The sequence below is a fragment of the Harpia harpyja genome, chromosome 9 (assembly GCF_026419915.1).
Source record: "Harpia harpyja isolate bHarHar1 chromosome 9, bHarHar1 primary haplotype, whole genome shotgun sequence".
Classification (NCBI taxonomy): domain Eukaryota; kingdom Metazoa; phylum Chordata; class Aves; order Accipitriformes; family Accipitridae; genus Harpia; species Harpia harpyja.
In genome coordinates this window covers 36,139,407-36,703,269 of record NC_068948.1, presented here as the reverse complement: position 1 = coordinate 36,703,269, position 563,863 = coordinate 36,139,407, and the positions used below count along the sequence as shown (strand labels likewise).

Sequence of the window (563,863 nt, the reverse complement as noted above, 5' to 3'; positions counted from 1 at the left end):
TTCACTGCAGAACTTAATTATCTTTAGATGGGAGTTGTTAAAAGTACTGAATCAGGCTGGCCTAACTACAGCAATTCCTTATAAAGTGAAAATAAGCATCAACAATAAGCACCCTCATTTTTATACGTAGGTTGTCAGACAGTTAATTAGTACTTAATGAAAGATAGGTTCCAATTTGGTTTTCACAGTCTTTCAGACTTGCTTTTTTTTTTAGCAATTCAAACCCAGTTAAAACTGTGACTCCACAGGTAGGCTTAATGAATTTTCACAGTCAGAGGGAATGTGGAAATGGCAAGGCACCAACTGCAACAGGTGCATCACGTCCTTAGTCCTGGCTGGTTTCTCAGGAACACTGAGAAAAACAAGATTTTGAAAATGGTAACTGTTTGCATTTTATTTTTTCTGTGTTACCAAAAAATCTACCAATGCTGGACTTCAACATGTCAAAATATCACATGTGAAATAATTTTTTCACAGCTACTTGGCTTGCACTTTGCTTTGATGTTTGTTTTACCCATGATGCAATTGTTTTTGCCTACTGTCTCCTGTTGCTACAATAAGCCATTTCCCATACATGTCATCTCCAAAGGGGAAAAGACTGCATGGAAACAGAACAAAGAAAACAGAACAAAAGAAAATCAGGGATTTTTCCAAAGGCCCATTTGATGTACAAGTATAAACAGGAAAAAGATGCCTGAGGAGGTAGGAGCAGGAACTATACTACCAGACAGCTGCTAACTTGTGTAGTTAGTAGCACTTTGGGATTCTGAATGGTAAATAAGTGATTCCAACATGCACAGTGAAGAAAATGCTCACTTCAGTACCTTTAGTGTAATGTTTAAATGTATTGCAAACTCCAAGCAATGTAAGTTGAACTCTTACCTTCACGTCTTTCTTGTAACACCAAGTCCAGGTGTCAATAGCTCTTTTGGTTCTAGGCCCAGAAAAGGCAAATACCTCCAGATATCAGAATAAAAAAGTATTGTCTGCTGTGATGAAGCAAGAAAAAATAAGGAACATTTCACAACAGAACTCAGCAATTCATACATGAGGCTAGATTTTAAAAAGTCCAACATGTTGCTCCTGAATATTATTAAATATTTGTTAAAAAAATTTCAAATGGGAATTGCTCAAAAATAAACTTTAAAATTCAAGTTCCTGTGGTAGGTATTAAGTATTCACGAATCTGGACCACAGTGGTTTTACATTCTTAATTAGTTTTTTTCTAAAGTGAGAGAAGCAAGGTTTTAAAGACTCACTATCAAAAATAATATCTCGTGAGTTAACAGTCTTGATTCTTCCCAATGCAAGTTTTTAATGTCACATTTAGTTTCCTGTAAGTATGCTTGGGATAGAGGAACTGATCTGCTTACACAGTGGAGCCTGGTTTACTTACTACCTTGGGTAGAGTATGGGGGGCAGGGAAACTAGTATTTACATACCAAAACAGAAAGCAAAAGGTATGTTATGGAAAAAAATTGCTACTAAGGAGATAATACCCAACTCACTGCATAACAGATATAATGCAAGCATTTTCTCTCAGGCAGAGGGAAAATATATTTTTCAACTTTATATTTCCTCTGCTGTTCTCTAGTCTGTTTTTTATCCCGAATTTCTGTTTTTCCTTCAGATCCTTACTTCTTTTGTTTGAGGCCTTATTTGTAACTTGTCTCAAAACATCACTCACTCTGTTCTCAGAATCTGTGTAAGACTGTGCTGTTCCCCTTGACAACAATATGTTTTGTTTCAACAGAAGCAAACTGGTTTTCTGTTTCGTGTGTTCCCTGTTTACCAGGGTATCTAATCACTGCAGTTATCACTGCTCATTCCAAGCCCTGTTTTGTCAGACTGTGCCCTGAGCCCCCTTTTCCTGAAGAGAAAATGGCCTCTTATTTACAAACAGTAATTTCCCTGCCAAAATTTCCTGTGCTGTATCAACTTAACTCTATTTTCTGTTAATTTCTGCACGTTACAATTTCACATCAGTCCTAGCTGACATTTAATTTGTATCCAAATCCTGAGCGAAGTGAGCAAGAAGTGATTTGACGGAAGTTCTCAATAAACAGCCATATTAAATAGAGAGGCCACATTAAACAGACGGGAACAAGGCCTCCAGAAGTTAATACTATAATTAGATTTGTAAAGCGTATTGTATAAATAAGTATGAAATTTTGTAAGATATGGTCCTATCCTTTGTTATCTATACTTCTTAACTAATAAGAGGAGAAGGAGAATTAGTGTATGGAGTATGTTAGAATAGAACTGAAACAGTATTTTGATTCAGGTGTTATATAGTAAAATATTGTATTATTCCAAAAAGCAATGGGATGTATTTCAGGAGAGAGACTAGCAAGAATTCTCAAGTTTAGATAGATTGATTTCAGCTCATTTAGCAAGCCGGTTTGATCTAATTGTCTTTCTATTGCTCTGAACATTCCTGAATTATGCAGAGAATTTGGGTTATGTGATTTAGTGTTGGATTAAAAAATGTCACAGCTTAACTTTCTTTAAAATAGTGTAGAACTTTGTTCACAGTCAACGAAGTTCATTATTTTTTTGTTCAAAGCCCAGCTGCAAGCCTGGAGCATTTCTCATAAATATCAGGAAGTACCCGAAGCCACAGTCAGGATTAAAGAGTTGATCTGAACCTTAGATCTCAGCTTTAAAGCTGTAATGTACAGTGAATTTGGTTTCATGGTAAAGGAAATGGTAATTGCTGAAGTATGTTTTCTTAAGTTGCAAAATCATTTTTGAAATGTTTTCATTGAAACCTCTGTGAGCGCTGTGCATGAGAATGAGTGGACTTGCAGCACAGCATTTATGCATGACCACAGCACTGAATTTGTGTATTGGTGTCACTAATACAGAGACAGAGGCCAGTGTGGCTACTCCTTTGTGCACAATATCAGATCCACAGTCATGATCTAAAGGACTGTCTAAGCAAGTGAATTAACAATTTCAGTACACTATTCCAAGAATTTTTTCTGAAAGATGGCTCAAGTTCTTGGTTATGTGGCAAATACACTCTCATGAGAACCAAGAACAAAAATCCACATGATATCCTTAGTTACAAAAGTGCAGAGTAAATTCCTCAGTATAGTAGTAAGGTATTAGAAAAAAGCACTTTGCTCCTGGCTCTCTACAAACACAGAGTCTGATCTGCAGGGCTGAAAGGAGTGGAAGAGCACAACTAAGTATCAAACACGTTTCTACACGTCTTCTACACCTGGGTAGCTGCATCAACCAAACCGCACACCCTGTATTCTGTTTCCATAGCAGTTTATTTAATCCGAACATTTTATTGCATGAAGGCAACTGTCTTTATTGTATTTACAAGGAAAATAAAATACGAACATTTGGTGCTTCCTGACCTTTTTCAAAGGATGTTGCATTTAAACATGTACTTCTTTCCACAAGTGGCAGTATTTACTCGTTTTCTACTGCTTCATTCATGTAAGCGATCCAGATAAAATATAATTCTTAAGACTGACTGCTGCACTCTTGAAAACTTGGCCTTCTTGGGTACTTCATATAGCAGGTATAAAAGTACTTTATGCACAGGCTGCAGATAATAAATAATATTTGGGTGGATTTTAATGTTCCCTTGAAGAACATGGGTACCAAGTGTTGTTGTGACTCACGTCTATTTGAAAGGACAGCGGATTGGGTAGCCATGTGCCAAAGGACAGACTGTCCTGATGTAACCCCCCCCCAGCTTCAGATAACTCCTTCAGGAGGCTGGTTCCTCAGGGGCACTTGTGAATTCAGTGTTGCAATGATATTAAAACATGGATGAACATTTAAGCCTCTGTTGACCCACCCTCAATTCTGTGGTATTCCATACAGCTGGATGCTTTAAGATCCTGGCCAGCAGTTGTAGACCTTCTTCAAGGATTCATAGTTTTCAGAAATTTTGCTAGATTATGTTGAAGACATTAATAAGAGTTTCTTATCTTTTCCTCCTATATTTGATTGTCAAGACCTGAAGTCACTTTTGTCATCTTGTGTTGCACCCTCTCTACGACAACATGAATATTTCAGTGGTGTCTTATCACTTAACTTCACTCCAGATGGAGTCTAGTAAGTACCTTGGAAATTAAATGCATTGCTCCATATTTAAGGCTGTCATTTTAAATTATTGAACAGCAAAATAATGAAGGCTTAGTCTCAATTTTAAACCTTTTCCTTAAATCTTATTTTAGCATCTCTTGTTTAGAATTAATCAATCATGATGATCTGATATATAATACAGTAAGTTAAAATTAATAGGGCTCAATCTCTACTGCTACATATTTAAAGGAAGCATATTTGTCACTGTGGAAAGATATTTCTCCTACATGTAAAATGAATTAAAAATGAGCACCACATAATAAAGTGATGCAAAGACTGCATGAGACAGAAAAATGAGTGCATTGTTTCATTATGAAATGTTTCAGCCTAGACCTTCCTCTCAGGGCACACAAGTGAGGCAATATGCTAAACCAGAACTATTAAGGAACTGGGAGCACAAGGTACGGTAAACACGTTAACAGAGGCTGCACGCCAGAATGGCTTTTTTTTAGGTGCTTCCAAAGTATGGATGTAACTTCAGATACCAAAGATGCATTTCAGTTCAGGATCTGAATACGTTTCTTACTGCTTACTATATCGCTAGTTTGGTTTTTGTATTAGTTCACTCTTTCATTTGTGTGCTTGAATTACTGACACAGATGTCAATTAACAGGGGAACTAGCAGGAGTTATTATCTGGACTCTGATGGGAATCAACTCTCACAACTGAACTAATTTTGCTGTAGATAGTATGAGCAACTGATTTTAAATTTCCCTACCTTAACAGTTGGGTCATTTTGGTAACCAATAGCAGGCAGGGCTTCATCTACTGGGACAGTGGCAGGTTTCTGCAGAGCTCCTAATTTATTCTAAGCACTCCAGAAATAAACACATGGATTTTAATTACCTAAATTGCTTACATGACAAACTTTCCGTTGAGGTACATGGAGGAACAGGCTCTGTGTGCTTATAGTGTACAATACAGAACTTGAATACCAAACTGATACTGGAATCCCCTGCTTAGATGCTGCCTATTCGTGAAGGTGCCTAATTTCATATGCACTGAACTTTTTGATTATAGATTTCCTCAGGCACTCCAAGTTACTCTTTTGTACTTTCCCAGCACAAAACTGTCTTGACAAAACTGATCGGGTTCTTTGCACCGAAGAGGCAGCTTAGGAGAAAGCAAGTCTCTCCAAGTCAGATGCATGCAGTTTGTGGATTACATCCATGAAAGAACGGGCAAGATGTGGAAAGGCCCGTAAGAGACGTAGTAACCAGGAATGAGCAGCAGCCACGAGTAAGAAGCAGTCACAGTCAGAACATTCACCTACTGACAAGCTAATTTCTGTGTGCTCTGAAATTCAGCCTAAGCAAAAGATATGTGGGCTACATGAATTATTCCCGTAGGGGCAGCTTAATCTCAGCCATTCTTCATCTTAGACATCTTTCGAGCATGCAGTGGCTTATTTGCATGAATTACCTGTGAACTGAATGCACAGTGAGTCCAGTCAAGAAATGAAAAAGCAAGAGAGAAGAGGGGCCATAAGCATCAGCTCTGCCTTTGAAAAATCTACATGACTTGTATGATCAAAAAGGGTGGACACCACTATTTGAAGACAAGAGCTGGAGGCCATTCACTTGAGAGAGGGTTCAAGTGGAGTCTAAGTGGATGACAGTACACTCTTGAAGCCCTGAATAAGGCCAGGAAACAATTTTTGAGAGTGGTGGAAAACAGGACTGTAGCCTCCTCCATGGCATGTGCTAGCGCATGCATTTCAGGCGATGTGGTGGGGGATCTACTGTTACTCTGCAGAGCTTTCCTTACTGAATCAAGCCTGCATACATCTATAAACATGAAGAAGGGGACAGAGGGATTCAAGTCCAGCATGCAGATGTTAGGCTGGCTATTTGGGACTCCTCCTGAGTCTTATTTACTGTGCAGGGGAACTGTGGCCGAGAGCCAGACATCTTTATTACATGGAGACCCTAGTTGCTAAACTCAGGTGCAAAGGTTATAACAGTTAGTTTCTACTGTAGCTATAAACTGCTTGAAGTGGGTCTTTTCAGTGACAGAATTATACAGCACCCAAATCTGCAGGACCATCTCTGAGATGGTCTGGGAACCTCTGTAACCAGCTCTGAAGGGTGTTGGGAATGTACAAATCCCTGCCCGCCAGCACGCGGGGAGAACACAGACAGTGTTTTGCTATGTGTTATGTACACACAGACAGGCAATAGTCAGCTCCCAAAAATGTAGGTCAGAAATGCCCACTACATTCAGACTTCTGTCAAGGGAAACAAAACCCCATCCAGAACACAGAAAGATGTTTTGAAAACAGGTTCTCTTTCACATTGCTTTTTCTGTTTTTCTCATTCTCAAACATACGGTTAACTCCTGCCTGACGCTGTGCTATGGAAAGGAGACTGGCAGACACTATAAAAACAGAGTGAATTCTTCCAGCCTCCCAGTAAGATAAAAAGCACCGGCTTCCAGCCCTTAGAAGTCACTAAGTACATTTTTAAAGAAGTTAGTTTTTTAGAAGGACACAAATTTTTCCTAAACTTCAATGGTTTAATGGTTCCCACAAACCCAGGCTTATGGTCTTGTAATGACAAATAGAACATCTGGTTGTACAGAGCAAGAAATACAAATCAGTCCTAATACCAAAATATAAAAATCTCTGAGCCATTTGTAGTTTTTCTGTACTGCTAGTGGCAAACAGAGAATGAAGGATAGAGCAGTGATGCTGGAAGATTGATCAGCATTAATTTGAAATGAACTACAAACCTAATTCTTAAGATTTATCCTTTATGATTAATGAAGAAAAATTCATGCTGAATTCTACTTGATAGCATTTTACGTATCCCTAGCCCAATCAATGAATCTCATGAGTGCATTTGCCCCTATTTCAGCCAGACACCTGTGACGCTAGTCTTAACTACTGTCCTTGTGACAGCTCTCTAATCAAAATCAGTTTTTTGCACTACTTTTTTAGCTTGTGGTTTCCTTATTTCTCTCTGACTCACTTCTCTGATAGATGCTACAAATAAAAGTTGTTTTAAGCAAAATCTGTACAGGAAGGATGCTTTTCCTGAAACAAAGATGATCAATCTTGCCTTGGACCCATCAGCAACAGCCTTCAAGGAAAAATAAAACAACAATCTTGTTTATTACGTAGTCTTCATCAACTGCTGTTGTTGTGTTCAGGACTTCCATACTGCAAATTTGCTCTACTCAGTTAGACTGTGTTGTTATTTCATCATTGTCACTGCTAACCTTTTAATTTCCACAGATTTTCATCTCTAAGTATCTTAATTAAGCAGAAATAATGAGCTAGTGAATTTACTTGATAGCACCTCCTGAACTAAATACAAGATGGGTGATGCTAAAACTGCTTACTCTTTGCATTTTAGATAGGAATCATGAGCTAAATTTCATTGCTACTGTTCAGGGAAGTAAAAAAGAAAAAAAAAGTATACACAGATTCACTTTGATTTTTCCTTTCCCCTTGGCTTCCTTTTTACCCTTCTTTCCACTGGAAGGATTGTATGGACCATTGCTTTTGGAACAGATAACTACCTAGATGCTACCTAGATAATTAAAACTGTAGTTATTTTTTTCCTTAAAGTTTTCTAGCAGATTCATTATGATGGCTATATTGATATTGCCTGACAATCTGTTTTATTATAGCCAAAACAAATGCTAATCCTTTATTTAATTAAGAAGATATATAGATTAGGGCAGATGCCATGTCTTTTTGTAACAAAGGACCTGCCCAGTGTTTTTGGAAGCAGACAAAAAATAAGACATGTCACATTTCAGCCAAATAAAAAAATGCAAGTAGGGCATTAGTCCAACGCTTTTGTATTGTGCATTTCAAAGTTTGCACCCAGTGGGTGGGGCAAAAATAAATCAGGGCCTCCCATGGTGAAAATGTATTTGGGATTCAAGCATCTAGAATCTGACCCTATCTTCTGCTCCCTGGGATTGTCAGCTGCTTCAGGGGTCATCTGATATATACCTCCTTTTCTCACTTCTGAGAATTTTTAGCTTGGAGTGTGTTTGAAAACACTTCAGAAAAAGGGTGGAAAACACAGAGTGCCTTCTTTGAAATACACTCCTTTGTTAAATTCCTTTCCCAAGGGTAAAGAGACTCTCAAACACCTGAGGGCAACAAATGACTCTATTGAACGCTCTCACAAATGACCTAATAAACTCCCAAAGGGTTACAATAGCTTATTTGTCATCATTTCTTGTCATCTGTTTATAGCACAAATGTAAATTGAAGCAAAACAATAAATACCTGAATTATTTTCTTTATTTTGAAGATGCTTTAAAGGCTAAATGGTGCTTTGCAATTTTAAAGCCCAAATAATTAATTTTGCAATAATTCTCACAGATTTTATGTTATGTTAAACAAAGTTTGTATCTACCTACATGCAAAACATCTGTCACCATTTCCCTCACTTCCCTTGGAATATTTGCAGACAATGACTTTATAAAATTGTTTTGGTTAACCTTTAAAATGTCAAATGCCTGATGGACCATGTTGCAAATGATCCTGCTGAATGGATTTCCACATGGACTTCTGTGAGAAAGCATGGTGATCAATATGGTAGTAAAGATCCTGATCTCAGTAACAGTAATTTGAAGATGTAATAACTCTGTTGCATTTAAAATCTGTTCTGTACTGAATTCTGATCCATGTTGCTACCCATTGCATTGCTCTCACATGTATCAAATATAGATGTACTATCACATATACTTAATATTATAATATATTAATCGCATCAAGGCGATGATGTACTTATGTACATGGCTTCATTGACTTGAATTGAGTTGGGCAGATACATGTTAAATGAGTCTAGTACAAATGTCTTTACCACTATCACTAATGCTTTGTAAGCAATACTTCTGAAGTATCACCATGCCTCTAGACACAACTGAGTAAAATGACTGAGGGCTCATTAGGTTTTCTTTTGGTGTCTCTTTTGTTGCAATTTATTTGCCCAAATCAATTCAAGTCAGTGGAGCTGTGCCAATTTACACTATCCTGCTGAAGTGGCCCTAAGAAATCTAGACACATAGTATATTCTCTGAGTTGTCTCTAGAGTATTTTATGTGGACTGCATCATTTGTAATGCAGCACGGTATGTAAAATATGTCTTTCCATCTCTTGCAACATCTTTTGCAATATCCTTTGACTTATCAGCTTCTTTGTCATCCCCACTTCCTTATATATTTCTTTTGATGTCTCTGATGAAAACACCCATCTCCTGGCTGCAGGAGTCAAGAATCTTGGTTACTAGCTTCACTGGTCCATATACATATGCATATATGTATATATATCTATGTATCTATTTAAATTTTTTTAGTTATTACATGGATTCCTCCTGGGAAAAAGAAGAAAGAGGCAGAATTCACATGAGGCAATTCTGAACGACACTCAGATACTGCTGTGGCCATGGCTGCAGCAGACACAAAATTCAGAAGAGTAACGAAGCATTAACAGCTGTCAAAAGAAACATTCCTGTGCCCCAAACAAGTTTTAGAGAGATTTAGGCACCTAAATCCTCAACTTCAGTCTGCATGATTTCTTTAGCATACGTCTAACCCTGGATAGGCCTAAAATCATTCTTTGACCACTTAGTTTCCAGATCCTCACGGTTCTGTCTTCTGGATATAGGTGGTTGAGCAGCTGGGTACAACTCCTGTCTGAGCCCTCCTGGAATGCAGTACCTAGAGGGAGTACCAAAGTGCTAATTCCCAGAGGAGCATGCCAGACACGTATCCATAGCCCTGAGCTTGGCACAATGTGCAGTGTTTGTGGCCATTTGTATTTTAAAATAACACATCTGACTTTTACATGCAGTGGTTTCCTGGTGAGACACTCAACCAGGAGGTATAGGTTCAAAACCGAAAAATAAGGTAATGAAGAGAGAAAATGTATCATTAGTTTATATTCACTAGAAAGGGGGAACTGTGGGTGCCCACGTGGGTGTAAAGAAGTTCTTGTTTTCAGAAGTCTGCATAGTGCTGTGCTGCATCTCTTACTCCTACTAACCTCCTTGTAAGCAGATTAAAGATGTCCCGAAGGAGAAATATAGTTCACTAAAAGTACCAAAGAAGATAAATCTTTTTTTCAGCTTTCAGGGATGACAGCAGGAAACAAAAGAGAAAAATCAGCTCATGGTAGCTGTTAATTTTAAGAAGAATTAATGATTGGGAGCATTGCACCAAATCACCCTGTGTCTTAGTAAGTGTGAATCATCTTACCCGGTCTCTACTATCTGAAAGTTAGGAGTTTGATCCGAACTAGTTATCTGCACTCTGTCAGTGGGGATAGTATATGCCATATCTAGAAGATATTCTTTTCCATCATAAGTATTGATAGGATGGTCCCATTCTGCAGGTGGTTTCTTTCCATCAGCAATAGATTCTTTTAAACTAATCATCATGCCTGTTTTAGATGGCTAAAGTTAAAAGAAAGTAATGCTGCCTTTTTGTAGACATTATAATTTTGTGTGTAGTCACTATGTTCAAGGAAGGATGAATGCCTTTAGGCAGCTGGAGACAAAGGAGCAAAGGAAAATATATATGCTCACTAATGTCTGGAAAAACTCTTCATGTTGCAGTTGTGTTCCTGTATCCATAATGGCTTATGGGACTGAAAGACCCCATCTTTTGTGAGATCAGATGACACAAAAGTGGGCCAGATTTCAGGCACACAAAATTGTCTGCTATTTATTTTTGTTTTGCACAAGGAGAACTCCTTTTCATTGGTACTGAAGCATTATCTTAATAGGTATGATTAATAATAACAATCAAGTATTACAAACATACACAGGTAGCTGATGTCAAATAACAATTTGTAAAAGCCTGTTCAGAGCTGGATTAGACTTGGTATTCAAAAAGCTAACAGCAAGGATGATAAATGTTACTGAAATATTGTTAATACAGACACATTCTAACATACGTCCTCTACATCTTTTCTAACTTAATATGAGAAACAAAACATCAATGAGACCTAGGGAAAAAGAAAAAAAAGAGATGCTATAATATGGCCACAGTATAATGATAAAATCGAGCGCCTCTCCAAGTCTCAATTTACGTATTTAAATGATCTTTGCCTTAAACAATGGTTGTAACCAGACAGACATATGGTAAATACGTCCCAATCCATTATGTGCTATTCAGACCAAGAAAGCTGGTCGGGGAGGGGGAGGTTTGGTATTAAAAGTGATCTGGTGTTATGTACACTCAAGTAACCCCTTCATGGGGAAGAAGGGGAAAAAAAAAAAAAAACTTCGTGAAAAGGGAAAAAAAATCTTAAAAAGCAAAGCTGAACACTTTGCTGCTGTGCAGTGAAAGTGAGAAACGGTCCCCCCTGCCGGGGAAGTTGATGAATAATCCGCAGATCTCAAGCTGAGCCTTGGGCTCAGAGCGGCTGGTATCCCATACTAACACTAATCAACCAGTATGAAACATCCATTTTAAACGCAAATGAGGGGGGCCTTTTCAAAGGAGACCCAAAGAGGGGAGGGAGGGGGAGTTCAAAGCTCAAAATGGTTCTTTCTTTCTTTCTCTCTCTCTCTCTCTCTCCTTTTTTTCTAAAGAAGACAGAAATATGGTTGGTTATTATCTAAGTTATTGCTACAAAGAATTTTGAAATTAAAAGATAAGCTTTCAGAGGAAGCTCAGTAATTTTCATAAAGAAGGACTTAAAACAGATGTGCCCTCTTTAATCGGGGTGTGCTTGAAAAAATATAAATGCATTTTTAACATAGCAGGGGGAAAAATCATATGGTTACACATTTGTCTCCTGGGCAAAAATAATTAAAAAAAAAGTCTCACTGCATTAAGTATCTCACAAATAGCCACCACTAGAACTTTCTTATCTAGCAAAAAGTCGGGTGAACGATTAGCCAGTGTTTAGAAAGCAGAAAATATCTTATGTCGTTTGCTCTATTTTTTTCTTTTTTTTTCACTCTGGCTTTTTCCTATTCAAATAACCACTAAAGTGAATTAACATCTTCATCAGGGTCAGTCTGTGACTGCTAGTAAAACCCTAATATTTACTGATCTATTATTGGTTGTCTTTCTTCTCAGTAAACTTTTTCTTATAATTTCTGTGTCCAGTAGCATGCTGTGGCAAAAAATTGTCTGTCCAAAACTCTGGTCTCTTACCTTTCTTCTGGCAATATGGGACTGCCCTTATACATTCTGCCCAGAAAAAAAGATGCCACTTACTTATACCAGAGAAGTTTTCCTTGAATAAAGCCTAGGGACTGATATATTAAGGATTCAATGTTTTCTAAATGTTCTTCCTGAACATTACTAGCTTTGAATGAGCTATTTTTGCCTTGTTTTCCTAAGTCCATGCTGAAGGAGGATGCCTTTGCGGTAGGAAGTTATTGCTAGAATATGGAATAGCAAGGAGCTAATTTGATTTTCTGGAATAAAGTAACACAACAATCCTCATAACAATCCTCTCCCCAAGAAAACCACATGTCCTGACTGGTTGCTCAACTACAGCTTATAACAAGTCTGACAGCTGCCACGGGAAAGTTTTTCTACAGAACATTACTGGCATGTTTTGTTAAGTACACAAAGAGCTAATAATCCTGCAGCACTAAACTTGTGTACCTTTTGGCTGGAGCAGCAAGAAGTTGTAACTTCTTCCTTTTCAAGAATGCCTCTTGAAGAGGGCTATTTCTGAGAACCCACCCGTACCACATTTCACCCAAGGCTTTCACAGCGTGGAGGAAATCTCCCACTGGCATCAGAGGGAACAGCAGCTCCTACATCTGTGCTTTCTTCTTGTTGCTATCCAAATTGGCTCAGGCTACGAGAGATGTCTAGAATGATCATCACTGTGTGCCACCCCATGACTGCTTGCATGGGGGAACACAGACCTGTGCCCTTGCAATACACCTTGCAAAGAGTCACCTTGAGCCGGTCAGCTCCTGGTGCAGCCCACGCAACGGCACCACTCTGTCAATAAGTCCGCATTCCCACGAGGTCCCTTCACCCAGGAAATAACTTTGGCACGGCAAGCTTTTCTAGCGGGGACTGAACCGGCGTTGCTACCTGGAGCCTTCAAAGAAGAGGTATGTCAGGATGGGAAGGTTCTCCCTTATTAACAGACCCAACCGAAGTTTTTTGCCTTTCGAAGTATCACAGGAGTCTATAGAGAGAGTCTGAAAAAGGATCATAGGATGGTAAAACACCTTTCAAACAGCAGCAAGACAGGCAAGGCATAAATGGCTGTTGTATTTTTCCTTAGGCAAATACAAATCGGAGCCCTCTGTCTGCACATGGACATGCTCCCAACAACCTTTGCAGTTGCCTTTTTGTTTTGTCTTGCTCTTTAGCAAGTTGCTAAATTATGTTAGTGGTTTACTGCTCCAAACATCTACTGTGGTGGCTGGGGACCACGGGGGTACTCTATCCGTGGGGCTTCTTTCTCCTTGTCTTGTGCTCTACAGGAGCTGTGTGAGAGGGAAGGGAGGTGGGGCCAGCGCAGCAGTGTTACACCACCGAGTGATTCCAGAGAAGGGAGAGTTGCCAGCTGGGCAGTGAAGCTGTTTGGTTCTCCTGAAGCAATGCAAGGCACACTTGTAGCTGGCTGGAAGGTCTGATCTTCCTCATTTTGTATGAATATAAATTTTTGATGTTGGATACGTGCATTTAACAGTGCAGTCACACAGGTTCAGATATTATTTTGCTGTGCACAGCTATAGTCCGGAACCTGATACTGCAAATCTGATGGCTGTAAATATGCCACGAATTTTGAAGGGAGTTGTCTAGCTATAAGGAATGTGGTCCTTCCATTACCAGTTATGTCAGCTGACAGCTGTACTCACAACTAAGCCGCAGAATAATAAAACAGCACCTAATTATTAGAGGGAGTCAGGCACAGCAGGAGACCTGCTTTGACATTTGCCCATTTATGACTTAAATATTATGGCCACCCAGCAGTAGGAGAAAAGCAATACAACCTTTTGACATAAAAAGCACCTATTATCTAGTTTTCCTTTTGTATAAGCAAAATAATGTTCTCGATACACACTACAGCTCTTTTAATGAAAAAGTCAGCGGAAGAAGGAAAAGAAATTTGCTGAAGAAAAATGAGATGCCAAATGCAAATGCTTCTGAACTCAGCATACAGAAATCATAGGCTTGAGGTATGGCACTAGCCTCAAGAACTATGTTCACTTTTCTGTAAACATGAATATTTTGGTTTGGAATTCTTACTTTAATTTAATAGTGGCATAGTTTTAGCATAACAGAAATATAATGTTCCTTCTGCGCCTGTATTCAAGAGCCAGCTCTCAAGGCTGAATGATGCCTTCTAAGCTCTGTACTAACAGTTCACAAGTTTACACAAAACCAGCTGCTTCCCATAAATTGTTTGTGGATCGTAAAGTCAGTCTTCTTTATGTCCCACATTAGACCTCATTCATGACCAGTAGCCTAAGAATGGACCAAAATAAAAAAATCCTGAACATAAATAGCAAGCAGTTGACCATGATCACCCTTTGGGTAAGCCAGGCAAAGAGGGGGGACAAAAACTGGAGTGCCCATAAAATGGACTGTTGTCACCTCTCAAACCACAGGTTCTCTACCCTGGTCTGTAGTAAACTAAGTTCCATCATTCTTTAATAATAAAATTTGAAAATACTTTGAAATGCTGCTGATGAATGCAAACTCACTGTTTTTCAGTTTTGTTTTTGATTCAGGAGTCTTCCAAGTGGTTCTTCAACCTTTGTACAATATTTCACTTAAGACCTTGCCTAGCTGATGAAATTTTGCTGCTGTATCAGTACTATTACAATGGTATATACTCAATATAGATACGGTATGTCAATCAAGCATGATTTACAACTAAACACAGGAACTTAAAAGAGTTGGTGTTACTGATGTACCTCTATATTAAGGATTATAATGATGTAATGTGCTTATTTTAGTTATGCAAATTTATTTTATAGACAGGAATTTACTACAGCTTTGCACTTGTAACCCATTGCAATATTTACTTTTTACAATTCTGGAAAAAGGGCCAAGTCTTGTTTGCCGTACTCCCATGAGATGTCTCACTGAGTGAGAAAGTAGAACAGCATTTGGGCCAAAATCCAACATAATTCAAAACAGTCTGCTGTTCTGTGTACCTCTCAAATGTCTTTGGAATTCTTTTAATTCAAGATTCTTTTGGCTTCTTCAGCTTCAGCACAAGTTAATCCTATAATAGACAACACTCATTAAAATTAAGAAAATGTTAGTTACATAGCAGCTGTAATTAAAACCAGTCCTTGATGTTATAAAAGCTGTACACTATTTTCAAGATATAATTGATACCCATGATGATTTATTCAATCTATGCACACATTTTGCTAAATCTTTTAAACACTTTACATTTTCTTTTTAGGGAACAGATCATTAAAATGGAGTGATTTCTGCAGTTTAGATTATACACATTTTATGGTCAACTTAATTTCAAGTTCTATTATGTAGCATATTAAATGTCTCTTGATTCTGTTTATGCATTGGTTTGAGTTGATATAATCTGTATAGTTCTTAAGTGCCATTGATCGCCTCTACAGAACGATAGCCTATTACTCGGATGTCCTACATTCGTAAAATAAATCAGTGCATTTAAGCTATATTTGGGTTCTAGTTAGTACAGTATTTGTAGCATTAACGTTTTTGATCTGTCATATCAGTTGTAAAAGAAAACAAGTATGAAGTCTCCTTCATGATTTGCTTCTAAAATGTAATTGAATTCTACAGCCAAGTGCATTAATCATGGTTGGTTATTTAATAGAAGTTTTTAAATTTGTGAAGTACTTTTTGAAGTTAATGTTACCACCCTGTATTTCTTAAGAATGATTATTTACAGCCAGTTTGGGTGGGGCTACCAAAGCAGTGGGGTTTTATCCTCAAGCTAGAGAGAAGTGGGTCATCTGGTCTCTTGATTTCTGTAGCACTTGTCTGACATGCAGTCCCTGGAGAATCCAAGTCAGATCAGAACTCACAATTCTTGCTGAAATGAATATATTAGTTAAAGTTCACTTTCATACAGTATTTTGCAATATCTTTGCATGCAGGCACGTCCTTTGGTATTTTTCCCATACACAAATGCTGCTGCTGTAAAATCTTCAAGTTTAGATAAAGAAAAAGTACTTTCTTATTTTTTATATTTCAGCATTCAAGGAGGACCTCCTGCTCCTGAATCCAGACTCATCTTTTCCCCGTTGCTCACTCCACTTCATGCTGAAGGCATCACTATTTCTGTGGTCTTAACTCCTTCCCCAGAGGAAAAAACCCCTCCTGGGTTAAGGTTTAGCTGCAGAGAGGAAGTATAAACTGAAGGAACTGAGGAGAGGAATAGTAGCTTCATTTTGGTTGGAAAAAATGCTGAGACATACCTATCTCTCACATCAAGAGGAGATTAAACAGAAAAGGCAACACAAAATAGGGATGAAATAATTTTCTCACAGAGTGCTCTCTCAGCGTAACAGAATTTAAATTAAATTATTTCTGTAGGATTCTGTGGAACAGTGGCAGAGCTGTGCAGCTATGGCAGAAAAAAGCAGCAGTGGGTTCAGAGCAAATTTTGGTGGGTACATGGCCTGTACGGAGACAGCCTCTTCTTGATTTGAAGAATCTGGTGGGTTCACGTTCAGATTTCACAAACTCTTTCATGAGAAGATAACCCTCGTATTCAGAGAAAAAACTTATGGAAGCTCGGTGAGAAGATACTTTCAGTGTTTTTCCTCTGATTTTTTCCTCCCCACAAATTTCTGGTGATCTAAGCAGCGATCCAGTCCTGAGGCAACCAGGGAGAGCTGGTCAGAGAGTCAGAGAGCTGACTTTCCATGTAACCTACAAGCATCCTCATTCTGGTCTCATCTGTGCTTTGTCTATGTTAGCACAACTAGTGGCTCTTGTTTGCCTTGCACTGGAGCCAAAGGAAATATTCACTCTTATCTAAGACAGTGGTATGGAGCAAAAGGAAAAATAAGCATTTGAATAACCAGAATAATGGCCAAATATATGCAGAATGGTCAGTGTGGTGGAGATCTGTAAAACTGGGGAAGGGAAGGATAGGTCTGCAAAATCATCAGCTTCAGCTCTCTCTTTCTAATAATGGAACTATTTATTAGAAAATGCATCTTAATCTCTTGCATCAGTATTAATTTTATGCAAAGAAACAAAACTTGCTCAACAAGCTTATAAACATGGGTAGGAATGATGATCTTTTCCAAAAATATGCCTGTATTGTCAGTTTTCCAAGACCTGAGTCCCCTAGTGCCAAAAATGTGTATTGCTGTGTGCCTATGGCCGTAATTCTTTATGTATGAGAAGGTAATAGATTGTGCTTCTAATAGGAAAAAATGAAACAGTATTAAATGATTCTCCAGCTTAATTAAAAGCACAATTATTAAAGGGACAACTAGATTGAGAATCCAGATTGTCTGAGAAGAAAAGTTCATAGATGTTTTGCATGTCCTATCCTCCGTTCAGACATCAGTTCCTCACTGAGCAGCAATGGTACTACACTGGAACCTGTGCCAGGTTACAGCAATAATTGCAAGCCCCCCAGGATCCAAGCTCAGAAATTTTTGTATGTTCTCAGGAGACATAGATGAGTGATCATCAAAGGCAGAGGAACGCAGCATGACTGTCATAAGCCTGAAGTTACAACTTAGACATGCAATAGAAAATATCATTGGTACCTCTCCAGTGCATAGCCTGTAGTAATTAAAAACTTGATCCCTGCTGTTTTATCATCTCATTAGCAATGGGGGCACAAGACTTTTATCCTTGTTTGTCAGGAATCAAACATACCAGAGGAACTCTGATTATAAATTGATGAAAGTAAAGTTAAACTTTTAAATAAGAGCAGTTTCAGTTCACAGTGTTTTTAAAGCTGATTAAAGAGATCTCGTTTCAGTAAAAAATAATACCTAAGTCCAGCACAGATAGAGGTCATCACTGGGAATAGGACATGAAATAGCATTTGAAAAAGTACACGTACTTTTAAAACGTACTGGTTGAGACGTAAATACAAGCCATTTCTGATAGTTTTAATACAACAGGTTTCAGACTTTTAATGAATTGTAACTCTTGAAACATTTCAAAAATCTCAAGTTTCTGATGGTTTTTCATTGCATAAGGTTATCAGACAGAGAGGTATTGTTACCATGTCAGTGAATACAGTGTGGTATTTTGTTTCTATTAATGATAAATTCTGTTAGTAACAGTAGTAGTGGCTTCCCCTCAAATATCTTCCCAACAACCAGTTCAGCATTTGTTTCAACAATGCAGGATTATGGTATAATTGAAAGCCTCTTGAAATCAATGCAAAAGATCCCATTTACTTTTGTGGGGTTTGGATCAGTCTTTAAGAAGAATTCTTCGAGTAGTTCCAGGATGGTTCCAGTTTTCCAGAAATAATGTCACTTTATTGCATTTTAATAAATCTCTGACCTGAGCAGTGGTACCAGCATTGAACTGGGCAGAGGCAAATTTGGTGGGAGAGGACTGACGGTAACATTCTTTTCTTTTGTTTGATACCATCTGAAATCACATTTTCTCCCCCTTTTTTTCTCCCATGAATCTCTGTTTCTCCTTCCCTTTCTTCTTCTTCTTCTTAAGATCTGTGACTTTCCTGTCGGAGGTCTAACAGGCTAACGTACCTGAGCCACTGTGATGATTTTATTAACAATTTTTTTATCCCAATGAAAAAGCTGGACCTGTGTCTTTTCATAGTGAGTAGGAAGCCACCCTTGATGTTTTGGGTCATTATAAGAAAGGATACCATTCATTATTTCAGAGCAATGGTGAATCAAAAGTAAAGAATCTGAATAATTTTTTTCTTTCAACCCAGCAAAAGACAAGTCCTTTAAGCCAAGAAGACTAATCAAGAACTCAAGGACTTTTTTCAAGTGAAGAAGGCAAGCAATGAGAAACAAAGCAAAAATGATGATACAGTAACTCATTATTTTACTGTGATTACTTTATGAGAAATAAAGTTATCAGATTCAGCAGAATTCATTATGTTTGAGCAAATGATCCATCAAAGACAGAGCAGAATTACACATTGAACTAGCTTCTTCACAGAAAATTGCATCTTTAAAATATTGTTTTTACAGCAGATAAGTGAGATGGTTGCTTAAACAATCTCTCATCAGTGTAAAAACTCAGAATTATTCCAGATGAAAAATAAAGAAGTAGATAGGCTATTTTCTGAAAAGTTACAATGAAAGGTTTATTTTTCAAGATGGAAAAAATATACTTTAAATTTTGACCATTTAATTAAATTGAAATGGATCAAACAGAAAAGTGACAGAAGGGAAATCTATTTCATAACTGAGCATAACTGGCTTATTGAACTCATTGTCACTGTACAAACTGTGGAGGCAAGAACTTAATGGGACTCTATGAAGAAATAGATACTTCACAAAAAGTTTTGTGAAATTATGATAGCTATTTTTTAAAACTGCAGTTTTTGAAGGGATATAAAACTTTATACTTCAGGGCATAACTCAGTCTCAAACTGTTGTGGATTGGGGAGAAATCTTTCCCCACAGGCAGGTTACCCCTGGGTTACTAACTGAAGCATTCCTTTCCCCTTCCTATGCAGCATCTGTTACTAGCTTTTCTTAAAGACAGGATACTGAGCTAACTATACCACTAGTCTGATCAAGTATGGAATTTTGACTATGCGTCTAAATGAAAACAGAACTCAGCAAAGTAAAAAGATTTCGAGCAGTGGGATATTCTTTCTCTACAGGGATGTTTAGTCAGAATTGTGTAGCTCCGAGATGGACAAAGCAATAAGAGGAAACATATTACCAAAAAAAAAGATATTTACACTGATTCCTGAAAACATAGTTAAGAACATATGTTACAAGCTTGAAGACAATAAGCCTAAATAGTTGCATAGATAATAATATAGGCCTGAGGTTTCTATTACAAAAGCAAAAGCCAAAATAATCTTTCTAAAATCTTAACTATCTGGATACAGATATTTTTCTGTGGCACATGGCAAATCTGAAATCTGCATGATTTCTTCTTAGCACAATTTAACATTATTCCTAGTGAAATACAAACTACAGTGTTGTTACACTATACGATCTCCCAAACAGAAAATATTTTGTTTTCTATCTACACACATCTAAAAACTCCTCAATTTTTTATCATCTAAGGTATGAATTATTTTTCATAATACTGCTAGTAATCTGCTGCACAGAATTCTAATATTAAATCTTGGTACTCTTGATTTTCAGATTAAAGAGAAATAGTAGAGAGAAAAGAGCAAATGAGAGTCTTCCACCAAGTTACTTCGAATCCTCAAACTGAAAATGCAGATGCCTCAGACTAAGTTAACCCACATGGACCAGCATGACTTTTCCAGAATCTCCTTTTTTCAGCCTCAAACCCTTTAAATTAACAACAGTTGAGGAATGCATCCTGGTATGTATGCTTCAACTAAGGAAAGAAAATGGTCTGACAAGATTGCCATCCAATTCTACATTTAACCTTTCATAATGTTCAATATTAGCATGAATGATTTATTACACTGGATTTGGTCTCGGGTCTATGTGAGGGGACCATTGTTAGAAGAAGGAATAGGAAGCCTGTTTATCACGTATGTCATGTTTTTTCAGGGTGGCTAGTAATCTTCATATTAGGCTGAGTGGTTTGCTTCATTAACTTTCAATTTGTTTTGCTAGATTGATAAGAATAGGATGTGTACATGTGTTAAGGGTTTCTTAAAATATTAAAAGATAAACTATTTCTACTTCTTCAATCCCTTTCTTTAACCCATTAATCTATTAAACATTATCCAAAGACAGCGATGAAAAAAGGTCTTATTTTCTATGCATATGTTCTGTGTTCAGGGCCATGTGCTTCTGTAAGGAAATTTGAACACAGGATGGTCAAATGAAAGGAGAGCACAAAAAAGATACATCAGCTAAATAGTTCAGATCCAAAGAAGGATAAAAGAATGAATTCTCAAATCTTTAGTCTTTTTCTCCCCATCAGTTTCACTGGAAATTGCACAACACACGGGTTATTATTTAGTCATACTAGTCCTCCCACTTCTAAATGAACCCTGTTTCCTCCCATACTCCGTTCACATGTATGTAGCTTAAAAGCTAGCACTCCAGGAGAGTAGGGAAATGGACCTTCTGCAGAAGTCAGGGAGCAACAGGATCTGAGAGAAAAAAAACCTTGAAGAACTATAGCAAGTGGCTAGCTTCCATGAAGCTTTCAGAAATACAAAATCACTGGCAAATTTACAAGAGACTGGAGTACAAGGTAGCAGCAATTGGATCAACATCCTTTTCAATACCTGACAAGTCAGAGGTGGAACCACTCTCAGCACAGACAGTAAAAAGCAGTGCTATTGCAAGGTGAAACTATACTCATTGGCATCATACTCTTTTAATTATTTTTTTTTTAATCAGTCCTGTGGAATTTCCTGTCCCTTTGTCCAAATTTCCCATCCAAGGAGAGTTAGGAATTTTGCAAGTAGCAGCTACTACCATCACCCTTTGACTTCAGCCTGGATAATGTTCTCTGTGCCAGCACTGATCTCCACTGTGTGCTTTTCTTATCTTGAAACTGAGGTTAGTGCATGTGGGAAAACATGCAAAGAGTTTCCATTAAATTAGTAAAACTAATGTTTACTCAGGCAACATTCAGTGTGAAGGCAGAAGTGGTCCATTAGAGTGATTTTCTGAATTGGTGTAAATTGCAACAGTTCAATGGAAATAAATGACAGCAGTTTGCATCTGGCCTTCTGTATTTAGCCATTAATGGCTGTACTGGTGTAGTTTTAAAAAATTTTAAACAATAATATTTCTATTACAAGCCAAAATGCACTATGACCACCATTTTAATATGATTTTTTTAGGATATATAGCTATAGGCATATGGTTTTTTTTTCCAAGTGACATAAATGATTGATCACCTCAGCAAATCAATTCATTTTTAGTGATAATAAAAACAAGTTATAATTATATACTGTTAGTACAAAAACATTCATCCAGCTAATTCAAGTTTGAGTGGATATACCATATATCTGCATTCAACCCCAAGTCATTCAGAAGTGGACCTACTTAAATCAAGCTATCAACACAGTATGTCTTCCTACTAGAAAGGAATTCTAGTTCAATGATGCTCCATCACTGGACAGAATACATATTATATCCAATTTTACAAGCAACAAATTATGAATTATTTAAAGAAAAAACTTGTACAGAACTTGTACACTTTAGATATTCCAGTAATGCAGGCCCTGTATATCATTACTGCTTGCACAGAATAATAGGATTGCATATACATTAGGTTTTCACTACGGTTGCATGCATATGAGTTACTTGTCCACTGCTCCGTTTTTTTAGTGCAACCTAATTCCTCCCCATGGGCTCATTTTCCAAAAGGATCATCCAGTGAAAAGGAATATCATAATGGCATTGGAGTGAATATACCTTGCAGAAATGTAGTAATTGCAACACTGCAACTGGGATTTGCAATAAAGAAATCAAAAGATTCCCTCCAAGACTTACTAGAAGAACTTTCCAATTCCCTCATCTACCTAGATGCAACTGGGTAAATAACACAAAAAGCAAGTTCCACTTCCAAACCAAACACAATATAACAATAATATCGAGTTCCTCACTCTGCCACAAGTACATCTGAATTGTTTGTGGTGTGTCAGGTAAATCGGAGTAATCTGAAACTACATATCCAATCTTCTTGTTTGTGTTTGTAGAACTAGCAGGGTACTTACTAGGCCCTTGTCATGAATGTAGTGTAAAAACCTGGTGGCTAACTCTCAGAGATGTTAAGCACCCACAGCTGCAGCTGACTGCATTCAAAATTGCAATGATCTACAGCCTTAGAATTCGGTTTCTCACTCAGTAGATTAGGCAAAAAATTCAAAGTGCAGAAGAAAGTTTGTCCTTAACCACATCATCATTTGGTCTGAACAAAATTAAGGAACAAAGATCTCAAGGGTCTTAAAAAATAAAATATAGAGAAAATGATTACTGGAAGGACGCACCTAACTGTATTGCATAAGTACAATCTCATTACTGCTGAATATACTGCAGTCTGCTTATAGTGATTGCATCTTCTGAACTGTAGCTGAGTAAAGGAATAGGAAAATGTTACTTCTATTCTGAATGGTGGATTCTTCCCAGGTAGTATTCTGTATTGCTATTTTGATTGTATAAGGTTCAAAGAGCAACTGCTCATGGATGTTACAGACCACTGCTTATATTCTCCATCTGCTCCAAGACCCTCTTCTTTCAAATTGTGCATTTGGTTAAAATAAGTAAATAAAAGCTCACAGCAGTGTTTCTAAAGTATACTTAACTTGAAATTAATTCTTTCTAGTTTAGTCATACTATAGTCTAAGGAAAAATCGATAGTTAAATACTAAAGAAAGATGAAGCAAATACTGCTTGCTCTGAGATTCAGAATGTTATGAGTTTCTTACCAGACTACCACACACACCATGCAAGATCCTATATAAGACAGCCTGGCATTGGCGATACCAGGCATACTTACAGTCCAGTTACTATGGGTACAGCAACAGAAGACCACAGAAGCCAAGAATATTACAAAGACCCTTGTCAGGATGTCTAATACTCACAAAGAGCTATAGCCAAGAATAGCATATGCTTGCTCCTAACTATGCACAGCCCTCTGAACAGATAGGCAGCTGCACTGATGGCATGTACTCCTGCCCAAGGGCATAAACTATGAGGACAAAAGAATTCAGAGTCTTGAAGACCGTGGAGATACCTGTTAGAGTCTGAGAACCAACACGTTTCCAGGGTTTTCAGGCTTCTAAGCAGTTTTGTTTCCACCAAAACTGCAGAAGGAGGCAGGAAAAGGAAGTACAGATCAAACCATGCAAAATCTCAGTTTATTCTTGATACGCACTCACATCGTGATGAGCACTGCATTTGGCTTTTCCCTTGGGGCATCAACAACAAAGCCTTATTGGCCCATCTTAAACTGGGGATTTCAAAGCTGCCTACAGCATTTGCAGGCCTGCTGAGCTCTCCCTAAAACCCATGTATGGTTTTTCAAGAGGATTGCTCCCTGAATTGGTTTTTTCCTTTCACTACCCGACAAGTGGTCCAGATTAAGGCTTGAGTGCTTCCTGCAACTATGGAATGCCTGCAAAAATAAACCACATCTTAAACAGGGTGAGTACTAGGTCAAGTGTATCTGCAGTAACAACTGTCTGAGCTGAGCAGAGTTTAGAACAAAATCTGAAGTATAGATCTCTTTCTATAAACAAACTATAAACATTGCCACAGAGAAACTAAAGAAGTCTCTTAAAATCATATACGTACCAGCAACATATAAATCAGGCCTACTATATAGCACGTAAAACAAACCACTATTATTAGCTTTTCTTTTTCTTGGGGGTACTGCTATTATTTAAAATATGTCTCTGTCTTCTGAGATGAGGAAAAACACTTCATTCCCAGGCACAGAAGGAGAACTTCAGAGATAAATATGTTTCTGACTCACCCAAATCAAAGCTGACCCTGTGGTTGAAGTTGGTGATAAAAAAAAAAAAAAGAAAGAGAGAAAGTAAAAGAAAACTGTTCCCCTTTACTATAAGCGGAAAAGAAACTTCAGCAAAGATAGCGTAAAAAAGGAAAGAGAAAGATTGCTCACTCCTGACCGGCTCTTTTAGGATCTTATCATTAATATAACATTTAACAGACAGCCGTCTCAAGCATGAACCAGCCATTCCCACTCTTGAAAAGCCTTTTTGCTTAGCCAAGCTTAAAAAACCTTCTTTTCAAGATAAACATTACACAAAGTGAAGCATAAATTCAGTAAAAGTCACAAAGGTGCAGCATGCAGCCAGACTATATATGATGTTAAAATACAATCTTTCCTTATGCTTACGTCCGTGACTCACGCCCAAAGCCTGATCCAAAGTCCATTGAAGTCAACCGAGTGCACCAGCTGTCTGTCTGCAAGAGGGAAGTTTGCTGACAAAAAAATCAGAATAACGTCCCTGCTGATGGGATTGCATAGATCCCATGGCGAGGAAGAACACCCAGGTGATGTTCTCGTTCCCTCCTCAGGTTCTGGAAGAGACACTTCTGTATAATTTATTCCGTGTCCTGTCCAACTGGGAACACCACCAGCAAATTTGAGAGATGGAGAAAATTAATTTTTCAGGGAAGGAATCCCTTTCGTTATGTAGGAGCCATTCTACCCAAAATAGATGCAATTCATACAGCTGCTCAAATGAAATAATTGCATTTTGGATTGTTTGCATTAGTCTCTATTATTTATTACATGCACAGAGAAACAAGTTACACGAAAATTATTCAGGTCAAACTCAAGCACTTAAAAATAGGAAAATGCCAGGAGTTGAGATGCTCATGGAGCAGTATTAGCCTCCTGCTGTTTATACATTATGGCAGAGTTCTTAATTACATAATTACATTATTTTTCCGGAGAACCCATGCCTCATTCAGCACATGGAGACAGATCAGTGCTGTTCAATGCTTCCCTTTATCTCCAGCGTTCAGTGTGTACCTCCCTACCTTATGTACAGCACACTAACTGGCTTTGAGACAGAACTATTAATTTCCTAATGGACCTTTCTGTAGCACTTATCACTGAAGTATCAGTATTTTAAAAACGTAACTTCGGCTTTCAGGCTCTGTGAAGACAAATAACACCATTATTGCCACTTTGTTTGCCAGAATTTTTTAACACAAAACCACAACAAATTTATCCTTCATCTTACTCCCAGAAATGACTGAGGCAGGCAGCTGAGATCACACATCTCAGGACAAACAGATACAGTTTGGTAGAACTATGAACAACTGAAAGGTGTCTCATAATAGGAAGCATTGGGCAACCTGCCTCACAAACAGCGCAACTGGCTCCGTTTGCTATTTTGTGCAGGAAATGTATGCTTCCTCCTGAAAAAACTCGAAAAGGATAATGGTCATGCCCTTTTCCCCTGCCCAAAGAATTTATGGGCTAACTCAGACAAATAAAATACATAGTTTATTAGAATTCAGGGAGACATTATTCATCATAGCAACAGTATAATAGACTTTCCCTGAAAAGGGTTTTAAAGGAGGAATTTAAGATATCTGTCATATTTGGCATATGCAAGAATGTATATACGCCTTATGCAAACACTGTTGGATTAAATGTAAGTTTTTTTGATGAATGTTGAATCTGGCCCAGAGGGAATAGTTAGAAGAGGTAATGGATACGAGCATGACAGGGAGATGTTGGGTGAAATACACTTTGGGGAAAGTAGCCAAATGTATTTGCAGTTGTTATGCGTTAATAGCCTGGTGTAAGAAAAATAGCTTCACAGGGACAAATGGGATATATCTGCTTTACTCAGTAATGTGGATTCAAAAGGGCAGATCCAGGAGTGCTGCCTTAGGGGAATGAATGACAACAGGTCAAATAAAATAGATACTTCCAATTATCCTATGTTTATATAGTTTGTATTTTAAAAATATCTACTCCCTCTATTTGCAGAATATTTCCATAAACTGCACTGAAATTCTCAGCTGGTACTTTTTCATTCCATTTTATACCCAAAACAGTCTCAGCAGGTAAGCAGAAGTCTGGAGTCCAGTGCCCATACGTTAGAAGTTAGCGTCATAGCCATTACTAGCAAGACCTGACACTGAAAGTGCTTTGCCTTTACGGGAGTAGAACACTTTCAGCTACTATAGGACTGGCCATTTGCAAATTTTAACTCCAAGCTTTGGCCTTCCATTTGGTCTGTGTAGGAGGCACACGTAGGGTTTTTTTGTCTTCCCAGTTGTGCACAGCCAGTAACCCTGGTTGCCACACTGGACGGTAGAGCCAAGCTTCTACAGTTCCCTGCGCCCCTCACCAGAAGGGTAATCTTGTCTGCTTTCGGCTCACCAACCTGACATCGCTGCTTACACACGCAGTGTCTGGCACAGCAGCTGTTTTATGTGGATGTAGGAAGGTTTCCTGGGCCTTCCAATTACTCTGCCCAAGACAAGTTGCACTGAAACCCGGGGAATTAAGGTGCTCAAACCCCCAGGAGGCCTCACTTTGCATGGTCACGCCTGTATTTCCTCACTAACCACTTCAGAAAAAAGGCTGAAGGCTGACCGTGCAATCGAGACTGAGCTATTTCTCTATCTATCTGAAGAAGAGAGCAAAATATATTGAATGTTTTCTCCCTTTGCCACACACGCACACCAAGCAACGTGGATTTACATGAGCCTGCGCCGCACAACTCAGCCAAGCACATTAAGCTATCAGCACATCATCAAACCATCACAAACACTTCCTGCCTTCCTTTTCCCTGCTTCGTGTTATTTACCCTTTGCCAGGCAGCGGCAACCACAATCTGCAGCTTAACAGCTTGCACTACACTGAAAAGAAACCCCTGCACAAAGAAATGTAACCACAAAATTATGTCACTCGGTAGCAATTAGCTTTGTTTTCAATATACACAAACTTGGGGGCTGGGGAGGAATTAAAACGTAACAGCAATTGTGCGGGGAAGCAGGTGAGTGACTTTGTGGCTTATGGGGGATCTATTACTTCTCTTGGGATGGATAAAGTCCATATTTCACCAAAGCAATTGCAAGTCCAAACACTCTGGCATACAGGGAAAACTAGTGATTTGTATCTGATCTGAAACCACAGAACAAACAAGAGCAACGTTACAGACTTTTGCCCTCATGCAGTGACTGACACGATTTTTTGAGCAGCTATTACATGTCTGAAAATTGACATATTACTGGTAGCAGCACAAAAGGCACCCTTTTTCAATAGCTGTTACTCAGCAATCAGTGTCCAACCCTTAATGTTTTCTTTTGTTGAAAAAAAAAATCAGAAAAACTAAAGTAAACCACAATCTGGTTCTGTGCCAACAATATTAACCAGCTTCTTTTAGAGCCTTTGAAGTTAGCAGGGGGCATCCAATCTTGTGGTGCAAGTAAAGAATGATACTTTAAGCGATTCCTTTTCATCCCTTTAACTTAATGAAAGATTAATAGCCTTGTTATTTTTGTTTCTGCTTTATTTTTTATATTCGGGGTGGGGGGAGAATTTTTGGCACTTGTTGAAACTGAAATGCTGCCTATAATGATTTTATGGATCAGTGAAGCACTGAGTTGTTTGGGTGTTGGGTTTTTTTTTTCCCTGTCTGTGAATCCTGTTTAACAATGCAAGGCACAAACAAAGTTACGTACCGTAAGTCCAAAAAAATAGCCATGCGTATACTTTTGGCAAGTAGGTGGAAGAAAGTGGAAGGAAGCTTTTAGAGTGCACAGACCTAAAAGAAAAAGTAGTGAGGGGGGGCTTAGCAAATCTTTTCAGTCAAAGAGCTGAGGATTAGTTATAAAAATGTAATCCACTTCCTAGCTGAAGAAAGCAGCTTTATGTCGCTGCTGGCTGTGAAGATACAATGTGGGTTTTATAACCACCATTTATTTATATATTTTCAACCAAAGCCAACAAGACAGCATTCCTGGCTTGTCATTGTCATTCAGGGCGTAGGAGCTAGGTAGCTTTTATTTTGACTTTCTGTTTTCATTGCATGTCCCTTTTGGGGGGTGGAGAGGGACTGTAGGTCTCACAAATTTCTCCTAAAAATATTATTGCAGCCATTTATTCCCTCTGCTTCTGTATCCATATTTTCTGTGCTACATTGTGTAGTTAATGTGTTACCATGTGTGCAACCCCATATAAAAAAACATAGTGAACCTCCGGAGAAGCGTGGTGTAATATTGTGCGACCCGCAAGAGTTTCATTTTGCCAGCTGAGGATCTGGCCAGACACCTCCTCTAAGCTTGCACAGCAACTGGATATGGCAGCGAGTTGCTATTTTTAGTATTATACCTCAGACATTTGATTTTGAGCATGGGTAGGATGGATGCGGTGTGGCCCATGACAATTGAGCAAGACACCTGATCGTGCTCTAAATAAACCCATTATAATCACTACTTACAATGCGTTTGTTAACTTTGGATCTTGTATTCAAAAGCTCTTTACACATAATAAACCTAGGGTAGAGTGTGCACATTCACTCCAGCTTAAGCAAATTAGAAGAAGAATATGTATTTTTACTTTCATTTTATGAAAGCAAAGTCATTAGTGTTTCACTTCCACCACCAAGGGAGAGGCAGCTTTACTCTGAGTAGACCTTTACTATAATATATTTATATATTTTATAAAATATAAATTACAACAACATTGTAGTATATTTACATATTATATATTATATAATTATAGTACAATCTATTTTTATATATAGTATTTTATATAGGTATGTAGAATATATTAAATTATTATATTCAATAAATTACTCTCGCAGAATCATATAAAGGTTTGTGATGGAGCCAGGACCTTATTCCAGATTTCCCATCTCCTAAGCCAGGGTTTTATCCATTTATCCAGCATAAAGTTTCATTCAGAATTTCACATTAGCATTACAGTTAATGAGATCTCTGCAGCCTCTTATAGCAAATATTTACAACATTGCTAAATTTTGTTACAATTCTTTGGTGGTCTGTTTTTCCTCAAATTTCCCGTTTAACCTGGTACTAAATTTTGCATCTGATGTCCCCTATAATTCTTCAGGGAACTGCAAAAGAGAGTGAATCAAATACATTAATACAATTACTGCAAGCAGTGAGTGAACTCCTTTCATCATAAATTGTCCCTCAGTGTCTGACAGAGAAAAAGGATGGGATCCAGCATTTTGCAGGGGAAGAAGTACTAAGCATTGTGATGTATGTTAGCAAAGAGATTGCAGAAATGCAGTTGTGGATATCATGTGCGCAACTTAGCTAAGCTTGCAATCCAAGTTCTTTATATGAGCTAGCCCTAAGGTTGGCAGTTCCACTGAGCCAGCCTACCTCCCTGACATGTAACTGTCCTGACAGGCAGAGTATTACATGCTTTAAAAGTTGTCTTCATCAGAATTCAGAGGAAAGATGGTCCCAATGTACAAAATAAAACACATCACTGCTCTTGATAACTTGTCTGTTTCAAACAAGAAATCACAGTAGTGTAATACTGTAAAAATTAAACAGAATTTTTCTGCTATTATACCAAACAGCCTACTTAATAAATGGGTAATGAAAAAGAATAATTTATTACAGCTTGTGAATTTTGACAGTTCTAAAAAGATGTTCTTAGAGTTTCCCCAAAGGGAGAAGAAGGATGTTTCTTCCTTAACACATTGGCGTTAGATGTAATTTCTCTGTCTGTAGAATTTTGCTCCTGCCTGGTAGAAGGGATTAGATTTTTTTTTCTTACATCATAACCTATTTTAAGCAATTATAATCTATGAGTAATAAATCATTTTCATTCACCTCTCATGGGGAGAGAAAAGATGTGAGAGAGCGTTCTGGAGTTTTAATTTATATCAATGTTTGCATTACTATTAAATGAATTAAATGGGTTCTACAAATGTTCTCTCATAGATCTGCAATAAATTACGGAGCATCTCAACCTAAGACATTTAATTGTCTCTTTTACCAGCTTTTTGTTTTGTTTTGTTTATTTTTTAAACTGGATAGCACAAACACTTATAAAACACACTGAAAAACTCAGAAGACTCTTGGGTATTGCAATATAGGACATAACTTCAATCATTATAAACATTGCATACCCATTCGAATTGCAGGAATTTGCAGAGACCCAGGTTCTGCCTTGGAAGCAGTATAACCTCGGCAAGTACTGACACCAGTATAAGCAGTTCCAAGGGAGACCACTTCTAAAACAAAACACTGACCCTGGCAAAATCAATTGGGATTTTTCATCCGTGGTTTATTCCTAGCTTATCTTCCGATGGCATGGCGTAATTGTTACAAAGGTATATCTTTTAAATGGCAAGAGACAGTAACTAAACTAATCTGACTAAACACGTGAAGGTAGAACTGGGGTAAAACATACATTAAGGGGAATAAATACTTGAATTTACATTTCACACTTTCTTGTTGGGCTTTTGAAGGAACCTAGAACACAGGTAGAGGGGTTCCATAAGAGCTCCAGAATTTTACTTAGAGCACATTGAAGACGATGGGACTAACCTTATCAGACAAATCATCAATGCTGTCTTCTGCTTCTGACTAAGGTCAACAGCAGATGTTTCCTAGGAAATTACAAGAAATCACATGCCGAACAAAACTGGTATTATTGCTGGTAGAAGATTACCAACATCATGCATGTATCATGAAGCAAGCCCTTTTAAAGTTTTTTATTTCAACCTATTTAACAGAACGTTAGAGATTTTTGTTCACTTCCCCTTACTCTCTCAAGGTTTTTAGTGTCATTTATGTATCTATTCCAAGGGATAATTGTTCTTGCAGTATAGTGAAGTGTTTTACTTCCCTTCATTTACTCTCTTTCCAATATAGTAGAAATTCTATTTTGCTCTCACCAAACCATGTAGTACAAAGCTAATGTTTTAACATTATCATTAGGCCAAATAAATCAATTAATCTATTTTAAGGAATGAAAACCTAGCACTTAAGTCTACATACTCAAAAAAAAAAAAGATTTGTCATATTTATGTCCATTTTTACCCTTTGAAATGATTCGTCTTTGAAGAAGGAACAATTTGACAGAGAATTAAACTGATAACCTCAGAAATATTTCCTTAGTTCCATTTGCGGTCTCTGTCCAAAACATCCTATTTCTTCAACTTTTCAGAACTTCTTTGCAACAAACTGTAGTCACTATTTAACATGATTACTTTTGAACAGCTGAATAATTTCTCTTCAAGTCTTTTTTAGCATGTGACTTTATTGAAGGTTTTACTTTGCTTGATTATTGGATTTTCTTTATCTGCCACTGCAACACAAATCTTTATACTGAACAGGTTTTGTACAGGAAAATAAAATAATTTGATTTCAGAACAACCATTTTAAATGGTCGGTCTGAAGCAGAAGAGCTACTTAATCATTACAGAATTTACATGTACACTAACATGAAGCAAAACCCATTGTAAAGCTCATCACACTTAATTACACCAAAACTCACAGTTTTCAGTTTCAGTTCTAAGTTTATAAAATATCAACGTGAATTAGCAAAGTAAAAAAAATAAAACTGAGAACAAATGACTGAATTTCCTGCTTTGCAACAGGACAAATTAGCCCAGGTGGAGCCTGGTGCTGCTGAAGCTAGTCAACTTCCAGTACCTGAGAAAATTTTTCAAAATTCCTTAGATCTGTCTACCATACATTTCAGTGTGGAATGTTTTCTGAGTGACTTGAATGAAAGGCTCCATGGAAAGCCCTTAGGAAGACCCAGATGTTCAAGGACGCCTTCCTATTAAGGAACTCCTGCAATTGAGACTTAATTGAACATTGGTTCCAGTTTTTGTCACATTGCACTAGTTTGGGATTTGCACATTGCTATCTATAGGATGAGCACTTTAAAAAAAAAACCACTTTTTTCATAGACCAGCAGCAGGCCTATTTTAATCACAACGAAGCATGGGTAGAAGAGAACTATTTGTCATTCATTATTGCAGTTTATTATGCCCCTGATATGCAAAGGCAAAGCCTTTATGAAGAAAGGTTCTGAATAAATACTGCTGTTGAGGTTAAGTAGACAACTGCCCTTCAAAACTGCATGTTTCAGAAATTCTCATTCTGTTTTTGATAACTCCTATATAGTCGTTCCCCCCAAATAATCTAAACAAAATTCCTCTGATCCTAGGTAATATTAGTCAACAGAGCCTAAGCAGCTGATGTACTTTATGGTATTATGCGAATCTGTGCAGAACATGGTATTTAGATTGTAGAGCTGTTGACAAAAGACTGATACTGATCAGGCAACCATGGCCCACATGTCAGGCTTTTGTAGTTCCACTCCATCAGAATAAGCATCTTGGGAAAGCTCATAGAGGGAAGTCGATTGCTCCCTTCGCACAGATAAATAATTCTTATTTCCTGAATTTGAAAATCAAGCAAGTGTATCTTGTTTTGGGATGCATTCACAAACACTACTGCAAGTACTGTAACAACATTTTCTCTATGCTGGCCAGAATTTAGGGTTCCTTTCAATTTTCAACAGTTGATTCTATAAAACCTAAATGTAAAAATACTATCATAATAGTAAGCAAGACTTATACCAAATTTTTCAAGCTTACAATGATTTTCAGACATTGAGTTGGCACAGTCCTGATGTAAATGATTTACCAGATTTACAGATTTACCTGCTGAAAGCCTGGGCACAGCTTTAATCAATGACACAGCCTCATGAAAACTGAGCCTTGGGGAATGCAAGGAGGAGCCATCTCTGCTAGCTCTCCTGCCCCTTCAGGCCAAAACTCCTCACTATTTTTTGGTCTCTTCCTAGCAGAGATCACATTTAACACTGCAATTTCTTTCTGCAGTGTTTTTTGTCATTAGTGCCCTGTGTAAAGATATGGTTAGTTTAGACAAGTAAACCCCATTAATGAAATTTGCCTGGTGTGCCCTTTCAACATTAATATCCACATTTTATAGGTGGACAAACACAGGCAGAGAGGTTAAGTGATTTCCATAAAGCCTGAGCCAATGTCTGTCTGGAATTACAAAATTTGCTAGTACCTGTAGTTATCTCATTCTGTGAATGAAATACCCGCCAGTGCTGATGTGTGACGTCTTTATGTACTCACTAACGTTAGGACAAATTTTACCCAACACATGCAATGCATTTAAAAACATGCTTAATTTTATTTGAAAATTAAGCATTTGTTTTGCACTTTGCTGAATCAGGCCTCAAATGAATAAAGACAGATTACATTCTCGACCTCTCTTCCATTCATTCTTAATGTACAAGTGCAGTGCATTATTGTTCCAGTTCCAGCGTAAAGGATATACTCATTTGGATCTACAGCAAACATCTATAAATGGAAAAGCCAGAGAACTGGTGGGTTGTGGGGTTTTTTGTTTGTTAGTTTAACCAAATGTGACGCTGCCTTGTAGATATACATTCCCAAAGCTGGCAACGGCATTTGGTTCCATTTCAGTGTCACATTAGTCTGGATATACCTCTTCAGTGGGTTATTTTTTACTGTCAAATTGAGGGGGAGGGAAGGAGACCTAAGGATTTTGAAGCAAGCAAGCAAGAATATAAGTTATGAGAAAAAAAAAGTGATACCAAGGACATAAGGACATAAATATGTAGCATATGATTGAATTAGGAGCAGCTGATCCACATCCAGGCAGATTCATGGAGCCATCATGAATGTTCTTAATAATGCAATTCCATCTAGACTGTGTTATTAGTTCAGTAGAGATTTTACCCCCAGAGCATCTGCAGACTTTGATTTGGATCCAGGGAATTGCTTAACAGATGGAAAATTTTAAAAGCTGAATGGGAATTTTGTGTTATGTAATTTTCTCATCTTGATGAATGGGAGAGTTAGACATGTGACTTCAGTTAGCACTGATGGAAGTCACCCTTGCATTAGTATGTATAGAAAGGAGAATGCACCCTCAAGATCTTGATATGTGCTAGCTTGAGCGTATTATCTATGTGTATGTTACAAAGAACAGTAATGAGTTCAGTAATGGTATGAAGTTTCATGAAATTGTCTGAGATTTTTAAGCATGCATTTAATCTAAGCATCAACAGAGTTAAACAGAAACTGTTTACTGCAGTCAGTACAGGTAGCAACATTTAACAAGGCTGCCTTAACTGCCTCTTTTGTTAACTGTTGATTGAGCTGAAGTCTTCATTGCTGAGTATCTGATTATGGCCAATACATGAGATGAAATGTTTTAGTCTTTTATAAGCATGGACTTAAGGAAAAAAGAATGTTTTGCTCAAAAAAAAAGTTGGGTTTATATTTTTTCTGAGAAGCTCATATTACTTCGGGTTTATGATAAAAATATGAAGGAGGGACATATGTTTTTGAAAGGACATCCTTTTTCATTAAGAATACAAATTTGACAGTTCAGTGGAAATTTTGCTGAGTGCTAACTGTCCAAAAAGCCTGTATGTGCACAGATTTAATCTGGAAATTAAGATCTCCACAGAACTTATGGATACCTACATCATATTGTCAAACAAACCGAGAAGAATTTTGGGGGACTAATGTCTCCTAGTTAGTAGGATGACTGTGGTGGCAGGCACTAGGAATCAACATGGAGACAATACTTCCTATAACCTCAGTGCTTCTTCAGAGGCCTGCCTGAATTCCATGTAACAGGACAGGGGAAAGAAGATGAAAATTGCTAAGGTAATAAGAAATTATGACCTTAATTCTGACACTTTCTCACTTCTGAAGGTTTAACTTTTCAACCAGAACATTCTTTTAATTTGCTAGCTTCTTATTATGGGTAGCTCTGGTTGGGAAGCTGTATTGCCCAGTAAGGATGCTCACATATTGCTTGTTCAGAAGTGGACACATCCCTGTCAACCTTAACTTCTTTTGAGATTTTGGCCTAAAGTTGATCAATTTACTGTGAGATGAACCATTTTTGTAAGATGTTGGCAGTGAAAGAGTTTATCTGGAGAAAAAAGCCCTTCTGTATTCAATCTAACTTACAAACAAAAGCATGCATGGTTTTTTGGATAGCTCCATCTTTATTGCACGCAGGCTGTAGGTCTAAGTTTTAAGTCTCACAATATCTCCTGCTCTAACCCACTGTTTGTCACTGTGTCTTTGCCAGAGATAACTGACCTCTCCACTGAGCTGACAAAATAGTTCCCTTCTCAGCTTCAGGCCAATTAGCCAAGAGAATTTAGGCAGTTTAAATAGGGGGCTGAGGTTATCCACCTGGAACAGATATCGCCTGTGGCCCCACAAAACATTGCCAGCGTAATGGTAGGATTCAGCTTGTGCTACCTAAGATTTTGAACTAGTACAGTTGCATTGAGGAACTACTTATGAGGACTACGTATGACTAGAGGACCACTTATGACTTGTAGTTCGTACATGTGACATGAGGATCCATGAAGAGCACAACGGCAGATCTTCATTTGCTTGTTTCTGGCATTGATAGGAAAAACCCTGTGCATTCTATATCCTGTCCTGATGTATAAATTTCTGACATGGGTCATCAATTAGCACTAATTTTGTATTCAAAGGAAGAGTAAGGATGTTCCTGTTTTTCTAGAGGGGGTGAAAAATCATGTTTCTCTGATCTTAGCTTTAATATCTCTGCATCCTCATTCTCTATTTCAAAACCAAAGCTGATGCCATGAGGCACTGCAGGAATTTGGAAAATATGCTTTGCTTTTGAAACAGAAGCCTCAAATCCACTTTAAACCCCATATAAAAGTTAGTCCAAGAAAGTCAATGAATGGATCATGATCAAAGTCTCTTTATTGAATTTTCTAACAGCTTCCAACAAAATATGTTTTAAAAGGAACTGACTGCATCAAGTGCTTTCCAGAAAGCTGAAATGATAACTCTCAGTTCATGATAGCTGAGAAAAGTAAGAAATGAAACCTCAGTGCCTACATAGCATATGGGTTGTTTTATATGAGTTGCCAAACAGTTCTGAATTCCAAAATATTCTGTGGGAAATTTATCATTTCAACTTTCAACAAAGAAATGGAAACATTGTGTTTCTTAGGGACTAGTGCCAACCAAAAATACTCAGAATGTATGGTACAGTATTCTGGGAGTACCTTTGACTTACCTCTGCTGTGCTATCACTAAGCAACACTTTGCTTATGAAGAAAGGTACTGGTCCTTAAATTTATTGAATCTAATTGCTCATTTTGAACATTTTACATGTGATCCCTCATTGCTTCTTTCCTTCTGCACAGCAGGACACATTTGAATACAAAATGCTTAGAATGATCAGGATGGAAGTATCTAAAAACTAGTTTGCTCCACAGTGATTGCTCAATGTACAAAGCAAAGGAGAATCAACTGTGATGCTACAAGTAGCCAAATGCATAGCTAGTTACTGAGCAAACATTTTAGTCTAAAATTTTCCTAAAAAGCCTTAGGATAAAATACTTCGGCAGTATGTGGCTTTTGTGATCCATTCGACAGGGTCCTGTAGCTTTTACAGGACAGCTGGAAAAAAACACAAAGCAAATAAAAAGCCCAAATAAAAATTTTCACCTGTTGAATTTTGCATATTCAGGCCCAGTGATAGAATATTAGTGTCACACATATTTTTTCAGGACTTGTTAGCTGCAAAGAAAAAAGAATTTATTCCTGAAAGTTTCCGTGCAGAGAACTATCAGTTTAAATTGGAATTAGGTTCATTAAAGGCTTGTGGAGTCATATACATTTAGTTTAATAATTGCAGTTTCACGAAGTTTATTTATTTAGTAGGAGACTTGCACATGGCTGGTTGTACTGAAGTTTCATTTTTTGTTGCCTTTGTACTGACATGGGAAGAGTCAAATTTTTGTCTTTTGCAGACAACTTTGATCCTGTGAGTAACAAGGCAAAACACTGTAGTCTACTAAAGAGGTTGTGCTTATCAGGAAGCCTCAGGAAACAATTCCAGAAACTGCTGTCATGACAGGGCACACAAGCATTGCTAAAGTCATTACAACCTAAACCACCTGAGAAGATACAGCCAAAGGTTAAAGCAATGGTGTGGAATACATAGACATCACTGTAAAATGATAGATATTTATATTTACCTGTACAGAAACTGAAAATAGTAAGATAAAATAGAGTGAGATGGTTGAGATTGTTTGTTATAAGACCCCTTCTAAGGTATTGGGTTGAAAAATTCAAGGGCCAGCTATGGTTTTCTAGTACCTGGAATCTGGCTGTGGGTCACTGTTGAGAGCGCTAGGCAGTGGGACATGGAAGCATTGGGATACAAATTTAGCAGAAGCCACTTGGCTAGTTAACACCAGAGGATCTGCTAACCGTCCTGGTCCTGCCCAAACAAAACCCCTACATACTGTGGGAGGAGATAAGGTCCCCGTAGTGCACATGGGGAAGTGGCTGGGGAAGGCAGTGTGGATTTCTCCTCCCATGGGAAAAGGCAAATCTATTCGTGGGATTGTCTTTGCTCAGGGACCTGGGTGTACTTGGTGGGTAATGCGGAAGGATTGGGAGACCCAGTGTGTGCCTCAAAGACATTTAACCTTGAGGGAAAAATAATCTGTGATGTGAGTTGTATGTTGTAGGAAGTAATGTAGCAGGAATGACCTGAACTGCAGAGGAGTGAACTTCGCAAGGAACCAGACAAGTGCATCAGTGACCCAAACCAAGCCAGTGTTGGTGCCCAATGATCGAACATACTGCTTCTCCTGTCCTGACCACTCATCTTGCCAAGTCATAACCTGTGTGTGAACATCTGGAGGAGTGGAAGAAGCCCATGGAATATCTATCTCTTAAAGGACAGGGGATAGTAATTAATAAGAATGTATAAATCTGTATGTTGGGTATAAAAGTGGTTTAAGTATGTAGTTTCAGTTGTAAGTGTTGGTAAGAAGGGATTTCAGTAATGAGAATTAAATACAATGACATGGTTAGAAGATATCTGTATTAAATTATGTGGGACCTGAGCATGACGCAAATGGTATGGAATAAGGGGTGGAGATTGTATTGGGTCTGGCTGAGATGGAGTTAATTCTCCCCATAGCAGCCCTCATAGCACTGTGCTCTGCATCAGTAGCTAGAAAGGTGTTGATAACACACCAGTGTTTTGGCTACTGCTGAGCAGCGCTGGCACAGCATCAAGGCTGTCTCCCCAACATTTTTTCCACCCCCCCAATGGCAGGCTGGGGCAGGGCAAGATCTCGCGAGGGGACATAACCAGGACAGCTGACCTAAACTAACCAAACAGATATTCCACACCATATGACATCAGCTCAGATATAAAAGCTAAGTAAAGGGAGACGGAGGGGGGGCATTTTTGTCTTCCGGAGCAACCACTACGCGTACTGAAGCCCTGCTTCCCAGGAAGTGGCTAGACATCGCCTGCTGATGGGAAGTAGAGAATAATATCATTTGTTTTTCTTTGCTTTCGCGCGCAACCTTGGCTTTCGCTTTATTAAACTGTCCTTATCTTGACCCACGAGCCTTTTGTTATATTTTCTCCCCCCTGTCCAGCTGAGAAGGGGGAGTGATAGAGCGGCTTTGGTGGGCACCTGGCATCCAGCCAGGGTCAACCCACTACAGTCACTCTGTAAAATGTGTAATGCTCCACAGCTCCCACTGTGACATAAATCTGTGAGTTGACTGACAAATGAGTTTTCAAGGATTTTTTGTATCGTGACTATGAACACAAATACTGATACCTTTCTTCATATAGAGTACTACCTCCAATAATGTTTTTGTAGCATTCAACAGGATGCTTCATAATGTTAACCAATAACAGCAAGGGTGCCAGAATCCAGCCTTTAATCTTTTGCTGAGTCATTGCTGAGGTGAATAATTTACTACGAGGACAGAAAGTTGAGCAGTGATAGAAGGAATTTGCTGAACTATGATTTCTGGTTCCTTTCTGCAAGTCTCTGCCAATAAAAATTCTAAATGCTGAGTTAGACAAAGTTAGGTTCAATTTGTTGTTTCAAGCCTGTTGTGCTTACAGCATTGCCCTGCATTTAAATTCCAGTCTAGGAACTCTACTGCACAACAAGTCTCATAATAAGCATTCACAAAAAAAATCACCTTCAGAAGGTATGGCCCAATGTATGTGAAAGTTTCCCTGTGTTTAAATCATGTCTGTAGCTTCACAGGGGATTGAAAATACTCATCTCTTAACTGGCACTTAACATTTCTTGGTGTTTAACAGTAATGCCTCAGTTTCTCTGAATGTTGCCTATCTGTTCCTCAAAGATACCAGAAAACAGGTAATTCTATTTGTGAAGTGCAATATTGTGCTAAAATGGAAGATATTATGGAAATGTGAAACATTTTTAGCACTAGATTCAGGGAGAAGCTATTTGTCTGTTAGGCTCAGACGAACCTCTGTTGTTTTGTCTTGAGCAGTCTGGCCCCCCTTGTACAACATAACACCTAGAGTGAGGGTTTGAGAATTGGAGGGGCAGCTGGATACCAGTGAGGAAGAGAGAAGGATGTTGGGGGAGAAAGGCTGGTCAAGGGAAAATGTTTATGGAAAATTCATGAGAGATAGTATTGGTGCACTGGCGGGAGAACATGTCAGGTAACAGAGAAAACACAGAGAAGGGGGGGGAGAGAAATCCTGTGGGTCAGGAACAGCCTTCCAGTATAAATTCCAACCAGTATGGATATTCTTGACCACACTTCAAACAAGTTTTAATTTCAGATTGTTTCAGCAATTGAGTTTATCTCCCATTTAATTTTCTATTGTCCCTAGATTTATGTCCTGCCCTGTGTACAACCATCTGTTCCTTGGTTTTTGGAACTCTAACAAAATTTGATATAAAAAATAATGTTTACCTTTAAATCATTTTCCATGTAGCCCTCTTTTCTTCTGTGTATTTTGTGTTAACTTCAATAGTTGAGCACCCTGCGTTTTTAGCTACCACCTCATAGCCCTGACCTATAGCTTTCCCCATATTGTATATAACCACAGAGAGGACTCTGATGTTAAATACAAAAGAGAAATAGGAGTGTTGTAAGGTCATATGCTTCTTGCATAAGGGATTTCAAAGGAAGCAATTGTTTAAAGGACTGCAAGATGACAGAAAATAATCTGTGTAATCCAACAATCAAAACCTGTATTCATTAGCACAGGGAACTTTGTTGGGTGCCTCAGAAAATGGAAAGGTGAGTAGTCAAACTGAGAGCAGCTCTTTAATTTCCCACATTTCAAGGTGCAAAGAATAGGCTCTGTGTGTTTGGACTATTGTAGTTTTGACTTTCATATTTCTAAACCTCAGGATTTAGATCTGAATCTTGAAAGTGATTCAGACTTTCGCCAGTTCTCCTGTCCTCAGCTGAAATACAATGTGGAGTTTTTTTGAAATAATTGTGCAGCTATGACCATTCCTTCAATAAGGCATTTTCTACATGAGCAGAATTCTTTGAAGTGCGGAGCCATGAAGATGGTGAGGGCCAAAGGTGAAAGCTGTGCAATAGAAGTGTACATTCCAGTCAGAAAACGGGTTGGAGGGGTGAAGGAATTAGTCTATTGATATTCAGTGCTTTGACCTGCTAACAATAACTGTGGCGCAGGGGTTACAACAGCGGCACATCCCTACATTGTGTATCAGTGGAGAGAGAGAGACCTTATCTGCTTTAGTTCACTTCGGAGGAAAAATAAGCAGCGCTTTTGCCATGTGGTCACCAGTCGCTGCTACTGGGGAGAACGGGGAAAAAATTGTTCATAATTCCTCCAACATTGCATTGGGTCTAATAATAAGTCAGCTACTTATTTGCAATATGACGGGCATTTTTCAAAATGTGATGCTGGGAAAGAGAATATAAATTAATAGGGTATTCTGTGCTGGATTTTAAAGGGCATATAGACGAAGGAAAGCAACTCCCTGCTGCTTTTTTCCCCTTTAAGATAAAAAAAAAAAATCCTCTTTTTCACTTTGAAAGTATTTTTTCTAAAAAATAATCAAAGCAGCACCAACAATTTTTTGACACCAGAGAATACTTTTCCCTTGGTATACAGCACATTTATAACACAGCTCAGCTAGCCCTGTGGGTAAAATTTTGTGCTGGGGATCTGCAATTTTACTGACACAAACCCAACAAGATTTAGCCCATACAGTGGAAATGGCACTAGCCAGTTGACATTTAGCTAGCAAGGCAAGCTGGGCTCTGCCTCTAGTTCTGCCTCCAATCTCTACCTCTAGCAATCACTTCCCAAATCTCTGGTTTTGCTTTGTCTCCTGCCATTTGTCACTACATTGGCAAGCATGGCATATCAGCTAGACACTAGCATCGTGCATATAATAATATAGTAGAGTATTATGTAACATGAAGCACAAATGAGATTCTGTTTGTTCTTAGGACTGCAAAATCTAGACATGTAGGTAACTTGATTACATCACCCAGTTCATTTTTTTGGCCAATGTAGGACTGTTTTCAGGCTCTGGTCTGGCTTCTTTTTTACAAATTCAGACTGGAAACTCTTTTTCCCCCCATATAAAATAAATCTTGAGCTTAGTATTCTACCCTACCTACTAAACCCTCCTCCACAGCTGCCAGCCCACAGAAGTCACAGGCCTAAGATCAATGAGCTGTCCGGACTGCTCACTCCTCAGAGGCAGAAGTGCTCAGTTGCTACTGGCCAGGGCTCCCAGGTATGGCAGTTAAATACCCTGCCATTTTATTAAAGGGCAGGCAGGCAGCAGCCACAGCACTGTAAGAAATAGCCTGGTGAATGCAAATTATACTCATTCCCAAGGATTTTGAAAAGAAGATGAAAAAGGGCAACAAGGTGCCAACACTTTGGAAAAACGTTTTAGCTCTGTGGTAGTGCTCCCAAGGCACACTGGGGAGATGAAGTCCTGTTATTTCTTAAGAATAAATAGTATCCTTTGTCACTAGAAGCTGGTCAGAGACGAAGCAGTGACTCAGAGACCTGATTGGTACTTTATCTATTGAGTCAATCTGCACTTTATTAACTTGCTTCTCAACATATGTCTGAAAACCCCAGGCCAGAAAACTGTGTAGTGTCTTTTGTTTAACATATTCAAGAAGCAGCTTCATAATGGAGACCCAAAGGACAGAGAGATCACCTTAATTTTATATGTGCTTATTCAAAGGCTGCTTCAGTCAGAAGGAAAGGTATTTGAGTAAGAAAGAATAGCATTCAGCATGCTTGTAATTGCAGGTGAAGTGCCATCTGGGCAGTAACCAGCCCAATCTCTAACACAAAGCCAACTGCAATGCCGACTGCAAAGCTACTGTAAAAACCTACTCCCAAGCAAATAAGAACCGATAACAGGTTTTCATTCGAAATGGAGATTTTAATCCTGCCAGTGTTGGTTTGAATCATACATTAAAATAAAGCAAGCCTTACAAGCCCCTCATTAATAAGTGAGTGAACTGATACGCTGAGCTAGCAAACTGTGAGCTGTTTGAATGGCTGGTGTGGAGCATTCAGCCCAGCCTGTACAAGCAGTTTTCTTCAGAAGATCATAAACCCAATCATTTCAATAATCATTTTGATATATTGCTGCAACCACATCTCTCTTTGCAGGGCCACTGACAGAATGGAAGTTAGCTACAGGCACTGGTGGCTCTTCAGCATGCAGCGCTGTGGGAGCGCTCACAAAAAATCACAGGCTTTGCCCAATGTGGCATTTTGTTACTTTACCCTGAGGTGAACTTCAGAGAGGTAATTTAGGAGGAGAAACACTCCTGAACTGTTTGAGTAGGGCTTTGATATGCCAAAGGCTATCTCCAGTTAGTTAGGTAGACCCTGCTTTACAAAAGACTAGAGTTGATTCAATTCTTGTTAGCATTTTAAATTTCAAGCCTAATTACAGATTTTGAATAGTTCTGAATTTTTTTTTTTTTAAATAAAAACAAAGTTGACATAGTGGTCAATATATTAGCCCCGGACTTGTAAAAGCTATATTCAAATTCCTACTCTTCCCAGACCTCTTGTGTGACCCTGGGTAAGTCATTTCACACTACCCTGCCTCAGTTTCCCATTTATGTAATGGAGATAAAATTATTTGTCTAACTCCTAGGGAGATAGTGAACACGATGATCTGACAAATCTCAGTCTATTTGAATTATTGTCTTCTGCATTACTGTAGTGCTGAGGGTGTGTCATCAGGATTCCACAAAGGGAGATTTTACACAAAACATAAGAAAATGAGGGACTTCATCTCAGAGAGCTGCCTTTGAAATAAGACATGGATACAGATAGATGGGAGAGTCCAGCAAAATAATGAAACATTATTAATCATTATGACAGGCTGTAAACTTCAAATACCAGCAGCCAAATAGTTAAAAACGAAAGTTTTCAGTGGTGTAATGTAAGGGTGTACCCTGAATATTTAAGAGATGCTTCTCTCAAGAATGAAGGCCAGTGTGGGAGATAACACAAAGGTGTTTGAAATTGAACAATTAGGTTGATTAGTTAAAGCTTAGATATTTTCCTACATATGCAGAATAAACAACTAGCACACCAGTGGGAGACAGTGAACAGAACACATCAGTTAAATGTGGCTTCTAATACAGTCACGTTTTCAGCTCTGCTATTATCCTTTCATGAAAGTTATTAACAGAGATTTGTTATGAAACTACTGTTGTGAGCACTGTCCAGCCCAGCATGCTCGGCTAGTGGTCAGCTGATGGTGTGAATGAAGTGTGAGAGGAGAAGCCACATCTTTTTCTCAGCTGCCCCTGTTTTACTTTCCCCTCCCAACCCCATACTGAATTTCTAGTGGTTTTCTTTAATTTCACATGTTGAAAAGACTGAGTGATCCTTTTCCTCAGATGGTCTTTCTAGAACCCCCAACAGAGTGTGAATAATTATTCCCACTCTGTTGGGGCTTTGATAAGACTCTTATGGCTGCCTTTTGCTCAGCCTCTCAGCCTTTGTTCCTGCTAAAGTTATTTTCTTTCTTAAGAAATGAAAAAAAAAAGGTAAAAACTGTAACACGATCAAGCGCAATTGCAATTTTAATAATAGTAATAACAATAAAAATGTTGACTTGAAAACTATAAATGCTTGGTCGAATCCCTCTGGTAAGTGTGTAATCATCACGTATTCACTTCTATTTTGAAAGAGAGCACAATTTAGAAAAAGAATAAAAGGAATTGACTGGAAAGGAGTTTGAGAGATGTCTGAATATGAACTCTGACTTGTGTCTGGAAGTAGTGACCTGGCCATCTAGTTTAGACTGAATACAACCTGTAATATTTAATGGATGTCACAGGTTTGGAAGTTTTTGCAGCCTTGTTGCGATTATTGAGAAACAAACGTATTTAGAAACATATGTGAATAAACTGGGAGGCCCTATGATATAGGAATCAAAGCACATAGCTGCCTTCTGTTCCCCATAGGAAAAAGGCATAGAAGGTGTTACTGTTGACTAAACAAAAAGCTTTTTCTGAACGTATGTATGCTCTGATGCTCACGGGACTCGGGAAAGACGTTAATCCTAAATTCAAACATCCCTTCAAACACTGATTAGCTATCTTAATACAAAGGACCACACATTACAAAGGAGACCATTTTAACCTTTCTACCTCAGTTCATGTTCTACCAAACAAACAGGCCAAACTCTGTTCACTGGTGCTGTAACTGCAATCTGAGGTAATTCAATAAGGCTTATCCAGGTGTAACTCTAGGCACATTGCAGCCTAATGCACACACACACAATGACAGAAGGATAAAAGGAGGAATAGAAAATAGGTTATTCCAGACTTTTCAAAAGCAACCTGTAGTTGATATTTGGGTCTATTATTAAAATTAAATATACCTGAAGCCTATAGGTTTCCACAGCCATCTTATTTTAGGCATTGCAGTGCTGGGTAACGGCATGAGATCAAAGTAATGGTACATACAGATATATTGGCGTTTTGAGATTGGAAGATAAATAATTCATACATTGAAAACAGAGTTGGGTTGGGGATATTATAGATTAATTCCATCTCATACTTTTTTGCTTCCCCCTCCCCCCCCTTTTTTTTTGCTAGTGGGAGACCTACTGCCCTTGTCCCTTTCTTCTGATTTCTGAATCTGCCACAGGCACTGTTAGAATTACAGCAGTGATAAGAAAAAATCAGGCGTGGGATTTGAATTAATGCTTTTAGACAAATCTCCATTCCATCTCTAATTCTAATGCTAATTACATTTGCAGATCAAAGCCCGTTCGTTAAAGTTTTGCTTTTGAATACATGTAAAGATTTTACTTTTTTGTTTGATTTTTTTTCCATTTTTAGAGAAATGCTTCTTCCAGTAGAGAAGAGATGTTCCTAAAATATCCCTTTGGAACAGCACAGCTTTGGTTCTCTGTTTTCCTTTCTTTGAATCTTTTGTATGCATTGGGTACAGCATTGTTCTGTTACTGTATAGGCAATCCATCTCTCTGACTTATTTGGTTTCTGTTTAGAAAAAGCCAGTGATAACTTAATAAGTGAGTGCAAATAATTGCAAATATGTTTAACTGCATGCTCAGCATTGCCAACTGCAGGTATTCAAAATTTGTATTAGCTTCAATGAGATTATGAGATTACAGTGAAGAGATTTAAAATATATATATTGACAACTGAGTTATTTTTATTTTCCCTCTGACACTCAGGTTTGTGTGATTTACACTTGCCATCTGCTTCTATAACTAGGAGGACGACAAGTTATTTCTTCTCTTCCTTTTTTTTCCCCTGCGTGAAGCCAAACCTTTCTAACATGGACTCCTTATATTTGGGTTTTCGAAAACAGAAACATAAATATCATGCAACCCATGATAAAACCATAAAAGCTGGCAACACAGGCACAAGTCTCATTGCACTCAAATTTGAGCTTGGCGTGTCCCTACATGTTTGTAGGACCAGAGCCTATTTTGCAAGTGTCAGATAATGAAAGTCAGGGAAAGTCAGAAATTTTTAACACCACAACATAAGTCAGAGATTTTTAACACCAGAGCCTCAGGGGTTGTAGCAAAAGAGTATGAGCTCATTTCGGGAGGAAATAAAAAGAAGGAAAAAGAGAATGGTGGAATCGAAGTGTGAAAAGAGGGGATTAGGTGGTGAAAGGGGCTGGGTTGCATGCAGGAGGAAGCAGAAAAGGTTCAGAGGGTGAAAAAGCCAATTAGTGGAGTATAAATCTAAAAAAGCCAATTTCTGAAATAAAGAGGTGTTAACTTAAGGCAGCTAGAGAGAGGATTAGTCAAGGAAGTGACAGGCTGCAGTTAGTAAAGAGTGGGATTCTCAAAGCTGATCAGGACTGAAAACAACTACACTGTACTACATATATTTATAAGGTAGTTAAACTGTATAATGAAAGCTGGTCCCTTTTCTAGGCACAATGCAGGCTCCTTCCATCACATCCCCCCCAAGAGGTGTGCTGTAGATAGCCGAATTCTGGTTCATGTCTTCTATCTGCAGGCAGCAGCAAAGGGCCTGCTGACTCAGGTGAATTGCTTCTGGAATCTCCTTAGATGTCAGGCACAGTGTGACTCTTCCTATCTTTGCAGCAACAGGAAAACAGTCAACAAGAATCATTACCTCAGCTACGACGGAGCTGTTCAGTGGCTTCCATTCCGTCAGATCTGACAGTCACAGAGTACAAAAGGTCCCTGCTCAGCATGGAGCAGCCTTTCTGTACCTTTCCCCAAACACCTAGGAGCATTTCAGACTGGATTCTGGTATAGTAGCTAAAATCCTCCTGCATACATGATAGTAATAGCATTATAAATGCCTATTGCCCCTCCAAAAACCTTTGAGTTCCCATCACCAGGAATCCTTTCTTTGGATTTTTTCCTCCAACGTGTGTATTAAGTTAAAGCATCTTGGTTTTCTCCCATGGCAGAGTCTGTTACTATGCCCCTGCCACTGCTGCAAAAACCTGCAGCTCATCTACTGGGGCAGGCCTGATGTTGTTATTCATACATACCTGTGTAAGGAAAAAGACGAGTAACAGACATTGCTTCTTGTCCATTTGATATGGACATATTTTTTTGCAATGGGAAACTGAAGAGTCTGGAGGGTAAAAATCAAACCAGAATCAAATTCTGTTCACATGCATCCACATGTATTTGCAACCAAGTCAGTAATTTCCAATTGTAGTCAACACATGCAGAGACTTTTGGATATAAATTGGCAACCCTGAAAAACCTCTCCCAAAAGACTCTGTATTTGGCAGGAAGCATGCAATTACCTGGGTGTTAAGAGATCATGTAAAGCGCTGCCAGAAAAAGCTGCTTGCAATATACGACTACTAGTTCTATTGATATACAATCCCCAGGAATTATAGTATTTATTTTTGAATAGCATTTGCTGCTCTCTCATTTATTCCCTAGAAGTTTATGTACATAGAGATAGAGATCAAATTTGCAACTCTAGGGATTTCCCTTTGACACAAGATTACTAGAAAATATCTAACTAGAAGAAATCCTCTTCCCTTCTGTCTTCTACAATGCTGCAGGATGGAAGAAGATATGTTAGCTAGATTCAATCTGCCATCCTAAAGCTTATGGTTAGGAGGCGTCTGCATACGGTGGGAAGATACAGTTCCATATGGAAAAAAGAGTAAAAAATAAAAACGTGAACTATAACAGGCCAAGCTTTCAGCTGGGTAAATCAGCATTTCTCCTTCAACTCACTGGAACTGTGCCGATTTATATCATCTAAGAATCTAGACGGTTATCTGGGCTTGCCAGCTCACTGTAGGGATAAACATAGCTTTAACCAATTAAATGTTCATTAGGAGCAAGATGGAAAGCATAGCAGAAGCCAAAACTCAGAACCAGTCAGCACTTATGCTCTTGTTCTTTTATCAAATGAAACATTAACATTTTGTGGAACATCTTTTTCTGCATGGTAAGCGTAAAGCCTACTGTAAATACTGGTTTAGATCTACCGGGGAGTTATTTTATCTATGAGTTTGGGTTGTTTTTTTTTTCTTTTTGCTTACTGGCCTGTTAGCCTTCTTAGCATAGCACAGTTATCTCAGTACAAAAGTACCTTACACTTATCACTAAACTTACAGGAGTCATAGATATGATATGGATACCTTAATCTGTAAAACTACTTCATAATAGTTTCAAACTACCATACTGTGATACAAAATCACATGTATACAAGACCCAACCTGCAACCTACCTCTAACATTAATCTGACAGTGAACACCTGGAAATCAGAAAAGGACAGGAGCAGTTAGCCCAAATGTAATTTCCACGTTATGCCTAGGAGACTGAAATTTACCCTAGTATAAAGGAAATAGCAAAAAGACTCATACACCATGGATGTCTCATTTAAATCACAGTCAGATTCAGTACCATCTGGCCCTCCACAGTCACCCTTGATTCATGCCCTGCAACTTAATGGTGGATTCTAGCCACAAGGAATATAAACCAATCTATGCATGAAGTGTCAGCAATCCCTGATATTTACCTTTTTGTTGGTTTTATCACTTGAGGTAGTCTCCCCTTGTGTTGGAGTACGGCCATGATGACTCACACACAATCGCATTTGCAAACTTGGACATGCACATGTTACAAGCTGTTCTTTAAATGAGTGTAAGAAGGCATCTCATAATCCTGAAGCAAAACTCTTTCAAAAGGTCCATAGCTGGAATTTGTTGGCTGTTTTTTTTCAAAGGTTTTAGAAAAGGTGATAGAAAGTAATAAGAGCTGATAATGCAAAATAAATAGAAAAAGAAAAGAATGAGGCAAATATCTTAAAAACAAACCCTTTTTTAAGGCCGGTGCTCTCTTTTACCCATATAATGTCTGGTTTAGCTGTTGGTTAGCTTTCCGTAATGCTGTGGCTCTAAAGCATTTTTACTATGACCAGTGAGCCTTCTCTCCTGTGAGGATGGATATGGCAGGCTGCTCATAAGTCTGTGACACTTAATTGTAGTCATCACCCTTAGGCCATGGCTCTCACATTTACAATGTCTGTCCTAATAAATTTCTCACTTTTCTAGTTCAAAGTTCTACTCACAGTTTTTCAAATATTTGGGGGCTGGAGGAGGACAGGGAGATTGATTTTGTGAGCATCAGGCTTCTAAAGGCTTGAAGAAACTCAGCCAATAAGGAAGGTATTACAGCATTTTCTGAAGATGGGTGAACTGAGAAGAATCTCTGGCTGAGGAATGAAGAAGGGAACCTAAGAGGACTTAGCAAGTCTTTAAGTCGTTAATTTCTGTGGTTTCTCAACTAATAATGAAATCTCATTATCAGCACATTTTGATCCAGTTATGCAGTCTCTCTGAAATGATGACACAGTATTGTGGACCATTGCTATAGCAATGGCTATCCCAATCTTGAGCAATAGTACACAGAAGATGTAAACGTAGTACAGCAGGAACCAGCAGTACTGCCTCCAACACTACACATTGGGGTGTGTCTGCAGGTGTGTTCTCTTCTATTGCAACAGGATCAAACAGCGAAGTAGCATCACTGTTGAACAAAAAGGGGCTTTTATAGAGCCCTCACTGCACCATTAATAGCACTTGTTACAATGTGAGGCCTACTTTTCCTTGCATATCTTATTTTTTCCTATGATCTTTGTCATTCAACACATAGGATGAATTATTTTTACAATACATGGTTGAGATGAGAGAATATTGTCCTTTTTAACAGATGGAGAATTGCGCAGAGATATTAAGTCTGGAAGTATTCATTAATTTAAGCTTTGAAACATGGAAGGCCTGATTTTTTTCAGAGTAGTTTTTATTATAAAGTGTAAATTGCTCTGCACTTCTGCAAATCAGACTTAAGAGTCTCCGGTTAGATGTGGACTGGGGATGACATAAATTAATTACCTTTTCTGAAAAATATGGTTTAAATGTTTGCACTAAGATTACGTTCTGCAGCTGAATTCAGTTCCCCAGGACAGCTTCCTTAACTAAGAAACCATCTTCCCTCTTTCTGCAAGGTTGTGATTAAACACACTTTAAATTCTTCATGAATTCTTCTTCAATTCTTGGTCCCATTGACTCCAAGTGCCAGTCTCCTTATCCTGATAATTCCAGTCTTATCAAGATCTTTATGCAATTAAAATTCTCCGGGATCTTCACGTCTCCCTCTCACCTTGACACTTCTGCTTTCTCCTGACTCTCTGTACCTACCTCCTCCTGTAGTTTTTGGTATTCTCTTTGTCCAGTCAGTCTCAGGGATGGAGCAGGTGAAAGGATAGTTCAATCGAATGCAGACTTGGTGAGAGATTCAGGTACTCATACCGCTCATAAATCTTTAGAGGCTTTGGATGATATACTCTAGCAAGTTGAGGCTGCATGTGTGTGAACTGCAATAGCTCCACTGCTTTTACCTTCAAAAACTTAATGTGAGTTTTCAAAGGAAAAGCAAAAAGCCCATACACAATGCAAAGAACATCCCTCTGCCAAATTTCAAGTCCTCACTCCAAAGTATAAAGTCTCTAGAGTGTTTCAAAGTAAGTCTTATCAGATTTCTTAGCACAGGATCATATTATGGCTAATGTTGGTCATCTTTAATAATAGGTTGCCATCCAGTTCTGCCTATGATGCAAGCCTTTGAATCCATAGCCTAAGTTATATTCCTGGAGGCATATCTGCAGCTTTTATCTACATCTGTGGCTGCCACATGTGTGCATCTAAAGACAATATTTTTTTTCTTTCAAACTGAAGTCAGGATTCCAGTTTGCTTTCACTTAACTTTGTAATATGGCTTTATCATCCCCAAATGATATTTCCCCACATTATCAGTGAGGTCTGATTAGTTCATGGCAGCTGCAATATAACTGTGACAGAGAAAATCTTTGTCTTTTGAAGTGTCTACCCTTTCTGCTTTGCTCATTTTCTGCTTGCAATAATTTCCTCCACCATTCAAGCACCATGGAAGTTGTAATTGACAAATGGGAAAACTAATCTGGTTATTAGCTGAAGCATAGGCTTTTCAGCAGCTTCCCAGGGTGAGCTGTACAAAGAGCTTTCTTACTAGGGAAAATACTGACCTGGGCGTTGTCAAGTCTCTTGCAGAGACAGGTCAGGTGAGTCTCTGATCACATATTAAACAAAAATAATTATTTTAATCCAAAGTAGTTTAAAGGAGAGAGAAAAAAAGACTTCTACCGAAGATTTAATAGCAGAATTCATATTAAGGGATTTAAATGTGGACTTAAGTTCACTAAGATGGAAAATTATTACATGAAATATGCATGAAAATTGAAGTTGCTCATGAACAAGACAGTTTACTGTTAACTTTTCCAATCTAGGCAGCTAAGGAACAGTTTAAATGCCTGGGATTTCAGGAAAGGAGCCAGTTTGTAAAGAGTAGAAAACCAGGCCAAGTTCTGTTCTCAGAGTGACATTCACAGCTGTAAAATGTCTATGTATCTGCTAAAATAAAGCTAGGTTGGCATATGCAGGCTTGGCTTGGACTCTACGTAATGACTGACTTCTCTTTCAGTGGGGCTTGGAAGCCAAACCTGCTGCAGAATAAATGCCAGTATATTTTGCTGTAGATTTTCTTTATCTGTATTTTCATGCATCCTTTCAACCCGCTAGTGGTCCAAATATCCTGTAAAATCCAGAATAAAGTGTAAGTACATGAGTTTACAAAGTCATTACAAATTGACTGATTTCTGCAGTACAAACAATATCTACTAATCTCTAATATCTTATAACCTTGGTTTCCTCATTGACCGTTCTAATTCATAAAGTTCAGTGCTGCAAATATAAGTATCACTCAACAGCCAAGTGCCTTGTTCTGTCTTTTGTAACCAGCAATGACATTTTGAATCTGGACCTGACATACCAGGTTTCATCTCAATCCCCGTATTACTACAGGAGAAGTAAGAGAATTATTTCCAAGGAGAAAAAGGAATTGTTTAAAGTTGATGAATGTGTACATAATGAGAGACAGCTGAGCTTGCACTGACCCAAAGAAAGGATGTTTCCAGCAAACTGACAAGCCTGCATAGCTCCCATTAGTAGTGCAAGTTATGCACATGTAGAGTGAGGAAAATGGACTCTAATTAATGTGTTTATAGAGGAAAATGCTGCTTCCAGTATACTGTTCCCCAGCTGAGCTGAGAGTGACTTCCCAAGATAAGACCCTGCTGTTACTCAGCTTCTAAATAAGGTAAGAGAAGATTGGGCGATGGGAGGTTCAGATGGCAAAGTGAATTTGCCTTGGTGAATTTGAAGTGCTTACACTGCAGTCTGCAGTTCAGCCGTTTACCTGGTTTCTGGGTGCTTTTTTATTTACTGTCAATTTAACAAACCTTGTCCTCTGTTGATAAGGACTCTTAGTGCTCAGCTTAGTCCACCAATTTCCCCTCTGCCTCCCCAAGCTTTTATAATGTCACATTTATTTTGGTGACTACAATATATTTGTTTGTAAGCCCTCACACTGGGCAGCAGTGCATGTTAATTCATTAAGCCTGACAGAATGTAAAATTACAACACAATAAGAATGTTGTCCCTGTACTGATGTATAATTAAAGCATGGTCATCCAGGGAAACTTGACTTCTCTTCTTCAGGGAAACCTTTTGTAATTCAGAGCAGTTAAATCCACTAGTTATTATTAAGTAGGTTAATTCTCTCTCCAGGATCTTCTCTTAGATAAGTATCTTATGAAGGATCTCTGATGTGGGCAAATAGTATGATCTGCATCTATTCCACCTCGGGCTCTGATTTCACAAGCTTAACAAAACTGGATTGACTCCATTCTGGATTAACAGACTTCTAGCAAAAACAACTTGTGCTACAGGAAATGTGGTGACATAACAAGTTCAACTTGGTCCTGATCACATATGGTCATCAGAGGATTCGCTGGCACTTTCAGTAGGAACAGAGGTGCTGCACCCTCTCTTCTGAGTGAATCTTTTTGGATTCTCTTCATCAAAACGGATGAAGTTACGCTATGCGGGCTGAAAGCTTCCTTGTAGCTTCAGTTAGATAAACTGTTCTTTCTCATTTCCTGTCCCGGGTTGCTATGGCTGGCTGAACTTAAGTAGCTGTCATGCCTTATCTAAAGTATAGATTAAGAAGTATATGAAATGATCTAGAACAGATAAACAAGAGAAGTATGAGAACAAATTTAAATTTGGCTCCTTCTCTGTTTCTAAAAGCAAATCACGTCATTCATAAAGAAATCAAAATAAGTATGAATAGGATAGGCCCATTATTTCAGAATGATGGTATGAGTTGGTGGTAAAGGTGTAGGCTGTTGTTAGCTGAAAGTACATTTTGTTACACGTCACTTCCACTGCAGGGTTGTTGAAGGCATGGGGCCAGCCGTCAGAGGGGTAAAGTCCCGCTGAGCGTGTAGAGGTGATTTCAGCAGTAGCAGCATAGAGTTTGCAGCCACCTCACCTGCTAGCTCTCTTACGCAAGAGCAAGGCACTGTGCTCTCTTATGAAATTCACTTTGTGTGCACGGGCCTGGTTTTGGCTGGAATAAAGTTAATTTTCTTCTTAGTAGCTGGTATAGTGCTGTGGTTTGGATTTAGTATGAGAAGAATGTTGATAACAAACTGATGTTTTACTTGTTGCTAAGCAGCGTTTATACCAAGTCAAGGACTTTACAGCTTTTCATACTGCCCTGCCAGCGGAGGCTGGGAGTGCACAAGAAACTGGGAGGAGACACAGTAAGGACAGCTGATCCAAACGAGCCAAAGGGGTATTCCATACCATAGTATGTCATGCCCAGGATACAAACTGGGGGGAGTTGGCCAGGGGCGCACCGCGGCTCAGGGACTGGCTGGGCATCGATCAGCGGGTAGTGAGCAATTGCATTGTGCATCACTTGTTTTGTATATTCTATTATTATTATCAGTAGTAGTAGTATTTTCCCTTCCTTTTCTGTCCTATTAAACTGTCTCTATCTCAACCCATAAGTTGGTTTGTTTTTTTTCCTGATTGTCTCCCCCATCCCACTGAGTGGGAGTGAGCAAGAGGCTGCCTGGTGCTTAGTTGCTGGCTGGGGTTAAACCACGACAGCACATGAAGCCACAAAGGATACATACTGCTTAAATTCCAACATCCATGATGTATGTTAGGGCTTGTCCTGGCATGCTGCAAAAGAGGTAAAAGTCTGCAGGAGTACTTTGCTGTCATGCGTTAGAAATTGAAAGAGTGATTAGAAATGGTTAATTATCTTTTTTTTCAGCAACACAAACTCAGTTGTAATCTTACGGCAACAGAATCCTGTTGCATAAGGAATCTGCTGCTCCCAGCCTCTACTCGTCACCATTCTGGCCTATATTCTTGGAGGCCTGTGTTTGATGACCATAATTATTTGCCTGCACAAGCCCATACAAAGCTGTGGAAGCAGACAGAAGTGGCTGCTTGAAGCAGAGATGCAGTGCCACATATCCTCTCTTGTGATATGCCTGGAGACTGGGGGACAAATGATCCAAGGGAAAAATAGCCCCCCCCCTTCCATTTTTTCTATAGCTTAGTGTTCCCTTTCTTTTAATTGTATAGTAATCTGGCTAAAGAGTTTACCTGGTATGAATACAGTGACTCTGATTTACACTGGTGGGGCACCAGGTTATAACAGTGCAGTTTCAGGGAGTAAAGAATGAGGAGAAAATAGAAGTAGTTCATGGGGTATCACATATTTTAGAAAAACAGAAACTTCCAAGAGTGTCAGAACTGTTCCCCTTTCTTTGCTCTGACTCTTCAAATGTTTTTCTCTTGCACCAAAATAGACTATTTGTTTATTACAGCAGGAACTAATATTTTCCCTGTAGCCAGTTAAAAGAAATACATCCTCTTTGTGGCTTTGAAAATCCCTACAGGATTATGAATGAATACTTCAAGAGTGTATTATAAATTCAGACATGTCTATTGGGCTTTCAAGTATCACAGCGGGAGCTTCTTACTGAGGCAACCTGAGGGTAAAGGCTTTCCCACCTTTCCAAAGTGACTCCTCCCACAAAATTTTCTTAGGCTGAAGTTAAAAAAAAAAACCACCACCCTACCTAGTTGAGCTTCTTAGAGTTACTTCATTCTAAGCAGAACCGAATATAGATATAATTTAGTACAATCACATACCCAGACATTGCTCTGGAGCCTGCTCAGTTTTCCTGCCACATGCAATATCTTGCACGCTCTTTAATGGTAGGTTGTTGTTTGAAACCAATGTGCTTTTTATTTTAAAGTCTAGGCAGGTTAGTTAAAAAACTTGTTTTCCAGCACGTGCTGTCCTAGATGCACTATGAGCACCTGTCATTATCTCCTCCAAATTCCTCTGTTGTTCCTACTTGCCAACTGGCAGCGTCACAGCATTGTGACAGCGATTACAAAGTAGGATTAGACATAGCCCATTTCTCCCATCCCCTGCTGCGAATGCTGAACCAGCAACTTTGCCATGTTTTGATCAGATGCACTCAGCACTGACATATAAATCAGGGACAGTACTAAAGGGAGAGGGGAAGAATCAGCAACAAAGAGGCAAAATCAAGGGCAACTTGGAAGGAAAAAATGGGACTAAAGAGAGTTTAAAAAGCACATAGCTTTGAATCTATATGTACTTACTTCTAAAGGGGATGAGGGGTGTTGCTACTTTCAAAAGAATTCACACTTTTTCAGGTTTTTGAATGTACATCGCCCCAGTAGAAAACCTCCAGTGGGCTGAGCCTCAGAATGAACTTCAAGAAGAAAATGAGTTTTAGCTGGAAATTGAAGGGCAGTTGTTAAGAAGTCTTGTCAGACAGTCTTTGAAATTTAAGAACCACCTGCAGCAACTGGTGTAGGTGGTACTTGTAACACTATGCATGATGCTGACTTAATGGCTCAGCAGATGTGCATGGGTGTAACTTCTTCATACAGATTACCAGAAAGGCTTAAAGACATAAATACATTATCTTTATGGATGTCAGCTAAAAATACAAGACAGTATCAAGAAAAAAGTCAAAGAGGATGGTGATCTTCCAAGGATTTTACTTGATCTGTCAGGTATCAGAAAAGAAAAGCTGGTGTCAAAGTGCTCCAATGTTGTAGCAATGGAGGAAGATTTGGGATTGGCAACTTCTTACAACATACAGGACACAGAGTATGAAGATGAGGAAACGTATTGTATTTGATCATGTCTAGTGCCTAAGTGCATATTCCCAACACTTCGCTAGCGTTTTTGTGGAAGTAGCTGCCATTAAAGAAATTAGCTTTCAAAAGAAACATTTGGAGTAAGAGGCATGAGAAAACTTCCAAAACAAGACATACTTGTTCTTGCACTATGTTGCTATGCCATTTGCCATACTGCAACTGTAGCTTAAGTATCTATAGAAATGCTGACTGTCTAAACCCTCACTTTGCAACGCAGAATCCCATGGGTGCAGAAGAAAAACATGCATATGACAGCTAATACACACACACACACTTCCAAATTCTTGCACATATACTCAACTTTAAACATGTACGAAATTTCTCTCAAGTCTCTTGAAAGTCCATTTAAATCTTAAATATATAATATATGCAGGTGCTTTTGCAGGACAGTGGTCTAAGACACAGCCACTCCTCAAATACTTTACAGTACAATCTGTGACTGAACTTTGGAAAGGTGTCAGAGAGGAACCATGCATATTATCTGATATGGGTCTATGTGATTTAAAACCAGCACAGCGAAATGACAACAAAACCCTCTGATTTCATCCAAGCTTAACTAGTAGGCAAAAGCCTTCTCTTAGTTATTCCATTTCATAGTGAACTTCTTGGTCTGAATGCAAGATTTCTACATTTCCACTGGTGAAACCAAAGAGCAGCTTTGTCCTATGCTCTCTGTCTGGCTTATTAAACCTGCTAATTTGCACTTATAAATATAAATACAGAGATCGTACCCCAGGTCAAGCATTTTCTAAAATTCTCTGGTGTAGACTCACCCGGCACAATATATCCCTTAGTTTTAGTTGGCAAATATAACAGAAACAAGAATGAAAGCAGTAAGATCTTACGCACTTGAAAAAACAAGATTGTTATCTCCATTTTTCAATTGCTATTACTGAGAAAAGTAGCCAGCAATATGTAGGTCATCATCAGTAGCTGCTTTGGTAGTCTGAGAACAGTTTAAAGGAAGGAAGAGGTTTCTCTTTGCGGTTGAATAAGTTACTCTATATCCATGAAGTAGCTGTGTCTCACCCCCAAAGGGAGAAGCATTATCAGCAAATGAATGAATAGGGCATTCTGTGTTATGCCAGTAGCACTGTCTTTGAAAACAAGGGAGACAAGAAAAGTAGATTCAGTGTGGCTTTTATTTTCCAGTCTACCATTGTAATGGAGCTCCTCCATTAACTCATTCTCGTCAGGTTGAATTGAAAGTGACAGTTAATAACTTACACCAGCATCTGCTTGCACTCACGTGCAATATTGCTCTGCAGTGTCCTGACAGTGTGTGGAAAGACCTGGTTCAGGGGAAAAGCTAGTATCTAATACTATTAGAGTATTAGATACAGCTCGAGGAAAAATATGGATGTTCTCTTGGGCCAACAAGCTCTCCTTTAGGTCACCTGGAAACCCCTGTTCCTACAGATGTACCAGTAAAATCTGGTGAATATAAATATTCTGCTTCAGCTAAGTTATCAGAAGTTCAGTTCCCTACTGATACCACCCCACTCAGTTAAGCTGCACTGAGTTTTCCCAGCAGACAGGAGCTGGATCTGAGCTAGGAAAATAATGAATATTTTTATTTTACAGCCATATGCAATGACTGATCCAGATGATAGCCTCTTCTGCAACGTGGGAATTCAGCAACTGAGATCACTGACAGGGAAAACCCCACCTCAGCCCAGGTGCTGGTACTATCACTACAGTGTGACAGTGCCAGACAGCGATCCACCAGGTGGAGACCCACATTACACTCTCATACCACTCTGTGAAGGACTGCGTCCTGGGCAGGCACGTCATCTGGCAGTGAGCGTTTCAATCTTGTCCCAATTATTTTTCTAATCCCTTAGACAATTTACGTCATTACCACTGTATATTATACTATCTCCTTGAATGTGTTCTAACTGAGAAAAAATTACATTAGCTGATATATTGCTCTACCTGACCTAGCTGTGCAAGCAAAACTTTTGCATCACCCTAAAATTTGCACTTGGGCTTTTCTATGAGACCTTTTAGCGCTCGAGTCAAAGTAACAGATCTGTACTTTGTCTCAGAGCATGCTTGGATTAAGTCATTACCTACCATTGCACAATGAGATCTATCACGCCCCTCAGTCAAATTGTTTAAGGGGTTCCTTAACATTTGCTCTTATCATTACACTTTCAGTAATTTTCAAACATCAGAGGACTGTTGGTGCCAAATTTTGTTTTGTCCTTCCATCAGTGTGTAGGACAGCAGGTTTTGGTACACTCACTTTATTCCCTCTGTCAGGTAGGACAAATTCTGCCTTTAATTATACCCTACTCTAAATGAACGTTTATGTCTGGAGTGCTGACATCTCGCAGTATTGCTACAGTGATTGTCTCGCAAACCATTTGGCTGGTTTTTTTCACATTGTCATGTTGCCGTTTTTTGTGATGTGATTTATAGTATTTCCCTTTCATCTTCACCTGTGCCCTTTCTTGAATGGAGTACATGGGGAAAAAACCCTCAGAAGTGGGACATATTTCCCAGCGATAATCTTTACTGTTTCACTTTCTTTCCTTCCTTTTCCATCCCTCCCCTTATTTCACTAGATTCTTTTGCAGTGGCCTAGATTTAACATCCTTTTACAGCTGATTCTTGTAGCTGCAAAGCCCTGCTAATATCATATTGTACTAGTCAGAAAAAGTTATTTAGGGCAGGGACAGTCTTTTTGGTCTATGTTAGCACACAGATGTCTTGAGCCAAAACTGAAACTCAGAGGTACTGCTACAATATGAATGGTAGCAGGAAAGCTAAATATATCTGTATATCGATATCTATTTCTCTGTAACTGCATAGAGAAAGGGGAAGGTAAATGTATCTAAAATTTGAGTGAAAGCTATTCTGTTTACTCACTTTATTTCTGATCCATAATGACCCTACTCCCCTTTATTTTTTCAGAGGTCACCTACTTCCTTACTTGCCCTTCTACAACCCCTGTCCTCAACCTTCTTATTTCCTTAAAATTCTTGCTCCTGAATTACTGGTCTATTGTTCATAGCTACTCACCGTAGCAGAAGGTAACAATGGTAACGATCCATTGAAACAACTCTTAAAATTGTTAGCTAAAAATTCTAGTGTACCAAAGTAGCCTAAAGGGGACAATCCACAAACATGGCAGTATAAGGCCATACATGAGTCTGTATTACTATTCCACTGGCCACAACTCCAGCAAAAGAGATTCCTGGTTTCCCTTCCAACAGCCACTCATTTCTGCATGTTCGTCACAGATTACCATCTGTTCCATTTTGCTGATTCAGTGTTTGGATGGTTGTGCTCTATATCAGACCTTGTATCAGTTTTGAAAGCAAAACTAACAAAAACCAAACCTTGCTTCTACTTTTTCCTCAGTTACTATTTTTAAACCAGAAAATGTCACAGTTCTGCTTTGAGACACAACCTAAATAAAGCACTGGTTCAGAAGAAAAGAAGAAAGGGGCCAAGAATAAGCAGGAATGAGACTTTCTTCAATCTGTTCTAACAGGACACAGAACCACAGGCTAACAGTATGTGGAGGCGACAAAAAAGAAAGCCTTGTTTGAAGAACTTGCAAGTAACTCAAGAGCTGCTGTTCCCTTCCCCTCAATCGAGCGACTGTATCATCAAAGGGCTTTTTGCATCCATCGCATCCAACAAACTAGCTTGAAAGTCTCAGGAATTTAGATAGCATCCTCTTCTTGGATTTTGAATGGGGCCTGCTGGATGTGATACTAAGCTTTGTTCCCTGGAAAGCTAAAGATCCTTTTCTCTGTTTAAGTGCGTGTGTGTGAGACAGAGTGGCTGTGTCAGAATGGATGATCTCAGCTTCTTGAGTGGCTTTAATTGTATAGGCTAATCATCCCATACAGGCTGATTTCATTTATTCTGTCTGTGACACAGTAAGCCTCTATGTAGCACAGATAATACAAGAATAAATAAACCCAAATATTAATAATTCCTGGCATCGTAACTATTAAGCATTGCAGGGGACCTATGTGAAAATGCTGACAGGCAACTTAGGGAGGGTTGGAAAGAGATGTAAGTCTTCATTGGTATCACTTCTCTGTGCTAAATTATTTTGGATAAAGGAACATTTAATCCTTAGAACTCATATATCTCAAAAGCATCTGATTCATATTTGAAATGGGATGGACCAGACAGGCACTCAGTACTTTCAGAATATCTTGCAAGGAGAGAATAGTCCTGTCCCAGTTTTAAAGTATGATCAGAAAACCTAAGATTAATCCCCTTGGGGACTCAGACTTCCTGTATCAGAGTGGGCAAGTCATTAATTATTTTCCAAGTACTTTACAGTGTTACAAGCAGGAAACCTTTTGAACCTCTGCTTTCAGAACAGTCCATTTGCTTATTCTTCCAGCCAGGCTGCATGTGTGAAATACATGTTTGTGCATGACAGCAAGGACTTTTTGGCAGGTATATCACACATACCGTAATAAATAACTTGCTGACTATTATTAGGATGGTTTAGGAAACAGATTAATCAAAACAGTTTAAAGTGATGTTTGCCAATAAGGATCAGAAGCCTGTTAAACAATCCATACAAACACAGCCATTTTGAGCCTCTGCCATTTACTGTCTGGCTCCATCTCTGGACTCCCCTCCTCTCCAAACACTCACAGAAACTTAACCTCCCTCCTCTCAGGCATAACCCAGATGTGCAGCTTCTCTTCCTGGGCAGCAGGAGGAGGTAGGGCTCAAATACATTTGTCTTCAGTGGTATCCCACTGTACTTACGGTTTGCTTACTTGCACTTGTCTCTCTAGATGTATAGCCGAGCAGAGACTGTTCTACCTTGGTGCAGACAGTGGAGGTTAATAATACAACTTCTTCCACAAACACAAACATATTTTACCTGTAAACAGCTGGAACTACTCCATCTCCAGCAGAATTGCATGAAAAGAGAGCTGTCTCAAAAGCAAAGCTTGAGAGTTCATAGGTTATATTATGATAACTTTAGGATTTTCTAACTTCTTCTGATTTTAACTCAGAGGTTGAATTAATATACTGTCTTTGAATTAATAACCTCATTTTAACCAAAGGAAAAAATGAAATTGAATTGCATGTGCTTAATCATGTTAGTACTTAAATTGTTTTAATTGGACTTTGAAGTTCACGTATAACTTAGGTGAAAGGGATAAAAGATGGCCATGTCTCCATTTTTGCGGGTTTGCTTCTTCTAATTCTTTAATTTAGACTATGGTGAGGCTAACACAGAAGCAGGTGTGTTTACATTGTAACAGCTGCTCTTTGGTAACAAAGCTGACTTTAGAGTTAATAAGAGCTTGGAATTTGTTGAATATTGAAAAGTACAGATAAATTCTCAAATTACTTTCAAGATCTACAATATCTGTCCCTTTTTTGTTTGTTATCCTTCTTGATTTTTCTCTTCTGATGTTAATGTTCTCATAGGAAAAAAAAAGGCAAAAGCAAAAAAGTAAAACTTACAGTTTTCTGTCTCGTGTTTTCCCCCTTTTTCCAGAATGAATAAAAAGCAAGCCCTATGCCTGTCTCCATATTGCTTCCCTCCGTCATCAGGGACAATGCCTTTAGGTGAAAACAACTTCAACCCTTGCAATACCTCCAGTGATCCTCCCACTACCGTACCAAGCCATGCCTTAAATCCTTTTCCATAATACACCCTATTTTCTCTCATTCCCTTTATGATTCCCCACAATGGCTTTCTCCCACCTTCCCCAGTTACCTTTGTTTGCCCTCCTGGATGAGCAAGAAATAGGAAAAGCTTTGACAGGCACGAATTTACATTTGTACTGGTTAACCAACCGGTATGTGTGTACTGCTAGGCCATGAGATATGCCTGCACTACCAGGCTGCCTAAAGAGAGTGTATGAGAGCAGAGCCTTCCCTGCCTTCTACTCTCTGGCTGCTGAACTTCTGACAGATGTGGGAATTTAAGTTCTTCAGATCTCCACCCTTCTTTTAAGTTTAGTGGAAGTTAGCTGGTAGGGTGAACAGAAATATAAGGAGGGAACAGATAAACACCATGAATATATGTAAACCTTACTCCCTTAGTATAACAAGTTAAGAATGGGTCTGAAACCCTGTCTACAGTTTTGTCTACCCTTTAACACTTACAATTAGGATGGCCAACTTCTTACCATAGAATAGCTTTCCTGTTTTTTCTGTGTATTTATATGGTCCTCATTTCCATAATAATAGCACCTCACATCCTTTAATGAAAGGGATTCTCCCTGTCTCCCTCCAATGAAGATGAACAGCACTGTCATCGCAATTTTAAATGTTGAATAGGGCCAGAGAGAGACTAAGTAAGTCCTTAGCATAGAAAGTAAGGTCTAAGCAAAGGGGCATATGCATTGCAACACACAGCACTATAGCACTTCATTGTGTGTAGAACCTTAAAAACCTGTCTTGTGCTGCGGTTCCCCGCAGCAACCACCACCTCAAAAAGAACATCACTTTCTGCTGTGCCAAATTCATGCTGAAGAGCAAATGCAGAGCAAAACTAGAAAGGTAATCGGATCAGGTCCTGGTTTTGGTTTCTTGCTCCTCTTCTTGCTCTCCTTTCTTTCCTGTTCCATTTCTATATTTTTCTGTTCTTTTCTGTATATTTCCCCTTCTCTTATTAAACCAGCCATTAAAAAGAGGCATTTCCTATCTATAGCACTTGAGAAAGCTTGTTTCAATAGAGCTTGACTCAGAGCCTTCCAGCTCACATCTGTGGCTCCACAAAGGCAGGAAAAACTTCCTATTAGTTGTTTTCTTGAATTGTTTTATGCTCATAGTAAATTAGTGACTCTCCCTTGACTATGGAGCTCTTTATTCAGAATGCCTAGCCTTCCACCTTAAGATGCTGTATTGACCATGTTCTGTAAAAAGTTTATACCTTGAAAAACAAAAAAGGCACCCAGTTTTGATTAAGTAGGTGAAGGCTTTCCTTGCATGGTGTCTCCACAAGCTTCTGATGCACCTGACTGTTATTACAGATATAGATAAGTAAGCAAAATATCTTTCTTCTGTTAAAGCGGTTTAGCTGTGTAATCAAAAGTAATTCAGTACCTGTTTAGCCTTGGTACTGGCTAACAATAGGCAGATTCCATGCCCTAGTGGAAGAAAGATCAAAGGCTCTTTTGGCATTAATGAATGCTAAGCAAAAACCCCAAATATTTAATCAAGAGGGAACAAAACCTTAAGACTCATGCAGCTGTGAGCATTTTTACAAATCTTCATAGTTTATACTTGAATCATATCTAAGGGTTTGTTACCATACAGATGAACAGGATTAAAGTCAGGTGACAAAGAGTGGAATTTTCAAAGCATTTTTAAAACTGCCATAGACTTGAATGGGGCCCAGGTTGGGGCAATAGGGGAAGAGCTATTACAGGCTGTCACTTCTGAAAAAGCATTTAATGTGATGGAGTGTGATTATGACTCACAAACACAACAAATGCTTTAGAGGGAGGCAAAAAGAAAAGGATGCACCTGACTGGTTTTGTAAGGCTGGTTACAAATGATACAATAATTCTTTCCCAACCAAAGTGGCAATCAGCTGATATTCTGAAGCAGAAGATTTGATTACCCAGCTTACAAAACACAATGCTGGTTGTCACACAATTACCCTAAATAATTATAATAATGTATTATTTTCATTGCAGTTATGCTAGGGAGCCTTGGTGATGGATCAGAATCCACTTTGCAATGTCCCAACACATACAAAAGAACTGGGGGTTCTTTCCCCAGAGAGTTTATGGAAGATGATGGGCAGGAAAAACATATGCAACCTGGCCACTAATATTGGTCAGCACAGCAAGAAGCAATCATATTACACCAGATGTTTAACCAATGCTATTTTTGTATAGATATCACAGCAGAGTAGACATTTTAAAAGGTATTACAGGGATTACAATGCAATTACTTAGGAGATGTTTAAGAGATGCTCCACCCATACATAAAGGTAATACAAAAAAAGCAAAGGGGCGTAACTGAAAAGTAATAATTAAGTGATAAAGGTGACATCAAAAGGAGTAGTTGTGGATATGACACCTAGCTAGTGTGTGAAAGATGTTAGGTAACGAAATCCATAAAGAGCCTTGTAAGTATTTGAAGTGGTGGAGAAGGGGCATCTTGTAAAGGCAAGCCACAAGCAGATCGTGCCACAACACAATCCAACCAGGAAATCAGGAAGATAATCTCTGCAGTAAAGCGTTGATGATAAAATCCAGATAAGATGGAATTCATTGGTATGGGCAGAAAGAGGTTATACCTGCTAAGATACAATATGAGTAATCCACATTTCACCCATGTATGTAGGGAAGAAAAGGAGGAGTTTAGATGTGTTTTGCAAGCAGAAAATTAAGCCTTTCTATACAGCTTGTATGTGATGATCTACGGAGAAAAAACAAGACAAAAATAGAGTCAGGTTGTACACCCAAATGTTGGTGAGGATGACAAAAAGAAAGGAAGCATCAAAGTTTGTAGGCAAACTGTTCTCAGAAAGCAGTGTTGAGATTTTAACTTGGATAGGAGGGGAGTTTCCTTTGTAAGAGCTAAAAAGAAAAACAAAACCAAAAATTAGCATTCTGGTTTAAAAAAAAACACCCCCCCCCAAAAAACCCCAAACCAACAAAATGAAATCAATATTCCAGTTTAAAAAAAAAAAAAAAGAGGAAATATTAAATCAGTTAGGTCATAATTTCTGTTTTGGCCACCTTGCCTTAGTAATACCAGAGTTGTCATCTTTCTGTCCATCACAGGACAATTGTTTACAATTGGGCAAAATCATTAATTGCAAAAAAACCTTTCAAGTGTTGATGAGATCAGTGTAATACAGGGCTATTACTAAAAGTATAATCTTGTATATGATACTTTAATTACAGTGATGATGCACAAAATGGAGAGAATCCTGCTTACCTCTTACAGTCCAAGTTGAATGTGGAAAACTGGCAGTTAAAAAAGCATTATTTAAGTGTGCAACTGGTGCATTTACTGTGCAAATGAGCCAGGAAAAAAGCAGAAGATTCTATGCAATTTGTAAGTGTCTACTTTCAAAGTAAACCACATGAAAAATTAATTTAAATATTTTGGAGTGAAATGTTCAGGTGATGAAAATTGGGGAATCTCCTACAAAATCAATGAAGTTTGCATCAGTTGAATATGCTTTGGTTACCTCTTTACCTTTTTTTTTTAATATGGTTAAAAAACAATATTATTTTTGTGGACTACATAATGCTACATTAATTGAGAAATCACCTGGCAGATGAAATTTTAATGTGGATAAAACCAACAAAAAATTAACTGCTAGAAAAATACTTCACAAATACTTATGTGAAGTACTCAGCTTCTTAGAACAGAACATAGATGATGTTGAGTATATTTATTGTTCATTATTAAGAATGATGAAGAGAAGAGACATTGCTCTTTTAACCCATCAAAGCCCAAAAGGTATCTATATAGTACAGAAAGTGAATAGAAAAAAATAAGTTATATTCCCTAGAATGAGGTCAATGTTCATTCTTGGAGATCCAGAAAGTGCACTTTGCAGCACATAATTCTGTATAGGAAATTATCTGTAAAACCTCAGAAGCAGAAAAAATCTCACAGAAGACAGAACATGTGCTGAGGTTTCACCAGTACTTTGGGTATCTGTGGGATTGTACACAGAGTTCAAAATTTTCAAAGAAAAGAAATGTATACATTCTTCTTGCATCTACAAATGCTTGCATTTGAATTTGTAATTGGGGCAATTACCAACTAAATTACCTGCCTGCATATGTAACTAGGTAATCTGTGTACTTCAATTTGCATTTTTGTGGTACCGACAGACAGCCTTCATAATTGTGTCCTGTACTTTCACTGAGATCTAGTAATTAAATCAAAGGACAGAGGGCCTAGAGGTTTCTAGATCCTTACATAGGCTGAGTCACCTGTTGATTCTGTTGTGTCACACAGTAAGCTCAGTAGGCAGTTAAATGGAATTAGTCATTCTCACTTGGGAACTAGCCATCTGCAGAAACAGATATTGGCATGTTTACAGATATTAGAAAGGATGGAATTCTGAAGATTTCTACTGTAGAGCAAAACTTAGTACTGACTCAGAATCTTCCTCTCCCCTATTAAATTCTAGATCATCTGTGTTTAAAAACAACACATTATGTCTGCAAAATACTTCTTTTTAATCCAAAGATAAGCAGATCAATTGTTCAGTTTCATAGCAGTAAAAATATCAGTATTCGTGTCCAACAGTTTTTTCTTTCTCATAGGAGCTTTTTCTAGAAAAGACCATCTGAATCATCAAATCCAGGATCCCTCTGTCAGAGACAACCATGCAATAGATGCTCATCCAGAATGGTCCACAAAATCCCTACTCCCTACCTTTCACAGACACTTCTCACCATCACATAGTGAAGTTAGACCTGAAGCAAAAGACTGAGGGACACAGTAATAATTACTGTGAAAGAGTAATAGAAATACTTAGAAATACTTAGAGGATAGAAAAGATGACGTGTATTACCAGTGATTTATGCCTCTTCTAAGCACTGTAATTTTTAGGTGACTCTAGCAAGTGTGTGTTGCACACTACAGGAGAAAAAAACCCAATCTTAAAAACTCAATGATCTCTGCCAGTCTGACCTGAGAGAAAATTCCTTCTTTCCTGACCCCAAATCAGGCAATCAGCCTAACTCTGGGCGTGTGAGCAAGACTCATCAGCCAGGCATTTGTAAGAGTTAAATACCACTTGCCAAATCCACCTTCAAGCTGTGGCCAACATCCAGTGCTTCAGAAGATAGAAAAGGGGGTTTAGAAGCACGATGCAAAAAGAAATTTTGAGCTTTCCATAGAGCTTAGTTGTGATGAACTAGAGAGGAAAAAAAAAAAGTAAAAAATAGAGTTCACATTGTACACCCTGAGGATGACAATATTTCCACTCCATTCTGTTTTCAAAAAAGAAAGAAAGGACCAGAGCTTTTAAGCAAACCATTGTCAGAAAGATGTGATGAGATTTTAGTTTGGATAGGAGGGGAATTTCTTTTGTAAGAGCTACTCCCCGCACACCCTCCCCAAATTAGCAAAACAACTAAATTTAATACTCATGGGTTTAAAATAGTCAGAATAGCCCAAATTGAAAAGTAATAATAACCACATAATGTGTTTTTCAGTGAGTTTTGATTACTCCTGAGGAAAAGAAGTAGTCAAATTATACATCAAAATGGAAAACATCCTTTCTGTCTCTTACAGTTAGCTAGTGAGAATCCATACACCATGGTGTTTGTAAAAAATAAACATAAAACAAAGCAGAGTTCAAGCAGCTTTTCAAATCCATTGGGGATTAGCTGTAAATCAAATACTCATGACTTAAAACACCAGGTGAAATACCTACCTCAAGATTCCCTCCTAAGCTGTGATCTCTTCCATACACTTACTGAGCTAATTTCATTTTACCTCTTTAGCTGCAGAGCTGCACAATGGAAAACAATACCTGCTTTTTAACAGCATCTAACTAGAAAAAGAAGTTAAGAGGAAAGGCACATACATAGTTTATGAGAGTACTTTCAAAGGCCATTCTCAGCTATCATAGAATGCATCTACGTACCTTGTTGAAGCTGATGGGATTACTTCTCAATGATACTGCTATCAGAAGGAACAGAATCTGTCCCATCAACCTGAAAATGTATGATCATTCTGTATGGTCCATTATTGATTAAAGCTTTGCCAAGAGCTGATTGGCCTTGATTTACTCAAGCTGATGCATTTCACCTCAAAACCTGGGTATTCAAAGTAGAAATCTGCACTCACTTCTTTTAAATGATACAGCCCACCTAAAACTAGAATTGCTCTCTTAAAACCTGTAACTCACCAGAGCAACCCTTTAGCAGTTGAGTTCCCAGTTTAGCTAGGAATCCAGCCTTGTGTTTTCTGTGGCACTCTCCTTTTTTTGATCTGTTCATTTGTTAGTAAGGCACAATGTACTGGAGAAAGAAAAGGCAGACGAGTGGAGTATTACTGAACAAATGCTGATTCCACAGGAATCGATTTCAGTGGCTTTAAGTCACATATTCTTCTGAGCACAGTGTGGATATTCATGTCATAAACCAGTCACATCTATCCTTCCCTCTGTAACAGGATCAGCATGAACGTCAACTCAGCATAGGAGATAGACCAGCTGAGGCCCACGTTTACTCACTAATAATATGCCTGTTTCTTTGGGGTTTGCTCATCTTGTATCACGTACTTGTAGCCTGGCTTTTATCCTACCTGCATATACATTATGGTCAGTTGTTAATAGATAAGAATATTGATTATGGCTGATACTGATTTAATCGGTGTTTAGTAACTTCACGAATTTGGTCATTATGTATACAGCAGTGCAACGATGAACAGACCAGTTATTATTCTGGAGGAAAGGCAACAGAAAGTGGGAGGCTGTTTCAGCCGGCATGGAAAGATAGCACAAAAGTCATGAGTGGGTGAAGGAAACCAAATCTTGGGTGGAGCAAAAAGAAAGGGGTAGGGTGTGAATTGAGATGATGGTGAAGCTGCAGGCAAGGGTGACACATTCTGTACAGTTATTACAGTGCTTTTAATTATCTCTCATGCCTAACATTCCATTAGAACCATGCTGCCATGGGTGGAGACTGATGGGTGGAAAGGGGCATCATTCCCCTCCTACCCTTATGCAATCCAAACCACAGTGATAACTGGTAAATCCCTAGAGAAAAGGCCCTTTTACTTACTCATTCCTCCTAAATATGAGTTGAGCTTTCTCTAGGTGTTCTACATTTCCTGTGTCCAGGAATGTTATTCATCTGCTGAAGCCAAAGTATAATAGACATACCGGTTTTTGCAGTTATTAAGATCACTGAGGCCAGTCTTTCTTGTCCGTACTATGCTCACCGAGGGTGTGTGGCCTAATTAATAGGTGGAGCAGTTTAAAAGAAAAATAGAAACATAGGCCATTTTTTCCTTTTCCTCACTGACAAAATTCCTAACTGACAGGAAAAGAAGCTTTTCCAGTAATTGCATCAGCCCTGTTTCTGACTGGCACAGGTACTCCCACGGCGTAGCGACCAATCCCAGACTGTGCCAGGATCACGGACAAAGAGAACTTAGTTTAACAAAAAACTCAAAAAACCTACAGCATTTTTACAGGCACTGCAATAAAATAGACTGTGGTCACATCATTTTCAACATGTTTTAAAGATTCATATTTGGGAAGCAAGAGCTAAAATAGAATTTGTAAAGTTGTCTTATTCTTTTCTTTATGAGAATGATTCACTGTGCTGATGGGATCAGCTGCCTCAAATCTCTTGTAGCTATCTGACTTTTAGGAGCTTGACAGAGCATGGACTCTACCAGCAGCAGATCTCAGCTACTATATTCACTGCCTGTGAAATGGCTGTGAAAACAAGATGTCCTCTCCTTGCAATGAAGACTATTTGTTCACCATCTCTGTTTTTCACCACTTTTTCTGTGAAAATTTCAGAGAATGCTTGATACATGCCTGCACTGACAACCATGATAGGTCCAGTCTGCTCCAATATTTTGGAAATAATCCTACACCTTTTCTTTCACACCCTTTCTCAGAAATGTTCTACAAGCTTTTTCCGAAGGGAGGGCAGGATACTTTGTCTTTTTACAGCTCTGAACTCGGTTCTAGAGGCACCATCATACCTATATACACAAAATGAACTAATGAAAACTGTAAGTCTTAAATTCCTGAGGGAGATTTCTTAGATAATCTGTGGAAAATGCTAGATTTTGGCAGATGAATCAAACTTCTCCAGCAAAAAGGAGCGACTATAATGAAGAATCTCTTGACTATAGAGTAACTATACACTAGCAGAATAAATCATTAATAATCAAAGGTTATATTGTAACATCTAAAGCTGAGGTGCAATAACTACTCCATGAAGCGCTAAACTGGGGATGCTAGTGTAGTATGTTGCAATCATATTGTCACAGGAAGAACTGCTATCTTTATTGCCCATGATACAAAGTTTTGATTGCTCCCAGAACCTCATCACAGATATTATTTTATGAACATTTATAAAATACAAAAATGAAATTTTAGACACCCAATAACGTGTTGCATTTTATAAAATATGAGAATTCAGTAAGTCACCAGGTATTCACATATCCTTAATATAGCAAACTCCACGCTCTTCCAACCTTCTACTATTCAAACTCCCCTTCAAAAGCCATATCCCTTCTCTTGCTCTGCCTTAGCTTTGCTCCTACATTTTAGACTGGTAATTCAAGGTTTTGTTCTCACTGAATTTATGAAGATGAAAGAGCCAAGCAGAGAGGCAAGATATCAGTCTTGCCCTTATACAAAGAAGCTGGTTCCTTATTACCCACAGGAATTCAGGAGGATATGGGAGCCCCGCCAAGATACCAGCTTGCCCCATGAGAGACAACAGGTCTAGTGGCTTCATGAATTTTCTGGAACTGGGAGCACACTGGCCAGATACCATCAGTCAGCTCTAACTTGTTCCTGAAAGACAGTGACACTCTGCCCCTGCTGTGTTCCCAAAGCACCTCTTCCACAGCACCTGTGGGAACCACTGCTTCATGCAGATGTAAGATATTGTTGATGCTGTATCTAAAAACTGTGGCTTCCAGCTCAGCTGACTGGGGGAAATTTACCCCCCCATCCCTGTGTGAGTCAGCTGCTCCACAGTGCCTGCAGCAATTCAGCTGTGCCTCCCTTCTAACATGTTCATGCCTCGCTAGCTGGGAACAACTTGTCTACACTCTGTTGCATTTCAGCTCACTATCTGCAATGGGATGTTATAGCTTTGGTGTTCATATTTAGATCAACAAACGTTATAGTTTGAGGTGATCGGATATTACACTAACTGAAGCCATACAAAGATCTAATATAGCAGACTCAAATTAATGAAATTCTGAGCATTTATTTTAGTTACTGCTTCATGGTTCTGGGCCCTGCTTGTTATTTTCTGCACTATAGAGTGCCACAATATATTTCAAGGGATTACTTTACTGTCACTTTTACTGTACTAGCATTTATTTTTCATCAGACACATTAATCATGTGTCACTCATCCCACGGGAAACACAGAAAACAAATAGAACCCAACCATTCCTTTCCTAACATGAACTGCTCTCATTAACTTGGGAATTTGCTTTGCTGATTGCTTTTGTTGTTTTCAGAAATTACTTCTGCAAATAAGCAGAATGAAAAGGAGATAATTCGGGGATGCCTTCTTTGTAAAAAAAAGGAAAAGAAAAAAAATCACTACATAGTTTATTGAAGTGCTGCTTGTACATTTAAAGTACAAATCCAAAAGATTAAACCTGCCTTGAAATATGATTTATTGATTTGAAATATCAACATACTCAATATTATTATGGTGAGAGTTTTATGTATTGTCAGATTATGACAATAGAAAAGGATATTTTGTCATATAAATTTACTAAACTACTCACGGACTACAACTATTTGAGTATTGTATGTTTTTCAACAGATATAATGAAAAAAACAAGTCATGAATCACTCATTGTAGTGACCCGGGGTTATTACCGGAACTGTATTATGAATTGTAACCTTCTACATCAGTCACAAGCTGATTCTGTACTTGTTAAAATCAGTTGCAAAGCTTGCACTGAATCGGTGCTTTAAAAAGAGTACTTTAGGAAAAATATATAATGGTAGAGACCCCGCAGTTTTGGTTTCGTTTTGGTTTGTTTCTTTGGTTTTTTGTTTGTTTGTTTGTTTGTTTGTTTGTTTTAAATGTCCTAGCATGAGGAAGGCACAGATTTCATTTACTGACATTTTGCCTTTTGGTGTGTGTATGAAACAAGAGGTTGAGCTCCAGACTAGACAGATCCCTCTCCCATCAGTGACAGAAACAATTGTGCATTTCAAAGGAACCTCCCTGCAAGTCCAAGGAACTTTTTGTTATGTAAATGAACTAACTTGTTTGGTTTTGTTGATGTTTTTAAATGCCAAGTTGTAGATATGTCTGTTGTGTTAAACACATCAAACAAGGAACCAGAACATTAGTCTCCTGCATTCTGAGTTCTGCTGTAGACATGGATAGTTTGCTTAAGGTTGCATTTCAAACAGCAGCTCTTTGATGCTTTAAATACCCAGCTGAACAGTGATCATTAACACAAGAAGGTGGGAACATGCAGTCAAATGGAGATTACTTGCAGGAGAGGGACATTAACAGGGGTTGCCAAACTAAAACAGCTACCTCAAAACTACTTCAAACTAGTACAAAAGCAGACACAAAACCAATTACTGCCAGCGTTGATATTTAAAACCTCCACTGCTACTGTGAGTGATAAAGGGGGAAAAAAAGTTCTGGTTCTCTTCAGTCTGGAAACAGGAATTCTTCGACGGACACGGACTGTGGATTAGGTACTATAGGATTCACGATAGGATCGGAAATCACAGGACCAGAGCTGTGCTCCTGACTGGTGTTAAGTGAGTCTGGACATGTCTACATTGCACAAGGGAGATCTTCAATCTGCACAGGTTGCAGTGCAGAGATAAAAGCTGCAAACCCATGTCACAACATTTCAGCAAGTTTCACAAAAAGGGCATTATGACGTTTTCAGCCCTTTTGAGCCTTATGATTCTCAAATTAAAAGGAAAACCATTAGTTTGCTTTCTGGGCTCCAGAGACACATGGAGATTTGAGTGCAGAATTTGAACAATGGAAACAGAAGCTTGAGTTCTCAAAATAACTTTTGAATTACATCTTTCAGAATTTTGTTCTTTCTAGGAAACACATAATATTTATAGATAAATTGAATCTGCTTTTTTATCAGAGAGTATACGATCCACTGAGAACTCACTGTGGCTGTGATTCTGCTTTGGTGTTATTTGAGTCGTGCCTGAAACCCCGTGGATGACGGCAGTCTGAGGAGGGGAAGACAAACTCACAATTGTTCCATTTCATCATATTTCCAATATGTGCATACACAGAAGAGGGCGGCTTCTGATATCAAGGGCTGAAATAAACAAACACTTGGACCCAGTCCAGTCATTCTTAGGCTGATCTCCACTTTATTCTTCAAATGTGGCAATCCCCGATCTCATTGGTGTTTCCTGTACTACTAAATAAAAGCATAATCTGGTTCATTAAGTACCTTGTTCAGAGGTCACTAACCATCAACAGTCCCTATGAAGCCAAATTTGGATGTTACAAAAAGGAGTAAAGTACATACCTTTCTCTGCCTTTAAAATTTTGGTTTTATCGTATCCTGCAAATGAAGAGCTTTGAGTAATTTTCAAAACTGATCAAAGAACTGCATAATACACCCCTTCACAGTCCAAACTACGTGGGCTTTAAGGGTGGAAATTTCAAAGTAACATGCAGAAGAACCTGTTGCCCCAGATAAGTTAATTAACAAAATCAGTGATGGCTGGAGTTCTGAATTTGATTATTCTTCAAACTCTCTCTTGTCACTGCATCGTAATTTATTTCAGAAACCATACATTGGCAACTTCAGTTTATCAAAAGATGTAACACTGTGATACTCTTCCCTTCTAATTGTGTATAATACTGTGCATAAAATTAGATACTCAGATTCCACTGTAAAGATTGCTACACTTGCACACAATAACCAGGGAATCATAGAATCAAAATCTGTGAATGTCATTTCTGTATCTGTAAGGAGAGTAGTGGGTCAGAGCAGTACAATGGAAACCAAAGCTCCTGGGAACCAGTTTATATTAATGCACAAAAAATAAGCAGTTGAGTTTGTGTATCTCTAGCTTTAGGACTTACACAGTGACACCTCCCTTGAGGCAGTTTGTGCCTGCCTTCCTCCTTTCCCATGGTTCTGTTCTCCATATCTTTAGCCTACTTACTACCTATGCTCAACTTTCTTCTTTCTTTTTTGGAGGAACTCACAATTTGCAAAGTTTCAACTCACTCCATATAGATATGCTCAGTCAGTGTTTACTTTATTGTGAAACTTGCTATCAAAGACAACCCTACAGCATTCAAGATTCAGAAGTCTCTTTTACACAGTTCTCCTTGTTAGGTATACGAAGGAGGTTCTCGAAGAGGTATTACAGTGTGTGAAAAGAAACATAAAATTTGGTCCACTCTTTATGTTTCTATCTCAGTAGCAAGACTGAAACAAAGCAAAAAATACTACCCAGGATTGCAGCTACTTCTTTGTAAGACACTTCCCAAATGCTGTGTAGCAGTATAGTTTGCCCTATCTATGGATGGTGTTATAAGTAGCAGTCAGTACACTTGGACATGTGTTTCAGCAAAGATTTCAAGCACTTCAGTACTGCTCCAGACTAGCTAAACTGAAAGTCAGCTGAAACACAGGCTCGCCCTTGCTAATTAAATTTTCTGGATGATTCTTTGGTTATGATTGGCCCAGAACTAACAAAATATATCTACTGGTCTGTCCCATGCCACCTGCAATTCAGAGCTGAGCTGTACAAAGACGTAAAATAGCACAGAGGAAAGAGCAAGCTAAGTTTTAGGTAGCCCCCCAAAAACACTGGCTTGAGCTGACTTTAAGTCGTAGGAAAAAGTTTTTGTCTGTCCCTTCTTAACCATGACAGTGTTTGCAACAGCCACTCTTGTGCAAAGTAACTTTACCGCTACCATAAAGAAGGCATAAAGCTTAAATTGTCAGAAAGATACAGTCGAATGGTAGTATTGCATTACGCTTATGGTCCTCATGTTATGCTTCAATTCAATTGCCAAAATTTCTAAGAGGGAAATTACTAAAAACACCTAAAAAGATTTTCAAGCTTAAAACCATCTAAAGTGAGACTTGATCTTCCGAACCCCACAGTTCAGTTTTACTCTACTTGGTCCAGTGCTCTGTCACCATGCCTACACTGGGAATTGCATCAACTTTATTAAATAGTTTTTTTAATCTGGTTTCAAATTGATCAAGTTAGCATAAAAATCATATGTAGACATGTAGCTTGGTTTTTATTCTCTACTAATTGTCAATGAATAACTTATGAAAATGTTACCAACATGTCTTATGTCAAACAAGAAAGGCTTACTGAAGAAACCAAAAGGCTGCATTGAAATTGTTGCAAAAGGATGAGAAGTCTAGGGAAACTGTCATATCTCATTACTAAAATCAGTATCCTAAAGAACAAAAAAGGTTCTTTCATGTAATTTCAAAAATGAAAAAAGATGACAGGATTAAAAAAAACCCCAACACCTACAGTAATTAAAAAGCCTAAAACCTGTATAGAAAACTGCCCCTTCTTTAAAAATCAATTTACAAGACAAAATGCTGACAATATGAAATTAAAATATTTTGACCAGATTCACTAAAATCTTAAAAAGAAGAAAAATGGTATAATTGAAAGAATATCAAAGGTCCAGATTTCAGTACCATGACTTCTAATGTTATGAAATTATCATAGTGATCATAGTCCGGTTTTAAAATTTGTTTAAAGTTTAAGAACCACTAAGGTCAAAATCAGTTTTATCATTGCTATTTGTAATGTAGTTGTAAGTGTAGCATTGCTATAGCTGTGAGGAATTAAGGATATGAGAAAGATAGGCTGAAGGCAGATAGGATGGTTCTAGTAGACCAGCTGGGTATAACTGGGAAAAACTTGCAAGCTTTGAGGCATACAAACCTCTCCCCAGGCTAAAAGCTTTTGAGTGCAAGGTGGGTTTTTTTTTTCCCCTGTTTTATCAATTGATCAAATGTTCTTTCTCCCTCTCCTGTTTATTATTTCACACAGACAGATATTAGTCTCAGATAAAGGAAATATAAAATAACACAAATACAAGACAACCAAACAATGCTTGTCCTCAACAAAAGAATATTTTCAAGTTTAAGGCACCTGCTCAGAACTGGCAGTCTCTTCTTGACAGTCTCCTGCGTTCATCAGCACCTTTGGTAGCTCAGAACTTTGAACCTCTGTTTCTTACCGCAGTCCTTATCCAAAAAGAAAGATAAAACACAAGTTTTGAAATATCTGTTCGTTTATGTCGAACAAAAAAGCTCAAAGCAGTCGTAGCTAGTGGCCAGTACCACAGAAAGCTGTGTGTGGGCAGATTAGAGACTAAAAGGATGGGATCACTTGAGAGGAGGGTAAGAGAAGCAAGTCACATGCAGATGATGAAAGACTGATCAGCAGTGGAAGAGAGGGGAAGGGGAACAGAAGTGCTGATCAGTGAAGAAAGGAGGAAACAAGGAGCACATTGTGGGCTCAACTCAAAATGTTGCTGCTCATCGTTAGCTCCCATGGATACTATAGGTCTAAGCCCCTTGGAAAAGGTAGACTCATGAGCAAAGATGTAAATTGACTGAAGAATTTTTGATTGGGTATACTGCTGGTAGGAAATGCAGATTTATTAATATTGAGCATTCTGCAATAAATATAAGTGCAGTGTTCTCAAAAAGCCTAAATAAACTTTAAAAAGAAAAAAAAATTTCCACTCCATTCCGACATTATCAACATCCAATGTTTCTGAATTTCATTTTAAATGACGCTTGGTTTTGCACCATACCTATATTTTGTCCATTCTAACATAGTAGCACATTTTGAAAATATACTTGAAATAATTTCACTCACTGATTTTTTTTCCATATTATGAATTTATATCGTATCAGAACTTAAAAAAAAAAATGCTCTGATGTGGGAAAAAAAAAAAGCCAAATAATGACTTTTCCTGTAGCACATGCTTTCCCTGAGATAGGAAGTTTGATTCAAAGCATACACTGAAATTAGTTGGACACCCATTGATTTCAGTGGAGCAGATCTATAAGGAGATCTTGAAGAATAGAAGGAAGAAACTAGTGACAACAAATTGAAGGAATTCCTTTTTAAACAATGCCTTACAAATATACACAATGACCACTCAGTCCTGCCTTTGATGTACAACTCCCCAAAGCTTTAACTTTGCTACTACAGGAAAAGCAGAATTGGGGTCCCAAACCAGGCAGGCACCAACCACATCTATTCTCAGACACACTAGAATTAACTAATGAGATACCACTGACAGCAGTGTGTATTTGCATCTAGATTGGCAAGTCCCTACAAAAGGCCTGCATATACAACATTAAATAATAAGTGGAGACTCATTTCTGTGATTTGTCATATGGTCCTTGGTGAAATCAAAGACTTGTTTTGTGCTGTTTTCTAGAAATATCCATTACGTTTCACAAGAAAGACAAAGCTATTTGGAACAGTATTTATTAAGCTAAAATCTGATCTACCAAACCAGGACCCGTTTGTTTCACAAACCTGATCACATGTCTCTTCTGGATAAACATGTAAGGATACAGAAAGCTCAAGCTGAGCAGATTCATGGGCAATAGACACTATTGTTTGGACAAAAAAAAAAAGAAACCAGGTTAATGTTAGCACCCAGGCTGATTTTAACTTGTAGCTCACTGAAAAGAAAGCTTTTGTAATGGGAATGTTGATACAATCTTAACTGTAACAGCACAAACACTGCTACTGAAATACAGTTTTGAGTAAGCTCTATCAAGGATTGTTTTGTAAATGAATAATGACTTTGCTTAAAGCCAATCAACATCAAGTGTGTTAAAAAAGATGAAATAGTGCTGGAAGGCAGTGGGAGGTAGAGGAGCCTCAAAGTGCAAACAGGTGCTGATCTCCCTTCAGGGGGGATTGAGTGGCACAGACCTTACAGGCCTGTCACTTCTGATCAAAGCAAGCTCCAAGACCACATAATCACCATCACCCACCTTTTAAAGGATGCCCTGATTTATCATCTGTCAGTGTTAATAACTTGGCTACTCTGTCTAAAATACTTAAGAACATTACACAAGGATAACATTTCAAATTTTTTTAAAGAAATGTGTAAATGTTTTAAACTAAAATGCACTGAAGTTCCTCCTTTGAGGCCATCTGTTGTTGGAGACCACCTGTCATCAAAAGACCACCTGAGCACATAATATCCCATCATTACAGAACTATCCCCTTGAAGCCATGGATTTTAAGTGTTAGAATAAGAAGGGTGTATGTTACAGACATTGTTGTTACTGGGCTTTTCATATAGTTTGAAGCCATGGCATGACAGCCATATGTGAATAATGGCTTCATAATAACATACATATGAAATGCTGCTTTGGGAAACATCTGATAAGAGATCTGAACATTCCTTGACCGAGATCCTCATATCCTTTCAACCATGGTGCTTGCACTGTACTGTTCAAAGTGTCCGAATACACCATACCTAAAACTAAACTGTGAAACTACTGAGCTTAATTTTATTTCTATTTATAAGAAGTATTGGCATTTCACTGAGAAACAAGACTCGTATTATTGCAAATAGAATTTTGGGGTTTTTTTTCTGAATCCCATTTTTCCCTGCTGATTGCATACTCTTACCTCATTAATCTCTCTTCAGTAAACAAAGGTACTCTACCAAGCTACCCTTGCCAAAAAAAGGAACTTTCTGCCTTTCTTCAACCTCGCCCTAACATATGAATCTCTACCTGAATGCGGAGACATAATCTGCACCATTAAAACCTACAGAGTTTGAGACAATTTGTACCCTCGTGGGTAATCTACAGCTCTGACAGGAGAGAACAGAGCAGTCTTGCAGAAGCCTGTGGCAAATATCGGATTCTTGATTTACAGTGTATGTATACACTAACAGAATGAATTTTTTTGAGATATTTTTGTCTGATAAATTCCACTGGACTGTGATAAAATATCCTTTCTAGAAGGACATTCTGGACTTGTATTCATTCCTCAACAAGTTTGCTATGGAGTGACTGAATTGTTAATACATCCACATATAGACACTTTTCTTAGAAGTCTGCTGATAAGCAAATACCCAATAGGCCTTGACAGTACTTAGAAAAAAATCCTCTAAAATTCAAAAATAAAAATACGAACATTTTATTTTACTGAAATATAAAATTACTGTGAAAAGTAAAGAAGTTTAATATAGAATGGTTTTGTGATATATTCTTAAAGACTTTTTTGGTTTATTATTATTTTTGTTGTCATTATCATTTAACTAATATGCAACCTTCTAAGACAAGAATAAAATTCTCTGCTAAATTATTAATAATGCTATATTAAATCACAGAAATGTATATAACCTTCCCTTAACAGGTGTAAGCTTCCAATTCCTTAAGTAACAACTTCAATATTAAGCTGTTAAGACTGTTAGGAGTTATGGGACAGTAAGAAGTACAACTTCTGAATTAATTCACTCTTAAGATGTCCTTAAAGACAATCATCATACTCTGCTGCATTTACAGTGCATGAGTCCTGATAAAATGAAATCAGCATCATTACATACTTGAAGAACCTAGTTTGCTTACCAGTAAAAAAAATTAAACTCATAATTCCTGTATAACTGCAAAGCTGAAACAGAATCTAAATACTTATTTTACAGTTTAGCAGGAATCTATTTGTAACATGATGCATGTAGCCAAGCATTCATATCTGGCATTTACATAGAAGAACTTGCAGTTCTGCTCTGGTGACGGTGAAGGGCCTAAGCTGACAACTGATTAAACTCAGAACGGCAGCAGGAATTCAGCCACTGCTGAACATTTTTCTTCATTTCCTTTTCTCTTCCAGAATCCTAGTAGCAGACTGTAAAAATACACGATCAGTAATGAAAGCAAATAATTTTCTACGGTCTACAAAACCAGTGAGATGTTTATTTCAGTGGCTAATGTATTTTAGAGTAAAGCCTGAAACCATTCTCTAAACAAATCTGTCACTAGTAAAACCAGCACTAACCTTTACGTCAGAGATGAAATTTGTGTGAAGCAGATACGTTACTGGCAAGGTGACACACATAATAACAAAACACGTATTTGAAGGATTCCTGTAGCAATTTGCAATACACAGGTTATTTTAAAACTTTGTATTTCTTAGGATCTAATGTAATTGATCTTAACTAGAACGTATACAGATGCAAAGGCATTAATTCAGTAGTTTCAGAAGTGGATTTATCTGGTGCAATGTCCTACTTTGGCTCCAGCAGGGTGTGCTCTGACAGGATTAACTTCCAGGGCATCTAAAAGCCGCGTATCAAACAGTGGCACATAGGCACAAAGGAGGAAAAATATATTTCCTCTTCCCCCAAAAGAAAAGGTTTATATTGAAAGCTGCTTTGTATATGTGCATTTTAGACATACAGGTGATTAATAATATCTGCAACATAATTTTTGTCATTCAAGTTCCTAGTTGTTGCTAGAAATTTAAAAAGACTACAAGAAGACAAAAATTTATCTGTCACACTGCACAGATGAATTGAAAAACCAGACCACTAAAAAAGATCCTTTTGTAATAAAGTTCCTAGCCACAAGATGAGTGTCACAGGGATCCTCACTCTACCAACATCCATAAAGACCTCTCTTCTTCCTGTTAGGAGATACCTGATAATGGGTTTTCTAGAACAGCCTGTGTGAGAAAGTGAGGTTATATTACTATCTCACCAGATGATCACAGAGCCTGTTAGTTAACTGCATGGAAAACTCCAGGTTAATACAAAATCATGCTCCACTAAAAACTTTTCTTTTTTTAATATATTCATGATTTTAGCTTTATCAGATGCCTTTCCTAAAGTAGTATTCAAGTTTTGTATTTATATTTTCCCACTTCTTTCTCCCGTTCCTCCCGAAGTCTTCTCCCAAATAATAGTGATACCTTCAGCAGTGTTAGAAGGGGGAAAAAAAAATCCCTGAAGAGTAGAGACTGGATTGTATTCAAACTGTGCTGAAGTGAGCCGGCTATCTTTAACATGCTGAACATATCCTATGCAAATTTTAAAGGGGTGTTAACCAAGGATCATTGTTGTAATCTCAGTGCTTTGTAAACATGGTACTACTCTACATCACTGCAGCTTTTTTACTTCACTAAAGCTTCTTCCCATTCAGTTTTCTCAGTTGCAGAGGCTCACAGAGAGAGGCAACTTCAAAATCCATTCAATTCCAACTTGCAATTTCTTTTGAGTAAATTATTCTATCTGCTTATACTTGCAGGCAAGTATAACAACAACTATTATATTCAAAGTGTGCTTTTATCAAATAATTGAGAAAACAAGTTTATTAACCACAAAGCACATCAGAGAAAGTTTAGAACACACAAAATTATCAAACTAAAGAACATATTTTATTTTTAATAAAATAGTGGAGCATGAAAAATAATTGTATATTACAAATATATACAGCACAAAACTGTGCACCCCCAGCACAGTAAAGAGCATCACTTTATACAAAGCTTCCCTTTGCAGAATCTAGTGCTTCTTGATCTATTCATAGTGAGAATTTGTTTAACAATAGAAAGAGTCAATAAGCCCTTTGGGTCTCTTTGAATTGATCCCCCCCCTTTTTTTTTGCACAAATCAGTCCAAACGTGTATAACATTGGCTTGATTTCCATTAAAAAGCCACAAAATGTAACACTAAAGGGTTTCTGAGGACTAGACCTCTTAGTTCTTTTGTTAAGAGATTTCTTTTGTTGTCTTTATGTACAGCAAAATACTTGTTTCTCTTTTCATGTCATGGTAAGAAAAAAAATGTATTGCACATTATTCTTATTCACAAAGTTTGTGTCTGGTGCAGGAAGTTTCTCTTTTAGTGAAAGAATATTGGTGAGCATTATAGATTGAACCTATTTTTAGGCACTCCAAACCCACTAGGCTGAGATGAGTTGTAAAGGATTTCTCTCTCTCTGTCTCTTTTTTATAAAAAGTTAGCACGGAAGTTGCTTTCACAGATAGCATACTTACTGAGGACAGGCCTCTTTGGGACCTTAGTTTCCCTAAAGAGACAATGCTCACTTGGGCCCTTTTAAAATCAAATCATTGCTCCATAAAACTTGACCATACCTTGTTACGCAGAAACCTGTAGGAAATCCAGCTCAGCTACATGAAAAAGTTAAATAGGGTGTTGGGTTTTGGTGTTTTTTTGAAAAATAAATCTGAGGCCTGGATGAAGTACTTAACTACAAATTAGTAACAGAAAAGACTGTTTTAATTCACAATATTTCTTTCACTGAAAACCTTTCCATAAGTACATTTACCTTCAGTTTTTCACCAGGTCCTGAATTCAGCGTGATACATTTTTTGCCTTGAGATATTAAACCATTCTGACAAAAAAAATATTTTTAAATTTTTGACTGCTACTGTTGACATTTGTAAGTCTGTAAGGTGAGATACAGTCTTTTCTAAAACCTGGTCACACACAAGTGGGTGGCTGTAATGTCGATTCGTATTTTGCAAGGTGAGTTTTCTGTGGATGTTGAGGTTTTTTGTAGATTCCGCTACTTGTAATAACACTTGCAGGTTTTCTCCTGCTTCTCTTCTTCAATCTTCGACTACAAACATTTTGCCAGGACTGAAGAGTCTTGGAAGTCCAGATCCACATCCCACTAGTAATGCCCACAACTAATAACATAAAAATTTTGACCATAAAAATTTCTACTGCTGGAATAGAGTTATTCATCATGCAGTCTAAATTTTTAGTCTGATTGTTCATCTTGCATTTCTGTTGAGTTGCCACAATTTTCCAATAATCCATATTAAGTCTTTCATAAAAATAGCAAGCTATCACACAAGTTGCAGGCACTGTATACAAGACTGAGAAGACGCCAATCCTGACCATAAGTTTCTCCAACTTGTCAGTATTTTCTCCACCTGTTTTCATCACCCTCCTGATATGAAAAAGGGCCACAAAACCAGAAAGAATAAAAGAAGTGCCAATGATTAGATAACAAGCCAAAGGAATGAGTACAAACCCCGTCAAGGCATTCACATCCATGCTTCCAACATAGCACAACCCTGTCAGCTCATCTCCAGCCACCCTTCTCATAACTAGGATCATTATGGTCTTCACAGCCGGAATGGCCCACGCTGCCAAATGGAAGTAGCTACTGTTTGCTTCAATTGCTTCATGCCCCCATTTTTTCCCAGCTGCTAGAAACCACGTTAAAGTCAAGATTACCCACCACAAGGAACTTGCCATACCAAAGTAATACAGAACCAGGAACACAATGGTGCAGCCAGTGCTCTCCAGTCCTTCCTGGATGACATAGAGTTGGCCACTGTCCCTATCGCAGGCAATACTTTCAGCACCCGAAAAGAGGCGAATAATGTACCCCACTGAGTAGACACAGTAGCACATGGAGAGGAAGATAATGGGCCGCTCGGGGTACTTGAAACGCTGAGGATCTATCAGAAAAGTGAGTACGGTAAAAGCACTGGAGAAGAAGCACAGAATGGACCAGATGGCAATCCAAATGACAGCAAATTGTTTGTCATCCTTGCTCCAGTACACGTCAACCCCTGGAGTGCAGAGCGGTGCACAGGAAGCGCTCTTTTCCACGTGGTGGAACTTGCCAGGATTTTCACAGGAGGTTCTGCTGAGGCTGTCCTTATGCTGCTGCAGATCGTGGCCACTGCTGGGCCGCTGTGGTCGAAACATGGGTGGCAGCATGCTGGATCCTCTGGGTGGCTCATCTGACCCGTTGTTGGGGGCTTCCATGCACAGGTAATTGGGGTCATTCTTGTTGGGCAGTTTGCTGCAGTCCAGAGAGTCTGGCCACTTAAAATTGAACTGCTCCATAATAGGAGAGCATTTCAGCCTCGCCTGCTCGCACATGACCCTGCAGGCTGGGATCGGCGTGGAAACCTGCTCCGTGCACATTGGGGCGTAGAGGGAGCAGAGGAAAAATTTCAGATGGCTGTGGCAACCATACTCCACCAAGGGGGCAAACTCGTGCAGCTGAATGGCAGCTTCCCTTTGGTTTTCGTGTCCCATCAGGTTAGGCATCCTCGTCATGTTGTACCCTATATCCTTGCACATGGGGATTTCTATGGGCTGGCACCTCCCGTCGCCGGGGCGGTCAATGTCTATGGAGCTTATCCCCGCGCAGAAGCCGGTCAGGCAGCAGAGCAGCGGCAGCAGCCTCCGGACCAAGTTCCTCGTCGCTGGCCCCATTGCGGCGGCCATCCAGCCACGCGTGCGGCCGGAGCGCGGCTCCCTCCCGCGGGCGCCCGGCGCCGGGGGCGTGCGGGGAGGGGAGCGGGTGGCGGGGAGGGGGGGACGGGAGTCACTTCAGCGGCCGCACGGCTCCTGCCTGGGACCGCATCGCCCCCGACCTTCGCGAGGGAGCTGGGCGGCGGGGGACGGCGGCGCGCCGGTCAGCATAGCCCGGGCCGCGGCCGCGGGCAGCGCCCGCCCCGCTCAGCGCCCGGCGCCGCTCCGCATCGGCCCCGCCGGCAGCGCGGGGGGCCGGGCGACTTGGCGAGCGACCGGGCAAAGAGAAAGCACCCCCAACGCACAGATGCGCCAAACTTACTGCGGGGAGCCCGGCAACTTTCTTTTCCCCGGGCTTCCACTTTTGCGCTGCGTCTTTCCAGCGCCCTTCCTCCTCCTCCTCCTCTGCCTCCTCCCCGCTGCTGCTTCCCCGAAGCGCAGGCAGAGCGACGCCGGACTAGTTTGGGTCTGGGCAGATCCGACGCCGGACTAGTTTGGGTCTGGGCAGATCCGAGCGATCACTGCTTCAACTTGCACGTGTCCCGGGCGGCTTTTTGGTGCAGCGGGTTTCTCCGGGGATTTTCCTCTCCTTACAACGGGTCCCAGCTCCGTACTTTCTCGCCGAGAGGTGGGGATTGGTTTATCCGAGTGCAGAATAAAGGAGGAGGAGGAGGAAATATCTAAGCCATTGAAGAGGGGGGCCTGAAAAATCCCCCCCCCCCGCGCCCCGTCTCGCCGCCCTCTGGTCTGGGTTTGCAATAGGTCGGCTCTTCGGCGCTTTGCAGTGCAGGGCTGGCTCGTGTGTGTGCGTTGTCTGTGTGCCTGCTCCGCTCCGCTCCGCTCCTCCCGCATTAGCAAGAACTCCTGGGGCTGGAGCAGCTGGGGTTTTCAGGGGGCGGGTGAGTCCAAGGATAAAATAAATAAAATAAAAATGAAAAAAAATTAAAACCTGGGCAGGATCCGCCTCGCATACGACATCCACTTTGCATGAGAAAGGTGAAGCTGACACGGTGATTACTTTCCAATCACTCGGAACGCCTCGAAACCTCCTTAAGGACCCCTACAGGTTCTCCTTGATCAGCACAGATTAGAAAAAGCCCCATTTGTTTCTCTCTCCTTCTGTCTTTCCTTCCTTTCGCCTTTCCCTCCCGTTGCCCTCCCTTGAAAGTTTAACAAGATCTTTTCTCTAGAAGGCGTCAGCCTAACCTCCCTCACTCAGGTAGGAAGCCAGGGAGAGCGAGTGCTTCAGACTTCGCGTCTCCTAATAAGAGGGTTGAAGGTGGTGCCTCCTTGACTGCCTTTATTGGAGGGGGGGGGCAATGCTTTAGCAGGGAGGATGTGGGGAGGAGGATGCGTTTTATGGCGAGGGCTATAAACTCTTCGCTGCCAGGGTCATAAAATATGGTTGCTTTCAGCCTGGATTCTCAGCTGTTTTCAAATGTCGTGCTTTGGCTCGAATTCCTAAATGAACAGGACAGGCAGGATTGCTGAAAAAGTACCTGATTATGGTTTTAATCACAGTATGGCATCACTCGAAAAGTAGCTTGCTTCTTCCCCCCCCCCTTCCTTTCCTTAAATAAGAAACCCCAAGAGGACTAGAGACGTACCCTTGGGAAAGTTACTTCATCCACTGTAGGAAAAGATACTTGCAGATTTTGGAGTCGGAGATCATTCTAAAGTGAGTTGTGTTTACTTTTGAAGTTAAGCTTTGAGATTTATTTTGCTTATTGGTCTATCAGAGCTAGAAGGAGGAAGTTAAATCCCAAGCCAAACTGTAATTCACAATTTTACAGACTGAAAAGGAGCACTGTGATCAGAAGTCAAAAGATTAGCTCTACTCCCCCCCCCCCCCCCCCCCCCCCCCCCGCTTTGAGCTTAGTTTTAGCGAACATATTAATGAAGAAGGAAAATCTCTCTTTCTCTTCATTCATGCTCGCCCACACAAACCGGGCTCCTCTCCATTAGTGCCTGTTTCTTATCGAAACGAACACGGATTCTCCTGGAAACTACCAAATCCCGCAGGGTCAGAGTTAATACCCCACCAGGCTCTAGAAAGGAAACTGTTGGCTTCCTCAATTGTGATAAGGGTGAAATGGATCCAAGCAAGGACAACAAACCAGGGCTAATGTTTGTCTTTGAAAACCCTGAAGATGTGGCTAGTTTTCGCCGAGAAGTAAAAGCCATCATAAAAATGTTTTAAAATAGTAGTCCTTCTTTTTGTGGCTTTTCAGTGGATCGAGGAGATTATACTTATAAAGTACTGATCTTAGGGGCTGACCTTTCCTTGGGCACTTTTAGATTCCTTAGGGAATGTTACAAAAGCAGGCAGTGTTATGTGCAAAAAAAGCTTTATTTATTTTAGTGTGTCTGCGTGTCTTATGTGTGTGAGAGAGTGTGTGTTGGGGCATTTCCATTCTTCGTTAATCTAAGCCTGTTTTCTTAGTATTTGTATGCATCCTGATTCCTCTTCTAGAGAGCTCAGTTGGGGGTAGTAGGGAAGTGTGGGGAGAGCTTTTACAAGGGACAAGTAAATTCTACTTTCAAAAGTAAAATTTAAATAATAATAAAAAGTAGAATTTAAATAATGTGTAAGATGAACATATTCAATATTTGTTTTGTTCAACTTGATTGCTTGGGAGCTTGTTTTTCTCTTTTTTTTTTTCAACATATTTTTGAAAAGCATGTTATATCACCATTCACATTAAAGTAATCTAGAAAAAATACATGAAATAAAATGTGGCCTGTTTTCTTCTATAGCACTGATAGCAACCTTTTTCTCCTAAGAGGCAAAAAGAAATACAAATGAAAGTGAGAAAAAAGGGGGGGGAACCCCCAACCTTTGTAGCTGTGTCCCTCTTAATTGATCTTTTATGTGCCAGTTTAAATCAGCCTTGTTTTTCTAGCCATTATTTTAGCCAATGCATCCCACTTTAGGTCATTTATTTTACTTTCTATATTTTTAAAGAGCTATCTAGGGATATCTCCCATTCAACGAGCTTGAGTCAGTGAAACTAACAAATAGAACATTATTACAGAAAAATGAGAGTGCTGAGAAATCAGCAACTGGAAGATACCTCTGTAACTAATAAATGAAAAGAGCCTTTTGATGGCTTCAGCTGAAAAGATATTTTATTTTATTTTTTTCTCCTGTGTGTGGGATTTGAGATGTGTGATTCTATGGAGCAGCCAGGCACCCCTGCTGCTAGGCCCTGGCTAGGAGTTGGCCCCCCTCTGGCAAATGTTATGGAGAATTGGGAGGAATTTTATGGCTGTCTTTTCCCTCAGCTCTTTTTTCTTTTGTCTTCTTTGAAGAATGACTTTAGACATTTTATTTACATATTTAACCATGGATGAAAGAGGAAAAAGAAAGCATTTGGGCCGTTGTGGGAATAGTGATATGTTTAAATTAATGGAAATCTTATTAGGCTTCTAAAATTTTAAGCAAAAGATTTTTAATGAAACTTTATAATTAAACATGATTTCAAATAATGTGCCAACTCACAGGAAAGATGCATTTCTCCCTCTAGCTATCCATCTCCCCACCTCCCAAAAATGTGCAGAGGAATCATCTGTATCTTAAAGTCCAGCTCTTCTTCTATCCTGTAAGCGAAAGATTAAACAACCTGAATATTTAATAAGGCATGTCATAATTCAAACCATAACTAAATATTTTGTAGGTAAAGCAAACCATAAACAAGACAAGAAAAAAGACAAACCACCCCTCATCCCTGCAATGGCAAAGTTTAATGCTGTGTAATCTATTGCAGTGACAGTGTAATAAAATACTTTGATATGGGTAATGGTGAAAATCAAAGTTGCATCTATTCTATACATGTTAGAGTCAATGGAAATTACAGTGCTAGGCAAGGTTTTCTGAAATGGGATTAAGGAAAACCCAAATAATCCATTTGAGATAAAATGTTCTGACACTTCAGCAGTAGAGAGAAATGAAATGATAGGCTTGGGGAGTTGAAGAGTTAATTAATGCATTAAAGATTTTTAGTAAAATAGTCTAAATTACTTATGATTAACAATAGTGTGTTATGACAGAACATGAACTGATATTGTCAATCTTATGTTTAAGAAGTCTGTAGCTATAACTGTTTTATGGGTTTAATATTTTTGGCCAGCTGTCCATTACACAAAAAATAGAGATCAGTTTAATGTTAGTCCCATTCAATAATCCTATCCTCATCTGTATTTTTATTCATTCATTCAGACACTTTTTAACTGCTTACATCTGGTACATGTTTCATGCTGGTAACAAATTCTAACATATATATTTAAAAAAAAAATGTTAGCCATACAGAAGATAGCAACCGTAAAAGAAAAAGATCACACGCACAAAAAGAAGAAAGCTGATAACTATTTTAGCAATTTTATAAGCCTGCCTTTCTTACTGAATTTCCACTAGATATTCATAAAATTAAATGGCATGCAGAAAAATGTTTACTTTTTAAACAAAATGGGCTTATTTTTTCCTAGCCACAGAATCTTTGTATAGCAGTTTTCCTCCAATATTTAAATAAACATGTCTGCCTAATAAGACAGGCATACTGAGAAATATTCCCATGTAAGTGCGAATATTCACAATGCACAAAAGTTTTAATTACCTTAGAAAGCCACCGCCACCAACAGTTAAAAGAATTAAAAACAAAAACAAATCATAAATGGATGAGTGGGTTGTATAGTATTGCTCTAATACAATTTAGCTGGCTATTTTAAGGGCACTTCCCTTGAAATGTGGTTTGAAATATTACCAAAGGTTCGACGGGGTGCATTAGTGTGAATTGCAAATCAGAACATTTCTTTAATCCCCTTTTCATGGCCTGGCTTCGGATCAGTGGCATCTAAGGGACTCCCCACTGATTCTGGCTCAGGAGGAACCATTCACTGGGGCAGCTTCCCTCCTCTATTCCCACAGTCCAGAAAACAACACCACAGACAGACACCCTCCAACTAAATTAGATTAAACTCCTTCTCTTCCACAGCACATTAGCCTTTTCACTGCCCAAGATTCATTATTCAGCTACTCTTAGTTTAAAGATACAGTATTTTTCTCCTCTCAGGAACAAAAACAACAAACAGAACTAAAGCCAAAGCAGAATAAAAAAGATTCCCAGTCAGAAATAAACCCAATAATTCTAAAATTACATAAATGTAGGAGAATATCCTGTTCACTCATACTCTAATATTACAGGGATATTATCATTTTAAAGCACAGGCCACAGCTGAAAGTTCTATAGAGGCTAAAAATAAGGACAGTCCTGGTAAAAAAGAAAATGCACACAGATTTTCCTTTCTTATATACGCCATTCGATAAACTTCATTCATAGTTCTTTTTGCATGCACTGTTTGCATATCTTGCATCCAAATCTCAGCTCATAAAGGCATAAATGTAGTGAAAACTGCATATGATAGAGAGGATTGATTAGTTCTCTTCTAGTCACTTCCTCCCTTATTTTCCATCCATAACTTCTCCCCTCTTACTTTTCAAGACATAAACAATCTTTTTAAAGTTCTGTCATTCAGGTATGAGTCTGCACCTCTTCACAAATGCAAATCCAAGCAGCTAATAATAGACAGGAGTAGTAAGATCCCAAGCAAGCTGTCTCTTGGGTATCAAGGGTCTAGATGGCTACTGCTGCACTTAAGAGTATCAGGCATTGCAGGCACATGAACCAGTTCCTAGGAAGTCCCACTTTTGGGCACTATTTTATATAACCTACATAACTTGTGTACCACCTGGGTGGTGCAAAAGGAGAAAAGTGATAATCTCCGGCCCTTAATCTTCTCTGATTTAAGAAAAAATGAACCATCCTGCTACAGAAGAATCTTTACTCCTCATGCTGTTTTGTAAAGCATCACTAAAATAACTTTCCAATAAAATTCCAGTACAAATATTTGCAGCATCTAGCTTGCAGAGAACTGGTAAAATAATTTTAGTTTTGTTCTTCTGGAAGATCCTGAAAGGTAGTCTCAGTGCCTGTAGCTCTCAGTTGTACTTTCAGTGCTTCTCTAAATTAGCACCTAGATTATGGAAAGATGACAGGGTAGATGAAAGCCAACTGAAGTATATGGCCATATTTCTGACATATGGAGGTTATCCTCTTGAGCTTGCAGCAGGTGAAAGATATTGTGTCTGGCTTTCCTTGGTTCACCAAGAGCCTTCATACCTATGCATTAATTTTGTGGAAATCTCCCTTCTCTGCTAGTAAACTTTTGCAACACTGTAGCCTTCCTGCTGGCCATGCACCTGATCTCCTGAATATCACTCAATTCACATTTCTTACTAATATTGTATCTTTTAATTGCTTATGCAATACCTTAAGCATTTTGGCACCTCTGGCGCAGGCAGGGACTTTCAGAAGTAAAATGATGGCAATAAATGCATTTATTACTGCTATGATAGAGGACAGCAAGGTCTATTCCCCTAATACTAAATATCACTCATTCATGAACTTCCAAAGAAATAAACAGAAGTTCATTTATCTAAGAGTTACTCTACTTTGCTCATGTAAAAACCTGACAAGAAATGTTGTGAAATTAGTCTTTCTTGTGAAGGTTGCAGGACAGACATACTTTTCTGGCCTAAAATCTCTTAAAAAAAAAAAAAGGGTAATGTAGCTATAGGACAGGTCTGAGGATTGAGATTTTTGAAGACTTAGTCTTCTTTCCATTCATACTTGTTCACTACTTGTTTTGGTGGTGGAAGAAATGGCCTGTGGGCATTGATGTAAAAGATAATTTCCAACTGTCTATAACTGTTGAAGTAGTCATGTCCCAGCTTCTGTACCCATCCTATAATATTCAGAACAGACTGGGGACAGGCCAGAAGTAAAGATTTAGAATATGCAATTAGAAAGGGAATGAGGTTCATCAGAGAGCTGCCAGGGTAAGCAAATGTGAGCTGGAGATTCCTGGTGCTTTGATATGAAGCATTTTCATTCTCAACCCCAGGATTTAAGAGCCTCAAAGATGCCACAAAGCGTTGTTCTGTGTCCACCACTCATGGCCTATTTTACCTAAGTTATCTTTTCCTCAGTATCTTAATTTTGATACTTTTACAACACATTGTGCATCAAAGTGTTGTTTAAACCTTTGTAAAGGTCACCAAACGTGTAGGTAGAAGGCAATAAATAGGATTACATATTCTTTTGGTACTTCCATAACTGGCCAGATTAAAGAAATCATGAAGATGATGCACTTGTCCAAAATCAAACAAAAAATCTGAAAATCAGCATGTTTTCAGACTTTTACAGTTCTCAGACTTGGTATATAATAATTAAAAAAAAAACAACCTAGAAGCTTTGACCTACAAACTGGAAAAATCTCCCTCATTGAAAATCAGCAACAGCTACACTCTTTAATTCTCTAACACGCTTTTTGCAATATCCCTATTCCGTAAGATGATGGCATTGTCTTTCATCAGCTGTTCAGCAGCAGAGAGTTGGGATGCAATAGACAAGTCAGTTCTCTTTATCCTATATCTTCCAAAACCATTAATTATTCTGGTATTATATCTATGGTCTTTTTCACTTCAGATGACTAGTTTATACTTTTACAGTGCCTCACTTCATAATGCCTATATGTTTGTCCCGTACAAGAAGAAGAGAACAATTTTAGAGTTTTATCAGTAGTCTCTAAACTGTCACACAGGGAAAACTAATGTAGCAGTGAACTTGTGTTAGCAATCCATTTAATGCGTTTAAGATGATTTTCTACTTTGGGAGGTAGGCTAAAATTCCAAACCTCCCTATGCGAACCCTCATGTCTTTTCACCATCTCTAATTTATACTGTTAAGGTAATTTTTATTTGCATGATTTAATAGTAGTATCAACTTTAACCTCTAACAGTCCTTGACCCAGTTTTATCTACCTACCTAAATGTCAAATTAATAATACTAATCCTCCGAGGAGGGACAAAAGCATATTGGAAGAGAGTTGGAAAGTGATTTACAACCTTATGCAAGGGTCATTCTGGCCCAGCTTCAGCCCCTGAGAGTGTTACAACAGCTGAAATGCAGTAGCTTTCTGATGTATCCTCCCTTTGTCCTTGTCTTTGACACTTCACTATGTGAGCCAGAGAGGCCTAGGCCAGCTCCTGTGCCTGCTGCAGAGGATACCAGGATTCTTACATGTTCATTAAGTAAATGGTAAAGATCTCACAGGCCCTTTTATCCAACAGAGTTCCTTTATAGCACTGCATGTTATATTGTATTTCACTTCACAGTAAAGGTGGTGGCAGCCACAGTAACACCCTTTTCTGAAGTTCTGAATAAAGGTTTTCAAATCATTTTTCAGAAGACAGGTAAGAAGCATTTACTTTCCAAATACTAGACTGGTTTTCTTTGATTTATCACATTATCTCTTTGGAAAGTTTTTACTCTAACATTATTTAAAAAAAAAAAATCTGAAAAAAAATCAGTTTGGAAACCTGCAAGGTACCTTCTCTCATGCTTGATATAGACCACTGTAATAAAAGCATAGCCTGATATATCAGCCATCTTAGCATGTAGAAAACAATCCTAGCACAAGTTGCCTTCCTGTCTCAAGTTCAATTCTCTTCATAAGAGCCTTTTAAAACTGACTATAATAAAGACCCGTGTCTCTCAGCATTTTGCAACTGTGAATTAATTAATGCTTTTAAAATCCTTGTTTGGTATTGTAGGTAAGTCCTTTTATAATCAATATAAAGAAGGATAAAATGTGATAGAAAATATGTACCTGCATCAGAAACTGAAAGAAGAGCACAGTAAGAAATAAAATTCTGACATTCTAATTCAAACCCTGCTCCTTCTCCTAGATTTATCCTTTTCTTTCTCAGATGTTTACCAAGACCTGTCATTCACTGGATAACACTCCAAAGCCAGGTCTGAAAGGCACATATGGCATGTGTGGTACATATAGAATTGGCTATCTTGTCTCCTTGCAACAGTGGATTCTTTGTTGATGATGCCAAAATGGAGAGTATACCCTAGTAACTGCATATTAATTTAGTGCTGGACAGTTGCTACTGTGCTGCCTGGTGTGTACTTCTTCCTAAGCAAAGTGAAGAAAGCAGAGTGTGCTACTGAAAGTCACTGAATGTCAACATCAGGGAACAGCTTTTTACGGACAATCAAGGATTTCTCCAACTACTGCAGCCGCACAGTGAATTTGCGTGCATTCTGCATCAGTGAAGTACAGGTGTGTACCAATCAAGTCTCCTAATGTACTACTGCTTACTGCTGCCTTGCGAACTCAGCAAATAGCCTTCAGCATATAGGATAAAATTCAGCTATTTTGGTTAAGCATGCTTAAAAAGAATCAGTGTAAATGGGGAGCTGCCTGAGCACACTAAACCTTTGCACGCATGCAGCTGTAAAAGCAGGTCTTCAACAGTGACGTGAACTTTGCTGGCCACTGTCAACTGAATTGGCCAGTGTAAAGCAGGCCGGAGCACATACGTTGTTGCAGTATGAAATGGCATGACGTTTTCTTTTTCAGGTGGATAACCACCACTGTAAGGGCCAAATCCTGGTATTATTGGAAGCAAAGACTTTGCTGTGCAGTTCGGTGGAAGCAGTCATTGTCTTTCCAGTTACATAATTCTTCAAAACTATAGCTATTGTGGCCCATTCCTATCATGGCACTGGCCCACACTAGGATGGGTTTGTCTGTGCTTTGCTTCTGCTTCTTGTTTTATGTAATTCTATTTGCAACTAGATTTTTCCTTATTTGTCACCTCTAGTGTTATGTGATAATTCTTCAGAATATGGGCAGAGAATTCAAGAGAATTACTGTGTAAATGGTCTGGGGCCTAAATTTTATCCTCATCTATTCTAGAATAAATCACTACTTGAATTTCCCTAGTGCTAGAAGGAGAATCCAGCAGTTTGGGCCAAAAGAAATCTGACTTCCACGATGCAGTTAGGCTTCTGTGATGGATCTGAACTAAAATCTAGTAATTCAAAGTTTCCCATACATATATAATAGGTATATGGTATTCCCCATAGGTATATGGTATTCCCCAATATATGGTATGATATATTAGGGAAGTACCAATTCCACAATAGCTTTGTGTTTTACCCATTCTTACACTCTTCCCTGGGCATCTGCTAGTGGGCACTGTCAGAGACAGAATATCGGGACTTTTGGCCTGACCTGCATATCCATTTCACATTCTTACATTCTTAGGTACCATGAGTGGATGACATGGGTTTAATCACTGCTGTATGTTGCTCTTGGACATTCTCCATCTGGCATTTTAATTTTAAGAGTGTGATGGCAATCACATGTTATCTGAAGCAAGCATGAAAAGTGAGAAAGTTAAATACCTTTGTTTGGAATGCTATTTGTTATTTCCTCATCACAAAAAGTAGATGCTTTGTGTATCTCGCAAGCAAGAGGCACAAGAGAGACTGATCCAGTAGTTAAGGCAGGCATGTCAAATTTCACAAAATGAGCATAAAGGTCACATAAAAAGTAGGTTCTGTCCGAAAGCCACAGCTGATGTGTTTGTGGTAAAGTCTTTCTCTCATCTGATGACACTAAAACCCAATTGTAGCTGATTGGCAGAATCTCTAATCTAGGATGTCAAACTGCAGGACAAGAGACACCTGGTTAGGCTTTGTTTTAGGCCAGAGTGTCTGTTGGCTATCTGAGCCTCATGTTCACTCACAGCCTAAACCACAGTCCATCCTCACATCACAAAATCCAATCTCTTCTTTTATCCTGGAACCCAACTCAGCATACATAACCGGACAAGGCTGTATTTCCCATGTCAAAGCAGGAATTTGATAGAAATGTTAAAGCATTAGACTGAGAATCAATCTGGCTCAAATCCACAAACTGCCAGCATGGTACAGAATAAGACACATAAAGCTCTCCTATACAGTGAAGTTATACCAGTATGAAACATGGTGAGAAACTGTTACACTCTGAGATGTTCAGGTTGTTTTTTTCCACTATTTAGTAGTATTACTATTAGGAAATGATTAAAACGAGGTGGGAGAAAAGACCCGCTTAGTCTGAAATACTTGTATCTGCATAGGGAAGTGCACAGACAACAGCATGGTTTAAGTATAATGATACAGTATTACTGGAAAATGGCTCTATGTACACAAGCCTGTTGTCTAACTGTGTGTTTCCCCTGTCTTTAAATGAAGAATATTCTGCTTGATGTTAGTGAATGGGAAGTGCTCAGACACTGCAGTGTTATAGTTGGAATATACTATTACTTCATGAGAGAGTGATCAGAAAATTCAGACATTTGGGAATATACGGATAGACCTTTTTAGGTTGATTGCAAGTTCAGTACACATAATATTCCAGTTTTGGCAATCTCATGTTCAAGAGCACAGAAACAGTGTTACATGTTGCACACATTAGGCGACCAAGTATACACAATCAATTCAAAGCAGCTGTTGAAGATCAGAAATTTTAGGGGAGCTATAGGGTGAATTCCTCCATCTATACATCTTTTTTTGGAAGAGGGAATGCAAAGGAGGAGGGAATGAAAAATTGATACTGCTCTGTGCTCCAGATGAAAGAACAAACATAATTTTATTTTCTTTAATGACTGCACTGGATTCTGAAATTAAACCCAGCGGGTAAAAAGATCCTGTGCAGATTTCAAAAGAGATCATGTAGTTGGTCCGTGTGCTAAGGCAGGCACATTTTTTAAGCCCTGCCATGTTCTGCAAAACTGAAAAAGGGTTATCCCTGCAAGCATTCTGCTTTTCAAAGCCATCTATCTCTCTCCACCTACCCCAAGTCAGTGGATATTCCAAAATAAATGTCATCCTAACTTTAAATGTCATTTTGTGGTTCCTCCCTCTAACTTTAGAATAAAAATTCCTGTATACTCTGCATTAAATATTATTAGAGCTCAACGTACAGACAGCACTCCTTTTTTTTTTTGACCTCTCAGCAGAGCCAGACAAACCCCCCCCCCCAAAAAACCCCCAACAAAAACCCCCAGCCGTATAAATAACTGAATATAATCCCTAGTACAGATTTTAAACCAATTGAACTGAGAATAGCTAACCTTCACTCTGAACTCACTCCAGCTGCAGGTTAATGCAGTTAATTGCAGAGCACCTGGTCTAAGCCTCAGGTATATGAATCATCCCCACAGCACACCTTTCAATCTTTTATTCTTATGTAATGCCCTGGGGCAGCTGACAGTGCCTGTTTAAGCTTTGTTCCTAGTGGGTGTGCCAATACGCTGTCAGAATTCCCTTATTATATGCAAAAGAAAGGTTGTACTTTAAAGTGTATGTATGTATCTCCAAGGCTGTGGTTTGAGGATACGCTGTCTCCAGTAGCAATACTGACTTAACACGTACCTACCTTCCCTCCAAAGGAGCCTCTGCTGCGTGTTGCTGCTCCCAGGCTAGGTGCACATTCCACCAGTTTTGCTAAGACAGCTGTTTGTGGGGTTGTGCTGTGAGCTGGATCAGGAAATTGAGTCACCTTAAAAATCAACCCTAACATGATTTACAGAATTTTAACACCAAAACAGTGTATAACTTAAGCTAGTACTACTTCTGGAATCAGCACATTCTCAAATGGTGGCCTGTGAGTGTGGATATACGAAGCAGCATATGTGTATACATATGTGCATACATGTGTGCTTTTATTTGTATGTGTTTGTAAGACAGAAATATTTTTCAGTGTCTGTGTACATACACGTTACTTCAGACACTCCTACAATACATCGTTTTAAAACCAAGGCTAGTCCTCTTTAGTTTGGTAAGTTCTTTTTTAACTCTATAAGTGAATTGCATAGCCTTTATCCATTGAGATCCTGTTCTTGGACACAGATTTATTTATAACATCAATAGTAAAAAGGTACATGGAATTAACTGTTTACCTAAATACTATAATGTATATGCATAAAATATATGTACAGCCATGTGTGTTTTACAAATAAATACCTATGTGCACATGTATCGGGCACTGAAATGCCTACAGGGTCTTTTGGTATGGGTGAACTACTTGTAGATACTTGTAAGTCCTTGCTAGTCTGGGATTGATTATGTCCTGCTTATTAAAGTGGTTTGCAGCTTTAAACTGGTAAATATAATTTTAAAAGGGTGGGACAATGTTTTGAAAATAGTTGGTCACTGCCTTATCTTGCACAGACACAACTATGAAAGTACAGTCTTATATTTCTTACCATGTATTAACTGAATTACATTTCTTTACATAGGTTTAATGCAATTGTGTCACATGACATCCTTCCACTATAGGTGATACATAGATAAAGAACATGAAAATAAGGGATATAAAGAAGGTTAGTGGAGAAAAAGTTGTGAAAAGAAGGCAAATGAGCTGCATTGAATATGTACTTTATACACAAAATTAATGCTAGCTCGTACAAGAACTGTATTATAAGAATGACTGTCTGGAATTTATAAAACTGCCCTCTCTTTGGCAATACTGATCTCTTGTTTCTTTGATGTGTGTTAGCACAGAAGATTAGGTTACTCCTTAAATTACACACAAATAACAATCAGGCATTGTCACAACAATCCTGATGATGCCATCTTTTCCATTATGCCATTCCACTACATTGGTTGGCAAACTACCACTCAAATATCAAAGTACACACTCATAATGATTACGATTGCAAGCTACTTATTTCCAGTCTGCCTGATACTCTTTTTTTTGCCTCTTGCTTCATTAAATGTCCCCATATATAATGAGTATGTTGTGAGTGTATCATGCTAAATTTCTGATTTCATAGCATTTGATGTCTGCTTTGTCCAAGCATAATAAAGGAGCAAACACAAGGGAAGTGTTTAGCTATGTACTGTAAGCCTCCACAAGTAGAGCATTCTGAGAAACTGGGATGCTAGCCTTTCAGACAAAAAAGGCCAAATCTGCTTTCACGGAAATCAACATCAAAACTCCTGCTGACTTACACAGAGTCAGGACTTTGTAGCTGGAGAGGTCATGTTCAAATGCAACTTTGCAGCCTACAGTCAGACCACACCTCAAGGGTGAGTGACAGATCCAAAAGAGCAGAGCATTCAGCTACCCTTACAGGCTATAGATGAGTTCCGTTATATAGAAACAAGAATGTCTATCTGTGATGCCTGGTTTAGGATAGATAGTTGTCTTTGATGACCCATAGGAAGATTGGTGACTTTATCTTAAGCTATGGATAAGATTTAAATAATCTAAATAGTTTCCTTAGTTACACTCTATTTACCATCGGTCACAGGGCATTAATCCAATCAATATTTAGACAATCTGAGGTCATTATGGTATATCTTCCCCCTATGTAATCAGCATTGGCTCGTTCAATTGGGTGGGATACTTCATCATATATTGTAATGACATAGATGTGCATCTGCCCTGATGTGACAGGAGAATCCAAATAATGCAATTCATTATCTAAAATAGTCCACTTGAGTTCCGGCAAAACTCATCTACTATAAATTAAGATCATCTTTCTGTAAGGGCCTGAACAAGGTCTGTGCATCATGTAAGCTTTTTAAGTAATGCCAAAGTGATGCACAGTGGAGAATTTCACCATGAGAAATGGGGTCCCTCTTATATTCTGCCTCTAAACCAGAGTATATTAAAAAGTCAGCAGTGATTCAAAGTCTATGACATAAGTGGGAAGTTGCTCCAGCAACCCGAATTTTGTTCCATTACGGGCTCTAGAATTTAGTCTAAAGCTTTTAATGTTTTCACTGTCCTTGGCTTTAGCTTTATTAAAAATTTAACTTGAAATTCGATGAGATTATACTTTATGTTATTTGAGTAAATATAGTTTTATCATCAGTTTGGTTATTTACTTCCCATTTTGCTTTTCCATGTCAAAACAGTGAAATAATATGCTTACCATAATCTCCCTGTTTCTGCTGGTCCCAGGTATTCCTGCAGAATCTTTCTTCCAATTCTAGAACAAGTGTTCATAAAAATGCTCTGTCAAAGGTAAAGCAGAGAATAGACACATCCCTCCTTGACCCTTCTGATGAATGCTTGCTGACATAGGTCATAAGCTTTATAGCATTTATTCCAAACAAAAACCTGCTATTATCTAGTGGGGGTTATCCGTAACAAGGGAAAGAAAAGAAGAATGCTTGCTCTTGTTTTTATAGTTCAGTTTGATTTTATTACTATTTAGCTGATATTAGGGTTTGGGTTTTTTTTAAAAGAGAGTAAGGAAAAAAACGTGGACTTTGTTTTGTTTAGCTTCTAATCTCTTGCCAAATGAATTAGCTAGAAGCATTTTATACTGACAAAATATAGTCTAAGCTGTAACAGTTCTGACTCATCTGTTGCTGTCCAGTCTGCCTTGAGATTTAGCTTGCTGTAGCCAAGGAAAGTTTTGGTCCGTGGAGTATCTATTAAACTTCCTTATTAGTGGAGATACTTTTTTGAGCCTGGGATCTCACTGCCTTATGAAATGGCAGCACAGGAGAAACCCACCCAAGTTTACAGGCTAAGGAAAGTAATCAATCAATGCAAACAACTGTGCCATACAGACAAGATTTAATAAGAATGAATGGAACCAGCTAAGCCCCCAGGGACAGATGAACATACTTCTCATTTTCTGTTTATTAAAACCATTCATATCGATTTGTCATGTGGAAGCATTTAGTTCATTCAAGCACAAGTGTAATTTAAAAATCCTATTAATAATACTTTAAAATACAGACTGTCAAATTCTTTACACACAGGTGATAAGGGAACCAGAGTGGCAGCTTAAGATATCTAATTCCAATCTCAGTGCAAGATTTACTAAACAATGGGTCAAACTCACTTTTTCTGTAAATTCTCTGAAGCTGCTGTAGTTACAGAAGGCATGAATTTAGGAAAACTCATCCATTCACTGCCCTCCAAAGGCCAGATACAAACTTCTCTGAAGTTGCTAAATTTCTTTTTCATCAATTTTCTGAGATTTATCTTTCTATTTGCTCTAACTGGCTGTGAACTGAATTCAATTCAAGAAACTTGTAAGAGTTCCTGGAAAACTCAACCCCCTTTTTTTTTTTCTCAGGAGTAAGAAGCATTTTGCAAGCTCTTCCATTACTGAGACCAAAGGATACTCATTCTGGCTAGAAGGCATTTGCTGTATTTTACATACTCATTGCAGGTCTCCTTACCCATGCTACCAAAAGGAGCCAAAACACAGACCTGCTTCACTGGGCAGAACTAAGTCAGGCCATTAACACTTGTGGTCATTGCTCTTGGGAGAATGCTCTTTGCAAGATATTTAATGGGAAAATTTATCCAAAAATGTAAATTGCTAGGGAACTAGCCCTGTCACCCTGTTTCTCTGTATCAGTCCTTGTGCAAATGTATATATTTTTATGAATTAGAAAGATGACATTTGACTCCGTGTTCGACCTGTCTCTGCAATGAGTTGTGCTTCTGGGCTTGATCCAAAGCTTGCTGAGATGATAGCCTCTTCATTTACTTGTACTACATATATAATTCAGACCCTATATATGTGAGTTTAAGAATATGACAAATTTCTGTTTCTGGACTTCGGCAGTGTAATCGCCAAAGAGCAAGTTAAGATGCAAAATAGAAGTTTTCCTGGTGGGGCCTTGGCTTTGCCTTACTCTCTTATATTTATCGCCAATAAGCCAGACACTTAGCCTTAGCATAACACCCATCGTCACATATGTAATTAGTATCACACCTACAGGCTCTACTTCTTTTAAATAATCCTTTGATGAATGCTAGAGATATTAAGCATATTATTAGAGGAGATGGTGCTTAGAAGAAGCAAAAAACGCTATGCTTCCTGACTGCTTTTTTCCTTTGAATTATTGCATGGTAGAAAAAACAACACTTTTTCTCTCTTCCAAAAGAATATACAAAATGCTGCTATGGATTTGGCGGAACTGTTTCAGTTTCAAGTAGTTACTAACAATCTAAGGCAGGAAGGAGAGGAAAGGCAACCTCAAACTCTCAAAATATTCAATAAACTCATGGTTCAGTAACAGCTCAATACATGACAGCCTATAAACTTCAAGGCTGGGAATTGAAACAACAGCTTGGTATGAGGTGACCAGACCAGACCTCCCTCCTTAAACTAAAAGACTACAGTACCTGCTAAAGTTTTATAGCCCTAACAAGATCTTTAACAAATTAAAGCCACTGGAACTATGACTTTGTTCTTTCTTTTCAAGCTGCCCACCTTCCCATTTCTATCCAGCAATGCTACTGCTGAACGGATGGTTTTAATTCAGGTCCCAGAATGGTACAAAGCATGGTATTCATACAGTAAACCTTTCAAAGAATAATTTAGGTTTACTGGAGTTGTTTAATTGTTGTAGAAGCTCCGCTATAATAAATAAAGACTTCTGTCATTTTTGTCTCTCTGTAATAATTGACTAAATCTATTAGAATATATTCATAGCTCAGGGAAGACTGGGATCCCTGTGACTGCTCTTATATTTGCATTATTTATGTAGCAACAAGAACTAGATAAGGCAAAGAAATAAGATCCTTGATCATCATCTCCTTTGATCATCTCCCCCTTCCCCCACCACTTATACAGAGCATACCATAGAGGTATTATGGTTCATAACTGGAGTTCCACATATCAGTTCCAGGAATACTACACCAAATATACCCAACATTTGAAGGTACGTGGGATTGTTATGTTCTGAGGCTTTACTGTACGATTATCTTTTTGACTGTGGCAATACTAGTACCCCATATAATGGCCTGTGAATTGCTGAGCATACATGCCTGCAGTGTAAGCTGTCCCGTGTTGCCTTCCTGCCCAGTAAACAGGTAGTCAACATGCAGTGCAATCATGAAAAGGAAACACAAATGATGCAAATACTTCTTCACCAGAAATCAATCTAAAGTGTTCATGTAGAAAAGATCTGGACCAGCAGCAGTTCAGTTTCCCCTCAAAGATACACCAGCTCTCAGCACGGAATCCAGGTTCTATCTGCTTTTGCTCTCCCAGCTAGGCAGATGTGCCTGTGCAGTACTTCCCATAGTGCTGTGGATGCTCAGTAATTTTATTTCTTTCCTTCCTCTAAGAACCTTCTGTTTTCTGTGGACTTTCGCTGTTTAAATTCCCAGCCAAAGAAAGATGCCCATCAGAACACAGGCAATGGTCCAAGGAAGTCCCTTTGCATACAAATATCAGACAGACACATCAAGCATTTTCCTTCACTTTCAGTTTAAATTTCAGCTTTAAATCGCATTCTATAAACTGTCTTTCCATTCTGTTCAGGACAGCTCTTGGTTTTAGTACGAGGCTATCAGAAAGTAGCAAATTGGTACCAAGACTTTGCATACTTAAAGGAAAGGGAAAGCACATTCATACACATAATAGGATGTAAACCATGTTAGTGAGCAGAAAGAAAATGCTAGGAAAATCCTTTCCTATTACATGTGTGGGGATTTGGGTTTAGTTCTAGATAGTCTGCGTTTTGAATTCATCGTCAGGCTTGGCATGTGCCCTTCTATTGCTTACACAGGAGCTAAGAATCAAACAGAAATCCTGAGGATGTTGCATTTGAAATCAGATCCGCATTTGTTAGGGAGCTTTCATGGTCCAGGTGTAAAATCTCCAATAAAAATTAGACATAACTCAAACAGAGAAAACCAGCCCCTAGTTTGACAAGCTGCTAACCACAAGGCCACAAAGTACAAAGAAGCAGCTTCTGACATCAAGGCGCATGGTATTCTTAACTGACACCCATAAAACTAAAATTAGTCAAAACACATTCTTCACCAAGGCTTGGAGCTGCATTTACTGCACACTGAGTAAAAATCCCCACAAAAGAAAAAGTTCCAGTTGCTGAGACTAAACTTGGAAATTACATTCCCGAAACATCCTCACTGCAGGTTTAAATCTTATTTAATGCACTTTGGAAGGCTCTTCACTGACTTTAGTGATTATTTTCAAAAAAAGTAGAACAAGATTTTACCCCCCAAAAAACCTAGAAAATAACACTATTCAGGACAAAAAAAATCAGAAGTCTTTAGAATGTTGCTGCTCATTAAAACTGCAGGACTGACAAATAAGTTTACTAGATTATGTAGTGGAAGTCTATACTAATACTGGGCCACTTCCACTTAGCTGAACATTTCTTCATGATGACTAGGAAAACACACTTTCCAATGACAAGTTGTTTTCACATTTTCCATAATACATCCCAACCACAAATGACATTTTGCTGTGAGATGCTAAATCTCTTATGTAATGTCTTTTTTATACTATAGCTGATTTCCTAGAGTGTAATGTTTTGCATTTCATGACTTTTAAATTTAGCAGACTTTCTTTTCTAAGAGAAATTAATATAAACATTATGCAATCTTTTACCTCTGATTGTCTCTAATTCCTTCTACAAAACTGCGTGTTTCTTTGATGACTGCATTAGTGAAGGAACATGTCTGCCAGCCCAGATGTTTATATTTCCACTGACACTTGTGTTATGATGCTGGAAAAGTGCAATAGAAAATCAAAGCTTAAAAAGGCAAAAAATTAGAAGCCAGGAGAACCTGGGAAGGAAAAGAGTGGGGACTCCCAACCAACATTCTTGTACAGTGCAGACAAGTGTAGCGATTGACTCCTCTTTACTACCTGACAGCCCCTTCTAAAACCCATATCCATAGACTTTACTGGGCTTTGGGTCAAGCTGTTAGCAGAGAAGTGCTCTAAGGAAATGCATTTCTATGTCAAAAAATCTTCATAGCACGATGGTGGATAATACAATATTCTGATGTTCTTGAAGATAATAACTGTCATAATGAGTGACTTATTCTCTGGCTAGTCTGAAATTCTGTTTCTGTATTGTGAGTTCCTAACACCCAAAATGGAGCAGACAGTGTGCATGCAGCAGAAAGCATTGTGGAAATGCATACACTCTTTTACATTCAAGTTCAAATTACAAGCAGTTAATGAACAACGTGTTAATGCATGGCAGTTCCTGATTACAGAATTTAAGAGTTGAGTCTGGTGGTTTATAACCATAGCTGATTAATGTCTATAGGAAATCTATTTGTTGTCCCTCCCCTACAATTTCCAAGCTCTGAAACAGAAGTGCTGTGTAGCAGACTGTCTTGACAACTCACAGTGAGAATAAAGTCTTATTACTTGAACTTTCATTAGGAGAATGAGAATTGAATAAAATTCTCTTTCCATCCGTATAATAATGTCAACACATATAAGACTTCAAAAAACATTAACCATGTCTCCAGATCCAAAATAATGGGTTTTGTTTTCCTGTAACTTACCAAGTTGTTTAATTTCATTGCAACTAATGCATTTTCATTTCATGATTCTACTGTTCTTTATTACACTAGTCCAATGGAAGAGACCAGGGAGAATATCTAGAAGTCAACTGTGATATAACAGTGATGGTGAGAAATATGGAAATAATGGTATCTGTGAATAGCAACATTATTACTTTTGCACAATTAGTTGTATATATACAAAAATAAAATTATAAACACACTCCTTGAATTGCATCATTTTGCATTTATGTTATTTGAAGTTTGTATACGCTTTTTTTCTGTGTTGGATACTTTATTCTATCTGGATGGACCCAGATAGACCAGCCCATGGACCTGTTTTCACTTGTTCAGTTGGTTGAGTGTTTCTTCTTACTTCTGTCTACTCTAATAGATCATCCATTATATTGCAGTTTAAAGAAATGGTTAATCTTATATTACCCTATAAGAGTGGTTTTAGCTGCGGTTGTCCATAAGCAGCACAGTGCCATAAGCACCCAAAAAGATTATTTCCCACTTAGAGGGTTTCATCAACCAGTGTAGCTGACCATAACTGTTGTAGGAGATCCAGGTACATGTGACCTATTAGAAGCAGTCCAGAAATCATGAGTAGTGGTGGTCATATACACAAAGGCAACAGTTTTGCTGGGGCACAAGTTAATGCAGTCAGTGAGACAATTTACGTGTTTTCAGAAGCAACTCGGTTTCTGCAAGTCACAGAACCAAGGAAACACACTGCCCACTGTCAGCCCTTGCACCTACTTTGGCACCAATACAGGCAAAAAGGGAACAGGAAATAGGCATAACAGTGGGGGAAAGCATGGCTTCAGAATGATATTGAATTCATCCCTAGCTTTAGTGTCTGTACCTCTGTGTCATAAGGCACAGAGAGACTCTTGTAAAGTAATTTTGTATAGGTACTTGAGCTTGGTTCTTTTTACACCTGTATAGCTGTGATTGTACAGAAAAATCCTTGTAAATATAGGGTCCTATATCAGGGATTGAAAACCTGTTGATAGTCAAGCCTCAGACTGTTACAAAGCAGAAAAATCACATCAGTCCTGTGATGTCCAGTCCCGCGATGTCTTCCTCACTTGAATAACCTCAGGGCTTTACTGGAGGTACATGCGTGGGCTATAAAATCATAACTTTCCAAGGTAAAGCAGCATGCCAGAAGTTTGGACTTGATTCCTAGCAAATGCTGTGCAAGGTCCAAGAGGTGCTCAGCTTCCACTGAGTAGGTGACAGTGCAAAGGCCCATGGTCTATATTCAAACAGAAGACTGCTGCAGTTCAGATCCTCATATTAACATCTAGCCACCATTAAGCTAAATTAAAATGTTGTGATAGCAGCATAAGCTTTTATAACACTTAGAAAAAAGTATTCATTTTCTTACAAACTCCTGATACCAAATTTGGTAAGATAAAAGCTGGAGGGGTGAAGCAGTGGGCCGGTAAAAGTTTGTTTTCTTCTGCCAAGGAAACTGCTGTTTTCAAGGCAGATTCAATTAAAGGCAATGGATGTTACCTTGAGGAGCTACTTTGTTTACATTTCAAAGGCCTAGTCCTCTTGTTAGACTGATACTGTTTCATGCAGCTCCTTAATGAAAAGCATTTGTTCGGTATTATACCTCAACAGCAAATTAGATTCTCCCAAGACAGTTTGACTATGTGAGAAAGCCTTTGTGACTGCCCAGACTTCTGTGGTGTCATTAAGATAACGACCCTCACATCTGCTCTTTCAAATGCTGTTCTCAAGGAAAACATAAAAATTATTCAGATTTATTACAAATTTAGAGGGTTTATCACCCCAAGTGGATTTAGATAACTTATTTTCCCCCTAAATTGCTGAACTCAACTTGAAATAAATTACAATAGTGAACATTTTGAAAGTTTTTCTTACCCACTAACTTTAACCAATGTCCCTTTCAGACTCTGACAGTGTCCAATTATAGCAAGCAGCAGTGGCAGCTTTTTTCAGAGGGTTTTGGAAGGGTTCTTACTATACCGAGAAATGAAAATGGTGGAAAAGTGGCAAGGAAAATGACTGCAACCATGCTAGATATTTCCTGCCTCTTGCTTCTCTTGTATTGTTATTAAAAAAAAAAAAAAAAAGGGCACTCTGCCTCTACTGAATATTTCTACTACCAATGGCTAGAAATGAAAGTAAAAGTCTACCTGTAAGTTACATTCAAAGAATCTTTGTGATAAGATCCAGAGAAAGCTACAAGAAGTCCACTTATTTTGAGGAGCAAACTCTGCTGTAATGTAAAATAGCTATAAAATGGTTATATATATGGAAGCTAGTGAGGAAGCATTTTAATACCCATCACTTTAGTGGCTAGCACATGCTAGAAAATAACTATAATTTATGTAGTGAGAGATCTATGTGGTGAATACTGTTCTGGAGTACATGCCAATCAAAAATCCCTTTAGCTAAGTGATCACTAGTATCTAAAAGCTGTGTTATCTTTTCTGTTATTCCTGGTATGCTATTGCAGTCAAGTTTGGAGGGCTCCCTGAATGAAACATGGAAGAATCATCCCAATACTACAAATATACTTAGAAGAAAACACCATAATTAAGATTTATCTATATTCACACCTCAAAATAATTTCAGTATTATTTGTCACATACAGAAACTGAGCACATGTGAGTCACTTGCCAACTTTACACTCAGTCACCAGCCCTGCTAAACAAGGTAATTTTCACTTTGCCAAAGAAAGCTTGAAACACTGTATCCTCAACCAGAAGAGCCTGAATGACAAGTGACTCATATTAGGAATTCCTTGTGTTCAATCAGCTACCCTTGATGTGAGATAAAGAGAGTTGATGAAAATAGACAGAACCCAGTTTCAGTCTTCTCTTGGGAAGACTGAAGACCTTTTTTACATAGGGACAAATTCATTCCTGGCATAAGGTTTTTTACTTTAGTGGAATTATACCAAGGATGAAAACAGGTCATCTTGTTTTGTGCTACATGCTTCACATCAATGATGAAATAAACTGGGTCTCAAAGGAGAGGTGATAAAAAGTCAGCACTCATGCTTTGTTGTGATTTCTTTTAAACTATAAAACCTTCTAACGCTTAGTTTCTAAAATATATTAGTTTGATTTATCATTGACTTATGCAACAGTCGGTGCAATGACAACTAAAAGCTTTTCATGGAAATAAAACACTAGTTTCTGAAATCATCCAGACCCAGCAAAGCATATGTATCATAGCCCTCACAAAGAAATCGGAAATCACCTGCCTTAAGTATCCAACTGGAAGGAGGGGAAAAAACCCCATCAAACAGACAAAAACCCAAAGGCTTTCTAATTATTCTGGATATCTCCATTTTTGTATGCTTGATTTGTGATGCTTTAATGAATCCTAATTCTCAAAAAAATGCTGGGTACCTGTTTACTGAGAACTAGGCATATCATTCTAGGCATCTGAAGACAGCTTATGGGAAGATTCAAGGAGAGCAAGCATAGCTGAATATTTACTTTATTTTATGATTCTATGCTGGTCTATAAAATCTATAGTTTCTGTAACCTGAACATCTCTTTTGTACTATTCTGAATATATTTATAGTGCTCTATAGTAATGGTTGAAAATGCTCCAGTCATGCTGTCATGCAGTCTCAGCTCTATTGCTTTGATCATCCTATTATTTGGATTATTTTACAACAGTTTTAAATGGCTAAGAACCGCACAGAGATGACTCAATTGTATCATTAACCATGAACAGCAACTGCATGTTAACAATCTGTAACTACCTCTGAACAATGTAAACAGGAAGCCTGGTGCTGGAAATTCATCTTGAGGATTTCCACTGTTCTTGAAGATAATGTTTCAATGGTCCTAGGTTACAAATAGAGTCACAAATTAAAAAATGTCTTTGTGAAGTGCCAGCTAGGAGTTTTAGCTGTTGCTGGACCAAAAGAATAGATGTTTTCAGTAGCTCTTAAAGAGATTTTATGTCACTATCTATCTTCAACAGAACTATGTGAAAACTGTCACAGCATTTTAATTTAGTTATATTGTAATAAACTCCAAGTGATATGTCTGACACAGAGTGTATGATACCTGTGATGCATTTTTATGATTAAAAAGATAATCTCTACTAAATATTAACAAGAGCATTATGTAAATTAAAATGAACTTTAGACCTCAAAAATGATCCTCTCCAAATCAAGGTAGTCATGAGCTATTCTTGTAGTGACCATACATCTACTAGAAAGTTTTCATTCTACTTTGGGGATTGGCCAGAAATTTGGCCACTGAGCCAGTCAGAATTTTAAAATGTGAAGAGAAATGGAGATAACTAGGGCTTACATGACATATATTCAGAAAAAGGTGAAAGTTTTATTGGATGGGAAACTAGTTTCAAATCCAGTTAGGAATCAAAGCATGTGGATTTGATCATGGTTCCTTTGTCCATATACAAAATACACTCTAAAGTGCATCCTGGTTCCTTGATCATCCAGAACTAAAGAGCACGTACCACAGCTTCCTCCCAGCATTTGCACCTCGCTTCCTAATTCATAGAAACTGGGCCATGGGGTGAGGGGACAGCAAGTGACCTAATACTGCTGTGTGCCCAAGGAGCTGGGACATGGCTGGAATGCCCCTGTTGTGACAAACTGCTCAACAATTTAATTCACAGGAAATAAAAATCAGTTAATAAAAACCATAAAAATAAAATGTGCAAAATACTTCAAAATCTTAAGTACTTTCTTGAATGCAATTATAAACGTATAAATGTTGGTTCTATATTTCCATGAATTCAGAGTGAAGTGACTGTGTGACTGAAATGCTGCCAGGATAATCCTCTCCACTATCCAGTTCATGCAGCAGACTAAGAATATGCCCTAAACGTTTCTATAAGGATATTCTGAGAAAAAGAAAAGAAAAGAAAAGAAAAGAAAAGAAAAGAAAAGAAAAGAAAAGAAAAGAAAAGAAAAGAAAAGAAAAGAAAAGAAAAGAAAAGAGAAAAGAAAAGAGAAAAGAAAAAAGAAAGTCTAAACCTCAAATTCTGAATATTTATGCAATGTTGTAAAATGCTATGTGTTTGCAGGTTTTGGGGGTTTGGTTCATTTGGGGTTTTTTTTGTTTTGTTTCTTTTGTTGCTTTTTGGTTTATCCCCCAAGTCTTCACAACAAGTTCCTGGGAACAAAGCTATTTAAAGTAATCTTCAGAAACTCCCATGACATCATCTAAGATCAATCATTTCTACTTGGATAAGAAATATTTGAAACCCACAGCAGAAGAGTACAAATTTATAACTGCAGATTCCATCCAGTGCATTTTGTGCAATATGGAAGGGGACAAGGACACAAGTCATACTGATGACAGCAAGGAAGATGTCACTGCAGAAATAACTACAAGAAGACCCAACCACCCTATAATTCAAGAAACCTTCTAAAAAGGTATTACATTTTCAATACACTGTCAAAATATTGTATTTAATTGCTTGGAAATTGGTCTTCAAATACATATAAACAGTATTATTTCAGGATATCTTTGCATTTTTCTATGTTTAGTGAAATTTCCAGACTTTTAGTGCCTCAGAAGACAGCAGTCCGAAAAGGAATCAATATCAACATCAGACCAACAGAAGAAGAGCTTTGACCACTGCTCTGGCTCACAGAGGCTTTTCCTTATTGGGAAAAGGAAGACTCCCACTCCTGTTAATAGATCACAGACTGCCAGAGTTACTGTTGCTGAAGGCTTTTTCACAGGCCTTGCTTCTGGTGTCAGAGAGCAACAGTCAGCCCTGCACTTACCTGACAAGTTCACTGATCCTTCTCTGTTCAAAGTCCTGCAGACCCCTAATCTCCCCCAAATCTGCCTGATTCCACCCACAAAAATTTTTCCTCAAACCTAACTGATCCCTCAAGTTTCCCACCTAACTTATTCTTGGGGATGACCTGCACCCCCACAGCTCCCTCAGACCTCTACTGACCTTTTCCAGCTTCCTTGCCTGACCCCTCCCAGACCTCCCTTCTTTCTGTCCCCTACAATGTAATTTGCCACTGTCACAAAATAGAATTGCATTTATTTTGCTGAGAAGCTTTTAGTCAGTTAGGTACATCTAGATCCATTTCCAAATACTGTGTTTGGAGGTTCTGTAAACACAGTGAGATACCCGTTTAAAGGCCTTGGTACGTCTATTGGCTTAACTGACTTTGAACAGGAGTTTTAGTGACCTAAAGCAACTAAGAGAACCAATTTTCTACTGTGTGTTCCAGCCGGTTTGATATATGTATAAAGCAGAACAAATTGTGTCAATAATTATATCGGATTTTACTGAAAAGCAACCTCTATATAAACAACAGAAGAAATCAAATGAAAACACAGAAATCTGAACAAATGTTTTCAGTACTAGAAAGTGTAAGGTGAGCAAATTGCTGCCCTAAGGACAAGGTGAAAATCCCTAGCCCCCCTTTCCAAAGCAAACAAATAGTAGTGAAATGTAATTTGATGCTCATTTCCACCAAGGGAAAACATTTTGTCAGCCACCTTTTTTTCTGAGGTTGCCTTAACATTGTTTTCTTGTAATCTGATACTAACAAGCCCTCCCAGTAACTATCTTAATGACTCTCAGGGGAAGGCAGTTGATCAGCAAGTGTATTAACAAGGCTGAATTATGCTGTACACTTCAGTGCTCACCTTGCTCAAAGATTCTCAAACAACTTAATAAATATTGAGTTAGATACATTTTACCACTCTTTGGCCACAACACCCATTTTACATATGGATCAAATGTGGTATTTTTCAAAAGCATCCATTTCAAAACCAGCAAAATGTTCAGTCTTTAAAAACTCTGTGGAAGCTACAGGTTTTCAGTCACTGAAGATGTTTCTCCCCAGATAACTCAAATTTTAAACCACCAAAAATTGAGGACTGGACATAAATGCTTTCTTGAAAATCACATACAAATCAATAATATAACTAGAACTAGAATCCAGAAATCATAAAATTTAGTGCTTTGTACCATCCAGGTTAGTGCCCGACTGAGATTGCAAATTTTTGTGCTGAGGACTTACTATGATGTGGATTTATTTTCAAGTGGGCTTGCAAACAAAGCAAAGCACCACCAAAGCTTGTACCAAAGTTATGGTTTTTTAATGCTTTGATGAAGCAGCTATTTCACTTTGATTTCAGAGATTCTTTATAGCTTTTGAGTGACAGGCAGCCCTTTACATTATTAATAAATGGTTTGAATTTAAAGTCTTTAAACTAAAAAGTTTTTTGGGAGGAGCTTTGAAAAACCTAGAAATAAAGCAACTCATCAAAACACTTATAAGATAAAGCTTTTTTTCATACTGAACTTTGGTTTAATATATCAGAGTCATGATTTTAATCACAAATTCTATCTAATGTTGAAATAAATGCCAAGGATGATGACTAGAGGAGCTCTGTCTTTACAAATCTCCCATCAAATAAAACGGGAAGGTGAAATTCACAAGTGTGTACCAGGAGGGATCACTTCATCATCTCAGAACAAAATTCAGTCCTGTACAGAGGGTAAGTCCAGAGCTTGTGTACTGAGCAGTGGAGAGGAATAGCAAACGTCAGCCTAAGAAGCTCCTGCTCTGATTCACAGCTGAGAGCAGCCTATTTTCCAGCAGTGGTTATGGAAGGAGTGGAGGAATTCCAATCGTCCAAGCTAAAATTAGCCTTTGAAAAAAGCCACTTAAGAACGTGGTCCAGTGTCCAGCACCACTGGAAAAGCTCTTCCTGAACTGCACAGAAGCAAATTACTGTACAAGGACTGAGTGATGATGCATCTGGCCCTAGGGAGTTCCTCTAGATCTGCTGCTATTTTCTTTTATTGATCTAAATTCCTTTACTCATTAAGTAGACAGGCTTAGTGCAGGGAATAGTTTTCTTTTTCCCCTAGGTCACAAAGCAGCAATAGATCTACTTCTGCTGTGGCCTCTGAACACAGCACAAAATCCAAGCAGCTATATTGGTTCAGAATTAAGGTCCATCTAGCCCAGTATCCCATTCAGCTCTGTGTAAGTGACTCTCCCTAGGCACAGCCAACAGCATACACAGACAGAGACTGATCTGCAAGCAAAGCAGATCAGATTAAGCAAACGAAACAGAATTCTGTGGTCCAGAGATAAAGAACATCACATTATTAATAAAGCAACACACAGTTACAGCTGAAATGTCTTTAGGAGAGTAGGAAGGCTGGGAAGGTTAGCCAGCTAACTAACCAGCTGAGGGCTGGAGAAAGGGGTAACAGGAGGCAGCTCTATGAAGTAAAATGAGATAACGGGGGAACGAAATTAAAGGCAGGGGTGGGAAGTGGAGTTTTGGAAAAGTTAGATAAAGCTCAAGGGCCAAGTGTGTTTCAAATGGCTTTGTATGGGTGAATGGAGAGAGAACTGACGTTGACCTCAAAGCAGCTCCCACTCTTTCTTCCATACTCTTGGCTGCTGCTATCTAATGCCTTACTGGGAAGGAAAGAGAAAAGAGGGGGATGAGCCCACTTCTGTCTCAAGGAGGGAGAGGGTGTGAGGCGGAACCAAAAGCCCTTACTAGTGGTGTTTTTATTCCTGCAGCTGCTAAAAGATGGGGCTGACAACTGCTACTGCTGCTGCAGGGATGCCTTCCTGATCACTCTCCTCCCCAAACATTATCAACTCCTCTGTATACCCCTAACTTAACAGCTTCTTTGGTTGCAGCAAAAGTAATAGAAAGGAGGAAACAAATGGTACTTGAGCAGCTGGTCTCCTCTTGCCCAAGGGACACAATCTGCGAACCACCACTTTTGTGTTCTGCATATGCCTAAAGCACCCTCCAGCATTCAGACATCGATTCATGGGAGTGTCATACTTGATACAAGCACACACAAATATACACATAAAATGAACAGAGGTGTCTTAAGTGTCATGAAGAAGAGATTTTAAATAACTGTATGACATAAAATACAGAGAATATGTCATCCATCAAACCAGCAATGAACTTTGGAAGAGGACCCACATTTCCCAAATACTCCAGTCTCATAGTTAAGGGAGGCATTACAAATCACCCAATGTATGATCATTCAGTATGATACTGTATCAGTGAAGTTCGCATACATTTTCTGTTTCCAGAGATTTCTACTTGAAAAACAACTGCAGGCTGTCATTCTCATTTATGGTTTTACCCTGAAACTTCTTATGTGTGTGCAGCAAAAGTTTGTAAGTCATTTGCACGCCAGCAGAAGTGTGAGTAGCAACCAATTGTCACAGTCCATTCCAAAATCCTTCACAATGATTATCAGTAAGAGTCAAGTTTCTTGATTTCACTCAAGTAATACATAACAGCAACAGCATCATTCATGTTAGAATCATAGCTCACATTTAGGTACAGGGTTGGCATTTGACATACAGGAAGTTTACATTTTGGTAACATAAAATCTTAATGTGTGGTAATAAATAAACTGGAAAGGATTTAACCATATGTTTTGTTGCATCATAAATTGACAGGAATCAGTGAATTAAACAGACCTCTCTACCTCTTTTCACATGATAACTCTCTTAATAGTTACAGAGTGTTTCACCTCTCATAACATAAGGGTTTTTTTAAGCACATTTTAACTTAAAAGAGCTTCAGTGTTTATGCAGGTTTTATACAGATTGATCTGCAGTAATCTATCTAGAGTTCTTTGCCTTGATGAGAGATATTTGAAGTGGTCCTTACTGTATTCTGATGCTTCACCCATTGCATAAAGAGCTACTTCTGAAAAAGCCCATGATGTACTGGGTAAAACATCAAGAGCAATTAGATTTAGCAAAATTATTCAGAAGAGGCCCAAGATCAAATAAACATTGCTTTTCCACAGCAGAGGGGAACACTCTCTTACTTTTTGCCTAACAACAAGGTACTGACAGCGGTGTTTCAAGCGGGATGGGGCCAGACTTTGATCTCAGCAGGGGGGCTTGTGTTAACCACAACTGCAAGCTGTCTTAAAACCCACAGGTCAAGCAGGTATTTTTAGTTCTATTTTGAAGATGTAGAAACATACTTTCTCTCATTTCAACAGCAGGACTATTTATTTTGGGGTGGGAAGGGAGGGGGAACTGCAGACAGACATATTGTTGAGATAAATCAAAATAAGAGAGACATTCAATATTAATCCAGTAAGAAAAAACAGAATACTTCCTGTGTGACAGAATCCCTCCCACCCATTTTAACGGCTATATCCCTCATAAAAATTAATAGGTAAGAATTAAAGAAAAACGTTCCACAGCAGCAGTCCTAAACATTACAGTAACACTTCAAATTGTAGCATTTTGGACAATTGTTGCAGATCATTTCAGTAGTCATTGAAAGAAATTAATCAGATTAATTCAAAACTTGAAATACTGCCAGGGTGGGAGCAAGATATTGCTTAATCCAACACACAAAGATAAAGAAAAAATGTGAATGGAGACACATCAATTCTTGGAAGTATCAGACTTTTACTGTAGATAAGTATGATTTAGGTTTATTAAGGCAGCCCCTAATGACAAAGCAAGAACTGAGCCCACTGCCCTAAGCAGTGGTCGGCACCTCCTGTTCTTCCAATCTTATAGTCAAAATAGACACAACACATAGATTATGAAAACACATACATCATTTAAGTGTATATCACTGTGTGATGCAGCAGATAGCAAGTTAGATTTTCAAGGTTTTCTGATGTGGTCAATTTATAAGGGATAAACTACAAGGAAAGACAAACGAAAACAGAGGAAAGTGATAGAGCAGAAGGAAGACTGGGAGAGGTGTCTGAAGCTCAAGTGACAAAACAATGAGGAGAAGAGGTGTGCTGAGGATAGCACAGACAGTTACTGCCAGACAGACAAAATCCTTCCATGACAGCAGAAGTATTTCAGAATATTCAAAGGTCCCTACAGCATGGACTGGTTGGACTATATGCTTGTCTTCTCTCCGTACTTTTTCCCCAAGGCCAAATAGCAGTGAGAGACAGAGAGGCACCACCTGTTTCCTTGGTTTCTCCCTTGCAAAGGTCTGAATGCAAAGGATTCTGGTGAAAGCTCTACTGGAAATAGCCTGCATGTGGTTATGGCCCTGAGCCTGCAAAACTTGCACACATGAGATTCCCACCGACTTGGATGGGAATTTTGTGCATAATCATTTCAGTGTCTGACCACAAAAGCCATAATTGGAATTAAAACATCAACTGAATTGTTAAATATCCAGAACCTTGGCACCAAGATAATATGGTTTAACTTTAGACTGAATACATGACATTTACATCTATATATTATCTTATGGGGTCCTGGGCATTTTAGTAGAATTTCATTTACTGTGCAGAAAGAATAAATTAAAAGTTGCCCTATATGGTGGTAGTAAGGATATTACAAACACATATTTTAAATCAAAGCAATTTGCCCCCCCAACACCCACTCACCCATGAAAATTATTTTTAAAAGTACAGTGCAAACCACAACTTTTTCCTTGTATTTATTATGAAGGCTTTCTTTCCCTTAATGTTTGATCTATCTATAAAAGGCAAAAATGTTTTGTTAGTAATCCTTAACCTTTGGCAGCCAACAAAATGACTAAATTTCCTACAAATAATTTCAGTTACTCTTTTGTTTACCAATGTGCTTGTTTCCCATAATCCCCCTGGGAAGATATAATGTCCCTGTGCAGATGTTCAATGTTATAATTGGGCAGCATTCAGCAGAAATGTCATCAGTGACACAACACTTGAACAATAAAAGAAAATGAAATAGACATCACAGGGGACTCCCATTTCAAAGCAAACGTTCAAGGATCTGAACGGGAAGCATATTTTCCATATTACAAGTTCTCATTTAAATTACAAAAGTACATTAACATTTATTTCCTGAACAGATGAGTTTATCAGTAGGTTAGTAATGAGTATCAATGGCAACTGAAATTACAGTTCCTTTCATACTGAGCTTCTTTTGATAAGTGCCTTTCCTTTACTTACATTCTCACACAGATTTCTTTTATTCTGACTATAACATTCAACATTTTTCATAAATATAAATTTTCATTTTATTAAAAATAGATGCTGCAATAACACATGTTTTTGCAGGACAGCATGAACAACCCATTTCAGCTTGGACTTGTGCCAAATGCTACTTTCCAGTCAGTCCAGCTGTAATTGAGTACCTGGTCTCATGTTCTAAGGGACCAAAGGGAAATAGCAATAGTGGCTGCACTATTCCCATGTTCGCTAGTGGCTACAGAAGCTGTCGCGTTAAGAAGACTAGTCCCAGTGCAGCACCCCAGACTCGGGGAAACTGTGCTGAAATGCCTTTCTGTGTTTGAACAATTATGTTCACATAAGTGGAAACATGCCAGCAGGACATACAGGTAATAGTTGGCTTCTTCTGGCTATTGTGAGACCACCCACTCAGAAATCCTGGGCTCCCCAGGGACATCTTCTCCATGAACCATCATCTCACTAATAATCAGCCACATGGAGACCTAATGTGAGGAGTACTGCGTAAGATGGTAAAAGCAATCCCACAAACTAATACCGAAGGAAAAGATCTAGAGGTATGTCTAAAAAGTTATGAATTCAAATTCTGTTCTCAGGTACACACAGGGTAAATCCTGCTACCTTTATACAGATAAGAATTCAGAGAAATTCAGAAACAGAGCAAAATTAATCTATATTCCATCAGTTTCATCCAGAAGACAAGTAAAACCAGCTTTTCTACATTCTCTCCCAGAATTTATACAAAGGTGATGCCTGCCCAACTCACTAGAAGATTAGCCAGAAGTGTATTTAAGTAGTTACCACAGGTATTCTACAGGGAATGTTTGGGGCACATCAAGGTAGATGCTGCAACCGAGAATACTCATGCCATGCCCGGCATAATCCATTGCCATTTGAGACTGACAGGATACACCAATTAAGCAACTCAATATTGAATAAAATAATACCCAATTTTTGTCAGATGCCAAGCCAAACCAGTATTGTGCTGTCTCACCTGTTATTCCCCTTGTACAGAAGTGCACAATTTCAGAATCTCAGTGGAAGGTTCAGGCGGATGATCCTCAGTTAAACTCGCCTCAGCTGGAGAAGGTTTTGCGTTTGGCTGCAGAACAAACAAACAAACAAATCTAGTGCAGTGCACAAAAGAAAACTTTGAAGTAACTGTCTGATGCAGTCTGAGGTACAATGTGCTAAAGAAGTCTCAACTGAAGAATTGCAGGAGTCCATACCTGAGGGGGAAAGGAGGGAGTATAAACTGGAGTAAGGAATTCACACAGTATATTTTCCTTCAAAGCATCATGTACATTTGCAAGCCTTGAAGCTATAATTAGCAGTTTTGTCATAATCATTTTGGTAATGTAGTGGAAAAATACCAGTATCCAGTCTATATCACAGCTACCACAATCTGCTGTATTGACCGAACTGCGGCTATGAAGTCTGTTACTCTAGGTGAAGCCTCCAGCATGACAAAAAGGTTTTCATAGAATATTCTTAGGTTACACAATATACACCGCAATTACCACTCCCTCAATGGTACTTCTCAGGTCCTATAACAGTTTTCTCCAGAATTAGAAGAATTTCCTTAGAATTTCTGTAACAACTTCTGGCCCTATCTATGCTTTGCCCTTCTGGAAATGGACAACCAAGCAAAATGCTAATAAAAATTACCAATTTATCAGATGAAGCGGCATACATAGGAGGAACTCTTTTCATTTCCAGAATTTCAGCCACCAGACTAACACCCTTTATGTTGCTGCACTCCTACGGAGTAACAACAGAACAAAAAAATCTAAACCAAACTCCTATCCTGTCTTTCCCCAACAGAGTTTTGACCCTTCCAAAGGAGCCATTCCTGAGATTTTATACAGTCCAGCAGGAACTTGGTTTTGTTATTGATCTTACATGGAAGTCACGCAAATACTACTAGCCAAGGATGGTGGTTTGAAAAAGCTCTAAGAGAAATGACATTACATACACACACGACCTCTAATGACAGGGAAGGAATAGATATAGTACTGTAGCCACCTCCTCTGCCCTCCTCAGCTCAAGCCACCTTGACACTTCGTTGCTTTCTTAAGGTCCTGCTGTTCTGACCGTGTCTTTTCCCACCTTCTCAAATCCTTTCATTGAATTGTATTTTCCTCTGCACTGAAATCAAATACTTGTTCAAGGTTCTGTGTAGGTGAGGGAAAAATTACATCTCCTACTTCATTTTTTCTTCCCCTCCTCAATCTCTCTCCTGAAGGTTCCCTTAATCTCAACTCAGTTTCCATGCCTTCTCTCCTGCTAAGTTCTTATGCTCACAATAAGGTGAGAGTTTTGCCATCTCCTGTTCCTCTTTCCTGTACAAAACCAATCTACAGACTCTGCAGTGATCTCCAAATCCAGTGACCATATTTTCCCCTCCTTTCAACTATTGGCATAGTTGTCATAAACTATGTCTTTAGTGACACAAGCCTATTTCAGCACAAACAACTGTATGCTTCCAAGTACTCCATTTAGGGTGAGAAACCACTAGTTCAGCCATATTGGTGTGTGACATTTGTGTGACGGTGGGCCAGAGCTGGTTGCTGAGGAGAAAATTATTCCATATGGAACCAAAATAAATCATACAAATCCAGAGTGCTGAAAGGAAAGGAAAGAAAAGAAGGAAAATGGCAGTGGGAGAAGGTGAAAAATGATAAATAGGAGAAAGGGATCAATTTTGTATGGAGGTTCTGATAATGAGCAGACCCTACATCCATTACCTACTCCTAACTAAAGGAGCTGACCTTGACACTGAAAATCTTTAAAATTTGAAATAAAAAGTGATGGAAAGTGGAAAATGGGACAACACTTTCAGGAAAGCAGTTATAAAACTGTGTTTTTCCCAGGTAACACTTATATGTATGAGATAATGAGCTATTACTCTGAATTTAACAGTGGAATTTCCAAAATCAGTGAACACTTTTTAGAAGTTAGATTGCATTGCCTATTTTGTAATGAATCGGATCTCAGTTTGTTCATGTACTTCGGCATCTCAACAGGAACACAGCAGCTGGAAATAAGGAATTCAAGAGCCTACCCCATTGATTCATCTGCCATAATCCACAAACTCAGATTCTGCATTTAAACCCTTTAAAATCAAGGGCAGGGGAAGGTGTTGAAAACAGCTTCAGAAAGTTACCTTAAATCCTCTAACATACTACAATGTATGTACATCTGTGCTGGCTCTAGCAGATGTTGGAAAGTTTGCTTTTTCATTTTTTTTTTTTTTTAAGTGAAAAGAGACAACCAGGCCTCTAACAGACCCTCTTTGATCTCACCTGGGAGGAAAGTTATAATCTGTCCCTGAGAATCTCTACAGTTCAGGCTTAAAAGACAAAGGAGAGGAGAATGTGAAAAGAACAGGAAGCAGCACATAAAATAAAGCAAATGGGCTTTGAAACGCAGCCTGGTTCCCGGGAATGGCACTGTGTCTAGTTATGTCCTTGGAAGGTTGTTTTTTTTAAAAAAGCTGTCTCAGAGATGTGCCAAACCACTTGCTTTTGATTTGGGTGGCAGCAAATGGGACACGACAAGTAGAGCAGAGCATAGTTGTTGCACTGCCCACGGCAAAGAAAGTACCACTTAAAGGATAGCAAGAAAAGGAAAGGTGATAACCCCTGAAATTGCCCATCCACAAGAGAGGGTTTAAAGAAAACAATGCCTGGAAAGCTGTATCTTAGAAAATAAAGCCTATCAGAACACACATAATATAGAAAGTTAGCATATCTCTAACTGTATATTTTGTTTTCCTGCAAACACAAGACAAATTTGTACCTAGTTATCATGATTAATAGTCCTTAAATTACAGCCAAAGGAATGTGCAAGAAGTTAAAAGGTACTGAAAATCTGTAATAGAAAATTAACAGTAGCCACTGTACATCAGAATCTGTCCATTAATGCCATTTGGCAGCTATTGTAGCTGTCCCATTACCACCGTGACAAATTGCACTGTTCCATGCTATGGATTTTGTAGTGCAAACATTTGTATTTCATTATCACAAATCAGTATTATTTTCAGGTTTTATTTTAATCTTCAACTTTTTCTAAGCCTTGCAACAATACTAGTGCATGGAAGTAAAAGCTGGATACTTTTGAAGAACATAGGTGCTCTGTCGAGTTACAGAAATATGATTTTTTTCTGCAGAATACCGTGCATCATAGGGCAATGATTGTCACAGAGCTCTACATGCTACACTAAACTACTTATGGGGCCTTAGTCAACAGCTAGCACAATTTAGAGTTGTGATCTCTGCTATTAGTCTGCTGTGGAATTTCACAGAAATCCCATCTCCTTCTCAGTTTGTCCATTTAAAAGTGTACGTAATTAACTATTACGTACAGATTGCAAAACAAGCAAAAGATGCTCTGAAAGTTCCAATGAAGATAGTTAGAAATAGCTCCCAAATAATATTTCTGATTTCCTTGCCAGTTGTTGAAATATATTAATATATCACTCTTGTATAATTTAATAACGGAGTTAAGCTGGTGTAGTTGCAGTCTATCTCACTCCCTGGTGAGAGAAACTCTGGCAGTGAAAATATACTTTTAGTATCTCCATTCCTTCTCAAAAATGGGGAGAGTAATGTGCCTCATACCTCCTGCAGAATAAGAAACAGTTCTGGAGAATGGGAAGAATTTAGAGGTGCTACTGGAATGGGGAAGATAGAAGACCGACATGTCCAGTAGCTCCAAGCTGACTTACAATAATGGATTTTACACATATCTGTTGATATTTCATCTCCATGTGCAGTCTGCAATTTTCTTTGACTTCACTGAAGTACATGAATTCCATAGTGTGTGGAGGAGAAGAATGAGGCTCAGATAAAGTACTGTTACTTGTTTGGGGTGGGAAGGGGAGGCTCTCACTCTTTTTTCTTTTTTTTTCTTTTAAAGATTTCATCCCAGGATTTGAATTTTTCCATTAAAGCATTCCTATATTTTGTTCTGTGACCTTGGCTTTCCTCTTATGCTGTTTGGTTTAAATTCTGTCAGTTTTAGACCATGGATAAATATGAAGGAGGCAAAGCATGCGCAGACTTAAGGTGAACCAAGTCCTTGTTAAATGGATGAACTATATGTTTACAAAGAATAAACCAGCTCTTAACTAAATGGAAAGGCTATTACAAGAACCAAAGAAGGATTGATGGCCTGAGTTTTTGCTGTTTTATCAATGGGGAGCAGTTATAAATTTTTATTACAAGAACCTCTATCCTAAGCAAACTTTGAACTCTAAAAGGAGGTATATAGAACCCCTTGAAGCCCAGACCACAATGATCAGGATACAGTACAAAACAAAACAAATAGAAAGCAGTACAAGGTGGGAGAAAAATTTTGATGTAGGTGCAGTGAATAGTGAATTAGCTGGATTAGTTATCTGCTTTATGCTCTCAATAGTCAAGTAAAGCTGAACTACAGCAATTCAGAAGAGTGTGTTGCATTTTATTTTTCTAATCCTGGTGTCTGTGCTGATTCTCAATGTCCTTCTTTCTCAAGGTATTAGAAATAGAAATGCTGTCCTAATGGTTATTTCAACTTCAGCAGCAAAAGACGGTCTCAGAAACCCCACAGGTAAACCTACACATTCATAGCAAAGATTGTGCCTCCTCTCTCAACCACAGACAGCAAAGGAAGGTTTGATACTCCACAGTGTTAGGATGGAGCATTTGTGGCCTTGAAAGAGCTCCACAATCAAGAAATTACCATTTCTGAGTTTGCAGTGAGACCAGCACTTTTCCAAATTAGACTAGCTCTATCGATTAGGTTAGAATATCCAGCAACTGTATGGGCACACAAACTCCTCTTGAGAGATAAAGGAAAGGCAGCACCTTCTTGGATACTTCTGTTCACATTTCTAAAATCTAGGGGCCCTTGAGAGCAGAAAAAAACTTATATTACAACAATTTAAAAACAAACTAATAAATTGTACTTGTACGTCATTGAACATATGCTTTCCTATGACTCTGAGTGTCCATGCTTTAATTTACTCTTACTCTGTTAGTTGAATGGGGTACATTCATAAACCCCTATGTGTGCCCATTCTTTTACTGTTTCACATCCTCCCAGCTGTCCTCAGAATACAGATATACCTGTTGGTTTTGCTTTGAGAATCACTCTCCCCTTTTGTTCACCAGGTAGAGCATCGTGCATGCCACCACTTGCCTAACTATTGCATCCATGGCTTTGCTGGATTGAGACATCCAGTCTGTATCTGCAGCCTTTACGAATGTCACTCGACCCGCCTGAAGATAATACACACCCACTTGATATCAACACACAGAATCAAACCTGTGTTTTTGGCTTAAGTTACAAATAAATCAAGGGGAGATCACTTACATCATTTTCTATGTCTTTCTGGCATTAGATTGTTCTGTATAGAATTTTGTCAACAGAACTTGTATTTGATGAATGAAATATGGAGTGATAGAGACTGGTTTTAGGTGGGGCTATTCACCTATACCAAAAGAACCATTCAGTTACCAGGAGTTTCTAAGTATTTACTTTCCAGTTTTCCTAAGCATCACTTAATTTACCACTTTCACTAACAACAGACTGGCACACAATTTTCCACTTAGCCAGTAATTTATCCATATCAAACAATGGGTGATACACTTGCCTTTCTTTTCACTGCATTTCTCTACAACAAAAGATTTCCTGCTGTCAATATTCAATATTACTTGATATTTTTTCACTATTTGTATATACAATGAGATTCTCTCCTCCCTAGCTTGTACAATAAAACCTATCCCTATGGGCCCCTTAGGTAAGCACGTAGTCCTCTTGCAGTTCCTATATATCAGCAATCACTTCTGTGTCTATCACTAGTGTACAGAACCAAATCCTTAGCTGGTGCAAACTGTCTTAGCTCCACTGACTTCAAAGCTGCAGCAACCTACCCTCATTGAAGATGCAGCTCATATACTAGAAACAACTTATATCTGATTCACAGAGACCTCTGCTTAACAGAATGCATGTAGTATCCAAGGCAAAATTATTTCATCATATTAAACCTCTCTTATTATGCTTTATAACAGCATAGGCAATTCTCAGGAAAGGACAGTGATATTTAAATGAGACTATGGTCTGTGCACTGGGGCACAACTTACAGCAATAACTAAATATTACAGCATGTATAGTCCAAACCAGATAATGCCAATCCCATGTGTTCTCAGCAGCCTTCACTGATGACATGGTACTGATGTAGCTCATATATTGCTCCATCACAGGGCTCACAAGTCTGCACATTTGCTCTTTCTTCACTGTAAAGAGTTGTTCCTTCTCAGTTCATGGTAACAGGAAAGGAACTCTACCAAGTTATCTTTTCTGAAGTCTTTATAGTTCTTTCTTCTAGCTTCATTAACGAGCTGATGGCCATGGCACAGCAGTAAATCACTCCACCTTTCAAAAGTAGGTTAGCAACCTGAATAAGAGTGATTCCACTCCAGCAATTCTACCTCTTCCCCCCCATCACACACCCTTTTTAATTGCACATTTTCTAAAACAGTCTGAGATCTGGATCAGTAAATGGTCTTTTTGGTGCCAGGAGAGAAAATACTAATATGTCAAAACGTCCTGCGCAAACTCGCATATCTCTGTGTATCACAAATGTGGTATTTATATGCTTGGTTTTAAACAAATGCATTTCCAAGCACACTTTTTCATAGAAGAACAAGCTGCTAAAGTTTTTACGACACAACATTTTCTTCTTTCTTTTCTTGTTTTTGGGTGGTTTTTTTTGTTTGGGTTTTTAGTTTGGGTTTGTTTAGGGTTTTTTACACCTTATTAACAAGGCAAACCCTGTTTTACTTGCTTACCCTCAAGGAATTCTGCTATTACATTTATTTTCATAATTTTAATTGTAGTGCAAATATATGAAAAACATCTTTCTAAAACACTAGCTGTATTACAATAGCACAGTGGCCCATTGCATATTTGGGACCTGTTGTATTACTATATTATTATGCACTGCCAGAATATACAGTAAGTCTTGCTCCAGAGGAGTCTGCAATCTAAATAAAATTTACTCTCTGTGTTCAGAGCAATGAGTGGTTATGATATTGTGAGTAATGGAAATATCAGTACAATACTGCTTCCAGACTCCTGTAAGTTCTCAAAAGGCCAGCCTGTGTGTTGCACACAGCCCCCTGGTATGCCTGTTTCCAGGAAAGTTTACAAACTTGGGCATAGTGCCATGCAAATGCACAAAACCAGCTCAGGTGTATCTACAAGAAGCATCCCAAAGCTTCTGTTTCCAGATACATGGTGCAGGCACACCTAAACTGTCTTAATATCTGAGTAGGTTTATTAGCTTGGGCGCAGACTCACATGAACGGAGATCTGAGCTGACAGCAGAATCAGTGCATCTGTATATCACACACAGTCTGAGCTAACAAGCCCTTCTAGGATACAATCTGTTCACAGCTGGTTTGAGCAGCTTGGTACCTGTGATTCCACTCACCTGCAAGCTGGACAATCAGGCTGCAGATGTAGAACTGAAAGTAGAGAGTATGGATGAATGGCATATGAAGATACAGAGAAGAGGTACGACGGTTTGCCAAGGTCTCCACAGCTTGCTTGTGGAAATTTCTGCCATTTTTAAAATTCACAATCTAGATACTTAAGCTAATGACTAGCCTTTCTCCTATTAAAAAAAAAAAAATTATAATATCAGTCTTAAAATTTTGCTTCTGTCTGCCTTGAAAATTTAAGAAGTTATGAAGTCATTAACTAAAGAAAGACATATCAGATATGTCAACCTACATTGTATTTTTCTCACTACAGGGAAAAGCTTTGTCATAAAAATATAAATCTTACAGTTTCACATAGTGAAACAGAAGGCAAATTAAACTAATAATGCATAGAAGATTTGCTATATGTATGAACTGACAGGCATTAAATAAACACTCTCTTATTAGCCAAAATCTTATTCCAGTTTGTATGATGTCAACATACACGTTAGTAATACCTCTGAAATTGTCACTCTGTAGACAGGAAGTGAAATCTAATTTGCATTAGGATAGTAAACATTAAACTAATCTTGATTTCCACAGATCAATTTTATATTTTTATTTTGATTTACTGGATATCAAGTGTCAATTTAATGTGAATGTCAAAGAACATTAATTTTCAAACCCCTGAAAAGAAGAAATCCCCCAGAGCAGTCAGTAAACCAGATCATGTTTCCTATTCCAAGACATTCTAGTTATAGAACTTTGATGGTAAAATAAAACTCTTTAATCTGTGGCATAATCCTGAAGATAGCATGCTAAAACTTGAAGGACACCAGCATGCAGATGTTCTGAGAGACATGTTTTTAACCCCTGGGCTACCTCGCTTGCCAAGAAAATTTAATCCTCTAACATGTACATTCATGAACAGTCTACTGCTAATACTGTCTATGGGACAGCAATGTTTCCTGCTGACAAGAGTCTGATCCTGAAGCTACTGCATCTGGTATTTAGATATTGTGGAGAACAGATTATTTTGAATTTAACAGGATTTTTTGCCAAGATTGGAGCCTGGTTTGTGGATGATTTCTTAAAAACCTTTATTGCAAAGACTACAATCTCTCATATATTCAATTAAAAAGTTAAGAAAAACATTTCAGTTTTGTGCACCTGACATGTATTGAACTTTACCAATGGGGGTAATCACCTTGAAATCGAGGGATGACACTTGCAAGTAAAATGAAGCACATGTACAAGGCTTTATAGACCTGAAGCCTATTAATGAAATAAATATACTTTTACAAAAAACTTATGGGCTGTATATAATCCTTCTTGCATTTTCTCTTTAAAAAAAGTAAAAAATATAAAAATTGACTGTTAAGCAAAAAGCACGTTACTGTATAATTATGGAGACATGCTTTTTAGAGTGATCAAACCAAAAATTTTTATATGTAACCTCTTAAAATATTACAGGCAATGCTGACTGAAGCATGCACTCTGAAAATCCTACAAGGGGTGTGAATTGGGAAAGGATTTGTGCTGGCCACTGTGCTGAAGGTAGAAATAAATGATTCGTTGTTCAAATTTCTAAGAACCACTTAGCTCTACTTTTTGTAAAGTTTACTGAATCTCCCCATTGTGGGTAGAATGGAGAGTCACAGGTTACTAGGGTGTATATATGCACTGTCATTTAATGTCGAGACCATTGTGGCCAGGGTCCAAAGAATGAAGGGATGCTCTGCAGTGCTGTTTTCAGGTACATGTAAGATCTGAACAATTACTCCATATAGCTCATTTCACAAGAACATACAGAAGATGGAGAATCCAAAAAAGAGAAGGAAGCAATCCTATAAACCGCACTAGTAAACAGCACATTTGATTAAGCTCTCAGTTGAACGAATGCAGTTTCCAGCATAATCCATAAATCCATACATAGAGATTTCAAAAACCCAGGATATTTGAGAAAGTGAAAACAAAGCTAAGAAAATACTTTTATTCTTTTCTAAAACTTTGAAAGATGGCCATGTGACCGAATTTTGATCTCATCCATTAGAATCTGTACAGTATTTCAGGCTCCACAAAGTATTTCATGTGAAAGCTTAACTTTCAAGATTTCATCATTTTCTAGTGGGGAGTTTTACACTGTCCATTAGTAATTTTTTTAAAAGGGCACATTTCAGGTTATTCCCTCTAGCATACGGAATAATGAAGAGATGGACTTTCTAAGGATTTATTAAGGTAAATCTTACATTGATTACACACCACAGCTGCAACAATGAAATCCGTCAGAAAGCCGACTGCTGGAGATACTCAAATTCCTCTGTAATTAGCACATTGGTAAAATCCAAATGCCAAACCCTAGCAACCTCAAGGAGCGTGCAAAGAAGCTAAGTAACACAGCAAAGAAGTGACATCTACATGACCCTGGCTTTTTTACACAATATCAGGCAGCTGGAAGACTGCTGCTCCTGGAGGAGGAGGAATGGGGGAAGGGGAGCAAGAATAACTCAAGTTATTGCTTTGAATATTTAGTACTTTTATAACTGGAACTTTAGCCTTGAGTAATTTTCCAGAATCTTTTTTGTTACAGGAACTAGGAAGTAAAATAGGAAGCATTTTTATCTTGGCTTGTTTTGATTAGTCATTATACAGATAACAATACAAAACTAGGATTGTACTGAACTGAAGATCTATTATGACCTGAAATTGCCCAGAATTTGAGTTTTATCTCTTGATTTTTTTAAAGATGCTCCTCTCAAAGTGGATGCAACTTTGCAATAATCTTTGGAAATGCCTGTTGGTATAGAACTATGTCAATCTAAAAAAAAAAGAGTGCATAAGCTGGGATTCTACACCTGCTATTGCTGATCGAAGTTTAGGTTTCCCAGAACATATGTGTTCATGACAACAGACCTGCACCTATTAAATGCCACAGAGGTACAAAATTCCCATTAGATTGATAAGCAGCAAAAGCTCTTTTCGTGTATCCCTTTATTCTTCAAACTCTTACCAATCAATGAGAGTCATCCAAGGAATACTGGTTCCAGTTGGACATTCATGTATGGAAAATGGCACTGAAGGGGAGTGAAGAGTATGTTTCTCTATATGCATAAATCCCCCAAACCCCAGACTACCTCAAGACAAAGAGATTGGGTCTATATACCTTTATACCTTAGAACTGTGGACTTTAGGTCTACCTATACTGTGGGGACAGAGTAAGTCAGCTGGGAGAGGTTAAAAGGAAAAAAAAAAGCCTTGCCTTTTTTTTTCCCTTCACTGTCACATTCACCTCTTTCTCAATGGCCAGTACAGGTCAGCCAGCATTTGTGTTAGGTGTTGTGATCTGTCACTAGCACAGACCAGCAGGAAAATTGCTATGTCCTAAGAGCAGCAGAAAAACAGGGAGGGAATTGTGACTCAGAGAGATGTGTTTGAATCATGGGGTCTTCTGATGGAGGGGGATGCAGTTTGTGCAATTCTTGCTCAGGGCTGTGCTTTGAGCACTGTCTAGTCTTTCAGATCACAATGGAATAGAAATAGCAATATATGGGCTTCTAGCAAATATCACAAATGAGCATCTCATGACAGCTCAAGACAGTAAATGTTTATTACATGTTATGCAACTTATATAGCATAAAGAATTATATCTTTGTTTATCTAATCTGACTTATTGCTATTGAAATAAATGGCTTACTTAAAGAAATAAGGAAAGCATGATCTGATGGACTGTGTAACAACAATATTGAAGACATTTTTCAAAGCAGACTAGGAGATTTAGATGCTCAGACTCTTTTAATAGAGAGACTTTGAACCCCATCCTTGAATTTTTCCCACATATATTAGAAAACATGAAACATTACAGAAGCCATATGTTTCTGGGCTAGGAACTTCAAATTCTCCTTTGTATATGTGCACTACAGAATCTAGTACATAGTAGCCGATGTCCCCAAGCAATGGGTTAACTGAGGATCTATAGTAAAACAATAACTGTTTTGGAACTGATTATGGTGCATTGAAGACTGGAATAATTTTTTTGTACTAGGCCTCATAATAGCACCAGAATTCAGATATACTTAAACATGAGTTTCCTTTATTTCTGGTCATTGGGCAGTTGGCTGCAGAAATACAGTTAGTGTAAGTAAAGGAACATGTACTCCAAAGGAGAGGAAAGCTGATTCAGAGCTCCTCCAGCAGCAGATCATAGGCATGTCCTACCAATTCTATTTCATTCTCAAAATTAATCTGAAACTCAAGAAATGGTAAAGGGAAAAACAGCCTGTTTTCACTGGTTTACTTTTTTGGGTGTGATAAAAAATACAGAAGTAATAGTTTTCAGGCTTGTCAGAAAAACGTGACTTAGAAGCGCCTCTAGTTATGGTTTAGAATAAATCCACTTTGGACTCACAATATATAGCTTGGGAAACAGAAGCGGTTCCAATTTAGCTACAGTTCAGGTGCAAAATTAAAGCTGCCAGCTCAGCAAACATTCTAGCAGCTCCCTCCATCCAGCCACTGTAACCTCCTGTAGGATCTGGCTATACTTCTGAGAGACTCTTGCAGCCCGCAGTTAAGAACCTTTTTGTGCTTGTTTGTCACAGAGACAGTGTGTCAGAGCTGTCTAGCGTGCTGGAAGGCTGTAACCTGTAGAAGATTTTCTTGTTACTTAACTGTACACACTGTACCCTTGTTTCTAGATAAGCAGCAGCAGCAAAAAGACCTCTGCTAGACTGGCAGGCTTATTTTACATTACACATATAAGTCTGTTCAGGGTCATTATCTAGATTGGCAAAATCAATTTGATCTGTATTGAAGTTGTAGAATTCATGTATGGACTTGTAACCATGTCCAAATACAGCAGTATTCTACTCCAAAGAGCCAAATAATGCTCCAAGGAACCTCCACTGATTTCATTAAGGCTTGCATGGATGTAACTATAAACCTTAAATGGTAATTGATGTAATGAGAACATTTTCTTCTTCAGATTTCTTTCAGTGCTTTAGATTACCATATTGAAGAAGTTTAAGATTTCATCCTGATTGATGGAGGGAAAATTTTAGATCTACTCTAGATGCTTTAGCATAGAGCTAGAGAAAAGCAGGAGAGTTACCCCAAGAACAGAACAAGTAAATACTGAATTTCATGCTGCCTCTTGTCTGGATTTCAAAATAAAGCCACAGAAAAGTTGTGCTGAATACACTGAAGTAGTTATTTAAATTTATACAATAAATATACAGTTAAACATATTTTAGCAAGTTTCCAGGTTTTTTCTTTTTCTAGTTATATCCTCTTTGTCCTTCCTTCATTTCACTATTTGGAGTACAGCTCACATTTCTGAAGATTTAACCTTTGATAGGAAAAGGAACACAAAATACCCCACTCCCCCCATCCTTCAGTAGTGTTTTACAGCAGACCAGACAGTTATGCTCATTTTTCCTTCATTTCTTCCATTCTCTCAATCATGCACCCTTCCTTTGGCAATGACAACAAAGATTGAAGCAACTGGGGTTGTAACATTCAAATATTTGCAAACATCTTTGGTAAACTTATTTTTTATAATATTTTGTATTTTTAAGTAAGTTAATGCAGGCATCTTCATGGTCAAAATATGGTATGTAGAAACAAATGAAAGACAAATTAGCTCTTTGTGCTATCAGTGCTTTTTCCAACACATTATTTTCACTCCTAAAGACACTTTTATGAACCAACGCAAGAAGCAAAACAGCAAGACTATCTTTACATAAAGTGCCAAAGCAGATATAACTGGGAATGGTCAGTGATTAAGGCACTACGCCTTGAGCTCCTTATCTGAAGTTACTTTACAGACCAGTGCAAAGTGTGATGTATCATTAAGCCTCTAACAAAAGCCTGTATCCCACCATATTTGCATGCCAACTGAAACACTTCTATTAATTTTTAATCTGTAACATTATGCACAAGTTTCTTAAGTTTACTTGCAGCCCAGCATTAGCTATCTTTTGAATAATGCTTTTGCATGCTTTACATTGTGTGTTATATCATATTATGGAAGGCTACTGCCTCAGAAGTACGGCATTAGCATAAAATCAGTCAGAATTTCAGGGCTGAACACTCAGCTGTCGTGCCAATACAAACCAGTCAAGAGACAAACTTGGAAATTAAACAACTCCATCACTGCTTTATTGTCCCAGCTATAAAATGGGGATAATTATCAGCTACTTATCAGGTGTGATTTGCAGTTTAATGGCTATTTATCACATGTCTTGGTATTCTCAGATAAAAGGTGTTAAGTAGTCTTTACATATTTTAATGAACAATATTTAGTAAGTACAGAACAAAGGAACCCAAAAGCCAAAGGTAAATTACCATCTTTTTAAAGATACTTTTTGTAGTAGTTTCTCTAGACAACCAAGTAAATCTGTCATATTATACCATTATTTACTATTAGTAAGACAGAATCTGATCCAAAGTAGCTAGGTAGTCCAGCAGAAAACACATTTATAAGCAGCTGACGACAATGGGGAAACAAGAATCCTTATTGCCACTGACTTGCTATGAACCTTGAAACAGACTGCTTTATTCCCCTACTTCCACTACATTCCCTTTTGTGTGTCTATTTAGACTGTAATTGTTCTGAGACAGAAGCTGTCACAGCTTTAATTATAGTCAATAACCAGCGTCTCTAATAATTCTTGAAAATGTCTTTCTGAGGCTACTATGTTCTAGAAAATAGCATGTTTATTCTGTGATAATTAGCATAGCATGACCTGCTTCTTACCATCTTCTTTAATCTAAATAGCAGACAAACATTTGGAGGTACAGAGGCAGAAAGAAATAAAAAGTGATTTGCCCAAGATTACTTAGCAGGTCAGTGACTGAATCAGGAACAGAAATCTGGCTTCCTGACACCCACGGGAGGTTGTACCTCCTGGATGGCATCAGCACTCCAAAGATCCCAATATTTCGCTCTTCTACAATTGTGCCATTCATCCAGGAAGTTACAGGCACGGCATTCTGCTCTGCAGAACCCATGTGAAGCAGATAAGGATCGTATACTGTGCATTTTGAAAACATGAAAGAAACAACCTCTGTTTAGAATGATTGTATTTAGTCCAAGCAGCCACTTGGAATGACTGAAACCAAATCCAAGTAAGAGTGCTAAGAAGTTAAGTGTGTGCTCAGCTCTCCAAAGGTGTAAGAAAAACATTAAGAGAAGCTATTTTCATATATGGTTTAGAGAACGGCTCAACAGTTTGCAGGAAGGTTAGAAATAAATACAGTTCTGTGCCAGGAACAATTTAACAGGGCTTTTCCTGAAAAATGGCTATAACCCTGCTAAAGCCAAGATGATGTGAAAATACTTCCTAGTATGCTGTCTGTACTGTTGTATAGCATTCCCATGTACGATAATACCAAAACTTCTTAAACACTCTTTAACAGAGAGACAGACATCAGGTGACAAAATGATGTAAATACTGGGACAAGGAAGAGAGAAAGACTTGCCTCATCAGTGCTAAAATTCTGACCATCCTAGGCATCTCTAGCAGTGGGGCCAGCCATTCAGAAATAATTCACACAGTAACCACTGACTGATAACAGAATCAATTAAAAGCTTGGACTTCATTTTCACTCTTGTTTTTCCTTAATTATCCTTGAAAATTGATAGTAATTGAAATAGAAATCCTACATTTCACCACAAAATGACAGCAATATCAGCTTCCCATACCAATCCATAAATATCCTCTCTCTCTCTGACAAGACAGTAACATTCCCTTTCTCAGGGTATTCTCACCTTTCATTTATTCTACACTCTAACATAAAGTGGGCTTAAAATGCAGCCAATCAAGCAACGTTACTATCTGAGCTTACTTTCTGCTTCTATGTTGTTGTTCTAGGAAATTAAAAGAACTACTTACACTGCATACATCCTTATAGCATGTCATATTAGAGAGAATAATAAATACAAGAAGGATGGCGTACTTAAACAAAATTAAAAAATTAAGAAAGTAGTAAAGTTGAGGTCAAGAATATAGTTGCCCTGATTCTCTTCATAGATTTTTTTTTTTTTTTGTCTCTTGCCCTTCCACAATGGAGCTGCAATAATTTAGCCCTTTATTTAGCTCTGTAAAGCACTAAGGAATGCTCAGTAAATCAAACAGGTGTGAAGTGGGTGCAATAAGCCTAACCCTTGCTTTCCACATACAGAGATTTTGTACAAAGGAACTGTGTCTGAAAAGAAATGTAGGTTTTTAAAATTAGATTTATATACTGAAGGTAAAAAAATTTAAAGGATGTGAAGTGCTTTCTACTAAGTCTAGATGTCACTGTAAGGTTTCTCTGAATTAGAGGATTTCTTGAGGAATGTAGATACTGCTGTATGTGTGAAAAAAGCTAAACATGTTTCTATACACAATACCTACACTATTCACAAGGCAGCTTCTGATTCCAATCAAAGTAACCTAGGACTAACATAAATGGATGGTATATAACAAATGGAGAAATCAAAAGGTGGCAAAGCTTCTTCCTCCTTTCCCTGGTTCTGTGCAGCTTACCACAGGCATTGTGACACCTTAATGCCATTCAGCAGCTAGAGGTAAGTGATCTTCTTTTCCTGCAGGCTTGGTATGCACTGTAGTTCTGATTTCTTCTCCATCTCTCACATACTATTGCAGTGTATTTTTAAAAAAATAGAAGTATTTTATTTCTCTTTTGGTTGATTTCATATCAAATTAAATTCTGAAACTGTACTTTAAAAAACATATATTCCAAGATGTCTAATTAGCACTGTCTCCTGATCCCTGAGGACCCTAGGAGCTGCTAATATTAATATCAATACTGTAAATTGACAGTAATCATTGAGTCAGTGCCATGGAGGCTGGATTTAATCCATGAGCATTTTGAACTATAGTCTTATCAGTGGTTAGTAGATACAGCTCTGCTAATCAGAACCATAATTGAGGTTCTGATACATTGTACTTCTAAGTCTGGAATGATTTCCCTTCTAATTTCCTGTTTTCAGTTGTTCCTAGGTTTCTAAAAGATTATAATTTAAATTGAAACTTTTCTTTCTAAGGGTGAGCAGGGTAACTGCTCCCTGTTTGATATAATAGGATATAATTCCTAAATATAGGAAATATGTTACTTCTCTTTTATAAGGAAAGAATACTTGTTTGTGCCTGGCTGAAACTGTTATTACATATTACTAGTACTCAGTGCACCCACCACAATAACTCCAGCTCTCCTCCTTATGTTCTATATTGCTTGCCCTTCTTTTTATTATAACACCAGCACAGTATCCATTTCTCTGGATTCCCTGCATGCCCTTTTCACTAGAGGGTTAGTGGCAGCATGGGCTCTCACTGGTTCCAAATTGTGGATGTGCTGACTGGTTAGCCTACACTAGAAGGCTTCGTGGTTGAAAGGCAGGGCAAACAAGAGAACTGTTGATATTATTGATAAAATTAACATATAAACAAACATTAAAATACATAATACTAAAAAAGATAACAAATAAATGGATACTTCTAAATATGCAGTCATGTAACATTGCTTTCTCACAGGTAAGTTTTTGTTGGCTTGTTCACAATTCTGCCCAAATTGTGATCACCACAAAACAGCACAAAAGAACACAAGGTTTGCTGGGAGTAGTATCTTTTATTGGATCTGTTGACTAGAAAATACATATGGGCCCATGGTCCTTTCATCAGTTCTGACAACAAAGCAGCTAAAACAGGTTTAACCTAATTATGTTAATCAGCTAGACAATTTAAAAGAAAAAAGTTAGTCACTATGGAGGAAAGAAACTGATAGCAAAGGAAGAGGTGAAAGTTCCTGAAAGAAACTTAAAAAATCTGTTTAATAAAGTCAAACCATATGAAGTCCCTGAGCTCCTGTGAATGCCTGCCAATATTTCCACTAATTAGTTCATTTTGTCATACCATATCTTCATTAAAGCTTAAAAAACCCCAACATCAACAAAAAAACCCCAACAAACCTCTATGTTCTATTTGTCTTTCTGCCTTTGTCTTTAAACTCACTGATAAGAGCAGGTGAACAAAAAAAAAGTGCTATGATTTGCAGAATCCCCCTCTTTCTGCTTCTTTAAGGCTACTTTTGTGCTGAAACCAACAAAAAAATATTCCCCTACTATCTTTTTTTTAACAAGGCCAATGGAGAATAACCCTTGATCTAAAATAATCGTCACTGAATGAACATTTGGCATATAGTTTGTATGACAACAAAATGAGCTACATCAAAGAAAGGACAGCAGGAAAAGGAATGTGGGATAAGGGCAGGGAACATCATTATAAATACAATGACATTAAACTCAATAGTTTAGGGCAAAAGGGGCAATACAGCCCTGAGAACGCCATCTGAGCAAGATAAGAACTTACCTTGTTAAAAGGAACATGCTATTAGTTTCTAAAAAGATAAGAAGATGAGCTCCTAATCTAAGGAATCTGTCAAGTAGCCTATCAACACAAAATATGGATTAAGGGCATGTTTGGCTGGATTATCAGATATCTAATTTACAACAACTTTATCTGAAATCATGTCACTAACACCCCACTGGAGAGTACAGTATTTGCAAATTTACCTATAGGACATAGATCTTTCATTTTTTAATTTATATTCTACGTCTTTACTCAATGGAAGTCTGTTTGGCATTTATATACATAACTGCAATGGCATTGGTATGCTTGAGTGTTGTTAGATGGAATTCTCCAAGGTATATTCAGTCCCTATGGATAGTAAATTTAAGAAAGGAAAAATATTAGACACATCTTTTTATTCTTATTTGTAAATTAATCTTGTAAAAATCATTTATGTGTCATTATCCACCGTGGGATGTATACTTCAGCTTTAGAGAATGTTAGACTGATAACACTGCCCCTATGTGGCCACAATTACATAGTGATAAAAAGCATTATGTATTTAACCTGACTTTCCTAGCTCTCTTCATTTAGTGGAAAGTAACATTTAGTGAAACTCATCTTAGGTGAGTTACAGCAGATGCTTAGTGGAAGCTAAGAGTAGTGTGAACACTTCTTACATACATTTCTGTGTCTTCCAAAAACATCTTGGGCATTTTTAAAAATCTTACTTATCTGTTGAAACACTGAATGAATCAAGGAAATACAGTCTTGGGACAAATTTCTGAGAGCAAATTCTTACTTTTACAGCTTTCATATGCACAGACTGTTGGAAGAATGGGAATACAAAGAAAATTAAAACAAAAACACCAGGGACAAAGATAAAGAATGTTTAAGTACCTGTGCTCATGCATGTCAATCCCATCACTTTTACCAATAAACTGCAAGTTTGCTGACAATCTACCTTAACACTACATTTACTGGCAACATATAAGCTTGTCAATCTTCTCAAATTCACAGACAAATGGTCACTGGAATGAGTAGACAAATATTTATATGTTGCAGAATTGACCTGCAAATATGTTCCACATTTGATAATATCAGGAATGTTTAAAGACCTGAAAAGTATACATACTTTTCCAGATGGTCTTCCTCTACAAGAGTCCAAAGTTTTTTTGGTAGTTTTGGAAATACAAAGCTTTGAATATGTAAATCCCTTCAGCTGACTGTACAATTTACAGAGTGATTTTTTATTTACATTTTCCAAGTCTTTTTGTAGGATTAATGTTTTTCAGAGAAAGATAGCCAGTAGCAGATAGAAGGCTTTATTCTTCCACTGATTTCAGGGAGTTCAGCATTTAACTTGTTTCAAAATTTACCCTTCTTAGTTGCAGCTTCACAAAATCTTAATCTGCAGAAAGGGAATAACGGAACTGTTCTACTTGAAAGAGACAGTGGGAAGATACCTTCTCTGGGGACATGCTCATAGTGCTTGACAAGACCAAAAGAATAAAAATGAACAGACCAAAAGAGTAGAAATCCCATGTGTTTATGACATCTTTGACACAAGACAGCGAAGTAGCATATTTCCGGTGATATAGCTTGGTTGTGTTTATTAGGATAGTACAAAGCTATTTTGTATCAGGATCTGGACACAAGCTGTACTGGAACTATGATCTGAATTACAGTGTAGAAGAGGCCAAAGGCTTTCACTTATGCTTAGACCTGTATTCTTATGGGAAAACTATCTACTGCATATTGTAATGAATATGGGGCTACCTAAAACTGCATGCATTATCATTTTTACCAAATGCAGACTAGATTAAGGGGATGAAACAGGGGAGAAATGATGTATACTAACATATACATCTAAAGTCTATCAAACAAATTAATGACACAATAGACTTTATGAGTTACAACTAATTTACATTTCAATATCCCACAGATATCCCCTCTGCTGACTGTGCCCAAAGGATGTGCTTTCAACTTAGTTACAATCTGTTCTACTCTGTTACAGATTCAACTTATATTACTTTTCTCATCTACAGACTTATATGTAACTTTTAGAATCAGGGAGGATTACCACATTGCCGTGGGGTACTTAGCTGAAATGGAGCATATGGCTATTAATATTATTATGAATCTGTTGCTTTAGGCTACATTAGATTGCCTTTGGGGTTCTGATTCTTAAGAAGAAAGGATTGAACTACAGTCATCCTCTTTTGGTGCAAAAGATTTGGAATAAATAATCACTCCTGTATTTTTTTTTTTTTTTATTTACATGCCTTGTTTAGGTAACCTTCAACATGGCAAAAATTTAGACAGAGTTCTGGCTCATATTGTTTGTGGCATATTTAGCTTTAAGCATTTGTATTTGTTTTCCTTTTATTAATAAAAGTTCATAATACTTTTATAGGGCTTTATACTTTTAAGTCACTGTATTAAGAGTCATATTTAGATTTAGAATTGTCTGCTTTTCTTCTGTTCAATGTCTTGATGAATTACTGCACTTTTATTCACTATAACAGCTAACATGAGTTACTTTCTTGAAATAACATATTTCAAACTATTGTATCTTGTGTAAGAATAACCAAACTGAAAAGTGTTGGTCTGCAAAGAGAAGCTAAATTAACATTTTATAAGCTGGGTAACTTAAATTGCTGAGAGCCAATTACATCAGGCATCAGTTGCAATCAAAGCTTCAGCTTCTCTCTTCAACAGACTAACTATCTTGAATTTAAAGCATCAGATAAACTGAGCTAGATATTTGCATGTGTGAATAAGAGTTGAATTAGAAACAAATCTTAAGGGCTATTTTAGTATTACAATGTACTGAAGATAAATCCTAGATTTTCACCTGACACTCACCTCCATCAAGCTGGGGAACAACAGGACACAGTAACAAAATTATGTTGGGTCTGGAAAGTGTCAAAGGGTATTTAAGGTGAATGGAAAAGTGGTATTTGGAGGGATAGATTTACATAGAATTACAGAACTGGACTTTCTAACTTTTGTCTCTACTGACAATCCCCCTTTCTCTTCTCAGTAAAATGAGAATAAAGGAATTTTCAGGGAAAGGGGGAGAACTGAGATTGCTTAGTACTTTAAGTCCCACAGCATGAAAAACAAACCCTCTTTTAAAAGTAAGAGAGAAAAAGAAGGAATGAAAAGATAGATTTACTAGAATAAGAGAATGTGAGCAGGTACTGAAGTTCTGGAGTGGCTTTGATTTGCAAGGCATAAAAAAGATCCAAAAAAGAAGAAACTGTGTAACCATTTTTTATTTAAGACTTGACATTATGATTGTTCGATATCTTTCCTCAAACAAGAATAACAACCTAATGTGACTATGCTTAACTGAGAAAAAGGAAAAGAATGTGAGTGATGGTACTATAGTACGTAGTTACCTGAAAATGAACTGTCAGCAGATACAGCTGACAAGAGCAAGATTAAAATCAAGCCTTACCTAGTACATAGCGCTGTCCTCAGGGAGCTGTGCTCCTGTATATGGGGTTGATCTTGTTTAACAGTTTGGCAATACTCAGCAAGGATTGAAACAACTGTGATGTTATATAAACAACTTACCATTGAGCTCACACAGGGCTAAATGTCCCAAGCAATAATACCCACAAAAAATACAGAAGTCAACAACTAATTGCAAACTGCAAAACTGCATGTCTGAACAAGTCCTTGAAAGTGCTAACATTAATCTGCAAGTACAAATAATAATTTTACACACAATGAAGTATGCTGTCTCCTAAGGCATGTAGTATATTTTGCAGGTACCAGTTTGCAAACTGACCTGCAGAATCCAGACACTACAATTTAAAAATATCTCAGGTGTAACCTCACTATATGAGACCTGTTCTGCACTTTAAAGTAGTTTATGGCACATCTTGCACAATATTTCACAATGATCACTCACATTTTTAAAACCTCCTTCAAACTGCCACAGCCTGAGCACCTTGCCCCATATACAGCGTATTTTCAAAGAAATGTTGATTCAAAACCATGAGTTACCTTCTCCCTCCCTCTCGAAATAAGAGATATACATTCTCCCTGTAACTGACACTTTCTCATAAGATTTTATTTTGATATGTCTTTTTGTCCTGCAATGTTTCACCACCCAGCAGCACTCTGCTAATCTACACTTCATTGGTAGAATTCACCAGAGATACAGGTTTAAATAGCACATCTTGAGATGGGAACAATGAAGGGGGATGGCTCTACAATAAATAAATAAATAAATCCCTATCACACACTTAAAGCCAAATGCCTGCTGGGACTTAGGTTCAAAAGCACATTTGGAAACTGATCCCTTGAGAAGATATGTTTGTTACGGTGTTTGGCCTCAGGATTTAAAAGGATTTGCTTTTAAGCTGTTACTTTACTGCAAGTATGTGACTGGAGGCCTCAGGTGTGAAAGTCCTTTGATAAAAGGGACTATTTTGTGCCAGATACAGCGAATGAAAAGCATTAAGACTAATAGGAGCTGGGAATTGGAAAGCAGGGAAAGGATGTGGACAAAGTCCATCAAGTTTAAGGCAAGCAAATGCTTGGGATGCAAGAGGGATGAGAAACCACAAAAGCCCTTGAACTTCTTGCTTTTCATACATGAGTGATTACACTAACAAACTCTTAAGGAACTGAACCAACGTTGCAAGGAAAGGTCATTTCCACTTAATCAGGTGAAGCCTGGCTGGAATCTGCACACAAAAAACTCCATAAAATATTACAGCTGGAAGAAACCACAGTGGTCATCCAGGTCCTTTGCTCTACTGCAAGACCAGCTCTACTTAGGTCACTCCCGCCAGACAAATGTTCATCTACCTGTACTTAAAGACCTTTAACACTGGATAGACTGCAGTTTCACTGCATTAAATGTATTCCAATGCTTCATTCTACTTCCATTAGAAAATGTTTCTTAGTGTCTGAGTTGGATACTTTGTCCTGCAACCCACGCCTGTTACTGCTCATCCTGTCTATGGGGGATAAAAAGAAGACCCTTTCTCTTTGCCTATCTTTTATGTATTTGAAGATCCTTTGGTCTCTGAACTATGTTGGTCTCATCATACTGTGATCCTCATACATCACTGATTACATGCGCAAAACTGCATCAGTTCTTTAATCAGAGAATCTCTGCATCATTTGCCTTTTAGAAGTGAGGTGCACCATTCTTCTCTTACCTCAAGATAATTATACTTTTTTCCTCAACTACTCCTATATAACAGAGAAACTTTCCTTCCATACCAAAAATTGCTCTGAAAGTACAGTAAGCACAGCACGTTGCACTGAAATTTGCAAAACTCATACTTCTCCACAATTTGCTTCATACTGGAATTGAGCACTGTAAATTTTTTTTTCAGTGTATTTCATGGCAGACTACTCTTTCAGTGCTCTAAAATGGCTGCAACTGCCAAACCTGTGGGCTGCACTTGTAGTCTACTAGATACTGGACAGATTCATGGTGATTCAGTATCAAAAGCTTATCCTGGATAGTATATGCAATATATTTATTGGTTTGTTTCAACTTGAAAACCCTGAAGAACTACGTGTACATGAACCAAAACTAGAGGTAGGCATATGAGGAAAAAATTACAGTCCCTGTTACATATAACAGAAATTTGACCTAATCTGGAGAAAGTGCATACAGTCCTAGAACACAACTCTTGTTAACTGTAATTCCTCTACTGAAAGAACAAGAAATAATAACTGGAGCACTACAACATCTGAACTACTTCAGGTCATTCAGCCACATAATTGATGTCAGTACCCATGCTGTCACTTTCAGAGCAACAAAGAATTCTCAGTTATCATTACTATAAACTCCTTAGCATCAAAACTATGCTTATCACATTGCAGGTGCAACTACAAATAAGTTACAGGTGCATGACTTCCATGAAAAATCTGGCTATCTACCTTCTCCGTAAGAATGTTCTCTGGGGCACTACTTCACCATAAGAGGCTGCCAAAATATACAGATATCTTGCTCTGGAATGCCACATATGCATTAAGCTGGCTGAAGGGAAAAGAACATTTTATTTATATGACATTTCATAATCTATAGCAACAAATTCAGAGCTGCCTTGCACTGCATATACTGTTACACGTTGCACAGCATTCAAGATCAAACTCAGATTATATACTATATAGCATCTAGCTATGAAGTATAAGGGAAACAAATTTTTTTCTTTCTGACAAACAGTTGCATTCTGGGAGAGAAGAGAAATGTATTTACTTTTTAGATGAAGATTACACAAGACAGAGAAGACAACAAATGTAAAAGAAAGACAAACTGCAACAGGGAGCCCAACTTTAATCATATTAGACCTCATAAATTTGGGGGAAATGTTTAATGCAAAACCAAAAAAACTTTTCCAAAATATATATTAAGAAATAGTTATAATATGTCATACCTGTCATAGCCCTAATGATACAGGCACACTGAGGAAGAGCATGTGAGCTTTCTGGGCTACAAGTCCACAGCTGTGAAATAGCTCTGAAGAAACTCTTGCATTCATGAAAGGACAACCTGTTTTCTTAGCATATCATGTCATTAGATATATTGTGTCTAACAAATATTACCTCAGTCACCAAGTCATTCTCTTGTTTGAGGCAAAAATATTTCAGGAAAGTTTCTGAAGTCAGAATCAAGCAATGACCTACCCTCTAACAGTTTAGTTATCAGAAGAACAATGTATCTTAAATGTAAAATGCTCAGTCTTAGGACAGGAACTGGAACCTGAATCTTTTCAATAATATCTTAAATACTATGCTAGTGAAAGTCTCTGAATAGTCACAAGTATTTCTCTCATGGTACTAAAAAAACCCCCTGGAATTATTTTTTGAAACTGCAGTCCATTTCAGCTTTGGTGACCAAATGGTATTCATGCATGTCCTTTTTCACCTTTTTACTTTTTCAACTACAAAGGAAGAGGAAAACCTCTCCGCTAACAAGTATACAGCCATTATTTCGCATTACTTCAGACAGTGAAAAGCCATTCTCAAATATACTTGCCACAACAGTGACTAAACCCCTTGAAAGTTTACATCGCACAAAAATCTGATGCTAATCCTTGTATGTAGCTCTACCTCGTGGCCTGATGTATGTACTGCAACAGCATTAGCCAAAAAGAACCCCCTTGCAACAAAAAAGAATTTATTGAGTTGGCAGTTGCTTTGATCATTGACGTTATAGAGTTGTATTTAGTTATAATTTAGTGCAAAATTATGATCTGGCTCTTTAATGTTAGAAGTGCCTATGCTTTACATACTTATTTCACTTCCTCGTTTCACTTTCACTGTCAAAACCCACTTTATTTCAGCATTAAGTTATTCCATTTATGACAAGGAATAGGAGCACAGGATCTAGATATATGCATAAACACAACTGGGATCTAGAAACTGTGTTTTTCTTTGCTGGATTCCCATTAGGGCCTTAGTCTATGAACTCTTGATATGGGCTGTAATGGACTCCACAGGAAAAAAAAGTACGTAACATCAGCTTTCTTTTAAGTTAGAGAGGCAGCCCTCACATTTTTATTATACAATCTTCATGTAATTATGATATACATCCAGAAACTAGGAGGTACAGGTTAAATTTCTACCTTAAGAGCCTCTGATCCATATGCCTTTTCTTCCAGGAGTGGACCCAGACATGTATATTGTTCTGTATAAGGCATCATTCACATTTTCTACTGCAACTATGTGGAAAATCCAAAAAGCAGAAAGATAAAAAACTGTACAATCAATGTGCACTGAAACAGTAGTTTGGGCAGTTATATCAGGGTTGGAGATGTGGGGTTTGCTTCATTTCCAAGGTCTATTTTGTATTTTATTCAATCATGATTTCAAGTGAAATACAGAAATGAATCCTTGCTTTAAGGACTAAACAAAGGCTTCCCCTTTCCCCAGCCAATGACTTGACAATTATATTAGCAAGTATGACCTGGGTATTCTTTTTCTCTCTACCTCTGGCACAAAACCTTTCCTTCATACTGGTAAAGCTCGAAGTACAGCTGTAGAAAGAGCTTCCTGCTTGCCTAAAGATGGCAATAAGGGAATTTCTTCTGAAAAAAGAAATACAAGTTTGAATCACTGTCAAATGGCAGGATAAAATGAATTAGTGCTACAGTTTGTTACACAATAAGGTTTGAGATGGCAACACCATTGTCTTTTACTTCTCTGCTTGCAAGGTTTTTAAAAGAAAAGAGAACTTTGTTCATTTCCTTGAAAGAAATACAGCCACTGACAGAGGTGAAGATTACAGCTATAGATGCAGGTATGAAAGTCTTTTCTGGCAGGCACGATTAAAGAACTATTGGGATGGAATTAGAAGTTCATTCTCATGAATTGCTTCTGTTGCCTTGCTCTAGGTAGCTAGTCGACTGGTGACTAGCGGTCTCCCCAATTAGCATACTGGATTAAACTCCATCATCTGCAGTCTGTCCTACACATTGCACAGGGAAAGGCCTGCAGCCAACTAAGTCCTTTCTTGGAATTTAACTTTATTGTCTCTGTTCTCAATCCATTGGACACAGAAGAAACAGCACTGACTACCTTCATAGGAGTGTTATAAAGAAATGCATAGCAAGGGTATCAGGGGGGTATATGACACAGCATACTATTCTGAATAGGAGATGCAATACTTTGCATAAAATGGGTTGTTAACACCTTCACTGCACTTTGCTTTCCACCCTTCCTGCTATAGTCTATTATCTATAAGGAAAATACTACAAAAATAGGGTCGTTATTTCTACTGCCTCTAATGTCAATTGCAATGACTAGTGTCACCAGAATTGGAAGATTCAGTACTTTCTACCTACCTTTTTTTTTACCCTTTTGATCACAGAGGAATGAAACTAATCATGGTCTGACATCTATCTGTAATTGTGTAATGCAGTTGCAGATCTTATTTGGTAGACAATTCAGATTCAGCATTAGAGAAAAACTGAAATAGTATTAAGCAGAGTAGTAAAGATAGAGATAATTTAAAAACAAAATTTTATTTGTACACTAAAAATCTTGAACCATGAATTTTTAAGACTGTCCTCTTCCAACAATAAAACTTCACAAAGTGTTTTGGTATTTCCAGATCTAGATTATTCACTAAAAATGGTTTCAAATAAAAAATGCAGTTTAGTTGCAGCTGGAAAAAACTAATGTAATATATGTAATCATACCAACAGAAATCATGACTCATTTTTCTTTAAGATAACACAGCACATACTTCCAAAAGCTGGCAAACACAGGACTGCTGTAACATTATGTGTCACTGCTCTGCAACAGTGCATAACTGAGTGGATTAAGGCCTTTAAACATCAAGGAATACAGGTGGCTGACACCCCTTCTGATAGCGCAGCAACAGATCTAAAATCTCGGCAAAAGTATATGATGAAAACAGAGCTAGAGGCCAACGTGCCTGATTTTGGCAACATTCAGCCCTAAAATGTTGCAGTATTTAATCTTGAAAAATAGCAATTTTTTGTTGTTGTTGTTTTAGCTAGCTGAGATTCTGCACACAACAGCATTAAATGCTAAAGGGGGCATCTTGACATTCTCTGTATTTCCTTTTTCCATTGATCTCTTTCCAAAGAAGGAAATTAAATTGACATAACACAAGTGACAGAATACAGATGAAGAAAATGGTTAATCACATCAGACACAATTTTGGACTCAGCAGCCCATGTATGCCAGGCAACATGGATTTATGTGGCATTTAGAATGCAACACAATCTTTTGCATTTCTCTATATTGGGGCATTTTCTAGATTTTTATTCATTAGACAGAGCTGCAAAGTACATCTCCAAAATGTGACACACAAATCAAGTTAGCTCACTAAATGCAACAAAATGGGAAAAGATAGTTGTGATACTTAGTTAAGGATGTTACAACACAGAAAACAAAAATATTATTCCCTTAACCATAAAGAATGATTTATTAGGTCATACCAAAGATACAGTAGCCCAGCACCCTGTCTCTGGTCACGGCCCCAGCAAAAGCATAAGAACAAGGCAAAAAGATAGTGATACCTCTCAGAATACTTCATCAGCTTTCAAAAATTTGTGATGCCAGGAGCTTCCAAACCAATAAACGTGCTTGAATTTAACAGTTCATGGTAATTGTTTCCTACATGAATTTGTCCAGTTGCTTTTTAAGTATTAGCACTAATGGCTGACAAAATACCAGATACATATTATCACTATTGCTTTTGGAAAGCCAATGGAAATTCTTAAAGTACTTCTCTGAACTGGATTTCAAGATTTTGTCTCAGTATCTTGGAACACAATGATTCAACAATTGGTCAGGGCTTCAAGCTTTTAATGCCTTCTGTGTCATATCATTCTATTTCTGCATGAAACAATTTAATAACCATTTAAAGGCTTTTCTACTACATTCAGGTTAACCATGTACATTCATATGTCGAAGTCACATGAACATGAAAGTATTTTCTTTTGCAGAGTATTTAGACTACACAACATTGAGATAAGTTACAAAGGGAAACATGCAATTAAGAATTATTTTAAAACTAGGTACTACAAAGCCTCTACAAGTAAAGGATGAAGACTGAAAGAAACTGCAGTTTTAAAACCAAACCTTATTACCTAGCTGCAGTGCTGAAAAAGCATTGTTCACCCCTTTCAGCACTCCTTTAGAACAATACAGGTGATGGAGTTGAATTATACCCTATGCTGTGTAGCCACTAGATGTCAGCATCTACTACTGTCATCATTTCAATACATCTGTCCGTAAGAGGCGAAAGAGTGTGAGGATGGCATGCACAAAGAATTTGGCTTTGCACCAAATCCTGGTATGTCTACATTACTGCTCATCCTGATCTTCTGAAGATATTTCAGAGCTTCAGATTTGGAATTTATACCTTTGTACAGGTAAAACTGTTTCCCAAACTGATCTCAGTGAGATTTTAACTAGTCATTAATCTTGAGAAGCAACTACATATACATACCAAAAAATTTTTTATACATATATATATCCCACCTTTCAAGCACATTCAGAGAAAGAAAAAAGCAACTATATTTCAAATTCCACATTGACAAGATGCATTCTTTTCTGTGCAAGATTTGGGGATTTTTTTCAGTATCTGTTAGAAATTATGACTATTTGGGTACATTAAAAAGGTGTATCTTTAATCAGTAATACAGGATGGAGAACAATGGACTACTGTAGCAATTCTGTGAGGCTGTAACACATCATTAGCTAAACAGTAGTCAACTGTTTTTGCTTCAGAGGACATACTCAAGCAAACATTTGCTGGAATTACACAAGATAGCTGAACTTGCCTTGATTCGTCTTAAAATTCTTATCAGTCTTATTTTTCCATGAGTCTGACTCATGTGAAATTAGGTCCATAACATCGCAGGCATGAAGTTTTTGTCATTTTTATAACATGGAATATACTTCCTAGTCAGTGTGATTGGTGAAGTCCTGCATTTAAAAGATTTTTGAACAGTTCTTGAAAGCATTAAGCAACACCTGCACCTGTGTCATCACAAGCTAACCTGCACAAGCCTGTTACCTCCTGGTGCTTTAGCAGATACTGAAGAACACTACGCAGCAAAAAGATAGCTTCTATACAGCCAACTGCTTTTTTGCTTTCCAGCAGCATTACTCCAGGCCATGGTTCATTCGGAATCTAACTTCACTTAAACAGACCTTTAAACAGCCTTCACTGTTTGTTTGGGGTTTTTTTTTATTACTCTTTTCAAATCTTCTGTGTCAAAAAATCACCAAATACTGCTCAGGGAACCAAGGAAGTCATTGAAAGAGCACCACTATTAAAAATAGTGAGAGTTCTGGGCAAGTTTAGTGTGGGGTCTGGACAGGCACTTGTCCTTGCACCATGTGCATTGCTGAAAGGGGAAGCAAACTGAAGACTGCATGCTTTTTTAAAATGTTAGAGACAGATGAACTAAGACTCTCCTCCAATTTCTGGATATCTCTGAGGACTTCGGCAAGCTGATGCTGAAATTCTGAAAACTGACATCTTCTGAATAAGAACACTCCAGAAAGCTATTCCAATTATAGACCAGGTTTGTTTAAAATTATTACCTTTTTAAACTTATATGATGGAAATTGAAGAACTGCAGTGGGCAAAAATGGTATTGCATACTGATTTTGCAAAGTACTGACTACTTGACACTGAGAGACCCTTGGCTATTCCGAATTACTTACCAATTTTCTTACGTGTGGGGGGTGACCAATTCTGCTTAGCTAAAACATTTAGGACAGAGGAAGGTTAAACACAGCTGCATTCTCATGCAGATAATAGGTTTGAATTTAACCAATGCTTTCTCCTAGTGCTAATACCTTTGGCAGATAGTGTCCTATCATATTATCACTTTCCTGTGACTGCCTTAGTGAGAAATGTCATTTTATGTCTTCACTCATAACTGCATTTCATTTTTATGGAAAAATTCTGTAAAATACAAGTCCTCTTCCTTCATCAGAGAAGAGGAAAAAAATTGACAAAATGAATTAGATATGTGGTACTGTCACTATTCACATAACTCTGACAGTGGTCTGTGTTCAAATTTCAGAGGGAATATAAGCAATAGGCACCTTTGTAGTGCCTCTCCTCCATTCTCCAAATTAATCTTCATGTTTGTTTAAAGGATGAACATTGTCTTAAACATGACATCTCTGGATATTCTTGTTATCCACAGAAATATCGTAACTCCTCGAGATCTTTCTGTACTATATTTCTTAAAAACAAGCCAGGACCCCTGTCCTAATTTTGCCTCATTAGTGGGCATCTGTCATTATGTACAACACAGGATTGTTCTCAGTTTTATTCAATAATATTTAATGTGACCCAACACTAAGAAAGCTATGGGAGCTTTTGCTATTTTCACAGGAGCAAAAAACTATCCTTCCACAAAGTCAATTGGGAGTCCTCTGATTTCTAGTTGCTTTCAATAGACAGCAGGTTAGGCCCCATGACTTATGGCAGCTTCAGACTTCCATGGCAGAGATACACACTCAGCTCAGCTAATGCCAAAGGATAAATTATCTATGTAATTTGCATAAAAAGTACTCCAATCAGATATATCCTTTCCTGTTAAGTTGTTTGATGTGGTATTTCAGAAATCATATGCATAGATCAATGAATTCAGTTACTTTAATTCCCTGAATTTTGCAATGAGGCTGAACCAAACATAAAATAGATTGGCAGATCCAGCCAAAACAAAATTCTATATTCTACAAGCTATGAACATTATATCACATCACTTCAACATCAAAGGGCTGATTAATGATCCTGGCATTTCTGAATTTAACAATTCTTCCTTGCTAAGATATGAGGCATTGCAGAAGCTATGATAAGTGTCCAAAGCCCTGTCCGTTTAATCTCACTAAATTATTTCCCATTCATTTATCTTTCAGATGTGTTATTTAAGAAAGGCTGCATTTTCAGGCAGAAATCTGAGCAATGACATCCTGGTAGGCTGGTGAGACATGCCTAAGTTATGAAACACTTCTTCCCAAACTGAATCCAAGACAATCTTTCTGCTGAGGAAGGACACTGGAATTTGTGTACTGATTGTAGGATCAAGGAAGGTGCCAACCGCAGCTCTAACCCTAGGTAGCAAACTTGGGTCATAATTCAATCCACATCTAGCAAAAAAGCCAAATCATTCAACCTTGCATTTTAAAAATACAAAGGGTTGATTCTAGAAAGAAATAAGTGAAAAGCTTTTCTCCTTAAATGCGAGCTGTACATTTTACTAAAAAACATGACAATATTAAAACCATGTTGATCAAAACCTAGTCAACAGCAAAGTATCACAAAAGGCTTAAGTATAACTGACCAAAGTACGCAAGATGAAATAATAAAAGCAACAAGACCTATCTTAAGCTGAAATGCTGACCCAATTTAGGTCTGTTAAAACTTAGTATTCTCTTCAAAATGCCTGGAAGTTAATTTGTATTATCTTTATTGAATATTAATAGATTAGGTCCCAAATTAAGGGCTTTGACTCAGTCTGAAGTATATTTCTATCTATTAGGCAGTATACTAGCAGATGAAAAGAAAATGCATAATGTAATCCACAATGCCAACATTCACACAGATTTGGCCTGATGTTTACTGTAGGCCATTTCAGTATTACTACACAAAATATATTTTCAACATATTAGGTCATAACTATTAGTGAGCTAGGAAAAAAGTAAATAAAACCTAAGTCACACATCAAACATTTTGCAAAAGATGCTGTGATTGGAAAAAAAAATTACCAATCATTTTGCGTACGTGGACTATATTTTTAAGTTACTTTCATTGGTAGAGCCAATTTGCACTCTTGCCAGTTCCATTCATTTCAATTAACAATGTCTGCATCTCATCTCCTTTCCTTAGTTGAGTAAGTATGGGAATTTGTCTACTACTTAATCTTTACTGCAGAAACTCATAAATAGCCTCAGTTCAAGCCCTGCTGTGAGTTAACACTGTGGCTGTTCAAAGCATCCACCCATTGCCCCCAAGGTCACAGAAGGGGCCTGGGAGGAGTTGCAGATCTTGCTCCCAAAGGCCTTGTTTACACTACATTCTTTTTTTTTTATACTGTTCTCCACAACTATAACATAGCTGCAGCTCAGCCAATGGCAGGCTTGGATTACACAGGCCAGTGGCACTTTAGATAAAGTTTTTGAATCCGGGCCATCTGCCAACTCCCATTAACTTCCAGAAAGCCTAACTCCACTATGTGGCTTTGAAAACCCAAATCCTAACACTTGTTTCTTCTTGACCTCTTTTGATCTTTTTTTCTTCTGCTATTAGTTGTGAGTTCAGAATCACATCCAGAAGAATCATGGTTAAAATGCCTGCAGTAGTTCCGTCAGGATCATCTTTACTGAAAATGTAACAAAGCCAGAAGTAAATTTGGAAATTTAATATAGAATTTGGCTGGCTTGGGTACAGTAAGAACCTTCTGATGTCTGGATATTTGAGTATTAATATTTATATCTACATCCAGAACAAACAGTTTTCAACAGATATCCTGGCAAACGTTAAACTGGAAATTAAACCACCTTACAGCTGAGCAACAAGTATGTTTTGCTCAAACAGAAAAGGAAAGTGAACATAAAAATGAAGTTCTACCTGGTCTTTTACAGTCTAGAAATGTATTTTTGGGCATTTTGCTTTACAGGTAGATGTTTTGAAAAAGTTTCTTCTATTGTGACATATTTACATACTCATAAGTGTCATATTCAGAAATGCAAAGCAAATATACTTCTTTAAGATACATTACCAAAAAGATACTGTCTTGCTTTTTATTAAGACCCAGTATTTGATATGATTTTACAGCACATATGCCTAAAATTAGAATTGTTGTTACTCATGTTGATTTTCAGACATGAAGGTCTGAGTAAAGTTGTGCATTTACATTTGCTTAGTGGATAAAATATTTGCTATTGAAGGTAGTAAAATAAAGTACACAAGTTACGTAGGCTAAACAATCACAGAATGTTCTGTTTGGTGAATTAAACAAGCTCTTCCAAACTTAGATGTAATATCACACAATATTTACCTAAAAAAAGATTTTGTGTATAATGCCGCAGAGGAGACTGTATGAACATGGAAAACACTCTGCTTGTTATTGTGAGTCATTCATATTCTTTGGATGTTTTTCCCCTCCCTAGCTGTTTGTCATTACAACATTTTGTTTCACAGGAAAAATTCTTACCAGTTTTTATCAGTGCAATACAGCTTCCTCCATGACCAAGACTACAATCATTCAAAAGAAGTTATTCAGACACCAGAACAACATGGTCTATAACATTACTCCAAACACCAGCCTGTAACATTTTAATATATTCTGGCCCGATTAAGAATGAACTACAGCTGTGGTCTGGAAGTTTTGTCCCAGGCAGATTTGCACAAAGTTCGCACAAGAAAGTGACAGTGGAAAGATCCTGAGAGGGAATTTATCTCTGAGGAAATTATCTGATTATAGTCTAGAAAGCCAATACACGTTCAATCCTTATGGGAAAAGTCCTGTAGAGCTTTATGTATATTATCATAGAAATATATGAAAGTAGAGCACTAAACAGAAAATGGTAATCTGTACAGAGACTGTTTTAAGCAAATTCAGTGCTAGATCCATCTTTTGAAGATTTTTTTAGAGGACCATTACACAGGCTGCCTTAAAGATTCTTCAAGTTTCATTTACAAGTAAGCTTAGAATCGTGTTTATTGCTGTGAAGATTATTAGCTAAACCCCTAAGCATTTGTCTGTTCCTCATTCTTTGTGGTCTTAATGATACAGTGTTAGGAACAGCACTTAAAATTTCTCACCAAGAGCATTGTCTTTTTATTTGTAGCTGGTTTCTAGCTATTGTTAAAGCAACTTTGTTAGTAAGTATGATACATGCTGTTAGAAATACACACAGAGATCTGATTGTCATTAACAGTGCCTGTTCCCAGTATTCTGCTAGTAACAAACTATGACATGTACCATAAGAAAATGTAAATCTACACAAGCATATCCTGACATCATCAAGAACCACAGTTCTACACCTCACAGCTTTCTTCCCCACTCTTCCCATCTGTAATTACCATTTGATTCCTCACACATTTGCTTTTGTTTCTGCTTTATGGCTGAAATGGATCCGTGTTTACATTGATACATAACAAAAAGAACCAAGTAGCTCTTCAAAGAATTAATTCTGCATAAGGTTAACTGTAAGAGAAAGTATAATAGCAATACACCAGGACTCTCAAAAACTTTTAGTACTAGTCTTCACTCCTCAAAGAAGAGACACAGACAAAAGTCTGCATGTGCGTGTAAAAAAACCAGTAAGAAAGCGTATCATCTCCTGGACCCTAGAAATCCTGCCTTGTCCAAGCTGCCTTTCCAACTGCTGTTATAAAATTAGAACATAGGAGAAGAAAAGGTGTCTCTAAAATCTTCATATAACCTATGTTCATAAAGCAAGCCTAGGAATTTATTATGATCTTTTTGAGAACAAATTCATGCAGGAAATTATCATTTGTCAGGGTTTGACTTCCTCCAGTTGATGAGAGTGAGCTGTACATTCTGAGTTGATTAACATTTCTTTTTCCCCTCTTCCAATAAATGCTCAGTAACAGGTTCTGCCCAACGACTCCATGGTCTACTGTTTCCAGTGGAGACAGATGAAATTATATTCTCTGTGGACAGCCTCCTTTCCCAGGAACACATCAGTTGATCACCTGCTGTGTTGTCCTGTAGCAGAGACTTTTTTTTTTTTTTACTACTTATAAGTTTCTATTTAGCATATTTGAAGTACTACGCTTAAAACCTGATATAATCATATTGCTTAATATGCCAAAGGAGTGTGAGCTCTTGCAGGCATGACTTTGGGCACCGAGGTTCATGACCAAACAAGAAATGCAAGCAAAGAACATCTGAACATGGGTTGAAAACAATCCACTTTACCGGAAAGTAGTTCTCACTGTGGGTGAAATCAAATCACCTCTGTATACACAGAACACATAGTAGTTACTAATTGCCTCCACCTCCTGATTAGTGTAAAAAACCAGAAGATGGGACTAAACATTATTTCTGAAGGTACACTCGTATCACAGTGGCCCTTTGTTTCCCTCCCACCCCAACTCAGTGCTTGTTTAAAGCCTGAAAAAAAAGCTGTTCATATAATTGGCCAGTTATTTTTTCACCTTTCTCGTCACCTAGAAGAGATACAGCAATCAAGACAGTTACAAAGAGGCAATCTTTGAGGTGACTCCCTATTCCTCCAATGAGTGACATGACATAAAAGCTTTATGTAGGAAACAAGATTGCATGCGATGACCAGTAGATGACAGCATATACTTAACACTAAATCGTTTCCAGTCTTAAATCTATCACTTAGGTTTTCCATTTATTAAACTGAATGAATAAACTTTGCAACTCGTTAGATACAACTGATAGCAGCACAAAAACCTGTTTATAAATAATGCCAGTACACTAATGCCATTACAAAGAAATATTCTAACTCACCAAATGATTTTAGACTGAAGAGAATGAGACTGGCCTATCTGATATACCATGCTTAGGTTAGTGGAGTTTTAGGCAAGTACACCAAATAAAGATACACCTGTCTTCTGGTCATGAGTCTACAAAATAGTTTAATTCCCTTGTTTTTGTTTTGATTGTTGTCAATCTCTGGGAAACAGCATTTTTCAAAAAGGTTTAAAGCCAAATCATTAACAGTTCTCACATGCTTTGAGCAAAAGTGATTTTGATTTTTAAATCCCTAGTTGCACTTAGTCCAACCTGACTGGTTGCTGCCACTGAAGCACTAACCCGACTTGCTCCTAGTGAGAAGATCCTACTTTTTTTTCCCAAGTGACTTGTTTGTCTGCTTCTGCATCCCATAATCTTTTCACTCTTTGTTGTGTCCAATTTAGAGAAATCACTCTTCCTCTTTTCATTAAATGTGCTCAGAACACTTGTATAAAATAAATAAAAATACTGACTAGTTCAAAAAAAATGTATATTTTTGATAGGAGGAGGTTTAAAGCCAAGGCACTAATTAGCCAACACAGATGCAGGAAGTTAGATTTTGATGATGTGATCAGATGTAAAAGAATATAATACACAGTGAAAGAGGGGAAAATGATGCATTATACCCTCAAGAAAGGGATTTGATTTGTTTGCCTTTTAAAGTCAAGTACTGAAGCCGAATGAGCTGAAACCCAGTTTTAATGCATGGAGAGGAACATCTGTGATGGGGATGGTCCAGAATACACAACATATGGAATGATCAGACAAAAGCCCATTTCAACTTCAGAGGAAAAAAATACAACCCTCCCCTCCAACTACAGACCCTAGACAAAGTTCCACAGAAAGGGAGGGTCAGTGGTAACTAGCAAACACTGATGTTTCAGATGTAGCTGTAAGGAATACACCTGTGTAACAGCTTGCATCTTGGCCTGTCCCTGTGCTGAAGCAGCTATTTTTCCTTTTAACAGCAAAAGCAGACTCATTTCCTCTGTGGAGCAGGGAAGGAGAAAGACATAACTCCTACAGAACAGAACTGTGAAGACACTCTTAATATGTGCAATTCAGTCATTTGGTGCACAAGATCTTTTTGCTGATAATGCTTTTTCCACCTATCTAGAAAGCTCTTTTAAGGCTGTATAATGACATGAACATCAACAATAGGACTGGATTAAGAGAGTATGCTATTATTAGTCTGAAGATTCACCAGACTACAGTGCTCTCAATCTTCTCGCTTGTCCTTTTTACCTTTATTCTAGGAATTTATGTACTATACAGTAGTGTAATACTCAAAGCCCTTCTGTAATAATTACATCTTTAGCAAATATTCAACAAAATCATTCTGTTCTAGATTCTTTTGGGACTGAGCTGCAGAGACAGGCAAAAGCAAATACCAACTTCAGAGTCTTTCTCTTTCAGGGGACAAACTAAAATAACACATCTGGAGCCAAGGGCTTTGTCCCCTATCCTGGTGGACTTTGGCACTGCAAACTTCAGTGACAGCAGACATTTGTTAGCATCCATCACAATATAAACTGTTAAAGTGCAAAGCAACCTCATTTTTAACAATGATTTAGGGTGCTGCTAAAGCTTTGTACTTTTCAACTCGGAGAGACAAACGTTGCATGCATAGTTCTTTCCTAATGATACAAGTCTTCAAGCTTTTATCATTAAGGAAAAGAAATCACATATTTATTAGAAAACTAGAACACTTTAAAGAGAATTAGATTTGTTTACTCAACCATCCAGCTGGTTTGGCAGAAATAGTAAATATTTCTTTGAAATTCCAACACATTGTTCACTATTAAGAAAGCTATTTCTGAAAACACCCTTAAGAGTATTTTTACATGGAGAAAAAGTGATTGGCAACATGAGAGAAGCCAGATTTTTTTTTTCTTTCTCCAAAAAGCCTTTCTTGGGCTGAAGGTCAGAAATGTCAGATGTTCTACATTGGTTTTAGGCAGACAGCTGGCACAGGTGTTGATGCCTAATCCAAATTTTGGTTTCTTGCATGTGGTATTAAAGCAGGTGAAAGAGACAGGACCATCTCCAAAAGCTGTTAAATAAATATGTAAAGAGTATTTTGGTAAGATCAACTCTTATCTTTCATAGAAGTTTGAAAACATTCTTACTTCACTTGTACTTCTAGGAGTGCTTCTATGAGAGAAAAAAAAGTTAAAAATTAGTGTCCTTTATGTTTCTAAAGTGATAAACTAGCAGATTTATTTGTCAGATCACAGAAAGTACATCTCCCGTCATTCCTTTTTTTTTTTTCCCCATGTTTTTGGGGGGGGGGGGGGGGGGGTTCTTTGATTTCAGAACAATAGCCAGGGAGTTATCCCAACTGCATATGTAGTTGATATAGAAGAACTTTTCACAGCCTTGAAAAAAACTCTTGTAAGGTATGCCAGTATCATTACACCTGTTTTCTAGATGGGGAATAAACAAACTCAAACTCATGCTATTTTTAAAAAGTTGACAGGCATCTGTGATTGTAACAATTGGTGTAAATTCAGAATTTCTAAACATTGTGCCTTATGTGTCCTGTTCAAGGCTGTACAGTAGACCAGCATCAGCCACAACCAGGAACCTGCATATTCTGATTTCCCAATTTGTGATCCCTTTACTAGATTATGATTTTTTCCCCTTGGGAATAAACACAAATACTGCTATTTACTCAGTTACCCTTTTTGGATATCAAGCTGACAAACATTTTATTTAGTAAATAGCTCCCATTTGTTAATATTCCTTGTAGAACAGTGCAAAAGACTTGTGATTAAATGTCGGAGGCATCTTAAACCAGGGCTAATGGACTGCCATAAGCATTAAGGAAACCTCACTGTCAGCGATATTTACAGTTGCCATTTCCCACCAATAAGTACAGCAATGTGCTGGTGGAGGTATCTTGCATTCCAGCTTCTTCTCAGCCTCATTTTAATGCTGTTCTGATTCATGAATATACAACTGTAGATACAGCAAAATAAATCTGTGCAAGTCACAGGAGACTTTTTTTGAGGTATAAGTAATAATACATGCAGGTCTTTTCCTGTTCAAATGACAAAGCAGCACTTAAGGCAGTTCTCACATGAAATATCTTTTTTTAAGCTCTGAATATAGAATCAGGCTTTAAATTCACATAGGCAATATTCCATTGGCGAGAATGGAAAATCAGATTTGTGCATGTCAAAAACCAGCATAATTGCATTAGGAATAAAGGCAGACTGAGAAGGGCTATTAAGGAGAACAAAAAAAGAAGCTTTCTTTTAATTGCTTAAGTGAGATATCCAAATTAATATAAGACCACATCTGTATAATTAAAAACACTAGCAGATAAAATAATGTATGCTCAAATAAAAGGTAATAAAGCATTAAAGTTCTTGTAACATTTTAATCAGAAAACCAAATACAGGCATGTATACGCAGAAGTGATGTAGGCAATTATTTTAAGTTTTTAAAATTTATTTGTTTTGCATTACTTCATACTTGAAGTTGTGCATTAATACCAAATACAGTTTTCCAGTAAGGCCATGAGAACATACTCTTAGTATTTAAAAGCAGCTAAGAGTTAACTACTTATGAGATATAAACAGCAATAATTTGCAACATTACAATTTAAATTCTTATCTACAGCCAGGACCACCACAGTAATCTGGAGAAGAGTATAAAAGCAGTTTTTATAGACTACCTCTAGCACATGAAGGTGTATACCAACTCCCAGTTACTTGAAATTACACCTGTTGGCAATGACCCACAAAGAGGCATTACAGCTCACAGGACTTACAGTGTAGGAAGCTCCAGCTACTACTCTTTGTACTTTTGAAATTTGTGCATTAGAAGCAAGAAGTGTAGAGAATTGCAAGGTTACAACTGGAGCACCTTTGCTAAACTGTCTTGTCTGCTGATCACAGGCATGTTGTCCCCATAGACCCTCATTTTTTGATGACTCTCAGACATTACCTTAAAAAACTAGGTGATATTTGGCTCCAACAACTCAAACGTTGGATCCTTGCAGAAGCCTGCAAGCAGACATTTGACAGAAGTTCTTCAAAGAGAAATACAGTGAATGACTTCCTCTAAGTCCACTAAACCCTCAGCGTTAAATCCTAAGGAAATAAGCTTTGATTCACTAGTATTTTGCACTTTGCTGTAACCACTTCTACCCACAGAAATCCAACATAATGGTAGTATTTGCCTCCAAATTGTACAGTACAGATTTCTACAAAGCCTTCAGTAGTACTCTGAGAAGACTTAAGTTTTTATTTGAAAGCAGTTCATTAGAAATTAAAAGATATATGTACACACAAAGTAGAATGATGGATCATAAGTTTTAGAGATCCTGCTCTGCAGGATACAGTCAATAGTGAAAACTTACTGGTAATGAAAAGTTGCATGTAGCTATTTATCACTAATATGCCAACTATTTGTTTTCATCTGGAAACTCCTATTTGCAAATTGGGACATACAAAAAACTTTCTTGACAACTGAGGCTTAAATTTCTTAAAAAAAGTTGCTTAAATGATATTAAATAAAAAGAAAATCATGATTCATCTTCTGTGTGTGAAGTGAAAGGAGGTATCACTGTTCATGTTTTATAACACAAATAATAAGCCTTTTATCTCAATTCTTACTCAAGCAGGAAGCTTCTGTGCCTTGCGCTGGTCTATCACAGAACAGCTTCAGCACTATTTCCATTTACACCCAAATAAAGCATACTAAGATTTTAGTTATGACTTTGAGTATTCCTCTTTTACTGGTGACTGTACTGCTAGTTATTCAAGTAAGCATGCAGCTACTTGTTTACTGTATAGCACAGGGCAAGCCATTTCACTTTTGAGTGCCCTTCCAGCAACCCCATAGTGAGGATTACCGAATATTTCCAAAATGCTCCTAGAAACTTAAATAAGTTAATTTCTAATTAAGAAAGATCTGGTACCTCCTGCAGCTGCAAAAGCAGGAAGCATGCATGACAAAGTATTCCAAGTAGTTTTCTGAAAAAACTCTTGGAAAGGAAATATCCCAGTCCCACACCAAATCCATGCATTGCTCATGTCCTGATTACTACAATTATTTATTCATTTTGAAATACAGTGTTATGATAGTTGAGACTTACTAACTTGTGGCAAGTATCTGAAAGAAAGTGCAAAGCTATTTTAGGACACGAAGCACAAAACATTTACCATTCACGTATTCCCGCCCCCCCCGCCGCCCTCAAGTCCTTTGTATGCCGAAAAATATTTCCACAAAGGAAAGCATTATTCTTAGAAGACATCCCAGGGAAAAGAAAAACTCATGTTCTCAGACTTAAAGGTAGACTCCAAATAGTAACAGTAAGCTTAAAACATCTAGTTTCATTATTTATTTGGGGGAAATTAGAATGCTAAACTCACCTATAGCCTCTTACCACTCTTTTAGGTGCAAAGGAGAATAAGAATACTGCAAGATAAGAATGGTTGATTTTTCCATTTAAAAAGAATATTAATCCTATTCTATACACAGCTAACAGTACTAAGCATAGGGGAAGAACAAGCAGAGATATCTGCTTCATTTGTCCTACAGTAAAATGGCAAAAGACTTCAAAACAAAGAGGTCAGTTAAACAATAGCTTCTCTATTGGTTGGGATTGGATCTATTATTTTTCTAAACAATCTTTAAAACTAAGATTCACTATGATAATCAGTTTTCAATTCTTCAGTGAAAAAATTGAAGTCTAAGAAGCTAGGCCTATCCCTTAAAACTTTTTGGTCAGTAAAAAAAAAAAAAATCACCTTTTGTTCTGATTCAACATAACCTGTTTTACAGCTGTTGTTTATCAGCTGAAACACACTTTCATGAACCTGAATGCAATATGAAAGTACTTGATGCCTTTTAGAAAATAAGGCATTATTGCTATTTCCATATATGAGAGGCTGAGGGAGAAATGCATATCGATGATAGCAGAGCTGTTCCAAAAAGGAAGGAGTAAGAAACCATTTAAGACTTTATTAGATACTTTATGGATGTTGGATTATCCAACTTTAACAGTGACATAAGGAGAGCTTTGGTATTTTCTGCATTCCATTTAATGCAAATACACATTTTACCAGACAAGACGGCTCATCTGCTTTTACCCATGGTCAGTCAGTTCCAAAAACTCTGCTGGTGAAATCTTGAGCCCAAAGAGATCAACAGCAAGTTTTATCTCAATTTCATCACAGACAGGTTTTATTTTTGTTAGCATACTCATCCTTTAACTACTACCATACAGAGACATAAAACTTCATAAAGTACACAAATGTACTATATGATATATTCCCCCAAAAGATAGCTAGTATTAACAAAATTACAGCTTCTTTCCAATCACCACCAGTATTTTTTTTTTTAAATTATTAAATGGGAATTACTTAGAAAGAAGCATTATGCTTAATTTGCTCATTTGCAGTGCTGGCAAACTGTATCTAGTTAGTGTACTGCTATCAGCTGTAAAAGCATTATTAAGCAGAAATAGGAATTAAGGTGGTAACTCTGGAATCAAAGACAGTCAACATCCTAAGGTTGCTTGAGGACTTTTGTTTGACCTACAGATGATTAGTATAATAAAATGCCCTCAGGAAGTTAACTCAGTGGGGAATGTTTTATTTGTCACTTACATATACTATATGACTAAATAGCATGATTGCAAGTCAGGTTAAAATTGTTTATTTATGAGAAGGCCTTAAGTTTTGAGTCCAGACCTTATTGTTACATAACACATAGCAACTGTCTGCCACACCAGCAGTTGAAAAACAGACACATAGGATTGCTAGAGCTTTTTATTTCTATTGTAGTTGCATGTATAGTAGCAAGCTGTATCTTTAAAAGTTGTCTGTTAAGAGATTTCTCAAGTAGTAACTACACACTTTTGAAGAAAAGGAAACAACTTTAAAGTGTCATGCTATTTTGATATCATCCTTCTCTTCTGAGATGCTTACATCACATCATATTAAAAATATTTTTGAAATCATGTCAATTGCTTAGCTAGACTCAGGAAGAAAGCCTTAGCATACCAATAAAAAAAACTGCCACAGTGTCAAAGTAGAAGGAAAAACACAAAAATGATAAGGAAACTATTTCAGCAAAGAGAAAATTGAACTAGTAACATAAACTGTGACTCTACCAACAGGACAGAATGCTTTTCTAAAGACAAATGGAGCCTAAACATGACAGGACCACAATTTGATTACAGTTTCTCCTGTTGCAGAGTAAGGGAAGACCATTACAGACCCATAAGCACCATGTGGAGTCTGCTGGACTAGCTTCACCACACATGGGGAATGAAGCTAGCCCCATCTCTCCTTTTCACATTACAGGTAGAAACATACAAAAGAAAAAATTCCTTCCTCCTGCCTACTCAGCCCAGGTAGATATGGCTGATACCTGGTGAGGGCAAACCAAACTGGAAAGCCTGCTGTCCTGAGTTATTGCAAGCACTAAACCCTCCATTTCAACAAAGGAGATTCTTATTTATTGGATCAGGGAGGACACAGGCACTGAAGCCACAATTACAAGGAACACAACAGGGTGCCTGTAGCCACCTCCAGTGGCCAGGCAGCCAGGGAGGTCTCCCTCCTAGCTACACCAGAGAGGAGCATACCGCTGGGGTAGAGCAAGCTGCTCACGACAGACAGCAGAGCTAAAAATCACCGCCACAGGTTCTCACCTCACACGAACTACCGTTATTACCACAGCGACGGGACACTCAACGCCCCAGGCAGCGCGAGCAACACTTTCCCGCCCTCCCCTTTCTTCCCGCCCAGCCCTTTTATCTGACCTGCCGAGCCCTGATTGGCTGCTGACTGCCCCTGCCGGCTTTTTGACCGCTGGCGGAGGCGCTGCTGCCTTTCGGGGTGGAGGCGGCTCTCAGCGGCTTCTCGCATCTCCTACCCTCATGGGAGCACCCTCATGGGAGCCCATCGGTAGTACGGGGCGGAGGGCGGTACTGAGGAGCTCAGGGAACGGCGGGAGAAGTGCTGGCGGGGGAAAGTCCCTGTCTGTGGGCAGTGCCCGGCGTACCTGGGGTGAGCCGCGGTCCCCCTGAGAGGAGGGAGAGAAGTGGGGGGGGCTGTATTGTGACACAGGTGGAAGCAGTGCTGTGAGGTAAAGGTGGGAGCTAGAGGGGGATGCTAGGCTGACAGGATCCCTTTCCCTTCGGAAGCCTCTGTAGTGCAGGTGGGCGCTGTGCTGCCCTTCTTCCCTTGCAGGTGGTGTGAGAAGGGAGGAGATCCTAGCGCAGGTGCTGGGGAACCCTCCCTCAGGCTGTCTCCTCCTGCGCTGCAAGCACCTAGCCTGACTGGTGCTTGGCAAGGTGCTGTGGCCCTGTGGAGCTGTGGTAAGGAGGACAGAGATTAAATCAGTGAGCAGGCCTTGTGGAGAAGGAAACTAGACCGCTCTGCCAGAAGCGAGATGGCTGTTCTATGCTGATAAAAATGACTGTTGCACTCCTTCTGCCTGTGTTAAGCTGCGCTTGTCTTGGGGTTTGAACTAGCAATGGGCATACCCCTCACAGCTGTGCCCAGCATCATACCGAACATCAATTATCCCAGATGTATATTTCACTTAAACTGTTTAACAGACCATAAAATAATACAGGCCACACCATGTAAGAATTTTTGCTCATATTGGGCTAAACCTTTTCTTTTTCTATCATTATAACAAGGCACGGACAATGATAGGCTTATCTGTGATGTAATACATAGTTACTATTTGTTGTAAAATTGTGAGGAAGATCCTCTATAAGGAGGATCTAACTTGATCAGAAACAAACTGATGAAGCAAACTGTGCTGATGCATTGTACTGATGTGAGAACCAGCTGAAAGATACGAGCGCACCCATAGCATCGTGCTTGCCACCCACTGGTCAGGACTGTGACAGGGAAGAGGTGTCCTGAGATTGAAGTGGCATGTAGGCCGGGTTTAGCCTGTGGGCCAGTAGCTGAACCATGCTAACTGAAATCGAGATTCATGGTTTTGTTAATGCTACCAAAGTTCTAAATATTCTTTTTGGTAACAAGCAAAATGCTTAAGGCCGTGCATTGTCTGGGTGCTATGCCATTGAAAGAGCACAAATGACAAATAGTGCTATAACTGTATGGTCCAGGGCAGCTGTCAAGATGCTATTAAATTTAGTTGATAACAGGGAGTATAAATCCTGTGGCACAGTGCGGTAATTCAGGATTCTGTATTAAAGTGACAGTGTCTTTTTGTGGATTGTCTTTTTGCAATACAAGACAAACTCATGATAACTGGTTCACAACTGAAGCTGTAAAACATGAAAATAGGCTTTCTCTTTTCCACTATATAAACTGAAGAGCTCAAATTTAGTGAATGCTTAACTGCACTTAGTCAACCAGTAACTTAATAAAGAAAAATGAAATTAACCATGTTTAATTCTCTGTGTTTGGATATCAGTAGATTTCATGATGATAAAACTGAATAGGATGCAGAACTGGCAGGGCTTATATATCTTTATAGTTCATAAAATAGCTCATGGGAAGCTGTGATTTAACAAAAGTTTTCGCTGTCCCCAAGGCGGACGAAACCAACAATAGTTTTGAGCGTTTATAGTTTCAGTTCTCCTTGCTCCCATGATAATCTTGTTCCTGTCTTCCCCAAAACAGTCGTCATTGAAAGCAATATATCATGCAAATACGGTGTCATTGTGTAGCTGAAGTTGTGATCCCGAAAAGGAAAATGGGAGCTTGAAGCAATTTGGTAGCACATACAAATTTATGGTTCTGAATGTATCCATATATTTTCAGACCTTGGATAGTCAGGATTTCAAATAAAGCCTAAAAAAAATTTAAAAAGTTAATTCTTTGGAAAATTCATATTGTACACAGAAAAACATTGTCACACAAACTCACCAGGATACAGAAACTTAATAGGACAGGAAGGAAAAAAAAAAAGAGCATCATCTGATACAGCTTGCGTTAAAGAATAAGCAAAGAGGACAGCTGGATGATCTGACAAGGAATCAGATAGTAGTAATCAGGTCGCTTCTGACAAGGAATAAGAAGGAGGGGAATTCATTGTATCTTTGTTTCTTCTGCACATCCATTAATAGGCAGCGTAAACACGAAAAATATTTTATGCTATCAGTGCTTATTTCTTTCTATAGGAGAGGACAAAATATAAGGTAAAAATATGCAGCAGCGTGAAAAAGTTATGATACAGCAGAAGCATTGGATATTTGATAGTAGTACAGACAAAAGACCCTGCAGCTTCCTCTCGTTAGCTTGGCTTCTCTTGAAAGCTGACACTAACAATGTATTTTTGCCATATTTGTTGTGACAGCATAGGTGTCTTGCCCAGTATATGCTAAGTCTTTCTAGTGTGACAGTGCTTCAAACTATATAACCATTTAATTAGGCAAAGTGACTTTTCTTCCTTTTTTTCCTTTCCCATCTTCCTCAGAAAATTCTGTAAAATTACTACTTTGTACATAGAGATCGATGATGTCACTACATCTATGTCATTGTTGGTGTATCAGTGAAACACTGCAAAGATAGAGTTTCAGCCCACCTATATTAAAGGAATGGCAGAGAGCTGGCTATAAGCACTTATTTCTTCTTGGTCTGTTCTTTTGTTAGTTCCTTTTTTAATAAAATATTCTGTACTGTCCCTGTATTTTTTGTCTGCCTTCCCCCTTTCCATTTTGGTGGTTTTGCTGAAGTTACTATTCACTTCAAATATCAGACAGGTAGCTGACATTGATTTCTACCCCCTAGTGCACTGAAATTTAAACGAATGTGAAACAGCCTCGACTGGAAAGAGAACCCATGACACTTATCATAGAATGGTTTGGGTTGGAAGGGACCTTAAAGATGATCTAGTTCCAACCCCACCCCCCCGCCACGGGCAGGGACACCTTCCACTAGACCAGGTTGCTCAAAGCCCCATCCAACCGGGCCTTGAACACTGCCAGCGATGGGGCATCCACAACTTCTCTGGGCAACCTGTTCCAGTGTCTCACCACCCTCACAGTGAAGAACTTCCTTATATCTAATCTGAATCTACCCTCTTTCAATTGAAAACCATTACCCTTCATCCTGTCACTACCCTCATTTTCTAAAAGACTGATTACCACAATTATGCTGATGCCCAGAAATCCATGACGTATTCTTCTGATAGAAGGGATTAGACTGATCTGGTCTCATTGAGAAAAACATATGGAAAATAATTGGTTTTCTCTCAGCATAATATTTTTTAGCAGTATAATTGCTGACTGAGGTAGACCTCACAACATAGAGAAAAAGAGCAGAATTTAACTTCTCAAAGAGTAGCAGACTTTTTTCACATCCTGAAACTGAAGTATTTAACTATTAAAATGAACTATTTTGCCAATAATTTTTCTTGGAAAAAATGCAGGCACACACATTTGAAAAGGAACAGATCTTCCACAGTATCTGGATTGTTGACCCTGTTTTTGTTTTGGGGGATAGGTTTGAATTTTTTTTTTTTTTCTCCAGAAAGTCATTGCAGTGGAATAGACTTCTGAGACATAATTAAAGTAATGGCTTCAAATCCACTGAAACTCCTAAGTGTTTGTTACACACTCTTAGTTTTCCATAATTGAATACACAGTTAAGATTTTAGTCAATTTGTCTGAAAGTATTTCAGTTCATTGGCTTTCTAAAATCTCCTGGGTTCATCATTACATTAGCTGCATACCTTCCCTCATCCCTTTCATTTTCCAGTTAATGCTCAAGCCTATTTCCATGCAAAGAGCTGTTGCTTAAGACATGAACAAACTGCATCTTAGTTTTACTTGCATACATTTAGGTCCCAATGAAAACCCTCATGCTGAAAACATTTGGTTTAATTTTAGGCATTAAATTTAGCAGGAATATTCATATGAGTAAATATTTTCCCAATTGCCTTTGTCCCAGAGGATAGAGATGAAATGGAATTTGAAGGCTAATACATTACTTTTTCCTGTGAATATAAATTTCATATCTGAACACTGCTTTTTCATTCTTTTCCTTTAAAAGGATAGTTCAAATGATGAGATTTATTAAAGGGAATCTATCAAAACACAGTTTATTAATTGATAATGTGACAATATAAAAAAATCAAATCCATGCTTCCTTTGTGTTGGTAATCCTCAGTTTTCCATAAGACCAAAGTTCAGCCTCTGTAAATCTCACTATATTTTTGCATTTGGACTGGACAAAGAAAGAGCATAATTTTCTGACAAATTTCGGGTTTTTTACATCTAATGAGCTAGCAAATGCAGGTGTGGCTTTTATTACTATTCCTGCTTACATGCCTGTGTTGTTTTTCCTTCTGAACCATAAAGAATTTTTTGAAATGTCTTAGGCTTAATAAACTGTGTAGGTTCTTCAGGTGAAAAAATATTACATATCAGACCTCAGTAATGAAGCTATTGGTGATGATTTCCATTATCTGTATTTTAAAGAAAAGAAAATAGCATTGCAAGAGGGAAGGACTAATTGTTCATATACTGCTTACACAAATGTACTCCTTCAGCCTGGTTCGCTTTTATATCCACATGGAATTGAACTGAGATTGTTATTCTCAGCTTACATGCAGGGATATATATTTGAAAGCATTGGAGTTAAAGGCAGTGGAATTCAAGCTTAATTTTTTTTAAAGCTCACATTGTTGATATACATTATGCTGTAATTTGTCTAAGAGACGCAGATGCAAAATTATATGGAATTTATTCTGATTACAGTTAAACTACCATCATTGTGTCCTTTTACCATGCAATGAAGGGTCCTTCCCAGGCTTTTGTTACTTTGCCAACAGGAAGGCGGTGTCACCTACTTTCTGCAGCTTTTTAGCTGAAGTGCATTTTTCATGTTAAATCAAATGAAAAGTATTCAATACATAACTGTTGCTGTTTTGTTACCTGAAGCATTTGCCTGACGAAAAAATAATTAGAAAATTCACTGAAATATCCCATAAGGCTTCCTACCATTATCAGCTTGACAACAGCGTAGTGTTTTGATTTAGATTAGTGGCTCATGATGACTGCTGTTAAAACTTTTTCTTTCCCCGAAAACTGTATTTCAGTTACTTTTTTTTTGTGAGAAGATGAAGGAGCTGGTCTTGAAGGTGAATTGGGTTACTTTGGTTAGGATTCAAGTTCTTTCTATTTTGTCATTTACTTTCTTTATAAAACATGGCTTTATTGGCTTTTTATCATTTAATATACTCAGTTGAAGTTGAGAGAAGTTACCTAATAATTTTCCAGCAAAGAACTCTTATGTTTTAAAAGGCAAAATAATTCAACAGAGCTAAATAAACCTTGCAAAAGCAGGATGTATTTATTCCTTAGCAAGGTCATATTACTTGAAGTCTTCACTTGGCATGAAGCAACAGCAAGTGAACAAGTGGTTGTGATACCCCTTTCTCATTCTGATTGCTGCTAGGGAACTGCCCCAAGACCTGCAGCAGTGATTTTCTGCAGCGTTCGGGACTACTTCTTAATTAACTGTGCTTGGCTTCTATCTGACCTCAATTTAGACTTCCCTAAACAGATTCCATTATGTGCCTTGTGTTTCTGGAAAACCTCCATCATATCTTCTTTGGATTTGACTGAGATGAGCATCAACAACAGGCCAAGCAACTAGGCAGAACAGACCTAATCAGAAATGTGAATTATGATTCAGTTTTACACTTGAATGGAACAGAAATGTTCCCAGTTCTTCCATATGCTGTATTCTCATTTAAAATAATACAAGTGAAACAAATGTATAGATTCAGTTAACTAGGAAGTTGATTATGAAAAATGCTACATCACAAAAACTTGATTGATGCAGTAGCCTAAATAGCACTTCCTCACTGAGCTTGGCCTGAGTTGATTTGTAGGCTTCGGTGAAGAACATCCTCAAATCTAGTCGGAATGAGCTGCATTGGAACTGTTTGAGCTGTAGTTGACTGTTACACAGTCCTTTATGCAAAAACTAGAGCTTTGTGCATTATTGCCTCAATAGCTAGCTCTGTGTAGGCAGTGCTGTGCTAACATGTCTGTGTTGCTTCCAGAGCTGAGCTAATCCTGGACACTTCATAGCCGTGCTTGCTAGGTATTCAAGTCTGAGCTAGCTCACTCCTTGTGCAAGCAAGCTGAAGAATCTTCATACCTGGTGCTAATAATCTGTAATCTAAATAAATTGCCTGCAGACATTGCTTGTGAAAGGTGATAGCTCTAGTGCCTGATGCTTCTCATTTAATCGAATCTTGCAGTCTCAAGCTTTCCATGAAACTAATGACAGTTTTATCTGAACAAACTTGGGTGTGCTCTTGATAGCAGAGAGACCATGAATTACTAACAACTGGATAAGTTTAGATAGCTAAATCACTTGCTAGGTTGAAAATGTCACTCTAGGCTTCTGCTTCCTTGAATCAGACCACAGAGCACAGAATTCAAGACTAACCTGTTGCTCCCCTTTGCCTCACATCCCAAGCCTACCAGTCTTCAAGTGTTCAGCATTGAACACCATACAAAGTGCTGTTCAAGCTACCAGATGCAGCTCAAGACATATGCATACTTGCAGTACTGTACAGCTGTGACCCAATAATTTCATGGCTAACACAAGATTTATTGTGAAATTGTGCTCCATTTGCAAACATTCTCCACGCCCCACACCAGCCCTGCCCCAAGTCGATAGAGAAATGACAGTCTCTCCCTAAGCATATTTTCTGAGAGGCTGTATTGTGAGTCCTGCTTTCAGTCACAAAAATAAGTAAGCTTTTTAGCTATACCTACCAAAATTAGCAGTCACTCCAGCAGAATCAAAGGAGTTTTGTTAGAATCAAATTAACTGTATGTCCTCTACAGTGTAATTATAGAGCTTGCTCTGTTACATTGAGGCAAAGAGGAACACCTATTGCTCTTTCTTTGTGTAACAGTCAGAACAGAATAACAGCAACCAGTGTTTTGTACCTGTTCTGCCTAACAGTATAGGTTAGGAAGTATTTCTCCCCACTGGAGTGTGAAACAGAACAATTAACAGCTAATATTTTCTTCCACTGAGAAAATCACTTAAAATTTTCTTTTAGCTTTCTAGCCCAATTAATGATTATTTAGATTGTACTTATGTTACGTCCTATGTGCCAAAGAACATAAATTTTCAGAAGTTCAGTGGTCCATCTTCCTATTGCTGAAATAAAAAAAACCAACAACCAAAAAGCCCACAACAGTTTATGTAAGTTAGGAAGGGGGATATAGTATCCCAAGTCCACATAAGGTAGACTCACCCATAAAGTAGACTTTACCACTAACAAATTTGTCATTTGTTCTGCTTTCAAAAGATGATTTAGAAAGCTAGATTCAAGTATTAAAGTTATCCTCAAATCATCTCCCCTTTCTTTAGGAAGACCAACTGGAAATAATCTTGAGGGATTTACAAAACTTTTGTTCCAGTAGCAGATGACTTCAGTAACTCTTCAATAAAAATCTACTAGTCCCTGTTGACATGGCAGTGCCTTTAATTTTAGTGAATCTCTTAAGCATGTGAAGCTGGTGGAAGACCATACAGAAAGTTAGCTAGAAAAATTGACTTGGAATAGACCTTTTTCTGGGGAAACGTTTTTCAGATACTAATTCAAACTAAGTTTGCACAAGCTTTTCTGTTGTACTAGTTTGAATTGTTTCATACAATTAATGAAGCTGTGTTGATTTACGAATGTGATAGTCCTGGTTATAATGCAGCTATAAACTCCTTAGAGCTTGATTGATTTCTCCAAACATTAAAAAAACAAGAGGTGAAAACATTGCTTCATCTCTTAGCTAAATTTTGCATAGTTTCAGCAAACGTACATTAAAAAAATAAAATTTAAATAGCACTTACTTACTGAAACCATTGGCACAATGTGTTAAGCTTTTCTTTCACAGCCTACCCTACGGATAGTCTCCGTCACCTGGAGAGAGAGACCTATTGCTCAGTTGTTAAGGGCTACAATTTTTGCCTGTACAGTTCTTCAGACTGCAGCTATTTCATGCATATGATGTACCACAGAGTCTGGCACCCTACTCATTGTTTTCTCCACCTCCTACACAGGTCTATTACTTACATGCAATGCTAACACTTGGATTTTAGGAGCAGATCTTTCCATTCCCAGTTGAAGGATACTGAATTTTACATGTAATTCTCTTTTAGCTTAATCCATATTTCCAGAGATGCCTGTCACCTGCCATAATATAGAAATCAGTATAGCAGAAGGTGGCAGAGATGTGAATTTTCTTCATAAACTGTGAGTTACAAATAATAAAGATGTGTGTAACTAACACATGCACAAGCTGCTAGAATTTAGTATAGGTGAAACATGGTATTTGGATTATGGTATTAAATCTGCACTTAGAACAGGGAATAACTATACTATCTGACATTTTAGTATGTTATGTATCAGAAAATACTATTTTTAACAATATGTCAGTTGCAGATAAAATTCTTACTATATATCTTTCTCCAAAGAATATGTACAGATGACAAACCACTTGCTAGCGTTGCCATCAGTTATCCAGAATTATGAAAATATTCTTGAATTATGAAAAACTGAAATGGACTGGGACCTGAGTTGTAAAAATGTATTAATACTTAGCCAACAGATTGCCAGTGGTGTTTCACAATATATTCTTTTAAATGGTTGGTAGTAAGTGTTTAGTGAGAAAACAGTTATGAATTGAAGCAAAGAAGATGTCAGGTCATCTAATGAAACTGATGTCAGAATGAACCAGCAAGATGAGGGATTATATTTAAAGGCAGTGGACAGCATTTGAATCTCTATTGGGTAAAATAGTTGTCTTTTCTGATTTGATTTAGCTGTGACTAAGAAGCCTTTATGCATCATTTTCTGAGCAAGAAGACAGATTCAAAACTAAGTGCAAGGAAGATGTTAAATTCAGATATAGTGGCAAAAGGCAGAAAATGTACTTTGGATATCCAAATCCTGTTTTAGAAAAATCAGTCTTCATGACAGAAGATGCTAGTGCTCCCATGGTACACACTCATTCCTCTAGTCCTCAGAAATACTGCTTTTTAGGGATTTCAAAAGCCAGAACAAGTATAAAGGCCATATAGGATATATTTCATCAACTGTGAAGTTATGCAAAGCTGCTAAGAATGTGCTTAGGTTGAAGTAAGGGGTAATTCTGTCCTATAGAATTATTCATTCTTTTAATCTACACACACTTAATACTTTCCCACATTGGTTCTGTTCCTGGCAAATGTTTAATACATTTGTATTAGCCAGGCTGCATATGAAAGGATGAAGACAGTTTTCTTCCTAAACTTTATGCACAGTCTTGTAGGACATGTATGGTTTGCTAATGTTCATTTGAAGCTTGGGGCAAAACTTTAGTCCTAACTCCCCATTAAGTCCACTAACTCATTTTTACCCTTTAAGTGAAGGAACAATAAAAATAAACAAACAGGAGAACTCTAAAGAGGAAGGAGAAATAGGAAACAGTTTGAAATGCTATTTTGATAACATTTTCTGGTTTTTATGCATCATATACAGATCTTACAGCTTTAGTTACATGTTCACTGCTTTTTCCTGTTGATGTTGCTCTGGAAAAAAAATGCATTCATGTCATTACAAAATGACACATAACAATTACCAACAATACAATTGTCATTGTGTCTCATAGATGATGTGTAATTATTTTCTAAGATATTTGCATTTTCTCATGATGTGTAGCATAAATGAAACAATTTCCAACTGTCTCAGTCTTGAGAAAGAATAATAATTATATTTAACAGATGCATTTCATGATTGCAACTGTATTAACAGAAACCAGGGTGCAAAAGCACTGCAAAAAAACCCCACAAACCCCTCTCCATTTATTACTTCACTCAAAGTTGTCTTTCACATCAGTATGAAATATATACCTAGGATACCAGAATCCAAAATATTTCCAGCTAAGACTCTGTTATTTTGCCAGAAATAAAAGTATGCTTTGGAAGATCATTTAATGTTTCTGTTAATCATGATCTAACCAGGGCAGTTAATAGGCAGCCCTCAGATTTCTGGCAGCTGAACTTTTAGTAAAGAAACATATCTTTTTCAAGCTATCTTAATAATCACATTCTTTTTTCCTTATCATTTTTCCCCATAAAGATTTCATTTCGGTTAACAGTTCATTAAACTTGTCATTGCCTTTTTGAAGAACATGTTCAATTCAATTACAGATTGGGTTCCTGTTTTTTCAGGTTTTTTCTAGGTTGTTGCCTAATAAGTAGAAGTTGACGGAATTCTATTACTATAACCTTTAATTGGGAAAATTCACATTTTCTGCATGTCTTACGGTTTAATATTGACATTTGTTAATACAACATTTTGAGCACCTGTAATTGTAATAGGAATCATATAAAAATTAGAAATACAGAGTTCTCTGGCAGCTGGTGTTATAAAGGAGAGGTCAGTAAACTGTTGCAGTACATAAACATGAGGCTTCATTGGGAAGCAGTATGAGACAGGAACTAAGTGTGTGAGTGGCATGCTCAAAAGATTAGTCAAGTCTTGGGCAAGGCTTGTAGTTAAGAGAGAAAATAGCTGTATATTGAGAAGTGACTTATAGCAATGAAAAATAAAGTAATAATGTTCAGTGACAGGGTCTGGAATCAAGACCGGTCCTTGCAAACAAGTGAACACACTAGGTCATGCTTTTTTGCTGCTGCAGAGACAAAGGAGATAATCTCTTCACGCCTAGTGTGAACATAAAAATATAAAATGGAAGCAAATTGCAGAAGAGAGACTTAAATGTCTTTTTCTGGTGACTAGTAGAGATAATGCCTTGGAATTAATTGTTCTGGGAGGCCATATGACACTATACACAGTGTCCATCATTAGAGGACCACAAGAAGAGTTTGGACAGACATCTCTCATGAATCACCTATATGTCTTATCTTGGAGTAGGTAGTAACCAACTTCTTTATTTTTATAATTTTAATATACAGAAAAATCCTTGAAATTAAGTGATAAAGGATGTCAAGAAAGTGTTTATCCAATGCATGTGTTGAATTAATTGGGAAAATAACAGGAGGAAAAATGTTATTTTTTATTTTATTTTTTATTTCCTAACCAGCTACTATCTCTCCAGACTAATCTAGAACTCTTTAGAGCAAAGGATTAGCATATTTCTTTTCCAAATAAAATAGTTTCCTTATAGGCTTCCTTAAAAATTCAGCACAAACTGCTAAAGCCTTCCCTTTTAGTCTGTACAATAAGTGTCTGAAGCCACATACTCATAGAATCCCCAAGGCAAATAATCTGAAGTCATATGTTTACTATAGTGCAGGTTGCAATATTAGGGGAGAAAAACAGGGTTAGCTGGTAGAGTTTAGCAGAAATTCACGGTGTGTGCTAGCATCTGTGTTGGATTTTTTTTGGTAAATGAGTGCAAGTAGAATGATCGACGACAAAGGCGCCTGTTCTCTGAATAAAGAAAATGTTTGAGAAAGGATGCTCAGATTTTATTTAGCAGTACTAGTACAAGTAATGCCATCTAGTTACCTTAATATATCCTGTGATACTAGAACCCCAACCAGGCTCTAAAAATTACTTAATATGAATAAAATATTTATTTGTTCCTTGTATGATGGATGAGCTATCTTAAAATAGTGCCATGTGAATAAACCCCTCTGGCTCAACAGCAAAATGCTCAAGTTGTCATCATGTCTCTGCGTATGAGACATAACTGAATCACTTCTGCTGAATTAACTGTAATAAAAAATCGTAAGACTTGGAGATTTCAGTTACCCCCAAGAAGGGTGGCCAGCATACGCAGCAATGTTCATTGCAGTAGTACACTCCAGGCTTATGCCTGTACAAAGGTGTAATTTTGGCAGTTGTCCTCAAATACAGCCCTAAAATCCTTTACTGCTGGATGTATGAAATCCTAGTTCAAATACCTAATGTATTGTGTGAAGTAAAAGAAAGGGACATTAAGCTCTATAGTAGTATCTGACAGTGGAACTGATTAGCACCAGTTGAGAGGCTGGCCCATGCACAGAGAAAAATTGATGAGCAAATAATAAGATTACACCGTTCCTGCAAGAAATGTGTCACTGAGCATGACCTAGTATGGGTCATAGGTTCTTGACTACAGGATTCTTTTGTGAGAAATGATATATGGGTACTAAGTCCTTATTGTTGGTTATCAAAACATCCACCTTTGCAAAAAGAACTGGATTTGGCTCTTGATGAAAGAATTGTTTTGTAAGAGTGAGGATAAATTAATTATTAATAGCTAAATAATTATGATACTAATAATTAAATAGTAAATACAAGTTCAAATGTCTGTTTTCCTAAGCTCAGTGAAAAACAATTGCTAGAGGTGTACCAAATTAAAGCACTGCAGAGAACTGCCATTTCAGTCATTCCCTCTGTATAATCAGTGGAGACGGCACCACCGAATCCTTGGGCTTCTTCAACCCCTAAAACTCTATATGCTGCCAGCCCCATGCATCTGTGTTTTGTAGCAAAAAGTGCATTTATTTGGGGACTGCTGTACTGTGGGGCCTATGCGAGGGAAACAACCTTGCTATTCTTCTGAAGGGAAAGGGAGGAGATGCGTTTTTGTTTCCAAGGGATGGCAGAAAGTGCACAATTTTCCCTGAAGTACTTTGAAGCTTAGGAGACACAAGATTAATTTGCATTATGCAACAGAAGATGCTGTGGAATCTCCTTAGGTAGTACCAACCTATTCAGTCTTGAGCTCTTCTACTCACATTACAGAATGCCAGGAAGGGATATAAGCTTAGGTCTGAAAGCAGTATAGTTCTCGTAGCGCAGTGTTGTGACTAAACTGCTGCAACTGTTACTATTTCCCATTCTGGTGTTGTTGGATGCTTCTTGTTCAGTTGTCCATGGACCACAGTTTGTGTGACAAAGGCCTGCTCACGGAGATTTAATTTTTAAACAGATTCAAGAGTAGATGGTAGCTGCTTTAATGGAGCCTTCCAGTACTGTAGGGAACAAGAACACAAAATACACTGCTTCATGAAAGGCTCATAATCATTCATAAGCTTTCTCTCTGGTATAACCATTTCATTTCTTCTGTGTATAACACCCAATACAACGGGCTCTTGATACATTAACTCTAGATGCTATATTAATGCAAATAGTAATCAAAGACATTGCCTGAGCAATATTCCTAGTTAGTCTCTTAATGGATGTTTTCAAACCAAGATTACAGAGCGCATTTTTTCCTTTTTAACTGTTCGGCAAGCACAGATAGAACACTTGAACAAAGAAGTAGCAAATTGTTATCAGCAACTCTAACTTAAAAGATATAAGGCCCAAGATTTGATTCGTGAATAGTGAAGCCAAGGCCAGCTACTCTTATTTTTTCCAGTAAGCATTTCTGGTCAGATCTTAGTCAACAAGAAGTCAGTTCAATTTAAGTTTAGACCTGTCTTGCTTCCATAGTTTCCCGACTTCTACTCAACTTGTGGGAATTTTGATTTAGAGAACAGTCCAAGAACTAGATATCAAGAGTTGATGAGAAAATGCTTCTCTCCACTGCATAAAGGCATCATAACTTACACCCCCTCATTCTTCATTAATATGCAGTTAGACAATTTATATACCACTTTATTCATTAGCATATAAATTGTCACCAATATACTGCATTCCCAGAGCAAAAATAAACCAGTGTGAGGAAAGGAAAAGCTACCACAAAATGGCTAGAATTTTTATATCTATAGCTGCTTCAGTGAATTATAACCCAACAGAGTCAAACTGTTACACATTGCTTCATTATGCAGAAATGCTGCTGTGTTCGTTTCCCCACCACTGTGAATGCCTTACATTTTGAAATTCAAAATATTTTCTGAAATGGAACCATTATTTCCTGTTTGGAAAGCAAGCAAATATTTTTTAAAATATTCTGGATAAAAATTTAAAATCAAGTTGTTATTATTTGTTTTACAATGTCACGCAAGCTCCAGACTATGGCAGTAAAGCTAAACCTACAGCAAAGTGATTCTACTCTGACCATCATTATGAATGCAGGGCTGCTCTTTTAATATGAGTCTGCACACTCTTTGCTTACCTGTGACAAGAGAGTGTGTCTAGATCCTATTGTCAGTATGGATGCCGATATTCCTTATGAAAATATGGTTTGGACACCTTTGTGCCAGTTTGGTAAGCAAATGAAACAAGTTTTCTACTAGCAAGAGACTACCTTTGCTAGTACATCTGTGCTTTGAAAAAGATTTTTGATGTTCTAGTTTGGGACATTAACGGATAAACTCATTTGAGTCTTCCTGCAGTGGTTTAAAAGGATATTGTCTCATCTGATCATCCTGCAGAAGAGAAAGTGCCCCCCCCCCCATTTCAACCACTGCAATGTGAGGTGGATATTCTTAGCTTAACCACTTCAGAAGACACATACAAAATGAGGTGCAAAACAATATGTTCATTGTTTCCTAGTAGTATGAAGTGAGGTGTACAGGAAGGGGCAGTAACATCTAAAGTCACTGCAGCCAGGTTTGATAGACCTTTTAGTGAGTGTATCCAATGTCACACAACCTGTGCTCCATTTGGGTCATAAATTCTAGGTTCAGATAAGAATCAGGGACATCAGAACTTCCAGTCAGTACCTCGAATCCTGCTGTGGCCTGGTCCAGCTTTTGCAACATTCTAGTGAAGCCAGAATCACAGTGGAATTTCTCTAGGTGTGTTGAGGGGAACTTATTTATATTGGATCTTCAGAAATAAGAGATATGAACAGTAAGAGCATACCTATCAAATTACAGTATTTACCTGCAAAGAATTTTTTTATTTTTCTGCACTTGGAAAAAGATCAGTCAAGAGCAGTAAATTTTAATACAGAAGGCATATTTATTTTAGCAATTGCTTTTCAAATCCTTGTTTTGTTTCAAATTGTATTCCAGCTATATGTCTGTGAACACAGTTAAGCCCACTTGCCTTTCTGATGGAGGGCCTAATCAATTTAATGCCTTCAGGCAACATTATCAGTAGCTGCTTTTTCTATTGTATGGTGGGCAGTATGATATATTTGTTTTAAATCTGAGAATGAACTCTGAATTTCTGGTTCCATGGGAGGATATCATTTGGCTACAGTGAAAATCCTTGGATGCTACAACAAATTTTTCATTGATACTATTCTGTCTTAAATCAGAGAACACATTTCAGGATCATACACATCTATTACATTTATTGATCCCTCAAAATAATTGATACTTGGTTTTCTAAAGCTGTGCATTGAAGGAAAGTACCCCATCCATAAATTTAATGCAAGGTGAGTCAGTAGAAATATATTCAGTTCTTACTATTCTTTTGCCTAAGTATTCAGCATAATGCAGAATCTCTCCAACACACACAGGAGTCTAATACTGTCCTTTAGTACCTGGATTCTTTGAAATTTCAGGATGTTCATTCTTTAAATTCTCAAGGGAGTATATTTATATATTAAACTGTCAATATCCTTTCTACAGAATTAATTTCGTATATTTAGGACTATTATTTTTTAATGTTCTTAGAGTTTGATTACCTTTGGGATTTCCCATTTTTTTGCCATGTGGTACCAGACGTGAATGAATGGTAGTTCTCAGTCATTTGGAACTGGTACGAAGCACTGAGGCAGTGGTAGAATCTTGCAGTTGAAATATTCACCAGTTACTAGTTTCCTTAGGAGCTGAAAGCTATGTATTCTATAAACACTGATGTGTGAGATCTCCTGCTAAATTATCGAATGTACAGGAAAAACACAATGAAACTGTTCTTAATATAAATGCTATTGAATTTAGGAAAATAAAATTCAAATTTAAAATACTTCAAATTAAAAGTCATTAATTTTTCGTATATCAAGGAAGTCTGACTATCTTAGGCATTGTACTGAGGGAAGACCTGTAAAGTTTTTATCTAGCTCTAAAAGTTTCTTAAGCTTGTGAAGAATGTTTCAGATTCCAATTTGGATCTGTATGTAAATTGATCAATTACCTATCCTCCAGGGATACCTATTTGTACCAGGAGTAAATACTTGAGTAAGGTATGTGTACATGATAAATCGATGCAAGCTTCTACACAGCTGTATTATCATGTTCCCACACCAAATAAATCCTACTAATTATGCAGAAGATTGTTTCCCTATTGCATCGTAATGATTTACCTCCTGACTCTACTAGGGTGTATGACCTTTATTTATAATTATGCTACTAACATCCTGAACGATTTGTTGATAAGGTTACTTTATGAAAGATAATACCAACTTCTATTTAAGACATTTTAAAGTAATTATGACCTTCATCTCCATGCAGCTTTGATTCATCTGGACTCTGCTTTCAGTTGTAAGTTATCAGTAAGACACAAATAATAATCTACTAATTTTTGAATGGCAACAAAATTTCTGTCAGAATCAGAAGTGTAATAAACATGCCATAAGTATATCTGCATCACTGGCCTGAATGGACAAAGGAGGTCAACACTGTAATAGCCCTTTTAAAGGCAGGTATATAAGTGTTATCATTGCTTTTTATAAAGCAGGCAAAAACCTTCCTCTTTGCCTTCTTGTATTATACCTGCTCTTTGGCTGCACAAACTTCTGACACTGAATGGTGCTATGGAATTCATATCAGTCTCAGTGAAGTCTCATTTGTATTTTCAGTTTTCTAGTAAGTAAAACTTATCCACCATATTGCTTTAAGTGATACCAGTACTAAATATTTAGGAAAATCCCATGAAGATAACAGGTTATCAGAAAAGAAGATTATATCCCTTTGCAACAGTATTAAATCCTTATTTTTTTTCAGCCTACAAATCAACTCTGAAACTATCCATAATTGCTGGTGAAAAAAAGCCCAAACACCCCATTAAGCTTGGAAAGCACCATGTTAAATGTTATTTCTCCAAAAAGCAGTGCTCAATTTTTCTGCCATGGGAAGAAATTAGTTAGTGATGATATCCTACTCAAATGTAGCAGCTACAATGTTTAATCTCAAGCCTTCTCATATGCAGACCAAATCATTTTAGATGATCAGTAAATATTTTGATACAGCCACATACACAGAAATCTGAAAAAGCAGAGAATAAGAAGTCCCTTCTTTGGATGCATAGTGTCCCTGGATTGGTTTGGAAATTTAATTTGCTAGAGAAGTAGGAAATTGTTGTTTGCTAAAAACTTAAAAATATTATCTGGGAAAACTGGAATAGCTGTGTATTTGATTACTGGTGTAGTTCTATTAGAGTGGACATGTAGTTTTCTTTTCCTAGATAGATATATTACATCTAAATGAAGAACACTAACCCCTTTTAGAAAAAAGTTTCAAATCAAACACGACCCAGAATCCAATGTGCTTTGAGCACATTATTTACCAGCCTGTGCAAACTCAGATCTGTTTGGTCTAAACTGTTCCCATCTGGCTTAGCAGAGAGACGTCAGCTCCTCTCCAGCTTGTGCTGAGGGATTCAGCTAATTGCTGTCTTTTGTGCTAATAAGCACAGAACTCATTCTGCCTAACGATGGAACTCTGTAACATGAACATCTGGGGAAGCACAAGGTGTCTTGTTAACAGTCTTACTATCTCCACATGTAGGAATTCAATGAATCCTTGATGGTGTGACAGTTTCTCTGATAACAGAATTAATTAGCTGGCTTGATCTAAAGCACTGTTGCTCTGATGTGGTGTCTTCCTACAAAGGTCTCTTGACTTGCCATCATAACTCTTGCTCTCAGTGAAAACAGATGCTTCTTAAAAAATATGAGACAAAAGACATGATCAGCCATTTTTTGCTCTTTCACTGTACCTGTGAAATTAAAAAAAAAAAAGTTGGGCAAACATTGACTATTATTGAAGATAATGACCTGAAGCATTTGATTTCATTCTCTGAAACCTTCTGGCAAGCACTACTTTCTTCCTTCTGTGTTAAGCAGTATTATGTTTAGGGAAATACAAAAAGCCTTACTTGGCTTACCTTTTCTTCTATTGTAAAGACTCAGACAAAATCAGCATGATCCATCATAGTCATTCTGTTGTAAGTCTGTGAAGAAAATGGAAGTGAAATAGAACAGAAAATTTGAGAGGCATGCCGAATTAAATGAAAAATTTGCTCTTTAAAAAATCTCATGGGAAAATAGTCCGTTGAAACACTCTTTAATGTTTGATTCAGATGTCAGGGGAGTAGGTTGCTTAGAAGGCTAGAGAGACCTGATTGTAAAAGACAGATGAGAAATGGTAGAGGGTAAATTGCTAGGATGCTGGAGGTATTTATGTCACTAAAATTGACCTTTAACCTGATTTTAAATGTTTTAACTTGTATGTCAGATGAAAAATATGTTAGTATATGTGAAGTAGTTTTGATGCCTGTATTAGAGCATAGGTAAACACCAGAAATGAACACAAATACAACTGCTAGGTTTGTAAAAAACCCATGTATACAAAATATGCAGAAAAATATTTCTATTTTTGGATGCATGATAGCTTCAACAGGTATGGGATTCATTGCGACTCTTGCACTTATGCAAATGACCTTGGGTACATTAAATTCTGCATTCACAAGTCAATTGCATATGAGCTATGGGTACAGCATGAGGTCTACCAAAGCCAACACTTCATATTTTTTTTGTCTTGCACCCAAGAAGTCCACAGAAAAATACAGCCAAGCCAAGTCAGCCACCTGTATACACTACCGCTTATTAATTTTATCTTCATAATGTGATTAGGAGATATGGATGCACTGTCCCCCACTTCACTGATGGGAAAGTTAAACATGAGCTAGTTTAACTGTCTTGTGGAAAATTAGGAGTTAGATCATCTTCTAAGTCTCCATCAGGAGCTTTATCTTCATTCCTGTTTCTGTGCAACTGTCATACACCAAACAATGGGTATGGAGGAAGGGAGAATGCAGATTAACTTCTCCCTACACAGCATGAAATTTCCTTGTTTTGTTTATCTGTGAATGTCTGTGAGGACATAAATGGCATTCAGATTCCTTTCTTAACTATCCCTATTTCCTCTAGTTTCTGGTGGAACAGTAAATCTGGATGGTTCAATGATTGCATTGCTATGAAATGTTAAAAATCATGATGACTGTGATAACATCTGGCAGATAACATTGCCAGATATTTAAATTCTTTGTTTTGTCCTATTATCTATGCATGCTAGGCATGGACCATGACTTCCATTAATGATATACTCTTAAAAAAAAAAAAAGAGAAATATGATGTGTGTTACCCCTTTACCCTCTAGTAAGTGTAAGGTAGTTTATCCCTTTATTCCCCCTAATTGTTCCTGTGATAATTTGTTTATGCCCTGAGAAAACTTAGCAGGAAGCCTGGGCTGGAAGACTTGAACTCAAACTTAAAGATAGTATCTAGGTTATGGGCCTGATTACCAAATGGGATGTAAATCTATGGTACAAGTATTAGAGTCCTAAATACAAAAAATTGCCACATGAAAACACAGAAGAGGCAAAACTAGAGTTCAGTTTGAAGAAATATTTAGGTATGAAAATAAAAATGCTGAATGGGCAGAAGAGATGGCTATTCAGGTTAGCATGTGGCTACCTGTGCAGCTGAGAACTGCATCCCTAATGAGACACATGGCTAGATGCTTAGTTGGTGTAAATCAGTATAGCTCCACTGAGGTCTATGAGGCTGGACTAAAATCAGCTAGGATCCAGGCCTGCTGCCATTACAGACAAAGACAAGCTACGTTCAAATTGCCCTGGTTTCAGCTGGGATAGAGTTAATTGTCTTCCTAGTAGCTGGTACAGTGCTGTGTCTTGGGTTCAGTATGAGAAGAATGTTTATAACACACTGATGTTTTCAGTTGTTGCTAAGGAGTGTTTACACCAAATCAAGGATTTTTCAGCTTCTCATGCCCAGCCAACAAGAAGGCTGGAGGGGCACAAGAAGCTGGGAGGGGACACAGCCAGGGCAGCTGACCCAAACTGGCCAATGGGGTATTCCATACCATGTGATGTCATGCCCAGTATATGAACTGGGGGGAGTGGGGGTGGGGGGATCACTGCTCAGGAACTAATGGGGCGTCGGTCGGCAGGTGGTGAGCAATTGCATTGTGCATCACTTGTATATTCCAATCCTTTTATTATTACCATTGTCATTTTATTAGTGTTATTATTATCATTATTAGTTTCTTCTTTTCTGTTCTATTAAACCATTCTTATCTCAACCCACGAGTTTTACTTCTTTTCCTGATTCTCTCCCCATCCCACTGGGTGGAGGCGGGGAAGTGAGTGAGCAGCTGTGTGGTGCTCAGTTGCTGGCTGGGGTTAAACCATGACACAAATTCAGCGCTGGAAGCCTCTGGAATCCAGCGAACTCCTGAATACACAAACAGCTGAAGCTCCAAGTAGTGCCACTGCTCAAATTTTGGCCATTTAATAACAATGGTATAAGTGCTTCATTTAACAATGACTTCCTGTTTCCTTTGAAGTTCTCTGTACCACTTACTGTTCCCAACACAGCTCTCTAGTGTGCAGGTGCTTGTAATGCTCTCTGAAATATATTTTGGAGTTGGTGTTTTCAAAGTGAAAGGCAGTAAACCTGACTGATTTCTTCTGGCTTACATAAGCATGCAAGAAAACTGTTTAGGAGTTGGTAAAGTATATTTAAGGTACTGAGATAAACTTAGCAAATTGGGTACTTTTTACACTTGGATTTTAGTAGATTCCATATAGTTTGGAGGTTTATATTAAATATTATTTTCTAAATTTTTTTCATGGTTAGTCTAGGGTATGCTGGCAGAGTTGCAATACGGGATGTTAGGAGTTAGCAGGAGACAGGTAACATATACGCTCTCCAGCAAAAATGTTGCGGGAAACATTGAAGTTCCAGCTTTAAAATGGGTCACAGTGCGAATGGGAACTGATGTTCCTGTAAGTGCAGACTGGCCATTCATGTGTGACTAAATAAATAAATAAACAGATGAACTCACAAGCTACTTTCCAGACAGGTAAGGCTGTCCTATTAAATTACCATTTAAACTGTGCTAACCCACTTTACGGTTACAGTCCCTTCTATTTCATCATGTTAACTAAAACTGCAGCTTCAAATGTTCCCAATACTCTTGTTCAGACTTCTTTTTTGAGCAAGACATTCTGTTTGGTGTGCCACTGTGAAAGCAAGAATTCTTCTTTGTTTCTCCCCTTCTTTTTAATGAAATGATTTATCAAGTTGTGTGAGTGAAATTCGTTTCCTTCAACTCTTCTAGAGGTAATGGCAAGAATAATGACACTCATAACGGCACTGCTGAACTGTAAAAACTCATCAAACATCATCCTGAAATTTAATTGCCAACAAAGCCATGAACTCTGCACACCATGGTGGAGAAAGCCAATGTGCTCAGCTTAGGCAAAAAGATCACTGTATTGAGGCACTAGATGTTAAGAAATTTGTCTTCATTTTTAAAATGTGCTTGAGTTGACTAAGTGGATTTATATAATGCCAAATTATTCTGTGTATTAGATGATAATGCCACATTTTGCAAATTAATTTTCTGAAATGTGAACTGGGTTTGTAATTGTAATTGTCTTTATTAATGACCTGCTTGCTAATCTTGATGCACTAGGTTAACATAAAAGTAACAGAGAACCCTAGCTTTAGGGAAGGAATCAGAACTTCTGGCAACAGGTCTGAAGTGATAACCACTTTTGAGATGGTTTGCTGTAGAGACATCTACATGTGGCAGAATGGCAGCCTCAGTCAATGCGTGTTGAAATGGGTGGCAACTTTCCATTAAAGTTTTGGGGATTTTAATTGGAGCTGTAGATGCTTCTATGATGTGGTGGATTCACAGTGGAAGATGATAGTGGAAGTTTCTGAAGTTCAGAAGGAGAAGAGCAAGCCATCATAAAAAATAAATTTACAAAATATCCACTTAATGAATTTGTCTAACTTTACAAATGACACTTTATTAGAATTGCAATAAAAATACCAGTTTGCATCTTTTTCTGGTTTAGAGAGGCATTATTACCTTCCTAAGATTATAGTTTCAGGTAGTTCAATTGTTTCTCAAGAACACTTTTTGTTTTACAAGAACAAAGCTTTCTTGACAGTTTTGTTCAAGACATAATTAGAACAATTAAGTCATTTTAGGTTAACTTCAGCAGCAAAGAAACCCATAGACTTTAATAGGCGCAGGATCAGCTTTGAACTAAGCTTAGGCATATTTTTTTCTTATGCCTTTGAAGACACAAATAAAATAATCTCTCTCACATGGATGGATTTGCTAGTTAATTATCCACAGCATCTGCAGCACAGAATTCAGTCTTATGCCATTTAAGGTTTGGCAAGACAAATACATGACTCTGCAATAAGAAAATTGCATCCTTGCTAAAAACACTTTGACATCTGAAATTACCAAGAACCAGATGCTGGCTTGATTTGGTGGACTTGTAAGTAGGTACGTCTATTGCAATGGGAGTACACATTCAACGCCAGTTTATCCATGTCTGTGCTTCCCATTGTGATATGCTTTGAAAATCTTGAAATTCTTTTAATTCTTGCTAGAGATGGCATCCAATATCCTGAAAAAATGTAGAGGTTTTCCTACAATAAAATAGCAAAAATTCTTGTGCTTGATATAGAGTTTGAATGGCAAACTTCTGAATTGGAACTGTACCTCACCAAGGTTTTAGAAGTGTTGAGAAAGAAAACTGGAGTTTGTCCTGTGTAACAGAGGCTGTCATAATGTCTGGATCAGATGACAGTACAACATTTAAAGATAGTTGTAACTGTGGTATTATTTCCTTCTATAGGGACAGACCTTTTTTCACAATTACATCTGTATATACATAAACCTGACAGGAACATTTCTCTTCTGGTCATCTGTGTAACAGCTGGTTCCAACCCAAAAATGCCTCTATCAGAGCTAATAGGAACGCTCTGGACATACTAAATAATGTCCCATACATAGCTTTCCTTAAATGGTTCTAATGACCAATGCTCCTCTTTGTTAAAATTTGTGTGTCATTTCTAGTACAAACATTGTCAATGGCTATTTACCAGTCTCTAAATACTCTATCTTTTTTTTTGAAACTTGGCTTTAGGACTCTCTGATATTGTTTTATATTGGTGAAATGCTGTTTGGTTGATTGCTGCTATGGCTGATATTCAATGTTGAAAGTGCAATAGACCCCATTTTGTTAGTATTATCTCTACAGTCCTATTATTGAGATAGAGGCTACTCGGAAAAGGATGATATTTTTCACCATTTTGGGAAGCGTTGCCATTCCCTGAGGAAATGCAAACATCCCACACTCAGTTACTTTATTCAAGTGTAATTTAAAACCGGCTCTCAAGCATAATGGGATGTTACAGCCAATATTTATTTTTCTTTCATTAGATAAATAGTATTAAATTGCAATCCTTGAGAAAATTGTACAGACTGTATCACATCTGAATGTGTTTGAGCTTGAGTCTCGCTCAGGCAAATTCTCATCATATTCAAATAACCATCATTATGCAAATAAGAACATCCTTATTGCCAAGCAAGTTTAAAATGGATGTTTGTTTTTATCATGATGAATTTTCTTCCTCCTGGTAGCAGACAGCTACGTGCAGCTCCGAAGGGCTGTACAGGTCCTGTTTATTCTTCAGACTTCTTTTGCCAGTTGCAAGCTGATTTTTTTGCTAGCTAGGCTGGGTTTTGATTTTTCTTCTTCCCATGTATCTTGCTTGAAAAACAGCACAACCAAGCTTTTCTTATCACCAGAGTTTTTGGCTTGTTGGTGCTACCAACTTTGCTCATAACAAATCTTTTTTTGTGAGTAGGGCAGAAGCAACCCAAGGTCATCATCTTCCAAAGGGAGACTAGCATTTCATATCAGCATATGTATAGCCTGTGACTGAAGAGTAAATCCTGGATTTAGTGCTCAGCTTCAGCACTTATCCCAGACACTAGAGCAAAGAAAGGAATGTTTCTTCTATCCATCTTTGGCCTGCAAATCAGCTGTGAACTGTTCTGAAACTATTACAGATTCAAAACGGAAACAACCTCTGCGACCTCAATAGATACCCTTCCTTTTCCCCTAAGGTCAAGAGAATAATCCCCCAGCAATTGTAAAACATGTAGACTTTGATACCCAAATGCCAATGGATACCTCCTTTTATAGAATAGACAAATAATCTTGGATTTAATGCAGCATCTACAGTTAATAGCTGTGTAAGGTCCTCATGCAGTTTGACACTCCTATTTGTTGAAGAGTCTGTATCTATAGTAGTTCCAGGATTCTTGTCTCCTTCGTGTAACAGAGCCTCTGCTATGCCTTGTGTTCAGCTATACCCGTAGTGCATGGCAAAGGATGTAATTTGACATCCATGGGAACTGGCAGCACTCCCAGTCCATCCAAGTATTCACACACTGATGTCGATCTCTGGTTAGTTCAAAGGGTCTGCTGGTTTGTAAAAAAACCTCACCAAATGCATCGGGCAATATGGTTATGCCTTGACTCCACCCTGGAGCAACTTATTGCAAGTGTTTGATATTTAAAATACAATTCATTTGTTCTGCATTTATGCCGAAATCTGCACAATGGAGTCCCAGTTATGGCTAAGGCCCTATACACTGCTACAATTAAAATGACGTATAAACTGATAATGTATGGGTCACAAAGACAAAGGAAAAAGACTGTAGTAACAGTTAATTTTTTTGTTTGACTGTTTTCTGCATTATCTGCCTGGATTTCAAAAAATTTTACTTCAACGATGGCCAGCCTACATAGTAGAAATACACATTAAATCCCCAATTTGCAGAATGCTAACTCACTGTGGGCTTTTTTAGACTTTAATTTGGTATTTCTTGTAGTTATTTTCCACAGTACATGAAAACAGATTAAATATGACTACTGCAACTATCGCTATGTCAGAGGTACTGTACAAAGTTTGCAAATTGCAGTTCCCTTATATAAAATAAGGTTCTTCTGTGAGAGCCATTTTATTCTATCAGTGAGTGCCTCAAGGTAGAAATTAATTATAATTCATAAAAGCGTAAATAAAAGGCTGCAAAAGTCATCTTCATTTTTTCTCTTTGATGTGTATGTTGTGCAAAAGGAATGGTAGTTGTAATAAGAGTTATAGCATTTAGCCAAAACTTAGGATCTCTATTATCACACTAATTCTTAATACTTAAAAATAAATGGATTGTTATGGAGATGACAGTCTCACAAAGATTTCTTACTTGCTTTGTTAGACTATTACCAGATTCATCTCTAAACCGTGCAGAAAATGACTAATTTTTAGTCCAGTTACAGATGTTGCAAATGAAATGTACTGCCTCATTTATTTACGACAAACAGAGATGCAAAGTGAAACGTGACACTAGAACTAATATCTGTTGCAGGACATATTTTATGCAGATGATGGTCCATTTAACTTAAAAAAATACTAGTTCTGTGAAATCAGAAGAAATAAATCTCATCAGAATCCCAACTTTTTCACATGATACAGGGTTCAATATAAATTCACCAGTGCTGTCTATATCTAAACCTGTAAATCCATGGGTTCTTCTCTCAAAGAAAATGTCTACAATCTACCGCATATTAAATGATTTTTTATTTTCGCTTCCATAATATTTAGAAGACAAAAGGTATGCAGCAGGAATAATTGCTTTTGTCCTAGCTTTACAAATTTGCTAATGCAATGAACAATAAATAACAAAAACAATCCCTCTCATATTTGGATTAAATGCAACCTTCCATGCCCTTTCTGTTCTTTTTTCTCAGTTTTTCTGCCATGCATACTGACGATTAAGAAATCAAACTAAATAGCTGGAAAAGAAGTGCTTAATTTTCTGCAAAAGCATAAAAGAATGTGTAAGTGAGCTATAGGCCAAGAGTTCTTGTTATGATAGCATCATTGCTCTTATTTATATTTACAGTTAATGTTATAGCTTCTGTAAATTAAAAATGCCACCAAACTACTTGAAAAGGAAATATAATCTATAAATAGCTACTTTATGCACACTGTACAGTTTCCAGTTCAGTTAAGCAAAAAGATTTTTCATCCTCTAGTCTAACAGCTTATCCTATGAAGTTATGTCTGCATGCAAGTACGTGCTATAAGCCAAAATCTGCTTTCATTTATATCTTTGTAAGATCACTACCTTAAAAGAATTTGAACAGGGTATTTTCTATGACCAGACTCTATCCGTAGCCATTTTTGTGTGTGATCCTGAAATAACCACAGTTCGTAAGCATGGTTGGTTATAAGCAGTTGCTAGAGTGTTTCATTTCTTAAAAGACTGATTTGTATATATTCTCTTACATATGTTTCAATTTCTTTGAAACCGGTTCTTTTAGTAGAGTAGTTAAATGTCCCTCAGATTACCAAATGAATAGAAGATTTGGTTTAGAGTAGATCTTCACAGATATATGAAATCATGAGATTTAAACTATTCTAATCAGGGTGGGGGCTTTTGACATTTTAGGCTTTTTCTCTTTAAAAAAATACTTTAGAACAAAACGTATGAGGATTCTTGTAGATACTGAATACAAGAGGGGAAAGTCTTGGGAGTGAATATTAAATTTGTAGCCTTTTCCAATAGCATTGATTTGGAACTGCTTGGTCCCATCAACCATGGAGTAGATAATCAAATTTGCACTTTTAGTCTTAGTACATAGCTAAATCCTGGAGTGCTCAAATTTGCTTTGGTTTGGAAGAATCAAAGATCTGACTGAGTTTTTGTATGCAGTATGCTGTCTGGTTTCACTTTAATTCAATTAGGAAATAGATTATAAGCTTTTACAACACTCAAGGGGTCGCTTGGATGGAGTTAATGAAGAAACAAAAGGTGTAATAAGGCAATGCTCTTTTCTGAGTGACTAATGTTTGAAGAGGGGGCAGCTCTATTAGGAGCAGATGAAGGGGAAGAAAAACATAAATCAAGTCTGCCCCAACCATTTATTGACATGCAGTCTTAGTTTACATGAAAAAGCAGCCATACATGCTCACTGGAATGAAAAGATACAGATTTTAAATTTGTAATTCTTTGTTCTGGTCTTGGAAAAATAACTTAATGACAAGAGACTGTTGTAGTCTCTACAGTTTTTTAAAAATCACATTTGAATCTCAAAATTGTTTACAAAGAGTAGGGTCCAGAGCAGTCACGCTGAGCAGTTACAATATAACACCTGTTTATATCCAGTGAAACTTTTTATAAAAAAAGGTAGGTAGCATAGCCCATCTTGCAGGAGAAGGAAAGTGTATACACACACCGTGATATTTTGCATAGGGCAACAATATATAGTTACATTTTAAAAGGGAAAAAAGAACTTACTGGATATATAAAATTTTATTTTTGTTTTGCTTTATTCATTGCAAGAACCCTCTAACTGTTTGGGTTTTTGTGTTTTTGTTGTTTTGTTTGTTTGGTTTGGGTTTTTTTAATCTAATAGCAATTATAGAAGCTTGGGGTATTTTCTAAACAGAAGAGAAAAACTACATTGAAAAACAGTCCAGTTTTGCTCCACAACTGATTTTACAGGGGTATTGACAGTGTTAAGGTAAAGAAACAACTATTTTGGAAAATGTGGCTGTGCCACTAAAATGAAATAAATGAGCTATAGCCTCTTTTTCATTATAGAGTTGAACTTGGCTTTGAAAATTCTGTATATTTTTGCCCAGCTTCAACAGTCTGCGTGTATTTCACTATATGGCTCTTTACACAAAGAAAATTGAGCTCTAAGGGCTTTAGAGAAATCATTAAAAATAGAACCTGTGGAATTTATTAGAGTTGTTGAGGTGCCAGTTAGACCTGATTAAGTTTAATTAGGCTAAGAACATATTACATCTTTGCCCACATATGAAGTTATGCCAAGTGTGACCCAAGTAAGAAAGTGCTAGGGCTGGTGAACTTCAGAAAACCATCTCTACTCTTCTTTCTGGAGGACATCAGGCAAATCCCTGCAACAGTGACAATGTGGGCTGGTATGCCTGCATCGTGCTGTGCTGCACCATGCAGTGAGGCCAGCTTTGGTCCAGAAGTATAACCATATCAGTGCGGACCTGCAGCTGACAAAGCCTGCTCCCTAACACTGCCATGAAGGACAACATAGTTTCTTGTCCCACCATACTTAGCTTGGTGGATAGTGGCCTGGCATGCCATCTGATCTGCATTCAATTTTATCTGGACATGGCCTCTGGCAACTCCCATGCTAAAGATCATATGGGTAGAGAGGCATATCTCATACCATTGCCTTTGCCACTAAAACACATTACTTTCTTGTATAGTCCGGGATTAAAATTATTTTTTCTTTTGCTAATCTGAAAGTTCTTAATTCCTATAATGCAAGTGTTGTTTATCTAACATTGGCAAAATAATCTAAATTATTTATTAATGGCATATTTAATTGAATACCTTAGCTGCTTAATGTGCACAGAGTACATAATTTGTGCCCTTAAATGACAAACAGTTTCTTTATTTTCATCTTTTTAACTAGATGGAATGGACGTGTATGTTAACTATTTATGCTGTTCGGTTTGCTTCATTCTTTTGATAGGCTAACAACCCACTTTGCTGAGGAGTGCACAGCTTTAATTTCTATCATTAACTGGAATGACTGTAGAAAGAAAACAAATTGTGACATTGTTTGGGTGATATAAATAGTCCATTTTCCTGATCAGACCATTTACAAAGTTTAGCATAATCTAAACTCCTATGTTGTGGTTTAATATTTAATCCAGTGATGTTTATAAAAGATTTAATGAACAGGAAAAATACTTGGTTCAAATGTAATTTTTAGCAAGCACAATGCCTCTTAGCGTCCTGCAGCATAAGAGTTGTTACTGTACTAAGCTCACATAGAAAGAGTAGAACAAATAAATGAAAGTGAAATCAGCTCCTCTTAAATAAAATAAGAATGGCCAAAGGATGTATCTTACCTTGTGAGCTCCATTTTATAATGACAGCTGTTTTATTACACCTCTTACTGACCATGTGTTTAATCAATATAAAACTCTATTAATGTAACAAGATCCCGCAATGTTTTCTGACAAATACTTGTAAATTTTTCTGGAATACTACTTGTTAAACAAAGATTAAATGTGGCTATTAAAAGCTGGCAATAATGTTCCAGGAAGAGACCTTTATTTCTGCACATGAAATGGGCACTGGGAAAGGATTGTTAAACTCTGTAAACTTAAAAAAATGAGGTAGTGACAGAATAGCTATTACTTTAAATAAATAGTCCAATAAGCAAAATTGCACTTGCCTTGGACTACATGACTACGAGATTCTCAGCAGCACAGAAAGCAAAGAAAAATTGTGTTCATTCCTATATAGCATCACTTCAGAAAAAATAATATGAATTGCATCAATTACGTGTCCTAATTGATGTTGTCAGATTAAATCACCTAAACATGCATTGCTGAGATTATTACTTACTGTGTGATGGTGGCACTAGCGTGACTATTGTCATTTTAAGCTTCTAAGTATACAACAACTTGAAATGATGCTGGACATAATTTAAGATTTAATTTGCTTTCTAGATCACAGATTAGAAAATCAATGAGTGCCAGATTATGAATATCCTCACTCCCACTGATGATCAGCTATGCACATAAAAAGTCTTTCTGATCTGCATGTAACCACCTGTATGAGCTGATGTTCATTATAGAAATAGAGTTCAAATTCTTGACCTTAGAACAAGAGTTAGAAGGTGTGGTGGTGCATTTCTTTCCCCCTCTCTGGGCTGATTTATGAACTCGGGAGGGCTTGCTAGGCCTTAGCATAATTGCAATGAGTCGGGCAGTTAAGCGACCCTTGACTCTGCCGGGAACTCTTACACAGCTAAGACAGGGAGATACGCTGTGCATCTCAAGGTCTCCTGCTGCCCGGCGGAGGCAGGAGGATGGGAATAGAGATAGCCAGTTCTCTTAACAACCTGCAGCCCGTTCTCATAACAACCTTGAGACATTACAGTCCTCCCCTGATATCGTGTATCTAGGTTTTAAGTTCTTCTCAGACAGCTTTGGAGCTTTCCTTATCTGCACGTGAAACGGTACCAGTGCAGCCGGGATTCCAGCAATTTGTTGATGGCAAAAGTCAATTATCTCCCAAACCTATAAACAGCAGTACTAAGTGGGGCCCTTTGAGCTCTCCTGGACCACAGCGGGCTGTGACCAGCATCTCCCTCTGAGTGGGACACCTCTCAGAGCTTGCAAACTTTCCTGTTTGCGAAAATGGGAGGTCTGTTGCCGAAAGCCTGCACGACCTGGGCTGATACTCTCCACTCATTGAGGCTTGACCCTTCACCCATTGAGAAAGATGCCAAAGCATTTGAAGTGAATCTTTCCACTGACCTCAAGGGCAAATTTTAACAGGTATACCTCTTTTTCTCTCTTTCACTTTCTTTTACTCTCTTTTACTCTCTTATATGTAGATCTCTTAATGTCTTTACGCATGCGTGTGTACTAACCTGAAGAGTGTATAATAAATATATCATAGCAAGTATATTATAAGTTATTACTTTCAAATTTATACTTAAATTATTGTCATGATTTTTATTCAACTGTGAATTAATTTTAGGCTGCTGTTATACTCATAATCCCTTTAGATATAAACCGTTGACCAAGTCTGGGACTAGGAGTCGATCCAGCCGCACCTAGACTCCAACAGGATTTAGAAAGCAAGGGGGTCTTCTCTGAACCTCGTGACTCAATGGGAGGGTCTCCCTTACCCTTTTCCACATTCCTGATCTTTGTACAAATCACAAGAAATTAATTCTTTAACATTCCCTTTTACCCTATTACATTTTTGGTCCCTATATACATAAGCTTAGTTTGATTCTAATTTAATTTTCCTGAGTGCATTTCATCCATGTACTAACTAATTGGGTGAACCTTGCATCGAGTTCTGTGAAGTCACACTTTTATATAAGTTTCTGTTAAATAATTTTTCTATTGCTAATACAATTGGAGGTGATTCTTTAAACGATCTGAACCCCCCTCTCTCTGTCTTTAAATCCCCCCTGACAGAACGTTGCAATGCTGCAGAATAAGTACTTAAGGATTAAACAAATGCTAAGAGCATGTCCAAAGCTTATACTTCTCTTAGGAAAGAAAGTTAAGCTGATATTGATAAGATTAGCTGCATGATAGAAATTGAGTGTCTCAGAAATTTGAAGTTAGCAGTTAATCTTGTGGTTGAAACATAAGCCTATGGGATAGCAAAAACATTTCCTAGGTTTTCCCAGGCAGATTTTGTGGATCAGACCCCATAAAGAGCCTAATTTTGCTTAGGTTTGATGGGACTGACACCCACATCTCCAGCTATAGGCTGTCCTTCCTTTTGAAGCTAAGTCACAGCACAACAAAGAATGAAAAACACATGAGTCTGGAAAGGGAAACAAAGAAGAGTCCTGTATGTTTGGGACACCTAACTGAGAATGGAGACTCCAGGTACTGCTTATCTGATTACTGTTGAGTGTTGAATATAAAATTAACCTGAGAAAAAGACTCTTTATTCCCTCCCAGCTGAGTGCCTTAACCACTAGATTTAAGAGTCACTACAGTGTCATACTCCTGACAGAAAAATGTAATTTTTAATTGTCATTGAAAATTATTCCAGACTTGTTCAGGCTAGATCTAGATGTTTGCTGCATGTTGCCAGTTATGTAATTCAGTGTTAAATATAGATTTATGTGATTTTGAGGTAAAGATTACATTTGATCTAATCCTGGGATACACCTTGCTTATTTTTGGAGATCCATGAAAACAAACTCTGTGACAAGATCTATACATAACACATCTATATTCTTACAAACTTAAGATGATCAATTAACAGCAACTAGCTTTTTTTTGGCAGTTCTCCTGACCAAATAAAGTCTTTTGATGCTCATCCAAAGATGTAAGAGGTTATATTTTTCTCCTTCTGCAAATCACAAGCCAGACTTTTGAAGTTAATCATGTTTTAATGATATAAACTAATATGAGTTAGAAGTGAAGTGCTTAAACCCAAGTAATGAAAGAATTCTGTTTTAAAAAACAAGGCCAACTAATTTCTTTGTAAAACTAATGAAGCAATCATTTTGGAAGATAAAATACTTCAGAAAACCAAAATTTTATTTATACTCCTTAAGCTTTTATATAGCCTGCTTAGTAGCTATAAAATAATGTTAGAAACAATATCAGTTCTGCAGAATATAAAATGAAGGTTTACTCTGCCTTCCCCCCCTGCCTTTTTTATATTTACGACCAGTGGAGACCCCAGCTCCAGAAGAGGAAGGATCACTTTATTTGCTATGCCCCTCTAAAATGTTATCTACATCAAGACATTTAGGATAGAGATGGTGTGAGAGGGGGAGACTCTTCAAGGGTCATTTTTAAGAATTTCTTACTATTATATACTAACTTCCTATATAATTTTACCTGTAGGTGTTGGAATATGAGGTTTGGCATCTTACCCTTCCATGTGACCTATTAAAATATAGGCAAATATGGTGGCATCAGTCTCATCTTGGCTCTAGACTCTGTGGCCTATAAATGAAAAATGATTTCTCTAAGCAGTGATTTGTTGTATGTCACTTTTCTTCCATCTCCCCTGGGAAAGGCAGTAAGGATAGTTTCCCCAATAGAAAGCAAGAAAGATAGAAGTAGAAACTGAGTCAGGCTCCTCCCTTTTACTTTTTATCCTTCATTTGAAAAGGATAAAGCTCATATAACCACCTTACTCAGTCTTTTATTGGATGGATTTCTTGTGAAAATCAAAAAGACTAGGTCAAAGTAGAAAACAACCCAAATAGTTCGGCGAAGGTCAGAATGAAGCCTGTTTTTTCCAAGACTTTGTTGTGATAGTTGATTGTAATAGGTTCCTAAAGCTTTTTGAGTATCAATACACTAATATTGGTCAGTCTTGTGTTAGTGGAGTTTTCACAATGGCTTTGAGTACTTCTTCAATGTTCTTACTGGGAGTGTATCACGGAAATTATTATTCTTTTATTCATCTCTTGAAAATCACCTTTTATTGTGGTCCAGTGTAGCTTACTAGCCGCAATCCAGAAAAGGGGGAAATTAGCTGTAATCTCAAACTAAGCACAGAAAATCTTTTCCCTGGGATTTTAGCTTTACTTATGACTGTGTTTTGGAAACAGAACGCTAGCAGTGACTCTACCTGCCAGACCTTCCAACCCCAAGTGACCATGCTGTGCCTACTTGGCAAAGTCCTATTCCTTGTCTAACCCAGCTGTACCGGTTTACTTCACAGATTAACTAGGCTCATCTGCACCTGATTACCTACAGCTGATGAACTATGAGCAGCTGTAACTAATTTGGGCATTGACTAGCTCAGCCCTACCCAGCCATGACTTTGGGAAGGTCAGTGGTTCAGAGTTGTTGCTAGGTGAGGGTTGGCAGCCTTTCAAATTTCAGGGAGAGCAAGCAGTTGGAAACATTTCCTCACTGATGGCAGGATTTCTTGCAGACAACCAGGTATTCTGCTAGACATTTAATTACTTACAAGAGGGCTAGTTAACTTCCTGCTTCCTGTAAAGATTGTACTAGAGAAGAGTTATTTCTCCCTGTTTTAGAAAACTTTTGGTCTTTTTACTGGAAAACAAGCTTCAGATGAGTGAGGTAAAAATGGTTTTATACAAGTGAGGCTTTGACAGAGATGCAGTAAGTTGTTGTGCTTGTACTACAATGCTTGTAGTATGCTTACAGCAAAATATCGGTGATGGTATGGCAATTCACGTGATATACCAGCACCTTACCTCTGCTGGTATATTAAAAAAACCCAGGACTTTCAAAGGTATCACACAATTAGAACTACAGAGGACTAATTGAATCCTGGTACTTCTGACAGTCATGTCTCTCAGTTGGCCTGCTGTTTTTAATGTGCCTGAACAATCAAAGTCGGACAATATTGAGTATATTTCACTGATGCTCAAAGTCTGCATCTCAAAGAAAGGTCATGAATGAGCTATAGATTTAATAATGCTGTTTCTCCTGTGACCTGAAGGAGTTAGGTGTTCTTGTCGGTCTTCCTAACAGAGAAAAGAATTCTCTTTCTGTACTTTACCTCCTATGGATCTTCATGGAACTTTTACAAGAGCTATCAGATCACTGACTACATCATTTAAGTCTTTTTGGCAGATTTCTGAAAATGCTAGAAGTAAATCATAACTTGTCCTAATCTCTTTTAAATGGCTGAAGGCTTTAGATAAATTGAGTCATGCTAACATGACTAAGTACAGTCACTGTCTGTCCCATTCCTTATGGTCAGTGCAATGATATGTACTTTCAATTTGTTTGTCATAAAGACTACTCTTTGTCTAAAATATCTGTAATAATAAGTCCAATTATGAGATTTTCATAGGAATTCGACATTCAGAAAATGGAGCTAATAATAGAAATACAGCCTTTGCCTTTGTCCGTGTGAAAACACGTATTCAATTTTGCAGTCGGTGGAAGTCTTCAAAGAAAGGAAGTGTTGGCAGGAGCTTCTATCATGAACGGCTCCTGTATGTCTGCAAAGTAAAATCTATGGGCTTCATCCTGCACTCCTTGTGTGCTGTAACTCCTTGTCCTAACTGCAGTGAAGAAATTCTGCCCAGTTTGGCAGAAATAGGTTGTAAATTGGAAGATTTTACTGAGAAGGTAATGTTAACTTCTGAAGATTTATTTGAAGAAGAGAGAGGCAAAGATACTAGTGACGTCTTGTCTATGGCAAGAAAGATTGAATAAGCAAAATTTACAATCAGAGCAACTGTACAGGTGTTAGGTTTAGCCCAAGAAATACTTTAGTCTGTGAAACAGGGTCTTTTAAGTGCTTATATTTACTTGTAACTTTCTCATAACTATGTATGAGATTATGACAGTGAAACTACCAGGTTAGTGAGGCTCTGATAGCACTATATTAATGTAATATATTACATTCTGGTAAATCCTTGTAAACATGTAATTAATTACTATTTGCAAACAACTGTCAGAAGGTACATACTAGTTTTTTATAATGGGGTAAGTAGGAATTTAATATTTAGTTAGCCTGTTTAAGATCATCTAGTGAAATTGGGGAAAAAAATTGAAAATATAATCCAACCTTCCTAACTTCCGATCATGTGCTTTAACTACTAGGTAACATATTCACATTGACAAAATACATATCATGGGTTTTTTAGTTGGTGTTGTTATGGTTTACTTTTTTTAAGTAGGGAGTTTCTCTTCATAACACTGGCCAGCAGCAGATACTTGGGTAGAAATATATTAATTGGGTTATAATGCAACTTTCTTCCCTTGAGGTTTTATATTCTCTCAGCTTCAGTGGCTTAAACTTGAAGACTATGTTTAATAGCCACCTTTGGATATATTCTGCATGAATTTGTCCATGGAAACAAATGGACGGATTTTGTCCATTCTCGTGTTTGAACTGGTTTTTATTTTTGGCCTCCACAAATTCTTGTGGCAATGAGTTTGGCAACAGCTTATCTTGCATTGTCTGAAAGAGATATTCCCCCCCTCCCCTTTTATTCCTTAAGTTCTCATTTTGTGAGGAACAAAATTAACAGTAATTCCCCATGCATTTCCTTTACACCAGTCATGTTTGGGTGGTTTGTTTTTTTTTTTAATAGTCTGTTAGGCCCCCTTCAGTACTTTTGTTTTTAAGATTAAGTCCTATTCTATTTGATTTATTTTTGTTGGGAAGTTATTTCACACCTTGCGTGATCTTGCTTTCACTTCACTCTCTCTTCTGTCTTCCCTATGTGTTTTTGAGGCAATGACATGAATTGAATGTAGTATTTAAGAGGTATGTTGTGCATTTATATGCTAGCTTTAACTTTATTCTCTATTTCTTTTGTAATTTTTTACCTGTATTTTCTAGAGGAATAACCATGCCATCTCCTCTCTTCTTACTGATATTTTCTTCTAATTCCACATGTGTCATTTATCTTTTTTTTTTTTTTTTTTTTTTTTTTTTCAGGTATAATGGATAAATGTGTCTGGTAATGTTCAGAGATGCTGATCTTAACTTCTATTTAACTTAGAAATCTGTGCTTCGAGTCTGAAGAGAAAACTAATTACTTGAATATTTGCCTACTTTTCAAACTTAGACAAATGTTGCTTCTGCCCCTATGCCTTGTCTTCCTCATGTCTTTACGCTATTGTGATTACAGCATCATTTACACATAAGCATTCGTAAATTCCTACTAGCCTTTTGGACTACTGGTAAGCACTTAGCTGATTTTTTTTAAAAAAAAAATCTATAATGACTCTAATATCTGTCTTTCAAGTGTTAAGAGCTAGTGTCTATCGGGGTATCTTTTTCCCCATATTCATCTGTTTATACTTTATCTGCTTACAGGTATCATACTGCCATTCACACTGGTCAGGGAAACATAGATGAACCATATTTAGTTATGCTCATACAAAAGTCTCTCATGAGATTTGGTCAGTTTAACTGAAATCTTGTTTTAGAAGAATACGAGGAAAAATAGTTGAACCTACAATGCTGAAATGTTTTTGTCTTTCAGTTTGTAATGGCTTCATTTTTATATATCATTTTTGTATTTGTTATAAAAGTTGATACAGAAAGAAAAGATTTTTACAGAGTGTATTAAATATAAAATCCTCTGTGAAATTGAACTAGTCTTCTGCATATTGTTAGTGCACATATAAAGCTGATTGAAAAAAATGAGAATGTGGCACAATAGAGTTTCTAAAAAACCTCTCAAGATTAGATATAACTAAGAAAAGCCAAGTTTTGCTCCTAACTGTACTACAGTACTTTGTGATCTAGCTGTGTTACTTCATTTCCCATTCTGTTTAAAATTTCCATCTTCTTAAGATGTGGAAATAAGAACGCTGTTATATTTGTAAGCTGTCCTAAGATGCTGAGGTAGAAAATGCTATAAATTGAATGCAAAGCATTTATACTGAGTGTAAATTGTAGTAATGATCATGACTCAGGGCATTTCCTGGGAGCATTAACTCCACAGATGATGTTCACTTCTGTTCGTTAACCTCAGGAAAAGCTAGCTGTTAACGACCTTAGGCACTAAGGTGCTCTCTGAGCTGGGTGTTTGCCCTCAGTAGACTCTGAGCTGGTAGCTGAGAACTGCCTGTTATGTTTTCAGAGGATTTTATTTTTGTGCTCGTATTACAGCATTATTGGGCATTTGCATGAGTTAATACCCTCATGTGTTAGATTGAATCAAGGTTTCAGAGAAAGTAATCTAGATTCTATTAAAACTAGATGCTTCTGAGCCCAAGGGACCAGTAGGCTACAGGTGAGACCCTGGGAATCTTTGCAATGGAGGATTGTCTGGAGAACAGCTGTTTTGGAACAGCAGCAGCAAAGGCAAGGCTGTTACATCCAGGACTGGGGCTTGTGCATATCAAAAAGCAGAAATCAGTTAAACTTCCAGCAGCTTCTATCAGCAATGGCTGACCTAGCTGGAACAAAAGTGACTTGAAATGTGACAGCATTCAGTTTAGTACTCAAAAAACATAGTGAATTTAAAATACTTTTCAGAATGATGGCACTTCACAGAAAGTTTTAATCTGCACTTAGTCACTGTGTTGACGGTGAGCCTAGGCATCCTGTACTGGTCTCATACAGATTGAAACAGGATAGGTAATGGGTAGACTAGCATTCTGGATAGCTGCGGCTTTATATTCCAAAATAAAAAATTTGCTCAAGCTTTGGTGGCTAAAGTAGTCATAGATATCTTTGTGTTATGAGAATATAAGAAAAATATTTTTTTTTTTTTTTGTAATTAACACTAAAGAAAATGGTATAGTTTTCAAGCCTCTGTGTGTGTAAGTGCATGAATAACACCTTGGGTGACAGCCTAAGTCATGAAAACACAAGCTATGTGGAGGAAGGGAATTTGCAGATGCAGGTATAAGGCAGAGTTAACATTGCTCAGCCCGACAAAAAGAATAGTCTGTTCTTCCTATACTTTCTTTCTAATGCATTTTAGCTGGATGGCAGCTGTGGGAAGGCTTCTAATTACAGAACAACAAGCTGTTTCCAATAAGATATCTGTAGACTGGTGTTTAATTGATTATTTGGAAACTTTGTCCTATGTGATTTTGTCCTAGGGAATAATAAACCCCAACTATTTTGGAGGGTAGAGGGTCAAGTTAACTCACTTATCTTCTGGTTTGCGCTTTTTAAAGTTGGCTTGACATTAATCTACGTTGTCTGGTACCTGAAGAAAACGACAGTTTGACTACTTCCTTTGCCTGTTCTCTATCAGCCAGCCTTCGTAGCAGGCCTGTTTCTCCTATGATACACTAGAGTGCAGTATCAACTCAGTTCACTGTATTTAAAAGTTTACATTCCATTTTCCCAGTAGAAACCAAATTTTCACTTCCCCCATATGGGTTTTAGTAGGCTTTTGGAGTTGCTGTGCAGCTTTTATTCACAAAACAAATGTAACAGCCAACAAACTTGTGCCACTTCTGCGCGTTGGGGACTGCTAATTAGAACAGCAGTGTTGTCAGACTGAATGCCAGCAACTCCCTGCAGGTGGAATTTTAAGCATCATAAGGTAGCTCCTGAAAACCTGGTTTAGCATCAAGCCATAAAAAAATCAGGCTTCTTGTTAATCTCCTAAACCATCTTACTCTCTCCCTTTACTTTATCTTCCAGTTTTGCTACTGTAAATTCATTGCAGATTCTAATTCCTCAGCTTTCCAATTTTGCATGTAATTTTGTATCTTTTTAACAGAATCTTGTTTTCAGACTTGTTTTTTGCCACACGTTCATGGAGCTAGTGTAATTTTCCCCTCCTCAATTTCCTTCTCCAGCAGCTCCAACTGCAAGGACAGCCAATGTTTATAGTGAGGTTAAAATATTCTAGATATCTTTGGTTGCTTCCTCCTATTTACTGACTCTGCAGTTTCAAGATGAAATCTACTATAATGTGGAAGCTGTTTCCAATATACTATAAGGGCTTCCTACCATATGCTCTCCCATCTGTGATAAGAATGAGGGTTTTGGGAAAAAAGGCAAAAATTTCAGTGTGTGACTGGAGTTGAACTGTGTGCAATATCTGTCAGCTTTAAGGAAGTCTTGAAAAGTAAATACGTGTATTATACATGTCATGAATTCTTCTACCTCCTGTTTATTCCACATTGCTGATCAAGCACTTTCTGTGCAAAAAAATAATGGTTATGAAGCCTGGAGAATTAGTAGAACTGAATACATCTCAAGAACTGTAATTCAGTAAACAGTTTGCAGTCGCTTCAATTGATTGAAGTGGCTTTTAGGCCTTCAGTGATGACTGACACTTTGGAGAGGGTATACCTTTGCTAAAGATTAACCACAACAGTATGTTAAGCTTAAATGCAAGTTTCATTATAACAACTTTAAGATTTTCTGCAAAACCCACTCGCCCTGGTTACATCTGATATTTCTAATCTAAGTGAGGCTAGAGCAGGAAGAGGTATGTAGGTCTGTATTATGCATCTTCAACACCGCCCCAAACAAACAAACAAACAAAAAACCCACAGAAGAAGGGAAAAAGAGGAACTGTTTAATTTTAAATGACTTTATGGAAATTACCTTTAAATCTTACAAGTTGCTCTGTTACAAAGATTTTTCCTTTTTATGTGTTTGTTATTCCTATTTCTTACCATACCGAAAGAATGAAATCAGCAAAATTAGATTTGGTGTTAAAAGGTATACTTTCTCATACAGTAGGTTTGAATTTTGCTCTATATAACTACTCATTTTGCTACACTTAATCTTCTGTTCATAAGTAGTTTATAAAGAGCTGATAAATTATTAAACTCTAATAGCATTACAACATGGATGTAATACTAAAAATTGTAATAAGCACTTCAGTGTTGGGTATTACCTATAAGCAAGTAACAAAACCCTTCATATATAACAATCGTTTATCCTTCATTAAAAAAAATCTATTAGACCTACACTTTATAGATCAACCCTTAATATTTATAGCATGATCTAAAATGTGTAAAATTCAGTATGTAGACAAAAATATTTCAGAGAAACATCACCAATATTTTGGGCAACAACAATTTTTCAAAAGCCAATAGAGATCCAGGAAGGGAAACAGAGAAATATTTTCTGTGTCCTTCAAAACAGCATTTACTTAGCTAATTTAAGTAATCCCATTCTTTTTGAAACCATATCAAGCAATATAGTCAGTCAGCATGCTTTAAGGGACTATACTGCTTCTATTCTTTGATATCTATAAATAGAAAACTTTACAAACTGGAAGTTCTACTTTTTCTTTTAATGCCTTTGTTTTACTGTTTCCTCATCTTCACACTTCTGTCTGTCATTTATTTCAGGAGATGCCAATTCTTGTTTAATTTCGGAGGAGAAAATGTGTTGCGCCTCCTGTAATGAGCCTTGGATCTATCAACCCTGACAGACTAAGCACAGCACTAGGGGTCACTAGCGCTGCATTGGTAACAAGCAACTGGTGAAAAACATGGTTGATTTTTGTCATAGCAACAAGCCTATTTTGCTGTGAAGTTTAGTGATATTTGTACTGCCAAACAGGCAACTGTTTTAAGGTCTAATGTATACACACAAGTAGACACCATATGTGTTTACAAAGATATGTTTATGAAAGATCACAAACTATTCAAAGCTACTATTCTTTGTGTATTTGGGTTTCTCGTTCCTTCCAAATTCTTGGGCTGTACTGTGTTTCTTTGTGTATTTCATACTAACCTACAGTCAGCCTATAAATTACTATACCCATATTTCACCGGGTCTTGGGAAACTACATACCTTTTAAATCTAACTCACAGTAATCGGTATGTGGCACTAATCATTACTGTACCTGAGAGTTTTTGCAGGACTAGGCTCCTTGATTCTAAGAGATGTTGGGCACAGAACATGAACTTGTTCTCAAAAAAAATTTCGAATCGCTGAAAATCTGGCCTCTACTCACAGTACTGTGTTACAAAGATATAATTAGTGTATTTAATGACACTTATACTAAAAAATGTCACTTGATTAAGCATAAAAGTTGCAATTTTTAATCCTGTTTAATAAAATTGCTGTATTTTCAGTATTTTTTTCTATTAAAATTGAAGGTCTAAATGATGAATTAAAACCCCTCTGTAATAAATCACTATCTGTAGTAGCATATTAATTAAATGTGGAAAAAGTCTTGGGATGGAATTTAGCAGGGAAGATGGAAAATATTTAGTTTTTGTATACACCACATGCCAGGAATGTTCCAATTAGAAGGTTTTTATTCAGTCTATATAAAGATAAGGACATTTTTATAAAGCAAAGATTTTATTTCTGGTTCATATTGAAAACACCGTAGGTTTTTCAGGGATGATAGCTGGGTCATATTCTTTCTCAAAACAACACTAGCATATAGTAAAGGTCAGAAGTTCTTGGGTGCAGAGTGGATGGTGAGGGTTGTGGGTACTGATTCTGCATGTGAGGTGTAGTCAGGCTGTGGAGATCCTTTTCTTGTGAACTGAGATGTTGATGCCTGAAGTTAACATGGGTTCAGGAGGAGACCTATAAAAAGAAAAGTTGTTGAGGGTTTCTAAATACATAAGACACCACCTCTGGCTCAGGTATTAAAGGCCGAGAGAGCACTCAAGGGAATTATTATGTATTCTGGCCTTATTCTTATATTCTTCCCTATGCATCTGCTTTTGGCTACTATGGGAGACAGCATAGCAAGCTACACAGCCCTTTGATCTGTCCTATTCCTCTGTTCATTTTCATTTGATATAAATAAAGGTATTAAAAAAAAAGGAAGCTGGCAGTGCATGCAAGCAAATGTTTTCATCATCTCCATAGTAATTTTAAAGGGGCTTTGCCTTCTTTACTTGTAAGGTAACTAAAGACAAGTTGACATGATGCATCTCAGAACAGTCAGGGTAACATTCTCTGCTCTGTTATTTCATGTTATGTGCTTCTACAAACTACTGTTGGTTTCCAGTTACATCACTGAGAATGTTACCAGATTTCAGACTGGACACTGTTGCATGTTAACACTTACACACATTCCAGCCATTTAGATCACTTCACCTGTTGTAACTTGGCAAGTACTGGTACCAATACATAGCATTTCACTGCTATAAAGGCTTGAGCTCAACGCAACCAGAAAGAAGGAATTCTATTTGTACCTATTAATTTGCTCTCTCTCTCTTTATGTGTGTGTATATACACACACACATATATATACACATATATATTTCTTCCTGTAGTGATTTTTTTCTGATGTCTACACATACTGGTTAGTTTATTTATTGAGCTTTTATTCAAGCTGGCCTCTGCATCTTACAAGATTTGATCCTTATAAATCACTGCATTTTATTGTACTACGAGTACAGTAACTTGCAGCCAAAGCAGCTTTTAAAATCCTACCATCAGACAAAGCAGGTTAATACTTTAGTTCATTAATTCAAATAAAAAAGCCCTCTTAAATACACTTTTTGTCTATTAGAGTGCTGCTGATTTGACTGATAACAGCCTATCTGTGTTGCGATGAGGTTCTTTGTCATTTTTAGAAGTCATTTGGAACTAAGCTATTTCTGAGTTTTCATTGGAAACAAGTGAAGGAGAGTGAAAACTGTGACTGACATCATCTACTTTTTCAGCTATTGTGAACTGACAGCAAGACCAGCAACATAAAGTAGCCTGATAGGAATACTATTCACCACTAAGGTTAGCATTTGATCATTAAAGAGATAGGCACTCCAAGGGGTATTACTATTGACAGTAGAACTACAAGCTGTCAAACAGATTTTTATTTCAGCCTGGTGAAGATTTTGAACTGAATCTGCTTTTCTCATACAACAGAAGCTTTATAAGCAAACCAAGTGATATTATTTTTTTATTTTACTATGTGGTATGAGTGAACAGATGAGAATTAGTTTTAAACAAACAAAGATTTAATGTTTCATCTTGCTGTCACCGAAACAAACATCTAAGTGCTGGTTAATGTCAAAAGAGAGTAAAATACAGAAATTAAAATGAAATTGAAGAGTGTGACTCAGTTTGGTCTTTGCAGCATCTCCCATTATCTTGTTCTGATTTTTCATATTATTTATGTGGGAGGATCACAAAAAGACTTCAGCTGCTGACTGTGACTCAGCTGGCCAAGATACAGTGTACACATGCAACACAAAGGAGTCCCTTCCCCAAAGACTCTGTGTTACCCAGAGAGAAAAGACTGCAGATAGATGGGATGAAGAAATGAGTGATAGAAATGCAACAGTGGAACAATTTTTGTTTTGCCTTATGAACGGCAGTCACAGTACACCTGCTGCTTCATGACTACTAAATGTTTTGAAGGCAACACATTGAATAAAATTGCTGGGCGGTCAAATTGATCATGCTGATTCCTTTTCATCTTCCGAATCTACGATTCTAATTGCTCCTTATTTTGGATGTTGTGCAGTAACAAACCCAGGTAATCCATTTCAATGCCCTCTGTGCAAGCTTCAAGCAATGTGTGTGTGGGGGGGAATAGGAGTAGAAATCTGTGTCTCTAAAGATCAATGGTAAAGTATGCACTGACTTCAGCAGCACCAGGATTTTTCTCTCGGAGTTTGATGGAAATTGAAAAATATTTTTGGAGAAAAATGTGTAACTGCTCTGTTTAAAAGACTCAATAACATGCCCTGGTATTTCAGGTCTGTGGGCACTGAGAGAGAATTGTCAGAATGCAATTGGCCTTTGAAATGAATTGTTTGCTTTCAGATCACTGGACACACTCTGTATTTCCATGTCTATATATATATATATAAAGGAGTGTGGAGCATTGGGCAGAGGAACAGTTTTGCTAGTCCACCTGGCTACAGTCTTTTCTCTAGTCTGCTGTTCTTTGCTGTGTCAATAGGGCTTCTCCCAGACTTGCATTTCTAGCCTGTCAATGAGGGAACGTTACTGTCTCAAAAAAAAAAAAACCAAACCACCAAAAAACCCCAGCTCTAAAATGTGAATTGATAAACTGATTAGAACAATTAGCAATTTTAATTACATAAAGCAGTTTATATATATCAGTTGATATATCACATTGCAGATGAAACAAGAAGTCTCAGGGTAACGATGGATTTTCTCATTACCTTGTTGGATGCAGATTAATCAGTTTTCTACCTTTACAGTTAGCCATAAGCTGTGGGGATGCAGGTCTCTTCATTCTCTCTTGTGTTTTCCTAAAGCCAGTTCTTCCTTCACAATTAGTTGTGTTAATTACCCAGAAAAGATTAGGCATACTTGCCAAAATAACATATTGCTAATAAAACTGGAAGATGTTTTCTCATTACGGAGAAGCATGAATTGATGTGATTGTCCGTGAGTGGTGTCTAGGAAAGGTTTTCATCACAAAAGCATTAGGTAGCCAGGCTAGAGTTTGTACAGTTGAAGCGTTGCCACCTACACTCATAGGAAGAAACTAGAATTGGGACACCTGCTCTGCAGAGTGAAATTCGGCAAGTGGCCTAACCTTCAGCTGTCACTTCAGTAAAATGCCCGCTGAAGCAAAGGGAAGATTATTTCTGTGCAGAGCATACACAAGAAATGAGTACACTTACGCATTTCTGAAGGGACTGGAGACAACAGTTTATTCGTAAGTCAGTTGGCTTTGAGAAGGCTTGAGACCCAAAGCTGGTTCATGGGGATAACAGGATAGTGGTAGAGGAGGAGGATGTTGATGAAATATTATGTGTCCATTACTACTTACTAAAAGTAGAATGTCTGCAAAGTGTTCTGGAGCGAAAAGGGTATTGATGCATAAAACTTAATAATTAGTTAGTGACCTTTCAGAGTGACTTTTAAAAACATTGAGGAAAAAATAATAGCTTAGACTGATTTTTTTTCTTTCACAAGACCAAATTTGGAAATTAATCTGTTCAGTGAGCAGCATCATTTTGGACCTGAGTAAAGGATCCTAGGTTCCCTAGGTTCCATATTTTTTGCTTGAAAATTAAATAAGTGTTTCCACGTCTGCTGTTTCAACAGTGATGTTGCAAAACATGAAAAGAAGGAAAAGAACCTAATCTTGCAAATATAATATGACTGGCATTAAAACTGCAATTCTGTAACTGCTTCTGCCCTTCTTTCAGTCTAGTTACCCATGAATGACTGTTGCAGGGAACCACCTGGAGACGTGAGCCGAGTAACAACCGGACACCGATACGGTTAAAGTTGTTCTCCCTTTATTGCCCAAATAGCGTGCTTATATACCTTGTCAAGCTAAACATCAGCTGTCCACGCGCCAAAAGCTAAAATATAATTGGTTATACTATCTCTGTCCACGCGCATAAACATAGGACACAATTGGCTATACTAACTCTGTACACGCGCCTAAACATAGGACACAACTGGTTATACTAACTAAAACATGCGAAACTTGTCTCAGCCTAATTGGTTAAGATAAACTGCCAAATTGAGGTTCTTCGTGCCAAGTTTCCTTTATCTTGGACCGTGCACCTGTGTTCTTCTAATTGGCATCTTTCTTTTTTTGTCTTCTTGTTTATTCTGTTCAAGGCCTTCTAAAGGCGTCTGGAATACTTTTGCGACCGTTAGCTAAATATGTGTCCACAACAAATAACTAGAAGGCAATAAAACCCTATGTACAAAATATCTCCAAATGTTGCACAAAATAACAAAAAGCCAGGTACTGGCCATAGAGTCAGAAACTGTAAAAGTAAAGAGAAGACTATCTTGTGGGGTTTTTTTTTTTTACTGCCATAATTTTTTTTCTTAAAGAAAAGTTGGTAACAAAACCCCTCACACTGGTGTCTGGAGAGAAAGCTCTTCCTTCTTTGCACTTTTCTTACTTTTTGTGGACTATAGGAAGCTTCTCCTTATCCATCAGAATACAGATTAACCGGTATAATATGCTGGCATATTTCATGCTGCTACTGAATGAAGCTGGGCATTTGGCTTCCCCCTCCAGATGATGATCATTTTATCTTGATAGAGACTAGTATTTCATAATAATTCTCCTATGTTGGACAAAACTGTAAGTTTTTGGCCACAACATACTATGTATCATGTCAGTAACAATTTTTTATCTTCTTTCAGTCGTGGATGTTCTGAGATGGTACATTTATGTTTCAGATATAATGCCAGTTCTAGAGGTATGCCTCGTTTCAGGTCCGGGGAACTTCTCTGGGATTGGTAGTACTTCTAAAACTGATGTGAACTTCCAAAATAAATCCACAACATCACACAAAATACAGCCTTTTCTCATTGCATGGTTGATCATCTATTTCTCGGTGTTGACAGACAGAAAGTGTACAGTTTCAAAGTGTATTTTGCTAGACCTGTTTTAAAGCTTCAGCATCGTGGATGTTAATATAAAAAGAATCTTTTTATTGCTCCCAAACATGTACTCCATGAAGGAACAAAGTGACTGTAAGTTCTTGTAGCTACTGGGTTTTTTTGTTTTGTTTGGTGGTTTTGTTGGTTTGGTTTTGTGTGTGTGTGTGTGTTTTTGTGTTTGTTTGTGTGTGTTTAGTTTGGGCTGTGGTAAATTGCATTTTGCTGCTGTTCTATCTGCCAAGGATAATATAAATCTCATTATTAAGCTTGACCAAAGGGTTGGGTTAGCGGAATGGTTCTTGCATTGACACCTTCTGTAATGGAAAATCTGAGGTCCATCATTTTTCCCCAGCAGTTTTGAACACTATCTAGACCACATGTAGGTATTTTTTCTGTTCTTGCAATATGCATGAAGTATTTTGCCACACAGTCGTCACGTTATTTCCCTCTTGCGGCTGCACCGCACGCTTCGTTTGGCTCACGACTGTCTCAGTGGCTTAGGGAGAGCTGAATACACGATAAACGTGGATGAGCGAAGCAGCCAAAACCCGACCACGTGCAGCAGCGCACCCATGCCAAAGCGGCGTGCTTTGTCGCTTCTGGCAGCCGGCGGGATGCTGTTTGTTTGGGTGCCGGGAGGAGCGAGGCTTGTGCCTGCCCTGGGGCACTGCCCGTAGCGGGCGGCCGCGCGGTCCCGCCGGCTGCCGGGGCTGCGGGAGCCTCTCCGGCGCGGCGGAGCGGGGTCGCCCGTGGACGCGGGGTTTGGGGGATGAGGCTGGCTGTCACACCCCGGCACGGAGCAGCTGCGTGTCACGTCCCGTCCCCCCCCCCGCCAGGGCAGGCGCCGCCAGGGCTGCCTCTCCCCGCCCGTACCCGCGGGGCCGCCTCTCCCCTCCCCTGCCGAGGGTGAGGACCCGCCGCCGGGCACCAGCCCCCGGCAGCGGCCCTGCTCGCCTTCCGCGCCGCTTCCGCGCCGCCTCCGCGCCCAGCCGCGGCCGGGGACGCGGCGGGGGGGGGGGGGGGGTGGCCGGGGCCAGGCCAGCAGCTCCGCCCCGCTCCGCCCCCCGCTGCCCGCGGATTGGGGCTGCCGGGCTGCCTGGTGCGAGGCGGGGCTTCGGTCGTGTGCTTATTTATTTATTTGTTTCCCTCCTCTTTTTTGTTTTGTTTTTTTTTTTTATTATTTTCTTTTTTTCCCGCGACACCTCCCGGCTTAAACCTCGGTCCCTCTGTCAATAGCAACCGCGGCACGCGTAGGATGGGCCGGGGCCGGGGCCGGAGGAGGCGGGCGGGCGGCAGGGCCGGGGCCGGCGCCCCGCTACGGTCTCAAAGCGAGCAGCATCCGCGGGGGCGGCAGGGCCCCGCCGGCCGCGGCCGCTCCGCCCGCCGGCCCCGAGAGCAGTAAGCCCATCCGTGGCGATGACCTTCGGGAGGGAGCCGCGCTCGCCCCCTCCCTCTCTTGCAGAAAGTCAAACAAGTCCATGAGGAAATTGAGAACTTAAAAAAAAAAAACCAAAACCAACAACGAACCAACAAAAAAAAAAAAGCCAAACCCAGAGAGAGCGCGCAACAACGAAAACCCTGCCTCCGTGTCTGGATGATCTCAGGGCTGAGCAGCATCACCTAAAGGAAAACTTTGGGGAGCCGACGGGCTTTTCCGCTGGGATGCGGGCACTGGCGTTGTGAGCCGCAGCCCGGCCGCGGGCAGGAGCGGGCAGGCGGGTCTCCGCCCCAAGGAGCCGGGGGGGGGCACGGCGCGGAGCCCCGCAGCCCCTGCCCTGCGCGCCGGACCCTGCCGGCTTTTGGGGGGGGGGGGGTGTCGGGGTAGGGGACTGCTTGCCTGCCTCCGGCAACTGAGGCTCGGGAGCGAGGTTTTAACCAGAACTGGTTCCTATGTATTGAGAGGAAAGGGTTTTTCTTTCACAGCATGCTCTGTTTTGAAGAAAGGAGGGAGGAAAGGGGAGGGTTAAAGCTAAAGAAGTAAGTCCTTTCTCCGAAGGAAATGCCTTTTGCGCTTTCCAGATGACCTTTGCTGAAAATGCAGCCTCTCCAGCTGACCGATTTTTATTTTGAGTACAAAGTGTGTGAAACTGAGCCCTAACTTCTCCACAAGCCCTAGGATGTGCGCTTCTGGGATTAGCAATATGGGGCATCTGTTGTCACCTCTCCTCTTGAGCCTGGCAGCAGTTTTTTCCAAAGGTAAGTCTCAACCTCTTCTGTCCATTTCACCGCATCTTGTTTATTTCGCATACACAGCCTCTGTCCCCTCTCTTTGTAATCCCTTGAATGTCGATCCCCACAATTCACGACTGAAAGACTTGGGGGGTCATGTGCTAGTCAAAACCAAAGATATCGTGATGGGAAATCCCGAGTGGCAGGATTTTTCCTTGGTCGACTATGACAAACAGTCTATCCATTTACTGAGGCATTTGTTACCTGCCTATTGTACTTTTGATCATGTAGTAGATGCTGGTGATGAGCTTAGCTGGAAACTCAGCTTTGGACTGCAAAGGTTTGTTATCTGGAAATTTGAAATCTTTAGAGGTATAAGCTATTGGAGTTAGCTGCCCCACCATTATCTTCTATGTAATTTTTCAAATGAAAAATCCTGTATCTCAGGCTGGCTGGCAATGTTTTACTGGACCAGAGAAATATGTGCTTGCTGAAATGTTTAGAAGCTTTGATGAGAGCCTGAACTCGGTGCCTGATATTCTGCATGCTGAATAGAGTTTGAATGTCCTGACAGCATGACTTCAGATGACTCAGTGATACCTTCTTGTTGCCCTTGAGTGTGTTTACAGTAAGAATCAGAAAACCAGCATGTAGGCAATGCAGACATTTTTGTGTGCATTTAGGTCCTCCTTTTTGAACCTAAAGTTTTCATCAATGGCCTCAGCCAAAAGGTGGATGCATTTTTGCAATACTTAATTTAGATGATTCTGAGCATTCCTGTGGAATATAGGAGAAATACACATTTCTACTGAGAAGACATTGTGCATCAACAGCTGTACTTCGGCAGGAAAATGAAATTAAAGTTCACACGTGGTTAGTCTTCAGAGAGGAATAAGAGCATATGCATTTACTCTATGATTTTGAAAACATGCTGATAAAGAGTTCTGCTTATAAACATCGCTATTTTAAAAAAGGTATTAGTTATTCTTAACATCTCTTTATGCTTCCAGATATCAGCACTTTTCTTTTTCTTATGTGAGTTATTTTTACTAATTACTTTGTATCCAGAACTGAACTTACTGACAGAAGGCAAAATACACAGCTATGTATTTCTGTGGTGGTTCCCTGTACCAAATTCACTTTTCCTTTTTCCCTTAGAACAGCTTAAGAAAGAAAGGAACAAAATTATAAGTCCCCTCAAATGTTACCCAAATGCAGTGCCTACATAAGTACAGTTTTAAAGTTGTGATTGAAAATGCATTAGCAGCAGGGATTGGAAGTCTGAGTCTTTTCAAAAGATTGCTTCATTCACATTGCACACCAGTAGCTTTTGATTTCCCAGCTAGGTTGTAAATTATGTATTTTATTATAAGCAACATCAGTACTTTGGGTAGCCTAACAATGCAGTAAGAATATTAACTTTTTCATCTCCTATTTTTTGGTGTTTCACTTTGTAGCCTTAACACTGCATTAACATAGTGTTTGACTGAGGTTGCAGCTTATTCCAAGATTGGAGTATAAGTGGCATTTCAGTCCTACAGAGTACAGTGTTTGTTTTATTGCCAGCTCAGCAATTATAACATTTATATATTATTGTATTCTTAAATGTTACTTACATCTCCTTTGAAAGATAAACTTAGGCAGAAAAATTAGACTTGGAAAGGAGGTCTCTTAGGTGGAAAAAAATCACTATAAAAACTGATGAGTGAGATTTTTCTATGTATTGTGATTGTGAAGTCTCATTAAATCTGATATGTCTTGAAACCAGATACTCAAGATCCCATTAGAATTACTGGTATTGTCTGTGCTATTTATTTTGCACTTCCAATATCCAATATACTACTGCGTGATTGCTGGGACTCTTTGCGGTTTAGTAATACAGGTATCTACCTTTAATGTAATTGTCTATTTCCATACTTGGTTACAGACTCCATCTGTACTACTATGCCTTAGTACACTGTGAAAAGACCAGAGTGTTCCAGAGATTTACAGTATAAAAAAACTTGACAGTGTAAAAGGTTGATTCCCCCCCCTCCCCGCCCCGCACCCCGTAAGAAGATGAAAACCAAAAAAATAATCAGACTTGATTTCTGCTACAGGGTATGTTTGTTTGATGCCTTTCTGTTGCTAATGGAAAAACTCGCCCATTTATGACATGATGACAAAGTTTTCCTAAAGAGATAAAAAATCTTTTAACATGCAACAGCAATCAGCTGTCTATTGTGTATAGGTCTGTTGCTGATTACTCAGAACCATGGCAACACACCTTTTTACTGTATAGTTTCCAAATCTTTCAGGTAATAATGTTGAAGACTTGAGAATACTATTGCGGTTTTGCTTTGCTTTTATCTGGTAAATGCAGAAAATAGCTCCAGCCTGAGAATGAAATGCTGTTTTCAATAATGAGCTTCATGTTCTTATTGGAACCATTTGTCACTGATGATATAATCCACGTATTTTAATGTACTGTTGGTGTAATTATATATATGTGTGTGCATGTGTACATATCTATATAGACAAAGGACAGAGATTATAAGGCTATGTAAATGTGGTTATGGGGGTAGTTGCATTTCACAGCTTTGTCTCCAACTAGGAGTTTTCTGGAGTCAGTCCTGGGGAGCCAATGCTTAGCCTCAGTCAGTTGGGCATTTTGCTATTTGATATCAACTATGAAAAAAAAATTCTTCAGAAATTTCAATTAAAAAATAACCATGTCCAGCTGATGTTAATGAAAATGCAGGCTAATACAACAGGCACAATAATGTGGGCATTATTCCATTGTTTAAGGGGAAAGCCTCTCATTAGCTTCATTGGAGTAGAATAAAAACTTTAATATTTTCCTCGAACACCAGGTTCCATGCTTGGCTGAAGTCTATAATGAGCTGAGCATCTCCTGTAAGATGCTAAACAATTTTAGGATGTATATTGTGAGTCTTAAGATTGAGGAGCCTTTTACGTTATGAATGTTTGTTGTCAGATAAAAAACCTGATTTAATTAATTTCAAATTTCAGGTCTAAGTTGACAGTAACAAAACGAGTGAATATCTTAGTGACTTTTTCTGCCTGTGTTCTGCTGAGCATTCCGTGTTCTTCTCTGTCATCCTAGGCTGAAATCTTCCCGCAAGTCGCTTTCTAATGAGAGCTCAGGCCACATAGCTGCTGTTTTGATTTTCTTTTTCTCTCAGTTTTTATAAATGTGGAGGCTTGGCAACTGTATTAGGCAGGGTTACCTTGTATACCCCTAAGAGTGTTCCCCATTGGCTAGAGCTGTGGATAGCACATTTGCAATGATGCCAATCTTCTATTAGAGGAAAGTGTGTGGGGGGAAATCTCCCAGAAACCAAACCCCCAAACATTTAGCTTTGGTTACAATATAGGAGAGAAGTATCTGGATATTTGGATTTAAATTGTCTCTGTTTCCTTTGGAATTATCCATGTTACAGTATTCTTTGAACCGTCTTGATTCCCATTGAATCTTATACTGTAGATTTTTTTTGTCTCATTACAGACAAACTCTATCTTTGGCTTTCTCTGCACAGTTTTACTGATTCCATGATGATACTTAGTATCAGAATATGTCATTCTGTCCACATTGTTGAAATACTTCACTGGTGATTTCAGTGGATTATATCTTTGTGACTTGTAGTGGTATGGGAAGCCTCTTTCCTTCATTTTAATCTCACTTGTGCATCCACTGGCTTCAGTGGGGGTAGTGGTGTACAAAGAACTAACAAACAGACGAGCTTTTTAGTTACGGTCCATCTTCCAGAAGGCTGTGGGCCATTTCTGAAGATCTTTATGTGCAGATCTTCTACTGACATTGAAGTGCACTGTGGACTTAATATAAATAGAAACATGGAAAATGAAAAGCTGAGGAGTGCAACCACCTGTGTTTCAGCACTACTTACTTTGGAGTTCATTACTCTGGAATGCTGGTAGTATATTAGTAACGGAAAATAGTGTTGTATATGGAATCAAAATTGAAGATTATTTTATTTGATTTACGATACATATTTTCCCCCCCCTCCTTCTTGGTGGTGACTAGACAGGAGTTCAGGGTTGAGTTGCTGTTCATGTTAATAGATTTTTATTGTGATGATGAGGGACACATTGTTTTTCTCAAAGTAACAGCCCTGACAGTACTTGTGGACAGACTCATCACAGGCACCTGTTGCTCTAGCTGTGCAATTGATATGTATAGAAAATTTACTGCATGCTGATTTTAGATGACCACTGCTTAGATGAGCATAAATGACAGGTGTGGTCAGTAAGAAATTTTCTTGTAAGCTTTGCCTATATGCAGAAACCCAAAAAGCTTAAGGTTCAAGCTGTTCCCATAAAACCAGTTTTTTTACTTTGTCCCAGCTGCATTGAACTTACAGTCGTTTGAGACATTATACAAGGGAGGGGGAAACTAAGTTCCACTTTTTTGATCTTACTGTGTTTCTTGCCACAGTGTACTTCTGGGAGAAGACCCATTCTGATTTCTTTTCTTTCAGTCAAAATAATAAATTCAGGCTAAACTAAAAATTTCTACAGCTAGACCCATGTTTTATTTGTCAGCTGCAATACTGGCTTAATGTGATTTGGTTTCTAATATTTCCCTGTAATGTTCTCATTTTTTACTTCTGTCTTTTATTAGTTCCATAGGACTGGCGGGCTCTGTGACACCAACCAATGTTTTAGATATTAATAAAAGCAGCTTTATTCAATAAAGATCAGTTTTATTTAATAAAAGAGAGAATCAAAAGATAATCTGATTTTTCATGCTGCATTCACATTAAATCAACCTCCTGAAGTTTTTGTGGATGCCAAGTCTAGTGGCAGTCTATCACAGGTCCTAGGATACATAAACATGACTCCAGACAGATTGATTGCAGAGAAGCTGAAGAGGCAGCTGAGATTCATCGCAGGTTTGGTTTACAAAGTGTTACATTAAATTACTTGATTTTTACCAGTCTTTGTAATATTGCCTGCTGCATTATTAATGGCAGTTCAAAATGAAGTGGATTTAAAATAGTTCAGAGACATTTAGATAACAATAATTATTATGAGCAGATTTAAAGTACATATTTGAGGATGTTAGGCTACTTCACCCTCCTCCATAGGGGGGAAGATTAACTGTAGAATGAGGATTGGCTTCTTCGTGTCCTTGATTTCTTCTTTTATTGAATAGATTTAATTCCAGTGTAAGGCGTTAGTCTGATGGCCCCACAGAGCTAATGGATTGAAAGTCTTCATCCTCCAAAGAGGTACAGCCTATGTAGTATCTATGCAAGCTTCCACTTTCTACTTTAGTAGTGTGACTTAAACTTGACCTAGAGGATGATATACCTTCCAGCTCTGTGATATAAGATATTATATCCATCTATTGATCCACAGTGGGCGTGATCCAGAGCCCATTACAGTCAGTATATGGGGTTTCATTGCCTTTGGTAGGCTTTAATTCAGAGCATAGACAGAGTTTTCTGGAGTGGTATTTTTCAGCCTGTGGCCCACACACCAGTGGTGATTCATAGAACATCTGAGCAGTGTTGTGAAACCAGTGCCAGAAACCTTATGCATGCAAGCTAGAAAAAAACAAAGGGAGGAAATAGAAGTAACAAGGATGCTTTCAGAGTGCATCCCAGTTTGTGTTTGGTTGTAAACAAAGACCTTTGTGACAATACTGTGTTTGGTCTGGATTTCTTTCAAAAAGTTATATGGCTCTTGCCCTTAAAAGGGTTGAGAAAAACCACTGTAGTGAGACTAACTGTAGTAATTTAAAATATTTCTCTGAACTGTTTGGTATTGCCTCAGTACTTCAGACACAATCACTGATGGTGTGAGTGTTTCTAATCCACTGCAGCGTAGGTTCACTTAAATCAACATTGAATAGTGGTTCAGTGAAGCGACGTAGGAGTAGTCTGCCAGTCACTTAACGGCATCTGCACTGTAGGGTCAATTAACTTCCTAAAAGGCTTCCGCTGTACTCACAAAGGATGTTTGTTTGTTCTTAACCCCTCAGTCTTGGTTTTTTTAATTAAGGTTTCCAGAAAGGTTTCTGGAGGGAGTTTTCTGTGTTGCAGACGATTGTCTCCCTGAAAATTGCTCAGCCAAACGCACACATTTTTGTTTCTTGTACAGACCATGTAGAAATGGTTGGTAGTGGATGCATCTACACTGATGCCACATTTTCCCAAATTTACAGAACAGAAGGCCTCTTCCCTCCTCCTCCTATATTCACTTCACCTTCTCACAGGCCCATCTAGCTCTGTTTTTAAAGTTACTTTGAATTGATTTGGTTTGTTTAGTTATTTGGGGGTTTTTTTGCAAATAAAGACTTTTGTCACAATGCTGTGTAAGATGGTTTGGATAGGAAGGTGTTCCAGAAATTTGCTATGGTAATGTTTAGTAACCATTTTCCAGCCTTAATGTATTCAATACCATTTTATACTCATTTGCTTTTCTGCTAATGGTGTCTTTTAATAGCTCTTCTTCTCCTTGGTGGAATGCATTGGGCCTCATTAGTTTGCAGTCATGCAGCTAGAGCAAGCAAAATAAAACCACATGTAAAAATGACCATGTAGACTATTAACACATGAGAAGGGGGAAGGATATTGAATAACATAGATCCCATAAAAAGAGCAAAATAAATGAGTTAGCTAGTTATGTAGAAAAAAGTAGCAGGGGTAATAATAATGAGTGCACCAAGCAGAAGTGTGGGAAGATGTCAATGCACTCTTTATTCTTGGTGTGTGCAACTTTACAAGACAGACTAAGAAGCAACAGAAGAAGTGTCCTCTCTAGCTGAACCAGGATGCTCTACAGCATGCCTTTTGATCTATCTGCTTTCAAGGTAGGCAGACTGTTGAGCAGGCGGTCTGCAGACCTCTTGCGGAGGAACAAGGCAGATGTCCAGCTATTCACAAAGATGAGGCTGCATGTCTTGCATGCTAAAAAATCCTCTGAGTCAGTTGGAGAGTTTAGTCTCATCTAATGCTAAATGATCTCAGAACCTTGAATTTTGTTGGCCCTCAACATCACTTCCTTGCTTTTTATTTATATTTTTAAAAGTGTACTTTTTATGTCTTCAGTATACATTGTGTAAAGTCATTGTACAAGAGGAGGAACTCAAAGCTGTCAGAGATAACTAGCCAATAGTGTCTCTGAATATTAATCCAATCCATAATATAAGAAAGGAAATAATACCACTTAGCCTTCAATCCACTCATTTATCAAAGATCCTAGATTAGCACCTAATCATATCCTCCATTTTCCACTGAGCCATGGTGAGTCATTCATTTGTCGTCAAGAAAAGGAAACAGTGGTGATTTGCATGTGCCTGCAGTTGAAATATCTGTATTTATCCTTCAGAGTTTTGTATCTCTGTCTTAATGTAATCAGTCTTGCTTGGTTAATATTAATTGGTAGTACACATTGGGCAGTTACTTTTCTTGTCTATGCATGGCAAATTCGTGCATTTAACTTCCTACCTTGCTCTTAGCAATATGGGGTGTATTGTCAGGTTTTCCTGGTATGAAGGAGGTCTTGATGTTGTTTCAGTGGATTGTGTTTTGAACTACTGTTGAAGGAACTATTCAGTTCTGACAAAGCTTCCCAGTTTAATAAATGTGTAAAAACACCACGTACCAGCAGTTACCCTCCTGTCATCTTTAGCACGTTTTCAGAAATAAAAATAGGATCTAGTTTGCTCAGGTGCACGAGCCTGTAGCTCTTGAGCTGAAGAAGGACATCTTGATGTGGTCAACAATATGGGACTTGGGGCAGAACTGAGCAATCCTGATTCTGCACAGTGGAGGAAAGAGATGTATATACACTCTGTAAGTTTATTACCACACTTTGTTACTCTGTAAGCAGCATATGAGGAATACTTTGAGTTTTCGCTAATCTGTCCCATTTACGCTAATATTCACTGTGTCTGTTCTGTTTAGGATCTATTTAACTCAGATCATAGGATCTAGTTAACTGAGTTAGGTGCTTATGTTAGGTGTTAAGCTTGCCTACAGAATTAGGCTCATAAGAAAACACTAGAAAAACTTGGCCTACCTTCTGTAGAGGAGAATGGAAAAGGAACATATGCAAAAGGAGTGTCTCATAATCTACTAGTGTGCTAGTGCTCATCCGATATATGACTAATTGAAGTTTGTCATCTTGTAGACTGTAGTGGCAAGGCCGCTGTTTCCAGATGTCTCTAATGAATTTCTTTGTACCCGTTCTTAGAAATCCCACTAGAATGCCAACTGCTTAGCAATCCTGTAAATCAGGGTGTGAAAAGATGGTGATCCAAAATGTAGTGGACACTTTTCAGATCTTATTTTAGTCTTTCTGAGTTGTGATATCCCTCTTAATGACAAAGAGTAGTTACACCTTCAGTGAATGACAATAAAAGCAATGTATTGCTTTTTAAAGCTTGATATGATGCTCTCCATAGATCTTCCCTTGTTTACTCAGGGTTTATCAGTTAAGGTTCTCATATTCCATATCCATTTCCGTATTATTGGGCAAACAGTTCAAAGGCTATCATGACTTTAGCTGTGCTCTGCTCTCTCCTTTGTGGTTGACTGTGTCCCCTGCAGCAGTTGTCTGATAAGAGATGATTTCTTGCATACTGAACACTTGTGCACAGTAGGATTCTGTTATATACTTCTGACTCTTTGACACCATCTGCCCAGTAAAGTGGTTTTAATGGGTTTCCACTGAGCCAGCCTGTACTACAGCCCTGACAGCACGCTCTGTATTTTTAAAAATAAACAAAATCTCTTCAGAAAAGCTGTCCATGAACATTGGCTTCTCCAACAGAATTGAGGATTACATGCTGTTTGATATTTTGTGGAGGCAGAAATATTCCTATTTGATAGACTTTAAAATAGGAAAATGACTGATGGCTTGGGATGGTCTTCTAATAGGACTAGTTTATTTTTTTAACTGACCTTATAAAGCATTATTTCCTGTCCCATCTTTCAGTTGGGTATTATTATCCTTTTACAGAAATGCAATCATTTTACCTTGTTGGAGTTCTCTTCTTTATGAAAGCTGGGGAATGTAGTGGTTCGTGATGGTGATTTAGGAGTCAGGGTACCCATAGGCTTTCCATAACCTTCGGAAAATCACTTCAGTTCTCTGCTTTCCATTTTAAACTGTCTTGTCTACTCAGAATACAAGTTGTTCAGAGCAGGACCTGTTTTACTTGCTGATTATATAGTATCTGCACCTCTTCTCAGATGAGAATGTACATTTTACCACATTAAAATAATTAATTACTGGTGGCTGAGTTAGAAACTGGAACGTGGCATTCTGATTGTCCTGTTTGCTGGACGACACGAACAACTCAGAGGCCTGTAAGAATAGAAAAGAAAAGTAGGGTAAGGGGAAAAAAAATAAAGATATAATGAAAGCATCTCTGTGATTAAAAAATTCTAAGAGCTTAAGTAGATTCCCATCCTATGACGTTACAATTAATAAGCTATCTAAACCTTTTCAAACAGAAACGTGATAAAGGGAACATAAAAAGCTTCTTATAAAAAGATGTCATAAGGATGTTTTTATATTTCTTTCTGTTACAATCCATGTTAATTAACTATTGAAGAAACCCACCAGATTTTGAATATCTGTATTAATAATGCAACAAACCACTTAGAATAAAAAAATGGGGGTTTTGGCAGATGGTACAGATCTTAGAAATACTTCATTCCTTCTCTACCTCTTCAAGTCTTTGGGGTTTATTTTAAGTTCCTTCATGTTAGTAAGTTGGAAACGTAGTGGGTAGCGGTGGTGATGAGATGGACTGGTGAAAGAAACTGTTGGCTAGTCTCTTCTGTGATGATAGGACATGAAAATTGAAACAGTCAAAATGAATGGATTCTTCTGAACTTCCAAGCTGACTTTATAAGAACACACACAGAGTCAGACACAACCCTATTCTTTAGTCTTTAAGTTCTTTTTTCTAAATTACATGGAGTTTGACCTCCAGCTGAGGTCAAGGTTTCCACCTGAAGCATGGGTTTCTTTTGCCTTCTCTGTGCCCTATACAGTACTAGTCCTCATTTGTAGATCTGTGTAGGGAGCTAGTACAAGGTATTTGAACCTCTATTTCTAGCTGCCCATTTACTCGAGAATAACTGTTGCTGAGGTCCCCAAGAAAAACAATCTTCCATGCTGCTGTGGCATTTTGAGTGAATAGACCATGGGGCTAAGGCAGCTTTTCAGTATATTGAGACGTGCAATGCCTTCATATAAAAGAACCATTCACAACAGTCATTAGCTTTGGAACCTTTTGTGCAATAAAGACATTTAGCATCTTTAACCTGTGGAATATGCACATGGTGGTACCATTTGTGAGAAAATTGGCAAGATCTCTTCTTTGCAGCTTAAGAAACATACGGTTCCATCATCATTTAATAAGTGGTCAACAGCAGAGCTGTGCATATAAAGTTTTCAGATTATGTGAATCTTTGCTCTTTGCAGGTTTTCTTACATTTTCTGGCTAGTTTGGTTGAAAGCTTGTGGACCATCTTAGCAATACTGCATCCAAGTGCAGGTTCCCTTTATGTTCTCATGTTTGCATCCTTGTAGATTTCTTTGGACATGCTGTCTTTCGAAATCACCCAGCTTCTCGAGGTCCAGAATTCAGACTGAATTTAATGGATCCAGTTTCAGGTTAGAAAAAATATAAAGCAAATATCACTATGAATTCCCTTGAGAATTAAAATGTTATTTCCTTAATGCTATCCAGCAGGTTGATATTTTCAGTGGTATCTCAGTGCTCTTTTCTCTTTGCTATTGTTAATGCTTCATTTGTGTAATGGATGAAATGCTAACTAAGGTAAATACCTAAGATCTGTCTGTGATCCTTACACAGTTTGCTGCTGCTCTTACCTTTTTTTTTCCCTTTGTCCTCTCATAACTTTGGATATTGTTCCCTGCTGTTTCTGCTGCAGTAATTTAAAATACATATATCAGCATCAGCTGTTGTGTCTCTTCTTGCCATTTTATTTAGACTCTTTATCTGAGTAGCAATAGATCAGAGTAATTGGTACAATAACCACTGCTGAAGCATTTATTTGTTTTCTTTCTATTTCTATACAGTCATGTGCTCCTTTCATCCTTTCGTCTATTCCTATCAGAATTACGCATGTGGTTTGGATCAGACCCTGAAAAAAGAGAAATGCTTGTAAGTGGAGAATACTATATATAGCAAACCTTTGTTATGATATTTATATTCTTGATGTTTAGAATGTCTTCGTACGCATTACAGGTTCTCATCAAATCATCAAATTGCATCAATAATAATAAAAAGGATGGTTCATGAAGAGATTCTTTTCAACCGTTCTCTTTTCAGCAGCATCAGAAAAGAACGATGAATTTGGCAGCATATTTGCAGTGCTAACAAATCTGGGCTTTGGCAGTCTAAATCAGGAACAGTGAATACAAAAGTGAAGATCCCTCACAGAGATGTCCTGATAGTAACTGCCTTTAGGTGCAGGGGACAGCATTCACAGACCTCGGATGATTTAAGCTGTTGCAGTAGGTCATAGCATAATCTCTCAGCTAATTAGTTCTGTCAAACATTAAGTCTTTAAGGCCTACAACTTCTATCTGGAAGGTTGTTGGGAGACACTGAAGATCAAGGGACGAAGAAAAATCCCCCCCAAAATGCAAAGAGAGCATTGCAGGATGTTATTTGGTGTAACAGGAATTTTCTAGTGTTTCAGTTCATACTGTGAAGTGCTAAAGCCCATCATTTTTTTCCTGATAAGTACATTCTCATCTGTGTTTTCAACCTGAGAATAGCAGCCATCCTAGTCTTCATATCAGTGGTAACACTACCATTCCCTCAGCTTCTTGCGTATGGTCTTTGACTTGTTGCACGTTTGCTGCCAGTTTGATCAATTTGTCAGAGAAAGTACACATTCTCACACTTGTTTTATCTTCTTCTGACCGACAGGCACTATCAAAATCTCATCTGGAGCCTATGGAATTATTGTACCAGTTTCAGTTATGTTTTATGCTTCTTTGACATCTGTCTTAGGAATAGCTGATCTATTGTGTTCGTCCTGGTCTAAATCTGACTGGTCCTTTGCAAATGCTGCTTTCTGGTAGCTCTTCATTTTCTTCTCCAATGACTGAATAAATGTTTCTCTCAGACACTCAGTAAGTGAATTCCTCCATAGTTCTTGCACTTTCTCTTGCCTCCTCAATTACAGGTCAGTGCTGTTACTGTTTTCCTTCCAGCTGCAAGTCCAAGTCTTGTTTTTAGCACTGAGATGAACAGAAGGAATCATGGAGGAAAACAGACCATATAATCTTAGATTTTGAGATGACATTGAACTTGTAGTACTGACCTGTAGGAGTTATCAGAAAATAATTGGAAACCTAGGCTGGTAGCCCAGAAAATTAAGATTGAGGGCAAGCAAGAAGAAATTTATGGAAGTTGGAAGACAAGAAGAAGAAATAAAAATCTAACTCTGTATTCTGTTCTGTGCTACTACTCTGTAGAGTAAGAACTGATAGTGAAGAATGGGATTGTAAAGACCGCATAAGAAAGAAATTCAGGATATCTGCTTCCTGTGCTCTGTGGCCTGCTTCAGACTACTGTATGTGCACAGACAATGCCCATCAGCAGAATGGTCCCAGGAGGCCTAATGTCCTCAGACTCCCTCACGCATGCCTATACCATAGCCCACAGACAAGTTACACATGTATTTGACCTCAACCTATAAAACGGGTATCCTACCAAACCGCAAAATTGCTCTCACATTAGTTGAAGCAGTTTGAACTAAGAGGACACAACCCCTTCTACACAAAATGGCCAGGGGTCAGAGCTGTTTTTCTGAAGTGGTTCCCAAAATCACTGTAACTGCTTCTTGTGAATATATTCTGGCTAAAGAACTTAGCTGATACAGGGGAATGGGGAATCAGGCATCTACCATGCAGTCTAATACTGAAAAACTGGAAGTTTGCTCTGTTCAGCCAAACAAGTGAAATGCTCTGGAATTTTTAAATCAGCAGAACATCCTTGGGGGGGGACAACTGAAATTTTAACTTTAGTTTCAGACTAAACCAAATATTGAACTCCCATAATTTTTCACGGAATAAATAAATCGTAATTTTTGCCTATGATAGATTCAAGTCACAAACAGCCAAGATAGATTTTTGCTTCTTTTCATAAGAATATCATGTGAAATGGTTTGTACTTTATTTCACCCACCTGAAGGGAAAACTAAAATAATTGATACTCAGTTACTTCTTTATATTTAGTGGTTGAAAATAACTGCTTTTGTTTTTACAGTAAAATATTTTCTCATTCACGTGAGCTTCTTAATTCTCACCTCTTTTTCCACTAGTAAAGGGTTTTTCTCAGCGTTTTTTCCTTTGCATAATGGAAACTCTCACACTTTGCAAATATCCTCAGTGTCCTTCCTTGACACACGGGCAAAAGGTGATATTAAAAAGTTTTTTGTTTCCTTCTCAGTTGCAGTAGATTGCACAGCTTTCACAATAGAACTTGCCTTCTGCCCTGGACAAGTAGTCATCAAATGTGCTGGTAACAGAAAAGATGCATTCTGTAGTACTATAGATACCATGCAACTTAAGAGAAAGAAATAATGAAATGACATAGTATTTTATATTGCAATGAAAAATCTGCTAACTGCTGTGAAAACACAGCAAGGAACAATAAGTCTTTTGGAGTCAAGGTCTAGCTTTACAGGAGAAATGTGCAGAATTTTTATAATTTGGCTGTAGAAAATGGTTATGACAGACTTTTCCTGGAAATTAAAAAAAAGGTATTTAACAGGTATAGTGCTAGCACAGTAGTTGAACAGTGGTGCTTTCCTGTATTTTGGGTGTTGAATTTTGTTCACTTAAATCTAGACTGTAAGCTGTAAGCAGTCAGAAGAAAATTTGTAAGCATTCTTTACTAGGCTGAATCTGATCTGAAAATGAGCATGGACGGTATGGCTCCTCGGTAGGTTAAGTCAGCCTCAGCTGGGGCTGCTTCAGTCTCTCTTTCTTGTGTGGCATTGACATTTATGCAGTTAAGTAATGAACCATGCAGAGAGCTGACTAATTTTTTTAGCTGAAAACTAATTTTTTTTTCCTCATTTATGTAGGTTAGGGGTTTTTTTGCAGACACCAGCTCCAACAGTACTGCAGTTGCGTATTGAGGTGGTTCAGCTCCCTGATCTGATGGAAGACTAACCCACCAAAAAGAAGGGCTTTCCAACACATGTGGGGCTGTGAATAATCTCACCCTGAGGCCACATGCTCACCAGATCTGAGATGAAAAAGGGCTGGGTGTGTGCCTCAGTAGCCTGCAATTATACTTTCTTTTTGTAATATCAAACTGTACCTCCAGTAATCTGTTCCCAGGCCTTTTCATTCTTATTCCCTTGTCGAAAAAATCATGGGTATGGAAATCAGATGTTGTTCAAGCTTATGGAGTGGCATGGAAAAAAGTTTGACGGTGATCCCTTGATATACTTATAATGGCTGTTTTCAGATGACAAGCCTTACCAAAGTAACATCCCATTCCATCTACAAAACAGCGACACTTTTAAAATAAAAGTCTAATAGTAATATTTAATGATGACCAAGGTAAAGCTGTGCAAGTCAAACAGATGTATGATCATTTTATATAACACATACTATCAGTCCCAGTTCTCCCTCAGTCAATTCCTTTTCACGGCTTGGTTGAAATATTTGAAGGGGAGGAAAAGCCTCCCACTGTTGTTAATAACGTGGTGATCACTTACTTTTGGATTCAGCTGTGATACTCCAACTTGAGAGTGGATGCTACTTACCTGTACGCTGAGTATTTTGATGAGTGAGCGGAAAGATTTTGGAAACGTCTTTATCGTCTTAATCCAGCCAAACTAATTCTGAGTAGCTGAATTCTGTAGCAGTGATGATAGAGGCTGCAGTGTGGTAAATGTAAGACACAGGAGTTTCCAGGAAGAAATTTGAATTTTATTTCCTTGCCCCAGTCGCATAGCTATGGTCATTTTCAGCCATCACCAATGGCCACTGTTGCAACCGTTTCCAAAAAGCTGAGCATCCTTCTTTCATAATCATGGATCTGGGCCAGCCTAGCATTTTCTCTTTGGCTTTCAGTTCTGTACTAAGCATTACACACTACTATTGTATGAGATCTCTCACATCTGCCTATCACCCAGGCAGTTCCCAGTTCTTAATCACTTGGGTTTTTTCCTTCATTATGAACTAGTGCTGTGACTAAATTGGTAAGTCTTAATGGCTCATCATATCTCGAGTAGGCTTCCTGTTTCCGACCCCTGTTTTCTCTTCCACTGCCAGAATGTACATACTAGCAGACAAATGCCATCTGGGAATTGTAAATCTGTCACAAGTATCACTGCTATTAGTTTGTGTGTATCAAGATGCAAGGACTCTTACAAATGCTTACTGATGTGCATCAGAATTACAATTTTTTAAAAATTATGTCCATCTTGATTCTTAAGGCATCTACCTTTTAGGTCAAAGTCTGTAAGCTAGCAGGAGTGTTTTGTTTTATTACAGTGGAATGGGTAGACCAGCATGGGGGCAAATGGCTGTTTGAGTCACGGACCAATTCCTAATTATACCTGTGTGCTTCCCTAATGGAATTCAAATAAATGATTTTGTTGTGTGAAAGAAGTGGTATTATATTTATTTCTAAATTCTTTTTAAGATGTCAGCATGTAGCCCTGAGGATGTGAAAGGAAGGTAGAGCTTGTCAGCCTCCCTGGCTGCTCTGAATTAGCCTGAACCTATTGGAAATGAAAGGTTCAGAGAGCACAGATGGAATAGATTGAAGCTTTGAGTGAATTGAAAGGGCAAGTTTACTGGCTAATCATGATCTCTATGGGCAGAAAGATAGCTAATAGATTGAAATCGTCAGACATTGTGAAGTCCTCAAAAGAACTGCTTAAGGCTTTTTGCTTTCCAATTCTGGTTTATGGTAGCCGCCTTCTTTTTAATTAAAATCTGTTTTGTTTTCACATAATTAAAATAAAACATGGAAGCATATAATATTTAGTGAATGTGAGGCATGAACTGTTCTTATCTTGGTTGATTTTTTTTTCTTTTAAGATAACAAAATTGCACGAAGACATCTGTTTAGAGATTACATTTCTTTGCTCTGTAGATGAAGGCTAGATTTTTAGAAGTATTTAGTTTTAAATTTAAGCACCAAAATGAGTGGAGAGATTTTCAGTCAGTCTCAACATTGACGTGTGCTTTCTTCAAAGTCCATCCAGAAATGTTACAGAGGGAAGAGGTGAATGCTGAATGCTTGTGAACCCTCCTACACGAATTGAGGGAGCAGAGCACTAGAAAATCCAGGCCTCGACTCTTTTGAGAACTTTAGTACAGCTCCCAGCTCAGTGGATAGAATCTTGACTGGAGCTTAAAGATGCTGATGTGGTATTAAGAGCTACTAATATTACAATAGAAGTTAATGAAGAGGTCTTTAAAATGTTGGCTTTAATTTGCTTCATTTAGAGAAGGGAGTGATCTCATACTTAACAGACAATTCTATTTAAGCAGTTCTTTGAATTAAAGCAAAGAAAGAAGTGCAGCCTCTGTTTTGTATTTTATTCTGTAATTTTCTCTTCAGACTGATCTTTAAGAAATGCAGTGAGCTGTTAAGATATATAAACCACCTTCTGATACAAATTTCAAATGCCTGAAAATAGGAGACAAAACCAGAGTTCAGTAGGATGCCAATGTATGAAAACCTCAGAATAATTTGAAATTATACTACTGTTTTCATTGAAATAGCAGCATACTTTTGTTTTTAATTCAGGATTTCTGTTCCACTGTACATATTAAATTTCACTCTTATCTTCTGCTGGCAGAATTTCTTTGTCTTGAAATTCAAAGTCACTATCAGATCAGCCACTAATACCTTAAAGTTCACAATTCACTCCAAACTCCTAATGTCCAAAATATAGAACTTAAGATTGCTTAAAAACTGTCTTGGACTAATTTTACAGTTATCACATTTTTTCCACATTTTTAGATGTTAAAGCCAAGTCTGAGTTTTGCTGAAAGACTTGAATTGACGACAGAACTTTTCTACAACAATCAGTGTTCTTACTACAAAGCCCGTTCACTTCTCCAGTCCCTCACCCAAACATTTCCTCAAACAGAACAGCCTCATGTAATCTTAAAATGTATGATGACACTCTGAAGGTCTTGAAGGCTTTCCTGATGTCTTCTGATGACTTTCTGAAGACAAGTGCTATTTTCATATTTTCTCACACAGACTGCAACATGTGAGAGAAAATTCTAGCTCTACAAATTCAGTCATTGACTTCAGTATGACCAGGACTTCTTCCTGCCATTATTCCTGAAAAATGAGTTGGAGTGGGTAGAAATAAAGCCAAATATGTGCATTGTCCATTATATGATTTTGAAATGTCATATGAATGAATTTACATACTAATGCTCTGCTTTGGTTAAGTGGCAAGTCCAGTTCTTCTGCTAGAATTCACCAAGAAGAAAAATCCCATTAAAATAAAATTTTTTGCTGTTTTAAGGACCGATTCAGTCATCCTCAGTCATACTTTGCAAAGTCTTACTCAACAGGAACCCCCACTGAATGCACAAGATAGCAGAAACTGACTTTTTTGAAAGAGAAATTATATTCAGATAATGACTAGCATGGGGCAGTAAGTCTTGTATTATTTATATACAAAAAGTACCCGAATTTTAGGTAAGTACTTGGAATAGATACACTACCTGAAGACTTGTTTAGCTTTTGCACAGCAGCTGATTGTCTCCAGCATCTATACCTTCTTAATTTGTTAGCTCAGTCCTGCCATAAGCCACAACACAGTGCATTGTTGATGCTGCAAGCTCTTTCTTGTTTTGGAAAAGGTGGAGCAATGTGTTAACAGCATGAATTCAATAAAGAATGGATGGGCGAGTGCATTAGCCATTAGTCTGTCAACTTTATGAAGTGCAGTGTTTTCTCAAGTCTGCGAGGAACCTAATGAGCTATGATCAGGGACTCTAAGCCAGCCTCCCTAGCATCATCTACCAAACTGCACTTAGCAACAGGGTCCAAGCAGCCGAAGTGAGATGTGTAGAGGTTTGCCCATCAGACTGGGTATTTTTCAAGCTCCCCATGCTGTCTGTCTGAAAGAATGGCTCTATACCACCACCGGCTAGGGCCACTGTTATAACGCTCAGATTTTTGTCTGAATACTAATCAAAATCTCTCTACTCACAGCAGTGAATTGTTAGTTGAAAGGTATTAATGTCCATGAACAGTTAAATTTTGAGGCCTCAGCTTGTATCTCTTTTATATCCTGTATTACAAGTTTATGTTGCCCCCGTTACCTGCAAGAAGTTGCTTCCAGTAATATTGCTTTTGCCTATATTTACTGATCCTTCTGGAAAGCTACGGATTCCTTCATGTCCTGTACCCCTCAGCTTGGCACCACACTTGAGGTTTCTAAGATGTTAAAAAAAAGAGTTAAAATGAAACACCAGAATAAATTTACGTCCCTTTAAAGTTCTTAAGGCAAGAGAAACACCAGGTGGTGTATTGAGTGTCTTAACCTGAAATGGAAGAAAATACCTCCTAATAGTGATATTGATGAGAGTACAAAAAAAATCCTAGGAGATGTGATGGAAGTCCCGTCTGCAGCAGGAGTTTAGTATTAGAAGGATAAGATTGGATTAGAGGATTAGAAATTTCAGGGGAGTGGGGAGGGGCAGGGCAGGGGGAACCCACACCTATGCCAAATCATCCCTCCCTTTTCTGGTTTCTATGAGGCAACACGAAGGGACTGAACATCAGCAGGTCCTGATGTCCTTTCCAAGCAGAATCCCATTGATTGGATTGTCCTTAAGACTTTCATTGCTCATAGAATTGAACTGCATTCTCCTTTCCCCAGGATTACACAAATGACTGCTATCTTGCAAGATAGTTTATCACTCCCAGATAAACTTTCATGCTTCTTGTATGCACAGTACAGTCCGTATCTGCTTCCTAAAATTAAGTTCTTGTTGCGTTGTTTCAGAGCTGGTTAATATCATAATATCCACTTTCTTATTAGGATATCCGCTTTCCGCAGGTTGATGCTTCCAGAAGTAGGGATGTGCTTGGTTTTCTTCATTTTGCTTTCTGATAATGACATTCAAAGCATTCTGTTTAAGCAGGCAAACTGACCGAACTTCCAGTTTTTAGAAAAATCTTTTTTCCATTATTAAGAAATTTACAGGCTGCTTTTTTTTATATGTTCTTAAAAGCTGTGGGCAGGTGAGCTGATTATACACTATTTCAGAGACATTGGCTACTGAGACATAATTTAAAACACCAAAATAATTCAATATTTATTTCCCTTATGACTTTACTTGGAATATCCAGTGGGCATCTTGTTCAGAGGCAATTCTCCTTGGGAGGCTGCTTGTCTAAGTAACTCCATAGTTACCATGACAAAGACCTCTGTTTTATTTATTTATCGCTGGGGTGGGCAGAAAAAAAGTGGGAGAAGAAAATAATGCTGAGAGAGATTAATTTAGCTACAGTTTTTGGAATATAACACACCACCTTCATAGCCTCCTCACAGTATATTAATGTAGTTGGGTGCGGTTTTGTCAGGTTTCTGTTTTTTTGTTTTCCTGCCCTGGATACATACAGGTATGTGACATTGTTGTCCGGAGTTAAGGGCTTAAAGCTAGTAACCAAATTTATAACTTTACTGATTTTATGGACAGAGTGGCCTATAAAGCCATCTAGTCTCTCCATTTATAATGTCAAACATGTAATTAGACTTTTATTCATTGTTTTATCTTTGTACTGAGTCTAGTATTGTACATTTAAAAAGGAGCATGCAACATCAGATGTACTCTTGTTTTGGCCACGTTTGAAGAGGCAGAGCTTGTTCCTGTTGATTATCACCTTGGTAATCAAAAACACATGCTTTCCAGTTTGAATTTTTCTGGTTTCCAGTTAAACAGGTCCTGTTTTGCCTTGATAAGCGTCCTTCTCTGCTATGTTAAGGGTATCTTTGGTGCCCAGTATCAATGCCCTTTTAATGCATCAAAATTAGCTCATATCCAAACCTTTCTGTGACTGACAAATAGGACTTTGTAAGACCAGTCCCTTTTTTAGCCAGATGCAGCTATCATGTAAATGGCTGTAACATTATTGGGATTACAATTAATTATATTATTAGGTTGGATTTCAACCTACTAACATCTTTGGGGTTATACAGCCACAATTAAAATCATAACCTGGCCCTCAGTTTTATTTTAAGGAACAAATCATGTCTACTTTTGCATGGTTCCTCGGCTCCTTTGGAATAGTATTGCTGGAGCACGTGCTGGACTATCCCCTTCAGAGCAGTCCCTGAGTGTGAGAACAGACTGTGGGATGTACAGATCCTCAGAGTGGTTTCTCCAGCTGCATCAGGGATCTTGTTGCTAAAGCATCTGCAGGAGTAATCTAAACTAAACAGCTTTGTAATCACTCTTGTTGTTACCCTCAAGAAACAAGCGTGCCAAAGACTTAAGGCTTTTAAGTGCGGCAAAACACTGATTGTATAGCGCATTAGAACCAAAGGATCTCCTTGTCTGGCCACCTTATCTGGTAGGGTGAAAAACGGTGCTATGGTGTTTTTTTCTGGACAGTTATTTCCCGTGAAAACCTTTACTAAAGAAATGTGTTTCTCTTCCCCCTGGAGTTGAGTACAGTCCCCATCTGAGACCACATATGGAATTGTTTCTCCTCATCTGAATCTGTATCAGCATGGTCTAGCTCTAAAAAAGCACATTTGGTTTTCTATGATACCATGATGGTTATGGTTGATTTTAGAGAGGAACTGTGTGTGTGGACAGCCATCTGCATCTGTAGCCACAACTTCTTTGGGGTTTTGTATATCAAAGTTCCTTCTGGATGCCTCACCCATGCTCATATGTTTGTACTGTGATCAGTACAGGGAGGTAGGACTCCACTGACTTCAGAGTTGTGCAGGCCTAAGAGCTTACAGTGGCTGCATAAAATGAGAAATGATAGGTGGATGAAAAATCAGCAATGAATTCATTCCCCATTTGCAGCTACTCTGCACAATAACCAGTATTCTTTTCTTACAAAAAAGAAACCCAACCTTCTTTAAACTACTTATGTGAACACCTGCTTGTGGTTGGATACAATACATTAGAGCATGGAGCTACATTCCTAGTGTCTGACACCCTCTTCAACATCCTTATAGTACTCATCTACTCTAAATGTCTTTTCTTTTTTTCAGTAACATACGAGACAGATCTTGGCATAAAGGAGATATTTAAAGAAATAAGAAATTAAGTGTTTTAATAAAGAGTAGGTGAGATACTGGAATACTATTAGATTTTAGTTATTATTAATTCAAGGGGAGGAAAAAAAGTGTAGAATTAACACAACCTTGGCTGAAGTTTATGGCTTTGAAGAAAATGGTGCCTCAGAGGAGCAGTAGGACTCAGGCTTGATTAAACTGGGATTTCAGAAATTCTCTGCACTGAATGAAATAAAAAGGCATTCAATCTAATTAGATAGTATTGTGGAGTGATAGGAGGAAGAGAGGTATTTCTGACCCGTTGGCTTTTTATATAACCTTTAATCCATGGGATGTGTTTGTAACTATTTTGGTAGATTTATTTTTCTTCTCAAGGGAAACTGGCCTTGAATTCTAACCTTTTGCTAACTTTGCTTAGGAATATTCGAGGACAAAACCATCTAATGGTCCTAGTAAAATACATAGACTTTCTGGAGGCCTGTTCTGTAATTTTTCCTGATGAAAGTTCGTATTTTGGTCAAATACCTTGCTTCTATTTTGATGAGGAGAAGATATGCAGGAGGAAATACAGCTGTCAATTTTTCTCGAGAGATTTCCTTTGTGCTACCTACTCTATTTGATGTTAGAACATGCTCACAAAGAGTCTAGAACACCGGCCAGCTGAAGGCAGTAGGACTCACCCCTTTTATATACTAAGGCCATATTTTTTTTGTTACTGTGATGTGAAAAGGAAACACACCTTTTACTGGAATTACTTTTGGGTTATGCCGATGTAAAATAGAGGAGATTTAATTAAAAAAAATTATAATTCAATGGAATAGTGCTTTACTCTTACATGGTGGTTTTGATCAAGTGATTTCAAACCACTTTACAAAGAAATGATACAGCATGTTTTGTCCAAAAGAAGGGAGAGGTTTGGGACTAGAGTACAGATTTTCTAGAATCCTACTCCCTTTTCTCTCTGTTGGGTTAAACTGCTTTCCTGCACTTTTGACTTCTGGAATATGCATCTAGTTTAAGGACTAGTAATTCTTATATACTTTTGAGGAGCTAATTGGTACTTGTTCTGCAGTTGTGTATTATGCCATGAATATAAGAAGATGTAGAGATATGTTCAGAATCAAAGTTACTTTTCATTTTGTGTCTACACCACCTTAATTTAAGGGTTAATAGTGAAATTTGAGATAGCTAATGTAACGCCTGTTTAAATATTTTATAAGCACAATTTTAGAAATGTCAGATACATGTGAATTTCTTCAAGGAGAGGAACTAACAGAAAAGCATTGTAATTATGTGTTTTGAAATGGAATTAATCCTTGACCCTCTGGAGGAGAGAAGATGCTGTTTCTGCTTAGAGAGTGGTATAGATTAATTTCAAGGATTTAATACAGTCATTCCAGACTTTCCGTCTTCTCATTTACAGTAACTTAGCAGGCTTCAAAATTCACACTGAACTCCATGATAAGCAGGCTTAGACCAGAGAAATATTGTTCCCAGGTGTATGGTTTAGGAGCTAACCCGCTCACATTGCAGAACAATTTCCAACACTGGTGTCCTTTGGCATTTTGGTGTAAATGTATGTTCATGTAATTCCTGAAAGGCTGAGAAGCCAAATATATGTTTTTACTGTCAAATCGCTATTTGGACAGCTTGGCAATCAATGGAAATATCAACTAAGGTGCTGTGCACATTTTAGTTAAAGCCTCCAGGGAAAGCTTTCTTTATTTGAACATTGCTTATGCAAGCAAATTCCTTGTGGCATAATATGTCACAAGTTTAAACAAGTGTGATCCTTTTTCACAGTCTTTTATTTCTAATGTCCTTAAATTAGGAGAATTTCAGATCTGCAACCTACTACAAAGAAAAAGTTCAAAACAGAGTTTGATTTATGATGGTTGCAGCTTGTGTTAAAGTTATTTGCTAGTCTCGTGTTTGCTGCTGTTACATTAACTACTACCTTTGGTTGCCATTTTTGCTGAGCTCAGTTGTTGAAGAACACATTACAACTGCTTGTACTTCATTAGTTTAGTGTCTAGGAAGATTTTGAAGGAAGAGAAGCTCAGTGTTCCCATGTCTCCAGACTAAAATAGTTAATGTGTTCTGCAACAAAACAGCATCAGAAAGAGGAAGACCAGATTTTGAAACATGAGCTCCACGCTTCAGGAACTGCTAGAACCGAGAATGCACTAGGCTGTCTTCAGCACACCAGACAATAAAAAACGACAGGTGTGAGAAGTTTTGGGCCAGTTTTGTCCCAATTTTTGGCACAGCTTGAGTAGACTGGCTCCTGTGCCAGATGCCATTCAGTCACTTTGGACTTACATTGCAGCACTTGGGTCAGAATTTGGCCTACTCTTAGGAAATCTACCATTCTTTTTGCTGCTGAAGAGCCTGACTAAAATCCATTAAGTATGGATTGTAGGTTTTATTTTCAAAATTGTGAAGGTTTATGTGAAAGAATAGAAGTCATGTTTTGGACTGCTTCCTGTTTTATTTGTGACTGGTTTGTATGTGCTAAGGATGGATAAGAATTAAAACAATGAAATAATTGTTATACCATATAAAAGCCTTGTGATTAATATGGAAACATGATTTGCATGTTTTCCAAAATGTAAAGCTACCAGTTGTGTTTGTTTCTTTTACTATACTTGATTCTGTCATGTCTAAATACTTAGTTTCATCTATGTATCCAATAACAGAAACAGCAGCAAAACTTTTTTTAATAAATATATTGTATTAGTAAAAGAATCATCTGTATCCCTGTATTAATAACAGCCCACCCACTACCTTTAAAATTCAATCACTGTAGTGGTTTATGCTGAGGAATTGACTGCAGCAATTTGTGTAATGGAGAAAACAACTGTTACTGAGTAGTGCTGAATGATTGAATTTTATTGGTTCATAAAAAAACTTGGAGGTTAATATCTTTGTTTTGTGAAACAGATGTTTAATTCGGAGCCTGGGCAATTGGCTCTTTCATGTCTGAAGAGGAAAAAAATAGATGTTTTGGATTACAGTTGACTGTGTAATTGTATATGACAGATGCATTAAATTAGCCTTTCCCAAGCTTTTGCTGTTTTGCCTCTCTGAACTGTAAATTTTACCTGACTTTCTCATTTGCAGGTGTCATAAGACCATTCTGTGCATGTTTCGTGTTTCTCAGATAAGACAAAATATTCCAAGTTTGCTGTGAAATTATAGACCACTTACATATGGGTAAAAGACAAATTCTCTAGCGTTTATGCTTCAGACTATAATGTAAATGAGGGGATGAAAGGAAAGAGCCCTTAAAAAATAAATTCTGCATATGCTTTTGATTTGCCTAAATCCAAAAATAGAATGCTGTCCAGGTTTAATATTCCAGTCTGTGTCAGTCTGCTTTCACCTCTTGAGTGCACCAGGGCATTCTGTGAGCATTTAATGAACCAGATGCTTCTGAAGTTTTATTAACAATATATGAATTATATTTTAGCCCATGTCATCGTCCTCTACTGATTAAAATATGACAAATCTTTTATAAAATGGGATGCTCTGTGTGTGTGGGTAGCACTTGTGGAGCTTAATTTTAATCTGATTTTCAAGAACCCTGACTAAATTCAGCTACTTGTTACCTTGATGTAAAGGCACAGCAGTTTCTGGGGAATTACTATGGATTTACTTTGCTTTAACAGGAAACAGAATTTATCTCCTTTGATTTTAACAGGAGGAAAAACTTTCTTATTAGAGTCACTTCTGCTTTCACAGCACATATATTTGATACATGTGCTTTCCCTGATTTTATTTCCTAATACAATAAGCCTTTTTAGGATCTTTTCTTTAAAAGCTGGCATCTGTTTTGTTTCCGACTTTAAAAACTACCTTAAGAAAACTTTTTATGGGAATTCCTTGAATTATGTTTTCACCTTTTTGAAGTATCAAAAAAATGAATTTCAGATTCCTATTTGGGGGAAAATATCTTTGTTAGGGTCATATTATTACCACTTATTAACAAAAGCAGATATTTTAAAAATTATTTTTCAGGAAATGTGCCAATATATGAAATAACTAACTATACCAGATAACAAGCAGTTTAAAATACAGGTAGCTTATAACAAGAAAATTAATTTTCTCCAATTAGAGTAAGAGTTGCTTATTGTTTATTTAACAAAATGTTAAGTACTGTTGCTCACAGAAAATTGAAGAATTACTGAGACAATAACACATTCTAAGAATGGAAATGTGCAAAATCTTCTATAACTAAACACATTCTTATATAATTATTTCCTAAAAGCATTCTTGAGTTGTCTTCAAAAGATGCTTCAGAAAAATTTGATCCAATGATACTAAACCAATGACTTCAGTAAATTCTGGATTGAGTCCAAGGAGATTATTCTTCCTCAAAGAAGAATTGAAAAATTTCTTGGGGTTTTTTTTTGGAATGAAGATGCAATACAAAACTGAGACCTGAGAGATTTAGTGTGATCATTTCTCACCATTAGAGTTAACTGATGAAATAAATACATCACTCTGTGTCAGTTTATACCAGTTCAGAAGCTGACTCTTGATCCTGGAAAGCCTATTCATACTAGTCATTTGGAGTTGCAAAAAAAATCCAATCAATTTCACTGTTCCTGCTCAGGTATGGTGGGTTGACCCTGGCTGGGCACCAGGTGCCCACCAAAGCCGCTCTATCACTCCCCTCCTCAACTGGACAGGGGAGAGAAAATATAACAAAAGGCTCGTGGGTCCAGATAAGGATGGGGAGATCATTCAGCAATTACTGTCACAGGCATTAAGACTTGACTTGGGGAAATTAGTTTAATTTATTACCAATCAAAATCAGAGTAGAATAATGAGAAATAAAAACTAAATCTTAAAAGACCTTCCCCCCACCCCTCCATTCTTCCCAGGCTTAACTTCACTCCCAAATTCTCTACCTCCTCCCCCTGCAGTAGCCCAGGGGGATGGGGAATGGGGGTCGGGGCCAGCTCATCACACGTTGCCTCTGCCGCTCCTTCCTCCTCAGGGAAGGACTCCTCACTCTTTCCCTGCTCCACCGTGGGGTCTCTCCCATGGGAGACAGTTCTCCACGAACTTCTCTAACGTGGGTCCCTTCCACAGGCTGCAGTCCTTCAGGTACAGACTGCTCCAACATGAGTCCCCCGTGGGGTCACAAGTCCTGCCAGCAAACCTGCTCCAGCATGGGCTTCTCTCCACGGGGCCACAGGTCCTGCCAGGAGCCTGCTCCAGCGTGGGCTTCCCACGGGGTCACAGCCTCCTTTGGGCATCCCCCTGCTCCGGTGTGGGGTCCTCCCCGGGCTGCAGGTGGATATCTGCTCCACCGTGGACCTCCCTGGGCTGCAGGGGGACAGCCTGCCTCACCATGGTCTTCCCCACGGGCTGCAGGGGAATCTCTGCTTTGGCTGAATTTGCCCTTGTGCAGTTTTTTTCCCCCTTCTTAAATACGTTCTCCCAGAGGCACTACCACCATCACTGATGGATTTGACCTTGGCCAGTGGCGGGTCCGTCTTAAACCCGGCTGGCATTGGCTCCATGGGACATAGGGGAAGCATCTAGCAGCTTCTCACGGAATCCAACCCTGTAGCCCCCTGCTACCAAAACCTTGCCATGCAAACCCAATACATCAGGTGAGTAGCAGGGAAAGCCAGCCTGACTTTAGCATTTGTTTCTTCATTCTGTTCAGCCAATGTAGTGGTTAAAAAGTATTTTGTGTGCATAAATGGGAAAGAAATAAAATACATTGGACTCAATTATAAAGGAATTTTTTCTACTGTTCCCTCACCTGCCCTGCAAGCTGACACAATGTTCAAAGCAGATTTTTCTTTTGTGTGATTTCCTTGTTCTTCAGAAAAGTTGAAATCAATTTGGATGGATTTATTAATGGTTTCTTTAATTAGTTTATTAATGGCTATATTTTCAAGACTGGCTGCATAAGTCTTACTTCCTGCTGGTTAGAGTATAATAATTATTGATCTCTATACAATGTATTAGGAAAAAATACATAGAGATTAATTGCTAACAAAAGAAGCTTTTGAAGATGATAACTCATTCAGATATTTGGAAGGCATTTGCCTATTTCATATGAGTTATTAGTACTAATAGGAGTCATATGTACCGTGGGAGGCAAAATGAGCTATTAACCTACATAGCAAGTTGTAGAATACTGTAAATCCTTCTTGTCTATGTTATGATGGGATGCATTTGTGTGACAAGCAGGATGAAGATAAAGTAGTCGTGTACCTTTCAGAGACTAAAAGGTGGCTGAGAGAGAGAACAGACACATCAGGGCCTCTGCGGTGATGAAAATTCTGCCCTTTCCCATCCTGTGGGCTGAGAGGGCTGGGCAAGGGTTTGCTGAGAGACACTTTTAGTCTGAACCTGAACCTGAAAGCAAGGACCAGTTGTGCGAGGGCACATAGGCAGGGGGATGTAAATCCCTACTTAAATGTGTTTTACTTAGTCGCATTGAATTTTCTCTGGTTTATGTGGTTAAATGATCTAATATAGCTTCATGTGAACTACGGATAGTTTCCAGTTACTCTAGGAATCTGAGAGTTTCAATGTGCATATAAGCTACTTTTGTGATGTGGTTTGTAATCTAATGACATAGCCTCAGATAGGGAAATAGTGAATTCTGCAATACTTTTCATGGGCCTCTTATGTTTTGAAATACCTAGAAAGTAATTTCAGAATAAAGTCCCTTCTTCATGTACACTAGAACTAGCAGTTGAAAATTTACTCTTGGTGCAACTATTTTGCAATCAGTTTCAGCAGGAGAAAGTTTCAGTGTTCTGTTCTGTTTTTTTTTTTTCATGGAGTAAAACTAGCTTTACAGGTTGCTGGGATTTTCCCCTAACTTCTATGAATTCTGTCTGTTACGGCACACATACACAGCCTTGAGACCATTACTGAGTCCCACTTGTCTGTGGTTGCCTAGCTGTCCTTTTGACAACATGCTTCAAATCAGTATGTGACTGGCTTTTCTGGCAACAGCCTGTTGGAAACTGAGTGCTGGGTAAAGCCTTCTGTAGCAGAAATCTGTGGGGTAACTTAAATAATCTAAGAAACGGTATTCAAAAGCCATGTTGGGATTCTGGAGTTTGAAATGAATTTTATGAAGAGAAAAATACTCCAAGCCAAATCAGGCATCATACTTCAGAAGTAGTACTCTCTTTGCAACTTAGCCCTTGTCTTTTTGTTTTGTTTTGTTTTATATTCACTTTTCCATCTTACGTTTGTGTATATAATAAGTCACAAGGGTTTGTTAACAGCATATTCTTAATAATTTGAGATTTGAACTGCTTAGTGCAGCCAGCTGGCTGCATAAGGCTAGCCAGAGAGAGGATGGCATACAGCAGTAATACTTTACTATCCCAGAATGACAACGCAGGAGGTCGTTGCAGGCACACATGATAACTACATGATTATTACTGTATTTAGTGCCTGATGGGTACATCATATTTTGTGCTGTGTGTTCCTATTGGACAGTACAGTAATAACACTGGAATTCTGAGAATATAAGTTAGGTAGACAGGAGAAAAGGAATATGTATCTTTGTTTATAGAACTGGTGTCCAAATGGTCTTTAGGAGATGAAGAAAGAACCTTCCCCAAAGATGTTTGATTAATCTCTTGTGGTTTTTAGAGTACATGATACTCTATGGAGAGTGGAGGTGAAAGACTGGTTTTGCTGTCTACTTTGTATCTTCTGACAATGCAATTTTCCCCCTAAAATGCTCCTTTTAACTTTCTTATATGATGAACCTTCATTAGTTGCATTTCATTCACAAGTACAAGATAAATGTAAAATCCTGGCAGAGTCCTTCTGTACCTGTGGCAAGTGAGTGTCACTATATTGATCACTTAGTCCAAGAACAATGAGAAATTGAGCTCAGGACTTTGATTAATACACAACACATCTTTTCTCTTCACTAGATTAGCATAATCATTACAGTCCAGGAGTGTGTTTTCACTCAGAGTATCCTTCTGTAGCGGTCAAGGATTTAATTACATGAAGTAAAGAGACAATTCTTTGGTAAGAATTTTCTAAGTTTGGTTGTTAAAGGAGCTCTCTCCTGCTGAGTCTTCACTAAAGCTTGGCCGAGCGGCAGGAGTAAATTTATGGGTTGGTGATCTAATCTCTGAAGAATGGTAGATGATGATCTTTCTCATTCAGATATGGAATTCTACTGTTTAATGTGGAGGGGACACGAGCAGGGCAGCAGAAAACAATCAGACTCTGTCCTGGGTTCTGAAAGCCTGTGGTTGTGCAGATTTGCTTCTGTTTCCAGTGAAGATTTGCCATGGACTTCAGTGGGAGCAGGACTAGCTTTGCAAAAATAAGACCTTGATCCAAGCAAGTAGTAAATTGCAAATGTAACATGATGGGACAAAAGACATTACAGGAACATCAGGACAAGAGGAAACTACCTCAAGTTGTGCCAGGGGAGGTTTAGATTGGATATTAGGAACAATTTCTTCACTGAAGAGGTTGTCAAGCATTGGAACAGGCTGCCCGGGGAAGTGGTTGAGTCACCATCCTGGAGGTATTTAAAAGACATGTAGACGTGGCGCTTAGGGACATGGCTTGGTGGTGGACTTGGCAGTGCTAGGTTTACAATTGGACTCGATGATCTTAAGGGTCTTTTCCTACCTAAATGTTTCTATGATCAGAAGACCAGGGATGACCATCAGAGATAGTCTATGGCAAAAATGGAGACTTGACTGTTACTGATGGCTTTTGACCTTCTTCAGAACTTAGTGTTCACTTTGTGTAGGCCAAAGCATTACATAATTTATGCAGAATGTAATGTTACCCAGTCCCTCCAAAAGAAATACAGTATTTATGACAAGGTCTGTCCCTGGGAAGAAAGTTGTTCTTACAAAGCTCAAGAGAAAATGGATTCTCACTATACACTGAAAGGAGTGTACAAGAGGAAAAAGAGCCATATAACATCTATACATTTTGTTTAATGAAATTCTGCGTTTAGGTTTTCCCACTGTGTTTTGTGTTGTTTCATACCTAGTCATTCCACTGTGTGCAAGTGTGTCTGGGTGAAGGTACACAGAAGGAAAAGGGAAGGAAGGAGAGGATAAGTGTGGCTGGGGTGCGAATGTTATTCTTGATTTTGAAAATAACTTCAATAGATACGGCTTGCTTCATGACAGCTGTGCTATCCTCATTTCATTCCAAATTTAAACTTAAATTTCCCTGACATGGCCTTGCCCATTTATATCTCTTTAGGGAAAGAAAATAACTTCGGTCTTGTGTTTGCTTTCCAGCGTTTCACAAATCTTTATTGTAGGAAGAAGAATTACACAGACGAGGTATTCTGACATCCTTCTGTTGAACGGTGCCAGTGGCAATTGGGGGCTACTCAGCATAAGGAGAGATGGTATCATCTCTCCATTTATGATTGTCTGTGGAAAGAAATATTGTGGAGTTTATTGGATGGTAGTTATGGGTTCAGTTTTCTGATTCTGCTAAGTCTGCTGCACTGGAAGGATTCTGATGGGTGAGTGAAGATGTCCTGGAATTTTACTGAGAATGAAGGAAATTTTCTGATTACATTCTGCTCCTCATGTGAGAATCTGGGAAACATCCCAAACACAATGGTGTAAGCCACCTTCCCTTTTTTTAATACAACAAAAAGACTACGAGGAGGAATGTGTTGAGCCATACCTAGAGTATCATGTAAGATATACAGACAATAACTATGTGTTTGAACAGTGACATCCTTGTCTCAGCAGCAACAAATATTTCCAGAATACAAATGACAGCGTTAGAGAGATGAAACCAAAGATGAACAAGAGCATATGTTTTAGTTCATGGCTCTGTGAGGTAAGGAACACAGCTAGTTATGGCCACTCACCCTCTCATGGGGTCCTCATTACCATTTGCAAGGAAGGAGGTCTGACCTTACACACTGTGCAAAACCTTGAAGGTATAAAGCTTTAAAAAATGTGTCATTATAAGTTGGAAAGTATATTTGTTAAGAGAAGGAGAAATAATTATATGTTTTGCATTTGTAGGCCTTGAAACATTGGGAATGGTAGCGTGCCAGACTTTAGGGCTTGTACAGCATTTTAGATAACCCTGTGGTACTTTGTGTTCTTCCATCCTGATCTGCCTTAATATATCACTCATACAATCATTTTCACTGCAGTCAAGATACATGGTTATTAACGTACATGCTCTAAACCTGTGTGAGCAGAGGCTTTCATTTGCATAGTTTGTCTTTAGGGCACACTTCATTTCACTTAGAATAAATTGTCATACATTTATCATTAGTTAGCAAGTTATTAACATTAATATAAAGAAATACATGGCACATTTCTTCATGAAGATTACCTTTTAATCATGTAGGGGATGTGGCAAGCACTTTTACATATGTTGTTCTTAATAAATGCGTTCTCTGTTTCCACATATGTGTATTTAAATGTGGAGGAACTTGCCAGTGATTCTTTTCTGGTAGCTCCAGATCTATTAGGAAGAGAATTATGAGGCAAAAAACCCACCCCAAATCAATAAGAAGAAGTATTCGTAATATATTAAAAGATGATGCTCCTTTCACTGATCTATGTGGAATGTGTCAGTCTTCACCATTACTGCTAGGTACAGGGGTTTTTGTTGGGTTTGTGATACATTGAAGCTACAATAGAGGCATGATTGCAGCATAGTGGATAAACCTGAATTGGCTTTCGTCTAGCTGATGTACTTACCCGTATCTGTGAAACTTCAGCCATTGGAAAGCTGCTATAGAATATGCTGAAGCTGTTAGTTCATGAGTTTACTGCTTCTCGCAGAGTGGGGTATTAGTGAGATCGAGACAGCACAGCTCCAAATCACATCTCTCTCTCACATTTGTCTTTCCTTTCATTTCCCTGTGAGACTGTGGAGAATGTTTTCCTCCCTCCATTCATTGTACTTCCACTTTGAGAAGATTTTTCTCCAGATTTTTCTTCCTTAAAGGCCTTTTGTAGAAGGGTGGTTGTTCTGAATGTATGTTTCCTCTTCAATATTATTTGGGTTGTGGAATCTCCGCACAACAGATTCAGGTCTTCTTTCTACAGTTTGTCCATCTGCATATCATGCATATTTCCTTCTTGAACAGAAAATCCCTTCTAACAGCTGTGATCATTCATGCATGAACACAGCATTTCTTCCCATTTTACCAAAGGCTATGATGAATACCCTACTCTCAAAGCCTGGAAAATTTTGTGCAGTAATACTGATAGGCAAGATTAAAAGTAAGGTTATATTCTTCATTTGAAGGGTTGCTATGGTAGAATAATCAGTCTCATGGTATTTGGTGCTTTTGAGAAGTTACGGGTTTAGCTATGAATCCCACTTTCATTTATTAAAAAAACTTCACATTTCTGTGGTTGTGGAGGAAACCCTGAATATATTTGAGTCTTTAAGGTTTATATCTAAAGACAAATAAAGAGGAATCCTTAATATTTCTGTGCAAGTTATTGCAATTCCTCCTTTCTGAGACAGGAGAAAAACAGACTGAGACTACAGTTATTGGATGTATTGACTCTTAAGACTGTAAGTGCAAACATTAGAGCTGCAATTGCTTTGTTTGTGTTTTTTTTTCTTTGATGTTTTGAGTGGAAGGAGAAATTCAAGAAGGGCAATGAAAATCTGTGTTGTCAGTTTGACCCATTGTTATTTATTTTTCTGCAAATTTTCTTGGAACAGTATTATAATGCCTTCAGCATCTTCAAATAAGGGGTGTTATAAGAATACAAAGTCAGAGTATACTGTTTAGGTGTTGACTTCATTTCTGGTCTTTGCAGACAAGAAAAAATGTGAAAGATACCTGCAAACTTGAAATTACAGACAGTACAGATATTTACTCCAAGTATGTATTTCCTTCTCAGGCTCAACTAATAGAGTTCCCCAGTTTTTGTAGAATGCTCTGCTGCTGGTAAAGTCAACAAAATCTCTGGAGCTATGCTGGGGACTTGACCCTAATATCTTACCTTCTGCTGCTTCCCTGAATTGGATGTTTATCTGCATTTAGATAATTCTTATGTCTCTGATGCAGATAAGAATAAAAGCTACATGACACACAAGCAAGCTATGGGAGAATCAAGACAACCTATATATCACATCTTTCATGTAGGTCTTGCATAAATATGGATATCGCCTTCTCTCCCTCCACAAATTTTCACTGATATGCCAGTCTGCCCCTGAAAAACCAAGCAATGTAATACCAAAATACCATTGTATAGATGCATTTTACATGCAGCCTACAAGTGTAGTGTGTTTCAGTTGCTCAGTTTCACTCATTTGAAGCTTTCACTTCAGGCCCATTTCTTAATTCTGGTAGTATTTTTGAGCCATTCTAACAGTGCAAAAGCCTATTATGACAAAATGGGGAAAAAAAATTATTCTCTTGATGCGTATTTCTTCCAGGGTTATGGAAGAATGATAAAACTGGCGTTTTCTTCTAAATCCAGCTCCAATTTTTCCATTCCCGTTGAGCCAGAGCTAATGGATGACTGATTAGAGAAGAGCTGTACAACATTTTTGCAATTAACATATTTTGCTTTTGAGTACCTTTGTCTGAAGGGACATCTTTCTCCATAGTGAGGCATAGCTGGAGAAGTGATCTCTGAGATGGAAAAGCTATTCCAGTGCCTGACACGTTTTTTTCTTATTTAAAGCATTGAGGCAACTTACCTAGTCTCCTTCAATGCATGTTATTATAATACATAGTTACTATGGAGTAAACCTCACCACAAATCTATATTCTCCTTTGCAAGATTATAAGGCTAAGTCAAAAAATGCAGTATTGGAGAAGTATACAGAAGCCCAACAACAATGTTAATTGCAGCATTTGTTTCCTTTGATATATATGTCTGAATACTGCAAAACTGCTTTTTTTTTTTTCTTTCTTTTTTTATATGCATGACTCTTAACAGCAGTATGATTAGCTTTTTGGAAGAAAATAGGGGAGACGTAAGTTCATTATATTGACTTTTTTTTAAAATGTTTCCTTTAATCACCAAGATTGAGTGTTTGAATATCCACCTGTATGATGTTACAGGTTATGAAAGGGAAAAGTAGAAACAGAGAAACTTGCCTGTATGAACAAAGGTGTGAAGTTATGCCTGGAAAAAGGGTGAGGGTGGGGAAGGTGTTGTTTTAATTTGTCTCTGTTTCTCACTATCCAAATCTATTTTAATTGCCTATATATTAAATTATGTTTCCCCAAGTCGAGTCTGTTTTGCCGGTGACGGTAATGAGTAAGTGATCTCCCTGTCTTTATCTCAATCCATGAGGGTTTTCATCTTATTTTCTCCCCCATCCTGTTGAGGAGGGGAAGGGAGAGAGTGGCTGGGTGGGGGTCTGGCAGCTGGCCATGGTCAACCCACCACAGTCCCGCATACATATTTTTGTATCTTGTGGGGGATAACCATCATCCCCAAAGTTGTGAGTAGTCTGGGATTTCATCTTGACCAAAGCATTTGGTTGTGTTAAGATCTTGAACTATTTTTCTAGCATATTTGCCCTTGAGTCAACCCACTGGGATTCTGGTAAAACAGCAGGAACTTTCTGAAATTGAATGTTGTATCTGAGTTTCTGCTCTGCTGGGTAAATATTAATTGTTATTATTATTAGCAATGTGTATATAATACTGTTAATTTATGCTCTGCTTTTCAAACATAGATAAGGCAAGTTCCCTAACCTTAGGAAGTTGCAGCTGAAATGAAACATGCACAGTTACAAATGACTGTGAAAGGGTATAGGAGTATTAACAAAAAGAAATGGGAGATTTTGAGGAGGAATCGGAAGAAGAGTAGGAGTTCTGGCTAACAGTCTGCCATCCCAGATTTATGTGAGAGCTGTGAACAGCAGAACTGGCCCTCTCCATTCTCAGCATGTCTGGAAAGTTATGGAAGAATTTTTTGGAGAAGAATTATAAAGAAATTATGGGAGTGCAAAAGGGCTATGGTGCATCTGAGTGTTAAAGACAAACAGGCTAATTTGTTCTCCTTTAACTGATTGCTTAATGTTTAATTTCAGCCTGTGCAAATAATTGGCTGGGAGTTAGGGAAGAGCACCTCAGGTATTTACTTTTTTGTGTTGCTACCTATGTGAATACACATGCAACTTAAGAGTCATTTTGCAGCATGTTTTTGCTCATACTTTTTGGAGACCATACCTTGGGTTTCCAGAATTTTTCCATTTAATTTATTACTAACCCTGTTGCAACTTTAGCTCTTTAAGTGCTATAAATAGCCACAAAAATGTCTTCCCTTATCAAGGGGGAGAAGAAAGGGTTCTTTTCATTTACATATTTGTATTTTTTCATTCATTTTTTGATATGTCTTTCTACTCTGGATTTCTGAGGCACACCCTCTATGCATAGTGTTTACTGTCATGTCGGTACTGAGGTTGAAATTACCGATTTTTTTACAGCTTTGTCTACAGTAGGCCCTGCAGACAGTTGAAGCTAATTTGATTGTGTCTTGCTGTGGACTCTTTCAAATAGTATACTGAAATTTAAAGACATGAATGTGATATATTACAGGTGTAAAATATCCAGCCATGAACGGGAAATGGGAAATCTGTTATGAAACAGAGATACTAAAGATTTAAAAAATGTAATCTATGGCCAGGAAGTGAAAGCTAATATAGAAACACTTTTCCAGACACCTCTATGGAAAACCCTTCGATTATCTAGGCTTACCTCCAGGGTAAATGGATTGATGGTCACAGAAGACTCTTTGGAAACAGTCTCAGTGTCATAAAAGTCAAGTAAGATTTGACCCTTATACTAGACAGAGATCTAGTGTAAGCCCCATGAATTGCCACACTCTGTACCTGATTTATAAGACAGTTGCCTGCTTTGCCTCCAGATCTTAAAACTGGATCTAATACTTCGTTGTTTTGAAGAGCTAACTGGTACCACAAAATTCTTTCAAATGTTTAATGTTAAGTGTTGTAATCGTGCAAAGTAACACTGTTGTACCAGATCATTTTTACATTCTTTACTCCATCTGCTTGCTCAAGGCATTGAGTTGTCTTATTAATAATCCTGGGTCAGATGAAGTTTGGAAGAAATGCTGGATGTGATCCTTAATATTCAGTTCTCCAACAATTTTATTGGCAAACTGACTTTCCAAAGGCTTGGGACAACTTTCCAAAGACTTGGGACTACAATGTTTTCCATACCTGAAGCAGTAATTTTCCTTCTACTGTATATTAACAACCACATAGTAGCTTCTTTATTCTTTGCTAGGTGATAAAATGACTTGGACATTTTAATAACATCTGGCAAATTATTTTCATTTCCCCTTTTATATGATTAATAACAGTCTAGATAGACATGTAGATATAGTATCTCTCTACTTACTATGTGGGTTCGTGCATATATAATGTAATATGGAGATAGGATGGTTATAGAAAATAATAAGCAATCAGTATAATGGGTTATGGCAAAAAAAATCTAATCTGAGCACTTAAAAAACTTTAAATGAAACAATCTGAGTTTGGAATGTGAAATCAGTTTTGGATTTTACAGCTTCAGTTAATCACTATTGAAAATTGATGCCCAAGCCAAAAGAGCCAAATTCTTCTGAATGAGATCTTTTGCTGACTTTTTCTAAAGCATTTTGCCTTGTCCAGCTGGTGAATTGTCTATTTCCACTTTGTTCACTGTAAGTATGCTTCTGACTTGGGTGAGGGTACATTACAAAACACCAAATTGCTGTTGTCTTTAGATTGGCTTTAGGTTTCAAATTGGTTTGGCTGGGGACACCGTATTATAGGAGTTTAAGTATTATTCAGGATATTTCCAAAGATGCAGTCAGCAAATTCCAGTGCTAATAAATAGGGCACTTGCATATTAAACTGAATGGGGAGTTTATTAAATTAATTACTTAAAACTCTAAGAAATTAATTGGAAAGAACTAGTAGAGAGTCATTCAGAAGAAGCAGGAGTAGCTAAAAAGTAGATTGCTTTAAAAGGATCATAAAAGATATCTTTGGTTGTCTTTTTCTCAAGGAACTGGAACAGATGAGACTTAGAGAATTCTGAGATGAATGAAGTAAGACGTTTTTCATCATGAACCATAGCTGACAATACAAAACTCTAATATTACTGCCAACTGCCTGCTTTTCCTGGCTTTTGACAATCGTAATCTATAGACTGCAGTTGTGTGGTTTGCATAATGTGTTACATAGTTGTATCACAGATTATGTGATACTAGCTAGAAATGGTAATAAAGAAGTTCAGTTTCAGATATTTTATAGCTGCTAATTTGAGTTCCATGTTGTTTTCATCCCAAATATAGGAGACATCTGATGTGTTCCCAACTGCACATAGTTTTAAAAATATTATTGTCAATAATAATAATAATAATAATGACATTTGCTTTTATAGATCACAGTAAATCAGTATGTGTTAGACCATTTAAAGTTTTGTTGTTTTTTTATTTTTTAAACCCCATTTGGATGAAGTTTAACATTTCTAAGGAAAAAAGCTTAACATTCCTAAGAAAACAGATGAAAAGCTATTTTAGCCTCATCCTTTAGGTTTAGGAATTTTGCAATTAGGTTCCCTTAGGACTCTTGCAATTAATTCATTATCTTTTATGTGTTTGGACTCAGGAATGACATTTAAGTCTCAGTGACTTGTTGTCATAGGAGCTCATGTCCATCTGGAGCATGGAAAGTGTCTTTGTGGTTTTCAGAATTAAGCAAGTTGAGAAGGTGAATGTTGGGGTAACCCCCATATCTCATGGTTGTGCTACAAAACATATAAGTGGTTGATTAGAAAACGATGAGACAAAAATTTTTCTTATCATTGGAGTCTAATGAAAGCCTAAACTTGCAACTTCCATTCTCTTTTTGCTTCAGTTGAATTAGAACCTTGTTCTAAGATACCTGGCGATGCTGGTTTGAATGAGCAACAAATTGCTGTCTTCCTGAAATTCTGGAAGCGCTGCTGAAATCATGTACTTAAAACAGAGCAATGTCTCAAGTAAACTATTTTAGCAGTTCTGCAGTACCCAAGAAAATTGCCTGCTCTCAACTTGATGTGGTTACTTCTACTGGGTTGTATCTCAACTTTACTAAGATTTTTAAGGACTTTATTGTTTTTAAAGGGTCTTCATTAGAAGCACAAAGATTCTTTTATCCAGTTGGTGATTTCACAGCTGTAGCTTGGAGGAAACCTGGTGTAGGAGAATGAGTGTAAGTCTTTTGAGACAAGGGGCTTGGACCTACAATGTGTCACTGACTGCTTGCTTGACCAAGGGGAACTGAATTTTTTTCTCAGTCAGTCAGGTCACTAGTGGAAATTTTATTTTCTTAAATATCCATCAGCAAAGCTGTAAAGTTGTAGTTACTCAAGTATGTGTAGTACGGAATACTTCTACACAAAATGTAGCTTGTTTTATGACTGTACTGATTTGTCTTGAAATTTGTCTTGAAAAACTAGTACAATAGATTTTCCTTATAGCCCCATTTCAGCATGAAATTATTTTCAGTGGTAGTAATGGAATTAGGACTGATTTGGATGTCTGGATCTGGACGTTTTGATTCATTCTTACTCTCACCCTTCCTCCAGTTTTTCCTAATGGCAACACAATCCGTTCCACTTAATAGGATTTTTCTTATTGCATGATTGCATGACTTAAACTTATTTGTATAATAGTGGCTGATGGTCTCCCACTAGATCAGAGATAGTCCAGCAAGGAGTTTTCAGATGCTTTCTCTCCCACTTTTTCCCTGATGCTTGCATCTTGTTTTGCTCTCTTTCTTTGTGGTAGCTTTTTTCATAATTCTTTGTCATACTGCACCATAGTGATAAAAATGGGGATCTCTGCCTCCATATGGGCAACAAGAACAGCTTACAAAATGCTCTTTCACTAGCCTGTGAACGATTGTTTTGCAGTCCTAGTCTGTAAGCACAGCATTACTAATGTTCCCTGAGTCTTTATTAATCACAAGTCTGCCAAATCCAAGATTTGAAATATAACTTGGTAAATATCAATGCTTTATTTTTATTCTTAACTGTGTTCCAAAGGCCAGGCTGAGGAGTTCCAACTGCCTTCTTCACAGCACGCAGTTTTCCAGTATTTATTTAGTGCAAAGCTGCAGACCGTACAAAGTAATCCCAGTGCAATATCAACTCGCAAACAATTTTCTAAAGCATCTTTAATGTACAGTGTTACTGTACCCAGAGGTGTAGGAGAGCAGTATTAATGCAGGCATGATAGTTCTGAGTGTTCATATGAGTCCTCAAGGAATAATAAACAGCTTGAAATAACAACCAACGAATTCTCCAGATGCTTTTTATCCATGTGTCGGCAACTGTGTTGATTCCAGATCAATGTAGGGTATTAAGACATTTATATGATTGAGCTAAAAAGCTGGCAGGTTGTACAAGCATCAGGCTTGTAAAAAATAGGAGAGCTGAGTAAAGCCAACTGTATTCTATTCATAAACTGCAGGAATGGAACTTCTTGATAACATAACAGATAGTGTCAGTGGGAAGATTTTGGTTTTAATTTAGTATGTGTACTGGGAAAGTTGAGGTATATGTAAGTCACTTGATTACCTGCTCCCAATATTTAGAATATTTTGCTGGTATAAAATGAGACTCCTGGCAGTAAGGCACAATTCATTCCTTAGGCAATGGAAACACAAAGCCTTTATTTCAGATGCAATCCCAACAGAGCTCAGAGTATGCCTGTCATAACAATTAGTGGGTTTGCTTCTCATTTCTGGATCAGCATAGCTATTTGATTCTTATTGATGTCACAGTTTGGCACCATGGAACTTCTCTGTAAAGTAGTGAATATATAGAGTACTTCTGCGACAATCAGTTGTTGTCTTGGCTCGTATCATGGCACAAAATCCAGACAAAGAAGCTGATCTGAAGATGATGAAGTCCTTTGGAGCCTTTTTTAATTGGCAGCGTGGAGTTTTGGTTCGGACTGTATTTTTTGATTGCATGTGTCAAAACCAGACATAGTTGCATAAAATTGAGTTTCATCCAGCTTTTCTTTGAAATCCTTTGATAATATGAAATTCCCATGGCATAGTAGGCCCAGATAAGATATTGACACAAACTCCTATGAAGTGAAATTACTGGTTTCTGTTCAGCTCTTGTAGCCACAAACTTTTATTACAAGAAACATTATACAGAAAGCTCGAAGCGACAAAAGTTTTCAGAATCCTCCAATCCTGACTTGTGTCAACAGGAAAACCATGACATTAATCATCTTCCTTAGCAGCATGTTTATGGATCCCCCCGAATTGAGGGTTTTATGTGGCAATCCAGCAGTATGCAGTCTCAATTAAAAAATGAATGTAATAAAAATCTAATGCAGAAAAGTATCCATGTAGGAATATGCTTCAAGATCTAAGCAAATATCTACCAGGCTAAGGTTTTAGTATTTAGTAGTATTTTTAAAAATACAAAATATTTTCAAACTCCATTCCTTAACATGGATTAATTCCATCTAGGGATGTACCATAGCAGTGGCTTGGAGAAAAGAGTAAGAACTAGAGCTACCCATGAGCATCAATCAGTGCAGAGCATGCTGGCCCCATTTGTGTAGTTGCACAGCATCCCTTATCCTCTTGTGTTAACCTCTCCTGAAAATCCACCCAGAAGTGCTGCAGACCTTCTGCATGTCAAGCATTTTCATGAAGTTTTGAAATACTTTCAGATACAAACTGCGTTTTCCTGAAAATGTGTCTGTAGCTATGGGTGATTAGAAGCTGAAAATCTTGTCTCGATACCTTTCTTGGAAAATAGCTATAGGTACCTCTTGGGCAAAACGTCGTGAAAAGTGTGGAGGGTTGTATTTTTTTTATTTTTATTTTTATTTTTATTTTGTCTTACAGGAGTAAATACAGAACCTTCCACTGTTTATTCTTAAGTCATCAAATGTATTTCAGAATATTCAGGGTACTCACACAAGTGCTCTCAGGTGTTTGAATTTCATGCATTTTACTTCAGGTAACGTTTTGTGTGAAAGTATATTATTTGTTAGTTGTCATCTGCTGTTCCTCTTTTTAAAAAGTTTGTCAGCAAGTTAGGATATCTAAAAGTATTTCTTTGATTTTGTTGACCTGATTTCATTTTTAATTTCATTTTTAATTTCTTTTCCAGGTGAAATCCAAATAAGGTAATGTTCATCAAATAGAGAAAACCAGCAAAAGAATAGAGACTTGACTTTTCTCGCTTTTATGCCTGAATCCTGATCAGTAGAAAATATTTTTAAAAGTGGATATTAGCTTTTTCAGAACTCCAAGGCTTTCATGTCATCTTAGAGTAAACCACTTCTTCACAGGAATGCATTACACATTTTTAGCTAGATACCGCACAAAGAAAAGCTTTCTAAATGTTGTCACCTTTACCTCTTGGGGCTTATTTCTGCAGCCTTATTTCTATGACAAATTTACTCACATGAGTAATCTCATTGGTTTGAATTGAATGTTGTCAGGAATAACAACTGTGTGAGTAAACTAGCCATTATTTTCCTCCCTTCTTTTCAAAACTGAGGTGTTAGAACTCTTCCCTCTTAAATATCTTTGCAGTGCCCCTTGCACCATTCAAGTTACACAGCACTATATAAAATTCATTACAACTCAATTATAAGGCTCATTAGGTAGATGCTGGCATTTTGGTTATCTTACCAAGTTGTGAAACATATTCATTTATTATCCATGGTACTGTTAAAATCAGAATGGTACAGTGAAACAAAACATAACATAAAAGATGGTTCATAGCATAAAGCTGTGGATCTTTGCCAAGAAAATGTTTTATGTAACCTGCTTTGAAATCTCCCTGTGCTATGTTCATAGCTGAAACACAATGGGAGAACTGTACTTTGGAGGTGATAATGAAGTCAGAGCACCTTTGACAGATTGCCACTGCATGCTGGCTTATGGTGGGTTTTATCCTTTTCATCTCTTGAATTCTTCCAGCACGTAGAAAGTATATTTATCTACCTGTACACCTTTAAATATGATCCAGCTCTTGCTTTCTTTGTTAATTAGCCTTGGTTTCCACAGTAGAGTGCTAGCAACAGCAGAATCTGTGACAAGGACTCAAACTTCCTAAGCGCTAGACACAGCTAACAGAGTAATTTGTCCTGTTTCAAGCAGTCAGAGTGAGTATCCCCACCCAGGATGGCATTTACCAGCGTTCAGGAGCTTCTTTACATAGTGGATCATTAAAGCAAGCTGCAGCTGATCATTTTCAATACTGAATCAACTGCTGTAAGGATGCTTCCACATACGAGGTTTGGAAACTAGGTTAGCTTTTGGGTTTAACTACTGCTTTCTAAAACTGCAGTTTTCTCTTGGTTCAGTGAGTATATGTGCTTGTAAATTATTTGTCTACTATCATTATGTGCAAATTAGTGCCATTTACGTACACCATGTCTTATCCTAAGGTGCCTATTTCATTGTGGTGTCCCTTTGTTATTGACTTAAACACAGACAGAAGAAGCCTCAGTTAAAGCTTTTTCCTCATCCTGTTGTTTCTCAGGACATTTCTCTTAGGACCTCCAAGTCCTGGCTTTAATTTTTCTTCTCAGGTATTCTTAAGTTCCCAGCTCCTTTATACATCTGAACAGGACCTCTCAGTATCTGATTATGTCAGCCAGTTCAGGCTGAGCTTCTGTGAACCTGCCCAGCTAGCTGGTTTCAGTAGTAGCAGTTGTGCACCTGTGCAGTTATGGAGATCGGCATGGACCAGGAAAGGAAGTCAAGCATGCAAATAACAGGGCACCAACTTCAATAGCAATCATCTTGCACCTGTGTGCCATGATTCTTGCTGTAAAGACATGTTTCTACTGTCTTTGCGGGTTATGTGGTGTCGTTTTGTTGTACATTTGTAGCTATTGTTTAGCTCTTTCCTGGTGAATCGTAGAATCATAGAATCATTTCGGTTGGAAAAGACCTTCAAGATCATCGAGTCCAACCATTAACCATGCCCCCTAAACCATGCCCTGGAGTACCCTGTCCACTCGCTTTTTGAATACCTCCAGGGATGGTGAATCAACCACTTCCCTGGGCAGCCCATTCCAATGTTTGACAACCCTCTCAGTAAAAAAATTTTTCCTAATATCTAACCTAAATCTCCCTTGCCTCAACTTGAGGCCATTTCCTCTTGTCCTATCTCCAGCCACCTGACAGAAGAGACTAACACCCACCTCACTACAACCCCCTTTCAGGTAGTTGTAGAGAGCGATAAGGTCTCCCCTCAGCCTCCTCTTCTCTAAACTAAACAGCCCCAGCTCCCTCAGCCGCTCCTCATAAGATTTGTGCTCCAGGCCCCTCACCAACTTGGTTGCCCTCCTCTGAACACGCTTCAGCAACTCAATGTCTTTCCTGTAGTGAGGGGCCCAAAACTGGCCTCACCAGTGCCGAGTACAGGGGAACAACCACCTCCCTGCTCCTGCTGGCCACACTGTTTCTGATACAGGCTAGGATGCGATTGGCCTTCTTGGCCACCTGGGCACACTGCTGGCTCATATTCAGCCGGCTGTCAACCAGCACACCCAGGTCTTTCTCTGCCGGGCAGCTTTCCAGCCACAAACTCTTGTTCTGGTCATCTGAGTAAGGACCACAAATCTGCACAATCCCATTGCTCACAATGTTTCCATCACGTTCCATGTTTCACCCCCTGCTGAAGTAAATGGAGCTAACCTTTCAGTTTTGACCTGAATTCTACCATGTCCCTTTAATCCAGTGAAAATCAGCCGTCTTGTGTCTTGCTACTATTTATTAACATGGGTCTCAACATCATGAAGTCACAACTGGTTTCAGCTGTACTTCCTTTACACAGAGACTGTGTCTTGATTTCCTGTACTGTTTGCATCTTGACGGGTCTTCTTATCATAAAATAACAGACTGAACGTAACAGCTTTGAACTGTTTGGAAACAGGTACATCCCCATTGAGGAGTGAAGGCCTCCTGAGAAATGTATCAAAGAGAGCTCTGACTCATGTTCCTGTTCCGCAGGTGAAATCTGTTACTGAGCTTGACATGGGGAATTTTATATTGATTCCCCATGACATGTAGGCTCCTGGGGTAAAGAGAGAACTTGCATCAGTCTAGCACACTTCATCCCCATGAGCAAAGTTGAAAGGTTCTTAGTGCCCAAAAGAGAGGAAAATACCACTGAATTGTGAGGAAATCAGAATAGATTGGTACCTTACTTCTCAAGTGGCCTGGCTGACATCCGTTGAACTACTCACAAAGTAGGGTCTTTGCGAGTTCCCTACTTTGTGAGTGTGGTGGTCACAATCTGATTCCAATTAAGAGCTGCTTTTCCAGCCTAAGGCAAAAAGTGTGCTTACTTCTTAGCAAACCGACAGTCAGGTATTCCCAGGAGTGTATTGACCGTGTTTTACTTATTCCCCTGCCATTCTGCCAAAGCGAGATGAAAAGCGTTGTGTTTGTTCTTTACTCCCCTTCTCAGTGGCCAAGGTAATGCATCTTCCGTAGTCTGTCAATGTCTGTGTCCTCTCCATTAGTCAGAGACACTAAGCAAGATAAATGGTGCTGTGTAATGACTGTGTAAGAATTCCAGTCATGATTTGTCTAAACGGGCAGGGCAGCTCCTGGAGTTACAGACTATCATCTGCAGATCCGGTTTCAGTAGGACTTTGAACTTAGCTTTTGATGTTTAAACTGGAGCCCTACTCCCACAAATCTCAGATTAAGTGAAGCCTTTTATAACGTGTTTTCTTGCATGGTCATTTCTTGTGCTTCCTATTTGAGAAGATAATGGACACTGTAAATTCTCCTCTAAGAGCACCTGTGTCAGTGAGAAACTATGCCCCAGAAAATTAAATTCTTCTGCTGTATTAAGTGTTCAGATTTCAAGCTACAGAAACCTTCTGAGTAAAAGATACTCAGTGCTTAGTTTCTCTATTAGCAAACTGCTGTATACACTAAATTATATTGTGAGTCTGTCTGCTGTTTAGATAAGCACATAAATGAGATGTGCTGAATCTACTCTTTTCACAGACAGTAATTCAAATTAGGTGTTACACTACAGTGGAAACTTTAAAATGGACATTACTCATATGAATGGGGTAGTTACCGGTTAACGCTCACACCTTGATCAGGAAAGTAACACTGTCAAGAAAGGTCAAAATTCCAACAGCCCCTCTGAAATTTCTTGCAGAATTGAGTAGTATAAAGTTTTCAGAGGAATATTAAAACCATATAAGGGGGACATTTGTTATTCTTTCACCTAATTGTGATACATTTACCTTCTTTAGTCCTTTTCATTTCAATTTTACTTACAGACAGAAATGTGTGTTATGCGTTAGTAAGTGCTCTTCTACTCTTGACAGGATCATTTCCAAGCCTGCATTTGGTACACACTATGGTATATTTTTGAGTAGGATATATGTGACCTTTAGGTATGAGGGCTGTAAATAGAAATTTACTATGCATTTTATTTTTTCCATTAGTGTAAAGTTTTCATTGACGTATAGGAATACATAGTTTGATTTTTATTGTATTTTCCTTTAACTTTATTTGTAGAAACATTGTTTGGCTTTCTTATTGGCATGAAAACAAGCTACTTCGACAGAGTATTGGAACATTGTCGTGAAGGAAACATTTTTTAAAGTTTACCCTCTGTCTCTGATCAGTAATGTATGCTACTAATACTTGCACGCTGGAAATTGGTCAGAGACTAAACCTTCATATAGGCTATCGAACACAGGATAACAACTTCACTTAAACTTAATCTCACCGTAGTACAATAACAAGCTAATTGATCTGCATTATAAAAGACTGAAAATCATTAAGTATTTGAAGCGATGATGTGAATTGAGCTTTATTTTGGTCAAGAGACACTATCCATGAGACAAAGCCTTTATGGTGTGTTGCTTTGATTAGATTCTTTGCCTTCAGACGTTGTTTTCTTTTAGTTCACTGACTTCTTATGAACAGAGAATACTAATGCTAAGAGGTCATCGTAGTTAAGGTTGAAGCAAAGAGGAGTTGTTTGGTTTTGGATCTTGACTAAGTTTGGCCATAGTTTTAGGTTTGAAATTAAAAAAAAAAAAAAGTAGACTTGGTTTCAGATGAATTTTCTTGTATTCTCTTGAGATGCAAAGATCAAACATGTGGGCAATCCTAGAAAAATTCCATTGTATGGAGCTGCACTTAAATCAGAACATAAATTATAAAAATAATTTAAGATGTGGAGAAACAGACTCTGAGTATGATCATGGAGCACTGTCAGCTCTAACGTTCTGCTTGTCTGATTCTGATCTTCCCTTACGCCAACTAAGCCTTACTGAGTTAGTGGATTCACTCTTGGCTTCCTTGGAATAAATTTAACCACAGCCAAGCTGCATGGCACTGAATGGCGCTGAAATCTCTTGTCTCTAAAGTCAGAGGCAGGACATGTACCTTCAAAAGCTATGTAATTAAAGAAGTTGTACTTTGCTTTACTTTTAACACTCTATACTAACAAAAAGCAGACTACTGTTCATGTACATAAGACAGAATAATAGCAACAGGTTTGGATTTCTTCTCCTGTGCAAAATTACAGTTTGGATAGTGATTTAATTCTGTGTATTACTTAATACATTTATGATGGGAGTGGGTTTGGTATATATGTATATATGTACATACACACTCCAGGAGATGATGCTCAGTAAATCTACGGTGCTCACTAAAGAAAAGAATATATCTGATATTTGCCTTATTGGTGAACCTTATGAAATTAATTTTAAAGGCAACATAAATACTTCTCCACTACTTTACTGTAGCCTTTTAATTGTCTGTCACTCCATAATTAATAGGCATTGGGCAGTATTAGAACTCCTGTGGTCCAATATCTGAGCTATCTACTGCTGGTACTGGAAGGTACACAGTGCCTAAGATTGCAGCTCTTATATCTGTCCCGAGGGAGCTAAATATCTTTACAATTCATATCAGAGCTTTAGCTTAATACCAAACGGACCACAATTTTTTCCTTTTCTGACTTGTCTTCTGATGAAATCATAGCAGAGCCAGCTGAAAATCGTCATTATTCTAGCACTTAGTGAGGGATTTAGTGAGGAACAGCTGAAACCATTCTTCATGGAGCTTATTCTGTTCAAATACTTGGAGAACTGTTACTTCATCAAGAGTAGTAGTCAAATATTTCCTCTGGTCCTCTTCCGCATAGCAAGCTTATGAGAATTTTTGGTCTTTACTTCTTCTTTCTTCCCCCCCTTAAGTAATGAGAAACCTTTCCTACTCAGGTCTCAATCAGCCTGCACACCAATTAAGCTAATTGGCAACATATCTGATACACTCCCTAATTACAGCTGCAGAAATTTTCAGAGAACAACCTTTCTGCAATTTTTCCTTCAATCAAAAAATAAAAAGCAATAACCCCCCCACAACTCTAACTATTCCCTTGCAGGATTGCTAAAATTCTTTCTGAAGAATTTGGTAAGGTGACTCCCTGACTTTCTGGTTGCTGTGGCCACTTAGTATTATTTAAGTGTTTCAGTGAGGAGGTAGACACTTCCAAAGAATTTTCTCATAGGAGATTTTCCAATGAATAACTCTGGGCAGGTGGTGATGTCAGGAAAGGCATTACTGGAGCACATGGTATTCTGAGTACTGTAAGAGCATAAAAGCTTATAGAAGTCTCTCAAAAACTAATTTAACCCAGGGCAGCCTTGGGGTTTTGCTAAGTCATGCAATTAGCCAAACCATCCCCTGGTGTGGGTTCTAATTAAATACAGAGTTCCTCTTCTTAGTCCCCCTTTTCATTTAAAGAGCAGCTCATGCTATCTAGTGACCTCACCAGTTACAACAGCTTTGAAAGGACAGTGTGTTATGTAAAAGCTGCAAATCCTGTTTATAAAGAAAGTAAGTTGTTGGTTTTGGGGGGTGGGGGGGTGGTGGTTTTTTTTTGTCATGGTTTAATGGAGGGAGGAGATTTCTAACTATTTAAATTGAAATATTAGTAATAATTGGTAATATACCACTTGCAATTATAGAAAAGACCTGAGCTACTCTGGTCTGTGAATGAGACTGGCTTTATCTTTTGTTTTGTTTTTCAACCTAAGTGGGGGGAAAAATGCGCATCTTCTGTTTTAAGTTCAGGTTTCCTGTGGATTGTTGGTTTTATGCATAACCCCTTTCAACCTAGCATTATTTCAGCTGAGCTGCCTTGTCTTATTTTTAATCAGTCTCCAAGTGCAGTTACCAGACCTAGTCTTCTTACAAAAAAGTAATTTGTTGCCTTGGGCCTTGCGACTAGAAGGGAATAACGCTTAAGCAGGGACGCACATATAGAAAGGAAGACAATGACTTCTAACACTGTTGAAATGTCAGACCGTGACCTTTAAAAAGACTGAAAGAAACCAGAGGGCATAAGCCCTAAGGGATGTTTCTGCAAGAACAAGGGTGGGAGTTGACTATTTTCGTACCTATGAAAAAAGGTGATATAGTGCTGCCTTCAGTTATTCAGCCTATAGAATTACGCACGTTCCTAAGCAGAGATCACGTTGTGCTCTGTTGAGGAAACAAGAAGAGTCCTCTTTTGAATAAGTAGAGCTGAAATTAAGTGTGTATTATGGTTGTGCATCCTCTTAAATGTAAACAATTTGAAACATCCTGGCAGGAGATGAGTACTTTAATAAACAAACAAAAAAGCAATAACAAAGAAAACAACAGCCCCCTCCCAAAACCGCAGGTATTGTGCAGATAAACCAATCTGAAATCTTTAGTTAACCTGAGAGAGAAGGTCATGGTAAGTACAGTGTGTTTCCTTGCACAGCGTCCAGCTGTTCTTGAGAATTAGCCTGTGGTCCTGATGTGGTCACAATACAGCATAACAGTGGATTTTAGGTGATTTAGGGAAGCAACAGGCAGAAAAATGCTAATGAAAACACAGAGATGCTCCAGGTATAAAGTATTTACTTTTTAGGTTGTATTGCAGCAACAACTAGACAGAATTTAGTTCTTTTGTGCTGAGGAAGGAACTGCATGTGCATGCAGCAGAGACATATCAACCTGAAAGGACCAGCTATATAACTTTTTTGGCACACAATCTGCTTGCACTGCTAATTCTCATGGGGTGTTATGTGCACTTCATCTGATGAACTTTTCATTGGAAACATTTCTCCTATTTCTGTACAGTATATGCAATTCTCCACCTATTACAAGTATGTCCTCCCAAGATATTACCAAGGAATCTGATCTGTCTTTCTTCTTCAGGTGGAAGAGTAAGGTATCAAAATTACTTAAGATATGCAAAGTTCTTCACTTTCAGTGACTAGGGTATCAGTAATGCTACTTGCTATTTATACAATTTAAAGCCCTCAAGTCTTAAATTTTATATGTGGCACCTCTGTGAACCATATGTAATTTGGGAGAACGCTTTTAATATGTCATTTTGATGCTTTTGCATTTCTTCACTTTCAGTGGTTTGTCTTGGTTGATTTATTCCTAGATATTTCCTACAGTGCCAGGCAGTAAACGTCTGTACATTCTGTGATTTGTTTGAGCAACTCATACCATTTTTCAGGGACCACGAAAGGGGTGTTAAGTATTTGTAGACTGCATGCATAGATATGTAAAGAAGCTTAGTTTAATTTGTGAAACAAGAAATAGTAACATAAATTAGATTAAGTAATCAGTACTTTTCTGTTCAGTCTTAATTATATATTTGTTGTCTTCCAAATACAGGTTTAATCCTTATCTTTGTTATGTAACAATACAACAGTTGGTAGTGATTTGTGGATCATGGTAACAAGGCATAGAAATATTTGCTCAACTATTTATTCCATTTATCCAGTGATTTGATCATTATCCAAATAGGACAGTGAGAGGTAGCTAGTACGTTCAAGAATGCTTCCCTATGAATATCAAGCTTTAAATGACCTGCCTTTATTATGAATGTACTAGATTAAAAAAAATTCCAGTACCTCTTTTACATGACAGTTTAGTAGAAAGGCTGTGGGTTAAAATGGAGACACAGAATAGCTTTCCTGTGAAAGTAATATTCAAAAGGTAAGCTGGAGTTTGAGAAGAAAGGTTGGAGGCTTTAATTTTTTTCCTTTTTAACTTTTAAAGTGTAACATAATCCTTTCCTTTCTTAAGGTTTTATTAGATTTTTTTTTTCTCCCCATTTGTAGTGATGGGGTGAAAAAAGGGATTTCACTTTGGATTGATCTGAGAGAATTGTTTTTGGGTTTTTATTAGTTTAGCTGGGCAGCTGAAAAATCAGTTATTCACACAGATTTAGAGTAGAATATTCCAAACTGGCATCAGTTCTATAAATTAGCCCTACTGAATAAAATGCAGTGGCCAGTGCATGTTCTAAATGCAACTTAAATCGGGTAATGCCTTTCTGCTGGTTTTCTGCTTGCAGACAAATCCTACCATCTGTTTTGCTCTACCTCATAGATACTGCTCTTTATTCTGTAGACATTCAATTAGAGAAATTCATCTTTTAATCTGTTATTTACAAGCAGTGATGTGAAGCATCAGTCAATTATACAATTGTAGAATCCATTTGGTACAGACTTAATATATACAACTTAATATGTTTGTTTGCAGTAGGATTTGCTCTTAACTACACACAAATGTAGACACTAAAAATGAATTAAACTATTTCAAATGTGCATATGGATTCACATGTGCAAATATGCACTGAGACACTCATGAGGATGATTGTTTTGAATGCTCAGAGAACCAGCCTCTAAGAGCTCGCTATGACAGGGACTTCAATTTGTGCTTTTTATAAGTGTGAAGACCTGCTTGGCAGAAAGTATATCTGTAATTTGTTTCAAATGTAGGATTATTGTTTCTGAGCTTTCTATTGTATGTTTTTCACCAGTGCTTCTGAAATCTCTTGTTCAAAGCTTCTCGGTGGGGCTAGAATGCAAAACTATTCATGTCCAAGTAGCAGGGATTTTTTAAGTATCCAAGATAATTGCAGGGTAGGGGAAAATAATCTTGAGCTGTCGGCACTTCTTGTGCAGCTCCCCTGCAGTCTTTATTGCTGCTGAATTTCAAACATCCTCCACATTCTCCAGGAGGAACTTTCCTGCAATTAAATAGCCAGAGTTCTCAGCTCCGTGTGCCATGGCATCTTCCTCGGAGGATTCTGACTGTGACACCCAGGTATAACATTCCAATTTCTAGTCAGGCTTCAAGAAAACAAGGTATTTAGCTGAGGCAGATTTTAATATGACCTTTAGAATCTGTGAAGAGATGTGAAACTGGCTCAAAATTGACAGAACAAACTCCCAAAGAAAACATTGGAGACTTCATCAGCCAGAAAAAAAAAGAGTTCTAGCTTATCTTTCTATTTTTAGGTGTTTATGGAGTGTCAAACACTGTAGTATCTCTATCAGTATCACCTTATCTAGAAACCACTTTTAAATAGGTATGAGAAGGAGGAGAAAGAGTGTAATTTGAAAAGGTGAAATCAGTTTCTGAATAAGACTTTGGAGATTTGCATGAGCAAAGAACTTTCCCTAGATTTAGTTGAATGAATACCAGGTAAGTTCAGGAGTTCATGCCATTTGGAATTTGCCTGGATAGGGAAAAAGAATATTATGGGGCTATAAAATTATAATTTCAATCCTCTTAACTCTTTTGTCTATTACGCTTTTGAGGAAGTTGAGAGAATAGCATACTGGTTTATTTCCAGAACAAGAACAGAAAGAATTTTAAAGATACAGTAATATGCTATGTGTCTGTAAAATATGTTTCTAAAGCAGTAAAACATTTCATTACAAAATAAACTGTCAAATTGCAAACTGGCTTTGTTTTTGAAAAAAAAATAAAATTCACAGCCCTGTATAAGAGTAAGTCAGACTTTCAAAGGTACTTTAAGTCTGAAAAGATGCACATGATGCATTATTGAATATTTAAAAGTACTTGGCCTGGTTAGTGACTTGCAGTGAAATTCTACTTGTGTCTTTAAGGTTTATATAGAGTTGAAAAATTAACTCCTAAGTAAATAAATCAGCATTCTCCAAAGAATCATAATCTGTTGTGTGTCTCTTGCACTGGAAAATCAGAGAAGTAGTGTCTCAAAAAGATTTGGGGATTTGCCATGCTAACCTATTATTCCAGCAGTGTAGTTGACTTTGCTGTGCCTGGGCTAAGGCAAGGGCAGGAAACAAGCTTCATATTTGTGATCGGCCAAGAGCTTGGAACTGATGCAGGTTTCTGCATGGTGATGACTCCAGGAGCTGCTAGACAATCTGGAATGATCCAGCAGCCTGCTACCACCAGAAGGAATTGGTCCCACTCTCCAACAGCAGGGCTCTGGTGTGTAACTCTGCCCTCCTGTGCACGCCCTTGGCACCTCAGCCAGCCTCTTACTAAGCCAATACAATGTGCTTGTTCACCAGAAAATGAGCCAGGAAAAAGTAGATTATTTCTGCCAATCTAGATGAGCTGAGTCATCTCACCTGAAAGAAGAGATGACCACCCAATTTGGCTAGTGGGGAGAGCGCAATTTTGCAACTGGGAGGAAGCAAAAGAGGAATGAGAAGAGAGGAGCCACTTAGCAGAAAGCTTCAGACTGGATCATCTCTTCTGCTCAGTCATGATCTGGGAGTGGATTATCATGGATACTCCTGGGGATGATAAAGCAGCTGAGGTATAGCCAGCTGCACACACAACTGCTTTAGTTAGCTCTGCAAAACTCTTTGGAAAAAAGCACATACTCATTTTTCCTCTCTGGCATATATAGAGACAAGATACCACGCCTGATGCTATTAGAGATAGCATCTGTAAGCATGCTGCAGGCCTGCTAGAAGTTTGATGTCGTTCAATGGTCAGAATAAGACTCCTGAAAAACTGCCTGGTTAGTTATTCTGATGTTTGTGTGCCTTTTTTTCAGACAAATTCTTTTTCTGAGAGACCTTAGCTTCCTACTTAGTTGACAAGAAGATAAAAAGGGTTGGGAATGTGTCAGGGTTACAGATATACCTTGTAACAAAGAGAAAACTTCATGAGAAGGATGAAGACCTTGTGATTCAGAAGCTAATAAGAACATGTCAAGAAAAGTTCTTACTCATCTGCATTAATGAGCATAGCCTTTGTATTTGGGGAAAGTTGGTGAGATATATTAGTGGTTGCTGACAGATTTGGACCGTACATGTTATTTTAGACCAGCTTTTCGGGACAGGAATTAAACCTTTGTTTCCTGAATCTTCTAAGCAGGAGGACCCCTATGGATTCAGGACACTACATTCCCATGTTCATAGTGTGTCTACATCGGAGACCACAGTGAAGAATAGAAATACCCAAGAAGCAGTGTTAATTAGCTCTGGCTGTGACCCATGCTACCAAAGTCAGATTCTTTCTTGTATCTGTGCTTGTGTGTGTACATACATATATATATTCTATGGTGCCCTCCAATTTCTAGACTTTTCAGGTACAAATACCCATTAATATCTTCACTTCCTTCTGAGAAAACACTCAAATATTTTTAAGTTGCATTTTCTTTAATGAATGTAAAATGGGTATGTATTTAGTGATATATTGCTAGTTTTATTGACATTCCTCGAAATCTACTGCATGTACCAGTATTCTGGTGTTGTTTTAAAAAGACTTAACAAAAAAAAACCCCACCCCCAAAACCCCCTTTTTATCTTGTTAGTGAATGTAGCAATAGAAGATCAATATTGTAATTGTTGGTTGTACAAATTCAGTGTTAGGTACAGAGCCTACAGCAAGATGTAGAGACACAATATGGATTAACAAATTTAAAATGAATTTTAAAAAGACATACTCTGGAGGGGGAGAATGATCAGCCAGCAGCCACAAACACTTTTGTGCTGCGTTTCACATTCCACTGGAATTGGATTAGGGTATATAGACATGGCTTGTCTCATAAAAGGCCAGCAGCAGAAACTGGCCTATTACTTTTGCTGAATCATGTGTTAATTTAATGCTTACAATTTTTTCCTCCTGTCAGTAATGGCCTGGTAGCAGAACTGCAATCACTACACAGTCCCTGGTATCCTTGCAGAAAATGAAGGGGGAATTTTGCAGACATTTGAGGCAGAATCTGATTGACTACTGATTGTCTGAATAGAGTCTGTTTAAGCAGTATAAGGCTGTTGCATGTGTGGTCCTGTATTTCTGCCTCTGTCATGAGGAATTTGACAATTGATGTTGGACTCCTGGCACTCTGCAATCCCTCACTACCCAGCCTTACTTTACTTTTACTGGTTCCTAAGCATAAGTACACTAGAAATAGTATTTAAGTCAAGATACTCCTGGCAAGAATTCCAGCTTTCTAAGTTTGTGGGTTTTGGGGGGGTTAGGGTGTGTGTTTGTTTTTTTTTTTTTAATTTTTTTTTTTTAAATCTTCATTGATTCTTTCTTCCTTTGCAAGTAGAGGCATAGGAGGCGAGGGGGGGCAGAAAGGGAGACACAAACTATTGCCATTGAAAGCCTGAGAAATCTTTCAGTACGTCAAACACTGAAGCCCTTTTCTTTTAGTTCTTTCACCATCAGGGTGCCATAAGCAGATAGCACCTAGGCTAGTACTCTTTTCATTAAAGAGAGATTCTATCTTTTTACATTTCATTAAATAAATGCATCAAAATGGCAAAAAAAGGCCAAGAGATGGTGTGTGTCCAGATGGCCCAGTGAGTTTAGTGATGAAAGCTCACTGCTGTAAGCAATGACATGCTTAAGGGAGTGATGCATCTTACTGTGTCTAGTATCTTTTACTCCTTGCATCACATGCAGTTGATGGATTGGGGACAGCCCTCTGTGTGATTATTGATGTTTTGCATCTGGAGCGTCAGAAAATTTTTCCTACCCACTCTTTCCCTATGCACCACTAGTTAACATGACTGTGGGTTTGGTTTGGGTTTTTTTTTTTTTTCCTTTTTTTCTTACTGTAAACTTTGTGGTGCCCATCACTGCTTTGCCCTTTCATGTTCAGGCTGACATCAGATCTTGTGTGAAACAGTGCCATATCCTTTTATCTTAATACGTTTCTCTGGAATTATTACTTTGCTGCCTTTTCAGGTGGGAACTTGCCTTTGTTATATGATCTTTCTCTGATCATTTTTGTATCACTTGGTAATATAAAGGCATATGTGTTCCTCTGCGGCCCTTTTATTTAAATGATTTCTTTATCTGTCTGTCAATGTGAATAATAACTTCAGGATTGTTCATCTCTCTCCTAATGAATGAAGAGGCGTAGTCTGTCCTGACATCAATGATTAATTTACAAAAGTTTCTTCAAACTTCAGTAAAATGGGATATTCAAAGAAAATATTGTCATCAGACTATAGTGCTGTTGTCAAAAAGACCTTATCTGACTGATAATCAGGCCCATTAAGGCAACTGGAATTCCTGGATTGATACAGCAACTGGGAGTACAATCTGCATCTGTGGATGTGTATCAAGGATGAGTACTTAGAAACCCATCAAGTCAAATAACAGAATTAAAGTATGAAAAGTGCTGGATGAGTATATGAGCTTTAATGATCCTTGGAGTCATGCATATAAGGTTATGCATGCCAAGATCAGATGCCTGCTCTCACTCCAGACATGGAGGCATGAAAATCCTTTGATGTCATGATTCAACTTTCAGACTTATCATTTATGGCAGTCCACAAGGAGTTCCTGACAGGCAGGCTTGTGACACTGGTAGATTCATTTTGGTTTTAGTTTATTGCCCTGCTTTTGAAGCACCATATAGTGGCTCATGTTAAGACTGAGGATTGTTTCTGTGGTGACAGTTGCTTTGGTGGAGCAAGAGCTTTCTTTCTAGAAGACCATTTTCTGAATGTTTTTGACTTCTAAATTTTTCTGTAAAATCAAACTTGGAGTTGCTGTGTGAAAGAGATTGTGTGGAGAGACCACATAAGTCATTGTGGTCTAGTGACATCCCATTGACAACATAGAATCACAGAATGGTTTGGGTTGGAAGGGACCTTAAAGATCATCTAGTTCCAACCCCCCTGCCATGGGCAGGGACACCTTCCACTAGACCAGGTTGCTCAAAGCCCCATCCAACCTGGCCTTGAACACTGCCAGCGATGGGCAACTTCTCTGGGCAACCTGTTCCAGTGCCTCACCACCCTCACAGTGAAGAACTTCTTCCTTACAGCTAATCTAGATCTACTGTCTTTCAGTTTAAAACTGTCACCCCTTGTCCTACCACTACACTCCCTGTTAAAGGGTCCCTCCCCGTATTTCCTGTAGGCCCCCTTTAGGTACTGAAAGGCTGCTATAAAGTCTCCTCAGAACCTTCCCTTCTGCAGGATAAACAACGTTGACTCTCTCAGCCTGTCCTCATAGAGGAGGTACTCCAGCCCTCTGATTGTCTTCATGGCCCTCCTCTGGACCCACTCGAGCATAAATAACACTGTCATGGTCACAGCAGTTGAACGGTCCAGTCACACACTTGACAGTGTGTACTTGCTCTGGGATACAGTGATAGTAGTTACAAAGTCTATCATCCAGATTTACTTGCCCCCCTTTAGATAAAATCAGAAGCTTGAGCCAGAGTCCTTGAAGCCTTTGAGTGACAGTTCTTTGATGTGGGCCAAATGGTACATCACTAAAGATGGAGTAGATTTCTTAATTGAGGATCGCTCTGCAGGTTTATTTCTTGTTTTCTGATTGTGTATTGAATTTGGAGACCCTTCTGGGGTGAATTTCATACTGTATTTCATTAGGAGGTTTTCTTCCTTTCCCACTCAGGTCATGGAATCTTCTTTGTGGAGTTAATAGAGAAATTGCAAGATGGACTACAAGATTGCTCAAGAGGAGCAATCTAGCAGGATTGATAACACAGAAGCAAAAGTGGTCAGGACATGCTTTGATGGGCAGGCCGTAACATTGCCTCTTGAAAAGGAGTCCAGCTTCTGTTTCAGCAAAGCATTAACTGACTTGTCTTTCACAGGAATATTCTCATGAAGTTTAAGCGCATTGTGTCAGAGTACTTTCTTCCTTGCAGGACTCGGCAATTAAAAATTCTTTCTGTTTCTGACTGCAGTAGCAATGCTTGATAGTTTCATAAAAAGAATGGTTTGCAAGTGTGTATTCCTCTTAGATATGATGGTACAAATGATTTGTCTGCATCTGTGCATAGTTTAATGTGCTTTATTCAGCATCTACTTTGCGACTGTCACTTAATATGTGCTGCACTCTCTAACAATACTCCAACTTCTTTAAAATTCTCTTACAAGAAATGAGGAGTCACCTTTTTACAAAGAAGCTCTTCTACATAGTCTGTGGCATTGATGTTCCAGTAATCTTTCCCTTGCTTTGTAACAAGCTCTGCACAGACATGAAGAACTGGAACAAGAGTTGTAATAACTTGGGGAAAAGGGGGGATGTTGGCAGGTTGGGAACAGCATTGTTATCAGAGAAGAATGATAATTTCCCAAGGATGAAACAGTTACAGGGAATGTTATAAAGTGAAGCAGGCAGAGCAGTCTGAAATGCTAATAAGGAAAGGGCTTAAAAAGAAATTGGTGACTTTTGGCTTTGAAGCCTTTTTTCTCTTTCATTTGCTACAGATAAATGCATGACTCTTGGGTTCCAGGGTTCTATTTTTGTTTTCCTATTTGTGACACATTGATTTAGCCTCATAGCTGTTCAGTTGATACTTGCCCTTTAGAACGATGGTGGTGGTACCAAAAGTGTGAGAATTTTTTTGGAAACTGTTCTCTAATGGTGTGACAACACTAGAAGGAAAGATTAGGGTTCCTGCTGCCAGATAGGCTGGATTCTTTTATTTCTCTACTGGTAAGGAAGATAGACTCTGATACTCCTCTTCCCATCATTCTTCGCCTACTTGCTTGGAAATCCGTGCTCCAGTGTGACTAGTGATAGTAATGCGTCAATTGTTATTTCAGCCTTATGGGTTATACAGCTGCGTAGAGAACAGTGCGATCACTGAACGTTTTTACGTGCAATAACGTCATAAGGAAATACTTAGTTGTAAGAAATAGGTCACATCCAGGATAGGAAAACTTACCTGTTGCACTGTTCCTGTGAAGTGTAGGCAGGAGCTCACTGTCACGCTGTACCTCTGTGCTAGAGATGCAATGGCTCAGCTTCCTCTGTTATCTGTTTGTGGCGGAGCTGTTGAACAAGAGTTTTCTTTTTTTGGCTGATATGATAAAGTCGTGGAAGACTACAGGAAAATCTGGCTGACTTAGTCCTCAACCCCCCTTACATTTCCAGGTTTTATCAAAAGGCAGCTGTTGAAAATCTTTTTGAAACGTTCATGTTGAATACTGGCTACAGAGAGGAATTAGTGATTTATGACTGGTTTCTAGCCCTGAATGCATGCTGGCTTTATGGCTTTTGGTAAATCCCATCACTATTTTGGCATCAATTTCCAGTTCTTAAAACCTTGCCTATTAACTTGAATTGTAGATTTTTTTCAGGCAAATACTGTTCCTTGTGATGAAGTCTGATTTCAGTTAAGGCTTCTGGTCGCAGAAGTAATAAAGATTTAATAATATAATTAAATTCCCAGAATCAATGCTAAAATGAGATGCTAACTAGGGAAGAAAGCTAGCATGTCCAACTGGATACCAAGCGGTTCACTTTTGAATGCATATAACATAATATAACCTAACAGAAAATTAATCTTGCAGCTTTTGGTTTAATTTCTTGTCAGGGAATGACTGCAGCATGCAATTTTCAATGTGGATATCTGTGGGATAGAGTCATGTGTTTATTAAAATACTTTACTGTCTGTGTGTTACTGCACAGATTAGCTGTGTGGCTGTGTGAAAATGGTTTCAAAGAAAACCTTCTGCAGTAAGGTCCTGGGTGGGTTTGCAGGTTTTTGATCATGTGGTGCAGTGTGTTTCTTCCTGTGGGTTTCATTTGTTGCCCTCCAATGCATCTGAGCTATTGATATTCTTTACAACCTATTGCGCTCTGCTGTTCTGTATCTACAGTGCTCCCTCTCTCTGGACTTCTGTTGAGCACCACTGCAAAGCGTAACCAACGAACAACTTTATTGCTTTTAAACAAGCAAAATAAGCAACTGCCACAAAGCTTGTATTGCCTTTCTGTCTGAGATCAAAACCTCCCATCAGTTTGTCACTGTGTCATAAAGCTGTTCTCAGTAAAGCATAGCACTTAATCAAAAGCTTGAAAATGTGGTGCTAATTGTTTTAAGCAAATTGAAGCTGCCACAAGACTGGCGAAAGAGGGAACACAGTAAGTCATCCTCGGAAAGCTCCAGTTTTGTCTATTCATGTGTAAGGGCTGCACAGAAGGATGCTTGAACCTGAGGAAGGAATATGACAAGCAACCAACAAATCCTATAAGATGGAAATGATCCTACTCAGATATTCATGTGACAGTCTTAACTGACTCTGTCCATAGAAAGTGGCATATACTGGCAGAGTAGATCATTCCTCTGTTAAGAACTGACTGAGATACACCTCAGGACGGTATTCACGATGTTTATAGCTTAGCTTTAAACTGTCTCACTTTTGAGCATTAGTGGATTCAGCCACTTAAGTAGGTTAAGACTGAAATGTCTTAATTTTCCAAAAGTGAGCATGAAGTTTATTTGCAGCAGACATCCTTGTGACATTAGTTTCCATATCTAGAAATAGATCACACTAGCAGATTTTTTTTTTTTTTAGAGATTTTTGGCTAAAAAAACATTCCAATGCATAACAAACCTAGGAGAGCAAAAATGTTCAGAAGATTCAAGGAGAACAGCTGAAACTAACTAAAAACATAAAATTTCTGGCCAAACTGAAAAGAACCACTTATCTCAATCCTCAAGATACAGCAACAAACTTCATCTATTGCATTACCAGTCTGTGCTTGCAGGTGGTAAGGCAATTGTCCTAAGAAGTTGTTCCCTTCAATCTACAAGAAAAAGGTGATTTTGTTTTTTTTTTAATTTAAATATTAGCATTATCTAATTGATTGGAAGAGTGGTTTATTTCTCATGAATGCTGGATGATAATAGATTGAATAGTTTTAAAAAATAAAATAACTGTTAGGGCAAAGAAGTCCTAAGGATCTGGCAATACAGAATGAAGTTAGTGGTCTGGCAGATTTCTTCAATTTTCTGAAGCCATGGTCAATAACTTTGCAGTAAAACTGAGCTATGAATAGTGTTTTTGTCATTGACTGAGAGCTGCTGTTACATGATGTTAAAGAAATAAAGATTTAAGATTTTTAGCCAGACTGCAGTACAAAATTAATAGCCTAATGAAGAAAGCAGTATGACCTTTTGGAAGGTAAATGCAGCATGTTTACAATGTCATGTTCAGGGATATATCACATGCATAAGCTTTGGCTGTGCGGGAGGAGGCTGAATATGCTGCCTTTTCTGGGATTTTTTTCAAATTTGCTGACCTGCAAAGAATTTGCTTCTTCCATCAATGACAGGCTTTTTTTAAACAGTGTCAGTCAGGGGAAGATTTATGAAAGAGAGAGGAAAGAAAACCACCCTGCTACAACATCTCTTCCCAGGTGGCCACTGATTGAAATCCTCAGCAAACCATTCACAGCATGAGAGGTCAAATACAGACATAGTTGTAAGGGATTGAGAAATAATAGCTCCTGGCATAAGCACAGCATCAAAATTAGATTTTATTTGTTTGCTTCAAACTGTTGGGGATCATCTCCTTAATCCAGAATGCTGTACCACCACTCTGCAGTTGCAGCAGATTGTCTTCACCAGACCTTGCAGTGAAGCGGTTTACTCCAATTGAGAGTCAGCCCCTCAAGATTCAGTAGTGCTCTGAGTCATTGCTTGCTGTGGTCCTCCAGAAGAAACTCTTTTTTCCTCTGCAATGACTCAGCTTAAGAGAAACTGATCTTACAGCTTGCCACAACTAATAAATTGAAAGTTGCCTGGATCTCTATGGATCATAGGAATCTATCCCTATATGGATAGATTAAACTCCTAGAAGTTTGTTTTAATCTGGTACTATTGCTTTTTCTATTGACACAAAGTATGACATCCCCTGTGCCATACATCCACACAGAGAACAAGTAAGGCTAGTTAATGTACTGCACTCTTGCTCTTGGTTATTCTGCTGCCAAGTTCCCCATGTAGACAAGCCTTCAGATATAGTGGTACAGTAAAGATAAATTGCAGTTCCCAAATTTAACTACTTTTTGTCTTGGTGTTGTTTCCTTAACAGCACTTCAGTTACCCATCCTTTATTTTGTTTGACATATTTAAACTGAGAGATTCACTGTGCGATTCTTGTCTTATTTACTCAGGTGGGTTATTCCTGTGGAATTTTGATTATGATGGTAAAGGTCTGATGTCATATTTAGGGTAGATGATATGACTTAAATCTTTAAAACTCCACTTTTATGCTGGGTCTCACCCAATAACACACAAATTTGTAATCTTCTGCAATTCTGCCTTTGTAAAAACACACATAATTTTTACAAAAATAGTCATGGTTGCAATTAAGGATGCTGATAGTTGTTTTTGTTTTTAATTTCCTATCCTTCAGAATCCCTAATAAACTTTCACGGTCAAAATCCAGATGGTACTGCAGAGCTCAGTGTAGTTTTTGAGATTTTTTTTCTGTTTGTGCTGATTATAACTCTCCCCAGATAAAAGTGTAAAATTGTTTGAATTTTTGGCCTTTGGCTGTTTGGAAAGCTGCTGTCAGCTTCCAGCATAAGCCAGTTCATATTCAGTGCACGTCCACAGCTTGATGGTAGGGGAAGTGCAACAGCGAGCAGGCCAGTTTGCCATTGCCCAAAAATTTAAAAACCAATGGACCCTGCTCTATCTGGTGAGATTGTTTCCTTTTTTTAATAGGCAGTTCACCTTCTGGTTTTTTTAATTTGTGTTGCTCTCCTATTCTGAAGAGTCATTGATTTACAAACTCTGAGGAACATTGTCCTGTGGAGATGGGGAATACAGAGGGAATATGTTTAATCCCTTAGATAATTAAGCACTAAAATAAATGATTAAAAATTATGAGGCGAAACACTCTGTTAGTTTTAATATAAAAATAATGTACTTCTCCCTGTGGAATGCAAGGGAGGGAGGTGCAATCAAAATACGGGAAATAAAAAATTGAATACCCTGAGCTTTTTGCCTCTCTCTCTAAGTTGCCTCCTTGATGCCTCACTGTGTTTAATGGTGCTTTGCCAAGCTGTTGGGAGGAGTACAAAATGAGCGGGGAATTTATAAATGGGACATTAGATGGAGAAATGCTGTTATGGGCTTGGTGATCTGAGGAGTACAACAGCAGAACAGATTTCGCCTTAGGGCTGGATAGGAGAGATGCATCCCTGCAACTCCTAAGTACTAGCAAAGCCATTTAGAGTTGTTAGAAATCTTTGTTGGGGGATTATCTAGAAAAAGGTCTTTAAAAACTTCATCTACTCCCAGTGAATATCTGGAGAGAGAGTGGGAACTGAATGCTGAAAAGACAAAGGCTAAAATAAAGGGTGGTTTTGCATGCAAAGAGTCTCTGCAGTTTACTCTTGATTAAAAACAAGCAGAAAAGCCTTGGGTGTGACTTTCTTTAAATTCAAACAAGATCGAAGCTGAATTTTCCACCTCTAGGGATCACAGGACTTCAGCCTTTTATTGCTGTTGCGATTTACAGTCTCGTATGATGAAGTGTGCTGAGGCCATTTTCCCAATTCTTCAGATGGAATTTAGTTCTAATTCCAGGTGGGGTTTAAGAGTTGACATTAATTAAACTTTTGAAAGTAAGGGGGTTTTTTAGTTGTTTATTGAGAGAGGAATTTCAGTTTTTCAAGCTGGAGAGAAAGTTTTTCAAAACTGTTAAACTCTACTCTGCAATCCTTTCTTCCTGGCCTCTTCAATTCTGAGATTTGTTCCTTCTCTCTTACAGATGAATGATGCCCACCCTTATCTATGGTTTGTTTGTATTTTGGTTTGGTTTTTTCGTGGTAAGGGTTTTTTTGTGTGTGTGTGTGGCTTTGTTTTTTTTAATGGACAGCTGGTTTTGCTTTTCCATATAGAAATTTCTTTGCTCCAGTTTTCCAGTTTATTATTTTGCATTACGTTAGTGCCTGGAGAACTTAACTGAGATCACAACCTTGTTATTGTAGGTGATGTTCTCATATGAATAGTAAAATAAGTCTGTTGCATTTGCAGCCTACACAGACAAAGGGTGAGGGGAAATAAATAGTAATACCCTTATTTGTTGGACATGGAACAGCAGCACAGGAAAAGCAACTTGTCTGAGATTGGACAAAGTCTATGGCAGAGCAAGATCTTCTGCCTTAACTGCTTTGTTATGGAGGTGCCTTGACTGACATGCTGGCTATGGGTAGCATCAGACTGGCTTCTGCTCCTGCAAGTTATACAGCCCATAGGTAGATAAGATGATTGTTGCTCTGAGAGGCATTTTCCAGATTGGTTTTGGTGAACACTTACAGTCTGAAATCAGAGGTTTTTAGGAGCTAACAATGCCTTCCCATAGGATTTGAAGATAACAAGCCTCTTCTAGGATTTGCAATGAATTGCAGTATATAAATGGTGACTAGCAGTAACTGACATCAGTTTAGGCCACCACAGTACTTGACAAGCAAATAAATATTTAGGTCAGATGCCAAACAAAAAATAAGGTATAATAAAGCATTTGTGGACTAGAGCTTGGGAAACTGGGTTGTCTTTGAATGCCATCTGTGGTAGCCCTTTGTCAGTTTTTTGAATAAGGGTAAGGATTTGAATTTGCTATGGAAAAAAAATGCAATTTATTTCACAATTAGGGTGTGAAGACATAAGCATGAAGGTCAGATGTTCAAAGAGGAAATGACATGTTGTATTTGCATCTGTATTTTATAACAGTGTATGTCTTTGCTCTTTGGGACTGACAGTTCCTAGAAAGATGGAGAGCTTATTCTTTAATATGATAGCCTGCCTCAGGTAATTGCTCGATGGCACAGTTAAAACAGATATCTTGCAGTAAGAGAGGCTCAGTGTCATTGAAAATGTTCTTTCAATGTGCAGTGATGTACAGTGTACAGATAATGCAGCTGTATTAAGGAACAGTGTAGGGTTAGGCAACAACAGTGGCGTGAATCCTGATAGCTATTTACTATCCTTTCATAGATGAAGGGAAATAGAAGGGACAATAAATTGGATGCAGATAAAGGTCTTTTTGAAATCCTCTAGTACCAGAGGGCTGTAAGGGAGCTTTTGTGTAAATGGTTATTGTGCTAACTATTCCTAAAGTGAAATTCAGCCTTGTGCAGGAAACCACTTAAAGTCCACATATTGCTTGAGAGTGCTGAAAAGAAAGTTGACATGAACTCTAAGTGGTCCATGTGCAGCATTTGATGTAAAAATCATTGCATTGGTTTCCTGTACAAGTGCAGCTTGTTTTAGTGATCAAATTCCTTTTTAAATGTGCCTGTGCGGCGATCTTATGTTGCAGATGCTAACTGGGTAATTTTGCTCTCCAATAATAAATGTATATTGCAAGTGAAGGTGTGACCTTTGGCATGGGTAAACCTACACAAGCTACTTCTTTTAATCTAGCTGCCATGTAGAACATATCATAACCTATTGTTTTCCAAGCTAACTAGATATATCATCAGCTACTTAAGCTACTTCTGCATAGATTGATGATGCTTGCTATTGCCACTAATACCAACTACAGCACTGTCAGTCCCCTCAGCAAAGTCAGCAGGGTTATATCACAGTATGACTTGAAGATCTGATCTTTAAACTCTCCTTTCCTTTCAACAGTGACTGAGAGTCGAGGGATCCTGGAGAGTATACAGAGATTTTCTTTACTGCCAACTTACTTGCCTGTGACCTATCGTATCCACAATGCAGATGTTTCCTTCTTTCTTAAGGAAGCCAACCAGGATATTATGAGGAATTCTAGCTTGCAGTCCCGAGTGGAATCCTTTCTTATCTACAAATCCAAGAGGCCACCTGTGTTAAATGCCAGCTATGGACCTTTTTCTATTGAACAAGTAGTGCCCCAGGACTTAATGTTGTCTTCAAATCCATTTGCATCTACTAACAAGTTCTCCTTTAATTGGAAACTTAAGGCCTTCATAATGAGCGACAAAATTTACCCAAGCAAGCCCAAAGTCCAGGTCCTGTTCTATGTTGTGGGCAGGGACTGGGATGACTACAGCACCACGGAACGGCTGCCCTGCCTGCGGGTGTTTGCCTTTCGAGAGACGCGGGAAGTCAGAGGCAGCTGCAGGCTGAAAGGGGATCTGGGGTTGTGTGTGGCAGAGCTGGAGCTCCTGCCAAGCTGGTTTAACCCCCCCACGGTTGTTGCTGGCCGTAAGAAACCAATGGATCAGTCTGAAGGGAGCCCTGTGGAGCTTTACTATGCCATACAACCAGGAGACGAGAAAGGGGAATGCACCAAGGAGGATGTAAGGAAAAGTAATGGGATCCGACCAGGGCGCAATGACATTGATGAGTCAGGACCTCCCTTGCAGAGGATTGGAAGTGTTTTCCTTTACCAGACACATGCTGGCCCTTCTTTAAATGAAATGAGATTGGATAATAATATTGCCATCCAGTATGCACCAAAGCCTGTCAAGCAAGGTGACATTTTGACTTTCCTTGTATCTGTTGCTAAAAATTCAACAGAAGATCAGTTCACGCTGAGGTAAGGCTGTTTTGTGTTTCTTTGGTACCTTATTTTTTGTTTCTCTACTCTTGGTATGGGAAGTCAGTTTCTCATGTATAAATTGCTGCTCTACAGAAATTGTATCACAGTTGATTGATGTGATGTTTCTCCTGTTGTTCAGTCTAATATAGTATGAATTGTCTGAGATGTGATCTCTTTGAGTGAGAAAGGCCTTTTCTTGAGGCTGTCCTTTGAGTACTTCTTATAAAAACTTGAAATAGTAGAGCTGGGACCTATCTATGTGCTAATAGGAGATAACATTTAAAGTCTCCTGAGCTGGAGTTTGCAGTCCTCCTAATCTTTCATTGAACTCGTGTTAAGATTAGTAAAGCTCAAATCTGCAAAGGTATTTATAGGAAGTGAGCAAGAATTAGGCATCTAAGTAGGATTTATATGCTTAAATATCTCTCCCCAACTTGTTTTAAGCCTGGTTCTGTTTTATAGGATGTTCGAGGTTCCTAAGTATTATGGATATACCAAAACCATTTCTGAAGATGAAAAATACCTGAGGATGGTAGTGGTTGTTTTTTTGAACGTAACGTCAAATGCCGCATTGGTTTATTTTGCTGCTTTCCAAGCACTGGGGTATTACAGTGGGAAGCTCACTATAACCACCAATATAGTACAAGAAAGAACAGCAAAGACAGCAAAGACTATCAGGCTGTACTGTGGCAAACTGAGAGCAGATGTGCATTGCATGCAAGTGAGACTGTCCAGTTGTCTTTTCAAGTTTGCCAATCTGTGTTCCAGCACTATAAACTAGGGGTGTGCAGCTGACACATGGAAGATTGGTGTGTGTAGAGCTAATTTCATTCTTTTATCCCTTACCAATTACTCGTGTCAGCTCTTTTAGAACTGGAGGTAAGTGTCACATTCTGGATTCGGACATTGACTGACTCGTATTGGGTGTTTGTCCCAGAAATGACCATTGGTGCCAAAGCTCACAAAACATACCTTCCAAAGAGGAGGTGCATCATAAGAGGGAGCAATGAACTCCCTGCTCTTACAAATGTCACAGATGCACCAGAGCCAACAGCTGTGCTGAGCACTAGAGATGCTTGGTGCCTTCACTCTGACTTGGTACAAAATACACTCTCCTTTCTCTGGTGCCTATACATCTCAAACTCTGAAAATCTCTGGCTAAAGTCACCTGGATATAGTTCAGGGTTCAATTATTAAAATGGCATAAAGCTGTAAATGCAACGTTGAACTTGGATGTATACCTCATACTGGAGTAAGTCAGGTTTAACTCCACTGACCTAAGTAGTAAGGGCTCAAACTGGTCATTCTCATTATTTCCCCCCTCCCCCAGGGAGATTTGTGTGGGATTTCTGGGGGAAGTGGTTTGCCACAAAATCAGGTCATACTTCTTTGCAATTGTGTGATATATAAACTGAATAACCACAGCACTTAGCTGCTGACTCGAGGACAGTTATTTCCTCTTCATCTGGTAGAGGACAAACACCACTAGGATATCTACTTTCTTTACCATATCAGGTTTTAATTTTCTGAGTTGTTTCCTGAGTGACTAATTTCAAGACGGACAACCTGAGTTCCTCATGGTAGAGCATTCAGGGATGCCTTTCTATTTTTCTCTATACTAATGACTTTAAAGGGATATTATTTCAGACATGCATGGAAAATTCTACTACATATGAAAATTGGTTTAAATATAAACATTAAAAACCTTTTCTATCTAAGAGCAAATTAAGGTAAAAACTGTTCATTGTTTTTACTCTGTAAATGCAGGGTCTAAGAAATCTGACGACTTCTATATTTGTGAGCTGTGATCAGTTAAAAGTAGAGCTAGTTATAACCATGATAATTATGTAGGTTTATAAAATTTTCAAAAATCTTACTTTGTTTAAATTAGGATGAAAACTGAACACCTGAACTTCTAAATGAATTCTTCTAAAATTAATTTTCTGGAACAAAAAGGAAACTATGTGTTTGAATTTTAGCTTTTTATTTTGAGATCTAAGGTATCATAAAACAGAAAAAAAAGCTAAAAATAGATAGCAAATGTCAGTTCAAAATGAAAAATGTGGCATTTTCTTCTTCAAAAACATCAGTTTGCTGTTACCTTTTAAATACAAACTTCTGTAACAGCTTGCTGTTACTCATGTCACTTTCATGAGTTTTGATTTCTCTTGACCTGCTTTTCTAACAGTAGCTGGCTTTCAGACTATAATCTGCTGCAATATCAGAGTAGTTATAATATCTGTTCTACTGTGCTTCTAAAGCACCATTGCCTGTCTGTCTTTGATCTAGCTACAGCATGTCTAAGCTTCTGTTTGGTTGTTTTCTTGGTCAGAATTGTAGTATCTATGTTCTGCATTCATCCCTCTATGACATGTACATAGCTAATTCAGTTTTTGGTGGTTGTTAATTTATACATATCTTCTGCTGTAAGGGAAAAAGCAACTATCAGGTAAGAACAAAAAAATGAGCTTGATTAAATGCTTTGGCTTAAATTCTTTTTTTATATTGGGATTTCCTATAATCCCAGTGTCAGACAACATACTAATGCCTGTTTCATGGCCCTCTCTTTAGGAGTAAATGTCCCTCTAAGTGATCAGATATTGAAGTAGCCTTTGACTGAAATAAGGCCCTATTTCAGGATTGGAAATCTTACATGTCAGTCTAGTATATCCATTATCCATAACTAAATGATCTTTAAAGGTCCATTCCAACCCAAACCATTCTATGATTACACTATATAGGTTCTCTTTTGACATGGTCAACTAAACAAAAGACTGTGTTTGTGATATGCTGCCTGTTCTGATTTCAGAACAGACTCTCCAGTTGGCATTGTGTAAAAGCCATCAGAGACCTCTTCTGTGACCCAATCAAGTTTTAAATCCTAAAACTTTAAATTCTCTTGCTTTGTAGAGGTACAGACATTGGGTCAGGGTAGAATGAAAGAAACTTCATCCTGTTAGAACATGTAAATATGAGGGCATGAAGAGACATGTAAAAAGTCCTCCATTCTGTCAGTTGAGATGGAGCAAAAAGCAGTAGAAATGACCCATTTGTGTAAATAATCAATAAAATGATTGATCAAAATACCTAGGAAAGCATAACAGACCTTGTCCACTCAGAAATGGTGAGTCTAAGGAAAAAACCTGCAGTTTGGGGAGAGGAAGAGCAGTCTCTGGCCTCAGCTGTTACACAGAAGGTCCCTCTGTATTTTCCAGATGATCCCTTTTTCCTATACACCGTATGGATTTTCACTGATGGCCAGTTTTTATATTTCTAAATGAAAAAACCTATGCCTGTTATGCAATATAAACTAAATGGGGAGAATGCAGGATTGCACACTAAAACCCACTATGTGATCAGATTACTTCTAAGGGCTATAAAGTAACGTGTTTCAAGATGCCTTGTTTCACCAGACTGATTTTCAACAGGCCGCTTCAGAACTGGGACTTAACTTTAACAAACTCCTGGCTGTTTTCAGCTTTGGTGTTCCAAGGTTCGGAAGGGAATCCCAAGGGTGTAGGGAAAACCTTGTTAGACCCTTAGTTTGTGAAGACCGTAAATGAATTCTGTGGGTGTCTGTTGCATCTGGTTAATAAGAGGCTAGTATGGCTAGCACTGCCAGCTGTTGTCATATAATGAAGATATCAAATTTCTTCTTGCAGACACAGATTCAGTACCCAATAATCTGTAAGCTTCCAGGGAGACTTCAAGTGAGTCAGTTAATCTGTCGCCACCCCCTTTCCCTTTCTCTAACCTGGCAGTAATGGGAATAGTGACTACTTCCATGCTGTGTCCTCTGATTGCAATGGCAGTACTGCTCCTTGGGACAAAAAGTGGTGTGCTGGTGGCTGTTGTGCACTGCAACTGATATTGGTCTTTATGGTTTCTGCTCCTATATTGTAAATACAGCAATACAGCCAGAGTGTGCTGCATCTGTCTGGTGTCTTCTCACTCTGATCTCCTCTCTGATAAAGGAAAGCCCCCCCCCCCCATGAGAAAATTGTATTAATTTTTATTTTGAAACAGTCCCTTATTTTTAGAAGCTCTACCTTGAGTGGCAGCAAGAATTGGAACTGTATTCATAAAGTGAGGCCAAGGGCTGCTGGCAAAATGCTTTTACCATTGCTTTTGCTCCAGTGGACTGGAAATCATGGCTTGAACAGATGGAAAATATAGGATATACAGGTCAAAAAAAAGAAATGGACATGCAAAACAACCAGAAGTCAAAAATTACTCATCATTACTGAATATTTTTTTTTGTTTCAAAACAATTGTGTTTAGAGTAAGCTCTATCCCTTTTCTAATAGGAAATTGTCTCCAAGGGGAACCTTCTAGAAACTGCTAAATACTAGAATATATAGGGAAAGGTATGTTTGGGTTTTTTTCTCATACTGCTCTTCTGCATAGTAGAAGATTTAGAGTAGTGAATGTGAAACTGATGGACTGTTTTTAATTTTGTGAAAGAGTTGGACCATAAGGGCCAAGGTCTAGGTTTTGTTTTTTAATGAACTGGAGAAATTAAAAATATTTGTCTTGACTCTGTATGGGTGTGAGAGTTAGAGGAAAGGAAGGAAGGAGATAAAATGGAAATGATGGATAAATACGGAATACTGCTGTAAGCACCAGGTTGTAAGCTTGGACTGGAGCGCTGAGCCTTAAGAAACTGACTGATTTCTTGGCTTAATTCACACACTTGTTTCCTCTTTGGTCTTGGCCAAGTCACTTAACCTCTCTGAAGCCATTTTATCACTGCTAATATCAACAATTATTTGAAGATGACATGCTGTATACAAGCAACGAGCAATTATATCTTCCCAGTGAAGCAGTATTAAATGCCTTTATAAAATAAGTGATTGAATGTCCTGTGCCTTTATGCTATTATCTTCTCTCCTTTTGAATGCAAATTAATTATTCATTGTATTCTTTGTAACTAGCCACATGGGAGGGTTGTGTGCAGAGGCACAAATAGTGTCGTACATCCTAGCCCAAAGAGAGCTGCTGTAGAGCCCACAGCTGTGCCTGTGTGATCAAAGGCAAACCTCAAAGACCCTTAACACTGACCAGCCCTGGACATACAGCCTATGCAGTCCCAGAGACTGTTTTGTCATCTTTTTGCAAGCTGATGACCAGAGAAGGCTGAAGACTCTCTATCCTTCCCATCAAACCTGAAGTTTGTGGAAAATGTTCTAGTCTATTTCGTTTCACTGGTTTGCTCCAAATTTCAAGATATGTATACTGGAAACCGAATTGAAAGGAAATCTTTATCTGAAGTTTTTTGCTGAGAATGGAAAACATATAAAGTATTATTTCATGTCAGTCCTTCAAAATGCTTTCAGTAATTAATGCTTCAAAGCTTCCAGTGTTATGCAATTACAATTCCTGTTTGCTGCAAGCCCAAATTACTGCTGGTTATTAACACTGTGCTGTGTTACATACATTACAATTAGTATATGTAGGGATGCCGTAGTTTTCCAAACTTAGGAACATGAGTTTTCTGAATCTACAGTGTAGATATAGTTCTTTTTTATTAGCATGTTTCTGCTGAGCCTAATAAATATAACCTTCCTTTGTGTTTAAAAGTTGACAGTATTGATACTTTCTGCTTGCAACCTTTCAGGTTTGTTTTCCCATTTCTGGAAATGAATCAACAAAGAAATGGTAGAGATGGAATTGCCTTAAGGTACTTAATGTCAGACACGGATGTATTCATGAGTGAAAAAAGTTGTAGCTTTTTTTTTTATTCAATTTATAATTATACTTAGTAAATCATGTGTGCTAAATTATATACAGTTATTACCCTGAAAGAAGTAAATGCAGTTCCGACAGCAACTGATGATTGTAGATCCTCTAGTTTCCCAAATCTGATTATCCCCCGCCCTCCCCCCCCAAAAATGTAGAAAAACATTATTTTCTTTTCTTGATTCTGAAATGGACTCGAGGATAGCAGAGTTTACCAGGACATTGGGATATGTGCATTTTTGTTGCATCCACCTCTTTTCACATTGTGATGTGGACTTTGCCAGAAATTGACAGTATGGCATAGTATGCCAGGGTCAGATCATAGAATCATAGAATCATTTAGGTTGGAAAAGACCTTCAAGATCATTGAGTCCAACCATCATCCATGCCCGCTAAACCATGTTATGGAGTACCCCGTCTATGCGTTTTTTGAATACCTCCAGAGATGGTGACTCAACCACTTCCCTGGGCAGCCTATTCCAATGTTTGACAACCCTCTCAGTAAAGAAATTTTTCCTAATATCTAACCTAAATCTCCCTTGCTGCAACTTGAGGCCATTTCCTATCTCCAGCCACCTGACAGAAGAGACCAGCACCCACCTCACTACAACCCCCCTTCAGGTAGTTGTAGAGAGCGATAAGGTCTCCCCTCAGCCTCCTCTTCTCTAAACTAAACAGCCCCAGCTCCCTCAGCTGCTCCTCATAAGATTTGTGCTCCAGGCCCCTCACCAACTTGGTTGCCCTCCTCTGGACACGCTCCAGCAGCTCAATGTCTTTCCTGTAGTGAGGGGCCCAAAACTGAACACAGTACTTGAGGTGCGGCCTCACCAGTGCCGAGTACAGGGGAACAACCACCTCCCTGCTCCTGCTGGCCACACTGTTCCTGATACAGGCTAGGATGCGATTGGCCTTCTTGGCCACCTGGGCACACCGCTGGCTCATATTCAGCCAGCTGTCAACCAGCACGCCCAGGTCTTTCTCTGCCGGGCAGCTTTCCAGCCACTCTTCCCCAAGCCTGTAGCGCTGCATGGGGTTGCCATGACCGAAGTGCAGGACCCGGCACTCGGCCTTGTTGAACTTCGTACGATTGGCCTCAGCCCATCGATCCAGCCTGTCCAGATCTCTCTGTAGAGCCTCCCTACCCTCAAGCAGATCGACCCTGCCTCCCAACTTGGTGTCGTCTGCAAACTTGCTGAGGGTGCACTCGATCCCCTCATCCAAATCATCGATAAAGATATTAAACAGAACAGGGCCCAACACCGAGCCCTGGGGAACACCACTTGTGACCCGCCGCCAACTGGATTTCACCCCATTCACCACTACCCTCTGGGCTCGGCCATCCAGCCAGTTTTTCACCCAGTGAATAGTGCACTTATCCAGGCCACGAGACGCCAGCTTCTCAAGGAGTATGCCATGAAAGACAGTGTCAAAGGCCTTGCTGAAGTCAAGGTAGATAATATCCACAGCCTTTCCCTCATCCACTAGGCAGGTCACCTGGTCATAGAAGGAGATCGGGTTGGTCAAGCAGGACCTGCCTTTCATAAACCCATGCTGACCGGGCCCTATCCCCTGCTTGTCCTGGACTTGTCACGTGAGTGCTGTCAAGACAAACCATTCCATAATCTTCCCCGGTACCGAGGTCAGGCTGACAGGCCCGTAGTTCCCCGGATCCTCCCTCTGACCCTTCTTGTAAATGGGAGTCACATTGGCAAGCCTCCAGTCCTCTGGGACCTCCCCTGCTGACCAGGAACGCTGATAGATGACAGAGAGTGTCTTGGCAAGGACCTCTGCCAGTTCCCTCAGTACTCTTGGATGGATCCCATCAGGTCCCATAGATTTGTGAGTGTCCAGATGGCATAGTAGGTCCCTAACTAATTCCTCATGGATTAAGGGGGGTATATTCTGCTCTTCATCTTTGCCTTCTAGCTCAGGGGGCGGAGTACCCTGAGGATAACTGGTCTCCCTGTTGAAGAGTGAGACAAAGAAGGCATTAAGTACCTCAGCCTTTTCCTCATCTCTGGTGGCAAGCATGGGCAGCATGAAGCATCCCAGTGCATGGGGAGGGATGCAGGATCTAATGCTGCTCCCATTTATGAGAAGTGCATTCTGTTTTTATTTTAAGCTGCAATGTTGTTTGTGTTACTATTCTTGCATGTCCTTTTCGCTAATGCTTAGCATATGAGAGATGTATCCTTTGATTATCTGGTAAAGCCCAACTCCACTGTGGTTTGTTTGTTGTTTTGGGTTTGTTTTTTTTTCCCCCTAGTTCATACGCTTTGCCAGAAGTATCTGCAGCAGAAGCATGAGAGTAATTCGACTTTTCACTGAGCATCCAATAGCTTCACCTCTCCCTCTAGTATAGTCTACAGCATGCACTGCCTTATTATAATTCCTACACTTGTGTCCTCCAATAATAGAGTTTCATGGTGGAAACTTGCATTTAAGGGCTGAACTCCCCAGAAAGGGTGGGTAAGAACTGGTTGTTGGTAACAGGACTTTGGATATGGCCATGTAATAAGGCAGAGCTTTTTAGGCTTCGTAAGCCCCATACGTTCACAGGATCTCTCCAGAGTTGTTCAACACAGGGATGTGGCTTCTTGGCATTTGTGTGCTCTGTTGGGTGATATCTGAGGGGAGAGAGTTCACCTACCACCGCTGCAGCCCAAGGTGCTCCAGGATTAAGCTTGAAGTAAGCTTCCAGTGGGCTGATATAAGTGCCTGCACAGTGAAAGCACTCTTACTGTTTTGCTCTCCTACGGCAAGTAGATTTATATGCAAAATACATACTTTGCAAACAGTTCTTTTTTGCTCTCCTGCTTACCTGGGGCTTTCACTCTTTTCTCTTTCCTGGGAACGTGCTTTCTTCCCTGCTGAGATCAGCTAAGTTCATATTATAGTGTATGATGACCTTACTGCAAGCACGGGAGATGATGGCAAGAAGTGAGAACATGTGTCATGCAGTCGAGGATGTGTAGGAGTGCAAAGGGGTATGGGAATTATGTGTTCTGAAGAGAGGACCTTTTCACTGGCATTTTATTGCCAGGAATTGGAATGGGTTTATATGAAGATCTAAATAGAGAAAATTAGTTAATTGTGTTGTCTGCTTAGTTCTGCTTTTCCTTTTACGTGTGTGACCTAATGCATTCAAGAGATGCTGCTGGAGTGGAAAAATAAACTCCAAGAGATGAAAGAAAACCTTGTGATTGACAGAAGCGATTGGAAGCTGGGAGACGAGCTTTGCTATTTCTAGCTCTATCATAGGCTTTTCATTGTAACATGGAAATCTAAGACCAACCTAAAAAAGAACTTGATGCTCCAAAATCACACTTAAATAGAATTTAGTTATCTGAATTCAAGTGAGCAGTCCACCAGAACCTTATTCATTTGTCCAGGTGCACAGGATATGAAAGTGATCTAATAGCCTAGGAGGTAGTGCATGTTCCTCAATGCTGTACTTACTATATTGCAAGTGGCATCTACTAAACTGTGGGCCTTGAAGAAGTAGACATCCCTCTCTGATATTTCCTACCAACTTTATCTGTGTAGATCTGTATATGTGATCTTCAAACTTAAATCCTTTAAAGTTAGGCACTGGAATTAATCAAACCAAAGTTCTGGTTTCCCTTGCATCCAATGTGAAATCGCTGGGTGTTTTATGAGGATGCTAAGCTCTGAAATTAACTTTCAGAGGAGTCACAAACTGTGGCCTACAAGGTAATAGGGCCAGTGGTGAGCCTGCCGGTGCATGGTGGATTGAAATAAAGGAGAACCTTTGGGCATCACAGCTGCAGCCAAAGGAAATTTGGGATAAAAATACATGCAGCCACAGGTTTTGAAAAATGAAGTCCTAGTCTTTGCTTTCTTCATCTACTAAGAAGAAATTAGTAATATCTATCCTGGTAAAATGTGCTACTTTTCTGAGATGAATGAACTAACCTGGGATCTTTGGTTAGGAGATATTCAATAAATACAAAGGACAGTTATAATCCACCAAACCCCACAGGTCATCTGCTAGCTCACTTCTGCAATAATGATTGATTTGTTTATTGGTTTGAATTCTATTTGTATTTGAGAAAGGAATATATCCTATCAGCAATTAATTGGAACAGTCCTGAATTATTTAACATTTCATAGGATTTTCCCTTTAGTGTATATATTTTTGTTAACATTAAAAATTGTGAAGGAGAATAAACTCTTAAGAGATTAGGACTGGTTTTCCGGTTAAAGAATTCTGCCTTTGTTTCTCATATCCTTTCATGTTTGTAGTGTTGTGGCCTTAAATGTTTTCTTTAGCTGTTGCTGCCGAGTGAGTAGCTATTGGAAAAATCTTTTCATTTGGAGGAAATCCAGTTTAGCTTCACTAGCAGCAAGATGTGTCCTGATTTTATACTGTTAAGTTGGTCTACACTACCCTAACCTATATATAGTTTGGGGTTTCACTGTCAAACTCTCACCAGATACCCAGAGGAATGAAGTAAAAAGTATAAAATACCATTATTCTTAGGCAATCACTGAAGGTTGTACTGAAAACTTGTAAAACTCTGATATTGTGAGAAAGGTGAGATTTTGGATAAACTGTATCTATGATATTTCTGCATTTGTAAACAAAACTTGGGGGTCAGAAGTATGTAGGTACCATTTTTATAAACTGTTGAGAGGGTCTGTGGTCTGTCTATAGTATTTTTAATGTCGTCTTTCTGATGATAATTGTGGGAATACAGTGAGTGAGCTGAAATTGTGGTAGTGAATAAGCAATGCTCATTGATAATTGGGAAAATTTTTCCTAAAAGGTCCCTAGAGTTTAAGTTACATGAACTTCTCTTATCTGTCATTTTATCTAATAATCGATCAATAATAATCCAGCAAACATGAAAAAGGCTGCATAAATACGTAAGGGTAGCAGAGTCAAGATCATTAGCACTCAATTTATACAGCAAAAAAATTTGAACAAGACTGACATTTTATCAAATTGTTTGTGTGCTCTTCTAGTGCTGAGCTAAATCAAATTTTATTCTTAGTGCTGAAGTAAATCATATTTTAGCAGTAGAAACAATCGGGCAACAAGTGGTGATCTGGAAGGTTACCAGCCACATAAAACTCTGTAATGAGAAGGGATTTTTATCTAGGCCTTAGATTATGTGGCTATTTCATGGTATCCCAACCCTGAATTTGTACCTCCTCTGTCAGGTTGAAAAGAATTCTAGCATGCATTTTTAACTTCCTTCTTCTATAGCTTTGGTTTGTTCTGTCACTTGAACATCCCCTTCCACATTCTTGTTTAAACAACACCTAAAATCTTCTCTTCTCCACGACATACATAACTGACTTCTTTTTTTCCTTCCTCTTCCACTGATCTTGTGGCCTACTTTGGCCAGTTTAAAACTAAGGAGAGAAGAGGAATTAAAAAAAAATTAAAATTTAAAAATTCCTCTGATTCTTTTGAATTATAGCCTCTAAATTTCAGCTGTTCCACTGCTTGGTCTTGATGTAAAAATGAATTTAATATTTTTCCTGGGTTCTTTGTCCTTGCAAAGAACAGGGTAGGGAATGTAAAATTTTCCATTGATGGTTATTTGTTTAGTTTTAAAAAACACCCCAGATCACTGAGTTGGTTACCTGACTGATGGTCACCAGCTCATGATCTTGTCCAGAGGTAATATAAAAGGCTACTGAACTGGAAATACACAGCCCTTAGTGAGCATTAGCTCCCCAGGTTGCGTTGTTTCCTCTGCATTGTCACTTTTTTGGAGCCTTTAGTATAATCTCTTCACCGAGGGACGGTACCATAGGCAAAAGGAAGTTTCTTTTGGCAGCATGACCTTAGCAGATCAGGAAGTCTATATCAGATTATAGCAACTTCTAGAATTCATGTATCTTATGTTAGTGGCTGAATAAGACTGATTTTTAGAAGGCATAAAAAAGTGCATTTAAGGCAACTTCAGGAGATCTGATCTTTCTTCCCTCTTCTTGCTTCTCTCTCTAGCCAAGGTTTGGTAAAATGTCTTTGGCGAAATGTAAGGAATGACCAAAAGACAGCTTCTGGTGCTAAGGAAATCTGAAAACTTAGAACCTGCCTAATCCTTCAGAGGGAAAGGAGGATAAAAGATACAGCAATCTGAGCATTTTTTTTCATAGACTAGAGGCAAAGTGACTGTTTAGGAAAGGCAACAATGTCTGACACTATTTAATAGTACCTTGAGATTTTAAACAGCAGGCTTACAGCATCCTCAAGGTTTCCAGGCCTTGTAGCTTGGTTTGCCCTTTTTGTAAAGGTGGCCTTTAACAAGGTGAATCACTCTTGATGGTCTCCTGGGCTGGCGCCTCAGTCAGATTGTATTCAGTGGCATAAACTAGATAAGCGGCACATTGAAGTAAGTGAGAGTTACGTACTGGCACCTAAGAAGATGATAGTCTTGTGTCTTTATTGTTTCATCGTAATAAATGTTATTTCCTAATATCAGCTTGTGCAGTGACGGCCTTTCTAAAATAGTGCTAAGGTGAAATCACACCTATGCTACTGGCTGGTAAAAGGCTTCACACTCAGACTGATTTTTTTTTTTTTTTTTTCCTTCTGCTGTGTTCAGTATACTGTACAAGTATGAATTAACTTTCATAGCCTATTTATGAGGTACTCAAGCAAATATAATTTTCCCCATCTTCTAGATGGAGAAATAGCTTTCCTACATTTCTAAGCGACTTGCTAATGGCCCCAAAATTGTCAGTAGCAGTACGGAGACAAGTACTTAAGAACTATTGACTTCTAGGGCACTCTATTACCTCCTGTTGCTCTGGCAGATTACATTAAGAAGAAAATAGTTCTTTCTGTTAAAATTATGCCAGTTAAGGTCCTCTGTCTTGAGAATCAAAGTCACATTGACTGAGCAGGTGTCAAAATACTGAGACAGATCAAGCAAACCATTACTCACGAGTGGTCTTTACAGCTGACGGTTATTGTTATGGTTTATTGCATTGCAGTAGTACCTAAGAGCTACAGTCATACTCCAAGGCCTACTACCCTACTGTCAATACATACAGAACAAAGACTGACTCCCACCCTTTGCAAGTAGTAAGCGCAGTTGGTTGGACCATCAACAAGTGTGAAGCTGTGTGATCAGTACTTCGATGTTCTGCTAACAAATACCAGGAGAACTGTGCTGCTTGCACTAGATAGTCTCTGTGCTGCTGCATATAGATGAACTCCCAGGAGTTGGAGTGGCCTGCAGGGTCTCTGTTCTATCCATGCAGTTGTAGAATGGGTAGCTTTATTTTGCTCGTCCTGCCGAAAGGGGTCTGTTTGCCTACTGTTCCTCTCCTAATCGCTTGATACCAAAGAAACATTACAGTAATGGAAGCTCTTTGACACTGAAGCTTTATTTTCCTAGGATTTATTCTTTTCTCATTCAGAAAAAGCAGGCAATGAAACTCAAGTCTCACACATAGACTACAGTTAGAGTTTGCCACACTGACCCTTAGCATCAAGTGGGAAGAGTATAAAAAGTGATTCAACATTTAGTCCATGTTCTGAATCCTTTATTCTAAGCTATGGCTAATGATGGCAGTAGAGGTTTTTCTGCATCATTCCATCGAGTGCTCCAAGCACGAGATCTCTGTGTGTTTGGACTGTTCTCCTGTCCCTTTCCTAGTCCTGTTCCAAAGGAACCTGTGTGTTAATGCACAAATACCTTTTGCGTAGACAGCTTGCCTTACAGGCCTTGAAGAAGGGTCTTTTGCCACAAGAAGAGGGTTCAGCTTGATAGCTCAAACATTAGTGGACAAGAGTAGGTGGATCTCCTTTAGTGACAGTACAGCTGGGTCAGTATAAATCACTCCAGGTGCAGCTTTCCCCTGTTTATTACTCTGAATGTGGAATGAATAGCACTCTTTCCTGGGTTGGTCCTTGGAGTTCAGTGTAAATTTCAGCCTCTAATGAACGCCATTTAATCCATTTAAGTATACCAGCTATTGCTGGGTGTTGTCCTGACAGAGGAAACAGCAGAACTTGAGTCACGCAGTCCGTCCCAGGAGTCAGCCTTTAGTTTGGATGCAATAACACATTATCTTCTTAACACCAAAGTTCTCCTTTTATCCCAGGATGACAGAAAGAGAACCTGCCTGACATGGTTTCAGTCAACCATCTTGACATAGGTAAGCTTAAGGAGAGGACACGGTGAATCTGTCCTCCGTGTTTCCTAGGGATTCGGTATTTTTCAGTGGGCATGTCCTAACCACCTGAGAGAAAGGGATGTCCACATCATACAACTATAACACCTCCATCATAACAGAAAAAAATATAAAGTAGACTGACATGCATGTTGAGAGCATATTTTGTGTTCCATAGCTGCACTATTTGGGATTGTACTACTGGATTGCTAATCTACTACTTCAGAATTATTGTTCCTGCTACATTATGGAGATACGGGGAGATTTAGTTAGGGAAAACTATTTTTTCAATATAACTCATTAACTTAGGGAGATGAAGAACATTAGCAGAAATCAGCTTAACTTGGTTATAGCTGGGAAACATGGGTTGGTTTGGTTTGGGTTTGGGTTTGTTGTTTTTGTTGGGTTTTTTAGGAGTGGGGTGGTTTGGGGTACTAAAAGTTAAATTTCTGGAATCAATGTCTTTGATTTTTATTTTCTTCCCATAGAACTTCTCAGTTCTCAGTGGAGAAAATGTTAGAGGCTCCTTTGTGGTAAGATATGAAACAATATGAAAGAAGGCTGTCAGGTCTGTGTTAGATAAATGGAAGACAGATGGTAAGTGTGATTGGCACTGACAAGGTGTGAGCCGCCTTGTTTGCAGGTGCTGCTCCTGTCATCCATCACACTTCCGCCTAATAGTGGGAGATGTCACTGTGATGTACTTAAATCCCCAACTGACTGATAAAGTGAAGCCAACAGGAAGAAGGGTTTGGGTAGGGGCATCGTACTGGGAACAGTGTGACTTTAAGGTGTGTTAACACAGATAAAGAAGCATCAAACATTGTGTTTTGAGATAACATACAGACCATTTTTCTGTGCACATGCTCTCCCTAATGCTGTTTGATCTGTGCAAGGATTTCTCATTGTTTTATCAGGACCAGGGGATTATATATCTCACACACCAACACCTCCTCTGAGCTTGGGGCCAGGGACAGCCCTCACAGTGGGTCACTGCCCATCTGCCTCCCATTTCCTTGAGAGTAAAACAGTTTCATACTGTGGGTGAGGGAAACATGTCCCTTGAGAGAGTTCAGACGCTGTCACAATGCTGAGTTCATGTCTGCTTTGGATGTCTATTTCTAAAGCAAGGCTTGTGCGAAACCCAATGCAAACTTTCTTACTAGCTCTGATGCGCCCTAGCTGCTACGCGAAGTCACACAGTGGCAAAAAGTTATGGAAGTATTTTATCAGCCTTCCAACTGTCTATCAAGAACCCTATGCCACGTCTGGTTGTTGTGATGAACATGTTCATTCCAGTTTCTTGTACTTTCCTAGTTATTACTGACAAGTTTAGGAGCTGGATATTGGGTCTGGTATGCTCTTCCTATATTCTTGTTGGTTCCCAATTATGTGTATCTTTACATAAAACTATCTGGCTATTGCTTTCTTTTTATCTTAATTTCGGTGGCCAAATATGTAGAGCATTCTTGTAAAACTTTGGGTCAATGAATTTCCTTTCTCTTCCTCTAATATGCTAGTAAAAATGAAAATCCATCCACGTAAGGATTTTTTCCATTTTCAAAATACATTTTAAAATAAAGGTAAAATGAATTGAAGAATAAACGACATTTCATTGGGGGAAGGAACTTCTTTGGTTTGAAATTATTGAAATATTTTGACTTTTCACAGTGTTGCATTCACATTTTTTAAGGGTAACAGTTATCCAGAATGAACACACACATATGAAATGCATCAGGCAATCTCAAAGTATATTTTTGATCACAAAGAACTGTAACATTAGTTTCCCATTTCTAATGGCAAATATGAGCCCTTTTAGATTTTTAAATGTATTACTTTTCTTAAAGAAACAGATCTGACATATCCTTGTAACACCTATGTGAAGCCATGGTATCTTTTAATAAATTGTCTTGTTACTTTATCAAATTTCACTTATTCATGGATATCAACTTTCCAAACAAAGGATCTTTCATGTCTGCAAAAATCATAAAATCCCCCCATCTCTTCTTGCTCATTGTTAAAACACAGTACATGAGTGAATCCTCAGCTTCACTCTACAAGGAACAGTGGCAAAAATCAAAGAAAAGTAAGTACAATTTGAAACTAGGATTGTCTGCTTAGCATATCCTCTGTAGCTCTTCCCCATTAGCCACGCTGGATGTTGGAAGCTCACCTCTCCAAGTGTCCTCTATGGTGTCCAGAGATCCTCTGCCAACAAGCACTTCTTCAACCAGATGGATATGGGGCTTTAACCTGGTACAGCAGTGCAGTCCCAAAGCACTGTTTCCTCTGCTGCTGTTCGTTTGACTTTGAAATACCCCAGGATCCGAGGGAGCTGGGGACAGTCTTTGTGCCTGCAGACTTCAAGTAGAGACGTTTCATTTCAATCTGCCTGCTCTGCTCCCTGGGGCCTGCTTCCTCCTCCTTCTCCTCCTCCTCCTCCTATTTCCACAGCATCAGTCACTTTTCGGACCAGTTTTTTCTCTCTTTCCCTTGTTGCTGTGTTGCCAGCCATAAGGTAAGCAGTGTCACTAAGGTGTCTTCCTATTCTACTATTCCTGCCACCACCTCTGCTGAACCTTCATCTCTTCCTGGTGTTAACTACTTTGAAACCAATGATCTGTATATTTTCTCCCTGGGGTTATTTATACAGTTTTATTGTTGCTACTGTCTATTGTTCCTTTGTGCTTTCCAGCTTTGTCAAATGTTATATCCGAGGCAATTGCCTTTCCCGTCCATCGCATTGTTTTATTTTCTTGTGTTCCAAGAATATGATTGTTTCCAAGGCCTTCTAGGAAAACTTAATCAGATACTATTTTCCTGATGAAAAATTCCACAGCGGAGCAAAAATTCAATTTTTGGTTTAAAAAAAAAAAATTAGCAGAAAATGTAGATCCACCCCACTCCCCCACCATTTTCCATCACTCTTTTGGCAATTGAAAATCTGATGTCTTTAGCTGAAAGCTGCTAAACCCTGGACTTGTCAACAGCTTTTGCTTCTACTTTTCCACGTTCAGCAAAACCTTACTTAAGAAAAAAGTAATTTTTCTTAATTCCTAATTTTTCATAGGAAAAAATCCGTCTCACCTTCATGCCTTTTTATTGTCAGGTGGTTCCTCTGCATCCTCTGAGGCCCATATCTCACTCTCATTTCTAACATAGCCAGAATGCTGTTCTGTGCAGGAGAGCGGTGCTGACCTGAGCACTCCTTTCTCCTTAAGTGAATTCATGCACTGGCAAGAGTTTCTGTCTCCTAGTCCTGCATGAAGCCCATCCTGCCATCATGTTTACAGTTCTAAGTAGTATTTCGCTTCACAGCATTGTATCCTAAAGCCTAGCAATGAACCCAGTCTGACTCATCTCATTAACCGCATCTGTTATACTCACTTTGCACCTCTCTATCCTGTTTACATTTCAATGGCCTTTCCCAACCTATTGCTCTGCAATGTGTTTCCTATATCTTTCTTTCTGGCTGCCACATCAACACCCACTTCCCATGGCATGGAAATCCTATGAGAATGGAGGAAAGTGGAGCTACTATTATGAAATCGATGTCTATACTGGTTGATTTATTTAATTCCATCATGAAGAATATCAATAGTAATAGCCTATGGTAGATATTCCATTGCACAAAATAATTGATCAGAAGTGTATTATAGTAGATATAATCTGATCTGAATCTGTAACAGTTAATTTAAAATGATGAAACTAAACACTGGCTGTCAACACAGGAATTATTGCCTTTAGGATATTAAAAACTGCACACCCTGAGACAAGATACCTAGCATCATTGCCCAAATTGATTACTCTTGAACACTCAGTACAGCATATACTCGTCTGTAGATATCTTTGGAAGCTTCGTTACTGAAACATAGGATTAGTGATACATTTATGGGTATATATTTAATAGCATTGAGTACAGAGTTATTGTCAGTATAGAGTTTGTTTTCAGTATTTTGATAGAAGTTGACATATTTGGAGCCTGTGTCCAAATCTGCCTATTATTTCATTTGCATTAGTTATTTTTTGTTAAATGCTCTTTGAGTTAAAAACTTTTACATTCTCATATTCTTCAAAAACAAAGGGGCAATTCTTCCCATGTTCTGAGGACAATGCAGTGGATTTGGTACCATATAAGCTGCACTCTGGAGAAAACCTCAGGCAATGCAAATTGGCGTGTTCTGTGGCAGTGAAGTCAGAGAACTGGCTCACAAAATATAATGTAGCTACATCTGTGGTTCTTTATGACTTATCTATGTGATTGCGCATTTATCTGATGTAAGGAGAAAAGTTGTCTGTGCCTAAATAATGTAGGGAAACTTTATTTTCCTACTTTTTTAATTGTGGTCTTTCCGTTCCTTTCTCAATGGTATCCTGTGAACTTTGGTGCAACGTGCTTTGTAAAGCCTTAGCAACAAAAAGATATCTCTTTACAAATTTTTGAATCTAATACCTAAACCCTGTGAAGTGTTTGGGTTTAAGGATTGTCTTCTTTTTGAGGAATTGCCTATTTTAAGTATTCATTACTCAAGCTAACAGATACTGAAAATGGCTTTAAATAATCTGGTGGGTTTTTCCTTACTTGCTTGCTTTGTTTATTTTATTTAAGGGATAGGATTGCTTGCTTCTAGTTCTTGAACTTTTAGAGTTCATATTTGAAGGCTTTTTTTTCTCTGCAACTAGAAATGCTAATTGACTTTGATTTGAGTTACCAATGTAAAATAACAAAAAATAAATTCCATGTTAAAATACCCTTTCTAAAACGTGCATGTGATCTAGATTTTGTGGAGACAGTAATTGCTTTGCCAGTCTGTAGGTTGGAGCAATCTGTAAAACCTGAAAGAATAATGTCAGTTGCCACCAGCTGAAGCAATTGCTTGTGGACAAATTCAAACCCAGAACAGGAAAGTCAATTTTCAACATTACCACTGTAGTTCAAAGAGATGTTTAAATGGAAGGGGGAGGGAGGTGAGCTATAGGTATGTGCATTGCTAAGAGAGAAAGGAGCTACAATGAAGAGAATAAACATCAAAGCTGCTGGAAGGAACAATATAAATTTGTAACAGAGTTTCAGCAAAAGCAGCTATTATATTTGCCCCTTTCTTATATCCTGGATCCCTTTGACTAAAAGAGCTTCTTGTGATAATACTGTCTGTCCTCCAGCATCATTTCCATCTCTATCACAGATGCTGGAGAAGCACAGAGCAGCCTTTTTTTCCAAACATTCAAGCATTCAGACAAGTGCCAGATTCAGGACTACAAGGGCGATATTCTAAGGGCCAAGGTGAGCTGGAGGGGAGGGAGAAGGAAGGAACAAAGATGGGATGCTCAACCTTCAGGCCAAAGAAAGTCAGTGGGTGCCTTACAGGGGAAGGATTTTTCCAGTGCCAGTCTGGAAAGACTGTAACCAGTGCGATTTCTAGCATTTTTCAGAAATAGATTCATTTCAGTGAAGTGCTGTTCACAGGAGTTGTAGAAGATTTGCAATAGCACAATGTTTTGGGAACCCAGCAGTAACTTGCTATGCCTCAGAGTCACCGGTGGAATTCAAAACTGGGCAGCAAAGGTGCTCACTACACAGTACAGTGATGGCCTGAAATCAATAGAAAGCAGGTAGTTTCAGAGAAATAATTTTGTTTGGGACAGTATATCATAGCACATGCCAACATAAATGTTCTGGTTTTGTTGCACACTTACAAATTCATGGAAGCAAACTGAAATGACCTGTGCAAATATCTATACACACTCACTAATCAGGTTGCATGATTTGGAAATGGCATAGGGATGAGTCAGGGTGCACAAAACCTCAGTGTGCAAGGATTTCAATTACCTCATGCTTTTGAGTATTGGCATTTTTTTTTTTCCCCAGGAGATTATACAGATATAGGCCTGATATAGAACTGGATGCATGAACAACTTTCTGTTTTACTGAAGCATTCAATATTTTACTTGCTACCTAAGGAATGGCCAGAGAGTTTTGTAGTCTCCAAGCTCTGAACAAATGACACAGTTGAGGTAGCTTGTGCTGCTAGAAATGTGTCCAGGAAATCATTATATCAAACACATCTTGCTCTGGTGATCTGCAGTTTCTTAGGCTTTTGGAGACCCTCAACAATTCTCACGCACAGTGTGCCAAACGGAGAGCAGGGCTTCCTAGCAACTTGTTTGTGACCATACAGATGTTCAACCTTTGCTGAAACATGTTAAAGAAACAAAACCCTAAGACTTCACACATCTGTCATGACTGGGAGGTTACTTTAGGACATGCAGGATCCTGTACATGAATTTACTGTAAGTTTTCCAATATATATTAATAATGAGGGAATAGGGGGAATTTTCCTTCATTGTATTATTTTAGCTTCTTGACCCTTTTGACAGAGGGAATATATTAGCTTTCAGTTAAAAATTCCCTAAGCCAGATATCTGTGGAGAAATGCTTTATGCATGGCTTTGAAATCTTGTAATAATTAGGTGGATAAAACAATTTGGAATACCTGAAAAATCTCATTATTTAGCTGGACAGGTTTAGACTTTCTTAATCATCTAGAGTTGGTGATACTTTTCAGCTGTGAGGGAAGACATGAAGAGCTTGGCTGTTCAGGTGTTTTTGAAAATAGACTCCAAATGCCAGTTCAGGAATGTTTTAAAATAGCAAGCTGTTCACCACAGGGTTGCAAATGGATGGCCTAGGACCTAACTGAATAAATAAGTTGGCTGCAGGGAAAGAATTGAAAGAGAAAAGGAGGAGGGAAGAAAGAAGGGCATTCCCCAAGATAAATTAACATCTGTGAAATAAGACACTTCTAACTGTATGCTAATGGCCTAAATGTTTCCATATTCAATTAAGTAATAAGTCCCGAGTTGGCAATATCATCCCAAAACATTCATTTACTAAGCGAAGGCTCCACTGGGATAGCAGAGGCACCATAATGAACTGACGTGGGCAGTAAGACATGCTAATGCCTACTTCAGAGGGAATTACCACTTTCATAATGCAATTTACAGCAAGAATTTAGTTGTTAGAAGGGTTTTTTTCCTCTTCATTATGACAGTGTAATTATGACTCTAGTGGCTCAGAATTATTTCAAGAGGAGTGAGTTACCAAAGCTTTTGTACTGAGTATTCTCAGGCACTTTGAATACGGGACTAAGTGCTGCTGCTTTGATAAATAATAATCAAATGGAAGGTTCACATAGGACAGCAGTCTACCTACAGCTGATTTCATCCTCCTTCACTGTGTTCTACTTATAATGTACTTAATGTGTTCTTTTTTCTACTGTGTATTATTATTTATCCATTTGGGTAAAAAAAAAAAAGCAAAACATAATACATGCTGTAAATCAGCCTAGTTCAACAATAACAACAAGCTCTGATACAGTATTTTCATTTACAGGTGTTGATGCATCTGTATAGTACAGTCAATGTCACCATATTTATTTACAGATGGAGAATTGGAAGTATAGGAAGGCTGAATTGAGCTTTGTCATCTCTGAGGCAGGCTGTCTGAGGGTTGGGAACAAAACAAAGGGATTTTTGAGACTCTGTGTGGTGCCCATTGCTATATAGTCAATGAAACTGTGCTAGTTTATTCCATTTGTGGCATTGGCCTATTATGCAACTGCAACAAAGAGTAACAGACTTACAGGTATCTCCGAAAGAAACCCTTGTGGTTTGTGTCAGGAGTTCTTATGATAGAGCCCCAGGTTACCTTGGTATAAATCCTGCCAACATAAAAAGAATGTTATTTCCAGGCCCTGCAACTAACAGCACTGGCACCCAATATTTGTCCATATCCAACATTGTAGAGTGGGTGACCTTGCAGATGTTTCAGCTGTGTTACCTGAAAATCTGTCATGAGTGTGTAGAATTGTATAGGTAGCTGGTTCTTGCTTGTTATTATGAGTGTAGGAGTACTGGTTATTTTGAATAGACTGAATTTTCTACAACCATTTATCCATAACAGGTGTCTAGAATCCCTCTAGAATTGCTTTCAAAACTACATCTAAATGCAGCAAAAGATTCTTCCAGTGGCTACTCAAAGCCATAAGCAATTTATTAAGTCATTGTCTAGTAGACAGTCTTTCACTTTAGCCTTTGAACTTGAATGAGTGCATTTGAACATGGAAATAATCCTTCTTGATGTTTTGTGCCCCCTCTGGTTGCATTCAGGTATTCTTCTGTGTTTTCAGACCAGCCAGGCACTATTATATACTTGGTGTCAGTGGTCTTTGTTTGGAATAACTGCTCCTGAATAGACTCAATGTTAGTTTGTTTGGTTTTTTCCCTACAGTTGTCTTAGGAAAATATTGTAAGACATGGTGCTTGGCATATATTGCAATGGTCTTGTAAGACAGAAACTTATTTGGTGCAATATGCTTTTTTATATTTCTCTTTCTGAGAGGCACTGTGAGAATGACTGTACATTTGTTTCGTAAGGCAGTATTTGCAAAAACTTTTACAATTATGGCAAACTTCTCATCTTCATATTGTAGTAGATCGGGCTTTTTCTAGAAGCTGAACTGGATTTGCTGGAGCCTGGAAAGACAGCTCAGCTAAAACAAAAGCTATCTGCTCTGGTGAGGCATTTTGTTCAAGCTTGAAATAAACAGCTTAAATGTAATGCATGCCCTTTCGTGCATCATTGGCACTGTCACAGTCTGTGGGTGATTGACATCCCCATGAAGAGGAAGAGGATTTGGTAATTCATTCATATCACAAGCTTGTTACTGATGGGGTATTTGTTTCCATAGGTGACTGCAATACCATATGAAAGTCAGGTACCAGTAGCTTTGAAACCATGTCAGAGATGTCTCCTGATGGATCTGGATGTCACTTGAACCCCCCCCCCCCGTGTGTGTATGGAGCATATAATTCATTCATAGAGGTCCTGAAAAGAAACTTTTAGGCCCTTGGTAGTCAAACTAGAAGATGCTTTTTGCAGGACCCTGACGAATACACTGCTAAATGTGTTAGGAAGCTTTGGAAAAACTAGAAATGAATAGTATGTGATTATCAGATGCCTTGTATTGCTTAAAACTAAAATAAATGCTAAGCTGAAAAAAATTAATAATAATAGATAAAAAGGACTTTTGCATTTATAATACTCATTTTATCTTTAGCTTTCATAGTCTTTTACAAAAATCTCTGACTCCATTTTGCAGTCAGGTGAGCTGAAGCAAGAAAGAAATGTGAGGCTAAATTGTCCAGTGTCAAGTCAACAGGAGAGTTGATTATTTTCCTTTTACGCAGTACTAGGATGTCTTACAGACTCCCTGTTTGGTATATTAGACACACTAGCAGGTTTTGAAGATAGGTCAGACAATGCATGGGGAATAGCTAGGAATTTTTTTTTCCTTTTGTGATTTAATAGACTCTTTTGCTCTGTTTGCCCTCTAAGGGAACCAATGGATTTAATATCTAATTTCTCTCATCTGCCATCAGAATGCAAATGTGATGCTAGGTGAATATACTTTCAAGAATACTTAACCTAATGGGCATGTAAAGCCTAGTAATTGTCAGTTGTTGATCTGCTCTATTATATAATTGTTTTCAGTAATAGGTACCTACCACACACTAAGACATCTTAGTGTTGGCCAGTGACAGATTTCTGTGTAGCTTCTCTTGCTCTTACAGTGGAACCAAACAAAGAAACGCAACATATTCAGCCGCTTTCAGGACCCTGTGAATACCAATTGGAATATGCTGCTTTGAATACACAACCATGTTAATAACCAGAATTTAGCATTTGATCCGCCTGTGGTCCAACATGTGTAGCAACAATGACAGGCTTATAATACTGTATGTGCCACACAGGCAAAAATGTTGCAAGAGCAGACAGTGCTTTCTGGTTGATGCAAAAAGGATGCAACCATTTGTTTCTGACCCTCACAAGCCGCGGAGCTTGTACACAAAAGAAGAAACATGTAAACCAAGAAAAATAGTTCAGAAAAGTTCATTAGTGTCAAATTTGATAACAATGATAAAAGACAAAAAAATTTAAGGGAATGGCAACAAACTAGAACTGAGCCATCTGGTTCCCTAGCTGCACTGGGCAAGAGTGCTGGTGTTGAAGCCATTTGGAACAATTAACTGTAGTGGCTTGAGCTGGAGCTGGGAATAAACACAACAGTCTATATTTCATCGTATATGTTTTTATTGAGTGCCACTATAGTGCCACCATTTTTTGATGTTTTGTTTTTCTTCCATAGAATGGTTTGGGTTGGAAGGGAACTTAAAGATAGATCATCTAGTTCCAACCCCCCTGCCATGGGCAGGGACGACTTCCACTAGACCCGGTTGCTCAAAGCCCCGTCCAACCTGGCCTTGTTGGCCTCTGTGGGCTGAAATATTTCAGCAGAGCTCAGACGTGAACCAATAAGCTGCTGTTATCAATCATATGTGTTCTTCCAAAGTGAGTTTGAATAATAAACTGCTTTCTCCTAGGGTTGTGGTCCCAAGAGCAAGGATAGAGTTATAAGATGTGCAGAAAGTGGGGCTCAGAGATGCTCTTCAAGCGAAGACTTCTTCCAAAAGCAGCCCTGTGCCTGGGGGATGCATGAGTTTTAGTGTAGGTTTGGGGCTAGGCATGAGCAGGTCTTACACTGGGCAGCGCTGGGTCCATTCCCACTCAGAACTTCCTAACTCTGAGGCTTTTTTTTTTTTTTTCTCCTTGTGCTAAATATGGATAGTGCATGTGTTAGCATCAAGCCTGGCCCCACAGCAAGCTGGAACAAGATGGATGGAGCTCCTGCATAGCAGCTGGGGGGGTGGCAGATCCCCACTAACTGAAAAGCATTAGGGCTTCCACTAGCAGGAGAAATTCACAGATTTGGCTGCAACCTGAGCACCAGCTTTCAATGTCTATGATTCCTGAAAGACCAATGTTGATTGCAGTGCTGTCAAAATGAGTTTTGTATTTGAGAGACGCCTTGCTGCTATGGCACTGACATTTCACATATTTGCAACACTGGGCTGTAGCTTCTCTTCCAGTCAGACAAGTTGTGGTTTGGCATATTCCCCAAGCAGTCCTCATACTGAAGTGTTTTCTTTTGCCACCTGTCCTTGCCTGGTCATATAATTTAGCATAATTAGGGCTGTGCATGATATTCCAAAGCAGTTTAATAGATAATTTGCTTCAGAGTATTTGTAAATAAATTCCCCTCGAGACCTGTTTGCATCTTTAGGTGCCTAATGTCTTAATGACAAGTGAGTTGGTGCTAAAACAGCAATGCTACTACTTTCAAGTCAGGTTTCCTCACCTTAAGGCTACATCCATGAGGGGTTTAGGAAAAGGGAGGTTATAATTTGCTTTTACAGATGTTTCTGGGGACTGCGGTGTTCTGTCTGGGGCTGAGTGACATTCTAAGAGGTGTGAAATTCCTTCCTAGCTTTGGAAATACAAAAGAAAAGTCACAGACATCACTTCAGTTTGAACCCTGGAAATGAAAGAAAGTCCCATGGAGCGTTATACGGGAGGGGCAGGTGTGTCAGCCTCAACAGTGAATGGCTTTGGCAAGCACTTAACTGATGGCTGTGTAATAACTGCTGCAGAGGAGGGTTGAGGGAGGTGTCTGGGGCTTCATGTCAATTCGTTTCTTTGCTATGCAGGAGGGCTGTGCAGGGGATTAATTCTTACCAGTGTCTTTTTGCTCTTAAAACGTTACCTTCACAAATTGCTGTATGTCGTCTTAGACAGCTCATATACTCCAATAGCGTAATTTTTATGTCTCCTCATAAAGTCATGAGTGAATATTTCCACTTCTGTAGCATTATTTGATTTTCTCTGCTCTTTGGAAATGAGCTGCATTACAACAAGTACAAACAAAGCAATCCTGAACAGAGTTGCCTGGGTCTCAGAAATACTTGAGCACAGAGATATAGGTGGAAAACCAAAATCCTCTTACTTAACTTCATAGCTACCACAAAGTCCATAGTTGCCTAGAGTTTAAAAATTTAGTTACGTTGGCACCTGACATGCAGCTTTTGCATATGCTCTGAACTGTAACCACTTTGATTTTTGGGGGGGAAAACGTGATAGGTGATCTAGCTTAATTTTTTTGGCAGTAATTTCTGGAACTAATATGAAATAGCAGGAGGAATTATAAACCATAAACGTTTTGAATTCTGTGGTCACAGTATTTCTGATCATTACTGAGACCTGAATTTTTGAACCAAGCACTCGTGGGTTATTTTTTTGTCTGATATGGGATTTACAGTCTAAGAAAGTCTTTGGGTAAATGATGCGCTCAGAAGAAATAATGCTTTGATGAAGCTGGTTTCAGCACAAAGTTCAGCAGACACAAGCCACCATGTGTTCAGAGCCACCAGCAGTGATGGTGGTACTGTTCCCACTCATTGCCAGAAAATATCGTAGTTGCTGGAGCAGTTGCCCAGTAAAAGGAGTACATGAACCAGGGGATTATGCACGCACCTCTCCTGTGCAGCTGGATCATTGTATATAAGGGACGGCCAGCATAAACTGTACCTAATCTCAATATCAAGTGTGCATCACTGAGTGTTTGGGATCCTGGCTGGATCATGCTGTGGTTTCCTTCCCGATCACACACCTGGTTTTCTTTCTTTGCAGAAGCAGTCACAGGAGTGAGTGAGGTAGTATGTACCTAGGTCTTGTCCCAGAAGAAACTCAAGCGCAGATGGGGCACCCAGAAGTAGGAGCTTGAAAGTACTCCCCAGTCTCTTGGTTTTGACATAGCTAGTGATGCCTATCTAAGTGCTGTAGAGCAAGCTGGGTCAGAAAAAGGATTTCAGATTGCCTTCAGTGTTTCCTTTTGTCTGGTTTAGTCATGTCTATGCAGAGCACTAGGTGCTGGGAAGGCCATTCTTAAGGGAGTAACTCTACCCTTTTACAAGGAACTAGGATGTCTAATTGAGTCCATACATGTGACTCCCCCATCACTCTCTTAAAAGTTAAGTGCAGCAATGCTCATGGATTTTTCAAGTGAGCAACCTAAAGTTGAAAACGAGCTGCAACGTGTGTTTAAGAAGCTATATTTTCTAAGTGATTAGATCTCACTAAATCTGTGTGGCAGCATATGATCAGTAAGAAGCACAGTTCCTATTAGAATACTCTCTTATTTATGACTGGCCGATATACCCTCATCTGTCATCACTTCACTCTTACAATCTGTTTTCTAAATAAAATCATAACTTAACCATATGCTTGACAGAATTATGTAGCAGCTTTAGTGTGTTTATTCTTCACTCTGCTGTATACATCGGTCCACACTCGGTTTGAAAGTCTGTTCTTTATTATGTTGTAAACTCAGCTGGGCCATTCGTATCCTGTGGGTATTAAGAGAACAGCCGTTTAGATTCAGCTTTGTCCAGTGACAGAGTATAGGAGGCAGCATTCAAAATCCTTAAGAGATGCATTACCTTTCCTTCACAATGATTATAGTTTAAAGGTTTGAGATTTACAGAAAATTGTTTCATGTACCTTATAGTATACTGTCTCTTTTTTCCTTATTGGCAATCAATATTTTATAAGATGAAACAGAAGCAATTTGTTCAGATGTTGGACTTCTCTTTGGCTTAGCCAGCATAAAACCAGAGGCTGGGTACAATGCTCCTGTGATACAATGATTTAATCTTTGAAGAATATGTTATCAGCTGATTGGGGGAATTAAAACCTGGCCAGCTGCCATACAAAACTCAGCAAGCTACCACTAAATCTTTGTGGTTCATAGGGAAAGATTGGCTTGAAGTCAAAAAATAGATATAAACAGTGAGAGAAGACACTTAATGTATACATTCCAACCCCAATAAAATGGACTTCATTTTAGATACATGTCAGAATTGCTATGTATTTCTTTGAGGCTGATAACTGAAGTTATTAAGCCAAAAGAACTGATTGTCTTAAATCTTAATTCAGTCTCAGGAGGAGAAAAATGGTGTTGCACCAAGGTAGAAAATGAGACCTCATTCTGTTCCAGTCACTTACGAACGCTTTGCAAATGGAAGTCACTAAGGTAGACTGCAGCTCGACTCAGAAAGGAATATGACGTGGGTTTGGCACCTGAAAGCGTTTTGTTTAGATTATGGGCTTGGGATTTTTTTTTTTTCTTTTTAATTCATTGGTAATGCTTTCAGAGCACTTTCCAGCACCTAAGTGACTTTGCAGCCTAGATCCTGTTGATTGCTAATGGCGCTGTGTTCCCATGTTGTTTAGAAACTCCTGAAATTGTGTTGTGGAAAAGGTACATCTCAAGGTAGAGACTGCATAGTTGGGAGTGCTTATTTGTATAGATGCTTTCTGGTTTTGAATGTTGTCAACAAAGGACTGCACAGCTATAAACCTAATTGCTCTGGTTGTCATAGAGCCAGTATTTGTAGGACGCCATTCAGTGAAGAACTGTATACATGTGGTTTACTTACTTTTCGATACATCAATATATCTCTTTAAAATGGGAAATCTTTTCAAAGATTTCAAAAATCATTTAGAAAAATGTATGAACATGTAGTCTACTATTTAACAGAGGCAACTTGGAAAATGTTATTGACAATGGCACTCTTAGTCATAATTATAGTCTGGGAGCTACTGCAGTATAAACCTCAATAACAAATCAGACTAAATGGGGCTCAAGTTGATCAAATACATTGCAGTAACACAAAGAAACTACGTATCAGATGTCCCTGGAATCCCAGAAAACTTCTACTTATGTGACAGAATTAAAATTGGTCTTACACAGATGTTATTTATATTCTGATATTAATAAACAGTCTGTTTCAAGCAGAACTCAAAACTCGCGTTTCTCTATTTAGTGATAGGGAATTTAAAAATAGGTTTGTAGTGGGAAAGATTAATTTAGTGAAGTGACAATAATTTTAGAATAATAATATGCTTATTCATAATATATGTAGTGCCATCTCTTCTACATTCCTTTGTGTATACTAAGTGCCCCCTTCTTTTTATCTTACGTAAATTATGTACTACCTTGCATTGTCAAAAATTGTACTTATCTTTAATAAGCAGTAATTAGTAACTACATGGCAAAGTCCTATCTTTAATGGTCTGGTAACAATGCTAGAAAGATTGGACAATAGCATTAGAACAGGTCCTTTTCTCTGGAGTGCAAACTGGAGACAGCCTGTGAACATTTTCATTAAATACAAAGGCCTTAAAAACATCCTGTAGCTCTGAAGATACAGAACTGCCAGAAACCTTTTCCTGGAAAGGGAACTGCAGAAATGACAAAGATAGATTCGTGTGTTTAGTAGGTGAGCTGAGGGTAGAAACGTAGTTAGGCAAAAGGAAATCAAAGCGCAAAATTTTTATTTAGATGAGTGAATTTTGGGAAGCTTTAGTACCTTAGGAAAGCTAATAGATGTGGTACCTCTCAGGGTTTAAAAAATGAATGGTACCTCCTGTTTCCATGGGAAATTTATAAGATCAATTATACACATCTGGTTTTGAGAAGATTTATTAAATTGTTCAGAAGTTTTATAGATGTCTCAAAACTACTGGTGAAAATGTAGTACGTTCTGGAAGGAACATGGCTTATTTTGAGATGTATTATGGATGCTGGAAGTGTTCCCAACCTTGAATAAATCATTTCACATATTTTTAACTACCTGCCTAGGAATCTTGAAATGAGAAACAGACATAATAAATAATTTATTGTGCAGAACAGGAGCAAATATGTGTATTACACCCTTTGATTTCCAAACACATTTTGCTGAGCAAAGCCATGTGATTTAATACAACTTTGCAATATATTGCTGTTTCACCAGTGTCTTAAAATAAACTTAGATGCAATGAACCTGAGCTATCCTCAGTGGCCAATGGGCAGTTTTCTAGCAATAGCAATATCAGCTTTAGAATTCAGTGCTCTTGAGTAAAAGCCTTTTTCTGTTCTTCTGGTCCTAGAGCTTATTTTGCAAGGGGCTGCTTTCTCATTGCAAGCTAGCAGAGCCTTGAAGCAGCCCCAGTTTGTGTCAATGGCAACAGCCAAAATTTCTGAAAGGACTTCTAAGGAAGCCAGAAAGAAATTAATGGACTGAAAGGTTCCTTGATTATAAGTAAATATCGTATTTTTATTGCGTGAATGCTAAAAGCAAAAGACCCCAAAAGAGACAAGGAATTATGAACGTGGAATGGAGATGGCATGGAGAGCTCCTTAAGGATAAAAGTGAGAATGAGGCTTGCAAATTTCTCAGTGGGCAAGAACACACAAAAATAGTAGTTTTCTATGTTTAGGGAAACAGGATTTCGATACTCCCTGAAAAACTACACGGAATACATTACAGAACTTGAGGGTTGGTATAAAACTGAATAAACTTTGTGGGTGCAGGGATTCCATCTAATCTATGTTCTTCTGTGATCTTAGCCACGAGAAGCTGAATTAGAGACACATGTTTGCAAATGTGAACGTTCATCCTGGGTGTCTCATTCTGGAGTATATTTCTGTGAAAGACAATCAAGACTGGATTTTGAGAAGAACAGTGAGCTTGTAGCATTTTTTGAGGAAAATACCATTTCTGCATTTTGAACACCAGAACACTATGGTCCAACTTGACTGCTTCCACTTTTTTTTTGTCAAGCGTGTGGCAGGAGAAGAGACCTGCTAGTAACTAGTCTCTTTAATTCTGGTGCATGGCCTCACCCAAACCTTCTTTGGCACTTGCTTTGCACAGGGTGGTACAGACAATATATTTTTTTCTGTAAATATTTCTTTCAGAGGAGTGGTACAGAAGTGTTCTTTTTCTTACAGCCTTGCTGGCACCCTGCTTTATGTCACTGTAATAGTCACTTACTTGGCATACCATGGGCTACAGTGAAGTGATCCCAGTTTCTCTATTTCTCTCCCAGAAGCGAGTGATAGTATTGTTACAGGAACATGGTACACTGAGGATAGCAGAGCTCATTTTCTCTCCTCGTCCTGTTCCAGTTGAGAGGAAATTCTTTGCTATGATGTCATTAAAAAACCAGTGTCATGACTGCAGGGTAAAGTGATTCCAGGAGCAGAGCCAGTATGTGTGAGTCAAAAGGAAGGCCACCTAGCTCTTAAGTACTCACCCAAGGCTGATGAGTTTTCTTTCTATTACTATTGGCTTGATGAAACTTCATTTTTGACCTTTGGAAGTACAATGTCCTGATGGGACTTGTAGCTTCTTTGCTTTCAAAGTGACTTCACAGGACATGAAACTAGTGAGAGGAACATTTTGTATATCTTGCTTGAATTAATTCTGATCTGGCTTATACCCAATTTCATTCAAATCAGTGCAGATGAGAGCTGGCAATTTGAATAGACGTAGCAATTTGGAGAGGGGGTACAGAAGAGCTTTTTAAAATCCACACGGAGTGCATGTCCTCAGTCTCTGAGCACAGGTAAAATGCAGGAAACTCTGAATTATTAGTTCTTTTTTTGTCTGTCTCTCTTGTTTGCTTGAGTCCAATTATTCAGAACTCAAAATATCCTATTATATCATGGGGTAAATAGCTATGCTTCTCAGCAGTGTTGGGAAATTAGTAAGCATTTGAAAATGTGAATCTACCATATTGCTGTATTATCATTAGTTTGAGTATGTATTGCAAATAACATTTTGAAGACCAGGTTTCTTTTTAACTTTGAAAGAGATGAATATGAATTATTGAAATAATGGGCTAAAATCTTAGTTTAAATTGGATTCTGTTTCTTTAAATGATATTTTACTCTGAATTTCTGTTTTGTCTAATGTTGCGTTTAGCTATCTTTGTTTTTCACCAGATAGTAGTCTTTTCCTGCATCACCAATATCAGTAACATTTAGCTTCTATTTTAATTAATCCATTATTCTGAGCAGAGCACATCTCAAGACAGTGTTATGGCACCGATCAGTCAATGCATAACCAAATATGATAATGCCTCTGATACATAGTATCATACTGAGTGGCCCAGTTTCAAAATTTCAGTCTAACTTTGCTCTGCTTCAAGGACAAACTTAATGAACATTTGACATCAGATAATTCGTTCTAACTGTATATACCAGAGCTATTGCCTACCTGCTAATACAAGTAGGATTTGCTAACAGCACTACCTAGTATTTGACTCTCCAGCGCTGTTCATGGCTTTTCTTCCCTTCAGAATGTTTTTTTTTCACCAGGTGGAGTGAAAGTTAATTAGTATACCCTCCTACATTGTTGAAGTACATACATATGTATAGTGATAGCTCTGTCAGAAACAGTTTCCTAGAGGGAAGGTCTTCAAATTAGCCTTCAGAAGGGCCTGTCAGATTTTTTAATTTTTTTTTTTTCAGTGTGTACAATTTTAGTAAATCTCCTCTAGCAGTCACTCCCTGACTTCCAGGCAGATATTTTTGAAGAGGAAAAATTTCTTTATTTAGCAAAACCTTGGGGCTGATTTATTGCCCCTTGTACCCACAGTTCTCTGCCTCTGTTGGAAATACCCTACTTGACTCTGTTCTGTGCAGGGAATTGTGCTGTATGCCAGATCTTGCATGAGGGACCCAGAGTGCCTGTGACAGCTGCTATTTGAGCTGATACCAACATCTGTTTTCAACATTAGAGCAAGGAACTTCCAAAACAAAGAATATGAGGTGTTAGGGCTTTTTGCTCAGGAAACAGCCTCTCCAAAGGAGGCTACTCACAGACTCCCCATCCCCATGGATTGAGCAAAGAGTAGGACATCACATGTAGCGACTGGTGGATTTATGCTGTCTTTCCCCAAACTAGCCCTTTTGCAACAAGTAGCTCTTGACGATGTTTTCAATATGAGCAAGTAGTGATTCCTAAAACACAACAGGAGGTTTTTGTCATTGTGATATAGCTGAATTACAAGCTTTGCCATGAATTTTATACAATCCTAATGGACTGTAATCCTTATAATATGACAGGTTTGTGACTGAGATTACTAAAATATTTACCCCCAGCATCTTTCTTTTTTTAATACATTTGTTTTCTATCTCTTAAGTGAAAGCAATACATCAACAGAAAACCAGAGATTTTTTTCATCAATCTGTTAGCAGCAGCCAGCACTTCAGTCAACAGGAAAGGTTGGGGTTTTTAATAAAATATATTATACTGGGTTTTTTCCATATTTCCTGACCAAGAAAGGCACTTTCAAGGGAACCTTTGTCACCACAGAGAGGGGAATGACACTTGCTTTTTTCTTTTTATAACAGTCTGTGCTACAACGTCTTTGTTTCCCCAGCCCCACATTGACCTTCTGCAACTCTGCATAGTCACCTCAGAGTCCCCGGTCTCAGGGCTCTTTCTACACACCCCACTACAGCACCCTGATGAAGAATAGATTTAAATACTCAAATCGGTTGTCACTCCCTCACCCCGACCCTTTGGCATGCATGGTCGTTTTTATGGTTCGATTGTGCTCTTTGCTTGCAGCACGTGTGTCATGTCACCACCAGTTTTCTCACAGTAGGACCCGTGATGGCAGGGGCTGTTGTTTAATTAGTCTCTCTACAAACTGCCTCGAGTTGTAAAGGCAGTTGTTCAAAGGAATATGCAGTAGAGTGTGACGCATGCCGAGCTACCTTTATTGTGGACTTGAAATAGGTCTTCAAAGAAAACTTTCTGTTTAAAGAATCTGTGTGCAAAATGGCTCATGAAGTGCTAATTTCAATGCAGTTGAATGAACTGTGGACCAAATTCTTCATTGCCATGTTTATTGATTCATCATTTACCTCTCTGCAATTTGGGAATAAAACAGTGTGATTTCAGAACGATAGCACTGTGTGCACATTTTGTGCAGGAGAAATTCCAGCTACAGCTGGAAAAATGTTCTTTATGAAACAGATGTCTGCCTCTCCCCTGCCTTAAACTCATTAAAAAACATAAAACAGCCTAAAAGGGGAGAGTACTATCTGTGACTTTTCACCAATTGCCTAGAAATACCTCGATCTAAAAGCTAAGCAGGGATGGGTCAGCTTAGACATGGTGTCCTCAGTATCATTTCACTCTATACGTAGTTTCCTATTGCACTACGGACAGCTCTCTGAGACTCCCTTACAAACTCTGGTACTGAAGGCAGTGTGTGGCGTGTGTTGAGGGAAGGGAGTGGATTATATCCTCGGTGCTAAATTCTGCAGGAAGGCCTGCTGGGTCTGCTCCAACTTAAACAGGCAAGCTGCAGTGTCTCAGCGTGCTTGAGGGTTACAGTAGCCCCACACCAGAAAGGCAAGTGGCTTGAGTTTGGGTGTCAGGTCTACACCAGCACTACATGCGTTTAAATAGATGACATGCTCTCTGAGGTCTGATCAGAGCTGTACCTGGAGTGTGTTGCAGTTCCTATCTGGTGTCCAGACCCAGGCTCGGAGGGGACAGTGCATGGCCCAGACTTGCTTCAGTGCACAGTCAGGAGAAGACTGCTGCATGTGGCTGAAACTAAGAATCTTTTTTGAACATTAGTTTTGACCACAAGTCTATCAAAACTGTCAACCACCTGCAAACGGGTTTGAGTTTGTGAGTGCACATACACTTGGCAAAGCACAAGAGTTAGTTGATCAGAGGTGAAGCTAAGCAAACAGGCACTGGGATTTTACTGGATCTGAGTGATGCCTTAATCCCTGGGCAGACTGTTAATTTCCTTCTTACTACAGCCATATGGGTTTCCCATGCTGAATGGTAGTGTTATGCTGTGTTGTAAAATCCTTACTGTCTAACAGGAGCATGGAGATTCCTGAAACTACAGCTCACATTTCTTATAGTTTAAAGAATGAGGGAAAGTCAATGTCTGATAAACTTACGGTTTAAGTTATTTTCCTGGGCTCCCTTTCTGCAATTTTTCTCTCTCTGTCATGGTTTCTTCAGCCTCCATGTACTCCATCACTCTCAGCACTTTATCATCTAGCCATTTTATCCATTGTGTTGATGTTTTGGTTGTCTGATAAAAGGGCTCGTATTTCTTAGCAGATTTTGTCCTACCAGCTGGTAGCCAGGGGTACAACCTTTTTACTTTCAAAAACAACTGCCTAGTGGTCACTTCTGCCTAGAGAATTTTAAAAAGTGGCAAATGATTTAAAGTGTTAACATTTTTGGCTGATTGCTACTGGGCTTTTGCTGCAGAAGTAAAAAATGACAGTCATTGCCACAAGTAAGGTTCCTGTATGTCAGCTCACTAAAACTTTTTAAACTCTCTATTTTCAAAAAAGCAATTTGCTTCCAAAAATTGTGACTCATTAAACCTGGTGTCTAAAGCTACAAAGTTTTAATATTAAATAAAAGAAAAATGTACATGCACTATAATACTTGTTCAGTCCGTATTTTAAGTTCTCATATATTTAACTTTGACCACTGATAGGTGGACATTAGGGCTTTCTTACACATTTTAGTTCCACAGTAGGGTTGTTAGAACAATCGTATGCTGTGATGAGAAGTCTCTAACTCCTTCTCATCTTTCTTATATTAAAACACACAAATAGAATAAAACAGTCCAAGGATACGCATGAAATTTGAGGCTGAGAGGAGATGCAATTATTAGTTTTTCAGGATTTATATGTGGAGAGGATTACTAGCTGCCTTTGTGTTCCTGCAAAATAGCTCTGTCCTGGAGAGCAATCGACAGGGAGGTTTATGTGTAATTCCAAGTGATGTCTGCTTCTGCTTGCTTGGATCAGCCAAGCCCTCTTCTATGGCTCTTCCAGTATTAAAATCATAACTGTAACTGTGCTTTGACATGCAGTAGGGTTAACTGCTGCAGCTGGATACAGACAACGTTGCGTATACCCTACATTAAGGACACAGAATAATTTTGGGCAGTGTCATTTTTGTATTAATTGAACTCCCTTCTGCATCAGTGGCTTCATTGAGCTATTAGGGTTTGCCTGCAGCAGAACTCCTTACTATTATTTAGCAAATGTTGCTTTGGTAGCCACTCGTGCAGATGACAGAAAGGTGGTTAAATATGTCTGTATAGATGTATAGTGTTCAGCCTGAGTTTTTATGTATATAACAAAAATTCCTATTTGAATTGCTTAGTGAATATCTATTTTACGCCGATAGCAACTCTTTGGAGCAATGCAGGCTTTTTTCTCCATTAGAGAATCTGAACTCTTTCTTTGTACACTTACTTTACATTTTCTTTACTGTAGACCTGATGCTGTAAACCTTAAGTAATGTCATCGGGAATCAGCGGAATTGCTCCCATGAGTGAGGAAAAACACCTTCATAAAAAAGGGTTTGCAGGCTCAGGATTTTTGCAGCAAAGATTGTTATATGCTGTTTTTCTGTCTCTCTGATGCTATTCTTTGAACATGACATACATGTCATTGAACGAAGGACAAATGCAGCACATATGGATTCCTGGGTCTTTTAAAAAATTTTTGGACAAGTTAATGTAATGGTACAGCTTGCCGTAAATTGCTCCTGGGTTACCTCCTAGAGGGGGTTGCATATAGGCAATGGATGAGAGGATTCCTGTGTAAGAGAACTAAGTATTCACAATTTCTGTGATGTCCAGAAAATGATTTTATCTGCAGCTGTGAGAAGTTGCTAGGGAACAGTGCTAAGTCATTTTCACTGATCGGTCTTCGTTAGCACTGTTGAGGTAATATTCTCTTTCGTTGCTCAGTGATACTGCCGTTTCATTTCACATTAGGATGGGATTTGGAAATACCTCAGAACTGTCCTGCTTATGAAGTTTGAAATAAACTTTCTAGTAAAGAACCTTTTTTAGATCACCTCCAAGCACCAAACCCTTCACCAAGAGTGCCATGAGTTTCAAGGTGTCACTGTGAAGAACTGAAAGGGCAGATTCAGTGTCAAGCGCTGGGGCTGCAGGAGGTGAGCCCTCCCTGGGAGGAACATTAGGTTCACAAAGCATTTGTGCAGTTGAGTCTCTCCAGGAGAGGACAGGAACATTTTGGGAGATTCTTTTGAGATAAACGTGCTATCTGTGTTTATGACATTACTGTGATTGCTAGTACATTTTAGCCTCAGCCTTGAAGCATTTGCTTTAAGGTGCACACTCTTTTTCACTGAACATCAGACAGCTGGAAGTCACATTGAAGAGAGTTTGGGTAGTGGTTGTTGATCTGCTTGATAATTCTGCTTGGTAAGTCAAAATTCTTGTAGTTTTGATTGCTGGCAGCATCCCTCCATTCAAGTCTTGTAAAAAGGTGATTAGCCAGGTCTTAGCTCTGGAGTAGTATCTGCCTCCCTCAACAATTATGTCTTAATGTGTGAATTCAAAACAAAAAGGTCCTGCACCAGACACTGCTTTGCAGATAAAGCCAAAGAAATAGTCTTACCAACCCCATTGCTTCTTGGTATACATAGAGAACATATAGCTCTATTCCTATTTCTGCAACTGTTTGTTTTGGAAGACTTGTACTGCACGGTTCACCAGCCTTGTCTTCTTTATTCACTGTGCTCCTAATGTTCTCAGCCAATTTAAGTGAATCCAGAAGAATTTCTCCACTTGTTGCTTGCCCACTCAGCATAAAAATATATGTACATGTACATAAACACACACACAAATGTCCCTACAGCACTTAAACTGTTTTGTTGTTCTGTGCTCTGTTTTACTTCCTTGCAACGGGTAACTGGGTAACCCTTCCTTACACTCACCTTGTGGTCTAGGTGGTTCTCTGGGGGTTGCTCATGACCAGCTTCACTCACATGCTTGCTGTGGTATGGTACCTGTTCCCTACCATGTTTTTCACCTGTGAAATGGGGCAAATGGCACTCTATTTTCACTGCACAGAGTCCCCAGTACTGTGCTTTGTTTTCCCTATCCTTTCTTAAATCTAAGTCTAATTTAAAAAAATCATTGGTTGCACAGGCTGTGCTGCTAGCAGCTTTGCCAATGTTTGGCCAGGAAAGGAAGGGATGTGTTGCATTGTTTTCTTTATACAAGCAGTTTAGAAGGATATATTTCAGACCCTACATCAAGTTTTTGCATTTATTTTGGAAACAGTAGTTGGAAACAGACCACAGGGCTCCCAACCACTTTAAATCAGCAGGCAGCACTATCTATCTTTGCCTTTCATTTCTGTAAACAAACACCTTTCCTTCACACCCTTGAATACATAAATATTTTGTTTTGTTTCGTATTGTTGCTCATTATTGCCCAATTTTCTATTCATGTAGGAGAAAGTGCCATACAGCTGGGAGAGGTGACAGTAAGTCAGTGTTATGTCATGACACTGCATTTGCCGAGTAGTTTGGGGTAAAAAGAGATCATGGATTAGCTCCTCACCTTGACCTCTAACTATCAACCTTAAGACAGTATCTCCTCTTAAACACCTCTGCGCTTGTTTCATAATTCATATTGAGATATGGCTATGGGCAGGAGTACCAGCTTGTCCCTTAACACAATAATACCTCCTTAGAACACAGCTAACAGCAACGTTGTCAGTTGTAACAGTGGTGTCTTGCCTATCGTATTACTGAGATTTTTTTGCCTGCCAGTAGCATACATTTCTACAGTGCCACTTCAGGTTACAATGATGCTATTTTCCTCTTTCTCACTGCTTTGCCACTTATTTGACATCGTGTACAGTCCACAAGATGGAATTAGCAGAAGGGTGCACCAGCCAGACTGCTGGCTGACACAGACATGGAGTTTATGAACAAAGTACCTGTTTCTGACTTTTCCTTCACGTTGGGAGTCCCAAGATGACCGCTGCTGGGGTCCCAAGGGAAGCACAGTGCTATTCTTATTACTCATATAACTCCTAAGGTTTGCTTCCTGAGCTCTAATTCAGGATCTTTCTGAAACAAAACAATCCAGTTCTGCAGGCCACGAAGGGTTCTGGTTCCTGCTGAGGATCGGTCCCTCTCATGGCTTGTTTTGTAAGTGAATAGAGGTCAGAGCTACAAACTCTATATTTGTGTCTGCTTTAAATTGATTTGTATGCATTCTTTCCCTTTAATTCTCCAGACTTGTGCATTTTACGTTTTGCAAAATATGTTTTTAATAAGGACTTTCTTTTTGAAAGCCACAGGAATAAAATCTAAATCTGTGTGTGTAATGTGTGCATGCATACATATATATGCAACTGCGTGCACGCACATAAACTGTAAGCACAATAGACAATTTTGGCAAGTCCAAGAGATACATATTACAAAGAGATCTATTTTATTTAACTCCTGGTATGCACAATTCAACTTTTGAAGCCTAAATAGGTCGTGTGCCCTTTTGCTAATTAAATTTTGTTATAAATCCACCTGGGCTATATTTTTGTAATATCTGCATTTGAATGAGGGTAGTTTAGTGTCTGGGTGGAATGGTTTTTCCTCCTGAAATGTTAATTAGATGGAGAACATGTTATGCTTTGGAAAAGCTGCATTGCAAACCCATAGATAAACAGATTGATTTAATTTTAATCTACTTTCATGGTGATGCATAATGATAACTGGTTTCTGTCTCACAGGGCTGGAAACCACAGACCTTAATAAGAGTTTGTGGGTATATTATACAGCTTTAAATAGCTTATGTTGTGCTAGACCGCTCTCCATAAATTATTCTAACTCCATCAGTATCTCAGGGACTCCCGATTCTCTTCTGTTGTGGATTTTCAATCAGTGAAACTATTAGTGTAATCTGAAGAAACTTTGAGGCACCTTCTCTGAAAACAACTGACAACACTGGTTTGTACATGAAGTATTCAACGGGGAAAACAAAACAAAAAACCTTACAAAAGCCAGCTCTGTACATTAAATCCTGGCATCCAAATCCTACCTTTTATAAGCCATGCCAAAATTGATTATGAAATTAAAAGCCAGACATTCAGATGGTTACTATGACGTGTCTTACTACATGACCTAATTTTTGTGATATGTCATTCCTGTTGCACTGAGAAAGCTGCAATTTTGTTTAGTCGGTTCTAAACCAGTTTGTTTAAATGAGCCCTTCCCAAATACAGTTCCTTCCACTGAGAGTTTAAACCATGAAGGCTTGCTCCTGATAGGCAAAACATTTTTTTTTTTTTTTTAATGGTCTATTTCTTCAGGGGTTCATGATAGATACAAATCCAGAAAGCCTTTGTACATTTGGTTTTCATCCACTCACTGCAAATAAGCCTTCAGTTTAACAAAAACAGGCTGAGTTCTGCCTGTTTTCTCAATGACAGACACATTTTATTTTTGATTGAGGTTCAAAGAGATGAATCTCTTTCAGGCTCAAGTTCTGTCCTATATTAGCTTCAGCCGTAAAGAGCAATGAAACTGCAGAGGGAGGCAAAAGAAGAGTATGGCCTTAAAGTGTATAAATTTAGCATCACCTTAATGTTGTACATAAAATTAGAAGTGGAAATGCTGGGAACACAAATTCCAACCAGTCCTCCTTGCACCATGGAGTGGTTAATTGGATGAGCTCTGTTTATATAAGAAATATGTCCAGGTCAGTCTTTAGAAGTCAATAGGAAAAAAAATGCTTTTGCAAAAGGAAGTGACTGGAACACTTATGCTAAAAGTATTTACCCTGATTCCTGTTTTGCTACAAGAACCCCCCACAGTAACACAAAGTTCCAGCACTAGCTGAGGTAGAAGTGGTGTCTTCCGATACCAAGAAGCCCTAATCTGTCGAGGACTTCTCAAACAGGAGGAGAGTGTGCTGCGAGTACAGATTTTCAGGAAGACTGGAAAGACAAAGGGGCCTGCTGTCCACTGAATTACCTCTGGTTTTTGCATTCACTAGGAAGCTTGGTTCCATGCTTCACACTCTTTTACTTTTGTTATATTTGGTGTGCTCTCTAACAAACATACTTAATTCTCATTCCAGTGCTATTCATTAGCTTACTAGCTTTTCTGGCATTCAGAAACCTGTCTTTCCTGTGTTGTCTTTAATTTGGGTACTCCAAAAATCAAAAAGAAGCCTGTCTGGAATTAAAGGCAGAAAATTTGCTGCTGTTTGCCATTGCTGTCTAATGTTTCAGTGCATTTTAATACGATTCTTTGAGCACAGAGAGCTGCAGGTGCAGCACAAGCAGTGTAAGGTAAGAAATGGGTCACTGCCACATAAGCATATATTTTGGCTCTAGATCATCTCTCTGAACCTGCTGAAAGTAACCAAACCCCCCAAAATTGGCAATAGTCTGAAGGATGATGATGGTGGGCAGTAACACATATTCATTTTTCCATGCTTGAAAAGAGAACGGAACTGGTCCTGGGATTGCTTAGTAGAATCAAGCCTCTGGGAGGGGGGGAAGTTGTTTGCAGGAGGTGAAACATCAGGATGTAAATGTCAGACTGAAGCATTCTGGTATCAACATGTCTCATTTATGCAACATGCAGCAATAGAATGACCTCAGACACTGCAGAGGATGACTGCATTTAATATACGCCAAGTGTTAGCTTTGAGACAGTGATCATTCTGCTCTTACTGACTTGCCAGCAAGAGACAGCTACCTGGGAATTCTTTGAATAGATCTACAGCTTAGTCACGCCAAAATTGCTGTCTAGATTTTTAGATCCCATGGTAGCATCCAGTCCCATACTACCTGATTCTCAAGCTATGACATTTAATTCTGGTCTTCAGAAAGACCCTGATGAGCTCTGTCAGTTCACGGTTAGAGTCTGGAGGATGGCTATTTTAGCTTTTTGGCCTCTTTGAAGCTCACATCAGTGGAGCTCCAGGAAACACCGACTAGATGTTTCCACCTCCAGAAGCAGTAATATGTTATTGGATCAAGAGGTGATGTCACTGGAAAGAGCCTGCATAAAGAGCAACACATGACCATCAACAAAAATGGGGTCTGGGCAATGACATACATTGGGCATTTACCGGTTAGGACCGTGAATACTTTCAGGGTTTCTTGCAGGGAGTATTTTGCTGCTGTCTTAGATCAGTGCGTTAGACTTTCCAGTGAGTGGAAATGAACCCGATTTCTTCATCTTATGACTTGAAGAGCTATGGTCAGGTCCCTTTCTGCTCACATTTTGCTTGCCTTTGGTTTGAAATGGACTAGTGGGAGGAAAGCCTCTCCTACGCCTCTTACTGCTGTCCCTGCTGTCCAAAGGTGGTGAATATTAGCAAAGCGAAGACTGCCATCCTGTACAGCTAAACACTGCTTTGGTGTCTCCCTGTTGCTGGGTTAAGATTAGGCTCTAGGGAAAAAGCACTAAAGATAAACACAAATAGAAACCCCTTCAAGTTATTTCTGAAGTGCTTTGAGGGAGATATGATGACAAGGCAAATTCAGAGCCCACTGCAATGGCTGTTAGGTGCCTAGAAGCTCTCAAAAATGTACCTCTCTGCACACTATTTATCTGCCACCTTCTAGTCGCCACTGGTAACAAGATGATAACCAGCGGTAGCACCTGTGTTAACAGCCTCCCTTTTCTTTTTATTCCTTTGATGTTGAAAGTAGCTCACTTTCTCGGAAGGAGCATGAAAGGTTCCCACAGATCTTTGCCCTGAGCGCTCACAGTAATAAAAAACTAGATTCAATGTCATGGGTCTAAAACATATTTATTTAGAGCTGTTTAGGGGTTAGACTCCCTGTTTATTTGCACTTTGTTTTGGAATGGAGGGATGTGTGATATTAGTATGCTGCATGCAGGACATTGTCAGGAGTAAACCGTGGAGAGGGGAGTCCTGCCTGTGGCGGGATATCTGCAGCTTCTGCATGCTCCTTGTCTTTGATCTCTTGCACCTCTTGAGGGTGAATTTGCGTGTGTGTGCTCTCGCTCTCTCTTTCCATCCCCCGTGATGCTTCAAACCAGACACTTTGTTGACATTGTACTATGGCATTTAGCAGCACAAGTGCTGTAATGCTGTTATTTTTCACCAGCCAGCTGTTCTACTTTATACAACACTTAAGTAACAATTTCACAGCCATTACCAGCCTGCAGTAATGACATGGGCTGAAAGCTAAGCGCTAACTGGTTGTAAACTGCAAAAACTGGGAGATGCTAAAACAGATGCTTTGATAAATGGGAGAGGATGTTGCTTGCATTTTAATTGGTCAAGTTGAAGCCTCTTTTATCACTATAGTAAACACAGTGTTTAGTAGGTCATGAGACAGAATTGGGAATCACTATCTTTATGCACTTAGGAGATATATTTCCTTGATTTCAGGTGTGATGTATTGATTCTGGGAGCCCCTTCTATGTTTTTTTCTTTCTCCCTTCCCCTGATTTGTACCCTGTCAGCACTGATGGGTTTTCAGGGATTGAGGACTCCCAAGGGCTTTGTTTGCCATGATTGATTTGGTGCAAGGGGTGAGCTACTTAGGAGTCTCAGTAACTGATGTGCTGCACTGTGAGCAGTGATCCAGAGGTAAATAACAGCTTGTAGAAATACCTATGAAAGTGTTTAGTTGGGAAGGCTCCTTGTTTGAAAAAAGCCAGCCACCCAAAACCAACCATGATCGAAATGTTTAATAAGTTCTTTCTTTCCTCCTCTCTTCCGAAGTAGAATCTGGCCCAAAGTGAAGTGATGGGCACAAAATACTCGAACAACTTTACCTGCTGCTGCCCCGCCAGAGTGTTTTAAGCAAAGGTACAGTCTGTTGTACTTAGACTGTTAACTGTGAGCAAATACACGAAAAAGCTTTGTCATACACCTATTTGTGTATTGCAGTTGAGAAATCTTAGTAGGCTGAACTGTGGCTGAACCAAGAGGCTGTCTCATGAGTACTCTCAAGAGCAGCTGAAGGGTCAAAGACCCAGCTTGCCCTGTGACAGCCAGGCAATTCAATAAAGCAGATTTGCAAGAAAGTAATTGAGCTCTGACAGCAGTTACAGTGTTTTCACCTCAGGTATCTTCAGTTTTATCTGTTGACAAATAACATACCTTCAGTTATTATTAACCCTGTTTCATCCAGGTCATTCTTTGGTAATTGTAAAGTGCTACTGCCATTGTAAATTGGGTGAATAAAATTCTGTAATTCCCCAACACTGGCAAACGCAGTATTGAGACATACTGGAAGAAAAAGCGTTTCCTGGGATCATGGAATTGAAGGTTTTGTGCTAATTATAGAATTATATTTAACTGATTCTTTAAAAAGAGTTCCTAACCTCTAATTCTGTAGAAAACAACAATCTTCTTGTGTTATTGTTTTCAGTAAAATTAGGGGTTTGGGGCTTTTAGTAGATGACTAAATTAGACCTTAGCAGAAACTCTCCTAAGAAATCCTGATCCATAGTCTGCAATTACCCCAAGGAGTATATACAAGGATCTGCATTTGTTTTGAAACATCAGAAATTAGTGCAGGATGGCAGTTTGTCATTGGGTAAAGTGAATGTCAAGGATAAAGAAATTCAGCTTGTCTTGCTGGTTTTGTGTCCATTTTTCTGGTTTACCTCATTGCTCTGGCAGTTAAAGGAATGCAGACAGAAAATCAGATGATGGTATCACTTATGTGTCTGTGTTTGTACGCTTCTTTTAATCTGTTTTTTAATGCTTTTTAAAAAATAAGTGAGAAATATTTTCAGCGTGTGTTTACCTAGCAGTACTGAGACCCTGCACAGCTTTCTCAATTGCAGTAAAGCTATTGCATACTGTGCCAGCAGAGCAAGTTAGACTATGCTATCGTCTAAGGCTGCTTTTTTCTTGATTCCCTACCAGTTTTGTTAATAAACCATTCAAAAACATAGCTGTTGTACAGTCAATATAATCTGTTGTGTGTTTTTAGGTAGCAATTGTGACATAGTAATTGCTCTTAACCTCCAGTCATGGGAAAATGGTTTCTTTTATGTAAGGCTACCGTCTGCTTGGGTTTCCAGGACACGTACCCTTCCCCATATCCCGAAATCTTGTCCAGGAGAATTCAAAGTCTTAGTATCTTTGTCCAAATGTCTCACAGCAGGATCAGTGTTCCTTCACGTGTCCCAGGGAGGCTCCACGACACATAGAAGTCTTAGGCGTACTCATTGGCATGCGCAGACGGTGGGGGCAGCAATCGGTTACTGATCAAATATACTGCGCACTACACCAGTGGTTTATTAGACCTGGGTGGCAAACCTGAGGGGTGAACCTTGCACACAGGTAAGCTTACACACAGCACAAGCTCCAGAGATGTGTGGCTTTGTGACATGAAACCAGCCACTCATTTGCGTCCTTGCAAGCAGTCTCTGGCTGTGAGTGATTCAGTTACTGTCCTGTGCTGGAGCTAAGCACAGCGAGTTGGCTCCGTCGAGACAGTTGCCTTTTCAAACACATCAGCTCAGCTAGGTGGCCCAAATCCCACACCAGCAGCTTCTCATCAGCCGTCATCAACTACTGGAGAGACAGTGACCACATTAGAGAGCTGGAAGGGTGGGTATGAGCTTCTTAATCATAGCCAGGTTAACTTGGAAAGAGCCGAGCCACCCTCACTTCCCTGTGAAGTGGAAATTACTTTTCTATCATTGGTCTTAGGTGACACCCAGCAGCTTTCCTTTCTTGATGTGGAACAGAAAGGTGGGACCAGATGCTGGTCACTAGGAATAGCTAAAGACATATGCTGGAAAATGTTTCATCCAGATTGTCTGGCCTTTTTCTGTCTCCCTCTCTTTCTCTAAGATGCCAGGAATGCAGTTTAATTTCCACTCTTCTTTGACCATTGATCCTGAGGAATGTTTGTAGTCTAGGAGCAGTAACTGCACCTACTTAAAATACATGTTGTGAAATTAGCATAGAAGAACTTGAACACAAATTGGCAGCCTTCATGTATTAAATCTTCTGGATGTGCTAAGGAAATTACAGGCACTGCTATTGAGTTAGTAGTAGGAGAAATGAGATAACCCTTTTTGTCCAAGACAGTTGAAGGAATCCTTTGGCTTTTTATTCTGAAAACTTCTGTGTGGATGTTGTCCTTCAAAGATTTCACAAGTAATTTCATGCAGAGGCAGAGCTGGTAGTGCTTGTTTTACTGATGTTAGCATCTCTGCATGGCAGCAGCTGTTTATACAAAAAATCACATACCTTTTTGTTTTTTTGCCCAGAATGAAGAACTTGCCATAACACTGAATGGATTTTGTGTATGAGATTTTAAGCAAATATAATTAAACTGTCATTTCCTGACAGCTCATATAAGAGGCTGTTTGACCACAATAGACTTCTTGTTTTTGTAAACACATTCAGAAACCAAAAGTTAACAACACCAGAAACTCCTAATTCAGTAAATTGGCCAAAGTTATATAGCTGTGGACTAATTCAGTAGTGTCTTAAGATTAAAATTTAGCTATTTAATTAAAGAAAGGGAGAGAAAGAATTAAGGAATGCAACACCTGCTAAGAGGAAATAAAACAAATATTTAAAAATACATATATATTGCTGTTGTTCTCCACTGGTTATTCAAAACCAGAAGTATTATGCTAAAACATGAGGACCAGAAAGTACTTCTCAGTAGGAGCCAGTCCAGTTGTCATGACTGTAAAGCTTTGTCACACGGCTTTTCCTATTTTCTAACCTGATATATAGAAACAGACTTCCAAAGAAACTAGTCGCTTGTGGAAAAATAAGAGTATTTCTAAGTATTTTTAGGATCAGAGCTGATAGAACAGTTAAACCCAACAATATTAAAAGAAAATGAAGAAATGTCATGGACTCAGAAAGATGATGAAAATTGGAGCAAAGATATGAAATGTCATCTTTGAGTAATCTGGGGAGGGAGGAAAAGAAAAGGTAGATTTTGCTTGTAAGATGAGACCTAGCAATGGGTTCTCACTCCAGATATAAGCCCCAGCAACAACCTGACTTCTTTTGTGACAAAAATGATACTTTCCTCTCCAATACAATAACTTCTAGTCACAAGAGAGCCTTAACGTGCTCAGTGGTGCCCACAGTGTGGATAATGGAAGAGCAGGGGTGAGGAGCGTGCTCCAGAACATATCTACTCTGCAATTTAGCTATGACTAAAGCTGTAATTACCATTAGTTCAATAAGATTTCTATCTTGATATAATTTCTTCAAAATATGGAATTCTTAATTCTCTCATCACTTTTCCTTGTAATACTGTTGAACTTTAATGAGTGGTAGCATTTTCTGTGGGGCAGTAATGAGAAAATAATGAAGAAATAAGTAACAGATCGAGCTGACATTTTGTATCTAATTGGTGAAATATCCTCTTTTTCCTCCTAGGGCAAAGGTGAAGAAAGGTGTGAACGTTTTCAGTGTAAGAGCCAGCAGCCCATACTTATGGGACGTCAGAGAGAGCATGGATTATACTGGGAAATACGCACCAGCTGTTATTGTTTGCCAGAGGAAATCTGCTGCCTCTGAAAACAGGTAGGTCATTTCCAGCAGTCTATCTTTTAATAACTAACGGCTGGTTTTCCTTTTCAAAGCATTTTGCCATGATTTTAGTAAGTTTTATTACAGCACATGATGAAAATGCTTTTGGAAAAGCTGTGGCTGTCTTTATTTTGTAGTTCATTGCTAATTCTACCACATACATTTTGAACAATATGTTATTCAATCCTAATACTCAAAGGAAGTTAAAACTAGCAGGAAATATTGCTTTCACAGAGTATTTAGAAGAACATGTTTCATATCTTAGAATTCAATTGTGACTGGTTAAATCTTCAAATTATTTGCTGCCAGGCATTATAGCAGGGGGTAATTACAGGGCTGTTTGTGGTAGGGTTTTTTGGTTGGGTTTTTTATTTTTGCTTGGGGTTTTTTTGGTGAATTTTTTTTTTTTTTTATCCAAAGGAAACTAAAACATACTCCTGGTATCAAACCCACATTTTTGTTGGTGAGATTTATATGAATTTTTAATCTGCAGAAGGGAATAGATTTTCTATTTTCCATTCCCATTGTACAACAACTTAGGACACTGACCCACCTGTCTTAAACAGCCTTCATCTGGCAGATGGATGTTCCTTTTCTAATCACAACTGATTGCTTTAATGAATACATTTTTATGTCATTTGCTGCTGCTTGTTCATTTTTTATGGAACTGTATGTCAAGTGCATATTTATAAGGATCTGACTGCCAGCATATGTATTGTGTTTGGCATTGCTGTTAGAAAACTTGCCATATAACATGGAAGTTCTCTGCTGTTCTCTGAAATTTTACAAAATCTTATAGGCTTTGGGGATTTATTATGTGGTTTAGAATTTTTAAATAAATACTGTCTGAGCCTAATAACTATCAATTTTCTTGTCTTTGCAAACTGGGTATACGAAAAAAAGGAAGGGAAGAATTTCCCGTCATAATCATGACATAAATCACTTTCTCTTTATTATAACTCACATTCTACACAATTTCTCTGCTATTGTATCCTGAATTTTCTCATCTAAACCATATATTGTCTTGTACCTGACTGAATTTTATTGGTCAAAGAAGCAATGTGTATATATGCCAAGGTCAGAGCTTCCCACTGTCTAGCACGATCTGTCAGACACATTCTTTAAAACACCAGTTCAAAGCTATTTGAAGACAGTGTGAATATTTTCATTGACTGAAATGGGCATCGGATCAAAATCAAAGATTATTTCAACAATGAGTTTTCCATCACACTTTATCTTGTTGGGTCCATACAGTGTATTTGCCTGATTTCTCTTCCTCATCAGGAAAATATAATGCAACCTCATGGGTGAATTGAAGCTTGGCAACTTCTCTTCACTATTCATCATTCAGCAGCAAGCCTTCAAAATGACCCCTTGTACACAAAAAAATAAATTATGTCACCTTTCATGCAGTGGTTGTGGATTCTGTGTACTTTCACATGCTGAGTATAAGCATTGCTTCACATTTATTAAAAGAAATGTGAGTTCATATACATATTAGATTTTACTGGAAAGAAAATCAAGTGAAGACAAGGTATATGTGTAAATCTTATATAACTTCTGGTTTGACTTATTCCATCGGAGTTCTCAGTTGAGATTTTGTGGTTTTCTCACTTTTGAGAACTTCTTCCTCATTGTTTGTAAACAAATGCAAAATATTTTCAATTTATTATTCAGTATGTTGTTTTCCTCATTAAATTTAGTCATATCTGGTTTGCTATTCATTTTAAGAAGTAAGATCAAGCATTATATGGGGGAAGAGAGTGTGTTCAATGTTTTGGGGGAAACACTTTTTTCCTTATCTAAACATGTTTGATGTCACTAAATATGCACAATGGATAACAGCTAAATATTGATGTCTCTTACCAAATTGTTTGCCTCCATAGTTTATTTAGAAATTCAACAAGCTGTTTGCATATTGTTTAATTACTCTTAAAAACCAGAGATCTGATCACATGAATGCAAAGGTGGCAATGTTAATTAACTGAAGATTCAATGCCTTTGTGTTTCTGATAGTTTTACATGGATCAGAAAATAGTGTTAATAAAGCTAACTTACTGTGACAGGTGTAATTTCGCGGATTAAGGAGGCACTTGTGCAAGTGACAAACTTAACCAGGATGCCTGAGCATTTATTTATCGAAGTTTGAAATATATCAGTCATTTTATTTGGAGAGGTTTTGGCACTGAAAGCTTATCATAACAGGATTAACATATAAATATTATCACAGCCAGCAGGGTGTTTTAGAATGAATATTAACAGCAAATATTATGAGTCTGTGTGAGAATAACTAATTAAGCCCATCTGTCAAATATGATTTGAAGTTCTCAGTGCCTTGCTTATTAAGGGCTTGCGACAGTGTTCCAGATTAATGGTGAAGCAATTATAAAGTTCTCCCCAATTCTTCTGATTTCATTCTCGGGCAATAATAATTTTGTAACACTCTAAATCCTGACCCATGAGATTATTAGATGGGCTTACTACTTGTAGCATCTGTACAGCACTTCTGTTCTTCTTTGTGAAGCATCTATCTTCCATCTCTCTATTGTCATGCAGATGACTAAAAAACCAAACAGAAAATGGTATGATGGGAACTAATCGGTGGCTTAGAAATGTGACTTGGGAGACACTTAAACACTGATTAAATCAGGGAGATACATCCTAATATGTGTCATCGTTTACTTCTTTCCTTTGAAAGTTAGCTGGTCTTTCTTTTTCTTAATTCCTCCTGTAATGAAGTGAATAGAATAGAAAGATGAGATTAAAGGAGTACTGCATTTTTGGAATGTTTTCTTGGGTTACTGCTGTTTCTCATTGTACCTGAAAGTGAGCATCTCTGCTGTGCTAGTGATGATTGAGAAGAAGAATAACCAAAAGTGGAAGTTCTGGATTCCCGTCTGTTCTTCTCCCATGCTTCCTGTTGGACTGGAAGCATGCCAGGTGGGATGGGGTTGGAAAATTATTGCAGTGGCTAAAGATGCAGATTTATTGGATTTTCCTCGACTGCAAAACACGATTGATAGCACTTTCCTGTATCCATAGCTGCTTTGGAGACACTAAGCAGGATGTTCTGATATGATAATAATGGGTGTCATGACCCTCTTAAAATATTTTATTCATGTTCATATTTTTGTGTACAAATGCTTGTTATTCTGTTGGAGAATACATTATTGTTCTCTGTGCTTATGGCAGGAATGAGGCCATTGATCCAAGCAAATGCAAAATAATTGTAGACAAAGCTTGGCCATCTCTGAGTAGAACCTTAATGTCTGGATATGACCATTTACTGCTTTATCTCCAAATGTGTTTGAACTATACCATGGATAAGCTTTGCTCAGTAATTTCCTTTTCTCTATTGTTATTGTTGGAAATGTTACAAAGGTAGCATTTCTTCTGATACCTTTCCACTTGCACTTTTGGGTTAAGTTCTGTAACATCAAAGGATTTATTGGCTTACGCTGCCTGAAACCAGAAGTTGGGCTGGTCCTGCTCTTAGTAGAGAAACTTATCTTCATTTTGAACTATGACTGACTGAATCAGTCTGTGATAATATTGACACAGTAAGAGACAATTGACAGCATTTTCTGCGCTATATCCTTCATTTGTTCCTGCGTGACATTTTTTTCATGATACCGTATTTCAATGCTTAATTTTCTTAACACTTTTATCATACAAGAAATTAACTTGATATTAGACAATAACAGGTGACAGGAAAACATATGGCAGCATTGCCTTTGATTTTCCTACATGATACTTTATTACATTTATATCTTATCCTTAGTGCCCTATGTTTCTCATTTTCAGATCTAGTTATTTAACATTTAGTTTTCATGTTGTAACAGCAGTGAGTTATTGCCTCATTCTCTTACTTGTTGCATCTGCCAGTACATTTGATAGACTCTCAAGAGTTCTATAATCCTAAAATGCTTCTGAAGCAACAAAAGCAACAAATTTGACATAAATAACAGCCTAATAGCCACAATAATTACATTATGTCTCTTGCTAGTGTTCATCAAAATGCTTCATAAAAGTAGTTTTATGTTTAAGATCACCATTATTTTTTTTTTCCTTGCTATTCATGTGCTCATATGACTTTATCAGCTAGAGGTATATTATTGCTTGGAAAGAAAATTTTCTACTCAATGGAATTACAGAAAAGATGCATGATGTAGCAAAAATAATTTCAAATGTATTTTGTGCCATAACATGATGTGTGAATCACATGAGCTTCAGTTTATCCTGATGAAACTAAAGCAAGAAAAAGACTGTAGAAATCATACATGCTTTCAGATGGGATATATTAAAATACGATATTAAAAAAGCTGGATGGGCGGAGTGGGCAAAAGGTTGGGTTAGGGTGTATGTTTGGGTATTTTTATGGTAACCCAAGAGATTATTTGATTTTTTTTTTTTCTTCAAAGTACGAAGTGATATGTGAATTCTGAGCAAAAGATTTTCCTGTTCCTTTTAATACTGTTTTTATTTTGGGGTGGGTGGGCAGGAGGGAAGGAAGAAGAGAGATATCTTTTATGTGGTTCCAAAATTACTTTCTGAGAATAATTATTCAGCCCTAAAAAACTGGCTATTCACTCAGCATCACTGATGCTGATATAATACGTTAAGATATGTATTATCAGGTAGATATAATATGTTAATTTGATTCTGAAATACCAGAGTTTAACTCCATTTATACTTCCAAGGCATATGGGTAATGATTAGCTGTAAACATATTTATCCTGGGTAGCTTTAGAGTTTCCTACTGTGTACCATTTGGGTTTTTCTTTTGCCTTCCTGTGTTATTTGAAACTTCCAGGCTTCTAAGAGTTTATATGTTGTGATGACATGAAAGTACTAAACATCTCAGAAGTCATGTTTACATTCCACCCTTTGAAAGCATTTAGTCACAAACTTCTATTTCTCATTTTAAAATTTAAATGTGCCCTCTGAGAGAACCTTTTGAGATGTTGAGGCAAAATAAATTTGTATGAACCGTGCATCATTCTTTTACATATTGACCACGTTTTTCATTTTTTAAAAAGAAAACTATTTTATGTATCAAGAAATGCAGAATCTCTCTCTAGCATCCTACTCAGTGCTCATATACTAGAAAAAAGGTTTATGGTTATCATCTTGAAACAAATCAAAAGAAAGATGAAATATTAACCAACAACTATTAGATAAAGGCATTATTAGCCAACACTTTCACCCGTTTGTTTGAAAGAGACTCGTTCATCTAAAAACAAAAAGAGTGCGGGAAAGCACTTCAAAGGCATGTAGATAGCCTTCTGGCATCATAGAGATGGACTGTGTTCCTATATCTCTGACGTTTACATGAGGGAGATACCACAGGGCAATTCAGCTGTCATTACAAAGAAGATTCCCTTTAATCTCAGCTGAATTTTAGGGCTCTCCTTAAAGAGGAAGGCTATTCCTGCGTTCTTTTGTTTGTGAGCCTAATGTTATTGGAAACGGGAATAATGACAATTAGCATTGAATTGCTGATGCTGTCTTTTGAAGCAGTTCAGAAAAATAAAATAAAATATAATTCCCTCATTCAGGGATTATCCTTTTGAAATAATAACGTACAGTTATATAGCATTTACTATCTCCTAACGGCTTGCAGTTGGTGATACTCAGAGCTACATGCATATCATCTTAAGGAAAATGGTGAAGGTGAAGTACCCCTGAAATGTAACTTGACGTGACTTAACAGTTCACAACAGGACTGAATAGTCAGGGAAGTAAAGGAGATTATCAGTAGTGCCTGTACCTTTTTATACCTCCATCACCTGTAGGATTTTTTGTGCTGAATGGGAGAAAGTCAGGCACTACCTCTTTAGAAGGGTACATGATAAGCACAGAGATAGTATAAGGGCTTTTATTGAACTTTGTGGTCAAGTGCAATGAATAAAAATATGCCAAAAAGTTTTAGGGCGGAGGCAGGATTTACTGCAGTGCAGCTGATTGTTGCTTTATATGGTTTTAGCAGTGCAAGGTGAAGAATATCCTTCAAAAGCACTGCATGTTTCCATAATACATTGATATGTTGACTGTTTTCTCCTGATCTTTACCGCTCCGGCCCTAGCTAAAAGTAACTGAAAAGAGTAATTGAAGCTTTAGTTACTAGCCACTTTGATCTAGTACATATTGCACCCTTAGCTTCTAGAGGTTGCAGTGGGGTCAGAAGGGATCAGGGACAGGGGCCACTTTTTTCAGTGGCAACTCAGGGTCTGCAGGTTTTCCGGGACTTGAATTCTTGAAGCAGGGAGTTGGGATCACTGTCACATTTATGCCAGCTCACTACAGACCCCAGGGAGAACTGGAGTTATCAACTGTCAGCTCTCATTGTATGTGTAGGAATAATGATAAGAAGTGGGAGAAAATACAATAAACTGATAAAGACGTCATGTTAATTTGAGAGGGTTTTGCGCTAGGCCTAATTTGTCCTAGAATCTGTGGTCATTTTCTAGCGCATTATTATATTTGGCTCTGCTTTTGTGACAGTCTATCCCAGGTGGAAAATAAATCCAATGAATAATTACAGACAGTAGTGACTGCAGACTGGTGTCCTAATGGCCTGACTGGTCACAGGCCAGTGGCCGTTCACAGACTGTCCACCATCTTCAGTGTAGACGCCTTATCCAACACTTCTGTCCATTACAGGTTGTCCACCTTTGTATATCCAGAAACCCTGGGAGGAAATTCTGTATCCTCTACAATGTCACAGCAGAAGACAACCTGAGAAAATGTTTCTTAATTTGAGTTGGACCAGTTCCATGTTTCACATATGCTAGCATCAGGATAACCTCTCCCAACTTGTTTCAGCTGTGACCCCAGGGTAGAGCTTTGAACAGAAGGAATTTTGGCTGCAGGAAGCATGCTTGTAAGGAAGGATGAATTTAATTTCCTGTCCTAGCTCATCTGAAAGCAGGGGGGGTTTATCCCCTTTGTATTTTTGGACTGAATTTTATTGATTTTTATTTTATGTACAGAAGTAATCATGGAAAGCAAGGATCCAATAAGTACTGCACATGTGAGGTTCCCTAATGATACCAAAATCGAATGTATAACAGGTACTTGGTATTCCCTTGCTCATGAGCTTAGCTAGGAATTTGAGAAAAGGTATGCTATCTTCATCAACAGTTATTGTGATAGCTCAAAAGGTGGAGGTTTGTTGGATGAACCTGAGAAGTCCTGGGAGAAATTCTGATGATTCCTGTGCTCGTGTAACTAGAGACTATTATAATGCTTACATGGGAGCAGGCAGAGTTACATTTTTGGCATTTCAAGAAGTTCTCAAGACACAAAGCAGTCTATGATGTGCTTGTAATTAGCCCTGTTTTCTTTGATATATAGTACCCTCTATAAAATGAGGTTCTATAGCACAATGATCAGCATGACTTTGCTAAAATGCCAGGAATTGTCTAGAGGGAGTCTTCTGAAGACACTGTAATTGTTCAGATTAAATGATCTGCCTCTGTAAAATCTGTGAACAATAAATAATGTTAGGTGTTTAATCCCCTTTCATGGAGAGTTCTTGGCATGCAGAACTGGGAATCAAATAATTTGAGGGAAACAATCTAGGCCTAAGTAATTTGCTGACGAAAGTCAGTTACAGAGAGGGCAAATCATTCACAGATACATTGGGGTTTTTTGTCCTCTCTCCTCTCTTTCTCCTTCGGTGATATTGCAGGTTTTTTAAGGGTATTTCTGCCACCTCCCTTGTAGAGGAGATGCCTTTATTTCTGTATGGTGTTGAAGTAGCTAAAGGACATTTCCAACAGTCTGGATAACCTCATGCATATTTAGTGTCTTTGTTTTTACCCTGGTGTTATCCAGTGTGATAAATATAATTTTAAACTTGAGGAGGAATGATGTCCCTTAAGAACCTTAAGGATTCATCATCATCATGCTTGCTCTGTGTTTGTGGTACTTAGCACTGTAGTCCTTAAACCTTAGTAGCCCCAAGGCTCAAAATAACAATTCCAGTGGGACAAAAACAGTGTGCTACCTATTACAAAAGAGACAGCAAGTGAGTAATCTCCTGTCTATTAAAAATCTAATATTAAATGAAAAAGTGTGTCTTGTGAAAGTATCTCTAGTGGTGCTGTTGATTTTTCTTTTCCTTGGAGGAAATCTTATAAGAAGTACTACTAATTACTGAGAGAGCAGATGACTTAAAATATAGCTGAGGCTGAAAATATGCCTCTTGCTGTTGAGGCATGGGGATTCCCATATTTTGGATGAAAAAAGTCATTAAATCTAGCTATCACAGATAAGTCAACATACAGCACAGTGCGGATCAGAAGGTTAACAGAATTATGTAATACAATCCACCATCCATATAAATCGTAAAACTAATCCTAAGTAAATTCCAACTGCAAGTACAAGGCTGAAGTTCACTGGGCATTTGTGTTATTTTACAGCTTCAACTCTTAATGTATACATTTATTGATGACATGAACAAGCTAGGATTGCAATATTAAAGATCTATGGGTGGTTTATATGAACTGATGAGGCAGTTATAACTCATCCTCTAATTATTTCACCTTGGTCAGCTCTTGGCCTTTTAACCACCTCTAATGGGGTAAGATAGGACTGCTGCCCCAGCTGGATAGAGGCACAGAGAGACATGGGCTAGACTTTAAGGACAGTTCTGACACTAATACGCATCACCACCTGTTAGGGTGTATGTGCATGCAGTGAAATGGGGTTACATAGCTAAGCTTAGGATGAGCTCCATATACGTCAATACACTGAGCAGGGAGCTGCACTGACCTAATCACTCAGACAATGCAAAAGTCAGTGGTGCGTTGTTTTATGACCCCCTGTAAGTGCACAAGCCTTAATAACTTGCCCCGGGTCATGTGGGAAGTGTGACAGAGCAGGAGTTAAATGGAGATCTTCTCCTCATGTGTTAGCTAGTCTCTTGAGAGTCAACTTGCACCAAAGCCTGCTTTCTTTTTTTTCTAGTCAGGAAAAACCTTCCCTCCCAGGAGTTTATACAGAGTTCTCTAGAACTGGTAGTGTGTCTTTAGACCTCTTTTTGAAGAGTTTCTATTGACTTCCATACCAACAGAAGAAATTGGGCTTTGTTAGGATAATAGGATGCCTTGTCTTTGTGGACATCATTGATTCCACCATACATACACACACACACGTGTAAAAATCAGCAACAGGATGGAAAACTGAGGTGTAAGATTCCATAGGCAGAGCTGTCTGTGTGATCACTGGATATTTTGGGTTACATGAAAGCAGTGTGTAATGTGATTCATTCCTCCCCCTGGATGGTAATCTGCAACAACAAGCAGTACTTCCACCTCTGCCAACACACTACATCTTCTGCAAATGTTTTGCAGCCTAAGGTGTAATCTGGAGTATATATTTTTAGTGTTATATAGAGCTGTTTTAATGTTCAATACACTTTCAATTTCCACCTCTGTTAAAGTCTGAATCTTTCAATCTGAAATCCATCCTCATTGTGCAAGTTTATGAATCATGTGTTTTACGTATGATAGTTTGACATAAAATTGAGCATAGGAATGCATAGAAAAGATGTTACATAAGAAGTTAGAGAAAACTACATTTTAGACTGTGTAGGAGTGGGGAACCAGGCTATACCTTCTATGGCAAATAAGGGAACCAGGAAGATTGGCTTGTTGCATGATTCTTTGGAAAAGTACAGGAATCATTACAGAGCACATTTCCATTTGTTACTCAGGAACCCTGAGAGCTTTTCCATGCAAGAAGTATAAAGATGATTTCATTTTAGGTACACTTTAAAATTGGAGTAACTGACAGCTCTGTTATTTTGCCTTTGATACAAGACCAGCCTAGGCTGGTCATGATTCAAAGTCACAATCCACTAGGAAGTGTAACCGTTTGATAAAGAGCCTCTCTACCACTTATTCTGCACTCATGTTGATGATACAAAGAAGATGAAGGGATCGGTCGGCTGTGATCTCTCTGTGGCTGAAATTCATTGTCAGGGTGGTAGTTGAGGGATAGCCTGCATTTATGTAAATGTGTTTAATATTATTCTTAGTTTCAGGGAGTACCTGAAGCTAATATTCAAATGTGCAATTAGCTGAATGGATGGCTACTGTCTCCATCCTTTCTTGACATAAATTTTTCTCTGGCATATTGCAAGAACCTATGCCTGCCTTTTCCTCAGCTTTAGCTGAAACACTTGTAGAATACCTTTGATGTTGACAAGACATTATCTTTTTTTAAAGTCTTTTTTCACTGGAAGCTTTCCTAAATCCTGGCTTTGTGAACATCAGCATGGGGACTGTGGAACAGGATAGCTATTCAATTTATACTGCTGAAAGTGAGACTATATTACTTGATTCTTCTATTTCTTACACAGCCTGTCTAAATCAACTGTAAAATCAATCCCAAAGCATCTGTTTCTGATATTTATATAATTCCCATTTCATCTATACCTTAATGCACCAGAGTCTCCATAGGTTTGTTTATAGCAGCATTGACAAGTGCAGATGTGCTCTTATCCCATATTAAAGATGAAGGCCATCACACCAAGAGATCAAGAAATATATGTCTGTGTGGCACAGAGTAGTGCCACGTGGAGATAAATGGGCCAACTTGACTGCGATGCAGTGCCACATGCTCATTCAGCAAGCCCTAGTTGCAGAACAAGCAGCATCTTAGAAAATAGGACTGTATCGTACATGGCATATCACTGTGAGCTCAGAAGAATGTAAAGTGCTGAGTGGAACTTCTTCATTTTCAGTTTATTTGAATCTTACATTTAATCTTACACTAGAAAGAAAATAATTAGCTTGAATAATTTTCAATCCAATTAATCTATTCCTAAGTGGCAAATATTGTACCTGGAAACAGATTGATTATGAAGTGTTTCCTCTGAGATGCATTTTCCTGTTAATTGTTGAAGCAATTAATTTTCTTACAGACACATACAGATCTTTGTGTGAAGTAGTTAAGGCAAAGAAAGCAAAAGAAATAGAAGAGAACAAAAGAAGACTATAATAAAATATTAGGATTATCACAGAATTAATAAATATAATGTATGTACAATGCTTTCTATATGTTGTACATACATTATGCATTTGTCAACATCCTTAACAGAGAAGCTTTCAAAAACTGCAGAAATTAGGACATCTTAGAATTAATCTGTCATGCATATTCATTAAAACCAGTCTTTCTTACATGAACACATGGTATTTTTTCCATAGGATTATGGGCAGAGAAGAACTTGGCAGACAAACTCTGACAAGTTTCTATATGATGTGTTTTTCAAAATAACTTCGCCCCGCCCCGAGATTTATGGTTTAGGAAAATGTGGGCAGATTTTTATAGGGAAAACAAAGTGCAGTTTTGTATGCAAAATCCAAAGTTTATCCAAATATCCAAATGATACGTCCCTTGCCAATTTTTGAGTCCTTACCTGAAAGCATAAGCAACATAATAATGTTCTTCTATTTTTTTAAATGTTTCTTTTCGATTCTAAACATCTTTTAATATGAACAGACAATGCTGTTTTCCTAAACTCTACTGCACATGGCTAAATGGCTACAATTTTAACTTGGTTTTCCCCGAAAGTTTAAATCTAGACATGAAAATTCATATCTGAGTAGCTTCATTTTGGCAAGGTTGTCAGCTACCAGAGGGAGGACTGTGCAACAAATAATTTTGAATAGTCTTAATTATTTTTGTAGCTATCAAACGCACAAAATAATATTTTCCCATGCTCTTGCTGATATCTCTATTTTATGTTAGAGATACACATACCCACTCAGTGCATACATACTGTCTATATTGCAATTCTTTTTCAGTTCTAATAGATTGAATCAGGTTTGATTTTATGCACATTCAATACCAAGAACTCTGTGAAAGAGAGGGGTTGTGGGTGTATTCTACATTTGGTTTATATATTTTAGTGAAATAAAGCCCTGACTTAGTCCTTAAGAGTCTCAAAGAGAATTACAATGTCCTGATGAAAAATTACTATTTATTAAAAAAATCAAGACTTTGTCCTCATAAACGACATGAAAATAAATCTTGTTTGCAGTGGCTCTAAGCAGCAAATGATCAAAGATTTAGCTGTCTCTAGTGCATGGGGATAAATGCACATTTTCAGAAATGTAGCCTTCCGATCAAGCCTTTGAGATGGTGGGAATCAGCAATTGTTTTGTAAAAGCAGTATTTTTGCTCTTTACTTCAGGTTTCTAGTTTTGGCACTTTCATTATGCTTATGTAACTCTCTAGCAAAATATCTCCTGTTCAGGGGTTTACGGGATTAATCTTGTCTATGAAAAGAAATGCTGCTTCTGCTTCTTGGATAAACCACAAATAAAGATTTTACTCTACAGTTGTAATCACAACTTGTAAACACATTGAGAAAGTCCTAATGAACTGCTAATGATAATCCAGATGCTTCTGTCAGAAACATAGAAATTATAGAAGAATTAAGTTATAAAAGAATGCACAATTATCAGACAGGTGAAAACAACTCCTAGGTAGGGGAATTATTTACTGGCAAGCACAATCCTGTGTATATAGATCTGCTGGCTGGGGTGAAAGATGATGCTCTTGTCCTCATTTCACTTGAGAGTCTGAGTATTCATTTTTCCATAACAAAAAAATACAATAAATGGAACTTTTGAAAGTGGAAAAGGAAGAATTGTGCTAGGGGCAGAGTAACAAAAGCAAATATTTAGATGAAGACAGAGAGAAAAAGCAATACATGTATTATGGAGATCCTTGCAATGCAAACACAGGAGGGGCTAAATTACATTGCTTGATTTGCAACCCTAACATTCTTTTAATGTAGTTTTAATAAATGCTTCGCCCCCGCCCCCCCCCCCCATATTGCCAGTTAGATTAGTCTGTAAATCCTGCTAAAAGTTCTGGTAGTAACAGTTGAAATATTTTACCGATGGATGTTAATACTGTGTTGTTTGGTCAGGTTGCCTAGTTCTGTAGTATTGGAGCTATGGATGATCTGCCTTTCCCATCCTTAGGAGCCTTCCTTTTAGCTGATGTGCCAAAGAGAGGGATTCCTGGGAACTAAGGCAGATATGTGGCCATTCACTTACCTGCGAGCAAAATAAAATTGTACGTGTTTCAGCCTTTGTTTGGTTTTCTCTTACTGTCTTTACCTTTTCTGCAGAGCTGACTCACAGGTGGGACATTACCAGGGCAAATGTATACTGGGAGCTAACGAAGCATTGCCAGAACCCTGCCAAAGAGTGAAATTGGGCAGTAGGTTAGTGGGGAGGAAGGGAATGCTGCTTTCCTGATAGCACAGGAGCGTTAATGATGATGCGGGTGGGTGTCAGGTTCAGTACCACAGCATGCATGAACCTCATGGCCAAGCTGTGAGGCACTAATCTTCCAGTGAAAGTAGATAGGCTGTTAAGACCTGCCTGCTGTCTTTCTCTAAAATCAGGACAATTACCAGCTACAGCGTGGCATGCTGTAGAGAAGGTTAACCAGAGCTATTTTAAACAGTTATCTCCCAGGAACAAGCAATCTGAAGATTGTTGTTTAAACATCTGGCTGTGGGGCAACGTTCCTAAATACCACTTTTCATGGCAAATTCTAAGTCACTCAGATGCTATGGTTTTAAGAAGCAAAAATCTGTACTTAAATCCATCAGGAAAGTAGCATATTTGGTCTGTAAGCGTGCAGAACTCTCCTGTTCTAAAATTAGAAAGTCAATTTGTCTGTTAAGCCAGGGGAACAAGAAGCTCTACAGGCCCTCTGAAATTAGCAATGAAACAAGCTGTATTGAACTCATCTATAGTTTTACACCTTCAGGACAGTGGCTGGAACCAAGATAGACAATATTTCTCCAGGCTGTCACAGTTATTTTACAAGACGAAAAGGAGGAGGGAGAGGAGAGAGTTGCTTTGGTCTGATCTCTAAATGAAATAAACCGCTGAACTTTTAAAATAATCCAAAAGATTAAAGGACACCTCCAACTGTCTACTATGTCAAGTTTTAATTTATTCTGCTGAATATCTCTTCCTTAATTGTCACAAAACTAAGACATTAAAGTTAACAGAGTCATGTGCTCTGTTAAAAGGTGCTGTTACTTTAGAGGAAGGTGTTAACTGGAGAAAAGGAATGCAGAGGGAGGTCTTACATAGTATAGACTTAGAAAAAAGAATTAAGACAATAATTTAATGCTTTTGATTTTCTATGGATAGTACTTGGGAAGGATTTAACATTATTGTAGGTACGCAAGAATCTGTATCTTTTTTGTTACAGTAGAAGCGATTGTCATTGCAAAGGGTTGCTCTGAGAGGTATTAAGTAGATGTGAAGGCACTGACCATAAGCAGCTTGAATTCCCCCAGTCTTCAACAAAACTTGAGCCTAGAGATGTGAGGATTTGGAAAACTCCAGAAACTTTCAAGGGAAAAATGTGATGTAGTTCCAAAGAAGTGCATATAACTTTTGCTGCTTTTTTTCCCCTGAAGGCCCGGGTAGAAATTTGAAAAGAAATTAGTACAGCTGCATATCAAGCCTTAAGAATTATTTCTATGACTAATAAATCATTCAAATTAAGTCACATATATGTATGCATTATTAGGTGATTGCATTTTCAATATATTGTAGATTAAATTCACCTGAAATTTGTGCTGTGCTAACCACATCTCAATAAATGTGCATAAAGATGTCAAGTTAATTTTTCAAGCTTTTCTCTCCTAAAATAAGAGCTCTCTTCTGTAACTACATAAGGTCTTCGTTTACATACTGTTTCTGCACTCTGTGGATATTACTTTCTTTTTTGTTTATACGTCAACAATATTCATGCTTTCTATTTTTAACATTATAATATTCCTCCTATTTTAGAAAGATGTCAACAGGCAAATATATATTCAAGTACCTTAGCATGCTGTGCAGATCCATCCCTAATAATAGGTGTATGATGGTTTTTTTCCAAAGTAAAGAATTTATGCTTATTTATGTCATAAATACAGCTAGCAGTACTATACATGTGCTAACTCAAGAATACATTTGTCATTTTTAATGAAGTGAATAAAGCAAGTGATTATAGCTGGGTCAATTTTTCCTGATTTCATTGTTTTTTCTTTGGGGGAAATAGGGGGATTTTTTGCCAGGTTTTCCGAGGAAATGAGCCTTATGCTACCATGCTGCCTGTGCATGTGTGTTTTAAATTTGACAGCAGCATAGCTGACTCAAATATGGTTATTTTTTTATATGTTTCATGAAAATACACAAGCAGTAGAGGAAAAAAGATATTAGAGAGTCCCCAGGCAACTGTGTTCTTATCGATAGCAAATAATGGAAAAATCTTTAATAAGAGTTTGTACTTTCTTGGACACAAGAGTCAATCAACCATGAGACAGCTCTATAGGAAATGAGCTTCTACTTGCTCCATCCTCATAGAGCTGCTTCTTTTTCATGCTTATGTAATTTCTAGAAAATCTTGCCTCTGTAGTGCAAACCTGGCTTCAGTGCATAACAATTGACAGTGTGTTGTAACGTTGAAAGGGCCCTTTGTCAAAAACAAGGTTGTCTGGATTTGGAGTTCGGTAAAGGATCCACTTTGCTGTATCCTAAAGGGAGGAAGGGGGAATTAGCAGCCTAAAATGCTATACAAGCCTAACCAAAATGTTAATGGTGTGAAGCTAGAAAACTAATGCTGGGCTGTTTGGCAGAAACTACAATATAGATTGTGTATTTGTGTGAGTGTAGCCTATGACCTAGAATAATAGTAATTACATTTGTGTTTTAATTTAAGTGCTCCCAAATCTTCTAGGCTTTTTATCACCGGGGTCCCTTCCTGAGCCAGGTAAGCTCTGCTGGAATGCAAATAGTCCTAGGGAATCCTCCAGTTGTGTTATCTTTCCCAAGCACAGCTGGGAAGGCTGGAGACAAGGAACTGGGTAAATGAACAGTCATGGAAGCAACCACCAGACGCCTGTGGGAGCTCAGGGAGGTATGTGCCCTTAGAGCTGCTACGGTGTGTTGTACATTGGGTCCAGAGATCCACCTTGTCATGGCAGGCTCTGCACAGACACAGCAAACTGTAGCACCTCTCCTGAGGAGCTGTGTCTTAGCTGCGACCTGTGACCACAGGCCTGGGATGCCAGGCAGTGAGATACTCTGTTCAGGATGTGGAACTGGGAAAAAGCTAAAAACCATGGCTCTGAAAGCCCGATGTAAGAATTCCCTTTCACTGGAATGCAAGAGAGACCTTTCCATTGCTCTTGGCTCTCCTGTTCAGTGCCAGTACTGGTTTGTTTGGAGGGCTGTGCTCTCCACTAGAGCTGGGCTATATTCTCTACTATATGAGAACATGAGTGCTATAGTCCAATGCTCCCAATTCCAAGGACTGCATCTACCTGGCTGCTTAACAAGGAGCTACAGCTGCATCCTGATCTGAATAACATCTTTACTACTCTGTGCAGCTGCCCTTTTTATCCTCTCTTCATTTTTCCATGAATTAGCCTTATTTATAAATGCATGTCTCCTTGTAGCACACTCAAAGCTAAGAGCTGGTAAAACATGGTTCAATATAAACCTACTGTGAAAAGATACAGGCCTGGACAAAGTGTATTGCTTTAAGGACAGCCACTGGCCTTAGCTGAGATGGGCCACAACATATGTGCTGGGGTCACTCCGGAGACCCCTAGATGAAGAGGTTCAGGGCAGAGGAGTTGTACAGGGTTAGGACAAGCAGTGGTAATTACCAGTGCCTGTTCCTCTGAGGGTGAGGAAGTTTCTTGCTTACATCTCCAACCAGGAAATTTGTTTCTCCTCCCTCAGTTTCTCAGGAGGATGTAAAGTACAGCTTTTTTGGAGTTTGCGAAGCATGGGGTTGGTTAAATGCCTGTTGGGTATAACAGCTGTACTTGATTCTGTCTTACAGCAAGGGAATGGACTAGATAAGACAGAATGAGCCCTTTGGAGGTTAATATTGTCTGAACCCCACTGCCCACCTGAACTGTGATGAACGTAACAGGGTTTGCTTTGAAGAGCATAAAAACATCAGCTGTGGCATGGAGGCACACCTTGCTTGCTTCTCTTTGACTTCAAAATATAAAATATAAATTTTCTCAAGAGGAAAATGTCTTAGTAGGGAAAATGGAAGTCAAATCTTCAAGGTTAAAAAGTTCTGTCTAACCTTTCACATTATTGCTCAGAAGAATTATTTTTGAAAGTTAATAAACCACATGCATTCACCTCATACAGCTATATCCCTCCCTAAACAAATTGCTTTTATTGTCAAAACTACAAATTTAGGCATCGTGATCAATACCATCGTTTTATGAGCTGTCAGTAAAGGGACTTGAAGATGCAGCTTTGCTTGATTGTCTAGGAATAAAGATTGATCAGCCCTATTGCTGCTTCTGTATAGATCCTTGGTTGATTCACATACAGTATACAAAGCAAAGCACTACCACCTCATCCCTCTTCAAAATCACATAGTCAATAGCTTTTCCTCTGTGCATTTCTGCAAGCACTTGAGAGTACAACCCCAATTAATATGTTAAGAAGGGCAGAGAGGAGGAAAACGTTCTGGTGTTGGGGTCTTTCCCTGATAGAAAAATGTGATTTTAATTTCAAACTTTTCTTGGTTCATTTCACAAAAGGTATTGAGCCAAGACTGTTAGCTTTTACTCTTTCATGTTTTCTTTTATTGTTTTTAAAATGAAGACAAGAAAAAGAAGCGTGCAAGATGATAACAAAAGACTGCTGGCCTACAGCAACTGTTGAACCTTGTGAGGCATTTTGGGACAGCATTCAGTGTCATATGCTGTTCCCATTGCACCAGTCAGAGAAGGCAGGTTGTTTTAATGGAAAATGAGGTCCTTGTATATACTGTTGTCAGAGAGTTTGCTGAACATAATTATTTCCAATGGAAAAAGGGGGTATTGGCTAAGCTGAGTTATTTTCATTGTATATAGTCAATTACCAAAGTATTGCTGTATTTATAACACAGGTGACTTCACATACTTGTGCATGATGCAGGTCACAGTGTCCACAACTTATTTAGAGCTTAAGTAAGTTAAGAAATTATATGCCACAACTGCAGATTTGTAAACAAGTATGATAATCTTCCTATTCCTTGTCTGCCTTATTAAAACTGTGAGCTATTCAAGGCACAGATGTCTTATAATGTGATACTTGGATCTTAGAAGATAATTGATTGATTGGTCTCTGTAGGTGCTACTGTCATCCAAAAAATAGCACTGATCATTTGGGGTTAGACAGTATGGATGAATGGGTAGGTAGCTAAATAATAATACATGAGGAAAACCAGACTGTTTAGGAAAGGAAATGACTGGTCAGATGTACAGGAGTAGTGCAGTGGATTGTAGAACAAGATGTACTAGCTAAGGCTAGAGGAAAGGGGCTGGGACTCAAGCACTGAGCTTGGATTTGCCATGAGGATGTGGTGTCATGGTTCAACTGAGCTAACGGCTGTGCCTACTGAAGGGGGGAGCACCTTCCTTCTCCCTCTGCTTTTCCTTTGTGGTCCGACCTTACAGGGAGCTAGTGCAGGCATCTAAACTGCCAGAAACCAACAGTATAGAAACATTGTCTTAGTTCCCCAAAATGGCTTATTGAAAATCCCGTGTGAGTGCCAGAAGGAGGGGAGGAGCTGCAGTAAGTCGTGAGGGTACAGAGAACACAGTGAGTCAATGGCTATGGCCCTGCCAGGAGCAGCTGGAAATTAGCAGCATCACACTTGGTGTGACCTTAGGCAAGTGATGATACATTCATGGCTTAGTTTTTTCACATATAAGAGTGGGGACAATAATACTGTCTAGATCCTAAGACTGAGGTGATAATATTAAGCGTTACATGCTTAGAGTATATAAAAGCTTTTGAAAACCTTGGATGGAAGGCTTATAAAAAACAAATATAGAGATATAGTGGACATCATTCTGTAGCAAGTCTAACAGTCCTGCACTTAACTATTGGTTTTCACTGAATCTTTTCCTTAGACACGTTAACTTTGCTTTTATAGTCTATCAGGAGGCACCGTATTTAGCTCTCCCTGTTCAAGGTTCACTGACCTGTAATCCTACTGAAATGGAGTGGAAAGCCCATGAAAATTTCACTGCATTTGCACTCAAGTGGCATATGGCCATGGTGGTAATTAAAAAAAAAAAAAAAAAAAAAAAAAAAAAAGTGGTAGTCCTCTAGTCTCCATGGAGACTGCAGACTAGGCATACTGAAAGGGGTGGGAGTATAAAATATTTTCAATCTTAGGTTGAAAGGCAGAGATCAGAAGTTGTTCCGGTTAAAATGCTGTGCAGATGTCAACATGCCAAGTTGAACGAGAACGCATTTTGCACAAATACTTTGCAAAATGATTTGAATATGAGATTAAGAGGAAATTTCCTGTGCTATTTTTAACGGGTTACTGGAATAGATCTTGATGTATATTGTCTGTGCCTTTGTCAAATTTCTACCAGAATGCATAAGCCAGAAAGTATAACACCCGTCCTGGCAATACGGAATTCTTGTTTTACAAGGTAACATTCAAATTCTTTTAGAGGATCATAAAAACTAAATAAAAGAAGATCCAGCAGCAATTGAGACATTCCATGTGATTAAGATGTCTGGCTGGCAAAGAAGCCTATAAAATAAGCTTTCCCAAACACTTGCCTTAGGAAGGGAAGAGTGAGAAAGAGAACTACATGAAAAGTATTCCCCGAAATGGAATAGCAAACTTGGTTTTGTTGATAGACAGTAAATTTTGTTCAGTGCTATTTTTCAGTCATTTGGAGAACAGGAAAGCATAGCTGAGAAAGCGTTACTGGGGGGGGGGGGGAAATTCACATCACTGGTTAAATGCAAAATGGACAACAGGAAAGAATGAACTTTGTAACTTTTTGTTCACAGGTGAAAATAGAAGTAATATATTGCTGATATCCAAAAAACCATGTTTTGCATGATTTTAGCAAAAATGTGTGCTAATGTGGGTTCTGGGGTTGAAAAATCACTAATTTGACTTTTTCATCTCAAATAATCACATCCTGGAGAAAGATTCACACATAATGTTTTAAGGTCAGAACTGTGACAGCATAGTGGCTTACTCTCCCTCTGAAAAGTAAACTGGTCCTTCTGTAAGCAGCAGAACTTCAGAAACTTTGTTTGTTAAAGATTTGTCCCCCACAATTTTTCATCCTCATGCCCTTCTGCAGTGCTGCTAGTATCATACATTGCCAACATCCTTCTTCCAGAATTCCCAGCTCCTTCCCATGTTCCTTCATCACAAGCAAAACAAGTGGGCAACATCTCTTGTTGAGTTGACACTGACACTGTCAGGATGGGACTGACAGATAAATGGACAGAAAATTTGCCTCTGTAAGATTGCTTCCATGGGAAAAACAAGTTAAAAAAGCACAGAACCATCTGGCTGTTCTTGTTGCTCATGAGTAGGAAGGTTCATTGAGTCCCTCATAGCTGATAGTGGACAATGCTAGTTTCTTTTTTTTTTTTTTACGTATGCAGATCTGTTGCTGTATGTTCTATAAATATAGTCAAAGATGTCTATACATTTAGTAGACTAAGAGGGTAAAAAAGAGAAGCATAATTCAGAGAGGAAGATGGTTGAAAGGTTTGTGCATACAAGTCCTCTTATTATTGATACGGATGCTACTTTGCTGACTTTGGAGTCCTCATTTATTGAACAAACACAGGAGGCAGTTAAATATAAAGTATGAAAGACTTCGTTGTCTTGTTCTCTTTTGGTCTGATTGTGAATTTGCTTGAACAAGGATTGTGAGACCGAATCTTATTACTTTGTAATGGAGTTTTGCCAAAGATATAACCACAAGAAGATTTCTATATTAAAGTATTTTTTGAGAATTATTCAAAAAATCAAAAAAAGCCCTGCTCCCTTGCTACCTTTAGACCATAGCTGAACAAATACATAATTTGGGGAAGACACAAAAGAAAAAAAACCACACACACAAAATGCAAAAATATGTTCAGTTCAGTATTGCTGTCTGCCTTGAAATTGGTTTCCTCTGTCAACAAACAACTGAACAGATGGAAAAGGTCTGAAAGAAAGGGAAAACATTACCTAACAAAAATGGTTAGTGCTTGTTATCTGGAGAGAGTGTTTAAGTAAAGGCAATCTTAATTTAGGCAAATAAATGAAAGATTGGCTTGCAACATAATGAAATATGAATTTTTAAAAAATATGATGTTGAATTTTGTTTTATGAAATGTAGCAAACTTGAAATGAGAGAGAGGACATTTTATGATACAGGTGCTGGCACTACCAAAAATACAGATGGTTTTGGTAACTGTTAATGTGTCTCAGCAGCCAGTGCAGCATTTTTCTTGTCGTGTTCCATGTGGGAAATCTAACTAATGGACTGGTTTTCCTTGCCTGTTATTTTTATTCCCTAGAGTCAAACCAGCAGATGATTCCCTGAGTTTCTTCATTTGCTTGGAATAATTTAGTAACAAGCATTTTTGTCTGTCATGGATCCTATTCTGTATTTCTTTGACCCTGTAATGGACTGGCATCAAGACATGGCTCAAACTTAGGGGCCAAGTTTTGGAAGCAACGCTTTGGAAAGTAATCCTTTATTTCCCAGAGGCTGAAAAAGTACACCTACCTTTTTAATACCTTTTTATTTGTTAGGGTATTTATAGTGAATCTGTTTACTTTTCCCCTAACTCCCTTTAATAGGAACCAGACATGTAATTAATTTAATAACAGCAGCTGGGTCAAAGGAATTATTTTGTGCCACCTCACAGTTAGTAGGAATTAAGACATTTAATTTTGAAGACTATTGCGTATGCAGGAATTTTCCATTTCAAAAAGAATAATTAGTGCTATTGTTAAATTAATTGGGTTTATCTTTGGTCAGCTTTACATCCCAGAATGACTGAAGAAACAGAATAGTTAAAATGTTTTCTTTACTTAATCATCACTGTGACTATATTAATGGCTCTTCAGTGTTGGCACACATAAAGTCTTTGGATCAATGGTAGTCCAGGTGCTTTGATTTTTGTGATTAGGCTAATTTGCAAATGGAAACTGCATCTAGCATGCACCTGAAAAAATGTCTATGCATTCAGGTCTGTGTGTGACTTTAACCATACAGTCAGTTTTTACTAAACTTAATTTAGATGTTAAATGTTGGTACATGTGGGGCAGATTCCAATGGAATGTACGCTTAAAGTTAAAAACCCCAGGAAAACCTCAGCTAGTCTGATTTTTTTATTAATGGTAATTTCAGAATAGGAAAAAGTTGCCCCCCCTCACACCCAAAACGCAACCAACCCCCCTTCTTCTGTGTAGATCAAGACACAGAGCTCTTCAAAAAATACTTTGCTGTGTTCACTTGTAACATTAATTTGTTTGCCATTGCTCTGACTGGGTGTTTAATTTTATTTAAAGGACAGTGTGAATAGCCTCCAGTGTTTAATTTAGAATTTGTACAATCTCCCTCTTAGATAAATACTAATGAAGGAAACATCTTTTATACGTAAGGAAAGTTGTGATTTCACCCATTTATAGTCATATTTTACTTCCTCTTCTCTTGGGGCAGTATCTAAATTCCTTGTCAGGTAATTAACTGTATTAGATGCATTAGATTAAAACATGTGAACATTTTTTGGTCAGAGAAACAACATTTAATGAATTAATTCAGTGTACATATTCTCACTGTGAGCTTTGTGCTCATTTCTATCTGTCCAAAATTGCAGGAGCTTTTGCAAGGTCTTAATGCAAATGTGCTGCTGATGTAAGCACTTAGGTTGTTACGTTCCTGTATGTGTCGGAAGCTCTTTAATGACTCTGATGGTATATTCTTCATGTTTTCTCCTGTTCCCTATCTGGTTTAGAGAGCTTAGTACTGAATGAGCCACAATAAAACATCGATTTGTAACATGATATGAAAAGCACGTTGTGACTTAATGTGATGCTACCTATCCCTTGGGCAATAAGTTCACTCTCAGATCATCTCTTTTCTGGGGGCCACCAATAGCAGTTCCTTTGCCTTAAGGCTAGCAGAGTTGCATAGAAAGAACTAAACTACTTCTCTGCTGAGGATAATTGGTAAATGGAGTTTCAAGCAGTGGAAACGAGCAGTGCCCTTGAATTTGAGGGTTTTGGAACAAAGTTATCCAGCTGCATTGGAGTTTGGGGGTTCTTTGGGGAGAGGGTGAAAGAGGAGGAAACAGTGGAGGTAAGGAGATGTTACTGCTTTGGTTGCTTTGAGCAAAGAGCATAAGATTTTATAAGAATTGAGATGGGTTTTTATTCCTTCTTCCCCCACCCTGCCCTGCAGCTGGCTGCCTGAAACAAGAAGTAGTTCTCTTTAAAACCCAAGTACAAAGAAGTATGTAAGCCAGTGCTTTGGCACATGCCAGGGGACCAGAGATCAACACACCTGAGTTCCATGAGATGCCTTAGCTGCTACCACTGCACACAATAAAGAAAAGTCATTACACAAATTAAACAGCCACACAATGAAAATGTGGGAGAGAAGACTAACCAGCAGTGCATTGTCGACATGGAAAATGACAGGAGTGACCTCTTTCTTGGAAACAGGCATGGTTTCATTGCTCACACCTGAACAGAAATTTGAAACTTGCTTTGACTGATCTGTTATATCCATATTGATTTTACAGTTTTCCTTACAATTAACAGATAAGGTGCTTTTCTACCTCCACTCAGCATGTTATTTATCCTTCCTAGACAAGGGTTATTACACGCTGTCTCTTTTTCAGGCAAAATCCAATAAATTTTCTGATCTCTGCTGTAAAACTGGGCCAAACGGATAGTGCAGAGGAGTCATCTGTCATGATTCCTTCTTAGTGTCTTGCAGGAAATGAGTAGCTAGGAAGAATATACCAAGGCTGAAAGATGGCATTTCCTTCTTTTAGTTCGACCTCAAGGAACCCAGTCTCAAACAATAAACTTTATATGGTGAAATTCACACCCTCTTTCTCTCTGCCACTGTTGTTTTGTTTTAAAGAAATTGAAAGGCCCACAAGCTGTTTGGGTCTCTGTTCTTTTTTTTGAAATATTTTATGGCGCTTTGGATAGAAAAACATATCACTTCAGTTAGCATTGGCACCATTTATTTAGTTGCATTTCATTAGTATGCACATATTTAGTCTCCTCTTGATTACTCTTGCTACAGCACAAGAGGAGGTGGGAGATCAGTCAGTGTAACTAATATTCATCTTGTAGGCAATAGATAAAACTATGGTAAAGCTAAAGAAAGAAGAGTGAATGCCCTTCACAGAGCATCACAGACTGGTATGGTTAGTCAAGGGAGACCTCATTTTGCTCTACAGGAAGTTTTAGAAGTGTGGCTTTTGCCTAATTATTATGCTGCTATCTTCACATCTTGGCAATCTAACTCTATAAGGCTGACCTACAACACGTTATACCCCTTCCCTAGCTCCTGATTCACTGAAGTATTTATCTCTAGTCTTAAATCTTACTAGTCATCGGTAGGACTTGAACACTTGCTTGAAATTCAGCAATGATACTTTCTTGAAATATTTATTTAAAATGAATCCATTGGAGGTGTGGATTTAAGAGCATGTTTCAAGTTAAGATGGGGACAAATTGAAAAAAGAACAAGTATGAAATGCAAGCTACAGAATCATGGCTACAAGGACTTTGTCAAGAGATACCGGTAAGGATCTTTAGCTAGGTTAAGTCATGGGACATCCATTGCTTTATAGGATAACACTAATTTACAGAAAAGGATGGGTACAACACTAGCTAAGTCAATAGGCTCCCCTAGACTTATACATGCTTTGGACTGGACTGCTGCAGAGACTAGTGTCATTTGGACAGGCAGACTTGGAGCACTATAATAATTTAGGGTCTTATAATGAACAAGACGAAGATATTCTAAGGTGAGTAGTGATTTTGGTTGCATCAAATTTGAATTTTGCAGATTAGAAACTGAACTGAGATCTGATTTTCGGAAATGCTTGAATATTATCTTTGGCGGAGGGGGGAAGCAGATAAAAAGTTCAGACACAGTGTCCCCAGTCAGGCACATATATCATTAGTTTCTTTAACAATCTTGACCAAATAGAATTGAAATCTTTCTCCTTTTTTTCCATGCTTTCTCCAGTTTCTCCTTTCACTGCTGTTGAGCAGTGGTGATACAGAACAGACAAAGAGAAGTAAATTTTCTCCCTATTTCTTCTCTGGTTCCAGAGTGACCAACAGGAGGTAAATCTGTCAAGTCCTAGACCAGGCTATTGTGGCAGACTTTCTTACTGAGGAATTAATACCTCTGGGATCACAGTAAGAAAGCGGATCAGTCAGCTTCAAAGTTGTGAAGTGACAGCTTTCTCAGCTCTTCTCAGAGGTTGCTGCTTGACAGGTTACCTACAGCTGGTTTTGAATTAGTGGACATACGAGCTTTAAATGTATAAACATAGAAGGGGGAAAAAAATCTTGACCACAATTATTTAAAATTTGAGCAAGAAGAGAGTTTGAATTGTGAAGGTCACCAGCACTGGCTGAAATCTTTGACAGCAGTAGTTCTCCGTCTCTGGAAATTAACATATTTTAGATTCAAAATGATAGTTAGATAATGCTGCATTCAACATATTAGGGGTATTTGCAGTATTTTGATAGTAGGCTTAATCAGGCAGGCATTTACTTCATAAAGAAAGTTTATGCCAGTCTGGTCTAACAGCCAAGTGAGCTGATTAAAGTTTGGCAGACCCTATTGACATTTCTAATAAAGAAATCACTACCACAGCATTTTTCCTGCTTAAAGCAACAAGAGCAAGAATGGTGAAGAAATAAAACCTTTAGAGAGAGAAAGAATCTGTTGACAGCAGCTTTTAATTTCCTACATTTAATCACTAGTGCTCAGCTTTTGCCACCACTGTAACATATAAAACAATAATACTGGTAATATATTCATTATCCGTCATTTACTTGAGTGCCCGGAAATTAGGAACGTGTGGAGGCTAAGTTATGCATAATGTTATAAGAAGAGGATGGAGAGTCTATGGAAAGTGCCATGCCACGGTTGCAGTAAAATAATTCTATGAAAAATTTATTCTAGACCTTCTAATTGGCATATTAACTTAGATTTTCCAGTCCTATTCATGTTGCAGATTTCCCAGTGGCAGCTTCATAACTTGGGTCCTTCATGTATTGCTTCCCTTGTAAACCACTGCTCAGTGTGTATTGTGCAAACACTAATCCACGCTGGCTCTACAGAAATAGTCCCTAACCTCAAAGCTTGCTGCTGAGCTCTGAAGGACCCCAGTATCAACCAAGGTGACTAAGCATGGGTATGGAAAGGCAAGATGTGAATACCGGAGTTGACTTTCACAATCCAGAGATGAAGGGATGTCCATACCTTTAGGTAAATTAGACACGAGGAGTCATTTAGTTAATCCTTATCACATTAAAATGAAAACTAGATACACAACGATATAAATTCTGAACCCATTTGTAGCACTTTTCATCTGAGGTTTGCCAAGCATTTTATTACTGTAAGAAAAAGAAATTGCAAACCTTTAACAATAAAACATGCTTGTCCAGTGTATTTTGGTTTAATACTGTCATGATATAAAGTCGCTTGTTTGCTTTGATAGTGAAGAGAGCACAGAATATAGCAGAGGACTTGAGTAACTCTCCAATGGATCAGGAAATGATATGTCGCCATGTGTTGCATCTAAAAGTGTTTCTGAATTGTGGGCAGAGGATCTTCTTGCATCTATTTGAAATTCTGAACAGGAAAAAGTTGATATCATAGGCTTATTTAAGTCTAAATAGTGTAAATAAAGGGAAGCGAAAAGAAACCAGCTAGCAGATGCAGATACTTTTTCTATTGTAATTCCATCCTCAGTAACGGGTTTTAAGCACTGGACATTATTCAATGTGATGGTATTTAAAGGACCTAAAGTTTCAAATAGGCTCAGAACCCATTTAATTATAAGTGCTATATCAGAGTTTTGAAAGATATTCCCAAACCTGTTTTTACAGGTTTTTGCCTGCTTTGGGTTAGCCATTGCTATGTTTATTTGGCTAATGAGGCCATCTGATGGTGACCACTTAGATTTTTAGAAGCTGTTTTGGGGTTTTCTCTGAGATTATTCTTCAGATTTTAAACAAATTCCTGGGAATGTTGCGAGGTCATATCCTTATCCTCCTTAAAGCCTCACCTTAAAAACTCTCCAAGCTCAACAACAGCTTATGTAGCTTGTGGGTCTGTCTAGACCCATGCCTCACACCCTATCCTGTATCATCCCTGTGCTTCCCTAAATGTCTGTGTACAGTCTTGCTCTGCTCTTTTATAACCACATTGCAGGCTCCTGGGGTCAGGAGCCATCTGTTGCACTGTGTTTGCTACCATACCTACTACAGTCTGGTGCCTGTATCATGTTCTGTGTGACCTCTGCTGAAAAAATGAATAATTAAGTATGTGTATGTCCAGTAGTGCAGAACTGAGTTAACTATCTCACTTGGGCATCCTCCTGGGAGCATGTGTTGATGAGAAAAATTTTATGAGCAACATTCATCAGATGCTTTGCACTGCTTCTAATCTTGCTGTAGTGAATGACAGTATTTGGTGTTAAATTTAGTTTTGGCATTATTATATTTATCTATCACTTATTAGGTCATTATTTGCCTTAAGATAAATGACATGGAAATGAAGTGCTGCAGAGGACAGGCTTGGTTTGTAAACTATAGCAATATTTATTGTCCCTTCCATCCCACGTGTCTGTCTTCCCTTTACTCTGAAGCTGTATAGGGACCAAGGAAATGTGGAAAATAGTGTAAGAATTCTCCAAAAGTCTGTCTCCCACATGATACTTATTACTTTCCAAGCAAACCCTTGGCTGCCTCTGCTGCTGCTGTATATTTATGATCAAAGAGTACTTCAATCATTTCTAGATAACTTCATAATAAAGTTGTACTGTCCAAATACTCTATGTAATGCACAAAGATTTATGTAGCTCAGATGTGTATGCAGCAGACACACAGAAGTAACCTTGAAAATCTTACCATTAAAATATATACCTTTTGGCAAATACCTATGTCAATAAAGCTTAAAGAACTGGCAGATCTTATGTTTGAAGTTATCTTTGCATCCACAGTTAGACCAGTTTTCCGTGCTAATGACCTCTTCTTTGGATGAACTTTTGTATGTGTGCTCTGATAGTTTACATGAAAAGGTGATTTTTAATGTGCATGGTTTAGCACCCTGTAACACATCTAGCTTGGAAACTGAGTTGTGTACAAAAGATGCAAAAACAAAATCTAAAAATATATCCAAGTGCCAGACTACATTAAAATTCATGCTTCATTAAGTGGGTACAGTACAAATAAAAGAGGTCTTGGTAGAAGCAGAGCTGCTTCTTTTGTTTAGCATTTTAGCAAACTGGGACTCTGGAGCCTCAAATGTCTTTACAAATGCCCGTGGTATTGAGTTAATGGTATTGAGCAGTATGGTTAGCTCTTGTAATACTTCATTTTAATTCCTAGTTTGCCAGAATACCTGATTTTGCTTTTACAACAGCCATTATAGCATATCTTCAAACTGAATTTAGGCTTTATACATTCCCTTTACATTGGATCATCCATCTTCTTTCTATGAGTTAAAATACATACCAGATGCTGTAGAACACCTGTGATTTGTAAACTGTTACTCTTATGTGAAATACAAAGTACAACTTTGGTCAGCCGCTGTGTATAATGTGAACATACACAGCATATGTAGCTTCTGCGGCTGGTTAGATTAAATGTAAATGTAGTGGCTTGCATGTATACGTCTGTGCTGAGTTTTTCCTACCCTTTCATGTTTAGCACTCAGCCCTGCTTTAAAGATGGATTTCAGGGAAAGAGCTTTTCTGTGTCAAATCCTGAGAGCTTTTGCAGACTGGGAATCTTTGCCGTGGTCCCAACAGGTTCCTGAGCTCCAGAGCAGAAGTGCTGTAACTGAATGTTCCACATTGTCAATTTTGTGCTGTTTCAGCAGTGGAGATATCAGGAGATCTGAGTACGTATCTGAGCTGAGGGCCATAGCTTCTTTCAATGTATAAAATCCAGCAGAGTGCTTTTTGAAATGGGCAAGCTGACTTTTGACACAGAAGCACCAATTCCCTTCCTCTCTGTTGAGTTCGTGTTTTTACATTTCCTTGACTTCTGCAGATTTTTGCAAATCAATGTGATGATAGACAGGAATACACTTAATTGTGAGAGTCAAAGATGAACAGAGAGGAATGTGAAGTAGGTCAGGAAAGGAAAAGGTGATGGCAGCATTCTGGCAGTGACATAAGGGACATCTCTACCAGATAACACAGGAAGAGATTTCAATCCTACGAAGGAATCATAAGGTATTTCCATCCCTTTCTCTATTATGCGTTAACCTTCACAACCCCAAGCAAAAATCTACTGGTGTCTTTCCTTAAACCCAGAGGACTTTGGACCAAACTTGTGATGTCCTTCAACTGGAAAACAAGTCCTAGCTCAGCACAGCTAGTGGAGTAGACTTTCCACTTGGTGGTGGTAGCTCTCTGATTCCTTAGGACAGCTTTGAGCCATGGTGTAGACTTCAATGCACTTCATACATACCTTTCTGTACCTGTTCATGCCATTTGAGCTATGCCAGCTCTTGTGCTGTGATATAGGAGTTCTCTGTGAAGGGAGCTGCAAGGAATAATCATATAGTGATTCTCTGTAATAATTAATTGACTGTAAAATGCAGGGAAAGTCAAGTAAAGAGTCTCTTCAGTGGTGAAAGGATATTTTACCCCTCAGTGCATAAAGATGTCCACCAGTAAGCAGGTACTCTGAAGGCTGGGTAGCTTTCCTATTTGAGAACAGCTGTAATACCTTATTTAATTGCCTTGGTGAATTCCAATATGCATTGTCACTGTGCTTTCTGAAATATTGCAACTCTCTGAGGCCAGGGCAAGTTTTCCACGGAAAATGATAATGTTCTTCTTGCTTTATTTTAATTAGTATTTTAGTAGAAGTGAGAAATTTGCTGATTTATGTAACTCTTTAAACCAGGGCAGGGCAGCAAACTTCAGAGTAATTTATTTCTTGACATATATATTCCAGTGATTTTGAACGCTTTTTGCAGCAGTTTGCAATCCTTTTCTGCAGAGCAAAATATTCACCTCAGACAGTGGAATTTCACGAAGTCATCGCTGCTTTATGCACTTCATGGTTATTTGCTATTTTTGCAGACTTATCTGTGAATTTTTACTATATGGCATCATGCAGGCATGTTCATTTCTATCCACTGTGCTGAAGTATTTAGGCGGATTGTTTTAAGAATATGTTTTCAACCAGTTTAGGGGGGGAAAGGTCTTAATTTAAATAATTATAATTATCTATGAACTTTTTTGTGTGTGCGAATATCTTTTATGAACAAATTTGGCTTTTAACAACTAGTAACAACAAAATATGAATGTCATCTAGTTTAGACCATTTCTAGACCATTGTAGTATTTTTCCTTACAAGACATAGTTCTAAATACATCAATCAATCTAAATAGAAAAGCAAATGGATGTACTTTGTTGAGAGATTGATCTAGAGCCTGAGAAAGCCAACAAACCTATGGATGAATATATTCCACCTGCCAATATCATTCGTCGTAATTCTGTGCTTAGAAGTTAACTGTGAAACTCCAGGCCTCTCCACCAAAGCCACCTGGAGAATAATCTACTACTCTCCTGCTTTACTGTCAAACTCTCAGGTACATAGCCTTTATCTTAAAAGGCTTAACAGTTGCCCTTGAGCACTATTTTTAATTCGTATCCTTGGTACCTGTCAGAGGGAGTTAGGTGAGGAGTCTGCCTGTCTACTTTTGTAAATACCACTAGATTCCTGCCTGCAACTTCAGCAGCTTGAATAACTGTGTCTGTGCTTTCCATCCCACCACTTGGACCTTGACCCTGATAAAGGAGGTATTAGTATTTGAAATATGTAAAAAAAAATTGTAAAACATGTAGTTTGCCATGAGCAGAAATTCTCATTGTCTTAACTAGAAATTCAAATGCTTATGCACAGCCATCTGCTTTGGCTCGCTCTCTCCTGATACTCCTTTAATGTTTCTTGCTGGGCTTTACTTACTCTTGTGTTTCTGTGTGTGGAGGGAAACAGTTTTTATCACAAATCCTTTAAAAGATAAGGAGCTCAAAAGTGATCTTTATTAATTCCAAAGAAGATTGAAGCCAGACAGCAAGTAAAGAAGGGCATGAGGACGTTTTACACATCATCACAGCCATGGCAGAGTGATGCTAAGGAACAGCTGACAAGGGTACATGGAAAATATTCAGGTACAATACTGGATTTTAAACAACCTTGAAATGTGAATGTCAGAGGAGGACCCAGCTTCCCCCATCACTGTTGTTCTCATTGCAATAAGGATTTCGGGGCCCAACTGGGGACTTAACTGTGAAGGACCCCTATGGAAAACAGAGACTACACTGGCTCAGTCCCAGATGGCATAGTTGTCCCTTGAGAGAAAAAGATATTTGAGTTAGTGCGGAATGAGTTAATGCTGGGACCAGAAGCATTGCAGATGTGTCAGTGCAATGTTAATTAGTCTTTCTAGTTTCCCATCATGTATTTGCATTTCTGTTAAAACAGTGAGTTTCCCGTACTGGAGTCTTTCTTTCTCACTCACCCTGACTGTTCCTTATTATCAGACTATTGGAGCACCACATAATGTTTCATGTGTTTATCACTGTAACATCTCTGTCAGGTAGGGCAATAGGAATGGGGAGATGAGGCCCAGAAAGACTCCATGTTTTGTCCACTGTCACAGGAAATCTGGGCTATATTGATTTATTAGCAGACTGATGCAGTGACTTGAAGCAGACCCCAAGATTGCTGATCTACAGATTCCTAGATTTAATGCCCCTTTTAATACACTTCTGCTTTGAATACTGATCCTCTAATATTAGCTTTTCAGAAATCCATATTTATTGTTCAGTTACTGGCTCCATTTTCAAGGACAAAAAGTGGCCTTTTTGAAGTGCAAGGCAGTGGCCCACAGTACAGATAGAACTGAGAAAGATTTAATGAATGATATAATAGGTTAATTTAACCAATTCTATTTTGCAATTGTGGACAAGAAATTAAGCATGTGATTTTAAAATTATTTTAAATGTAGCATTCTAGAAAAAATATGCTTGTAATGCTATCATTACGGTGATGGAGACAGCAGAGACTAGTTAAAGGAAAATCTTTGGGTATCATAAAATTGTATGTTCCACTAGAGTCTTCATCATAGGTGCTCAGTTTGTCTCATTCTTCCATGACCCTTCATGGGCTGCCACAAATGGGAAAATAGAAGGCATAGTTCTCTCTAGTCTACAGCTGCTGCAGGAGTTAAGAGCTGTAAACTGTTTTGCAGACCTCCTACATATTGTTTGTGAAAATGTGGTTATACGGTACTCATTACATTTTCTAAAAGTTGGCTTCAGCATCCTATCCTCTCAATACATCAGCCGGTAGGAGCCTTCCCTGGTGATGTCCTATTTCTATCATGATGGTTTTTCACTGCTTATGAGGATAAATTTTCTCCAGTCTACCTCTATTGGCCCTTATGAGTTTGGAAGATATTTTTCAATGCTTCCTTTCTCTCCCTCCTGTAATTGCAGTGTAATTGATGTGGGGCACTTTTTAATTTGCCTGTAGATTCTGGTAAAGACTGTGTACATGACACACTATTATTTCAGTACAGCTAAGGTTTGTAGTAATCCCTGGTACAAATCATTTCACATTCTCACCTGGTAATGAGGATGCACCATTGGATCTGAATGCCTCCAAATCCGTAGCATGTTCCCCTGTGGCATTCATCTGCCCCAGGAAATGAGAAACATTATTGTCCTTGTTTTAGAAGAGAGACTCAGATGTGTAATTTTATGGTAGCAAGCCTTCAGCAGCATTGTAGGCTTGAGGAATTCCCACTTCTTACCCAGCCGTTTGAACCCACACGGTGCTGGGACCAGCCTCTCTCCCCCCACTCCCATTTCATGGACATGCTGCCCTGACCACCCAGTCAGTGAACTGATCCATGTTAAAAATAATCCATTTTTGGCAAATTTTCTTTTTGTTACCCAAAGTAACAACTTGTGTCATGAACCTATGCCTGGAGGCTCAGAGGAGCAGAAAGATTTTGGCCACAAGGAGCCAGGGCACGCTAGGTCTGGCTGTGAGGTTAACCTAAATTTCCTCCCACCGATGCCTGTTCCCAGGCTGCAGTCATGGTCCTCGCAGTATGGCTGGCACAACTCTATGCGGCCACTCTGTGAAGAGAGTCACAGAAACTCTCAAGAAAAAGGGTACTGACAGTGATAATTTCCATGATCTGAGTTGAAAGGCAGCCCAAATGTTGTGTCTCTTGTAATGTCACCCTGAGATGAGGCAGGGAATCGCATTTAGGTTCTCCCAGTCCTAGTCTACAACACAATCAACAACCAGTGCCTTATCTCCTCTTCTGGGATAGCATCAGACATTGCCCTGTTTTGCACATAGAAATACTGAGATGCAGAAAGTTCACTGATAGCTGTATCTAATCATGTAAGTCTTTTTTGACTTCATTAGGCTCAGCCTAGCTTCAGTGCAGTCACACTCCTAGGCTTGTTACACACAACTCCAACGTGAAAACGTGCTTAACCGTAGGCATGTGTTTTTCCGAGTGGAGATAGGTTTAAGCATGTAGTTTTAAACTACTTTGTGCATTAATGTCATCTTAAGTTGAAACTCTTTACATGGCTTAAATACTTGCTTAAAATCTTTGCTATCTTGGGGCTTTTCTGCATAGCAAGTGGGAGAGAATTTGGCATTGGGTAATTTGTTGAAAGTGACACAGGAGGTCCATGGCAGGGCCTGGAGCAGAACTCGTTTCTGCTGACTTGTATTCCTCTACTTAGACATGATTTCCCCTTCCTTATGGAGGCAAAAGCAAACTTGGCACCTCATCCCTGCAGAGCGCTTACGCTTCCCCTTTGCTGGCACATGAACAAGTCTAAATAGTGAACACTTGACCTCCTTCCAGAGAGTGTTAATAATAAAACTTTTTTTCTACAGCAACAACAATTGGCATAGACTTGTAGGCACTTCTGCATCGCTTTGCTCTGACAGGTGGTGAAGTCTTGCTGGGAAGCAGCAAATTCTCCTCTATTTGCTGCTTTCTTTTTTGTCTTTTCCTTTCGGTTCCTGACCTGAACTGATCCTGGACATTAGCACCTGAGGCCCACTTTGCACTGCAAATGTATGCTGCTACCACTGTGTGGTGAGGTAGATATAGGTTAAGCAGACAGACTGCTTCGTCCCACATGGCTTAAAACTTCCCACAATGAAATCACTGTATTGAAAAAACTTTTTTTTGAAAGCTTTACTGTGCTTATGTAAAGGCTTTGCTTGTATAAAATGTCATAAAAATCAAGTCTCATGCAGCATTACCGTGCTAAGAAAAGAGTGGTTTCTCATGTAGATTTGGCATTTCTTGGCTGTTGTTCCTATATAGAGTAAAACCAAAAAAACCAACAAAAAACTTCCATGAACAAAACCACAACCCCAGTGTACTTTATTGTAAATTACAAATATCTCTGCAACTTTAAGGCTTGTGGCTGGCAAGCAGTTAACCTTTTTTTGTGGTTTGTGAGAAAGAAGGGATCTCAGGTTGCAATTATCTGTCTTAATAGTGCACATTGTAGTAGGTATTAATGTGTAATTGCATTTTGGACACAAAAATGAGAATGTAGTTTACAGGGCTGCGTCATTGACTAATTTCTTGCTTAATGACTGTAGCCTGTGCTACTTTGACAGAAGGTATGCACGCTTCTGTGCGAGCTGCTCTTCTAACTGTGCCCTGATTATGTGTAAACTCTGCGGAAGCCCAGCTATGAAGAAGGATTCATTGAGGGTTGGTAAAAAGGTTGTGTGTTACCTACCACCATCCTGGATTTCTACTGTCCATTTCAGTCTCCTGGTGATTGTTTTCTAAGTTTCATTCTGTGACTAACTGAGATCAGTGTCTCTTTGGGGGGTATTTTCTTCAACAGTTAAGCACTGAGAATATTCCCTCTGGGTAGTCTCAGCAGTCTGCTTGGGAGCATCACATTGCTTCCTTGCAGGGATATAGGAAAGAAAATAGTTGCACAGCACAGAATGTGCCACAGGGGATGGTGTTATCTCAAAAGAGGCTTGAGGAAGATTGATCTCGAGCTTCACCCACAAGGTGAAAGTAATTCTCCTTATAAAGTAAAGACAACTCCACAATAGGATTGCTTATAAAAGAATCTGCATTCCTTTTGTGTGCATGGGTATGCTCATGCTGCTTAATTGTCATTCAAAATTGAACTTGCTCTGCTCACATCCTTTCACATAAGATGTTTATTAACTTAGTTTATTAAAGAGACAGTGCAGAAAAAAAGGTATGTGCCCTATCCATTTACAAGCAAACAATCTGCAGGCTGGCATACCTGCTATGGATCTCCCAGGACGGGATCATGTCTTGAAGGAAGATCAACATGACTAACAGAAGCTTCTAGTCTAGTCTATGGGAAATATTGCACTTATTTTTTCAGGATATGGCAAAAAACATCCTGGTGTGGAGCATGCTATGGGACAGCTTACGTGCCTAAATGTTACGTTGCTCTTTGCTTTTACATGAATTCTTCTCTACCATTCTTCAAACTATTAGACTATTTTTAAGATACCGCACTTGACAGTGAATCTGTGGTTTTTTCGTATTAAAAAAAAAAAAAAATAAAATTACCTTACCATCAGGAACTTTTACCTTGGTTGCACCCCCCCTGAAAACGCTTGGAAAACAAATTCCCCACCCATCTGCTGTGCCTAGAATGATGAAGTTTAGAAGCCCGGTGATGTTGAAGGCCCCTTTATACAGCAGGACTGCCTCACAAAAGGCTTGATAGCTCAACATAAGGACTTCGTCCTCTGTGGAGAGGTTTCTGGTTGCTCTCAGTGCTTGGTAGGGAGAAGTGGCAGGACACACTGCAGGTTTTGGAGGGGCAGACTTCATCCAACAAACCAGAACTTCTGTGACCCATGCTGAGTATGCACTGGTGTGACATGGAGTGCTCTGTAGATATCTGTGCCTCGCTGAGGTTTAGCACCTATGAAAACCCGGGGCAAATCTTGCAAGAGCCTGTTGCAAACAACTGAACAGGTTACCAAATGTGCATAAACCAAGCAAAGGTAATGTCACATAATTGTGTTACGTGCTGGTATTTTCCTGGTTGCCATTTAGTTCATATAATTTACAGCGATGTTTCATGTTGTGCTAGTAATACAAAATCATGCATTTTATAAAAACAAGTGAATCTTAAGAGGCTGCGACTTCAGCTCAGTGTTTGTAGTTTGACATATGCTGAGAGGCCAAGACATCAGGCGCATTATGAGCTTTGCACAGGGTGCTGTTTAGCACAGTGCAGTTCAGCAATGTTTCACTATCTGTTAATAAAATCTGAAGGTTACACATTGTTTTTGTGAAGTCAGTGACAATTTACCACCACAAATTATTGAAAGTGATAATTCAGTGGGGTGATTCATCTACAGTGTGCTCTTGTGTTCAGGGAGGGAAAGCATAGCTCTCATGTTGTTTAGCTTCTGGCACAAAATGACTAACAATTGTCAGAAAGCATTTATTTTTCTCTCTTGACATTTCCTCCTAGCAACATGTAGTATATACGTTTCCTATAAGTCATAAGGCTTTTTTTTCCTTTCTGCCTCCAATTCTTTGTTGAGGCAGCAGCAAAACATTAAGTACAGGGAAGAGCACACACAAGCATGTAGCAGGCGTATGACCCTCAAGACCTGCAGCAGAATTCCTTCTGTGAACCCACAAGCAATGTTTTAAAGGCATTCAGATTTAACTCTCATCTGTTCTTACCAGCAGCTCTGAAGGGGATTAAAGAGCCTTCAAGAGTTTTGCAATAGCTCTTGAGAAGCTAAGAGCACACAAAAATCAAGCCTTGAAACTGAAACAAATAACATTTCTTATACCTGAATGGTTTTAGAATTGGTGTAATTTACAAAAGAAAAATAGAAAAGCGAAGGCAAGAATGTTAATAAATTCCACAGTATTTCTTAGCATGAAATTATATCAAAAAGGGAAGTCAAAGACACGTATATGTTCATGTATGTATGTACGTAAGCCATGCATTCTTGAAACTTGAGTGTGCAACTTGTGCTTTCAGGAGTTGGATAACTGGAAGATGAGGCTTCACCTTAAGGTCATAATTTAAAATCAACTCCATATACCATTATTCTTTGCTTTCTGAGGTACCAATAATATGTTAGGTGCTTTTAAAATGTTCTGAACTATAAGAATGTCACAGATTGAAATCTAGACAGACAACTGAGTAGGGTTTAATGGGAAAGGAGAGGATTGGTACCGAGTTTACGTATACAAGCCGAGTGATATTGTTTCACAGCATGGCAGAACAGCCTCTGAAAAAGACTTTGCTGAAGACAGGATAGGTCAGTATACGTTAGAGCTCTATGATGAGCATGCTTTGTGGTTTAGCTACACCAGCCCCCACAAGAGAAATGACTCAGAGAGATGGATTCCATTTTGTCAAGATAAATATTTGAGGTGGGCACAGGACAAGAAGATTTTAATAAAGGATCCCAAATATTTCCACGCATCCTTGCTATCAATGTCACTAAAAATCAGTGCTGTCATTCAGCAGCTTTTCCATCATGAATGCTGCTGCAGAGTGTGCCCTAGAGGCCAAAGAAACCACCTGAGTGGTTTCTCTCCACTCTCCAAATCACGTTTACCTGTTCATGGCTTCGCATGCTTGGCAGCCTCCAGCTACCCTGTCTCTTGTAGTAGAGATGACACTGAGTAGAAGAGATTGGCATCATCATTGCAGAGGCCTTAGGTTGTTTTTTGATTTTGAGAGAGTGCTGCTACTGTCTTTCTCAAGTGCAGATGGACTCTGGTGAGTAGAGGTTACCTGCAAGGGCATCCTGTGTTGCGTCTTATGAGCAATCCAGAATTTAATATTCCTGTCTCCCACAGTCTTGCTACAGTCCAAAACCTTAGTTATACTGTAAGATCTTTGGGCAGGAGCTGGCACTTTACAACAGTATTGGATCTTGTAGCCTGTGATGAGTGTACAAAGAAGCAGTAAGGAAACTGTCACTGGACAGTATGCCTTGAGCATCTTCCAGGCTGTAGCCCTACAAAAGTAGGTCATATACATGAACTATATGTTTCCAGCTTACAGTCAGCCTTTCAGGCTCCAGTCTGGCTAGGACTACAGCAGAAAATTATTTTGAACACTATAGATCTTATTCATCAGCAACCTGTATAATGCAGTGCTTTAGGATGTACCAACTGCATCCAGAAAAGCAGTAGCCTGAGGGAACAGTGGGTGTGTGCTCTTCCCGTGTGCCCTTGAATGCAGGAGGAAGAAATTCACCTTGCAAAGACCTCTTGGTCTAAGCTTGCCCCAAGGTGCAACACAACAAGGGTTAAAGACAAAAGCATTTTGGAGGATGGAAAAACTTACCAGATAGAATACTTACCCTCTAGAATTTCAGTTGAAATGTAGCCCTGGGTCCTAGATGAAATAGGATTGCTTAAGTCTGCTCCACTCTTCAGACACAAGAACTATCAAAGTCCTTTATATATATTTATCCTTCTTTTTAGATGATTTTCTTTTTCATCTGCAGCTCTGAATATGTTGTTTCTTTTGATGTCTTAGGCTAGGACTAACATTCCAGAAGAATCCAGGGGTATTTTTAGGCTTTTGAACAATGGTTTACTACTTTATATGCTGTAAAAGGAACAAAGAATAACAGAAACCTCAACAGTCATACTCTAGACTTACCTCTGAGGAAGGGCCACCCAGCTGGAAGGCTTGCAGCAGGAACTAACCTCTGGTCGACAGGGTGATCCCAGCACAAAACAGGGTCTGAAAACATGTCCTATGTTCATGCTAGAAATTAAAAGACATAGATACAAGTTGAGAATACTGTAACCATTATGGTGACTTATGATGTTTTATTAAAACTTTTTAAAACAATATCTTGATCTAAATGTTCGGGTCTCCTAATGCTGTCTTATTTCCTTTTTCCACATCTAGATAAGTGGCAGTTGCATAACACTTGTCTAACGCTTTCTCTCATCTCTCACTGCACTAGACTCAAATTGAAGCAAATTGCTTTTTAAAATTGAAAGTGTCAAAGGTTGTAAAATTGCCCTCTGAAGGTCCTAATGCTCAGCAAGCCGGTCAGCTCATGCACTGTATTTTGACCTCCTCTTTGTGTATTTCTGATGCTGAATACAACAGTAGTTGAACCCTGCTGGAGCTGGTATCTTCTTTGGCTAAAATTTGTGACCAGATATAAGCATTTTCTGCTGCATTACGGACTTCTCATCATCACCATGTTTCTTTATGTTTCTTTCTCCTTTTTCCTTCTTTTAATATTCCACTCTGTCAAAATACCAAAACAACATTTATTGAATTAGTGTAATTTTTTTATGTCCATTTAAAATCAAGTCTTCCCTAAGTATAACTTGGTGTGCCTTTATCTGGTTTTATTTTTTTTAAGCTATGTGTGTGCTTTTTTCAGCAGAAGTTATCAGAAAACTGTTGCTTAAGCCATAAAGGGATTTTCTTGTCCGTTTTCACTAACTTTTCTACACTATACACTTGTAACTCGTGGAAGTTCCCAAATAGGGTTCCTGATATCTTCAGCAGAGGGTGTAAAGGAATTCAGAGTCTCATCTGCCTGTCCTGTACAGTGTCACGCGTTCTCCCTGTGAAAAAGAATTTAATCCTTCCAAGTAGTGATGCTACCTCAGCAGGTCAGTCTCATTCCTAAATGCACTGTTCATTCAGTGCTGACTGTGGTATTTAGAATTGAGCTGAATGGATGTAGATTTCCCACCTCTTATTTGGAGAAAAGGTATTTGCTCATTTTATGAGCTGTTAGTAGATACACTATGAATTCCACCTTGAATGGGAATGTAGATATTACACAGTTGTAGTATCCTGCATGTTGATTGTTAAGCTATACATACAACTCATAGCCTGAAGTCTTTGATGCTAGTGTATTTATAAGAGTACTTGCTTAAAATCTAAGCTTTTAAAAAAAAATTGTCTGCTGTAGTAAGTACACTTGAGTTGTAGATTTCAATGGAAATTAAGAGGCTTTGCTTCTCTGTAGATGAGAGATCCAGCCACAGGCATGGAAAAATCGGCAGACTCTCTGGGCCACCTGAGTTCGTCATAGAAATGGAGTAAAACTTGATTTTCTCCCGGTTTCAGTCCAGAGCTGATGTCAACTATTGCAAGTAGGAATGAACAACAAGGAGGGGTTATGCATTCTACAGAAGTTTTTGAAGCTAGAGACAATTCCCATTCTATTTGTGTGGCATAAAGGGCCTTTTCTGAAACATTTGTGAGGAATTGGACAGAAACGTCACTATGTCAGTGCAGGAACCAAGAGATCGGGAGACATGAGATAACAGCTGAGTACCTTAATAGTCAGCCTGCAGTATTAATTTCTGCCTTTTTTTGCCTGGTTTTTCAAGCTGTATCTAATCTACTTCCAGTAGATAATTAGAGGTAAGTTGTGTCAGAGATTGTCATGTTAACCCAGTCACTGAGGTACTTCAATCATCTAAGGCTCTAGAATGAAGAATCCAGCTGATAGTTTTGCCCTTCACATCGTTTCCCAGCACCTGCGGTGAGCCCTGCAGCATTTGGAAGTGCTGACTGGACTTAGCACAAACATGACGGAGTTCAGGAGCTCCAAGGAGGTTTCTGATTATCCGTTCTTCTACTTGGACAAAAACTTGCTGCATAATCTCAGAAAAGCCTCCTGGTAGAAAAGACAGCTGGAAAGGAGGGAAGAGTTAGTGGCAGGGGAAAGGATAATCTTAGGTATAAGTCACTACAGCTTTATTCAGCTTTGTGCCAGAATATCTCCACTGATCTCCAGTGGACCCCTTCCTCACTTAAAGCAGGCAGGGAAATTTGCAAAACTGTATTTGCTTGTTTGAAGTGATGTATATTTTTGCAGATTAATAGTTAATTAATATTGAGGTATAAGGAAAGAAGACAAGGGGAGGAAATATATGGAATTGTGATGAAGTGTGGTTTATGTCTGGAAGTGACCCAAGAGTCTTGGGTCAGAATATGAAGAAGAACTGGGATGGAATCCCAGGGCGTGAGACCTGCTTTTCTTTAGGGTGACTGAGTTAAAACTTCGTCCTGAATGCCACTGCAGCATGGTCTGATGGATACGACAATAGTTCAGGGAGTCAAGACTGTTACAGTGGAAACTGCATCCTCACTGAAATAATAAAATTCCCATTTATTTCAGCCAGGGACTGGGTTTGACCTCTTTTCCTACCTCTTCCAGTAATCTACTCTGGCACCCCTATTCCATTGAATGGATTGCTGTGCAGACTGCCAGGCTAGCAGCAGTCAAGCTGATAGATCAGCACAGCACCATGCGGAGCTACTAACTTCTGTCTCCAAAGTAACACAGCAGTGCTAGCAAGCTGGCAGGCAGGGATGCTCTCGTGTGCCTGTGCTGCTTCTGCCCTTGGGGACAGACAGCTCGGGGGTGTATGTGCTGCACCATGCTCCACTGCAGGCTGCAGTGCTCCCCAAAATCACCTTGTTCAAGTCGCTGCATTTCTGTGTTTTCTAGTTTTTGTAATGTGTGAAATGCCTGTTGCTATACCTGCATCTTCATAAAATGCTTTAAGATCTGTGCATGAAAGAGACTAGAGAGACCTTGGTGTTATGGTTATTATTACAGCTATCAAAACGTATTCTCTAAAAAATATTTCAAACTCATATGTCAAGTTCTCCAAACATATGGGTAGTATCTTAATTGCCTGCATTATGGCTAACTCAGGGGTTTTTCCCCTCTTTCTCTCCCTCCCCTGCTTCAGTGTTTGAAATAACAATCGCCTCTGCAAAATTCAGGGATAAGGCTGCAGCTGGAATGTATGAAGATTTCTTTGGCTCCACAGTGGGGTGTATAATTGACAGTAATGGCTGTAAAATCCACAGCTCAGGGGCTAGGGTTTTTTTTCAAGCCATCACTCTGGAAAATACAGAGTTTGATCAACGGCTGAGCATTTCAGAGTGGTATTAATAAATGCAGAATGTTAAAGATTCGCTTTAAGAATAAATCATCTAATTCAATTTATAACCCTAACTGTTGTTTAAAAAGATGTAAGAGTAATAATGAAAACAAATTACCCTTGATTTAAATATTAATCTTATATGGTAATTGTGCCTGAATAAATATTTCAGTTGCAGAGAGTGGATTGTATTGTCAAACATTGGAAACTGTGCTGTGACTGAATTCAATGTCCTGTATTTACATTTCGTAAAGAAGAGCTGAAATGCTTTGAAAGCTTTCTTCTGGTCTGTCTGTTCTGTGTGTGTCACTGTGTATTATGGCGTGCCTCCATGAGTGATGTATGCTAACTGAAGGAAGGAGACGACGTCAAATTGGCAGAGACTCCTCGCTGGGGTTGCTTCAGCCAGATCAAAATGATATATATCTTCATAAAGCCAGCAGCATTCACAGCACTGGGGGCTTCGTATTGCCTAGGAATGCGAAGCACAGCTAAAAACTGTCTCTGCTGTAGTTTTAGGGGAAGCTGGTGTAGCTGATACTGTAAGTTAGTGCTACTAACCTAATCTAGTTATAAAATGATGTGCCACTGAACTTTTCTTCTTTAAATAGACAACTTAGATCTCCAGTCATTTAGAAAACTGCATCATCAGCTACTGCTTTTTTTTTTTCATCATTTCTCTCTCCCTGCTGAATCTTATGGAATGCCACTGCATTGGTGAAGACAAGAATGACCACCTAAACAGTCCCCAGATTTGAAGGGCTTCAAAACAAACTAATGGAGGACTTGTCAGTCTTTAAAATAAAGATATTAAGAAGGCCATTTTTCCAGTCACATATTACACATTTGAATGCAATGGATTGGAATAATCTAGCTAGAAAATAACTCAGTTTTTGAAATCTAATTCTTTTTTTATGGACTACCATGGGCTTTGCAGCTTGTGGAGACTAGGAAGGTATGATATAGAAAAACTGACCATTCTTCAAGGTATTCCACTCTGATGCATGTACTGCGAACAAGTCTAATCTATTAATGTAAGAGGATGGGGTTCTGCTTTTGTAGCATCTCAATGATCAAGATTTGTTTTTTTCAAAATCCTAATTTAGCCCTGAACTCTTCTTTCTGGCCTGTTACAAAGATTTTTCACTGACAAATCTCAAAGCCCTGAATCATATTCAGGGTGTCAGAAAACTATAGTGAAGAGTGGTGAAGTAGGTTGCACAGGGTCACTCATGGGAGGAGTGACAGAGCCAGGCATCTCCTGTGTTCTCAGTTCAGTGTTTTATGTCAACAGCAATATTTCATGACTCTGTGGCTGCTCCTGTCATATACCTGCTTCAGAAGGGACCCACTGGCATCGGATCCACTTAATTCAGTCCAGTTCTAATAGTGAGTTTTGCCTGGAACTTCAGCAGTGGTGTAGGATAAGTGGAAGTTTCTGTTTCCATCAGCTCTGAATTTGGCTGTATTTTGTGAGATAGATGAGAAGAGCAAAGGATCAGCATATTTTCAGCATAGGACTTCCTGAAAATAGGAGCACGCTTTAATTTACACTCATCAATACTGATGGAGATGTCACTTTTGTCATACCTATGGGGGAAATATCTGCTATGGAACAGCTAACTGCTTCAATCCTCTTCATTTCCCTTTCTTACACAAATGGTTTCCAAGTTGGTTCCAATTCATCTTTTCTCCACACAATTCATCTGCCCACTTCTCACATTTATGTAAAAACTTTGGCGTCAATCCTTGACTGTTTCATATTTGAGAATATTTTGTTGCTTAGCATTGGAAAAGTGTGCACCAGGGATTTAGATATGAATTTTTTGATTCTTGTTTTACATCTCCACAAAGTTTGCAGAACATGATGTTTCTTTTGTGAACAAACAGTAAGAGTTCTAAATTATTAAATATGGAAATAAAATACCTATTTGGTAGCTCTCTTTCTTTTGGAATTGTCAAAGCGAAATATGATTCATTCACGTTACTGCATGGTTTTACCATGAAAAATACTTGATTCTTTTCCCTCCTTAAGTTTCAGAGTTACTGCTATTCATTGTGTGTCCTAGGATGCTGTGATATAGAAAATAATCATATTGCCTTTTAAATTCCCATTAGCTGTGCTAATGATTGTAAGCAACCCATCAGATACCAAGTGTACTCTACATCGAGAAGCTTAGTAGAGAGAGGAAGACTCATTTGTTCATGATAACATTACGAGCTTTGGTTTACTGCTTTCCTTATATAGTCAGGATGTCTGGGAGCGAAAGTGTAGGTCATGCTCTTAATTATGTGGGAGACCTGTTTCAAGGGTTCTGTATTCCTACAGCGGTCATTTTCATGCAGCATTGAACAAGGGTCAGGAGTAATTCTCTCCACATATAATTTGGTGAATTTACTGAGTTGAACTGGTGATTTTGCTGATAAATGAGAGCCTAGCTCAGCAGAGTATTTAAATTCATTCCTATTTAGCAGAGTACTTACACATATGCTTAACTTATAAAATGAGATTGAGTCCCAGAAGACTGGAAGAGCTTGCTTCAGTGGTTTGCTGAGCAGGGGTCAACTTCTGAACTGGAACTTTAAAGAAAATCAGGGAGCCATAAAAGTTAAGGTGTATTTCAGTGAGCAGCCAAAAGATAGAAGCCTGGTTTCTATGTGTTTGCTTCTTAGGAATGAGTGCATACATGGATTCTTAGGGAGTGTACTGCATCTTTTCTGACAGAGGGGTTAATCACTTGGTCTCTTCTCTTCTGCAGTCTGCCTGCTTCCAAAAAGCTTAATAATTCTTAACCTCTGTCCTGCCTAGTTTTTTTGAAATTGGTCTAGTGTTACTGGAGGGAATGACAGACACACAGATACACTGATTGCATAATCCTTTCTTTATTAAGGAACTAGGCAAAAACCGAAAAAGGCTTGTTACAGCCATATCTGCCATTGCAAAAAAATATTTCTTTCTAAGCATTTTATCCTATCTAATTTTAAACCTTTCCTGTTATTGTGTCTACTATTTCCTTTTGAGACTCTTCCACTGTCCTTTTGCTTTGAAATTGGTCCATATTTCCTGTTGTTTCTAATTATACTCTCCTGCTTACCTGCTCTAGCAATTTTCTCTCCTTGACACATAAATCCTTCAAGTATTTGTGGAAAGTTAGCACTTTCTGTTTCTTCTGGCTTTTAAACCTGACCTACTGATTCTTTCAGAAAATCACCAATGTACCTTCTGCTCCTCTTGATGTTACTTCAAGTACTGCATATTCAGGTCTTCTGAAAATCTGGCAGATTATTTCTTCTACTGTTTTTAGAAAAACTTGTCCAATTCCTTCAATTGTTGTGGCTCTTACTTGTACTTTATCCCACTGTGCAATGAAAGCATAACTGAAGTCAAGCAAAATGAGTAAAGCAAAAGGAAAACTATGTCTAAAAATCTGTTTATATTCATAGACCATAGTGATAATTTTGGCAGTGCTAAGGTTTAATTCTTCATGTCATTTGGTTGCTTTTATTACTCATAACAACTGTCTGTTGGATTTCTCCACACGTATTCCAAGAATCATGCTAGTTATGAGGTTTGAAGTATGTTGCCTATCCGAATTTTTCACCTTGCTTGGAGGAGATATTTTAAGTCTACATTTTTTGGTGGTTGTGTGTTCCAGCTAGTACACCCTTGAGGATTTTACATTGCAGCGAAAGAAGAGTAGTGTGTATATTTGCAATGGTTTCATGTTAGCCTTGCAAAGAAAGAGACTTTACATTCCATTAAGTCATTAAAGACTAAAAATTGGACTATGAAACTACAGTGCAATAGTAGTAGAGTATAAAACAAAGAATAGTCAATAATTCAAGCAATCTTATATTTAGGTGTCTGCCATGAAATGAAATCCTGCTTGTGTTTCGGTACACAACTTTTTCACCTCTGATCTCATTGTCATCTTCTTGTGAAGCTCTGCTATTCATGAAGGGAAATCTGATGCACAAAATTTGATAAGGGTGGCAAATTTTGCAATGACTCTGAGTAAAAATTGATCTTCACTTACTGCTTTTCCCCTTTTGTGAATGATTTATGAACCTGTTGAAACTATACTAGCATTACTGAATTCATAACTATAATAACTAGGGTCTCTTCCTTGCCTCCAGTTCAGTAAGATCAATATGTCTTTTTAAAGGGCTAGATGTATATCTTTGCACTGTCAATTATAAAGATTCCTAAGTACGGTCCTGAGATTCTTACAAGTAGAAGCAATGCAATTTGCACTGCTGCTCAGCCCCCAGAGTTGGTGGATGTTTCCCACAGAATCTTCTTTTAAGATCCAAGATTAGTATCTTCAAACATATCAATAAAAGTGGCTTTAAAGCCCAAATTACCTTAGATGGAAGTTTGCCACATAGTAAGGAAGCTTGTGTGATGTGATATGTCCATCACATGAGCTGATGGCATGAGTTCCTCACTCTGGTTAGGTGATATTTCTTATTCACACCGGCACATTTCCTTAGTATTCCATGAAGCATTTCCCTAATTCGTACCATGTCTGTTTTTTTCTCTCCTCCAGTTTTCTATTTATTAATTTGATCATATTATTATTTTTACTGAAAGAATACTTTATTTCTGGAAATGGCAAACAATTGTAGTTGCATTCTGACAGAGAGTATTGGGATAAGGTAGTGAGAACCTACCATTTCTCAGCCTGCCTACTTAGATCAGTGAATATTTAAAGTCCACTTAAGTTTATCTACAGAAATGTAATTCTTTTGGTTACAGCTATACTGGGGTAGGGAAGAGTTGTTTGGCTGGAGGTGATTTGAGGACACAGAAATGTGGATAGAGTAATTTTGAATGAGGGAGCTATTATCAGCCATTACATGTTTCCGGAAGGTCTGCAGAATTATTTAATATTGTGCTATGAGCACTTGTTGTAGGAAGTGGATCTGCATTTGACCACGCTATCCATTTCAATGTCTGGAGCGTGCTATGGTCTGATCTTTCTGAGCAATGGCTTATAGAAGGCTTCAGTTCCAGCCAGGGTGGCTCCTCTGACTGCTTTAACCATTAGAATAATCAGGTTCCAGAAAAGCCTTTCAGGGGAATAGGGATTTAAAATCCCCAAGTGCCTTTAAAATGGAGCTTGATAAGTTTATGAAAAGCTTATATGATGTGGTGGTTGCAGTAGCGGGGAACTACCCATATGGACCAAGATCTCTTCCTGTCCAGACCAACACATAAATGCAGATCAACCTTCCTTCCTCTGCTGAAATTTTTTCATCTAGAATGAATGATCATAGCTTCCATATGGACAGTTGGTCTTTGTGTTTGCTTTAGCAGCTCATGGAGCATTTGCATAAATAAGATTAGGATTGCTTGATAAGCAGTTGCTGATGGTCAGATAGAAAAGGTAGATCTCCCCAAAGGATGGTGACTATGTGTACTCACATGCATAAATCAGTGCAAACTGTTGCTGTTATCTACACTGTTATCTACCCTGGGGATAGTTTGCTGGTCTCAGTACACCTTCAGTTGGATAATTCTCTGCAGCATAATAGCCTCAATGATACTTTGCCCTTACTATTTTCTTCATTGTAATTCCTCAGAGAGTATCCAAGGATTGCCAGGACATATGTATCTCTTATCCCTTATGTCTCACCAATCCTGAGCTCAGGTGCACCTCAGACTTGGGCTCAATGTGATGAAAAGTCAGGTGCATCAACACTGGTACAATGAGACCCAAAATGATGACGCTGCTTGACTTAATGGAACAGTTCATGCTAATGAGAACATGAGTTCTGTGAGATTTTGAACGCACACAATTTTTAATGTCACAAGTATATAAAAAACTATGATTTGATTTGACAGGACCTAGGACTCAACTGCAGACCTGTATCATCATCCTGTCTGTATGATTTCATCACAGCTATCAGATTATCTCAAGATGTACAGAGGGGAAACATCTGCTCAAATACTAAAACTGTACCATAGCTGGAGCAGGGAAGGGGTACTGTACCTTCATCGTTACAGCCAAAGTAATTTAATGAGTGTACTTCTTAGCTTACAAGGTAAGGGTTGAAATATGTTGATAAAGCCAAACGAATGTACATACTGCAGTGTATGCCCAGAGGTATCTGTTCCATACTGCCAACTTTTAACATGTCTAATATACAAAACAGAGATCAATATTTGCATATGCATTTAGAGTCCTCTTCAATTGATAAAAATTGGTAGAGAACAACATGGCTTTCTGTATGTCTATATAATTCCCCAGATAGTTGTATTTTACTAAAATTTTAATATTTATGTTATCAATCAGGTTGTTAGGTCCTTTCCTGTGTTGTATGCTTTTTTTCATGAGGGTCTTGTTTCCCCTTATAGTACCGCAGATACTAATGACATCGATGAAATAGATGCTGCATTTTAAGCATCTTGGTTGTACTGAAGCTCACAAGCGCTGTGCAGCTAGCAAATGGGATTGAGAAGGTGAAAGGATGAAAAGCAGAGGTGGCAGTTTTCCATTTAGTGCTGGTGATCAGATGTTTTGCTGTAGGACAGACAGTCTTGGAAATAGCCTGGCAGAGCATGGTGTTATTTAATTTTCAGGTTTTAGTAAATGTACTGTCTTGATATCACCTTTCTTAGCATGCCTCCAGATCCATTATTTTCACCATAAGAATTTGTTTGTGAAAGGAGCTTTCTTATGATTGCATAACACTGTCTTTCAATTAAACTTGGACAGAATAGTTTGTAAAATCACTTGTGGTGGAAAAGAACAGAAGCCTAACAGACATCAAGATGACTTCTAATTACTTGGTCATGGCCAAGTTTCAAATTTTTAAGAGCTGAGGGAAGAGAAGACTCGGTTCTTAGGCCAGCCTGTGTCCCTTACACATGGGTGTTAGTGTATGAAGTGCAGGTCTAAGTGCTTAGGCTATCCCAGCATTTCCATAAGATCACAAAAAGGACTCTAAATAATATGCCTCTTTGGAAAACCATGTGAGAAAATCTAAACCATTCAAACTTATTCCAACACTGAAACTGGCCCTGCTTTGAGAAAGACGTTAGACCAGATGGCTTTCAGAGGTCCCTTCCAACCAAGATTACCCTGTGATTCTGTGATTTAAAAATATATTTCAGTCTAAAGCTCTTTCAAAAAGGTGGTGGTGGGGGGGAACTGTATATATTCTCACTTCAGTTTATTTTTCATGTTATTGCATAAAAATAAGAAAGAAAAGATTCTGGAAGCTGCTTTTATTTGAATATTAAGTAAGCTGGAAAGCATTTCTCTCTTAATCCTAGACTTGGTAGATACTAAATATTTGGGTAAAGAAAACATTTTTTTTTTTTTTTTTTTTAGTTGAAAGGAACTTTGCATTTCTGCAAGATGTATGAGTTCAGCAGAAATGCTTGCTGAATAGTTTACAACAGAGGAAGTTCCTGTAGTTGAGGATACTAATCTTATGTATTGGATATGCCTTGGCAGATGTCTCCAAAGAAGCCACTAATTTTGAAATATATTGAGGCCTTGAGTCTTGTGAAATGTAAAGCTGCTTTTATATATAATTGCATTTGTTGAACCACTGTCTACACTAATAAGCAAGGCATAAAAAAAGGTATGTTATAGATCTCACCTTGGAGACACGAATGGAGCTACTTGCTAAGATACTGGATCTTCTACACTGGATTTAAGACTACAATTAAATTTTTAAAAAGTGGGTAGGGGAGACAGTTTTAAAATCATTTTGGATTCCAAAGTTGAATGACCAAGATGGGCATCAAGGCGAGCAGCTGATGTCTGAAGCATGGATCATAAAGCAGCAAAATGCTACATCTTTGATGTGAATGTGAAAATAGTAACTTAGCCTGGTAAAGTATCACTTCTCAGGGAGACTCACTCTACAAGTACCTTTTTGACCATTTTCTCAATGTTTTCAGGCTCGTGATTCCTTGCTTGAACCTTTAAAATGTATTACATTTCCTAGAAAAATAAAAATAAGCACTCTATCAATGGCAGCCATGATAACCTTATACAAGAGATTTATTAGGTGTGTATTTCAGAAAATGAGCAAAAGCATGCAATCATGAAAGGAAATAACAGGTGGAGTTAGGGGAGTAAGATTTTTACTCTTCAGCACCTCATGGCCCCTTTGATTGCTTCTACCCGGGACTGTGATCACAGCCTGGAAAATGTTGTCGTAGACCTTGTGATAGGCACTCCGCAGAAGACAGAATTAAGGCTGTTTATACATATTCTGGATGTTCCCTTTTGCAGAGGGGTAGATCTCACAGGACCAGAGTCAATGACTGGATTATCTCTTTCTTCAGCTCAATTTTGCCTAACCGTAATTGGCCTAGTTTGGCAACAGAGTATTGAGTTAAGTCTCAGACTCAGCAAGTGCCTCCTGCATGGACACATATACCCATGGGAGCCAAGGACTTCCTTTGGGCTTGTGTGTGGTCATCATGGGAACAAAGCCCTATTACCTTTGTTAAACAAAATTCTTGAACTCAAGGGAAGCTTTCTTGTATAGTACATACGCAGATAACATTGTCTATATGGTTGCCTTTTGGGGTTAAATAACTACTAAAAAAGACTTAACTTGAATTCAGCAAGTCTAATCCCACATATATTTATGCACAAGTATGAATTTGCTGTTCATGTATATAAGGGGTTTTCGGTGGATAAATATTTGTAGGATGAGGAATGAATTTTGCTGCAGGGCAGTGTACTGAGCACAGTGCTTGATCTCATGATTTAGTATACTAGGATTACTCAATAGCAAATATTTGCAGCACTGGCCCTGTAATTTTTTGGTATGAAAATACTGGGTCTTATTCCCTGCTGATCAGTGTTATGTTTGTGTGACTCCTGTTCAGCAAAAGGTTTCTTTAATTTTCAGGAGACAGTGATAGTGAAGTGATAGTGACAACGTTAACAGTCTGGGAAATTGTAATGTGACTGAAATATCTCAGGCTTTTTTTAGGAACACTCAAGACTGGTATTGATCTAAAAGCTTAGGTCTGGGGGTCATGATGTAAGAGTCGAATTCCTATAGCGCTGCCAGTCCTGGGCAAACCAAGCATATGGAGTCAACACATCACTTCCACGCATACTGAAGTGTTATTTAATTGAGGCCTTTATGCTTGGTTTTCCTATGTGTAAAATGACTATTATGTTATCTTTCTCCTATTTTTTGCTTTTGTCAGTTAAGACAGCAATCATCGCTTTCTGTAGTTGTCTTGTACAGTGTAGTCTGAGCCTTAGATGGATCCTGTAGAAACTGTACCAATTAATAACGATAATTTGTGGCTGGATGCCTGGTTTCCTCTTTTGCAGTTTTATCACACTTATATGTGAGTTATTGTTATTTTTATGCTGAGGACAATAAAAACAGCAGGTAGAGAAACCCATATTGACAATGTATTTGCAGTGTTTTATTAGACTTCGTACTGTCAGTAAAACTGTTTTCTTAGCCCTGCAATTCAATCCCACCTGCACAGTAACTGAGGTTTTTCTGCGGTTGCCACATGATTGGGCTGCTTCAAAAGTACTTGAGGTTTACTGACTACTGTGTTGAATAATTTATTGAATGATTATTAGACTGGATGTAATAAAGTCAATGTTGATTTACCATTCCCTTAGCATAATGTGGTAAATGATCACTGGATTTACTATGTCAAGAGATGCTCAGAATCATGGTTCTGAACTGAAATGCTGGCTTGGTGGGAAATTATGTTTTAAGTTTATATTATATTAAAAGGTTTGTTAATTTTTACCCACTTTTGAATGGTTTCAGTTATTTGGGAGAAGTGCTATCAACAGCTGGAAAATTGTATAGTGAATAATTTATTTGAAAACAGCAAAAAAAAAGTCAAATAAATAATTCAGCAAATATTTCTCAACCAGCACTGCTGATGTCATGCTCCAGAGAGATGGATCAATTTTTTTAAATAACTTTATTACATGATTAGCAGACTCATTTTTTTGTGATTTTTCTTGCTAGATGGTTCACTACATACACTGATTCCTGAAGAAAAATGACTTTTCAGCCTACCCATCACTGAATTTTTAATAGTAAGATGACAATGAATAAAATTAAATTTTAATGTACTGCTGTATGTATCACCTTATCTTGATATATCAATGGTGAATAATGATCTTTGCTGTAATGCAGTGGGCTAGATTCTACAGATATTGTTTATTAGAATACTCTCTCTGACCTTGGGAAAGTCCGAGCCCCAGGCCACATGCCTCACTTTCCTGTCTAAAATATTTCTTCCTTTTTGTTATTTGTTTAGACTGGGGCCAGGGACTGACATGTAGAGTATGTATAGACTAGTTCACTGGCGACATATGGTGCAGGTATTGCACCATATTATTTGGGTTTGTTTTAATAAAATTTTAACTTTTGGGGTAAACTCAGGCATTTTATTTTCAACTGCAAAGGTGGAAATCCTGTTCACCTTGCCAGCTAGATTCATACCTACTGAATGGATTTTGGAGATCAAGTGTTGGATATGTTGAGCTCACATTCTGGAGCCAAGCCAGCTCCTCAGCCGCTGAAAGGCAATATCATACTGTTAACTTGTTATGTTTAATGTCAAATCTTCCAATATTTTATTTTTTACCTTAAATCCTAGTTGTAGGAATAAAATAGTTCACTGAAATTATGTGATTTTTATCCTGTATAAAAGCTTTTCCAAAAAAGGTGGAAAATATTCATTGATTGCACTCTAGCTCAGAAACCAGAAGGAAAAGACAATCACATTTGTTAAAATAAAGAATGTCTCTCTACCTGTAAGATTGTTTTGAGGGCTTTCAGCTTCTGGGTTTTCTACACAAGAGACTGGTAGAAGAACCCCAACCCAGAGACATAAAGCTTCCAAAGACTGCACATCGGTAGTGGAACGCTTCTCTCAGCTTTGTCTTCCCATACTGTATTGAAGACTTCAAATCTTGCCTGAAGCAGACATGTTTGTGTGCATTGTTTTAGGGTAGACCTGCACAGGAAACCTAAAGGTAGCATGTTTTGATTGCCAAAGTTAAAGAAAAAATACACAAAAAAACACATAAAAAGGAGATTAAACGTGGATGTGAAGTTTACACCCATCATCATCTCTTGCAGAGGGATTTTCACATCACCACTGGCTGAATTGGAAGAAGTTATCAGCATTTCCAAAGCAAAGGCTTATTGCGTGGTGATGAGCACCAAAGAAAAGCCCAAATAAATTAGCCTACCATAACACATAGTGTTCCTTTCTCATTCTGTGCTTTATATTCCTCAGATGTCAGTATTATGGTCTCCTTGTTGGTGATCCCACATTTTTTACTTACACATCCTATACACGTAATTTCTTGGATGCTATCAAACATGCCAAGCAGAAGTAGTTTATTGCATTGCAAGTGCCTGTTTATGCAGAATAGATGTCATCTTTAGCTCTCTGGCAAATATGGAGAGGAATGCAAATGTGTCCTCCTGCCACAACAGTTTGACTCTCATGTAAAGGCTTCTTAAACCAAACAAACCCCCCCTCACAAATAAAATTATGCTCTTTCCTGAAAGGAGAGTTGTGGGTATTTGTTAAGAATTCAGCAAAGGCTAGACAGGCAATCTTTTCTTGGTGAAGATAAACTAAAAGATTATCAGGATCCTTTACTGACTACTTTAAATATAGGTGGAAAGACTGACTCAAAGGAAAAGGAAGTTTGAAACTGTTTTTTCTTTTTTTGGCTATTGTCTACACTAGCTCCGTTTCCCATTCATCTGGATTTTTTAGGTGTTTCTCACAAAGCACCTGCACACTCCAAGCCTCATTGTTAATTTTTCTATCATTCTCCTTTTATCTACATTTGACAGAAGTTCATTTTCTACTTTTCTCTCTCTCACACCCCTCTGTAACAGGTCATTTTTCTTTTTCTCTCTGTGATTTTTTTTTCTTAACAACTTCTAGTTTCCTCTTCCTGTTTTTTTCCCACCCAAAATCTGTTTAGGTGGGAAGACAATACGTTACTCAGTTGCGTGCTCTCAGTAGCATTGCAAAATGGATAAAGTCCACACACTTCTGGTACTGCTGCTAGGGATATGCTGCTATAGAGGAGCGTAAGTGTAATGCTTGTGTGCTATAGGGGAGCTCTAGGGTTGGAGAAGAGATTATTAAGCAGAAGGGAAGGAGGTACAAGGAAAAGCAAGTATACCAAAGGAAAGGCTGATTGTCTAGTGGTCCTTTGAATTCCCTTTGACCTCCTCATGTTTGGTTAGGAAACAAGTACTCTTTAGCAATGATATTAGGAGTAATGGCTTGCAATTCTAAAAGGGATTGGCAAAAAAGGGTTGTAAAACTGCTTTTAGTGAAATTGTTTAAATTCTGAAGAAAATACCATAGAAAAAGCTTTAAAAAACCCAAATAACTGTATCAGAAATTAATCATTTCAGAAAACTTTGGAGTTTTATTACAAAGTGGCGATGCTTTGTTTTCACTGCTCTTTGTTATGCCTTTATTCTACATCTCATATAATTTTATATTATTTCCTACCACACAAGGAAGAAGTTATTTTTAACACATACTGCCACTGCTGGCTCTGTGCAGTGGCAGCACACATGACAGCATGCCTTAAAACCTTTCTGCAACTCAACTGATAGAGCTGGAAATAGCTAGCATGGTGGTTTTATCTGGTATGACAACATAGCATATTATCTTACTTTGACCCAAAGATTTTTACTTATTTTTATATCACTTTCTTTCTGAAATGCCACCTTATTCCACTTTGTGCGTATAAATCATCTTATACACTTTGTAGTGTATAAATCACCTTATCCCTCTTTTTATGGGAAAGTCATTTTCAGTTTAATTTTCTCTCCTGTAAAATGGGGATAACTGTTTTCACAAACTCCCTCAGGTCTCATGGGGTCAGCTGTGCTGCTGTGTCCCTTCTCCCACACTAGAAAGTTTTTCCAGTTATCCCTGGAAACATTTTTTCCTTTTCTGAGCACTGCTGTTCCACGTCTTAGCCTGGCCTGTGCAGCGTTTCAGGCCACAGACTCTTTCGATACCCTGCAAGAGATGTGCTGGAGACCTGGGTACGTGCATGGAGGTAGAAAAGAATAAAGATTACCTTTGTCTCTTCTCCCCAAGGCTCTTTCATTAACATTCCTATGATACATCATGTTTAGCATATTCATGGCTTTAGGCTTCTTGTGTCCGTTATAGCCTTCTAAAGACAGTAATAAAACTTTATACATTGCATTATGAGAAACATTACATGCCAGGTCATTTTAGTAGGTTCAGAACGAATCTTGTTTTGTGAGCATTGTATAAAGATCAAAGCCGATACCACAGCTAGTGAAAACAGGAATGGGATACTTGAATTGACTAACACTGCCAATATCCAGTAGCTATTCTTGGATTTACAGGGTGTGTTCTTGAAAACCGTGTCTTGCAGGGCATACCATCCCTAGAGACCCAGAAGAGTGGCTGGTTCTTTCTCTAAAGAAACTTGACATAATGGCACAAGTGTTAGCAGCTGGCCAAGGGCCTTGATACCAGGCTCTCAGATTTAAAAGGACTCCCAGGCCGAAAGGGCAGAAGAGAAATTTTTTAAAAAAAATTTTGCCTCAGTCAGGGACATGTCAGAAGAAGCAGGTGCAGAATGGCTCTGCAGAGGTAGGAAATACTCCCCTAGAGACAGGACAGAGTTTCCCATTGTTCTTAATTTGTCAGAGCTTCTCGATCTGTTGTTAGACAGGAAATAAAAGGCAGATTAAGAAATACAGTACCAATGTGCCCGTGCTGTCCTAGCTGACAGGAGGAAAGACCAGACTACTCCATTCCAATGAATTTTTTGGGTTTTTTCTGTCGTCTTTGTCTTCGGCTTGCGCTGAGACCCTTTAAAAATGCATCTACGTGGCACACAGCTCAGCAGGACTCTGTTCACGAGGAGAGTTTATTGGCAACACAGTGAACTCCATTACAGTTTAACTCTCAACTATAAGCAGCAAAACCCTATGTGAAGGATTTTACTTTAAATTAGCACCAAGAACCATTTCGCTTTGACCACTCTTCAGCTCAGCTTGGATTGCTGTTGTGAACCTTTGGGTTTGTCCATCCTAAACTTTCTAATCATGTAGCCTCCCATATTGTAACTAACACTGTTGCTGTACTTGGTAGCAATAATGGGTTTAGCGTTAGCAAAGACAAGCTGCCAACATGCTATTGCATTATAGAGACCGTAAATTGTATGCCTACTTCAAAGAGGATTAGGCAGTGCATCATTTCAAGTAGCAGTGGCTGACTACCCAATAGAAATATTACTATTGTATCAAGCAGCCTTGACTTTAAAAGAAAAACCACAACTATTTTTATGTGACTGAACTCCAGTAATGAATACTATTTGTCCAAATTTCTCCATTTACATTTTTTAACTGTATTTTCTGAAGGGTAACTTTTTGGCTTACGAAAGATTTCAATTGCTAAATACTGCTTAGGAAGGCTGTAAATTGGGGACACAGATCCGTGGGACTTGTACATGGAAGGATCATCATAGTAAGTGATGAGTAAAGTAATTAAACAAAAGTTCCTGACCTGGTGCTGACAGCCTGGGTGTGATCATAGGTCATGCAATACTTTGACATTTTTTTTTAATACATCTTTAGTAGCAGTAATGAGATTCTTATTGATTTTTGAGGTGCTTTGTAATCTTGTCATTTGGAGGTGTTTAGTATTTCTAAGAGGAACTAGTTCAAATAATTTCTATCAAAATCGCATTTGGTAGCAAAATGGGGGTTTTCTGCTACAAGAAATGCTTCATTAAAATACCTGCTTTGAAGGAGAAATGAAAAGAAATATTTCCATTCTTTTGGGGTTACTGTAGTTGTGCCATGAGAGCTGTAGTTCAAGAGTATAAGGACCATGCTCCACTTCTCTCTCCCCATCTTTTCCACTGCCTTTCACTCCCTCCTTTTTTTTCCTGTGTCCTAATCATTTTATTCCTTTTCTCCTAATCTCCAACATACCTGGAAAAGATGAAGCTGATTGCCTTTTTTGACAATCATTTGGTTTTTCTGTGGTATTCTGCCCTGCAGTCCCCTCCTGTGCAGCAGTCCCTTGCTGCTGTTACAGGACACATTTCTGGTGACAGCACCTATTCTGCAAAGCCGGTGACAGGTAGTAGCAGACACCAATGCAATAATAAAGAAAGGCACCCTGAATAGAATCACAAAACCAAGGTTCATTGTATGAAGATTCAATTAGTTCTTTAAACACAGAAACTGTGATAGAACATACTGTATACTGTACAAAACAGGATCACTGCCAAGTATTTGTAGGCAATGCATCGCCTATTCCTGCTCATGCAATTAAGGTAACCGAGTTTCAGCAGTCACAGCTGCATAAAGCAGCTTTCTGATCCTACCTAGGGCAGCATGAAATAAGACTGCATTCAGTGCTAGTTTAGAAATTGTGCTCTTTTTTTTTCTGACATGAAGAAATGAGAAATTGAACACAATGTGTTCCATTTTGGAACCACAGAGGCTCCTTTTAAATTCCATCCAGGATGGGAACAACTCAATGCATCCAGTAAAATCCAAACCTTAAAGATGATCAGATTAAACTCTTCAAGCGGTGGCTTTGGATAATGCATTGGATTTAGCCAGCATGATAAAAATCTCTGAGTATTTTGGGAAGAATCCCAAACTGAGGCTGTTGTCATAACTGGTCTTCATAAAAAATATGCTTAGTTTTAGCTCTTTTTCCACATCAGCTGGGAAAACCTGCTGGGTTTTGGGCACATTCTGGGATTCTCTACTCAGTTGCTGAAACGTTTCCTCTTTTTTCTAGTTGCACTGTCCAATGCAAGTGGCTTGTGGCACTTCAGTGCTGTGCCATTCTTTCTCTGCTTGAGTATTATCCCACTGAAAGAAATTCTGCTCTTTCCTTTCCCCTCCAGACAAACACTGAAGGTCTGTTCAACCTTCAGTGCTTCAGAGGTAAAAGCACTGTCATTCTCAGTGTTCCCTGGATTTCTGCACTGCTAAGGAATTCTGCATTCCTCAACAACTTTACAGTAAATTGAGTATTTTCTTGTCTCTATAAATGCCACTGGACTATGGAGCTCACCTTGCCAAGATACACAATAGACGCTTCACTGCATTGCTTTCTATACAGTAGCTGATTTTATAACAAGCTTTGCAGCAATTGCACCTTTCCAATTTTCCATCTTTACATTTCTGCTTTATGGTATTCGCTTATATGAACCATCTAGCCTTAGGAAGGACAGCATGTAAAGACAAGGCATCATTGATAAGGTATCAGTAACCCCAATGTTGCTAGAGTATCCTGGAGAATCCCATCTAGTAACTCTTTGTTCTTTTCTAGTGTTTTTTACTCAAGGATCCTGGCAGGATTGGCCAAAATTAAATAATCCAATTTTGTGACTCTCCTCTCCTGCAACAAGCTAAATTATCTATAATTCCTAGTTTAGCAAAAGACAAAAGGACCTTCAGACAGATGTTCACAGCAAGGTAGCAGTAGAACCAAAAATTAATTCCAAGTTTTCCAGTCCTCTGCTCCCTGCTGCCCTGGTTCACAGACCCCATCCTGAGCTTTGACCTCTCTTCCATGCCTCTCTTTTTAAAAAGTAGAAAATACTTTTAATGTAGTGGTTTCCCATTTCAAGGATGATTCCCTTTAGATTTGCTCATGTGTTGCTTTAACAGGGAGGAAATACAATGTGCTCATTAAAGGGAGAGCCTCGGAGTCAGGATTTTTAGGCTGTAGCTTTAGCCTTAGCTTTACCTTGATTTGTTCTTGTTTCTCCACCTGTAAAATGGAGCAGTGCTTAGTGATCCATGTCACAGGGTGTAACTAAGGCACTTGAATGTGTGGGAAATACCCTGAAACCTTAAGACAAGCGCAAATGATTAATTCATTATTAAATCCATCATCCCACCAAATCCTCTCTTTGGAAGAGCCTTAATCCAATGTTTTATTAATATAAAAGCAATTACATTTCTGGCTTATCAGTCATGCGAATGGAACATTTTTTTTTCTTTCTTTCTTGCAGTGCGGATGGTCCTTCCTCTGAAATCATGCAGATTGATTTTGAAATTGAAGACCTAACTGACCTACCTGGGACCCAGCTCATCACATGGCAGGTGGAATATCCTGGAGATACAACATCTGATCTAGGAATCTCCAAGATCTACGTAAGCCAGAAGGACCTAGTAGGCATTCTCCCTTTGGCTATGGTAAGAAATTGTCTGGCATTCTGCAAGTTTTTCGTATTGCTTTACAACTCTAGTGTCTGACAGATGCAAATAATCTGCTGAAAGGGGAGGGAGGGACAGAAATTTTCAGCACCTTGCTAAACAGGTACCAACTTCTGAAGTTAGCTTCGTTCAGTGGTGAAACCGCATGAGGGGAGACCACAGGTTCCCATGGAAGGCCCAGCCATGCTCTCTTTCACCAATACACTGACTTCTTGGAGGCAAAAGCTGAGTTCATGACATTTCCAGTGTTCAGAAGTCACTCTTGTTGCATGAAGTGCTATACTTGGACACTGAGTTCAATGTGGTGTATGTCCTACTTGAATCGCAAGTACTCTTACATTTGTTTGGTCTAGTGTTTAAGAACTTCCTGAATCACAGTTTTTTCAGGTTTTGAATTCTGACTCCATATTCATTTGAGAGTGAGAAGAGAAAGAAAAGTCATAACGTGACTTCTGAGTAGATTTTAATTACCTGGGGAACACAAAATACAGTACGTAGCCAATGTCCGTTCTACATAAATGCATTCAAATGGGTTGTTTCACCGTCACAGTGCAAACTACAGGGCTTGAAAAATACCTGATCCTTTAGCCTTGTTCTTAGCTAAAAAAACCTGTTAGATACCCAAATTCCAAGTACAAACAGAAATTTTGTGCATTTCCTCTTCACTTTCCTTCACATTTCTTCATCGTTAGGGATGAAGTATACTTGTCTAAGGTGTGGCTGTGCCCCATTTCTGTGCTTGGACAATCTATTAGAAAATATTGACATATGATTATTTAACACTGAAAGAAAAACAAAAATTAATCTTGGAGCATTTAAAGAAACATAACCTGGATGTTTGCCTAGTGTTAGCCAGTTAATTATGCCATTATTGAAGGCTGAAGGTGTTCTGTGCACTTCCAGACTCACAGAACTGGCTATTATTGTTATTTACCAACTTCAGAACTACTCAGATGTAGATACAGAGATAGATTCTCCTGGCTGTTGCTACAAATCAACTCACTCTCTTCATTTCCATTAAAAGATGAACAAAAAAGCCCATTTTCCAGAAGCACAAAAATCTATGCTCAAAGGTCATGTGAAGACTATAAAGTTATCAGTAGGTGGCATTTTACAAGGCAACAGGTGTTGGGATAATGGGTAAGAGAGAAAGCAAAGATAAATTGCAGGGGTCCCCTAATTACTGACAGACTGGGAATAATTTTAACCTTCTTTGCATTAACTGGAGTGTCAAGGAAGAAACTCTGGGGTATCACAAATCTCCAAATCTTTGTTGTACTTCACTTTGTGCTTAGGAAATGATGATTCAGGTGCAGACCTTTCGAGACACCTAACTTAGATTAGTTTGGTACTTCAGACTTCCCTGTGATCTTAGCAAAGCCAATTTGTAATTTACAAATTTAAAATAAATAAATTCTACTCTTCCATTTAGGAGGAACCACAGTGAAAACAAAGTGTTATATTATTTCTCTGTTTCTGGAGACTCGGGTTAATTTGGGTTAGTTTTGCTGGGCTTCTTAGCGGAACATGTAATTTCATGTTTAGAAGCACCAAACAGAAATGCTGTTGAATATTTCAATTACAGGTTAATTTTTCAAAAGAACATTTTATTGCTTTAACATTAGGCAGAGCTTTGTTTTTTTAATAGACTAGCACATACCACCTCTGCACCATCTTTGTTTTCTGTAGTCTTTTCTGCTAGCTGTTATGGATTTGTAAATTGCAAAGCAAAAGATTGGCCAATTTAAAGCTTCCCGTTTCCTTTTTTTTTGAGTTACAAAATGCTGTAATGGAAAGACTTAAATGTATATATCAGCATCAGGACACACTGGAAATGCCCACTTTCTGCTGAAGTTATTAGGACACTTGCTGCACTCACCTTACCTTTCTCCAGTGCATTTTTTTTTTTTCCTATGGTATATTAACATTGCAGCCTTTGAGACCCCTGCAGGGCCCTACACCAATAATGGCAACACAAGTCACAGTAGAGCACTCAAGGATATTGAAGAGAAAAGCTGTACGGTGTATTTTATGGGGGTGTGGGTACCATGAAGGCTGATATTTCTGGTACTTTAATAACACCTTTTCTAATTCTGAAGTGTAACAGAACCTCTCTTGGTAAGCTGTGCATGGGACCCCAGTCGGCCCTTGTTAGCAGAAGGGGAATAGCATGGGAGAAAACATTTAATTTAAGAACATTGTAAGAACCTGTGAGCACCTGTTTGGATATTCACAATGCATGATCCTTTCCCTTAAGCCTGATGAAATACGGGTAAAGATGTTTAGCCAGGGTTATAAAAAGTTATTGGCCTTTTACCATGATTGCTTTGCAGTGGCTCTTACAGCCACATAGCAATGTCTTGCCTTGTTGACAGAAACTCAAACATCCACTAAACCCCATGGAAGAGACAGATGTTTGTATGATATAATGTTCTTCATCAGCACAGTTTCCATGGTAATTTGTGCATTTATTGCATTGGCACTATTCAAAACTCTCCCCATATCCCTGCCAGCTTTCTCACTGCGAGGTTTGTGTCTCCAGGTAGTCTGCGGCCAGGGAACTGGAGAAGAGGGTCTTAAGAACACATTGATCAGTACAGGAACTGTAGAAACAGAGTGCTTTATTCTGGATGGAGAATTCTGGACAAGGAATGCCAGAGGATTACTCCATGGTAATTATTGAAAAATTGGCACTTTGGGAAAAAACCCAAAAATCACAAGTAAATAGTGAAGAAGCAAAAAACTTCTATGTTGTTCTTTTTTGTCAACTAACATAGATATTAATTCTCTTTAAACATCGTTCTCTTAACATTTACCTGTAATAGGGTATCCTTTGAGACAGGAACCCTAGCACCTCTTCAGGCCTTTGAAATATGGTATTATAAAGGTGTATGGTCCATTTGTTCATTAACTGTCTTGAACATGCTAAACTGCTGAGGTTTTTTGAGTTGAGGAGCTGCAATGTAGTGTGACAGCCAGTGAGAATAATATGCCTGAATCTTCTAGAATATGACATTATTTTTTATTGGCATCCTAAAACATCAGCTTCCAATTCCTATTTGACTTCTTTCTAGTGTTTATTCCCTATTTTGTTTCACTCTCATTTTGTTAGGTGATAAATGGCACAGGTTTAATCACTCAAATTGTACGTTTGGCGCTATTGATTATTGTTGCTTTTTAAACATTCTGTCAGCTCTTTCATAATTATGAAAGTTCACCTTTTGTTGAACCTTAATGATTAGGTGAGGATGAGAGACAGACAAGCTCTGTAGCCATCTGTGTACATACAAGATAATCCCTACTGAGAAAGGCAGAGGGCAGATATGACATGCTGGTAAATGGATAAGTTGAAATCTGTTCTGTAAATAATAATAATAAAAATGGTGAATAATAAAATACCTGGGCTGGTTCTTAACTGAACCAGTTCTGAATCTGTAAATCATCTGTCTTACCTGTGTATATGGCCTAAACCTATTCTATCTGTGCTCTCCCTTTATTTAATAATCTTATAAGGAATCAGGGCAAAACACCTGTTTCATAAATCTCATAGGGGGACATGTTGGTCCCAGGGTTGATAAATCCATAATCAGAGTAGTCCTTTGACTAGAAAATACACTGTTAACTTCACTTTCTCCTAGAATATAGAAAAAAATATATACAGGATGCTCAGTGTCCCTTCAGAAATTTCTTGAAAATGTTGCAGGTTCCTGACCTTCAATTTTTGATAAATTGTTGTCCGCGTACGTGTTTTAAATTTCTGAATCAGCAAGTTAATATTAGAGTCAGCCTGGCTCACACAAATGTAGCTGCCCTGCTATTCAAGACATTATTAGGTTTAAAGATATGGATGTGGACCAGCTGTTTCAGGTGGTGGTAGGACATATGAAGCTGATGAAGAAACCAGGCGGTTGGATCATGAGCACCCATGTGTATAAAAAGTCTGTGAATCTGGATTGCTTTCTTGAGAGACTCCCCAGCCCTTACAGATGAGCTGATTATAATACCAGCAATAATAGACTGCCCTGTATGATCTGTGCAACTAGGAAACAGCAGAAAAATTCTGCCTTCCAGAGCAAGAATCCTTGAGTACTGCAGAGTCATGGTAACAGTGGCAGAGTAGCCCTGGATTACCTCATACCAATCATGACATTAATATTTTGAAGTTGATAATTCAGCTTTCTTGCTGCCCAGAGAATCTCAAACTTGCTGGCAGGCAGGATAGCTTGCCTGGCACTAGGGCTGAATTAGCAGCTTTCACCTTACCAGGGTATAGCAGGACAGGCTCACTTCAGTCTCTATCAAACTCAGCTCCGGTCTGGGGCTTGGTGAGTTTTATATCCATCTGCCTGTGGAGTGCCTGTCTTCCCTTCTTACTGAATACGTTGGGACAGCCCTTAGGTATGTTTATAATCTAGTCAGCATCAACCTAAAAAATAACCTTATTATTAGAGAAGTGAAATGGACAGGAAGAAAAGATGGGATTTGAAACTTGATTAATGGTACAATAGTGAGGCTGCAGGCTGCTTGGCAGAGGCAAGAACTCCAAAGACAACCCTCCATCCCTCGCAGCCGTATTTTAGCAGGCAAAGGTGAATAGTGAACAGTGAATCACAGACTTGTATCAGCAGCTGAGCTTCCATTATCTCTCTGGTTTTGGCCCGTTATTTATTATCCTCAAGCAGTGCAACATCGGCCTCCAAGACAGTCAAGTGAGGTGTGAGGCAGAGAGAGATTTAAATCAAATGTAGAAAAAAACTCTGAGAAGGGACTCCTGATTTATGACAGGCTTAAGCTGAGTCAGTGACCAAAGTCCAGCTCATTACTTTGCAACAAACAGGTTGTAGTGAAGGCAAAGAATTATTCCTACTCATCTGACCCTACCAAGGAGTCCCGACTTGGTGAGCTGTCCCTGCTCTCAGAAACACGCACTCAGCTCTGTTCTTGCAGAGGAAAGCTACTTTGGTGCAGATCAAACTGACCTATTTTTAAGCTGCAAATGAAGGTGGTTTAAGCAAACTTGAGTGAGCTGTTCAGAAGAGAGATCACATTATCCTTCATCTCAGGTGACTTATGAGGTTAGTAACCTCCAGGAAACGGTCCCTGGTAGTGTTGGAGCAAAATAACCTTTGAAACCAGAGCAACCGTTTTTGCAATGTTTGTGTCACCACAGCTGCTATTGTATGAAACACAAGTGAAATATTTATTTTACAAAGTCAGGTTAGTAAACTAGCTGTAAAAAGGAAATGTTGTCTTTATTTGTTAAACAGAAATATTTTATAATGCATAGCATCTAACAAACTTCATATTTAAGATGATATTTTGTTAAAAGGTCTGGTTTGGTACATCCTAGCACAGTTATCAAAGTAACATTGACTGTAAACCCATTCTCCCATCGCAGATGAACATGCTCTTGTCCTCAGACCCATTAGAGCCATTTTGGCTTGTGAGAAGTTGTATTTATGGCAGTCATATTAAATATATTGTATCCAAAACCTGAACACGAGTTTAACATTATACATTTTAGATAATTTATTGTTTCAACTTGCTCCTAATGTTCTCTATAAAAAATTAACAAAAACGTTGACAGGAAGTAAACGTTCTACATACCATCAGCGTAAGAAGCTGGATAAATAGACCAAATAAATAAATAAAATCAATTGCTGCAGCAAAGAGGCTATCTATTATATAGGAAGCATTTCCATATTAAAAGTATTTCTAATAATTACAGGAATCGGCTGCCATGGCAGTGCCAGTCACTGCTGGATTTTAAAAATGCTTAGGGTATTAATGCCCTTATAAAAATATGTATCCAAAACATTTAATTTTTAGCTAGTGCTGTTTATGTTCTGTTAGAGACTGGATACGTAGCTCAGACTTAGCTACTAGAGTGCTCAGTGCTGCACAAACACATATTTAATTATAACCTCACCCTGAAGAATTCAGAAGCCAAACAGAGAAGGCTAATGATAAAAACAAAGAAAATATTGGTCCCTTCCTGCAGAAGAGCGATGGGGATGGACAGTCCTGCAGTCAACCAGAATGCCTTCTCCTAGACCAAGGTTTCAGCTTGGCTCTTTTTCCCCATTCCAGAAGATGTGATGGGTGGATCATGGTCCCTGGAGCACAGACCTAGTTGTGCAAGTGCTCCCGTTGCTGGAGCTTATGGTCCACGTGTAGCTCTAAAGACAGTGTGGCTGTCCCCATCTCATCCTTAGGTCCCCTATTCTACTCCAGTGCTTTGCCACTGCTCAGGTTGGCAGAGTGCTGCTGTTTTCTATCGGGAGCTGCTCAGGAGTACAGTGGGTGTCCGGGCTGGGGTAGTGGAACAGGATATTGGAGGCTTCCAATACAGCCTTTTCTCTACTGTCTACTATCTAAGCTGACCATTAGGATGCTTTTGGATGAAATTAATGCTTTTCTGTGGGAGAGCTGAAATGTGAATCTCCATTCGTGTGTATGATAGAGATGAACAGATTACAAGGAGGATCTGCTTTTGGCTGTGACTGGCCTGGGTTCTGTCTGGCAGCTGAGAAGTGCAGGATCACATCAGCCAAAATCAGCTGCCCTACTCAACTTTAATGAGTGAATATTTCTAGACACTTCCACTGACAGTCAGCTGTATGAAAAAGATGTCTAGAGAGTAGTTAAAAGCTTTTACCTTCCTAATTCATAGCTTTTAAATTGCAATTACAATATTCGGCAAGTTTTCAAATATTTAATTAAAATGTTACCCATTTCTGAAGAGGGACCTTTTAAATCAGAATGATTAGTGAATCACAGATGAAATCTATTCATGGGAAAGGGAGAAACCTTTGGATCATTGTGATATTGCAAGCAACCGTTTTCTTTTCATAACTATATCCCATTGCTTCCTAAAATTAGATAGGTCAAGGTCTTACAATTTCATATCAGAAAACAGACTTTCCGTTCTCCCAGTAACATCACTTGGCACCTACCATTTATGATTTTAATTCATCTTTCTTGAAAATAGATATCCAAGAGTACTACAGGATACCAGATAATGTCCCTTGCCATTGTTGTCTGTTTATGCACTGGAAATGTTTTTTTCTCCATTTCAAATGACACATTCATGGTTTTGGTACTGGTTGTTGGGGTTTTTTGTTTGGTCGGGGTTTGTTTTGTACAATGGCATACATTCATCCTGTGACTGAATATTATGTCCAGATCTTTCTTTTGTTCTGTTACTTCAGGCTGATGGCTCTTACCTGATGGCTGAAATTCTTGTTGTCGGTCCTCATGATTAAACTTTGCACTGTGTGTGACTGCATTTCATTCCATTTCTTTTTCCTGAATCCTTGGTTTTATCTGGTGCTTCTTATTTAATAGTTCAAACTTCTGTATTGACAATGCCTCCCAAACTGATACCATTAGCAAATTGTAGTAGTAGTCTGTTTCATCTTGTTCAAGGGTCATTACTGACAGCAATAAAAAAAAAAAAAACCTGTTCCCAGGCTAATTCTGGAATATTGTTGTATCAATCTAATTCTGGAATATTGCTGTATCAGTTCAGAGGAATAAGTTGTCTTACGAACTGTCGATCTCACACCTTTGCCTGGATCCAAAAGCCCACTCTCTGGATTGGTTCTCTGTGGTTTGGGCAATTTCAACCAGAAGGACTTTGTATTCAAAAGCTTGTTAATCAGTCTTTATGCAATGCATGAGTCAGATAAGACTCTGTTCCATGTTCTAATAACTGTAATGAGCCTGTCAGCTAATAGGAGAAAATGTTTCATCCAGTAAACACATAATAATCTGTTACGCTTCAGAAACTAATTGAATCACAGGTATCTGAAGCTACAAGCCATTTTTCCCATATGTAGATGTCAATTATTTATGCTTTATCAGAGCATGTGATATTGGCACCTATGTGTACCCAAATGATGGACCAGGCAGCTGAGTAATCCAATCCGGTGTGACAGTTCTGGTATTCCTACGTGACTGTGTTCAAGAAGTGAATATACTCAATTGCAAGGGGGCTAATGTATAGGGTTCATTTTCCAATTAGAACTGCCTGTTAAAAATGGCTTGGTTTGGTCTTCAACTTACTGTTATTATAACTGTTATGCTAAACATTGGCCTTGCTCTGGCAGGCTTCTATTGTCTAACTACCAACAGACAGATGCGTGAGTCACTAGCACATAGCATTTCATTTTGTATACAGAGAATGAAATGAGAAAATAATACAAGTACTTGGCAATCAAAGATGCCTTATCTCCAGAATCCAACAAATGCCATATTCTTTGGATTTTTCCTTCCAGAATTAATGACGACCCTGGGGTTCTTAACATTTGAAATAACAAGCAATAGCTCTTTCCCTTTACAATTAGACATTTCATTGACCTGTGGAGCATGCCATGAAACAGTAACTGTGTTCACTGTAACATCAATGCAGACATTTTGCTACTTAAATTCCCAAGCAGTGAAAACCATCAAGCAGGTCTTCCAGTTTAATCCAGTTCTTTTTCTGCCAAAGGTTACTACAGGCTCATGGAAAAAGATCTTGATGATGATGTTGTTGTTGAAGACAAGAGATGAGAAATCTGTATCTGGAGCCGCAGCTGCTAGCTGACTAATACCTAATACTGTAATCACCGGTAATATTAGACAAAAACTGGGTGACTGTTGCTTTCTGAGTTGGGGAATGAGTAATGAGGGCTTGGACTGGCTGCTGGCAAAGCTGCTGACAGCCACACAATTTGATGTGGAACATCAAAAACTGGGTTCCCTAGAGAAGCAGGAACAAACACAAGGGTATTTTTCTTATGAATTAAAGCCTAAGAAAAATGGCTTTGCATAACAGCTGCTGTTCTTTCTTAAGTGCAAGTTACATATGTTTTTCTTGATTAGATGCATGCAGTTGAACTGGGTTGAAACAAGCCCAATCCTTCAGCCCTGACAATCTTTTTGTGTTGCTCTGAAGCTGCACGATGCTATGAAATGCAGAAGGACCAGGAAAACATGGCAGATCTGAATTTAGAGCAAGTTTCACCCAGAACTTGTCCCTGCTTCAATGGATGCAAGATTTAGAAGTCCTGGCCTGTTTTCACGCTGCTGTAAAGCCATTATGAGTTTAAACCAGAAATAATTTGGTGGTGAATCAAGTTTTCAGAATGAAAATCTCATAAATACTTGATAATTTGATAATTTTTGTCCAGCCAAGTTTCAGCCAGCTGAAACAGACCTCATTTTCAGTAGGCAAGTGCTTTGAATGATTTTAAAGTTAGTGTGTCTTAAGATGTCTCGCACTGAGTGCCCAGAATCACCAGTAATCACTGAAAATATTGCACCACCTAATTTGGATTATTTTTCCAATACCTTTATATCTTTATGTTAACCAGATTCAGTTAATATCAAAGAAATTTCAAAAGTTTTTTTATTGGGGAAAAAATCCAGGGATGGTGTTTGCTTACTTTCATTGAAATACAGTCAGATTGGGTTTATAGAAAACCGATTACTTCCTTCTGTTCCTCTTTTGTTTCATGTCAAGTTTCACTCACAGGATTTTGTAACACAACATTGCCATACAGTGTAGTAGTAAATATTGCAAAACAATCTTTAATTCTGACTGCTAAATTGTTTTTACTGAAATACAAAAGATCACAGAAAGCTTTCTTCTATGCTCAGATTTGGCAAATCTGGTCACATCAGGATCCAGAGTTTACACTGATTTAAGAACATTCCTTCAAATATATATTCATTGAAGTGTTGTGTGTCCCCTCCCTCTTTTTAATCAGAGAATCTTTCTAAAGAGTGGTTAGAATCACAGAGCCCCTGAGGCTGAAGAGAGCTCCAGCTGTTAGCGAGTCTGATGCCCTGCTCAGAGAGGCAGTTCTTCTGGGCTGTGTCCACTTGACTTTTGAACACCTCCAAAGATGGATATCCCACAGTCTCTCTCGGAAAACTGTTTCACTGTTTGATCACCCTCATGGTAATTGGTTTTTCCATGTATCTAAATGGAATTTTCCATGTTCTAACTTGTGGCCTGTGCCGCTCTCCTACTGCCATACAAGCTTGAGAACAGTCTGGCTTCATCTTCTCCATAGCCTCTGATCAGGTAGCTATAGAAAGCAGTAAGGTCTCCCATTTGCCTTCTCTTCTTAAGGCTGAACAGGCCCAGCTCTCTATGCCTCTCCATGTTCATCGTGTGCTCCAGCCTGCGACCAGCTTGGTGGCTTCGCACTGGCCTCGCTCCAGTGCGTCGATATCCTTGGCTTGAGCTTCAGCCTCTGTTGGCTTCCCACCTCTTAATTGATGTGGTTATGAAAAGATTTTTCCCTTTTGGCATAATGAAAGGGATGCTGCCTTAATTGGTTCCCTTCAGATTAGTGATTTGAATAAAACATAGCTGAAAAAGAAGCAGCAAATTACTCCCTACTGAAATAGATCCATCGCCACTGTGGTGCTGCTTGAGCAAAGCAGGTGGGTATCACTCTTTTCAGCTTCTTGACACAATTTTTAGATGTGTTTTGTGATTTTGAGGTATGATTTGGAGGTTTGGGGCTTCCCATTTTACTTTTTTCTTTTGAGGATTAAAGCTTTTGAAATTATTTATTTACGAGCCATGAAAATCTCCCCAAAATGGATTTTAACAAGTGTGTAATTGGATAATTTGACAACTGGTAAGCTGAAGCCCCAGAGATCAGGAATTATGCTTCACTACAGAATAGTCGTTCTTCATGTAGAATTAATTAGATTTCCTCTAGATTACAAGTAGTAAGAGGAGTAGTCAATTAAGAGAATTATTCTCTGACTTTTCCATCCTCCTTTTAATTGCCAGCCAGTGGTATTAAGAATTCCTTTTTCTATGTGAGATGTCCTCAGAGGCAGGATGCCAGAAAGAGGATGAGGGACAATGGATTAAACACTGGCTAGGAACACTGGCCCATTTCAGAAGAAATGACTACCGGCTTTGTGTGCGACTTCAACTCACCTTCTGAGGGACTGATTATCCATTGGGCCTGAAAGCTGTGGGGTTCACGGGAGGCAGACAGCAAAACGAGGACAGGTTCTGATCAGTTGAGGGTAATGTTTTTCAGTGGATTGCTAAGTCAAGCAAAACTTACTCCTCCCCCACCCCACTCCCAGCTGGGTTAGTACAAATGCCTGTGCAGCTGCTGCGGAGCTGGGCTGAGGACTTGAGATTGGCTAAAAATAACCATTCTTTTATTTGTTGGGTCATTCTGAACCCAGCTCGGTTCCCCGGTTTGCTTCATCACCTGCCGCCCATAGAAAAGGAACAGTGGCACAATCAAAGGAGTGGTTAAAAAAGTGAAGGCAGAAGCCAGTTCAGGCAGCATGGCTCCTGAAATAACATCTTCAGGAACAAATAGTGGCAACAGCCTAAAAGATCTGGAGGGAAGCTTAAACCTTTGTCATGCGTGGAGATGGACAGGGCATGGACAGCTGAACAGGGTGGAAAAGCACTCTGCTCTGGCCAGTCCTCTCCAAGAGCAGGGACTGGGGCACAGCAATGGGGCTGTCACCTTTGTGGTGATTTTGTTTTGTTTTCCATTGCCCTGGGGCTGGGCAAAATGAATTTGACAAACTGGATTTATGTGCAGGACATTTCTGAACCTGAAAGCGTACGTACAGGGAGATCTTTGGTGTTGTACCTCCTCTTTCTCCTTTCTTTCACACTGGCTGTTGGAGTGGCTTTCTGTGTGGGATAGCAAACAGCAAAGGAGGGACTCAGAGGGGGGGGAATTTTGTTTAGATAGGAAGGGATAAAGCAGAGCAGAAGATGGTGATTCAGATGGATCTCTGAGTCATACATCATACCTCCTGAGGCTCTTTCTGATATAAGGCATCTTACGCTCTGCCTAGGGAGAAATTTAGTCTGTGGACTGCTCAGGGGTGTATTTTCAGGTGCTACTGAGTGTTGTCAGGAGGAGCAGTATGAACACATGGCCTCCAGAAGAGTGGTCCTGTTCACCTTGGAAGAAGGACAGTAGAGACTTGCCTAAAGGTAGATGACACGGACCCAAATCACCCGGAACTGAGATCTCAGAATTTAATGTTTACTGAACACAGAGAAAATAGATTTGTAAGAGGATGTTTTTTTCATTTTTGTGACCTTCAAAGAAGGGATGAGGGAAAAAAGTAAAATTGGAAATATGTATAGCTGCGATTTCAGAGTATCTAATGTTGTTTTATAATTACTGATGTCATTTCTAATTGTGAGAATACCAAAAACCAACAACATCAAAATGTGAGAAGTGTTCGTTTAAAAAAGCTTGACATTTAAAGAGACTAAATTGTAGGCATATAAGAAATGTAAATGTGAAATTAAAAAAAAAAATCTGGTTCTTTTTCGTACCACTTACTAGTAGCTCTATCATAAAATAACAGAATCACTACCCTGGAGTGGGATTCTGCAAAATTACTACCCTGGAGATACAGTAGTTACAGTTCAAAGTGACTTTTTTCTGCAATGCTAAACTTCTATTTCCTAAACCCATCAGGTCCAAACAGAGTCAAAGTAAGTATTTAAACCACTTTATATCTCACATGAAAATCAGCCCTGACAATTTGAAAATAGATTGCAGGACTTCCAAATGTTCAAACCAGCAGTAAAAAACAATAACTGTTAAAATATGTAGAAAAGCAGTGCAGTTCCATAAAGAACAGCAATACACTATACTGATAAGTCTTTTCATTGTAATTCATACTAAAAATCTGAAATTCTGCTTGTAATATTTGTGAAGAAAATTACCTTTGAATTTAAAAATAATTCTCTCTGTTTCAGTGGAAGAAAGGTGTGTTGTTTTCACATATGTATTTTCCCTTTGATCTTAAAAAGATGTCAGAAAGTGGAGTTAAGTTTCCTTGTCATAACTAGGTACAATCTAATATAAGTATATAGCCCTTTGCTGGTTTGGTGATAACAGGAACCACTAGAAAAAGTAAAAAGCTTAGACATGAGGGGAAAAACAAAGCATTTCAACATTTAAAACAGAGAGGAAAAAAACTGAACATATGTAAAAATATGTAAAAGTATACATCTAATTTTGTCATAAACAAACCCAGAAAAGACTAGATCTGTATTGCGGCTGGCATCCAAGAAAACCAAAGCTCTCCTATTTTGGGGACTTGGTTGAGCAGAAGCAGTAAAAGCTAGTGTCAAATTTTGTAGTTTAGGGACATGTTTTGTTCTGTGGTCTGTTAAATGATTTATTAATTTCTTATTGTAAAAAACTTAAATTTTTTAAACTTGGCTTTCTGAAGCAATTCTCAGCTTTCTCTCTGTCCCAGCCCCAGTCTAGATTCCCTTGGTTTATATAGAACAAGTGGAAGGTCTTTAGGAGAAAGAAAAAGTACAGTTCCAGTTATCTTCATTTCTGATGTAGCTTGTCCATATTAAACTGGGAAGATGTACATAAAGAATGAGAAAGAGTATTGTTGGTATTTAGCCAGGATATAGATGGAGTATTCTGTGAGTTTGAAGATGTTTCCTTTCCTTGCTTCTGTTTTCCTTTCCATGTGTCTCCGCAGCCTTATTAAATAATATGCTTTCTGAGGCAGAGGCTGCTTTAAATATATTATTTATGTGTAGTGTCCATAACCGCATGGCTCTGATTTCAGTTGGATATGCTGGGTTACAATATAATGCTAAGAATAACATGAGCAAGTTCAAGTAATGGAGATTGTCTACCTGCTCAGATTTTGCAAGGGGGCTTGAAGAAGTAATTCAGGACACTGTAATTATGAGACCTGGTGAACAGAACATGTTGCTAGGATTCTGAGCAATAAACTTATACAGAGGAAAAAGAAAAAGAAAAAAAGCCAGAACCTTCAGTCCTTCAAAATAGGTTCAGCTTTTTCTCATTATCTGACATGGAAACGTGACAATATCCAGTCTGACAATTTTTTGTTGTTGTTTTGCTTTTGAAAAATCTATGTGCTCAGATCACTCTGGTTACCCTTATCCTGGTCCAACACAAGGCTGTTCTGTATTGTCTGCTAGCACCTGTACTATGAAAGGAAAACATAACATGATTAGTCGTCAAGCAGGAATTTTACCTTTTTCATTTTAGGAGGAAGACCTGCCAAGCTAGCCTGGTTTTGTGACATTTCTATTTAAAAGTGCAGTAAGATAAAAAAAGAGAAAGGGTTTCCAGCCGGAAGAAGTGATTCTTCTTCCAGGATAAACTCAGCCAAATTACCGGAGGCAGAGGGAAAGCAGTGGTTCTGCAGTGCAGACTGAGATGCCAATTTCTGGCATCCCAGCAGCTGAGAATGAGGTTGAGTCTTATAGAAACTAGGGGTTTGTTATTGTATGGGACTGTAAGTCATAAAGAACTGGGCTAATAACTGGAAAAGATTGGGAAACCCCTGCACAAAATCTTTTCCTTTCACTTCCGTACATGTCAATAATACAGATTAACAAAATAGGTCGAAGCATCATCAAGGATCTCTTAGGAGATTGAGGAGGCAGATTTTATTGCCTTGTACATGCCTCTAATGGATTCTCACAGTCCAGAAGACTTCAAAGATTAAAGTAAGAGGATATGCTTTTCTGTTTCTCTTGATAAAATTGCACGGGGATATCAATGAAGAATGTAATCTGCGGAAAAACTCAGAAAATTCTAGAGTAAGGGTAAACTGAAATGGTTTTTCTTGCATTTGCCATTTATCAGGGGCACTGAGGTTTCTATCTGGCGCTCTGTCACCTTTCCCTGTCCCGTTACAAGCAGAGTGTGAATAAAACAGAAGCCAGCACTCTTCCAGAGACCTTGAGAGCTGACCTGATTTCATCACTGTAGTAAATTCCCTCTGGGCATTGTGCAACCTGATAGCCAGGTTTTTTTCTGCTTTTGTATTGCCAGCAAACCACCCCTTCATATGATTGCTACACTGAATGGTCCTGCATGCCCACATAAACAGCTGGGCAGTTATCACCTCTGCAACATCTGGCTGGCCAAGAGGTGCCCTTGCTCCTTTGCGAGCTGGGTTTGATCCAGTACTGTCAAGAATAAGATCTCCCACCTTGCTATCTCCAGTGTACAGCAGGTGGTGGTGCTGATTGTGTGCTCATTTTCTATTTATATCCTTTTTGGATTTACAGAATTTCTTGTTACTTTCTGGAGTGTCCAGTGTGGAGGCACTTTAAACTTCAATGAGTTTATAATAGTGTTTTGGTTCTTTTTCCAATAAGGACTCTGTTGAGCAGATCTCAATTGTAAGAATTCTTGCTGCTGCTGTCTGAAAGCAGTTAGTAAACATGAATCTTCTAAAGAAAGACTTAACAGCTAGCCAAACTATTAGTAAACCGGTAGCGCATTGTGGTAAGATGTCTGTAGATACACGGGCTATTTGTTTATGTCTGTAGATCCTTGTAGATTAACAAAGTAAAGGTTCCTTTTGCTGTTCTCCCAGGTGAGAAGGCAGCTATGTCATTAAAAAGTCATTTGGCTGTACAAACACAGCCATGGTTTCTGCTAGTAGAGCTGTACTAGGATCTTATTGCTACTTTTCATACTGTGGAGCAGCATATCTGGCAGAAGGGTGTTGTGCAGGTCTATACTTCATAACCCTAACGTTGGACAGTCTTAGAGAAAGTAACAACAAATTTACCCTTAAAATAACCAGGATATTTATATGCAGTCACAACAACGCTATAACTTATAAAACTCAAATTACAAGTGACATGGATGTAATAGTGTAAAAAAAAAGTACGCTATTTCTGAGAAACTACCTGAAACTTTTGATTGTCACAGGTTTTAGACAAGATCAATTAGATAATTTAAAAAATGGAAGGGAAAAGCACTGATATGGAAGCACATCTTGATAACATTAGGTACAGAGTCAGAAGAGGGTAGTTTTAATTCCTCCTCCGACACTGGCTTTCTAAGTGCCTGTGAGTAATTCTATCAGAATGTAGTAATTTCTAAACCCAGCTGACCCTTCTGGCCACCCACTTCCTCACTTGTGTAACAAGGACACCGTGGGGGTTTTGTTCCTCTCTTCTGAAGCAGTGCAAGTTTTAGTCAAATAACATTTGTCAAGCAGTTTGAATTCCTCCAGTAGAAATTTTGCAATTGCTGAAAACAGGGGAGAAGGAGTTGGATGCTCTGATAAACTGAATACACGAATTGTTTTAACTTCACACCTATCTTCCCCCTGCTCTCTGCTGGATGGCTCATCTAACCTTCCCATGGATGGGACTTCGTCACACTGCAATGTTTGCAGTACGCCTATGAATATCTTCTTGGTTGCTTTATCTTACTTGTCTGTTTTGCAGTATTCCTGATAGAGGAAAGGATGCCCGGTCGTGCCCTTTCAAAAGTCACTACATGCACTAGAAAATGTATATTTGCATAATTCCTTTAGTAATGGTAATTAATGCACAGAAAGGACTTAGGGTGGTAGCAAGGAAAAGAAAAGGTGGGAATGCAACAGTAGCTGAAGTATGCTCTGTTAACAAACTGACATTTAGAAATATCTACCACTGGGCTCTTATCTCCTCTTTTTTTTTTTTTTTCTGTTTTTCCCCTTAAGTGGATTAATCAAGGGTTGCTTCATGGAAGAATATCTCAAAGCAAGCATTTAACTTATTTCCTGTTTTTAAAAATCTTAATACTAAGAAACATTGAAGAATACTTGCAGTAAGTGCTTAGAGGAACTTAACAGAATCAAATGTCACATTTACTTAATAACTATACAGCAGATAGCACTCCTGTAATCTTTGATACATCTTACCAATTTTAATGGTGGTTCCACTAGCGGTATTTTAATTGTATCATGGTGGAATTCTTAGTATGAGAGGCTCTTTCTAATGCCATGTACACAGAGGTCCCCTACACAGTAAACACTTTCCGACCCTTTCCTTTCTTTCCACTTGGATATTGGCAGAGCTCTGTAAAACGTGGCTATGCAAAATTTAGCTGCCAGGCAAACAGTAGCCCGTTTGGGAGATGGAATGAGAGAGTACCAGCCTGGCACCTCAAGAGGCAGCTGGTAGCACTGGTCATCCCCCTCCGCTCCAAATCCCCACTCAGGGTGGGGGGTCCAAAGAAGTTTCACATTCCTCTTTCCTATTTAAGACCAAAAAGCACTTGAGAAATCTGTACCCATTTTGTTGGATGTAGGTAGAAAAAGCTTTATGAGATTTTGGGGTACATCTGGATGGTGGTTAAATGCAGGCTGATGCTGCCCAAAACCATGGAAGGTTTTAGACCAGCAGCTTTGGTTTGGGCTGTAGTTTCATGTTTCTCTTCAGGCATTTGACATATAACTTCAAATGTCAGCCTAAGAAAAACTGCTTGGAAAACAAGTGTTAGTCCAGCTGCATCTAATGCGAGCACTTTACCTTGTCACTATATCTTTGAAGGCTGTGAAAGAAGCAAAGTCTCTGTTAATGGGCTCCAATTGGTTTTATTTAAAGAAAGATAGATCTCTTTGTGGCTAAAGAGCCGCTTTTGTTTTCTTGCTTCTTTTTAGTCTGTCTGATTCTCTTTCCACATATGCTCTCTGCCTTTTGGTTGAAACTCAGGAGAGAAAGCCAAAGTGCAAAGTTTCACACCTTGCTTGCATAAACGGTTCATATTGTTGGAAAAATCCCCACCACTGAGCAAATGTAATTATTTATTAAGATGAGATCCATAGGAGCTGTACTACTATGTGACTACAATTCTTTATGGCTGCACAAATTACTTGCAGCTGCCCTCCTCTAAGCTGTTGATGAGGCATTAGAGAAAAGGATTGATTTTCAGAATTCACTGGAAAGAAATGAAAATGAGTTTATTAATAAAGGTATCAGTATAAGACCTCTGAGCCACAGGCCTGTTGACTTGTTCTTCCACCTGAACGTATGTACAGGTAGGTTATCAGCTTGCTTTTTGTCTCACTTATACTCAAGTCAGAATCATTCCCATTTCCTGAGTGTTTATGTGAAGAAAATGATGCCCCACTTCTGCCATTGATATCAGTGTAGAAAGGTATGAAAAGATCGTCAGGTGATCTTCAAAATATATTAAAAATAATTTTCCGTTTGTAAATTGTCTGCATTGAGGAAATGAATTGGAACAGATAGACAGTGTTTAGCACTTACCTGAACTCCCTCTCGCACCTTTTCAGAGTTGCGAGTGATTTGTTGCCTTTCTGCGCCAGCCAGATACAGAAAGGATGTGTCTGTCTGCATGTACAGCTACAGGTGTTTAATAAACAGTCTTCAAGGAACTTACCCAACCTGCGAAAGAGGGCTCACCTTATTTTGTGTTGCTTTATTTTTTTTAACTTCTTGGTACTCTTGACTCTGCGAAAGAGCCGAATGGGACTGTCTGTTAGGACCCTGGGGTAGTAATAGGCCTTAATGGTCCTGACTGGTGTTACTTGGGGACTCCCCCCACAATCACGGGCCCAGGAACTCCATTTCAGCTCAGCCTAAGTCAGTCAGTCCTCCCTCACAATCACCAAACCCTCACAGCTACCATACCCTCAACAGATCTTTTGTCCTTCTTCCACTCCTTAACTTTTTTCAAATGTGAATTTTCTGCTTTTAGAAGATGTATGGATGACTCATTTTCTTGCATAGTGATGTCCTGGTTTCGGCTGGGATAGAGTTAATTATCTTCCTAGTAGCTGGTACAGTGCTATGTTTTGGGCTCAGTATGAGAAGAATGTTGATAACACACTGATGTTTTCAGTTGTTGCCAAGTAGTATTTACACTAAGTCAAGGATTTTTCAGCTTCTCATGCCCAGCCAGCAAGAAGGCTGGAGGGGCACAAGAAGTTGGGAGGGGACACAGCCAGGACACCTGACCCCAACTGGCCACAGGGGTATTCCATACCATGTGACGTCATGCCTAGTATATAAACTGGGGGGAGTTGACCTGGGGGCAGATTGCTGCTCGAGAACTAACTGGGCATCGGTTGGCGAGTGGTGAGCAATTGCATTGTGCATCATTTGTTTTGTATATTCCAATTCTTTTATTAGTATTATAGTCATTTTATTATTGTTATTATCATTATTATTTTCTTCCTTTCTGTTCTATTAAACTGTTCTTATCTCAACCCATGAGTTTTACCTCTTTCCTTCCAATTCTCTCCCCCATCCCACTGGGTGTGGGGGAAGTGAGCGAGTGGCTGTGTGGTGCTTAGTTGCTGGCTGGGGTTAAACCACAACAAGTGATCAAAGGCATCTGAGTCGTCTTGCTGGGAAAACAGGTTATACTAGAGGGATGGCAAATTCCCTCCATCTTCGGTTGACCCTCATGATGAAAAGTTACTTGGCTTGCTCACAACTACATTATGAAGCTGCATTAAATATTTTGCAAAGCTTCTTTGTAGCTCTCGATAAGGAATGTTTTATTTGGACTAGAGGATTGTTGTAGGTCCCTTCCAACTGAAATATCTTATTCTGTTCTACTCTATTTAAGGGGTATACCTTAGTACAGTTGGATTTTGCAAGATTCAAATTTTCAAGGTAAGAAGCAGGACCAGAAAGTGCATTTAAGAATCTCATGGCATTTAGCATGGAACATGGAACTTATAAATATATTTGGCTTTTTTTTTTTTTTTGCCTATCTGTAAGCATTCTTTTCTTTAGCACTTTGAGGATTGCGTAGCTTGATTTTTGTAACCATGGCTAACTTATCTGCAGTGAGCATCACTGAATCTGATGAAAACTGCTGTTAATGACATCTGAATGAGACAGAATGACCACAGCTTTTCCATTGCCTTTATCTGTAAAACTTAGTAAATGGATAAAAATGTGGTTTCTAGTGTGCAAATAAATTGTAGCTATATAATTAGTAGAGGCTGAATGTGTTAGATGGAAGAAGAAAATTATTTTAAAAGATTGAAGTTGGTTCTTTTCCTTCTCCTGGGAGTGTCATTTATATTGTTTCTTGCCAGAGGCATTCCATATGAAAACACGAATTGAGCTTCAAAAGTGTCTGTATATTTGTTGCATTTTTATTACTATTTCTAGGACAAAAACAGGAGAAAGAGTAGTACTTAATATTTCTCTGAATATGTCTGCAAAGCACAAAAACTGTAATCCAGCCTTGACTTGAGAAAGGTTTGCTTCTGAGTGACAACTAAAGGAGAAAGGTAACATGAGGAGGGGAAGAGGATGGCCAAGGAAAGAAATGCATTTGCCTGTAGTGACACTGAGAGACCTAGAGGATACAGCAAAAGGAGAGGGCATATAGTCACCTATTAGTTCCATCCAGATATATCCAGAGAGTGCTAGGGAGTAGAAAAGGGAATAAAAAGAAACTCATATATATATATGAGTTATATCTTGGTAGCTCTAGCTGTAATTGCTCACCAGAGGCAAAACTGTTGCTGGTGCATTGTCCATTAAAGTGCTTATACACTATTCATGCACAAGTGAGGTATTTAATACAGTCTTCCTCTCATACGAGTTTGAGTTTTACTGCTCCTGTTCTTGCCTGCTAAATGTCTCAACATGTAGATATTTTTATTGATTTGTAGAGTATTTCTTCTCATTTCCCTAAAAATTTGGATCATTGTATGTGTTTTCAGTTATAAAACAAATCCTACTGCATGCATTATCTTTATAATCAGCTTTAGTTATGTTTTCAGGTAGTTGTAGTCAGCACTGGCAACACATCTTCTGGGATCAGCATTTTGTAGATGAGGTTTCTATAACAATACTTGTGGGATGTCATTAAAGGGTTACAAATACAGTTTGGCTGCAAAGCATTGGATTAGTGAAGCAATGCCAATGCAGAGTTTAGTACAGTCAGTCGGTGCTGTTTGGCATATACAAAAGTGAATGCACATATTGAAGACTCTTGCAGGGCATGAACTGTGACCTGAAAACATCCTTATTGTTTAAATATAGCTCTCTGCATCTTTATTTTTAAAAGCAAAAATGAACTTGTGGAATGCTTCTCTTGAGCATAGCTGGAGAATAGGTTGGAGGATTCAGAGCATGTGAAAGCCATTTATTGATAAATGGGTATATTGATAAATACACTATTCTTTTGCAGTGTTCTTAAATGGACCACAGTGAAAGACTGCACCAACAAAATTGTACATTTATGCAGGCAGAATAGGTAATTACACTCTGCAATGCCTGTTTAAGGGCACAGGTACCCATTTCACAAATACTAATGAGCCTATGCAAATGCTGGTGCAAGGAAAAAAAACCAGCATCCTTTGAAAATTTATCCCTTTAGACCAAATTCTGTCCTTGAATATGCACACAGAATTTCCATTGACTTTGATGGGCTGTGCATGAATACATTTGACAGAAGAATTTCATCCTTAGAATTCCCTTTCTTTTCTGCAGCTTCCTGCTTAACTCTTATGTTTTTATTTTCTCTTTGTTTAGCTAATCGAAATATTCCTGCATTGCTGCATTAAAAGGATTTTTCTTGGGACCATTTACTGCTTAGTTTAAAATTATTATTCTTGAAAATAATTTCAAGAGGTGCCAACCATAATAAAATAACTCTTTTTTCCTTATTCCCTGTGTGTGTGGCAGATAGCTGATAACAATAGCTTTAGAAACTGTCGTGTACAGTTACAATTAAAAGGAACATCATGTTTTTTGGAACATAAACATGGAGCATAGATAATCTGCCTAAAATCTCTAATAAGCAGGAGTTCGATATATTAATTTGGGCATCAACCTTTTATCTTTGTTGACCACTGGATCTGTATATTAGACTCTACTCAGCTAATGAGAAATAGCCTGATACTTGAGTGAAACAAATCAGCTGGAGCCAGGTGGTAGGCTAAGAGAGATCGATGTTTTTAAACCACTGACTCCCACTGGTGTGATTTGATGCTACCCCACCTCCAGCAAGGCTCAAGATCTTGTTAGACTTGTTCAGTTTGATGAACATTTCAATCAACAACTGCTGCCCTACTGCTGCCAGTTCCAGTGCCTATCTCAAACCATCTTTCGTATTTTGTAAGGTGGCCAGATAAGTCAGCTGGCCAGTTCTTCTCTTCTATTAAGCATATAATGGAGTAAGCAGAGGCCTTCCCTATGATAGATTAGGCTGTGAAGGTATTATCTTGCATTAATTTTCATCTCACTGTGTGAGATAAGCTAATCCTATTTTGCAAAGATGACTGCTTCTAATCACCAATCTCTAAGGTGCATGATTTAAATTCATAAAATTAGAGGACCTTTAATACAAAAAATATTTTGCCATCAGTTCTGCCTCCCATTTCAGTGTGAGGAGAGTTAAAAAGGAAAGGAGATGTTTCCCATCCCAGTTTCAGCTAATATTTTAATACTTCTGTTGAAGACTTAAATTTTTGCCCATCCAGGCTGACTCATAAAAACAGCCCTTGCTTTGTTTTCTACTTTCCTGTTCGCTGGTCAACTTTTCTTTTAACCTCACCTTTTACTGTTTCTCTTCTTGGCTTTCCTTGCTAAAACTTACCTCTGCTCTCTGCTGTAGGCAACAATGAATACTTCAGATGACATTGCCAAGTCCTTGGCTTTTTCAGTACCCGTTAGTCAGTAACATAAATGTCACCTATAGCCTATGAAAGGTGTCATGTCTGAAAGTGGTCTGCTTTTCCCCCAATATATGAAGCCAGATTGGAGTGCTCAGAATAGAATCCAGATGTCCCTTGGTATGAAAGTTGAATGCAGGAGGGAAGTCCCATTCCATGGCATCTTCCTTCCCATTTAGGTAAATGGCAAATTTCCTATAGATGTCAGTGGTGCAGTGTTGGTTATTCTGCCTGTTTTCTGTAATAACTTTAATATTAGAATGAATATTTATGTGTCTATATGGTATTCAGAATGTTTATGTTGGAACAGCTTGTAAACTGTTCCTTTGAAACAAGCCCGTTTCTGATCAGAGTATTAAGAAAGCAGATTGTTTAAATGCATCAATTATAATAAGTCAATCAAAAAAATTCCATGCTATACAGCAAATATAGAAATGCCTCATTTATTTGCTGATGTCAGATTTTTAGGGGATACCGACACTATATTGTTACCATCATTACAAAGCCTCAACGGGGAATAATCACTATGTCTCACTCTCTATGACAATTTTTGGAAAGCAGCTTGTGATTGACTACTTAATGAAGCAGAAAGTGGAGTTAGGTTTGCGTTATAGGAGAATACTGAAATGAAATGAAATCTCATCCTTAAAAGGAAAAAACCCTAACATTCTAGCTCTTCTTCAGATGTCTTCATTTAAATGCAAATAGCAGCTTCATCCACAATGAAATAAAAAAAGCCTCTTTTTTTCCCTGGGAAACAATAATAAAGGTAAACTTAAGTCATTTCATTTTTGTAATAAGATAATCCTTTTCAATGCTCATGGTAATATTATGATAAAGGTTGACTTTAAAATTATTATTTTTTAATAGGGGAATGTATTTTTGGCTTTCGTAGAAGCAGGAATTCCAAATTCATTATAACTCTGCCCAGATGCTGCTTCTGCGGTCAGTAAGTTCCAGGATCTGATCTAGACCCTGTTGAGCCCAGTGGGCATATACTCCATAATATTATCTGCGACTAAATCTCATCCCACCTACACTTTTTCTGGTTGATGAAAATGATGGTATGGTACTTGTGAGATTTCTTTGTGGCATTTGTACACAAGCACAATTCTTCAGCCCAAGACTGGTTGCACTTATCTAATTTATTGACTTTAGCAACGGCAGCGGAGATGGCAATACATCAAGATGACTATGAGGTTCTTGAACAAGTGTTCTGGTTTATTGTATACTTTCACTGATTCTGGCCCAGGCTGTACTGAGGATGTCCAATTGCTGCTGGTGCGGATAAAAGAAAATTAATTTGTCTGCTACGCTTTTTGACACTAAAATCCTGTAGTATATGTTTTTTGTAACACTGATAGGCAGTGTGCATGTCTGTTTATATGCATAGGTGCAGTGATTATAGATCTGATAAACTGCACTACCGTTTAGCTGCTAGCATGAGCATTTGATAACTTTATCCGTCAGTTCTTGAAACATGTTAACCAAATCTTATTATGTCTTTCCAAACTCTGAGCAGCTTCAAAGTACTTCTTTCCTTTAAAAATATCCAAGACAAAAACGTTTCTCTTTCTCTAGTATCTCAGTGGAGTGAAGTCCGGGATAGATAATATGCAGTGTTGGAAAGAAGTTAGCACTTGTTGATAGAAGAATATGAATTTTATACAACAGCTTAATATTCAGAACTCAAAATCTTTCTATTTAGCCATGGAGGGTCCAAAGGCAATAGGATATCATAGCGTATAGGTATGTATACAGCCAGATCTTCCCAGCAGTTCAGCAATCAAAACATACTTTTATTAATGTATCCTTTGTTTATCAAAAATCAAATTATTAATGTAACCTTTAATAGATATCAGAACACTTGTTGATATAGCTACTGAAAAAAATGCGCTCCCTACTTGTTTCAAATGATTGGCCAGACTTTACCCGTATGTCCTTGGTGTTTTAGGGGTGTTTTTCATCTAAGAATAAGCAAATACCAGCTTCTCAGCCACATCCAGATCTAACAGAAATGAGTGGGAAGATTTTAAAATTGGCAGAGACCACTTTCTGTAATCGGTATTATGAGTATTAGTAGTATCACTTCTAACAGTACTATTACTATCAGCTCTATGTATAGTATTTACTTGGTTGTATCAAGCCTTTGTTTCACTTTGAATACATGTCTTTAAGGATATTTCATGTTCATGTCAGTAATCCTTGACTGCTTCTTCAGATAGCTGTTTGAGTTCTAAGTCACGCATTTTGAAGTCCCTCTCAGCACAGCAAGAGGGCAATAACATGTATTATGTCCAAGATGGTCATTGCAGTATACTATAGATATATGTTACCTGCATTTTGCTTTTCTTTCTATTGCATATTTTTACATTGTTAGACTTTAATTAGCACATTAAATACATAGTTTCCCTTTATGAAGCCAGAAGGGTTTTCTTTGCAGTGAAAATGAGTGCTTCAATTACCCTCCTACTAATGGATAAAACGTAATTAACATTGTCTTGAGGCTAATTTTCATTTATGCTGCCATTCTCCGTAAGCTGAACATCACTCTCTGGAAAAAGTCAATGTGTCACTTTTATTAGCCCAGTTTGCACTTTAACACCAAGAAAATTAATTGAAGATACATTAACATACTTAACTTCAAATACAATGAAATGATCTGATGACAGAAGATAACTCTAACGTGTCCTTTATGAAGTCATGCAGTTTGGTTGTGGGTGTGCTTGATAAATGGGATCCTATTTACGTGTGCGCACTTTGTGAAAAGGACAGAATGTAAAAAGCGTTTCCAAGCCAGCTGCTGTTCATAAACTTGCCAAGGTTTATATCCTTTCACATGTGAACGGTAGCCAGAAAACCTTTTTTAGGTGGACTTTCTAACCATCAGCTACGTTATCTTCAAAGGCTACAGCTGTGCAACTGTGTCTAAGTTTTTAGGCCTGAAAAATATTGACGATATCTGTTCCATCCTTGTAGCACAATTGCAGAATCATTTCCAATAGATTTGGGGGTATATTTTAGTACTTTAGAAGTCTATAAGGAAAACCACTTCAGAAATACAGGCAGTGGACCAGAGCCTTAAATGACTTTTTCTACTCTGTATGTTTTTAAATATCTAGTCCATGCTGACATGCATGACACAACTGGGACTTCTCTGCTTTCACTGGGATTTTACAGCCGGGTGCTTGTTAGGAAATGTTTCCCCACATTTAGTTTACATTTTCCATTGCTCACCTTAATCCTAAAGCTCCTAGTTATAGTCCTCTCTGGGCCCTTAAACAATACCTCTTTTCCTCCCCTTTATTTAGGTCTAGCACTAAGAGACTAGTTCCCTGCTATGGAAAATGCTATAATGTAAGTCACAAATACATATCTATTGAATTACTGTTACAGATTCTTTCTAGTAATTATTCTGATCGCTGCTGCTGCTGCTGTTGACAGTGGTTCACCCACATCCTGAGCTAGATGTTGGATGTGTTTCACCATGAATGGTATTACAGTGAGAGAGGGAACCTCCCTTCACCTTCAATCAATCCACCCCAAGAACACACTCCCAAACAGAGAGTGACATAGCAGACCTCTGAAATCTTCGTCTTTTCCAGAAGTGACTCCTTGATGCTTGATTTTTTTTGTTCTGATGGCTAAAGTAACAATCTGACCCCCAAAACATGTATGTGGAAGTGTTTTGCTATTGTTTTTCCGTACTTATATATCCCCCATGGACAAACCTTTAGCACCTGCAAATCTGAAACAATAATAACCACAGTGATGAAGAGAGACTGCAGTGTGATTATAGTTTTGCTTTGCCCTCTATTGGGAGCACCTTTTTATAACAGTAACTTCTCTGTGTAACAGTGTAAAAATAAGTGGGATAGGATGAATGCATACCAGGTGTGCAGAGGGAGATAAACTCAAATAGTACTACATTATGACAGCAAAATCTACTGGTTCTTATAGAAAAACATGCCTTTAGAAGAGACCAGACATTTCCACAGTGAAAAGCTCAGCAATTTTACTTCAGTTTCCACCAGAGACTGCAGAAGCAGGAGTGAGGACTGTAAGGCAGGTGCCCCGAACGGTCACCTTCCCCAGCCCTCTGCTTCTGCAGAGCTGAGTGCTCCCACTACAGCAATTATTCTAGCCCTATGGAAAGTGAGCAGTTTGGGGGTTTGCCATTCTTTTAGGCACCTCAGAGCAGAGTTTGGCACTGGATTCTGCAGAATATGGATGAAACCGGTATTCAGAGTGAACTTACAATGTGGATTTGGGTATGGCATTTCAAAATAATTCTGCATCTGTCACCTGCCTGTAGAGTGAGAAAACCAAAAATAATCACAGAGCTATCATGAATGCAAAAATATTTATTATTGTTAAACTTTTCCTTTTCAACATACTTTCCAGTCCATTTTGCCTTGAATAATTATCACAGTGAACAAAGCTTGGAATCTCTAAGGTAAGCTAACTTTAATTCCAGCCAAGAGATCAGTCTTGGACCAGCTGATTGCCTGCTGTAATCAACCAAGGGTCTGATTTCAGGTTGCTTTATATAACAGTGAGCTGCAGATGGGTCATCACAGGTTAATCGGTGCAACAATGATTAATAGTTGAATTAAATGTGAAAAGGCCAGGAAGGGTATGTCTAATGCAATGCTTTTCTTTGGTTCCCTCCTTCTCAGGCTGTGTAGGAGCACAAATGCCTAAGTGGTTTTGCCCGTTCAGTGTGGTCCCTACCATGGTTAAGGACAGCATCTTCAGTGGCTTGGCAGTGGTAGGTAGAGCTATGGGAGTCAGCCAGATGAATCCAGTCTTTTCGGTGATGTACATATCAGTTTGGAAGTCTGTCTTTCCCAGTATAGGGTGGACATGTTTGTGTCAAAGTCGTGTTGCAGGGTGTAAACATTCAGCAGTTGACCCAGGGAATGGAGAGCACTTCACTGTCTGTCCCAGCTCACAGTTCTGCTCTAAAGTCTATTGAATTCATTTGAGGATGAGTGAAAACCTTTCTGAGGATCCACTAGGCTGGGGTGTGGGAGTGAGGTCTGGACTCTAATGCAGCTGAGAAAAAAGGATAGGGAAAAAAAGGCAAATTAAGACCTACTTGTTTCAGAAGAGCAGTGGATTATGGTACTAGCCTATCACTAGCACGAAGAGCTAGGGAGAAATGTGTATATGAAGAAAAGATCCTGTTTGGACTCAGGTTGAATCCATAGGTAAAACCTCAAGGAACCTGTAGGTGAGACAAAGAAGACCACCTGGTAATGGACACTGTAATCATTCCCAAGTACAAGACAGGTATCAAATCTTGTGCTCTGCAAGAGTAGCGTAATGGAGGAGATGAAATCTCTCTGGCTGGTTTCACTGGGTGGAAATAAAACTTCTTGTAGGTTCAGGAACAGAAAAACATTATGGACACATACAGTTGTGTCTCCATCTGGTTCCCAGCTCGAGCCTTTGAAATTGGCACCTGCACTACGTGGTGCCTTCCTGGGAGTAGTAGAAGAGTAACCCACAGACTTGCTGCCATCCAAATGAGTGAGCCACAAAGTGTAACTTCTTAATTAAATTTTGGCAAAAAGCACAATAGCCACTAGGTATGTGGCATAGAATAAAGCTTTAACACAGCTGCTTTATTTCACCAAATTTTCAGTGGATCTAGCTGTTTAGGCTGAGCATGTGTTTTACTGAATTAGGCCCAAATACATGAAATATAGGAAGAAAAAGAGCAAAAGCACGTAACTCCAGAGGTAAGACACAGTTTGCACCAAAGCTACAGATTTCTCCTTCTTTTCTGAATTTGAATGTAGTTAGAAAAAGAAATACATTTTAAAAAAAAAATCCAATTATTATGGCATTAAACATATATATATATACACGTTAGTAACAAGGTTGTAAGAGGCCTGGCTAATAAAGTTAGCATGAAAAGACACTTTTTTCTGTAATGCACAGCCTGGCCCTGTGTACAGATTGTGTTAAAAAACAGTTTCAAAAGACACGTTTGCTGCTTAGGATCTAATCTCAGCAGGAATGCTCAGCCCACCTGCCCATTATTGCTCTCATTAAATCAGTGTGCCCAGTCTCAGCATATTTAAGGGTCTGTCAGCATTTCCGTTTAATAACCATCACATGTAATACATTGGCCTCTTTCTTTGTATTGCACAGAGGTTATCAGTATGCTGTGGACACTATCGTATTTTATAATATATTTAAGAAACAACAGGATTTAAATTTGATTGAACAGTTTTGACTGAGATGCTGGATTAACATTTCAAATACTTTTTTGTGCTAACCTCCTGGGTAAGCCCTAATTATTTAAAAGTAAAATGCTTTCAGAAATAGATGACATTGCTAATTGAAACAGTCACAAATGAAAAAATAATGTACATGCTGCAAGTTAACAAAACAATTTGGCTGTCTATAGGGACCATTACAGCAATCAGAGGTACATTAACTATGGGGAGGAACAGAGGGGAACAGGGAGTCTGTAGCAGCATATACTAACTAGGAGCCAAAACACATTTGTTACAAAATGTGTATGGACTTCTCAGTCTTTCTGTTATCTGATGTTGTGTATTATTATTTTATATTATGCGCATGCTACATAATTTCATAATTGTATTCCTAGAAAACTATATTCTACATTCTTGTTTAGAAAAAAAAAAAAAGAAAAGAAAAAAAGAGGACAGTAAGAATCAAAAGAAATTTAACATCTTTGGACACCAAAATTCTGTTTGGTACTTTCAAGAAGATGAATTATTCTGAAACAGCCCTTCAAGCTGGAGTTTGAAAATTATCTGTGAAGTGGGCAGCGTAGTGTCCCAGACTAGTTTTATGTCAACTTCGGGACTGCTCTGTTCATGCCACTTTGCAGTGGGATGTGTTACTGGTTAGCTACGGATCACCCAAATCACTGAGGCACCAATAATGTGTCTGAAAATCTCACCCTCACTTTCTTCCTTTCTTTTTTTTTTTTTTTTTCAGTAAATATACAGGTCACAGTGGTTTTAGACATCTCATTTAAACTGCAGCTTGAATACAAAACCTAGTTCATAATGCCTGCATTACCTGGGAGCCAGAGCCATGGGGTGTATCCATTTGAATACAGTTTGAAGTCTACATTCATGTGAGCTAGAAGGTTTCTTCCCTCTAACTGTGATCTCCTTACTAAAGGTTTTCTCTTGATTCAAGAGGAAAATGTGACCAGTACTGACAAGGGAAATCATAATGCTTATTCCTCCCAGGAGCACTGAGAAGTTTAATTAATTATGGTTTATAAGACCGCTAAACAAATGGTGCAGAATGAGGCCTATATTTGGCTCTGTGCTAAATAAGCTGCTCCAAGGATCACAGCTAAAATGACAACTGGTAGATTCAGTAGCTTACAGCAGCTACATCCAGGGGATTGCCTGGGAAGGAGAGTACCCCCCTTAGCAGGGAATGCAGTCAGCCCCAGCTCGTGCTGCTCTCAATGAACAAAGCAAAGGGGTGACGAAGCCTTGGATCCAAAGGATTGTTCTGGCCAAGCTCCAATTTATTAATTTTCTTCCCGCTATATAGTACTCTTCAGTACCTTTTTGCCCACTTTTTAACCTGTGCTTCTGCTTGGCTCTGTAAGTGCACTACTTCAAGCATGAGCCAAAGGCCAATGGAATAAAAATAGAGCCAGGAGCTTTAGTACCAGATTCCCTCCAGTTCAAAACATCTTTCCACCAAGTAGCAAGCCAACATTGACATCTCTGTATTTCAGAACTGAAGTTGTATTCCTCACAGTATTTGGGCTATTAGGAATTGTTCAGAGATAAGAGAAAAAAATGTTATGGGCTGTACTATTGAATTCTATCCATCCTAATGCAGTTTCAGAGCAAATCCCTCCATGTCATGTAAGTAGAGCATTAAAGGAAACAGCACTCAAGATGATGCTGTAAAATGTGCTTTAATACCACAATCATTTATTATGTTCATGTTGTATCTTTCATAATAATAATGAATTTGAAAGCAAATGTTTATGCAACATAAACCTAGCTTAAGGCAGATTTTAGAGTTTAGAAAGCTCCAACTGCTGTTCAGAATCTCTCACAGGCACTTAAAAAACTTAAATTCCCAGTGTAGGATTTTTTTCACTGAAACCTCTTCTTTTTCCTCCATTTCCTCTGCCTGGGTGACAATCCTTCCCTGAGGTGGATGAGAGATGGTTATTTTTATAACTTGAAGGTTTGCTCTTTGACCTGTCTGAAAGCCTTAGGTTCTACCCATAAATCCCAGAGTACCCAGCAGCCTTCAGTCTGATGTCTCTCAGGAAGTCTGAGTGGAGTTTTGGTGGCTTTGCTTTAATAGGCTATATCTGTTGAAAGCTTTAATAGTGCTCTGTCTGCTCAGCAGTGCCTGCATTGCTACCAGATGGACATTCCCAGGGCCTCAGATGGTGGGAGCCTTTTATAATACAGATTGCATTTGGCCAGAAGGAGAAAAATATATGAGGAGCCTCTTAATATCGCTACAGGGATGTGTCTTTCTCATTTTGGTTTCCCCTTTTTCATGCATGCTGGGGCCATTTCTGTTTCTTTGCTTCCATTGTTCCAAACTGAGCTCTACAGTTGGTGCCTTGCTCACTATCCAAAGCCATAATCTGTCACCCCATGGGAGGTGTCTGCTGTTGAATTTTGAGGGTAGACTATGGGACAGCAGTCGGCTATCAGAGGAAGACACTGCACTAGGCATTAGGGAAGCTTAGATGCTGGTATAAAGCAGACTGTCCGAGGCAGGATTCAAGCTCCTGTTGAATTTAAAGAGGTTGAATACTGGAAGTTCAGGAAAGGAGACCTTATTCTCTCTTTCTATTGTTACAAGGTGAGCCAAGTCCTCCACCCAGCTGTGCAATCTACTGGTGAATGTGTAGTGGATGCTGCCTTCTGAGCCTGACCTATACATGATATAAGTCTGTTGGTGCTGCTGTTAGAGAACATGGCTGTAGTTTTTAGTGTAGGAGTTCTATAGTTTGGTAGCAATTTTGTTGGTTATTATAGTGACCCTCACACAAATTCCTCTGCCAGTTTAGGAAATAACTGAAAGCAAAGTTCATCCCAGAATAAATTGCAATTGGAGAGTATGAAAAAATTCTATGCCCAGTTGATCTATTTGTGGTATTCACAATACTCTCGTCCTTATTCTGGCAAGGCAGCCTACCTAGCAAGACATGACTGGTAGGAGTTTTTCCTGAAAATGTCCTGAGACATCTGGACTCCAATCTACAGAGCACTTTGGGTTAGAAAGGAGCTCTATAAATTTAAAAATTTGTGTACTGTTTCCAACTCCCACTTGACTTCCTGGGGCCTCAGAAAGATTCTTCTGATGTTGGAGAGAAGTGAAGACAGAGAAGTTTCCCATGTCAAATATTTGAGCCCTGATGCTGAAAGAATACGTCACCATAAAACTATATTGACAATTAGCAAACCCCCTGCCTCTCCCATATCAAGTCTTATTCAGCTGAATGTCAATGGATTATATTTTGTATAATGAGGCATGATCTATCCCAAGTATTTAGCATAATGGAAGAACAATAAATCATTCTGGAGTTGTCAGCATAAGACATGGATGCTTTAAGTTAGGTAAATGAACAGTGCCTCATTATACTCAGGAGTTTGTGTGAAATCAGGAGGCAGGAATTGTATTATTGTGTTTCCAATGGTTGATAATTATTTTAAACCATTGGAGTGAATAGGTTGTAATTCATTTGTACCTCCCTTTTGTCTGCTGTTGAAGAAGACTTGAGAAATAGCCATGGTTGTAAGCACGGCTGTGTGCCTGGCACTGATAAATGTATCAAACTCTAGCATGACTTTATCTACGAAACAGATTTTGATAGCTTGCTAGGATTTAGGTCATTGGATAATTCAGTGCAAACTGCAAATCTTAATGCTATTGACAAAAGACAGAGCACAAATAGGCAGCACTTTCTATAAATCCCAGACCTGTAAGTAGCTCCCTTTTCACAGATTTATAGTAAATGTCCTTGAAGGCTATCCAAAAAAAATGAACACCCTGGGTCTAGATTGACAGGTTGGTTTTTCAGATTCATTGCATCCATGTTTGCCCTGTAAGACATGTTGTAAAAGACCTGCTCTATAATGGAATGTGAATCTGTGCAGAATACGAACTTTCTAGGGTACAGATCTAACTTCCTCCAGTATACAAGGAGAACTCCTCTGAAATTACTAGGGTTGCATGGCTACCAGACTAATTTATCTTGGACTTGAGTAAGTTCCTCCTACTCATCTTTTTGAATGTTAAAATCCTAAAGTGAGAGACTGAGATGCAACTCAGAAAACCAGGAGACTGGTTTGTGTGGGGAAAAGACAGGAGACAAAGAAATACGGAACATCAAAAAGAGGAGTAACATTAGGTGAAAAGATACATACTTTTCTGATACATTCCTTGGTTTTGTTTAGCTTTAATTTAAAAAAAAAAAAAAAGGTGGGGAGGTGGGGGGACACACCTGTCCTTCACACAGAGATAAGCCAGCAGTGTCCATCTTCTGAATAGTGACTTCTTGAGGCTTTCTTTCAGAGACTAATCATATTTTCCATGCTAGGAATAAATTTTAAATAATGTATATGATTTCAGAGTTTCTTTCCTTTTCTTTTTTCGAAATTGAGGTCTAGTCTAGCTTGAAATGCTCTATGACAATAGAGAAGTAACACATGTCATACCTAAAAAGAGAGTGGAGACAGACTGACAGTGGTTGTGCTCAGATTAATCTAAATCCTGGTTTCTGGCATGCTTTAGTTAACACTCATTTAATTCAACTGTGTAACATAGAGGAAAAAAAAAGATCTGTGTCAACCTCAGAATCCTACTCCACCAGCTGTAAAAATTTCACAATACAGACATTATGTGTTTTGTCACTAAAACACATCCCTTGGGGTTTAGTGCCATTTTAATGAAAATCAAGAGGATTAATACCTTTGTATGACTTCTGGAAATAGGATTTAAGACTTTGGACTTGTAAAGCAAGCTCTACTCATTAATCTAAAGTCTTAGATCTCTTACCTTAGCAGAGGTAGAAGACTGTACATATGAAGAAAACTACCCTTAGTGTGCGTTATCACTGTGGAAATTAGTTTCAGAATTGGGCCTGTGTTTCTTATGGAATTAATAAATTTTCAGGTGTATCAGGGAAAACTGTTCTTTACTGCTATCCTCCCCAAAATAAGGAGTTCTGAAAATCCCACTCTACCAGTTCAGAAAGCCCACGCTGGGAATCTTAACTTTAAAACAGGACTCCGAACGTACAAAGGTGAGAAAGCACGTATGAGGGAGGGCTGTCACTTTTTTAGCACTCAGAGCAGCATCTGGGATAGAAACAGTGAGCCAAGCATGTCTTCAGGTGCAGTCTGCTGGTTTGAGAGTCTGTAGGTTTTTTTCCAACAACAGCCATCAAACAAGACCAGGAAGGCATGAAGTAACTTTTTCTTCCCTTCTGCCTCTTGTTCCAACATTACTTAAAAAGCACTGCTTTCAAGCAAATGCACTGAAGACCTTTCTTTAAAACATGTTAAAATAATAACCTATGTTTTAAAGAAATGCCTGGACTTCAAAATTATTGTCAAAGACAGTAACATTAGTTTATACTGTCAAATAGTGAGTCTATGCACAGAACTGCTGTCTTAAGTTTTCAAGTAACTTTTAGCAGTAACTTTGTGTTCAATCCCAGGAGTTACACATCTGTGGTATTATAGGAATTGCTCTAATATTTTGACAGATGGGTAAACCTGGGGATGTAAGTACCAGCATTAATCATTCTGTCAGATTTAAAATCAATTCGTGTGTATTTTCTGCTTATTCTGTGATAGTGGAAAAGTTACCTGACTTGAGATGCATATTTCAGAACTGTTCATTTCACAGGAAAAGATCAGAATAAGACTAATAGGAGTGCAATGTATATATCACCTGTAATAGCTGTGCTCCTTGTGATCAAAGGCAGAACTTCTCAATATACAATTATATAGTACCATGGTACTATGATCAAGAGCTGGCAAGAATCTCATCGGATCTGTATGGGCGGGGTGATGACAAGTTGTTTATGGAAATTGATAGTGTGACCTTAAATTTTTAAGCTTTTACCATGAGTGTGCTTGCCCTTTTCTTCTTCAAATGCTGTCATTTCATTTTCTGAGATTCTTCAATTCTTCGTCAGTCATCATTTACTTAGAGCTTGAAGGCAGAGTTCAGGTGTCACCTCTTAGTCAGGTGTAACTATGGTAACGAGGCAAGAACTAAGATTTGTGGTCTTCCAATGCACATTTTGCCTAGGTCTAATAATGACCCCAGTGTTGGCAGCACTTAATATCTCCAGGCAATTGCAGAAGGAATTGAAGGAAAATGAAGGAAGATGAATGAGGATATTGATAATTCTGGACATCAGAGACCAACAAGGAAGGAAATGAAGTCCTCCTGTGATACATGGGAAAAGCAGAAGTTCAAATTCCACTCTCTGTCTTCTTTTCTGAAGATCAAAGAGGGACGGGATATGGCCTGGCCCCATTTCCCTGCAAGAGTCCTATTTCAGCCTCCTTAGACCCCTCATCTAGCAAAGGGAAGGGCTGGGCAATCATGAACCTAGTTTGGAGATGGAGATGTGCAGAGCTGGTGGTGAGCACTTCAGAGGACGTATCAGTGCTCAGGTTGTCTCTTCTTAGTTCTCTGCAAGCTGCTCTTCTGAGGCAGCTGAAACTGGTTTAACTGCTCAGTGCCTCCCTGGCCATCTAGGTCAGGAATCTCCATACCACCCCATCCTGTCTGCTGGCTCAGCACTCATCAGACCCAAAGCTGAGCCATTGCAGGTAAGTCAACGGAAAACTAACCCAATCAAATGCACTTAACTCTCTGCTGGCTTAGCAGGACCAAATGGTCAGCACAGGAGCTGGAAAGGGCGAGGGCTGTGGCAGCCAGTGTTTGCATTCCTCAGGGAAGGTGTGTTGTGTTCCTGTTTCACAGTCTAGTGACATAAAACTCTGATCCTGCTAGCTTCTGCAGGAGAAAGTGCTCCCAGGCTTCAGCTCTGCCTATTTGTTCACTGCCATCCGTCCTTGGCTCATGTTTCTCCCTTTCCCAGCAGGGATATCAGATTCATGGCTTCTTGTCTAAATCACAAACTGTGAGGTTTTAATCCCCCCATCCTCTGAACTGCCACGGACCTGATGAAATGCTCTTGTCAACGTGCTGGTGCTGGAGTCATGAACGAAATGCCCCATCTAACCTCTGGCGTGACACTGCTCTAACTACAGCTGTCACTTTTGCACATTGCAGCACATGGAAATATTTTGCGAGATTCATGCCACTTGCAAGGAAGCAAAGCTCAGCTCCAGCATTCATCACGGCCAGCTTTCAGAGACGACCATTTCCAATATGAACATCCTCTCCTCTTTGAACAGCGCTCTCTGAGAGGACGTTAAATATGCTGCACCTAGATCTGATACAAAGTTCTGGTGGGGTGTTACCGGTATTAGTAGACTTTAAATGCTTTGTTCCTCTGACTTAATTAGAAAGAGATTATATCAGTTTGTTGTAAATGAGCTTCTGACACTGATATTTGCTTTCACTTTGGTCTGGGTAGGTAGCTTAGCAAACCACCTTTGTCTAAAGCTGCTGCATGTCTACTTGTAGTCTTCAGCAATCATAAATCTATCTGTTGCTACTTAGAGTCTCTGCACACCACCCACACATGGCCTGGAAAAGACCAGGTGATGATGTGAATATAGATGAAATTGTATTTTAAGTATTGCTTCTCTGATTGCAATTTCGGGTCCTGCTGATGAAGTGGTCTGTCTGTTTTGTTTGTGTTATCCATGGGAATGCTTTGAAAATTGCTCTGGTGCTAAGGCGAGCAGGAGGAAAACATTGTTTTACGGTAAGCGTTTTGAAAGAATGTTTACACCCAGAGCATCAAATTAATTTCCCCAAAGAACAGGCTGAGCTGATCAAAACCAAAAATGATCATTGGTTTTGCACATATTTGAATACAAATAATTTCATTTCAAAAAGTCTGCTAAATGCAGCAGCTCATGGTTATTTCCATATTTCCTCAAGCACAACATAATTATTTTCTTAGGCTCCATTTTCTTGGTTTTGTTAACCATGGAATAAGTTGTAGAATCCTTTTCTCTGGGATGCAGGCAGGTGCAGAGGCAGCTCAGTGACTGGGCAGAATCAGGGCACAGCTTGAGACCTGACATTCCCCATTGTAGTTCATTGAGGTGCCAACCAGTGGAGGTAAGCAGCAGCACATCATTCTTGTGTTTTCATTTTTTTTATGTTTTTCTGCAAAGCTTTTGATTCTCAGTTGAACTCTGTTGAGAATCCTAATGGAAAAATAGTTGAAAGCTTCAAAATCACTAGAAATTCTGCCAGATCTTTATACGTTCTCAGAAATTCTTTAGCATTTGTGAGAAGTGACTATCACTAGCACTAGTTTTTCATATATATATTTTTTTAGATGTGCCTCATCACAGTAGTTAGTGAATTGCACTACAGTTACCTAATACCTTACAAGACCAGAGAATTATGATCCTTTTGCTAAACACAGGGAATTGAGAAACTTAGACTTCATAACTGTCCTTCTGGCCTTTCAGGGCTTATGTGGCTGAAGTAGGAGTCCATGTCTAGGTCACCTTTGGTTACAGGCTTGATAATTGCTGCCCTATTCCTGAAACTTGTCCTGAACCTCATCTGTAGGAGAGGTAGTGTCATAAACAGCAAAATAGACTGGAAAATCCCAGCACAGGACATCGATTACAAAAATGTGAATTCATCCTCCCTAAAATCAAAATCTATACCATTTAATGTAATTCAGGCAAAAACCCTTCAGTATAATCCCAGTCCTTTGAAAGGCCTAACAATTAGTATGGAAAACCTTCCAAATTAAGTAGAGCTGAATATAATAAACGCAAAAGATGAGGTGCCAGTTGGGTGCTTTTGCTCTGTGTGGTTGGCATTTAGCTACCAGGTCAAACAGGAGAGTGTCCAATACTCTAAGACTAATCTTTGTAAAAATGTTAGGTACTGAAAAAAACATTTAATTTGATTATAGGTAGCTTTACCAACCTTTTCCAGTGAGCTGTACCCTAATTAATAGGAGATTTTGTATCTTTTGGAGTCAAAACAGGTATGTATACATGCTAAAATTAGAAAACCCTTGAAAGACAGCTTTTGGGATTCTGCAGGGACTGTTTAGCTTCTGGCTGGAAGAGATGGCAGCCTGTGTCAGAGCAGCTGTGTTGGGTGGTATCAGACCCATCTGTGTTGGAGAGAGTGACACGTGCCTCTCATGTGAAGCCACCCTGGTCACGCTGCAGTAGTGAAACAAGTTGTCAAATGGCAGATGATCATTCAAGACTCAGTTCAGATCCTCGTTACTGACCTGTTGTGACTGGGAACACTGTGGGGTGTGCTTGACCCCAATATAAAAGGAGAGCCTTCAGTCACCCTGCAAGCTGCTCTAGAAATAACAGTGATGGGTGGCAGAGGTGCTAGTCAGGCTGACTGGTGGCAGGCAGAAAACGCGCAAAATAAAGGAGATTTCAAGGGATCCCTAAAACATAAAAAGGGTATGGGTTTAAAAAATGCAAAAAGTCCATCTATTTGTCACAATATGATAGTTTGCAAAATGATGCTGGCATTTTGCATTTTACATATTATGTCTCACCCTTTATGCAAACAATGATTTCAAGGGAGTTTGTAAGTACTGTCAATACCATCTCTCCATAGGCAAATGTGAAGCTAATTACAAGGAAGTTAAAGTAGAAAAACTGATATTTTCAAAGCAAGGATCAAATTCTGATGTGAATGGTTCAAGTATGACACCTAAATTCGTATCCAGACTCTGAATTATAAGGACCCTGATCACTGAAAATGCTCAGCACACAATTCCCAGGCAGCTCACTTGTATTGAATTTTAATGAAGTCAAGTCACTTAATTAGGTCTGTAAATATGGATTTAGGTGAGTAATGGTACACAAGTTTGAAAATGTTGTGCTTTGGCTTGTCCAATATTCTTGCAACAAATGTGTGATGCTGTTACAGCCAGGACACAGCCTGGTGAAAAACTCATCTGCTCCCGAAGAGACATAGTCAATAGGTTATTGGTATTTTTTATTGTAAAGCCTCTTGCAGGAGAGGCTTCTCTCTGGCCAGAGAGAACAAAAATAAAGTCATCATACATGTATCATTGTATCAGTATTGTTCATTATCTCAGCATAATCATAAAGTATTGTAGAGGTAGCTATTCCAGATTTTCATTAGTCAGGAAGAGAGATGAAGCTCTTTCCCCCAATAAAAGATGAAGCTCTGTTCATGTCCTAACTTAAGTTGACCAACCAAATTAGTATCAGGGGAGTCATGTGAGTTAGATGAGGTAATATGAGAGCAGTAGTACTAAGAGAATGGGCTTACTTGGCAGACAGCAATGGTCAGGATACCAAAGACAATATTTTCGTAGATGATTATGTAAAATAAAAAAGCCTCATATGGAATCCGTTCACACAGTTGTGGAAAAGCAGACCTTAAGGTCTGAGCATCAGTTTAATGTGAACAGAATCTCTAAACAGAGAGTTGACAGTGTTAACAAAGGTAATATTAGATTTGAATGAGAAACTTGTACGGTTAATTAAAAATCAAAGACACAGTTATAATAGAAGTAATTATCCAGGAGTATTAAATCAGTTGCAAGTCCAAGCCCATAAAAGAATTAATCAGGAATAATTTAATATTTGATATTGAGGGCTTATATTTTCCACTAATGCCAAAATCCATTCCATTAACCAATACAATTCGTCAAGTCTATCTATAAAATGAGTCCCTGAAAGCAGAACAATAGATGAACAATTCTATAGGAAGAAGTTTTAATTCTGCTTTTAAACTACAATTACAGTAAATAGAGTACTGTTTCTATCTAGAGAATCACACTGGCTAAGGCCAAAGATTTTTCTGATCCATTTCCCCGTGTCCAACAGTGGCTGATAGCAGATGCTGTGGGAATGATATAAGAGCAAAGTAAGCTGCTTTCAAGGGTGTGTAACTCAGCATGTTTGTGATCTAGAAGCATGATCTAGTTCTTTCTTCCATTAATTTATTTAATTTCTCTTTAAATTGCAATGGAGGTCAATCCATGCAAACATTCCTATTTTCTGTGGCAATGAATTTCATGATTCAGCTACACTATGTGGCAAAACATCATCTTCTGTTTGCTTTGAGCCCTGCCATCTGATAATTTTCCCCTTCTGTTTTGTGATGCAAGACTATGAACCTCCAGTCTTGGTTCCGTTTCACCAGCCCACTGATATGGATCTCTCTTGTAGCCTCTCTTAGTCATCTTTTTTCCTTGCATCACCTTTTTAGTCCTTTTGGGGCCCTTCTCAGTTGTCCTAGACATGAACAGCAAATAATTAAGGGAGATTAGAGAGGGAAAGCAAAAAGGATTATTTGCTTTTTATGAAGAGGGAGTTGAAATGTTGGGGACATTGGGGGAAATTCCTAACGTAGAAAGCAGAAAGGTATAAAAGAAGCATTGAATGATGGGCAGATTGTGGTTACCATTTAACCGCTGATAAGTTACCAACTCAGCTCAAACCAGATCTCACTGAAGTCAGTGCAAGCCATCACACTAACTCTGATTCTTGAAAACTTTGTTGAGCAAAGCCTTTGTTGAGGCTTTTGTTGAGCAAAACTGTCATTTTATCAAGGTAGGTCAGGAGCTTTGTGCAGCTTTTGGCTGCAGGGCCCCTAGCTTGTAGTAAATTTTGAACAAACAGGAAAACCTAAGCAAATAAAAGCAAAAGTCAGATTATTTCAGTCCAATGTGTCTGGCAGCACCTTGAAGAAGAACCAAGCTTTTATTGCTGTCGTCTAAAGATTTTCTTCTTCTTTTTTAACCCAATAAATAAGCTTGTCACAAACCAGTACTGAGCCTACTGCAACCGTTTATCAACTTGGCTCCTGCAGGAGCAAATGTCTAGAGGCAGTCTGTATAGCTGGTAACAAGGTGATAAATGGTCACACCAGGCTCAGTGCAGGCATCTGGAGGCAGTTATTTATCAGATCAAGCGCTTTATAAACTATCGATAAAAGGCTCCATAACTTCCCCTTCCTTCCTAACTGTAATCTTACCTCTGAACAAGTTATCTGGAAAAAACTTATTCCTCAAGCATATCTTTCCTAATTTTCAAAATTTACAAAAAAAGCCATTTGGTTAAGGTTAAGGACTATCATATCACAGTAAGATAGAGGATCTGTTAGTCATCAAGTTTACACTCATTAAAACCTGTGAGAATTTTGCTGTTGGAGTCATCAGATACAGTGTAAGTCCCAGTCCTTTCTAGATGTCTGACTGTGGAAACAAACTCCTATGTAGTCATCTAACACTACAAATAACAGCATTTATTATCAGTGTGAGTGTTACAGCCTAGAACTCTTCAGGTTCACGACTTGTTGTTACGTTCACAACGTAATCATTACAGAGTGACTAGTTTTTAATATAGTGCTTCATTCATATGATTTTTTTCTCATATTTAAAATGAGAAGAAGCTGAAGGAAGAAAAGAAAGCTGTTACTCTTGCACTGACATCAGAAGAATTAGTGGATACAGATCTCTGTATACATCAGATTAGGAAAATACTTCAAATGTCCTGGGTACAAAATATGTAATTTGATGTCAAGTCCAGATTTATTTCCTTGAGGGCATTAGACTGACACTAACATAAGTTCTTTACCAATCATTCTGGAAGGATTAGACATTAAACAATAGTTGCAGAACATACAATATAGTCTTAAGCATTGAATCTGTAGCATGCATGTTCCCCAGGATATTATTACAAGACTCTTCATGTCTTTTTTCTAATGGCTTTTTGGATTCCCTGCTTTCAGCCTGCCACAACCAGCTTTACAAGTGTCCAACTGCTCTTTCTCTCTGTTATTAATTTTTTTTCTATTGTAAAGCATTTCTGATCATTCTTCTGTCTGTCTAACTGCTTCTTAAGTTTATTGCTTTTCTGTGGTGCTGTTAGGGACTTTATTTCCCAATTGGTATTACTTTTTAGCTACTCATGTAAATCTGTATCAGTTCAGATTCATGCAGAAAAAACAATTTGTCACAAATCTGCAAAGGCTAAATGATCAAAGCAGAGCTTGCGGGCTCACTGCTTTCTTTCTCTGCCTTCTTCATCAGACCTAAAAATATTCTATCTTCAGATTCTTATACTGCCCTGTACTACAGCCTTTATGCATGGCAGGGGAAATAAATGTATGGGTCAGTTTCTTGACATATCTGCAAGCTCAGCAAAGTTGCACCGATTTATATCTGCAAAGGATCTGGCAGTAGTTGCTGTCACAGGCTAATCACGCAGAAAAAGTTCTGCATCAGTAGTGCCACTGAAATCCAGGCACCAAAATACCTTTATAGGCATCGAACTTTTAACTAGGGAGAGTTGTGGAAATAAAATTTTAGTTGCTGTGTCATATGAAAAAAAATTAATTAAAATTTCCTTACCAAGACCAAATGCAAAGAGATGAAGTTTTGGGCTCCTCAGCTGCAGAGATGGCAGTGTTATAACCAAAACTATGTGTGGATAGATGGCACTTGCCTACTTTTGTTCCTAGAAATGCAGTGTTAATGCCCTTCTCAACACATGGTGTGACACAGCAAACGGAGGAGTTTACCCACAGCGGCATGAGGATACAACCTCTGCAGCCACTACAGGCAGGGACCGGCGTCCTTACCCAGTCGCTGTCATGGATTTTTTCTAAGGACATACGGTGACCCAAATTCTCCCCTGGGCATCATGGTGTCCTCAGGAAGGTCATGGTCACATGTCTCAGAGCAGACTTTGGCCCCATTTGCCATATGGGAGCTGGAACATCACATTTTTTCTGAATGTCCCTTTTGTTTATTTTTGTGTTTCTGTTTAAAGTTCAAATGAAGAGCTAATTGCTAACCCAGCAGAGCCTGTTGGCTGCAGGCTTCCCCGCTGCTCTGCCGTTAGTCTGCTCATGAATGAACTTTTGGTTTTGAGGCAGGTTTCCAGGGCCCCTGTGATGGTCCCAATTTAGCTCAGGCTGCTTATTGCTTGACATTCCTAAATATGAACGTGCTACGAAAACTGCCAAGGCCAATCTGTAAGGAACTTTGGAACAGGCAGCTTAGTCACTTCTCCTCTGCACAGTGACCAGGAGAACATGAGTTCTCTTGTTCCTTACAAACCTCTTTTTTCTCTTTAGAAATGTGAAAAACTAGTTTGGTCCTTGCTCTCTGGCTTTTCCATGGGAGCTTACATTAATTGCCATATCAGGGCAGGTTTCTTCCTTGCAAATCTGCTTTTTTCTCATTGTCACTGCATCATTTTCTCCTTGTCTTCTCACCACGCTTGGTACATCGTCTATGTTGCTATCAGGATTTTCCATGTGCAGCAGGGGAAATGGGATGGCAGAGCTCCAGGAATTGCTCCTGGCTTTGCCAGTGGCTCTATGTGGAGGCTTGGGCAGCTCTCCTAACCTTACCGCTTCTCAGCTTTCGCCTCTGGAAAACTGCAAGGGTGATAGCAGAACTTTTAAAACGATGTGAAAATCAAGTCAGAGTTGATAAATGTGTTAGGGTTGTTGTTGTTGTAGACAATGCTAAATGGCTTTCCTCTCTGAGAAGTACTTTGTAGACATGGAGGGAACTGAATCTCTCTCTATATTTATAAACACTCTATGTGCACCTTGATTTACCTGTTTTGCTGACAGGTCTCGCTTGACCTCATAGAGTTAAACCAAAGTTGTGAAAGATGGAAGGAGAGGAACAAACACGTCTGTTCGAGACTTGCAACATCCTGTAGTTCCTATGGCAGAGCTAAATTTTAAAGAGGGTTGTAAAGTAACTAGCTCTGCAGGTGTCATGGGAAAAAGCGCGGATGTGCTAGTGAAAAGAGCTGACTGGTAGACATTAAAAGCTGGGAAAATTGTAGGACATAATAGAGCAGCTGGGTAGGACGGGGAAAAAATGTCACGGACTGAGGTGAAAATGAGGCGTTTGCATTGCGTGCCTGCGTTATGGAGATCCTCAAGTCCAAACCACTAAGTAGATGCTGTGTGCGTGATGCTTGGCAAGGCAGCAGCAGAGGAGGGGAGCCCTCTGTGGATATCCGTAATAAGGAAGGCTGCATCTGCGCCTCTGCCCACATCAGTCAGGCTTCAGATAAGTCAGTGTAAACATGTGGCCGACAAAGGAAACATGAGTCACCAAGGCAGACTCATGGTGATAGTTTGGTATGTGAAAATAATTGAATGTTTCACAGCAGGGCTTCAAAGTACAAACAAAACTCTGCATAAAGCACTGGCAGACAGACCTCAGCAGATGTATCATCACACATTACAAGATGATACTGAAGTTGTTTTCAGGTGTGAATTTGTTTGTTGGTAAAACAATAGAAAAATCTAAACTTATTCAGAAAATAAAACATTAAATCTCCTTTTGTTCCACCTGTTTTGCATATCTCAGAGGACTCTGACAGGGTCCGATTCCCACACAGCCTGAGTCTGGGGAATCCTTTTACAGAAAGCTTGTTCCCCAGTAACATAAAGACACCTCATTTATACCTCTGTGATAAGTACTTAGAAATATTTTTCCAAGGAAGTTGATGTAGCTACTGTGATTATTGACTCGTTTATGCGTTCCTAATCTATAGCATCAGTAGTTCCGGTCAGTGCAGAAACAGGCTTTGTCCCACATGTGGTTATGTGGGAGGGAGAGAGCCGACCATGGAGTATGAGAGCAGCGTATGTGAGCAGGGAGGTCTCCGCTAAAACAACAGCTTCAATTGTCAGCTGTGCCCAGCATCCATTGCAACAGTTGCTACATGTACCATATCATACAGAAATTTGCAAAGTCCTGTATTCTTTGACAAGGTGAAGAGGGACAGTACTTCTGTATTTTCTTTAGCCAGCAGCTAACCTTCCCCAGAGAAACTGCAAGTCGCCCTCCTTTCTGTCCCCTTCCCCCGTTCTCTGCCTGAGATTCCTTCCCACTCCCCATCTCCCACCCTTCCCAGCCTCAGCTCCCTTTCAGCTTGTCACTTGCTGGCCGTGACAGTGCAGAAATACGGCTGTGGCCAGAGCAGACAGTGAGGACCAGGGCAGGAGGGACAGAGCCCTGGCCCTGCCCGGTCACTCGCCCCGCGGGCAGCAGTGGCCGCAGGAGGGGGAGAGGAGCAGAGTGGGCAGGCAGGGAAGTAGGCAGATTTTGTTGCTGGCCAGCTCGGGAAAGCAGAGAATGACAGAAAAAAACCTCTCAGATTTCTCTGCTGGATATTTCTGCATCCCAGGGGTTGCTCTAATCTGCTCCTCGTTGGCCAGGGCCCAAGGAGCTGTATGGCAGATGGGGAAAGGGTGCCCTGGCCCTTAGTATTCCCTTTAGACCGCTGAGCACACGGGGGTCGGCACAGTGTGGAAGATGGGAAGGATTCCTGTGCAGCTCAGAATACAGCCTGGGAATGACAGCAGCAAGCTGTGGAAGAAAGGGAAGAAAAAAACCCATATTATACAAGGCCAGTGATTTGTCTGGGGATTTTTAATGCTTCCCTCCATGAAAGCGAAGCTGTTTCAGTCAGTTTGACCCCAGTCATCCTGGCTCTGCTACACGTCGCACAAAATATTTACTCTGCTAAATTGCATTGCTAGAGTCTCATTGGCATCTTTTCTTTGAAGTGATATCCTAGAGCTTTCATTTTGTTGGTGGAAATCCCTACATCACATCCCATAGTCCACCCCTTACAGAGCTCCAAAACCCTTGCAGGCACCAAACCTCTGCATTAGGCTTCCTAACTGCAGGCCTCAGAATCAAAAGAACCTTCACGCTGGCACATCAATCCGGGAGCTGAGATACTGACCCCATGTGTGAAATTTTGATTGGGTTTAGCTAATTTTGCATGACATGTCCCTACCAGTCTCCCCAGTCTCAGCAATTCAGCAGCATCAGACACAGTGTATTCGTGTACCTTAGGCCAGATCTCCAAGCTCTGCTTTTCTGAAAGGTCTTCCTTTGACAATCAGACATGCCTTTCCCTCCTGCAATAATGTCTAAAAGTGCTGGCAGGCTGCTTAAGAAAAGCAAAGAAGAATTCCTCCCCAAGTTTGTTTGTTTGTTTGCTTTTAAGAGCAAACCCTGTTGATTATCAGCTAAAGCAGTCTGTCTAGAGACCAAAATCAAGTATGCACATGCAGCTACATGGAGTTACAGTTTGGAGCCTGTGAATTAATTAGCAATTTCTCTGAAGAACTGCAGCCTTACAATTCGCAGACTTCATAGCTCTCTGACTTTGATAAACAGACAACGTACGTGGCAGCTTCCTGGGATCATGGTAGCCTACTTAGCACTGCAAACCCCCAAAACACCAAAGGAGGAGTTGCCAAAAGTATGCTAACACAATTCCTAAATGTTAGACATCAAAACATTAAAGGGACTTTGTCATTTTAAACCTGAGACAAATTAAAATTTATGTTGACTCTACAGCTAGAAAAAAGTGAACTCCTGTGGGAGGATTTGACTCCTCAGCTATCTGAGTGTAAAGGAGATCCAGTACAGCTTGGATAGCTTACTGGTAACATTACAAACTGTCCCATTGCTAAATAGTTCATTACTGTCTCTAGAGAGTTTGTCTGTGTGCTGCCTGCTCCCAGAAAGTCTAAGCAGAAAATACAGGCTTGAAATGACACACTTCTGCTCTGTGAATTCACTGTTAAAAACATTAAAACCTTGTGTGCCTTTATCCCAGCAGCAGGGCTGTAAATAACAGCACTGAAAACAGAGGCAACATCCTACCACCCTGACTTTGTTCTTGCATTTGTTGTGTGCTTGCTATGTTTCACCTTCAAGAAAACTGTTACCTGTTGTTAGCTGGTTCAGCAGCTTGACCTCAGATCTGAACTGTGGACTGGACACTGCACAAATAAAAAAAAAAAATAAAAATAATAAAAAAAAATTCCCTGTTTTGAGCAATTCCAGTCTAGATACGTGAGACAGACAAAGGTAAGGAAAAGGGACACAACAGGCAGAGGCATTTTTCTCTCCCTTGGAGTAAGGTGATCTATTTCCTGGCTTTTTCATCACTTAAAGATGTGGAATTGCATCCTGCAGTAAGAAGCAGTGTCCACAAGCCAGGATTGCCTAGTTGCAACAACACACAAATGTGAAACAAGGGAATGTACCAGCCTGAACAGCAGCCTCACTTCACTGAGGCAGATACAGTAGCATCTGGATTTTGCTTCTAAGATGCATTTCTCTCCTTGAGCTTTTTACTGAATATCACAGGCTGTGCAATGAGAGACCTCTCACTGCTGGTCATCTTATTAATGATCCCACTTTTCCTTTGTAACACCTACCTGTTATTTTGCTCCTTGTCTCCCTATTTACTCCACACAACAGTGTCTTACATATTTAGCTTTTCTCCCCCCACCCCACCCAACTTAGGAGTGATAGATTCTATCTATACAGAGATGAAAGTTTGTTAATAAGAATATAAAAAAGCTAAAAGACTTTGCAAAAGTTAACTCTCAGATTAAATATAATTAGGTATTTTCCCTGAATGCCTCGTGTGACAGTAGGAGGAGCAGGCAGTCTCTGTGATTATCCCATGTTGCTTTTTCCCTAGAGCACAATCCAGCCATTGGCTGTTCTCTGTTTTTAACTGGAAAATTGTGACTGCTGTGCTTTATGTGTACATGTGGCTTTGTTTCACTGCTCATCCTTGCCAGATCTGTTCCCTCCATAAGCATTGACTCTGCCCCAGTGGAGGAAGAGTGAGAGCGTGGCTGGAGGTCAGTCACCCCCCCCCCCCGCCATTGCACAGCAGTCGAAACTTTTCAAGGAATCACAAACTGAAGAAGAAAGAATGAAAAATATATTCAGAAATTGATTCTGCCACACATTTCTTTTTAAACAATAGTTTTGCAATCACATTTTGCTATTAAAAAAAATAATCCCTTTTTGCCCTCTCTAGCAGCTGTGTGGAAGACTAGGAGTCAGCAGGTAGGTATATCCTGAGAAACATGCATTTTGGTTTCTGTTGATGCTCCTTTTTAACCCTGTGTCAGCACATCTGATTGTGGAGCTCTATTGCCTGTACCAAGGAAAAAAGGAAACTGATTAAGTAGCAAGTGCTTAAATTAAATGTGATTAATTTGCTTTTATATCCCCCTCCTCTCTCCCATTCCCCGTGACTTCAGATTTCACTCTGCACAATGAAAGCTGCACACATTAAACCAAACAGCTAATTTTGAAGTTCATGACAGTCTTTTCACATTTTTGCATTCAGATTTCACCATCATTTCTCCTACTTGCAGTATTTCAACTTGTACTTGCAACTCTTCTATTTACATTAAAGGCCTCACAAATTTTGTGTTATTTCTGGCCACGGTTCCTTTATTCCTTTGGACACAGAAGAATAGCAGCTAATTTTTCAATTTTTTAGTGCATCCTAAAGGCTTGGAAACCACAGGGCAAATAAAGAAATTAGAAATATATTTTATTTATTTCAAGCTGTTTGCAGGCTCCGGACTGACAATAATGTGCTACAACTGAGGAAATTTACTTTGGAGCATTTTCAGTTTCTCTGCACCACCATGTATCTAGCTCCACCAGCTGCTGCTAAAACTTGTACTTCAGCTGCCATAATCTTATCATTAAAGGTGGATTTAAGTTTTAAGAACCAATGAACAAACCTTTGTACTTGCAACCAGAAGCTGGGAGATGACTCTGCATTTAAGGTGCAAGCTCAGCTTTACTCCAGCGTCGAGTACTAATCCAGTATAATCGAGTGTTAGGTGGTATGAACTCACAGCAGCTCCTTTCAAGAGATGCATCTATTTGCTTTATTGTTCAGCTGCTGCCTTCTGACTTTTCAAATCACTTCTATATTGTTGGTTTTGTTTCCTATCCTTGCAGTGGTAACATGAGGAAAAAAAGCTGAATTTGACCACATCCATGAGGATGTCAAGCATTTAGACTTTATTGGTTTAGAAGCTTACTAAATTTAAACAGAAGCATTAACATGGCCTTAGGCTCTCTTGACAGTTATAAACTCTTCCTTGGGGGGATTTCTGTAATGCTTTCTAATCAGCTTAAGGAGTTAATTAAACAGCTGTCACTTAGCTTCTTAATTCTGAGACTTGATGCTAAATAAGATTTGAAATTAGTTATGCATGACTGAAGCATGGATTCTCTGATATAAATAAGATGGCTGCCAGCTGAAGAGGAGGAAAATCTAGGCCTTTTTTAAATAAATAGTGAAAAGATTCAGGGTGGTACCCTGGATTAACGCTCTACAGGCTGATTAATAGAAAAGGAAGGAAAAAAAAAATGGAGGATATTAATGAGTGCCAAATGGGATGGATTTTCAGGCAGCTATTCATTCTCATTTGGTGGCATGCCCTCGACTTCAGGAGATTTCAATGATCATTTTATTCTCTTCCCTATTGCAGTCTATACATAGTAAACCCAAAAGCCAAGATACCTATTGAAAACAAAAAGGAACATGCTTGATTTTATAAGTTAGATATTTACCCTGCAAAAATATATTCCACTACTATAATAAAAACTGTAACTGGAGATCTGTTGTGCTTATAGAACATGTATTACAGTGTTGTGGGGACTTTTTAATACTTTTTTTTCCTGTGTGTATTGTAGTAGGACAAGTACTTCTTCTCCTGAAGGGTATGAGCTGCAGATCAGTCCAAGTTATTTTGAGGAAACATATCTGCAGGTCTTTTTTGAAAACAAGCTGGTGCCTTGCTCACTGCTGCGTGTAGTGTTGTGAGGTTTGTGAGGGCTAACAGGGATTTAACATTAAAATGATGTGTTGAATGATGCTAAAATGCTTTTGGAAAAGAATGCTGGCAGTTAGTACTAAACTTTTCTTTGTCTCATAAATCTGCTGTGGGATCTCAAAGCTAAGCATGAGTTAGTCGTGTATTTATTCCTTTTAAAAGTCATTATTAGTACAAACATTAGGAAAGATTATGTATACAGCGAGAATAGGGGAAGAAAAAGAAATTCCTTAAGATTTACAAAGATATTGTTAAAGTCCTTTCTTTCACCCCAGGAATTATAAGGCAAAAGATGTCCAAAGGGAAATTAAATTGCAGGGAAGCTACCAATTAAAATTGAAAAAACTAATAGGTATTCACTTCTGCATTTCTACTTAAATAGATGCTTTCTGGGTACATCTTCTGAATATGTTTCTGCTGGAGGGCTTAATATGCTCAGTTATTTAATATGAATCTCTTCAGTAGGCAAAGAACGCTCACTCCAGAATCTTCTTTAAAAGTATTACTATTTTTTTAACGTGGTAGCAATTTCAGAATAAAGATTACCTGGTCTTCCATTTCTATTACATGGAGAAAAATGTTTTTCTCTGATTATTATTTTGTTTTATTATTTGTGGGGTTCTGTGTATGTGAATTACAGAGATATGCTACATAATAGTTAGAGAAAGTTCAGCATCTTTTTAATAGCTGCTCAGGGAATCAACTTTTAGCCGTTAGAATATTTGGCTATAGCTTTGCAAAAGCATAAGTATTCCCATCTTGCAATGCCCTGACATCGTATCTCCTATAATCTATGTTAGTTATGGATAAAGAACATAACATTTCTTCAGAAGATTCCTTTTTGGTTAAGCAGCAAAAAGCAACACTTTAAAATTAGTAACTATTTAGATTTATAGCTTTTACATGCTGAGACTCTGAACTATAAATCTCTGTAAAGCTAAATAAGTATCATGTTTGTTTCCTCAAAACGAAATCATTTTTATATGCTTTCACCAGCGGAACATTAGGCCCTTTCCAGCCATTAAACAAATGACTGAAGAAGCATTTTACTCTGCCCCTGCTGCGTAAATTGGTGTAAATGGTTATTATGCCTCTATGTTCAAGGGTGAGATGCAAACCAGGTGCCTAAAGAAATCATCAAGTCCATACATGTAGAGGTACTGAAAACTCTGCAAGCAGAATATTCTAGTATAGATTAGCACAGCTTCTGAACAGTGCCCACTTGCTTTGCCCTTCTTTTACTTTAGAGGGGTATTGGGTAGATTTGTTTTCCTGGGACTAAACAAGTAGTTGCTGATAGAAAGTCAGAAAATTGCCACAGACATTTGTATGAACTCCAGGCATTACTTCTTGCCCCCCACCTCCCTCATTTCTTTGGGAGAGAGAAGGGACAAAGATTGTTTTGGAGATTTTTATGACTGTCTAAGAATCAGCAACACTGTCACATGCTGAGCATTGTGCTGGTACGGACTACGCGCTGTTCTAGAAACACTTTGTTTCTGAACACAGATCTAGAACGTGGATACAGACCAAAACCACAAAACTTTGAATCTGGGATCTTTGATTTTGGACAGAAACAACCTATGAATTTGCTTCCTTACCTTAGAATCACGTATGATTACACTCATCTCCTTACAGATAAACACTCATTAAAATTATTGTGGTTATTCACACAGTTGGGTTAAATACAGATCCGTCAGACTGTAGCCTCAGACAGAAAGCTCTGGGGCAGAACCTGAGACCATGTTATTGAGCTTTGAAGCCAACTGAGACTCTGGACATGCAGAAATTCCCTGTGGATTAGATGTGCTATGCACATGCTTTTAGAAGGTAACTGAGAAGGAAAACAGGGTAGTGACAGGGAAACAGCTGATGTACTAAGTAGCCTGGGTTTGTGTGTGTTTCCATAAAGTGACTGGTACCAGGTATATTAGAATGCAGTCTGTATTCAGAATATCCAAAGGCAGCACTTGGAAAATTTGGAAACTTGGGAAAAAAAAAATCATCAAGCTTGTGAGAATCATTCTCAGTTACTAGCTCTTATCAGGGGAAATTACATTTACCTTTGGTAAGCAGACCTCATTAATCACACTATTTCAAAGGCTTTGTTACTAAACTTCCCTTCACTTTATAAAATAATTGCAAGGGTCATACTGTAATGTATCAACTGGAGGAAGGCGGCCATTCCTGCTTGGGGGAGCAGGTCTTCTCAGCTTGGGACAAGGTGCAAGTAGGTAGTCATGTGGTATGACCTCAAATGGTCCCAATTAAATGAGATTCATGACCAAGGGTTTACAAAATTAGGACCTAATGCCTGGATTCTGTAACTTTAGTGAATGCTTAATGGCACTTGTTCCGTCAAGCTGCCCCCATTTGCAGTTCTGTGGACTCTATAGGAGAGTGGCAAAAGTAGCTAAATAACCTGCATGCAGTAACTTTGCTGCAAAGCCCAGATGTGAAAAAATAAAAGAACCTGGAAACTTAATTGCAAATCTTTCTGAGATCTCAGTTGTCTGAATAATATATTCTCTACTGAGAGCAAACGTGTACTCAAGACGGAAAGGCCTTACAGTACAGGCAGATATTCTCACCTTTGTTTGAATTATAATTTCAAAATATCTGAAGAGCTTTTGTGCTGTGGGAGGGAGAGGATTTTCTTCTTAAGTTCTCTTTTTGTGAAATCCTATTTCACCCTCCCCTAAAGAGCATGGTGAGGATGGGGCAACTTTAGCAAAGCAGCTATCAAAAGGCCAGGTGTTTTTTTTCTTTCTTTTTTTTAAATATTGCTTTGAGTCTGAATAAAGTGTCTCTGTTTCTTTAAGTAATAGGAAAAGGTCTTTTTGATCTGCATCCTTTAGATGAGAGAAATTTCAGCTTCTCCTCTTTAGCCCAAGAGGCAGTAGGGGGAGTCATCATCTTCTGGTAACTTGGTTTCAATCTCCCACTTTGTTGTCTTCCACAAGTAAAATCAGGTCAGTCTCAGAGCTCATAGCATGAGCTATTTAGATAATGAGAAGTTAGCACTTGGGGGGCTTTGGAAGCCTTTATTTCACAAGAGCCAGCTGAAATCAAGAGCCTCTTGTTCTACAGGATAGTCCGTGATTCGCAGGCACAGCTCTGAAAAGCTCAGAGACCTTTCCAGGAATGAGCACTATCTTGCAATTAGGGAGTGGAAGAATTCAGGCACCAATTTTTGCTCTCTGTGTATCGCTGGCACAAGTTGGTGCTATCTGCTGTGCGAGACTGGTGTGACACCCAGGTAACTGAGAGCACTGTTTAGTCTCGTGCTCTTCATCTAATCAGAACTCAGCGCTTCTAATTGAAAAGTGATAAGTCAAACAGAAAGAATGCATTTTGCAGTAATCATTGCAACAATGACGTACCAGAGACACAGGTCCCTGCAGAGCTCATTTTGTTTAAAAAGCCTAGGCCCTTCTCAGCATCCTTCCTTTTTGGGAGAGGGTGGCTTTGCACGAGCCTCCTTATAAGCTAAAGAAACAGTTGCGAACAGATGCTTGCCCACCATTACCCAACAAGAGCCAGGATAAGTCCTAGAACACCTGATGAGGGTCTGATTCCCCCCAGTCCTGGGGTACCTATAGTCATTTACACAGGACCAGAACGGTGGCACTCCTAATTCCCCAGGAGGCAGAGCAGGGGAAACCAGATCTTATCTGCCACAAGAGATAGTGCCACTAGCCCATTTTACAGGCTGTGAATTGTTGAATCTGCCAACATTGCATCCCAAAGAGCAGCCTAAAGCCTGCCTCTGAGACTAGAGTTGCTTCCATACACATGGTCAGCCCAAGTGTTCAACCGAACGTGCAGGCAGAGGCCATGCCAGAGCACACCCAGCATGCCAGATGATTTAATGTGCTAGCAGGTGGCTTTTGTAGCAGCTATTATCCCTGTGCAGGCTGTCCACAGGCTGGAAGTTAAAAAGTGTGTGTATTGCAGAAGACACCCCCCACTGCAGGGACTTGTAAAAGATTACCCAGGAGATTTGGGGCAAAGCAGATTTCTGACTGTCCTCAATCCAAACTTGTTCCCTAACAATAATACAGTATTTCTTTGGTCTAAATGTTGACAGTATTTGTCCAATAGTGTCATAGAATTTCTGTATTTGTAGAAAACCTTTCAGAGAACAGTTTTGTGGGTAAACCAGCAAGACTTAAGACATTATTTTTATGTGATCAGCAAGATCGTTAGTGAGCTCCTCAGGATGGAGATTTCACTATTGCTAGATGCAGGGTACATCTTGTTTATGCGGTGCAGGGTCACTCCTCGGGTGTTAGGTTGCTCTGACAATTGATGAGCATTCATGAAATAGCAATTAGGGCATGACAAAGATCTTAACAGCCCTGAATCAGAACTGGGAGTTTGGTACCAGGATTGAAGGGAGGAAGTTTGTCTTTCCTGCCTGCTGCACTTGGAACAGTTCCTGGCAGAGCCGTTAGAAATTAAAGCAAAGCTGAATATAGGTGGTACTAATGAATTAAGAGCAAAATATGTTAACTAAGGGGGCTTTTTTTTGTCTCTTAGGAAGCAGAGATCCTGAATACAGCTATTCTCACTGGCAAAACAGTGGCTGTCCCTGTCAAAGTGATCTCCGTGGAAGATGATGGGACTGTGACTGATCTTCTAGAATCTGTGGAGTGCAGATCATCAGATGAAGATGTCATTAAGGTAGGATCATACTGCTCCATTACACAAAGGCAGAGGCCCTGCAAAACAGTGGTGGTCTCTAATGCGACAAGTTCTTTCATCTTCCTAACTGTCCTACTGCTGGAAGACAAAGGTTTATTATCGCTGTTACCTGTAGATTGATTCAGTGGAGCAATGAAATAAACACAAAATTGCACATTTTCCATCCTGCATGTTAAATACTTGGAATTGTCTGCCACTTCCCACTTTTGAAGTATTTTTGGAGTTCACTCTACTTTGCCTTTTACTTTTCAGCTATATGGGCTGTGTAGGTTCAGGAATGTTGTCAGCTGATGCTTCAGAGTAAGAGGTAATTCCTCTGAAGTTGGTTTGCCACATTGGAACAGGAGCTGTATGACTCAAAGTTTGGATCTCTTCTTGGTACTGACCCAGTAGTGTATTGCAAACAACATTAGCTTTAAATTTGGAATTTTCTTTGGTCACAATTGCTACTAGGATGTCTCAGAGGAAACATGTTGGCCGCCAGTCATGGACTGGGAACTACTGGATAAGACACTTGACCAGTGGATTTAGTCTGTACAACAGCTCTATAGCCTAAACCTCCTTGAAAGATAAATGGCAGGCAATAATTTACTGCTACTCTTAGTTTTGACTCACAGTGTGTATTTTCCTACCCAGTGGTGAGGAGAGAGCTTGCAGGAATGCCTTTAAGTGCCTTTTTATTACTGAAATCTTAGGGTCAGACTGGACCCTCAAGAAAATTGCTGCTTTTTGAAAGCTTTCAGCTTGTACCAATATTACTACTAAAAGCTTGTAAGAAGTCCTGCATATTCCTACTCAGCTTGGTTAATGGTTAACACACGTTACTGGTAGCGGAAGGACAGGGTCAGCAGTGGTGATTGTGAGAAATATGGTAGAAAGTATTCCAGCATGGTGACAGAAAAGTTGGCTTGTCTACAGCAGCTTTTATCTTTTCACAAACTCATCTGTGGCTGTCACTTGAGAAGAAGAAACGAGAGACATGGCTACAAATAAAAGTTAAAATTGAATTTTTTTTAATATAACCAGCATGTCACAAAATGATTACAAATACTACAGGCCACCCCTCCAGCTGCTGGAAATCACTGTTATCCCATTAACTTTTGTGAACTGCACCATATTGAGGACTTGGCCTTTGTGAAATTTGCCTTAGCCTAAAGCTGACTGGATTGCTAAGCTTTCTCCCTGCTATGTTAGTTCATTTTAATTTGTATTCAAACAGCTGAGGGTAGTGTTTAGCTCCAAAGCAAACCTCCCTGGGCCCCATTAGCTGAAAAAGACTCTTCCTCGTGGACGTTTTTTGCCTTTAGAGGCAAAGATGAGTGTAGGTACTTGGTTGTTGCTGTCATTTGGGAAACTGTTGGGAGTTTGAGATATACCTACAAGTTTAGCAACTTCATGTCACAGAGGGAGTGACAACTTGGAGCAGGGTAATTGAGAAATAGAGCTGGCTATAGGTTTAAATGATCTTTCATGAGCTATCTTTAAACAGATTTTAATATTTTGCAGGGGTCAAAAAATTGCAATTTTTACACTCATTGGACTTGTTTTAAGTAATTTCTTCATGATAATTTCTTATATGCAGGATGAACCCAAGCAATTTCAAAGTCCAGCATTTTTTATGTTTCGCTTTAGGAATCTAGTCAGGTTTTCTATTTAGCTGAATAGCCACCACATTGGCATTTTCTGATTAAATGTGTCTTTCTGGCTGTTTTAATGGACACATTTTTTTTGTTTCTATGAAGCCCTTTTGAATCTGGTAAATCTGCCAAATATAGCAAACTGTTGGACTGAGTCTAGGTTTAAAACCAGAAAGAAATTATTTGGGGTCCTTGTGTTGTGGAAGTTAATGGACTAAGTCTTCACTCACTCACTCATTAACTAACTTTTTAGTTTTTTCAGAGAACTGGAAAAAATAATTTGAAAGCAAATATATCATTTGGAAGATATTTTTAAAATCACTTTTGTTTTCCAAAGTTTTAGTTTATCAGAATGGTTTGGCACGTTCATTAGATATTTGTGTAATGGTTTTGTCTGATATAAATCTGCGACAGTTTGTAGTATACAATATGCTCAGCTCTAACCCTGGCAAAGAGGTTAAAGTGGTAGTACTGCTTAAGTGTATATCTATCATTAATTGTAAGTACATAAACATATCAATAAAGGCTTGTGTGCTTAATATTCATACATATACCATTGCACAGTGATGCTGATGTTAGGCTCTATGTCAAAACAGGAAATCACTAGTCAGAGATCAAGACATTCTGGGCTTCTGCAAACATCCCCCTAGAGTTCACTCCTCCGCAGTAGGAAGGCAGGTTTCAGCAGCATTAAAATGAGTAGCCAGTTTAAAGTGAGCTCTTAATTGAAAATGTGTCTCCCAGTTTCCAGTTTACCTGCTCTGTTTCAGACCAAGCTTTACTCACAGACATCTTGTCTAATGAAGATAAAGATATATAATTACTGGCCAGCCTTCAGCATGCAACAGTAATTAGAGTTTCTGTTCTCTGGGCATTAGAGTTGTGAATATAAAATGGAAGAAAAAGTCTGCTTAAAATGCCCATTGAAATATAAAGATTAAGATTACATTTCTTTGTGTCTTTACTGTTGCTGTTCTTCAATGCACCTGTCATGTAGCATCTAACAGATTGATTACGTCTTCGTGGCTTAGCTTTTATTCGTATTTTTTTGGTGTTGATTAATGATGAGTTGAAGCTCATTTTCCTTGCAGAATGAGGGTACCTCATTCTTCTTTTAGTTTCAGGGGCCACATTTATTACTCACATCTTTCATCTGAGACTTCAAAGAACTTTAAAGAGCTGGACCAAATTCTGCACTGACTTGTTTTCTGCCGAACTGCATCTACTTGAACTTGGTTGAATAAGTCAGGATGGAATTTAGTGCACTGAAACAATATTTTTATTGACAAATGATTATCTGAAATGATTTGGTCCGCCATGACAGAGTGTCGTGGTTTAACCCCAGCCAGCAGCAAAGCACCACGCAGCCGCTTGCTCACTCCTCCCCCCTGCCAGTGGGATGGGGAGGAGAATCAGAAAAAAAAGAAGTAAAACTCATGGGTTGAGATAAGAATGGTTTAAGAACTAAAGTAAAATAAAATATAATAACAACAATAACAATAATAAAATATAATGATAATAATAGTAGTAATTGTAATGAAAGGAATATAACAAAAGAAGAGAAATAAAGCCCAAGAAAAAAGTGATGCACAATGCATCACCGCTGATGGATGCCCAAGCAGCGATCCCCCTCCCGGAGAACTCCCCCCAGTTTATATACTGAGCATGACGTCCTACAGTATGGAGTATCCCTTTGGCTAGCTTGGGTCAGCTGTCCTGGCTATGCTCCCTCCCAGCTTCTTGTACCCCTGCTTGCTGGCAGAGCATGGGAAACTGAAAAATCCTTAACTTGTGATAAGCACTACTTAGCAACAACTAAAACATCAGTGTGTTATCAACATTATTCTCACACTAAATCCAAAGCACACTGTACCACTTACTGGGAAGAAAATTAACTCTATCCCAGCTGAAACCAGGACACAGAGTAACCACACCAAAAAATGGAGGCATGTTATAGGCTCTGTTTCACAAATGAGGGATCTGAGACACAGAAAAGTTAAGGTGAGAATTTGAAAGTGCTATAAAAAAGATCTGACCATTGAAATAGATAGTAGAACTCCTACTGACCTCATGGAAAAGAGAGATTGGTGAGCAGACTTTTTTTGCCAAGTCGTTAATATGGATCAAATTCTCAAGATGATTTAAATCTAGAATGAGGATAGAGGAAAAATCAACATCATCTAATCTTTCATTTTGAAAAGACATTTCCACATCTAAATGGCCATTTTTTCAAGGCTCAACAAAGCCTAAAACTCTCCAAAGCAACACTTTCCAATGTTCTGGGTTTTCAATTTGATGAGTTAATTGAAAATCTGCATTTTGGTTGCCCTGAAATGAAAACACCTTTAGGCTCATTTTGTTTGATCAGTTAACTAAAAATTCCAGTATATTCTCAGCTCTGTCCAGAAGCCACTTGCCAGAAGTCACACAGTGAGTGGTGCCAATACTGGGAACAAGATACAGTTTCTCTGGCCCTTTTTTCTATTACACTGTATATTTTGTAGAGGACTCCATTCAAAATCTGTCTGTTATCCAAAATTGCGTGCTTTGCTAACAAAATACCTTTAGCTTATTTCCTTCTAGAGTATCTTTTACTTTTCTTAGACCCCAGATAAGGATGCAAACAGGAGGCAGGCGTGCTAACTTTTGTCTGTATTACAAGCAAACTCCTGGGGCAGAAGAAGTGAAAGGAGGGTTGTTACTTCTGGTATCCTTTGCACAACCTAGGACTTGCCACAGAGCTGTGGGGCTGGGTCCCACGTGCAGATGTTGTGCAGGATGTTATAGCATGGCCTCTCACTCTGAATTCCCATTTCTCAAAGCTCTACAACCAGTTCTGGCTGTGGGATGGTTGCCTGGCATTTGTGCTTGTCCTCTGCAGAGTATCATCTTTCTGGCTTTGCGTGAGGAGCAAAGCAGTAATGTTTTATCCCCGCTTGCTGTTTATCAAGCTGTAGAGTCTCAAACCAGACTGCTCCGGTACAGCTATATGATAGGAAGTTATTGCTGATCGAGTGAAGGGTTGGGAGCTGCTTTGTTCTGTTCACTTTGGACTGTATTAGAGGGGATAACAACGCGCTTGGCAATTTGTAAAAAGTTACTGCAGACTAATAAATCTTTCAATAACACTTAGTGTGGTTTTATCAGTGGCAAAATAACTACTTTTTAATCAAGTGACAGACTTTACAAAAACTGAAATGTCAGAGCATTTAAAATAGCCTGAAGCAGACAGTATTTTAAAACATTAAACTTTTAACAGCTGTTTCTTTTCTTCCTTACACTGGTGTACTTCAGGGAAAAGTTGAATACTTCTGAAGTCAGCGGAGTGACAGGGTGAAAAATCAAAGGGAGAAGGTAATCGAGTCCAGGAATTTATCTGCTCCTTAGTTTAGCATTGGCAGTTCCAGTACTGCAGATTTCACAACCATATTGCTAGTAGCAGTCCATTTGATATTCTTTTTACAACACATTCCTGGATGCATGTGATTACACAAGTTTTCAGTTCCAGCTTTCAACTGGAAAAGGAAACCCTCATGGCTGCAGGTCAAAGGCATCGGCCCCCCAAGTGGAGATACTGCAAAGATATACAAAAATTTAAAAACAAGAGAGTATGAAGAATCCCAGTTTCCCTGCGATCTCTCAAGTTTAAGCCAAGCTAAGAGTGATTTGAGATGCATGTTATGGCTTGATTGAGTCTAACAGTTCACCTAGTCAAAAGGGGGAAGCCAAGTATTCACCCTTTCCTGGTGCTTGCTCCAGTGAATTAGTGGAGGGAGAAGGGCAGAAGGAGGAGAAAGCATCCTGCAGTGGAGGCAAAGCAAAGCAGGAGAGGGGGAAGAATGAGGGAGAGCAAGTCCCTGTTTCAGAAGCAGTGATCTATTAAACTAGCTAACCAGAATGTGTCATATCACAGTCAGGTGAGGTTGTCGCTTGGGTTTTGGTCGCTCAGAGGTCAGAGGACCCAAATAGAAGGAAAAAGCAGATGTAATCAGCATAGTTTTGTTGAATGATAGCAAAGAAAATACTTTCCTATCAGCAAATGGGATTTTGTCTAGATTGAACACTTGTGTAGAATATGGCTGTGTAGGGCTGAGTTTTATAACGGGAAGATAAATCTCTGCCTTGAGGTTTCGGTGAAGATCAAGTTGATGCCATGGTTTTCCACAATACAATGTGCTTTCTCTCACCAGCTGAACTGCCTTATTCCATCCCGAGTAATTTTGATCTGTCTTGAAACAAACATTTGATTTAAGTCAGCAAATGGATGTTTTTATTTTCTGTGATGTCTAAACATTTCATTTTGATAGAAAACGATGAAATCATGTCCTGTCATTTCGACTCAGTTTCAGTATTCCTGACATCAGAATCTTTCTGAACTTTTCACCTTAGGATGAAGCAACTGTGAAAAAGAAAATACTTTTTCTGATCTGCTCTAGTAATCAGGAGACAGGACAAACCCAGAAAAATGCACTTTCAAGAATAAAACTTGTAATAATAACTGTTGAGTTCAGTCCATGTGCTGTTGATGTTGGTTATAAAGGGAGCAGGAACAATTTTAATGTCTCTCTGGTATGAAGAGCAGACATGGCAAAGATGAGTTCTGAAAGTAGAACTGATATAACAGTCCCACATCTCCCAGGAATCATCTGAAACTCACCTAAAGCTGTTGAAGTTACTGGATTTGTCTCTTTCATATTCTGCCAATTCATCATTCTGATGTGAATCTTGAGAAGTAACAAGGTTTTTGTGGAGTTGTTTGCCTTCTGTAATCATCCATACTGAAAATCCCAGTGTGACTGCTACGGTTGCTGTTGACTACAGTTTCTTTATGTTTATGAAAGGCTATAAGCTTGTAAGATACAAAACTTCTCTGTAATGGAAAAATCCAAATAATTCCTGAATTGAGACTTCCTCAAAATTCTACAGAAGATACTCAGAAATCTATCTTTTTGTGCTTAATGGGAAAGAAAATGTGTTCTTGTAGAGCCAGGTATGATAATCTCTTTCTTTCTGTGGGTATTTCTGTTCCTTTATTAGGGGGAATATGTCTATATCCATAAAAAGAATGAGGCAATATCTAAATATCCAAACAGTGGTGTCAAAGGGGATCTGAGTGAGCAGATTTAATCATTTGCTGAACTCAAAAGGGGTTGTTTAATGTCCCTAATGTGTTAAACAATTGCTAAGGTGCAATTCTGTGACTGTTTAAACTAACATAGAGCTGCTGTCCCTGTCTTTCTCCTGGCCATGAGTGCAGCTGAGTGAAAATGAATCAGGTTTTTTTTCTGGTGAATAAGCTGTCTGCCTGTCCAGCTCCTTGACTGAGTTCATTTCAGATGGTCACAATCCTGGTGCCAGCACTGGGAAAGAAGTGACATCGGGGTGGGAATCAGTAGCTGAGGGTGAGAGGTGGCCAGGAGTGTTTCTTTCTATTGTATATTCACTTAAATGACATGTGAAATTATGGCTTTGCACAGGCATTCCCATGTTGTCACATCATTAGTCTGATACCATCCATGTGAAACGGTTATCCTGGTGTGTGCCTGTGAATCCCCCCAGTGAAGATGCTCAGAAACTATGGCGAAGATCTTCCAAGTGCCTTGCCTATTTCTGAGTATCAGATTTGTACAGCAAAAGATACCCATGTAGGAATGTCAAAATCACCTTGCCTTTCAAACAGGATTAGGGGTCTTACTGTTTTTAGCTGCTTTCAAAGCCTAACTCATTGTATACTGAATCCCAGTATCGAGAAGTGCTCCATCATCTCAATGAAAAGAGATTGCTTGATCTCTAGAAAAAATGTGCTGAGGAAGTAAGGAACAGACAAGCTCAATACAAAGGGAAATTAGTTCTCTTCTTTCTTCCACTGGGCTAAGCCAGCAGTGCATTAGTGAAGCACATGATGTTACACTGATATAAACGAAAGCTAAATTGGGCTCAGATCATCCAACAGCACCTATCTGCAAAGCAGGAACTTGCATTAATCATTATAAGTTGTGATTCTTTCTCTTGAAAAGTTCCCTTTAGCTGTAAAACTCTTTGTGTTCCTCAGTTCCAGTGACTGTCTGCCACTTTCTTTTAGAAGATGTGGTATTTATAGCTCTTTGTGCCTGCTCTAAGCCATCCTCCAGATCATGACACAAAACTCTGTGTTGTTTTATTACCACGCAGTAAAAAGTTACAATATGCCATATAAATTATTGTCTTCTCAGCCCAATTTAGGATTTTTCTGGACATATCAGATACAGCATAGCCGCTAAATGACTTTGCTTTTGCTTATCATTTGCAGGACTGTCCAGATATTGTATTAGCTATGGAAGGGATTGGTCTTACTAAAATAAAAATATATGTGACAAGATATTTTCAGCTGATTTAAATATGCTTAGATCCCGTGACCGTACCAGTACTATATTGATTAATATTAGCTGACAATTAGGCTGGTGATCTGGAGTTAGTAGAGAAACTGCTGGTTAGATCTGAAATATGCTGAATATTAGTGATGGGAGATTGGGAGCACTCCTAGAGTTCTCAGAGGCAATTGGAAGAACAAGGGGCTTATTTAGGACATACATGGATGAAGGAAAAAAGAGCCTACAAGTGTTAGGAAGGCTAAGAGGTCTAAAGGACGTAATGAGCCCAGGCTTTGTAATCATGTCCCGTTCTCTCTTATTCTTCGGTAATGAAGAAAGGAAGTATGCTCTAGTGGTTAAACCTGGTGGAGATTTTAGGCATTACAGATTCTGATAAGGGCTCAGTCTGCATACAGTATATGACTTTTGATTTTCATTTCATTTGCCCCTGCCTTAATAAGATTGGGTAACAACTGGATAACCCATTGGATGGGTTTTCAGATGCTGCATTGAAATGTGCTGTTTGTAGTGTGGGCTCTGGCATATGCTTTCAGCTGTGACATCGCTGTGCTATTGTGATCTTTGGCATGTCATTTATTTGATCTGTCTCAGCATAGACGCATACAAAAGATGTATAATGGTTCTGAATTGCCTTGACAGATAAAAAGCTTTAGTACTAAATCCTTGAAAAATGCTTTGAGATCTTTACATAAAATGTACTATCTAAGCATCATCATTATGATTGTTAATAATATACATAACCCTAACTAGGACAGAGCACAGACTCTTTAGGAAGCACTCCTGTTAAATTTTACTTAATCACATCAAAATGACTGTCATGATAAAATATTAGTGGCTGAGTAAGGATTTCGAAATATTTCCAGATTTCATATGTAACAGAGTCTGTGCAGGTCTGCTGACTGAAGATTTCTTCCCCTTTATCCACCGTCTGGACCATTTTGCAATACTTTCTAGGACCTTGTTGAGGCAAGCATGTAACCCTCTTTGCCTGAAGCTTAAAAGGCAAGGACTTTGTACATCAGGCCACAGGCTAGATGAATTGACTTAGGCAAGGTAAGTTTCAGACCTTCGTGGCTGATCCACTGAAATAGGGTACTTTTCAGATTATTTTTCAGTTCTGTTTTAGGCAGATAATCATGCTCGCTATTTAGCAGACCATGGATTATTAATTAAGGAGAGAAGAAATGTAGACACAAATCTAGAGGGTGAAAAGCGTACCCTTTGGTACCATGGAGAGCAATACTTGAATTTCTGAGTGCAGCCCAGAGCACTTCTAAATTCAGGAAGGAATCTTGCAGATCAATGTCCTGCTGCCGCTGTAATGGTGAAACATCTATACCCATGGAGCAGGTTTTCATGTCTCTCTTCCCTGCCATATACGTGCAGGAAAATGAATGTAAACACAATGTGTGGGAGGTGATTTGTCCACCTTTGGACAGACTTCTTTCTCCAGTGCTTGACTCTGTTAGCTGCTGTTGTCACTAACATTCAGCTAGTGGTATCCAGCCCACCCATCATCTTAACTCAGCTTCATCTCTCACTCATCCTACGGTTCTTCTGTAGCAGCTATCCAGCTCTTCCATAGCATCTGTTCCTGCTGCTTTTGCTATTCTTTGCTTCCTGTGTCTTAAATATTTTTCTCTATGTTTCTGCTCTTACCCTTTGGGTTGCCAGTTTTTAGCCTTCTTATATCAGTCCCATTGCTAACCTTTTCTGAAAGCTTTGAGACAATAAAATATCTAGGGGTATCCTAAAGTCTCATGAGCACCATTGGGTGCATGCGTAGATCCTACATTTCCTTATTTAAGATTTGCAGAAGTGCTCAACTTCCACTTAGGGAGCTAGGTAAGCTTGAGCAGAGCAAATGTATCCTATGAAAGACCAATTCACTCTTTTCCAGAGGCGTTTTTAGTGTGGCATAATCACATTTAAAAAATTGCTATCCTTAAATAGCTCAGAATGAGTATGTTTTGAGGCAAATGTTTTTGCATTGTTTCATTCTGTCAAGTGCAGTGTAGTACTGGCTTGTGCTCTCAGCATTTTCCTGGTTTTCTGTGATGACTTTTGGCTACCCGTTTACTTGTTCTCTCTGCAGTTACTTATAAAATTGATGTAGTACTTCTGAAGGATTTCCAAGAGCATAAAAAGGTAAACAAGTAAAAGACATCTGAAAAGTGCTTTGAGATGTCAGAATACAAGGAGTTATCTGAGTCCAGTTTATTATCAAAAATAATTATCTGTAATAGTTCTCATGCTTTATACATGTGACAGGATCTGGTCTATTGCCTTTTCTAAGACTGTGGCATGAGTGTTGTATTTGTTTGTAGGAGACACTAGTGCTATTATTTTTCCCACATCAGCTACCCATAGAAATGCTGAACAACTTTCCTGTTTCAGCCTTATTTTGCAGCATTGCCTTGTTTAACTGGTTATTGGATGATAAGCCTGATTTCCGAAGCTATTTAGGCATTCAAATCCAATTAATTTAATTGGGAATTAGAAACCTAAGCACCTACAAAAACTGGCCTTAATGGCTCTTCAATTTTAGTTAAAAGTATAACGGTGTATTTAGAGCAGGTGGGTATTACAGAAAGCTGATATTTTCTCCCAAATTATATAATCTCTTCCATATAATAACTACTAAAAATAACCTGATTATTTGCAAGCAGGTAATTATTTTGCAACTGTAAGGGGTTTTTGTTTGAGTAAATTTAGGGCATCTTCTTTAGACTTCAGGATTTGAGTGCCTTCAGCAATTTCTTTCAGCATTTGTGAGCATGTGAAAGTTGCTGTTGTAGTGTTTGAGATTTTGTGCAGATCTGGAGCTGATACCAAAATGAAACCTATGAACATGACGTTCCATTACATGCTCCATTTCATTCTACTAAAAGCCAGAGAGGGAGAAGTGAAACTTCAGTAATGAAGGAAAGTATCATTTGCCCTGGTGACTAGGCATCTAAAGGCACAATGGATGTGTACTAAACTACATTTTATGCATTGTCTGTAAGCATTAGATTAATTGCACTTGACTGTCACTAAAAGAAAAAATCAGAGCCAGTCTCACATGCACACACACAATTTCTGCTAATGATTGGATCTCATTCCTGCCACTGAAAATCCAGAGCTAACCCAGTGTAGTTAATGGGATTGGTCTGCACTTTATTTGATGAAGAGAAAAGAAAGTCTATTCCTTACTGGGAAATTTTTATCTGTCTAAGCACAGGTCTCACCATCACTGGATGGTTTAGTTTGGCATCAGCTTAATGCTGAAAGCAAAGATCAGCCAGAGCCAATTTTAGCTGTTTCAGTGCCATAGCCATAAGTCAGCCCATGTTTCCTTGAAAGTTCTTCACACATTTTGATGATGCTGAGCTGAGTTTCAAGCTTGTAACAAATCTTGAAAGCAACTGTTTCCCTAGGGCTGAGAATTTCATCACAAGTATTTCACACAGGCCTGCAGACAGGATAAGAAACAGCCCCTCTGGCAATACAGTTGTACGTACTATACTAATTTTCGAAGACACCTTGACAAGTAGTTTTCCAAATTCTGCCCTTTGTTCCCAGGTTAAAGAATATGTGTGTCTAATCTCATCTCCCACTCTCTCTCCTCTAAGTAGAGTCATCTGGGCTGCATTCATTGATATTTATTTCTTTGGAGCTCAGGCTGCTAGGAAAGCTGTACGTAGGTATGAGTAACGTCATCCTGTACTTTTTAGTATCCAGATCTGACAGTTATCATCTGGTCTCCAGCAGGGCTGATTACTGATAAGAGTTTTCTTCATGGGCTGGTTGGTTGGTTTGTTGCTGCTGAGGCTGTGAGAAAACTGAGCACATAAAATAAGAAGTTAAATGTCATAAAGTGTGCCCAACATAGAAAAACTGTAACAAAGATAAATCAGAAATTACTAGGGGATGTGAATGAAGATGATCCCAGAAGCACATTAGCTGGGAGACTTCCTTCACTCAACAGCAGAGGAAACAAATAAAGAAATAATCTGTTATCGTGCTGGTGGAGGGGGGATCCACAGTGGAAGGGTCTTGGTCTCTTTCCCACTCAGTCATCAGCAAAAGATGAGTTATCTGCTTTACAATCTGTCAAGGGTGAAATGATCAGCTGTTTACAAACTTCTAGTTTAAACAATTATGTTTAATCATATACTTTTGCTAGAGGTTGGTATAATATGTCAAGATGATGTCAATCCTTTAGGGCCATAAGCTGCCCCTTATTTTACAATGGATATCCCCAGATTTGTAATAATTAGCTTTGTCTGGTCTGTCTTTTACTCTCTTTTTTGTTTAGTGAAAGGATCCAATGAAGGATTAGAAAAACATCTTGATTGTAAGGCTGAGGTTTTCAATGTGACTTAAGGTCACTGAACTTGTGTAGTCTAGTGGGAGTTGAGCACTCAACTTCAGGTTTCATTGGAAAATATAATTCAAGAGATCAGTTTAAGTGCATGATCAGGATGAAATCCGAACTACTCCTGGCAAGGTCTTGCAGCAAGCAGGTGACGTCCACCAATCCAAAAGCAGAAAAACTGTTATCCGCCAGCCAGCTGCAGTAAGTATAGAATATTCTGCTGAATCCTCAGACTTATTACTCAGCTATCATTACATTTTCCTTTTGAAAAAGCTTTAGATGCAAAGCCCTCTGTTCAGACCCACCTGGTATCTGCAGCACACAGGTCGGAATTAAGAAAGGCACATTTATGTCTTCTGGAACCTAGTCCCTGTGCAGACCAGTTTGCTGCTAGCAGATTTCATGGGTGCTTCGGGGCTGCCCTAAGTTTTAATGAGTTTTAACGAGGTAAATCATAATGAGAGCATCCCTCAGGCAGGCTTTTCTGGAGTTTGGTATGTTTTCTCTTCCTGGGAACACCCCCAACTTGGCTCTTTTGTCAGAAGCTGACACTGCAGTGACCAGTCCAGTTATCTGTAAGTGGAAAAGCCTCATATGTTTTCTTTCCTCTTCATAGCATGATGGGAGTGCAGGTGGGCCAGAGTTGGGGACCAAGACTGACCTTAGCATATCTCTGAGGATACTCGGACATGCTCCCTGCTCATCAAAGAAGGAAAATAAGGGAAAAACCTGCTGAAAAGAATCTGATTCTGCCTGCACTGGTATCACTATAAAACAGAGGCAAACTACTGAGAGTGGTTTTGTTACAAAGATATAAACCGATATAAAATGAATGCCACCTTCCTAGGGAATGGGGCACCACCGTGATCTCCCTTTGTCTAATTGTCTGTTCCACTAAACACTTACCTAGCTAGCCTGGGGATTTTGGGTACATCACGTCTTTCATTTGCTAGAGTCCTGCTTTTCCCTTTCATCTGAAATGTAGCCTGAAGTACAGAAAAGAGCAGTTCCTAATTAAACTCCCACCTAAATCCATTATAGCTTCTCAACTCATTGGGACAGGGAGATAAAAGAATTGTAATGATCCCAGTATGTAAATAAAGATGTAAAAGTTTATTTGGAGGGATGGAGGTTAGAGGCCAGATACCACGAAACCAAACATAAAGTTTCTTGGTAGAAATTGAATCAGTGCATTAGTTATCATGGATTTTCATAAAAATAAAGCAATAATGCACGTTCATGTTTCAGTTCATAAATGTGAAGTGACAGCCTATGAGTTAGCCACTGAAACGATATTATAGACCCAAAAAAGAATAATAGAGGAAATTGAGAAAGCAGAAGAGAGAGTTGTAATAGAATTGGGCATTGGCATAAATATAAATCATGAAAGGGAGATTGATTTAATGAAAGATATGAAAGTCAGAAACTCGAGGTGTTAAAAAGATCATCTGCTCATCTGATAAAGAATCCCTAAGGCTACACAACTTTTAGCTGAAACAGCCAGCTTTACTTAAAGTAGATGAACTTTAAAATTGTATGAGGAATAACATATTACAAGGGAACATGCTTTTGCAGTACACACAGTCTATTAAGAAGTTGTGCAAAAGAGGAAGAAGCTTACATTGATCCATTGGAAAATTGTCTTTGCTCATAAATTTTGTCAGAAGATTTACAAGTAGATATGGGAATGAGAAATTGTAATCCAAGGAGCCTAAAAAGCAACATTTACATGCTAGCCAGCTCTGAGGATTTGGAAGAAAGCATTCTTGGTGAAATGAGTTGGCCGGGCTACTTCTGTGGATGGTGTTTTGTACATAAAAAGCAGGTAGGACAGACACAGATGCCATGTGAGTGATGTCTCCATCTAAGTGTCTGCTAATGTGGAAAGATTTATTTTAGCTTGTGAAAGCCTTTCAGGATTCACACATATCCATCTATAAGTGCAAAGAAACTAAAATCTCCCTTGTCTGCACATGTCTGAGGGAAGAAGGCTCAAAGATCCAGATGAAACTGTGCTAAGAGCTCTTCTCAATGTCTGAGGGTGATAGAACAACTCTTTTTTAGTACTGCTTTATGCAAAAAACCATGGAAGCCAACAAGTTTGAAGTGCAGCTTCATCCCCAGCAGTCCTATAGGCATGAATACATGCTGAGATTTTGCAGCAATCATAGTTTTGTTGTAAATATCACATCTTTCATTTTCCTTCTCCCTCCGTTATATGGAGTCCTGCTTTTCAAACAAATAAAAAGTATGAGGGAGCTCCTTCTTAACTGCTGTATCTCAGCCCACTGAAATCTGCACGTACGTACACAGAGATTGGGTGAGACACAGCAGAGAAGAGCCCAGGGAGGAACTATACATATCCTGTAATCAGCTTTTCTCTTTCTATAATGTGATTTTGCATGGTGAGAATCACCTCTGCTTCTGAAAGAAATTCTGAATAATCTTAGCGAGTCCCTCATAGAATCTTCCTGAGGCAGACAACCTTTACTCACCTGAGGGGGAAATAAGGAGTTGAATAACTCACCTAAAAATCTCACAGCAAATAATACTTGGAGAAGTTCAGAAGGCTTTGTGGAGCCCACTGAATACCATACCACAGAAAGAAGTGCTCCCTCTTTCTCAGTCTTACTCTGCCTGGGAATGGACGAGTGGCCGTCATCAGATACAGGCAACTTTTTTCCTCGTAGGTCTTGAAGCTCAGCTGAGTGATGGCACAGGCGGGCTTCCAGCGGGAAAAGAGAGGAGAGTGACGGGACGCCAGCAAACCTTGCAATCTGCTGCTTTGAAGCTGCAATGACAAGTGCATGATTAGCGAGTACAGGGATACCAAATGAGCCCAGTCTCTGCTCTGTTTTAAATAAAAAAGGGAAGTTTATGAGCAGCTGGAACTGCGGTACTGGATTGAGCTCTGTACAATTGCAGCAATATTTAGCCTTTGTCATCAGTTGTCTACTCAGCCCACTGGTGAGTGTGAAGGATAAAACCAGAGTGAGCTCTTGCCACCTTGCTGTGCTGAGAGCTTGGCATTAATATGTACATTTTTCCAGGGAACTTTGCATATAGTTGAGCTGTCCAGTTTGTTCATGTTGTTTGGAAACCAGAAGGAGAGGGTGCAGCTGTCCAGCCGCTCCAGGTGCCTGCAAGGTAGGCCAGGGTATGCTTATGCAGGTGACTTGCGGATTAGCATAAGTGAAGCACTAAAGACTGAGTATGTCTGGCACAGCATCAACACTAAATATGTAAGTGTTTCTGGGGTTTGGCCATGAGGTCTTTAAAAAAGAGCAAGTGTATCTGTGAAATGCCAGAGAAGATCTGACAGGCTGCACTGTTGTATCACTCGCATGCCCTGTAAAGAAGTGAAACACTCATGTATCCGCCTAACTCTTGAACTAGCAATTCCTGAAGAGTCTCGCTATAAAAACCGCTCCACTCATCTTCCTGGGAATTTCTTAAGCTTAAGGAAAAAAGTCATCTTAGCATCCTGCTAAGAAGTAAGCAGAATGGCTCTGCTCTTTCCTGTAGGTGTATGTGAGGGACTCAAGGCTTCTAACATACTTCACAATTGTGGGCACTCATTGCCAAACTAAAAAGCAGCAGCCTCGTGAAATGCACTTTCTGTGCCAGCTTTATTCCTCCCCCCTGAGCTGTACTTGCAAAGGTAAGTGCTGAAGATTAGCTGGTGCTGTGATTGTACTTCTGGAAGCACTGCTGTTGGGAAAATGGTCTGCATCCCTGGGCTGATGTGTGTGGTCTGATTCTGAGCTTACTTAGACATGAGTGAGTCAAGAAAGAGGAGTTGATGCCTCAGGTTTGTTGTAAAAATTGATTGGTCTTAGGCTTGTGGCTGTGTATTTGTGTGATTTGTAGCAGAATGAGAGACGCTGCAGGACTAAGGCTCCATCACCTGCCTCATTCAAATAAATAACAATAACTGAATGTAAAACTCTGCTAATTCTCCTTTCTGCTCCTCTATACCATGTGTGCTATTTTCGAAAGGAGATCTTTTATTTTAGAAGGTTCATTTCTGCCAGCTCATATGTGAGTAACAGCAGCTGCTCTTTCAGGCAGCAATGAAGATATAACACGTCTCTAAGCACTGCAAGAGCAAGTGAAGCTGCTGCTGGACAATTCTGTTACATGTTTTCATAAATGTTTCTTTGGAGGTGGGTATAGCTGCCTTAGACGGAGATGCAGGTCTCTCCAGGGTACTGCAGAACTTCCTGCAAATCCTGGTGTTCAAATGTCCCTTTCTTATGCCTCCGTGTTTAAAACCTGTAATGAATTAGATAGACACAAGAGTAGTCACCCATCCTTTGTCTGTGGTGTAATCCTGATTTCCGCAGGGGGATTTTCAGCACGAACTAGCAGAATTTCACGTCCGCATCTGATCGTTTGGGACCTCAGCGGCCAAGTCCTTCTAGTGCCCTTGAGAATCCCAGCACTGCTATGCAAATCTGGAAGATTTTGCTAACTAATTAGACTATTGTTCAATTACAAGGCCAAATCCAGATTAAAAGACTTCCTCATGGCTTCATCCGTTTTCCTCTTCATGTCTTTGTTGCCTGCATCCAGAATGCATGCATGGAACTGCTCGGCTTCTTCCAGTCTGTGCTGGGAGAGACAAGCTGCTGACTGGTACAGTTCTTCCATGAAGTGTCCAGAGTCTGTTGTAGGCTTTAAACAGGCGTTTGCTGGAAGGGATCCAGCTGCTGAGTGCACAGACCCACACCTGCTCATTCCTATAGCTTCCGTACCCTGGTGTCTTCACACAAAATACAGCTTCACCAGGGCTGCTTCATCAGTTATGCAGCTTTGTTACTAACATCATCCATTCCTAAACACTGAGAACTTGCAAGACCTGTCAATACAACAGGGTAGTATACTTTCAGATGGAGTCTTTTTCATAACCTGGCTATTCTTTCTTCTTGGTTGTTTGAAGACAGTTCAGATATCAAAGTTCAGGACTCACCTCGACTTAAGAGGAAATAGATACATGGTATGAGCGCTTGTCAGGATGGAAAGAGCGTGAAAGCGTTTGGAAGATCAAAGCAGCATGACTCCCTTCAGAGTCAATGGGGAACAAGCAGCTAAAATCTTACAAAATGCTTTCAAATGATCCTCCACCTTCGATTCCCCATCCTCACTGAAACAGGCTCCTGAAATGTTTTATTGAATGTGTTCCTCTTGTCATTTCTTTGAAAGTGGAAGGAAGCTCAGAGGAACGGTAGGCTCGGGTTAGCAGCAAGATCAACTGCTTTTCACTTGAAGGCCAAATGGCACCTAGACAGCACTCCCATGTAACCCCATTAGCTGCAATAGGGCTGACAGGTTGAGAGCTAGAGCACAGTTTGGCTTTCTTTTTGGTTATGGTGAGAAAAGCTGATGTTTTTCTAATCTTATACTGACCCCGAGCATGTCTGAAGAAGTGTCTTTGCTTTGCTGACTGTTAGCCCCACGCACGTCATAGCCTAAATCCTATATATCTGGTCTGTTACCTTCTGTATTGTAAGAGCTGTAGACATGAGACAGACATTTGCTCTTACTGTGTTTATTACTGTCTCTTTCAGTGCATTTATATTACGATAGCACCTACATCTCCCAACAGGACCGAGTCTCAATGACCAGGAACTGCAGTTCCCTATCAGATACTGTCCTGTGACAATCTAAACAGCTATGAATAAAACATTAATGAATGAAAAAAATGAGGAGAAAACAAACCTTTTATGAGGTCAAATGGCAGAGATGAAATAGAAACTGCGTCTCTTCAGTCCTCACCTTGACTTCTATCCATTCCATGAGTGTATTTTTTGTTTCATAATTTTTTCTAGAGTACGTCTGTGAGAGGAAATAGTTTCTGCCCTGGCTTTCCTATTTATGCTAAGTGTAGCTATTTTCATGGTTTGGTTGATTATTCTCAACCCTTAGAGTAATGAGACTTCATTTCTAGCCCCCGAGAGCATTTGCAGATAGCATTTCCCAGCACTTTGTGACCATGGAAAGCTTCATAAACATTTCATTCCTTCATTTGCACAATGAGGATAATAATATCCATACTATATAAATACGTATTCATATGAAAAAATGCACACAGACACACGTTTATGTCATAGACACTGAGACTTCACTATGATGTGCTTTACAAAGTGTTGTTGGGAGATTTTTTTTGCAAAATGCTGAGACACTATTAGATAATAGGAATAGTTCAAATATGAAATGTTCATCATCATCACCATTGTTGTTGTTATTTTATTAGACTGTGCAAAGAAAGAGATGCGGAAATGAAACAGTATTGATCCATAGTAATTTAACTGGTCCTAGATCAGGCCTTTGTTTAGCTATATGAGGAAAACAGGATGCCTTTGCTCCCATCTTTTTAATATGTCTTTTTCCTTGAATTTTCTTGATTTAATGAAACGCAATCAGTTTTCAGGCAATGGCTTGTCTTGCACATCAGAATACTTCACAAAGCGATGTAAATTATCACCATTATTGCTATAAATACAGGTGAGAACAATATATTTAGCGTTTTATCACATCTTATAAGGGAATAAGTAAGTATGAAATAACATTTATTTTGTGCACTGCAAACTTATTTAATTGCATTCTAGCAACATAAATTACGTTGCTAAAAAAGACTTTAGTTCGCCCAGGTCATCAGAAAGGGTGCTGAACACTGCAGTCTGCTTTTGTCTCCTGTCTAGAAGTTCAGAAGAGCTTTAAGTGGTGGCTTTCACATGGGTTGTATTGTTCTGTCTGTTAGTGTGCAAAATATATTTTCCAGTACAACAGGACTTGACTTTGCTTTTGTGATCAATATTGAATCTGAGGAACAAAGATGAAATACTTGTTTCCCTTTCTACCCAGAAACCCCACATTTCTTGTAAATAATATGCATGGACTACCAACAGGAGAAGTTGTACGTTACATACCTGAATATATGGCTTAAAAATCACTGAACGCTTCAAACTGAGCTGAAAGGAACAATATGTCCAGCTATGGAAAACATTCCTGACAGTCATTTGTCTAAGAAGATCTTAAAAATTACTGTAGATGGTATTTCTGCTATCTTCCAGTCCTCAATGATCCCTAGAGTTGGAGAGTTTCTGATCCTCTCTAGTTCAGATCCTTTTCTTCACTGCTGTCACCAGGCCAATCTTTCCCCATCCTGTACTTAATTGTTTTTATCCAACTTTATACTTTGCTCTTACCTTTCTTGAATTGCATCTATTTATTTCAGACAGTTTTCTACACTATCAAGATCATTTTGAATTCTAATCCTGGTCTCCAAAGTACTTGCAGCCCCTCCCAGCTTGGCATCATCTGCAAATGTAATGAAATTAATTAAATGAAAATTAAATGAAAGACTCCCATTGACTTCAAGGGGCGTTGGAGTGAACCCAAACTGCCTTACATCTTTAAGAAGTGGTTCAAGTGAAATACACTTATTGCTTTACAGGCCGTTTTTTGTAAGGGAAAAAGACAGATGCATGCTGAATAATTCAGGGTCATCGCTGCTGACTGAGAGAGATTTAACTAATTTGTCAAAATAATGACCTTTGTTCACGGTGGGGAGCAAGTGGTTTTGGATTATTTCTGTCCCCAGAGAGAAGCTGGAGGAGCCTGGGTTTAGCTCAGCACCACCGCAAGGGGCTTCTTTAGAGATGTAAAATGAAAGGTAAGCATTAGCAGCAGCAGTGTTTGCAGATGGTGGGAGGCATGTTAGAGTTATGATGATATTTTCCTTTAAGCTTGATGGAAATGGCACTGCTACCCAGTCTATGGAATACTTGGGAATGCCAGGATCACTCCTGTCCTATTCCCAGCTTTGGCCTTGTGTACCTGTGCACATGCGTGTGTGTCCACACACATGCATGCACCCCTTGATTCATTGCTGTTTCCCCATTAAAAGGAAACCAATAGGCATCGAGAGCTTGACATCTTCCTTAAATGAGTGCAAAGAGAGCATGTACCTAGCAGAGGGGGAAAGGACAGACAGCCCTGCCTGGAGCTTGGTTGATAACAAGCAAGCTGCAGAGAGGAATTTGTTAAAAACAAGTGTATCAGGCAGTGAGCCCCCAGCCATGCCAGTCTGCTGCAACTCACACGAGCGTAGTCACAGTCTGACCTCCGTGTGTCACAGCTTACCAATGTGAGGGGTGACGAGCTCACAGCCATGTGCCATTTTGCAATCCAGTGTGAAAACTCATTTATCTTCAGTTGTCCAGAAATAGGCAACTGGAGAAAGAGAAGGTCGTGTTAGTGGGTCAAGTGAGGATAGAAATCCCCTCGTTGCTCAGTATCCTAGCCCACGGCTCCGGTGGGGAAGGATACTCTCTCCCGTTCCAATACAAACTTTGCAGTCACTTTTTACAGCAAGTGTAGTTTGGAAAGCATTTTCTGGCATTTCAGCCTATCCGTGTTGGCTGATGCCAGCTTTCATCTGGCACTTGTGTATTATGGCTGCTGCTCTGCTGTTGGAGCACAATCCTGCTTGTATATGCTTCTCTGTAAGTGATTTTTGGCTTAAAAAGGCATAGGTCTCTCTGAGAAATTTTTCGTGCTTTGCTGTTGCATTATTTTTCTCCAGTCACTGCAAGGTATTGGCCAACTTTTCAGAGCCTGGCATGCATGCATGAGTGTACATATATTGCAACAGCTTTTTCTTCTAAGTGGTAATGTTGGATATCTGAATACTTGCCAGAGAATAGACTAGACTTTGCCTGTGCAAACTCAGTATCAGAAAGAGGACTGAGTCTTTAAGACTCTTTGAAGTCATCCTATTACCAAGATGGAAATCTCTTTGTCCTTGTAACTCTAACTTCTAAAGCCTGCCATTGCTGAACATATTTCATCTGCTTTTCCCTGTGTTGGAGTGACTGAAATGCAATGCCCTTGCTCAGGATGTTGTCTAAGTTACACAAGTAATTTCGGCAGCATTTGGTCATTGTTCTATTAAGTACCAGCTGAGACATGGCTTAACTCAAGTAGTTGCCTGCAGATCTGTGCTTGTGGGACACTGAAGTCTGAGATCACTGAAGAGTTCAAACTCATCTGCTTTCATCTTGGCATTCTCTTCTCACTGCAGGGTCTTTTCATTCACTTCTCCTGTGTGGCTCTCACCTCCTTTAAGGCTGTGGAAGTCTCGTCTCATACTTGGCTTAGGTCAGATCACTTCTCAGCGGTGTTCCTAATTAAAATTTATGTATAACCCATTATTCTTTAGAAAGAAATTAGAAGAGCAGGACACTTCTTGTTTGAGGGTAGAAGTGCTGGCCCTTTAAGGTAGGATCAAAGCTTACCAGAGTCAAAGAAAAGTCTGACGTTTAGATGAAATGCTCGGGCAGAAATATTGCATCCTTAATGCTCCAAACATTTAGGGTGTCCTATGAAGTAGAAACTGCTATTGTCTCCACTTAATGGATGGAAAATGGCTCTAGTAAAGACTGGATCCTTGAGCATCCAAACCAATTTTTTGCTGGAGGGCTAGAGACATGACATGACTGTGATGTCTGTGGCATGCTGTGGCCTACGGCACCGAGATGCCCAAGCTAGTGAGTTTACCCAACGCTGTACTCTATGGAGGAAGGTATAGAGCTAAATTATGTGGGCACAGCACCACGCATACATAACTCTATTGCTTTTAGTGCTCAAATGGTTAGATACATTGTAAATCTCTGTAGATCTCCCAGCTTGAGGACTGGCATGCCCATAGCCAGCCCAGGTGCACCTTGCACACATGCGTTTGGGAAGGCTTGTCAGAGGAGCCAACAATACCAGGTCTTCCCGGTTCCATGTGACTGCCTTCACCACTCTCCTGTCTTCCCTCTTTAATGGCTGTTTTTTGTTAAGAACACGGGCCAAACTTTATAATCCATTTGCAAATGTCAAAGTGTCATTTCTGAGTCTTCGGTAACCACCTGTCGCTGCAGCACAAGCTGCATAATTAGAACTGACAATCCCTGTCTAGAGATTTCTTGGAAGCTGGAAAAATGAGAATGTTGTCAAAAAAAATAGCAATGCTTCCAGTCTGCAGTGCAGTGATGGAGATGAAAGATGAGTGATTCCAAGGAGGCAGAGAATATATCGGCCCAGTGCCTTTTTCTAACTAGTTTAGAAGTCCGAAACGGTCTATAAGGATTTACCTTTCTCTTATAGCCTTAAAGAAAATGTATTTTAAGCTGGCTTCTCTATTTCTCTCTCTTTACTGGAGTAAACCAACAGTAAGTTTCATAGCAGTCATGCTTAAAGCCACAATAAGGGTGGTAATTTCTTTTGCATCAGTTGATGCAGAAGAATTTTAATATTTTACTCGTTTTTTAGTAGTTTTCCATAAAATTATAAAAACCCTTTAAAAGAGGATCTTATTTTTTCTAGCAGAGAAAAAATAAATTTAAATTGGAGGCAGTGCCGAATCATACTGTGTTCTCAATTCTGAGTAACAGGTACAAATCTCAGAGTATGATAGGAATTTTTGTAGGTGGACAGTGACTTTCAGCGGCCTTTAGTGCTCACATTTCAGGGCAGAAACTAGTCAGCTGGAGAGGTAAGGATTTCTCTTCAGGGGTTGTTTAAAAGATCTTTTTGTAACAACTGACATCTTGGCTGACACTTTGGGAATCGAGCTAGGGACCTGCTGAGTTAGCAGCTCAATCTGAAATAGGGGAGCTAAATCACATAGCTTGCCTTGCCGCGCGATCTTACACTGTCAGTGCAGCAGGGCGTGCGGAGGAGCTGCAATACACACTACTCAGCACATTATGCATGCTTCACTTCCATCCCACCTACACCCTCAAAAGCAGCATATATGTAATAGTCATTTGAATTTGCTCATGAAGTAGAGCTCTCCTTTGCACTTGTACAATATATCAAAAGTGACCTGGTAAGGATAGATGAGAAATGACTGGAAGTGTGTCTCAGGGTAATGAAGAGAAAAACAGGAGTTCTTTAGAAAGACGGGCTTGTTAACATGATTGTAATATATGCGATGGCAGTGCCAAAAAAGAAAACTCTACATAGCAAATGGAAATACTGTACTATGCAAATATCGCAGAGATTCAGACAGTCCAATCGTTACATCTGCCTGTGCAATTATACTGCAAGGGTATCATCCAAAAAGATAAAAGGTACCATGGCCACTGAAGCCACAAGAAGCCATGGGGGTGGCAGCAGCATGTGTGCCAATAGCAAAAGCGTGGTGCTCCCACACGTAGTGGGGTCAAGGCAAATCCTGGCTGCGAGACCAAGGTCTGCCCCGGTTTTGAGTAACAGGGCACTGTGGTTGGAGAGCCCTGCGATTTTGGGATTCATTTCTTGGCCGGGTCACAAATGTTCTGTGAAGCCTTAGGCATGTGATTTGATCTCTGCGTGATTCAGCTGTTTGTCTCAAACAGTAAATAAAAGTCTGTTTTCCTGCCTTGGTAAGATGTCATAAGAGGTTTATCACTGGGTATCGGGGGGTCTCACCTCCTCTGTGACTATAAAATGTTGCTACAATATGTTAATGAAACATTTTTAGGAGGAAGAAGTGTTTGGATTTGGTGATTATGAAAGGGGAGTGATCTCCACATTGCAGAAACCATGCCTCACTGAGGAGTAACCTGTTAGAAGGCCAGAGCAAAGCAAGATGTGGGATCCTCAGTAGTGGATCCCTGGTACACTCACCCCGAACAGGGAGGGAGCGTTCGGAGAGGTGTTCATTTTGGACTAACCAAGGACACAAGCAGGTATGAAAGAGAAGCTTCCCCAACTAGGAAAGACTTAGTAAACAGCCAGTGTTCTCGTCCAGCTGTGCTACCAGCACATCTCCAGCTTATGAGAGAAGGAAGAGCCTTGGTCTCTGTGGGAGGACAAGCCCACAGCTTGCTGCAGTAAGAAGGGACATTTTTGGAGGCTGCACTCTCCCTGGGTGGCACAAATAAGAAGCCCCTTTTTCATGCAGGGAAATGTTTTCTTTAAAGGACCTTTTGCTTTGGTATAGAACAACCAGCATTCAAGTAAAATATTTCTTTTAGCATTGATCTTCCAGTTATGTGTTTGTTGTTCTAACAGGCAGCTGAGAATGACATGCATACTTTCTGTGGTCAGCGTATGAGGGCATAAAGCATTTGTTGCTTAATATGGTACAAAGCAGTGTAAAATCAATAAGTATTATGGTAGCCAATAGAAATATTTTTGGCCATTTGTGAACAAAAGAAATACAGTGGAAAAAAACCTGATGCCTCCAGATGAATTGCATGCTGGATCACCTGTGGGACAGAAAGGAGTTGGCAGAAATTTTAGTTTCCTATGGACAAGAGGAGTATAAAGTATCCTGAATATGACCATTAGATGCTTTGCACACCTAGTTTTACTGTCGTGATAATTATAGACAAAATCAAAGTTACTGCCTGCAGGTTAATGTTGCTGGTTGTTTAGTTTCACAGTCTGGGTCTGAAACCAACGTGTCGGTGTGCTGTCGGGAGCGCTCCAGCCCCAGCATGCTGGGAGAGCCAAACAGCGTTGAGACTGCTCCTCGCTGGCACTGTCAGTGCTCCTTTGCCAGCCCTTTTTGTATTTGGGGAGATTCAGCATCTCCCAAGGTCCTTCAGGTGCCCTGGGAGAATACAGGAGTTATTTGAAAAACTTTGCCTTCCTGTCCATTCAGTCAGATTCGTGTTGCACACAGTTCTGTCCATTTTCCTCTCAGCTGCTCCCAAAGGCGGGGGGTCTCACATACAGTATGAGCAGCCCTTAGAACAGGCTATTTCAGGCTGTGTGCATCTGGATTACCTTCCCCTCCTCAGCATTGCTTCACCGACTGGATCTGACAAAACTAGAAGACTGACCGTCCCCTTTACAGCGCAGTTTTAGTGCTTAGTCCATCCAATTTGTCATATTCTTCATTGGCTCTGCTTGACTTCGACGTCAGGTATTTATTACCCAAACAAGCAGCCTATGTATCTCCTTTCTTTTCACAGATGTGAAGCAAAGTTGTTCTGTTGTCATTACTCCTCTTTAAGCTTTACTGGAAGGAGGAGAGAAATGCCATTCTCAGTTTAGTAATAAAAAGCTTGGGGTACTGGATGTGTTTATCATTCTTCTGCCACTTTGCTTGGATGACTGCAGTGAGTGATACAGAGTGCATGTGGTTTTCAGATCAAGAGAGAAATAGGAAGATGTAACTTAATTAACATAGGAGAGAAAGTGTTGTCATATTCATTACAAACAATTGTGGCTTCTAAAATCTAAAGCATGAGGTGGTGGGTTGAGTCCAGCAGCTTTCTGGCTAGTTGTCAGACAGTACTTGCCTGTCTAAAGCTCTCCTACGTGACAGCGCTGACATTCCCGTGTCCCGCTGATTTAGAGGAGCAGCCACCGAAGCCGTCTCGTTCTTCCGCTTATCCTGTGCTGGCAGGATCGCCACTCGATGAATATGAAGAGCAGCAGGTGGGCAGGAAGTCGCCACCTTCCTTTTCCAGCTGGAAAGCAGGAATTGCAGCCTAGCCAACAGCAAATGAGGGATGGCCATAGCAGCAAAAGGAGTGGAGAACAGCAGGAGTGAATGAAGCCATTTGATTTCTCTTTGCATTGCTTGCTTGCCAGGGACACAGTTTCGCCCTACGCCACGTCCCACAGAACTGTATCGTGCCCTTGGTGTGGCTGTGATCAACTGCTGGTGCAGGTGAAAAAAGGGAAGGACTGTCCTCTAACTACAGATAAATTTTAAGCAACAGAAAGATGTGCTTGTGTAACCCTAGCACCTGAGCTCTTTCTTGTTTCTTACAGATTAAGCTTTGCAAAATCCCTCTAAAACAAGGGGATAGTATCCTCATTTTACAAATACATCAAAGGGAGATTAAAGCCCAGATTCTTAAAGAGATTTAACCACCAAACTCCCCTGGAGTTCTGTGGGAGTTAACACTTCAATATCCTTGAGAGTGTGGATCTCGATAAGTTACACACAGTCATCTCATAAGTGTGTGATGGAGTTGGGAATTAATCCCAGACTTCCTGAAAGGTTGTTCCGTGCCTTTACTTTCCTTCCTGCAAATGAGAGTAGCACTACTCATCGCGCTGAAGGTACTCCAGATTTCAAGGGATTGGATTTTAGTTGAGCAGAGATTCATTGTGATGGTTTTGTTTTGATTTGTGGCCCCAGTTGATTACGGCTTATTGGGGAAAATTTGGCAGAATATATTCAGTCAGAATTTGTAGTTCTGTAAAACAGCTTTGTGAAATTATGCTAATTTCCCTGGAATTTCATCTCTGACAGAAAAAAAGGAAGAAAAGGATGCTAACAGGTTCCTGTTGTGTCAAAGAAACATCTTGTTTTGACATTTCCAAAATGAAATGTTTTGATTTTTCACTTTAAAATAACTTTTTCCTTGATGTTATGGTATTTTTACATAATTTTAATCATTTGAAATGGAAATGAAACCGAATTTCATGACCCAAAAATGAAACCAAATGTAGGTGTCTTGAAAGCCCTCCTGAAATGAAGCATTCATCCTCCAGGCAGCTCTACTGCCAGTCCCGTGGGAGACGGGCCGCTCAGCACCGGGACCATCATCCCCAGGTGGCTCCTGGCTGTCCTGAGCACAGGGGCTGAGTGGGGACAAGGACAAAGCTCTTTCCAGTCTGCAGGGAACCCTTAGGCAGGTACCAAGTCATGGGTGAGGACGGTGTGTACGGGGGTTTAGTAACGTGTCCACAAATGACCGCGTGGCAGCTGCTCTTCCCTCACTACCTCCTTGAAAAATGTGTAGATCCCATGCAAATCCGCTGCACAGAGAGAAATTTGACTGTTCTTAGTAGTGGAAACGGGTGCAAAAGCAACATGGAAGAGTCCACCAAAACCTTATACGCCAAATCTTGATTTTAAAACAAAAGGTGATTCCTGAGGAGAGACTTTTAATGAGGGGATTGTTCAGTTAGTAACGCCAACACACTGCAAACACTGGGTCAGATCCATAATGTTCACAAAGGAAGTCTTAAACTTGCAGCTGGAATTGGATGTTTGCCCAGAATTGTAAGTCCTTTTAAAAGGTCCCATTGCATATTTCACTCAGGTATATTTTGCTGAGGATAATATATTGATGTTTGCCACAAAGCTGTAGAACAAACCAAAAAATTTCTTAGAAATTAATTAGTATCAGAGTTCTCTTAATCAATATGTGCTATGATGTGCTTCAGGTGGATTAGTGCAGTAAAAGGCATTTTCCCTTTGCACAGGTCTCTGCCAATACCTATTTCTTGCTGAACTTCCTCTGGAGCAGTGCTAGATATGCTTCCATCATGACACTATGGAGAGGCCTCACAGGAAACAAGCTCTTAAGACCCTTATAAACTAAGGGAGATGTTTGTCTCTGGGTAAAAAAGCAGATACAGCTGTGGATCACAGTATTTTTTGGTGTCATGCTGCAACAGGAAAACCACTGCAGAAAAGCGTGGACGCTTTGAAGGCGTGGACCTTCAAAGTTCAGAACACCCTCTAGTTTTTCTGAATCTGCAGAGTTCAGATGTGTCACTTGACACCTCCTCTCAAAAAGGCACAACCTTTCTGCACAGAGCGGAGAACCAGGTATAAAGGAATGATGATGTGTGAAGCCTTGTGAACACAGCTCGTCGTTTACCAACCTTGAAAGCGTCTTTTCAGATTTTGGCAGATACTTCAATACTCACAGTCAAAAATTGAAATATTTAAAATTAAGAAGTGTAAATCCCCCCAAATGGGGAAAGCTGTCAAGGTGATGCTAGATTTAAAATCTGTCTGGAATCCAATTGCTAGGGTTCAATCCAAGTCATTCTTCTTTCAGCAGCTGTGGAGCAGCCTGGCTTGGGATGTTTACCAGGCTGAACGTGCAAGTCGCTGAGTAACTGAGGAACAGGAAGAGCATCCCTAAACTTGATGTGATACCCATTTGCCTTTACTGTTTCTTTCTGGGGAAAAAAAAAAAAAAATCTTTTCTCTGCAACACAGGAGGTGCTTTAATTATTCCTCAAGAGCAGCTGTTCAGTGGTTGTTCCTAATTCCAGCAGCAGCCAGGGTGATGAATGGATCTGCTGCTGCCATCAGATCTGAGGACAGTGATTTCTTAACTTCAGGGTCCTCACAGAATCCCAGACTAGGACAGAACCCTTCTCGAGAGGTGTAGTGGGCTTAGGGCTGATCTACCCCCTGTGCTGCTGCTTCATTATAGTCATTTATCTCTGCCTTGCATAACTTCAGGCTGGATTCAGTTACCACAGTAAGGAATCTCACTCCAACACCTCGGGTTAAGCGTGGGTGATTAAAGGTGACTCCGCCTCCCCTGAGTCATTTATAAGTGACTTATAGAGCTAATAATGGCCTCATCCTTTTGTACCTTGGTACACAGCTTGTGTTCTGAAGTCTTTTATAGCTCAAATGAGCTGCTTTTGCTTATTTATTTCCCTCCTCATTCATTTTTAATGGTTCTAAGAGACTCCCCCATTCTTCTTCTGACAGCAATGATTTAGTCAGGGCTCATTAACATAACTTACGTTACTAAATATCGCCATTATGCTGGTAGACCAAGGAAAATGTGTGCAGCGCTAAATCAGAAGAGAACCCGTGAGCTTGCCAAGGTGGCAGGGCTGTGTTTGAAGTGTATATTATAAACAGAGAGTGCTTGTATGGGGGAAGGATCACTTGTAGAAGCATGGATTGGGGACAGAGTCCCAGAGTGCTTCTGAAATACAGATTTTATGTGGAAATAGCAAAGACTTCCTTTCCTAATTGGCCACCCTTGAAATGTCTACTAGAACTGCTCTAGGTACATCTTATTTTCAAAGACTTATTAGCTGTGACTTTGTAAGAGTTCCAACAGTATTACTATAGCAGAAAAGTAGTTTCCTGTGAGGGTTTTACCGTTATCCCATGGGAATTTAATAATGATAATGAGGTGGGGAAAGACTGTTACAGCTATTTCTGAGAGCTAACAGTGAAATGCTGGCTACCTCTTCTGGGAGTTTTGATGTACATTCCCCTTGCCCTCCCTCCCATTAGATTTTTGGATTCTGTTCAGCCCAAAGCTAACACGGAGTTTATGGGACCAAAAGAATAGTCAGCCACACAAATTCATATCTACCATAGACAGCTATTGCAAAAGGGTAACGGGAAAAGCAGTAAAATCCTTTTAGGAAAGGGATGGGAACAATGTTCACTGGAGAATTGGATGCAGGAGGCCAAGTGATAGGGATCACGTGCATTTGTGAGGGGCCTTATTGCTTCTTTCCATGTTTTATTCAGGCTGGCTGAAGTCCTGCTGCTGCAAGGCTTCGAAGAGTTTAGTGTTTTCTTCCACAGATAGTCTAGCAAACAGTGAAATAAAATAACAGTAGTTAATAAAAACTAATTTATCTTGCTTGTGATCACACCTGAAGAGCATACAGAATGTGGGGTGTTTTAAAGGACAGCACTGACTTCTTTTCAAACAACACAAACAGGCTTTTAAAGTAAACATAAAAAAGAAGTGCCTTGGACCAGCAATGCCCCTCTCCTTTTCTGGGCAATATTTGTTTGCCAATGAAACAGTCCTGCATTAAAGTGACACAGCAGCATCACTTTCACAGTTGCAAGGCTACCAGCTGAGTTTTGGGCTCAGTTTGGGGGTACCCAATGTACAGAGCTGCACATGGGACTGAGGAATGCGTATTTACAGCGAGGATTTTGTGGTAGGAAGCAGCAGTGACTTAACTCTATTCCCATTTCTGACAATAGGACTGGAGGTTTGAATTAAATGCAATGCTGAGCACATTTGAAATATTCCACTCTGCACATTTTGTAGCACTGATGATTGAACTCGACATCCAACTTGCCAGAAGCCACATGTTTGGTATGTACATGGCACACTTAGAAATCTAATTCCTAATTCTGTGCTGTGCTGGCAATAAGGGACCTCTGACCTCTGGTGCCCTGGCGCACAGAGATTAGATGTGTGTGTGTGACTCAGAGGAAGCTGTCTTAGTTGTTCACTGATGTAAGAAAAAGAGGTGGAGCTGCAGGAGCCAAATGAAACCCAAAGCACTTTTATAACCTACCAAGTTCATGCCCAAAAAAGCCATTCAAACCCCAGTTCCCTCAAGAGATAAAAGTCCCCTGTATTGAGAGAATTTCTGGAGCATCTTGTGAGCACTAAGTACAGCCTCCCTTAATTAATGGAAGTCAGCTCACCGTAGTTGTGTGAAAAGCTCCAGTGACACAAAGCCCAGAAAGGCTTTAGCAAGGGAGCACAGCACCAGAAGGGTTTAATGGCATTATAATGTCCTTGAATTACAGTGGCCACAGCACAGACAGATGTATTCCAGCAGTACATTAGCAGTAAAAGAAAATCTACTCTTTCTCTCTTGAGGCCTTGTCACCTTTCCTGGAAACTGGAGTTGCCATCCTGAGATACCAAAATTCAAAGGCAGGAAGAAAGGAAAGGGAGATACAGGTGGGAGTCGCCGGATTTTGGAAAGAAAACAAATTGCTTTTCCCCACAAATTTCTCACCTTGCTCCAGCCCCTTTGTAGTTCCTACTGCATTTTATAACGTGTTTAATAGTTTTCTGAAATCTGGCTGGTTCGGGACCAAGTTTTTGCAACCTCATAATTCCCTTAATAACTAACTGTCGGGGAGCTGTTTGTTGATTTAGTACAGACCCTCTCTTTCATTCGCATACTCTGGCACACATATCTGAGGGTATGTGCAGTCGCTCCATTCGTGCGTTTAATAAACTTGAACCACAGCCATTTCTGTTGTGTGTGGCGAGGCATGTAAAGCGAGAACTGTAGTACAGGGAGGAGGGTTGATAGTTAAAGGCTGTTTATATGAATTAACACTAAAGAAAAGGAGCTGCTTGACAGACTGAGAAATTGAAATCCATTACAAATTGAAAAGGAGACATGCGGGCTCAGAAAAGGCAGTGGCAGCAGAAGCTTCTCTGTGCTGTCCCCATCAACATCAACGTGGAGAAGCCACGGCGAGGGGGGCCACGGTCGCTCCCTCCGCCTGTGTCAGCCGCGGGGACTGCCCGGAGGCTGCCAGCTGCTGAGCTGTGTTTGATGGGTCTTTGCTCATGTGCGTATTTGTCCTGCAGAGGCTCAGCTGAGTCCCATCAAACTCATTTCACAAAATATTCACTCATCTCCAACAAACAGCTCAGAAAACTCATTCTCAAAAGAGACAGAGAAGCTCAATTTTTCTTCTTTCTCTACATCTTTTTACTCTTCTTTTTGTGCTAGAAGATGAATGGTTCGGATGTGTCTGCAGTACCACAGGCACGGCTAATCTGCCTTTCTATTGATGACCTGTTTCTGAATGTCCTGGCCTGATTTATGAAAATGTACTGTACTTTGCACCGTGTTTTGATGTTGCTCTGTTAGGACTGCATGCAAACTGCAGCAGAACAGTGATGCTTATTCATTCAAACAGTGAAGGGCTGGCTGGGAACTGAATGAGCTCATAGTTGTTGCCGTCTTCACTTACAGAAAGGGAAAGAGGAGAAAGCCGGTATCCCAAGCCTAGTCATTCTTTTCCTGACCATCAGGTTGTTTCATATATCATAATCTTGAAAGCACAAGGTCATGGTATTTATTTAATTATTCATCTAGTAGGTTTTAGAGATGGCTTCTTCTTTTAACTCTCTCTCTCTGTAGTAAACCTTAATAAAATTTGGAACTGAGGTCTGTTTGCCTGCCAGATTTTCTTTCTCTTGCCATTGCTTGACCATTAATGAATTTAAAATCTGAGAGTCTGATTCCCATCCCTTACTAGCGTAATTCAGCAGTTACCTCTACTGTCTGGGAGAGTCTCAGCCTTGTTCCAGCCCCTATGTGCTGAACTGCTCTTCACGCACACGCACACACAGACTAATAAAAACAACAGCAAAATCCCACCTGTGCTGCCTATGTGTGCTTCAAAAGCCACTGCTCAGACAGCGAAGCCTTGCCCTGGCGGGAGGACGTTTGGCAGGTCCCCTCCTAGAAGCCCTGTCGCAGGTGCGGAGCAGAGGACGCGCGGGGAGGCAGGAGAGGTCTGCTGGGGAGCAGGGCTCCAGGGCCTCGGCGCTCTGCTCTGCAGAGGACGCTGCCGTGGTTTGGAAGCATCCCTCAACTATGATTTCTGTGCTGCGAGGCACACAAGTTTACCTGTTACCTTAAATCACTAGGAAGTGGTTTCAGCCCTAGGTTGATCACCCATGGGGACATTTAATTGCCTAATGTGTTAATTAGCTAAGATTCACAAATATGAGTGTTGCTAGCTGGAAGCAGAGGTGGTGAGGAAGTTCACACGGAAAACTATTACCCGGTCCTGTGCACTACTGAAGAAAATCCTTGTCTTTAGGCCATTCACTTGTATGTGTGGTCCAGCCAGCAAAGCACAAAGGCAAGTGAAGGACCTCAGGGCAATCAGCTCCCAGGCTGAATGTTTTCCTTGGGGCCACTTTGTCTTCAGCTTTGATCTGTTGCCTCTCAGGTGGAAATCAGCACTTTGAGACTCTGCCCAGTGCTCCTTCTCACTGGCATCCCAGGGAAAAGCGGAAAGGTGGAAAGCAGCAGACAGAGCTTATCAGAGCATAGGAGAGTTGTCTGGTTTGAGAACAGCACTTAAAATACAAAAAGGCAACAGGGGTAAGTGCAGTGCCAGCAAGGAATAGATGATTTCCACTTATGGAAGCAAGGTACCCCATGGGGTGGGGGAAGGAGCAGAGGTACCAGGCACTGCCTGAAGGTCTTCTGACTTCCTACCTGTTGGACAGGCTATTAGACATTGCAGGTAGGAAGTATGATGTAGTTCTTACCTTGAAAATATTACATTCACATTAGCGTGCCTTCTGCAAGGATGCAAGAATAACATCTGCTCTCTTGCTGCTGCCCGGACATGCTGCTCCCAGAAGAGTAATGTGCTTATGCCTCCAGCCTTCCCTATAGCCATTTCCACAGGCTCACGTGAAGCTTCTCCCAGAGTTTTGCAGAGTATTGGCTTCCTCAGCTCAGGCCAGTTTGGATCGGCATGATGATGAAGTGGATGTTACATTAGTGCCACAGGCCCCAGCAGGAGCCGGGACTTGTCTGTGCTCAGCTGCCTGCTGTGAGGACCTTCCCTTGTGCTGCGTACCCCCATGCTTTGAGGCTTTTTGACAGCAACTAGGTTTTCCTGCTGTGCAGCACAACGAGATTGGACCCTGACAGGAGCCATTAAGAGCTAGTGTAAAACATGCTAACATGAGAATATCCCGAAAAATGTAATTCTGCCTGTAAATAAACTCCTTACTTTCCTGCTGAAACCAATGGCAACTAGAAGATTTTTGACCTTAAAACAGACGTTGCTTGCAAGAGAGATATTGCAAGAGTTGTGATAACCTTTTTTGATACGTTACCTAGGCTCAGACAAGCAAGGATGGAAATGGATTTGCTATGGATCTGTCTCTAAGGGGGGTTGTTGTTGTTTAAAGATAATAATATTAGGAATGCAAATTATCCTACAAAAGCTGGTGATATTTAAATATGATTTAAATTCATTTAGCGTTTAAACAGAAAAGTAGAAAATGGCATTAAATTCAGATGAGGATGAGACTATGCATTCCGGAGTCAGAAATATTAAATACATCTACAGAATGGAATAGAAGGTCTGGCTGGTAATGGATTGTGAAAAGAGTTCAGGGTTTTAATAGATCATTCCTTCAGATCATCAGCATGGTAAAATGGTAGTTAATAAATTATTTGACGTGTACATTTACTCATATATTTTAACTAGCTGTAATGAACAGGTCCTGTCAGCTCACCTAGATCCTTGCAATAGCTGCTAAATCGCTTGAGTGAGATTTAGTAACTCTCAGCAATATTGATGTCCAGAGCTGCAGGTAATAAATAAGACGACATCAGGACTAGCTTGAGCAGAACACTGTGTAAGACCTTTGTCAGGCTTGCAGCAGAGAGATGGAGCTGTTTGGCCCCAATAAACACCACTGGGCATCAGTGAACTCTTCCCTGCGATTAGTTTTTTGTTGATGTGACAACCCCATGCCCTGGCACCTGTAATGGGACTCCTGAAGAAGCCTTTGTCCCATTTTGGAGTTGCCTGGAGAAATTTGTCCCCTACTCCATTCTGTAGACAGGCAGTTACCTGTTCCTCCCTGCAGGTATGTGGTTTTCCTCGGGCTGCACACGAATTAGAGTAGGAGGATAGTAGAGTCTGACTGAGCTTTGGGGAGTGCAGAGGAATCCTCTCTTGGTGCCATTATACTAGCACTATCCTAGTGTTGGAGTGGGAATTAAGGACAGAAAGAAGCTGTTCTTTTATCTTAGATTATACTGGAAATGTTTTTAGCAGAAATAGCCTGCCTATTAAGGGCACACCAAGCACCTCTCTCGTTATTCCTAGTTGTCCTCTGAACTTGGAGCTAGTTTAAACCAATATCCTTTCTCTTCCTCCCACTCACTTCTCTAGCATGTAGTGTACTTTATAATTTGTGAAGAGACTCATTAATTTTTTTTTTTCTCCTTTTTTCAGGTTTCTGACAGATGTGACTATGTCTTTGTCAATGGGAAGGAAATGAAAGGCAAAGTGAATGTCATAGTTAATTTTACTTACCAGCATCTGAGTGCCCCTTTAGAAATGACAGTCTGGGTTCCTCGTCTCCCGCTGCAGATAGAGGTCTCTGACACAGAACTAAATCAAATCAAGGGGTGGAGAGTCCCCATCATCTCTAATAAGAGGTAGGTTTCATTAGAGGATGTTCCTTCTGGGCTGAGCACTTGCCAAAGACCTGTCAGGGCCAGTGGATCTGAACATGCTCATTTGGCCTTAATGCAATTCTGGTGTAAATTTGAAGGTCACCAGACATTTATTCAATAGGCTCCTGCACTGGACTTATGAGGGAAATGGAAACTGCAGGTTGCATGATCCTACGTTGGAAATCAATTTCTTTTTATAGTGCTAGTGACTGAGATGGAAAGAGCCCGTTGGTCAAGTTAGGCAGGATCAGCCATGAGGCAGCAGGAAGACATCAACAAGGACCAGCTCTGGCAAGGCTGGTCAGTCTCTAGCCTGGTTCACAGGTTCTTCCAGTTAAATTATTCATTGTTAATGGTCACAATTAGTACATACTTGTTTCATGTCACTGTAGGGTCCAGTGGCACTGATCAGTGTTACAAAGTCAGGACACTGATACACTAAGGCTTTAAAGATGCTGTCCATGCCCACAGGTCAGTGGCATGTGAATGACAGGACAGAGGATGGATGTAGGCAGATCTAGACTGTTTGTATCTGTTGTCAGTTTTATTAAGAACAAGAAGATCAAACTGATAACGTAGGTATTTGCTATTCCCACCTACCTATGAAGACATCTTTTATTACCAGGTTTCTGCTAGTATCACAGCAAAGAGATGGAGATTTTGGTGGAGATGTGATTTCAACCTGAATGCCATACAGAAAGGGATGTGTATGTAGGTGCAGACAGAGGAGATTTCCATGGTAACACAAAGATGTTTATGGGAAGGTCCAGAAAGAAAAAAGTGTGAAGGTCCTGAAAGTAAGGACTTAACATGGAAAATAATGAGAGATATTTGGAGAGAAGAGTGTGGTAGCGAAGCTAGCAGGCCAGCTGGTGATTTCAGCAGTTGTTTTGGAGATCTAGGCAGCCTGGAGGTCTCAGTTATGAACGAGGGAAACACGATAAAAGTGGGGAACTTGGCTGATTTCAGAAATGCACTGAAGGAAGCAGCTTTAGCAGAGCAATGGAAGGTGGCAAAGCCCACATGTTCCAGCAACCAGGCTGCAAACTTATGTTAGCAATAGCTCTCCTGTTGCAAGCTCTCCCAGCACCAGTTTAAATTCATTTTTCATTCTTGGTGTCCTACCAGACCAGCCAGGGACAGTGATGATGAAGAAGAGGATGAACGTAAGGGAAGAGGCTGTGCCCTTCAGTACCAACACGCGATGGTGCGTGTCCTCACACAGTTTGTAGCTGAAGCCTCAGACCCCACTGGCCAGCTGAGCTATTTACTGGGTTCTGACTGGCAGATTGACATTACCGACTTGGTGAGTGACTTCATGCAGGTGGAGGAGCCAAGAATCGCTAAGCTACAGGACGGACAGGTTTTGATTGGGCAGGAGCTTGGAATGACGACAATTCAGGTAAGGAAAATTAATTACTTACTCCTTTTCCTCCATTAACCCACCACTTTGGGAACCAAGGTACTGATGAGGTGTACAGCAGCTTCTTGTATTAGCAACAGAAATTGAAGCCATAAATTTTTTAATGGAACAGAATTGCAGCAAGGACTGGAAGACACAGAAGAGATGGTTTTCTCTTCTTATCTTGTGCCCCGAAGTATGTAGATTGCACTTTTAGTAAATTTAGCCCAACCTGTCTACTTGGAGGCTGCTTCTGATTATTTTTGTCTAAGGGGTTTTTGAACCTGGAGCCAGTATATGGGCTATCACAAGGCATGCAGTGGGTGAAACAGCTCAGTCTTCTCAAAGCCTGCACTGACAGAGCAAAGGGTAAATTAAAAATTAACTAGTGCTGGTTGAGGAACTGAGCCTGGAATATGAGTCCCATGGGATCAAATCCCTGCACACCTTGCAAGCTCAAGCAATGCATTACAAAATATAAATATTAGGGTATTTCAGAGTATGCATAAAGCAATAATAACAACTGGTACGTCTAGAATGATGTTAAAAGACTGACTGATTAGTGACAACTAAGCTATGTTCTTTAGGGATGCAGATTTAGCTTCATCAGTTTCAGCCAATATGGCCAAGAATGTGGCCTATAAATACTACCGTGTATGTGACTGTGCCTTAGTGTCCCCACTCTGAAGTAACTCACCTAATCCTATGCATCATGTCATTGGCAGCTTTTCACATACAGTCCTTCCTGCCGTGCAGAGAAATACTGGCCTAGAAAATGGGGTTCTGGAAGAAAAGAGGAAAAAAAAACCCAATTAATCCAGTGATGCTACAAAGGAGAAAACATGTTAACAAGCACTTGAACAGGAAAAAAAATCCAGCTCTCCAAACAGGCTCATCATCCCAAACTGTCAAACCAGAAAACAACCACCACACCTATTGATAACACAGGTTGTCAGGGCTAGAGAAATGGGATTCGAGATTTTGACTTTCTGCAAAATCTGTAAAGATTTTCTGAACGACTTTCCAAAGCTCTGGAATTTACAGTGCTCCTACAAATACACATAAAACTGTGGAAAGGAAAATCCGAGGGAAAAAAGCTGAGAGCAAGTTATATTTAAAGAATACCTCTTATAAACTGCTTCTAAAATGCTCTGTACCCTATATGGGTCATTAGATTCAACTTGCTTGCTAGTGAGCATCTTTGGATGTCATGTATGAGTGCGCTGACCTCCATGCACATTTTTGTAATCAAAACAAGTTTTCTCTGTCAATTTTGTATACGGTACCATGAGTGTTTATTGTAGCAATACATTAACTTTCTTTTTATAGGATAGAAATAAATGCCATTTATTCTATGGATTTTATATAAATCTACAGATTGCATTATATATATGCTACCTAAAACCACGATCATTAATAAAATAATTGCATTTCACGTAAAGATTACATTTACAAATAGGTAATACATCTTAAACAGACGTGGTTAGCATAGCACAGAGGTGAATGGCGTAGATGATTAGAATTACGTTGGCAAAAGATGTTATAAGCAGCCTAATATTGCAGAAGAGTTATAAAATGTGACTAGCCATTTTTTAATCATATTTTAATAGTGTCTGTCTGCTAAGAGGAATTCTGCCTATTAACATAAATATCATTTATTGGTACTACAGTAGCTCTGTGTAGCTATTTTGCTCGGTGCTGGGCAAAATGGCTGTTGCTAACTTCAATTTTTCTTTTCAGATATTGTCCCCCCTTTCAGATGCAATCTTGGCCGAGAAGACAGTGACAGTTCTGGATGAGAAGGTGACAATAACTGACCTGGGAGTGCAGCTGGTGACTGGATTGTCACTCTCTCTGCAGCTCAGTCCAGGAAGCAATAAGGCCATCTTTGCTACAGCAGTAGCACAAGAGCTGCTCCAGTCTCCAAAGCAGGTACTATTGCCCACATGTACTGTGTTGTGGAAGGACACCACTCTGATTCACTACACCCAACCTTATAAGCTGATGGGATCAAGCAGATTTTTATTAATAATATGCTAATAAAACATTTTCCTTATGGACACTTTTTTCTGAAGGCCACCAGGTCCCCTAACAGAAAACCAAAAATGGCACTATGTCTAAACAACCCCAGTACACAAACAGGCGTACCCCATCTGTCATGGCTGCATCCCATAAATAACACATGCAACTCAACAATGTGTCATAATTAAGCAACAGCAGTCCCCTTACTCACACACACACACACAAACCCTCTCTGTCCCATCCAGCACCTACTAGATCACAGGAGATACTGCCAACTAGATTGCCAAGTTCAGCCTCCCACCACAGGCAGCCAAATTAACCCTTTAAGCACATCTTTAAATGAGAAAGTGTTTTGTATAGTGCCAGAGTCTTCTTCCTTTAGTTACATTCCGTGAGCATTTTAAGAACTTGGGGAACATCCCTTTCATTCTGATTCATTACTAGAATATGAATCAGCATCACTGACTCATTTCCTGATTCCTGATTTCATAAACCACTTTTTGTTTCCCCATTATTCTTAGTCCCTATATCAGGGAACCAAAAGTTACCAAGGGCTTTTGGACTTTGCCATGTCCCCGTCAGTCCCTGCTTGATATTTGTCCTTGTGCTTCTCTCTACATTTGAAATTTAAACTTTTTTTTCAACCCAAATCCATCAGTCTGGGACTTACATCAAGGATGCACTGAGCTCTTAACACTTAAACATGTTCTGAGCTTTAAAGGTAAATGATCATGGCATACACGTTCGAAATCTGGCCAACTGTTGAGACGCTTTAATTCATCATAGGGTCTTATCCTTGGGATGCAGGATGAGAAATAGTGCAGAACTGCTGTCTTTATAGGGTGATAAAAATCAGGCTCCCATAGTATTCCAGAAGTTACGAAATCAATGCCAGGCAGCTAGAAATAAGACCTGTGAGCTAATCCATTGCTGACATGGGGAGTTAAACAAGCTACCTTGAAATCAGCCCAAAAGCTGGGATTGATGGCATTTAGTCCCAGTATGCTGCCCAGCAGCAACATTTCAGGTCCCAGAAATGGAGTCTATACTTCCCCTCTGGATGCAGGGGTACAGTCAGAACAACATTGGATCAGTGTTAAACCAGTGAGGAAGATGTGCACCTTCCACCCTTCAAGGACTGACTCCATTTTGAAAGGCATCTGATTCCCTCCATTGCTTAGAACATGATTTTCAGAGCACAATCCCTATAAGCAGAGCAATGCAAAATTATTAAATGATTATGCAGGTTTAAGCAACACAGTAGGAGGATGAGAGTTGATGACATAAATTCTATGCAGCCTTCAAGAAATATCCAAAGATTAATAAACACAAAGCCAGGATTTATGACAGTGTCAGCAAAGTCTTAGGGCTCTGTCCTGAAATAGAGACAGAAGCAAATCTCCCATTGAAGCTGTAAGGATTTCAGAATCAGGACAGTAGATTATGCACGATACAATCCCAAAAGACTGGAGGCTTATTCTACATGATCTGAACAGGTGAATGACTACGTGCTAGAAACAATTTAAAAGATAATGATAAATAATTATTCTCCATATATATATGTTGAGTCAGAACGTAAATACCTTCTGTTTGAAGAACTGCTTATTTAAAGAAACAAGACTTCTATAATCACGTTTTCCGCAAGTACGGTTATTAATCTGTTGGTTGGGTGTTTGTCTGTCTGTCAGGCTCACTCTCAGCAGAGTGAACCCAACTTTTACCAGACAAGAACTCACCTCCTTTTAGACACCAGAGAATCCACTCGTCAAGCCAGGAGTCTTTCTGGTGTGGATTCTCCAGTGTCTAATAAGGTGCAAATACCCCAGCCAAAACAGATCAAGTCAGACCATCAGAAGCAGGAATTAAATTCCAGGAGAACAATCTGAATTTTGTCTGGAAATGATCAACATGTGAATGCCAAGATATTTTCAGGTAGCACAACAATTTTCGATAGCCATTTGAGAGTCCTCAGAGGACCTGATTTTCAGAAATGGGTGAGCACATGTTTTCTGAAATCTAAGAATACTTTAAAATGTTTCAAGTTAGAAACCCAAAGTCAAAGCTCCCAGGAATGCTGCACCATTACACATGTGCAAGTACAGAATTAGTACTCAGGTCTGACCCATTTACATTCAATAAACCTCCATGCACTCTGAAGTATACAATTTGCGTTGCTGTGACATGAGATTACACTTCATTATTCTCTTGCTTTTAATTGCTAACAAGCATGAAAATTACTCTGGCCATTTCTTAAAGAAGCAGCTGATGGGTTTCCTCTGCTTGTACAAAACACTCAATTTGAGAGACAAAAATCAAGGACTGAAGGTATGGAGCCATGTATGGGCCTACTTGCTATATTAACAAGTGTTGTGTGTAAAAAGAGACTTTGTATTTTAAGCAGTTTAGAAATAATGTAATATTTGTTTTTCATTTAAATATACAACAGTAAATGATCTCAGTCACTGGTAATGCTTTCTGACATGCAATTTATTATGGTGCTGAAGTAGATTCTGCAGAGCCCAGGGGATACAGCTCCTTTAAGCACCTTTGGGGAAACAAATCTTATTATCAATGAGTGTTTTAAACTAGTATTTCTCTTCACATCTTGGAAAGATATTAGTTTTATTGCTCTCCCTTTTTATTTCTTTTCTGGTTATAAATGGTATATGGATCTTGTGAGGAGGAGGGAACAGACCAAGACAGAACATATTTCCCTCGATGTTTATTCTGAGTATGCGTGTATTTGTTTTATGTATTATAGGAAGCAGCCATCAGCTGCTGGATCCAGTTCAGTGATGGATCTGTCATGCCCCTGGATATTTATGACTCCAAAGACTTCTCCTTGTCAGCTACATCTCTGGATGAGAAGGTGGTCTCCATTCACCACGACCCCAAATTCAAATGGCCTGTGATTGCTGCTGAGACAGAAGGCCAGGGGACACTGGTGAAGGTAGAGATGGTGATCAGTGAATCATGCCAGAAATCCAAAAGGAAGAGCATCCTAGCTGTTGGAAGTGGTAGCATTAAAGTCAAGTTTGGGCAGAGTGATGCCAACCCTAACATCAGTGACAGTAAACACAGGGGTGCCGGTGTCCACCTAGAAAATCATGCCAGTGACCGGCGTCAGAAAACCACTTTGCAGGGAAGAGCTGAGCTAGATGGCCAGTATTACAGCTCCTCGATGGGCCACGAGCAAGGCAAAGGGACCACCACGCAAAGGTCTATTTTAAGTAAAAAAGAAGACAGAGAAAGCCTCCTGGAGGATGACAGTCATCTGCAGAACATCCCAATAGACTTCACGAGCTTCCCTGCACAGGTGGATCTGCCAAGAAACAACGGAGACTTGGAAGAGAATGACCTAGTCCAGACCCCTAGGGGACTCAGCGATCTGGAGATAGGAATGTATGCTCTTCTGGGAGTCTTTTGCCTGGCAATTCTGGTCTTCCTTATCAATTGTGTCACTTTTGCTTTGAAGTACAGAAACAAACAAGTTCCCTTTGAAGAGCAAGAAGGCATGAGCCACTCTCATGACTGGGTTGGGCTGAGCAACAGGACAGAGCTTCTGGAGAATCATATAAATTTCTCATCCCAACAAGATGAACGTATCACAGCTATTGACAGAGGAGTGGACTATGAAGAGAGCAAATATCTCCTCAACACAAATGCCTCCAAAAATGTTAATGGACAATCTTTCAGGTCTACTGAGTCCACATTCACTGAAGGGAAAGAACAGAAAAGTGAACCAACTACTTCTCCTACCTCTAAGAGGAAACGGGTTAAATTCACCACTTTTACCACCATCTCCTCTGATGATGGGTGTCCAACTGTCAACTCAATCTTGATGAGTAGTGAGGATGACATTAAATGGGTCTGCCAGGATATGGACCTGGGGGAGTGCAAAGAACTTAAAAACTATATGGAGAGATTACATGAAAATGTGTAATGAGACGCAAAAGACTTTTTTGTTTGGTTTGTTCGTTCGTTTGTTTTTCACTCACCTTCTGCCTTTAATTTTGGGTAGTGGGGCAAAACGTTGTATTGATAATAAGAATCAGCTGGTGGATAATAACTCAATGGAGCCCCAAGAAGCCACCCAAAAGCAGCTGGGAGAGCAGAGATCCTGGACAGCTCTTAAAATTCAAGTCTTCTCTGTGCTCAGAGATGGAAGTGAAAGATGTGTGTGGTTTTTTGATGCATGGTAACATGAAAAAAAAACTTAGCAAAATAATATGGTCTCATTCTCTGAGCTTTCCCAGGAAATCAATAAATATAACAAACTCCAGTGCAGTTTGGATATTACAAAGTTCACACAGCTCTACTGTTCAATATTGCAAGCTTTGGTTAAAAGCAAAAAATTGGTCTCAGAATAAATAGATCTGCGAAGAGAGCATGTCATTCAAGCCACATGCAGAGAATATCCACCCAAGAACATTAATTTAAAGCTGACAAAAACCGACAGTGTGAGCAAAGCAGCTTCCAGAGCTGAAAAGTCATGAGTTTCCAAAGAATCTAGAGAGGAAAAAGGAGTAACTGGGCTGTTTACAAACCAGCATGCTTGCCTCCCAAGCACTGAGAATGGATACACATATACAGTTAAAACTGAAACTCTCTTTTTAAGTAGATGCCAAGGTAATAAACTTTGCCAGCCAATTTTCAGTATTTCTTAATTTGTAAAATAGGAGAAGATACAATCTATACTCAGAATACCACTCATATAAAGGAAGGTCTGTTTTGGAAAGTTTGAGAGAACAAGCTATTTTTAAAAGCCCACTTTATTTCATTGTCCTGTTTCAAATTTGTATTCCCAGCCATTTCCCGGGAGCGCTCCCCATCTGGTATCCTGAGGGCACTTACTAGCATCAGTCAACTTTGGAAGCGTGTGGTTTCTTCCTTCCCTTCCACGCACACTCGCTTCTCCACGGTGTGCTCTTGCCAAGCACAGACACTCTTGGTACCACGCTGGTACTTGCTTTACATGCTGTTGTTTACCAAAGTTGGCCACTCTCTCTTGGGTAAGTGTCACTTGTGCTGAACTCGGACACCAACAGCAACCGTCTCTGTCTGTCCCCTTCCCTGGGAGAGGTCAGGATGTTCAGTTCCTCCTGCTCATGCTTCTTTAGCCCCCTGCTCAGCACGTTTAGAGGCCACTCGAAGGTCACAGAGGAGTGCTGCACATTCAACATCGAAACCTGAACAGCTAAACTCAGTAGATAACATTTGTTTCTCCCAGAGGTGATGATTATCTTTTGTTTTCCTCTGATAAGGATGTACATATGGTAGGATTTCAGTGATTACCCTTTGAATCCGGTGTGCCCTCCAGCCCTAAAACCATGACATTTTTTTTGTGAGGTCCAAAAGCAGTCTCCGATGACCAGTGGCAAAGTGCCAAAGCACTAACTAAAATCCAGCTTATATTTCAAGTTTTCCTTTATTTTCCAGACTAAGTCCTTGCCCTCCTTTTATTATTAAGTCTCTTCCTGTCATTGAATCTAGGTTGCTCAGTTTAATACACATCCACCCTCCCACAAACACTTAGATTGAATCCCTCTATATTTAGAATGTACTGTAGATTGTAAGAATGTAATATATATATATTTATAAACATGCCAACTGTGAATAAAATTTGCATTTTAGTGGCTTCATCTTTTTTCCTACTCTGAACGCCTCTTTCCTTTCACTGTCAGAACGTTTACCCTAAAAGAGACTGGCAGCAATATGGAGACTTGTCCTTTGATGAAATGATGAATTAAGCCTCTTGGCACAATCTAGTCACAAAGTTTTACATTGTGCAATGTTGGGGGGAGAAGATATAACATCAACAACATGTTATGCTACAAATGTATTTGCACCAAGTCACCCTTCCAAGATTTGAAACTATTTGCAAATAAATCCACATGCATATTTCTAGCCTGAAAGCCTGATATGTGCGTTTCTGATTTTGGTGCTATTGGGAAGATCTGCATTTGGCTAAATGCCTTTGAAGACAATTTTAAAAGAGTAAGTTACTGTAAATAGGGCAAATGTGCCCCAAACTTTGGAGATCAATATTTGCGTATCAGATGGTCTTTGCTTTCTTTCAGCACCTCCCATCACGGCCTGGATTACTCAGTCCTATGCAAGCTCAAGGACAAAGTGCAGCAGTGAGGACAGCACAGTGCAGGGCCCAGACTAGCTCTGCATGAGCGCTCAGGTGAGAGAAGCAGCCTTGGTGCCGTAGCAAAGCACTGCAGCCTCCCAGCAGGTTCAGCAGTGTTCTAGCCCACAGTCTTGCCTCCAATTCTGGAGCTATTTTGGGGTGCTTTTTACACATCACTACATTGTGTCCACAGAGATTTACCCTTAGCAATGTGGAGGTCAGGGTGAAAGTGGCCAAATCTCAGCTGGCAGTCTGTGCAGATCAGATGCGTGCATGCGTGCAAGGTTGCCTTGCAAAAGCGTCACTGCGTGGCCAATCTTCCTCTTTCAGAAAGAGCAGGTACAAGCCATGCTGGGAGCAGGCTGTCAGAATTGCTTTACCAATGCGCTGCTATGGTGAATCCAGATTTCTGCGTTAGCTGCCTCTGGGGAACATGAAGAACTAACAGCAAGTTCATCTGGTAGCACAAACCACTGAAATGTTCTCCTAGGACAAAACAGCCGCCAGCTACAATGCTAAGGATACTGACATTCAGATTTATGCCTTTCTGCTTGCTCAGAGGTCCCTGCTGTCTCTAACAGCTGTAGCTTGCTATTATCCATAGGGCAATACTATAAATAATACCTAGTATTTAGAGTGCTCTTTGTCCATAGATCTCAAAGTGCTCTGAGCAAGGTGGATTCCTTATTGACATGGAGAACACCAAGGTTAAGTGATTTGCCCAAAGTAACATAGGAAATCTATGGCAAAACCAGAAAGAGACATCACTCCCCCACACACCCTTTAATGTATCACAGTCACTGGGCAGGATCCTGAGCTCTGCTCAAGGAGAAGCCAGAGTGGATTGCGGCCATCTGTATGCAAGCAAACACTTTTAATTAATCTGCTAATAGCAGAATAAATCAAATTCCTGTAGAGATTTTTGTACGTATGTATCTATCTATCTATCTGTTGGTGTTTGTGTATACTCACTTATCTCACAGCACAGGGCCCAGACTTTGAAGTGGGAACTTCTGCATCATGGATATCTCAAGGGGGAAAGCTTGTGTTTCAGGCAATCAGATGAGAATCCCGTTTGGCAAATGAAGGGGGCTAAATTCTGTTCCTCATCATAAAAGCAGTGATAGTGTTTAGATGCTGCATACACATAACATTTTGCAGCTGTGGCTCCCATTGGCAACCTCTTAAGCCTGATAAAGAGCCTGGCTGATAGCAAGCAGTCTCCAGTGAGTGTTATTAATTACTTTTTTTTTTTCCCCCTAGTTGCCTCCTTATTTTCATATTTGAGTCTCTTTTCATGTGAGTAGCTAGACTGATAGACTGATGCAGGCATGTTAACAAAAGAAAATGTGTCTGATGCAGTTTGGCTTCTTTTAGACACTTCATGCATAAATACAATGAGTAGAAACTTGATGGTCCTATAAATCAGGTAAGCTGGTTCTTCACCGTCTTCCTTCATTTTAAAGGCTTCTCCTTCAGCAGTCTTAAATATATAGTGGTTTAGGCCAAGCTGCATTAATACACCGGTGAACTCAAAGTCCAAGCAATGCAGCTAAATAATTGGTTTGGAACAAGAGTTCTATGGAGGTAAGTGACTTGAAAAAACAGAATAGGTATTAAATTGATGTGCAGCCTGCACTAAGCAGCTCTAGAAACTACTTTCACACCTCGTTTCCGTAATGAATGAGATGTAAATGAAATGAGCACACTGGAGACACTTTAGCTCAGCTCTGTGTATGTTCAGCTTCTCCAAGACTGCCCACTCTCATTCCCCTGTGGTCTGTGGGGCTGCTGCTTTGTGGAAGATCCTTAGCGAGAGCTAAAGGACTGATGTACTACAACTTAGAAGAGTCTTTCACATGTGTCACTTAGGAAAGAGTGACAGTTGGACTCACGTATGTATTTATCAAGCAAAGTCCAGTAAGCATCACTGAGGATGTAACTCAGGCAAGGAGCTATCACTGCCAAATGTTGCGTTTAGAAAATGCCTCAAATATTTAAAAAAACTCTCAGAGATTAATTTATTTAGTCCTCAAAAGCCCAGGAACTCTGTCACATATTTCTGCATGTATATTGTAGTACCATATCCTATTCATGCACAGTGTTAGAGCACTGTAGCGACACATCTTATTGCATATAGTACAATGTCTACCATATAAAATCAGTTCTGTATTACTACCAGCCAATACTATCAGGAGTACACAAGAAAATGTACCTGTTTGAAGTAGGAGAGGCTTGTGTCCTGCAGGTGAGTTACGTGGTGCCAATGTGAGCTCCCCACACAAGGGTAGCAGGACTAACCATTCTTCACTGCCATGGCTGGCCCCAGGACGAGCTGCCTCCTGGGGACAGGTAGGAGACCAAGAGAGCTCTAAAACAAGTTAGGATATCGCTTGCAAAGTGCTGAGGAGGTAAGATTTGTGTTCTGCTTCCAGTTCATTTCTCACTATTTGAAAACTCACAGGAGGGGCTGCTTATGCACTTAACACCAGGCATATGTTTAAGCACCTTCCTGGATGGGTGTTTGGTCTCCAAGAGCCACCATCTTCCTCATGCATAAAGAATGCCTCTTTCCTGTGAAAGTAGTGAGTATTATTGTGCTGTTCGGCTTCTTGGTGAAAGCTTTTACAGATAAAGTTCAAAAGCGGCAGCAATAAGGGCCTGAGAAGAGCAGAGTGCCTGGTACATCATGCCCGTAATCAGGAGTGTGAGAAGGGCCAAGGTTGCATGAGTCAAGCAAGTATGCCTGAAACTGGATCATTTTCTACCTTTTTGCTGATTTGATATGAAGACCTCTGTCAACAAATCCTTCATTATGCAGGCTTCCTGCTCCGGCTCTGTAAGGAACAGCAAATTAAGCAGCCCACGTATGTAATATTAATGGCTGGAGAAGCAGCACTGCTACTCTGTTTGTATGTACTGCCAATGCTTATTAAGAAATTCCTGTCATATTGTAAAGATGACTGGTAGATTACATACGACAAGTTCCTGCATCTGTCTTCTTAAAACACTCCCCGGAGCCTGGAGGGACACGTTCAGTACTGAACCATGTTTGTTTGCACCGTCTACCAGAACTCACTTTCTCCTTGTTTCAGCGGGTGCAAATGAGGCCTCCTGGTGCATTTTCCCCTTCTGCAATCACAGACGCTTCTCTAACTCTGACTGATGCTGTGCCGGCCCACTGATGGTGGCTGGATATTAGCTATTTGGTACCTGAATTTTGTGGTATCTGGCGGAACTGAAACCAGTATTACCAGCACCAGAAAAATGCGGCTTTGAAGTGTAACAGGGACTTTGCTTATTCATGTTCAGACCTTTGTTCCTAATAATTAAATTAGAGCTTCCTACAGTCAGTTAACATATTAACGACATAAAACCCAATCCAACAAGCTTCATTGCTCAGCCCTGATGATAGGAGACTGCAAAGATGACTAAGAGTCCCATTTTCAACATTTTACTGTGCTCAGGAAGCACAGATGAATGGAGTGGAGGAGAGATAAGGATAGGAATAAGGGGACTATACTCTCCATTAGCACTGTTTAGCTTAGCACACACTGGATGTGTCCAGCCACCTTCAGCAGAAGCATGGGTCCAGTGGTAGCTACAGATTTTCACTGCAGCTTATCCCCCATCTGCTCCTGCATGTTTGTATCTCAGCGTGCTTATACAGAAGTCAGTGCCTGGAGCTGGTTCTGGGAGCCCCAGCTGCATCCCTGCATGGCAATGCTCAGCAGTCAAGCACAGAGCAACCTCCTTTCGGTGAGTCATCAAAATCAGAAGTTCCTCTGAGCAGATCACCCCTTCTTCCACCCTTGTGCTATGCTATGAGGTCCCACTGCAGAACTGATAGGTATCACCACCTACCTCTGCCTGCATGAGCATTCAGGGCTGTCCAAGCTCGTAGGTATCTTACTGGATATTAATAGAGAAGTGTGAGCTTAACAGCAGGCACTGGACTGGTCCCCGGGAGCTTTAGTTATTTTCCCAGCACTGATAACCCACATGCCTCTGCTTTCTCTATTGCACCTTCCGGATTGTTTGCTTAGGCTAAAGTCTGCAGGACTGTGCCCTGCCTGCACTGCTGCACAGCGGGGCCATGGTCTCTGGTGGAAGGTGATGTTGCTGCTGCCCCGGATGCTCCTGGGATGCTCTCTGCCAGGACGATCTGTATCCACGTGCTCTGCTCCTGGTGGCATTCTCCCGCGAGTACAGATGCATCTCATGCCTCCCTGTTTCTCCAGCAAATCCTTTGTCTGATTGACTGCGGACACCTATTTTCCATCCTGTTGTCATCAAGCCAAAAACCCAAATCACTGTGCTCCTCTCTGCCATTAATAACCTTTTACGGCTTGCTTTCGTCAGTCCTCCCTCTCAGGCCTAATCAATAGCTTTGCTCTTAGCGTTTGGCATTCCCTTTTGTTCTGCCAGTCAGGATACCAAGGTCAAATCTGACCCTTTTGTATTTCTCCCTTAAATAAATAGTATCAGGCTGCCATGTCTTAACGCAAAATATTTTGTAATATTGAAGAATCCCAAGTATTGATCAGATCTAGCTCTGTACCTAGCTCTCTACGCAGCCTTGACTGTAGCTTTAATACAGCACTCAATAATGTGTCTTTTGCAAGACCAATTCATACAGCTGAAGAGGCATTTCTGGCAGGCTGCAAGTGCAAGCTCAGAAAGATTTTCTTCATCGCGCCGCATAGCCCTCACACAATCACGCCAGCCCCTGAAGAGCAATAGGCTTTTAATCAGCTCTTCTAATTGTTTTGTCCCCTGGTCTAGTACAGAGTCAGTGTCCCGCACTCCTAAAGCACCAGTGACGAGGGACTGTAACTGAAGAGGATGCTTTTCTAACCCAATTTTAATATGATTTGTGAGGCTACTGGGGATGATTGCTGCAAAGCAGCAGCAGCAGAGTGGGAGGACAGACAGACAAGCTGAGCACACTTACTCAAATGAGGCCTTAAACCAGGGGGAATTTCAAGGTTTTGGAGCAAGAGCCATGCCAGAGCACAGAAAAAATTGCCAACAGCTAAATCGTGCTGCTTTGCTGCTCCTAAAAAACAAACATCACCCTCACCTCCTTCAGAGTCGCACCCATACATCTTGAAAGCCTGGTTCAGCTTCTCCCTCCCGCCCCCAGCAATGGCCCAGGCTATGAACAGCCTCTCCTCCATTCGGAATGTGGGCTTGGAAGCTCTGCAGGGGATGGAAAAACAGAAAGCAGAAGAAAGGGGGAGAAAGGAGCAAAAGGGGATGTAACCAAGCTGGGACACAGCGGGCATTTTGTCGCCTGACCCTGCTGGGAAGGGGAACGGTAATAAACGCTGCCATTTCTGGGCTTCGTGTTCAGAGCCTGTCTGTGAACTGCAGAGCACCCAGCCTACTCCTGCAAGCAGACCTGAGCTGTGAGGAGTTCTGCAGTCTCTGCTACAACTTGCAACGAGCCCAGTGTCCCCAGTTCAGCCTGGGAAGAGGCTGGGCTGTGCCTCACCTGCCTCCTGCCTGCGCCTGCTGAGCCTGGGCTGGAGCCGGGCTCCCACCAGCAGAGTAAACGGCCACTGTGAAAAGTTGCTGGTTTAATCGTGAGCTCCCAGTCTGCTATGCGAGAGGGCTGGTGCTTGGGCGTGTTTAATGCAGTCCTGAAGCACAAATCTCTGAGGGAAATGCCCCACTCGTTAGTGTTATCTGCTGCTTTGGCTTTGGATGGAAGCAAAGGGTGGGAGATTATAATTTTCTATTATAAGGCAGCAGGAAGCCTTAAACAATACATATTCATGTATTCCTCCGTGTGCGTATATACATATATGTATGCCTTACGTACATGCAAAGTAGACTTATGCTGTCTTTGTTTCTAGCCTTAATTCACCATTTGCTTACTACAACTTCCCCATCCCCCATTTTAATATTTTCACTTACCGTACTTTGAAGAGCTAGAAATAGCTTGTCAGATTGAGACAGCTCTTGAGAAGTTTAATTTTCCTAATGCTTGTTGGAAATCCCCTTTCTGAATCTGCAGGAATATTAAGGTTCTTAGCGTGAGCTGTGCAGAGGGGGAATTTGCAAGTAAAGCTGTCAGTGAATTGCAATCGGGTTAGGAGAGGCTTGATGGACTGCACTGATGGGTGCAGGATCTGTCTCCCGAGGAGGGAAGGACGCTTGCTGAGCCTGCTGTGGGTGGCAGAGCTGGGAGGGCGTGGGTAGGTGCTAACCGCTTGCCAGCCCTACAGGGAACATAGGTAGTCAGACAAAATTAGAGCAGAGGCACCCAGAGCGTTTACAAGCAAAGGTAACAGTTGTAATGGCTTCCGCTGCTGATTCCCCACCTGGATTTCTAACGTCACTGTTTCTGGCTGTCGCAGCTGGTAGGAACTTGTTGCACCCTGGTGCCTGGTCGCCGGCAGCGCGGTGCTCCTGTGACGGTGGTCTCTGCGGAAGGGGGCTGCTGCGTGACTGGCTGTCCCTGCACCCAAATGGGGACAGCTGGGAAGCCTCTTACAGAGCCAACACTAAAAGCTGCAGGGACAGGGCTAAAAGAGGCTTGAACGAAAGCTTTATTGCCAGTGCTGTGCATTACCTGAGTGTTCAATGCCATTCCCAGAACGGTAGTACTAGCGTGAAGGATTCTTCATATAGACAGGAGAAATAAGAAGGCATTCTGCAAAAAGCCGGAGAATAGCAAGCGTCCCCTAGCTATTGCCAGTGACGGGAAAGCGCAGTAAGTTGAGAAGGGGTAACCTGTCAACGTCTGAATCCTTGTGCTTGGTTCTGTGTTCAGATAAAGGTCCCTAGCTCCCAACTGCACAAACCAAGGGGGATTGTTCCCCCCGTGTCATCAAGGGGATACAAATAAGCAGCCACATTTGCAAAAGCAGGGTGCTAGCATGGACCCTAACAGGGCCCTTCCATGCCAAGCGCTGAGGTCTCTGCTGAGTGCAGCTGTGAGTGCTGGCAAACCCACTGCAGGTTCAGGGCTGAAGATAAGGCCAGTTGTATCTGCTGCTGGAGCTGGGCCCGGACCAGACTGCAGAGCGGAGCTTTGCAGCGGCAGGCCCAAGTGTTCTGGCTCTGGGCTATTTCTATGGCATGCTATTGCATATATTTTTAATAAAAGGCAGATAATTTGTGAGTGGAAGTGCCAAGCGAGTGTCTTCCTCCTAGCGGGAGGCCAGCAGCTCTGCTTGCTGATGGCTGTCACCAAGCTACTCAAAACGCACGATGGGCTCGCACAGGAATTCAAAGATGCAGGCACGCAATCAGCCCGTTTTTTCCTCCATCCTAAGCAGAAGCAAAATAGTTAAGTGAGATCAGAAAGGCTGATAATTCCTCCTCCTCCTCTTTTACCACCTGCTGTTTTCTTCCTGAGTATCTGGACTCAAAGAATTACTGAAATTAAATATAACGATTCAGGCTGCCCATTGTTCCCTGCTCTGTAATGTGCCAGAGTGGCACCTTTGTATTCATCCATCCATCCCCATCTCCTCAGATGTGCTGCTCACACAATAGTTATTGTTGTAGAAGGGACCTGGAATGAGCTCTTGCATTATTCACTTCATTTATTTTGATACAATATTTGGAGCCACTTCATTAAATTCTCTTACAATGTCCTGTCATTTTTTTTTCCGTCTCCTTGCTAATACCTGGCTCATACAGATAATATAACAACAACAATATGGGGTGTGGAGAGGTGGGGGAATAGACTTGTTTTCTATACAAGAGGATATCTGTGAATTATTTAATTTGACTTCTTGATCTCAGGATTCCCTCCCCGCCTCCAAAAAAAAAAAAAAGTACAACTAGCTTGAAACACATCATTTGCAAGTAGTAGATACAGGCAGTAAATACTCAGGACAATTAAGTCTTGAACAAAGGAAAAAACATACAGCTTTACAGACAGTGTGTGGATATGCAGAAGAAGACAGGACATATAAACACCTACTTACTAGCACTGAAAAATGAACTACAGTCTCTCTCACCTTTCAGTGTTTTCATAGATGCAACAGATCAGTCTCATGAATATTTTTTTTTCTTTTTAATGTTCCAAATGCTTGTGATCCAAGGAGGGACTGATGTAACACAGCCTCTCCATTTACTCAGGACCTGCTGTTTTCCTGGTATCACAGACTTTGTCAGAGCTGCTAGGGACGTCAGGGAGCTTCCCTCCCAGGTGTGGCTTGCAAGTTACTCCAGGGGAAGGGGTAGACTTTGGCTCAGCAGTTCAAACTCTCCAGTGAACAGGATGGTTGTTGAAGAAATGAGTTTTGTACAACGAAGCTCAGAAAATGAACCCACTGCAATTCTTCCCAGGTTATTTTTTTTCCAGCGTTTCTATCCTGCCTCCTCATAACTATAGTCCACGCAATATTTAAGATGCAAAGGCATAAGGGCTCCCCTGCACTTGCTGTTAGGCTACATTTTAAGCAGGTTCACAAGATGACCTGTGCCCTTCCCTTTCCTTCAAGTTGTCCCCATGCACCTCCTCATTAAACCACAGCGAAGGCAGCAACCTCCAGCTGCCCCAGCACTTACCTCTAAAGGGGGAAACACTTGCAAACTTCTGGAGGGGCTTCATAGATGTAGGCCGAACACACTGAGGAGCAGCAAAGCATCAACCGACATGATCTTGCAGAAGCTGAGGGGTCTGATAGTGATATGTGGGAACCTGATAGCGTCAAGCCTAATCGGCAGCATTTTACTCAGCCATGGGGTGCTCTCCATACTGTTTTAGCTTTGCGCAATGGGTTTGCAGCTCTTCAGTCCCTGTTACGAACAGATATAACATTATAAGGCCTTACTCCACTAAATGATTTCTTTTCCCATATGGGAATAACCCTGTATGGGTACGAAATGCCTGCGTTCCAGTCTGTCTGTGTTTGCACTGAGGGAATGGCACAGCTTTATCAGTCACAAGTGGCATCACTTCTGGTGTGGGCAAGACCCAAGCGATCAGATCTCACAGGTTTTTGGGGCTCCTGTTACGCTGTGAAGAGACCAGCCTGCAGTTTGGGAATGCTGCTAGAAACCTGGCAGTTGTGAACAGTGTATTACAATGTAAACCAGCAGCAGCTGGGAGAAGTGAGGAAATAAAAGCAAAATAATTCCAAAAAGATTAGGTCAGAGCAGTCAACAAAGCCAAAACTTGTCAGGGCTAAGTGTTCAGTCCATGTAAGTAGAGAGAGTGATGGGCAGGAGCCTCCATGAAGCCCAGCTGTGCTGCAGAGAAGCCTATCCTGCTCCTCGAATTATGCTACAGAAAATGTTTTCTGGCAATTTGACATTAAAATGTCAGAACATTGTGGCTCTGGGGACATCCACAGCTGATGGAGTGTATGATGTCGGCCATTTGGGAATTGGAGTCTAGACTTCTGTGGGTGGTTGTCTGCATAAAAAGCAATAAGTAAAAAAACCACCGCCACCACCAAATAAATGTATTGCATCCCTGGGGCTGTGGTGGTGCCTTGAGCATTGTCTTGGCCAGGACACTCAGGAGTGAACTGTGTCTCCAGCTTAGGCTCTGGCTCTGCAACCACACATGCTTTTCATTTTAAGCATGTAATTAAGCTTATTGGAGTAATAGAGCTAGTCCTATGTTTACCCAATGTATATAAACAGATACTAGATTTCACCTGTTTGCCCTTATGTTTATCTTTGCTGTTCATCATCCAAGCCAAAACACCCAAGGAAAGGTATGTACTTGTTTGGACTGAAAAATAAATAGTAATCTACAGGTAACTCTAGAGCTCAATGAATTAGAAACAACTAGCTATCATTTTACTGCTGGAGAATATGCTTTCTTGGCCTGTCCCTGGAAGTAAAGAGCTGCAGTGGAGGAGTCAGACTGAACTCCTGTAGCAATTAAGCCAGTAGGTCTTGAGCAGGAGCCACAGAGGTGAGAAAACCTTAGGCCAGACCAAAAATGAACTGCTTAACCCAATACACTTATGAACCTTTGGGACAACTACTGTAAATAGGAGACTGAAAGAACTACTTGCAGTGATGGGCGAGGTAAAGACTTGATTATTTATTATTTTCTGTGATAGTAGGGCTAATAAAAGCTTGTGATTTCCATATGTATATTTTTGGCACTGCGGAGAAGCTCCTGGCCACTGCAACACCCAAGAGCTGGGGGTGCGTGCTGTCCTCCCAGCCTTTTAATGCGGGCTTTCTGCAGCAGCATAAATTTCCTCTGTGACGGATGAGAGCCGCTGAGCCAAAGGCAGCCAAAACTCTTTTTCATCCTAATTGCTCTGCAGCCCGTTCCTCCTTCAAAAAGTGCCTTTGCTGAAATATTGCAGTGACCATAAATTTTGTATGTATTGAGAGAGTAGCATGATTATTTGGCTGTTTAGACTATATTTGCCCCTAAATGCAGAGCACGGTTGATATCTGAACCTTGTGTGTTGATTCATGGATTGCATTTAGTCAAGAGGCTGGGACAGCTTTTTGGAAACAAATTATTAACAGCAACTGCCTTCTAAAGGTTATTGTTAATTATTTGCCTTCTTGGTGGTGCTAGGTTTTTACTAGCTAGCAGGAAGAGCTTGGGGCTTGCCTTTTCCTAGAGTCCCCTGGAAGTTGTGCCTGGCTGGATGGCACCGGTGGTTCAGTGGTCACTGGGAGCTCTGTTTGGGGACAGCTCAGGGAGGACAGCGTTGACGATAAAGCAGAGAACCTCCCTTTGCGAGGGCTGGAGAGGGGTCCTGATCACCTTTGGACCTCCAACCAGTATGTGATACATACAATATAGGAAAGCATCTTAGGGTTTCGCTTCCATTTTTTTGGTGGCTGCTGTTGTGTTTCACTTCTCTTAATTGAGATGGTTCAGCATCTCGTGCCGTGTGTTTGGGGGAATGTGACATGTTCACAGTTGCTTTTACATGTGGTGCCAAGCCCGAGAAAGGAAGTAATAATTGCCACCTGTTTTTTGTTCCTTTCTTTAATCATATCTGTTGCTATCAGTTCTGAGCTCTTGAGCTGCATGAGGCATCAAAATGCAAGAGGCAGGCTGGCCCAGGTGTTGTTACAGCTATGTAAAGCAGGGGAAGTTTCAGCTCATAAAGTCTTGATTTGCTCTGTGGTTGGGTTTTCGGTTGTTTTGGGTTTTTTTTTTTTTCCTTATGGAAATGAATATTCAATATAAAATAAAATGCTTTGTTTTGGGGAATGTCTTATGAAAATTTTTCCATAACATTTTGCAGGGTTGGGGGTTTTTTTGCCTTTTAAGTAACCTTAATTAGGTAAAGCTGGACTCAAAAGGCTTCATTTGCAACCGTTCAAATTAACTTTTTCTGGTGGAAATAACAGAGGTGGGTGATTAAAACTACTATTTTATGCTTTTTTGTAAGTGAATTAATCATCCGCATGTTAGTTTACTTCAGTTTAAATTACCATAGCGGGACTAGGAAAGGGCTAATAAGGAACACAGCCTGCACTCCCAGCCTCCAAAGGCAGCCCTATTTCCAACGGGCAATTTGTTATGTTAATAGATTGACATTTAAATATTTGGTGTGGAAGAGAAGAAAGAACACTTCACTGGTTGCAGCATAAACCAGGTTTTGAGTCATTCATAATGTTTATGTAGAAGTCAATTAAAGATTTTACTGGAAAGCAGAGGTTCATGGGACAAAAGTCTGCTCCTGATTTATCAGTCGTAGAAAGAGTGTTTCCCATCAAAGTCAATACAGAGTAATACTCCTCAGAGCTTTTTCCTGTGGTGACAATTATTTTAATTACTCTAGTGACAGATGAATTCTTTTCTAATTTTTAGTATCTATGATATTACTATAGAGTAACTACTTGGTTTTTTAAAGCCTTGTGAGCTGTACCATGGCTGGCATCATTTTGCAGCTAAGCCTTCCCGCAGGCTGCCAGGCACCGGCCGTACCCATTTCTACATGAGACCTACAGATGCCTCATGGAACAAAAGACCGGGAAACAATAAATACCGTGCGTACATACCCTTGTCCCCAAGCGTACTGATCACCGCAGGGAACCAACAGACAAACCAGCCAAACCGCCAGGTAAACCCAGCCCCGGTCTGAGGCCATCAGAGCCAGGCGCAGGGCGAGGGAGGAAGGTGTCAGCTCCCCAGCGATGAACCTGTTTTCTGACATGTTTCTCTTGGGCTCCCCAGCCGTCTTGAGCCGGTGCAGCTGCAGACGCCGATTTTCATCCTCACTGAGCTGTGATCGTGCTGATTTGTGCCCGGAGCATCTTTCATCCACGTGCTCCGAGCTGCCGCCACAGCAAACAGCTGTGCCCGCAGCCCCCCACCCCCTGCGACGTCCTCCCCCCTGCTGACAAATTTGCCTGGCGAGGCAGAGAGAGGAAAGCGGGTTTGATTTTTCCTCCAGGTCGGGCTGTGAGAGACGGACAGGCGAGCATGGGCAGGAGCCCTGGAGCTGGGCCAGGCCAGGGCAGTGGCGGGGGCACAGGCAAACCTCATCCCAGGGCAGGGCCCTCCGGTGAGCTTGTGAGGGTGGGCACCTTAACGGGGGGAAAGGAGCCACGCGGCACCGGCAATAGCTTTTCCTGCTAATTAGTCTTTCAATTACACATGCCCGTTTCAGTCGGAAGGCAGTTTGATTTGGGGGATGTTCTCTTTCCATTATTAGAGAGAAGTGCACGCAACACTTTCAACTGGTCTGTTGCCCAGCAAACACCATTTTATTAAGTCTGTCTTTTTTTTTTTAATGACTAGCAAGACAGTTGCTGGTTTAGTCCTTTCCTACCTCTAAAGCCATGGCTATCCTTTCTGTTAGTAGTACCCTCTAACTCTGTGCTGGCGTCCACAATCAAAATTAGCTTTTATTACTGTGTCCTTTTGAGAAGTTTGGTTTTAGTGTAGTTGGCATCAGATGTTTTCTAGGAAAGAGTTCAGGTTGTTAAACAGACTTAAAAGGCCTCTGACAACAGCCCCATGTGCTACCTCTGCTGCGGATCCAGTTTCCAAAGGCGCAGAGCAGGGCTCTGGGTCTCCATCACAGACAGACAGGTTTTGTGTTCTTCAAACCTGTGCAGGAGCTAATGCCCCTCTTGGTTTTGGAGCTGCAACTTTCAGGTCAGCAGCCCCGCCCTGGCGAACTGGAGAGAGAACTCGGTCCCACGCAGCTGCCTGGAAAGTGGATGGAGCTCACGACCGTGCCTGGAGTCAGGAGCTGGCTACAGCCCAGTCGGCTCGAGCCGGAGCTCAAACCACAGCTCGGGAAAGCAGTGGCAAAGTGGGTGTCCAATCCTCGGCTTTGAATAGCTGCTAAAGCCACTGTTCTCAACAGACCAGTCTACTCTGCGTGGTTGTGCTGAATTTTCAGCCTCTAGCAGGTATTGGGCAGCAAAAAAGAGTTCGAAGTGAAGTGTTTTCAGAAGTGTAGGACTTTCTCTTCCTCTTCGCTCCAGCCATTGCCTGTGAATCACGCTGGCACAGGAACTGTAGAGGTTTCAGAGGGGGGAATGATTAAAAGATTGGAAAACATCTCAGAGAGAGAGAGAGTCAAAGAGCGCAATCCATGCTGTGTATCAAAGGGAGCTTATGTGGTGCTTTGATCACAACCCGTAAGTACTTAAGTGGGGAACATAAATTTGAACCGACTCTTTAATCCATAGGCAAAGACATGACTGTCAGGGTCTGAAGCTGTGGCTGTACAAATGCAGAACCAGAAACAAATTTCTTATAGTGAGGGAACAAGTCACCAAGGATTGCAACAGGTTTATTGCTTCCGTTCTTAGATGTTTTTCTGGAAGCAATGTCCTGGTTCAGGTGTTGCCACCAAGCTGGACATAGGAAGTCAGAAAGTCTCTGCTCTGCGTAAGTTTGAGTTAGATGACCATGGTGCTTTCTTTTGGTCTCAAAAAAATAACCTGCCAGTCTCTGGGTAAGGGTCTCTGTAGAAAATAAAAGGCAAAAAATAATGTTCTCAGCTTTTATTCAACTCTAAGTCCTTTGAATAGGAACTATGTTATATCTAAGGCACGCTAAGGAGTGGTTTTAATCTGATGCAAGTGCACGGACTGCAGTCACGTTACTTCTCATTTCACTGAGGTTAACTGAGAATATGTTCCAAACTATATATTGCTCATTGCCCATGAAAAGGCCTGACACAGAGTTCACTGAAGTACGATTCCCACAGACTTCAGCGAGTGCTAAATCCTTCAGCACTAAATTCTAATTTTAGCTACACCAGAGCACATCTGAATGGTGCTACCTGCAGCGTTCCCTTTGGTTTTCAGCATCACCGGATTTGAGCAGCTCAGACTTTCCAGTTACACTTGCCTCGCAGTGTTCCCATGAAACAGGGACAGTCATCTCCTGTGCGAGCTTGGCCACACCAGGCAGACCGTGCTGCAGCCAAGAACAGAACTCACATCTCACAAACACTAGTGGGAGTCTTAAATGTGGGCTTATTCCTCATTTTGGAGTAAACCAAAATAACCCCCCCCAAATTCTTTATTTTGGAGTAAACACTCCAATCTGGCCGTAGTTATTTTTATATAGCATTAAATTTTCTTGCTAAATGGCTTGTGTTTCAGAATATTCCATTAACCTTTGTTTTGTTGGTGGCTTCAACTTGGTAGGGATAGAAGCTCAAACTGCCATCTTCTGCTTTTCATCTGAGTCAAGCGCTGGGGATGAAACTGCGTGTTTTGAATAATTCTGTGTGTTTTCTCAGTAGAATACCGAGCCCCAGCCTTAACCTTCCCAGTAATTCACGGCGGTTACAGCTGAGTTATTTGATTAAAATATTATTTTTACCAGCTACTTAAAAGTACTGCAGCAATCTCATTTATTCTCATTGTTAGTGCCTGTTTGTTTAGTCTTTCAGATGAAATGAACTTAACCATTCATTTAGTACTAATGCCAAGGGAACTATTGTATTCAAAAATAATGGAGCATAATATGCAGCAAAACATGGGTATTTTGCTCATGCAGTTGCATATATACACAATGGAAATTATTTGGTGGCTTAGGGTGTTAATCTGCTTCCTCTGTGAATGGGTACTTTCAGCTTTTGTATCATCCCACAGTTATCCCCCCACTCCACAGAGGCAGTCAGGAGATCCAAGGCCAGAGACAGAGCCTTTCACTCTGGGGTTACGTACCAAGTGTTATCAAAAATAAATGACAATGCACTTGTCACGACAGCTCTTTTCTGCAAAATCTGGATTTCTCTGAATTTTCTGGTGGCCTGAAAAATACAGGGGAACTAAAGAGGTGGAACATTTAAAATCCTCAGTTTTAAAGCAGTAGTGTTGAGTTCCCAGTTTATGACACAAAGGTCTGATTTCAGAGGTGTACCGCGCAGTCAGTATTCTTAATAAAATCAGTGGGAGATGGGAATTCCACTGCAAATCAGGCCCTGGTGCCTCAGATCAAAGACACACACAAAAATTGCTTGTAGCCTCGCATCTCTTTGGTACTCTGTATTCCCCAAATCTGAACTCAAGGTCTAAGCCATTAGTGTCCTTCCAAAATGTCTTTGCAAGGCTTATCCTCTTTAATAATGTTTTCTTTTTACATTTCTTAACAAGATACTGCCAGTTGACATATGTTGTTGAAAATGTAGTTTTCACTTCTTGTGTATATGGGTACTCAGTCACACATAAAACTTAATGTAATTAAATTTTAATGCTGCCGTAACAAAATTTGACTTTTCTCGTTAAAAGTAAAACCTCACTTATTTCACACTACTAGGCAAAAGGTTCTACCCTTGGGATGTGTTGCAGGGAAAACTGGCACTAAACAAGGGAAAAGCAGGGAAAGCATCACCAGCATATCCTCCTTATTGCATTTACATTAAGGGGCTCATCTATTTTTGTCCCTTCCAACAAACAAAGCAACAAGGTTTTATTTAAAATAAGTTTATCTTGCTCAGTCCTTAATGGCTCAAAGTTAAACCCCAAGGGGACTGACTTTCTCTTATTTTCTAAAGCAGAGATGTTACACAAATCTCTCCCACTAGTACAGCCAGATTCCCAAATCTTCCCCTGAAAACCATGTGCAGCAACTTGATTTTAATACCTCCCCAACACACATGAGGGTGTACCTGATTTTCCTGTTCTGGGCAGACACTTCAGCTGTAAACTCTTCTGACATTTCTGAAGGAGATAATTGCAGTGCTCTGGGGGACTTTTGGCCTTACCAAAAATAGATGGGAACAGGGAAACATGCATTTACAGGCAAAACTAAGAAGATGCTGGGGAGAATAGGACCTATATTATGTGATAGCTTCTGAAAGAGCATCACAAAAGTGCCTGCTTCATCTCTAGGCTTTAATTTTTTTTCGCTTCTCACGATTAAATTTCTGTCTTCCCGGAAATCTTCCAGTATCAGACACATTACTGGAAGTCCTTGTATGCACATGTTAGTTGTTTGTGTGACAACTGCAGTGGAGCAGGAACACATTTTACATCAGGTGATCAAGCGTGACACCTTAGGAAGGTCCCAATAAGTATGGTCTGACTCTTACACGCCTGCACTGTGCAAAGCTGAGGAGGGATACAGGTTTCTGTGGGATTTGAGATCAAGACGTCATGTTGTCTTTGCTTAAAGTAGAAACCTGGTTTGCTGTGATTCAGGAAACAAACTTTTCTTCAATTAAAGGAAAGTTACCTATTGTTAATTTTTATAAAAAATCAGATTACATTTCCTTCCCCAAATGTTACAACAAAAATGATGCATTTATTAATAGTTTTTCATGTATTTAAATACAGAAAAATTAGTAACAAAGAAACAAAGTACTGTTGAGGGGAAAAATGCAGGTTGGCCTGTGGCTAAAGCCCGGGGAACACTTCTACTGCTCGTGATCTGTAGCTGCATTCCCTGAATGGATGCAAAGCATTGCCTGCTCCTCCTGTTAGATTTGCCACCAGAATGGCTGTACCCCTGTGTTACACAGCTGCCCGGTCTAGATCAAAGCTTAGAGATATTTGTAACTAGTTTCACTGCTACCCTAATGGTGCACACGTGACAATAACCCTGCACACACCACATGCGAAGGATATTGCTTTCACCTGCAGCGTTCACGAGGACTTAGAGAGCTTTCTTGCTTCCAGGGTGTCTGTTTCTTGTGGCTCCTCCTTCAGGTGTTTGACTATAAAAAGGTTCTGTCCTCCAGTTCCAGTTCAGGAAGCCGGTACCTGAATTTGGGGTGGAATTTATCTTACTGAGATGTGGGTGTCAGAAAGGTCTCGACCCCCTTTTAATGGCGACAAATACCTTCACTGGGTGCATCATCCTTACCTAAGTTGCACCGATGAGCTATCATTTTGACGAGGCCTGGACTCTCCACTGACCATAAAGGAAATCTGGACAAATAGTTTTCTATATTTATGAGATTCTCACATGAAGGTGAAATTAATCTTGCTAACCATAAAGTAATTTAGACGAAATCAGTTCCTGGCTATTTGTCTTCATGCAGAAATTCCCCTGCTGAGGATTCATTTCTCTTCCATAGGTCCAGGACTGCCTCTGCTTGTTTCTTTGCAGGCAGGATAAGCACTTGTGCTCTCTCTCTCCCTCCATCTGAGCTGCTCTGTGTGTGTCCGTGTGTGTCCATCACTGGCACCAATTGCAATCTACCACTGACCCTTCTTGCCAGACAAGCTCAGGCACATCACACTCACCTGTTCTTTGCCTCCAAAGTTCATATTCAGGAATTTGGCACCTTCTGAGAGAGGTCAGTGTTGCATGAAGCCTTCCCATTTTCTCCTGAGCTGCCCATCGACACTACAGATGCCAGCTGAACCTCGGCACATCTCCGTTACATGGCTTTTAATGTACTGGTTCAATTAACTGCCTGGGGCTGGGACTGGAGACATTAAACCAGACACATAAATAGGAGCCATCCATGAGAATGAATGACTGCTGCTCAAAAGCTACAGACCTGAAGATCAGTTCTTCCTGTTTAAAAATGGGATTTAACTTTACGGGTGTCAGCAGCATGAGGTAGGAGTGTAGTGACAATAGAGACTGACTCTCTTAGACTGGTCCTTCCATTTAAAGCCTGATGAAGCTGTGATCTCACAATGCGATCAGCTGTATGATGGAGCTTTGTTTCAATGGGATGAAAGCAGTTGGTCTCGGCAGTCTCAACCTAGTCTTGCGAACAAGCATCTGCATTCAGCCCCAACAAAAATCCCACCACTGTGGTTCACTGGGCTGCAGAGATACCACAGTCCAGGACCAGAAGATTTATTCTAGTCCAGTGAGTGACTTGCTGTTTGATATGTTCCCTTCCCCGAAACAGTTCAGCCCCCCAGTCTGCTCTGTTGTCTCCTGATGTGACATTTAGAATGATGTTGCATCGCACTGGCAAAACTCAAGCAAGTGCTACAATATTAGCAGGCTGGAGCTCCTGCAGTGACCTGTAGAGGCATGTGCAGTTATCAGGAGATCCCAGCCTCACAGAACAAAGAGTCTAAAATGCACTTTTCTTTTAAGGGGGGGAAAAAAAAAAGAAGTCCCTAGTTTGCAGTCTTACCTGCTGGAGAAAAGAACAATAGTTCTATGAATTACTCTTCTCCTTATCCTCAAAACAAATGCAAACTTCTTGAAAGACATCAGTAATAATCCTTCAAAGCTTCCCCTGCTTAGCAGAGAGAAGGGTTGAGGCTACACCTCTTCTTTTTTTTCTGCTTTGGCTGACTTTCCCATTTTATTTATGGTTTTCCCTGTAAGTCCATGAGCATGTCTACAGCTCCCGCTTCTCAGTGGTACAAAGTGCCCTGTTGTTCTGGGCTACTGCTGCAAAAGGCATCCCATATCTGAGCCGGGTTAGGTGACTCAATCCTGCTGTAGAGCTGCCTGTTGGCAAAATCTGAGCTTGGCAAGCCAGAGGATAAAAGGACAGAAGTAGCTTCAGTGTGGAACAATGTTACCTTAACAGTGATGGCTGGGAGACTTCCCCCTCCCCATGCAAGCTTAAACACATCCTGATGTTTTATTCAAACAAATGACATGCAGGGACAAATGTTTTAAGAGTGGAGGGGATAGAAAAATGATCTCATTAAGCTACAGAAAAGTAACTAAAAAGGATGGAAGATGCACTAGGTAACTAGATGCGTAATACTGCAGGGACACCTTGGAGCATTTCCCAAGGCTACAACAGTAAGAGATGTAATCAGTAAGAAACAGTAAATACAAAACCAAAGATGAGCTACGGGCTTTGTAAAATACTTTAAACCTGTTCAGAATAGAATCATTACTAGGGTCATACTGAGATCAAAAAGAGAGTGACATGGTATTAAAAGATGATGAATATTCAGAACATGTAATACTAATGTTCCTCTATTCCAGAAAATGGTTATTAAATTTCCCCATTGCCTCTTACTTTGCTATACTTTCATACAGAAAAAAATGCAACTTTTTTGCCTGAGTTGCAGTGCAGTCTGTAAATAGCAGCATTGTCACTAACACTTGGCCAGACAAACTTATTTTAAACCACATTACAAAGTGTGAGCCAGCCTTTAAAGCCTTTATTCATGTCAGATAACACCTTGTAATCCAACAGTTGCTGAGGCTGTTTGAGGAGCAAGAGGTAATGCCACAATAGTGTCACAGTCTGACTCTGAATTCAGTGGTCAACTTCTAAATAAGGACTGAAGTGCTAACATTTTGTACCAATATTTGAGAGCGTTATTACTTCATTAGAGTGTGTTACCTTTACAGCCTTACCTTGCTCTTCAAATAACTGTTGTTGTTGTTGGATTATACCAGGTACCTAACTAGGGATTGGAGAGCCAATAGTTCTGCCAAGAGTATTTATTATTTCTGCTGTAGACCAGCACACTGTTGTGGTAAAAGCCATGCGGATAGCCTGCAGCCTCCTCCCACCCCAAAAGCTCGGAGCCCTAGTGCTAAAGAGCGTGGGCAAGCACTGCCTCTGGAAAGCTCGGCAATTATTTAGGTAACTCAGGCATGCACCGCAGTGGGTGATGCAAGGTGTGACCACTTCTACAAGTTAAGCAGGAATTTCTATCTTTTTTAATGGGATGTCAGGTGACTTCTTACTTAAACATATTTTTAAAAGGAAAAAAAGTGAGGAAAGAAGCTAGGAGGCTGTAAGGGATGGCAAAGGCCATGCTCTAAGCATATAAGCTTTTGATATATTACTCAAGTTAAATTAAAGATTCCGGAACTCATTTCACTTCATTAAAGCCACTAAAATAACAGCGCAACTTTTCAACGGCAGGGATTAATTTTTGAAAAAGTAGAGGGGCATTTAGTTTCAATGCCTGATGTAACTTGATTGAATCAGAAAAATGAAATAAGTGACCTCTATCTAGCAAGGTTATAGTTATAGCTGGACTTACGTCTTAAGAAGATTTGTGCTGAAGTACACAAGAATGGAAATTGCAATGTAGGAAGCATACTAAAATACAAGAGAGGTGATACAACTTGCTTCTGGAGTAGGAAGGGTTAAAGGGTGCTGTAGGGGTGTTTTAAATGCTGTTTCAGGTCAGGTGTCCACAACTATGATTTCTCAGTAACCAGATGTTCTCTGCTGTTCTTATTAAAATGTATTGTTTAATTTTAAATAAATGTTTTAAATTAGCTTAATGGTAATGCTCTAGGGGAAATGAATTTCTAGAATCATTTTTCAGGCACTGGACAAAACAAATGCTGGCCTACATTTTTGGAAAGAGATTTCAAGTGCCCTCAATAGTTAATACCTAAAATTAGATGTCATAGGAATGACATGGAACAGTTACTTGATGAAAATATGGTTCATTTAAAGAGGATTAAATTGCACATAAAAATTATCCACCCCTTTAACAAAATTTAGATTGTTTTTAAAAAATTAGAAATCCTGGTTTTATCTTACAATTTGCTCTTGTATTGGTGACCATAAGTCTCTTTTTTTTTATAGTAGATCCTTTATGCTAAAATTCTAAATGCAGTTAAGACTTTGGAAGATCAAGACTTTCCTTTGCCTATGTCAGGCAGAATTAAAGGTACGCATGGTCTCTAGGAATACTGGGACGTGCAAGGAGATACCAAGCAATTGCAGCTCAGGCTGTAGAGACCTGCTTTTATATGGGGTTTAAGTTTCAAACATTAAAGCAACTGGGCTTGGACCAACCAGACAGAGGAAGGTGGAAGTGAAATAAATTCTGGAGTGATTAAATTACTTTGGACAATTTAATGAAAAAAACTGTTCAGATCCCACTGAGCCATTAAATGATTGATTTCCACATGGAAGCACCCATCTCCTCTGACAAGCCCTTGACAAAACTGTTTCTTTATTTTCATGTGGAATGGTTCTTGACCACAAGATTAAAAAGACTGAGGGGAGAAAGGGACACAATGGGTTATGAGCCCAATAGAGAGGAGAAAATACATTGAAAAAGAAGACTGAAGTACTTGTGCATTCATTAAACATAAAGGTAGCATTTGCAGATGTTTGGATGGCTTAATACTCGGGCTAAGTTGATGGTAAATGATTTACAGAAGGAGTACAAGTACTTTCAAATCTTCTAATATATAATTTAACATTCTCTTTTGACGGTTGTCTTTACGTCCCGATATGTCAAGAAGGTTAATAGCAAAACATCAAAACTGATTTCCCTGAGATCACCAGGCAACTACCTTTTGCTAATTTGGAGCTCCGAAGTTCTGTTAGAAACTGAAATCACAATGGTCAGCATCAGATTGCAAGTGGCATCCCAAAGGGCTCTGAATTAAGCTGTTGACTCAGCCAAGCTACCAAAGTGATCATGGCTGAACATGTAGGAATCGTGCAAACTTTGGCATCCCTGGTAACTATTGTAACAATCAACTTTTGCGATGTGCAAAAGCTGACTTTAAAATGTTAATGCTCTAAACGCCATGTCACTTTAATTATTTTTGGAGCTACGTTTCCTCAGGTATAGTCTTTTTTAAAATATTGAAAGAATGTGCTAATATCCTTACAGCCATAGTCATACTCCCGTTCCTTCCTCTGCTGCTTTTTGTCTGAAATATTCTAAGTATTTCTAAAATGAGCTGTAAGGAGTCCAAAGAGAAAAGTTTTACTTTTGTTTTCTTTAAATCCTTAGAGATATATATCTAAATCCTTTCCCCAATTCTGTCAGACTACCTTCTTTCCCTCCAGACGCACCGCACAGCCCACCTCTAAGGTGCTCTGGTTATTGCTAAGCTAAGCTGGTTCAGATCAGTACAATCTGATTTCCAAAGGCCGGTGTTCAGAGCCAGCTGTTGCTTGTGCTACTGGCAAAGGACAAGAGTCTGACAAATTTTGTGTTTGCTCGAGGAAGCGAAGACCCCCTTGCTTCCTACTGAGCCCCTTTGTAAGGAGTAAGACCAGTTGCCCGATAATGCTCTCCCTGGCAGGGCAGCAGCGGGGGGGGTGCAGCGCTGGCTCCACTTGCCGGGGAGAATAGCAGGGCCAAGGCTGCGGAGGTGGGAGCTAGTAAATCCTTGCTGGTTTAAGCCAACAGTAAATTTTTGCCTGGGAGCAGGCAAAAATGGGAAGACTTAACTCAGTATCACTGTTCTTAGGGCATACGCTGGTTAAGTCTGTAATGGGAATGTAGAAACTAACTGTAAAAATTGGAGTATGTATGCTTTAGGGCTAATTAAAATGAAATCCTAATTCAGGAAGCTCTCATTCCACACACCACAGGCTCTAGCTGGGTTTGGCCACACGCTACCAAATTGTCTCCACTTCTGAAATAATTGTGCCAAGAAAGGAAACAGCATAGCAGCACCCATTGTACAGGTCCACTGCTTTCATTCAGGTCCTGTGGATTCAATAGCAGAATTAATTGCAAAATAAAACGCATGTAATTGGATTAATTAACAGTACATTTCAAGGTCCTGAAATACAGAATTAGCTGCGGGGTAAATGCACAATGCAGGTTTTTCCTGCGAGCAGAACAAGTGCTATTTTTGGAGTTGTATCTATCTCATCACAGTGTGCCTTGCTTAAAAAGCTACTAGGATAAGAAATGGGGCTTTGAAGGGGGACGAGAAATACTACAATTAGGGCTGCAGGACAACAAAAGGATTATTCTTAAATATAAAATCATTTGAGTGAAGTTGCTTGAAAGATAATTATACCTAAAATTGCTTGCATGGGTCTAATATTTTCTTTACAAGGACTTACAAGATTCATTGAATATTTATGGACCTGGAACATAAGACTGGATGAAATTTAAAACATAAATTCAATAGCAATTTATTATGATGAAATTCCCTAGCAGTTGTTGCCCCAACCTTTTAGCCTTAATAGACAGGCTTCATGTTGCAGAACACAAGCCCATGTGATAAATGATATCAAAGCTGAATGCCCTTGATTGATGAACGCTGCCTCATTTGATGACTGCAAAACAGTCCTGAGGGCTGATCTCACCACTATTTTGGTTTTCTTTTTTTTTTTTCTTAATGCATATATTGCAGAAGGGTTGTTTGTGCTTCTGGTATGGTTATCACATGCAAATGAGCATGCTGTTTCCCAGATGCAGATTTCATATTTATAGATTAAATACAGCCTGAAAAATCATATGTTAATTACATTCTGAGGGTGTAGCAGAATTTCTCACTTGAACATGTTTTGTTTTGCTGGAAATAGCGCAAATTCCAGATCAATGTATTTAGTTGCTTGAAGCTTGGTAATAAATATATCGCGCTTTAGAAAAAGCTTTCTAATCATTACTATTACTAATAATTTACTGTTAGCTCAATGCTTAGACTTCCATCCCACAATATTTATTTGTTTATTTGTTTTTAATAATCTGTATTTCTCAGAAGACAACCAATATTATAGGAAGGGGTGGTGGGGGAATGGCTAAGGATCAAAGGCAAATGAGCACATTATCAGAGATACACTGTCAGAGGAGATCTGGGAGAAGATGTTCTGAGAGGAACAGGACTCCCTGCAGTCTGCTCAGTTAGCTATTAATGGTCTTTTTTATTCTATTGCCTATAAAGGTCCCATACCACATATGTCATGCTGAAAATCCATGTTGTAGGGGTTCCTCCTTTAGTATATAGTTTGCTGTGGCCAAAAGAGACACTGCAATCCCACGAGAGGCCTCACTACTCACAGGTAACGGAGATGTCCAAAGAAATATGGCTCCTCCTGAGACAGCAGGGAAAACCCAACAGGCTGGTTCAGTTGCAGATTTAGAAACTGTTCAGTGGTAGATGTTGGCTGGTGGCTTTTAAACTGAGAACTAGCACGGATGTACTTACATCCCAGCACGTCAAATGACACGCCAGAAATATTTAGGAAAAATATGCTCAGAAGGGTGTGTAGCAATTCTTGGATTTCAAATCAGGCCAGTTTTGCCCTTGAGGATTGTGTTATTGAAGGCAATGCTGAGCAGAAGCCCATTAGGATAAAAGGGGGGAAAATTTTGGAGAAGTCAGTATATGACATTCAAATTACTTGTTTACTGTCCCAACAGTTGCAAAACATCAAAAATAAAGAGGAATGCTTAAAATACACAGTGAACTTCATTATTACAAAGAAAAGTCTGACACAACAATAGAAAACATCTCACTGGTTCTCACTGGGGGCAGCCTATACAAAGCAAATAGAGTTGGTAGTTAAAAATATGACCCTCTTTTTTTTCTAGAAATGTAAGAAGTCCTTTGATGACTTATTATGGATTTAAAGATAGGTCCATAATCACTGCGCTGGCACGAATGATTAGTATGGACTTCAAGCATAGATAAGTCTCACTTTAAAACAGCCTGCTGCCATATATTACAATATATCCTGAAAGCCACAAACGAGAACAAACAGTACCAAAATACACAGTAAATTGAAAATATCTACCCCCCCCCCACTTCATCCCTTTTTACAGCTCTCATAAATCTTTTGGTAAATAAGTAAATCACAGAGGTACCAAAGAAACTGGCAAACTAAGAGGTAGTTTATGTAACAAAGCATCTCTGTCTGCAAGCACGTCTTGCTGCTGCGGGCAGCACTGAGCAGTTCTGGAATCTGAAGCCATGCACGGCTGTTGGGTGCTGTGCCAACCTTCCTGCTCTAGTCCCAGGACCCAAGAGAAAATGCAGGCATGGGACTGTTTGGTCATATCAGCTTATCTGAAAGCAATTCAGGTACTCAGAGGGCAGTACAAGACATGCCCTATACTCCTCACCTTTCCCAAGCATGAACACTCTGCTTGCTTTTTGGCCCCCTGATCATTATGCAGTCAACAGATATGTTGATCTTTCAGTCTTAAGAAAGCTTTCATCTTAATGATTTTATACACTATGTAACTAATCTTGGCTTTATGAACGTATATGTGCGTGTCACATATACCCGAATACATTCGGACTGGTATAACTGGAAAGAAAACTGCTACTGCAGTTTCATTAGGATGCAACATGATCAGAACATTTGATGTGAGCTCTATGTGGTGGAGTGCTTCACCGTGTACAAGAAATCATCCTCCCTTTGAGGCCTTACAACAACAAAAATTTTGTGTCTGCTCAAGGATTATATTTCTCCTACGTGATCTTACAAAATGATGCCAGCCTCTGATGAATTGGTACACTAGAGACAGCGTGCTGAATTAGATAAATGTGATAGTTTGAAGTAGCAGGCAACTCCTGTGATGTTGGTATGTTTGAATAGAATAATAATGCATGTCCTACTATTTCTTCTAAAAAGAAACCAAGAGAAACCCAAAGCTAATTACACATCCATCATTAAAGTGCTCTACATAGACTGCCGGGTATCAGCTGTAGTCTTGCAGTTCACTGGAGTCTTAGGACAAGAGTCTGATAGGCTTTTCTTTCACTTTCCCATGAATGATGTTTCTTCACGTAGTCTTTGGCCCTTGTTACAATTTCTCTTTCCATAATGGGGTCATTCATCAAACTCTTGGACAGCGCAACAAACTCCTAAAAAAGATAAAGAAAATAATAAATTAAAAGTTCCTTGAAGTTCTAATGATACTGAAATAGCTTGTACCCATATCTTGATTTTGGTAAAGCACTTCAACTGTGAGCCAATATATGAAGCTATTCAAAGTCATTTTTCAAGGTCAAGTACCATAGTTTATTTATAAACAATGATCAATAAATAATTATTTTATATATTATTTTACACAGCCCACGAACTAAGACATTTAAAATCAAAGACAATCCAAAGAGCGTTAAGACAAATATGAGCAACAAATTTAATGACACAAAAATTGTTTGCCTACGCAAGTGTTAGAAAACCAGGCTGGTTATAAATTAAATAATTCACCTGCTCTCCTGCATGGAGGACAACTGGCATTAGATGTTTGATCTCAGCTCAGCTAAACTTATATCTCATTGCTACTGTGACATCTTTAGTTAATTTTATGGTAAGATTAAAAAACTCACTACATAAATATAGTCACAGAACAAAGACAAGAGCAGGCATGCAGCAACAAGCTCTTCCGGAGTAGATGCATCTGGGCAGTTACAGATACATCAGCGTTAGCTGAAGAAACTCTGCAAAAAAGCCACCTATGAATTTCCTTTAACTTTACTGGGCAAAATACTAGACCTCACAGATTACAACTATTCCTTTGCCTGCTCCTCTGCCACTAATTTAGTTTTAGGGAAGAGAAATTGTGAACTTCAAACGTGTGAAAGGAGATTTGATGTCTGAACTAATCTATTCTGAGCAGCTGGTCTAATTTTCTATCAAGAGACAACTTCCAATACTTCAGCTTGATTACAAATGTGCTCAGATCTACGCAAAATAGTGTCTTGGTTCAGCTCAGAAAAGTAGGTAGCTATTGTGTCACTGGAAAATTAAGATAACACATTACTACACAATTGGTAGTGAAGATCAGTGCATAGGGACATGAGGAACAAAAAGGATGGGAGAAGGAGATCTATTATTTACACAATCTGTCAGCTATGAAAGGAAATATCACAAATAAGACCAGAGTTCCTATCAACACTAGGTTAACTAGCAAACTATACTTGAAAGCCTAAGTACACAGTATATCGAAATACATACGCAGGTATAAAATCTTTGGTTACCACAGAATCACATTGCTGTTGTAATGCAAGGGATGCCTATGCATAATACACAACTATAACGTGACCCCTGGGAAACACTGATATGTGAAATCACATTGAACATGTTATAATCACTGCTTTGACTCTCACTGACAAGACAAACTATCAATATATGCATCACTGCCATGAAATTTAAAGTCAGAGATGCACATCAGTTCTGTTGGAAAGGTTTGTAACTAGGTAATAGAATAAGATGATTTTCATACATGCATATTAACAGTAACCTCTTATTTTACATAAAATCAGTACTGCTTGTAATCTTTGCTCTGTTCACACAGCACTGAAAGTGCGGCCTCTGGAACAGCCACAAGGGCCACATGCTTCATATCCAGCCTGCTCTCCGCCCACAACTACCTTGCATTCAGGTACGTGCTAATTGAAGTAGTGTATTGAGTCCCTTACTTGGAACCCATGTGGTCTGAAGAGGGTGTTCGGACTGCTCGTGAGCCTGTCCCTAAAGAAGCTAGGTGAGGCTGGTCTAGACAGTACCCTGAGGCTGCATCTATCAGACACTGCAGATACACAGCCAATGACTCCAACTTTAGAGACATGTTCTTTTCCTTCCTCCATATCTGCCAAGAGTACAGAACAGGGAAGGTGGGAAAGTCTTACATGACTTATGCTGCCTTCATCCAATTGCCTGTATAATCACAGTAATAAATACTGTTCACACTGAACTACATCCCAACTTTAATTTTATGCTCCTGTGGAGGATTTTATTTAAAGTAATGTTTAAAAATAATTTATGTAAATTACCTAAGAACAGAAGCAGCAATGTAACATTTCTTGACAGGTAGTCCTATTAGCATTCTTTTAAAATGTGGATATAGAGGACAAAAACTTGGAAACATGTAAATGATAGAAGAAATAAGATCCTTATTCACAGTTACAATACTTGATGCTGGGGATAATTTCAGGAAAATGCCAAACTGAATCCAAAGCATAAAAGTTGAGAAACTGCAGGAGAGAGAAAAAGCAAATGGAAAAATACCAGGAGACAGAGAATAAGGACTTCTCAGCTTTATCCTTACTTCTTCTACTAATCAAATGTGACCACCTACAAGTCACTTGCAATCTGACTGGAAGCCAATGGGAAGATTCACTATGACTTATCTGGGTTTTGCCTCATACCCTTCAAGCAGCTGGCTTAGCTTGTTTTCAGTTTTGGATGCTCAGCTTTAGACAGCGATAACTTCATTTTCCAGGTGTCTCCCTTAACTACAACTGACTTCCATTTCAGTTGTAGTTTTGTGGTAGGCCTGAAGCATGGGCTCCCCACTTGCAGAATGCAGACTTTCAGAACTCATGGCTCTTTCAGAAAATGGAGCACTTTTAATTTTTCTTTTCTAGAAGCCTATGATACGCAAACTACTTATGGTGTGGAAACATTTCTCTTTATCAGCTGTTATGCTGTATTTGTGCAAGTGATATTTGCACAAATATTTGTGCACTCTCATATTTTTTGTAGATGTGAAGTAAGCTTCACATTTGGTGAAAGGGGCAAAATTCACAAATTACTTTTCAATTATCAAACACAAAGGCATGCACTTCAGCAGCCAAAATGAAGGAGTTGATAGGCATGCTAACTTACTGCTTGGGGGGACATCCATATTTCTAGTAAGCCTTTTGTTAACATACAGAAACGGGTATAATTACTATACATGTGACAGAAAAACACAGTTTAAAAGTTGAACCTCAGTAGTTAGCTACAACCCAGAAAAAACAGGGGAGAAGATCATCTTATATACATCCAGAACTGATTTACATGTGCCCTTTTTATGGGTAGTACTTCACTTCAAACACAAGCATTTTTCAACAGCAACATCCATAATAGATTCTTCTCCTGGTAAATTGACCAATCATTTTTAAAGGAAATGTCAGCTTCTCTATATAGTACCTAAAAGAAATTCTGTGTAAGATTTTGCAGAGACCCTGAAATACAGGTATCTGGGAGATAAAGCTGGAAAATGAGTGCACTGAGTAAAAAGGATGAATATTCCTTCAATTACCACAAGAACTGCACTGGTGCCGCAGCTCACACATAATGAAAATAAGATGCATGGTTAATATATTATTTATATAATGAAAGTAAGTCTCCAATTAAACCATTTCATATCAGCTTCAGCAGATAAAAGAACATGATTCTTAAACAACAGAGAATCACCCCAGGGAAGGCAAACGCCAGATGTAAATTCAGAATAGCGACAGATCTACCTAGTGGCAGGCAAAGCTCAGAAGTTAGCTGGCACATCTGTGTACTTCATAGGGCAATGGGCCAGTATTTCTAAGGGCATATGAGCAGTGATTGCTGGCACTGCCAAAAATTAAAAATTAGTCTATTCAGTGTGAAGGTTCAAAGGTCTAAAAACTTTGGCTATATTCTGGCTTGAAGCCCTGGTAGAAATGGCATTGACCCATGTTTGGCAGAGGAGACCAACGTACCTTCAATGTATTGCTGCCTGCACTCAGCTGAGCTGCATTTCCCTCTTACCACTTGAAAAGTTGTCTCTGCCAACAGTAGTCTTTCCAGGTCCCGCTCTCTCCCAAACTCTGTTTATGCTTGGCCCCCCTCTTATTGGCTTTAAAGTTTATTTACCTCCTTCTGTTTATTTAGCTCCTTCTGTGAGCTTTTACAGATGCTGAACATACAATTTCGAAACTTAGGATGCTGAATAACTCTTTGTGTCTTCCCTTTTAACATGGTTTTGAGTTATTTATTGCCCAAAAGCCCCTGGCTATTCTTCTCTTTCACGTATTTTTTTATTTCAGGTCCCATTAACTCAGTGTCAAATATTCCATAAACTTGCAAATTCAAGTAGTGGCAAGATCAAACCGTGACTTAAAAGTAATGCGCACAGATGATGTAGTATCAAGGACAAAACATTTCATTGCTTTCACTTTTACATTAACTGTTTCCACCTGAGTATTGTCTTCAGTGACTGGCAAGGCTTTCTCTACTTCCAGTCATGAAGCCTCAGCCTATGTGCACATGGTAAGTGTTCTAACCTAATCGCATTTCTTTGATCTAATATAACTCTCAACCTCTGATAGAGTGCGTACAGTGGTTTAAAAACTGTATTTGTTATGGTTTGGGGAGATAAGGAACAAGAGTAAATGGTTACTTTATCTTTAAAACCACAAGTGATGATGATTGGCATTCTGAGCTCATCTGTGCAAGAAGAAAGTTTTTCAACACCTCTGCAGTGGGATTAGAGTATCATCCTGTAAACAAGTATTTTCCTGACCCATGTGCAAACTTTGATAGTTTATACATTATTTCACACCAATGAAAATATAAAAGGGCTTTTATTAAATGAGATACAATTGCTGTTTTACAGAGAAACAGGGATATTGCTTTCCTTTCTAAGATAGGGTAACTGCACAGTGATTCCAGTACAAACATTACCTAGGAGTATGATAGCTAATATGGTAATGCAAGTTACCATCTTCACTTAAAAGAAATTCTGTGGACTTCTGAGATAGAACAACAGCAAAAAGGCGGTCAACAAGCAGCACTAGAATAGGGGGGTTTCTGATCTTTGGCATAGCACATTGCAGAGAAGGGAGCTCAGACAGAAGGGGTTTATATAAACTAAGATTATAGCATTCTAGACATATTTACAGCCTGTGACTCTAGTTGTGATATAAAAGAAAGTCCTTAGCCATTTGTACTGTCACTGATGTCACTGGGACTACGTCTGTGCTTAAAATTGCACTTTCCTCTAAGTGAGGAAATATATAGCATATTTTTAATTAATCTTGAATTCTAAATAAACACTTGGAATGTAGGGTGCTTGGAGATCACAGAAGAGGCTTCTTCTTACAAGGATGTATGATGAAGCTAATTGGGTCTGGTATGAATAATGTGTTTGAATTCCAAGCCAAATGTAACTGGCATGTTGAGGGAAACAACAGAATGTATCAGAATTAATATCAGGAGAGCCATCAGCCTGTGTGTTCAACATGACCATATATCCTTGAAGTTTGAAGAAGCATATGGAAGTTAATGGGCTTTTTGCAGGGAAAACATATACAAATAATTTTAAAAATAGCTTTATATCTCAGCCTCCACTAGCCTGGAAGTACCCCATTTCCAAAGGATATTGCAAGAAGAGGGAATTCTTCCACAACAAAATAAATTCCAGAAGTTAACAAAGAAATTTTTTTGTAGAAACCATTGGAAACATTGAATATTCCAGGAAAAAAAGCCACCAAAAAGCCAAACCATGAGCTGCAAGGATTTTTCTATTAAAAAAGCCCTCCAAAACTGAGAGAATTCACCTTCCTCAAACACGACTTAATAGGATGCATTAATCACACACTCCGCAAAGTAAGTAAATACGATACTTTTTCTACTTTGCAAAATTATCAAATGGACTGTTCTAGTAAGGTTTTTTTAATCTTGAGTTGGATAAAAACACTGAGGGAATGTGTGTCTGAAAGTCATCTTCCACAACATATACGAATATGTAACAGCAAAGACATAATGCAGGAAATATACTGAAATGAAAATTTCCAGCATTTAAATACGGGTAGTGTTCCCTCTCCCCACTCTTACTTATCTTCACAGAAACTCCATTCTAACACTTTACTTAATTTTAGTCATTAATTATTTTCTGACCGAGCAATACCTTGGACCTAATAATGCTTCATATTAACACTTACTGCTAGAAATTATAGATAACGTATTATCTAAAACTTCAGGCTCATGGTTCTCTTTCGATTAGCTACTGCTTGTCTAATATGAGTTCAGTATTTCAGTTAGTAAGTACCTGGAGAGAAATACGACAGCGGGATCGCATCTCTTCCAGGGTTTGCTTATGGAACCTTCAAAACTGAAGTGCAACAAGTTGATGAGAACCGAGCCCCATTCAGATGGCAGGCTCTAAAGCAGCACAGGCTAGACAAACGTTCAGCAAGGCTGACACCTAGTAAAAGTTTAGTGAACTGCAAAGTGAATGTGAGACAACAGCAGAGCTTCAAGAAAGGCAGTCTAACACCCAGGTTTTCAGGAGAAGCCGAGAAAAACGGCCGAGAGGAAAAGCCAAGTTTCCAGACAGACACAAACATGTAATGGAAAATGAACCTGACCTTTGGAAGGGAAAGGTCTAAGGATTTCTTGTATTTTTTACCTGGGGATTTGAAAATAGCAGTCCTGTTTCCTTATGTTTTATTATTGCTGCATTCCCAGGAATGTTCCTTGCCAGCACTGGAATATCTAAATCCATTGCCTAGAGGAATATAGAAAAAGGGAACAAGAGTTTATTAGGATTCAGGAATCCTGAGATGTTAATGACGACAATTTTAAAATGAAAAGCAGAAACAACAAACCAGACTTCTTTCCCATCTCTCTCCAATTTTTAAGTTGAAAAATACCATGTCTAAGGTGATCTCCCATATGGAACTTCTCTGAAATATTTTGTTTATATTTTTGTTGGTCTTGTAACTTTGAACATATTACCAGAAGCAATCAATCCAGAAAGTCAATGGATAGCTGCTTCATCCTTTGTTCTTTTCCACCTCAAAGTATGCAGTTTGTTTCCCATTGGAAGCTCCTGACATATGGCAGGCTTGAAGAGGATAAAATTAAAGTTCGGATCAAAGGTTGTCACTGTAACTCCTACCGTTATTGTGCATAGATGAGAAGATTAGTTCATACCACAAAAAGCCAGTTCTCCCCAACAAAGTATCTGTTCTTGTTCCATTAAAACACATTTTTCACAGATTTTCTATAACATGTGCAGAGCTGGAGAGATGTGGGCAGTTCAACAACAGTGAAGGTGACCATGGAAATCACTTGGCTCTTTCTCCTCAGCCCTGATTCCTATGGATCATATAGGACTCTGGAAGGAGTTTGTCTTTTGACAGCATCTGTTACTATAGCCTGTCTTGGACCTTGAGCGTTCAAGGACTGCAGGGAAGTATGCAGCGATGCAGCTTCTGACTGAACTATACCAAGGAGAGGAGAGAAAAGGTTATGCTTTCAGAACACATTATGCTTTCAAAACATATTATCTACAAAGCTATTGGTATGGGACTTCTCAGAGACCAAGGAATACATCTGAAGAAGTAAGATTTGATTTGATATAAATTATAGGCTGGTAGCTTGATATATTTATTCATTCATTTGTATGTATATGTATGTGTGCATGTATGTATATACATAAAAAAAAGGAAAGGAAGTGTGGGGTCTCAACATGGTAGCATTTCAGGTTGCCTGCAGTATCAGGAGCAGAGATGCAACACAGCATCTGTTCAAAGCTAATAAACCATTTCAAGAGACTTAATGCCTGGCAACTTTAAAATATAGATAGCTTAGATTTTGAAGTAAAACTGGTGTGCAAACCCTGGCCACTCAACTCTGTTACTCATGCATATCCTGATCTGAAACTTTAATTACTATTGATGAATTAGGAAGTCTTGAGATGCACTGACTGTAAAACCAGAAAAACTCATATTGTACAATTATCACAGTGTCAAACAAGAAAAAAAAAAAATCACTCCCTCCAAATCTTCAATGTTTCATACTGATTCCCTGTCACTTCAGAGTGAACGCATTTTTAATTACTGTCATTACACTCCCGGATGGGGAGCAATTTTGCTTCAGTCTACGTAGCAAGAAAACAAAACTCCAAGGAGAAAACCATGCTTTTTTATAGTTCAGACAAAACTGAAGACAAAAATACCCTGGCTGATAACGTACAGAACCAATTATGTTTTGAACACTGATGGACTGCTGTGACTTAACAACATGTCTTAATAGGTTAAAATATCCAAGAGAAACACTGTTTAAATCACCACTGCAGATGAATTTACTCTGGACATAGAACTTCTATAGTCCTTTTGGCACGAATATCTGCTTTGCAGCAGTTAGCTCTCAAAATAATAATAATCCTTAATGAAATAACGAGTTCTACACTTCGTATCAGAAACTACGGGATCAGCTGGAGGTAATTCAGACAAATAGATTAATGAAGTGAACACAAACCAGAATATATAAATGAGAAATATAAAAACTATAGACCAGATGTCTGAATTTATTTAAGTATCTAAAGTTGTTGAGATACAGCTTTTTTTAAAATAAAGTCATTTTCGTGAGAGGAAATACAGTTTTGGTCATCCACAAATTATTTGTCATTTGCTCTGACTTCACTGTTAAACAAAAGAAACCTGTTTTCCAAAGGTAGATTTACAAAAACATTTGATGACAGTATCTACTTATCAGTACAGCAAAGTTCATAGAACTTCAAAGTTCAGCCAGCAAATGAGAGATATTGGTGCCCCACTCTGCCTGACAGGTTTTGAATCTGCAGGTCGAGGAATTTGCTTTTGGCTCTAATTACCCAATTATAGACCTAACACGGGGTTCCCACAGAAGCATCAACATCTCCAACATCTCTCCAAGAGAGACAGAATTTCTGATTCAGCTCTTTTTCGGCCCTTCCTATTGACAGGCTTAAATGCCCTTGTGTTCAGTCTGCTGGCTGTTGACCTCATTCAAACATGTTCAATGAACAGGGAATGAAGATATTTCACTTGAACTTCTGAACTGAAAATCAAGAGCTTGACAGTGGCAGTGAAGTGTGTCAGCATTCATTGTCTCCTGCCTAAGACCCTCTCCTCACCTCTCTGTATTTCTCCTTTTAAAAACCAAAACTATAAGAGTATTTATTTCAGGTTTGGCTACTTTCCAAACAAGTGATTGTCCATTCAAGGGAAAGAACACCATTAAAAAAAAAAAGACAGAAAGAAAGAATGAAAGAAGAAAACACACAAAACACAGCACAACCCCCCCCGGACTGATGGTTGGAAGTGCCACTATCCCCACAAATAGTTACCTGCAAGACAGAGGGGAGTTTGGATTCAAGCATGTCGGATGCAGTGGATAGTGGACACTGTGCCGTTGGGCTGAACATCGATAGTGAACATCAAATATGTGTGTGAGTGGCCTGTGGCAGTTCTGTGTTGGACTGTACCTAATGGTGTGGTTGCATAGGCTGGCACAGTATTGCTGCACTGCAGTTTAGATTGGACTGTAGCACACATTTTAAAAAACAAAAATTGTCTCAACATATGTTCATTCACTTCTATTTCTGAATGCTACATAGTTGATGATGCATTGAAGCTGATCACTAAGTTTATATTTCATTTTCCATAATTTCTGAACTCTAAAGGGAAAGACATTTGTTCTGTCTCATAGAGCTGAAGGGCAGTAGCTGCTACGTAAGAAAACTTTTGGGTCCCAAAACACATAGGTACCAATGAATTATAGCTACTGAAAGACAGAACAGATGGACAAATACATAAGGTGTGGGGCTGCCTTTATACCAGCTAGCCTTAAAACAAATGGATTGGGCTGTAAATAATTACTGCGTGAAGTGGCTTAGAATTTAATTTAGATACTTAGCCTATTTTTAAGCAGTAAAAGAATCATTTGCATTGTTGAAAATATGTATAATTTACTGACCTAGGTTCCACAAATAATAGCATAAAATAACATTTTAGTCCATTGGCCATCCGTTTTGTTACATTATTCCAACTGCAAATGTGTTTTAATGCTATTTCAGAAGGATGCAGGGTGTAAATTTCAGCTTTGGAAGCATGTTACACAATAAGCATTTCTAACCAGCAGTATAAGGCTTATAGAGTAAATACAGGTTTTTGTTTACTGTTTTGTCTTCTGGATTGTCCCTCGTTTTCTTCCTCCTAGCCTATGCACCTTTTCGTTGGCCCCTCTTCAATGTTTCTGCTCTACAACATCTCTTCATTTTTATTTTTTTATTTTTATAGTTTGCTGTGGCTTATATTCCAAACTACTAGGCCTGTACTTCATATGTTGTCTAAGACTGGATTTTGCTTTACAACAGAATAGAGTCTGACCATCTTCCTTTTCTACGACAATTTTTTTTCAATTGGCTTTTTCTTGGTAAAAGCGTAACAATCTAATGACTTTTACAACCGTTGCAATACTCTTGAGAGCACAGAAAAAGTACTCCAATGAAATGGTGATGGAAAAAACCTCTTTCTTACCAACTATATAGAGAACATATAAAATTTTCCAGTAGCAGTGCCTTTTTTCACCATCACCTGCCCAGGAACATGCAGAACTCCTGAGCTTTCTGATGAAGAGATGTATTTTAAACGCTTGCTATAATGCTTGTTTTCTCTTCTTCAGATGCCAAACAGAAAACAGATCAGTTATCGCAAAATCTCTGCAATATCGGTACTAGACGACAAAGTAATTAGTTATGGCTTCTAGTTCTTTCATACCTTAAGACAGGTTGAAATAGATATGATTATATATTTATCTCATTTATCTATTAAATATTTATCTCATACTAAAATACTGTTTACAGATTCATGACCTTGTTAAATTTTGAACTTGGAAGAGAATGAAAGTTGCATTTCCAAATTCAAGCAAGATGTTATCTCCAGCCTAGGACCAAAAGATTTTTATACATAGTTTTCTGCCTTATTAATTTAACAAGATGTTAACAGATGGCCTTCGTAGTGCTGGCCATCTCAAGCAGGGACTTGACTATATTAGATTGACACTTCGTCTGAGAGAGAGGTTTTTACAGTAGGATATTTTATAAGCATGTCATCAAATCCCACTGTACAACTGTCTACAGTTGTATGTCTAGTAAACAGACATACAATACCAAAATCCTTGTAACTTTAGAAGAAGAATTCAAACAGGTCTGAGGTACTAAAAAGGGCAAGCTGCAGATAGTTTCTCAAGCAATAACTAAAGACCTAATTCTGCTTGTAGAAAATCCTGACTCAGCTGGGACCAGAGCTGTTGTCTCACAACACCTGTGCCATGTCTGTTGGACTTTCCTTCCTATAACGCAAGATTTCAGTTTGCACCTGTAATTGGTAACTCATTTGCTTGTAACCAACATGCACCTGAACTAGCAAGCTCAGGCATCTGAAAGCATGCCAGCTCTTTTATCCCTGTTACATGACTTCCGTGATAAACTCCAAGTTCTGAGTTACCAGTTCAGAGATTAGGCTGTCCTTCCTCCACTATTCAACAACAAGGCAATATAGGACTGAGGCTGGTGGAAAGAAGTGTGTTACACCTATGGTTATAGATTTTCCAGGAGGAAATATTCCACTTCAGAATATGTGAAATTGCATTTTATTTTGAAGACGTGATTATGCATGAACACAAAACAAACCTGAATATTAGGTTTGACATTATTCCACCAATGTAATAACAGAAGAAAGGAGAGCAGGGTCTTTTTGTCCTCTTTTTATGAAAAAGTTACCATGTACAAGGAAGTACCCAACAGCCTACTATAGGTCATGTCTTGCAGTTAGAAGAGAGAATTTAATTTTTCCACTATGGTCAATTGCCAGTTTATTTTAGCATGTTTAGCTGTTAAACTCAGATTAAGACTTAAAGGTAGATTAAATGTTGATTAACTTTGTTTTTAGTTAAAGGTAGTGTCTTCAGTAGAATTAAATGTATCAATCATAAGACTAGCCTAAGACATGATATGCACAGCTACATGTAAGGTAAAAAAGTAATACTAACTCATCTTATTATATATATACATACATACATATATAAAAATAAATTCAGCATGAAAAGTTAAAATGAATACTTCTGGATAATTCATCCTAATATATACTTTTTCCTGATGTAAGAAAAACATCAAAATGGAGGAAGCTAATGTTGCAAGTGTGTATAAAGACATGCTGCATAGAATGCTCTTTTGCCAGAATAGTCTTGTAATTCTTAGAGAAAGAAAAGAAATAGAACAGTTGTTGGAGGGGGGTGTCTTTTTTTTCTTTTTTTTTCTTTTTTTTTTTTGACAGGTCTCAGTATGAATTGGGAATATATTGCTCAGCATAACTGTGTAGTGGAAACTTAAAGGAAGAGCTTTCCACTAGAGGTGGTATTTGACTATTCAATAGCCCTGACAGGATAATTGAATAGTTCAGCCACACAGAGAAGGGCTCAAATAAAAACCTTCCTTGTTGATTTAGTCTTATAGTTATCAGATTCAAAACTTCTCAGAATTGCAACTTCAAAAGAGGAGAGCAAAAATCAGTAATTCCTGAAGCAGGCTCAATATTCCCTCTGAAGTAAACTGGCATTATCTTTTTGCTTTGAGTTACCACATATTTGTTAAGACACTGAACTTAGAAGATTGCTCCCTCTCCTGATAAAAGCTAAGGAAAGTGCCTTTTAACTGCTCAAATCTGATGGGAAAATTTGGGGGAAAACTATACCAATTGTCCTGTCAGTCCTGAGTTTGCATACAGATTTGTATCAGGCCAGGCACACTTGCACTTCTGTTGCAGATGCTGTGTCTCCTAATAGTCTTTCTGGTTTGCTTTTCTCCCCCCTTTCCCCCAGCCCCCTCTAACCTACTGACACTCTCAGGAAATGAATCAGATGGATTTTCGGTCAACTGTTATGTGAGTAGTCCTGAAGGGAACATGTAACTGGTGAGGAGGAAGTGACAGTTACTTAACTTTCACTTCTCTGAGGCACTGACTTAGTTGGGGCTGGGTAATGTGTTGGTACACTCCATTTCATCTCAACTACCAAACACACAAGATTTGTCTAGCCTGCCACGCTGGTAAGTTTAGAAATGTCACAGTCTGTAGTAATTGTTGTTTATAGAGTATTGTTGCTGTGAAACAGCATCTGCTTCCACCTCTGAGCATTGGCATTTTAGACAGGAAATACACATTTGCTATCTTACCATCATCTAACTTCCATAATTCTTACAATGCTCACTTAGTTCTTACTTATGAGGGCTTTCAGATGTGCGGAAGAAAAGCACGCTAGAAATGCAACATGTGATTACTCATTAGAAACAAATAGGAGATTCATTAGTACAAATCATGTCATAGTTTCTATGACCTTCTGAGATCATCACAAACCAACATTCAGCAGTCACCAAAAAAAAAAGGAATAGTAAACGGCGTCTGCCCAAAGAACTTCCACTTTAAGTACATTTAATTTTTTTCCTAGAAAGCATTTGATACTAAGCAGTGCCCTACTTTGACAGGTATGAAATAAACCTGGTTATTAATTTTCAATACAGATGGCAAAAAAATTAACAGAGCATGTCATTCATTCATTAATCATTTCAGAATTAAATAACCAAATAGAGCTCTTAAGATTGCTTTTTGAAAGGATGTAAAAATAAATGAAAGTCTATTCTAGCAACATTATAAGTAAGTGGATGTTGAATCAAGAATAGTGACAACCCCAGTAAATCAGAATGATACTAATATCTCAGGTCTGTATTGTTAATTTAACAGCATTGATAAAATTACATTCTGTCCTTTAAAAAATAAATAGACAAAGCATAAAAAAATGTCAGTTCAAAGGAAGAAAACCTTAATTACTAACACTTCCAAAAAGAAATATTTTAGTTTTGTCTTCACTAGCTTTGAAACATGGACAAAAAATGTTGACACACATTTCCACTGATACAAGGCGATTTCAGATTCACTATAACCTCCCTGAAAAACCTTACCGCTAAGATGCAATTACCTCCAGAATTGCAGCAGACATCCCCTCTGAAATGGAGCTGTTCACCACAGCAAAGCACCTTTTCATAGCAGCATGAAGATCATCTTGTGGCATGTCCTGTAATAAATGTACTCCAGGTGCCCTAGAAATAAAATGCACACAAATATGACACCTTCTAAGAACGTGCTCTAACAATTCTTCCTAAAACTTAGGGCAATGATGGAAGGTGGTCAGAGCAATTCTGGCATGGTTCTGATGTTAACAATCACTTGCCCATGGGTTAGCCACTTTACCGTGTTTTGGTTAGCTTTCTATCTATAAAAATGTGGTTATAAACTCAATACGGTATACATTGCTATCTGCCACTTCATTGTCTGTTGCTCTGGAATTTTATAGTTGATCACTTAACACCACGCTCTGTTAACCACAATCAGTCTCATAATTGAATGAGCTGAGTTCAATGCATAGGGGTGCAATTCTCCCTTAAAGAATTTGTGTAATATAGGGAGGCTGCATGCAGAGATTTATGAAAAACACACAGTTTAAATACTTAGAGAAATGGAGCGCGATCATCAGAATGGTCAACTGCAGGAGATGCTGACTTTTCGGATGCTGGATTTTGGGGATGGAATGTGGTTCTGAAAGATCTCTTCTGCTTCCTCTTTTATTATAAGCACTCTTCTGTTCTGAATGGTTACACTTCTACTGTCCTCATCTTCCTCAGATTGATCAAGGTCAACTGAATAAGGGGTGAAGGGTGGAAATATAGGGTAATGAGGAGTTCAGTCTCAGATGAATTGAATGAGATCTTTAAGACTGGTGATCATTTTTGAAAAGCCAGCATCTCCTCCACTTGATGACCCTGCTCCTGCCTCTTCAACCTCAACATGAGATCACTAAGCCAGATGGAAACACAAGTGCATTTGACATTAAGACCAACTCCCTGTCAACTAGACTTTGTTGAACATTGCTTTTCTGATTGTGCAGCAACATCCAGTTTCTGCAGAGATAACTAACTATATCAACTGGAGTATAAACACATGATTGCAGGAGTCATGTTTCCCATGAATAACCTGGTAGAAAACAAAAACCATTATCTTTTTCTCCAAAAATGGCATCGCAAACACATATTTTATGCAGATTTTATTATCAGATATTATCAATCAGAGATAACATGGTGGTTCTGTTCAAGTCAGACAATTCTAGGTTCTGCAGACACACAAAAAAATCTTGTTTCTCTAATATTTATACCCTTCAATCAGGAAGCATATAAACTAGAGACAGAAAAAAGCTATACAGGGTTATCTTGTCCATCTACTCATTTACCCACCAACAGCAAGCATGCAAAATCTTGCAGAGGCCAGGATGAAAGAAAGAATTAAAAGACCCAAAAGAATAATAAATATAAACCCCACTAAATCAGATGTGATTTAACACAAAACATGAAGCGATCTACTGGTAATTGTAAAATTTAAAATGCATAGAATACCTAGTCTGAGAATGTTACATGCCAAATAATCAGAACACATTTGTTAGTCAGAGAGTTGTGCGTGTATGTTCATTCATATATACAAAAGAGCATTTACACACATGATTTTAAAGGCTAGTCAGCCAACTGCTTTCATTTGGAGCAGACAGAAAGCTTAACATTAACTTCTTACCTTTTAACTTTTTCCTTAACTTCACTGGTAAAAAGTGGATCGACCTAGAAAGGAATACACACACAGGTATATGGCACTACTGTAGCACTATAGCATATCTTTGAAATACCCAGAAAACAAAAATAAATTTTAGCACATTTTTTACTGAAATATTTAAATATATGAATGTGCTGAGCTTTAAAATCACACCACAGATCTGTAACTTGGTCGTTGCATCTGACTCTTCAGATAAATGCTCTCGTGAGTGATTGACACTTAGAATACCCAGCTAGGGGGGTGAGTGCACAGTATAGCAGAGCGTGAATTAACTACTCCACTCTAAACCTTTAAGTGACTTCTCTAATGCAGCGTAGCTTTGGGCTACTGTCAGAAAGGGAGGTTCCATTTCTTCTCCCCTGACATCCCTCTGGCTGCAGGTTCTAATTAGAGCTAGATCTATTTAACATGAATGACTGTTTTCAGATGACTTTGCTAAGGCTAACATGATTCAAATGACCAATTTGACAACTTACTGTCTAAGCGAGGAACAATGCACTGATGTGCCAAGCAATTCTGTGTCCCTTTATGTATGGAGTAAGCAATGTGAGGAAGGAAAGGAACTTTTCAGGCTTCAGTTAATGCAGGAAGCGATCCGCATGTAAACTGGGACAGTCAGATAGATGTTATGCACTGACAGAAACATTTGTCTGAAAACTAATAAACACAAAATTCTAAAATACAGTCTAACATGAAGGCATGCTAGAGTTATTAAAAAGTTGTCTAACCTGGGCAATTAACTCCAGCAGGTTTATTTATAAAGCTTAACTATGTCTGCTGTTTTCATTTAACATGATTAAAAGAAATAAACAGATCTTGGAAATCCTTAACTAGACATGAAGAGCAGAACTCGACTTTTTTATTAAGGCTGACTGACTATATTAGATTAATTTATGATAGCTTGCACAGCACGCAGCAGTTGTAACATGGGAACAACATGGCTTTTTTTTTTTAATGCACACTAATATTTTGGGTTTGGATTTTTTTTTCACATTATGAGATAGAGAACACTCACAAAGCATTTTAGAAAACTCTTCTGGAAAAAAGTCAGAATTTATTTTATAACTATGATTGTGTACTTTGAACACAAGATTAATTATTTCCTGAAAACTGGGCTTCATAAATTAAAAGATTCAAGCGAATCCCTCTTGCACTAAGGAATGAATTCCTACTGAATGCAAGAAATAAAAGGCTTGCATAACCGCTTAAGAAAGTATTTCTGGTAACAGCAGGCAGGGAAAATCAAGTGCCCTTTCCTGAAGCACTACCTGATCCTGGCAACAGTGTGATACAGATCCATACACTAAGCCAGTATGTCATGTCACAGGTTCCTTGGATATTTCATACTGAACTTCACATTTGCTATTTCTATATAAATATCTTTTCAGCTTTTTCCCCAAAGTACTATTTTGATGCTGAGTTCCTCTCATGAGGAACCATACTCTGTTTCCATTAAAATCAATGGAGTACTTGCATGTGATTTAATGAGCAGTGGGATATGGTCTTTTGCTCTTCTACCTTTAGAAGGATGAGAAAAACTACAGCCTGTGACTCATAAAATTTTTAAGATATTAATTTCTATCCCATCTACTTCTGTGGAAGCCAAGAAATTGCCATCTGCCTCATAAACAGAACACTCCTTTAAGCTGTATTCTTCTATTGGTAGATATTCCAAGAAGCCTGGCCTGAATATGAGAATTCAGCTAAAATATTACCTTCAGGATGGGTGTAGCAATGACTTAGAGAAGTGATCCCCCTGAGCTACATTTAGGAACTTGAGGGGGCACAGTTATCTAACCACAGGCTCAATATAACAGAAATTAGATACAACATAAGCTGTTCAGTAAGTTGGAAATGCATTTAAAAGATGTGAATGCTTCCAAAGCCAACTGACTATGGCAAGTTGCCTAGGAACTTAGCACAGTCTCAGAAAAACCTACTGAAAAGAAAAGAATGTTACTTCCACCCAAAATGTCTCCGTGATCCAGTTCTTCTACAGGTAGAATGTTGCCACATTTTATTTTGTTACCTATCAACATAGCAGGCAAATATGATCATCAGCTACCTATCATCTTTTGTTAAAAAATCATCCATCCAGAGGAATAGCCTTCAGAGAGATGCAAATTTCATCAGTTTAGCAGAGATCAGAGAAAAGCAGCTTGTGTCGTATGAATAGTTTCTATCAGAACAGATGAGGTAAGATGACACATGGAAAGGGGAGTGGGCACATAGCAAGAAACCACAGCTAACAGGACCAGATATGCTATTAAGGAAGTTCTACTCTGCTGACGGGCAAAGAAACATCTGAGATGTTTGACAGCACAGAAAGTCACAGATCAAATGCTGCACAAAGATGAAGGCGCCTGTTAAGGACAGGGCCTACCATGATCAAAATCTAGGAAATCTTCGATAAACACACCATATTAAATTGCTGTCTGTGAGAGACTGAAAGAGTTAATGTCTCAAACATTGTGGTGGGGCAAGTTCTGCTTAAAGACAAACCCTGCACAGCAAGGAGCCAAGGTGAAAAGCCCATCAGCTCAGACATCAGCAACAGGAGGGGGAGGGCGTGCTGGAGGGTGTGCAGCTCCCTGTTCTGATAAACTGTTCTGATACAAAGATCAAACAATGGCCGTGTCTGCAGGGAAGGAGAAGTTACTCCACAAACAACCCCCAAACCCAAAGGCTCACAAACTGTTCATTAACCTGACGAGTTCGGGTGCCCACCCGAAGGAGGGGCAAGGATGATAAAAGGACACAAACTGAAGCCCCGGGTGCGCAAGCCCACCGGGACTGGACCCCTCGGCTGACTGAACCAACGCTGGACCCAGGACTGGTGAAATCTTTCTCTCTTCCTTTCTCTCTCTCTGTCGTCTTCTCTCTTTCCTTTTCCTTTTCCACAATCCCAACACCTCATCCGTTTCAAGATATAAACCGTTGACCAAGTCTGAGACTAAGAGTAGATCCAGCCACCCCTAGACCCTTCTCTGAGGAGGAGTCTGGAAAGCAAGGGGGTCCGCTCTGAACCTCGTGACTCAACGGGAGGGATCTCCCTATTCCCTGAATCGATATATATGGTTACACAGTTTACAGAAGTAGTCTTATGCCAATTCCTGTTGTGAGAAACCCTGCCACCTACTACCACGCCTCCCCAGTTCAGTTTGCTTCTGTCATGAATAAAATCTTTAACTGATCATTTGGTGTCGTTTCACCTTAATTTAGCCCGAGGGAATTTTGAATTAAACACGACTCCCTGGTCTGTCCAGTCTGGGTCCTGACACTGTCATATAAAAATTAACTCAGACAGAAGCAATGATCCAGAAACATCTTCATTATAATGCTGGGACTACTGTGGCCCTCTAGACTTTGTAGGGGAAAACAGGTCTTAGTGCATTTAAAGTTCTGTCAGAGTATCACCCAGAGTACTAAAGAGTGAAAAGCTGTATCTGCAAGAATATTCAATACAGATAGGAAGAATTTGCTCAATTGATCGGGTTCGTGAGGTTTTGACAGCATCGCTGTGAAAGCAATCAGCTTTATTCACAGCAGCAGGTGACCCCACATTACAATTTTTATCTGATCGATTGTTGAATAGGCTCAGCAAGAGAACTGAAAACACAACTGTTGTCTGCAATGCAACGCAATCTGCCTGCAGCAAATGCACCAGAAATAGAATTTGCACCTTGCAAACATACTAAACTCAGCCATTCTACATCATCTTTTCCATGCACTAAATGCTTAAGGAAATTCAATGTCTTCTGGCTTAGCATGTAGCTCTACTACTGCAATTTGGGACAATTAACAACTTGTAAAAATACAGTTTTAATTCAGCTGAAACAAGTTGGCAACTAGGATCTAAAGTAACAAAACTTCAGGTCTAAAAGAAAAATATATAATCTTTTTAATAAATATTAGAACAGCTCATTTTACCATTTCTAACAAGAGTTTCATTTTCAGGGAGTTTTTCTTGGAAGAACAAGCAAACAAAGGGTTAGAAGAGTTGTCAGCTTAATGGTAGCAGTAGCTCTTACCTTTTAAAAAATATCTCGGCGAGTAGGGCACTTATTCAGGATATAGCTGGCAGAATTACATATTCCTCAGCAGGCTAAAGAGTTTGAAATTGTATATTTGTCTCCTATCTGATTTTCCTAATTATTGTGCTCTAGGGTATTCTGGAGCAGGTTACTAGACTTCCTCTAGTTCCTTAGTTTAGTTGTGTCAACAGCTGTTTAATTTTAGAACTAGCCCAGAAAACACACAGTAGGTTAACAGCCATCCACTATAAAGAGATGACCCGATAGGTCCCTCCGTCTGTGGAGGCAGTTATTCAACTAAAACTCTCAGTAGGCATGGAAAGAAGTTGAACAGAGGAAAAACAGCTGTCAACGGAAAACAGTGTCATTACAAACACAGCAATATTCTGTACTGTCTACAAGAATGGTTAAGAATTATGCAGAGAGGTACAAAGTGGGCTTCAAGAGGTTACCCAACAGCTGAACACAAGTTTTGTGACCTTAACTTTTTTAAAGTTTCATAAGCTTCTATTCTTGGAATATAAAGCTGCTGAAAATTAGCTATTGTTTCAAATTTCATTGTAGAAATGAACAAAAGGAAACCTGGAAGAAGAGATAAATGCTAAAAATTTTACATTATACAGTACCCAGTCCTGCAACATTACTAGATTGCACCATTTGAGACAATCATGCATAGCAAATGCAGGGAAAAGGTTATAATCTTATGGAAGCAAAGCAGAAAATAGTGTGTGGGCCTTTGTTCTTTATATTCTTAATTAATATAATCTTAATGTGTGGGGTTTTAATATTCACAATAAACATGACTTGCTTCACAGATAATGGCACTGATTTTCTTAAGATTTTGTGGTTTGAGAAGTAACATGAATAAGAAAAGTACAGCTAAATACCAATAGAGCTGAGATTTATTTTCATCCTTTAGCAATATTTTAGTACTATGGGAGAAATATGTTTTTAAATGTTTTAAGGAGGTTCAGTCCTTGATCCCGCCTATGCACTGCCACAGGGTTATTTCTGGTAGCTTACTGTAAAGACGTTAGCTTACGAAAAAGTGAAGCAAATTTTAAAAGATGACTAAAATGTTTAAAATCCTCACCGGAGGCAGGAAGTGTATCTTTTGATTCTAAAGCACAGCTTCATTACACCTGCTCTAGATTTGCCTTCCACACCAGTTCACTTCCAAATCATTTTCTGCATTAGTATGGAAAAAAATGCAGATAAAATAAAAATGTAAAAACAGCTTTTAAAAATAAAATCATATGTCCCAAAATTTACAAAGAACAAAACTGAATGAGAAAATAGAAAAATAGTTCTTATTTGCCCATTCAGATTCTATTTATTTTCTTATAAAACAGACTGCCTGCAAGTTTTCAGGCTCATGTGAAGATGAATCAGAGCTGAGGCTTACAGAGGGACAAGAACACATTACCCAGATGAAACAGTGAAGCTTTTAGTACCCTTTTAGCATCAGCAAGAGTTTGTTTCATATGACACAGCTGCCTACTCATACCTTTTCCACTGGTTAGATTAAGGCTACAGGCTGCCTTTTCAAGACTTCTACTATGGATATACATGTGCCACAACTGATTTCTTTCTCAAAAGTCTTGCAATTAGATTTGGTAGTTTAGTAAAGCATGTTCCCTTGACACAGTCAACATACTAAAAGCAGAAGCAGGAGGCCAGCCTCCCTGCAGCTCCACCTGGTCCCTGTGCAGGGCTGTGGGAAGCTGTGGGAATGAACCTCATTTTGCACAGAATTAGGAGAAGCGCTTCACTGGCTCAGAGGCACCTTTCCCCCGCTCCCTCACCAACTTACAGTGCAGTCACTACTGTTGAGGATCTGGCCCACAGCAAATACTGTGCTAGCAAATATTTAGGTAGGGTATTGGTTAGACTGAGATTTGGGAATATTCATCTTTCTCTCATGGTTCTGAAAATAACCACGTACTTTGTAGTTTTGCAGTTTTTCAGCACCGTACTTAACAGAAATCTTAAGAACGTTTACATGTTTGTGGATGGTTCCTTTCTAAGGGCCTTAGCTTCTGCAGGTGAAATCAGACACATCTCAAAGTGGAAATAACTGGAAACAATGGTGGATATTCAAACACCAAGTTTTAAGAGACCGTTAGAAAAGAAAAGACTGGCAGAAAACTTATGCAACTCTTTACTCCTTTTTAAGCATTCAGAACAGACTCAGACTTAGCTAAAGTGGTGCATACTTCCCTCTGCAGAGAAGTTCAGTCTTGTTACCTCCTCAAAAATCATGCTACTTGATTTAAAAATGATAGGGTGGAGTTGGGTGGATTCAGTAGTTTTCCTTGTTTATGTTCATGCTTCATAAGCCCACATTTTCAAACCTTTCTCCACAACTAGAAGAAGATTATTTCATTATAATGACTGTGTGTATCTCAGCCAGACCCAATACACTGCGATAGTTTTAATTTTAAGCTCTTTCAGGAGGTGGTGCTTCGTGAAAAGCAAACCATTGCTGAGAAACTCATGACAACATTTTGAGACAGCAACCCAACTGTATGTTTTATCTAAAGAGAGTTAGCAATCACAGAAGAGCTGCATTTAACTGATTGACACTGTTGTGAAATGAGAGAATTGGAAGTCGTAAATTCCAAATTTGTTAAACAGGATCTTTATGACTTAGGGGGAAAAAAATGAAATGTCACATTTTACTAGATTACTTACAATTCATTTGGAAGGAATGATACCAACTCTAAGCTTAATCTGAGATGTGGACATATAAGAACAACTCAGTTTATTTTAGTCGACCCTACCTTCCCTGTCAGATATCTGTATCCCAGGCCTTAGTGCACTCAGATTCTAAATGTCACACAGACTTCACCAATTTTATTTCTCAGCTCAAGCTCTGTCCTTGCTGTCTGGTGTCAGACAGAAACCTAGCATCATTTTGCACCTGCTGACAACTGTTAATTGTGTACGAATTGAGACTACCAGAAATGGCATCAAAATCTAAATGGAATGGAACAAAGACGCAATCCTCCACGTGAACAAAAGATGTAAGAACAGGGATAATGAGCATCTGATATCACATTCATGGTATTAAAAAAACCTCATTAACAATACCTGCTAAAAAAATTCTTCTAGATGGCAACTGCGGCCTTTCAAAATATTTGATAAGCTCATTTATAAATTATTCATATTGAAATAGGCATTTCTAATATTCTATTTGCAAGAGTTCCCATTTTTAGTACTTTCTGATGCTCTAAAAAATTTTGTACTATCCCACAGGTATAAAAACAGAAGCGAATATTAAAATCCAAATTTTTTGATACTTTTTACCTTCAAAAGTTCTTTCTGTAGTCAAATGAAACACTAATTGTTTTGTTCTAAGAGACCATAATAGATTAATAGCATTATCAAGTCATGTGCTTGAGCTAGACATAAAATTACAGTAATCCAGCTGCAAATACCCTTTATAAAACTAGCCCAAGCCTTCTGAACAAAAAAAATCAGTATATATTATAAACAAATCTACAGCTGCTGTAAACTATTTTAGTCCTATTGATAACAGTTTGCATTAATACAAACCTAACTAAACAGAGTTGAGCTACCTCAGTGCATATCCTCTACAGAAAAATCCTCTTAGCTGCTTTGCCTTTTGCAATGCAAAAGCAGAGCACATGCTGAGTGCGGAGGCCTTTTAGCTGATAGCAGAACTCTGCACTTTGGAAGTCCGAGCATTGGAATCGCTTCCACTTCCACTTCCACAGTTTAGACCTGTTGTGGACAGCCTTTATAACTGGTAGGTTTGTACCTTCTTATCTCTGCAACAGTTAGAAGTCCTCTGACTTAGGTTCAGTTTGGAAAGAATTATTGCGATCTCTCAGATGCGAGTAAATAGAAATATTTAGGAATAAACATACACATAAAATAAAAATTACAACATCAACTTACTGCAGGTCCAATTATGCCCAGATGGACACTAGGATCCTTTCTGTGCCAAGCTAAAACAGAAGATGAACATCTTTTTTATTAAACAAAATTATTGATTTTTAATTTAATTTTTTCTCCAGTCAATGTAAATAGTTGCGTGAATAAAAAAGAATTAGGCAAATATTGTATTACTACTTAAAAGACTGAATGTGTACCAGATTTCATGCTCAGCCCTCACATTACTCCTCAGAATTCAAATGATTAGCATATCTGAAAGTTAGTATTTAGCATTTCTGCTTCATGCATTCTCTTATGATTCAAAGGTTATTTAACTAAACTCAGACAGTAATTGTGAATCATCTCAAGAGAACAATGCTCTACATAACGTAGTGACTCTGGCCACTAAGACCAAATTATTTGAATTTTTTCCTATGTAAAGGAACATGTGGAAGCAACTGCAACCTTTACAACTAATATTCAGTTATATGCATAAGAGAAATCTGTTGCTCTTTCAATACCAGAATAGAACAAAACCAGTTACTTGACTTTAATAAACTACATTTGTTACTAAGTGTCACAAGGTGGTAAAGGCTTATAAAAGTAAGCTGAATAGTGGAGGCTAAATTTCCAACTTGGAATACCTGAACCTTTTACAGACACAAACAGAACCTGGCAAAATGTTCACCTATGTGACTACAAGAAAACTTCAGCCTAGTTTACAGGGTTGAGCCATAACAATGGGTGGTAACATTTGCTTGTAACTTCAATGATAACTAATTAGCACACGTGCAAATCAATGTAACAGCCACGGGACAGTAAGATAAAAATGTTATTTTGAAGTAGGTGAACTCTTCTTTTGTCTTCCATTAATATTGTATGTAACAGCAAAACAGTTTTCCCAGCAAGTAAAATCATCAAATATTGCTTTGATTTTAATGCTCAGTTATTCCCAGCAGGCTGGAAAAGACGCAGTACAGAAATAATGTGTTGAACAGATCAATGGTTACATGAGCATTTCTTTTTTTAAATGTAAATACATGATTAAGTTTTCTGCAATGAATAAAAACCAACTTATGCCAAATTTATAAACACTAAAAGAAATGCATCTGAATCCAGGGACAAAACAAGGGTATTCAAATAGCAGGTACCTACCTGAAAATACATCTACTAAATACAAAGGGTCTTTGACTCTTCGAAGTCCGCATATCAGAAGAAACATATGTAAACTGCCTGTATCTGTAGGAATATCTGTAACAAATAATTTTAAAAGTCTGAATACAGATAAAAAAGCTGAACACTCCAAATTGTTTCATGAATGAGTGGTAATAGCAGTAATAGGGTGGATCGTGAAAAATTCTCATTATTGTTCCCTCTGTTTCTTGCTTTCACATCAATCCTCAAATCAACTCAGTGGAGAACTTAATCATGCACATCATTTTATAGGGCACAGGAATTTATTTCCAGAGGCAGTGAATGTGCAGGATCTGGAGAAAAAGCCAGTGGCTGGTATTCTTGAACACCAGAACCCAGCTTTGACTGACTAGGCAACTATACAAATAAGTGTGTTTCTCAATATTTCTACCCATAAGAAGAATAAATTTGCATCCACCACCTATTTCAAGGATATTGTGAGGTTTAGTTAATCAATGGCTGTAGGGATTAGAGCTCTTGATCTGACACTTTCTGTTATAAAAGATCAGGTAAATGTCCCATAGTTATCTATCCCTAATATGCCAGCATTGGTACAGAATAATTAACTAGAAGTTAAATTATCGCAAAGCATTTATTTTAACCTTATTGCTAAGAAATACAAATGAAAAATAATTTGAGAAAAAATCTCAACATGGGAATTTTTAGCATTGAAAATCTCTCTTGCAAATACACAGCAACAACCCATATGAAATAGTTTTATAGGCTATATTAGAAAAAGAAGATCTGGTGTAGGATATTGCAGTTGCCATTGGCTCTATGACAGCACAATTAATTCAGAACATACTTCTGGAGAAGGGTCGCTATGTGATGAACTTTGGTAAAAAGTGTTTATGATAAAACAACATAATTCACAAATTGCTGAATGAACACACATACCAACAACATAATTTAATAAACACTAGAGAGGTTGAAATATTCATGTTTGATTTACTGTACTGAACAAATCAGTTTGCTGTCCTTCAGATCACCTGTTTATTGAGCTCATGGCAAAGATGGATGACGTATTATCTAACACTAGGCAGTTCAACAAGGACCATCAAACCGCTGCTCTTCAGCAGCAGGCTGTTTGTGAGACATTAATGCGCGGGTCCCACGCTGGGGCTATGTCACACGTATATCACACAGGAGGGCTATGCTTCATGGTCAGAATGACAGTCTGCGGGATTTATGATTAGCAGAGGAAGGCAGCAGGACAGTTGTGGTGGCACCACGGGCTGCTGCGGCTGAACACTGCAGAGCTCCCTCCTCCTCCTCCTCCCTTTCCCTTCCACTCTCCACCAGAGAACTGTTCTGCAGGAACAACTCAGCTGCTTATACGGCACCGCTGAATCGCCGCAATTCATAATTTAAGATCACCCGAACTTGGTACCAGCTTAAGGTTCCTCACGGTGTTGCGTAACATAACTGCAGGGTCTGCTCCAGGCCCTGGAAGAAATATGCCAGGAATATCTCCCCTCATGTCAAGGAACTGGATTAACATGAGCTCTGCATCAAAACTCTATTTTGTGGGAGGGGGAGAATCAAAAAAGTGGTGATTCATGACATACTCAAGTGCTAGCGCTTTTAAAATTAAAATGCAGTTCAGGGACTTCTAAATGCTCCCTATCACAGGGTTCATTATTTAGTCTGTTTCATTTAACTTAAACAGCTTGAGCTGTCAAGAGTGGCTGCAGCAGAAACGGTAAGTAATATTTTACTGGTTATCGGACCAAGAAATAATTTGTAATTTATAATACACAAACATTTGGATTGAAAAAGCCATTCTTCTGGTGCAATGGGCCATTAATACTGTTTGTTTTTAAGACATGCAGCAGTGGTTTCAATTCATGACATAAACTCACACAAAACATATTACTAGAAAGTATCAGCAAAATTCAGGTTGCATTTTAACTATCCATACGGCACAAATATTCATTTTAAGTTATGAACTCCCACCTATTGATGCTCAGCTCTGGCTATTTTGGAACAAACTTAAAGTTAGTGCTGAAAGCTCAGTCAGACAGTAGTGAGAAATCAGGACTCCCTGTTCTCACGTAAAGACTACAGAATTATTACACTCTTGATGTGACAGTACCCTAATCAACGTTAACTATGCTTGAAATAACTGCTTCTTTTTATCTCTTAACATCTTTCTGTTTCTATCTTATAGCTTTCAGTGTATTCATTTTATTAGATAAGGGTTTAAAGTGCTTTGACAATGAAAAGCCCTAATAGACCGATTCTGAGCAGTCCTGACTGCCATTCTGCTCCCTGTACGAAAACCTTAACCTGAAAGAGAAACAGGAAGCTGGCCCCACAAACAGTAATTGTACTTTGGATTTTGCCATTTAGTTCCTGTGGGATTTAGAAGTACTTCTCCCAAGAATCTCATCAATAACAGTCTAATTATTTCACTAGTGAAATTACCTAAAATAATATTTATTAATGAAAATAGCCCACTTATTTGACCTTTATTATTTTGAAAAGACATTCACAACCTTGAACTCTCACTGCAGGCTATCCCCTTCATGCAACTTTACAAAGCCCTACTTGTCTTATCATGAAATTTTATGCACTTTTCTCTGAAATAGCAGATATTGGGTATACTGGACTACAGGCTGGATCCTACATGGCATTTCTAAAAACTGTCATAGATGGGCTAGTAAAAAAAGGATTTGCCTCTGCCATTCAATTTAGTGAAGTAAGAATCAGTTGTAGTTTTATTTTATTGTACGCTGTAGATCTCAGTTATCATGCAATTAATTTTTACAGGCAGACTTTCCCCACTCAATCCACTTAGAAGCATATAAAGACATTCCTGGGAAGACTGTATTACCAGCACATCACTGCCACTGTTTAGTGCTGGGAGTTTACTCATTCTCTATCTACTTAAGATTAAACTGCAGCAGCACTTGTGTATCTTGTTAGCTTTCTGCTCATTCACTGAAACTGGTTAAATTCACACATCAAGATAATGCCTGCATCAGTGTTTTCCCACCTGTTGCTTTCTCAAGCCTTGCTAGCACCCCTACTGTGGAAAAAAAAAAAAAAAAAGGTAGTCATTTGTACAAGCAAGCAATCATTTTGGTATGCTTTGTCCTCACAAGAACGCTGAAAAGGGGAACATATTAAGAGAATAACTGCAATAGCTGCCTATACCAGCTATAGCCATCAGCTGGGTGAAACTGGTATTTGAAAGAAGACATTACTTCTTTTTCCTTGAGCTTAAACAAGAGTTTTGGTATGTGAATTTTTGCTATCATTCTGCCTTTCCCAGATAGGCTACTTAATCTGTAATAAGATACTACCACCTCCTGTGATTCAGTTCTAAAACGGAAGTACATCAATATGCACGATCAACTGCTTTGCTCTTTTGATACATTCACTGTGTCACTATCTTGTTTGAATGACATGCAAACACCCAAATAAAAAAATGTTTGTGTCTGTTTCTCCCCATTTCTGTTAGTGTTACAAAAGCAAAGATTTGAAACAGCACACTGTGCTTCATTATCTCTTAGCTCATGCATCCTTCTGTTTGCTTTGCAAAGAAAATACAAAATGGAAAGATTTGTACATAATCACTGGCAATAAAAGGAAAAGACTGCATGGTACACGTTTTCCAGCCATCCTTCAGAATCACTATACACTAAATGCAAGTCAAGTCTTGCCACTGTAATCAAATATAATGTGTCAAAAATAATTGTTTAATGTCAGTAAGAGATGCTCCTTTAAACATGTGTTGTCAGTATTTGTCTATGGCTGTAGTCTGATTTGTTACATTGGCTTTATCTATAAAAAACAGCTGCACGTTGGCCACAGCCGGTCTTAAGCCTGCTTAGCAGGTCACCTGTTTAGCAAGATGTGAGAGGTCAAAACAAGAACAGTGATTGATAGGATTATAAAAACTCATTCCTCTCATCAGCTTGATGGTATGCTGTCCTGATATGCCAGACAGGACCACGGGGATGGTAACAAATGAACTGCAGGTGAGCTGAAATGAGACAGACACAGTGGAAGATTAAGACTGACGTGGAACTCCCACAGTCATGCAACTCCTTTTTCATGGTGGAGCAGAGGTGGTATTACGCTGCTCAAAATTGAAACACAGCAATGTAGCATTGACACTTAAAATTTCAGTGTGGAATTGCATGATCAAAAGAGTATCCAACTGCTGTGCCAGTGTATTTGTTGATAGTATTGGAACCTGGCACGAAATATACTGGCTAATAGATGAAATGTGATTAATACTTAGGATTCACGTTCTCCTGGTGGCTGTGATTCTGAGTCATGGCATGGCCTGGAGAAAGTTTGTCAAATCTGGACTTACCTATTCATCTGCAAGCAGGTTTAATAACTGCTTGATATGAAGCAATGGCACTGGGTTTAACATTTGGAAAACTGTTTTGAGGTCTTCAGTTGCAAGACAGAATGAGAGAATGGAGTATATTAAAAGTGGAAAACATTTTCATAATGCAACACTGGAAACAAGCAGTTTATTATTTAAGATTTCATTGGCTCCTAGTTTGTGCCTTATCTGAAACTGTGTAACTGTTTGTCATACCAACTACATAACTATTATGACGCACTATGATAGTTTGCATTTTGGCCTTTATAAAAATCTGTACTTAGATGCCAGGATACCAAAACATGAACACGAACAGCTAACACAAAAGCCTAAATCATTTCTGAAGCGTTAGTAAGGACACTGTTTTTCCAAGAAAGGCAAGAATAAGTAGAAGTGTTATCTAAACACATTTTGAAAGAGCAGATTCATTTAACTCCATCCCTCTAGGTACGATCAGGAAAAAAATGTAGTAATCACAGATGTACAGTAAAAATAAATATATTACTGCAAATCTTTAATCTTACTGAAAAGCTGCAGGCCTATAAGTGAATGAGTAATATCAAGCATTAGCGTGCTGAGAGGTAAAGCAGCAGTTCGAGAACATCTTAAGTAAGCAATTTTCTCACCATTTGCTCAAATAAAGAAAATTTTTTTTTTTTATTTAAAAGTCTTTACTGTGCTTTTGTAGGGTGTTTTTGAAATCTCTAGAGAGGAGAAAAATACAAAGAGGAACAATGTGATTTTTCATTCAAAGTTATTATTTTGGACCTGAACCAACAACCTCACAAAGCCAAAGTTCTTAAAATGTGTTCATTCCTTTACAGCTTAAAATCCAATTGGTACTAGAGGTTAAGTATATTTTATCAAGTATATCAATATTGAACTTACAGGTTATAATTTAGGATAGAAAGATTGCCCAGTAATGTAAAAAAACAGTCTGCAGTCAAAGTATTTCTTATTAATATTAGGTCAAGGATGATCAAAGATTTTAAGATTAATTTTCCAACCCCTGATTTCAAGTTCGCTGTTGTATTCTATGGACCTTTAGAGAACAGGACCAAGTCCATATCATTTGGGCTTAGTGATCCATTTTTGGTTTTGTTCTGAAACAAAATCTAAGCCATGATGAGATGGTGAGGGTAAATAACCCTTCTCATTTTCCTTTCTGTCCACTTTGAACCACAGCAGATCTTTAACTCCGCTTGAAAATTGTTCATCTATCCACCTCCTATGCATCTCAAAGTATTAACTGATCTCCTAGAAAAGGAAATCCATAGGTTTATTGCTGAGATTTCAGTCTCTAAGATGGTTACTTCATTTTCTTGAATTTGAAACAAAGATAAATTTGTCCAACTCTGGCATGTATTTTTGATACTCTAAATCTTTCAATTTGTAGTTATTCTTTACATTCATCTCCCTACACACAGCAGAAATACCATACATCATCATTAGCTCTTTTAGTCTCTTGGCACCAAGAGTTTGATTTTGTGTCTCTTTCACAAGTCAACTACTAAAAACAAGCTGCTCAGACCAGCCAAGATCTCCAGCTTGTTTGACATAGTGGAGTCCTACTGCAGTACAGCTTCAACATGCCATCTCACTTTATACTGACTCTGAAGTTCCTGTAACTGAAGTCACTGATGACACAGAACTTTGAAAATTATTAGCCCAATTAGGTCTTATTTCAGCAACATACTTAACCACTTGCAGATCTTAAACATTTATTAATGTTTTATGAAGTTGAGCTTTTATTTTACAAAGCAATTTGTTTCTTAGAAATTAAGGGGAAGTGAAGTAATAACTATATCCAAAGTGTTTATACTGCTATGAACATTCAATAGTGTATAACTGCTAGAGTTGCTGATATGTTTGTGAAGACAACAGAAATTAAATGAACCTGTTAACTTCCAGGGGCAGGCTACTAATCCAGAAAAAGTAGACTGCAAAATTCCCCAGCAAACCTTTTTTCCCCTGTTTCTCATTATTTCTAACAGATCAGGCAACAAAAAAGCTCTATGCTTTCAGATCTGTTGGGGAACACAGTTTACTGCTGCTATCATATCATTATTTCTATGGTCAGCTATATCTGCACAAACTTTTACTATTTAATTTTTCTTATGTGGGTGTTTTTTTCCAGCATAGCTTTAGGAAAATATAATGCTTCTGTAAAATGCTGTCTGTGTCATGACAGGTTATATAAACTTTTCAAGCTCTGAAAACAGCCGTGCTATGAAGCAGAAATTATCTGAGAGTAGAAAAAGCAAACTACAAAAGTATGTTGCATATTTTATTTGATAGTGCAATAAGCATCTGATGCTATGATTCTATGTCACCTTCCAGGAAACCAGTTTTTAGTCTTATCTGTTGGGTAAACGAGCTTTCTCAGTTCATTAGTATAGACTTTGTTAGTTATCTACATCTTCTAATCACATGATGTCTAAGTGTTTATTAGGGTTTACATCTTACAAGCATCAGCTGCATTCCAAAGAAATCAAAAGGAGCCTTTCATCACGGTATGATGACATCAAGCCTGTCTGTGATCTTAAGTAGCTATGCTCCATCCTTGAGCTAAGTTGTTAGAGAAGATCAGTCTCAGTTTTCACATTTACTTAGACTGTCTTGCCATTTTCTGTCAAACAATTTACAGCAAAATCCTGAACTTCCATTGTCTCTCTCAAGTCTATAGATAGGCATCTAAAATTGCTAACAAAACTGATTACGCTGTATATAGATTCCTGTATTATAAGGTCAGAGAAAAAGATTTTGATCATCTGGTCTGACCTCCAGACTGACATAGGCTGTAACACTTCCCTAATTAGTCTGAGTTACTAAATACACTGAAAACATTGTCTTCTTAAAGCCTGGACCACTGTTGCTTACTGTCTCTCATCCACCTAAAACAAACTCTGTGAAGCTGACTGTAACCAGAATGCAAATTAACTTTTAAACTCCTAGATTTAGCCAATAAATGTTTTAACAGCCAGCCACTGAAAATACTGCAGCTAGGAGCTAGCACACTAACACTACACAAATATCACCTCCGCAACTCTCAAGTCAGCTGTTGAGACTATGATTCCTGTACTGAGATTGTATTGCACACATAATAACAACAACAAAACCTTTCACAGCACTGCTTCAATTTGTGTTAGGCAATTGCTATTTATGTTAGTGACCTAAACTATCAAATGAAATGGACAAAAAGCTGGGATTCTTTAGCTTGTGGTTTAGTACCATTCACATTTGGGGGCTGGGGGGAAGTCTGCCACAGTAAAATGTATTTGATGCATTCTGCCACCCACTTCAATCTACCATTAAATTCTTTCTGAAGCCATTACACTGATTTAAAGAGACTATTTATGTACTGGTGTTATATTTAACATGAGTCAAATGTTAAGGCTTTTCTATGACTAAAAAAAATCAGTACAAAGAATATTCATAAGAAGTCTGTTCTATGAAAAAACGTCTTGAAATATTCTGAAGAGCCTATTTCATTTTAAAGAATAACTTGAAAATATATGGCCTGATCACCAAGGATGTTTAACATTGATGGCTTGAATGTATTAGAATTTGCATTTTAGGGCATGTGCTGTTTCTTTACATTCAGCCCTGGGAATCCTGAATTTGACAAATGTTCAAGGATACTACTAAAGATACAGGTAAGAGTTATCTGGAGAAATATTTCCCACAAAAATCATTAAATGCCTTTAGATATGGAATAGAACTTCACGAAAAAAGTCTTCAAAAAAAAAAAAAAAAGAGGTGAATGAGATTGGATAGCTTTATCTGTATAAAAGCTAGGGATCTTTTCAAGTGTACTTCATTGTGCAAGCCTACACTATCAAAATCACATTCTTCTGAGCAAAACTGCCTTCTATTTTTGATAGTTTTCTACTGATTGCTCCAAGTTTAGTAGAATTTTAAACACTTTGAAACTGCAGATCCCCAGAGAAGCAATTCAGTGGAAACTCCTAATCAGTCTGCGGTAAGCGCAAAGGTACAGCCAAAAAACCTGCCTCCATGTGCATTATTAAAAGAAGTGGAAATTGCAGGCTGCCACCAGAGATGGACATAGAGACAAGACTGGTGAGACAAATGAGATGAAACAGTCATAAAAAACAATCCTGAATAATCTGATGCCAGTTTTCAAGTTATTATTTAACAGGCACAGATGTTAGAGTCACATTTTCATTTGCTTTTCGTGTACATTATGAATTATTTTGCACTTTTGCATTAGTATACATTAGGCAAAAAACTGTCTCTAATATATTAGATGAAATGCAGTTTAGGGGGAGCTTCCCCCTCCTCAATCTGTTGACTGCTCTTTTAATCATAAAATGGTTGGACGTGAGAGCCAATCAACACTAAGGCTGTGCGAGCAAGTGACAAATCATTTCACTTCAGAAAATTATTAATCTTAGTAGTGCTGTGCTTGTGTGCCGTGATTTACTGAGAGCAAAATAACCTCACAATGCTCAATTTAAAATTGGACACCAGTTTTGAATAATGGCACATATTTACTGATGTGATAAAGCAACTGACTAGTGAGGATTCATTTGTAACAGAGGGAACAGCTGTACTATCAGAGACGAGATTGATGAATATAATATTGAAATACTTTTACCACAGTAAAATGCCCACAAATTCTTCTTTTGGGGAAAGGCAGCTGGAGCAATTAAAGCATTGCCAAGATCAGGTGACTTTAAATTAGGTCATCTGCCTTACATGACATTACTTTGGTGAAAACAGAGACAGGCTCTAGATCAAGACCAAATAATAAATTATCAACACATACTTCCCTTCTTCACCACTTCTTCACTTCACCTGCTCTTCTACAAAAGACATCCACAGTTTCTATCTCACAGCTGTAAAGCACAGCATGCTCAGGTATTGGTGCTTTGGTCTAACTTACCTTCTAAGGGACATTGACCCATATGTCATGACCATTTCACCTTTTGGTGCAATTCAGCCCTGGACAGACCAGAAATCTGGAGGCAGTCTGGGCAGTTTTTTAACCAGGCTAATCTGATCGATATTATTTCTGAATGTAATGTTAGAGTTTTTCATTTTTCGTATCATTAAGTCATTTTATTATATAATCAGTTAACCTTCATGTTCTAAATTTCTTTCATCATTGACATCTACTAAGAATAAATATAGTGAATACAGAAAAAAGGTGAGTTTTACCTGCATTTTGTAGAAATCTATACCAGTCAAATGTTTCACTGGGTGTAGTCTTAATTCCTGTGTTGAAAAAAAAGAGAAACACAACATGTTTGATTGGTCCCTGGATGGCTGAACTATGGTTTTGAGGTCTTGCCCTAAGAAAACAGTATTTCTGTTAAGCATACTGAATTCCACACACAGCTGTTCCCACCTCAAGTTTTTCTCATCCCAACATCAGGTTGTCTGCACAATCCTTCTGTAGTCATCAGACTGAAATTCAATTGAAAATTTTCCACAATCGCACAGTGTATGAACTTCTTTAGCAACTGAGGGAATTAAGCTCATTTACAACATGCTAAATTTGACCTTCTAAAATCTACATAAAAGATAATACTATCTGAGGGAACATATTATTCCAAAACAGATACAGGTCAGCTGAGACCCAAGTCCTTAACATAAGGCAAAGAAAGTAAATCAAATTGATATCAAAATTAAATATAATCTAAACTGAACATTAATTTATTTGTTTTGCCTTATGTTAAAGATTAATTATTTTACTAATGAAACTATTTTATAAATGTATTTAATCTCTTAGTTAACTATTACCCCACAAGAGGCTTAAATATAGACTAAATATGGGCTAAACAGACCTCACAATGAGTTATTTCAACATAACAGGTTTTTTATTTTCTTTGAAAGGAAAATATACAAAATGGAATGACTTTTGGAATCTGCAGACAGTTATTTTTAGATAAATAAAATCAGGTGCTGTAGCTTAAGTAATCACATCTAAAATGCTGAGCTGAGTGTTCCCTAGACTACTCACTTAAGTATTATATTTTGGATTAGATACTTGTTGGGTGTCATTATGCTGGGAACTCAACTTAAAGCGTTTAAAGGAATTTGGAGTTTCAGAGAATAATCATTCAGCATCAAAACTTCCACATGCTTTGGAGAAAGCTCAGTGTTACCTTACATGTTACCTTATCTTTCAGATTCCTACTGTAAAGAATCTGGAAAACTTTTTTTAAAAGCACCAAATGAGTTGAAAATTTAAGCTAAGAGACTGAAATACTGCCTCAATTAATGTCAATGGCAAAAAGCTCAACTTCAGTGGAGCCAGGACTTCAAATCCCATACCCATTTCAGCAAAATATTTCTGGGGCAAAGAAGGTAGATACATAAACATACAGGTACCAAACACTTGATTCAAATAAATTGAATGCCTTAGTCAGTATTTCAAAACTCTCACCTTGAGTTTGGACGTATATTTTCTGCCTAGCATCTGGCTTTAAAGAGAAGGAGAAGAAAAGTAACTTTCATAGTTCACCATAAAAGATCTGTTCACTCTTCAGAAAAACCCAACTAGTATAGCAAAATGCACATCAGCGTAATTTTCTTTTGACTATTAAAAATCAAAACAGACTATTAGAAAGATACATTTAAGTAACACCAAAAGCCAAGTCAGCAATGTAAATTACATTTACTATGAACACTTACAGTAACAATGAATCAATTTTGCAATTAACACAATTACCAAGTTAGTACAAACATATCTTTTAGTTTATCTCTGTATCCTTTCTCATAATCATTAACCTGCTTTCTGCATAGAAAATTAAAATATTTTCCTAGAATAGATTTTCCACTACAGAACAGCCCTAGTTCCCAAAATATGTTAGTCTTGAAGGAAAAATTATAGCTGGTTTCGAAACCACAGTCTACATTCATCCATAATAGAATTTTTAAACACATCAGGCATGAAACAAACCCCATTTACCTCTAACCTTTTCAAAAACTGCTGTAAAATATATGTAGACTTGTCTATATGGGAAAACTGGCCAGTAGCAGAATATTCCCAAATAAAAATTGCATAAGAAATCATTTTAAAATAGCTATAGCAAAAGAGGTAATTACTACACTTCCAAAGTTACTCCTTAAGTGCTGCTATGCTAATTCTTTAATTTAGGTGATTAAATAAGCAAGTTCCTATTTCAATATCTTTCTATAACTTCAACCACGAATTTGTGGAATACATTTTTTTTCACGAAAACATTGAAATATTCTTGGTGATGTTTCCACACTGAAAAAAAAACCAAACCCCAAAAACCAACACCACCACTCCCCCGCAAACAAGCAGAGTTTTTTGAGCTCAAAGTATTTGTGTAAAACTTTGTGTTCAGACAATTCCTAGGTGTTCTAAAAGCACTGGCTGCAATACCTGTAAAGGAGTAAGCTAAGGAGGGTATTACTCAACCGGTGTAATCTCCAATAGATTTGCTCAATATAACCTTGAATGTTTCAGTTTGATATTATAATCCTTCACGAATTTCACCTAATGCTATTGCTTAATCATAGCGTCCAGAAATGCACAACTTTCTTTAGAGCACCAGTCTTTGCTATCTTGAGACTGAATCTTGCCTCCTCCTCTTCGGTGCCAATTTCATTATGTAGAGAGGCACAGTCCTAGCAGGCTGCAACTCTCTGAGTCATTGACTATTTGCCTGTCACGGCTCTTTCTGAAGTGCAGATGGAAAAAGGGCTACTAAGTTTCCCCTCCAACCATTCCACTTTTGAATGCTGGGATATACTGCTAATACACTGAACTCTTCAAGCTAAATATTGCTACGCAGACTTGCCTCTTAACGTGGAAAGTTGTTGGAATAACGTAGCCAGAGTTAGCCAAGGCAGAGCATCCCGTATACCAGTGCATCATGTCAAGCTGCACGTTAGTCTTCCCTTCTCCTCTCCCACCCCCTCCCCATCCTTAGCAGATTGTGAAATCACACCTGCAGGATAATGACTTGAAGGCAGGAAGAGAACTTGTATTAGGAGAACAAGAATTAATGCAGAAACAAACTATTAAGCAACCAATTCCTGCGCCAGACAGCTCAGGAAATAAGAAGCCAAGGAAATGATTTTTTAAATTTTTTTTACTTGCAAACATTTTGTTTTTCCCCTATCACTCCTATGTGACTGCCCCTCCAGTCCACTGCCCAGTCGTAACAGTCTATTTTAGTTATTAAAAATGAACTGGAAAAAGAAATGGACAGAAAAGAGGTCATGAAAAGTGAAAAGTCATCAACAAGCGGTTCACAGATGGGAAGGAGGCAGTTTCTGAGAATCAGAGTGAATTAACTAACTCACAAAATCTACACGAAGAAGCAGCAAATCCACACATAAATGAAGTGAGGGAAAAAATAACACTGTTTATGCTACAGTGGAAGACTAGGGATATTCTATGGACTTTATCTTTCAAAAGCTATATGAACTTTTGTGTTCAAAGCAATTAAAAATAAGAAAAATGGTTTAATAGGTTATTTTATTACTTAACATTTTGCGGGTCTACTCTTATCTATGAATAAGTAGCATTTCAAATAATATTGGATCTTCCAATCCTAAAAAAAGCCTTGCAAACAATGGAGACAGCATTGCAAGCTGGAGGCCAACCTCGGAATTTAAATTTGCGGGACAAGTGGGATAGCTGAAATTCAGTGCTAGATGCACATATATGCAACAAAACAGAAGGTGGAAAAAAGCAGATGGGGCAGAGGGCAGCTTAAGCCAGCCTTGCCTCCATAGCTGACATAGTGCATAGTTCTGCCTCACACTCTGGTGGGTGAAGATAGGGTTTTTGTTCCCTAAAACCACTAAGTTTCAAAAATAAGCTTAAGTTAAGGATCTGGTTTCATGCTCTGCTGGACCTTTAATGGCTTACAGTGAGTATAATCCTGCTGGGGCTTGGATCATCAAGAAGAAAATAGCAGGAATACTGTGGAACAGGGCATACAGATGTATTCACACTTTATAGATCAATTTTCTGTTATGTTCTTTATTTTAAATTGTCTTGAGGAGAATGGAAAAATGAAATTGAATGCTAATAAAACCGGCTTAGGTAATTCTTATGCACCAGTTTTACACTACTGAAATAAAACACTGACTGTAAGCACAAGATCTTTTACAGTATTTCAAACTTACTTGGAATACAGATTATTACAAATGCTGTATTATGTGCTGCATAATTAAAGATAATTTATCCAATGTAATAGAAAAGAATTTGTTGGAAGATACAGCCCTTGAGCACAGTGCAATTGCTTACACGTTCGTAATTTAAATTCTTAACTGACTAACTAATAAAGCACACATTAGAGGAATAATGCAGTTCACATTAGTGTGCGTTAATATGTAAAAAGTGTTAATACTCTGTGACCTATGTATGGAAAGATGTATTCATATTCTTCACTGTCTGAAAGTAAATGTGTCACATTTGCTCTTATCCTTTATATGACAATACAGCTGGAAAAAGAACCCAAACCCCCAGCATTTAAGACACAGGTTAGCAGGTGGTATTTCATTTTAGGACTTGACAGACTTGCCTCCAATTCCCTGTCTGCCACAGACTTTCTCCAAAACACTGAGTGAGTCTCATAGGCCTGCAGCACAAAGGTGTTTAGGTAAAATCAATCAAAGTCAAGTACTTAAAAACATTTGAGGTACTGATTTCAAAATTATTTCAAAGTTCAAATTTGTTTCTCCTGCTTATACTCTGTTACTTTTGTCTTTTTCTTGCATAAGATCTATGACAGAAGCTGTGCCCTTTCATGTTTACCTATCATGAAGTTCACTGTAGTAACTACTAAAACCAAATTATATTTGTAATGTAAATACCAGCTCCTATGTCTGCTCATATATACTTTTAATGCAAATAGATTTAAAAAAAAAAATCAATTCATGCTGAAACAAAGTATTGAGTTTTAAATTGTTCTGTTGGGCAAGCTCCACCTCTAAGTGATTTTTTTTTTAGGCAAGGGTGTATTAATGATCATATTATGATGCAAATTAGAACTGAAGAGATACCAAGCAGTTAGTTTCTACTTCTTGCATTTATTGTTCAACTTCAGCTGATGTTTCACAAGATGAGGTGAGGGCAGCTAACAGCTCACTGCAGCTGGAAGAGGGTGGTCCTGCCTTGGTCTTTTTATCCCAGTATGTTGCCCCTTACTGTCCTCCAAATAGTTACTGCTTACCCTTCACTGGATCTGGTGCTCAGTGAAGCTCTCTGTAATCCAGTACAAGTCTTTAGCCAACAAATTAGTTGGAAAGCTACCCTTGCACAGAAAATCAGCTGGGCCATCGAGCTGGATCAGCAAGCCCTGCTGTCTGGTGTGGAGTTTTTCACAGGTTATCAGTGCAGCCTGACACGACCCAAAAGCACTCCTTGTACTCAAAAGACTGGCAGCAATTCATTGTCTTACGCCGCTCTTCAGAAACCAGGATTGAGGACTGTCTACTTCAAGGATTTGTCTCAATTTTCTCCACTCGCAGTCTGCCATCAACTCAACCATTTAAGGGTGAAAATGTTGACCCAGTCTATTTTCAAACAGGAGCATCAGATACTAAAAATAATTGCACTGAATGTCTGAAGTAGACTTGCAACACAGCAAATGCAATGGTACCTACTAAATGAAGAGAAAGAGAACCAACCATTATTACTGCCAGTTCTTTGCTGGCTAAATAATCTCCTTAAAATACATTGCCAAATGTATTTAACCACTATACTGGTGTGTTTTGTTTTATTTTCAGAAGGAGAGATGAGTTTTAACAAAGTTAAGTGCTATTTATATGCTACATATCCCTCAAGGCCTGGTCAACAGGGCTGTGTATCACATATTGCTGGACTTAGCATAACTTCAATTTTAGCTCTGCAGTTCACCTTAAGAAGTTCATTCTACTTCCAGTGTTGCCAAAACAAGTATTTTCAAATTATTCTTCCAAGTTCTTTATTGTAAGTAAAGCTGTTCAGTGGAATTTTGGCAACATAAAGTTTATTAAATGATGCAAAAAGAAACAATATATGCATATGGCATCAGAAGAGACTCAATAACAACAGCAATGATTAGTTTTAAATGTTACAGAGAAGCACTTCCTAAACTGCTGGATACTCAAATATTAAACAGCTTTTAAATGCCAGATCTATTTGACCTGTTGAAATACATAAATATGAAATGCTTTCTCTGAAAGGAAAAACAGGAATAGAGAATACAAAGATTATTACAATTCTCTAGCATTATTTAGAAAACATTTTAGGAGAATGCATAGTTGATAATACTATAAGCATCACCATCATCATGTAAACTTACCCACGCTGCTGCTGCCAGTTCCTTCATTTTCATCGTGAAAGCCACTGCAAATCTAGTTAAATGGACAAAAATAGTTGGGATCATCTGCTTAAAGTGTTTAAACACAAAACCAGAAATGTACTTCAGAAAAAAATCTTTGTAAGCACAAAGAGCAGAGGCTTATAAAAATGATTATAGATGGAAAGACAGAAAGCAGGCTTTCTCTTTGTTTTACCAGAAAATAGTGGTAAAGCAAATGGTATCTCTTCAGGCTTTACAACTTAGAGCTCTTGGGGAGTTAAAGAGAGGACTTCTTAAAGTAAGCAAAAACCCAAATAATGGGAACATCCCCCACTTTATCTAGATTAATATATACAGCTCCAGTACTGAGTTAGCATTTCCTGTTTCTACATCATTGCAAGTTGCAGTAGCCCTCTTTGCAACCAGAAGCTTAGGTAAGAAGGGATCTTAAGTCCAGTTACTTTCATACTATTGTTATTTGACAATACCCAGTCCCACTATTTGCAACTCATTGCAACTGAGTTTAATTCAAATGAGCAGATGGATTTTTTTAAAAACTTTCCCCAATGTTATCTCCTTATTTCTTAGTCAAAGCTGTCGATGAGAAACAAAGAGAGACCAAATCTAAGAGACCAAACTGGTATTCTTCAGGAAAAATATCAGGATTAAATAAACTCAAAAAGAAGAAAGATGATCCAGTCATTGGGCTTCAGCTCTGGAATCTCACAGACTTGGGACACTCAGCTCTGTAGCTCTGAATGTTAAGCATCTGCAGTGGAGATGAAATTTGCAGTGCTGAGTTAGACACCTGATATTCCTTTATAATAAATAGGGAAGAATTGGGTGCCCAGAAATGAGATTTACCACAGCCGTCATTTCAGGCAAAGAGACAGTTACACTAGCCACACATAATACTGATAGAAGGGCATTTTGACTGTTCTCTGGTTAAGACTTTTCTTTGTTATGAGAAGGGCATTTAAATGAATGAACTGTAGAACAGTATATGAACACCATCTACTCCTCCTCTGTAATATATAAATCACAACACCAAAGTAAGAACAAGCAAACAAAAGTGTACTTGAATAACTTAACAGCTAGGGTTTTCATCTGGGAGGGAGAAGAGAATCCTATTCCCAAGCTTACTTCCACTTTTTCCCTTATGGCTGTTTATAATGGCTCATCTGGACTTCTACTTATGTGCCTTTGAGAAATGTATGTAGTACACTATCATTCCACATAACAGAAGAGTTATGTCAGAGACCATTTAAAAGCAGCATTGATATAAACAGTTTTCATTTTTGGGTGTCTCATTACAGAGAGACTTCAGCCACAGAAGTCTGATTTCTAAATGTACTAGCTAAACAAGTTAATCTTACTGGGAGCTTGATGTAATACCAAGAAGACATATGAGATATTTTTATGGAGTCAGAGTTAATAAAGAATCCCGGTTCAGAAGAGATCTTAAGAACATGCTGGGCTTTAATATAGCTTTTAAGTTGTGATGAAATATAAACACATGCTTTGACTGTTCTTAAATGGAACTTGAGTGTTAACTGGAACCACAAATGGGACCATTTCTGAAAACTATCAGTCCTGTGGAATAGAAATGTTTGAACACCTCCTTCATATGAGACATAATGTGTCTGCTCAGCAAAATTCCTTTTTAAAAATTGTTTTTATAGATACTGAATATAAAACAGGGGTTATCACATATTATGCTTATGATTCGGTGTTTCTTTTTCATAGAATTAATGTAATGTTTCTGTCCGGAGCCAACCCAACAATATCTCAATGGTTAGAGATGAGGCATATTGCTAAGTCACAACCAAAACAGTACTTTTCCATTAGAGATTTTATAATTTGAGGACATGAAATCACAGTCATTCATTAGAAGTCACATAAATGCTGAATTATAACTCCTACTTTTGTTTGTTGAAACAAACCTTATTCCCATACATTTGTTTTGTAGTATCTGCTTTATGGTACTACAATGAATTTCACATATACAACTTGACAGCTTTAAGGTTATTAAAGCCTTTGCAAATGCTTGTTTTGTTAAGTTGCACATGCTCCCTTTCCAGTTTTTGCAATTATACTTTCAATACATCACATTAACAAGCAGAAAAAACTGTTGCTCCTAAGTCTACAAAATACTGTTCAATAGAAAAAAATACCCTAGAGGAGTACAACCACCATTTAGAGGAATTTGATTAAAAATGAAATACTCATTATAAAGCTAGACAGTGTTCAATACTTTGTTTTATGGAATGTGGTGGTATATTGTACTGGACAAGTAATCTGCAATTCATGATACTTTCTGCTTAGAACCCTGCAATCAATAAAGAAAAAAAATCAATGTTTCTTTTAATAACTATACAATGAATAATACTAGTGATAATACTGGAGAAGAGATCCATTCAGAATAACTTCTAGAAAACCGAATTACTTTTCCTGTAGCAGAGAAAATATTATGAACTACATAAGGATGCACTAATATATTTTGAAACATCATAGGAAATCCAAGCTACTAAACTATACTTTAAGTTCCTAACTAAATTATCATTAAAAAAACATTCAGTAAAGCAGAGGTTTTGCGTAAGCTATATTAGCTATATTTGTGACAGATCATATTTTAAACACAGAACTGGATCAAATGAACACACTCAGAGTTTCTGGTTTTATATACTTTTTATTTTGCGCAGTGCTGAAATTTAACTGACACATTAGGTATCTTTCTCCCTTCAGACCTGTTTAAAGAATAACTTCTGATTATTTGATAACAAAAGTAAACAAGTATATAAATTTTGTCTTGAATGGGGCCTTAAGTTGCTTTCCAACTACAAGTCACACTTAGACATAAGAACATCTCCTAATGATTTTTCAATGAGCATGATTAAGTGCTGTCTTTAAAATCTGTTTACCTACCACATTTTATAGGGCACTACAGACAGAACAGCATATCTATGCCAGCGTTAAGCTAGCTAATAATACCTAGAACATACAGTGGTATTAGCAAAGATAACACTACGAGATATAAGCCTGCTGCAGATTCTGTATGCATTTCCTCATTGCTAACATGAACCAAAATCCATACTGCTGTATCTGAACCACTGTAGTTATCTGTCTTACCTAGAATGCTGTGATGAATGAATGGACATTGTATCCTGAGCATGCTCTGTTCAACAAGGTATTTAAGCTCTCCTAGAGTAAGTATGCAAGCAGTACATCTGGATTTGATAAGACATTCCAGATGCTTAAATTTTATCTCACCTTGTACACTTGGGGACCCCTTCGCTTATGCAGAGCTCAATTCTAGAGTGATGACTCTTCAGAGTACTCAAGCCAACAGAAGCTCAGGCACATATAGTTCCATGAGGCTGAGTGACCTGCTGTAGCAACTTACTGCCACCAAAAAGACACCCTTGTTGTATCCTTCCACAAGCTGACTTTTCTTACTAAAGGGATAGAAAACTAACCCAGAAAAAAAAAAAAAGCTAATTTTATGCCATTTAGTGAGTTAAACCTACTCAGAAAGCAGTCCAATCCTGGCACAGGGAAGGGGGGATCACACAGCCACACGCAAGAGAAAGGAAAAGAAGAGGAAGAGAGGCAGCAATAAAGCCATCCCCGCCATCAGTGAGCTATTATGCTAACTACACATCAAGTGACAACCTTAGCCTCTATCTTGGTAAGACTTAAGTCATCTATTAAATTAATTTAATCCATTGGAAGCTTTACATACATAAAATGCTTTAGTTTCCAGTAAGAAAAGGGCTTACTGGCCCACCATGGATGTGATCAAACACTGTTGAAGTCAACAGACCTTTGGATCAAGCAGAAGGAAACTTCTTTTCTGGGGATGTTGAAACAATGAGAAATGCTGCAAAAAACTTTTTTGGTTTTAGTAATCTTCTCTGATTTCTGATCAGTTCTTGAAGTACATTTGATGACTACACTGACATATCACTACAACTTTTCCAGACTTTAAAACACCTTGAAAATACTCCCTTGTCAATTCACCTAAAAAAACTGAGAGACTTTGCTTAAAGAATTTTTTCAGTCTCTGCTGCTTTGTTCATGTATCTAGAGAAAGGATTGCAATAGCAGGAAAAGAAGAACAAAAGTTCTTTATAGTTGAGTCACCTGCAATCAAGCACTCTGTCAACAAGCTAAATGCGAGGCCTCTGAGAACAGGTTTGATTCTGTGATCCAACAGGACAAATACCAGTTATTTTTAGTTGTCGTCTCACTTAAGTCAAACTGCTGGGCACCTTGGTCTGTATGTGCATAAGATATGTTAGTTCCAATATAGAATATTTTATATGTTTGAAAGCATGTAACATAAACCAGAATTTACTAAAAAACAGAGGATTAAAAAAAAAACAACTTGGAGCAACATTTAGCACTTCTGGCACAGGGCCTTGGCAAATGAGGTCCAACCTTGCTTAGGTTCATAATATTACTACAATAAGATTTAATGAGAATACCCATACCTCCACTGCTAACAAAGATTTGCTATTTAAATAATTATACCTCCACCACTAACTCCACCACTAACTCACCTCCACTACTAAAGATTCACTATTTAAATACCGCATATCAGTCATTTCATGGCCAGGATAGTTCTGTATAAATGAGAACTGTATGGATGTTGTTGGAGACACTTAGATGTGCTTTTCTTTACCTAAATCTCTGCAAATATAAACAGTCTAAAATAATTTTGGTAAGAAATTAAAACTTGATTGCATAAAATTGTATCCATTACAAACACGTTAAATAAACCACAGTCAAGTTGCTACAGTCCACAGTTATACTAACTGTCAAAGGCTGTCTTTATAACGTCTACCCGTAAAGTAGATTATTCTACAGAGCAATATGCTGCCAAATCCCAGGTTAAGTATTCTTGCTATTATTCTTCTCATTTCTTCCACCTACCTTAGTATTTTATATCCTCATCACATGCATAGTTCTATTATTCTAGAAAACAGTTATGATTCAGTAGACAAAGCACAGGATTAGTTAGCAAGAGCACAGATTTCATTAGCTTTTAATGGGATTTGAGTCTTTTTGAAAATTCACAGCCCAAGAGACCAAGTTTCAGCACTACCTCTGCCAACTCTTACATGGACAAATACGATAAAAAGATTGTAACAGGGGAAATATAAAATGAATAGACTGCATACAGACTATATTTTATGAAGAAACTGTTCTACTTCTGTCACTGAATCATAAAACAGTATGTAGAGATCATAGGCATTTCAAGTAGTCTATCCGTTGTCCACTGGCCTACACATCTCCCAGTGATTCCAAGCATTTATGTAACAGTTCCTAAAAGATCTGCCATTACAAAAATGCAATGTCCTGTCATAAACCCTCCACACGTGCTTTTACCTGGCTTCTCCTAGCACTGCTCCCATTACCCAATGTTTCTCTTCACATTTGATATCTTCATTTACATCTGTCCCACCAAAGATGATTCCAAAAGGAATTCTGCTACCTGCAAAGCAATGACTACAATGAGAAGTTGACCAACATGTCAAGGTAATGACTAGGTGGGGACATTAAGAGCGAGCGAAAAAGTGTATTGATAATACTGTATCACATACATAAGCAAAAGACTTTGAAAAAGAAACCTGAAGAAACTTGAATTTTTATGGTTTTGGCACTGAAAAAACCCATACAATAACTATGCATTTTCATGGCATGTCAGTCTTTGTGTAGCTATGAGATTTTCTTTGCCTCTTCCATGCTTAGTAAAAATAATTAATTAGTTTCTACACTTGGCAGCCCATAAAACAGCATATATATTTTAAATGTTATTCACATTTTAATAAGATGCAGTATTGCAAAATTTGGTGGCAGGTATCTAACCTCAGCCACTCATTCACTGCCCACTCAAGGATTCCAATGCAGTGGTTTAGGTGACCATCCTGCAAAGTCAGTTACTGAAATTATTAATTTTTTTTAAATATTGACTTCTGAAGCTGATTTTACTGCTACAAAAAATGTAGACGGAGCCACACCATTGGAAAAGGTCACCAAATTAAATAAGGCAATATATGTTAACCTGCAACAAAACCATTGTTTTACCTAATTCCACCCCAAAAGATGGATCTGTGTTTATAACTGGTTGTTCCGAGACCTTCTGTGATCATCCAAGTTATGAAAATTGGTTTAGGATGCCTTACAGTGCTCAGAACAGTAAGAGAAGAGGAAGGCATGTTGGCTGTGGGACAGTATGTGCACAAGACATTATCAACATTCAAATTTTAGAGTATCAACAAAATCATATATATCCTAGCGGTGTCTGCACTCTGGTAAAAGCCTAGTTTCGATACATGGCATCAGAATAAATTCATATTTGTGGAAGGGTAAAGCCACCAAAACATGGTAGTATAGCACTTCTATGCTAACAGCAGCTAGACTTACAAGGACAAAGCCAAAGACTACTTAGATGAAAATACAAAAGCCAATAGTAGTGCAAGATTCCTTTCTAATAGTATTTCTTTTCTTGGAGTCAGGTTATTTTTAGTAACTGACAAGTTACCAGTAATGTTCTCCCCTTAAACTAATCAAGATAGCAGACAATAATCTCTTGATTGTTCCAGAACTGAAACCAATTAAGTGGTCAGTTTTACACCACATTAAGCTAACAAATAATAACCTCATGGTGGCTAATTACTACATGCAGAACATAGTTTTAAATTCCAAATGGGACTGCAGTTTTGCAAAAGAAACAGTCTCCAGTAAGACAGTCTACAAAACCTGTCATTAAGGTGACCAGTTTTATGGATTTTGTGGATTTCTGTTAGCCGTAACAGATGAAGCCAAGGTTTCCTTCTGATGGTGAACAAGAATAAGCAGTTAGGCTATATTGCCACTACACACTGTGTATCAAGAAAGGCAGAAAATATGCTTTGTTTTTTCTTTTTGCTATCAGATGGAAGGGGAGAGGGATCAAGGACTCAGTAGACAACACCGTCCTCAGCACTGGACCAACAAGCAGGGCAGTAGAGCTTACTGTGTTGATGGAGCTTCTTCCTTTTGAGAGATAATATAACTGACCTTGAATGTTCATGGCTGTGAAAACTATTGGTGACACTTTCTATAGCTACCCACAGTGTCTTAGGGTGTAGGGGGGAAATGACAGGTTAAATTCAGTGAACTCTCAAACTCCTGGTTAAAAACAAGCAAATAAGGAAATCTTAAAGCAAATGGGGAACGAAATAAATATGTTGATAAAGATAGAAAACATACTATATGTTTCACATTTATATTTGAAAATGAAGTGAGCTGTAAGATGAGGATTTATTAGCATTGCTAGTTTCCTCATTACTAAATGAAAGAACAAACAAAAAGCATGCCAGGCATAATAATTCAGGCTTTCTGAAAACGCACCAGCACAAATTGTGGGGGGGACTTCTGAAGTCTGAAAACTAGCACAACACAACTTATACTGAGATCTGATGAAAGTATCAAATTATGTGCCTTTGTCCAAGTGAATAGATTTGTACAATACAAAGGTGATCTCAAAAATGGATACACGCTTGCAATTCCAGTAGGTGACAGTGTCTGTAATTTTGAAAGCCAGGGCTTCTAGCGTATCATTAATGGCAGGCTAAAATTTTGTTCTACATGGCTAGATACAATAGAAAATTTTATTATTTGTCTGATAACATCCTGTCTCCTACAGTTTAGCTGGCATGAACAACATCTCAAAGTTATTTCATGTCCAAAAATCCCTGACTCGTTTGTGAGCAGAAAAATCAAATTAGCCTCTCTGCTTTCTTCTATTTGACCTCAGCTATACTTAGCCAAGCCATTGTCCTCTGAAAGAACACATTTGCTGAAAGTATCTTAATGTTAATATAATGCTCTTATCTTAATGTAGTTAAAGTACTTAATTATGAAATGCACTATGTGCTTTAAAAGTACATTTATTTAGTTGTCTCCTCTCTGGATCAGATCTCCCACAGAGAAAGACTTTCAGCATTTCTGAACATTTGTTGAAGTGGATAAACATAATAACTACATTACACGTGGGTTTATACATTTATAGACATTTATAACTGTTCATATTCATTCTTTTCTCTTTCAGTACCTTTTTAAGAGGTATTTTTACTGCAAAATAGAAAAAGGATTACCTTGCAGAAGTCTGCCTCCTTTATAAAGATGAATGGCCAGGGCTGCATCAAACTTGTCTGTAGAGGTTAGATTTGCTATTTCAGTTGGACTTTCATACATGAAAGCATCTTTAAGAACACAGATATGACCTGCAGCATGTAGATGATTCCTTCATCATCGGAACAAATAGGAAAAAAAAAAACAAACCGATACTATTAATGTTGTAGGCATGCCAGTATATTAAATAAGCTTAATCAGAATGTTTTTCCTTAATAATTTTTGCTCCGACATTCACCTTTATGCTAATTTTGTTCAAGCAACCATGGAGCTATTTACAAGGTTGGGGTTTTTTTTCCTGGAAAATATTTGTTACCTTCACCCTTGTGAAGCCACAGGCATACTTCCAAGCAACATAATCTGCATCCATTTTAAGGCCCAAGCCTACAAAGTACCAACATCACCTTTGGAAAGCAGCACAAGTGAAGTATGATCAGCATCCTTCCTGATTGAGCTTCAGCTTAATATGCTGAAAAGACTCCTTTTGAATTGAGTGTGTTAGACCTTGGTCTTAGAGATTCTCAGATTTGTTCTGGAGAAAGGCCACTGAGTGAATAAAGCACAAATACATCCAGCTAATCAATGCTATTAAAAATACAGAACGTGCAAAAAAATGAATACATAAATAAAACTGGAGAGTTGAAACTGTATTCCCTTTCTGTTTGATTGTGGATTCAATTGCTTCTTGTCTTAGTTTACCCATTTGTAAAACAGGCACAGGGTAATGGAAGTGTAAGAAAAAAACTACACAAAAGTAATTACATGAATTCTTTCACAGTCTTTTTTAAAAATCTCAATTGCTAAAAAGAAAAAAAACCCAGCAACAACCCCCCCCCCCATTCTAGTGTCAGCTTACCCATTCATCTTTATATACAGTGGTTCCTCACATTAAAACATTGATTCAAACACTGCCAAAGTCAATAAACTGATTGATTACAGGGAGCTTTACTTTAGGCATTTCAGTGAGCTTTGTTTTAGTCTTTTCTTTTATAGTCTAGGCTCATAATTCCTCCCACCAAAACCAGAATCAGTTATCAATGTCTCCAATGACATCAGCCAAAAAAACACACAGGAGAAAATCCATGTTTTGATAGAAACTAGCACGCTGTATCTGCTGACATGTAGTGTTTACATTTTCAGTAATATAAAAAGACCACAAGAATGTTTTCTGCATTCTTCTGCAATTACATATTGTTCCAGTTGATTTATTTCTCATAGCGTATTAATTGTTCTTGCATTAAAATCCTGCTAACTCAATAGCTTCTTGGATAATGTCGGCTCTTTCCTTTCCTGATCATTTCATATCCTCCCAAGGAAAGTAATTTTCTGTCCTGCAGAAGTTAGTCATTACTGCAGAAATTGGTGCTAAAAATGTTGTAAAATGTCTAGAGGCCTTGGAAGGAATGTATTAGCACGGTATCAGACAGAGCTCCATTGGCACAACATATGGTGCTGTATTTCTTCCTTCTTCTAAAAAGAAACTAATTTTACTTTTAACTTCACTGTTTGAAACAAGATCAATAAATTATAATAAGTACCAATAAATAATAAAATACAGCCAGATTGTAAGCTCCTTATTTACACTGTTGAGCAATTATTTACATCAGTTGTCCCATGAACTTTTTCCAAGTACCTGCTTGCCTTTTGAAAGAGGCTCTCAATTTATATCTAAATAATGATGCCCAAATCTCATAGCTGTGAAAAGAAAATCTCTCAGGCAAATACTCGGGATGCTCATGCATGCATTCCATAATTTCACAGGTGCTCATTAAAGAGTCTAAAAGAATTTTTTCCCATCAGTATTCCAATTACCATAAATCACTATCATGTACAAGCAATATGTTTGCATATTACAATTAATTCGAAAATAATTCTCTCAGGACATCAGGAATCAAGAAACTCAGCTAGGAATTTCGATCTAGAGCATCTTTTTTGTTTTAATGTACTAGGAATGAATACTTTTCCTTTCCTCCAGTTTCCACAGCTCTAAATCTCACAGCTGAATGACAGCTGTTTCTGCAGTAAATAGAAGGGGACTTCCTCAAGTGTTCCAAGGCTCAGAAATTGTGGATTAACTCTACTACTTCAATTTTTTTTCTACACATAATGACTTAGGAGCATGTAAAAAAATTTGCATACAGCTTAAGAAGGAAAAATTATCAAATTATTCCCAGAATAATTTGAATTCCCAAATGTAAAGACGCCTTAATCCCATAAACATACCATTGAGTTCAATATGATCAGTCACAGGCTTCAGATTATGCGTATATGGAAATATATGTATGTAGAAGCAGAGTTATTGGGTAGCATTTAAGTACTGAAATTTACAGTGATATTTTCATATTTTCTAAATGACTTTTCATCTTTATAACCAAAAAAATCAGACTATGATTTTCACACATATGCTGTAATCAAGGAACATGGTAAGAGGGTGCTGCAAATCTACTGCAGGAGATTTTTTTTGAAGGCTGATCTGTCTATGAAGTCACAGATGTCCCTGAATCAAGCCAAGACAGAAGAGATACATTACCGGTATCTTTTCTCCTCGTGGCAACTGTGTATTCATATTATTTTACCATTTCATAAACAAATACTTTCCAAATGAAAAATAAAAATGAACTCATCTCCTGCTGTCTGTGAATCTAAGACAACATTGAAAATGCTAAATCTCAAGACTACATTTTCTATCACAGTTTTGTATGTGGTAGATAAATTTCCAAGTGTTTTAACCACCAGTGATTATTGCTTGGATCAAGAATTTGCCTTGCTCTGCCATATCTTTCCCTTCTACTGAAACTCTCATGGAAGCCAATGCCACTACCTGGGGAGAATAATATTTCTAAAATGGAGTTTGGCTGTCAGATTCCAGATTTGGGGTGTTTTGCTAGGAAGTAACCAAACAGGGAAAACTTCAGTCATTCAGTAAGTTTGAAAGATCACTTCTTAGAGTACATTATATTAGTCACTGCTTACACTGTGATATTTATACACATCTGAATATTGGACAAAATACTTCCCAGCCCCACTGATTTTAGTATTCAGGGAATTCACCTCTTGTTCTATTTTTACACTCTTTGGAGATCATGAGGCTTATAAGTGAAACTTCTAAGTGTCTGCTCTGGATCTATACTGTATGCAGAGAGATACTACTAAAAGGCACAACCCTTTTCTGACACGTTTTCACTTTATTAAAGACTCCTATAGAAAAACATTTTTCTCTGACAAACATAACTATGAAATACCAGGTGATGTTTTACAATGTTTCATTTTTTATTTCCTACATTATTGATCACTACTTCTCACTTATCCTGGCTAGCAGTCTTACCTCCTTCAACACGAATCTGCAGTTCACAGGTCTTCATACACAGAAACAGTTTTATAGTTCCAAACACAGCATAGCTGAAGTTAAGACAAAAGCAAGTTAAAAGTATGCTTACTTCTAAAGTATTACAGTTTTGAAACTTGCTTTATTTTCTGTGATGTCTTCCTCTCAAAAACATTTATGTTCTAATTTTCAACTGATATTTCAATGGAATTACTTGCAGACAAAGAATGTTTGATTTCCAAAAAGTTCCTGGTAGGTAGATACACTGACACTTCTTGAACAGCACAAAATAGGCTTCATCCAAAAATACTAATTATCTCTTTCCCTAGGCTGTCTATTCTGTAAAGCAGCTATGCATCAACTACTGTTAAATCTATACAGCACAATTCAAAGCTTATTAAGTGAGCAGAGTCACTTCCACTGCCTTTTCTGAAACTTGGCCAGAGCTGAATACTTGCAATTCCCACTGAAGTTGATCGAATACAAGAGTTGAAACCCTGCTTGATCTTCTGTTTTCTTTGTAAATTATCTTAATTTTTTTCATACTTGTTAAAGCAAAGTAGTTTTCATTTTAATCCACTGTGAATAAGAACAGAAATGAAAAATGTGAGCGAAAATGGGGAGAGAATCCTTCTGTCTCTATGTTCTGAAGTCAGTAACTGTCCTTTGGAGGGACAAAATAACTCTGCAAAGTTTAATCCTGCCTTATAAATAGGTCTAGCTGTGCAAAACATTTTGGGATGTAGCATGTATCAAGTGCAGGCCATGTAAATGACTGCATCTCAGTTCCAAAGGTGGAGGATGAACGCCTGCCTTGCAGCTGTCCTGCTCTGGAAATGGTCACACAAACAACAGCAGGAATTTACCAGCACCTGTGCAAACAGACATAGGTAAGCAAAAGACCTCTTACAATCTACCATGAAGAGAAGAGGATCTTCTACAAGTGCTCTTCTGTGTGATTTTAATGGTAGCAGCCAGGCTAAGACTAAATAGAAGAAAAGTTGGGGCTCAGAATTACTCCAATAAATGTCTAAGCTGAAAAATAATTGTAAAGAGGAATGATACGCATTATTGAATTTGTGGGTTTAATTCTCTTACAGTTGATTACCTGGAGATTTACAAAACAGCTATTTCAACTGTCCCATTTCAAATGAGGACTGAAACAATCTCTCCCTCTCCAAAAGATATTTACATATTGACAAAATACTTCATCTAAATCTTTCTAATTAAGCAATTAATTCAAGCCTTCTATTCCTCCTTACTACCAAGTAATAAAAGATGAACAGAACATTTCAAGGGGCAAAGATTCATTTTTCTTTCCTAACACCCTCTTTGATCTCATTTCTAAGGCTGAAGAATGGCAGCCTAACCAAAGACCTTTGCTTAGTGTTTTATTCTCTACTCGTTGCTTATATTTTTTAAGGTGATTAAAGATTATGCACACCAATACGAATAAAGACCACGGCACATTCATTACATCACTTGTTTTAGCAAGCTGATTTCTAGCCAAATTAGATTCTGGTATCTTTGTGACCAGTTACTTTAAACTCAGGAAATTAATATCTTATTTATGAAAACATGAAGCAGTTATAGGAACAGCTGTAATATCATAAACATAGTATACCCAGTGATATTAAGCCATAAAATTAATCTATGCTGGCAAGTGTCCAACCTGGAGACAACTTCATTGTTTCATTTATACTTAACCAAAAGTTGCCATGGTTCAATATAAAAAAAAGATTGAACAAATAAATTCATAAGCATGAACGCAGATACAAGTGAAGCCAAATATTAACTGGAATATATATTTTCTGTGTATTAACACATATGCTACAAAGGCTACCATATGCACTTAACCTCAGGTATGGCAGACTGGTGCAAGAATTGACATGCCCAAGCCTTTGGCCATACATGTACATTTATTATTTTTTTTTTAAATGGCATAAAGTCTTAAGAAAACCAGTATTAGATGGAAGTATCTGTGTAGGATGGTTTTAGTGACAGCTGTCACTTGACTAGCCTTTTAGTCAGGAAGACAGATTTTATTGCTAGTTAATAGTCTTTACTTTTTTTCCTGATCAGCTTTTTTTTCCTAAACAGGCTCATTTATATTATTACTATAAAGAACACTTATGGTAAGTGATAAGATAGCAACTGAACATGACGTAAGTCACTCTTAAACACTATTTCTGTTAGAAACCTCTATCCACCTTTATTGTAAATGCGAATTAAATTGACCTTTCACTCATTATTTTCCTTTTGTTTGAAGGTCTATGTGCATGAGAAAGCAGCATCCACTTTGTATAAGGTATGCCTATAAAGCAATAGGATGCTAAAGCAAGTTGGTATACTCTACACAGATCACTGCAGATGTGTTCATGTAGCTGCAAATGATTGCATTAACATGGTAATATGTTAAACCATCTGTCAACTGAGCTGTTGCATCTCACCAAGTCTATGCCCTCTTTCATACTAAAACATTAGCTTAGGCCACCATGCATGAGTCACAGCTGGAGAAGGCTAACCAAAATTGCTGGTTACCGTGACTCATGTAAAGGCACCTTGCTAAACCACTGTGTCTCGATGCAGTATGCTCACATGATCACAATCAATCTCAGTGTAGTTAAAAGACAATCTGAAATAATATGTGAACATTTGCTTGTCTGTATTCAGGCTTAGTTTAACTAGAAATAATGCAAAACCTGCTTTCTACTAGGTTACCTCTGAAGGGCTCCACAGTCTAAATGTTTGTCCGACTTTCCTCAAAGTTGAAGTGGAAGATGAAGGTAAGTGAATATTTAATTTGTAAAGGTAGAAGAAATACCTTATGGAGGAAGAATGAGCATTGACGTCCCCAAGAATAACTAGTTTTGTATTATCCAGCGAGAGCAAAAGGTAAGAGATTAAAGGAAATGCAGAATGCCACACAAACCACCGCACATGAACTCTATGCTGACATGTACAGGTATAAAAATATGTGTTACAAACATAAGAATGTATTTGTTTTATCTCAACATTTTATTAATAATTATTGTTTTAAAATACAGAAAACTTCAGCTTTCTCTGGTCTTTATGCTCCATTTGCTTTAGATCTTCGATGCTGGGGTGACTGACATGAGGCAGCAGGTATGTTCTACCACTGTCTTATACAACACAATAGCGTGAACACTTAAACAATGTTAGAGCCCTATTTCTATACATAACATTAAAAATTTGATAATACGCAGATCAAAGTTGGGGAAAACTTGTAATAGCAGAACACTATCCTAAGAGATTCATCCTAAGAAAAACAAATAAAGTGTGGATGATTCTTTGACAGGTAAGAAGCAACCAAGTCCTTATTTTGGTCCTCAAGAGGACAAAACCATTCGGAAATTGTTTCATTTTTATGGCGACTTTTTTTTTTTTTAAACAAAGCTCACACACAGCAAAGCCCTCAGAAATGCTGTCAGCCACATCCTTCTTCCACGTCATAGAGAAAGTTAAATGGGGACATTAAGAATATTTGTGCAGTTCTGTTAGTCCAATTTCAAAGCACTACAGATTCATGTCCATAATCCCGATGAGAGCTGCACGTTGAATCCCTACAGCAAGGGCGCTCACTGGAGCTGCTCTTGCACAACTGCTCTCTAGGATGGCTCCTATACAGATCCTTATTTCAGAGCTCCCAGAGCCTACTGCTCTTCGCATTGGCTTCTCATCTTATTCTGGGTATTTCCCAAAGCAGGCAGCCCGTAGGAAGTCTGCTGCACCGCTGACTGACACCGGTTGTGCAAGGGCTCTGCGGGGCGGCTGGTGAGGGGACCTCTGCTCTTGGCTTGTGAGCCTGGGTCACCCTGCAAGCACGAATTGCTCCTGTGCCAGCAAACTGCCCCGAGCTGAAAGGTCTTTTGTTTGCCTTTTTTTAGGGGGGGGGGGGCGTGGGCGGGGGGTGGTTATTGGGAGGGGAACCCCTCGGCTCCCCCTCTCCCTTACCTCCCAGCAGTACGGGCAAAGGGGCACACGTTGCCCAGACAGAGCCGCAGCAAAGCCGCGTACCCCCACCTCGGACACGGGCTCGGCCCCCCACAGCCAGCAGGCCCTGGCTCCCCGGCAAACGGCGAATTCCCCCCTCCCCCCCCCTCCGCCCCCGGCGCTGTCAGAGAGGGCCTGCCCGGGCGCTCGGCCGCCGTCCCCCTCACACACCTCCGCCGCCAGCCAGCCACGCGGCTGAGGCGGCAGAGACACCGCCTCCGTGCGCCAGCGCGGGCGGCGAATGGCGGACGGCCCCCGCCGCCCGCCGCCCCCTGCCCCAGCCGCAGCCCCGCGATGGGCCCGCGGCACCGGCCCCCCACCGCGGAGCCCCCGCCGCCCCCCGGACGGGGCAGCGGCGGCCTCAGCGTGAGGGGATAGAGGGGCCGGCCCCGCCTCCCTGCCGGGTCGCCGATGAGCGGGGAGCGCAGGCAGGCAGCGGTGGGCAGGAGGATCCCGAGGGGTAAGCGGGCAGGCGGCGAGACCGCAGGCAGCGGGGATCCCCTCTCCCCTCGCGTCGCGGGGCGGGGGGCACTTACTGTATCCTGGCCGCGGTGGTCGCGTTGCCGGTCTGCGCTCGGAGGCACGCCAGCAAGAGCAGCCTCATAGCGGCCCCTCTCGTCCGCCCGGGCGGGAGCCACCTCAGCGAGGGGCAGCGCCGCGGCCGCCGCCGCCTCCTTCACCTGCCGGCGGCCCGGGCGCGGCCCCGCGGCCTCCCGGAAAAAGCGCCGCGGAGCGGGTGTGTGCCACCTGCCGCAGCCCCGGCCCGCCCGCCGCCGCGCTCGGGGGGGAGGGCGGGAAGGCCGCGCTGGCCGCGAAGCCCTGCGGTAGGTGGCTGTGACCCACCCGCGAGGGCTGAGCGTGGCCCTTGCGGTGGCGGGAGCCGTCTGGTGAGGGGAGAGTCGCGCCCTTGACAGGTGGGTGTCCCTGGTCAGAGGGCACTTGAGTACCGAGCCAAGCTCCCGGTCTTGCGCCAGTAGGTTTGGGTCCCTGCCCACCACCTCTAAATAGTGCCCTGTATTTTCACGAAACGGTCGCAAAGGTGACGTGCTCAAATCGTGGCCTCAGAGAAGCCTTTAATTGTCGGTTGCACAAGAGGCATCCCGAGAAGAACATCGGGGAAGGCTGGTATCAGCCGCCGTCTCCTGAGGCAGTTCCTCAGCTACACCACGGTCGCCATGTGTCTCCCAAGGTGAAGGTGGTTCATATTCGGTGCAGGAATGGAACAAAAACTAATTGTGGATCAGATGCCACCAACCAGAAAAGCGAGAGGACTGTGCTAGTCCGAAGAACAAGGCAACGGGATGGTCAAAGTCCACGCTAAATGCCAGGAAGGCCATACGATAAGGCAGAGCCAAAGGTGTGTAAGACCAGGGGAAAGTTCTAGCGGGGAACCACCGCTGCCACAGCAGCAGGCCAAATCCAGGGTTAAAACAAAGCAGGGAAGGGAAAAAC

At 38.9% G+C, this 563,863-nt stretch overlaps 3 protein-coding genes across 3 annotated transcripts; 1 reads left to right on the top strand and 2 right to left on the bottom strand.

Moving 5' to 3' along the window:
- Positions 1 to 82,535: 82,535 nt before the first annotated feature.
- On the bottom strand, positions 82,536 to 84,634 carry FZD10 (frizzled class receptor 10). The gene has a single exon (XM_052797942.1). It carries the CDS (start codon positions 84,583 to 84,585, stop codon positions 82,813 to 82,815), a length of 1,773 nt encoding a protein of 590 aa, XP_052653902.1. The 5' UTR covers positions 84,586 to 84,634; the 3' UTR covers positions 82,536 to 82,812.
- Positions 84,635 to 209,340: 124,706 nt separating this feature from the next.
- Positions 209,341 to 480,409, top strand: TMEM132D (transmembrane protein 132D). Its single transcript, XM_052797571.1, has 9 exons — positions 209,341 to 209,996; positions 274,956 to 275,844; positions 322,730 to 322,876; positions 382,028 to 382,211; positions 436,089 to 436,232; positions 471,120 to 471,325; positions 472,472 to 472,745; positions 474,486 to 474,677; positions 477,529 to 480,409. Exons 1-9 carry the CDS (start codon positions 209,918 to 209,920, stop codon positions 478,708 to 478,710), a joined length of 3,297 nt encoding a protein of 1,098 aa, XP_052653531.1. The 5' UTR covers positions 209,341 to 209,917; the 3' UTR covers positions 478,711 to 480,409.
- A 24,179-nt stretch (positions 480,410 to 504,588) lies between these two features.
- On the bottom strand, positions 504,589 to 563,551 carry GLT1D1 (glycosyltransferase 1 domain containing 1). The gene is made up of 12 exons (XM_052796734.1): positions 562,948 to 563,551; positions 555,036 to 555,184; positions 552,283 to 552,388; positions 546,892 to 546,943; positions 542,007 to 542,043; positions 540,776 to 540,832; positions 531,208 to 531,303; positions 530,077 to 530,126; positions 522,083 to 522,126; positions 520,443 to 520,563; positions 513,052 to 513,150; positions 504,589 to 506,761 (listed from the first exon to the last, which is right to left on the bottom strand). The coding sequence occupies exons 1-12, from the start codon at positions 563,013 to 563,015 to the stop codon at positions 506,615 to 506,617; spliced, it is 1,026 nt and encodes a 341-aa protein (XP_052652694.1). The 5' UTR covers positions 563,016 to 563,551; the 3' UTR covers positions 504,589 to 506,614.
- Positions 563,552 to 563,863: the final 312 nt, after the last annotated feature.

Coding starts and splice junctions, on each gene's coding strand:
- FZD10 (XM_052797942.1), bottom strand. CDS start 84,585: ATGGCCGCCGCAATGGGGCCAGCGACGAGGAACTTGGTCCGGAGGCTG.
- TMEM132D (XM_052797571.1), top strand. CDS start 209,918: ATGTGCGCTTCTGGGATTAGCAATATGGGGCATCTGTTGTCACCTCTC. Junction 382,212..436,088: donor GCATTCTCCCTTTGGCTATG/GTAAGAAATTGT, acceptor TTTGTCTCTTAG/GAAGCAGAGATCCTGAATAC. Junction 472,746..474,485: donor TTGGAATGACGACAATTCAG/GTAAGGAAAATT, acceptor TTTTCTTTTCAG/ATATTGTCCCCCCTTTCAGA.
- GLT1D1 (XM_052796734.1), bottom strand. CDS start 563,015: ATGAGGCTGCTCTTGCTGGCGTGCCTCCGAGCGCAGACCGGCAACGCG. Junction 555,185..562,947: donor ACCACCGCGGCCAGGATACA/GTAAGTGCCCCC, acceptor CCGATGATGAAG/GAATCATCTACATGCTGCAG. Junction 546,944..552,282: donor GCAGTGCTAGGAGAAGCCAG/GTAAAAGCACGT, acceptor CCATTTAACTAG/ATTTGCAGTGGCTTTCACGA.